This window comes from Misgurnus anguillicaudatus, chromosome 16, assembly GCF_027580225.2.
Source record: "Misgurnus anguillicaudatus chromosome 16, ASM2758022v2, whole genome shotgun sequence".
In the NCBI taxonomy this organism is placed as follows: domain Eukaryota; kingdom Metazoa; phylum Chordata; class Actinopteri; order Cypriniformes; family Cobitidae; genus Misgurnus; species Misgurnus anguillicaudatus.
Genome location: NC_073352.2, coordinates 2,740,036 through 3,316,751, shown reverse-complemented (window position 1 = coordinate 3,316,751; position 576,716 = coordinate 2,740,036). Strand labels below are relative to the sequence as shown.

The 576,716-nt window shown below is 38.3% G+C and overlaps 6 protein-coding genes and 2 long non-coding RNA genes across 15 annotated transcripts; 3 read left to right on the top strand and 5 right to left on the bottom strand.

Annotated features, from left to right (window-relative positions):
• Nucleotides 1-33,496: 33,496 nt before the first annotated feature.
• On the bottom strand, nucleotides 33,497-38,299 carry rhogd (ras homolog gene family, member Gd). 2 transcript variants are annotated; one of them, XM_055178225.2, is made up of 2 exons: nucleotides 38,199-38,299; nucleotides 33,497-36,617 (listed from the first exon to the last, which is right to left on the bottom strand). In XM_055178225.2, the coding sequence occupies exon 2, from the start codon at nucleotides 36,590-36,592 to the stop codon at nucleotides 36,017-36,019; it is 576 nt and encodes a 191-aa protein (XP_055034200.1). In that variant the 5' UTR covers nucleotides 36,593-36,617; nucleotides 38,199-38,299; the 3' UTR covers nucleotides 33,497-36,016. The 2 variants fall into 2 exon arrangements, with proteins under 2 accessions (XP_055034200.1, XP_055034201.1); XM_055178226.2 differs by lacking the exon at nucleotides 38,199-38,299 and adding an exon at nucleotides 37,677-38,026.
• Nucleotides 38,300-39,453: 1,154 nt separating this feature from the next.
• hspa9 (heat shock protein 9) lies at nucleotides 39,454-53,362 on the bottom strand. Its single transcript, XM_055178048.2, has 17 exons — nucleotides 53,095-53,362; nucleotides 52,266-52,324; nucleotides 52,089-52,176; nucleotides 51,710-51,891; nucleotides 51,327-51,451; nucleotides 51,161-51,234; nucleotides 50,909-51,015; nucleotides 50,063-50,225; nucleotides 44,626-44,718; nucleotides 43,821-44,030; nucleotides 43,504-43,731; nucleotides 43,250-43,354; nucleotides 42,854-42,971; nucleotides 41,295-41,389; nucleotides 41,120-41,212; nucleotides 40,894-41,034; nucleotides 39,454-40,767 (listed from the first exon to the last, which is right to left on the bottom strand). The coding sequence occupies exons 1-17, from the start codon at nucleotides 53,176-53,178 to the stop codon at nucleotides 40,690-40,692; spliced, it is 2,043 nt and encodes a 680-aa protein (XP_055034023.1). The 5' UTR covers nucleotides 53,179-53,362; the 3' UTR covers nucleotides 39,454-40,689.
• A 5,898-nt stretch (nucleotides 53,363-59,260) lies between these two features.
• Nucleotides 59,261-78,740, top strand: myot (myotilin). Of its 3 annotated transcripts, none has more exons than XM_073854012.1 (17): nucleotides 59,261-59,589; nucleotides 62,060-62,115; nucleotides 62,277-62,424; nucleotides 63,363-63,422; nucleotides 63,508-63,649; nucleotides 64,704-64,727; nucleotides 64,831-64,950; nucleotides 65,102-65,252; nucleotides 71,241-71,981; nucleotides 72,526-72,670; nucleotides 72,748-72,846; nucleotides 73,583-73,620; nucleotides 76,221-76,356; nucleotides 76,676-76,883; nucleotides 77,068-77,233; nucleotides 77,505-77,638; nucleotides 78,017-78,740. In XM_073854012.1, exons 2-17 carry the CDS (start codon nucleotides 62,108-62,110, stop codon nucleotides 78,145-78,147), a joined length of 2,451 nt encoding a protein of 816 aa, XP_073710113.1. In that variant the 5' UTR covers nucleotides 59,261-59,589; nucleotides 62,060-62,107; the 3' UTR covers nucleotides 78,148-78,740. The 3 variants fall into 3 exon arrangements, with proteins under 3 accessions (XP_073710113.1, XP_073710112.1, XP_073710111.1); XM_073854011.1 differs by having other exon boundaries at nucleotides 59,263-59,508; nucleotides 72,745-72,846; XM_073854010.1 differs by having other exon boundaries at nucleotides 59,263-59,589; nucleotides 72,745-72,846.
• Nucleotides 78,741-81,252: 2,512 nt separating this feature from the next.
• On the bottom strand, nucleotides 81,253-89,171 carry hdac3 (histone deacetylase 3). The gene is made up of 14 exons (XM_073854009.1): nucleotides 89,021-89,171; nucleotides 88,783-88,925; nucleotides 88,431-88,512; nucleotides 87,831-87,887; nucleotides 87,635-87,690; nucleotides 87,126-87,259; nucleotides 86,826-86,906; nucleotides 84,784-84,854; nucleotides 84,610-84,677; nucleotides 84,391-84,480; nucleotides 82,706-82,764; nucleotides 82,483-82,562; nucleotides 81,879-82,036; nucleotides 81,253-81,712 (listed from the first exon to the last, which is right to left on the bottom strand). Exons 1-14 carry the CDS (start codon nucleotides 89,141-89,143, stop codon nucleotides 81,643-81,645), a joined length of 1,272 nt encoding a protein of 423 aa, XP_073710110.1. The 5' UTR covers nucleotides 89,144-89,171; the 3' UTR covers nucleotides 81,253-81,642.
• A 1,515-nt stretch (nucleotides 89,172-90,686) lies between these two features.
• Nucleotides 90,687-108,629, top strand: rell2 (RELT like 2). 3 transcript variants are annotated; one of them, XM_055178222.2, is made up of 6 exons: nucleotides 90,687-90,867; nucleotides 94,472-94,692; nucleotides 95,783-95,845; nucleotides 96,009-96,072; nucleotides 101,173-101,352; nucleotides 101,583-108,629. In XM_055178222.2, exons 2-6 carry the CDS (start codon nucleotides 94,500-94,502, stop codon nucleotides 102,268-102,270), a joined length of 1,188 nt encoding a protein of 395 aa, XP_055034197.2. In that variant the 5' UTR covers nucleotides 90,687-90,867; nucleotides 94,472-94,499; the 3' UTR covers nucleotides 102,271-108,629. The 3 variants fall into 3 exon arrangements, with proteins under 3 accessions (XP_055034197.2, XP_055034198.2, XP_073710109.1); XM_055178223.2 differs by lacking the exon at nucleotides 90,687-90,867 and adding an exon at nucleotides 94,288-94,383; XM_073854008.1 differs by lacking the exon at nucleotides 90,687-90,867 and having other exon boundaries at nucleotides 94,352-94,692.
• A 44,681-nt stretch (nucleotides 108,630-153,310) lies between these two features.
• Nucleotides 153,311-436,288, top strand: il1rapl2 (interleukin 1 receptor accessory protein-like 2). 3 transcript variants are annotated; one of them, XM_055177738.2, is made up of 12 exons: nucleotides 153,311-154,090; nucleotides 179,279-179,310; nucleotides 187,779-187,877; nucleotides 318,522-318,795; nucleotides 336,829-337,021; nucleotides 337,440-337,593; nucleotides 399,741-399,815; nucleotides 420,002-420,131; nucleotides 428,898-429,043; nucleotides 429,323-429,463; nucleotides 430,686-430,856; nucleotides 434,959-436,288. In XM_055177738.2, the coding sequence occupies exons 3-12, from the start codon at nucleotides 187,796-187,798 to the stop codon at nucleotides 435,642-435,644; spliced, it is 2,052 nt and encodes a 683-aa protein (XP_055033713.2). In that variant the 5' UTR covers nucleotides 153,311-154,090; nucleotides 179,279-179,310; nucleotides 187,779-187,795; the 3' UTR covers nucleotides 435,645-436,288. The 3 variants fall into 3 exon arrangements, with proteins under 3 accessions (XP_055033713.2, XP_055033712.2, XP_055033714.2); XM_055177737.2 differs by lacking the exon at nucleotides 179,279-179,310; XM_055177739.2 differs by lacking the exon at nucleotides 179,279-179,310 and having other exon boundaries at nucleotides 153,314-154,090; nucleotides 336,829-337,015.
• LOC129422053 (uncharacterized) lies at nucleotides 329,278-344,605 on the bottom strand. The gene is made up of 3 exons (XR_012357862.1): nucleotides 344,569-344,605; nucleotides 344,340-344,437; nucleotides 329,278-330,445 (listed from the first exon to the last, which is right to left on the bottom strand). It is a non-coding gene; the product is annotated as an uncharacterized lncRNA (long non-coding RNA).
• On the bottom strand, nucleotides 428,292-430,849 carry LOC129422054 (uncharacterized). The gene is made up of 3 exons (XR_008637277.2): nucleotides 430,709-430,849; nucleotides 430,060-430,100; nucleotides 428,292-429,030 (listed from the first exon to the last, which is right to left on the bottom strand). It is a non-coding gene; the product is annotated as an uncharacterized lncRNA (long non-coding RNA).
• Nucleotides 436,289-576,716: the final 140,428 nt, after the last annotated feature.

Genomic DNA, 576,716 nt, shown 5'->3' with positions numbered 1-576,716 from the left:
GTGATTTATTATGGCCGTATCATTTTTGTCACAAAACTCAGATGATGTGAAATTACTCTCTTGGCTAACCAATCAATTAATAAAAGGACATTAATAAATCAGACACTGATGTCTATTAAAATTATCATAAGCCTAAAACCTTAAAAACAAAAAATTTCCTTTAGCATCAAATGAAATAACAGGATTTGAGAGCAGTAAGTCTCATTTCAAGATTTATTTGTTAAATAATTTATCAGTTTAAGTGTAATAAAAACTTGACTTAAGCACAGGTTCACAATAGTTTTCAAAATATTAAATACATAACGTTATCTAGAAATCAGTCTCCCTTTCTTTGACAAATAAAACAAGCCAGAATATAATTTCAGAAACGTTTCATGTGGTTTAGCATGTCATATGTATATTGTAATATATAATTAAATGTATTTATATATTTTGGAAGCAAAACTTTTGAAAATATTAATAACAATCTCAGTTAATAGGGAGCACTCCAATCCACCTGCCTGTTTAAGCATCATACACTGCATGGCTAGTCAAAATGTCGTTTATATTTTACAACAGTGTTGATAGTGATTCATTGTCATTTCACAATAACAGAGCACTGAGCTTCAAATACAATGAACTTAAGTGAAACAGCTAACTATACGGCTAAAAATAGCTTCAGCCTGCATAGCTTAAAGTTCATTCATGATAACGTCGTATATATTTTAGCAACACAATTAACAGTTTTCTGCAAGCTACTGTTAAGATTGCTCATTTAAAAATATAACCAGAATAAAAATGGCTTACCTCTACGCGTTTCCTTAGATTTGAAAGAGTATTCTTTTAAAATGAAATAGCACAGTTTCAAGGCAGGCAGAGAAGACACGAAGGACTCGTTCTTTTATTCAAGGACTTAAAAAAATGCGCCTAAATAAGGCCATTGTTGTTGTGACGGGTCAGTTATCTCCTCCGTTGTTTTTGAATGCAGTTTCATTCTCCAAACGATGCATTGGCTGGCTGCTGCACTCGCGTGACTCACGTAGCTTACGTGAAACAGCGCGGCAACCAAAACAAGTTTAAAACGAAGCGCATGCTGTACCCTGATTGGTGGTTTGACGCATCACGTGTGCATCTTAGTTTTTTTTGTGCAGCTTTAGTTTGCCCAGTTACATTTTTATCCACTGATAAATAAAAAGGAACGACTGATTTTTTAAAATGTAGTGGAGTAAAAAGTAAGATATTTGACTTTAAAATGTAGTGGAGTAAAAGTCTCCCAAAATAAAAGTACTTGAGTAAAGTACAGATACGCGAAAAAACTACTTAAGTACAGTAACGAATTACATTTACTTCGTTACTGTCCACCACTGTTTCTCTGCATACCCGCTAGACCTAAATTGTGCTTACTGTAACAGTAAGTACTGAATATTTTGAGTAGGTGAAGTATGTACTGTAAACATACTACATCCTCCCAGTGGCAGGTCTATCTGGTGGCACTGTCCTCCACTGAAATCTTGTTGGCCACTTCAGGTGCCCCCCGCCACAAGACGGCTTTGGTTTGATGGCATTTAGTTTTAAGAGTGTGTGCTATGATTCAAGGTTATTGCTAAAATATGTTGACAGTCATGAACAAAATCCATGCCAAATATATATTTTTAAAGACAAAAATTATTTCTTACATATAGACATAGAAAGACCTCGATCATAACTGGATGATATCTTTCGGCCTGTGAAACCCACAAGTTGTGACGCATTCAACAAGCTCATTTTAGATGTGCCTCACAAAGTGTAATAAGGTCAAGACTTGAAAAAAATGTCTCCTCATTCTGCTTGTGAAAGCCATGTTATCCAGGACAGAGGAACAGCCATCTTGGCAAGGGCAGAGAGTCTAGGCTGCTCTGAAGCGACCATCTTGGCTGATTTACTGAGCACAGGACCCTGACCAAAGGGTGCCCTACCGCAAAGAACACAGCATAGTTCAAAGTTAAAGAGGACATATAGAAGAGAACTCTCTACACTACAGCGAGTCTCCCACAGGGTTCACAGCAAGGGGCTTGAACCCAAAAATGCAAAACACTTCTTTTTCGAGAACCAGAACTTTTTCTAGAATACGGTGAACTTCCCACACTGTTCACATTTGGTTTTAAACATTGTGGATCCACACCTTATGCCTTTCCCCTTCTCCCTCTCAGTTCCTCTAAGCTCAGAGGACCCCAAAGCTCACCTATAAACTGTGTTTATAAAAAAGACAGGTAACACTTTATTTTACGACCCGCAAAGTACCGCGTAATTAAACCAAATTTACAGCGTACCTATTTGTAACAACAGGGTACCTCTACAGTACGTACTTGTTGTAATGACTTGTAAAAGACGGAAGCAAACGCAGGTGTAAAAATGAACAATGTTTATTAAATATAAACAAAGAGAGAGTATTCAAAGTCAAATGCGGAAGTAATCCAGTCCGGTGTTGTTGTTGGCAATGGTGACGATGACTACGGTGGAAGTTGGTGTTTTGAGTGCGACGTTGGTGGAGTGGTGAGCAGTGGTGAAATCCAGACTGACACGGAACATCCACACGAAGACGACGAAGACAATACACATCCAACTGAAACACGTAATCCAAAGCACAGGGAACAACCAAGCAACACGGAGACTGAGCAAACAATAGAATCTGGCAGGGAACAGAAAGTCAGGTGAGTTTTTATGGAGATGATGTAATGATGAACAGCTGGAGCGAGACAATCAACACACAGGTGAAAGGGATCGCTCTAACGAGCACATGGCAGGGTAAGTGAACAACACACACACACAAACATGACACGGAGGAAAACAATGGATTTTCCTACCGTGACAGTACCCCCTCCCCTAGGAACGCCCCTCGGCGTTCCCAGCCTGCTTTACCTGTTGATTGAACTCATCAATAAGGCGGTGATCCAGTATGTCCCGAGCAGGAACCCACCTTCTCTCCTCCGGACCGTAACCTTCCCAATCCACCAAGTACTGAAATCCGCGTCCCCTCCGTCTGGAGTCCAGAATACGGTTAACCGAATAAGTGGTCTCCCCATTAACGATACGAGGCGGAGGGGGAACCGGGGTATGCGGATTAAGACGGGAAGAAATCACCGGTTTAATTTTGGAGACATGAAAGACGGGGTGAACCCTCCTGTACGCAGGAGGAAGGCTAAGACGCACTGTTACCGGATTAATGATTTTGGTAACAGAAAACGGGCCAATAAATTTGGGAGCAAGTTTATTCGAGACGGAACGCATCGGAATATTCTGGGTTGAAAGCCACACTCTTTGACCGACGACGTATCGGGGAGGCTTCGACCGGTGGCGATCGGCCTTGGCCTTGGTACGTGACCTTGCCTGGAGCAGAGCTCTGCGAGCTCTGGTCCAGGTGCGGTGGCACCTCTGGACTAGTGCGTTTGCGGAGGGAACCGACACCTCGGATTCAGTACTGACAAAATTAGGTGGTTGGTACCCTAAACTACACTTAAATGGAGACATGCCCGTAGATGACACCGGCAGAGAATTGTGTGCGTACTCCACAATTGAGAGTTGCTGACACCAGGACGAAGGATTCTTGGAAACCAGACATCGCAACACCCTTTCGACGTCCTGATTGGCTCGCTCGGTTTGACCGTTGCTCTGGGGATGAAACCCGGATGAAAGACTAACAGTCGCCCCTAGCAATTTGCAGAACTCTCGCCAAAATTTGGACACAAACTGGGGACCCCTGTCAGAGACCACGTCTGTCGGGAGGCCATGTATTCGGAAGACGTGGTCAATGACAGCTACCGCTGTTTCCTTGGCTGATGGTAATTTGGGCAAGGGAATGAAATGGGTCGCCTTCGAGAACCGGTCCACTACGGTCAAAATCACCGTATTACCCCTAGAGGGTGGGAGGGCGGTAATAAAATCTAGCGAAATGTGGGACCAGGGTCTCGAAGGGACGGACAGCGGTAAAAGTAACCCATCTGGAGGACGATTGGAAGTCTTACCAACGGCACAAACCGAACAAGCCAAGACGAAGTCGTGGACGTCACGAGCCATACCAGGCCACCAGAATCGTTGCTTGACTAGAAACCTAGTTCTACTAACCCCTGGGTGACAAGCAACACTGGAACCATGACCCCACTGGAGAACGTCTGACCGTAACTCTTCCGGCACAAATAAACGGTTCGGTGGGCAGCGAGCCGGGGGCGTTACCCCTTCTAAGGCTGTCAAAACCTTCGATTCGACCTCCCATCTGAGCGCAGAGATAATGATTTTCTCTGGTAAAATGGACTCGGGAGTAGCAGTACGATCGGAACGCTCAAAAAGACGGGATAAAGCATCGGGTTTGATGTTTTTGGAACCCGGCCGGTAAGAAAGTGTAAAATCGAAACGACCGAAAAACAATGCCCACCGAGCCTGCCTGGAGTTAAGTCTTTTGGCAGTTCTAATGTATTCGAGATTCTTATGGTCCGTCCATACAATGAAAGGTACACCCGACCCTTCAAGCCAGTGACGCCATTCTTCCAGTGCTAGCTTGACCGCCAACAACTCTCGATTGCCAATGTCATAATTAACTTCCGCAGGAGATAAACGATGGGAAAAATACGCGCAAGGATGAACCTTTCCGTCTGAGGATGCGCGCTGGGACAACACTGCTCCTACCCCCACCTCTGACGCGTCGACCTCCACTATGAATTGACGTGAACGATCAGGGGTTACAAGAATGGGAGCTGAAACAAAGCAGCTTTTCAGTTTGGCAAACGCAGCCTCAGCTGCGTCTGACCACCTGAACGTCAAACCAGGGGAAGTCAAAGCGGTCAGAGGTGCGGCTAGTTGGCTGAAATTGCGAATGAAACGCCGGTAAAAATTGGCGAACCCCAGAAATCTCTGCAGGGCCTTGCGAGACTCTGGGGATGGCCAATCTACCACAGCCTTAACTTTCTCAGGATCCATGCGAACACCCTCAGTCGAAATGATGTGTCCTAAAAAAGAAACAGACTGTGCATGAAAAACGCATTTTTCCGCCTTGACAAAAAGCCCATTCTCTAACAACCGCAGAAGCACTCGTCGTACGTGTTGCAAATGTTCCTGGAGAGACGAAGAAAAAATCAATATGTCATCCAGGTAAACATATATGAACTGATCTACCATGTCTCGCAACACGTCATTAACGAGTGCTTGGAAGACTGCCGGCGAGTTCGTGAGACCGAAAGGCATCACGCAGTACTCAAAATGGCCACGAGGGGTGTTAAACGCAGTCTTCCATTCATCCCCTTTCCTGATGCGAACCAAATGATATGCATTACGTAAGTCCAATTTAGTGAAAACGGACGCTCCCTGCAACCTCTCGAAAGCTGAAGACATCAACGGCAAAGGATAAGTATTCTTTACCGTGATGTTGTTCAACCCTCGGTAGTCAATACAAGGTCGCAAGGATCCGTCCTTCTTCCCCACAAAAAAGAACCCCGCCCCCGCTGGAGATGAGGAAGGGCGAATGAACCCCGTTGCCAGAGAATCAGAAATATATTTCTCCATGGCCTCCATCTCCGGAACAGACAGAGAGTATAACTTGCCCTTAGGCGGAAACGTACCTGGCAATAAGTCTATCGCACAGTCATAGGGACGATGAGGAGGAAGAGAATCAGCCCGCGACTTACTGAACACCTCCTTCAGGTCATGGTACTCCGCGGGCACGGTAGACAAATCCACTGCTTTCCCCTGAAACACAGACTCAGACACAGAAACACAAGCAGAGACAAGACAGGACTTATTACACTCCTCGCTCCAGCTGGTAACAGAACCCAGTTTCCAGTCAATTCTTGGGTTATGGGAATGAAGCCACGGATGACCAAGAACTATGGGAGAGAGAGCAGTGTCAGTAATAAAAAATGAAATAGTCTCTGTGTGGTTTCCGGAAGTGATGAGTGTGATAGGTGCTGTGGTGTACTTGATAGTGGGTAACTGATGTCCATTGAGGGCGAAGGGCGCAATCTGGTGGGTGAGTGCAGTGAAAGGTAACTTGAGCTTACGTGCTAGTGAGCTGTCGATGAAGTTGCCCTCCGCCCCCGAATCCAGAAGTGCGTGCCCTGAGTGTGACATAGTGGACCACCGTAGTCTCACCGGAAGGAGAGTGGATGTAGTAGAGGTCTTCTGTGCGGAGATCCTGCCCGATAGTAGCCTCTGTTTTACTATCGGGCTTGGTCTTTTACCGGGCACCTCTGGCATTGGTGACCCGACTCACCACAGTACAGGCAAAGACCCAAGGATCTCCGCCGATTCCTCTCCTTCCAGGGTAACCGAGCTCGACCCACCTGCATGGGTTCCGGATCTGAGAGACCACCGGCGGAAACTTCGATGGGAGGATCCGTGGACTCCGCTTGACGTAGGGGCAGAACTTGAGTCTTCCTTCTGGCAACGGTAGACAGGCGTGCGTCAACCCGGATCGCCAAGTCCACCAGACCGTTGAGCGACTTCGGTAATTCCGCCGTGATGATCTCTCGATGGATCCGATCCGCCAACCCATGCAGGAAATGGTCCCACTGCGCTTCCTCGTTCCACCTGCACTCCGCCGCCAGGGTACGGAACTCGATGGCATAGTCCGAGACCGACCGCTCCCCCTGCTGGAGATCCGTGAGGAGCCGGGCGGCCTCCCTCCCGGCGACGGAGCGATCGAAAACCCTCTTCATTTCTTCGGAAAGCGAGGCGAACGAGGAACAACAGCTGTCGTGGTTTTCCCATACCGCCGTCCCCCAGAGGGCAGCCTTGCCCGAGAGCAGTGAGAGCGTGAACGCCACTTTGGTCTCCTCGAGCGAGAATGTCCGGGGCTGTTGGGCGAAATGTAGAGAACAATGAGAGAGAAAAGTACGACAGTAGTTGGGCTCACCGGCATATTTCTCCGGGATCGGCAGTCTCGGTTCCTGGATGAAACTACCCCCTGGAGGTGAAGATGGTGCGGGCGGCATGGGTGGCGCAGTGGGAGGCGTGATGTTCGGAGATCGCTGAGAGAGCTCGGAAACCTTCGCCACCATTGCCTGGACGGCCTTCCGCATGTCCTCGATGGTTTGATCCTGATGATCCATACGAGCCAGAGATCGCTGGAGAAACTCCTCCAACGCGGAGATCGGCTGGCCACCTGCTGCTTCCATGTTTGGCCAGATTCTTCTGTAATGACTTGTAAAAGACGGAAGCAAACGCAGGTGTAAAAATGAACAATGTTTATTAAATATAAACAAAGAGAGAGTATTCAAAGTCAAATGCGGACGTAATCCAGTCCGGTGTTGTTGTTGGCAATGGTGACGATGACTACGGTGGAAGTTGGTGTTTTGAGTGCGACGTTGGTGGAGTGGTGAGCAGTGGTGAAATCCAGACTGACACGGAACATCCACACGAAGACGACGACGACAATACACATCCAACTGAAACACGTAATCCAAAGCACAGGGAACAACCAAGCAACACGGAGACTGAGCAAACAATAGAATCTGGCAGGGAACAGAAAGTCAGGTGAGTTTTTATGGAGATGATGTAATGATGAACAGCTGGAGCGAGACAATCAACACACAGGTGAAAGGGATCGCTCTAACGAGCACATGGCAGGGTAAGTGAACAACACACACACACAAACATGACACGGAGGAAAACAATGGATTTTCCTACCGTGACACTTGTAGGTATAAGGGAACAATATGTTACATTTGGGGTAATAAGGGGTTAAGAATATGAAGAATTATAAATTATTTATACTCTAAGTATTTTATAACTACAGGGTACCTATTGTAATATTACGTGGTATGTATGCAGGGCCGCATTAACACTGTAAGGGGCCCCTGGGCTTTATCATTTTGTGTGGCCCTTTATCCACCAGAATTGCAGCCTACATTCACACAATCTTTATAATCACTAAGTGCAAGTTGTCAGGCTTTTATTTTGCTAGAATAAATGGAATTACAAAATATTAAAACCATATCAGAATGCCCGCAATATACACAAATATCACTGCATAACATGCACATAGTCCTAGGTGACCCGAATAGTCTAAGATTCGATGCTTTGACAGGAGAAGCCTGATTCGACTACTGCACAGTCAATTGTCGCAGATGTGTTATAAAATTGAGGATCATTTCATTTTGGCTGTATAAGAGTGCACAGTATCTGATTTCACATTTAACAGCTTTCTCCCAATATAAAAAATATACATCCTATTATAATAATACTAAGTAAATAATATAGTAGCTTTTAATAAATATTTTTAAAGTATGTTAATAGCCTAAATCCCGTGACAGGGCTAGACGTCCATATCCAGAAACCATTGCAAAGTCTCTTTGTTTCTGCAATTAAAAAGACAAAACAGGTAATTCTATACTTTCGTTATTTTAAAATTAATTTTAATATTTCCTTGTTTTTATTTAATTTATAGATTATTTAGTGTTATCTGATTAAACTATTTGTGGGTTTTATTCCCATGCGCATTTAGGCATTTTGCACCCATGTTCTGCACCTATTGATTCTGACTTTATTTTGTTTTTATTTTTTATTAATTATAAAGGTAAATTCTGATATAATTTAAGCTCTGTAAGTTTTGGATTGCTTTTCGTTGTGTCGATGTTGCGCGGTTGCATGCTGTCACATTCAACTTAGCCGAACGTGCTAGGTGCTCTGCGTGATTATATTTAGGCATTCATCAAACGTAACATCAAAAAACTGATTTTTTTCGACAAGTATAAGTTTTAAAATGTATTTAAAAAGGTTGCTTAACTTGTCAAAAGTTGAGCTACAAAACAGGTAAGCAGTTTTTGTGAATACAGAGATGATCAAAGTGAAAGTAAGCAATCAGATATTTTTGTGCAAAATAATAAAGCATATATAGTGTCTATAAAATCCTTAATTTCAGTGTTTTTTGGTTATAAATGAACCGTTTAAGTAATTGTATATAAAGCTTGTTTTTTATAATTTACAGTACCAAATTATATGTAATTTCTCATCTTTTATTTCCTTGCCACGCTAAATCTCAAAATGAAACGATCGCTGAACTTAGCCGTGGCTTCCGAGGCAGAATCTAATTTGTTATTTATTAGATTTAGTTATCAAAAATGTTTTGTGTAATATCTTTGTGTGCTGTTCTGTACATCTTGGCTTTAAAATGTTACGAGGAATCATTTAATGAATGTTTATATACACGTTGTCTTTCATATTAAGATAAAAACGCGTCCTCAGTTTAGTCTTTGTTCATCACTTGAAAGGCACTTTTGGTCACTTTATCAGAAAGCTGTCTGTGTTGCCTTCAGAAATGCAATAATGGATATTTCAGACAGAAATTTTAAAAAGCGCACTAATGATTGCAGGGTAGCATATAGTAAGTGAGAGATTTTCTTGCGCAGGAACTGCATTCACGCACGGACATTCAAAGCAAAGCGATTAAGCATAATTTTAAAGGGAGTATCAACTTTTTATAAAATGCGGCAGTTATTTTTTTCCGGCAACTCGGGGCCCTTCCCAGCCCGAGGCCCTGGGCTTAAGCCCAGGTAAGCCCATGCATTAATGCGGCCCTGTATGTATGACTTAGTCAAGTCTATGGCGAAATTATGTTTTTTTTATGATTTTATTGTGAATTTTTCAGCGGCCGTCTGCAGGAGGTTTGCTGGAACGTGATCCTGAGGTGAAATTTCTTTAAGAGGTTTTAAAAACTTTCTACACTGAGGAGTACGGCTGCGAGTGATGTGAGCAGGATCCGCATGCTGAATAAGGTAACTGGTTTTGTTAATACATGACTCAGGCATTTCAAACAATGTGTTTTCAAGAAAGTTGCCAGCTAACTGTAGCAGCAGGTTAGCTAGCACATATGTTAGCCTAAAGTTATTAACTGGCTCAGAAAACTCAGTTTTTGTCAAGGCACAGTGAAGAAACATTTACTGAAGGCTTTCATTTATGCTTTTTATATGTAATATAAGGAAGCCAAGCCGCAAAAACAACGAAATATTGTCATGACTTTTTATTTGAAATAAAAGTATTTTTGTGTTAATAAAAATTAAGTGTTGTCTTAATTATAGTGTTTTAAAGATGTTTTGAAATAAGTTGTTTTAAAATAAAAATAACAATATTCTGTATGTTTATGTTATTTACCCTATAACATTTATAAGAAGAGGTGAACAAAGCACCACTTTAGTTTACAGCCCGCAAGTATGAGAGTTACCTGGTAAATACACAGAACAAGGCTGTAACAAGCGCCACTTTAATTTACAGCCCGCAAAGTTAAGAGTTACCTGGTACATACACAGAACAAGCGGGGAATAAGCACCACTTTAATTTACAGCCCGAAAATATACGAGTTACCTGGTAACTCCTGTATACATACAGATCAAAGAGGTCCACGTTGCTATTATTTTTATTGTGCTGTTATATGTTATTTGCCGACGTGGCTTGTAGACATCAACTATAGGCTCTACAATACACTTTCATCAGGTAAGTAGCAAATATGAAAATAAAATATAACAAAATAATCAATAGACCATATTACCCATAGACGTAAGTCACATACCACGTAATATTACAATAGGTACCCTGTAGTTATGACATACTTAGAGTATAAATCATTTATAATTCTTCATATTCTTACCCCCTTATTACCCCAAACTTAAAATATTGTTCCCTTATAACTACAAGTACGTACTGTAGAGGTACTCTGTTGTTACAAATAGGTACCCAGTAAATTCGGTTTAATTACGCGGTACTTTGCGGGTCGTAAAATAAAGTGTTACCAAAAGACACATTCTACATTAGGGGTGGAACAATACATGTATTCGTTTCGAACCGAATCGGTACGGGGGTCACGGTTCGGTGCATGAATTTAAACGGAGAATACACAGTATGAAAATAAAAAAAAACTTGCGTGCAAAATAATTTATGTAATGCGGAACTACTGTTAGATCCGCGGGTTCTTTATGGACAGCTAATCTGTTGCCCCGCTTTAGCTCTAAAGCTCTGATTGGCGCCGATGCAGCCGAGCTCCGCCTATGTATGCGCTCTATCAGAGACCGTCTACTGGCATTCTGCAATTTTTTGTCAGGTTCACGGTCCAGTGAGTGAAATAGCAGCGACAGCGAGTATGGCAAATGGTGGTGAGGATCCGCCGGCCCCTTTAAGATCGCAAGTTTGGCAAAACTTCAGTTTTCCAGTCAGTTACAATAGCACAGGCGAGAGAGTGGTGGAAAAGACGAGGACTGTGCGTCGGCGTTGTTCAGCAGTTGTTAGGTATGTGAGTGGAAATACATCTAATCAGGGCTCTCAAGTCTCACGCATTCACCTTGACAAACACGCATTTCAGTCAGTTCAAACGCCACACTTTGTATTTCTCACGCTGAGAAGTAGGAGATAAATTGTCCTGTTATATACAACAGGCATACGCAGGGCAGTTCTGTCGAGTTCAGCTGCTTTCAGTTTTTTAAGTGTGCTAAACTTTACGCAGCGCCATCAGCGTCAGAGTACCGCGAGAAATCTTGCGGAGGAAGCTGATTTCAAATCGCTCTCGCGTTACTCTGACGTCATCCACTTGTCGTTTCTTGCAGCGCCTCGTGAAGTCGTACACACCTATTAATTCATCCTACAAGCCTATTTTTTGTTCTTTAGTACATTAATATGAAATAAGGCCAAAAATGTAATTTAAAAATGTATTTAGGTAACACTTGTAATACATTTGAACCCCTATTTGTATGAAAGATGAGTACAAGATTACTTAAAGTGGTATATATTTTTGAAATACGAGATAGTATGTTAAATGCATTTCAGTTCATATTCATGACATCTCAAAATAACACTGATAAGGACACCTATGTTTTTAAGATTAGCTTAAAAAAAAATGCCTTCTTCATTTTTGTTTTGCTTTTTTCCTCCATTGTACCGAAAGTGAATCGAACCGTGAAGCCTGAACCGAGGTACAAACCGAACCGGGACTTGTGTGTACCGTTCCACCCCTATTCTACATACACACAGAATCTAAATATTCAGGTAATGTCTAATTCAATAATAAAGTGTAACAATAAATTAGGCAAACTTCACTCAATGTTGGGACACACCTCTAACCTTAGGCATGTCAACGAATGACCAGATGAGGAGCAGCCCCTGGATCCACAAGACAAAACGGATCCAACCTACTTTTAGGCCTGTCATCTTACTGCTTTTAAAATGTTTAGCTGCTGAGGCACTCTTTCATTAATGCTCAGGTTTTTTGGTTGACATAGCACGTTGTTCCCAGAATAGTCACATAAAATTGCCAGCGTGCCTTCTGTGTGAAAGAAATCAATCCCATTATTGATTCTGGGATCGCTCCCATAAAGGGAACCTAGTAACATTGCTGTAAGATTTATGGAACACGTCTGTTTGAACAAAAGGCAGAAACAATGCCATAAGGGGCGTGTCGTAGTGAGAACGAGTGTGTCATCACAACAAGAAGTTGTCGTTTAGCTCTTTGACAAGAGGGTTTTAAATGCAGATTGACATTCATGATGAAAAAGTGAAATAAGACAAAGATCACGAAGCTCCTCACAATCCACGCTAAAATTATGAGATCATTCAACAGCATAGTAGAAAATCGCGTCATGTGCTAGCTCTCCAGACAAAATCACGTGTCACTATGAGATCTTTATGGGATGTGTGTGAATGCACACTCAGATTCCATAAAATCATTGGCAGTGTGTATGAACCTAAACCAAACAACCCCTGGACAAATCATCTAGTGTACATCAGTCTTGCTTTGAAAACTTTCAATGATGAGGACATTATTTCGCTTCTGCTGTTAGGGAACAGCAGGTTGAAAGGTACCAGCATGGGCCATTATTTCTGTCCTAGAACTGCATTTTCTTCTGTGAAATCACATGATGGAAACAGGCCTAGATTGGGCAGTGGCTCTTGCACTAGCATTGAAACCCAAGGGATAAGAACTCAGAAGATTCTTGGGGTAATTGACAAGATACACAACAATGGCACTCAGCAATTAGCTCCTGATCCCAAAAGTAGCAGTCCTTTGTTCCTGAACCAGCCCTGCTCTCAGCCAGAGAAAATTGCAAACACATAAAAACTTTTATGTCAGTTAGGAGTCCACTAAAACAAAGTATTTTCCTTTACTTTTAGCCACAGTGACAGTGTCATACACACAAACTAAACTTCCTGATGAGTTAATGTTCTACCAGTTTGTTTTGTGGTCTCTGGAAACAATAGATAGTTGGCCTTGGTAATGAACAGCGACAGGAAATCAGTGAGACATGTCAGGGACTCTTGTTTTATTGACACCCCATCTTCAGTTTTAAGAACTGTGTGTCGCTGACCCTGATAAATGAGGAGTGTTGAGATTTTAACAAGAACAGTCAATAGTAGTGGCATTCTCTACAGTTCTTCAATTGTTTTGAGTTGGTAAATGGGCATTCAATTATTGAACTATAATGGTTTAGTACATATGGTGAAGCAACATTATTACAATAAAGGTTTAGGATGGTTACAAATGCCTTTACGAAGGTCTGAAATATTTATGTTTCTCTGTACAGCTGTCCTAGATTTTTCCTTTTGTCTGTTGAAGCAATAAGACACGATTTTACCACAGGTATCATAGCAACATGGTATAAAAATTAGATATGAAAATAAAAATATATATCCTAGCAGTGCAGGATAAAGATGTTAAAACGTCTTGACATTAAACTAAAGAACATTTCCTCATCTTGTTGTAATGATAATTTTAAAAAGCATCTATGTTTTATAAAGCGTCTATGTAATAAATCCCCAACAGCAAACTGTGTTATAGTAAACTCTTTTTGCCCCTTTTAGCTCTTTTTGCACATACGCTCTAAAACATTACAAAAACATTACTAAGGATGCACCGATTACATTTTTTAATGCACTGGATAGAGCTATTTAATTTTGAGTGTTGGCTGATACCAAGTGTTGATCCGATACTTTTATTTTTCTATAGTGCTAGTAATACGTTTATTTTTTGTGCTATTTTAGTACTAGGTAGTTTATGATTATTACTGTAAGCTACAGACTAGCAGCGACTAGCAGTAACACAATCTCATTGATTTCAATGGAAGCTTGGCGACTTCCGGCTACACGAGCGACAGTAACCGTTGGCAAATGGATGGGACGTGTCCAGTCGTGAGACAAAGTTGCGTAAAGTTTAACTTTATGCAAATTATGAGCGACATTCAGGAGCGACTAAAAATGATTCATTCAACAAAACAAAATCTTTTGTTTAAATGTAGCTTAAATAAATTGATCCTAACCATTTACCATTTACCTTAAAAGTTATGAATGAATCATTTTTTTTCAGTGTACCAATGAGAACAAAGCGGGGAGTTCACATAATCCGTCTCTCATCAGTTACTGAAGGTGACGTTACTCATTTGTTTATGACAACCACATTTTGAAATCAACATGATCTCACAAAGTTCCGTGGGATAGTCACGGAATTTTGTGCTCATTTTTCCGTGGCATTCTCACGGATCTCCGCATTTTTCCGTGGCCCTGCTACGGACTGTCTTTTTCCGTGGCATTCTCACGGATTGGTTACTCAACTGCTTTTTCCTATTTTCAAACCATTCTCGCTTCGGTTTAGGGTTAGATTTGGTGTTTGCGTTAGTATGTCACTGTAAGTATTGGTTCATACTATTTTTTCTGATTTATTCTTTTATATTTTCTAAACTTTAAACAATTGTTGCCTGGCGTTGGGGTTAGAGTTGGGTTTGGGTAGGTATGTCATTTCATGTAAATCTAACCCTAAACCGAAGCGAAAATGGTAAGAAAATATGACAAAACAGTTGAGTAACCAATCCGTGAGAATGCCACAGAAAAAGACAGTCCGTAGCAGGCCCACAAAAAAATGCGGAGATCCGTGAGAATGCCACGGAAAAATGAGCACAAAATTCCGTGACTATGCCACGGAAATTCGTGAGATCAGGTTGATTGAAATGCCTCTTTTGAAAGAGACGAGCGACACACACAGACAAAGTCGCTTATAATGGGAATGTACCTTGAGAGTGTGAGAGAGAATGAGTGTGACACAACATGACTGTACACAAATGCTAAATGCTGAAGAATGAAGAATGAAAAGTAGCTTGCTTGGAACAGATTGTGTCATTATGTAATTAGCATACCAGTAATGTCAACGTGTTGTATTTGCATTCAGACTTCAAATCTGTTTCACGTTTCTTTTACTCTCTGAACTGACACAAATTTACGGTTTTAATGCAGCCGAATGCCTAAAAATATTTCTTATTTGTATATTCTCTGCTTTTGTTATCAGACAACGAAACAAGTATGAAATAGTGACTGAACATGACCCATTAATAAAAGTACTTGTTAATATACGTGTTAACCAGCAATATTACTTCTACTGAACTAAGTCCGTCTAGGTTTTAAAATGACCAGACATCAGTTTTCATTCATACTTCTGCGTCATCGTCCACGTTGACGTGCAATTACAAATGCAGACCGCTAGTAGGCAGTATCTATGCGTGTAACCCATAGTTTGAGGAAAAGTGACCCAGATTTTTTTGACCTTATGGAAGGGGTGTTTTAGCGAACCGATCACACCGCCTGCGTAGACCGACACATTTTTTGTAGAGTTGCACGTAAGGCTACGCAGAGCTATGGACAGTATGATTAAAAATGGTTATGGTAAATATTTACTACACCTGCCATGTACAACCCAGTGGAAGGATAAAATAAAGAAGTGGATTTTTAATTGACTGTTTTGAAGTTTGAGTTTCTATGGAGACACATCAAGCTTATTATGTGAGCTATCAGCCTCCTGACAGTCGCAAGCAGAATCTTTCTCATTCAACACATTAAGGGAATGTCCGAATACATTTGTTTGTGTGCCTAGTCTAAAAGGGTTGTTCCTATTCTCGTAATGAGTAATGGATGTGTTTTGGTTGTAATGTGCAATAAGTAAAAAAGCAGTAGACGAGGCGAGTAGTATGTCCAAATTCTTAGTATTTGAAAAGCAGTAGGCGAAAGGTACCTGGATGACTTATTACTTCTGGCAAGATCCTAAAATGTGGACTCAATGGACACTTTACTCTTCCAGGAAAGGAATTAACTAATAAAGAAGAAGGAGAGGTGTTATTTTATAAAAAAATGTCCAAAAGCGTTAATCATGGCTCTGTGTAAATGCAAATACATATATTAAACAGCGGCTGCTTGTGGTTAAATTGCATTTGTTTAATATTATTTCAGTTAACGACTAACTACTTGGTATGACGATGTCACATGATGTATCAACATGGCAAATGTAGTAGGCGAGAGCAAAAGTAGGGGAGACCGGGGCTGGTTGTCTCACGGGTTGGTTGTCACACTGCCTATTCCAGACAACACTACATGGCGCTGTGGTACAATTTTGATATCAATCTGTTAGCTTTTGATAGCTTACTCATTTGCACTTGTAATTTTGCTGAGCAGACACAAAACATTGAGGTGAGGAAATTTTTTTTATTTTCATGGGTCACAGTAAATTTTCATTCATGTTGGTGTTGTTTTTGTGTTGACAGCTTGTAGGATATTAGTCATTCAAAAACAAAACACTTGGAGAGTGTCGTCACTCTGCGTTGACATAATTATTCTGATTGCATGCACCTGGGGACGCAGTGGAAAGACGAAGGTTTTAAAAGAGGCAGAGAGGAGAGCGAGCGTGTCGAGGTGGTGATTTCTTTGTGGGGTACGTTTGCTGTCTCTCGGGGACAATAGGTCCTCCGGAGATGAAGATAGTTAGTTAGTTAGTTAGTTAGTTTTGAAAATATGAGAGAGTGGAGTCAGAGGGGGGAATTAATTATTAGCATCACCATTGCCTCGAAAGACTGTGGGCTGACATTTGTGCGCTATCTTGCGTAATTGCTTTGGAGTGTGGACTACTCGCCCGTCCGTGTGATTCGTCACAGAGACCTTGTGGTGAGAGATGGCTGGACTTTAATGAATGAACTTTAGACGCCGCCTCTGCCTACGCCTGCCTATCCAAATCGCATTGGCTACTGACCGTGTTCTTCACCCCTGATGGATGGGTCTAGGTGTCCCGAGGAGAGGGAAGTGATTTTAACTTATGTATTTATGTATTGATAAATTGTTAGTTGTAGGTCGGCGGTTCGCGTGGGAGGGGAGTTGGGGATATTGGACGCAGTTATACCCTTTAAGTGTGTTCACTGTGTCCGGTGCAGGTTGGTCTGCCCTTTGAGTAAAACAAATGTGTGATGTGTTCACACTAAAACTCACTGTGTGTAGATGAATTGATGTGCGAAATTTTTGGTAACCCTGCGTGCCTTGTGCCCTATCTCCGTACCTATGCTATGCCCGTGTCTACATTTTAAATATCTATTGTGTGAAATAAAGAGACTTTAAGACAACTGTTTGTTGCGTTTGATACTTCAACTGGGTTTATTACACACTCATTAAAACTTTACTTTGAGTCATCTTTTAGCTATCAAGTTAAAGCCGTGTGGCAGCTAGCTTAGCATGTTTGTCAAGAAGTCAGTTGGGGATGGTTGTCTCATAGCTTGCTGGGTTGGTTGTCATATGTGAGTATTGGACATGTAGACCTTTTAAGACTGTTTGTCTGTTTGTTTGTTTTTGTTTGCTGTTAGGCAACTTACATAATGAAACAATAATAAAGAGGTTTAAGCACTAAAAATTATTTCATTTTATTTCTCAACACAGTAGACAATTCAAGTAACTGATCACCCACTTTAATCCCATTGTTTAAACATAAGGGGCATTGATGACAACTATCATAGGGGTGGTATTCATATTAAAACTTATTTGCAGTTTCTAGCTTAAAAAACTAAAAAGTTACACATTATCTTTTCAGATCCCAATGTATCACTAAAATCCTATTGAACCTCTATAGAAACAACCAACCCCGTGATGGGGTTGGTTGTCACATTAGCCCTTTTCACACAGAAATTCCGTAAAATACACGTAAAATGCATCCTGGGTTTTTCCGGAATAGTTAGAGTTTTTGTTCGTTCACACTGCCAAGATTACACGGCATCTGATGGTCCCGGAAAGACACGTGACATGTTGAAAGTCCCGCCCTCTCTTCCGCGCAGCGTCTGAAGTTTGCATATTATATATTATTTCTCTCTCCAGAAACAACTCGCGTGCATTTTTGTTTATGATAAGATTATAAAGGAGCGCGTGAATGCACAGTTTTATGCTGGTGAATGATCTCAGCTTCAGAGTGGATATTTGACAAGCTCCCTGATTTCTGCTTTGATACAGTTTTCAGACATTTCTCATCGTGATTGTTTATATGCATTTAAAACCCGCATTTTGAGGAGCTGAACAATATATCTCGTTGGCATGACATGCGTGTATTTTCGTTTATTATAGCTCAAATGAGCACGTGACGCGATATTCTTTTATGCTGCTGAATGATCTCCGTTTCAACGCAGTAAGTAACGAGCTAACTTACCTGATATCTGCTTCAGTCTAGTTTGCTGACATTTCTCGTAGTGAATGTTGTAAATCCCTCATTTTAAAGAGTTGAACCAACTTCATGTTGCCATGACACGCGCGTCCTCACTACGGCACGTGCGTCATTGTTTATGCGTCTCATATATCTTTTTCTGATAACTGCTTCAATCTAGTTTGCAACATTTCTCGTGGTGAATTTTTATATGCATGTTATCACTCGTTGTAAGGAGCTGAACCATAACTTGTGTTGTGATGATGACGCGCGCGTCCTCACTTCGACACGCCCTTTACGGCATTCTTGTTCACACAGAGGGTTACCCACGTATCTTACTAGGTCCTCTTTCCGGCAACGATCCCAGAAGATTAACGGAACGAGTTTTGTTCACACAGACGCTTGTCTGGCAATTTTACGGGTATTTTCTGGGACCAGAGGTCTGTGTGAATGGGGTTATTGTGTCAGAGTGTCTTTGATGGTTAATTACTTCCTGTTACAATACAGTCTAAACGTAAAACGTATACACATTTAAAGCCAAGACTCCAAAGTTTCATTTCATGTAGGAATTACTGCTGAAAGATTTTTTTGAAGATGAGCAATTCATGCATGAGTAAAAATTGTGACAACCAACCCCAGTCTCATCTACCTTTTTTTATTTAATTTTAAAAGCTATTGTTTTAGACAGGGATATATTTTTGCTGTGGTAAACTGTGGTCTATCAATACCAGGTGGAATTTTGAACAAATGTAAAACAACTTCAGTATATTTTCACTTTGAACATAAGTAGCGATTTGCCAGCTGGAAGAAAAGTACCACAACAGTAAAAGATAGGTTTTTTTTGTGTGTTACTTGTGTGATTTTATTAAATATAGGGGCGAGGCTAGCCCCTTTTTAGGGGTGCTTCAGCACCCCTAAAAAGGAGCTCAGCACCCCTAAAACTTGGGGCAAGAAATTTAATTATTCTAAAATGTTCGTTCGTCTTTGACCAGGTTAAATAATGTCCAAAACATACTCCGTAGTTTGTGGTTTAAAATGTATAATAAGGTAGAAAATGAAAACCTCCCCGCTTAGCAAATGGTGTCATCCTCTTCTCCTACTTCTCTGTACCTGCATCGCTTGGCTCAACCGTCATTCAGCGTGAAACACACGCAGAGTGAGAATCAGTTAAGTGTTGTGATGCAACTTTTTTGTTCAAATCTTACAAAATGTTTACGTTATGTTAATAATGAGCGAGTACATCGCGAATCAATCTTTCAAGTCGTGTTTTTGTCTTATAATTAATCACCATGGTACACGTATAATAAGTGTTTATTTTCGGATTATTTAAGTCCGGCGGTTACCCGCGCGCTGCGGAGTAGCACAGTACCTGGGTGACTCGTCCATAGACTTAAACGGAGAGAAGTAGCGCCGGTTACAATGTTCTTCCGCAAGACGCATGCAGTGCGTCTCAGTGGGTAGTTGCATACGTGTGTCTCCGTTGTTAAAGTTTATTGTATGATTTATCGTTAATTTGAGACTTATTTTAACAATCGGGAGTTATGTAAACATGACATCACGTGCGTCTTTTTTGGTCAGTCGTCATGAAAACATGGCGTTTGGAACAGAGTGAAAACAAACTACATATCACTGTATACCACCAGTAGGCTACCGGTAAGTTATGTGTGAAATCACTAACTGTCTGACTATCAAACTAGACAATAAATATTTTTTTAGTTTGTCATATGTAGACTAATATACGGAGCCCTTCTGGTCACCCCCTGGAAAAAAGAAAACAATCCGTGATCACGGTTTTGTAATTCGTCCCCTCAGTTTATAAACCGTACTCACGGATTATTAAACTGTTCCCTCAGTTTTACAAACCGTGCGCTCGGATTAATAAACCGTACGCACGAGTTAACAATCCGTGCTCTTAGATTTGTAAACCGTACCATCAGTTTTTGCAATCCGTACCCACGAATTTATAAACCGTGCGCACGCTTTTGCAATCTGTTCTCACAGTTTTGCTAACTGGATTTGTAGCCCCTCCCTCATTTTAGAAATCGCTATTCATTCTTATTCATTCTTTCCAAGTTTCCTATTAATGTTTGATATTTTCGGAAATTAATAAAGTTTAAACCGTGTTAAGCTGTTTTATACGTTCCTAACTGGAAACGTGCTTTAATATTTACGAAATATTTTAATCGGATGCTACAGTAAACAGATATCTTTGTGTAAAATTAACATGTTATTTAGATTTATTCATCAAATAAAATAAGTATTTAACTAACAAATGATTTCTACATATCCTATATATTTTAATCAATAGGCTTGCTATATATTTTCGTTTTTAATTGCTCATTTCAAATTCATATTTTATGTATTTAACATCAACTTATTAGGTAAAATTAAAAGATTATTAAGAGCTGCACAATTATAAACATATAAGTTTTATATACCTATAATTCTTAATTATTGTAAATCAATATTATTTGCATTTAACATCAACTTCATGCCAAACTTTTATTATGATTTACTTAATTTTTTGGTGAAACATTTTTACATTATGTTTATTATCTGAGCTAATGTAAGCAAAAAAGTAGTTAGAAATTAAGTAGATCACATGTTAATTTAAGGATCAATGAGAAAATAATCATCAAAGGAAACTTCTGGGATGACAAACATGAGAGAAACTCTTTAAAAAACCCAGATAAGTTTGGAGTTTATTAATATTTAAACTTAAAATTTGTACTTTGTTAATTAAATATTGTCTTTGTCCTTGCGTAAAGTTTTTTTATCTGAATACTTGAAGTTATACTGTTATATTAACTGGGTAACAGCTTTCTGTGCAAATACTGCTAGAATAATCGTGACTATTTGTATTGTACGTATTTATTTAGGTCACAAAGTGTTAAAATAGCTGTGCTCTTTGAAATGTGTGTAAAAGAATCAATTTCTGGTCATATTTTTAATGCACAATGAGCGGGTATATGAGCCACACTCTGTAAAACATTTACTATGATTTATTCAATTTTTGGTAAAACATTTTATACTTACAAATACTGAGTAAATTTGAAAGCTTTAAATCTGGTATTAACAATAATTAAATTGATTTCCTATTAAAAATAAAATTGAGTAAAAATAAGTAATTGCAAATGTTAAGTATATGTAGCTGTTTTTTATGAATTTTATTTAAATAAAAAATGAGTTGAATTTACTTAATGTAAAGTGAATTTATTTCATACCATCCTTTATGAACGATGAACAAAGCAATTGTACACAATTATTTTATTGAACATTTATTTACACATGACATAACTCTACAGTCATCATGAAACTCCAAAAATGCCAAACAGTACATGTTACAAATACAATGAGCTGAATAAACTCTGAGAGGTTGCAGAATCACTTCTTAATTCCAGACAGGTGGATCAGCAGAATCCTGCACCTATATTTTAAATGTAATTACTCATACTCCACACTTACCAGGATTTTTGAGGAGATTCGGAGATGTTTATTGTCTGCAAAAGACGCAATTTCATCTGCTGCTGAATAAAACCCGTTTGCTTTGTTGATTTTTAAATTAACACCTTATCTACTTTGTTTGCCTATATTTACTCAAATAATAGGCTACAATGTAAAAATGTTTGATTGTCGATGTTATGTTGATGTTAAATACATAAAATATAAATTTTAAATGAGCAATTATTATTATAAGTTTTAAAACGTGTAAATATTTAAGTGTGAAATTCTCAAATATATTGATAATCAGATATAATAATATTGATTTACAATAATTGGGAATTATATGTATATAAAACTTGTATGTGTGTGATTGTGCAGCTCTTAATAATCTTTTAATCTTACCTAATAAGCTGATGTTAAATACATAAAATATGAATTTGAAATGAGCAATTAAAAACGAAAATATATAGCAAGCCTAAGTGTGGCATTCTCAAATATATTGATTAAAATATTAAGGATATGTAGAAATCATTTGTTGGTTAAATATTTATTTTATTTGATGAATAAATCTAAATAACATGTTGATTTTACACAAAGATATCTGTTTACTGTAGCATCCGATTAAAATATTTCGTAAATGTTGGAGCACGTTTCCAGTTGGGAACGTGTAGAGCAGCATAACACGGTTTAAACTTTGTTGATTTCCGAAAATATCAAACATTGGTGGCAAACTTGGAAAGAATGAGTGATAATGAGTGGCGATTTCTGGAATGGGGGAGGGGCTGCAAGTCCAGTTGGCGGGGCTGTGGGAACAGATTGCGGAAGCGTGCGCGCGGTTTGTAGGTTCGTGGGTGCGGATTGCAGGGACTGAGGGTGCGGATTGCAGGTCTGGGAGCGCGGATTGTTGACTCGTGCGTGCGGTTTGTTGGTCCGAGCGCACGGTTTGTGGAACTGAGGGAGCCGTTTGGTGATCCGTGGGTACGGTTTGTGAACTGAGGGGACGAGTTGCAGGGCCGTGATCGCGGATTGTTTTCTTTTTTCCAGGGGGTGACCAGAAGGGCGCCGTACTAATATGAAGGTGATAACGTTTTTTACCCTTAGTGCAGGAGTCACAAGTGTTTTGTTTTAGACATATAGTAAAGGTAATGGTTCAATTAAAGGACTGTTAAAAGAAAAGCTGCAAATTAACAAACAATGAACAAACCTACAATATGTTGTAGGCATAAAAGTTATAAATTAGGAGATTTGTCATTTTGACAAAGGCAAACGACACACTGTATATTCACATAAAACCATACCCACACTGCTGGTGTAGCCCACCTTTTGTCTTGAGACTTTAATATGGCATTAATGGCAAAAATGTGCTAGCTCACCATTAATTAGAAATAAAAAGGTTGGCAAAAAATGCATCTGAAAACTCACCAGATTGATGCTTTAAAATATGTAATTTTAAAAAAATTCTAAGGGGGAGCATGCTCCCGGACCCTAGAGGGGTAATATTCTTCTCATCTTTTTCACCCCTGACCCATTTTCATGCCTGAAAGGTCTCCAAAAAAATCTTTATTTTGGAGTTAGTTGAACCAATGTTAAAATGATAGCTATTTTACAATAGATATATTATTGTTTTTTGTAGGAAAAAAGAGCGGGTGGTGGCAGCGGAGCTCATTGGGTGCTCAGCACCCCTAAAGCTCTAACCCTAGAATCGCCTCTGTACCTGACTATGACCTTGTTAGCATGTAACTGCAAACATATAAAAATTATAAAATTACACTTTTACTACACAAAATTCACTTTCAACCGACACTACAAACTTGAATTGTTGAAAATAAAACATTTTTCAACAGTATGGACAATATGCAACAGTATTAGCAGCGGGACAAAAGTAACAATTGCTTTCGTCCCAACAGGAACTCCTGACATTTATAGTCAATTTATTTTTATTTTGAAAAACTCTGAGAAGTCAAACTTCAGGATGTGTTAGAGCACTAAATAACCTGTAGATTGGTCAAAAATGTAACACATGAAACCAGAAACACAACTTCAGAAATTTACTTTTCATGCTCGAAAAAGCTTTTTGAAACGTGGGAAACGATCACAAATTAGCATGATATCTTGCAGCTCTGTCAAGGGTTGCAAGCTGAACATGCTGTCATAGGCTGCACCCGAATCCTTAGGCAGCTGACTTGTTGGCTATAAGTGAATTAATTTGGTGGCATGAAGGCAGCCCTGGGAAACTCATTCGGACAGTATTCATAGGCAACAGAATTAATCCCACATTTGAAAACTATAATACTCATTTCTCACTAACAATGCAATGAAAATGTGTAAAAAGTGATAATATAACCTTATTTACACTAAATTTGTGATCCAAACATTGGATTCAGATGTGTCTTGATGCCTTCATGCCTTGGAATGCTGCCTCCGAAAGCATTTTAGAGATTTAGGACCAGGGTTATTATAGTAAACGAAAACTATAACGAAAACTGAAACTATTAGTGAAAAAACATTTTAGTTAACTGAAATAAAATAAAAACGAAGGTTTCTAAAAAAAACTAAAACTAACTAAAATGTGGACCTGCAAAACTAACTAAAACTAACTAAAATTTTGGAAAACAAAACTTGCGTTTTCGTTTTTTAAATGTTATTGGATCAGCAGTTGAACACAGTCACTAATATTACTGGATCATAAGCAAATGTTCAGCAGATGTTGCTGAATCATTAATGACCAATAGGTGTCAGACGAATGTCTATTAGAACTACTGACCTGCACAGCAGCGTCACGTTATGTGTATGACGGCTAGCTTATTAAGACAACCTGTCTTCTGCTGGCAAACCATTACAATAACTGAAGAAGGTTTAATTATATCAATGTACTGTACACGGAAGCATTTAAATGTTAAACATGGCTGAAAACACTGACGGCGACCGCTTGCTTGGCAGTGTTAGCTGACGCTTTTTGGTTGCTATGATAAAGAATGTCCGCTGAACTTATCTGAAATTTTATATGCTTTTGCGAATAATCAACAAATAATATTATATATTGATATTAAGTCAACAAATAATTGTTAGTACAACGATGTCTTCTGGTACAGAAATGGACACTCATAGACAGAACATTAAACTTTGCATTGATTTTCAGTTGTTGTGCACAGTTTGTACAAGTAAGATGTGCTAATTCAATCTAAATTTTCTGGGTTATTTTTAACCCAATGCTGGGAAAATATTGGACAAAACACACGTTAGGCTATAAATAAACATATGCTGGGTTGTTTCAATGTAATGCTGGGTTGTTTTAACTCATGTTTGGGTTAACAACAACCCAGCATATGATTATTTATAACCAAACATGTATATTTATATATTTATATTATATATACCCAGCTTAAATAACCAGAATTTAGAGTGTTGGTTGGTGTGGTATTTGTCCTGCCTTTTGATTGACAGGACTAAATAAAAAAACTTATTTAAAAAAATTTCCCAAGGTGTATGTACACAACCATGATATAATGCTAAAGACTAATATACTAAAACTAAATAAAAACTAAAAGTAATGATAGAAACGAAATCAAAACTATTTATGCACTACTTAAAAGAACTGAAACTAAACTGATATAAAATACATTACAAAACTAAATGAAAATAAAAAATAAAACTAATAGGCTGCATGTCATCAAGTCTGGTTTATTTCAGTTAACTGAGCATTAAATTAGCAAGTCATATGCATATTACAACAATTTACGATTAACTAAGAATAATAGTCAACTTTATATTAATTGTTCATTCTGTCTTTATGATGTACACAGCCTACAAATGCAACCTCCAGAGGCTACAGCCTTCAGATTGAGAAACAGCCGTAGTCAGGGCTCTGGTTCTCCCCTACGTCCAAATTTATTTATGCTAGCCTGGAAAATATAGGAAAAATGCTTAATGGAGGAATTAACTTCTTTGCTCTGATTGAGATCATCTGTTTCGCCATTTGGATTATTATTTAGTATAATGACTGGAGTGAATTAAAGTAAAACATAAGGCAGGCGTTCAGCTGTCTCACTGGATTTGAGTTTTAAGCTAAAATCTACAGCTGCACTTTCAGTATGATAATAAACTTAGTCAAGAGAGCAGGATGAATATTATATAACACAGAAAACAAAATATCAGTAGAAATGAAAGTTTGATGATCAATTTGATAACAGCATTTCAGATTAACCAGAAACTACGCCCCTGACCCATTAAGCAATATTTCACTGTAGTGTATGCAATGGTATTGCTTCTTTTCATGACTTGTTTTACACTTGTAAAAATATGTTGTAACAAACAAATTGGTTTAACTTAATTTTTTTAATGGAACATTTTCTATATTACTCATTAAAATAAGCAATTTTATTTGTTGATCTTAAAAATGTACAAAAAAAGTTTAATTAGTTAAACGTATTTTAACTTTATTTTATAAGTTACAGCAACTTATAGTCAAAAATATATGTTGATATACTTAAATATAAGTTGATATACTTAAAAATTTAAGGCAAACAGCAATTTATACACTTTGTACTTGTGTGAATACTTTTGAGTTTTTGAGCATGCATCAAGCCCCATGAGTCATACTTAAATTCTGTAATATGAGATTTTGCTAGAAATCAACACTTGAAGTATTGAATGTTTTTGTAACTCCACAGTCAGCGAACTACAGGCAGTTGATGGATTAAAAGATTGTGATTAATTCAATGAGTCTGGTTTATAAACTAATTTAATTATAATAATAATGCATTAATTATTTGATACATTAATTGATAACACTGTAATATAATGTAATAAACTCCTGATCATCTATGCGTTTGAATAAATTACCTTTAAAGTTGATGTTTAATGAATGTAAGGACTGTTGTATCAGCATATCGTCAATAAAAACTGTTTAAATAACAACAATCTGTCTCTGTGTTGAGGATTTAGAGGTTAACTGTTTAGAAACAGGAGACTTCCGCAGTCCTGCAGAGCCATAGATCTCAGCTGTATTCATGCTGTTTTCACACACAGGGGACGGGACGCTTGTGAAACCCAGCCTAATTGCTCCCTCCCAGACCCTGACTGTGCTCAGCTGACGCTATAGCAAAACATCAGCGCTTATCACCGTAATGAAGAACAGCTGCTCTCGCTCACAACTGAAAAAAGGCTGCAAATGAGAGAGAAACTGGCAATCACAGACATGCCAACCTCCCCCAGTGACAGCTTCTCTCTAATCCTCTGCACTTTACATTCGGCTCTGTTTTCACTTTTTTAAAGTCACTAATACATCTCTCTTTTCAACTAACTACCACAAGGACATATGGTAGAGTGTAGCATCAGCTCTTTTAACACAGATTCTCTTAAATCTGCATTAGATCTGAGAACTGGTGACTAAAGGAGTACATGAGAAGCAGCAAGTGTTCGTGGCTTTGTAATAACATATTACTTTGCTAGTCGTATAGTGTTTGATGACTTATACATATTCAATTTACATCTATTTGTATATCGCTTTTCACAAAGACACAATGTAAGACAACAATTCGGGAAATGAAAGAGTTATAGATCAGTATAATAGTCCAGCGCTGGTGTCGTCTGAAGTCCTTGCAAGGGCTGGTGTCATCTTTTCATGTGTGTTAGGTCATCTGATGGAGGCAAGATCCAATCCGCAGTTTTGTGATCTTAAGGATTGTGATGGGTTGAATATTAGAAGTTCTGTTCCCGGTTGCAGGTTGTTGCAGAAAAAAACTTATTTTTTTTCTGTTGCATCTCCATGGCAACAATAGTATTTTATAACGGAAAACATGGGTCACTGTCGTGAAACACTTAACAATTACCCTTACCTAAGAGAACCGTTAATGGGATTATACTGTATGCAACACCCTTAAATTATTCTCTTAGTTCAGGGGAATTTACCCCTTAAGTGTCATACTTAAGGGAAAAACTTACGATGCTTTATGCAACTGGGCCTAGGTACAGTTTAGGCCTTTATAAGTAAGTAGCAATATTTTGTAATCGATATATAATTTCATTGGTAACAATTGTAAAGATGCTAAAATTGCATGACCTGATAAAAACTCAAATTGAAGTTGTTGTTTTCTTTGACTCTTCTCTGAAGAGTGGCAACATGGAGGCCTCAAAACAACCCTCAAATGACCTGAAAACAAAGATTGTTCAACATTATGGGTTAGGGGAAGGCTACAATAAGTTATCGCAGAGATATAAGCTATAATTTTCCACTGTAAGGAGCATAGTGAGGAAATGGAAGACCACAGGGACAGTTCTTGTTAAGTCCAGAAGAGGCAAAGGCCACAGACCACCTCCAAAGACCTACAACAACAAGCTGTAGATGGTGTCACTGTGCATCGTTCAACAATTCAGCGCTCTTTCCTGCGAAAGAAGCCTTTTCTGCACACACACGCCACAAATGGACATGCTTGAGGTACGCAAACGCACATTTGGACAAGCAAGGTGCTGTGGACTGATGAAGCAAAGATTGAGTTATTTGGTCATAACAAGGCGCTTTATGCATGGCGGCAAATAACACACAGGGTTCCAACGAGTCCTTGAAATCCTTTTTTTATGGAAGAAGTTTTCTGGAAAAAAAATCCATTGCCTGTGTAGTACAGGATAGTATCGTAAAAATTCTAGACTTTTTAAGCACACGTGCTAAACTATTCACTTTAAATGCTTATATCTTCTGTATGCAAATGTTGATCATACCAAAATGATTTTTTGCATAGTTGTGTTTGACACATAAAAACGTCTCGGGTTACTTATTTTTTTTACTTATCTCAGGTTGTTCCCTGAAAAGGGAACGAGATGCTGTGTCTCCCTTGCCATACTTCCTGCGTCCCTGTAACGCGTCTTTGCAATACTTCAGGTAGCGATATACCTCTTGTCATCCTGTCTTTGTCGATAGCCTCACCATTGGTTGAATCTGAAATACACATTCAGACGCACTTACCCCTGTAGCGATCCCCAAAGTGTCAGTGCAGTGATGCAGCGCGAGTTCCCTCGAAAGGGAACTGTAACAATGTATCCTAAAAGGTAACATGATGTAACCTTGCTTTCACTTAAAATGTGTCCCCACATTTAGTCCTTGAATTTGAAGGTATTGGACCTGGAAAGTCCTTGAAAGGTCCTTGAATTTGAAGTTAACTAAGGTGTGGGAACCCTGAACACAGCGTTCCAAGAAAAACATTTGCTACCCACAGTAAAATTTGGTGGAGGTTGCATCATGTTGTGGGGCTGTGTGGCCAGTGCCGGTACTGGGAATCTGGTTAAAGTTGAGGGTCGCATGGATTCCCATATAGCAAGCTCATGTGGGCCACTTCAGGTAAAGATGCGGCACTGCTGGCCTTCTTATGGCCCAAATAAAATGGATGTGAACCTAAAATGGCAAAATAGCAAAAATGGGCCAAATATATCAAATCACATGTGGGCCTTTTTAGGCAAAGATGTGGTGCTCACGTCAATATGTCATCTGAATATAAACCAAAAGTGGCCCGTCTGACAAATAGTGAATATGGCCCAAATATCAAACAACAAATATGGGCCACCTCTGGCAAAAATGCTGCACAAAAGACACAGTCTAATCTTGGAATAAACCAAATGTGGCCCTCACATGCAGCAAATGTGGCCCAGTTTTTTTAAAAATGTATCCAGGCCAGTTTTGGCAAATGCACAGTAAGTTCCAGCTCTTGTAGATGTGAGCCTGAATTGGCCCACATATAGCAAATGTAGCAAATGTGGCCCAGCTGTATTAAGACGAATCAAGGCCAGTTTTGGCAAAGATATGGCACAGTTAACACCGACTCATTTGGGTGTAAGTCTGAAATGGCCAACATGATGTAGAAAATGTGGCCCAGTTCTTTAAAAATCCGGGCCAGTTTTGGCAAAGATATGGCACAGTAAGCATCGTAGGTGTGAGTCTGAAGTGGCCCACATATGATGTAGCAAATGTGGCCCAGTTGTATTAAGATGCATCAGGGCCAGTTTTGGCAAAGATATGGTGCAGTTAGCACTGGCTCATCTGGGGGTTAGCCTAAAGTGGCCCACGTATAATGTAGAAAACAAGGGACAGTTGCATTTGGGGGAGGAGGAACAGGATGAGCACTGCCATGTATATGTATAGAATGTGTGTGTGTGCGTGTGTGTGTGTGTGTGTGTGTGTGTGTGTGTGTGTGTGTGTGTGTGTGTGTGTGCGTGCGTGCGTGCGTGCGTGTGTGTGTGTGTGTGTGCACTAGCTCAAGGTGTAAACAGTTGTTTGGATGATTTAAAGGTTTAAAAGATTTAAATTTTAGCGGCATCTCGTGGTGAGGTTGCGAATTGCAACCAACGGCTCAGTCCACTGCTCACCCCTCGCTTTTGAAACACATAGAGAAGCTACGTCGTGACAGACGAATTGGGAACTCGATTTTCCACCCAACCCTCTTCCGGGGGAAGGAGCGGTTCACCGTCTGCCAAAGAGTGATCCTCTCCAACTCTGGGTCGCCCATCTCGGGGCCACTTAAACTCCCTTTTGCCACGGGAAGCGGCTGAGCGGGCTGCTGACGACAGGTTACCCTGTGCTGCCGAGATGGGGTCTAAGGAGGGGAATGGAGGTGGCCGCCGCAGGACGTGGACGGTGAGAGGCAGACTGTGGAGCCGGCGTTTGTGGACCAGGGCAGCTTTCTTCCGCCGGGGCACGACCTAGGAGATCGCCTCAGTCTGCGCCGTGGAGCTGAACGACTCCCCGGACTCGCCAAAGAGGCCGGTCTATGAGACAGGAGTATTCAGGAAGTTGTTCTTGTCGTCGTCTGTCGTGTCAGCCAGACACAGCCAAAGGTGGCGTTCTTGGACCACTGTGGTGGACATTGCACGACCGAGGGTCGCGGCCTCCCTCATGCAGATCTCTAAGGCCTTCGCTTGGACCTGCAACGGAGCCATGGCAGCGAAGGAGGTGAGGGGTGAAGGCTGAACGGCCGTAGACAGTCGTGAATTCCATGTTTGAGTCAGCTCTTTGTGCCGTCAGGAAAGAAAGGCACAGGAGGTGAGGACTGAGAGGCCCGAGGAGCTCCGAAGTACCAATCATGCAGACGGCTGGTTCGGGAGGAGGGGGGTTAACCCACTCCAACCCTACCGCTTCCGCCACTCAAGGGGACACGGCTGCCATCTCCGGGTCGAACTCTGCCTCTGAGGGAAAAGGGGGCCCCCCTCTGATGCTGCTGAAGTGGCGGGACCAGAAGGAGGTCCAATGGACTCGGCAGAAATCGTAGAACACGACTCTGTGATCTCCATCGGAAGCTCAACCGGCTGAGGACGAGGAGGCTGGGAGGTGGAGGACGCATCCCCCGACCTGCTCAGCATAGTGATGCGAAGAACGTCCTGCGAGCACTTCGCAGCCGCACCATGGCGGCGTTCAGCACTGCAAAGGCGCTGACGTCATTCCCGTAGAAACGACAGTCGTCTCCGCAATCCAAGAGGGTCATGCTCTCACAGAGAGAACAAAAACCCTCCACGAGCGCAGCCTCTGAGTGCTCGATGCCCAAGCACGAAGACAGCGCTCGTGACCGTCTCTGGAACCCCTGTACTTCTCGCATCCAAGATCGCACGGACGAAAAGCTATGCTGAAAAAGACCCTAATCTCCGAATATACGAGAGACTGGCTGTCTTTAACAAGACACAAAGCTCTTCGTATTACTCTTTTAGGGAAATCACTCTATAGGTGCTCAGCTGATGATGCGCACAGGGAGAGGCAACGCACAAACTGAAACTCAAAATAATAAAGAAGAGCAGTGGAACTGCGGCGTCCGCTGTGGTAGTACTGCTTGTCAATCAACTTCAGCAACCGTTCCCAGAAGAGCAAGTAACTTCTTAGTAGCAGATATTGCCGGCTTTCGAAGCAAAAAGCTAATTTTGTATTCTGCAGATGCGACTTATATACGCACCTGGCGGGGCGGCGCCAGCATTATGCCAATACCTTAATGCCAAGTTCATTGGCGTTTTAGTAATATATCGAAGCAGATTGGTCTCTCTAAGCGAGTTCCCAATTCGTCTGTCACGACGTAGCTTCTCATAGTGACCGACTGAAAGGGAACTATGTTTACAATTCCAAGAATCTTTTTATTAAATTCAAAGCCACAAATCTGCATTGCAGAGGGTAATGCAGAGTATATCCACAGACTCCAATATTTATAAGTCTTCTAGTTTGTTGCATTCCCCTCGGTGTAGTCAGATTCATGGGCCTTTATTGACTCAAATTCTTATAGTTTGCACACCTGCAGTGTTGACAGCTAGTTGTTGAATCATACTGCACACTACAGAGTGAAAGAGAAATTGAACTCATTTAGATTTCTTGACGCAGCTTTCTCTCTGTGCTGAGTCACAAGTACACTGCAGCCCAAACAAATTTAGGCATTCAGATTCAGCACATCACTCTCCACAGCTCTCAAGACAACAGACCCATGCAACATTCAAATGTTTATAAGAAATAAAAATGAAAAGCTTTTTGTAGAGTATTGTAAAATCAAAACAAGTCTGTTTTCATGTTCTTGTGTCCAGATAAAATGTGCAGTACGATCAGAGATACTCTTCATTAAAGATATGATGGACCACAGCATATGTCACATCATTTTTTTATCTCAAACACACTATTCAAACTCATGATCTGGAGTTTATATAATTTAGTATTTTCTTTCATGAATCTTACACATCATTTCTGTCTAATGAAACTTACATGCACTGCCAGTGATAATATATGAAAGTCATACATTTTAAAATCTCTGTGTTTTATTTAAACAGTTGCAGTTGTTTTTAAATCTCTCATCACATTACATATATGTGGTTGAAAGTCTACTTCAGAAATAAAATCAATTATTGCACACAGACATTTAATGTGTTTACATTACAACTACAGTAGCTACAGTTAAATAGTTCTGTACAATTGCATTGCAAGACATTGTATTCTGTACTGTGTGCTCTTTTGTATTATAAACATTTTGTCAAAGTGAGTCTTTCTGATATTGCATGCATGCAAAATATTTATTAAGTAAAAAATAAATCATAAAAAACATATATAGTTTAGTAAGAGCATGCTATTTGAAACATAGCCAACCTGTAGGACAGATCTCTCAGAAGTACCAAGCAAAGGACTTTAGGGCCATCTAGTGAACATCACTGCCAATACCAATTTTAAAGATACTTGCAATTCACATTCTTCATTACCACTAATGTATGAGCCATTAATACCTCTTAAAGCCACCTGAATCTTTTCACCTAATTTAAAATGTTCAAAATAAACATATTTGCTTGTGTTTGTAGAAACTATACTGGTGTTTAATAGCGCAGTCTGCAGATAAAGTGTGAGAAAACCTGTAACATCTTAATTAAACACAGGATTTAGGTGGCAACCACACAGCAAGAGTCTCGGATCTGCAGCATGTCGACGTGAGATACAGCGCACATTTCTGAGTCGCTTCCTATCTATCTGCTCTTTGTTGTGGCTTGTGCACAGCAACAGCGGAAAGCATGTTAAGTAAGCACATGTGCTGCAGCAATGCCACCCTGCTTGCTGATGCGTCTCCACTTTCTGTGTCAGCAGACATTGATGTCTCATGTCCATAAAATACAAGTAAGATCAAGTAGCCAAGAAACTTCACAAACTCTACGTAAAAATTTATTCAGTATCATTTTAAATAATTTCATGGTTAGTTCATTTATACAATTTATTTTTGGTTATAAAAAGACAAATCAAGTTCCCAGTGTATAAATGTAGTACCACATACCATAGACACGCAGACAGTATGCAGCGTGAGGCCATACTGCCTGCTTACAACAGCACTTTACATTGAAGGGATGAGATAGAAACCATTTTCACCATTCACTCGTGCATTCACTCTTGCACACCATCACACCTTCTGAAGACATCAAGGTTTGCACATATTTCATTCCCTTACATATTTCATCTTAGCGACAAGTTTGTGGAATTCATGCAAACTGAAATCAAAACAAGGAATGATTCATCGAAACACATTTTCATCCACCATAACATAGATGCGCTTCGTATCAGGTGTGACTCAAACATTAACATATACGAGTCCAGTTATTCCACAATAAATCTTTGTATCCAGAGGCACTCTTTGGCCACATTTGGCAGACAAGCTTAAAACACTATTTAAAAAGGCAAAGCATCAGTACGAGGTGTAAAACATCGGCTGTATAAATTGTGTCACTGTTTTCCACGGTGTCTGTTTTATACCACAAGGTCAGAGTAATGTCAGTTTAGCAAAATCTAAAACCACAACCTAAAAATCTGAAAGTGAATTTCTGTTCAGCTGAGTACATTTCATAATCCATTAACCCCCTCAGTTCACAAACTATCGTTTAGGTCTAGATGAGAGAAAAGATGTGATCATCACGCTGGAAGCTCTCATATTTAAAGAGCATCATCATGTGATGGAGGGGTGATGATATTGTCACATTAGATGTGGTTTATTGATTTGAACATCCAATGTTTAGATCATACAAACCGATTAGGGTTTGAGAAAAAAGGAAAATAGGCATCTTAATTTAGACAACACTGGACTCAAATACTTTTCCAAATCATAAAAACAAAATACCTAAACCCAAAGAAACCCAAATAAAGCTTTAGATGTACATGCTGCTCCCAGCATCACCGCTGGTTATGTACACAGTATGCGGTCTCTCGTGTGCTTCTTAATGAGCTACAGGAGCAGTTGGCCGTGTTTTGGGGTTGGTACAACGGATGCAGTGGATTAGGGTGATGGCCCGCAGCTCAGCCTTTGGGCTTAAAAAGCTATGCTTTCGCATCACACAATGCAGTGCGATTGAGGCTTGTGTACTAAAACAGACGCTTTGAAAATGAATTCATGCGGTGGCAGATAAGACAACCTGCTAAGAAAGACCTGCTTGTGAACTTTAGTAAGGCATGACTAATAAAATCATGACAAGAAAATATGGGCTGCTGCCAAATCTAATATCTTGATAACAGTACTTAATAATACTTGTTTAGCGTCGCAGCAGCCCTTAAGGAAACTTTGTGTAAGGCACTATTCTCAGGATGATCACCTGACTACGGATGAATCTTATGAAAAGTTCATTTCCCACTCCAAAGTAGGGTTGCAAAATTCCAGGAATTTTCAAAGTTGGAAACTTTCCATGGGAATTAACAGGAATAAACTGTGAATTTTACTGCAACACCCAAAAGTTTGGACACATTAGAATTTTTTATGTTTTTGAAAGAAGTATCTTATGCTCATCAAGCCTGCATTTATTTGATCAAAAATCGTTCAGAAATCATTAAGGTTAGAATGATATTACATCAGATAAATCCACAGCTTGGTAAGTGTGGATTCTTCAAAATTTGTATTTCCTAGCATGCATGTCTGCTTATGGCCAAACAAGATGTTTATTTATGTTTGTATATGATAGAGTTTATATAAATTTCCCAACATTTCCAAATAATTTTCCCATGGAAATTTACCGGAAACTTTCTGCCCTTTTGCAACCCTACTCCAAAGTCAAATTAAAATAAGAAAACTATATATATTCATTTTGGAGTAAAAAACAAGACTTCCATGTAATATTCACCCTTTCATCACTGCAGGCCAACTAAATTTTTACCACCCATCCATATATTGCTTTGGCAAGAACTAAACACGGATTGATAAAATACAACTAGAAAAAAATCTCATTTTAAAATTAAGGCACATCACAGATTTGGCTGGGAAATGTCCCGTGAAGTGACTATAAACTGAAGTCTGATTGGTCATCATTATTTGAGACAAACTCGTTGCGAACGTGAGCCTTGGTCGATCAACAGTCTTCATTATATTGCACATTTTTGGGAATGCACAGGACGCTGGATGTCACGTAAGCGGAACAACACTCGTGCTCCTGACGGACACCGAAAATCGTTACTTTCTTTCCTAATGTATCTTTCGTCGATTGGTGCTGGTTAATACATTGCTATTTATCATCATAAAAACAGCCAATTTAACAGCAAAATAAAAAAATAGGAAAAATTGAAGCAGTGTCAAGTCAGCCAGATAAAGAGCGAGAAAAGCATTAATGAGAAGAGATGGATACAAACACCATAACCATGTGCACGGCTCGTTTTTGACTGCAGTCAAGTTCATATCCATTGGCACGATGCACAGACGACTAAAGGAGCACGCACTTCTTCGCATTCTTTTTGGTAACAGGGTAGAGAACCGCACGGACGGCCTCTATGAACACCTCCCGGACGCCCTCTTGGAGGAGCGCAGAGCATTCTAGGTACTTGATGGCGCCGATCTGCTTGGCCAAACCACTGCCCTGCTGCTGAGTGGTGGGCGCGAGCCCCTGCTCCTTCAGCTTCTTAATCGTTTCCGTGTCTGAGCGGAGATCCCTCTTGGTACCCACCAGGAGGATGGGCACGTTGGGGCAGTGGTGGGACACCTCCGGGTGCCACTTGTGGCGAACGTTGGCGTACGAGGAGGGGCTTCCGATGGAAAAGCAAATGATGAAGACGTTAGTTTGTGGGTAGGAGAGCGTGCGCAGACGGTCGTACTCCTCTTGACCCGCCGTGTCCCAAAGGTTGAGGCTGACCGTGCGGCCGTCGACACTCATCTGAGCGCTATAGTTGTCGAACACAGTGGGGATGTACTCCTCGGGAAAAGCATTTGTTGTGTAGGAAATGAGGAGACATGTCTTGCCTACCGCCCCGTCACCCACCACTACGCACTTGATCGTCTGCATTCTTCGTCCACACGGGCAGCGGCACCTACAATCAAGTCAAACATTCTGCTTTAGAACATAGGATCTATTTGCTTGTAAGAAACAGACCAAATCAATTAAATAAATTGAGCGTGGCAAGTACAGCGAAACGCCATACAGTATTTAGTATTGTAAAACAGTAAAACCTATTAGCCATTACGGCTGTCAAAAGATTAATCTCATTCAAAATAAAAGTTTTTGCATAATGTGTGTTTATGGTGTGTAATAATTGTGTGTGTGTGTATATGTATATAAAACATGCATGCATTGTATTTGTTTATATTATATTTAAATAAAAAATTACATAAATAACATTTTTCTTAAATTTATACATGTATGTGTGTATTTATATATACATAATAATTACACACAATACACACACAAATATATAACGCAAACACAAACTTATATTTTGTATGCAATTAACTTTTTTAAGACCCCTGTTAGCCATCACCAACATCAAAAAAACAAAACAACAGAAAGTTTGTTAGAATCTTTAAGAAGATCCAATGTTCATTTATAATCATTTATTTTGGTATTACTCTATGAATAGCAATAGGACTAACTAGCTATAAAATTTTTGACAGGTACAATGTCTACCATAATAATTCTTCCTATGTACAAATGGTTTGTTATGTTAAATTCATATTGACTAAATGTGTGTTTAATATATTATACATGGCTACTCTGAATCCGAATGTAATAAAAAGTCCTTAAAATCCAAATGAAGTCCTGCTTTAGAAATAAGAATATGTAAAGTTTTGTTTATACAGTCAAATCTTCAAACTGAAATAAATTCAAATTCTCACAGAAATCCTAGTGAGAAATATAAATCAACCAAGCAATCTGATTCAATGCAACTAATATAACAACACAAATCAATCTAAACTCAAGTTTCTGCAAATCTGTATCCAGGACAGACAACTTTCCTGTTACTGCGGAAGCTGCTAATGCTAGCCGCTAGATTAAGCTAAAATGTTAATGTATTAAATCAATAAAAAGCCTGAATTCATATTCAAGTCTTAAATGAACACATTCACACATAATGTCAGTGATATGTTAATACCTGATCTGTGAAAGAGTTTATATAGCTGGTGACTCTGATTTACGGTTGTTAACAGTGACTGACTCACTAACTCTCTCACTCGTCTACAGGACGCGACGAAACGCAAACTAAAACACGCAGATTATAATAAAGTCATTATTTATATTAACGACACCAACTCTATGTTAATGTAACTCGTGTAACTGTATTATTGTTAATCGTCTGGCAACTTGTGTTAAACAAGCGTGCAAATTAAGTACTCAAGAGTTTGAAAATGTAACAAACGAGGGCGTAACGGGAGTGTTTGAGTTTGGGCGCGTCGCGTTCACTGTAAACGCGTCTTCAGCGCGTCAGTCACTTCTTGATCAGATTTGACCTGGAGTTCCTGCACGCGCCCAATGACAACAAAAAGTATTTCCTGTGAAGTTTTACAAACATACAATTCGTTGAACATAACAGAAATCACACCAGAATAAAAGCAGCTCTCTTTCAGAGACAAGAAATGACAAAGACGTTAACATAATAGTTTAGAAAAACTCTCACCGCCTCTGAAAACCTTGCGAGCCTCTCTGACCAACGCGCGTGTGAAACAGACACTCTGATAGCGCAGAAAATTACTTTTCAAAATAAGAGTTCATTACTCCCAGAAACGCTAAAGAAAACAAGTTTAAAGATTGCTTCTGCGTAACTTTAAATTGAATTTAGCTATTAAGTACATTTTATTAAAATATTTTAAGTGTTGTATAAGTTATTTTATTTCTTGTAAAACAAATACTTCACAGAAAAATTTAACAAATGTAACTTTTATTCTATATGGTTCTTTGGACAGAACTTTAATATAAAAAGGTAAAGGTGTTTTAGCATGTCTAAATAACAGTAGTTACAAATCGGAAATGATTTTAAAAACAGTAATGCAGAGAGGGAGGTTGATTTTAAGTGACAAACTATTGTCCACTTTGTTTGCTTTCAATAAACCTCAGTCTTAAATTTTTTTTAGTGTGATTTCATTAACATTAGGAAATCGTTTATAAATAATATGGGAGGCTATTTAAACCATACAGCGTAGTAAGGTTAAAAAAGTGACATAAACTAAACATTTACATTACAGAAGAAAGTTTGCCAATAAATTATTTACATTCATCCCCGGTTTCACAGACGAGGCTTAAAGCTAGTCCTAGACACATGTTTGAGCTTTCTTAACTGAAATTAACTTGAACTGACTTGATCTTAATAATCAAATCATAATATTAATAAAATACTCCTCTGCTATTTTGAATGTTATAGTTAATAAAAATCCCAGCATAGTTTACATGAAAAAAACACATTATTTAGAGATATTTTAATATTGCATACAGCAGATCGAGCTACTACACTAAGCACACAGTTGACCTGGTTTCACAGACAAGGCTTAGTTCAATTAGGATGTTTAAGCATCTTTTATAAACATTCCTCCGAAAAAGATGTTATTGGTGTGTATCATGAGACAAATCAATAACACTGGCATATTTTAATATAAAGGTGATTTGAAGGAACTGAAGCAAATCAGAAATTTAAGGCATCCAGAGCTTATTCACTGAGCAACAGGGCTGCACATTTAGTCTAAACTAAGCTGTTTTAGTACAGACTAGCTATTAGCTTTACATTAACTTAAAAGAAAACAGAGTAAGCAAAATTTTCATCACACATCATAGCTTATTAAATATATATCATAAGTTTTACAACAGCACAGACAGGATTTGTGCCTCAATGTCATGGGATATAAAGTATATTCACGAATGTTAGAAACACAATACACAAGTCAGAGTTTACTCAGTTTTTATTATAAAAGACTGCATTGGAATATTACTTCAAACTATTAAAGTCACTGAAATCCATATTTAACATTTTCAACAGACACCAGTCTTTGTACAGAGCTACTGTAATCACAGGTTACTTCTCTATCCTTGAGCCATTCATCATTTTCAGATAAAGCACTGAGCAGATGGGTTGCGTGGTGCAGTTTGTGCTGTTATGCCCCAGTAGTTTAACAGACAGAAATAATATTTAATCTAAACCAATCTGCCAGTTAAGACAGTCAAAAGGTATTTTTTTTACATTAACAGACCCACATAACAGCAACATATCAAAACTTAAAAAAAGCAAACCTCCAACACCTTTTATTGTGTTCCTGTCAAATGTAAATAAATGGTGTCTATTCCCTCTCATGTGCCTCTGGAGCATCTCTTCCTTAATTTGTCCTGAACTAAACAGGAAACTTTCGGCAGTAACCCCGATGAAAACTTATTGCCTTACTTTTTCTGCAAACAAGCAATAGTCTGTGATCCAAAGATCAGATGTAAGATCAATACATTTTCTTGATAATGGTATGATGAGCAAGTGCAAAGTAAGAAAATTCAACTATGAATTTTGTTAAATCATAAATAGTTTTATACTCCACCTCAGACATGTACTTAAGAGTCTAAAATGTACAACAGACCACTATTTTCCAAGCAAAAGAACATGTAGGCAGATCAGATACAGCTCCAGAACACTGATGTCCCAGACATATACTCACTGTAGACATCCTAAAGCAGTTTAGCCATACATACAGCCCACTCACTTTTAACAAGAATATTTCAATATACTGAATTAAAAAACAAAAAAAATATTGGTGTGGATTTAAAACACATGTAGCACACTACACCTTTGTTTGATGTCACCCCGTATAACACCGGTCAAAATGCTGGAATGTATGGCTAAAGGCTTATTATGTCTACGACGTGCATATGAATCACATAGACGTTGTCTTTTAAACCCAGAATGGAAAAATCAAAAAATTGCACATTTTGCTCCGAGATTATTTCGAGCAGACATACACAGTAAATGAATTTAAACTTCTAAGACGTACAAGGTGGAGGAGACGTTATAATAGATGTACTGAAGGTTTTACTGCAAAAACACAGTATATGTGAGAATAACTTGTATGATGCTCAGGGTAACCCATTTCTGCTCCTAAGCCATTCAGTCCCACAACAAACTCCAGATGAAAAAAGCTTTACTGCTGTCCTTCCTTCTTCTCTCCCGTTTCTCCTCCTGAGCTGGAACCACTGCTGCCGTCTCTCTCTGATGCCATCTGGCAAACACAAAAACCCAACAGCATGATGCATGAGGCCAATGATCGGCTAACATCTCTATTTTGCGCTAATTTCATCAAGCCTTATTAGCAGTAAAGACTTCATTTGTATATCAGCAGGTTTACCTTCTTATATGCCATCTCAAAGAGTTTGAGCGATGCTTGCTGCAGAGTTGTTGCTGCTTGTTTGATGTTCTCTCCAGTCTCTGTGTCTTTTCGTGAGAGCAGCTCGCGTACTTTAGCGATCTCCTCCTTCAGCTTGTTACACTATGGGAGCCGAATACAAAGCTTTATAGAACGCATACGAGTGTCTCAGCATTAAATTGTGCTCGTATTAAAAAAGGTGTCGCACCTCATCAGCTGGGAGCTGGTCTTTAAACTCCTCCATCTTAGACTCGGTGTCATGAACGATCCCTTCAGCCATGTTTACAGCTTCAACGCGGTCCTACAAATTAAAAACGTTCATGTTGTTATTTCTGTGCACAACTTGAAAACTGCTCATGCTTTGGAAAACACTGATACGCCACCTTTCGTCTTCTGTCCTCTTCTGCGTATTTCTCTGCGTTCTTGACCATGTTCTCAATGTCATCCTTGCTGAGGCCACCAGATGACTGGATGACAACTGGACAAGAAATAAAAATTTAGTACACGTTTAAAGAAGTGGATATTATATGCTTTCTAAGCAACATTAAGATCAAATCAGTTCATTCAGAAGCAGAAGACAGTTTGACAAAACTCCAAGACTGACTGATGTTTCATAAAAAAAATTACAAAAACATTTGAAACTGTATAATAAAATGTTAACTCTTTACAATAAAACGCACTTAAAATGCATTGACTTTAAGCACATAAAAAACTATTTAATGTTTACCCATTGATTTTTCTAGCAACCTTTAAAGTCTCCATGAAATCAAATTGCAATATTCAAATAAAAATATGAATTGTTCAATATAAACAATTTATTCATGATTTTTTTAAAGACTGACGTGCCCTCATAAACTAATCAAATTCTGAAAATTTACTTTTGCCCTCTTATGGTAAACTCTGATGATTTCAACTAGAAGGCTTGGGTGGGAACATCTTTTAACCCCGCCCCCTCCAACTGTTAGGCTGCATCCAAATAACCACACTTGCAGTCTTTCCACTTGACCGCTTGAATACTTACATGACGTATTTCTTGTATTTTGCCCAAGTGGGCGTGAAGATCCAAAGCATGCATGAAAAAATTATTCATCTGATGGGAAATGTCTATCCAGGTAGTGGCAGCAATTTGCACCAAAACATTAATGTTTATTTCGGCTACTTAAAATGGATATTTTTTTAAAGATTTGCTATAAATAAATTGAACACAAACAAATTAATAAATAAAGGAACATTTAACGAATATTATCTACACTTATCTGAAACTTTCAGAAGCAGAATTCTTCGCACATGTAAAAAACTCTTCATTTTGCACATATAGCTTTATTAAAGTGTATTGTTGATTTAGTGGTCCCTAAATAAACAACAGCATTAATGTTGTTTTAATGTTATTAAAGTAGTTACAGATGTTGTTTTATAAAATACATAACAATGTTTGCACCAATGAAATGTGGAACACTGTCCGTTTTACTTCCAAAATATGTAAAATCCATTTATTAACTTGCAATTAAAAGTTACCCCGACATCTCAAGAGATTTGGGCAAAAGTCTCATGATTTACATCCTGAACGTGATGAATGACGGGATACGCTTATCCTTGAATAGCGCTTCGAAGCGGTATTCGAGACAGTGTGGGTTTAGTGTGCATTGAGGGCACTGCACTTTGCCAGTTTTAAGACATGGGACAGTCTTGCGCACTTACTTCCTGTCGCGTGCACACGCTCTCAAGTGGCCAAAACCGCAAGTGTGGTTATTTGGACGCAGCCTTAGTCTGCCATGAGTGCCTACTCTAAATGAAATGGCTCTTTTTCTTTATCCAATCAATTTAATCCCTCAAGTTATATTTGACTTGACTTAGAAATACAACACAATGTGGAAGGCGCTCACGACTTCCTGTTCACGGGGACTTTAACATCTCTTGTGTTTTACACATCACACAGACTCACTCTGTTGTTCACGGCCGGTGCCCTTGTCTTTGGCAGAGACGTGCACGATACCATTAGCGTCAATATCAAAGGTGACTTCAATCTGAGGAACTCCACGAGGTGCCGGAGGAATGCCAACCTGTTTATTACACAAAACACATCACATGTATTACTATACTAAAACGATATTAAATAAACCATTATTAAAAAGGATCATTAAGCCAATAATGAAATAATTTACTTGTGTTGCAATATTTTGGGTGATGTAATAAGGACAAGGAAAAACAATAATATTCTTAAAATACACTGAAAGTCAACATGTTAAAACAATCAATTAATTTTATAACGCTTCACCAAATCAGGACCCTTGTAAAGCTTAAAAGAGGCTCAAATATGCATTAAAATCTAAATACTTACCAGGGTGAACTGTCCAAGAAGCTTATTATCTCCAGCCATCTCTCGCTCACCCTGACAAACCTTGATCTCAACTTGAGTTTGTCCATCAGCAGCGGTAGAGAAGACCTGAGAACATCAACAAATGCAAATAAAAAAATTAAACACTGTTCTTGCTACCAAGTTTTAAACTATGTTTTGACAGATCTTTAATAATATTTTAATAATTTAATAATAATTGACACTTTGGCGTTTCACACATGTTCTTATTACCATACCTGACTTTTCTTGGTAGGAATTGTTGTGTTTCTGTTAATGAGTTTGGTGAAGACTCCTCCCAAAGTCTCGATGCCCAGAGAGAGAGGAGTAACATCCAGCAGAAGTACATCCGTCACGTCACCAGCGAGAACTCCACCCTGAATAGCCGCTCCGATCGCCACGGCCTCATCCGGGTTAACGGATTTACTGGGAGCACGACCGAACAGATCCTGCACCGTCTGCTGGACCTGGTGATGGAGTATAAGGATAAAGATGTCACTACACTGCTTTCTTTAGGCAGATTTTCAGCCCTACGTGTTAGTTTAGATATCATTACCTTAGGCATTCGACTCATTCCTCCTACGAGCAGAACTTCTCCAATGTCGCTCTTGCTGACTTCGGCATCTTGCATGGCCTTCTGACAGGGAGCCACAGTCCTGCGGATGAGATCCCCCACGATTCCCTCGAACTGAGAGCGTGTCAGCTTCATGTTCAAATGTTTAGGACCGGAGGCGTCCATGGTCAGATAGGGCAGGTTGATGTCAGTCTGTGTGTAATGTAAGACACGGTTACAGCTCTGCAGTGGATTTCATGTGTTACAAAAAAATCAATAGGCTTGTTCGACTTCATGCGGCGCCGCTAGAACTGACAGGCGGATGACCTCAAAGTGCTGCAATACTCTCATCAGGGTCAATAGTTTCAGGTATATCATCATGAATACTCTACGTCAGTGTTACTCATTGCGCGGCTCGATTGTCATTTGACATCAAAGTACGGTGACAACAGACTGTTTGTTATGCAAGCATAATGCTTTTGAAAAACTTATTTTAAGTTTTCATTGGAAAAAAAGCCCCAAATAGTGAATAAGTATGTCACATGACCACAGGCACAATGTTAAATCTGAATATGTTGGTCAAAGACTACATGAAAATGTGCTTGAACTTCACATTTGCACATGCTGTACAGAGCGTTTATATTTCTGTCAGGTTTTGGACAGCAGTTTTGAACTTGGCCAATGTAACCTCTTGTTCTTCTTTACATTAGCTGAACTATTTCATTGAGATGTATTATTGCTGTCTTGTTTCAGGGCATCAATAAAAAGCCAAAGTAAGTAAACATTAATATTTAGAAGATGTATTTACCTGCAGAGATGAAGACAGCTCACATTTGGCTTTCTCTGCCGCCTCTCTCACCCGCTGCAGTGCCATGTTGTCTTTGGTCAGATCCACTCCGGACTGCAATGAGATTAAGACCACAAGGGACCACATAAGACCACCTGACTCATAACAAGACTATATCATCAGCTGTAGGGCTGTGCAATTATTCGCTTTTGTTTTTAATTTTTGATTCAAACAATTACAAAAACAAGATAATCGAGCTAAAACAACTATTGAGCAATTATATTTTTATCACACAATAATTGTTTTACCTCAATGATCTTCTTTTTTTGTAATTGCCACTTCAAAGTCACCACTTACTTTATAAAAAGGTTAAATAAATGCATTATAATTGTGATTTTGCCCAAAAACAAGTAGCCCTAATTAGCTGTAACCTTAGAGAAAAATCTTATCTTAACAAATTAAACTATTAAATCTAACACAGGGTTCCCACACCTTAGTTAACTTCAAATTCAAGGACCTTTCAATGACTTTCCAGGTCCAATACCCTCAAATTTAAGGACTAAATGTGGGGACGCATTTCAAGTGAGAGCATGGGTACATCGTGTTACCTTTTAAGATACAATTTTACAGTTCCCTTTCGAGGGAACTCGCGCTGCGTCACTGCGGTGACACTTTGGGGAGGTTTAACGACAAAGACAGGGTGATGCGGGAGTCAGGAAGTATATCGCTATCTGAAATATTGCCAAAGACGGCGTTACAGGGACGAAGGAAGTATGGCAAGGCAGATGCAGCGTCTCATTCCCTTCTCAGGGAACAACAGTTACATACATAACCGTTTTCATAGACGTTTTCATGTGTCAAACACAAATATGCAAAAAAGCATTTTGGTATAAATCAACATTCGCATACAGAAGATATAAACACTTAAAGCGAACAGTTTAGCACGTATGATATTATCCTACACTACACAGGGAGTAATATGGATTTTTTCCCATAAAATAGATTTAAACACTTTCAATGACCTATATCTATGCATGTATATTTTCAAAAACTTCCCCTTAAAGGGATAGTTCGGCCAAAAACGATATTAAACCCATGATTTACTCACCCCCAAGCTGTCCGAGTTGCATATGTCCATTAGGGATGCTCCGATCGATCGGCCGCAGATCGGTATCGGCCGATAACGGCATTAAATGACTCGATCGGTCCTCGTTAAATTTACCGATCTCGTGAACCGATCTTTCTGTTTACTTTTGTCTGCCATGATACGGCTCCTCAATGCGGCTGCACGTAGAGACCATTTTTACGCAGTGAGAGCATTTTTATAACCCGTGGCTGATGAGCGACGTGTAGATTTGCATTTCTCTCTTTGCCTTCACAGAGATATGTGTATTTTCTACGAGGACGCGGTCCGGTCCTAACATCGCGACCCGTCTTCACATCCCCATCAAACAGCGTATACAACACATATCTATCGCGGACAATTGCATCCTCATGTCAAAAGTTTATTATTTGCATGCGTTTTAAAGTTTTGAGCGTTTAAACTTTAATTTTCCTCACAGCTGCTCTCGTCTGCATACACCCGCCGCGCGCACACACAGCAGCCTGTCATCAGTGAGTGCACATGGACAGAGCGATCTCTGTCAAGTCTTAAAGCTACAGTAACCTAATTCATCTCTCAATAAAATCACTATCTGCTCTTCACTAAAGAACTGTTGTACTTCATACGAATGCGTGTATATTTAATTCATACAGTAAAGACTGTTAACTGTTTTATTTTCATTAGTTTTTACAGACATAAGTCTTTTTAAAGGCATATTAAATTTCTCTTTGCAGAAGAAATATTTGTTGTGCTAATTTATTTGATTCTCTATTAAAACAATAATATACCTTATTACTGCAAGTAATATAACAAAGGCATCATCTGTGGTTTTACTTTATCTAGAACATTTTTTAAAAGTTACAGTCATCAAAGAGCTTGCATATCAGCTTGAAAAATCGGTATCGGCATTGGTATCGGCCGATCACGAAGACAACAAATCGGTGATCGGTATCGGCCTGCAAAAATCCTGATCGGAGCATCCCCAATGTCCATCGTTTTTCAGACAAACACATTTTCGGATATTTTAGAAAATATTTTAGATATTTCTGTTCATTAAATGTTATGTTACGGGGTCCAGCAATAGTCCACGACCTTCAAGTCCAAAAAAGTGCGTCCATCCTTCACAAATTAAATCCAAACGGCTCCAAGATGATAAACAAAGGTCTTCTGTGGGTAATCCGTGCGGTGTTTTTGTAGAAATATCCATATTTAAAATGTTATTAACTTTATAAACTAGCTTCCGGTAGCACCGCCATTTTGGAGTGATGCGCATTCAGGATGAGAGCTTACGCAGCGTACAGAGTTTCTCTGCTGCTGCTCGGTGCCCCCGCCCTCCGAATTTGTCATACGTCACTAAGAAAAGTGCGTACACTACGCTAATCCTCTCTCCTGAGTCTAAGATGGCGGCGCTACCGGAAGCTAGTTTATAAAGTTAATAACATTTTAAATATGGATATTTCTACAACAACACCGCACAGATTACCCACAGAAGACCTTTGTTTATCATCCTGGAGCCGTTTGGATTTAATTTGTGAAGGATGGACGCACTTTTTTGGACTTGAAGGTCGTGGACTATTGCTGGACCCCGTAACATAACATTTAATGAACAGAAATATCTAAAATATTTTCTAAAATATCCGAAAATGTGTTTGTCTGAAAAACGATGGACATATGCAACTCGGACAGCTTGGGGGTGAGTAAATCATGGGTTTAATATCGTTTTTGGCCGAACTATCCCTTTAAATTATTTCCCCCAGATTCACAAACTTTCAAGGATTTCAAGGAATCTAACAGCTAACAGCAGCTTATGCTTTAACTCCGCTTCAAAACATTATCAGGCATTAATGTTTATAAAGAAACATTACAAAGACAAAGTGTAAATAAATTACAAATTAATGCTGCATAAAACTGTACACTAGGGGTGGGCGGAATGGTCAAAAATCTATTTCACGGAATGAGTCATTTTATTTCACGGAACGTAATATTTCACGGTATAAATGTTTTTCAGTTTATATTGTTTTTTTTTATTATAAAAATGTACAGAAATTTGCCACTCACTCTAGCTTTTAACTAAATGCTTACCGCATTTTTAAATTATGAGCAATTTAAAGTTAACTCTTTCTCCGCCATTGACGAGATATCTCGTCAATTAAGAGAAAACGCTTTCCTGCCAATGACAAGATTTTCCGTCTTTCCGCAATACTGCTATTATCCACCAGGTGGCGCACTTCCGCAACTTATACAACCCGGAAGTAGCGTCTCACGTGAAAGCGAAAGAACTCCGTGTGTGTTTTGAGGATCGCTTTGAATCTGATCTCGATCAAAAGTCCTTCTCAAAAATAGAATCATCTCAGCTTTTTGCTCAAAATTGGGTGTTTTTTAAGAAACCTACCCATGTTTGAGAGGTGATAAAGGAGAACTAATGAAGGTAGGATGAAACGTTTTTTTGATTGAAAGCAGAGGGTCTGTTCTTTCATCTGATATATTGTTTGTTTATATATTTAAAGAAGAACACTTTCTGGAAGGCATTCAACTTTTGTGAAAATCATGAAAAATGCTGGCACTGGCTGGCAACTTTATTTAAAAATGCTGGCGGGGAAAGAGTTAATAATGTTAAAATAAAAATGCCCAGAGGATAACAACAGATTAAGTCTTGATAAGACAGAATCTTGTTTATAATTGAGTTATTAATTTTATAGACTATTGAAGCTATCGTATGCCTTCATTGTATTTTGTATCTATGCATACATTACATTAAAAATAGGCAATATGTAAAATGAACAGGTATAAATATATGCAAAAACCTACAGACAGGATGAATACCTACAGTAGGCTATAGCCTATATGAGAGACGAAGCTCTAGATATTATAAATATGACAGGTGCTATGATGTGATGATGATGAAGTCTGTTTTAAGGTCTTGACACCCTTTACTCTGCGTTTCTTTCTCGTCTTTCCGATCAAATAGGCTATGTTTGTATAAGCAAATGGCGCGTCAAACTACATCGCTCCAGCAGCGCACGTGTCACTGATATAAACGCGAGTTTGTCGTGGCTTGCTTAAAGTTGAGAAAACTTTACAACTATTAGCATTATGTGCGAGAAGAACTCCTTCTTTGGTGTTGCAGCTCCCTAGCGTACCTAGAGAGACATTTGCACGTGACGCGAGAGACCGGACGGCTGCTGCATGAGCACAGACCGAGAGAGGGAGAGAGAGAGAGAAAGAGCGAGTGAGAGTCTCGCTGCGAGACCCGCAGTGGATTCACTGGCAGTTATTATAAAAATTACAGAAATAACTCGTTCATTTTTTATGAGTGAATTATTTTACATGTTTCTCCGTCACACTCAGTCTAACATGCGGGAGGGCAGAGTTAGCCACGCCCACTTATTTGCATTCCGCGGAATAGAAAAATCTGTTACGTCTGACATTTTATTCCGCGGTAACGGAATATACCGTCATACCGCACAGCCCTACTGTACACTATGGGGTAGTTTCCCAGAGAGACATTAGCTTAAGCCAGGACTAGACCTTTTTAAGTTTAATTAGGAAATATAACTAGTTTAAAAAACATGCCTTACTAAAACATTACTTGTGTACAAAGGGCACTGATGTATTTTAAGATATGTCAAGTTGTTTTCAGTTTGGACAGCTCTTACATTTATTTTAGTCTAGGACTAGTCTAATCCCTGTCTGGGAAACCATCCCTAAAATTAATAAACTTAAACCTTGCCTCAAAAATTATCCAAATATCAAAGCAAGCCTTTCTGACAAAATGGTAACCATAAAAATCTATGCTAACAACTACTGTCTACTACCGCAAGTTTAGGCCGGCATGATAGTGGTGTTATGTTTTCCTGCGATGTATATTGCGGTATGATAACTGCTGGATGACTTCCCCAGATGACTTATAAAAGTTCAGTTTAAGAGGATTTAACTTCTGCCTTGCATTTTATGTATAGATCACTGATTTCTCACAGACATCTGTGATTTTCGTCTGCCGTTTGAAACCTTTTAAAAAGTGTACCAGTAGCAAAGGGGTCAGTTTATCAATGGTTTATCAAACACATTTCTTACAATGTACATGTCTATATCTACACTCTTAAAACGTCTGTTATTTTTAAGCCTTGTTGGGTAAATATTGGACAGAACACACTGGTGGGTTAAAATTGACCCAATCCTGGGTTATTTTAACACAACTGTTAGATTCTTATAACTCATGGTTGCACAACAACAACTAAGTTTTAACCCAGCAGTGTGTTCTTTCCAATATTTACCTATTATGGGTAAAAAAAATAACCTAGCCATTTTAAGAGTGTACGGTAAAAAAATGAATTTTGAGAAAGGCTGGACACAAACCTCTCTCTTGAACTCCTTCACTATATGTCTGAGCAGGTGCTGATCAAAATCTTCTCCTCCCAGGAACGTGTCTCCATTAGTAGACTTCACCTCGAATACACCCTTCTGGATCTCAAGAACAGAGATATCAAACGTCCCACCGCCAAGATCATATACTGCAATTCTGTTATGAATCAAAGACATTGAATAAATATTTTATTTAAAAACACGAAAAATATTATCTGAACTACACCACTATATCACAAACATTATTCATGAATTTAATAAAGCCTTCAAGTTAAAAGGGGACATTTCACAAGATTTTTTTAAGATGTCCAATAAATCTTTGGTGTCCCCAGAGGGCCTATGTGAAGTCCTAGCTCAAAATATTATATAGATAATTTATTATAACATGTTAAAATTGACACCTTGTAGGTGTGAGCAAAAATGTCATTTTTTGGGTGTGTCATGTCCTTTAAAATGCAAATGAGTTGATCTCTGCACTAAATGGCAGTGTAGTAGTTGGATAGTGCAGATTAAGGGGTGGTATTATCCCCTTATGACATCAAAAGGGGAACCAAATTTCAACGACCTATTTTTTTCACATGATGCAAAGAATGGTTCCCCAAATGAAGTTACAGGGTTGATCTTTTTCACTTTTTCTAGTTTCATAGAAGCACTGGGGACCCAATTATAACACATAAACATAAAAAGAGTCATGATACGTCCCCTTTAAATGCACTGTTAAAAATCTATTATTCACTAAAATCTTGTATTTGCAAAAGTAGACTTTTCACATTCATAAAGATGTTTATAATATATTTCAAGCATGACTAACTATATTTAAATGCAAGAGTATAGACTTACATTTTGTCCTGAGTCTTATCAAGCCCGTATGCTAAAGCAGCAGCAGTGGGTTCATTTATAACCCGCAGCACATTTAGCCCTGCAATCTGTCCAGCATCCTTAGTCGCCTGTAGCAAAGACAATACAATACAATACAGATCAGTTTGTCACGTGACCAGTGGCATTCACCTCTGAATCACTTTAAAACACCCGCATAAACACAAATCAGTTTAATCAAGTATTACGGTGAGTGTAAAACAAAAAAGTGTTTACCTGTCTCTGAGAGTCATTGAAGTACGCTGGTACTGTAATAACAGCATTCTTGACCGTATGGCCTAAATAGCTCTCTGAAAAAGAGGAAAGCGATGGTGGTTTGATGGAGCTTTCAGATTGATCTTCAAACTGTTTGTTTGTCAGACAGATGTAAACACAAACTCACCTGCAGTCTCCTTCATTTTCATGAGAATAAAGGCCCCGGCCTGACTAGGCGAGTAAAGTTTACCGTGGGCTTCTAGCCAGGCATCTCCATTAGAGGCACGTACAATCTTATAGGGCACATTTTTCCTGTACACAATAGCATAGCGTTTTCACTTTCCTAATCGATATTACACAATTCTATATAAAACTCCAAGTTAACTCCACATTTCAGCTCCATCCACATAGTGACCTGCCTACATTCTGTAGCATCACAGACACGCTCAAATATCTTTTAAGGATAATTGCAAATACACAACAAAGATACCAAGGTAAAGAGATTTGATTAATTTAAAATATGCTTATTTTAAACCAATGCACAATCAAATAGGAAATAAAGTATCTTACAAATCCTTCTGTACTTCGGGGTCATCGAAACGTCGGCCAATCAGTCGTTTAGTAGCGTAGAGGGTGTTGTTTGGGTTGGTGACCGATTGACGTTTGGCCGGCATTCCCACGAGTCTCTCGCCATCAGATGTGAAGGCCACCACTGAAGGGGTCGTCCTCGCACCCTCTGCATTTTCCAGGACCTGTGACACAAATGCATTTTCATAAGAAACACTGATCGATTTTACTAATGTTTCAGGAAATACACGCTAATTTCATTGTATGAGACATGACAAATAAAGAAGTCTTTCCGACACAACCGGAAGTTCAGCACCTTGTGGGTACAACAGTACTAAGACACAACATCTTAACCAGCAGATTGACTTCAGTACCAGCTCACCTTTGCTTGTTTGCCCTCCATCACAGCCACACATGAGTTTGTGGTTCCCAGGTCAATACCAATGACAGCTCCTTTGATCGCCTCCGACCTGAAAAGCACAAAACATATTAAACAAAGTCTCACGAAAATGATCGGATCATGATCATACGGTAAATGAAGTTGTAGAAGGTGACATACGCATAATGACGCCTGGCTGCAGTCTGCAAAGTCTGCTGAGTTAATCCATTCCAACAAGCCTACATAAAAACAAAACAGTCATCAGTAAAACTAAATTCGTAAGAGTACTGCGGTGGCATCCTTTGAAATATACAATTGCACTGAATAGCCTATGTAATATGCTATTTAACTCTATGAAAACCTTTGAAATGACATATGGTATTATAATGTAAAAAAATCAATAAACAACATAAGACAAACAGTCATATAGAAGTTAAGCAAATCTAAAGGCCGGTAGACAGACTCTTCAAGACGAAACTAGCCTGACCATGTGAATCGATTTCATAGTGAACTAACGTTAACGTTAAAGGGGAATCACGTGCACTCCACTGACGCTGTATACCGGTAACACAGGTACAAATACGCTGTGCAATATATGTATAAATACCCAATCAACAAAAGAAAGAGAATAAGATAAAGCTTATGTCAGGATACAGGGGGAGGGGATGTTTCAGGGACACTTCATCAAGGTCATGCAAAGCCACTCGTGTGCCTGAATCCACAATCCCTCCAATGAATGACCTCCAAAGCAATGGTCACGTAAAATAAAATACGTTTATCTTGCGAATACTGTTGTGATTTAAACATGTGATGTGTGATCTTCTAATGGCATCAGCTCATTACAAGACACTTCAGTCAAATGTCACACACTCTTATCACCAAACCCCACAGCACTGACATGCGACACACCAGATCATAAACGATCAAAAATTAGCCGTCATGACACTAGATAAACAGATAAAGTAGAATAAAAACTGCATTGTGAGAGAAGAAGTAAAGCATTACTTACCTTCTGGATGAGATGAGACACACTACTCGAGCTCTTCTGAGCACACGACACGTGCCTGACTGCTGTTCTCGCCACAGACAACATTTTGCGTGTATATGAGTTAAATCTAAATAAACCTCGCGATGAAGATATTAATAAACCAGGTTAATGTCTTATAAATGAGCTCTCGTATAGTAGCTGGAGGCCTATGAATGCCCGTAGCGCCTGAAGTCTCACTAACCCTCTTCTCGAATTATCCAACACCACATGGGTATCAGACGGACCTCACAGGCGGCCAAAGAGCGCCTGAACGTAATTACAACGTTTAATTGGTAATATCATTTATACTATATTAAATCATTTAATATGTGCTGTGCCCAATGTTTATGCGAATTTATATTAGTTTAAAGCTGATGTAGAATTATATACATTTGTGTGATAAAATACACATGCGTAGAAAAGGCACATGCGTGGATGTCAAAAACTACACGCGTGAAGGTCAAACTTAAATTTTTGTAGTCATTACATCATTTAGCTTCGTCATGATTCTCCTGCAATATTACAGTATTATTGTTAATACTACTACTACTACTATTCTTATAAGAGTTGTTATTATTATTATAAATATAAAGTAATAATTACCAAAACAGTTTGGAATAAACATTTATTTTATGAAAATGCAGTTTTGGCATTAGGTTAAACTTTAGACATTTGATTAATCTAAGCCTTATATTTGTTTTGTTATTGAAACAAAAATCCATTCAAAACATTTTTTTTTTTTTTAAATCCATTCAAAACATGCTTTAAACAACATTTGTCAGCTATTCATCAGCTAAAAGAAACTATAAAATAAAACTATACAACAAAATAAACCCAGAAAAGTAGAATAATGATGATAAAAGCATAGTCGATCTATAAACAAGCATCATAGGCCTATAAGATTAGTGTTTATTCAATTTACTTTACAGTGTTTACGTAAGGAATAATTGACGACTCTGGCGAATTATTCGGAAAAAAATGTGGCAATGCGAAGGAGAGTGCCATTACACCACAGGTGTGCATTATTTACAAATAATTCAAAGGACCGGAGTCAATTATTACGCTTTTATACCACTGGTCTGTTGCTTTATTCTAATTGGTTGAGAAATGTTCCACAGGTGTTGATTATTTTTCTATAAACCACACACCTAACCTGTCAAATGTCTTAAAATAACCACCAGAGCAATGTTACCACGTTGGGTGTGCATTATTTTCTAAAAATGTGGTAAATAAGTTAGGATTGATAAAACATCAATTATTAATCTATTGTTTTGCTATAACACCAATAATTGTAATAATGTCTCTTGGAATCATTGGTATGATTTTGATCAAAAGTGAAATTATGCTCCTACTGTAAGTGTGTTTCTGAGGACATTTACATATTTTAAAAAATTAAACTTTCCAGAAATGTCTATTGTTCTAGGGATATATACACACCAAACACCAGGGATGGACTGGGGCTAAAAAACAGCCCTGGACATTCTCCCAAATAGGCCCATCATCCGGCCATTCGCCCCTAGCCGTGTGCAACAGACACAAGGATGTCCTGAATCCTGATACTATGCCACAATACTCTCAGACTATCAGACAAGGTTATTTAATGTTTTTTTTTATGTCATACACTTTGATGTATAATAAGTAGTAGTAGGCGACTCCTCTTCCTCATTTTTTTACAAGTAGCAGCATACGTGATCGTATTAGTGTCCCTGCTGCTGGCTGTTCATATTGCGTTATTAGACTTTTTTAGCCGACAGCCGGGCGACGGCCCTCTGTTGAACGGTCGTTCTGGACTTTTCCAGAACGCACAGATTGCCAATCCGTCCCTGCCAAACACTATGTATTTTATGTATGTATCCAGTTAGGGAAATTATGGAAAGCAAATAATCAAGTTTTAGGGTTTTGACAGATATGAGAGCATTTAGGGATAACTGACATTATTTATTTCCTGGTTTATTACAATATTTTTGTTAACAATAATAAGGTTCTCAAACCTTATTATGCACAAATACATTTAAGCATTTATTATACAAAGTTTCAATGTGACAGATCAGGCTTTAAATATTGGATTAAATGGCCACCAGGAGGCACTATGACATAGTAACTTAAATTTATTTCTATAGCTTTTTTCAGTCTTGCACTGTAGCAAAGCAGATTTACAAAAACACATTTTAGCACAAACAGTAGAGACATAAGAAAAATAAGGGTAAAAGAAATAAGTATAGACGGTTTCATCGGACGCAAGTGCGCTGACGCGATACACGTATGGATCCGAACTTTACTTCCGGTTTCGTTTTTTTAATGGTCTGACTAGTTGCTAATCTGATCTTTTGAACAAAATGCCTCGTCGAAAATAACAAATGTTTTGATTTCCCAGGTAGTGTTGTTTTTTGCTTGTTATACAAATAAACTACGTTTAAAGAACTTTGTTGTTATTTTTTCTTAGCGGAGTTTACCGGAAGTTACGCGTGGACCGCGACAGCCGCTTGTTTGTGTTGTTACTGCTGAAACCGTCTATAGTATATTTCAAATACAAATATGTAACACACACAATATGTACACAATGTAATTTTCTTATTAGAGTGCTTTTGTTTCAAACCTTTTCCTGTGTTTTAAAGTTAATCAATATAGACATACCAAATAAACAGAGTTTAACATTAATTAAAATTAAATTTTTATTTTTACAATATAATGCAAATTTAAAATAAATCTATTAAAGTCTGGTTTTATGTCACAAACACAATGAAAAAAAATCGAAAGCATTCAAAAATGTTTGAATTGTGTCAAAATTATTAGAGGGTCCCCTAATGCATCTGAATAATATTGGGTTAGGAGATCCCAGATTACCTAAGGCTTACCACACGGCTACTCAATCGAATGAATACACTTAAGGCAGAATTGCAATAAACCAAACCTTACTTTTAAAATACACAGGTTTTGCTTTTATTGTACTTAACCCAAAAAGAAATATATTTGTTCATAGCAGAAGGAAATACTACAGAGGGAAATAAAACACTTTAGAAAAAAACACAAAAATATACAATACACCCCCCCCCCAAAGAAAATGATATAGAGACAGAGCGCAGCGCGTCACAACCTGAAAACCACGCCCACCGGGGGGGAAAGCAATCCAACAGTCTCCATTGAGTTTGTATTGCAAAAGGCCGCCTCCTTGTCATTTCTGGCTTATAACAAAAAACTGAATAATGCCTAAAAGCTGCTTTGGGACAATATGTACAGCTAACAAGCCAAATAACACAGAAATAAGTTTTTATAAGCTGTCGAGCCGTAAAACCCAGTCTTTAAGGAGAATAAAGTGGGTCGCCGATTGCGTTTCCCCCTATTGGACGCGGTTTTACTAATAGGAGTACTATGAAAAGTTGCCTGTTTCCATTTCTGTGTCTAAACGCTCGTTTTTTGAAGTCGACAGCTTATAAAAAATTATTTCTTTATTTTTTTGGCGTGTTAGATGTACACCTTGTCACACAGCAGCTTTTAGGTATTATTCTGTTTTTAAGTTTAATCTGTAAATAAGTTTTTATAAGCTGTCGACCCCTAGGGATGAGCGTTTAAAGACACAGGGATGGAAACAGGCGGCTTTTCGTGGTGCTTCTATTGGTGGAGCTGCGTCCACTGGGGGGAGGCGTGGTCGGCGATCCACTTTGTTCTCCTTGAAGGCTGGGTTTTGCGGCTCGACAGCTTGTAAAAACTTATTTCTTTGGCTTGTTAGCTGTACACACTGTCACACAGCAGCTTCTAGGCACTATTCAGTTCCCTGCCATAAGCCAGAAATGACAAGGAGGCGGCCTCTCGCAACACAAACTCAATGGAGACGGCTGGACCGATTTCCCCCCCGGTGGGCGTGGTTTCAAATTTGCATAACGGCGCTCTGTCTCTATGAAGAGGTTGGTTCCAAAACGCAATAAATCCATTTTGACAAATTTCGGTAAAAATGTGTTTTCTACACCAAGAAAGTGACACGATGAAAACCACTATTTTCTGTTACATACTTTCACATGGCATCTTTAGGTTATAATAACATTGAAATTTCAAATCAATAACTTGATTTTCAAAGATTTATTGTAAAAACTGATTATTTTTTCCACAAAATGCAGTAAATCCAAGTTTTTTTTCCAAAATTGTATAAATCTATTGAATCAGTATAAATGTGCATTCATCTTTGCCTTTTAATATTCATTTAGTTGAACAGTGATATACACTGATAAAATATAAACATTAATGGCATTAATCAAAACACTTACTTTGTCATATTAAGATCACTGTCATTGCTGCGGTTATACTTGAGGTTGTCGCTTAACATTTTTCACAGCGATCAGCTGTAAAATGTTTTGGTCCTACTTGATTCTCGTTGACTTTGAGTAAAATAATGAAAAGTTTTTCATAAGATCCCAATTGGGGTCAATGTGTTAGCACGAGAGAAGCTTGATGCTGTCGGGAGAACAAGCAACTGGCTTCGAGTGCCTCTCACGTAAATTATTAGACGTTTCTTTCCCATTACAGAAAACCACAGGTTGTTTTTGTTTGTTTGTTGATCACGAAGTACAAAGTAGATGAGAAAAACTAGGACTCTGTGTACTCAACGCGCTGCCATTGTTTGTTTAGATTGCGTGGAATGGTGCGCTCTGATTTTATTAAGCGGATTTATTGCATTCTGTAGAAAAGGAGGACTGGCATTTATTGCGTTTTGGGAAAAAAGGGAGAAAAGATGAAAGAATAACATGGCGGATATTGGATTTCGCGTAAAATTAAGAATTTACTTTTAAATACTGACCTGATATAATACTGAATTTGGCAGAAACAATTTTTTTTAAAAAATGGCATTTATTGCGTTTTGGAACCAAACTCTTCATATACACCACCTTAACAAAAACCTCAATAAACACACAGCCCTGCGTTCAGTTTAAGCACAGAGCACCAGGTTAAGTGAACTTAAATGACCCCATACTCAATAAACTGGTGAATTTAGCTAAGGGAGTTTACTAAATTAAGTGAATATATAAGTTAAATTCAGGCTATTCAGTGTATGTTATCTCAACTAGGATTTAGGTTTGCGTATAACTTTAAATGTCTTGTATAAAGCATTGACCAAATCGTTCTGGTCCACAGCCCCAAGAGCATATATTTATGCAGTGATTTGCTTTAGCTAAATGTAAGGTATTGAAAGCTTTATCATCACTCTAAATCTAAAAGGTTACTCGCAGGTGCCAATGACTCTGATCCTAGAAGTCTTTAATCAGTACAGGTGGACAATGGCATTAGCAGGATCTTCCCTGGAAGCCAGATTTCATTCATGAAGCTGTTGCTTCTACGCCCCAACCAAGTTTCTTCTGATGACTTTTTGATAAATTTGCTTATCTGCTTGCATGATGGTTAATGCTTCTTTGGTGTTTCAGGTCTTGTGGCCATTATAAAATACTTGGTAAATGCCTTTTTTGGGTTGTCTGGACACTTCCCCAGTTCTATTTCTCTTCTGTAGATCATTCAAATGGCAGCAAAAAAAAAAAGATCATGAGCAGCAAGAGAGTCAATACATCAAGCTCTGGATTTTTCTCTGTCATTTTTACAGCTATGAAGTTTTGATTAGATCCATCCAAATCTGACATTGGTTGACTTTCTTAGCAAATCCAGGGAGAAGTGCATTCAATAATCACTGAAGCTTGAAGTGAATTTAGATGTATAGTAGCAACCCAGTGCAACAGACCAGACCATATATTTTTGCTAACACTCATCTGAACTTAGAGTCAGTTAAAGCCAATCTACTTCATTATGTGACAATGATCTATAAGGACTCTTACAAACATGTATGTACTCTTCTTTTTTGTTGACTGTTTTGTCTATAAACCTCATGATTCATAGAGAAACCTGCCAACTCTCACTCAACTGAAGTTAACAATGATGTCACCTCCCCCTACTCAACTCAATAAAAATCATCAGGAGTAACAAAACATTCCTCTTGTCCTCACACTGCTATCAACATATCGACCTTTACAATTGCTTTAAAATAAACTGAACCATGCTGGAGGAGTGCTGGACAGTTTTTTTATTGGTTTGTTGCATGTTAGCTTCTTGCATGTGGTATATGGAAGCAGAGAGCATGATCTATATTTGACACCCAAGTGTTTAGTTCACTCGCTTACTGTGGAGTCAGCTGTGTCAGATGGACACACTGTCATTTGAGACGGACTTGAACTACTTCCTCACTTTACTCTACACCTTACCCCTAACCAGACAACCTGCAGTCAGGCTGCCGAATCCTTTTCACCTATAGCTCGGTCTGAATACAGTTTTCACTACTCATGTAAAGAAGACATCCTATCTAACAGAGGAGCAAATAAAGACTTGCTGTGTACTCTCTTCGAGGGGGAAGAGGGCAACAAGGTGGGGAAATTTGTCTTCATAACTTCCTTTAGCCGTCCAGTGGATTTTTTATCGGTCCCTCTCCACTAACAGGACACACGGGTAAGGCTCAGCTTTATTAAACAGGTGCAGAGTTGGAAGCCATGCTTGTTTATCTGCTGGGAGAATAGATGTGTGTCACTGTATGTTCAGCTTAAAGCCTGCTCTGCTTAGATTTCAGATATCAATGTTTGATTTAGATTAATATAAACAAGAGAGCCTTATAATCTTGCTCATCTCAAAAGGCTGATCATTACATGGTTGGCCAAAAATATAACTGGCATTAGTTCTGATATTGAGACATCTTGTTCCTTGCGTTTGTTTGTGTGTGTGTCAGCTTTCCTGGCTCAAACAACATTATGCTATATTCAGATGTTTTTGTATTGAGACAATTGATTATAATAAAGAGACAAATATTGCGTTAGAAAAAGTCTTTAATGTAAATATAAACAATATGGTTGAGCAAAAAGCATAATTCAGTTAAAGGGGACATTTCACAAGACTTTTTTAAGATATAAAAAATCTTTGGTGTCCCCAGAGAACAAAATATGCTGTTTTTGTGTGTGTCCTTTTAAATGCAAATGAGCTGATGAAATGCATTTAGTTGAAATTGAAACTCTGTCAATTATTTTTTCTCTCTCTCTTTCTTGCTGCACTAAATGGCAGTGCTGTGGTTGGATAGTGCAAGTTAGTGGTGGTATTATTATAATAATATCCCCTATCGACATCACATGGGGAGCCAGATTTAAATGACTTATTTTTTCACATGCTTGCAGAAAATGGTTTACCAAAACTAAGTTACTGGGTTGATCTTTTTCATATTTTCTAGTTTGATAGAAGCACTGGGGACCCACATATAGCACTTAAACATGGAAAAAGTCAGATTTTCATGATATGTCCCCTTTAAATGTAAACATTTTTGTTCTTTAAACAAAGGTCTTTTTGTATTACAGTAGGTATTGTCTAAGCATCATTATGTCTAAGTTTAACAAGATTAACAAGTGTTCAAACTGTTTCAGATGTCATTTTGATGATCAAAGAGTATTGCCACTATAATTGCTGATTATAGTGACTAATATGGGCAGTCTTCAATGTTATCAGGCTTATTACTAACCCACCTTGTTTGTGAATAATAATTTTTTTGTAAATTTAACTCTTTGGTTTGGGATGTCACTTTGGTGATGCCAGACACATTGCATAGCAGCATGAAAGATTTATCCCACACCATGTGTTTCTAAATCTAACACAGAGAAGGCACAACCAAATTAGCCCAGACCTCTCCTCAGGTTTCACAGCCTCTCTTTACTGAGTACCAGTGAAAGGAATGTAAATGGACACAGAAGTGTTTAAACTCATATATACACTGTCAGAAAAAATTGTCAAAAAAAATGACCCCAAGCTGTCACTCGGGCAGTACCATTTAAAGGTCCTAATTTGTATCATTTAGGTACAGATTTGAATACATTTGGTTACAATATGTACATGTGATGTACTAATATGCACTCTGTAGGTGCAAATGTATACTTTTTGAAAGGGTATCGAGCTTATCGACAGCTAAAAAAAATGACAAAAGCTACAGATTTACAAATTGGTTCACTCAAAAAAACTTGACATGTACAGTTAAAAACTGTAATAGATTTAACAAAACATTTTACAGTAAAAGAAAGTAAAATGTATGTTTTTTCAAAGTAAAAGGGGTGAATTACCATATATTTTATGGTGAAAATCTCTATAATATTCAATGGGATTGTAAATGTCCTTTTACGGTAAAATTGTGGTTAAAAACAAAAGTCACCACAAAATTTCCAGTGGAAAAACAGTTGATGATATTTCAATTAAATAATTTGTTTCCTCTTTATTACCAGTTACGTACATTAGGGGGTTTTATGTTACACATGGTGTTAAATTAATGTTTATAGCAATATTTTCATGTCACGTGTTACCATCATGGTGTTTTGCATTTGTGTGAATGACACTGTGCATCTCTACATGTATTGTCAACTATCTATGAAAATACCAATTGAGATAAACTTTGATTCAGCTTGTGGTCAACCATCAGTGGTGAAAAGGTCTATGTTATTAAGTACAAAGCATTTGTAGTAATGAAAAATAATAGTGGTAATGCCGTTTTCTGAGGTTTTCTGGCAACCACAGCTGCAGTTTTTTTTCTGACAGTGTAGTAGCATATACAGTTACCAGCCCCTTGTTGACATATCAACAAGTGCTACCAAAGATTATAATAACAATAAAATAAAGATATTTAAATGACATTTATATCTGTGAACGATTGTTTTAAATGATGTTTATTACTTTATTAAGCTGTGTCTGTATGAGTAACTGTGCTGTCCTTTAGATTATTATTTTTAAATAGATTTTACATGTCAACTTTAATAATTATGTGAAAGGTGCTGCTTGCCACAAATTCTCGCTTTAAATTATGTTCCAGTATTTCAACAAAGCAAGTTGAATGACCTCTGTGTATGAAATGTGCCAACTTGCCTTGTTAAATATTTCTGTTTCTTGCATATTAAAGTGTCTCCTTCGTCTGGGCTCATCTACACTCTTGGGAGACACATGAAACATGGCAGAGTAAGAGACAGCAACACATTTTACTACAGTATAGTTTGGCCATCTTGATCTTAAGATTACTGTTTAAATGTGCATTATAATGTATATATTTATATCATAAATCCATAATTATTTATTAAATCGTTCTACTTGTTTTTGTTACGTTCTTACTTTTCTACAGAAGTCCGGAAAAAAACCTCGACAATGTCTCTAAAAATCTCCTCATGTTCCCGGGAGACATCGTCCTCATCTTCATCATCTTCCTCCTCTGTCATGCTTCAGCAGAGACACTCCAGTTTAGTACAACCTCTCTGTATCAGCCCTCAGATGGTAAGAAGAAAAGACATGAAAATGCATTTGTTCAGATGCATTTGTTCAAATAAAGGTGTATGAACTTGGTGCACTCCAATAAAGGTGCTAGAAACAGCAATGCCATAGAAGAAACATTATTGATTCCCAGAAAGTACCATTCATTTCTCTCATACATTTTTATATGAGATGTTCTTTAGATGTTAAAGGTTCAATCAGATGTTAAAGATTCTTTATGGAGCCAAAAATGGTTCTTCTGTGGCATTGTAAAGCACCTTTATTTTTAAGACCTTTATGTTTCCAGCATTTACTGCGTATGATTCCTGTGTATAAGTTGTGTATCTTAAATGAATAGTTCATCAAATTGAAAATTGTCATCATGTACCCATTGCTATGTTGTTGTAACCCTTAAGTTTCTTAATTCTGTTAAACACAAAAGGTTTTGGGATACGTTGGGGTTTTCAAACTGGGGTCTAAGAACCCACAGAAGGTTAAGTTGATTTCAGAGAAAACAAAAATTGTGAAATTTAATTGTAAGAGTGCTTGTAAGTGTAAGATCTCTCATTTCTTGCCACATAAATAATTTACAGACATTTGAGTGTCACATAACATTTCTCACAGTTTAAATGTATACATAAAAATATGTGAGTGGATATATATTTTAGGAAGGGGGTCCTTGGCATCATAAAATTTTAAAACCTTGCGCCAAAGGTTTGCTCTCTGTCTGTTGGATTCATTGCTGTGATAAATCATATGACAAAACCTGAAACCTTTGCACAACATTTTTGTGGGCTGATGAAAGTAAAGTTGAGCTCTTTGGCATAAAAGCACAGGGCTATGTTTGGCACAGATAAAATAAAGCCCAACATGCAGATGAATCTCTTATGGTAGACGTTTTTTTTTGTAAATCATTGTCATAAATCATTGTAAATCTTTTTTCTTTTTCTTTTACTGTACAGGTTCAGAGTTCAAGCCACTGTTTAGGAAATCCTGCTGGGGTGGCTCCAACATTTGTCAAGGTAAAACAATAATACTGGTGTGAGATTTACAGGTTTGTCTTTCATTAGCACACAGTGTGATTCTCCTGTGGTTGTGTCTGTATAGTGTCTTCATGATGTGAGTACAGTGAAGGGTCAGCTGGTGGTTTTGGAGTGTAGGATCAGAGGAACGCCTCCTCTCCAGGTCTCCTGGCATAGAGAAAACGAGCAAGTCATCGACTCTGCAGACTTTCGTATTCTCAGAAAGAGTGAGTGAAACAGTTTTGTACCCTTTTTTCTGACAGTGTACTTCTCATGTGCTGTTTTACAGATGTTGTGAAATATTACATCTAAAATGAAAAATTTGTGAAAATTACCACATCTGTCAAACTCAAATAAATAAATGCCATAATAAATTTTGCATTTTAACATTTAGCCATTATTCATAGATAAGCATCACATGCAACGAAGCTTTCATCTAGATAATAAGGTAATAATTAATAATGGCACTTTGGAATAAGTGGTAACAGGAAAAAATAATCAGAACTGAAACATCATAGTCAAAAGCTTTGAAACATGACTGAACTGTTAAAGGATTACTCCACTTAAAATAAATCCCGATAATTTACTCACCCCCATGTCATCCAAAATGTTGATGTCTTTCTTTGTTCAGTCGAGAAGAAATTAAGTTTTTTGAGGAAAACATTCAAGATTTTTCTTCATATAGTATACTTTAGTGGACCTCAACCGTTTACAGTTTCAATGCAGCTTCAAAGGACCCTAAACGATCCCAATGAAGCATAAGGGTCTTATCTAGCCAAATGATTGTCAAAAACCTAATTTCTTCTCGACTGAACAAACATTTCGGATAACATGAGGGTGAGTAAATGATCAGGATTATTTTTTAAGAAAGTGGAATATTCCTTTAAATAGAAGTTAAAGAGCTTAAAAAATGGTTTAATCTGAAGGTGTATGGTTAATGCTTGAAATTACTTTTGTAGACAAAAATACACCTGTGCCAAACAGATTGAATTCTGTTATTTTATTTTGAAATATAATTTTTTTGAATTTTGGATGCTTTTAGTCACTAACATAATTCCCACAGTTACATTTGTGTTATGTCATATTTTGGACAAGTTTATTATTATTCTGTAAATGTGTAAAATATATAAATATATATATGGAGTGAGAGTTCCAAAACCTTTGACCAGTAGTGTACATTACAGAATTTTCATTTTGATTTAAACTTTTACTTTAAAAATGATTATAAACGAAAGTATGCTAGTAGATGTTAAAGTTAATAATGTCTTGTTTTGCTTTCAGAGGCGAGTTCAGCTTCTGTTCCTGGTAAGTAAACTTTAATTCAAATAAATATAAAAGGATTCATGTTGTGACAAACGTAGTGTGTTCTTACATTTAAGACATATAACTTTTCTGTGTATTATTGCAGAGGAATTGTGCACTTTAGTCATTACAGAGGCGTATCCAGAAGATTCAGGAATATTTCAATGCACAGCATCTAATGATTTTGGTACAGTGTCATGCACTGCCCTGCTTGAAGTCTATACAGGTAAACCTTTAAAAGATTCATGCTCACTCTGACATATTAATCTCACAGACACACAAACACAAACCATTGCTATTTAACTAATCAAACATCATTAAAAGAAGAAGGAAGTGAAGCAAACTAATGTTTAGTTGTTTCATTACGTCTTTTCAAGATCTAGAAGAGGTTTTGGACAATGAAGATGAGCCTTCATCTTTAAGCTCAGCAGGCCTGGAGCAGGATGACTCTCCTTTACAGGACACCCTCATCCCCCCTCCAGACTGGCCTGAAAGTCCTGAAGATGACACCACCACTCCATCAGCAGGGTAAGATATCTGCTCAGCTCTTATGTATGATTACAACAAAAGCAAAGTTTTTTTTTTAACTCTATAAGGGACACTTCACCCATTTGCATTAATCTTTGTATAGTTAGAACCCCAAACGGTCTTGCATAATTTCCTCAGTTGCCACTGAGACAGGGGAAATACAGATTTCAGTGTTGCACTTCCTTCTTTCAATGATGTAAAAATCATCATTTTGCATCATTGAAAGAAGGAAGTGCTATATTTTTGTTGAGGGAGTGAGACTACAAACACCACTTTTCTCTGTCAAATAGGCACCAAATTCGAAATGTATGTTACATTTCGACTACAAATATGATGCACTTTCAATAAAGATTAATGTTTCTACGGGTGAAATGCTCCTTTAAAAATCACAAACAAGCACAAAACATGATCTTTTTGAATGCTAACAGATTGATAACAGATAAGGACTGAATGTGTGTTCAGAATGATAATACTGTAGTCTGATGCAGACATCTGCACTGTTCCTGCATTATATTCTCTCCACAAAGTTTATAAGAGCTTGCCAATGATTACAGGTTACAGAAATTTGGGTTACAGGGTTTGAGGTTATCCTAACAGATAATATGTTGTGCTACTGACAAATAGATCTCAAAAAGTGATAATGTATGCTTATGGAAACCACAACAATTTCTTATGCCATTGCCATCACATTATTGACAAATAAGGTAGACATGCAAGGAACCAATTAAGTTGTTGTTGTTGTTTTAAGCAGTGTGTTTGTTTAGATTTCACTAAAGAAGTTTTAATATTTTTTACATACACTTATTGTTTTATTAATCCACTAAACTGGATTTCTTTAAAGGCATTATTTGAACTTTTGGTATCGTGAAAGCTTTGGGTCCTGTTCACTTCCATTATGCACCCACAGAAGTGACGTATTTTATTAAAATCTTTGTATTCAGCTGTAGTAAGGAAAGCACACAGTCGACATCTGGAATGTCAAAATTTGGGTGAAATAATTAATTTTAGAAAGCTAAAGGCTGATGGGACAAGTAGATAACAATGAGAGGTAAACTGAATGAGTTTCTCAGCTGATCACTGATAACTCATATTTTATGTCAAAGGTAACACTGACATCATTCACATAGAGTTGTAGATAAAATCAAGCACAATGGGGGTTAAGAGCAATTTTTGGTTGTTGGCTGAGAGAAACATCATGTGATGTTCAGATGACTTCACTAGGGTCTGGTCTTGAGGAACTTCTATAGACGGTTTCAACAGTAACAACATAAACAAACGGCATTCGTGGAACACTCGTAACTTTCAGGAAACTCTGCAAAGAATAAACAACAACAAAGTCATTTTGGAGTTTTATTTATGCAAAATAAATAACAAGTAGATTACATTATTTCAAATCATAGCTAAAGTGTATCAAAAACTACACTGTGCTAATGTTACTGTGTAAAATGTATAAAGTAAACAATGTAAATACAGATCGGCTGCCAAACCTTCCATCAAATAGCGATAATCCATGATCGCCATCTTCTCTCATCTTTAGGAAACCAAAACATTTGTTATTTTCGACAAGGTATTTGTTTCACAGTTCAGTTTAGCAACTAGTCAGAGCATTAAACAAACAGAGACTGGAAGTAAAGTTCCGACTAGACGCGTAATCGCGTCACTGCATGTGCCTCCGATGAAACCGTATAGTAACTTATCAGAATATTTGTCAGCCTATTAACTTCCACTTTTGCATTTTTGTTATTGACCGTTTTCTTTGACTCTTCTCTCTCTAGCTCTTATCCTAAATGTAAATAATGTACATTGGGCAAGTACTTCAAATATCAGTATCACCTCAGAAAGTTTGTAACTGTGAATCTCTAGGATCTACATGTAGCTTCTGTCCACCATCAAGTGCTTCAAACAAACCTTCACTGCTAGTTTCTCTGAAGCAGCTGCCACTCATATTCATTCAGTATATATGTATATACATACATATACACATTAACACATACATGTCACTATCATCAATTCCAACCAGGATATTATTTATGTTCATAAAAACAAGATCAAGTTTTACATTAAAGACGCTCTAAGCGAATTGCCGCGTTTTAGACCATAAAACATTTTTTGTTACATACAGCAAACATCTCCTCACTATCTGCTTGCTGCCTGTCCGCTGATCAAACTGTAAAAAAAACGCGATCTCTGTAGACTGCTCAGGCTCGACAAACGGCAATATCAACATAATGGCCAAACCTAGCACAACAAAACATAACAAAGTGTTCCAGCCAATAAACGACAAGAAGGATTTGGGGGTGGGGGTTGGGTGCGTTCATGAAAGCATGGACGGGAGAGGGAGGGGGAGGCGTTAGCTACGCTCCGTTTGTTTGAAAACAGTTCAAACATCAACAGGAAGTGACGTCGCACATTATTCACTTAGAGAGCCTTTAAATGTGAATACTACGAAGCACATGGCCATTGTTTTGGTGTGCCATGTGGTTTCCAGCCTTGTTTTAAGACTCCGCCCCTCGTCTCCTCATTAATTATCTCATTATTGCCCTTCACCTGTGCTCTTGTGTTTGCTGGCCTGTTTGTTTTGTATGACCTTTTGCTGTGCTAAAGCCTTTTGCTGTGTCAGTCAAGTCACGTTATGTTAAGTCTAGTTATTACTGGTCAAATTTATCCTCTTGTTCATCTAGTCAAGTCTGTTTATTGTCATGTTTGCCTGATTACATCGTTTTGTTGTTTAAATAAAGCTTTTTGTCCAAATCTGTCTGCGCCTGGGTTCTGTCAACCCAAAAACGGATATCTGTCTTCCTCCATTAAAAAAGAGAGAAGATCTCGTATGATGACTGAAATAGGTGCCTGGAGGCACTGCAAAAAAGTTGTGAGAGTTCTCTTAAAGGGGCTTTCGTTTTTTAAAATGATGCTAATAGAGCCATAGTTTTAATAAGAACAGTATATATAATAAGTGTAGGTTTTATATATACACTAGGTGTCAGAGAATGATTGTGCACAACATAAGCTCTGCTGTAAGGCATTACAGGTTCAGTATATGTTCCTTGAATAATAATAATAATAATACATGTTTCAAATAAACAATGTTGGTATAAATGATATGAAATCCTGCAGATGCCTGTGTATACAGAAGGCTTTGTTAGCAACTTATTTATGTACAGTAGTATACACAAAAATCAGGTGAAATTCTAAAATTTAATTCTTTGTTATTATAGCTTTATATTTGGTTGTTTTATGTGTATGCATTGTCTTTATGTTAAATCGGTGGTTGCTTTGGAATGGTGGAGTATTTTGGGGGCGTGTACGTCCTGATCTCATGACTCACATAGTTTTCTATAGATAAACAGTGTCCATTATTCAGCTCAAGCGGATTTCATTGAGTTACTGGATGCCAGAGAGCACAACTACACATTCACCATTATAAACCATCTTTACTGTCATGCAGTTAAACTTAAAGTCATTTAACGGGCAGGTAAGCAAATCTATAAAATCAATGTGTAACTCTTTATTTGTTACTCATTTTATGAACGTATAAAAAGCCATTGGTTTTGTTAAGAAAATGAAAGAGTCATAGACTTATTGAAGGTCAAGCAGGATTCATCTATTCACCTTTGTTTTGTATATGATATATTTCTTTAAGCTGTTGTTGTTTTCATTCAGCATGTTTGGCTGTGTAGTTTGATCAAGCATTGCGTGCTATGTCCTTGTCATTGCTATGTGTTGCTGCACGAAGTGATAATCATTTTCAATTTTACCATTCATTTATCAACCAACAATAAAGGATACTAAATGTTTGTTCTTGTCTTTATTAAACAATCACAGTCATTGATTTAAAGTATGCAAAGTAACTCACAGTAACAACATGCTTGAATTAAACCTTTTAGATTCCTTAAATGTTTTCTCACAGTGATGTGCTTCATGGGAATCTGATTCATTTACAAACTTTAATTTTAAAGTTACCTTTTTCCATTGGCTATTATTTATGCCATTATTAACCTTCATTTCTAAAGCATTTTCTGTTAAGGTAAAAGATTTTCTTTAAATAATCCGTGTCAACATGTCATATTAACAGTCAAATTTGTAGCTTTTCTTGGTTTTTCATCACTAATCATCAAATGAGATATTTTGAACTGTTGCATTGAAGTTTAGTAAATGTGGACCTTTATTCACAATGACCTCTAAAGCGGGTAGCTTGAATGTCCATGTAGCTGTAAATGAACACACACCTGTCACGTCACTCAGTAGTTACTTCATGAGCCTTTTTTAGCTGCGTTGCTGTCTAACAGGAACACACCAACAGTACAAGAGGTTATGAACCTACTACACGGTGTACACAATAAAGTAAAGTGCATTATTGTCAATAGGTGAATGTATATATAAATCAGTAAACACATGACATATATAAATTATTTCAGAAATGTAAGCTGCATGTTTGCTTGGGTGTGGGGTCTGCATTACATTAATATTAGACAGTTACCCAATGACATCTGTAAACATAGACAGGGACTTTACTTATAACTGCAATAATGATATAAATGCCTTGTTCTGTAAATACATAATTCACTATAGACAGTTTCAGCAGTAACAACATTAACAAACATCTCATAGAATCAATGACAACAGAGTAGATTTTTTTAATAATAAACAAAATAAATAAATGACCTTAGTTTAAATCATAGCTGAAGTGTTCAGACTGATCTCACGAAAAGTTGTGTTAAAGTCACGAAAAATTATTCGTAATTTTTTCGTGTCCATGGCACGAAATTCAGCTTTATTCGTGCCTTGAGCACGAATGTCTTTTTCATGTCACTCGCACGAATTTCTATAAATAGTTCTTTGTGTTTGTTGCACGACTTTCTTTTTGTTTTTACATTGATTTTTTCCCATTTTCTTACCATTGTCGCTTGGGTTTGGGGTTTAGAATCACTTTCTGTTACATTTTTAGACATCCTAACTCAAACCCCAACTCCAGGCGAGAATAGTTTTAAAGCGGAAGAAAAACATGTACCCAATTCCAAGAAACAATGATTTAAAAATAGGAAAAAAAGAGAAAACAATACATAAAATGACACAGAAAGTTGTGCCACGGAGACGTAAAACTATTTATAGAAATTTGTGCGAGTGACATGAAAATGACATTGTTCTCAAGGTAAATGCAAAATTTCGTGCCATGGACACAAATAAATTGTAAATAAATTAATCCATTTTTTGTGACTATAATGTGACTTTCCGTGAGATCATGTTGAAAGCGTTTCAACATTACACTGAGCTAACATTGTGTAAATGAATAAACATTGTAAGAAAATATGGCTGACACCCCCTAAACTTTGCCATGTGAAATGCAACCTACACTGTAAAAAGTGAAAAGTTGGATTAACTTAAACAATGACATTAATTGGTAACACTTCTCACATATTTTTTTGGTGTTACCAATTAGATCCAATTTTTTACTTTTACAGTGTATGGGTAGAGGGGTTCACCTATAATAAATTTCGTGCAATGGCCCGGAAGAAGGGTTACTATGTTCTGGTTTAACAAAGCTTGTAGTAAGCTGTTTATTTTAAGTTGGTCTTGCCTTAAACTCATGTCAAGTGTGCTAGTAGCATGATGTCACCCATTGAAGCTAAACAGGGTTTGTATGTTTTTACTACAGTTAAAACAAGGGGTGTAACAGTATTTTATCATGTACACTATATAATACCTGTCCGATTCTGAATCGCAAAGGAGATAATATGCACAGCACTTTCATGTCTTTTATATTTTTTAATTTATTGAGAATCATAGCAAGCAGAATTGCACAATGTACTGTTACACCCCTAGTTACACTCCCCCCACCCAAAAAAACATAGTAATTTTCGTAAAGGCTGATGATCAGTACTTGGATCACTTCACTTCAAATTGAATTCTTATTGATACAAATGACTTTAGTTTACTTACAAGACATAGTGATTTCCATTTAAGTAATAGAGTCATTTTATTTTCCCACAGGGTGCTGGAGCCTGCAGTTCAAAAAGTTACTAAGTCTCTAATCGTCCCAGAGAGCAAACCCCGATCTATCAGTCAACCCGCTTCAGAAACAACAGAGGTGGACTTGATTCCCAAACCTCCTCCGCCAATAACAGAAAACAAGAACAGTGTTCCACGTCCATTCCTTACTACCAGCAAGCTGAATAAACCGGTGGAACCCAGGTGCAGTGCCATTAATATGGCTGAGCTGCCGACCTTCTCACCAACCCCCAGCGCTTTTAATTATGAGCGCCCCCGTCATTTTATCAAGTCCCAGCCCAGTCTCCAAACACCCAGCAATGACATCAGTAAGCCAAACAATCTCATCTCACCAGCTTCACCTACAGCGCCATCAGTGAACCCCACTCAACCGGCCCCCACCCGCACGTCAATGTGTTCCAGCGTGACTATAATTCCTAAACTACGGAGTACTCCGAACAGTGAGAAACTATCATCGGCAGCTTTCCTGACGTCTGTTCTGCCTTCTCTACCGAGCTCTCAGATGAAATGCGTTTCTGTACCTCAGTCTCCATCTCCCAGCCATTCCCCCAGATCGCCCAGCCCGCCACCAAAAATACAAGAACATCCTTTGCCTCCGCCAAGCCAGATGCTGAATCATACTTCCTCAACAACCCCATCCCAGTTATCTCCAGATATCCTGAAAACACCTGCCCCACCTTTGCAATCCCCACCTGTGTCTCATTTTACCTACACACCTAATACGTAAGTATTATTATTAAAATATCAAAAAGCATTGCTATATGTGGTCATTTTCTCCTATAGGAGTTAAGTCTTTTTAAGGGTGGTTTCCCAGACAGGGATTAGACTAGTCCTAGATGAAAATAATAGTAAGAGCTGTCTAAACTAATCAATTACAACCAAAACAAATCACTTCAAGGGGCGGTTTTCCAGACAGAGTTTAGATTACTCCAGGACTAGGCCTTAATTATTTTAGGACATTAAACTAGTTTCTACAAACAAACCCTTAAAAAAACAATACTGGTGTGCATCTTGAGACAAAAAAAGGCATTGATATATGTTAAGATACGTCAAGGCAAGATGCTTTTAAATTAAGGCAGCTCAAACATACATTTAAGTCTGGGACTAAGATAAGCCCTGTCCAGAAAATGTCCCTTATTGTTAGATGTTCCTAAATTTCTCCAGAAGAAATTTAAGAGACAACAGTGATGATTTAATCAAAAATAACTAGGATCTCTGTTATGTCTCATGAGCTTTAAAAGAGCAACATCAATACTATGTTTCATAGTTTGCCAAAGCCCATCTTAAAGAAGACTGTTTCCCGACCGGCGTCTCGGACCACAGACGAAGAGATTCAGGGCTCAAAAGATGCTCTTATCCAAGACCTTGAGAAGCAGCTCAAGAACAAAGTTCCTAAACACAGAAACAGTCAGGTATCTAAAGTCAGGTTCGGGGTTTTTTTCCCTATAAACAGCTGCATTATAAATCAACTTTTCTTCACCTGCAGCAGAAGATGTCTTATGAAGAGCGAATGGCTAGAAGGTTGCTGGGTCCAGATAATGCTTCCTCAGTATTTGATTTGGAAAATTCTTTAGGTTCACCTGAACAGGTATTGTCAACAACAACTTCTTATAATAATCTGAGTTTTAATTTCACACCTGAATACCTTTATAGATTCTCTTTTAACATTTTATTCAATGAGAATTGTTTGTATACAGTTATTCATGACACTATGGAGCAAATTAAACTAATAAGTAATCAAAAAATAATCTTCTGAATATTAATATTCTAAATATTACAGTAAATACAAATATGATGTATATGTCAAATGAAAATAAGTGTTAAATATTTGCTTGACATGCCTGAAATTAAAGACAAATAATTTTGATCATACTGACATTTCACTCCTTCTTTGTTTCCCCCACATTATATTTCATAATATACATATAAGTTAACATGGATAGTTTGTTTAGATTTAATTTCAATCTTTGATATGACTACTCAGTCAATATTAAATATATCAAGATGATATTTTAACTGATAATAGCACAATATCTTATGCTCAGATGTCATAGTTAAAGGTCTGACTTTTGCAGCTATACTCTCTTCCCATCTGTCCCGCTCACTCTAGTCGTCTCCGACAGGAATTTTTAAAGGCCAGACCCAACAGAAAACAGCCTCTCCGTGGGCCTAAAATAGCATGTGTGAAATCCGTGCCTGAGCTATTCATCATGATGTTATGATTGTCATGCTGCAATATTACACAGCAGTAATTATAATACTGTCCGTCTATCCTTTCTACATATTTGGGTAATTTAAGTAAATTCTCTGCACTTTTCAAACAGCCGGGCTCTCCAGAAGGTCATCATCCTGGAGGAATATGGTAAAAATAGGCTTGAAGGGTTTGCTTTCATTTCATTATTGTGCATGTGGTACTAACAGACTGGAGATCATTTAGAGTAAATGTATATGAGAACATTGGTTGTCAAGCATTGAATAATGTTTCTGGCCCAGCCTGAGATGCATGTACATCTTACACTAGGTCGCTCTGAATATGTCATGTGCAAACCACGCCCCCTTGCGTCATCACTAACTCAACAGTTAAAGTTAAAGAGTCTGTTTTTATTTTACATTTATGTTACATTTTGCATGATAATCCATGTTTCATTATTGTTTTATTCATTTTTGCTGAACACCCTGTTGTGAAAAAAGTCACAGCAATTGGCGAAAGTGCTGACCCTTGTCTGTGTTTGCTCACTTAACTTTGAGTATGCTAACTCTGCTAAGGCCAGTGTCGGGTGTAACTAGTCACTTAATAATTAGTTGCTGTAATTTAATTACTTTATGAAAAAGTAAAGTAAGGGATTACTCTTATTTTACCTGTAATTTAATTACAGTTACTTCTGATGTAACTAAATACTGTGTATGAACTGTAGAACAACTATGTATACTGTAATACAATAATCAATTTAACATTAAAATTTAAACTCTGACTTTAAAATGCATGTTTTTTACGAATCCTTCTCACTTTAAATACTTTGGTGAGTTAATAAGAATAATGGTTACACTCTTGTCTAGTCTAGTTTACAATTCTCATTATTAACTGGTTGGTTATTAGATATTGGCTGTTTATTAAAAGCACATATTAATGCCTGATTCTGCAAAACCTTATTCTTATTCTTAATCCTACCCAAATAATTAAACTTAACTACTACTTTACAAAGTAATAATAAGCAGTAATTAGGAGTATATTGAGGCAAAAGTAGTTAATAGTTATTTTATAGTGAGAATTGGCCCTTAAAAAGTGCGACCGGAATAATGTATGTACTTTTATTTGATTTATTCGAGTCGTTTCAAGTCTACCTTTGTATCATTTACTAAGTAGGATTTAGAAAGTATATAGTAATTAAATACTTTTTGTACAGTAATCTAATTACATGATTGAAGATGTCATAAGTAACTAGTAATTCATTACTTTTTTGAGTAACTTACCCAACACTGGCTAGGGCTGGGTAATACATATCTTGGTAATCTTGGTAATTTTTTTTTGGGGGGGGGGTGAATGGCAATATACAATATAAAATAAAATTCTGCACAACTGCTTTGAGCTGACCTCAGTGTACATTTCTGTTGCAAAGAAGGAAGGTCACTCATATCAGACCATACTGATTAAAGCAATAAACCCCAAGAAGCAGTGGGTTACCAGTGCATTTTATAACAGCTAAGGGGCGTTGTTAGGCACGACGCGAAGCGGAGTGCCTAAACCCCCTTAGCTGTTATAAAATGCACTGGTAACCCAACGCTTCGAGGGGTTTATTGCGTTTATAAAACGGTTACTTCATATGCATAAAGTTAGCTGGATTTTATCAAATAAAACACAAATAAGTTGTAATTATATTAGTATAAATATTACTCATCCGCCAAACAAAGTAGTTCCTCAGAATCAAGTGTGACTGAAACAGAGCGCAGTTCACGAACAACACAGACGCAGCAAAGATACAATGAAAATATGATTAAAGACGGTGGTGTTTATTTTATAAATCACCATTCATCTAATTTATACATTAACATTTATATTGTGCTGTTGAAGTGATGATCAAATATGCTTGTAAGCATGCTGAACTCGTTCCCCGTCAGCGTTTTTTTTTTAAGTTGCCACCCAGTTTTAGTTGAATGCCTTACAGAAAAATTATCTTCTTTAAATAAACATAAATATAAAATAAAAGAACAGACCATCCGCTTTCAAACAACAAAAACAACAAAAAGTTTCATCCTACCTTAATTTGTTCTCTTATCAGTTATCACCTCTCAAATTTTCAGCTAAAAGCGGAGATAATTCCATTTTTGTGAAGAACTTTAGTAAGAAATCATCAGATTCAGAGATGAACAGTACTACACGGTGTTTTCAGTGAATGCGTCAGTGTTTAAGTTGGGAAAGATCGCCACCCAGTGGATAATAGCGGGCGTATGAACTTTAGTTATAAACTCCTCAGACAACGTTTTCTCTTTATTGACGACTCAACAGTATTTATTGACATTTATTTGGATATCGCCATTAATTGTGCAATTGTAGACAAATTAAAAATATGATTAAAGACTGTTGTGTTTATTCTCATAAATCAGTATGCAGCAACAGTGGCGCAGTGATACTTATGTAATGTGGTCTGAACCGTGAGGTTACCGGTGTATTTTATCACGGCTTAGAACGCGCTTCAACCAATCAGAATGAAGAACCAGAACTGCCCGTTTTATAAAAAGTATTATCCCATCCCACTGGTTAAAAATGCAGATATAAGTGTATTACCAAAACTCAATATACTGCCCAGCCCTAAAGTCTGCTGATTAATTTTGATGTGTGTGTGATTTTTCAAAAATAAGTAATTTACTAAAAGTGTTAAACAAACAGATGCTGTGTCTCTTACTCAGGCTATGACTGAACATAACTGAAGGGAAATTCAGTATCATTTGTTTACTTTTTTGCAGGTCAAGAAAGCATAACATTGGAGGAGACGGTACAGAGATCTCCACCATCCAGGAGAAGTGTTTTGCCCCTCGGTTTATCCAAGTGCCTGCAGATCTTACAGTGGAAGAGGGCAGATTCTGTAGGATGGATTTTAAGGCAAATACTTTTCATTGATGTGTTTTATCAGAGCATTACTGTATACCCTTATAGTACCCTAAAAACAGAATTATGAAACCTTCCGAAATCCAGTCTTCATGGATAGTTTCTGTAAGCTATTTAGCTTATTTAATTCATTTGTCTTGTGATGATTTGTAAGAGGCATGTATTTTATTATATAATAATCACAGTCATCTATTTTGAACATCTTTGCTATAAATAATAAAATATGATTTCTTTAAGGAGCTTTATATTCATAAACACATCACACATATAAAGTTTCTGATAAGTCCTTTATACTTTCATTTCTCTGCTGCAGGTTGTAGGTTTGCCAACTCCAGATATTTCATGGTATTTGGATGGGAAACCCATCCGTCCGGATGATTATCATAAGATGCTGGTATGTGAGAAGGGTGTCCACTCATTCATCATTGAGATAGTGACTGTACACCATGCGGGTGTCTATGAATGTGTGGCAAAGAATCGTGCTGGAGAAAGCCACTTTAACCTGCGTCTGGATGTGATAGGTAAGCGGCCTTCATTACTCTGTGAAGTTAAGAAAGAAGCAATGCTCTTTTGTAATGGTGGATGATACTGTCTATAGTGCTCATATTTGTTTCCTCGCAGGTCAAACTGGATATACTTAACTAACATAATGTTTCTTAAAGTCTTTAAAGCAGTGTATTTCTTTGTTGTATGCGTTGTGCACAGCTCAGGAACAGCTGTGTCCTCCTACATTTGTAGTGAAGATGAAGAACTCCCGGGCTCTGGAGGGAGACGCGGTGAGATTGGAGTGTAAGGTGGCTGCATCTCCAACACCTCAGCTCTACTGGAAGAAAGACAAAGATATGTTGCGTATTGACCCCATGAGAATGAGGTCTGTGTTTATCGCTTAGCTTATCTGATCACATCCATTCATTATAACATTCATTATATATATATATATATATATATATAGACAGTGGAGTGGAGTGATATATACATTAAATATAAGTTGCCAGTCAAAGTGACTCACAGAACCTGGATGAGCGTCATGCTTAAAGATCCTTAAAAGTGAATGTACCTTTATTTGTTAATTTGTTTTACATCATTAACAACCTTTATACAATCTTTATTGTGTAAATAATGTTGGTGGTGTGTGTGTTCAGTCTTTCTCAGGATAGTTCAGGAAAGCAGTGTCTGCTCATTGATCCTGTGGTGAAATCTGATGCAGGCTGGTACACTGTATCTGCCATTAATGAAGCTGGCATGTCCACCTGTAATGCCAGACTAGATGTGGGCTGTAAGTCAAATTATTTTACATTCTTACGCTATGTGTTGAGAAACACCAGGCTGTGGAAAACACGTGATTGGAAAGGCAGTAATAAAGTAAAAATGATAAAATTAAGATTTAATTATTGGTAGCCCTAATATTTTTGTGATTTAAGAAGTGCAGGAAAATGTTTGTTGACTATGCCGTTGAAGATTAAACTACGGTTAAATGTGATGTGGGTGTATAAGCAGTTACAAATATTCAATTCTTCATTAATATTGGCTATATAATGATATATAATACTTTAAAATGTCAACTACTTGAACATAGAATCGTTTTGGTAAGAAGAATGATTGTTGCATTAAATACTCACTCTTATATAAATAAATAATACCACTTTTCTTTCAGCTCGCCTGAATAAAACTCTCCCAGCATCCAAGCCGGTGAAAATGCTTCCCATGATCAGTCAGTTTTCCTCTCTGAGCACCGAGCCTCTTCCACGGCACACAGCTCCTCTGTACGAGAGTGAAGAACTATAGACGCACCACACAGATACTCTTCTTCAGAGTCATAGAGTTTATTAGTCGGAGACATTTCAATTATTGTAGTAGCCCCAACATTTTATATATTCATCAAATGCACTTTAGCTGGTGCGTGATGTTTTAGCCTCACACGGGCATATGTGTTTGTTTTCATGGTTAGAAGGATTAACACTGTAAGCTGGAAGAAAAACATAATGCTTCCAATATAAAGTGAGATGTATCTTATGTTTGTGGCATGTTCAATTTTACATACATAAGAATGAAATAATGCTTTGATTGCTTCGTATGACCGTAATGTGTGTTGATGGTGCATTAATGATGCATAACTGCCATCGTGGAAGCTGTATGTATTGTGTGCTACCTTATTTAATTATACACTAGTAAAGTAAATTATTATTACAATGTTATAATAATATGTCATGTCAAACCGTATTTGTTGTAATTATCCCTGGAGTTGCCATCAGCGCAAAGGGTTTAAAAATATACCTTAACTACAGTTCAGAAAGTAAAAAACCCTGTGTATTATATAGTATATATATATGTATGACATGAATGTTTGAGTAAACTTTTTTGTGACTACAAACGTGTAACTCTGGTGTTTGAGTATTATATACTTTTGCAAACAGTGCTAAACTTTTAGGAACGGTTTCTCAGGTAAGGTTTAGATTAATCCAGGACCTTTAAACATTAAAGTAGTTTTTACAAACATACCTTACAAAAAACATTATATTGAGACAAAACAATGGCAGTGATATATTTTAAGATAAGATGCTTTCAAATTAAGGCAGCTCAAACATGCATTTTAGTCTGGGACTAGGATAAGCCTTGTCCGGGAAACTGCTGCTCAAACTCCTCTGAGGTCATCAGGACTAAACTGAACCCATTTATCTGTAATCACTTCTTGGGATGATGCCAAAACTATAGTCCCAGCAAAACTGTGTGGCCAATCTATTTTTGTGGAAAGCCCAAAGAAATCATGCATAAATTATAATAATCTCTCTAAAAATAATTGCTCAGATACGCATCATTCAGAAATAAATAACTATTAATATAGAAACTTTATTATTTGCATGTGCTTCTAAACCTTGAAAATGTTATAATTCAAGCCATTTTAAACAATTTGAGCACAAGATGTTACAGCTGCCGTTTTTCGTGATCTTATTTTTCAAACTTTAGTTGGTGGTCGGTTTGGACTCTACTTCACCCCTGAATGATGTCAAAATAAGAATTTTTGACTATACTTCGCCCACAGGAATATGTTAGTCGCCAGTCGCTAAGCTCAAGCGGCTCTGGCTAAGCTGCTGCTTTTCGAATCACAACACACTAAACTAGTGCTTCTCAATTATTTTCTGTCACGCCCCCCCCCCCCCCAAGAAGAAGTAAACATTTTGCGCCCCCCCAACTCTCCGCCAGGACTGTAAATAGTGTAATTTGTCTATAAAATTACACATCTGCAAAACATTGTATCCTTATTAACACAAAAAAGAAATATCCATCAACTACAACAAAGAATAACTTTAGTCTGTAACTGAAAAGACTTCAAATGCATCAATTTGCCTGAAATAAAAAAAAATCAATCCTTATTTACAGCATATTTTTTGACTATTTGATACTGAAAAATTAAATTAAATATAATCAATAAATAATAATAAAAAACTCAAGCAGCTTATCAGCATGTTTGGGGTGTAATGTCTTTAAGTGACGGTGCAAAAAAAATTACTTCCTGAAAAAGTATTTTCCCAGGGGTCTCACGTGCCCCCCCTGGTGTCGCTTCGAGCCCCCCCTGGGGGTCCCGCCCCACTATTTGAGAAGCACTGCACTAAACAAACTACACAATCAGAACTCAATACATATTTCTGAAGGAGGAACTTCATAGAACAAGGAAGACATCAGCCCGTTTTTAGGACAGTGAAAACAGCGCTATACAGATAAGGAAATTGTGTGAAAAATACTGTGTTTTTTTACACGTGAAACATGAACACGTTATACTACGCACCGTAAACACACTCAAAGCTTCATCAACACAGGAAAAACAGGACCTTTAAAATGTGAGCTGTGTTATGTGCACGGGGGATTCTCACAAAATTAGACTTATGAGGTGTCAAGAAACATTTTGATAAAAAAGTAAATGCAAAGTAAGAGCATACAGTTAGAAACATCTCTTAATGTACTGTGTTGCACATGATTTCAAATGACATCATACATTGTTTTTTTTTTCACATTTAAGGGGAAATTTTTAATTACCGCAATGTGTCCATGACTGGATTTGGGTTCTTTGACATGGAAATATTTATAATTAATAAAATCTTACGAATAAAAAGCTTCAGTGCATGTTATACTATAAACATTTACAGTAAAGAAACGTAGAGACAATAATAAGGAATATAAATGTGTCCAAGAAAAATTTACTCATCCTCCGCAACAATTTTCAATCATTGTTTAAGCCCTCAAGGAACTAACATTTTCAAAAAAAAAATTGTTGGGACATAATTGACTGTGACACAGAAGACAAGACAAATAAAAGTTGAAATTTTGTTTGTCATAGTACCTAGACTACTTTTTAGGTCTCATTACCGAAACATGACTTTGTAAATGCATATATTTAATGTAATATCATGTTGCGTCAATAATTATTTTTGATAATGATAATCTAAAAAATGTAAATAATTTTATATTAAATATTTTTTTAAATCCTCTAAAAATAATGGTTATAGTAAGTTCAGACCTTAAAAAAATTGGCTTCAAGGGCTTTTTAAAAAACATCTGATGCTGGACACCTAAGTCTGGATTTCATGAGAATCACCCACATACTCAAATGGATACACACATAAGCGCACACACACAAAGAAGCGCATTTCAAAAAGCACACAACACAGAATCTCCCTGAGAATTATTTGATCCATGACTCATATAAAATATAATCAAAGCAATTAATATTGAAAACCTACCATTGCAAACTTTCAGACGTGTTCCTATGCTATTTGCATACATGTACATAAATGCTATCTTTATTTTTGTGGCAGGAAAATCAACACATTACAAAAGTGCAGCATCGCTAAACTTAATCAGCTATGCTCTGTGTTAAATAAATTACAAAGGCTGTTTTAAATGTTTCAACAAATTTATTACAGAAACTTTCTATAAACAATGAAAATACGAAGGCAAAAATATTACGTAAATAATGTCCCTATTGGATAGTCCAAGACAGTTTCACATGATTCTTTATACAAATGTATTATGTGTAGTATACAGGAACCACTGTGACGTTCCCACTTGTTTATCTTCTTATAGCTGATGTGTGCTGTATCTCTTTGATAAAGTGAAAATGTTCATGACAATGAAACATTGCAAACACTACAGCATGAGATCTTTAACCCCATCATCACTGCAGTCAAGTAATATGGTTATGAGAGGGAATGTTGTCTTGATGGTTGGGTTAAAAAACCAAGTCACGTTCCAATAGACAAGAGCCAGATTACTAGATGACCTTCATCAGATCTCAACATCACTTTCTTTATCATTATCATGGTCCCCATCATAAAACTCATTCCCTGCTTCAGGCCTGTGAGGAAACAGAAGCAGTTGGATTTAAAAATCTGCAGCTTGTAATTGTTAATCTCTACAATCATTTTTAAATATAAAAATATGAATACTTGCCAGATAAAGGCTGTAATTGGATATAAACTCCGAAACACAACAAAATTCCATAGAGCTTTAATAAAATTCACCTGGAAAAGTTTTCCTCTGATCCCCTCTCGTCTGGATCGGTCTCATCCGGTCGCTCATAGCTGAGCAAGTCAGAGGGAACGTCGTGGATCTGAACACTTGGTGCGTGATTTAACATCTTCAGATTCTCATACACAGTTTGACGAATCTGATCCAAATACTACAAAACACAACACACTACTATCATACATACTATACTATACACATACTACTATCACTTGACACACACAACTAAAGACAAACAGTTTCTGATACAACAATACACAATTTAAATATTTAGTTCAGTGCTTACTATTATTTAATTGTTTTAATGTATTGCATACTATGCTGCAATGTTGTATTTGGTAAATACTATTGTAGTGATAAAATAAAGGAGGTCCCCAACTTCTCTCCACCCCAACCCATATGAAATAATATCAATATAATTTCCCTGAAAAATAAAAACAATTCATTTTCATAACTTCGGAGGGGGTTCATGAATGTTATACCAGAATGATTTGAGAAACTTTGAGGAGCATCTTGTGTGTCCAACTGAAGCAAGAACACAAACTTATTTTTCACAAGAAGGCAAAGTCACCAATCTGCTTACAGATAAATATTACGTACTTGTCTAGAATTTTGGTTTTCTATCCTTGTACTGACATCTGGGTGAAGTGTGAAGTCTGGAGCAAAATATTCAAAGTATTCTGTGAAGAGGACAAACACAGACATTTTACATATCTTTGAAAACGGTGCATTGTGACCCAGAGGCCAGTCATTTAATAATTGATCAATATTTGAGAAAAATATAACCCTTTGCCAACAATAAAGATGTCTTTTTTCTTCTTACCACTATATGGCAGCTCATCGCTAATGGACTCCTCAACTAGCAATGAAGTCTCATATGTCCTAAAATAGAAAACATGGTTACAAGGCAATGAAATGATCAGGCAGTACAGCGATGAATACCACTGTATCAATGTGATTTTAACATTTTTATTTTGCATTAATTAAAAAAAAACACCCAAATACAAAGCATACAGAATGATACAGAACAACAGGATTGTGTGATAAAAAATATTATACAACAGTTCTTTCTGGTTCTCGAATCTGATTGGCTAAGAGCTATACGATATTGTACTGATAACGGCACTGTAACCGCTTCACCTTTCGTATTATTCCGCCACCTAGTGAATGGAGGTCCTAAGCAGGCTCATCTCTGAATGGAAAAACACAGACGCGCTGTTTGAATCACTCTCCGTGTGTGTCATTATTTTACTAGCTCATAAATCAGTCTGTGAATCCCCAATCAGAAGTATTATTCCGTCAAAGATCAGCGCTCTTGGATGTTACGTTAAAGTTAATGGGAGAAATGTCTTGTCACATCGTGTGGACGATTAACACTTGGAAAGAGGAATATAAACACTCGTTTTTTTCTGGAGCTATATCTTTTATCAGAACGCGAAAACACCGTGGAACTGCAGGTAAGCACCGCAGCTTTTAAATGTGGGCATTGATCATTTACTTTATCGTGACGTGACTATTAAAACATGTTATGAGATATCGCCACTGGTATATTTATAAGCAGCATGCAAAAACATCTCTCTGACACTTATAAAAAACCGTTTTGTATAGTACTGACAAGAACAAAGTTTAATAATGATAATCGAGTGCTCGTATCGCGTTAAGAATAAATGAGAAAGCAATAGTAACGTTACACAAGTATAGTTTTATTAACTTTTACCTCGCGCCAAAACAATAACAACACAAAAGACACTAAATATGAATAAAAAAACAAGTACAAGTTTGATCATGACACCAAATACTGCTGATTTGATCTCATTTTGACGATCATAAACAAACAAGGCCAACATGAGAGCCAGGGAATCCCTTTCAGAAATGTAGCCCAGAGAGGGCGGTGGTCAGCGGGGCGAGTGAACACTGATGTCCGCTCATGCTTTGGTTCTCATTCGTACCGAATCTCACTAAGCAAACGTTCAAACAGGCGCTATCTTTACTAATCGACTGTAGATTTAAATATAATACATATACATTCTCGACTGAACTAATCTTAAAACTACACTTTGTGACCAAGAAACGGTAATATAAAGAAACGGCTTTTCCGTCCATTGAGTTGTTATGAGCTTCAAAGCAGCCGAAAGTTTTACCTGTCATTCTGGCCGCCCTCAAATCCGTGGCGGAAGAAGTAGTTCTCAAACAAAGAGGCTTTTAAAATAACTCCGTTGTTGTTTTCTAGTTTTCGTTTTTTCAAACGTGTGCCGTCGAACTGTTGTATAAAAGCAATATCGCTCTCGGAGTCGTGTGATATAGCTCTATATCATCACGGCTGTGATTGCTTCCGGCACTCGGCCTGTGGCCTCGTGCCTCTGGCCTAATCACAGCCGTGATGATATAGAGCTATATCACACGACTCCGAGAGCGATATTGCTTAAATATGACACACTTTCTCATATAAATGCACTCCCATTTGTTCCTTTAAACCACTCAAAAAAAGCAGTAAAATAATGAACGCACCAACATCTAGCAACATTTCGCACGGTGTATCCTCCACCTCCAAGCACAAGCAGAGGGATCTTGAAGCCCTTTACAAACTCCACACACTCTCTAAAATAGAAACAAATAAATGCATAACCGATGATACAAAGTTTACTAGCAGGATTTTAAAATAATTGAAGTATGCAAAAATAACTGCATGTAGATAAAACATGAGAATAGAGGACAGAGTTCTCTCACCCGTGGCCTCGTATGCTTAGATTGAAGCATCCTAATCGATCACAACCCAATGAATCTGCACCACACTGCAGACAAAACCAGAGAGATGAACAGCAAAACCAATGCAAGATCACCATTCATTGAGAAAACCCACAAGATCACCATTCATTGAGAGATTCATTTGCTCTCACACTGAAGAACGATGCACGTTGGCTGATAGAAATCCACCACTTGCTTGATGACTGGCTGAAACAACTGTCTGTAGCCTAAAGATACATAACCAGTTAAATTACTTACTAGAATTCAAAATTTCATGTTTAATGTTTAATACACTATGAGTTCAAGAATTCAGACACCAGCAGACACTTATCAGTTTTTTATGAAAATAAGGAAACAAAAAAAAAAGAAATTAAGAATATAATTAACACTGCTGTATTTTAATGAAATGTAAAATGGATTTAGCTTGGACTAACAGTATTTAAATAAGTGGGTTCATTATAGCTGCAACTTTGACAACAAGTTAAAATATTTAAATGGGTGACTGAATTTTACTGGGAAGATTTGTATGCATGTGTGTTTTTTGTAAACAATACTCAACTTCATAATTATCAAAATATTAAATACATTTGGGATTTTTTAAATGGTAGAAAATGCGTTCAATGTCATTTCATTCAAGTGAAATTAGCAAACCAGTTAAATTGAATTATAGTTTGTTTTAAATAACGAGTCAGGCTTTACATAGACTGTTTACATAGACTGTAAAAAATAGGTTTAAACGCATTGTCCATTTTGGGAGATGAGGGCATGAAGGCTTTGCGATGCAGAGACACAGGCGCGAGTATTTCATAAGCATTGAGAGACACAAGCTGCGCGCGTGGGTCAAGTTTAAACACCTTGTCGAGACTGTTGGAACCAGGTGCAAGTAAAACAAGCAGAGACACAGGCTGCGCGCGTGCCGTTTTGGTTGGCGTGCCTTTCATGGAGACAACACGGCCATACTTGCGCTAAATCTATTGGTAAGACAACTGTCACAAAGACTTTCTGTAAATTTCTCATATTGCATCCTTTCTACACTTGTGTTGGGTGACTGCGAGTTGGACTGCGAGTATTCAGAAATCTCCCCGTCACATGGACAGCCAATCGCCGGCGCTTTAGGTCCTTACACGCAAGTACATGCTCACACAGACACAGCCGCTTGGCTTTTGGAATCGAAATTTGGCACCGAAAGATAAATCATTTTTCGATACTCAAAGTATCGGAGTTTTTCGTTCGGTACCATAAAAGTATCGCCGTTCGGTACCCAGCCCTAGTCAAAATGTAAAATACATTTCGAATTTGGTGCCTATTTGACAGAGAAAAGAGGTGTTTGTAGTCTCACCCCCTCAACAAAGATATTGGACTTCCTTCTTTCAATGAAGCAAAATGATGATTTTTACATCATTGAAAGAAGGAAGTGCAACACTGAAATCTGTATTTCTCCTGTCTCAGCGGCAACTGAGGAAATGATGCACGACCATTCAAAAACATGATTGGGGTTCTAACTATACAAAGATTAATGTAAATTAAGGTAAATTGTCCCTTTAAAGGTCACGTTCTTCCTGATACCATTTTTTAATAGTTAATGTGTAATGTTGCACTACACACAAACGGCTCAGCTAAGCTAAGCTGCTATCGAATCACAGCACACTACACAAACTACACAATCAGAACTCGATACGTATTTCTGAAGGAGGGACTTCACATAACAAGGAAGACATCAGCCTGTTTTGAGGACAGTGAAAACAGCACTATACAGATAAGTAAATTGTGTGGAAAAATACCGCGTTTTTTACACGTGAAACATGAATACATGTTATATTGCCCACTATAAACACAATCAAAACTTCAAAATCACAGACAGAACGGGAGCTTTAAGACACTGTGGGATGGTTTCCCAGAGAGGGTTTAGATTAATCCAGGATGAGGCCTTAGTAATAATATTAGGACATTTAAGTAATTTTCACACAAACCTGTGCATCTTTAGACAAAACAATGGCACTGATATATGTTAGGAAAAGGTGTTTTTAAATGAAGGCAGCTCAAACATGCATTTAAGTCTGGGACTAGGATAAGCCCTGTCTGGGAAATCCCCCCTTTGTACTGTAACATTAAAGGCTGCATTTGTAAATCAGGTTCCAGAAATCTCAATATCCGATATATTATCAATATGTTACACTTTAGAGTATAAAGCAACTCACTTTGATCATCAATGCCATCACGCAGTGGGACATTCAGGCAGTAATAGCGGCCGCTCTCAGCTCCCACCTCATACATATCACCTTTAACACAAAAAACAAAAGACTTATTGAACACATTCTTTCATTATTCTTTAACATCTTTCAATAGCAGTCTCTATTTGATTTGGTCAAGATTAGGCTGTTCCAGTTTTCTATATTAACAACATGAGCAGATCTTAAATTGATCTACTCAGGGCAGTATGACCGTCAGAACGTAACAGTCATAACTAACAACACATGTATGAATGCAGAATGACAAACCTGTTCCTGGGAAAAAGTAGTTTCCATATTTGTGGAAGGATACGGTCATGACCCTGTCTGTGAGATAAAATGCCTCCTGAACTCCATCACCATGATGAATATCAATGTCAATGTACAGCACACGTGGATGATACCTATAAGAAACAGGTGAGGTATGACCATTTAGACAGGACAACTATACAGCAATATAAAGTAGCTGACTCTGAAATAACATGTGCTATTTTGTGGTGTGACATGCTATACTGCATTGAAAACTAAAAGCATTTTGGAGTCGGTAAATATTAAGCGCTTGTGAACGAATATGTAAAATGGTAAAAAAGCTCAAAATTCATGTCAATCAGATACACATCTTCACAAATATTTACAAGATGCAAAAAGGTATACATTTTATCAGCAAACCCCTGTGCTAAAAATGCAACATTCTACCAAATGCTACAGGAACACATATATTTACATAAATATTAAATGTCAAACAAGGGTCTATAATTATGTTGTGTGATGTCTCTTACTTCAGCAGTTCAAGAATACTGATGACAATGTCATTCACATAGCAAAACCCAGAGGCCTGAAAACAGAAAATAATTTAATTTAGATGATTTCACCACAAGAAAAAGGTTTAAGGTGCCATTTATAGGTACAAGGCTTTTATATAGGGGTATTTTTAAAATCAAATTCTGTGGTTATTGAGAACGATCCAATGCATACCTCAAACTTTTTAGCATGATGCAAACCTCCAGCCCAGTTTATGGCAATGTCACATATCTATGAAATGAACAGTGCATGTGTTTGAATCAGAAATTACACAAAACATTACTCAAAAACATTACTTACTAATTCTACTATAGCAATGGCTGTTATCCATCATATGATCGCTCCATAAAAGTTGTTTGCATTTCTGCAGGAATTTAACAAACATATTGATCCTTTAGATTTTGGTAAAAATAAGAGGCACCACGCTGCAGCAGATTATATATGGAAACCCAGCTTATGTGGTGTTTTTAATAAGCTTTAAGACAAATCATAAGCAATTTCATCATTCAATGCCATTGCTGAGTATTTTCTCCAAAAAAATTGACTCAAAATGTCTCAAAAACGTGATTTGAAATCGCCTCTGTTTCCTACTTCACGAACATGTAACCAATCACATTAACACAGTAAAACGAGTGGATTAGTAGTTTGCGCCATATATATTATATATGCGTGGATGTTGCATAGACTGAAACGATCGGTGCACTCCTGCTTCAGCTTTACTTCTGTGATGCTCACTGGGAACTATTTTAATAATCATTTCTAGAAGAATCTCACCTTGTGATTTAACTGAGTCGCTCCCTGCAAGGAGGCACCTGTGTATCGCGAACAAAACTCAAACAAACCTGGAAAAACAGGACTAAACAGAGAGAGAGAGAGAGAGAGAGAGAGAGAGAGAGAGAGAGAGAGAGAGATTAATGTTGTAGCTATACTTTGTTTTATTTTTACTTTTATTTGCACTATTTGAACTGCAATTGGCAATACAAATGTACAGTTTTTGTCATGCGAATTAAGCACACTTAAATTGAAAATTGAGAGAGAGAGAGCAAACAAAAGTCAGAAAAATTGAAAAAAATCTAAACTGAACCGTAAGAAACAGGATTTCCATTGAATAAAGCGACAAATTTACCAGTCGTCTCCTACGTTGAAGGTGTTGAGACTCTTGGTGAAGCCCTGCATGTTATTTGGGCTGACCTTCTGCAGGAAGTCGATGTAATCTTCAGAGTGAAACCTGCACATGTCATGCTGAGACGCCTTGTATGGTTTAAAAACCTGTACAGAGAGCGTTGCTCATTAACATCAGATGTAAATGAAAATGTATAATCATAAATATATGTCGTAGTCCTATCGTTTTCAAAAGATCATACCATCATTTTCTTATATAGTCCATAATGAAGCACAAGACTGTGTGTGAGAGACAGGCGGTGAGGTTTCATTGGGTGTCCAGCACCATAAGTGAAAAACAGATGGGAAAATAATAAAGACATCATTTCTGTAGTTATTTTTAAACTTCTTCATAATCTGTTAAGAGTCTGCGAAACTCCATCCTTCCCAAATAATCGATGTATTATCCGTAACACCTTAAAAAAAGGTTGTATTTATTTACATTAGTAAATGCATTAGCTAACATTAAGTAACAATAGAAAAGATCTACTTATGTTTGCTAATGTTTGTTAATACCAATTCAACTGTTTATGTTCATTCATTGTGTATTAACTAATGTTAACTTTTGTATTAGTAAATGCTGAAACTGACATAAATTAAGATTAATAAGCGACATAGAAGTTCATTGTTAATTCATTTTAACTAACGTTAACAAATGCAACCTTATTGTAAAGCATTACCGCAATATAACATTGAAAATCATGGTATCAATATAAACATTTCAATAATCTAACAAAGATCCATCAACATCTCCTATCACATCCATGCAGTGTAAAATATCCTTGTATTATTTTCATGATTTACTTTATACAGATGAATAATTATTATTGAGTTTTGACTAATGCATTAACATTAGCCTGGAATTATAATGAATAAACGATTATTCACTTAATTAAACATTTATAATGTTATTATAACACAAAGAATAAGAAGTGTTTCTGGAATACAAATGAGCAAACATTACCTGCTGTCACTGAAGCACTGCAAATGCGTTGGCAATACAAATGTACAGTTTTTGTCATGCCAATAAAGCACACTTAAATTGAAAATTGATCATCAGCAAAGATTTCTCAAGTATGACACATCAAACAAGCCATTTATTATCATTTTCAATTTGATTTTAATTCAAAATGTTATGCTTATAGCCTTAATTTGTAAAGGAAATCGCAAAACAGATCAACACGTCCCTGTTGTTGTATCACTTTGGACCCACTGTATATCGCAGTGTTATATTAATCTAATATTCACACAGTCTGGAGAACTCATGTGCACTCATTTCTAACAGTAAATATTGCATGCTAAAAATGTAATCATTGATTAGCCATTAATGCTAACACACAAACACACAGTTAAATCTCACCATAATGAAAGTTCCCCACATCTGGATCATAAAAATACGCCGTGCGGTTCGTCATCGTGTCGCTTCGTAAACGGACTCAATATAACGGGTTATTTAGGGCAAAATGAAAGAGAATGTGTTTATTTACTCTATTCCCTACACCGCAGCCATATTCATTACACCGCTGAGAAAAACGTCACTTCCGCTTCCTCTTACGGTTATTCAGAGCACAGCAGCGCCACCTAAAGATCAACACACACAAACAGTCGATAAACTTTTGATGCTCTACAAGGAAAAGCCAAACGATTACAGTTGGGAAAGAAAAGCTTGACATACATGAATGATTATTATGAATTAAAATGATTTGAATTAAATTTTAGTTTAATTAAATTTAATTTAAAAGTTTTTATTTCCAGTGATAATGCAAAGTGAAATGAAAAGGAACCAGATATGTTCAGAAGCCATGAGAATACCTCATTCATAGTTTTTTTTATCTTCATATATATAATTAGACTTGTCCCCAAAGGATGGTGTAGGGGTAGGCTACTGCTCCAGAGTGCTGTGTCTTTCATGGTAGGCTGCACAAAAACATTTTGAGGTGTCATCTACCTTTAAATATCCAGCGGGCTGAGATGCACATCTGCTGTCGTTTGTGTTTATCTGCTGCATCAAAATATAATATCAGTTGATATTCTACATGTCGAACGACTGGTGAGTACCTGAACATAATATCGTTTATTTTCTGCTGATGGTTGCGTTTAAATTTCTCTCGTATTTTTTTATTTTAAAGTGGTATTATAATTAATAGTAGGCTAAATATATTTTATTTGTTAGATATTTGACTGTAATGGAAAAAATAACATTTGACCCTGATGTTATAAAGGAAGTCTACGTTATGTATTTAACAGCAGCGTCTAACACTATATGGATCAAGACTTTCATAACGCGCGTCAACAAAAGCGCTCAAATCTTTTAAAATGCGTTTTTCGTTAAAAGTTAAATTAGGCTACTTCAACTTAACATACTACTTGTCAGTTCACAGACAAACAGATGTGCAGACTGAACACAAAGTATAAAGAAGAGACGTAGCCTAATAAATCCAGGCACATTATACTCATTATAATGCAAAGTGTTAAATGTAAAATGCGTGCATTGCATTTAAATAAATAACGTTTCTATACATAATCTAATTATTTTCTAAATAGGCAACCTCATGAGTAAACACAGTAAGGTAAAGTATGAGGTTACATTAATTAATGCAAGTTAACTTGAGGATGAGAATAACTCATGCAGTCTATGTGTGTTTGGTTGTAGAGGTCAAAAGAAAGCTGAGTCATTCTATTCATGGTGCAGAGCATCTCACCAGCATTTGCTAATGCTTTCCTCTATATAAAGCTCATGCACTGTAACCTGATCCAAAATCATAAACAATTTATGCATTTCAGTTTTAACAGACTTCAGGTCAAACGTACTGACTGTCAAACAAACTCATTTGATTCAGAAAGAGCTTATAAAATAAAGAGTAAAAATATACAACACACACACACACACACACACACACACACACACGCACACGCACACGCACACGCACACACACACACACACACACACACACACACACACACACACACACACACACACACACACACACACACACACACACACATTCTGGTTTCCATGTTTTGTGGGGACATTCCATAGACGTAATGCATTTTATACTGTACAAACTGTATATTCTACTCCCCTTACCTACCCCATTCCCAAACCCCAACCATCACAGAAACCCTTCTACTACTTCACATTTTCAAGATAAATCATTTTGTTTGCTTAATAAGCTTGTTTCCTCATGGGGACATCAAAATGTCCCCACAAGGTCACAAAAACACTGGTATTCCTATCTTTGTGGGGACAATTGGTCCCCAAAACGTGATAATTACCAGGTACACACACACACACACACACGCACGCACACATTTTGTGATTGTGAATACATAACTAGATGATATCTAAAGCTCAAGGGGTAATAAGATGTGCCAAAATGTACAAGAAATATGAATAGAAATGAATTTATATAGGATTCTATAGGATTCAATGTCCATGATTTGCGTATAAATTGCACGCAGTGTGAAAAGGCATGCAATACATTTGCCAAATTCCAATTTTGCGTGCATATGATACGCCAGTCCCTCCAGTTCACTTACAGTTTTTACAGACGCTAGGAAACATTTCTCAATACTTAGGTCACTTTTGCAAAACTCCTCACACAGTTCTTCTAACCAACTTTCAGCTTGGCAAAGCAGTTCATTTTACATTCAAAATGCACTACAATTACCAAAACACTTTATTCAGGTCTCAAATCAACTCATTCTTCCAGAACGCTAGCAAAGGTTGACAGCCGACAAACACACTTTGTCACCCACAAAACAATGAGCTAAAAAACACTAACAACATGTAGCATTATACATGTAAAACAAGGACGCATCTCTGTTATAACTCACTGCATTATATGTTACTGGAATGAATCAGACATGATGCAGAATTTGTCAATATTTTATGTAGTTTATTTTTTCCCACTGCATAATTCCAAAATGTAAGACTTTGTATACACGCCATCCACTGATACAGATACAATAGTAATGCTAATCTACTGGGCTGTGGACAGCTGTGACTGGTCCAATTGTTTATATAGCATTTAATTTTAAGATTTAAAATATATTTCATTAAAATATTACTGTTGAAATGTAGCAAATTTGTGTCTTATTCAGTTTTGTATCATGTTATTGTTTTGAACATAAGTTTAACAGTTTTGAAAACAGTATGTAAGCATGTGCAAATTGGTCTGAACGTACAAAGATTTTTGTCAGTTGTTGTGTCTGAGTGAGAAAAGAATTCATGAAATTTGAGAGATGTAGTCATTGAATGGATTTTGCGCCAAAGCAATGATAATTGATCCTCAGTTTAGCCCACATAGACTTCTGTTGTGCTCACTGTGTGAAGAATTTTGCAAAAGTTACCTAAGTATTGAGAAATGTGTCCTAGCGTCTGTAAAAAAACTGTAATACAGTGCATCTTTTCGTGTTGTTTATTTACTATTGTCGCTTGGGTTTGGGGTTTAAAACATCTTTTTGTTACATACAATGACATCCTAACCCAAACCCTACTTCTAACCACAATTCCAAGCGACCATGGTTTAAAAATAGACAAAAACATGGAGAAACCTATATATTAAACGACATCCTAAAGCAAATCCCATATTTAACCCCAAACCCAAGCGACAATGAGAAAACATTGAGAATGCAATACATAAAACGACACAAAAAGCTGCGCCGTAGGACGGGAAGTATTGGCGTATCATTTGCACGCAAAATTGGAATTTGCAAATGTACCGCACGACTTTTCACACTGCGTGCTATTTATACGCATTTCATGAGAATAAGTTGACATTATTATACAGTACACAGTGGAAATAAACAGCGGGAATATTGTATATTAGAATAAGAGGCTCTGGTGGGACAGCTAACTGATGAGGAGATTGAGCTAAATGGAAAAGATTCACCTGTATCTCTCTATAGATGTGCTTGTATTCAGAGCCCTGAAATGCAACATTTCAAAGAGATTGTGTCCAGGGTGTCTGTAATGTTTTTCCTTGCTTTGGAAGAGACCTGTAATGTAGCCAGTGGAGCACCAGACATTTTCTTAGTGGTTATATAGAGCAATACAATTAAGCTTTCAGTATTTAAGTACTTTTCAAAGGTCTGAGACCCATACATTACATTACAAAGTTGGGTTTATAAAATATTTATTCCTTTGTTACATTTCTGTAAATCTGTGACTTTCTTTGAATGTCAGTATTATAAAAGATATTGTAACTTACTGTATGTTTCTTTAATTTGTTTCATTCTCGCTGTATGGGTTCAAATGATATTACTCATTTAAAACTATACTGTAAGGTTTCTACTGACTAACCAACACTATGGTTATCCAATTATTGTGGCAGTTGTTACTGAACAAAATTCAAACAACATAATTAGAAATACACCGTGCTTTTTTGGCTCTGTTGAAGCTATGACGTATATCAGTTTTGCTGATTTATCTGAGTGAAAGCGTAGGGTGTGGGCCAAGCTGTTCCTACCACATGCCTGGAAAGCAAGATAAAGTTAGGTTTTAGCAAGAAATATATGCTGAAAAGTCGAGTGACTGATTATCTCAATGAGCCAGGAGAGTAAGGTGGCGTGACAAAGAGTCCTTCCTCAATGCTGGAGCGTGCACTACCTCGTCTACAAATGTAATGGATTTTCTTTTGTGCATTTTGCAGACCGTCCATAGTGAAAGCTGACAGGGGGATGGCAGACCACGAGACACCCAGTGTGGGTGAACCTCCGCCAACATATATCATCTTCCTCATGGTCTTTCTCTTCTTTATCACTGGTCTTCTGGGTTTCCTGGTATGCCATTTGCTGAAAAAGAAAGGCTACAGATGTGAACTGGAGGATGATGAAGAAGCCTGCGAGGACAAACTGGAGACAGAAAAAGATGGCAAGTCATTTTTTTCTAATATGTGTGCTTGTTTAAGCATGAATGACAATAATATCTTGCTACTCAGAAAGCAAATAGTTTTTAGTATTAATACAGAAAAGGCAAATCATAAATATGCAGAAATGCACATGTACAAATATGTAGGTTAGAACACTGTTTGTATAACACGTTTATAGATTGACAGAAAGTGCTAATTCTGTTCCATTTATAATAATTATCACATAATAATGTGGTAATGCATGCAGTTTTATCTATAAAGAAAAAAAAGCAAAAAATGTATCTTGATTTTCAATTATTCACTGATGTTTCACAATTCAGTGATGTTTGACTACAGGAAACCACCATAACATTGACAATAAACATGGTTTCAAATCTCTAACTGCACACATCACGTCCATTAAGATAAAGTTACTAGTAACTAACACGATTCATTGATGAACCCAATACACTCATATAGTCAACTTATCTGTTCACCACAACTTAAAACATGTAAAATAGTTTGGTTTGTTTATGAGTTATCTGCAGGCATTTAGCACAACTAGTGTTAAGGACAAACTGATTGTGTCTTTCTGAATGTATTTCATCATATATGTGCTCTCTGTCGACTCTTTGTCAGAGTTAAGGCATGAGACGAATATCTAGTTTTCCATTTTCAAAGCCACTCCACATCTAGGAAATATATTGGCATTCAGCTGACATTACTAAACCAAACTGATGGAAATACACCAGCTGTAGACTAAACAACATAAATGAACAGATCTGATTTTAGCATTTAGCATGATGCTCCAACAGTTAGACATGAAAACTAATCAAATTTGTGTGCTGTGTGAACAAACCCTAAGAGTCTGTTTACACCTGATATTAAAATGGATTTATGATTTATTTGTGCTTGTGACATTCAAACCTTTTATGACTTTCTTTGTTCTTCTCAACAAACATTAGGATTTTAAGATCTAATAACCCTGAAAATGTTGACAAACCCAACCATTGAAAATGTTTATACTGTATTTGACCCAACCCAGAAATGTGGATATTGAACCCATCACAGGTTAACATTTAAATGTAATATAAAAAAAAAATGTATCTGCAGATGAATCAGATGACAGTCAGGACACTGTGGAACAAATTCTGAAGTGCATCATTGAAAACAAAGGTAAAGATTCATTGTAGTATTTTGTTTTATTCTGTTCTTAATCAGAAAACATTAACTATATCTTTCGTCATGTATTTAAATTATTTTTACCAACACTTTGCATGTTATTGGATCTAATTGCATGCAATCTATTACATAATTTATGACAACTTTTGTGTTCCAGCTAATACAGAGGCCTTCAAAGATATGCTGGGTGGCCAAAATGTTTGTGAACATCATGACCCTTGGTATATTTACATACTGTATTATCAACACATGTGGCTTTGAAATCTAAATGACATCATATCATATTACTTCATATCATTTGTGAATGATGGAACAAAACGAGTCTTTACATATCTCCACATCATTGGTGCTTATATATTTCATTCTGTTTTTGTATATGATCACATATTTTTTAGAATTATATGAAGGAATGTTTTTTTAGTTATCAGTGCAAAATATTGATGTGGAAAATTTGAATTTGTAAATTCAGTATTAATTTAACATTTACAGTGGTGTGAAAAAGTTTTGGCCCCCTCCAGATTTCTTATGTTTTGCATATTTGTCACACTTTATGTTTCAGATCACCAAAAATGTTTTTGTAACAAATATTTTGTAAAAAAATAACACAAGTGAACACAACATGTAGTTTTAAAATGAAGGTTTTTATTATTAAAACAAAATCCAAAACTACATGCCCCCTAAACCTAATAACTGGTTGGGCCACCCTTAGCAGCAACAACTGCAATCAAGCATTTGTAGTAACTTGCAATGAGTCTGTTACAGCGCTGTGGAGGAATTCTGGCATCTTTGCAGAATTGTTGTTATTCAGCCACATTGGAGGGTTTTTGAGCATGAACCGCCTTTTTATGGTCTTGCCACAGCATCTCAATAGGACTGAGGTCAGGACTTTGACTATGCCACTCCAAAGTCTTTATTTTGTTTTTCTTTAGCCATTCAGATGTGGACTTGTTGGTGTGTTTTGGATCATTGTTTTGCTGCAGAACCCAAGTTTGCTTCAGCTTGAGGTCAAGAATAGCTGGCCAGACATTCTTCTTCAGGATAGTTTGGTAGAGAGAATTCATGGTTCCATTTATCACAGCAAGTCTTCCAGGTCCTGAAGCAGCCAAACAGCCCCAGACCATCACACTTCCACCACCATATTTTACTGTTGGTATGATGCTCTCTTTCTCAAATGCTGTGTTACTTTTATGTCAGAAGTTAAAGATCACATATCACATACATTTAAATCTTCTAGAGTTTTAATTTTAGGTTATGATGTCCTTTAGAATATATATTTGCAGTTTAAGTACCAAAAACAATCACTATATATTTTTTACAGCTCCTCTTCCAGGAGCTCTGCTAAGAACAGGTTGTTTTGGCCTGTTATAAGTAATATTCATGAGCCTCTCTTCTCATTGGCCTGCTGTTTTATGAGTGAAATACGCAGTTTAATAATGTTAACGTTACCCATGGAAGTCCACTAAATGTTGGTTTCTGTACACTAAAGGTTAGGTTAGTAAACCGAGACAGAGAGACACATAGACTAAGAGATTTTAACCTTACCATGTTTAACTCAATAAACAAACATAAACCAACAGGGCCGGTGTCTGCAACTTAAGAAAACAAACAACGTCTGATTTCCAACAGATATTCTATCAAAACTTGTGGCTACCAAAGACTTTTAACATTACAAAACAACATGTATGCCTCCAGTAAGCATCACGTTAGCGTTGCATAACGGCAGCCGGTTCTAAAAGCAGGCAATGGTGCTTTATTACTAATCAACAAGCTGACTAGTAATACGCGTGACAATTACATGCAAGTGATCATGCAGCACTACTTAAAATGTGTTTACTTATGAGTTGTGGATTTGAGGTCGGACCCAACAAAGTTAGGACTGCAACATCTTTGATGAGTAGATTCCTGGAGAAACCACATTAGACTGCCACATTAAAGCAGTGAAATGTTTAGAACAGAAGGCTAAAGTCAAACTAATTGTTGAGGAATTTCTGGAAAAATGAACATTAGCCATTGTTCTCGTATATTAATAAGGTAATAAGCCCCAAGAAGCAGCCCCGCTTCGCGTCATGCCTAACAACGCCCCTTAGCTGTTATAAAATGCACTGTAACCCCACTGCTTTGCGGGGCTTATTGCTTTTATAATACGGTTACTTCATATGCATAGCAGGATTTCATAAAATAAAACACAACTAAGTCGTAATAATTATAGTAGTACAAATATTACTCTTCCGCCAAACAAAGTAGTTCCTCAGAATCAAGTGTGGCTGAAACAGAGCACAGTTCCCAACCAACACAGATGCAGCAAAGACACAATGAAAATATGATTAAAGACTGTGGTATTTATTTTTATAAATCAACATTCATCTAAAATATACATTAACATTTACACCGTGCAACTGTTAAAGTATTGATCAAATATGCTTGGAAGTATGCTTAACTCTTTCCCCATCAGCGTTTTTTTTTTCAAGTTGCCACCCAGTTTTAGTTTTATGCCTTACAGAAAAATTATCTCCTTTAAATAAACATAAAATATCAAATAAAAAGACAGACCATCGCTTTCAAACAAACAAAAAAAAAAAAAACGTTTCATCCTACCTTCATTTGTTCTCTTATCACCTCTCAAATTTACAGCTAAACAGATAATTCCACTTTAGGTACAAACTCCTCAGGGAGCGTTTTCTCTTTATTGATTATATGACTCAACACTAGCCTCTTTCACACAGCAATTCTGGTAAATTACCATGAATTTACCAGAATGAATTTACCAGTAAATACAAAAATGTGCTGTTCACACACGCAGTGGCGTTCTGTTATTTTACCAGTAAGACATCATTCACACATCAGTATCAAAATACCGGTAAATTCGTTGAGAAAGCGGAAGTACCTGTAGCACGCGGAGAGCTCAGTGTTGTATTTGTAAATAATCCACGTCGTTCATAACCACGGTCCGTATTTTGTTGTTTTCACGTCTGTGGTAAACAGTCGCGAAGTTGCTCATGACCAAACCAACATTGAATGAGACGACGTCAAACCGAAAATGCGTTTTTAACAACAGTAGCCTACTGTTTGCACTTTAGGCTTCACAGAGGGCGTGCCAAGGACGTCGGCAATTCGGCGGTAAGCTGTTTTAAACAACTTTGGTGAAGAAATGTGGACGTAAACTTCAGGTGTGCTCAACTTTCAAGCAGCATGTGTGTGGAAACGTCAGTAAACACTGCAGGGGTAAACGCGTCATCTGTATTAAAACGCTATGATTGGCCCGAAGCTGTCAGCACGGTCTGACACCGTCCGTTCTAAATGCCGGTAATCCTATAATTTTCGTTCACACACAGCGCTTACCGGTAAATTACTGGTAATCTTACAACCTGTCTTACTGGTAAATTGGGAGCACTGATTTACCGTAAAGGTTCTGTTCACACATGACATGTTAACGGCAATTTACCGGTAAATTACCAGTAAAGACTGTATGTGTGAAAGGGACTAATATTTATTGACATTTATCTGGATATCGCCATTAATTGTGCAATTGTAGACAAATTATGAATATGATTAAAGACTGTGGTGTTTATTTTCACAAATCAGTACGCAGCAACAGTGGTGCAGTGATACTTATGAAATGCGGTCTGAACTGTGGGGTTTACCAGAGTATTTTATCACGGCTTAGAACACGTTTCAACCAATCAAAATGAAGAACCAGAACTGCCCATTTTATAATGTTTTTTTTTAGAAGCCTGGGCAATGATTTAGTTTCCTGACATCCATCTATTAAACAGCATTTTCTCACATGGTGCGATGTTCCTTGGGGGTTTGTTTGGCCAAAATTCAGATTTGACAATATGTTAACTTTAATGGGACACATCCCTTCTAAAAAGTACAACTGTTATCTCGTCAGTCCACAGTATTTGACTTGGGGATCATTAAGATGTTTTCTGGCAAAACTGAGACAAGCCTTTATGTTCTTTCTGCTCAGCAGCGGTTTTCATCTTGGAACTCTGCCTTGAAGGCCAAGCCTCTTTCTTATGGTGAGGTCATGAACACTGACCTTAACTGAGGCAAGTGAGGTCTGCAGTTCTTTGGATGTTGTTGTGGGGTCTTTTGTGACCTCTTGGATAAGTCGTCGCTGTGCTTGTGGGATAAAATTTGTCCAACTCTTGGGAAGGTGTTTCATGTTTTTATCATTTGTGGATAATGGCTCTTACTGTGGTTCGCTGAAGTCCCAAAGGTTTAGAAATGGCTTTATAACCTTTTCCAGAATGATAGATTTCAATTACTTTCTTTCTCATTTGTTTCTGAATATCTTTGGATCTCAGCATGATGTGTAGAGGATCTTTTGGTCTACTTCACTTTGTCAGCTATGTCAGAATCCTGCCGGATCCTGTTGGTATTTAGATCTAGTTTAGCATGGCAGGGTTCTGACAGTACATATGTTTTATGTGGGAAATGTGTGGTTGTAGTATTGGTTTATTCTGACCACGCATTTCCCGGGTCTCGTCACTTTTTCCCCGATCCCTTACTCGTGATTATTTTCCAGGTGTATGTAATTACTTTGTCCCTATTTATTGTCCTTGTGTTTGCTGTTCTGTGCACGTGTCTCATGCCCTGCCGATTCCTGTAAGTTTTGTATTATATCCAAGTCTAGATCTGTTTTGTGTTTGAGAAGTTTATTGTTAGTAATGTTAAAGTTTAGTGTCAGTTTAGTGTAGTGTTGTTTCCCTTGTCTTGTTTTGCCCCTCGTGGGTTTTGTTTTCCTGTTTTTTTCCCCTGTTTTATAATAAATCCCTTTGTTATTTATGTCTGCATTTGGGTTCGTGTTTTGTGTCCTCTAAATCCTGACAAGCTAGGTCCTATTTAAGTGATTTCTTGATTGCAAACATGTATTGCAGTAATGAGACCTCAGTATGGCCAGAGAAACTGAACTCATGTGTGATAAACCACAGTTAAGTTATGTTTTTTAAGGGGGCAAACACTTTTTCACACATGGCCATGTAGTTTTGGATTTTTGTTTCTCTAAAACCTTCATTTAAAACAGCATGTTGTGTTATTTTTGACTAATAGTTACATTTGTTAAGTGATCTGAAACATTAAAGTGTGACAAATATGCAAAAACATAAGAAATCTGAAGGGGGCCAACACTTTTTCACAAAGGCACACTGCTAGGACTAAGATATGTTTAAAGTTATGAGCATTGAAAAAGTTTGGTCAAACGTTCTGTGTTTCATTCAGTTTGGGACCTTAAATATGATGTACATTTGAGCAAACAGTATGGTCACGGTCATATATTTTTATAGAGATACTAAATAGTGTTGTATTTCTTTGTCCAGGTTACGTCACAAAGACAGTATAGATGGTCCTCCCCTTCACCATCATACAATTCATCTGGGAGGTGAAATCAGCTCTTGTGTCCATTGTAGACAGGGACATGTATTAAAAACACGACGCAGAAGTCGCATGTTTAAAAGCAAAGCCCGGCCAGGGGAGCAGACTGTATTTTCTGTGGGCAGGTATGACCTAATGTACATTCTTTTCATATTATTTTCATTTCTAAAATCAATCACACAATCATATATATTTTGTTTCCAAAATAGTATAATTCTTGCATTCACAGTTGAAAGAATGCCTTATACCAGTTTTAGGCAGTGACTAAAATATAATCGACATGCCATGTTGTACCTTATTATGATCTAAAACTGTAACTGTAAGACTTATGTCAGAATCATCTTTAAATCCACAGATTTCGTGTCACCCACATGGAGAAAAAACCCAGCCTTCAAGGTTCGATTAATCTGCCCACTCCTAAACCGGGTGATGTGTCGAATGACACAACTCTCTCAGGAATTAAAGATACCTCAAAAAAGCCTCAGGAGGAATACAACATCCGCAACATGTTTAAAGACGGAGCAACTAATGGCACGGTCCCAAACGTAGGCAAGCGGAAGAAAAGCCTCCCACTGCTGGGCTTCTACAAGGGAAATAATCCAGTGGGAACCAAAGTGGTACCTGAGATGTTTGTGGAGGACAAAGAAGGGCAGAAAACTGCTGATCAGCTGTCGGTCTCTCTGGAAGAGTGCCTGAGTTCAGCTGCTGTGTTTCATACTGACCCTGAAACAGCATTAGACAAAAACTCAAATAAAGGTTCTGCTCATAAATTAGAGAAGACGGTCCACGAGAGTAGCTCAGGGGGTGAAATTTCTGACAGAGGGACTTCAGATGTGATTTCACAAGACAAATTAAATACAAAGACAACGGTCACTGTTTGTGAATGGTCCAGTGATCGCACTAGATTTTCTGTGGTTCGAACTGAGGAGGAGACGATCATTACATCTACAACTAGTACTGAGGATAGAGGAAATGATAATGTGCCAGAAGATAACACCATGACTGATAAAGATAAACAGCAAAACCCCTTGGTGCTAAATTAACACTCATGGGGCACGTTCCCAGATAGGGTTTAGGTTTATCCAGGATTTATCCTTAGTTATATTGGTACATCTAAGTAGTTTTTACAAACCAAACTAACAAAAAACAATGCAGGTGTGCATCTTGAGACAAAACAGTGGCACTGATTTATGGTATGATATGTCAGGTGTTTTTAAATTAAGGCTGCTCAAACATGTATTTTAGTCTGGGATCAAGATAAGGCCTGTCTGGAAAACAGCCCCTTGTAGGTGTAGGGGAGAACCGGGGCGAAAGTAACGCGGGACAAAAGTAACAAAGTGATTTCTCAGAGCTCTGACTACATTCAGGGTTGGGCAAAGATACATCAAAATGTATTTTAAAATAAAATACCAAATACCTTAGTTTTAAATGTGTCAAAATAAACTACTGTATTTTGAAAATACTAAAAAATACTTTTACGAAGGAGCATGAAATTTCTTCACAAACCTTCCATCAGTTGGACTAATTGATCTATTGCTTCACCATTACATTGACTCTGATTGAGTCATGCAAAAAACTGACATATGCAGCTGGTAACAAAGGGCCTACTTTGCATAAGCAACACTGACAAACAAGTTTAGACCGTACTACAGCAATAAAATCCCAGTTGTTATTGTTGTACAACACTGAAAAGTTTTATGTTTTTCATGCACAACCAACATAGACTGAAAGTAGCAAGCTAAATTATTTAGCCTACTAAAACAAACGCCAAAACTTAACTTTTAAAAATTATAGCAAATTATTTATGAAAAGCTGGCAGCATGCACGTTTCTTACCCTGACCACCACATTTCATATACGCCTTATTCAGCCTGCCGCCGGGTTGGTTCCGGACCGAGGTTGTGGGGGATGGACGTCCAGAGCGTGCGCTTCAAACATATTGTTTTGTACCGGGATGCTTGTCATTTAACCATCAAAACACAATTACAAATTTCCCCAGGACAAAGAACCTTATAAATCATGGATTTTTGGAGTGAGAGGGGACATATGACCTTATTTGAGACAGCGCAATGTGTACATAAATTTTTTGTTTTGTTATTGGCCTGTTGGCTAATCATTAATTTCTAATAGCTTACTTTTCTTTAAAACACTAATATAGTCCTATAACTATACATATCTTCAATTCGTACCGATTACAAAAAACGCAAGGCATGAATACGTTAAAAACTTTTCTCAGTTTTTTTTAAGCACACTGACCGGAATCAGAAGCAGGATTAATTTCTAACTAAATAACATTTGTACACAACTTTGGAGGTTCATATGGGGTTTTACCTCAAACAATACTTGCACAACAAAATATCACATAAATAGATTGATATCAAGTCAATCGCACATTATTAAGTCAATGTTCATGTCTTGAACAAACATAGAAAATACATTTATGTTCTATACAAACTGGAGATGTATACTTTGGTGTATTCATAACATATTGTATTGTTGTATCAGTGTTTTAAAAGAAAAGTAAACATGTGTACAACATGAGAGATTGGCGATTGGCCAACAGGCTAATATCCAAGGCAGATATTGTGTGCGCGGTGCGCTGTTCTCGTCTCAGGTTGGGTCATATGTCTATTCTTATTTTGACAATCCTTGATTTCTGAGGTTCTTTGTCCTGTGAAAATTTGTAAAATGATCTATTTTGTGTTTGGATGGCTGAATGACCAGCATCCTACAGGTTTGAACTGCACGCTCTGGACGTCGGTCCCTCACGGCCTCGATTTGAAATCAATGTGGCGGGGGACTGAATAAGGCGTATGGATCACTTTTCTGGTCTAGGTAAACTTCTGAGTTATCACCAATCAGAGGCCGCATTTCTATGATGTCATCAGGTAGACTTCTTACAAAGTATTTTACAGTATTTTAAAAATACAAAACACTAAAGTATTTTGATACAAAACATGAAGGCATTTTCATCAAAATACTATTTTGTATTTGAAATACATGTATCAAAAATACTGCCCATCCCTGACTACATTGGCATTTCAAACTATGACAGCATCTTTAGCTCGAAACCCTTGACAGAGCTGACAAATATTGCGTTATTTCGTCTTTGTTTTGTGCGTGTAGGTCCTGAAAGCTTTAGTAAATTCCTAAAGTGGTTATAATTTGTTCTTATAATGCATTTTGTGTTTCATGTGTTACAATACTGATCAATCTACAGGTTATATAGTGCTGTAACGCATCCTGTAACACAAGTTTACCTTCTCTTTTAAAAATGTCAGGAGTTCCTGTTCATGACGAAAGTAACGCTTGTTACTTTTGTCCCGCTGCTTTATGTTGAAAATGTATATTATTCTAATATGATTTAAATTAATTTTCATAGTGTTCATACTGTTAAAAATGTTTTATTCTCAACAAATCAAGTTTGTACTGTTGGTTGCTTTTGAATCATTTGATGAAACTGAAATTTAAAATGAAAATGTAATTTAATTATTTTTAATTAAATTTGCAAAGATAAATGGCAGAATATGTTTGCAGATACATATTAACAATCTATCTTGTTCTGTTGTGTTACATTTGGCCATCTGTTTGTTACTTTCGTCCCATCTGAAAGGGTCAAAAGTAACAATTTGCTACTAATGTTCAAAGTGAAATTATACTTTTACATTTGTTCCAAAATTCCATATAACATAAATTATCTTATAAAATTAAGTTTTTCTGAAAATGGTACTTTCGCCCCAGCTCTCCCCTATATAATCCATACCCAGATGGTCTGGATTATATATAGACTAAAGATTAGTGTTAAAAAGTAACACTGATTCAAGTGTTGAAGTTAAAGGCGGAGTCCACGATGTTTGAAAAACGCTTTGGAAAAGGAGACGGGCCGACTACCAAAACACACTTACCCAATCAACAGTAAGGAGTGTGTCTACTAACCGACATCCTTGCCGGGTTGCATATGTGTGGGACGGGTCCATCAACAGAAGGTCCAGATTCTATTGCGGTAGGGGCGTGTTTGTTTAGGTGATTTCAAATATCAACATTGTCTTTCAAACATCGTGGACTCCGCCTTTAATGCAATAATGAAGTGGTAAATGAACATTAATGATGAACACCTGCTGTTAACAAACACAATCACTGAAGAAAAGATTACAAGTCGTCACTGATTAGTTTTACCTTTAGCTCGGCACTTGACACTTGACGTCTTGTTTTTATAACAACGAAAGAAGCCAAAATTATATTGTTTGCTTGTAATAGCTTGTAATAACTTTGTAATAACTATAATAACTAGCTTCCGTAATGACACCATTTTGGACTCACAATTTACTTGGAGTCACGATTCACAAGAGTCACTGCACAAGTACCTATGGCAAAGATGAATGCTCACTACACTTAAACTCTTTTGTGAATCATGTGAATCCAAGATGGCGTTGTTACTGGAAGCTAGTTATTATAGTTTAAAAAGTTTGAAATATGAATATTTTTCTTACAAAATCACATCCATTTTCCACAGAAGACCTTTATTAACCCGCTGGAGCTGTGTTGATTACTTTTGTGAAGGATGGATGCACTTTTAAAGCAGTTCTTCCCTGATAAAGCTAGAAAAAGCAATTTAGCATTTACTAAAATGTATCTCAATGGCTTAATGGTGAGTAAATTGTTGGCTAATATAGATATTTGGCTGCAGTATCACGATAACCCCATAATACAGCAGTATTTTGATGGTTCTGTAAAGTAAACAAAACAAAACAAAATCACTCATTCAGTGTTAATCTTTAACACTATGGATGTGGATTACAGCAGTATTCATTTAACACTTGGGGTTTTGCTGTGTAGTCAGGTGAATATAGACAGTCAGCAGCTATGATTAGATTATCATTGCCCAACCAGCACAGTAATATAACTTTATATTATTGTTAGACTTATTTAACTGAGACTGAAAAGCTTTGATGTGCCACAACTGCTTTGACCAATAATCTATTCATTGCACATGAACTTTTTATGTATTATAAGCCTTAAAGAGATTAATAATCAAATTATAAAATATAATACTGACAATCTTTTAAAGCAACATGGCCAGTCATAATTTAAACTCTATGTGTATCTGATGTTCTTGTATAGAAAACTTGCTTTAATTCAGAGAAATGTCTTCAGGGCTGTCAGTTATTGAAGTCATTTCACCATCTCATTCATATTGTTTAACATCTTTGACATGCAACATCATAAAATGAAGGTCTGTGAATGTTGCATTTCTACTGTTAACTCAATGATTTGGGCTGAAACAGCTTGAACTTGTCGGTAACACTTTACTTGAAGGAGTGTTCATGGGACTGTCATGACACTTTCTTGGTCATGACATGACACGTGCCATGAACATGAAGATTTTGTGCACATTTATGACAACTGTCATTAAGTGTCATTCATTCAACTATGTAATTTTAATGCAAAGATGATATTGTTTGAGATGTCTTTGTTATGACCAAAACATCATTACTTGTTATGACAACTTGACATTACCAAAACAACATAACTGACCACTTTTTACCAGTGATACAAATTTAAATTGTCATTAAAATGTCATTAAGTACTAGTTTTATAACAGCGTCATTAATATTTTTCTTGACATCAACTACAGATATAATTTGTCATTAAAATGTAATTAAGTGTTAATACTAAAGTGTATAAGAAATAAAATAAAATCAATCATTCAAAAATATTAATAATTGTAATTAAAATTAATAAAATTACATTTTATTGCATTTGGAGACTCACCTAAAATGAAATGAAAACAGTACATTAATGGGTTAAGCCATGCAGCATTGTGTCCATATCGCTGGAAAAACTACATTACATTTATTCATTAGTTTTTTTCTTGTATGTCAGAAAAGTTCAGAACCCTCTTTGTGAGGAAGAACAAATTCTGATAGTTGTGAGTTTTTTATATATTGATCACATACATAAAGTTAAGTATAATATTTTGACATGTCTGTTGCATTGTGTTAAGGTATTTAAAATTATTTGACAAAGTATTAAATGATAAACCTATAAAGCTAGGTTGTTTCTAAAGTTTTATAATTATTCTGCTATGTCATGTTTATGACATATTTATTACAAGTTATGATGTATTGGTTTATGTCAAGTTGTCATAACAAAGACATTTCAAACAATGTCATCTTTGCATTAAAAATTACATTTTTTTTAACAATTACAAAATTACAATTGGGCAAATGACACAATGACAGTTGTCATAAATGTGCATAAAATCTCCTTCGTGTTTATGACACGTGTCGTGTCATCATTGTGAGGGCGTTGTGTCAGTTTTATGGACACCCCTTCAAGTAAAGTGTTACCAACTTGTCTAGAATCTCTAGAATCACCTCTCATTCTTAAGGCCATTTATTCATGCCTAAATGAGTGTCCTGTCAAAATACATTATTGTCATAGGTGCATAAAAGAGATCTATGTTATTTTCGCAATAAACACTGTGTAAATAGAGTAGAATATGAAATGGGAGAACTTGAAATTTCAATGTTTATGTGAAGTACACTGTAAACTTAAATGTTGTCTTTATTTAAACAATAAAGTAATCATGAACAAACATGCTTACAATTTTGCATTTTGGACCCCCAAAATTAAAAATCATTATTTATTACACTTTTTAACATACAAAATGTATGAACTTAAAATACTGTGAGGAATACCCTTAAAACCAATACGCCAGAATATATTGATTATTCATGCTAGTCTAATGCACATTATGCCCAAAACACACGCATTATTCATTACGAGAATAGGAACAACCCTTTTAGGTTTATTTTTCCCGTCATTAAATTAGTATTTGTGGACAAAAGTCCTTCACAAAAGTGCAATTATCTCAGCTTTTTGTTCAAAATTTGACATTTTTGGCACTCCCTATATTTTTTTCAATTGTTATTTTTATTTTGTTTCATATATTGTATGTTTCTAAATTTAAAGAAGAACAATTTCTGAAAGGCATTAAATGGTTGTGAATCACAGAAAATGCTGGCGCTGGCTGGGGAAAGGGTTAATACGTTTATACTGCCAGGAAAGTATCATGTTTGTTGTATACATAAATCCATAATAAACAAAAACATGAATTTAACAAGTAAAAACAAGTAAAAACTAGACATATGCATGTATATGTGAGTGTTCTACTCAAGTGACATCTAGGGCCCTATCTTGCACCCAGCGCAATTGACTTTGTCAGTGACGCATGTATCATTCGTATTTTGCACCGGCGCACAGCGGGTTTTTCCCTCCACAGACGCACGTCGGCAAACTAGGGAATGAACTTGCGCTCCCTGGGCGGTTCAGCGCAAAAAAGGAGGCGTGCTCCGGCGCAAACCATCTCTTATGCTATTTTGCAGTTTCAAAAAACAATTGCGCTACTAACCAAAAAAAACTGGTCTAAAGTCAGTGGCGCGTTGCGCGTGGTTCATTATGCTATTTTAAGGGCGCATGCTTGACCATAATGTATAGCGTGCACAACGCACATTGCTTATCTAATCTACACAGATGCAACAGTTATTTTTGCAAATCATTAATTGTTACAATAAAAAATATGAGATAAGGGAAATCAAATCATAAATTGTTACAATAAAAAATATTAACACATGAGATAAGGGAAATCATTGTGGTGAGCATTGTGGTGATAGTTTTTATTTATTTTGTGTAGCAGCGTTAAACAATTATCATGCAAATAACGATTATATATTACGTTTATTTTATCTAAAAAATAATTAAAATGTTTTCATAAGAAACCTTCATGTATGTGAACTTGATTTGTAAGTGTACTTTGGGGTTGGACCTTGCTTGCGTTTCTTGTGTCCAATTTCAAAGCCCCCAAACCCTTTCAGCGGTGAGGGTGGACGCAGCGATGTCCTCCTGTGTGCCCGGCGTGCCCGATTTATGCTGGCAAGCTTGGGGTCCCCCAGTCTCCTGACATGCTTGGCGCAGCTGATGAGACAATTGCGACTATTTCCTCTCGCGCCTGTTTAACCGACGCTGATTCGGGCGGGTTTCTCCCATCCCCATACAAAACAACTTCTCTGTCTTTGACTGCTCTTACAAGAACGTGGGTCTCCTCGGCTGTGAACCGCTCCTGGCGTGCGCCTGTCAAATCCGTCATAATAATAGCAACCCGCCATGGAACTTGCGCCCTTGCGTTTAAAGGGAATGTTGCATAGCGTTCTGATTGGTTTATTTGACGTTACGCCCAAACCACACCTATGAATAATGAACCTACTTCAGACCAACCCCTTATTGATTTGCGCCCGGCGCAAGACTTATTTCTCCCGCCGGGAAAATAGCAAAGGCGCCCAAGATCCGCCCACAAAGTCACTTGCGCATTGCGCTTCGGACTTGCGTTTCAGATCGTTAAAATAGGGCCCCTAGTGTCAGGAAATATGTATATAAAAACACACACACACAGCAAGGATCCAGTTGCAGATAAAACAATAGTTTAATAAAGGCTTAAGTAAAGGACAGAGAAAAACCACTGGGCTGAGCCAGGGAGAGACAAAGTCACTGAGCAAACACTGGAGATCGCAACTGCCGAGCCGGTCAGGGAGAGATAACCATCTCACTTTATAGGCAGGAGAGGTGTCCACTAGAAGAGGGGTGTGGGCAGAGGGAACAGGGTTAATGCGAGAAAAGAATACAGGCTTGACCTTGGATACATGGAAAACAGGTGAATCCCACCAAGAGCAGGAGGCAATCTGAGCTTAACCGCCACCGGACTGACGACCTTAATAATACTGTATGGACCAAGGAACCGAGGAGTCAATTTGCTAGAGAGCTGTCGGAGAGGCAGATCCTTGGAAGAAAGCCATACTTTCTGCCCACAAATATAATGGGGCACGGGTCGGCGGTGTCGGTCAGCCACGGCTTTGGTTTGTCTGGCTGCCTGAATTAAGGCTGTTCTAGCTCTGTTCCAAGTGCGCTTGCAGCATTGAACAAAGGCTAGAGCAGACGGAACCACCACATCGGATTCTTGTGATGGGAACAGAGGTGACTGAAAACACATCAAAGCCTCGAAAGGGGATATGTTGGTGGTTGAAACAGGGAGAGAGTTGTGGCCATATTTAACCCAAGGACGCTGTTGGTACCAGGAGCTCGTATAGTGAGATGTCAGACAGCGGAGCGGTTGGCAGAGATCCTGATTAGCCCGTTCACATTGCCTGTTGGTCTGTGGGTGTTAACCTGAAGATAAGCTGGCAGTAGTGCCAATCTGTCTACAGAACTCTTGCCAAAAACGGGAAATAAATTGGGGACCCCTAACAGATACCACGTCAGTAGGCAGACCATGTAAGCGGAAGACGTGTTAAATTAATTCAATTAAATTTTATTTATACAGCGCTTTTCACAATTGGTAATGGTTTCAAAGCAGCTTTACATTAATAGAAGCAGGGAACACAGAAAAATCGACAGATAGCATAACTTAGTACAGATAGCATAAGCAGCAGAATTTGCTGCAGCTATGAATCAACATTATAAGCGAGCATATTACTAATGTAACGTATAGACCCCTTCAAGGTTTGTAAACATTGAATGACTATCGGGTGCGCGTGCAGCATGGGGTCAAACTGTTCATACTATCAAGGCTTTATAAGTTCATCTAACAGGGCTGAAAAAAGATGACTTACCTCAAATGAGGTGAGCACTACAAAAACAAGCCTCTTTGATCGTTGCATTGTCCCAGTCTGCACGTTAATTGCTTGCAGCCACAGATGTTGTATTTTTTTGTTTTTGAGATTCTGCATGAATCGCGAAAACTTAACGGAAGACCTGGTGCGATTTTCACAGCCCACGACGTAAGTAGGCATTTTTTACGATACCAAATAATACGCAACTCAATCTGCTGTAATGACTTTTCTGACCCCGACATGCGCAGTGGGAACCGCCTGTGACGTGAACCATGAAGGGGTCTATAGGGGGTGCTAAGTTAAGCCAATGAAGGTTGACTCCCCGGTTTGAAAACCCCCCTAGGACGGCTAGTATTTCAGGGATGTTCCGACCTTCACATTTACCAGAACTGGGACTGTTTGTCTCATTGTCCTCGGGATCGAGGACGAGACAGGGAGAGAGAAACAAATCCTATTAGTGTAGGGGTCGTTCACATGTAATGCAAGTGTCACACAGTGATGTGGTTTAAGTCAGCTTGGTTCCAGACAGGCTAACTATTGCGGCATAAGTATATTACCCATAGTTGAGGATTTAGCAAATTTGTGGACCCAGCGCAAATCAATGTATGGGGCCCCCCATTTGATCTTTACAACAGTAACAGAAACTCTTTTGACTAAGGCCAGAAGCCCCACTGTCGTTGTTAATACTAACGTAATACCTGGGCCGTTTCTTTGGCAGAGGGCAGCTTGGGTAAGGGAATGAAATGAACTGCCTTGGAGAAACGGTCCACCACCATTAAAATAACGGTGTTGCCTTTAGAATTAGGTAAGCTGGTAACAAAATCTACGGCTAGATGTGACCAGGGGCAGAAGGGAACAGAAAGGGGTTTAAGCAGACCAACGGGAGCTTGATGAGAGGTTTCGTTGCGAGCGCATACCTGACAGGCTAATACAAACTGTCTGACACCATAGACGGCCACCAAAATTGTTGGCGGACGGTAGCAACAATCTCCGAACTCCAGGATGACAAACAAACTTGGACTCATGACCCCACTGGATGACCTTGGAACGGAGCGCAGCAGGAACCCACAACCGACCCGTTGGGCACTCATCTGGCACTTCCCCCTCCCGGCTGGCCTCCCTCACCCGCTGCTCGATTCCCCAGCAGAGGGAACCCACCACCCGCCCCTCTGGAAAGATGGTTTTGGTCCTCTTAACGCTAGGGCAACGAACAAGCGAGAGAGGGCATCAGGCTTCGTATTTTTGGAGCCCGGCCGGTACGAAAGGGAAAAGTTAAAACGGTCAAAGAAGAGTCCCCAACGAGCCTGTTGCGAGGTCAGTCTCCTGGCCGAACTGATGTATCTAAGGTTTTTATGATCCATCCAGATCAGGAAAGGTTCCGAGGCACCCTTCAGCCAGTGACGCCATTCGCCCAAAGCCAGTCTGACAACCAGCAACTCCCGATTACCTACCTCGTAATTGCGTTCGGCTGGGTTTAACCGTTGGGTGAAAAAGACACATGGATGCACCTTCCTATCCTTGGTGGACCGCTGGGACAGAACGGCGCCTACCCCGACATCTGATGCATCAACCTCGACAATAAACTGAGCCGTAGGATCTGGAATAGAAAGCACAGGAGCAGAGATAAACTGGGACATTTAACATATCAAAGGCTTCCTGGTGCTCACTGTTCCAGAGAAAGCTCTCCTTAGTGGAAGTGAGTGCTGTAAGAGGTTTAGCAATCTGACTGAAATTTCTAATGAATTGCTGATAGAAATTAGCAAAACCCAGAAATCGTTGAACCTCCTTACGAGAGTCGGGGATTGGCCACACAGCTTGGAAGACGGACGGAGCGTTCGTTAATCCGAACAGTAAAACGGAGTATTCAAAATGTCCGCAAGGTCTATTAAACATCGTCTTCCACTCATCGCCCTCTCTGATGTGCACCAGATGATAGGCATTGCGCAGGTCTAATTTGGTGAAGAAATGCACTCACTGCAGAAGTTCAAAGGTAGTAGACATTAAAGGTAGGGGGTATCTATTTTTAACAGTAATGTCATTTAAGTCTCTGTAATCAATGCATGGACGTAAGGAGCAGTCCTTCTTTTTGACAAAATGTGGTGTGGTCTGAAACCAGATTCTTAAGAAATTAAGAATTTGTTCAGCTGATTGAAAACAACTTTTTCAATGATCTTGCTTATGAAAGGAAGTTTTGAGATCATCCTTTCTAACTGCATCGGCTCGCTCGGCACAGGGGGGGAGACAGATGGAGGATAAGAGGATGAATCGACCGCCTCGTCCAGGAGAACACGGTGTCGTAATGAGCGGCGATGACGGTGGTGCAATAGATGGTTCTCAACACACAGAGCGAGCTCGACTAGAGAATCGAGAGAGCGTGGAAGATCATGAGTGGCAATCCCGTCTTGTATCTTGTCTTTTAGCCCCTCTAAAAACTGAGCACGAAGAGCAGCCTCATTCCACCCACACACAGCCACCAAAGTCTGGAACTGAATAGAGTAATCTGTCCCTGAACAAGACGGACCAGGTGTGCTGCGGCCGCTTCCCCCTTAATATCTCCTTCCGAAAATCATCAAAGGACTGGCAAAAAGGAGCTCGAGCATCCCAGACCGCTGTGGCCCAGTCCCTCGCCCTACCGGTCAGCAAGGCAATGACATATGCCATTGTGTTTTCTCTGTGGCATGTCTGCGAGGTTGAAGAGAAAAAAATATGGAACACTGTGACAAAAATGACCGGCAGGTGTTTGGATCTCCATCATAGGTGGGCGGGTTGGTAACATGGGGCTCAGGATGAGACGAGCAGCGAGGATCGGAAGCCTCAAGCTGCATGCACTCGAGCTGGATGTTGAGATCAGAGACCCGGGCAGCGAGGCATTCCACCTTCTGCGAGGTGGTAGAGGGCTGAGAGTCCTGCTGTCCCAACCAGGCCCCCTGCTGTGCCAAAGCAGCGCGTACTGCGTCAACATCCGCTGGATCCATCAGTGGCGAGTTCGTCTGTCAGGAAATACAGTACAGGCCAAAAGTTTGGACACACTTGACTAAAATGTTAACTATGATCTTAAAAATCATTTAAGCTGAAGGTGTATGGTTAAATGCTTAAAATTTCTTTTGTAGACAAAAATATACCCGTGCCAAACAGATTAATTGTTGTTATTAGAAAACTAAAACTTTATTTAAAAATATTATTTTTGAAATAGATGACTTACACTGAATATTGAAGAAAAAGCAGCCAATAAGAGCCCAGATTAAATATGAACTCTATCTGTACTCTTTAAAATTCATCCTAAATTGAACATTTAAGAAGCTTCTTGAAAAATCACACGCATATGGTTCAGCAATTTCTAGGCAAAGGGTGACTGCACTTCAAATAATAAAATATAACAGAGTTTTGGTTTATTTTGGATGCTTTTAGTCACCAACATAATTTCCAAAGTTGCATTTGTGTTATGCCATAGTTTGGACTAGACAAGAACTGAGGTAAGACATAACAGTGACGAACAATGAACACAGGGAGACTAAATACCAAACAAAATGGGGAGAAAATCAGGAACAGGTGAAGGACGCAGGTGCAGGAAATAATTGATAATGAGATCGCCCTGGTGACAGACGCGCACGTGTGGAGTTGTCAAAATACAAAACAAACACAGAGAAGCAAAAAGACAGAACGGTCGATCAGACCGAGATCGTGACATCTAGATTTTGATTTTACAAGGAAATGATTGCTACACTGCATGTACAGCATTCATTAATTTAAGGCAAAATAACACACATCTAAAAATTAGCAAACAGTATGTACATTTACATTTTAAATCATAAATGTATACATTTGTACTGTAATATTAACATAAATAACACTTTAATTTCACTATATGCGATAGTCCCTACTTTAAAAATTAATATTTTTTATTATACGTTTTTGAGTCAATTGCATTTAGCTTCTGTTGGTGATCTCAACTAAATTAACTTAAACAGTTACATTTAATCAGCTTAAACTTAATTTAGTAATTAAACAAGTTTCAGAAAAAAAACAGAATTGTGTTTTTTGAATAAATCTATTTGACATGTGGTCGGTCTGACACATTAACCACCTGTCGGTTTTGAGCCCTTTATATACATGTGGAAATTAACAATAAGGACCCTACATTTTTTGAACAGTGTGTAAACAACAAAAATCACTTAATATAATTAATTATACATATGAGAGTTATTAAGGAATTTCTCAAAATATAAATCAACATTTGGTTATGATTTTGGAACCCCTGCTATTCCTTGGCACAACTAAAATGGAGTGTGTGGGCATGTTGGCCTCTTAGCTACCTTCCCACCTGCTGCTGTCAGATATTTAACAATGGGAGCCATCTCTTCCATTACACTTGGCCTTATCAATACACACCAGAAGGAGCGCTTTCACAGCTAAAGCTGATCTGAGTTACAGTATTAGCCTGTTCACTGGTGGACATCAGAATCTATATGTCAGTAGATAGTTTGTTTTATTAAGTATATTTAGGTCAGGTTTAAGTATATTTTAAGTACACATATCAAATTTAAGTAAATTTATGCTTAAAACAAGATGAAAGATGCAAGACCCTCCATTTATTTTTGTGCCAATAAAAATGAAAGCAAACTTTCAAGAAACGAACAAAGATATATAAATATACATGTTAATACAAACATTAATGTGTGTGTATTTATATATATAAATAATTACACACAGTGCACACACATCAATTATGCAAAAAACTTTTATTCTGTATGCGATTAATCGCAATTAATCTTTTGACAGCCATTGTAATAAAACATTATATTTTAAGACTTACACCTTTATAAATTTATCACTGAAGTCATTTGAATGCATTAAAGCTATATTTTACAAGGTGTAACTTCTGCAAGAAAGGAAAAAAATACGGTCACCAAGAGAAAATAAAAAAAACAGTTTATGTTACGGGCATCTTACTGTATGCTTGATTTAAATTAAATCACTTTACCATTGTATTTTAGGTAAAAGCCTTTTTATATGTTGGCGCAGAGAGCAAAAAGCCTTAGGGGCCACTGAGCATCAGCATCCTCATCCTCGGGTAATGTAGTTGAGAAAATCATTAATTGCTAAAAGTCTTACTTCTGTACAGTATATATGTCTTTCTTTAGCCCGTTCTTTGCTCACTGACTTGGTAGCCTATTTCTTACAATAATATTTAATAGTAACTTATCTTCTTATGTATCTTTCCATATAAAACAATAACTAAATATAATACTTAAAGTACCAAAAAATCTAAACACGTAATAAACAAGCAGAACAAAGAAAAAAACGGTACTGTACAAAAACAAAACTTTTATTGATTTTCTTAATTATCTAAATTACATTAATTACCTCAAGGTAACTCTTTGTGCCGCACATGAGAACTTGCATACTCAAACCTCAAATATCAATTACTAACTAATACACTAACTGCATAAATTACACAAACACTAGAACTACACAGATAACTGCAGATCGCTATCCAAAATCTGCTCCAGTGCAGTAAACTTCCTGATCGGGGAGCTGTCAATCCAAATCTAACTAGCCAATTAGAGTAAAGTGAATCATAAATGAAAACTCTAATAGCGCAAACGAAATATTTTTGCATTGAATTAATAAAACTTGATTTGCTTAAACAGATGCTTAAAACCATAAATAAGAAATTAATTTTATTTTAAATCCATGATAAATGTTTGCCTTTGAGAACCATGGTTTGGGCAGGAGGGCAGGGCAGGAAGGCAGGATGGAGCCAGAGGCAGAGACTTGGAGCAGGGCTCACACTCTGACTCTGTGGGCGTTCCTGCTTTGGCTGTCACCCACCGACTTCCGGTTTAACACTGCCACATAATCTAAGTTTGGGGCTCTGTTGAGTTTATAGAGTTTATCATCGAAATCCTCTTTTTTAAAATATTTATTCCTATTTATTTACTTAATATTCAAAGTAAATAGTTAAACTCAGGAAAACTTTACCTTGACGAATAGTATTACTAAACGCAACAATCTTTTACTAATAACACTCATTCTTAATCAAACGGTGCCGGCAAACGTTATCATTTGTTTAACACTAGCCTTTTTCACACAATAATTCTGGTAAATTAATTCTGTTAAACTCGGAGAGAAAACGGAAGTTACCTGTGGTGCGTGGCCGCGAGCTCTGTGTCGTATTTGTACACAATGGCGGGTTATGACTTAATATCGTCGGTCCGTATTTTGTTGTTTTCACATCTGTGGCAAACGGTCGCGAAGTTGCTCGTGACCAAACAACATTGCGTAGGCGACGTCAAACGGAACCTTAGCTTCACCGAGGGTGTACTAAGGACGTCGGCAATTTGGCAAACAGATGGTAAGCTGTTTTAAACAACTTTGAAGAAATGTGGATGTTAACTTCAGTTGTGCTCGACTTTTAAAGCTCCACTGTGTAGGATCTACTCCCATCTAGCGGCAAAATTCTATATGACAACCAACTGAATATTACTTTCTAGCCCCCCCCCATTCGGAACGCGTCTTAACTCATACGGTGGCCGTGTCATGCCAAGGTTAACATGGCTTCCAGTACAAAGCAAAAGCAATAACAAATAATGAACAATTTGCCTGTGATCCATCATAGCACACAGATTCATGTTAAACATGGAAAAAGTCAGATTTTCATGATATGTCCGCTTTAAATCACATACAAAAAGCAACCATAAACGTAGCTTAGACACTCCTTTTTCATCAACGCGAGGAAAAATATCCTAGGGGCTGTTACACTTGGTATTAAGATATATTTTCGTCGATCGAATCACAAGTCGATGAGAGAGACACATCACGTTTACACATGGTATTTACCCTTACGGAAATTAACCATGGTTTTATTGTGGTAAAAGTGTAGTAACCATGGTTTTTTGGTGAATTGATTACTATGAGTAAAACCATGGTTAATTTTCGTAAGGGTAAATCCATCTCTTTTTGTCCATTTTCGACCGCTTCTCTTCAGATTAACATTACTGAGGGTATAGTCTGTGGATGAGTCCCTCTTCTCTCATTTAATCATGAGCGGGAGTAATGACAGGTTTAAATGGACGCAAACTAATATTATGTCAGAGTCCAATGCTTATGTTAAGTAAACGTTACATGTCCGTGTATATGTAAGAGCTTTCTCTGATATTGGTGGAAAAAAAACCGCACAACTTTCACACGCTTGTAAAATGAAACGAAAGACGCACAGATCAGCCGCTTTCGTTTAATCAATGAAAGGCTAAAAATAGCGCTGTCACTGTGTGTTTGTGCTAGAGATCAGAAAAGATTTAAAACACATTTATCTCAGTACCTCAGATTACATAAATGGGCGGAGAGACAGCGTGTGGCTATTCGAACACATTAAACCACATGCGTGGTTACACTAACAACTGTTATGCATAACCATGCTATAGTTAGGCAAGCAACTATAGAACTTTGAGTTTACACCATAGACTGTATAGATGTAAACAAATATGCTGAATTACCTGTGGAGAAGATAGAAAGTAGGCAACTGCTGTGTCCCTTGAGCCTCATAAACTAACATTACTCCAATATTGACTTTGGTCTTGATGTTTTTCCTGTCACGTTGTCGTTTTAAATCCTCTTTTCGCTTCCTTGGCAACTTGTTTTAATGTCCTTGAGAATAGGTCTTCAACAGGCTTTCAAATCTGCCTCAAATCAAAGCATTAGATCGCGGGATCATCACGGTGTTCGGCTGTTGTAAAATCCGAAGGATTCAGTCTACGTAGGTCGCAGGCTACATACGTCATCAAGCCTGGTTTATTTAAATTAACTGAGCATTACATTCGCAAGTCATAAGCATATTATATCAATTTACTATTAACTAAGAATAATTGTCAGCTTTATAATTGTTAATATTCCGAAAAAGACTGTCTTAATGACTTATACCGCCTACACATGCAACCTCGGGAGGCTTCAGCTAGCGGCCAGAGTGAGTGTAGTCTGAAAGCGCGAAAGGCGGAGCTTGAATTTCAGGAATGTCCCTCATCAGCAAATGTATTTCAAAGATGGAGGCACAACATGGATTCAGCCAGACGAGCGACTCGACGGTATGTATTTTAAATAGCAGATTCTACACTTATGAGAATACTTTGATTAGTGGGGTGGAAGTAATTACACATGAATGAGCACATACTTTTGAAAGAACACATGGATTTTTGCTAAGAATTAACTAAAAAAAGTACACACTGGAGCTTTAAGCAGCATGGGTGTGGAAACAAATGTAAACAGTGCGGGGGTAAACGCATCATCTGTTTAAAAACGTTCTGATTGCCGATCTGTCAGCGCGGTCTGACGTCGTCTGTTCTAAATGCCGGTAATCCTATATTTTTCGTTCACACATAGCGCTTACCTGTAAATTACTGGTAATCTTACAACCTGTCTTACTGGTAAATTGGGAGCACTGATTTACCGGAAACGTTCTGTTCACACATGACGTTAACTGCAATTTACCAGTAAATTACCAGTAAAGATTGTATGTGTGAAAGGGACTACTGTCTGTTTACTGTGAATCTACCTTCCTTGCGATCTAATAGTGGATTTATCCAATGTATGTTTTTCAGACCTGTGCTCACCTCGGAGTGCAGAATGGGTAGCTGTGGAGGAGCTGCATAGACCCAACGTGCTGCGTAGCGGGCCTAACATCACCCTGATCCCACACGACCGCCAGCGAACGAACCAAATGTCAAAAAATGGGATCACAAAAAATAGCCGCTTTAATACAGAAAGATTTCAGCTTACTACTCTCACCTGTTATGTATAAAATGGAGGTGATTATTCCTCATCTCTTGTCTGTGATGAAAGGCACTTCTCATAATAATGTATTTCAAGATTTTTTTTAAACAAAACGTTACACGTGTTAAGACAACTCTGACTTCCTTACCAATTTATTTTAATTCTCTTACACTTTGTTTTATACTCAGATTTCTACAAAATAATAAATTCACACAGAGACGTGGTCTTCTAGCATTAACTAGCAAAATTAGAAAGTTACTTAGGACACTATTTTCATGAACTTTTGGGATGTTGGTTTATTTTGTTCATATTTCATGTCTTATTGAAGTCTAATGAAAACCATTGGGAGAGATTGCAGTTGAGAACAAGACAAATCTGAATTTTTTTTTATTAAAAAAATACAGATTAAAACTAAAGTAACGAGCCTAAAATCTAAGAAGTAAAAAGTACAGATATTTATGAAAAAATGTAAGGAGTAAAAGTAAAATGTTGTCAGAAAAATAAATAGCAAAGTAAACTACTGATACCAGAAAAATCTACTTAAGTACAGTAACAGTATTTGAAATAGAGCCACCATAGTTAAATGTATACTGGGAGCAGGGCATCTAATATTAGATCCAAACTCAAACTTAAAGTTGTTCTCATGTTGTCTATTTGTTTGTTTCACGTTTACAATAATGTTGTGGCAGACACGGTGCAACTGTGAAAAAAGTCTACAATCCCACCCACTCTGAAGCAATACTAATTGTGGAAAAGCTTATGAAAACAAGCAGAGCCGCATCGTGCCAAGCCGAGTTCTACATTAGGCTACTTACTGTTAAACGTACGCAGGTAAGTCACATAACCTTCTTTCTGAAATACTCCCAGGAGCTTGGCTGTTTTTTTGGAATGAAGCAGTTCAGCTGTATTTGTCTTTTATAAATCTGATTAGACGATAGACCCTTCAGAGATATAATGCCATACTACTCTAAGATTAACATGAGATTGTTCAGTTAAGTTTAGTTTTATTTGTCCCTGTAGGGGAAAGTTTGTGGCATAGTCACATAGTCATTATCAGGGGCGGTTCTAGGGTCAGTGGATATCCGGGGCTTAGCCCAAAGACATCCAAGCATGTGTCAAAAATACACTTTTAATAGCTAAAACATGATCAACATTTGTGATATTATTTTCGCCAGATTAACTTTTTAATAGTGCATTAAAATAACAATGTTCCACTCAGTTAAACTGAAAACACTTCACACTAATATCAAAGAAGTTGTTCACCTCAAAATGAAAATTCTATCATCTTTTCCACTTCTTGTTATTTTAAATGTGTATGACTTCTGCAGAACACAAAATAATATATTTTGAAAAATATTGGTAACCCTAACACTACTCCCCTATGACTTTGACTAATGTAAGTCAAAGGGGGGCCAACAGGATTATTTTTAACATATTGGCTCTTTTTTACTCTCCACTTAATTCATTTTTCCTTTATTTTTATCCACAACTGTTCTATCTTAAATATACATATACAATATATTAATTGTATATGTACACTAATTTTTCTTGTTGGATTTCTTTTTAATGTCATATTTTCACCCCTTTCACACTCATCTCTTAATTCATCCAGAAAAAATAAAATTTCATCCAGGATATGTTCCTGGATATCTCGTTGCAGGGCTGCAAAGCTATTTTAACATAAAATACACAATATTTCTGTAAATTACATATTTTTCTATTATTTACCACAGAAAGCACTGTATATATTGCACTGTATATTTAACAGTATAAACATTTTCTTAACCTTATCTTAAATAACTTTATATTAACACCTGGCACTAAACTAACACATTTAATTCCTGAGTATGAATGAATGAATGATTATACATTTTCTGCAACCAGGTAGTGTTTATCTTTTGATTTATTTAGGAGTTTTTAAAGTTACAGACTTGATTTGGTTATGTTCAATCTCTGTAAAAATGAATATAAGGCTACTTCTCTATGTGTAACTTCAGCACAGACACAGCAAGCAACATAATGATATATACTTCATACAATTCTTATATTGAGATGAGTGAGCTTCATAGCATACAGTCTTTTATTTTTTGCACTTTTCTCCTCTTTCCTCTTTTCTCTTTTCTTAACCTGGGCACTGATGACTCCATCTCTACAGTATATGAGGTGTAAGCTTTGACTTGGCGTGAACTAACCCCGCGCAGCTCTTTGAGTAACAGCTGAGTAACCCTACAGACAGAGTAACAGATCATCTCTAGACGAAAACTCCAAAGTCCTGACAAGATTAACTGATTGCATGGTCGCAATGTTATAATTGACGTGTGGTGCATATGAGCTGTTTAAATCCGATCACGCATTCAGTTTACTCGCCGTCACCTCTCACGCGCTTTAGAAGGGAAAAGAAAGGTCTATAAAACGCGTTTTTAAATGTTTACATAAATAATCATACGAGGAAGTTGACAGTTCTTGACAAGAGATTTACAGTTCGGCTGTAATAATAGAAAATATTTTAACAGATTAAATTAGTAACGCGCATATTATAACAATCGGGGCTTTACAAAATAGGTCCGGGGCTCAAGCCCCGCTAGCCCACATCTAGCGCCGCCCATGGTCATTATTAGAAAGACTCAAGTGCCGTACACATACAACATAAATGAATCGAAATTGCAAGTTGTAAGTTAAATGCTTAGAAGAATGCTTGTTCTATAACTCTATAAACACTGACTATATGATTTAAACAACATACCCTGATGTAGTGTAAAAGCATGTAACATGGAGCAGGTTTGCTAGTGTTTAGACAGAACTTCTAGCCCTCAGTGCTTTGAAGTGTTATTTGTCAGTATCACTACTTTTGCCTAGTGCTGAAGTCAACCCGGAGAGGAGCATGCGGCAGGTCAACAGTCAGGGGACTTGTCAACATTTGACGGCCAGTCGACAGGCTCTGGGCTGGCAGGATAAACACTTGAACTGATGAGGAGAGCTGGCTGTGGCACCTGTCAGTTCATCCATTCACCTCTCCAATGAATTCTTCAGTCTTTGAAGCAGTATGTCACAGAGAGTTACAGCACGTGTCCTTTAGCATTCAAGTGCACTTGTGATAGATACAATTTTCTTCAATACCTCAGACTCAACATAATGTAATCTTTATTAACTGTAACATGAATTTGAAATTTAATTAATTCAAATAACATCTTATTGGTCCAGTTTGTACATTTAAATGCTTCTGAAATGGTTCTAAAATTATAAAACATTGGTTTTTATAACACTCTTGCAAGTTTGGATAAAGCTTAATATTCTTAAATCTCAAAGTAGCCTAGCACCTGGAACAGATTAGACACACAATAACTAGTTAAATTTCATTAGAATAACTACAAATACCTCAGGTTGTCTGTAGAACTCCCACCAAATGGAAATAAACACCTTGGTGAAGAACAAGGCCTCCTGTGACCATAGCAACCCATAGCAGAGCATCAAGACATGTTTACAATCCAATAGAAAGATTCTCTCTGTTTAGCCAATTTGGGACACACAAATAAACTTTTTTTTGTTCATATATAGCACTGTGCAAAAGGCTACCATTAGATTTGTTGTTTTTGCAATTGTATATAGTGATGTTACATTTGAAGCGAGGCTTCGGAGCTTGTGTCGAGCAAAAGTGGGCGTGCCAGGTGAAGCTTTGATTCGAAGCTTGTGTTGTTAACGTTGAAATCACGTGACCAATGACAAACGAAGCTTCACTTTCTGCTTAGTCACGTGCTCGCTTCGCTTTGCGTGTCAGAAGGTTCGAACCCTAGAGGTTTTTTATGAGTTATTTGCCTTATTCACATTTTGGTCCCACATAATACTGTATATATAGTATTGTATTTACTTATACTTGTGTGCGTGTGTGTTATTATATGCCTGTGAACATTATTCTGTACAATACAGTATTGAATCATATAAATATTAACTCCTACTGGAAGTTATTGCCACACTTTAATCAGTAAATACATTTATTATATTGACCATTCACAGACACTTTGTCTAAGCTTTATTTGTACACATAATATTAATATTCATCTGAATTTCATCAGCTTGTTGCTTTATTGACGAAGCTTTTTCCAGAAGCAACTGCTATATGTTTTATTAACCAAAAGATGGCGCTGTTTTCGACACCCTCGTTGAGGCTTCGAATCATGGTTCGAAACAGTAAGAGAAGTATCGGTGCTTCATTTGAAGCTTCATTTCCCCATCACTAATTGTATAGTGATCATATATAATTATTTCTCAGTCTCTTTATTAGAATTCAACCAGAATATACAGAAAAAGTGTATGTAGTATTAAAAACTGTATATAAGTATAAGATGATGTGTCAAATATTTAGGGCAGTGGTTCCCAATTCTAGTCCTCGGGCCCTTCCTACCAGAATGTTTTAGATGTCTCCTTATATGAAACACCTGATTTCACTCATCAGGCTCCTTAATTAACACACTATCAAGCTGATAAACTGAATCAGGTGTTTTAATATACTGTATATAAAAACATCTAAAACATCTAAAATGTTCTGGGGGGGCAGGAGCCGTATTCGGACGGGACTAGTTTTACAGGGGGACCTCTGAGAAAATCATGCTTCTCAGAGGTCCTCTGTGTTTTTAATCCCGTCTGAATCGGCCATGTCTGTGTTTTTCTCTGACGACCTCCGTAAAAATTCCAGCGCAATTTACCTACTTTTTTTCGCCGAACTCAGAAGTCCTCTGAGAAATTTAATCCCGTCCGGATGCAAATGTCTGTGTTTGCCCGCAATATCTTTTGAAAACGCGGTTCATTTCGTGTTTTTGGCCAACATGATCTGCCGTAAGGTCTTACTTATGCGCGTATATTGTATTTCCTGAGTCCCATTCATTCAGATATGTATTTTTTTTTCGCATTCGGCAAAAAAAAATAATTAAATCAAGACGAACTGGATATCATACACTGTTAAGACTAAACACTGTAATATCATTAACATTATAAGAAACTCCGTTCAAAGTTGTTCAACTCCGGAATGGTAATGTTAATTAATAAATATATTACATTTTATTAATCATTATTTCTTCATTTCTTTGTGTTTATTATTTATTATTAAGCAGACAGTTATATGAAACACGTAGCTTAACGTTACTTTAGTGGGATTTGTATATTTTATTTTGATTTGTTAAAATTAAATGAATAAATTACATGTTCTGTCATAATTTTACATTTAAAGCAAAAATATTAAACATTACAAACACGCGTATCCAGAGCACGTGCTACTGCAACGCCCAAATGCATGAAACAGACACTCCCATCTCTGGAATAGCCTGCATCATTTTAATCCCGTCCGAATCGGTACATAAAATCACAGACGTCCTGGGGGACACGTTGAAACTCAAACGTAGTTTGGAAAACTAATCTCGTCCGAATAGTGCTAAGGACTGGAATTGAGAAATGTTAGCTTAGCGTAGCAAAGCGCAAGTTCTACCAGGAAACTCGAATGTTACGTCATTCATTTCACAAGGCGCAATCAATCACCCCTGATACTGAGAGTATATAAGCCTCGTACTCACCTGTCTTTGCGTTCGCAGATACTGATGCCAGCATTTACACGCTCGATGTCCAGTGCATATGCTAATGCTAACTAAAGCGTTAGTTACCCGAATCACGCCGATTTAAATGTTGAGTGATTTTATCGGGCATTCGAACTGTTTTCCTGGGATTTTCTCATCTCGTTTCGTTTCACATGCAACATCGCGAGGAGCTCTCACAGAAGGTTAAAGACTTAAAAATGGAAGTCTGCAAGCTTCCTTAAGTGTGTAACCCTGCAGTACACAGAGAAGGATACCACAGGCCGTTTCTTTTTATGAACAGTGCAGGAACATTTGGATGATCTGTAAAGTGTAATATTAATATTGACTGTCACACACTCTGAACGCCCGCAGCAGATGTCAGAAATCATCAGTGATTGGCGAAGCGCTGCACCTGCACGGGTTTGGAAGAATGCCGAAGCTTGTTATCTCCCTCATCACAGGATCTTTGTCTTTCGTCTACAATACCAAATGCTCCGCTTATATTGGTTTTCAACCGTACGCGAATGTTTTGTGAAGCAAAGACATGGAATCGACTTGGATGAACGACTATTACTCGCGAAAATTTCACACATTAAATACGGCGTGTATGCATGACATGCTGCAAACAGGCAAATGACGCGGTCTAATGTTCGTGTGTTTCATTGGAATAAGGAATGCGCAAAGTATACGAGCTTCATTTGAACTGTCCCTTTCAGTGTTTCCCTAAAACATCAATAATATAAGGTACTATTTATTCATGTAACAGGTTCTTGCAACGTCCTATACCTGCTACGGTACTACAATGCAAGTTGCTTAATGCCTAACAGTATTCATGCAAACTGTTCATATCAAATGCAAATATTCACGTTAGATCTTCACTCACCTGACCCTAATTACAGACTTTAAGGATACGGTGATACGCTATTTTACGAACTTTAAATCTTATGGTAGGACACACCATTAATATATCATTGGAGAATAAATCCTGGTCATACAGCGTAAAGTTTTCAAGCACACATTTTGTTGCTGAGCAAATCGTAAGTGTGTGTGTGTGGTCGAATGGCAACAGTAATGCATATTGTCAATTTTTTTGAGCACGGGGTTCAGCATAAATGTTTCCATCTAAAGCTTTGTGCTTTAAGATCTTCAGTTATTTATGCACATGTACAAAGTACGAGAATGCATTAACTTTTAACTGTACTTTTCAAATGAGACTTTATTCCAGATCTCAGTCAACTTCTTATCCGAGCTCGGTTGCGTTGAACATCCCATCTATTTATTTGGATTATCTTCTCCTAAGGTAAGCTCTCTTATTCATTATACTGGATTGGCTGATAGTGCACATTACATGCTTTTACAACCGAAAGATGGCGATGACTATGTCTTACAGCGCAATATGGAGACGGAGCTGAGGTTGTGTGGTGTATTTAATACAATTAAAACGTACATTGGTGTTATTCCTGAGGGCTTGCCGTTGTTTTGATCGGTGTGCATTCTGCGGATGTCTCAACAAAAGTTGAGCCTGTAAACCCTCATGTCGAGTTTGTTGGTATACAGTAGACCTCACTTAAAGTTGAAAAACGCGCGCCTTGCCTCTTTAAGAATACAACAGGTTGCATCAGTTTAAACCATTAAGTGCATTGTGCTTTATTTGCGACGCAGGCACACAGAATATGCGTATGGGTAGGCTACAGCGGATGTCTGGATACTGGTTTGAAGATGTAATGTGACTGCTGGATTTAAATCACATCACGTAATTCCTATTTAAAGTGCTGTTGAACGTTGGCAACGTATGTTTCGCCCGCAATGGTGGTGCCACCAGCTATACAGGATACAAACACAATTCCTTCTTGTTTTAGCATGGAACCCAATGGAAATAATGTCTAAATATTTCTTCGAGTGGTGTTATGTTCGAATATAGTGGTGTTCGATTATCTTATGTGTTTCAACTATTTAATTCTAATCGTCATATGCTGTTTTAATGAATTCCAACATGACTGGAGAATTGGAATGCATGTGAAATAACTTGTTTCTAATTTAATTCTATGTTCTGTTTAAAGCCTGGAATACACCACAGGATTTTTGCACTCTGACAAGATTATAGCAGCAAACGCATTGTGCGGTGATCATGCTGAATTTCTGACACTGTCAGAAAACTATTGTAGGCTATCTTGGACGCAAGACCAGGAAAACGTATGTCTTTGAACTTCTCCCACCGTACGACACTGTACCACCAACGAAGAGCCACGATCATAGAAATCATAATGACTGTTTCACGATGGGAATCTTTCGTCTGGGAAAGCCAAAAATCATGCAGTTATGATTCTAAATGATAACTTTACAAGGAACTTTGTCTGGAATTAGATGCGTAAAATCCAACTACTCTGCATCCTCGAGAAAATTGCGAAACATGCATCAACTTTCCATATAACCACATTACACTGGCTGCTAGGATTTTAACACATTATAACAGCACGGCTGCATACATGAGGCAAGCTATTTTAAAACTATATACATGTTTTTACACAGACTATGGGCATGCAGTTCTATAAGTGCTTTATTTTCAGTGCCTGCAATACCACCAGGGCTCTTTATCGACTTCCAGGAACTCTAATCGCAAACGCTGCAAGGATTTGAACATGCATTATTGCTACATGTACAAGAAATAAGCTTTCGTTAGTATTGGGCCGTGCGCACTTGCGGCGTGCACGCAGGTTGTCACGTTTCACGTTTGCGGTCGTGTGTGGTGCGGACTTCGATCGTTTCTTGAATGCCAGTGTGGCGGAGGATCTTCATTCAACAAATAATTCAGAACTTCTTAAGTACATATCATGTAAGACTATTTGTACAAATCTGTTATGTTTAATCATGCTATTATGGTTAGTCAAAATTTAAGCTGTAAACTTTCATCTAGAAGGCTATTACTTTCGGAGTACGTCCATCTATCAACTGCACAACCCTACTGATACCGCTCTTCAGTTTTTGGGGGGTCTTAATTTACATCGTAAACAGAGAATTTTATATAATCATCTGTGTGTCATGGCGAAGCAAGCAAGACAAGGCAACGGATCCAAATGCAATGGTTTATTTCTTAAACCCAAAAGTGCACAAAGCAGAACCAGAATGAAGACCAGAATACAGGACTAAAAAGTGATGACGGCTAACTATAATCGACAAAGGACAACTGAAACACAAGGACTGTATATTCATGTGGGTAAACAAGATATCAAGACACACCTGGGAAACAATCTAGAACAAGGACCAACGAACTACAAGAACTACAGACATGGATGACATTACAGAACTTCAACTAAAGAGTACAAGACTGGGGAAACCCAAGACACGACAGACACCGTGCAATCTTTAGCATCAGTCAGATTTGTTTGTAACCATCTAATCTTCTCCCTACTTTTATAATGACAATATAAAAGCATGCATACATCAATTGTCTCTCTTCATCAGGAGCCGCGCTCCTAATTTCACCGTATGCAGGAAAACACTATGACATTCAATTCAATAATGGCAAGCAATAATCAAGGTATGTTTAAGCAAACTACTGGTGGTGGTGGTGTATTTAACCATGCTAAATCATGGCCTTTGCCATTTATATCATTTCTCACTCTGGCATATCGTTGCCTTCCAAAGGCCTACGCGGCCTTTTCTCATTAGGCATATCGTTGCTTTCTATGGCCTGCGCGGCCTATCTCTGTCTGGCATATTGTTGCCTTCTAAAGCCTACGCGGCTTTTTTCTACTAGGCATATCGTTGCCTTCTACGGCCTACGCGGCCTATTTCTCTGGCATATCGTTGCCTTCCAAAGGCCTACGCGGCCTTTTCCCACTAGGCATATCATTGCCTTCTGTGGCCTGCGCGGCCTATCTCTGTCTGGCATATCGTTGCCTTCTAAAGCCTATGTGGCTTTTTCCCACTAGGCATATCGTTGCCTTCTACGGCCTATGCGGCCTATCTCTCCAGCCTATCTCTCTGGGGCATATTGCTGCCTTCTATGGCCTAAGCGGCAATCCCATGGCCTCTTATGGCATCCGTCAATGTCAGTAGATAACAATTTCTCTTATCTGTTTCAGGAACCTCAAAGAAACACTGGTGGGTACCGATCATAGTTACCAATTTTTGGGGATTAGATTCTGGCCTGTCTTCATCTTCAGACAGGAACCGTGAAGGCAAGAATCCGTGACCCTCGGATTTGAACTATGGTCGGGGCCTACGCCAAAGAACTATACTGTGTTACATTCTAACCTTGGTTGCTAACTACTGTTAAATAAACTCATATCAAGTCTTAACCTATCTTCGAGTCTTTCTGGTAGAACCACTAATTTAGGGTAAACTCCCCTTCCACTTGAGCAATAGCAGACAGCTGCAGGACATCTTAAACCTAAATGAAATTAAATCTTAATTTCTAATCGAATGACTTCATGACTTCAGTCTCCTCAAAAAAGCTCAAGATGTGTTTCGTGCCAAGAGAGGTCAACACTAAAAACTGACTGATGCCTGAAGAAGACATTTAGTTCTGAAAATGGTTTTGTTTTTAATTTTGTGTACATATTTCCTGTATTATATTGTTTGTGTCTTAAAAAAAGAGTGAAAAATAAATATGGATGGAGATTAAAACTTGGCTAAAACAACAAAGCTGGTGATGGTGGCCTAAGACTTTTTGCACAGTACTTAGATATGTATAATGAAAATTACTAATCATATATTCCTACTGATGTTTCATTCCTTGTTGTTTTGTTTTACCTATATATAGATGAATTTAAACTTGTTAAAATGAACGTTTTAGTTAATCAAGATCACACAAGGACCATGTTTGGAATTGCATTTTTATTGCTTGATTGGTAATTATATTTTGATAACTCTGTTTTGTATTTGTATTCCAGTTTACATTTTCAAATAGTGAAATCTCCATCAAGTGTGTATATATAACGCTTGTGTATTATACCAATTCATTACACACAGACTGATAGATTTCAAATGTTTATTTCTTTTACTTTTAATGATTATAACTGACAACTAAGGAAAATCCCAAATTCCAAAGTATCTCAGATAATTATTTAAGACCAATTACATAATTATTTAAGAATTACTTAAGACCAATACAAAGAAAGGATTTTTAGAAATCTGGGCCAACTGAAAATTATGAACATGAAAAGTATGAACATGTATAGCACTCAATAATTAGTTGGGGCTCCTTGGGATACCATGGTCCTTAAACCAGGTACTGGTAGCTTTGGTACTGCGTGCAGGTCCGAAGTCCTCTTGGAAAGTGAAATTTGCATTACCATAAAGTTGGTCGGCAGCAGGAAGCATGAAGTGCTCTAAAACTTCCTGGTAACTTCCCGGCTGCGTTGACCTTTGACCTCAGAAAACACAATGGACCAATACCAGCAGATGACATGGCACCCCAAATCATCACTGACTGTGGTAACTTTACACTGGACCTCAAGCACCATGGATTGTGTGCCTCTCCTCTCTTCCTCCAGACTCTGGGACCCTGATTTCCAAAGGAAATGCAAAATTTATTTTCATCTGAGGACATAACTTTGGACCACTCAGCAGCAGTCCAGTCCTTTTTAAGGGCGATACGCTTCTGACGCTGTCTGTTGTTCAAGAGTAGCTTGACACAAGAAGTGCGACAGCTGAAACCCAGGTCTTGCATACGTCTGTGGGTAGGTGTTCTTGAAGCACCAGCTGTAGTCCACTCTTTGTGAATCTTTCACACATTTTTGAATGGGTTTTCTTTCACAATCCTCTCCACGGTGCAGTTATCCCTATTGCTTGTACACTTTTTTCTACCACATCTTTTCCTTCCCTTTGCCTCTCTATTAATGTGCTTGGACACAAAGCTCTGTGAACAGCCAGCCTCTTTTGCAATGGCCTTTTGTGTCTTGCCCTCCTTGTGCAAAGTGTCAATGGTCGTCTTTTGGACAACTGTCAAGTCAGCAATCTTCCCCATGATTGTGTAGCCTACAGAATTAGATTAAGAGCCCACTTAAAGGCTTTTGCGGGTGTTTTGAGTTAATTAGCTGATTAGAGTGTGGCACCTACTGGTCTTCATTATTGAACCTTTTTACAATAATCTAATTTTCTAAGATACTGAATTTGGGATTTTCTTTAGTTGTCAGTTATAATCATCAAATTTAAAAGAAAGAAACATTTGAAATATATCAGTGTGTGTGTAATGAATGAATATAATATACACTTTTAGGGTTTAGCTGTCGCACTTCTTGTGTCAAGCTACTCTTGAACAACAGACAGCGTCAGAAGCGTATCGCCCTTAAAAAGGACTGGACTGCTGCTGAGTGGTCCAAAGTTATGTCCTCAGATGAAAATAAATTTTGCATTTCCTTTGGAAATCAGGGTCCCAGAGTCTGGAGGAAGAGAGGAGAGGCATATAATCCATGTTGCTTGAGGTCCAGTGTAAAGTTTCCACAGTCAGTGATGGTTTGAGGTGCCATGTCATCTGCTGGTGTTGGTCCACTGTGTTTTCTGAGGTCAAAGGTCAACGCAGCCGGGAAGTTACCAGGAAGTTTTAGAGCACTTCATGCTTCCTGCTGCCAACCAACTTTATGGTAATGCAAATTTCACTTTCCAAGAGGACTTGGGACCTGCACGCAGTACCAATATCACATAGGTCTGAGTTGGTAAGTACTGCACCGCTCAATAACAATAAAGTACATTCAATATCATTAACTTTAAAGTTTTTTCAATTCAATTCAATTTTATTTATATAGCGCTTTTCACAATACTCAATTGTTTCAAAGCAGCTTTACATTAATAGAAGCAGTAAAAGCACAGAAAAACGACAGATAGCACAACATAATACACAATAGCATAAGCAGTCAAATTTGCTGCGGCTATGACGCGACATTATGAGCGAGCGTATTACTAATGTAACGTCTAGGAGAAGAAGCTAAGTTAAGCCCAAGCAGGCTACCTCCCCGGGGTAAAAAACCCCCTAGGAGAAAAAAAACAAAAACCCCGGGTTGTTTAGCCGAGGAAATAAAAATAAAAAGTCCTAGGAGGGAAAAACCCTTGGGAGATATACATGTATACACACATATAAACGGATAAGGATCTTAAGCGGAGATTAAGCAGAGATTAAGCGGATATTAAGCGGGTCCTGCCGGTGGTCGTTGGTCAGGCATCAGCTGGGCATCACATTGAAGGACGACCAGTAGATCAGAGGTGTGCCAACTTTCACATCTACCGGAACTGGGTCTGTTTGTCCCATTGTCCTCAGGGTCAATGGGACCCAGGGACGAGACCGGGAGAGAAAAACAAAATCATATTAGCGTAGGGGCCGTTCACATGTAATGCAAGTGTCACACAGTGATGTGGTTTAATCAGCTTAGCTTCAGACAGACTAACTATTGCGGCATAATTATATTATCCACAGTTGAGGATTTTGCTAATTGGGGGCCCACTGCGACGGTATATATGGTAACTAAGGGTCACCTTCCGATTTTTAAGAGAAAATGAAACCTGTCGACCCGTTTGACTAAGGCCTGTAACCCCACTGTCGTCGTTAATGCAGGTTCAGTGGCAAACGGGTCTATATTGCATACTATTTACAAGATCACGAGAAAACGCCAACATCGCAACCTGACCATACGTGTCAACCCGTTTGACTAAGGCTGGAGGCCCCACTGTCGTCGTTAATGCAGGTTCAGTGACAAACGGGTCTGTATGGCATACTATTCAAAAGACACAAGAAAGCGCCAAAATCACAACCCAACCATACGTGCCAACCCGTTTGACTAAGGCTGGAGGCCCCACTGTCGTCATTAATGCAGGTTCAGTGGCAAACGGGTTTGTATGGCATACTATTCACAAGAACACGAAAGTTCCAAAATCGCAATCCGACTATAGGTTAAGATAAGGTTTTTATTTATTTATTTGGTTGGTCTGTGTTATGACCGCGAGTGCTTTGTTCCGTACAGATAACTATTTCGAGTTAAGTACTTTTACTAGACAAATTATGCGAATGCTTTGTTCAAGAGAAAAGTTTTAAGTCTAGATTTAAAATTATCGACTGTGTCTGATTCTCGGACATCGGTTGGTAAATCATTCCAGAGCTTAGGGGCTAAGTAGGAAAATGACCTTCCACTTTTAGACACTTTTGATAGTCTAGGGATAATCAAGAGACCAGAATTTTGCGACCGTAGTGTGCGTGATGGATTGTATTCTGATAGTAATTCTCTAAGATATGAGGGTGCTAGGCCATTTAAAGCTTTGTAGGTGATTAGTGATATTTTAAATTGTATGCGATATTTAACTGGTAGCCAGTGTAAAGATGCCAGAATTGGGCTTATGTGGTCATACTTTTTAGATCGAGTAAGTACCCTTGCGGAAGCGTTTTGAACTAGCTGAAGCTTCCAAGTACCAAGTGAATGCATTTAAATAGCTTTTACACATTTGTATAGCATAAAGCAGTGTTTCTCAACCCTGGTCCTCAAGGACCCCCTTCCAGAAAGTTTTAGATGTCTCCTTATTTAAAACACCTGAACCAACTCATCAGCCTCCTTCCAGAATATCTCCCCATCAAGCTAATAATTTAAATCAGGTGTGTTAATTAAGGAGACATCTAAAACATTCTGGAAGGGGGTCCTTGAGGACCAGGGTTGAGAAACACTGGCTTAAAGTGCACCTATTTCATTGCTAAAAAACGTTATTTTGTGTGTTTGGTATAATACAGTGTGTTCACGTGATTTATGGTTAAAAACCACATTATTTCCACGTACCTTCCTGCCTTCATCAAACACTTTGATTTTATACAAAACTCATCGATCTGAAAAGCGCTGTGTCCCTAATTGGCCAGCTAATCTGTACGTTGTGATTGGCATTAATACCTCTGCTGTCAGTCGAAAATGTGACGCTCCTTACCATGTTTGAAAGATTCGCTCACAATGCAATGTTGACAGGAGTTAACTTTTAGGCTGTGAGTCAGAAGCAGGTGGAATTATAATAATGATCATCGTGTCCACATCAACAGGCCAAGTAAAGTAAACTGTTGACTACAATCTGTTTGTTTTCAAATTAGTTCACATGATATTTAATGATGGCGGGGTGACAGGCGGGTTTGCCATAGCATCTCCCACTTGATCTTTCGTGGGCCCCTCGGAAGATCGCACAGGTTAGCAACCGTGCCGTTGCCTTCTGCTCATCAACTAGGAAAAACAAGGTGCCTGACGTCTCTGTGCAAAACAATACCTAGACAGATCCTTTTTCTGTCACAAGATGCAGATTCTTTGACCATTGATTTCTGGATATGGAAATTATGTCCCTTGGATTAGAGTTTACACTGTTGACTCTTCTGAGCTTGAACTGCATTTGATCACATAGCCAAACAATATCTCAAGCTAAATTCCTCTCTGCTGTATGCCACTTGTTCATCATAAACAGGTTTGGAAGAGCAAGTTGACTCCAGGATCTCCAAAAGCAATTGATTTGGGTTTGTATCTCTCAAAGCCTTTTGTAAGGGTACCTGGCAAAGTCAAATGTCTTGTAGTCACCTGTCTGTGTGACTTCACCAAGCAGTAGTGTGTTTTGCAAGACAAAGTTATCATCCCTCTCGACTATGAGCTCTTGGATCAATGCGATGTAAATAAAACTCACTGAAGGTGAAACTTGACCCTTCTCCAAGACTTTGGAATTTGCACTGCAGCTTCCACAGCTCCATTTCAGTGTGGTGAATTAATTGGATGCACTTTCCATGCAAAATGTGTCTCATTCTTGACTGCATACCTCTCCACAGTTCCTTTATCTTGACGTCCAGGAAAGTATACATATCCTTCAGTACAGGTTTTGTGCCAATGAAATTGGTTCTTGGGTCTGACAAGACCTTTTGGGGATGGCCTTTGCCTGCAGTAAACCTCTGGTATTCTAACAGGAAGCTCTATGTAGAAAGAGTGTTGGCCAGCTATGCATGATTAGCTCTACTTGCCATACAACAAAAGACAACTCCCCAGATTTTTTTCACTGATGCTCTCCCCTTGACATCGTCCTTTACATGGTAGGGTCTGAACAGATTGATGGCAGAGAACTCAAATGATGCAGCAGCCCTCATTCTTTCTTCAGGTAAAAAATGATATGTTGACATGCTCTGCACATTTGCTCTTCTGTAGGAGACGCATCGGTCAACCACTCTTTGAACTCTTATTTCCCTTGTAGTGATTTTCACACGGGGCACCACTTATGTCATACACAGGGCACTAGAGGTTATATGAGCTGTGGTCACCTTCACCTTGAGTATCTGTGTGTGTGTGTGTGTGTGTGTGTGTGTGTTTGTGTGTGAAACGCGAAACCATAGCTGCTCAGTTAAAATGAAAATACAATGATCACTTAAAATGTCCTCCTGGTTTCAGACTATGAGTAGTAAAAGAACAAGGTCAGAATCAGAGGACTCACTGGCTGACATCCCACCAAGCCAGAATGATATCACTGCCGGTCAGACGCAAGCTTTTTCCAATACCCTTTTGTAGGTACGTCACAATCTCCTGTCACGGCCTTGGTGTCATTTTAAAGTTTTTTTTTCCAAGCTCTTTCTATATGATCAACTAGTTTAACATTTCACCATGTTGAAAATTTTACTTGCATAACTTACCGTTTGCACATTTTATGTTCAATAGCTCTTTCTACATTAGCTCTTTCTAAGGGTATTTTTTCAAAATCCTTTTGCACATTTTTAATTATGTTTAGTAGCTATTTCTAGCTCAAGCAAATCCACAAATTATAAAAGGATTTATTATTTTTTACAAGGTCGTCTGTTGACTGCTGTAAAAACGGGTTGCCAGTTTACAAACATTACAAGGTGCGTGCGCATCCGGGAGGCAGAAAGCCCGATTGGTGAGCTGGTCCGCTACTGCAACAACCTTAATTATTAAAGCGTTCTTCATTGTTTGTATATAAATAAAACTTGATTTTAGTTGGATCTGTTTTTCTGTCTTTATTTTTGCAGTGTTACTGTGATACATGAATGAATCATAACGCTAGGCTAGTAAAGTAATAGTTGCATCTACTGCTATACTGGTATGTTAACATCAGGCACCCAGCACTGGCTCTGATGTATTATCCACGCAACAACTCCTTGGCATTTTGACTTACAGACACTGCTACTGGCCTACAACACAAGGCACATCTCTTCTTTCTGCCTCTCGGTTGCGCAAGCAAGCAGTGATGACGTCGCCGAGCAACCCATCTATATAAAACCCCTTCAATATAGGGGGAATCGAGTAAGCAAAAAATTAAAAATAAGAGAGTACCGGCACCTCTTTTGAGGGATTTAAAGCACTGTTTAAATTGAATTAAGTCACACATATTGCATAAAAAAGCAGCTGATCACACAGTTCTAGGTGCCCAAAACAACTGCAAAGAAAACTTTAACATCTCATGGAAGGATCAAGCTACTTGTTATGTTAAGATAAAGAGCAATTGCATGCAAGAAGCCTACCATAAAATGACTGAAGAAGTGCAGATATGACCAAATTCACAGTGCACAGCACATACCGGGAGTCAAACCTAGGGTCTTTCGAATGGAAGGCATAGGTACTACCACTGCACCACAGAGGACTTGTTGCAAAGCAAGGCACAAACATAGAGTTGATGCTAGTAGAATCTGCCCACCTGTGGTTTATCACACAGACAGCTTCAACACCCATTCTAAAATCTGTGATTTAATGAAACATTGCACTAGCTGAGAATTGGACCAAGGATGTAGTTGGTTGTTACTTTGTTCAGTAACAAGGTTGTCAAAGCTCCCTGTGTAAAACTGGCATCTTGATTATGGTCAATACAAGCAGGCTGGTCATTGGTTCAGTTAGGAGGATTTTAATCCAGACTGTGCTGTTTTTGTGGTCTCTGTGCTTAGGAAAGAATTCTACAAATGCATTAGGAGACCACAGCAACTGAAAATATATATATGGACTCAACAGAGAATGAAACTAGATGCTTGTTAAGTGCCCCCATCATCTTAAAGACCACTCAAGTACTTTTTAACAGGAGTGATTTACAAGGCCAGCCTAATCAGCAATGAACTGAATAACTGAACAGCAGTGATTTACAAAGTCAGCTCAGCTGTGTAAAGATTCAATCTTTGGGCTGTTGTTCCACTCCTGGCCTGCAGGGGGCGCCCCATTAAAGCTTCCTTGTTGGACACCCTCCTCATCTCCAGATGGCACTGTAACCCCAAGCTCAGTGCTCACCACGCCTGCTGATTGCAATATTGTGTGTGATTGTTCTTTCCTCATTAGCCTTGATTTCTTTCACCTGTGTCTTGCCCTTTATAAGAGTGCTTGTTCTTTGCCATCTTGTTCAGTCTTGAGCCATTGTACCCCAGGCTACAGATCTCCAGATAATAGTTTGTATCTTGTACCTTTTTTGACCCTTGTGTCTATTTTGTGTTTCACTGTTTTACGGAAGCTCTGCTATCCTAGTTTTTTTGTACTTTGTTCCTTGATTTCTCAAGTAAAGACTATTTTTATTTTATGGAAACTGAAGTCTCTCGACTCATTGCTCTTCTGCTTTTGGGTTCCACTGTCTGGGAGTTAGCTCAGCAGATAACACGCCACGCTTAGAACACCAGAGACCCGGGTTCAAACCCAGCCAAAGTCAATCACATTACAGCAAAAAACTAGGATAGCAGAGCTTCCGTAAAACAGTGAAACACAAAATAGACACAAGGGTCAAAAAAGGTACAAGATACAAACTATTATCTGGAGATCTGTAGCCTGGGGTACAATGGCTCAAGACTGAACAAGATGGCAAAGAACAAGCACTCTTATAAAGGGCAAGACACAGGTGAAAGAAATCAAGGCTAATGAGGAAAGAACAATCACACACAATATTGCAATCAGCAGGCGTGGTGAGCACTGAGCTTGGGGTTACAGTGCCATCTGGAGACGAGGAGGGTGTCCAACAAGGAAGCTTTAATGCGGCGCCCCCTGCAGGCCAGGAGTGGAACAACAGGCCAAAGATTGAATCTTTACAAGCTGGCCCTGAACCGAACAAGGGATCAACCTTGTTGCTCTGGTCTTGAACAAGACATTGGTTTCCATGTGATCCATCAATGCTTCCTGAAAATGATGCCGTTAGAATCTTCCACTTAACTTGTCAAACAAATATTTTGTTGAAAAACACTATGAGAACACTTACCGAATGTGCTCATGGAGACAAAACAAAAAAGTTGTTAAAATGTAGATGATTTAAGTTTAATTTAGTCATACATATTGCATGAAAAAGCAAAGCAGCTGACCACACAGTTCTAGGAGACCAAAACAACTGCAATGACAACTTTAAAATCTCATGGGAGGATCAAGCTACTTGCTTTGTTAAGATAAAAGAGAAATTGCAAGCAAGAAGCCTACCATAAAAGTACTGGAGACCAATGGAAGTGCAGATATGACCACTTTCATTGCACGCAACCCCACTGCCCCTACTAGGATTCAAACCTAGGGTCTTCCGCATGGAGCATGTGCTGTCAGACAATGCACGAACATAGACTTGACGCTTGTAGAATTTGCCCATGTGTGGTTTATCTTGAGTGATTCAGTGATTTACTGAAACATTGCACTAGCTGAGAATTGGACCAAGGATGTAGCTGGTTGTTACTTTGTTCAGTAACAAGGTTGTCAAAGCTCCCTGTGTAAAACTGGCATCTTGGTTATGATCAATACAAGGAGGCTGGTCATTGGTTCAGTTAAGAGGATGTTTATCCAGACTGTGCTGTTGTTGTGGTCTCTTTGCTCAGGAGAGAGTTCTACCAATGCATTAGGAGACCACAGCAACTGCACCGACATAAAAACTCAACAGAGAATGAAACTAGATGCTTGTTAAGAGCATTAGTAAGATTATGTAAGCAATAAGGTACGAGAGGCTGTGCTGTATCGTGAATAAGTAACGGCTGAAGGGCGTTGTTAGGCACGACGCGAAGCGGAGTGCCTGCAACCCCTTCAGCTGTTACTTATTCACGATACAGCACTTGCCTTGAGTACCTTATTGCTTTTATAAAACGGTTACCACACAATATTAAAGTAAAAAAAATATTAGTGCAACTTTCACAAAGTTAAATCAATAAAAGCATTCCTTCCGCTAGAAAAAATAGTCCCTGACTGCGAACAACAACATGAAAGCTCAAATAAAAACAACAAACTGTTCTCAGACTTTGTCTCATTATATGTTTATGTGTTGCTTAGGGTGTTGCTAAGGGCGCAGTGATATTAAATAGAACCGTTGGGTGAAGCGGTCATAGCAGTGTTTTATCGTGAATAAAGCACACCTATTGACCAATCAGAATCAAGGATTGGAACTAACCGTTTTATAATGCTTTTTAATAGCAATTAGCCTGTAGAGAAGGGCAGATTAATATACTACTTTATAAGCCCCCATCAAAAGACATATATAAACTCAACAGAGTTAAACTAAACCTAGGGTCTTCCGCGTGGAAGTCATAGATACTACTATTGCGCCACAGAGGACTTGATGCAAAGCAAGGCATAAACAGTTTTTGGGTGAGTTTGTGAGGTATGACTGTGAGAGAACTATAAGTCATAATCCGTCAATAATATGTCATCAGTTTTGAACTTAACACAGTGGGGTCACACGCAAATGGGTCAAACTGTTAAAAGGAACCTTCGGATAGCACCGTAAAGGGACAGTTACACCAGACTTTTTGTTTCATTTACTTACATTCATACGCATGCTGCAGACCGGAAAGCAAGCGTGTGCAAAGATATTTTGCAATTCGCTGCGTACCACTGTTTAAAGAGGAACTAAACCTCTGGTCATAGCCTGACTCCACCCACTGGCAATATTTGAAAAATGCAAAAAAAAGACAAACTGAGCTTGTACCAAGGGTGTGGTGAGATTGAATCGGCTTACGTAGGATCATACCTCTTACATCACGCGGTACCGCGACATCCAACAGGAAAATTCAACTGCAGTAACCACCGTTCAACCTGAAGATGGCAGCACTCAGACGTTTTTACACCATATATTGTAGCATTTAAACACTTACCCAAATGTCAAAATAGTTATTCAAATCAATGAACAGCACTAATAAAGCCCCATTCTAACAGATCATGTCCAAAAAAATTAGGGTTTAGTTACTCTTTAAGTCTGGAAAACTCTCAACTGTGAATTTGTATCACATGTATATATGTGACAGTATAAACTGGTACGTCAACGTGTCACCTTTCTCTCTACTGAAAAGCACAAATGGACGAAGACAAAGCTCTTATATTGACAAACCGCTCCCCCAAAATTTTAAATATGGAGTGCAAATTCATACAAAATAAAATAATTTAGTCATTGTCAGGATTCTGCCATAATCTTGTTTGGTAATTATATCTAGTTTAGTGTGGCAGGGTTCTGACAGTACTATGTTTTTGTGTGGGAAAGCGTGGTCTTGATATTGTTATATTAGACCACGTTTTTCTCGTTTCTTGTGACTTTTTCCCCACTCCCTTGTATTCTCTTGTCGTTGTGTAGTCGTCATTTTTCCCCGCTCCCTTGCAGCCTCTTGTCTTTGTTTTAGTGTTTGTGTTTTTTGTGGTCTTGCTTCTGTTGTTGTTCATGTTTATATGTTTTTCTGTTTTTATAGATATATATGAATATATGTGTTTGTATTTATATATATTTATGGATTTATCTTGTCTTGTCAGTGCTTTGTTTTTCCTTGTTGCTTTGTGTTTGGTTCACTGATTCACGTGCGCCTCTCTCACAGGTGTTCCTGCTCTGTGTGATTTCCTCAGTGCGTCATCTCACCTGAAGCTGGTTTGTTCCTAATGGTATCTGTATAAAGTATCTCTCTTCCCTTCAGTGTTTTTGAGTCTGTTACACATTGAATGTCAATTTATGTACTTTTGATGTATGTTGCCGTATCTTGTCTTGTCAAGTTATCTTTAATATATTAGTCTGTGTTATATGCTGTTCGTTTTTTCAGAGATTCAGCTACTGTTTGATTTCCTGTGGATGTTTGTTTACCATCTGTGGATTTATATCTCCCCGCTGTGGATTTACTACCCGCTGTTGAACTATTGAGTTTCTGTTCCCTTCATGGACTGTTGCCATCTGACTTTTGTTCTTCACAGCGAGCGGCGGAGTTTTGTGCCCTGTGGATTATGCCCATTTGCGGGTTGCTATTAACTATTTCTCTGTACCCATAGACTGCCATCGCATCTGCTGTATGCCTATCTGGTGTCGTTGACCAGCACTGCTGTTTCTCCACCGTCTGTGCCTCTCTGCCGTGGCTTGAATATCCGATTGGCAATCTCCACAGTGCTCCGGGTAGAGAGTTCGCCCTCTATTATCCAGCCTCCCGCGTTGGGGCGCACGCGGGAGTGACCTACGTGTCTTGCCCCATATTGGGGTTTAAGTATCCCTGTGTAGCTCCCCGTGCTGTGGATGGCCGGGGCATCTCCTTTTTTCTAGTTTTCTGCACATTCTTGGGGTTCAGTTTCCTGAGTAATTCCCCGAGTCAAGAAGGGTCGAAGAGGGCCGAGGCCGCTTCATATTCTCTCAGTTCTTCACTGGCAGTCTAACCAATTGTTTGTTTTCAAATAAAATTACCTTTTGCATTGGGATCCTGACTCTGTCATTCCTTACAGAACAGACTCGCCAAAAATGGATCCCGCAGAGGTTGATTCTGATTCAGTGTGGTGGAGTACCCTCTTTGCTGAGACTCAGGCTGGCGAAGGCTCATTTCCTCCTCAAGGAGGGCGCTCTCTGAAGGAGTATGCCAGGTCTGTGGAGAAGAAGAGGGGATTGTTTCCTGAAGTGTTAGCAAACTCCTACCTCATTGCTGGTCTTAATGAACCCCCACCTCAGCATAAGCGGAGAGATTTAGTGCGTCTTCCCTATTGGGAAATGGTGGGTCGCCTCGGACAACAGCAACAGGGCCAGACCGGTACCTCGCCTCCCCAGTCTGTCAGCCAGTCGTCTGTTCCTTATCCCAGAGGGCCGCGTTGTCGGGATGGTGACCCAGGAGAACACAGCACTCTCCACATTGAACCCCCGAAAGCTCTGCCCAGCCTGCCAGCCTTCGGGGTAAACGTGAGCGAAGAAAATCCTGGGAATCATCATCCGAAGGGTCCTCTATCGAGCCAGTCATGCCCACCACACCACCTCCTGCCATCGCTCTCACTGCACCACGCCCTAAGAAGAAGAGGAAGAAAGGTTCCTCGGCTCTTCAGCCAGCTGCCGTCTCTCCGGCCTCTGATACGCAGCAGCCTCAGCCTTTGCCGGTGCAGCCTCAGCCCGAGTTTGCCCAGCCTCTGCCAGCTGCCGCCTCCCCGGTCTCTGATATACAGCAGCCTAAGCCCGAGTCTGTCTCAGTCCTTGGCCCTGTCTCAACTCCGCTGCCATCTGCAGCCTCCCCTGTCACGCCCCCTGTCTCGTCTCCCCTGCTGTCTACATTCTCCCCTGTCATGGTTCCTGTCTCATCCCCACCTTCTGTTCCTCCCTCGTCACCCTGTCCCTCCACCTGGTCCTCAGCCACTGTGCCCATGCCCTCCATAAACTCGTCCCTTGTCTCTGGCCAACCTGACTCACGCCCTTTATCCCCGTTTCCTGCTTCCCCTCAGCCTTTAAGTCCTGACCTTGTGTTTCCCGTCCTGCCTCGAGGTTTTTCCCTCCCTAAAAACAGTTAAGCCAGCCCGGACTCCACGCAACCAACCCTCAGCTACTCCCTGGGGTAAGAAGGCTCGTGCTCCACCTAGTCCCATCCTTCCTCCCCCTCTGAATGTTGTTATGCCCCCGCCCCCCCTCCCTTGTTTATTGTTCTTATTGTCTCACCCTAACCCACTGATTATTTTGTCTTGTCTTCCTTTGTTGGTCTTTGTCATGTTTTCATGGGTTTTGTCTACTGTCCAGTCTGTCTTGTCCTGTGTCTCTCCTTGAGGGCCGCCAGGTGGCGTCCCTTAAGGGGAGGGTACTGTCAGGATTCTGCCATAATCTTGTTTGGTAATTATATCTAGTTTAGTGTGGCAGGGTTCTGACAGTACTATGTTTTTGTGTGGGAAAGCGTGGTCTTGTTATTGTTATTAGACCACGTTTTTCTCGTGTCTTGTGACTTTTTCCCTACTCCCTTGTATTCTCTTGTCATTGTGCAGTCGTCATTTTTCCCCGCTCCCTTGCAGCCTCTTGTCTTTGTTTTAGTGTTTGTGTCTTTTGTGGTCTTGCTTCTGTTGTTGTTTATGTTTTTCTGTATTTATAGATGTATATGAATATGTGTTTGTATTTATATATATATTTGTGGATTATCTTGTCTTGTCAGTGCTTTGTTTTTCCTTGTTGCTTTGTGTTTGTTCACTGATTCACGTGCGCCTCTCTCACAGGTGTTCCTGCTCTGTGTGATTTCCTCAGTGCGTCATCTCACCTGAAGCTTGTTTGTTTCTAATGGGTATCTGTATAAAGTCTCTCTTCCCTTCAGTGTTTGCGAGTCTGTTGCACATTGAATGTCACTTTATGTACTTGATGTGCTTTTGATGTATGTCGCCGTGTCTTGTCAAGTTATCTTTAATATATTAGTCTGTGTTATCTGCTGTTCGCTATTCCAGAGATTCAGCTACTGTTTGTTCTCCTGTGGATGTTTGTTTACCATCTGTGGATTTATATCTCCCCGCTGTGGATTTACTACCCGCTGTTGAACTATTGAGTTTCTCTGTTCCCTTCATGGACTGTTGCCATCTGACACTTGTTCTTCACAGCGAGCGGTGGAGTTTTGTGCACTGTGGATTATGCCCATTTGCGGGTTGCTATTAACTATTTCTCTGTACCCATAGACTGCCATCGCATCTGCTGTATGCCTGTCTGGTGTCGTTGACCAGCACTGCTGTTTCTCCACTGTCTGTGCCTCTCTGCCATGGCTTGAATATCCGGTTGGCAATCTCCACAGTGCTCCGGGTAGAGAGAGCTCGCCCTCCATTATCCAGCCTCCCGCGTTGCGGTGCACGCGGGAGTGACCTACATGTCTCGCCCCATATTGGGGTTTAAGTATCCCTGTGTAGCTCCCCGTGCCGTGGACGGCCAGGGCATCTCCTGGTTTCTAGTTTTGTGCACATTCTTGGGGTTCAGTTTCCTGAGCAATTCCTTGAATCGAGAAGGGTCGAAGAGGGCCGAGGCCGCTTCATATTCTCTCAGTTCGTCACTGGCAGTCTAACCAATTGTTTGTTTTCAAATAAAATTACCTTTTGCATTGGGATCCTGACTCTGTCGTTCCTTACAGTCATACTACTTTGCTTTGTCATTTATTAAAAAATCTAAACTATTTCGTTTATATGTTTGTGTGTGGGGTGCCGGTCAAACGAGTGTGTATGTAGGTTAGTAAACTTTTTAAACTTGTTGTTAGCGAATTAAAACAGTTTGTTTTTTACCTCTGCAGACTGTCTTTTAACTGATAGGCGCAGTATTAATCAGTGGAAGCAAGTGAAATATGGTTTTATTCCACCATTTAACAAGGCATTCAGTTAAATAAAGCATTAAGAAGCTTGAACCAGATCGACCCAACTTGCATGTTCAGCATGAGTCAAGTGATCGCAGTCAAGCTTACACTGGGTGCTTGTCCAGCACTTCTTATGGCAAATGAAGTTGGCTAGCTCGATACGATGTAGGTCATGCCTTTTATTGTTTCCCTAATTTGCCATGTTAAAGTCCTGGCACCAAAATATTTGGCAACAATTGGGCATCACAATGTAAAACGTCTCTCTGAAAGGTGCAAGCAGCATGAAATTTGCCACACTCATCTTGACAAAGCTATAAAGTAAATTGCACACCGGGCGAGACTGTACCACATCGCGTGTAGGACAACTCGCAGGTATTGCACACTGGACATGCCCATTCAATAGCATGAGGTAAATAAGACAATTCCAGATGTAATATATGTGTTTGCAGCCTATGTTAATTGTTAACGTTTTTGGACAAATATGATGTTATTTAATGTTAAACTACGTAAGTGGCGGTCTGTGGCACGACTCCCTGCAACACTGTTTTAGGGAACTTTGTGAACGGTATGTGGACTGCTCAATCCAGACCAACAAGACCACCAATGTTGCCACACAGGGACTTGTGCTGCAGTACATTGATGAAAAAACAGCAATGTACTAACCTGTGATTTGGCTGCTTTACTGTGTGTATGTGTGTGTTTTAATGATTACCTTGATTAGTTCACTATACTGATAATAAACCCACGTTGGACTCAAATTCACATTTACATCTATTGCAACAGTTAACACATTTTGGGAGACCCCATTACACAATACATTGATGGAAAGTGTTTATTCAGTCAAGTTGTAAGTGCAGACCATTTATTCAAAAGTTAACCTATGCTTTTTAGTTGCCAGAACCCCTAATTATACTTAAAGCTTACTCTACACATGGCCGTACCATTGAGGACACCAAGGTCATGTCCTCTGTAGTTCCCTTTCAATACAGTTCACTTCGCATTTCGTCAGTTGCTGACGCTATGGGGGAAACTCCTGTTTACTCCGCGATTGAAGCCTATTGGTAAACGACTGTAAAAAATACAGACCAATGACGTTTGAGCACTTAAGCATGGGATCAAGCATCAAGAGCTCATTAATTTTCTCCTTCAGCGCGAACCTCTCGCTGCTCCGAAGAAGAAAAAGCCTTACTCGCCGTCGACACAAGCCCTGCAGCGGAACCCAGGCCTAGCGTCTTCCCCTGCCGTTTTCTGGCTGAGAACCGAAGATAGCAGAATCCAGGTCTAGCGTCTTCCCCTGCTGCTTTCCGGCTGAGAACCGAAGATAGCCTTCGCTTGCCGTGGTACGAGCCCTGTGCAGCGGACACATGCCTGATGAGGTCTCCCCTGCGGCCGCCCGGTAAGATCAATATTTTTAATGTAAGCTATAAGCTAAAAGAGCAGGTGCTGTTGTAACAGCGTCCAGCACAGCAGCTCAAGTGAGCCTCTCTGCTATGAATTTCCCCTGAGCGTGTCACCGGTCTGGCACCTCCCATGCAGAGACCACTCTCATATGCACGGTTATCCTATCTATGTTTCGTGCTCCCCATGCTGTTCCTCTCTCGTGGAGACGAACAAACGGCGAGCCATGAGACTAAGATGTATGCATAATCTAGCGCACACGGGCTACCCCCCCCCCCTGTGTTCTGTCACACGCAACTGTTCATGCTTTACACTCACAGAGTCCCTCGCTCCTCACACAGTCATCCGCGAGATCTCTGGCACCCTCATATTAATTCCCAGAGTGCATCGCCGGGTGAAGACCACTCATACGATGCATGGCTGTTCTATCTGTGTTACATGCCCCCCTCTGCTGTTCCTCTCTTGCTGAGATGAACAAGTGGCGGAGACGTAGAACTAAGATAGATGCATAGGACAAGCAAACACGGGCGGGTCTGACCCCTGTTTTTCTGTCATAACACAGCCATTAAGTGAAACGCACAGTGAAACGCACGTTTGTCTCATATCAATCACCTTGTACTGTACATACGGTCCATTTAAGGGGATGATTTTAGCACTGCAGCACTCTATGGTGGTTTTCATTATTCACAGAGCCAGGTTGAGACCCCCCCCCCCGTTCAAGCTGACGAGTCATCTCCTTATAAACTCATTGCATCGCTTTATAAGCTATGTTCAATCAGAGTGATATGCATCTCGTGCTTAAACCACCAAGGTGCAGACATATTAACCCGTTACGACAGGCGTATGGAGATTGCATCCGTGAGACACGACCTACGTGCCTTATGACATGTTGACGCGAGGCGTCCTTAGGCAAAGTCTGATCTATTTCTGTCCAGTGACAGCGAAAAGTCTAAACCCCCACGAATTGTGGTGTGGAATGCTTTCTCCTCACTACAGAGGCTCGTGCACGGCAGCTCTCTCCCCCTATGCTATATCTATTTGGCGGCGATAACAGCGAACCACACTTTTACGACCGACCATTCATTTTATTCACAAGCCTGTAATCTCTCAGATGCAGACGGCGGCGATAACAGCGAACCACGCTTTTACGGCTGGCCATTAATTAATTCATAAGCGTGTCATTTCTCAGATGCGGACGGTGCCCGAGGCACAGCGCTCTGAAACTGTCCAAGGTCCTGAATGACAGATATGTCTGACGTACATCAGACGATCAGCTGTTCGTCTGCGTCACTGATCACTCACTAGCGCACCTGTCAATACAGGTTATTTATGGATCGTTGAAGTTATCACCTCCCGTAACAATGATGCTCACTCATGGTTAATCTACTCCATGTATGGATTAGCTTTACCTTGGGCATGGTCTTAGAGGTTTCTCATTTGACATTTGTGACACGGCCAGCTGTCCACATTGTCAATTTTACAGCTTCGACATCCCTGCCTTGCGGACTACTGGGGTTTGTTTGCGCTTGGAAGCTCACCGACCTGTGCACTATAATATTACCTACTGTATATGCATCCCCAATGCGCTCGAGGGCTCACCTGGGTTTACACTATTGTGGTATCTGTATAATCCCACGCTACGAACCGTTCTGCCGCATATTATAGTCAGATCGGCCGTTCGTGAGCCTCGCCGGTTACTACAGTGGCTATTTGGATGGATCGTTGAAGCCATCGCGCTGGCTCACGCCTTCCTCAATAAGCTATGGTGTTAGAACCCACTCTCTTCGAAGTTGGCTTCACCATGGGCTTGGTTTACAGGAGTATCTATTCTTCATATCTGCCACGCGGCCGGCTGGTCTTCGCCGTCTACGTTTGTCAGATTTTACAGCTTAGAAGTCCCTGCCCTACGAGCGCAGGTTCTCTCGGTTTAACCATGCACGCGCATTGATGCACTTTATGTGTACATCGGGGTGCGCTCAGCGAGCTCACCAACGTGACTCTGGACTTACTTATTCTCACACACCAGCGGCGCGCTCTGTGATCTGCTCTGCTATGTAATGTGCTTCCCGGTGCGTTTAATACCCCACCGTATGCGCGTTAACATTTTATATGGTGCTTACACTTTTGCTGTGAATATGCTGGATATAGGGCCACATACAGTGTCTCTCCGGTAAGTCACCTCAGTCCGTTGTGGATACACGGCGTGATGGGATTACGTTCCCCCATAGCGTCAGCAACTGACGCAATGCGAAGTGAGCCGTATTGAAAGGGAATGCTTAGGTTTAGGTTAGGTAAAATAACACTAAATTGTTACAGTTTGGTATGACAAAAATTCTTGGTTTCAAAAAAATGTTTCACGTCCCTCTCAGATATATCTTTTGCTTGCAAATGCCTTACAGGATGTATTTAAAACAATGTAATTAATACTTCAGTGTCTGACTGAAAAACTAACTAAATACGGGAAAAAAAGAGGAAGCATTAGAGTCTGATTCAGACTGATCTGACAAACTGAACTAACAAACACCAGCAAACAACATTGTAAGTTGGTTATTGCTTGAATTTATGGATGGGAATCACATTACTCTCTGTTATGATCCTGCCAATCTGTCATGGTTATTCATGGTTGTTCATGGTCATGTGGCAGGATTGTGGCGGTACCCATGTTTTGTGTGGCAGCACATTTGCCTTTTGTTTGGGTAGTGTGCTGCTGTGTCTTGTCCCTGTCCCTGCCCCCTTGTCTCCTTGTTAATTATTCATTATTGGTTAACTCCCCTCACTTGACCCTCCCTCGTTATCTCGTTTAGTTTTCCTATTTAAGGCCCCAGTGTGTTCTGTCCTGTGCTGAACCGTTTTGTATGTTTGGTTTGTCTTCACGTCTATTGTATTTGAGAGTTTTCATAACCAAGTCTAGTCTTGTAAGTCTAGTCCAGTAAGTCTAGTTCAGTGTATTGTCTTGTTAGTTATCTGGTAATTGTTTCCTGTTTATGTCTTGTCTTTTGACCCCACATGGGCAGTTTTTGTTATTAATAAACCCTGTTTAAGTTCACCCGTTACCTTGCATTTGGGTCCCGTTCCTTGAGAGTCATGACAGAATGATTCAGCCAGTCAGGGACCCAGCAGGTATCGGGGAACTTGCCATGGACACTTATTGACAGGCTGCTTTTGGAGATATTCCTCCTTCAGCCAAAGCAGTCTGCTCAACCGCAGCCACAGCTCCAGCAGTCTGCTCAACCGCAGCCACAGCTCCAGCAGTCTGCTCAACCTCAGCCACAGCTCCAGCAGTCTGCTCAACCTCAGCCACAGCTCCAGCAGTCTGCTCAACCTCAGCCACAGCTCAAGCAGTCTGCGCAGCTACCACAGCAGTCTGCGCAGCCACCTCAGCCCCTGCAGTCTGCGCGGCCACCACAGCCATCTGCGCAGCCAGCATCAGCCCGGCCACAGCTCTCTGTGGTCCACAGCCCCTGCCGTCTGTGCGGCCGCCACAGCTGTCTGCCATCTGGGTGGCCTCCATTGCCACAGCCGTCTGCGCAGCAACAGCATAGACCCATGCCCATGCCTCCCTGGACTCCACCTTTTGAACTTTTTTCAGTGTTTGGTTTATGTTGATCACCATTGGACTTTTTGTTTTCCTAGTTTATTGTTAATCTGTTGTCATTTGTCATAGTCTGTGTCATAGTCTTGTCTTGTCCATTGTCTTGTGTACCCCCTTGAGGAACGCCTGGAGGCGTCCCTTTAAGGGGGGAGTACTGTTATGATCCTGCCAATCTGTCATGGTTATTAATGGTTGTTCATGGTGATGTGGCAGGATTGTGGCGGTACCCATGTTTTGTGTGGCAGCACATTTGCCTTTTGTTTGGGTAGTGTGCTGCTGTGTCTTGTCCCTGTCCCTGCCCCCTTGTCACCTTGCTAATTATTCATTATTGGTTAACTCCCCTCACCTGACCCTCCCTCGTTATCTCATTTAGTTTTCCTATTTAAGGCCCCAGTGTGTTCTGTCCTGTGCTGAATCGTTTTGTATGTTTGGTTTGTCTTCACGTCTATTGTATTTGAGAGTTTTCATAACCAAGTCTAGTCTTGTAAGTCTAGTCCAGAAAGTCTAGTTCAGTGTATTGTCTTGTTAGCTATCTGGTAATTGTTTCCTGTTTATGTCTTGTCTTTTGCCCCCACGTGGGCGGTTTGTTATTAATAAACCCCGTTTAAGTTCACCCGTTACCTTGCATTTGGGTCCCGTTCCTTGAGAGTCATGATACTTTCATGTTCATATTGGAAAAACAAACTTACTGTGAAATACAACAAGCATATAAACTGGACATACACTAAAAATGAGATTTTAATGACAATGATGAGAGACAGAATTTGATTTATGTATTTTCGATGTGATTTAAACCCCTGCTTGGTGTCTTTATCATGTTTATACCTGTACGAGCAAGCGTGGAACAAAAGATGCATGTCACTGATCAAACCAAACCACCAATCACAGGTGTGAAGCCCAAAGTCTTTAAAGTAAACTTGACCATGGAGTGAATGTTGTGCAGTTACGAGAGCACAGAGAGAGTCGAGCGAGCGCTCATTCAAGCACTTGTGTGGCTGCATTTGTGCGCGCTGAGCAGAGGTGCGCTTTCCCGTAGAGTTTTGCTCATGAAGTAGCCTATTTGTGCCCTCGCGAGGATGCGCGGAAATATTATTCTGCGTGCATACTCGCATATCTCTTGCTTGCGCATGCTTTATCCGCAACTTAGATTTGTGTCTGAATAAACTTAACATACTTTCGCACACCTTGTGGCCAGTAGGGGGGCCCCCAAGCCCGCGAGGCCCCACGCAATTGCGTGGTTTGCGTGGTGGGTAAACACACCACTGTACGGACCGTCGTGTGACACGTACTTGCAGATACTGCTGCCATCTCAAAACAAAAGTAGTTGACTATAGCGGAGTGTTTTCTAAACTAATTAAAGAACTCAACGCAGTGTCTCGCTCGCACATCTCACATAAACTTCAATCGCACAAATCCATTGTTCAAAATAAAGTTGACACCATGTAATTTTCTGCCTGTAATTTTTATTTAAATGACTGAAAATGAAAAGGCTGCAACAAACTGAATTATCATTTTGAAAACCAGCAGAAGATGAGAACAAAGAAAAGGAGGGAAGGTGAGAAAGTTAAGGGTTATGCAGCAAATAGCCTACAATGCAATAGGGCCACCAATGAGATTCAAACCTACACTACTGTTCAAAAAATTAGGGTCACTTGACTAAAATGTTAACTATGGTCTTAAAAATCATTTAATCTGAAGGTGTATAGTTAAATGCTTGAAATTACTTTTGTAGACCAAAGTATGCCTATGCCAAACAGATACATTTTTGTTATTAACATTTTTTTTTATTTTTGAAATAGGTGACTTACACTGAATATTGAAGAAAAAGCAGCCAATAAGAGCCCAGATTATCTATGAACTCCTTCTATACTATTTAAAATTCATCCTAAAATGAAAAGCTTCTTGAAAAAATGACACTTTGTGCAATTTAGGATGACTGCACTCCAGATGATAAAATGTAACTGGGGTTTTGATTTATTTTGGATGCTTTTAATCCTGGCTACGGCCTTGACTCTACAAATGGCTTTTCTAACTAAACAAAAATGTAATATACTGCATTAGCCCACTTAGAAAATGTCAGGAAACTGATTGCCTTAAAAGTAGTCAACTAATTACATTTTTTATTGTAGAATTTGAAAAAAGTAGAAAGGTGACTGTCTGATTTTTTAAGAATGAAAGATAAACTTATATATAAACGTAGGCATGATTCTAACATTTATGCACACTGCGTTGCTGATGAATTACTGATGACAAAAATAGATTAAATAAATTTTGCATTGACATGCCAGACTATATACACACTGTAAAAAATCAGAGTTTGAAAAAACGTAAAATTTTATTGCAACACACTTAATGACTGTTTACGTTTACTCAAAGTTTGGGGGAGGTAGATTACCCATCTCAGCATACCTAGTAATGTCCCAGCTTCACTGAAAAAAACTAAATGAGTTACATCAATTAATTTGGCAACTAATTAAACATTAATTTCTGAATTTCTGAGTAATGATAAGTCCACCCAACTTATTTTTTTAAACAATTAAAGAGTTAATTATAAATTAACTCTTAAAGAGTTTTTAATAAATTTTTTGTTGAATGCATTTTTACTAGGATCCACACAGCGTAATGCCAGGGGCGTCAGACTGGGGGTGATTACCAGGGCCCCAAGGGAAGGTAAAGTCTGGAATATATTATGGGAGTGGGGCATGGGGGCCCATTAGGACTGCCGATGCATAGGGCCCGAGATTTTGTGTAACGCCCCTGCGTAATGCACTTAGACCTCAACACTAAACACACAAACTTTAATCAACAAACATCTTTAAGTATAAAACAACTCTAAATACAACACATAACTAACAGAGACAACAACACCAGCATAAATAAAGCCAGCAAACAGTAAACAGTAATCTTTTTTAATAATATTAACTACATAATTTTACATGCTGCAATGAATGCTGGGAATTTTCAAACCCTTGTTTGATGTAACTTTGTTTGGACAAAAATATGAGTATAAAGATAATCTTTGTTAGCAACATTGTTGAGAACTAATCTTATTTAGTAAACACAAAATAACAAATTACTTTGTTAAAGTTACTGTATTACCTTTGTTGAGAATATTTTAAAGTTTATTTTTTAAAGTGTAACAATGTATGTGTTAAAATATATAAGCATGATTGCAGTCATAATTTCCCTAATACACACATGAGTCCAAATTGTCAGAAATAATGAAGTAGTGTTAAAAACTTATAAACACATATTACATAAGTTTTTTATTCACTTTAATTTAATTTCATTAACTATGTAAACTTCATCTCTATATTTAATTCTGCTTCCTAAATTGATAAATCATGGCGCTTACTATTCAATTATTATCAAAATGTGTCCTATAATATTTAGAAGTTTTATTAATTTACCGCAAGAGGGCGCTAAGGGAGGCACGCTTGTAATAATGCCACTGTAACAATACTTTTAGCAAACTGTTTAAAAAAAAAAGGACAAATGATACATATTTCATAATATAAACAACAAATATAACTTATATTTTACAATGGTTATTAAACGAAGCATTATAAGTCAAAATAGTCCCCCGGATTGAAGGTTGTCGGTGGTCCTGAAGAACAGCTCCAGTGCTCCAGAACAGACTAGCATACGCAGTCCGATACAACGAATCAGTTCGTTCGGACGCATTGTTTAAAGAACCGCTCACCAATTCGTTTACACTCGAAAGTGTTTCCAGACGTCATCGCTTAAATTTCATTTTAAATCATTTTTGTTTGTAATTACATGCAGACTTTGTTTTTGATATGTATTTGTTGCGTGTGACACACCTGATAGTTTTACTTTTAAAATTATCCTCACAGAGCGATTAACAAACACTGTGCGAATCGGTTTGATCGAATCAGCAAAAAGAGCCGGTTTAAAGACGATTCGGTTACTGTATACTGCATTCCTAGTAGGAGTAATATGGTAGTGTGCCTTTGCGAACAAACCCCTGTAGTTGCATGTGTGATGAGACTTAACTCTCGGTCAGTTATCTTCTTTATGAAATACACGCGAGGCGCTTCCAGTGGACAGAGGAAGTGTCTTCAGAAGGGATAAACGCAGAGAAGGGACAACTCTATATCTTCCAGGCGCAGGGTGATGGGGATGGAAGTTATATGCGGATGCTCAAACTAACAGTTCGAGCAGATGATAAATGACAAACAGCACAGACTTTACAGAAAGTGTTTCTTCATCTGTTAAATTACTTTTCGTCATTTTTGTAAACGATAGCCTATAGTGTTTGTCTGTATATCGATTCGAATCGTGTCAACTCGCTGCTGGTTCCTCTGCTTTTATAAAACCAATTCTTCACGAAACGTATCTGATTTAAATTTGTGGAAAATCACAGAGATCATCCGTGCGGAAACTAAAAGCACTTCAGCGACATCCAGTAAGTGGCAAACTAATTATTGACTAGATTGTAAAACTGTCATTGATGTTAATTATGCATCATTATGTGTTGTTAACCTCGGGTAACGTAGTGTTTCACTCCGTTTTAAATATTCACACGTTGTATTCGGTCGTATGCTTTGATGTTTATGAATAATACACATCTTTATATGGATATGTATGTATATTCATGAAAAAACGCATACGACCGAATGGCACTATAAAAATTCACCATGGTAACCGAGGTAAAGTACAACTGTGCAGTTTTTCCTGGAGTGTAACTTACACTTTACTTTTGTTAGTGTAACCTATTGTGGTCAGGTTTTATTCAGCTTTAAATTTTATATTTTTGCTAGAAACCATTCGGATGGTATATTCGTACAACGAAAACTTGTTATGAGTCCCTATAATCGTTGAAGTTTATGGATTTATGTTACAATATAACTGTATTATTAATATAATGGCGAAAACTGGTCCCCATGGCAAATTTAGTGCTAAGTTTTGTATATGTGGAGGTTCCTTTGACAAATTAAATGACAGGGATATAAACTACACACTTAAACCCTTTTTATTATAGACACATTATGCATGATTTTTAATGACATCAAGTGTTTAGCACTAGGCAAACTGTGGTACATTTATTTACTTTTGCATATACAGTATCACACATCATGGATAATTTGTTTATTTAACCTTTTCCTGTATATAATAATTGTTTCTGGTCATGACTGAATAATATAGTTTTGTTAATGTTATGCCTATCCATTCTGTGAAAATGAGGTGTAAAAAGTCTTTTTTACATGTAATTTAAAGTTTTTTTCTGTGCGCTGGCAAATGTGCCCTGGCTTTGCTTATATGATTTTGCGATTTGCTTTTATGAGGTAGCCTTTCTGGTAATGTAAAATGACAGTAAATGTTGTGAATAATATAAATGTTAATATGCATTTAGAAACAGAAACAGGCCATTTGCTCCAGCGTTAGATCTGTTTTGTGTCTGTATGTTTCTGTGGGCTGAAACTTTTAAAATGATCAATTTACACGTAAATCTGTCAGATGTCTTGGTGTTTGGACTGCACTTCCTCAACAAAACACCTCAGCACTATACATTCTGTATAACAGAGAAGTGCAAGTCTATCCTTGTAAGTTTATTCCATCTCTGCATTATTCTTTTATGTTGTACACTTTGCACAGATTAACCATTGTACATGCCATACAATTGTGTGCTTTAAATGTGTGTGACAGCTCTAAATGAGTAACAGATTTGTAAGGAAGGTATAAACATTCTGGCTATGAGTAACCCTTTACTAGACAAAATAAACTTGAATTTGGTTACATGTCGCTTTTGCCAAAATATGATGCCTATATTAATATTTATGTAAGCAAAGTAAACAGTTATTACAAGGTGTTTGGTTTTATTTCTTTTATTTTTCATTCACGCAACTTGCAGCTGATTTCATTTCTGATTTATAGCTGCCTAGTCTTGTTTACTGACACTGAATTACACAAGGTTTAAGGCGTTTGCCTTATTGCTGATAAATGCATTAAGAAATGCATTAAGTAGGTTCATGGTACAGGAAAGCGGAAGAGCTTGTCCCATGTACAGTTTTCTAACTTCTTGTTAATGAAAGTTTTGAGATGTGTGATAGTTGTATAGTATGGTCACAGTACTTTTACTCCCTCTAAAATGAAATGGCATGAATAAATTGCCTTTGTTTTATATTTAGGCATTGATGGGAAGTGCTATACAAAATGTGGGAAGTGCTATACAAGGTTGCAACGCTTCTTAGAGAAGAGGTTAAGCATATAGGCGTTAACATGTTCCTGTAAATATTCACAGAAAGATATTGAAATGTTATTTGAGTATTCTGAGAGATGAAGCTGACTGGACAGAGTTTGGAAGATCATTTTACCAATAAGGAAAAGTGAAGGTGAATGAGTGGGACAGTAATTTTGGGCTCTTTTTGAAAGGAATCCACAAGGCGCTGTTCATTTGCTGACTGCAGGGTTCTGAATGGGGTGTAAATGTGCAAGAAGGATTGTAGGTATGCCGGCCGCCGCAGAGCCAGTGGCGATTTGTATGCAAGCAGCAATGACTTGAATTTGATGCGGGCTAATGTAGAGAGATTTTGATTACTATGATGAGAACTGCCATGTCAAAACTTGTTAAATACTAAAAGGCTTTGTTCAAGCACACAACAAAGTGTGCATTGACATGATAAATACAAAATAAGCAGATATCTATCCAAAATCAGCTTTTTACTGAAAATCTTTTTCTCAGTTGAGTTTGGAAATGTATTTAAATGGTAACATCTACATTAACTGGTTTTGTTATGTGAAAGAAATGATTAAATTAGAGTACAAAATATTCATGAATTCAATTTATCCTTAAATACCAAGAATTTAATACAGCATAACTGTGAGTAGATATAACTTGATTTATTCTGCAACTCTATTTGTATGAAAGTGATCTAAAATAAGCTGACATCCCATTTTAACTGTTTGTTTAATGAACTTAATCCAAAAAAAAAAAAAACTTTACCACACAAGAGATTTAGCTCGAGACAACGATACTAAAATTACATTTGTTTCATTTAGTTAGTTAATTTGAACCAACTACATACATTTAAGTTATTGTGTCATACTATAAACAAAAGTATCTCATTACACCATTATTACACCAACCTTTTTGCACATTAACACCCAATTCAGAACCCTGCAGTCAGCAAATGAACAGCGCCTTGTGGTACTTTAATGACATTGCATTCATGTAAAGATTTTAAGGAGTTTAGTATGGAGCTATTACAGCTGCTACTCTTCTTGGGACAGCTTTCCACATGATTTTGATTTTGGAGTGTTTATGTTGAAAACTATTTATTTTGTAGTGCATTTATGAGCTCAGGCATATGGAGGTTTAACTTTGCCACATTTATGCGCACACAAGATCACATTTTGAGCGTACACAGAAGCTATCGCGATTGGCTAAAAGTGTTTTTTTTCCCAACAAACACTCTTGTAAACACTGGTAATAACACTCCCTAAAAACTACTGACGTTGTGTTTACCTACTGTATTGTTCGATAAGTCAATATAGTCATTATCGTGGCAGGCCTACCCATCACAGCGGCTGAGCAAAGCAGCTAACTCGTGGTCTAGTTATTTCTTGTATGTCTATGGTTGAGAGAGTGAGCTGAAGGATTAACGCTCGCAGAGTGGGTAGCAGGAGAGCAGGCAAGTAGATCTTTGCGCAGATGAAAGGGCGGGTTTGAACACATTTAGACAAGCATTTTCATTCACACAGAGCACTTGTTTATTTGCAGGACGAATATTTCTTCACAAATCTCGGTTCTTGTCCGTGCAAAATTCTCAAAATGTGCTCAAAATGTGATCTATGTGGCGCATAAATGTGGCAGAGATAAAACTCCATACAGGCACAGATGTTGGATGTGAAAGCCTGGCTCACAATCACATTCCACTTCACGCTATATCTTACAGGATACACAGACAAAACAAGCCTTTATTAATTATTTTAGTGCTGTTTTATGAATTATTAAAAAAGGTAGGACTAAATAGTACAGAGGAAGAGATACTCCATTATAATCGATTAAGATTGTACGAAACTCCTTTTTAATTAGTCTGACTGTTTTAAACTTCTGTTATAACACAGACATTTCACTACACTGTACATAGAATGCACTACAGACATTGCATCTGCAAGCTATTGTTTATAATAAACTCAGTGAGGGGCACGAACCTGAAGGAACTGATAAAAACAGTGTTTTGTTTTGTGTACTTTCCCTTTAAAAGTGTTCAACCTAGCTTGATGTCCCATCAATGATTGACAGTCACCAGGCTGCTAGTTGTCTGCATTTTTTTCTTCATTTTTTTCATTTTGATAAATCCATAGGTTTGAGAAAGGAGTACTCTAGGAGGAATAGCTGCAAGTGAAACTAAATGGTTAATAAACACAGTAAACTGACGCGCATCCTATATGATGCATTAAACCTGTAAGATTACTAAAACTCACTATTAATGTTTTTGAAAACAAAACATTTAAAATAAATATTAGCGTTAGGTGAAACTGAAGACTAAATGGACACTGGTAAAATGAAGCGCTCTCTGTATGACACATCCTATATGAAATTAATCACATACCTACAAAATGCAAATAAATATCATTGTAAAATTTTTATTTTTTTTACACAAAATGCATGTAAACTTAAAAGTGCTAACTGTTAACCAGAAAGTATAACTTACTGGTGGATGTACTCTTTCTGCAACAACTCAGTTTAAAACATAGGCAGCATAAAAAAATCACAACTTTCTATTACAGCAGTGTATATTTAATTTATTATTTGTATACATTTGTTCGATTAATATTTTGTAGTTTCTTATGAATAGGGCTGGGTATTGTTTAAAACCTTTTGATCCGGTGCCAATTTTGATACCTCAGTTTCGGTACCGGTTCCTAACGATAAAATAAGGAAACAAAAATAAAGAAATTAAGAATATAATTAACACTGCTGTATTTTAATGAAATGTAAAATGGTATTTAGCTTGGACTAACAGTATTTAAATAAGTGGGTTCATTATAGCTGCAACTTTGACAACAAGTTAAAATATTTAAATGGGTGACTGAGTTTTACTGGGAAGATTTGTATGCATGTTTGTTTTTTGTAATACTCAACTTCATAATTATGAAAATATTAAATACATTTGGAATTTTTAAAATGAGTAGAAAATGCGTTCAATGTCATTTCATTCAAGTGAAATTAGCAAACCAGTTAAATTTTAGTTTGTTTAAAATAACGAGTCAGGCTTGTAAGCAGTGTTGGGCTGCGCGTGTGCGTCAAGTTTAAACCATATACTGTAAAAAAAAAGGGTTTAAATGCATCGTCCATTTTGGGAGGTGAGGGCATGAAGGCTTTGCGATGTGGAGAGACAGGCGCGAGTATTTCATAAGCATTGAAAGACACAAGCTGCACGCGTGGGTCAAGTTTAAAAACCTTGTCGAGATTGTTGTGGGAGACGCGCGCGTGAAGTCTTGCCATGCGGAACCAGGCGCGAGTAAAACAAGCAGAGACACAGGCTGCGCGCGTGCTTTAAATTGAAACCTCTCGTCACTTTAGGAGAAGCGCCTTTTTGGTTGACGTGCCTTTCACGGAGACAACACGGCCATACTTGCGCTAACTCTATTGGTAAGACAACTTGGAATCGAAATTTGGCACCGAAAGATAAATAATTTTTCGATACTCAAAGTATCGGAGTTTTTCGTTCGATACCATAAAAGTATCGACGTTCGGTACCCAGCCCTACTTATGAACGAAAATGTGATTTTTCTATTGAGTTGTTACTTTAGTCTAACAACAGCATGTATTGGTAAATGACAAAAGATTAATGAAGAAATTTATATTTCCTTAAATGATTCTGCATTTGCTATTGTGGGTAGAAGTAAAGACATTGCACTTTCTATTATATGTTATTTTTATTCAACAAATAACAAATTAAAGAACAGGAAAACAGAGCATCTTATTACATTTAACTGTGTGCGAAACAGGGCAATGATTCCCAAACAGAATTTGTTAGAACCCTGTAAGCAGCGTTGTCGTGCACTAGGCTTGTTGCGATAGTCGGTGAACCGGTGATTACCGGTGCTTCAGCCTCTCACTGGCTAGATCACTTGCCCACCGCGACACCGTCTTTCACCATCGTTTTGATATTTTCTTGTAATTAAATAAAAAATAAAATTTAGTTTCGTTAGAGAGAGCAAAAACAACTGAATGTGTCTGCTGCCTGAATTCAGCGGAGCTGAACGCGCGTCATCACAGAGCAGCGGCTGCGGGTGTCAGATTTCATTTATTCCTGTCAGACTGCGGCGAGCAGACGATGGCAGAAGCCGCGTGCTTACTCGTTTTTGTTATAAGATACATATATGATGTTTAATATAGGCGGGATCGTTTTGTTGTTGTGTTTTAATAAACCCATCACGGTGGGAAAATTCTGTCACCGCAACAACCCTATCGTCCACACATGCGATCATTTTTCGGTACTTGACCGCCAACTTTCCTACTTCAGCAGCATCACATTTGCTGTGAATAAACAGTGCTTCTCAATGAAATGACTGTTAACGTAAATAAAATTGAGCTAGCATAATTTAATGGGGCTGCTTAAACTTAACACAAAAAACATCATGTAGCTATATTTTTAACCATAGCTAAAACTTAACATTAAGACTACATATTTTTATTCAAGAAAATCAGTTGGTCTACATGCTCAGGTGTAGGGTCGAGCGCGGAGTCTATTTACAATTAGAGCAGCGGTGAAAAAACGCGGTCTGCTGGCACGGATGTTGCCGGAATAGCCAGGTACCGCTGAGCAAGGATACTTAGCTTTGCAAAACGAGGCTCGTTGACTTTCCACCACAGCAAAGCATCCTGGTTTACAAAGATACATGGCTCCCTGAAGTAGTTTTCGATTTCGGTGTAATGTGGACAAACATCACTTGTGCCGTAATCCTCTCTGAAAAGAGTGTCGAGTGCCGTTGCTGATTCTGGATGACTTTGTATGGGTCTAACAGGATTTGGGATTGTTTCACAAAGCTGTTTTAGATTTCCTTTTACTCTCTTCCAAAGCTCTGTTTCAAGAAACTTGAGATGTTTGTGTCTTGGATCCAAGGCTGCTGCAATCAGAGGCAGATACACTTTCTCAGCATCCTCATCAGCAACCACAACTATGTGCCGTTTCAGAGATGTGGCTATGGCTGTCTTAAATTCAGACACTGAACCACTCTACGTGTTTAGGTGTCTGGTGATGAGGCTGTGTGTGATTGGATGGACCATTGAAATGCAAACATGTGTCTCACTGCACTTTGTAGTTGTGGCAGACTTCATAGTTTCAGAACTTGTTAGTTCTTCTAGAATTTGCCAGTGCTCATCTTTCAGTTCAATTGTCCTTGGATCTGCAAGTTTTGTAACATTGCAATCGGACAGAACAGCACACACAGCCCATCGCTGTTACAAAAGGCGTTCAAACATGTCGCACACCGAATTCCACCGTGTTCGACAGTACTGAATAAGCTTGTGGTTCGGTATGTTTTGCTGTTGCTGTTTCTGCCTAAGCGCGGCTGTAGCAACTGTGCTGTGATGAAAATGTGATACTAAACGGCTACTCGCAGCTATAACAGTTTTAAAATTGCTAGCTGCAGGGTGTGTGCGAAACACAGCAATGATTCCCAAACACTTTGAGAATTTGCGTTGTCGTGCACAAAAGCGATCACTTTTCGGAGCTTGACAGCCAACTTTCTGTGGCATCTTTAGGTAGCTGGCAATGTTCACAGCTGTGTGCCTTTCATTGAAACGTTGTGTCTCTAGAACCTCGCTCTGCATTTCCCATTCAGATATGTAATGACAGGTTACCGTTATATATGAATCGGTGGTTTGCGAGGTCCATCCGTCTGTAGTTATAGCCACTTGCGCTGGTTTCAACAGGCTTTCCTTTAGTGAACAAGCATAATTTTTGTAAAGAGCATCCATCCTTGCAGTGATTGTTTTGGCGACGGGACAGTATATTGGGGCTCAATGTAACCTATTAAATTTTTGAAACCTTCACCTTCAACAAAACTTTTAGGCAGTAAATCTTTAGCTGACATTTCTGTGATGAGCTGCGTCAACCTTTTCTGCCCTGCCTGTGTCGCATTTCTGTCTGACAGCAAAATCTCTAATTGTTGTCTGACTTTTCTGTCCGGCGTCACCTGACATTTTGTGTTTAAATTTAAGATGGTAGCACATCTAGTACTTGACTTTATTTTCATCAAGTTTTTTTTTTTAAGTGAGACCATACATCGCTGCACATGTTCAAAGCCATTCCCGCTGTGCTCCAGTCTTGACTGGACCGTAACCTCTGGCAATGCTAACCAATCAAATCTCAGGTTTCTGTCCGAAATGCCAGCATAACCAATCAGAAGCAAAGAAAGAATTTTCTTAAAAAAATATATTTTTAGATCCAAACAATCATCGTTTTCATGACTGATCACTGCTGTTGTATTCGAGTACTCAAGTCTCGTGTACATCCCTACTACAGATACAGCTTCTCAAACTCTCTTTTAAGCACCTTGTGTATTTATTTATGTCACAGAGAGCTAAACAATCTCACAAGGAAAACATTAAAAACTTTTACCCATGGCTCTATGATAACTTTTGTTTTTTGACGTGCTTACGCAAACACGTAAGGTCACACTGGCGCGTCACATGGCTATTGAAAGACGAGAAGTTGTGGTTTAAAAGTACTTTTTATCATTTCGATAGATAAGATCCTTATGCCTCGGTTGGGATTATTTAGAGCCCTTTCAATTTGCATTGAAACTGCATTTTTAAACTGCATTGAAACTGTAAACTGTTGGGTTCCAAAAAAGTCTAAAGATTTAAAATGAGAAAAACCTCAAAAAACTTAATTTCTTCTCAAGTAAACAAATAAAGACATAAACAACTTGGGTAGAGGTAAGTAAACTATCAGGATTTTATTTTTATGAAAGTAAAATCTCAATGCTGTGTTACTTGCTCCTCCGATCTGGCCATGACTAGCTGGTCATAATTCAAAATGTTGATGCCCTGGGATGCAGTGGGCTGCACCTACGTATTTTGTGAAGATGCGGGGTGATGGGGCCAGGTCAAATGGAAGCATTTGCTATTGGTAAGTTCAGTTTCATCCCAAAAAGCGAACTAAAAAAATGACCTGTGTTCTGTCAAAATCTTGATTTGTGTCCTTTAGATCTAATTGGATGCAGTTCCCATGCCTTTTTAGGCAATATAAAGTACCATCTGTAGATGCCCAAATCCCTCTGAGACAGGGGAACATGTTTTATGGCCCCTTTGTCTAGTAGGGTTTGGACACCCTGGGCCAACACTTCTGTTGAATCAAGAAGGATGGGAGGCAAACTAAATGCTGTAATCACTCACTACTGAGTTTAGCACCTATTGCAGTGTGCCTGGCAGAAGCTTCATATAGACGGAAAAGAGGTATCATCCTGTCTACCTGTCTGGTGTCCTGAAACAGAGCTGGCAGGAGATGGTTGTGCAGGCATAAAAGGATGGGGCGGAAGGTTGCCAGGTGCCTCCATCTACTGAAGCACCGAAAGTGGCGGGTCTATCAGAGGCACACCCTGATGGCACCAAGAGGGGTCTTGTATGAGATGTTTAAGCAGCCACGCTACCCTTCTGCACCTGCATACACATAGCAGTGATAGTTTTTTGTGACCAGGCCTGCCATAGGTTTGCCAATATCAATGGGCGTAGGCATGGTGGCACAGAAGGTGAGATCTGTGGCCTGATGGAGCTCCTTAATAGGGCAGGGTATTGTTAGGAATTTCACAATTCTATTCAATTTCGATTCTTGAGGTTTCAATTCAATATTGTTTTATTTGCTTCGATATCGATTCAGTAATAAGTAAATAGACAAGTAATTGAGTACCTGAGTATATTCAGGGAGCTACACTGCGACCAAAATGGTCGCATATGTGACCGTTTGAACTGCCGTTGCGACCCTAATTTTTAATGGGTCGCAAATGTGCTACCTAATGTTTTAGACAATATGCTATGATTTACTAAGAGCATTTATTAAAACATAAATGTGGATTTTAAGAATACGTTTTATAACGTGCTCTGAGCCATCAACACGTTGGCTTCATTTTGCGTGAAAGCACGTCGTGTCTCTCCCTAGTGTGCGTTTGCGTGCTCAGCTGTTTCTCAATGAATTGGGTGCGACGCAAGCGCAGTGTCTTCCATGTTTCTTCAGAGGTCTTTCTTCACTGAGGACGCGGGACCCGTATGGTTCCGGGTTTATATTTTAAATGGTCTGTCGGGTCCGGTTAGGTCCTAGTTTAATTACTTTGGGTCCCAAGTCTGATTAATATTGAGTTTATAACCCGAGTCGATCGGAAAACGGCCATGAGCGCTACCGCGCTAAAGCTCGAGTGCAGTTTAGCGTGCCTTCGGTTTCTATTGCGATGGTTCTTGTTACGACCACGCGCTGCGTTTTCTTTGTCACATGTTTTTAATAATCTTATTATTAATAAACCATATATTTTCTAAAACCATATCCATATTAAGTTTGCACAGATTGTAGCAAAAAAGCAGTGCTAATGTCAAGCCCATTGCACTAAACGAGCAAAGCAATGTAAAGTTTGTCACCGGGACAGCAAGTAGATTTGAAAATAAAATAAGTGGAATAATATTATTGAAATAATAAGTGGATTAAGCTTTTTAAATCGGCAAGAGAGAAATAGAAAGAGAGCAGAAGCAGTAAAAGTGCCTATTTAATAGAAATTATTACCATTATAACATCAGTCACATTTATAATCTATAGACCTGCACTGTCTATTAATATACTATACATAGTATTGTATTATATTGAGTTTGATAAAAGGGGTCTAATTGCTTCATATATCAGTGCAAAAACAGTAAGTGTTTTCGTGGTGCTTTGACAAACAGTGTCAGCTTTGTTAATGGCAAAGAAAGTTTGGAGTGTTTAGATTAATGAAATATAATGTGAAATTAATATTAATTTTCAATAAATCAAAGTATTGTGTTGTGTCACACATTATTAGTTCTTCGTCATATGTATAGTAGACCATTATTTGTCAGTGGGTAATGATTGCCCTTTTTACCGGTTACCACCACGAAGTAAATTTCAGATCTGTGGGAAACACTGACTGCAACGTTTAAGAAAACAAGGCGGCATATGGTTTAAAAGATGGCAAGTAAAATAAAAAGCATATCTGTATGCAATACAGTTTCATTATTGTTCATTATTAACCAGAGCGCCTTAATATAACTTGAAAAAAATATGTGCGACCAAATCATATTTTGCGCCAGTAACTGAAAAAGTTGGTAGCGCAAGTGCCACCAGTGGAAAAGGTTAGTGTAGTTCCCTGATATTTTTATAATGTTTCCCACAGGATTTTGAGAGACTGTGGCGTGATGACGTCACACGCCGATTAGCATATATGTGACAACTCTAGAGCGCTCGCTACAATGAATTACGCCGTTTTAAATTAGAGCCCGACCGATATGCATTTTTTGGGGGGGCGATACACATATTAGGGAGTAAAAAAAGACTGATAACGATATATCGGCCGATATTCTTTATGTGTATATTATAGTACAGTTCACATATACTACAGTATATCATACTACAGTAGGCTACTGTACATATAATACACTATATACATTAACAGAATATACTATATATAAATACTTTTTTTGCAATGATCACTCACAAATGTGGTGCTCAAACACTTAAAATTACGTGACAAAGATATGTTATATAGGCATGTGTGTTTAACAATTAACAATAAACTTTATTATTCAAAATTATTCTGATATAAGTGTACAAAACAGTAAACAAAAAAGTCTTTGTTTATTAACTTTATAGTAAGTTATGTACTTCACAAATTAATAAGCAACTTAACGTTAAGATGACAATGCTTTATTGACAACATACTGATGTAGGCTTATGTTTAATGAACTGCACAACGTTTTTATGACGTGAACCCACAGTGTTCTGCCGGGACTTTAAACTTTTATAAAAAAAATTATTTAGCGAGGGTGTAAAGTTGGGCAAGCTTATTTAATTAATTGCTTTGAAATGAGCATGTTCAGTAACAAAACAAGAAGCTACTCCCACACAGCTCGCCAGTTTAAACGCGTCCTTTCTCCGCCTCGCGTCATTTCTTCCGGTTGCGTTAACAACTCGCAAGTGGACAAAAGAGACGGGTTAAAAACACCAAATGTAAACAGGAATGTCATGTGTCTCTCTCGTCCACTTATACCAAAGCGCGTCTTAATGTCAGGTGTAAAAATGTTGTGAAGAAACCGCGTGACTGCCGCCACCTGAACTGAGCGACTGACTAAAGTGAAGGGGGTGGGGGAATGGCTGGTGTCACTAAAGTGAGTGACCTGGGTCGCCATGAGCAACCAATTGGGCTCTGTTTTAAATAGAAAAATAGAAATGTAAATCGAAATCATGCTGTTTTGGTAAAGCGCGTCTTGTACAACGCTGAACACTTTCACTAGAGTGTTGCCCACAGCGCCGCCACTGGCCGGTGGGCTGAATCGATTCATAGGATTTGATTAATCAATATTGAATTGAGAAACAAATAATTGCAATGCATTGATGAATCGATATTTTTACCCAGCCCTACTCCTTAACCAAGTGAAGATCAACAGCTGTCAAACAAGTCTTTTAGCAGGTCTGCCTAGTCTGCCTGCAGCACTGCCATAGTGTGCAGGGATTAACCAGCCGAACCTGCAGCCACGTATGCCTTGCCTAGCTGATTTGATGCTATACTACTTTGCATGGCTTATATGGAAAGCCAGGTTTTCAAACACAACAACACAGTGGAAAGGAAGAGATAGCTTGCAAGCATCTCTTCAACCCAAAGGAAGGGTGTGTTCAGTACATGAGGAAGAGACTTCAGTGAATGAAAAATATAAGGCAATGCATTAAAAATGAGAAGTTGTTCTCTTGAAAGATTTGTCCACAAAGAAAGATGGAGCAAGTAAGACCACTATCTCACATTAAGTGCACTACATTTCTTCAGTCATGAATTCCTCTTTATCATACATAGTAGAGCTGCACGATTCTGTATAAAATGAGAATCATGATTCTTTTGCTTAAAATGAAGATCATGAGTCTAAGAAACTTTTTTTATTTTAAAGATTTACAACCCCTTAACATTAGGTTTTACAGGTGCAAAGAATTCTGCTTCTGAAAGTTTCAGATAAATGTAGATAATCTTTAAGTTCAGCAAATGTTCATTTCAGAGTGATTATGTGTTCATTTTATTTCAAGAAAAACTTTTAAAAAATATATATTTTAGGTAGCCTAAATAAAAAGCGAATACGTTTTTGTGCAAATTGCTGTTAGGCTTGCCGCGATAGTCGGTGAAACAGTGATTACCGGTGCTTCAGCCTCTCATCGGTTAGATCACTTGCCCACCGCGACACCGTCTTTCACCGTCGTTTTGATATATTCGTGTAATTAAATCGTTTAGTTTCGTTAGAGAGAGCAAACACACTAAGAACTGAATGTGTCTGCTGCCTGAATTCAGCGGAGCTGAACGTGCGTCACGTCACAGAGCAGCCGGTGTCAGATTTCATTTATTTCTGTCAGTGTGCGAGGCGAGCTGACTGACCAGACGATGGCAGAAGCCGCGCGCTTACTCATTTTTGTTATAATATACATATATGACGTTTAATATAAGTGAGATCGTTTTGTTGTTGTGTTTTTCATCAAGAAAAATAATAAACTCATCATTAAAGCAGCGCTTTATGGAGAAGTAGCCGGTTGCTCTGCTTGGGACTGGGGGGTTCTGTGAGAATTACCTGCGCACATTGACTCAAGCACTTCATTAAACCAGCTGCTGCACTCGCATTGCACACAAATTTATACGCAATTTAAGGCAGCGTACACAAGCACTGCATTTAAACAGTTGCGTAATTCAAAAGTGAAAGTAAAATGTGCACCTCTGCATGCGCATTTATAAGCCCCTTCCACTCTGTGATACCGGGATTACCGGGTTTGTGATGCGCCAATTAACCGGTGGGAAAATTCTGTCACCGCGGCAACCCTAATTGCTGCCACTCCCTGGAATGACATTTTTACAGTTGCTAAGTGTCTCCCATCAGGTGAATAATTCTACATGCACGCTTGGGATCTTCACGCCCACTAAAACACTTGGGCCAAAAACAAGAAAACTTCATGTAAGTGGTCAAGTGCAAAGATTGCAAGTGTGGTTATTTGGATGCAGCCTCTGTGCTTAAAACCTGTTCGGATGGGATAAGATCTGGAATAAGATCATCTTTTTGGTACTAAAACAACATCAGGTTCTTGTCAGACACACCTGCACATTGACATGCCTCAATCATTCTATTTAGTTTCTGTTTCTTTTTTTCTAAATTCTCGGAGAAAGCATCCGCTCTACCGGTGGAGCGAACATGAGCAAAAGCACATCTGGCTTGCGCAATACCCGATGTGACGTCAAGATGCATCGCGGCAGCTGTTAGTGATTGCGTGTTGAAAAAAGTGATTGCATGTTGTTGCGAGAACTGCATCTTTCCTTCTTGAAAATATAATTACCTGAATCGTAGAAACGCTGGATCAAGATCGTTTGGGGGGTTGAATCGAGATCACGATCTTTTAACGATTAATCATGCAGCTCTAATACATTGCTTACTTTATTCATTGTAAAAACAGTGAAACTGTACACTTGTTGCAGATCCACACACAAATATCATCTTACAACAAGGTTAAGGTTTTTTTAATATGCTGCCAGTGTCATTGTACAAATTATCACATGTTGATAAATGTGGCGGATGATAACTATTGTAATTTGAAAATTTCGCTCATGCAAATGAAGCCTCTGTGCTAGAGTTCAAACTAGGGATGCACCGAATATTCGGCCACCGAAAATTTTTGGCCGAAAATGTCCCAAAAGTGGATTTTCGGTTTTCGGCCGAAAGACTTTTATCACCGAAAAAACACGGCCGAAATAATGTGATGACGCAAACAGAAACCGCGATCTGCACGTGCTTGTCTGAAGTAACATATCTGCGGTGTGGACTAGATTTCTCTTAAACCCGCGTCCACCGAATTTCTCACCAGGACCTCCGCAACCTGTGAGTTCCACTCCCGCCCACGACCGTAATGTTTGTGTCCAAACCCGCGGATTTTCTCTGGGCATTTGTGTACAGTTTTCACAAGCTCCGACTAAACATTCGTTTAGATTTACTTCCAGAATAACAGACATTTAACATGATTGCTTTTAAAATTAGGGATGTGCACGAATGGTCAAATATTCGATCTGCAATAATAATTAGAATGGGGAAAAATAATATTCAAATGTTTTTAATCCGCCACCGCAGCATTACGGCTACTGCTTATTTAATCCTTTTTCACTTCACCTGTACGGTCTTTTACAGACTTTAATATAAAATAGACACGAAAATTAATATGTGTGTATTTCTGATTGTTTTGGTAATTCAGAGTGCAGACTCATTTAAGTGATTAGAGTTTTAATGCCGGGTGTTAGACGTGCTTCTCCGCCGTCGCATCAGCGTGCATCATGAGAGATTTGTTAGCTTCCTTAGCCTAGTTTATTTTGTGGTTAAAACGACACGACGAGACACACATGGAAAGCGAAACGGAGAACATTTATTTTATCTGTGGATATGGTTATAACGAACCCGATAACTGCAAATGCCGTAACGGCAAACAATAGCTCCGTTTTGTGAAGTGTTGTTTAATTAAGCTCGTAACTTTGCACCCTCAGCAATAATGTAACATAATATTAAATTCAGATATATTTGTTAGATCCGTTTGTTGTTCTTACTGGATAACAACAGAGCAGAGTTTTTTCTGCAGCTGGTATTAATGAGAAAAACGGGTTTCGCCGGAGAAGGTAGGCTAAATATGATTTTCTTTCTAAACAAAAACATGTCAGACTAAATAAAGAAGATATTCATATTTGACTGAGCCTTCGATCCATTCGGGGTTTTAACGTGCATTAAAATGCCATCATTTTTTTATCAGCATTTTGTAAGATTTAAGGTTAAAACAAAACCACAACTAGCACATCTCAGTTTTTAAATGCATACTGCATGGCAAACAAGCAGCACCAAAGAATTAATTAAACAAACAGTTTAACTTTTAACAACCTGATGTGTAACTAGTAGCCTACTCACCGGTTTTTCCAGATGTGAGGCAGATAGCCTATATAACAGAAGTTGGGTTTGTTTATGCCACATGCTGTTTGGCTTAATTTTCTTCTCAAATTGTGTGTGTTGACTCCATTTCTATTACACACAATAATACCATAAGTGCAATGGTAGTACTAATAATTGGCATAATTTATTTCGGTTTTTCGGCTTTCGGTTTTCGGCCTTGGTTTCCTCGTTTTCGGTTTCGGCCAAGAATTTTCATTTCGGTGCATCCCTAGTTCAAACGTAACCCGGCCATGCTGGGGAACATCTCTATGGATACTGAACTTTGACCTTTCAAGTTCAAACAAAAGAAAAGGAAGTCGGAAAACACAGTTCACTGAAGAGAAATTGATCTTACACAGAAAAACACCTGTTAACCTTGTAATTTGTAAGTGGTTACAGCAAAACAATTTAATAACTAACATAGTTATTATATTATATATATCTATAAAAGCTCAATACTAGATTTGAGAGCAAGGGTGAGCGGAGGAAAGGGTAAAGCAGAGAAAGTTAACCCACCCCATTTCCAGGAGGGAATCTTCATAGTCTCCAATACAAGAGTGTCGCAGAGCTCTTCAGCAAATATCTGGCTAAATGAGAACAGATGATGGTGCCAAACCCCACGTGGGTACTGCTGAGCCTCTGCCACCACAATTTATCACCGTCAACTCCCTCGGCCTCGGAAGGGAAAAGAGCACACTCATGTTCGCATAGAAGAAATTCTAATCTGCTACAATGAATGAGGTTCTTTGTGGCCTGTGCTTGGGACCTAAAACCAAGTGGAAATGAGCTAAATTTGATTGTTGTGTAAATGTGTGACTGGTTTAGGAAGTGGGCTGGTAACTCACATGTGTTCCTTGACATGATAATCAAAATGTCGGGCTCGTCAAGACCTGTGGATAGCAATTCCAGTACCTGGACATACAATTAATATGACTCTGTTTAGCCCTTCAAAGTTTATGTATTATTGTGTAAGAATCACACTGTGGATCCAGAAATGACTTTTTGTGTAAAGATAAATCACAAAGAGCTAGCATAAAGTCCCACACTTGACTGAACATGCTAATAGCTATAAACTGAGAATGAAAAGATTTATTTGAAAGAATTTTACAAGCTGACATTTATAATTAAGTTTCACAAGTGCAAATCCAGTGTTGATGGATTCTCAACCGATCAGTGTATGGTCATAATCAAATAGGCTGGAAAAGAGAAGTCTACTTAGCATTTAAATGGCCTGTGTACTGTTAGAATAAACCAGTGAGAGGCGTATTAATATTTAGAAGGTCTATTTATGAATGTAAGAGACTGTGAAAAGATAAATAAGGTCAGAAGAATGAAGGTTGCATAAACCTTTATTTTTTTCTTCAAGACTGATCAGAAAGGTAGATTGGTTTAATTTAAATACAAATAATAACTAATCGCTAGTTAGTCAGACTCATTCTTAAGACGCAGTCTTAACATCACAGCTATGTTTATGGTTAATGTTACGTGAAAAAAAGTAACCCAGTGGAAATTGTTGGCTATTTTTAAATTTTTGGACTGGCAAACAATTGATCCTCTCTGAAACAGTGCCTGTACTGTCAAGTTACACAAGGAATTTACTTTGTGCTGTAATTTACACAAAAATAAACAGAAATAAACAAAAAATAGGTAGTACAGGTGAACCGTGTCTGTTTTAAAATCATCACTAGCAGGGGCGTCATGCACCAACTTTTTTAAGGGGGCACAGTGTGCATAGCTCACAGAAATTTGTGCATACACAGACATCAAACGAAAAATAGGGCTTTCAGTCTCTTCCGTGGCACTTACATTTCTAACAATTTGAGCGCCCCTGCCTTCATGCAAAAACCTCCAAAATAAAAGTGTTGACTAACTTTTATATCAAATACTATTCAATCGGAATAATTACATATTGGCATCATATTTACATATGAAATGACACGTTGTTTATTTACGTTTTATGACTTGTTTAATAGTGTCATTAATGCATTTTGTACAATAACTGCATCCTATAAAATTAATGTAATTTTAAATCCATAAAGTATACAAACAACGAAAATGACATAAGCTAGAGCCACGTGATTGAGTTTAATGTTCAATAGTGATTCAAAATAATATTTTTAGATAAAATAATTTTTGCATTCAATTTTACCTCATATGTGAGCATGTGTGATTCTGCCCCCCCGTGAACTCTGGCGAAGTTTGGCGTTGTACCAAGAATATGAATCTAGAAATCTCTACTACTAATATAACGATGAGACGGTCACATTTTACACCATACATTTTCTACACAGAGGTTAACTGCACATTACCGTACTGGGGTTTGGAAATGTTGTGAGCGTTTCTTGCACATTTTAATTTCCCAGATAGCACAATGTAACAGCAACAGCAAAGAGCTCGTGAGCGCACTCAGACGTTGATGACGTCTGCGACTGCACTGAGTGCATCGCCTAGCTGCCGCCAGAATAAAGTAATGTAACATGATCAAAACATTATCAAAATGGCAAAAATCTCTGAAAAAAGTGACAAGGATGCAGCACAGAATTAATAATATTTTGCATATTAAACAAATTAAAAGACAAGTAACAGATTAATGGACGCTTCATTGATTTTGAGGTTGCATGCAAAATCCATTTGGCTAAAAAAAAAAACGAGGGGGCAAGTGCCATTTTATTCACCAAAGCAAAAGTTACATTTTCATAACTTTTTCATACATTTTTACAATAGTAATTTTACATTAATTAACAATAAAGAGTTCTTTAACATTCCAGCAAACATTAGGGCATTTGTACACTTGGTCACTTCATGCATTTTCTCTGATCAGATCTGACATCATTACTTTTCCTTAGGAAACTTGCAATGACTCTTATATGCAACAATTATATGCAATAGAGGATATGCACGTGACGTCACCTTTGGCAAGAGTGACTGCGGTTACGCCCACTGAGTGGCAAAAGACAGAGCGGCAGAATTTGAGTACAGTGTGAAATCAGCAAAAACACGGTGAAAATGCGTCTAAATGAGAAACAGCTGTTGTGCGATAGACTGTACTAACAGATTAACAAGAATTCAGAGCTATCGTTTTACAGACTGCCAAAAAACACAGAAAAGAGAAGTAAATTGATCGTTCATGCCAACGTCGTCCGGGTTGATCAAGCAGAGGTTTTACTTTCTACTTAAAAGTATTTTTTCAAGTATTAGTATTTTATCAGTGTTTTTCTTTGGAAAACATACATTCCAAAGCATATTAAGCATCATAATATTTACTCTATTACATTTCATAAATACATGTTTTTGTTTAACATTTAATATTTAGGTGGTATATTAATGTACTTTTACTCAAGTAAAAGTACACAATTTTAATGTAATGGTCCGGCACGAGCTTCAGTGTGCAAGAGCATGACAGAGGAAAAAGCACTTGACTAAGCACAGAAAAGTTTGATTAAAAAATTTCTTTATTTTACATTCAGGGGTTGGCTGCGGCGCAGGCGCTGATCCTCTTCTTTTTTATCACTGCCCAAAGTCTGCCGATGTTGGACATACAGATATGATTTATACATCATTCAAAGGTTTAAAGTGTCTTTTTTATTGTGTCCACTCCCAATAAAAAAAAAATTGTGCTTTTTGCAAAGTTTTGTTCTCTCTGACTATTTCCTTACAAAAACACGTTTCAAATGTACGCAATGAATAAATGTACTAAATGAACTAACGAGATACATAAACATGCTACTCATTTAAAAAAGGGGAGGAGACTGCCATAAACTCAGGGTTTACTGAATAAAACCTAGTCACGATCAGGTTAGGTTAACAGAGTAAGTTACCCCAGAAACAGACTCTTGAGTAAAAGTTACCTCTCCATCTGAAACAGGCTTGACTTACCCCGCTGTCTCGGGTTAGCATATCTCCCATTCTGAAACAGAAAACTCAGAGTTTTCCTCATTTCAGGGTTAACATACTCATAGTTTTCACTTAACCACCTTTCTGAAATGGGCCTGAGACCAAAACCAAACCCCACACAAAAACAAAGATCTAAGTATGCTCTGACACAAAACAAAAGAGTGTCACGATCCTGTCACTAAAGAAGAGAAAGGGGCTCACAGAGGTGACAGGAACATGACATTATTATTACAAATACAGATTTGGTGCATCTCCATCTTCATGCTGAACAGCCAGCTGACTGCAGTTGCTTTCTGTGATGTTATTAGACTTGGCTTAATAGTGCCAGAGTGGCTCTTCAGTGTACTTTTGTCACCTGAATAGAGATCCTAGTGTGCTATACTGCCGGAAAGTGCGTTACCAAAGACCTGTAAGCTAAGAGCACAGCACACTTCAAAAAGAAAAAAAAGAGCTCTTGAATTATAAACAAAGTAGAGTACCATGCATTTCATCTAACATTCAAGGTAAATCACAATAACACAACATTTCTACAATCACAGATGATTTATGATGTCGTAGCTTATGCAAAAGAAAACACTGGTAGAAATGAAATCCTGTAATTATTTGTGCGGTATGTGTAATTTTCCGCTGGATATAAAAATGATTCAGATCGGTGGAAAGGAACAATCATTCATCAGACCTGTAATTAGCAATATGTAAAATCAGCAACAAAATTCAGCGGTAATTCGGGTCAGATGTGTTTATCACTCAATGGCTTCAGAGGCACGACTGAGATAATTACTACACTCGCACTATAATCATTCCTGGCTACTAATCAAGTGATTGACATTTGTAATAGTAAGTGTTGCTTTTCTTTTATGAGTATGTGTGGGCTGTCATCAGCCGCTGGTGCACTCACTGTGAAGAGACCAGTGCATGCTGGGAGACCTTCTATTCAACCCTTTATCTAAAAGATTTAATCAGATAAACTGATAAACAATCATTCAGTTTTTTTTAAGTTGTATTATAATATATTTTCTTGTGTTTAATATCTTAGCGCACCATTATTGTTAAAACAAAATAGTAACGTTTGCAAACTCTTTTAAATCAATTGTGAGTGTAAACTTTTGTGCATAAGCAGCACGTTTTGTGGGGGCTGTGCGTGTTATCTGTTTCTGCATCTGTCACCATAAAGTGACATTTTTAGGAAGCTGGTTTTGAAAGCAGACAAAACAGAGCCAGCATGTGTATTTAAATCACTAAATACACTGACAAAAATTTGCCCCCATTTTTCATTAGCCGAATCTAAGGCACACCTGTGTAATAATCATGCATCTTGATATGGCACACCTGTGAGGTGGATGGATTATCTTGGCAAAGGAGAAGCACTCACTAACACAGATTTAGACAGATTTTTAAACAATATTTGAGAGAAATAGGCCTTTTGTGTACATAGAAAAAGTCCTAAGGGCCGTTCACATTATAACGTTAACTATAACGATAATTATATTAGCGTCCACATTACCGAACGATAATGATAACTTTATGCTAATTGGCTTGCGAGGCACAGTACTTGCTCAAATCATTTACGTCCAATGGCATTAACGTATATTGCATATTTTCTTTATTAAAAACACTTGTAATTGTTCACAATGTCATTAAATGTAAAAATGTGCTGTTCTTGTTGCATTTACACAGCGGGTATAACCAGCAGAAGTCCTTAACATGCCGCGTTTGCATAACTCTAAACAGTTCATGGTTTCCTGCAGAAAATGTGTTAGTTAAGGTTGTAGGGTTGGGCGGGTGGGCATGGCAGGGGGTGTGGCAATCCAAGGGGCGGGTCGTACACGTCCCACTATTAATCACTACTGTAGCGTGTAAATAATGCACATAAATAACGTGAGCAAGAGGGCTCAACAATTATATCGAATCAACAGGCACGTGCAACCTAGCTAGCAGGTTGCTCAAACAACAAAAATCACTAGCTAACATACTTTAAATTTGCAAGAACTATAGACTAATACAATAACAGGCTTAAATAAACCCAAAACATAAGTCCACTTACAGTTCTCACGGACACGTGTTTTATCAACTTGCTATCCTTCAAACATGACGGACCACTTCGGCCCTGTCCCAAATGGCACACTCCGGACTTGTGGTCCTCCTCAGAGTCCACACTTTGATGACATCAAGTAGTCCAGACTTTAGGGACCCTTGATGCGAGTCCACGTAGGTGAACCGGAGTCGTATTTTGGGACAGACTTCGAGCATCACACCGGATATAGGTAGAGAAGTTGCCCGTCAGTGTGAACTCCTCCCTTCTGTCGTCTGATTGGTCTGATTGCTCTTTCGCAAAAGGACTTCTGGGTTGGTAAAGTGCACGAAGCCTGCTGCAGTGCGGGCTTCGCCGGAGACCACATCAAGGGGGCAAAGGAGGTGCTGATGAGCTCACTTCAAAGCCCAAAAATGACAGATGGGACACCCTACGGACTCGTAGACTAAGTGAGAACGCGCAATTTAAGTCCACGAGACCGAAAGTCCACATGAAGTGCGCCATTTGGGACAGGGCCTTCTTCTCATTTTGGCCGTGTGGCGCGTGTGCATGCTCGCGGTGTAAAGCGTGGAGAATAGAGATGCACTTGACGGCCTTTTGTGCAGCAATTTTTGTTTTTGTTTTGTTTGGACGACCTAGTCAAGGCGGAAGGGAATCTAGTTGTTTGTGTAATCTAATATGTTACCTTTTGGCATAGTCAATGTAGTAGAATAAAAAGCATTAAGTAGTGAATTTAACAGCAACTGCATTAGCATTGAACACCTGAGGTAATTTTATGTCATGGACCTTAGCTTCTTAACAGTGCCTGTCATTTCAAAGTTCAGATACTTTTGATTTGCTCTCAATGGTTTATTGTTCATCAGTCAAGAAAAAATCTCTCCGAAAGTAAATCTGACTAGGCTACATTCGACCACATAAATGAGTCTTGGCCAAACAGATATTAACCCGATCTTCTATTCCCGCTTAAAATGCAAATAACCTATTTATAACTCTGCCTTTAGAAATTTGCAACAATGCTTATGCAGCACTTTACTGTATGTTGAGCAGTGCCTGTGTGCACGGTCAAGCATGAGCAAAGGGAGAGATTGACAAGGAGCATGACAAAGGAAAAAGTGGTCTAACAAAAGGCTTTCAGATCCTTACGCTTGCCTTAAATGTTTTATTTCTGGTTTAATATAAACGTGTTTGTCATTGTAGGAAGTTTTTATTACATACTGCTGACACTTGTAACCATTCTATGACATGAGTTTTGTATGCTGTGTTTATTTATCATGTCATATTATAAATAAATGATTCGTTTTTTGCCCTGAATGCCTGAATAGTGTAAAGTGTAATATAAATACAATGAATCCTGGCAGTTTAAAAGTGTAATATAAATACAATTAATCCTGGCAGTTTAAATTGAAAATCGTATCCCAATGAACGTCATCATAGCAAGATTATACCTCAAAATACACAGATCAGCCATAACATTATGACCAACTGCATAATATTGTGTAGGTCCCCCTTTTGCCTCCAAAACAGCCCTGGCCCATCGAGGCATGGATTCCACAAGACCTTTCTATTAGAGCCAGCAATCACTTTTTCAGCAATTTCAGCTACAATAGCTCGCCTGTTGGATCGGACCACACGGCCATTCTTTGCTCCCCACGCTCTTCAGTGAGCCTTGGCCGCCCATGACCCTTTCACCATTGACCACTTTTGATAGATACTGGCCACTGCAGACCAGGAACACCACACAAGAGCTGGAATTTTTTGAGATGCTTTGGCCCAGTCGTCTATCCATCACAATTTGGCCCTTGTCAAAGTCGCTCAGATCCTTACGCTTGCCAATTTTTCCTGCTTCTAACACACCAACTTTGAGAACAAATGTTAAAAAGGGCAATTGGTAACAAGTTGGACTACACACATTGTTGGGAACGTTTAAACGTCATCACACATGAAAATCTCAAAAACACTGCAACATTGGGCACAATTTCCTAAAAAGATTAAAGCACAGAGTATCAGTGAACCTGTTTTTAAATGTTTTTTAATAAAGTGTGAAGGAGTTGTCGAAAGCTTGGTAGTGATGATGTTGGAGTTGAGTGACCGTGGTGTAGTTCGCTTATAGCTTATGGTAAGCATTTTGTTTCTATAGTAAATGCATTTACTTCAAAAATAATAAAAATTCTGTTTAAGTATCATAAAATTTTGTTGAGTACAGAGCTTATTTTTGTGATAATCCAAAATCCTATGAAGGAAAAGGCCTATTGACTTTTTCAGAGGGAACTAATTTTAAAGGAACACTTTTATTTGAAAATATGCTAATTTTCCAGCTCCCCTAAAGTTAAACATTTGATTTTTAACATTTTGGAATCCATTCAGCTGATCTCCGCGTCTGGCGGTACTACTTTTAGCATAGCTTAGCATAATCCATTTAATCTGATTAGACCATTAATATTGCGCTAAACATCGTGTACTGCTGCAGCCATGTTACAGCAGCAAAGTCCTTGATTATTATGCTAGAATAAGAGTATAGTTCCTAGAAAATTGCAACTTTTAATTTTCCATCTCTGTCTTAGTACACAATTGAACTACAGAAGAGTCAAGGTAAACTGCAATAGCTAAATGAAACCAGTATTTGACCAAACCAGCTGGGTAACAGTTGTCATCTTTAAATCACTAGAAAAAAATGCTTGAGATATAAGGAATAATTTAGACCTGTTTTTTGTACAACAGGTGACTACTATCGTCCTGATGGTATTAATTCAAAGGCAGAGGCCATAGGATGCTTTTTGTCAGTCACAATTAAATTTTTCCTATTTAAAGGCGGAGTCCACGATGTTTGAAAAACGCTTTGGAAAATTAGACGGGCCGACTACCAAAACACACTTATAGCCAATCAAATCAAATCAAATGCCGGGTTGCGTATGTGTGGGGCGGGTCTATCAACAGAAGGTCCAGATTCTATTGGGGTAGGGGCGTGTTTGTTTAGGTGATTTCAAATATCAACATTGGCTTTCAAACATCATGGACTCCGCCTTTAACACTCTTGTCTTTATAAATACTTCCTATACTGAGTAGCAAAACCATACCAACAAGTGAGGCAAAATGTCACCCTTCTTTGTCATCCTTTCAATGAAGGCACTATAAAACACAAGCAATATAAAACAATAACTAAACATAAAGCATGCTGCCACAAAACACTCAACAAATTTTTTTATTATGTTTTAAAAAATTCAACAAATAATAACTTACTACTTACACAACTATTAGCATAGTTACTTACTCATATTTGTTTTATTTTGTAAGATTGCCATCTCTGTGATTGTGATGAAGACAGTGTGTGCTTATTACTGCCATTATGGTGATATCAGAAGCAGAGAAACCATTTTCATTGAGTTGCCTATCAAGTTTTCAGGTGATAGCAACGAAATGTCTTATGTTGTCATGTTAGCTTTAGGTTAGCCTTCAACAGATAATTATGTTATTTTCATATAAAGAATGGTTTTCTGTGTTTCTCTTTACAGATCACTTGCCGTTCTAAAAAAGACAGTAGAAGGTCAGTTCTTATAAAGTACCTCCCAGACACACTTTAAATAATCACATTTTACTGTGGCTTGTTGGAGAAACATGCGGTCGAGCAAAAACAAGGGCATGAGACAAAAGGCATGGTAAGCAAGAAAACATAAAAATGGTGCTGGGAAAGGGTTGCAAGTGTTGTTGATGTAAGAGACATTAAAGAAAAATATTATTTTACATTTTATTTTAAATTATTACCCCCCCTCCCCAAAAAAAACCTCACTCAATACAAGAAGCAAAAGTTGTTGGCAAAACTGTTTACTATAATCTATAATAACAAACGGGAGCGCACCCTTAGTGAACTGCATGTCATGGTTGCATTGACTGTAACTGACAAAGCTGCAAATTCTTGTCCCTCTCACTTTACTGTCATCACTGCTGTCATCTATTTCGCTTGTAGCTGATATATCATATCTGATGAGCTTTAATTTAATTACATTTTATTATGAAACGTGTGAATTGCTTTAAAACGTGCCGTCATACAAATTATGTTCCTTTGAGTGTGACACGTCAAGAACATCTTGGTAGAAGGAATAAAAGATGTCATTTTTGGGTGAGTTTATAGTAATATATAATACATAATAGGGCACTTTTCGAGACAGGGTTTGATCAATCCAGGCCTAGACCTTAGTTATATGAGGACATTAAGGTAGTTTTTACAAATAGACCTTAAAAAAACACTACTGGTGTGCATTTTGAAATAAAACAAGGGCACTGATACAGTATATGTAAGTGCAAGATGTTTTGACATGAATGCAGCTCAAACATGCATTTTAGTCTGGGACTAGAAAAAAGAAAAAGCCCCAATATCTCATACAGGGCTCAATAATAAGGATAGCCCAAGCCAGTGACAGTTCTGAACACACAGTCCACCCATGCCTGTTGACACGTTAATATTATTCCTCTCGTTACATATTAGTGGTTCACCCATTGTACCATCCTGAGTGCAGGACTCTGCTTGGGACGTTGTTGTAATAAAGTGTTATTGTTGACAATCAAACAGCATACAGTCTGATGGCAAATACTGTTTTTGTTAGATACACATTGTTAGATTTCTTTTTGTGTTTGTCCCATTCCTCGCTATTGCGAGAGTTTTCCAGTGATCTCATGTCACGTGTGAGATTGGCGGGAGGTAGGGGAGAGCAGGGGTGAAAGTACCATTTTTCAGAAAAACATAATTTTATATGATAATGTTTTAGGCAGAGATATATTTTTGCTGTGGTCAATAACTCACAAGTGTGGTCTATCAATACCAGGTGAAATTATTATTTTTTAAACGATATCAGTATAACTTTACTTTAAACTTAAGTAGTAAATTGTTAATTCCGACCCCACCTGCAGGGACGAAAGTAACACACAGGTGATACAAAAGTTAGACAACAAAACAAGATTGATTTTTGTGTTACACGTGTTTTTATTAAATATACATGACTATGACCTCTTTAATATGTAACTGCAAACATATTTTGTAATTTATCCTTGTAAAAAATAATGAAATTACATTTTCATTTTAAATTTCAGTTTTATCAAATGTTTCAAAATCAGTACAAACTTAAATTGTTGAGAATAAAAAAAATTTCAACAGTTTGAAGACTATAAAATTAAATCAAATCAAATTAGAATAATATCAATTTTTAACATATACAACAGTATTAGCAGCGTGACAAAAGTAGCAAGTGTTACTTTTGTCCCGACAGGATCTCCACACATTTAAACACGATTTACTTTTATTAACTAAGTGAAACTTCAGGATGTGTTAAAGCACTAAATAACCTGTAGATTGATCAGTACTTAAACACATAAAAAAAAAAAACCAATGCGTTATAAGTAAAAAATTACAGCTTTAAGAAGTTACTTATCATGGTTGAAAACACCTTTCTGGATCTACACGCGGAAAATGGTGAGTAAATAACGCAATATTTGTCATGTCTGTCAAGGGTTTGCGTGCTAAAGATGCTAGTTTGGGATGCAAATGTTATCAGGTCACAGAGAAAATCGCTTTGTTACTTTCGTCCCGTTTTACTTCCTGTTTTTTCATATATGGAGCTGGTTTCAGCGTTTAAGACAGCATGATTAAAGATCTCGTTCTTTCTGTGTTTTTGAAGCTTTGATTGTGTTTACAATGCACAATATAACGTGTTTATGTTTCACATGTTAAAAAAAACCAGTATTTTTCACACAATTTTCTTATCTGTATACCAATGTTTTCATTGTCCTAAAAACATACTGATATCTTCCTTGTGAAGTCTTTTCTACGTAAAGAGTTCTGATTGTGTAGCTTGTTTAGTGTGTTGTGATTCAACATCAGTTTAGCTTAGCATAGTCGTTTGAGCTTAGCTGGCTTCTGACGTATTCCTGTGGGTGGAGTTTAGTCAAAAACTGTTTTATTGATGTCTTTAAAGCAGGAAGTAGAGGGCTGTAGTCCAAACTGGCCGTTCGCTGTAGTCCATGAAAGGGGAATCCTGTTGAAGAAAATATATTGCCTGCCAGTGAACTTTTGAGCTTTATCATTTTGCAGGTATTATTTATGCTCTAACAGCAACATTACACACTAACTAAAGTTTGGAAATAGGATCAGGAAGAACGTGACCTTTAATGGTTGCTAGGCGATCGCTTAAACAACTGCATATACTTTTGTATTTGCTGTCTTTTGTGTGTGGATCATTTACTTGTGGAATATATTGTTTTTGTACACCTGTATTTCATTTCCAATAATTCTAAATACTTTAGCCGTTTCTCAATATCAAGTACGCCAAACTTGGACTTGTGTCCTTCGTAGTTCGAACTTGCAAGTTCAGACTCGGAAGAACGAACTCCTGACGCGAAATGCATTCTGGGAAACTTCACTGTCATAAGTCCACACAAGTCTCCTCTGATGCATCCTCGATAAAATGGGCGGATCAAGAACACATCCGGGGATTTTATGTGAACTTGGGCTTGATGCGAACTTTGATTTGGAACAGTACTTGGTCCGCGACTGATGACGTTTCACAAGTCCACAAGAACACAAGTACAGACAAGAACGCATATTGTGAAACGGCCTTTAATGAGATTTTTCAGGTGTTTTTAATTAGGGCTGAAACTAAACTCTGCAGGACAGTGGCCCTCCAGGACCAGAATTCCCCACCCTTGATGTAACACATTGATTACACATGAAAGAAAAATAGCCTACACAAAATCCTTCAGCATTTTATTTCACAGATAGGGGCCAATCAGCTAGCATCATCCAAAATGTATGAACCAGATGTACTAGTCTTAGTACTGGTGGCTCCATACTGGCCCACAAGGACTTGGTTCCCCGAACTCATGCTCCTCGCGACAGCCCCTCCCTTGGGAATTTCCCTGAGGAAGGACCTTTAATCTCAAGGATGGGGCACAACATGGCACCCTATTCTGACGTGTGGAATCTTTGCACGTGTGGTCTTTGGATGTGACGTGGATGTTCTAAGTGGCTTACCCTTGCAAGTAGCGAACACAATCACTTTGGCGCAATCACTCTCTACGAGACACGCTTATGTGCTGAAGTGGAACCTGTTCATCGAGTGGTGTTCTTCTCAGTGAGAGAACCCCCGAGAGTGCCCGATCAGAGTCGTGCTTTCTTTTTTCAAGACCGGCTGGAGAGGAGGCTGTCCCTCTACTCCATTAAGGTCTATTTTGCTGCAATCTATGCCCATAGCTGGGAGGTCAGTCGGTCAGCATGACCTGGACATCAGGTTTTTTAAGGGGATGAGGAGGTTGAATCCACCTAGTCCTCCATCTATACTCTCTTGGGATCTGTCCATGGTGCTTAGGTGTCTCCAGAAGGCCCCATTTGAGCCTTTGCAGTCAGTGCATATCAAGTTTCTCTCAATGAAAACTTTGATCCTGATTGCATTGGTCTCAATAAAGAGGGTAGGGGACCTGCACACATTCTCAGTCGACGATTTGTGCCTAGAGTTCGGGCTCGCTGACTCCAGTATAACACTGAGACCCAGGCCCGGCTACATGCCCAAGGTTCCCACCACTCCTTTCAGAGATCATGTGGTGAGCCTGCAAACACTGTGCCCAGAGAAGCCAGACCCAGCATTAGCTTTGCTGTGTTCCGTACACACTCTGTGACTGTACATGGACTGTACATAAAACAAACAAAACAAAAAGTTCTTTAAACAGAGTAGGACTAAAAGGGTTGACAGGGGTAAGTCAGATGAATGCAGAAAAGGTGTGTTTTCAGTTGTTTTGTAAAAAGTTGTGGTGGATTCCACAGCTTGGGTGGACGTTGGCACATAATTTCACCAGTCACACCTACAGCCTGTAGGGCACTGCAGTAGTCCAGTCTTGGTATAACAGGACTAGGAGCTGCATAGCATAATCAGACAGGAAAGGTCTGATTTTCCTGATGTTGTAAAGCACGTAACTGCATGACCAAGCAGTTTTTAGGATGTGGATTATAAAGTTTAGCTGGTCATCAAACTTTCCCCCAAGTTTCTCACAGACTTGGAAGGCATTAGAGTTAATAATCCAAGCTAGATAGTGAAGTGGTGTTGCATTGATTGGTCTGCAAGGATTGAAAAGTGTGGGTTTACTCACTCCAAACTGGGTGGTTTCCTCACTCCAACATGCAGATTTGGTGAATATGAGATGGCAGATTGCTCTTCCCCTAATGTGTGTAGATAAACTAGTGTATAGATTAACTTGTGTGTAGATTAACCAGTTCTCATTTTTATAATTGCCATAGAGGCTAAAATGGCATTAAGAAAAAAATAAACAAACAACCTTCCATTGACTTTAAAAGAAATTATGGTATTAAGATTGGTCTTAAAGATCACACGATCGCAGCACAAAATTTAGGGTCTGGGTGCAGCCCAACACACTACAACTAACACACAGAACACACTAGCACAATCCCAGCACTGTTTCTGGAGAGCTACCGGCATACTTTATTTCATTCCTGCTTTCCAACAATCCTGCTTCTTATTTTTAAGTAACCCCAAATAACCTGATTAGCTGGATCAGTTGTGTTTGATTTGGGTTGGATCTGATCTCTGCAGGACAGTAGATCTCCAGGAGCAGGATTGAAATCCCCTTTCCTATTTTAAGTTTAGCAATGTCCTAGGAACCACTTTGGGCTGAACTGCATGAAATAAAATAACATCTAACAACCTTGTCACAAAATACATCTTTTTTACAGAATTTTCTATATTGTATACAGTCAGTCGTGTTGACCAGTGCTGGTTTCACCTAATCTCTTATGAAGTCAGTTTGTGACTTTTTTCTTTGTGTTAAACTATTAGCTTTCTGCATTTTCGCGGGTGCTTTATTTGCAGGGATTCTTCCAGAGATAATACTGTACAGGAAAAGGCATCATGTATAACTGAACATAATTAATTTGAACAAAAATTCAAGGTAAAAAAACGATTTGGTGGGAAATTCCAAAGTGACAAAAAAACTGTAACCTTGTCATTTAAACGGTTTAGGGGACTGTGCATTTTAAAAGATTTAAGTATAAGTAAAAATTAGTCTGACGGCAACCTCAGCTCTTAGAAGAAAGTTACATGCATATAAGTTGTTTGTAGAGAGCTATGGGCTCTTTTATTGTAGATGTACTATATTTTCCCTGGGAAAGCTTTAGAAAGGAGTCTTTAAATTTTTCAGTAGATACTTTTAAAACGTGCTTAATGGGTTCTTAGGTGAACGTACCCATAAACAGACACGCTCGTAATACACGCTCACACAGGTGCCCGCACACATACACGCACACACAGGTTCTTACAGCTTTTAAGACAAAAAGCCTCAACCAGTACACCTTTTTAAGGTCAAGTGTGTAAAACTGTTCATTTTTATGCTAGTTAGTCTGCTGTTTTTTAGTTGGTTTAGCTGCTACTGTTACATCAATAAAGTTGAGTGAGCCACTACTTTATTGGTGCTTTTCCATTGCATAGTACCTCAGGTTTGGGTCTGTACAGCTTACTTTTGTGGGGTTTTCCACTGGGTGCAGTATGTAGCACCCAATTCTTTTTTAGTACCACCTTGGTTGAGGTTGATGCTAAAATGTGAGGTGAAAACACTGTAGATCACTGCGCACATGTATGCATTGGATTTTTGCAACTTGTGTTTGTGTTGGGGTGTTTGTACAGAAACTGTTGTGTGAGACAGAGGTAGTGATGAACACGATGTGCAAAAATCTATTTGTGGTGGTCAGTTTTGATTTTGTGGCCGACAAATGAATGAATGTATGGAAAACCCAGCATTCCATTGATGCTCTGTTGCTCCCACTTATGAGGTCACAGCAGTAGGCAGCGGCAAATATAACGACACGCCTACAATCCCACCCACTCCGAAGCAGTACTTAACTTAGGCCCTGTTTATATTAGAGCATTTGCGTTTTAAAACGGCATTTTAAAATGAAAACGATCCTCGTTTATACTGGCATTTTAAAAAGAATCTTCATCCACACTATACACCACCATAAATGCATGAAACATGACCAATCATGTAACTGGGCATGCGCATAAAAGTGTAAAATAACTTATTACTCTAATAATAGCTTACATTTGCGCATTTATGCAGCCTAGGGGTGTGCGATATTGACAAAAAGTCATACCTGGGTCCTTTGCTGGCAACTATAACAGACACTATTTTTGAACCTATAAAAATGTGTTTGGGAAAGTATTTTACTGTTCTAGCTCCCCCCTACAACATATTAATATGATTAATAGGTTAGTTTTGATTTTATAACTAAACAGAAAGGTCTTTATGATTTAAAAAGAAAGCATTCAAGTGAACAGTACTAAACAAACTAAATTTCAGCAAATGCAAACTTCAATCAAACATAGTAAGAGGTGAAGTATTGCTTTAGCCTACCAGTAATGCTTATTGCATTCATTTTTAAAAGTGTGCGAGGTCCGTGCACTTCCTCCGCTAGCAACACAGGAATAGCGCCTAAACGAGCATTATATATTAATGACGTTGAGTTTATTGTTTTTATTAATTTATATTCACAAAACTTATCAACAAAACATCGATCAAAATTAAGAGACAAATTATCTGAAACGAAATTCATTTTAAAGTAGCAAACACAACTTACATTAAACTGGAAAATAATGTCTGACCCATTACAATTCTCCCTTCATATTGGCCTTTACAACGCCTATATGGCGTTTAAAATTACAGTCTATCTTTCGAAAGCTAACTAAATTTAAACAAAACATAAACACATTACAACAATTCTCAAACCCAACAATACTCAAACATAAATATCAAACAGACATTATCTATAAGGATACATGTTAAAACAATCCGATATAGCGTTTATAATAGCTGGTTGGTAGATGTTTACTATTTTTGGCAAAACCTCTGTTTGCCTGAATAAAAATAATTTTTACTTTAAAAATGATGCGCTGTCACGTTAACATCAGCTGTTCGTTTACATAAGACTTCGTCTACGTTCATTTACACTCAGAGCAACGTCTGAGTTCTCAAACTAAAACAGGGTCTTCAGCGTTTGCGAACGAATCCGTTTATGAGGGTTGAAAACGGTGATGTAGTGTAGATGAAAGGCGTAAACGTAGCAGAAGTAACGCGTTTTAAAGGATAAACGCATTAATGTAAACATAGCCTTAATGGTAAACCAAACCGAGCACAAGTAAATCAAGACGAGTCGAGCTGCATAGTACCAATCCAGACAATGGAAATGCAGCTTATGTGTAGCAGCCATACAGTACATGCCTTTGTCACCCCTGTTTCACAGACGAGATGGTGTAGTCTGGATTTAAGCAGTTCCACTACTACTTCACTCTGATGTGGGTTAATCTTCATTTCATCTGTCCATGAGACCTTTTTCCAACTCTAGAAACTTTCCATGCTGTTTTTCTTTGTTTTGGCTAACCTTTAAGGTCTCTTGGTGTCAATTTCTTTTCTTCTTCTTTCTTTTACATTTACACACTTCTGGACCTTACGATAAAAGACTAAAATGAAGTTTAAATTCGAAAATCTTTCTTTTTCTGCACTTAGCAAAATAGTAATGCTCAACATAAAACAATATCAGAAGTTCTAAAAGTCAACAGAGAATCCAATTAAATAAATGAGACAGTTATTATTTTGTATTGGAAAATTATATATGGAACACAAACACCTGCTGATTCTTTTAATTTAGCATTAATTTATTTAAAATGTTATTTATTTGTCTGAATGGAAGTAACATCTGTACAGTTTGTATATACTTGATTAAACCCCTTTTTAAGGTTTTGCTATTTGGTTAAATCAATTTATTATGAGTCAGGGTTATTTTACCATTACAATTATTTTAGCTGTATTTGATTATATGGTCCACACTCAGCTGGTTGTGTTCTTTAATATTTAAAATGGCAAACTATTCACTGCTAACTTGAGATGTTATTATTTTGTCTTACCTTCTTCATCCCTTTCTTTTAAATATGCTGACCATGTTCTGTTCTTCTGGTTTTGTCATAGCTGCACACCACTGAAAGATGAAGCTTACTGCATTCATGTTCCTTCTCATCAATTCAGCGACATCCATCAATCTTAAATATATCTCCAAGAGAAACTCAGGTATGGCAAAACGCTTTTTTTTATCACTTACAGCCTTATTTCTGAGCAAGAACGTGCTGAGCAGTTGGATTGGATATGTGAGTGTTGTTGTGGTATTGACTAATGAAATGATGGGTCTATAGAATACAGTATCTTGTCACCTATTTATCTGAAGATTAGATATTAAATTGACCATAAAAAAGGAGCCGTGCTTTGGAGGACTGATTCAGCTGCTTATAAAAAGTAATGGAGTGGTTTTTGATTCAATCTTGTTGCAAATTTTTATTGAGGAAATAGCTCACAGGCCAATCTAGTGCTTTTCCTCATGCATTGTGTGTGGGTGCGAGTTTGCGCTGAGCAATTATGTTATCACCACCAAACGGGCATTTATGTGGGCGGCAAAAACATAGAGGCAATCTCGACTGTCAGTTTCTACCCCAGCAAGAGATTTCAGAGTTTGGCATGTATGTTTTACTGTGGCACCAAATAAGCAAAATGCTAGCTGTTTATTATTTATTATTATAAATAAATGAAATAAAAAATGTGTGATACACTTGGTTTGAAGAGATCTGTAGTGCTTCTGTATTATATGTTGGTAGTAATTTAAGGTACTATTCATTCTGTCATCATACAGTATAATCAACCTGATTTTCTTAGGCCTGTAAGACACGTGTGTTGCTGGAACACGAACAGAACAGCTGCTAATTTTTTTACTTAATGTTGTTATTTGGGTAATTGATTTGTCTCAATGCAAGTAAAATCATTTCTACTTCAGAACACAAAAGGAAATAATTTTATGAATATCCAATTGGTGGAATCAATACTATAGCAGTATTATAAATCACTTTACTGAATTAGACCACTTAGGGCTCAGTCACACCAAAAGCGTTTATGGCAGTTGCAGGCGCCTTTTTTGAATGATATTCTATGGGCAGGGCGCGTTTGCGCGCTGTTTATGCGCGCCGAGCGCCTTGCGGTTTTCTGCCGCCTGCCGCGCACGTGTTTTTGAAGGAGCGCTGAGAGCGGAGAAGCGCCTGACGTCATTCGCGTCTTCCATTGTCCAATCGAATGAGGGGAGAGGCGGGCCTTACGTTGTGGTGAGTGAAGTTTACAGTTGCTTTGAAGAACCGGACTCCAATCGCTCACTCTCTCCTGCGTGTTTGTGCACCTCTCACCCTCAAACAAGGTCAGAGCAAGCGTCCTCTTTTTAAAGTTTCTGCTAATATGACAGTTAACAGCAAAAGAGCGCTCACGCTTCAATATTTGATTGACAACACAACTGACTCGGTGGTTGCTTAGCAATATGAAAAGACGCGCCGCACTGCTCTTTATTAAAAAAAGGCAGTGCGTCGCGCCTTGCGTTTGCAAGCGTTTAAAGCGCTTTTGGTGTGACTGCGCCCTTAGATTGCTTTTTGGTGAAGTCTACAGCAGTGCTTCACCACAACAACAGCAAAGCGACTTTACGCGACCCACCATATCCCACTGTGTGACCCACAAGTGGGTCTTGATCTGGAGTTTAAAAATCCCTGGTCTACAGGATATAAGGAAGCATAGTTTACAAGTTCACAACGTGGGCCTGGACTGTAGATTAGGTTGACACTTTTAGTGCTTATTTCTGTTCTGTACAAACACAGTTCAGTAATTTACACCACATTTAACAACCAAATTAACTCCCGTAGTACGCAGGTAGTGACAACCGTACAGAAATTCTGTGCAATTTGTATGGAACTGAACTAAAAACTTGTTGATGTATTTAAACGTGCATCAGGGAAATGATGTGTCTTTTTTCTGTATGCACAATGCAGGAAATCACAGAAAGAGATATGGAGTGTCTACTAACTTGTGTCGTCAGATGTTGCAAAAATAAAGGAAACAAGCTCATAGTAAACCAAAATATCGCAAGCCACACCTACCCACTTACAAATATTTACAGCACCACAACTGTGGTTTAAGTAAAACCAAACCTGAAAGAATGTTACTATGGTATGTACCATACATGGAACGACGAAAGGATTCAGTGACTCATTTAAATGTGGTTGTCACTTTTGAAACTTTGCAGTGTGTGCATGGCCAATAACTAATTTTTAGTTTGGAATGCCACTGTAAACTGGATTGTTTGTAAACAATACAGGGTGATTTTAGATTAATCCATGTCTAGGTCTTAGTTATATGAGGACATTTAAGTAGTTTTTACAAACAAACCTTACAAAAACAATACAGGTGTGAAACTTGAGACAAAACAATGGCACTGATATATGTTTAAATTAAAGCAGCTCAAACATGCATTTTAGTCTGGGACTAGGATAAGCCCTGTCTGGGAAACTGCCCCTAAAAGTTTTGTAAAGTGTCATGGTAGTCGGCACAATTTAACTGTATGATGAATGACATAGTGATGTGCATACACCTTCCTCCTGACACACATGCTTAAATGGGTCATAATGCAACATTGATATTTATGAAATTATTCATATTGATATTTTGGGGGCCAGGTTTAAAAGTTGATTTAGTCCTATCATGGAGTAAATTTCAAACAAGCAATGATTTAACAGGTTAGGGTGTTCTTAATAATGTTCTTATAAGAAATCTCCCAAACACTAGCTCATAAACAATAGTTTGCTTATGTTTTGCTATAACCTGAAGTTAATATGCATTACAGAATATACACTTTATTTTTCTAATCTACATGTAGAGAAAGCTTGTCTACTCACTAATCTCATGCATTCAAGTCAGTTCAGCTTTATCAGATTGATCGGTAAAAATATTGAATCATCTGATCTCACATTTTAACATGTTTCAGTTTAGGTAACATCCATTGTAAGGCCAATTCGCACTGGAGTCTGTCTGACCAGTGTGAAACCCCTGTTGGCAGTTGTTGGATCAAAGTAAATGAGACTTTAGAATGTGGGTGTCTGTTGGTGTCTGTAGTTGGTAGTTGTCTGACCAGTGCGAATTGGCCTCTACCCCTGTAAGTCTAGGTTGGTGGAAGAATCCTGTGCAAAATGATGCTTGAGTTAGTACATTACAGTGAGATTGTTATATGATTATTTTGTACCTCAAAAAAGAGTTGTGTCTTTGTTAAACCACCTCACAACCACAATGCTGGGGTTAGGTATGGTCACTGGGTTACTGTGGGGCTCTCGGTGGTCCATATGCAGATGCTAGGGTGTTTTCTGTGTGTTGCCGTAAAGTTGCTAGGGTATTCTTGGGGCATTGCTGCATGGTCTCTAGGGTAACTGGGGTTGTCTGACCCAAATAAGTCAAAAGAGCTCAACCCCCGCATCACTGTGATACTCTCCTCTCTATATATGCTTTGAGTCCCTTTTTCAATCAAAGTCTATTAGATTTTTTCACCAGTTTTATTGTCCACCAGCTGAAGTTAATGTCACACCTTTCCAACAAGCTCCTTTGTAGGTATCATGGATACATGTGCACACATTTGCTGGGTTAAGTTAAATATTTAGGGTTAGGGTTTTAATTTAACAAACTTAACCAATAAGTAAGCACCAAATCTACTAGGGGTGTAACGATACACCAATGGCATGGTTCGGATCGGTTTACGGTTTTGGCGCCACGGTTCGGTCCGATTCGGTTCGGTTTGCTGTGGGTTCCTGTCATTTTACCAGCAATGCTAAGGAACAATAGATTAACTTCAATTAATTATAATAACAAAAATAACTAATTCTGGCTTCTTTGGCTTTATGTATTGCCTTTATAGACATAAAGCTGCGGTTTTACTTTCAATGACCATAATGCATCTGAAGTCCAGCCCAACTGTATCCAGAAATTGTTGGAAAATCAGCTTGTCTAAACGTTTGGCCTATAGTTATCCTCTGCTTCAAAATATGTATATTCTTTTCTCCACATTTGTGCAATGACTTTATGTATGTAGGAATTGAGTGATAATCAATTTTTTTGTGAGTTTCATCTAATTTCACCCCGGGCCATAAGCGTTACAGTTACTTTCAAAGGGTTGGTTGTGTTTGTACGAGTATATGAATGTATGAACTCTTTTATTATATTACATAATTACCTCTGCATTTGATTACTGCCGGTTTTGTTATTAACTAAATTAATAACTAGCTTTAAAAGTAAAAGCACAGGACAAATAATGACAGTGTATTTAAGCGTGCAACTATTTTACAGATTATTTTAAAAATAAATGTGGCAACAAAAACACATGTTGAATATGAGCACACACTCTCTGATTTCTCTATCCTTTATTGTGCAGGAAATAAAATGAGAGGCATTTTCAGATACCAATAAAGAGTTTTACAACCTCCACCACATTATAGGCCATGCATTTATCAGACACAGATATTACTGTCATAATTTCTTGCCCTCTTTGCAAAAAAAAGTGATTTTTACCTGGCTTTAAGATGACTGATTGACAGACATCTCATGTTTGGTATTGTACAGATCAATAGTTTCAATTGCTCATTAAAATTAATCGGTTCAGATGAGTCATTAGTTCGGGAATCATATTAATGAAATAGACGCGTTATAAGCTTATACCAGCTGGAGATTTTTGTAAGCAAGACAGAAAACATTTCCTTACTGGATAGGACCATTCTGTGTCTGTTTTGATGATGATTACACCCTCAAGAGAGATGGAGAGAAAGAGCAGATACCTATTTTTCTCAATCCGAAGGCTGCAGCCTCCGGAGGTCACATATACAGGCTGCACACATCAACAAGCCTGGTTTATTTAAGTTAACTGAGCATTACATTCACAAGTCATAAGCATATTACAATAATTTACGATTAACTAAGAATAGTAGTCAACTTTATAGTTGTTAATTTCTTGCAAATGCGACCTCCGGAGGCTGCAGCCTTCAGATTGAGAAACGGCCACTGTGTTAGTTTGTATAGTGCGCACGTGCGGGGCGGGGTTCTATGCTCGTTCTTTTCTTGCAATCATCAACATTATCACTCCTTTATCAAAAAAGACTTTGGCTTCAAAGTTTTGGCAGCTGCTAAAAAAATTCAATGCAGGAAATACCCTGCAAAAAATAAAACTTATAATAACAATAAAATAATTTGTAACGTCTCGTGGGCCACATTAAATGAGGGGGCGGGCCAGATTTGGCCCTTGGGCCTTGAGTTTGACACAAATTTAAGCTAATTTAAATGGGTGCTGACAGAAACGGTTAGAAACACATTGGTACACTGATGCAATTTTTTACCTCTGCCTTCATGGTAACTCTAGTTGTGTGTAAAGGAAAGGTAGGGATTTAGAGGAGGTTTATATAGGCTACAATATATTTTCAGAATGTACATATTAGGGATGGGCGTTTTTCAGAAAAATATTATTTAAATATTTGACCTTATAAAAAAGAAATATTTGTTTATGTAAATGACGTTAATTAAGACATAACATTTTTAAGTTGTATGTATTTTTTATTTTTTTTCATTTTGTCACAAAAGGTTTATAATAAGGAAATATCCACAACAAGTTAAGCTTATATTCTGTATGTGTATTTTTTAAAGTAAAAACATTGTAAAAATATATATACTTTTAAAATTCTTAAAAAATAGCCTACAGAAAAATGACGTTAAAATGGAGTCAAATACTTAAACAGACATCTACAGATATCAGGTTCATTTTCCACAGAGCATCGCATATAATAAATGTTCTCTGTTTCGTTCTCTGTCCCTGTCTTTTTAGCTCTGTATTTACAAAATAAAGTCAGATATATAACAGGAAGCTAACAAATCTAGCATGATGTACTGATGCGGCGAAGAAGCACGTCTAAGTAACACGTGAGGCAGGGGACAAAAACAGACAACATTGCGGTGTTAAAAGTGTTAAACCTAAATTCTTAAATTAGTATGTGACCTGAATTGCCAAAACTATCAGAAATACATACAAATTAATTTGCATGTATATTTTACATTTAAGTCTGTAAAAGACAGTACAAGTGAAGTGAAAAAGCATTAAATGAGCAGTAGCCTTTTCCGTTTTTTTTCAAACAGCGACCCCTAGAGTCGCTGGGGAATACTTGCAACTGTCGTAATTTCCCACCCCCACTCTGTACACCTCTGAAGATTGTGACCAGGTAATGTTTCACAATTTCATACGAATATTAGGCTACTGCATAGTCTACTAAACTACAGATGATGGTAATAGGATAATAAGAAGTTTATTCCAAGTGTAGAGTGCATATAAAAATAAAGTACCGCGTTTGCTGGCTTATAATGTTTTTACATGATTGCAGCTAAATCACAAGTAAACAGTCTATAGTCTATGTCTACTGTATCATTTCATTTGTGCTCTTTTATTGTAATGTAAACATTACAAAATGCCATGACAAAGTTAATTGTGTAGGTTGCATTATTTCATAACATTGGCCGTTATAATGTCACTATACATGATTATTGATATTTATCATAATAGTTTGCAAATTGTGCATGTTTACACTATTTACAACCTCTAGGCTTATTTATGTGCTGATAATTATGTGAGATATTGACAACTGTTGTCATGATAATTGCATGACATACTACAAGCACGCGCAACAACATACAACATAGACCGCAAACAAGTTTACAAATAAGAGATTTACTTATTAGTCCATCAACAAGATCGCCAGATCAGCATCCAGTGCTGTCTTTTAGCTCACGCCAACGAGTAAAAGCCTGACCGAGTGGGACTCTTGTCCGGTTCCTAATGCGGTCAGATTCTCTTTTCCTTTTCCTACTCTCTTTCGAACGCGCTTTCTTAACTTTTCCATCGTTGAGCATCCCGTCTCAAATTTGCGCGTGCAGTTGTTGTTTATAGGCTTGTTCGACTTCATGCGGCGCCGCAAGAACCGACAGCCGGATGACGTCAAAGTAGCGCGAGAATGATCTTTGCGCTCCTCTCAAGCTTGAAATGCTGTTTTTTCTAACGGTGTCCTCCCCGAGCTTTAACAGGAGGATGATTCGCCCTACTATGACTTTGTTTACCACCGAAATAACTTTGAAGCTGTTATATTAAGGTAAAACAACTAGTCTATGACTCAAATATCAGAATTCGCTATGACATTACCTTTTATTGCCACACTGATCTTGGGAGATGGTACATAGGTTAAAAACATGGTTCGCATCAGTTTTTAAACACTTTTATTGTTGGTGGGTTTATTGTGTCCACCGCCAACTCTGCCTTTCCATGCTGGTCCCTGGACCTGTTACAATAACCCACAAAACTAGGACAAATGGACGCTTGGACAGTTTCTTTCCCCAGGACATAACTTCTGTCAACATGTACACCTCTCCCAACATGCATTTGTAATCCAATATACCTTTATTGTTTCATTCATTAAACCTTTTGTTGTCATTGCATAATTTTTTTATACATTACTTTCATTCATGTTATTTCAATGTTTTGATGACTTTAAATGTGGAAAATGCAATGAGCAAGACATAGATGTGCTCAAACCTTTGACTAGGAGTATACATTTTTAATAACATTAAATATTTCTTTATTTTTTTATTTATTTTTACCACCTTGTACTGAAGAGTACTTGAAGAAAAAATAGTCTCTAAAGAGTTTTATCAAACACAGCAATTTTTATATGATTTGAATGAGACAGTTAGATTGATGCATGCAACAAACTGAAGTAGCCTATAGTCGCATGTAGAAATAAACACTAACCAAACAACATCCAATGACCAAAACAACCACCTTCTACTGGTCTATATATTATCACTATAAGTGTAAAAGCAACATGTCTTGAAAGCAGTTATTGTTTAATCTAAATCATTTATCTGCAGTGGTATGGCTTTTAAAAAGCTTGTAGAGTCTTTCTGAGACCTGAGCCGTGGTTTGGTAAAGCCGCTGTCTGTATACAGTCCATCTAATGTAACCTTTTGATCTGACATGAGAACCGCAGGCTTTTATGTACTGTAAATGTGTACATTATGATGTCCAGATTGTCGCACACATTGAGAGTATGTGAATAACTGACCCATTTGTGCCGAATGTAATGTGTTTGGACAGCCAAGCCTTGAGGCCAGCTCTATATGAGAGTGTCCATTAATTGCTGTCTTAATGTTCTGCTTGAAGAGTCTGACCTTAGTCAGCACTTCACCATGTGACACCGCCAGCTTTTGACACGTTTCATTTTAAAACCTAATTAATACAGAATTAGCCTTTCATTTCTTAACACTTCACACGTTTATGATATAATTGCCTAAAGTCTTGACGATTCAGCAGTTAGGTTATCACAAGCTGACTGGTTTTTATTTCATTATCTCCATTTTTTGGTCCAACTTACCATCTCTTCACGTGGACTTTTGTTAATAGAATTTTTGACGGGTAAAATCACAAAATCGAGACAGATAAAAAACTAATTTACTCTATGGAGTGGAGTTTCAGGGAATTTAAGCAAATTTTGTATAAACAAATTTTTAAAGCCATTATAACTTATTTGTAAATATTAGTTTGTTGCTGTGATATTCTTAACCGGCAAATAAAATGATAGAAATGTGTGGAAACATTTCACTGTTTGTCACAGATTACGCACCGTCAATTATAAACATGGCCATACTTACCATTGGGCTTGAGCCCAGGGGCCCCGCCCAGTAGGGGGCCCCCATGCTTGCATTCGTTTGATTTGTTCAAATGTTTTAATGTTCTGTTACAGCCTATTGGTTGGTCTAGTGTGGTTAACTAGACCTAAACTTTGTAAGAAATGGTGCAGTAAATTCGTTACTATATGTCAGTCAACTTGGTGATGAATATGACACGCTGCGTTTACTGCTGTTGAAACCCATAGACGCTATAGTGAATACGCGAAATGGGAGACATGCTTTACGGATAACGAGAAAGAGCAACACGAAAAGGAAGCGCTCAGTGAAATGAAAAAGATTACTAGAGTAAGTATGGTTTAACTCTTGTAACCATGTTTTTTGTTAGTTTTTTAGTGGTGTAGTCTAAAGTGATACGCAGATATCTAGGAAAGGTCAATGATTTCCGTATACCCACTTAAAAAAGCGTGAGGATTCGTAACAGCGTCATTTTGTGACACTTTTCACACTTTCATTCATAAATTAACATCTGAATCACTAACCATGCTTAACTTGCAACTTTGGCGGGTTGAACCTCATATACAGTCGGCTATATACACTATTTGACTGTATGCGGCACTGTGTAGTCCGATCATCATATGAAATCAAATTAACCCAGCGCAAAAGTGACTGGAAAGCAGACAGACTGGTGTATTCGAGTTCATGTGGCGCCACAACAACCGACAGACAAATGATATCAAAGTATCGCAAGAGCGATTAGAGAAATCATACAGAGAAGTCACTCTCAAGGTTTTGAAGTCACGTTCAAGTTTAATGGAGTTGGACAAAAACAACGATAAAACCTGTTGGAAAGCATCTTTTGCAGCGTTTTTTGTGTGAGCATATCAGTGAACACCCCTGACCACTCGGTGAGTGTCACGTCTTTGTAAACGAAAATTTAATGCATTTTAGGAAGGATTGTTCCAGTGCACCTATGCAGCCATTGTAGAGGTGAGAGGTGAAACAACAAACCCGAAAATTCTCGGGCCAGCATCATATGTCCAAATTTCAGTCAAAACCGTTCTAATTCTTCATAAACAATATGAAAACAGGGCTTTAAGTGTAAAATACCGAACTTGTCCTTTAAAGGGTACTGTCCCAGTGACAGCTTTTGTACTTTCTATTCTGAGAGTGTAGGGCCCAAAATTTACTCAAGCCCAGGGGCCCCCACCCCGGTAAGTCCTGCCCTGACTATAAACATTCATTCCGAATAGAGAAAACCGTGTCAAAGGGACCGCCTGAGACCACAAAGTCTTAAAAAAAAGTGATATTCAACTTTAAGTGCCAAATTTAGAGCATAGCAGAAACTAAAAGACTTTTATGAATCGGGACAGCAACTGTTTTGCAGATTTGTTCAACACACTATCGACTGGACACTCAAGAATACCTGCGATGATCACTTGAAGTCAAAAACACACAATTGAAATAAGAAGGGGCTACATGCCAAGAATACACCATTATTAATTTACAGAACTCAAAAAAATTCAAACGAAACAAAATGGAATCCAAAAAATAAAATAAAACGAAAAACAGAATTTAGAAAAATTTAATAAAACTGATTTCATAGGGCCTTATTAGGGCTGGGATGATAAATCGTGTGATTATGATTGCTGTGCTTCATAATGAAATATGGTTAAATGCCACTACATCCAAAAGCCAGAGGGTGCTCTTGTGCAGAAACTCAATATGCGCCGCAGAAGAACTATTGCACACACGCAGCTCCACGAACATTATATTGTTATATCAAACCTTTTCAGGTATTTTCATGATAATAAAAAGTATTTAAAATCATTATTTGCAGAATGTTGCTTTTTCAAATGCATTTTATAAATGACTCAAACTAAATGACTAGATTAATAAGGACTTCCTACTGATCAAAGAGCCATAATACATGAAAGAGCTATGCATAATATTGCCTTTGCAATTCAGAATTGATATCAGACAGGCATTATTAGTAAGAAGTGAAACAATCCAACCCCTGTGTCTCTACAATGTTCTGATGCAGAGATTTAAAGCTTTGTTTATTCCGTTGCTAGGGTACTTATTTGGTTGCTAGGAAGTGGCCTGTCAGTAGCCAATGATGATACTCCACAGGCTACTTGCCAGTTTGAGTGATATAAACCAACCGCCATATCTCTGTGACATTCAGATTTGAAGATATTACTGTTTGAGTTTTTGTTGCTATATGGTGGTCAACAGTGGTTGCTATGGGTGTGGCTTAATACCTCTGTAAGGATCCTGAGAGACTAATTGGATGCCTAAGTAAAATGAGGACATCCTCATGTTTCTATGACATTGTGCTGCAAAGATATCCATCTGTGCATTTTATAATAGTAGTCTGTGAGATTGGTTGCTAGAGTGCCCAATATGGTTGCTAGGGCATGGCTTGATATCATCATGATGACCCTAAGAGACTGATTGGATGCTGGAGAAAAATGAACCTACCCACTTGTCTCTATGACACTGTGATGCAGAAATGTTCAATAAAAAAGCACTGCACAGTGTATGCCCTAGATATCATAGTAGGAAAATTACATTGCTTTCCTTTCCTTCACCATGTATTTCTATTGGGGCGATTTTGGACAGCATTTGCTCCCCAGGAGTACAACTTACCCCCCATTTTAAGTATGTTCTTAAAAAGTCTCTTTAAATGTAGTAACCCATGTGTTTCTCAGAAATAATTTCTCGGAGCTATGACCTGTCAGAGTTCAATCGCAAATTCTTTGGGTGCTTTTTCGCCCCCCTTTTGAAAATCGTACTCCCTATTGCTTATACAAGTCATAGCACACCTCTCCTCAATAAGCCGGTAGATTTGAGCCCTCTTTGATGATTCTACGTCAAAGCATGCAGAACAAGTTACGTGCCGAAAAATTTGTCCAGATGTAAAAAGAGGAAGAACAACCCTGAGCATAAATGCAAGCACCACTAATAATATTAGTAAATAATATTAAATAAAACTGAAGATATCATATAATAGAACACATCTTGACTTTTTTATTAAGGGTAAATGTTGGCTTTAGTTTGTGCTCTTTTGATTCAGAATTGAAGAAAACCTGACGAAACCCTTTATTATGTGTGAATTGGTCCCCATGGCAACAGCATCTTGAAGCAATCACAAGTTCGTCTCTAAGACATCAAAGCAGTCCATTAGCTCACTTCCATCTCTATCGCTGGTATTTTCCACTCTGTTTCCTGTCTGAATAATGAAGCAAAATACGAAATGATTACATTGCAATATTATGTGGGCCAGCAGCATGATATTTTCAATCTGTAATGAATTATGAACGAGAATCAATGTGTGTGGTCAGCAGCAGTATAGCTCAGAGCATGAACCTGATAGCAGACTCGGTTAATAAATAACCTGTTTACAGCTCCGCTTTGTTAAGAAGCTTGCAAACATGCTTATGTCTGATAGTTTGCTTATATAACAATTTAATGTGTTACAGGAACCATTTCATTTTCTTTAGTGTAAGGAGGACTTATCATGGTTTAAAACTATGACCTACCTGTGATGCAATGCATCTTTTAAGCATTAAAACTGAAATATATGGTTACTGATAACAATGAGAAGACTCTTCGCCATTCCACATTCAGAGTATGCAAACCCACAAAAACATAAAGAAAGGAAACAAAAACCTATTAAGAAAAGTCCAACAAATTAATACTGTATTTTTGTGTATGTATATACTGTAATAGAAATATATAATATAGGTACTGATTGGTGAGACTGACTTTTCAAGTAAAAGCAATTTTAGACACACTCCTGTCTTTCAGTGATGCATAAACTGCCAGAGTCAACATAAATGTGTGCAATAATTTATGTCCCATTCTTTAAAAAAATCCACTTAAAAAGTAATATCTACTTTATGCTGATGTGTAATCTTTCCATGTGGCAAATGATCACTAGGAGTCATTTCCAGTCAGTTTGTAGCTCTTTTCAAGCACTGATGTTTACCCTAATTTGCAGTCTTTTTTCCCTGGAATACTGCATCCCAAATTAACCACACAGGACAGAAGAGTGAAGCAGACAGCAGCCGAACTGTCTGCTAGTATGTAATTAAGCTGCTCACTGATCTTAGTAAGTACTCTGCTAGGATTTTTTTTTTTTGCGAACACTGGATCTGTGAAGGCAGTGTATTATATAATTTTCAGAGTTCTGCAGTATGGTTACACTCAAAGACTTATTTTTCGATGCTATATAAATTACATTTGAAAACATTTAGTAATGGAGTTAATTAGGGATGCACCGATTGCAGTTTTCTTGACCGGTTCCAATTGTGACCTGCCGATACCGATTTTTTTCTTTTTGAGAACTATAAATGACAGCCTAAATAGTAGGCTACAAAACTAAATAACTTTTTCTTTAATAAATAAAAAACTTTATTTTCATCACAAAAGAAATAATTTAACATAAGAAATTATTAAACATTGCACTTACAGGGGTTCCTGTAGAAAATTTCTTAGTTAAGGTGGGAGGGTTGGTCGGATGGGCGGGGCCTGGTGTGTGGCAATCAAAGGGGCGGGGCGTATGCGTCATGATGAAAATATTTTTATTAAAAACACTCAAATAAAACTTTACTTTGAAGAAACTATGACAGAACACATACTAGATTATTAATAAATTAAATGTTTTTACCAGATCTAACGGGAATAGCTGCGTGATACTAAAGGGTTAAAAAAACAAACTGAAGCAGATGTTGTAGAACGTCTGCCGAACGATGATAGATGATAGCGCAAAAATTGTAAAAACTGATTATTTCCCACTATTAATTACATTATCTTAAAGGAGTATAACAACTGTAGCATGTAAACAGTGCACATAAATGAAGTGAGCAAGAGCGCTCAACAATTATATGAAATCAACAGGCATGTGAAACCTAGTTAGCAGGTTGCTTAAACAACAAAATCACCAGCTAACTTACTTTAAATTTGCAAGAACTAAAGACTAATACAATAACAGGCTTAAATAAAGCCAAAACATAAATACACTTACACTTCTCACGGACACGTGTTTTATCAACTGACTATCCTCCAGACTTAACGGACCACGTCTTTATCTCATTTCATCTGTGGCTCGCGGTGTGAAGTGCGTCCGCGCTGTTCTCCGAGATGCACTTAACGGTCTTTTGTGCAGGGAATTTTTTTTTGACGACCTAGTTAAGGTGGCTTTCAACCAATCAGCATTAAATTACAGGATCTTCTGTCTTTTTAACAGATCTCAAAATAGAGTTCTCTCAGGTTCAGTCGGGTTCACTGATTATGTTAGATGTCCAAACATCAGTTATGAAACTGATTGCTGTTCAGGTTTGGCTTGTAACTGGTACATTTACATTTAAACTTACAAAGATTTGTGTGATAAGTAGGAATGGGCATGAGTAAGTTACTCAAGCACTTTAGTACTCAAACATTGTTTGTTTACAGTGATGCTTGTTTGCATGCTGATGTTATTGTTAAATGAATAATATATATCTGTCCTGCAGGGCAATCCTTTCTTTGGCCCATGCAAAATGTTTCAAAAATAAGAAATCATAACTCATACCCGTTTCAAACAATGAGTTGGTATAGTGAGTACTATATTTTAATTAGGGGTGGGTTGATACCACTTTTTCCACACAGTCCTAGAATTGTTCTTGTTCCATTTAGAAAAGTTTGTGTGTGTGTGTGTGTGTGTGTTATACAACTAATTTAAAATGAGATATAAGTTAAAAGAATGTAAGTTTTCTTAAATATTTATTAATAATGCCAGTTTTTGAGTGGACATACGACTGAGAAAATAGTCCAAGTACATTTTTACTTAATTACGCAAAACTGTCACAACATGAAAGACTTCAGTGCTGAGTGGCACAATAGTGCCTATGTGCATCCTGGTAGAGGAATGATGCACTTGAATCATCAGCTGTCCTTTCTGCGCTTCTGGGGAGCAGGATAATACGTTTAACGCATCTCTTCACGGATCTTGTATATGCTAGGCACAAAGGGCCCTATCTTGCACCCAGCGTAATTTACTTTGTCAGTGACGCATGTATCATTTGTATTTTGCACCGGCGCACAGCGGGGTTTTCCCTCCACAGACGCACGTTGGCAAACTAGGGAATGAACTTGCGCTCCCTGTGTGGTTCAGCGCAAAAAAGGAGGCGTGTTCCGGCGCAAACCATCCCTGATGCTATTTTGCAGTTTCAAAAAACAATTGCGCCACTGACCAGAAAAAACTAGTCTTAAGTCAGTGGCGCATTGCTCATGCTATTTTGCTATTTTAAGGGCGCATGCTTGACCATAATGTATAGGGTGCACAACGCGCACATACTTTGCTTATCTAATCTACACAGATGCATCAGTTATTTTTGCAAATCATAAATTGTTACAATAAAAAACATTAACACATGAGATAAGGGAAATCATTGTGGTGAGCATTGGTGATAGTTTTTATTTATTTTGTGGCTGCGTTAAAAAATGATCATGCAAATAACGATTAAAATATTTTCATAAGTTTGTTGTGTGGCTGTATTACTTTTATTTTAAGTAAATAATAATTAAAATGTTTTCATAAGAAACCTTAATGTATATGAACTTGATTTGTAAGTGTACTTTGGGGTTGGACTGCTTGCGTTTCTTGGGTCCGATTTCAAAGCCCCAAACCCTTTCAGCGGTGAGGGTGGACGCAGCGATGTCCTCTGCTGGTGTCAGGTCATGTGTAGAGGCAGATCCACCTCCCGTTACACTGCGTGCCCGATTTATGCTGGCAAGCTTGGGATTCCCCCGTCTCCTGACATCATTGTAGCTAGGGCTGAACGATACATCGAATTTTCATCGTCATCGCGATATGAACTCACAGGATGAACACATCGCAACAGACAGCCTTGACGGGATGAATGAAGGGAAAACGGTAAGCACATGTAATAAACGTTTGACCTATCACGTTTAGTCCTGAAGACATGGTTTGCGCGTTCATGCTATTAGGCCAATTAGGGGAACCCCCAAGTCAGCTACGCTCAGATTGATTTGTGAGGTGTCAGTTGCGACGCTGTGCCTGTTAGCAAAAACGATGGCGGGGGAAGGAGAGAAGAGTGAGAAAAATGTGTTGTCAGACGAAGACCTTGTGGTGAAAAGGAACAGCACTTCAGCTATATTTTGGATTTAGGAAAGATGACGCCGCAAACACAGGTACTGTGGAAGCCGTGATTCACATATTGCATCTATAGCGCGCTCAAGTTCATTATTTCAAATGTAGGCAGTTTGTGCGCTCTGGAAGCGCAGCGTTTGCTACTCGCACACGGTGCCATGCGGTTGTTTTTTCCAGGCTTTTCAAAAACATTTTTAACTTTTCAGAATGACACAAGCGCAGCGTGCAGGTCATGTGACAATAACCTAGGTGTCTAGCGTTTTCCACGCGTTTTTAGGCGCGACATGTGAATGGCCCCTAAAACATGAAAAAATATTAAATATTTATTGCAACTCACATCGTCATCGCAACATTAAACAATGTCACCGCACATCGCAACTTTTCCTCACATCGTGCAGCGCTAATTGTAGTGCTTGCGGCGCAACCTCCTGGGGATGCCAGCTGATGAGACAATTATGGCTATTTCCTCTCACGCCTGTTTAACCTACGCTGATTTGGGCGGATTTCTCCCATCCCCATACAAAACAACTTCTCTGTCTTTGACTGCTCTTACAAGAACGTGGGTCTCCTCGGCTGTGAACCGCTCCTGGCGTCCGCCTGGTAAATCTGTCATAATAATAGCAACCCACCATTGAACTTGCGCACTTGCGTTTAAAGGGAATGTTGGAAGACATTCTGATTGGTTTATTTGACGTTACGCCCAAACCACACCTATGAATAATGAACCTACTTCAGACCAACCCCTTATTGATTTGCACCTGGCGCAAGAGTCATTTCTCCCACCGGGAAAATAGCAACAGTGCCCAAGATCCACCCACAAAGTCACTTGCGCTTTGCGCTTCACACTTGCATTTAAGATTGTTAAAATAGGGCCCAAAGTGTTCATCCAGCATTTTACTGTGCATGAACTTGGCGAGCACCACACCATTTAGTTTTTGTGACCTTAAATACATTCATATATCTATTTGTTTTTTGCATAAATGTGTCAAATATATTAGAAAGAATTGGAATATAGTGTATAAAAACAATTATGGTGCTTTAGTCTGACTAACGACCACAAGTAACCAACAATATTGGATTTGGATTGACCCCCTTTAGTCTGATACCTGATCCAGCAAAAAATATCCGGATCCCAAATATTGGATTGGACCAAGTATTTAGTGTCATTGGTAGGTAGTTGTTCTGAGCTTGATTGAATTAATGCTGTTAATAGTTTCTTGATGGAAAATCCAAGCTTTCTGACAGACCTGTATATCTGATGTGATGATTACGATGCGTAGCAGTCTCAGCTGTCTCACTTTCAACATATAAAACAGACAAATAGAAAGTGCTAGGTACAAGTGCATTTTAGTGAAAATATATCACATATTTGATTATCTTTTGTGTAAAGATAGGAATAGGACTGTCCAAAGACTGGGAGGAGGTGAAACAATGGGAGACGTTAACGCTTTTATTCAAATGCTGGCTCAAATAAAGAAAGCTATTGTATTTTTAGAAGGCTTGCTAAAATTTCTATTCCCTTATGACACCAACATAGATGCGCCATTTAATGTAATTGTTATCTTCATGCCAAACATGACCCTTCAATAGTTCCAGAACATTTCTATGAATAACTGATTGTATTAAAATGAAAAACGCAACCCTAACCAAACTTACCCTTTGAACCAGAGGAAAAAGTAAATACGAATGTTTTATGTTGTAACATACTGTGTATTTTAAAGTGTATGCTGTTTAATTGCAATTTACATGAAATTGAGACCAAACAAGCAATACGTGCTCCTACTGTTTGCTGAAAAGCTATAATGTTGTATTGAACAGCATGTTGCATATTGTTTCAACGGTAATGCTGGTGGAAATCTATTAGATCGTTTTTCATCAGCAAGGCTTTCATGCTTGGAGAGCCATTCATCAGCCATGGCCTGGTGCACTGAGGCTTGAGGATCTGTGAACATCTGTAGCCTCCATCCCTTCTGCCAGTGAGCACAAATATCCAGCTGATCGACCTTGTGTGCTTCCCCTTGGCTTGAACCAGTGCTCTTCAAGGAATTAGCCTCTAGCGCAACCCCTTCTATCCAAGACCCTTGACGTTGTTGGTCCTCAAACACAATTCTTCATGATCCTTTCTTCACTTTTGGAGATGTTGTCATTCCGGAGGGCACGGCGGATTTTAAACCAAGCTGTTATTCATGGGATCTGACAGCAATCCCTTATAGTTCCCATAGAAACAGTAAGGTGTCTACTACCGGAATGATACTGTAGCAGTGACTCATCTGCTAAGAGAAGAAAACAAGCCAGAATTGTATCAAGCACACACCGTGTGGATTAAAAGATATCTGACACATTCAAAGGTTGGTTGAGTTAAGATTCACCTTTACTCTTGTTTCGGGGAGATTAAAGGATGTCTTTAGAGACTGTGTCACATTTAGGCAGGCATTACTGCGTCGCTGTCAGATTCCTTAGAAAGTGTTTAACCAAGAGGAAATAATTTGTCTTCCAGCTGAACAGGCTGTAAGATAATTCAGGTTTTGTTTTCTTCCCTCTCCTGTTTTGTAGTTCTGCTTCAGGAGAGAGAGAGAGAGAGAGAAAGAGAGAGAGAGCGAAAGAGCGAGATTATAGGTCAGACAAAGAGCTCCTTCTCTGGCACAGATCGTAACATGCCAGAAGATGCAGCATGCAAGAGGCCACAGATAGAGAGCGTTTTTGTCTCCTGGGTCTCCTAAATCCCCCAGCAATTTTCAGACTGTCTTAATAAATAGTAGTAATGTGATTTTCATGAAAGTACAAGCACTTAAAAACAGCTAGGTGCACTTGGGGCTTGGAGGTCATGCACTGCTTCTAGGCTGTAAGGTATAAAAAATACATTTGCGACGTTTATCGAATATTGGTCAATGGCAGAACTGAGCGCTACCACTGCCAAACCCAGCAGTTTGCATCACGCCTCCAGAGAGCCAGCAAAAGACGTTCAATCGCACATGGATAATTGCTAATTAATCCTTCAGGTACCGAAGACAGTGTGTGCCAGACAGTGTTTATGGGGGGTGCTTGTCCTGAATCTCAGTGAAGTGAGATTGCTATCTTTTCTGCCTGCTAAGAGAGGAGGTCAGAGCTCATTTATCCCTTATTGGTCTTTTTGCAACGTATTGCTATTTTTGTCCAACATAGCCCAGCAAGCAATAGCCACCATTTCACTACTTAGGTTAGAGACCCAATGTAGTCCAGCAATGAGTAACCCACTTTTAGCTTGAATTTGGTTACATGTTGATTTTGCCAAAATAACTTGCGAGATGTCTGATATTTCATTATGTAAGCAAAGTTAACAGTGATTACAAGGTGGTTGGTTCACTTTATTTATTTATTTTATCTAGTTTATTTTCAGGCTATGGTTGGATGTCTATTTAATTTTCACCGATTGCCCAAATTTAGCCCTGTTTAAGCCTAAATGACTAAGCTGTGTTTGGATGGCTTTTAGGTGTCTTTAAAAAGTAAAATTGCTTGTTGGGAGTAAAGATTCAGTGAATGTTTCAGGTTCAAAGCAAAATTGTAGTTACTGTAATACACATCAAAATTATGAAATGCGTGTTTTTAAGAACATACCCTTAAAAAAGTTTTCATATAAAGTTTAAATATTTGAACAATAACATTAGTCTTATGAGGGCAGTATACCAGTCCAATGCCTGTTACACTTTTTATTGTTTGTCTGAAAATGCATTTTTTTAGCTTGTTGTTTACAAACTGAGATACTAGAAAACACTACATGTAACAGATGCTACCCATAGAACATGTGTTACAGGGATAGTTCACCCAAAAAAATGACAATTTGCTGTTTATTTACTCTCAGGCCATCTGATATGGTGGTGACATTTTGTCTTTAGTAGAACAACATAGAAGATATTTTGCAGAAACTCTGTGATTCATACAGTATAATGCAAGTTAACGGGTACTGGCACTTTGAGAGTACAAAAGCAGATATATCCGATACAAAATGAATCCCCATGATTCCTGGTGACCATCTCAAATGTAATCCTGTATTTATTTCATTTTAGAAATCTTTTCATTTAATGTTGTCTAATGTTGCACAGTAGCTAAAGGCTCAGAGCTGGGAGTAAAGGTCGCTGCTGGTTTGAACCCCCAGAAGTATTAAATCATAAATTATCACCAATGGCCATTAAGCAAAGTACTTAACCCCAGGTTACTCAACCTCTAATAAGTCACTTCGGATAAAAGCGCCTACTAAATGACTGCTTGCTTACTGAAGGGATTTCAGTCTTGAAGTTACGAGCAGATGTCATCTAATATTAAACTGTTGAGTTTTCCCTCTTACTTTTGTAGGTTTTTGTGCACACTTGTACAGAAGATTAAAATTATACTGTACAGTGCTAGTTTAAAACACTGTACCACAAAAATATAAAAATGTAACTTGTATTGTCTGTAGCAGGGCTTGATTTTCATGCATATGGAGGTGGATTCCTGCCAAACAACAGCCACAGTGGACATCATCAACAGCAGGAGAAGATTAAATACTCATTTGTGAAATACAGATGTTATAGATAATTACCTTTGAGTATAATCTGACCTAATGAGGGACCACACATCAGGGGCATCATTTATAAAACTTTGCGTAGGATTTGCGTCAGAAGTGGCGTACGGATGAAACATAGGACGCGCGTACGCACATAAATATTCGGATTTATAAAACCGCGCGCACGCACATCCTACGCATTTTTCCCTTAATAAATCACAATCAATTCTAAATGTAGCGCAGCTTTTGCGGCTTCATGACACGCCCATAGTTGCCCATAAATAGTCTGTGAAACGCCCACAAGTTAATATGCATTGATTGCGAAATCATGGCAAACACAGAGAGGAAATCAAAAAAACGTAACTTCACTCAAGGTGAAGTAGAAGTTATCGTTTGCGTAGAGAGTGGCGTACGCCTTCTTTTGTGCGTACGCAACGTTTATAAATGAGGCCCCTGGAGTGGGTCTTGATATTGTTTCAGAAGATGAACTGTATCACACTTTTTCAGCATGACTTAATAAATCTAACACAACAAAATGATTACATTAAAATGTAACAACAAAGAACTGGCTCATGCAAATTAGCTTATGATTTTGTTTTTGAATTGCATTTTCTGTGTTGATTCTGGGGCATATCGGCAGAATAGATTTAAATGTGATCAAATATATTACATGCTGCTGCTAATATTACTGCAGTACACATAATCATAATAAGCAATAACAATAAAATGTGTAATATATTCAAATGCAAGAAGAGCAAGACACAACTAACTCTTTTTTTTAATTATTCTTTCAAAATTATTATTACAAATTCTGTGGAAATCTGCTGAAAAGGTTTTAGGTCACGATGACATACAATAGCAATGTTTCCTGTGAAAGATCCTGCCGCATCAATTACAGCAGACCTTTCATATTGCATCTTGTCCTCTAGGCTTAACCAATACAGATACGTATGCAGCATCAGCATACTTTCAATTAGTATGTAAACTGATTACAGTTTTCTTTTAATTAGAGTTTAATGTCTTTGAAGTCTCTTCTTTTAGCCACGCTTTAAGCACACACTCTTAGTGTTTGGCTATGTGCATGTATAGGCCCATGGAGAGATGAGTGTCTGCACATGTGACCCAGCACGAGAGAGGGGGTTTCTCCTAAGACATGCCTCTAATGAAGCTTCTTTAATTACATTTTAATGTACCTAAGCACAGCAGCTGCGTCTCTACCCACAAAACCACTGTTCATCACACACAACCCTGCTAAACTAACTCATCCTACCAACTTCTGTCCTAATAACTATTCATTGGGCATTAAGAGGGTGGGTTGGATATTTAAAAAAGAACTTGTGAAATCAAAACAGCTTGTAAGGCATGCCTGTACTGTATTTCCTATAACTTATCATTGTCCAAATTAACTTTTATACACCGATATCCAGTTTATAAATATCAACAACAACAAAAAAAAAAACTCAGAGAAAATTAGATTTTCCCTCCCCCTAATGCCATCTGCCACTAACCACAGAAATATTTGGTTTAAATAAGAAAAATATAGCAATGAAAATTAAAGCCATTTCATGAAGTTTTTAACATAAGAATCATAATTACCAAATTTTAGCACAAGTTAAATTTTTTACATTTTATCCGAGGCAAGCCTTACATGTACATTAATTTAGCAGACGATTCCAAAGCACACAAACAACTTACAAATGAGAGAGCATTTAACATTTCATCAGTGAGCTAACAATAATTTTAGTCTAATAGAGTTAAGGCTCAAGATGAACAACATAGAAGAAATAGTTGTTCAGGGCCGCTACTGGCCAAGTGGGTGCAGTAAGCGGACTTGTATTGCGATGCTCCTCAACAAAAAAACAGCAAAATCACACTAACAACTGCAATAGATGTCACAATAAAAATATAAAAAAAATGAAATTGTTCTAATTGTATCTTTATAGCTGTACAAACTACAATTACACAATATATATATATATATATATATTTGTATCTGTACAGACTGATTGTGTGTCAGTGCTTGTATAGCTGTTAAAACCTTTCTAGAGCAGTGCTGAACGTTGCCACTGCTGCTTTTGTAACAGCTTTCAGCATTGACCCTGTATAAAATAAAAAATATTACGGATTTAAGAATGCATGTATGTGTCTGTATAAATCCAAGCAATTTTTATCTGAGAATTACTGAATGCACCTTGAAGTGAAGTTAGTTATATAAAAAGCTTGCAAGTAAATAAAAAATCAGCTTTAAGAAAACAATATTTGCATGAAGCAAAAATTATATCCACTATGGTTATTAATAAAGTTGTTTAATTTAAATAACACCAAGCATTCAGTAAAGCACACTGTAAAAAATGATTTAACTGAAATAAAATGGTATTTATGGATAAAATGTATATCACTTGCTATTCATTTTCAGTTAATATATTCAAACTACTTTGACCATTACATCAAAGCCAGTTTTTTTTCTTTCAATAGAACTGTTGCATGCCTGATCTACAGGTACAAATTACAGTTCTCATGTAATAAATGCAATCTCATGGATCATTTCTATACTAAAATATGCAGACCAGCATACTCGCTGTGAGGGCAAGATGAGAACCTTTCCTCAGTTACAAACTCAATAGAGAACTGATTAAGAGCACCACCAGGCTAGCGCAGAACAGACTACTGGTTTATGCTTCACCCCGCATGTGTTCTGTAATGACTCTGTCTTCTCAATCTAGTCAAAGTCCATCTAAAATCACTGTTGTTATAGGGGTAATCCAGGACAGCATGTTAAAGTACTGCAAGATTACACTGTTTAGATCACAAAAACATCAATTGTCTCTTCAAATTCAGGTCACGGGGCCTGTAGCGTCTGGGGTTGATTTGTAACTGGGCTAGTAGTTAATTCTGGTAGGCACCCATTGCCATTGTATGTTTAAATAAATACAAACTTAAGAGCATCCAACCAGCATACAAACCCAGCAATCAATAACTGTTATTTCATCATCTCGGTTAACTATAGACTTGATGTAGTCCAGCTGTGATTAACTGTCTAACAAAATAAACTTGAATTTAGTTACATGTTGTTTTTGCTAAAGTAAATTGTGAGATGAATGATTTTCCATAATGTAAGCAAAGTCAACAGTGATTACAAGTTGTTTGGTCTCATTTATTTATTTACGTCTATTACATTTTTACTGACAGACAAAATTTAGCCTTGTTTTAGTCTAGACCTGGCGGCCCGGGGTAAATTCTAATACGGCCCGCTGGACCATATTATACATAATCAAATTCTTTTAAAATTATGATTTTGTATTAGGACGTAAATACTCCCAACCAGGAGGGGGTGCTAGGTCCCGCGGATCCTCAGAGTAAGCATAGTCCTGTGTTTGGGCTTATGTGAAGAAGAGGTCTTCACGGAGTCAGAAAACCCGAGGTCCAACCCAAGCGCATGCCTCGGACACGGGTCGGGTACAATAATCCGGTCTCGGGTTATTTAAAATGAATGTGTTTTTGCCGAACAGACCCGAGAAGCCCTGAACTCTCGCATGTGTGCGTCAATGTCCTTTTCAAACCTCTCCTCTGTTTGCAAGAGCGCTTGCGACATTGTGTGGCTGGCGATAGGTTAATTTTCGTTCAGACAGACATTTTTAAATGTACATTTTAGCGGTTATCTTGGTGTCATTGTCATATAAACAAATGGAGCAGCTCGCCAAATTTGTTGCGAGGCCACCGGGGCTGCAGACTGCACACACGTCAGTTTACATTCGGGTCCATTCGGGTCAAAACCAATGCCACTGGTTTGGGTGACGGGTCGTACTCGGGCCAGAATTGCTCTCAGATTTGAAAGGTAAATTACATTGTTATTAAAATTTTTTAGATATATTTTGTTTTGAATTTATGTGTTATTTATTTCAAATAATTTTGTTCTCTAAGGGCAGGATGAGAAACTCCTCTATACTAATTTAAAAGTGCCTTGCTTGTTACAGATGTTAAGTTTTATCTGAAATGCTTGTCCACTGAAAATAAAGTTATGATTTAGAGTTAGCATAATTGCTAAGTTTTATATTTAAAATCTTTAAAGACAGGTTAATTCTATATTGTGATTTCTTAATAAAGGAAATGAAGAATGATGTAAATTGTGTGTGTGGTTCTGGCCCCCTTGATATAAAGGAGAAAAATGCTGGCCCTCGGCATTATCAAAGTTGCCCATCCCTGGTCTAGACATATGCGCTGTGTTTAGACTGCTATCTATTAGAAATCTTTTAAACGAAAAATTGCTTGCTGGGAACTTTGGAACTAAGATTTACAATGTAATTTCTCTTTTGGAGTAACCTGTGTTTGACATTTTATTGTTGTCCTCAGATCCAGAAATGATGCCTGAAATGCGTTGATAATTTTTTTTTTGTTTATGGTAAGTTTATGGATAAAGAACTTACAATTAATTTTAGCAGTTTATATTGTTTAAAACCACTGCTTTATAACAGTCAATAAGATTAACAGCTACTGTATATGCGAAAAGCACATCGCCGAACCTTTTGCTTACCTCTGCTGCTAACAGAACGTCTTTGGAACATTTCATCTACAAATAATACTAATTAGTTACACTACGGTAAACACATATTTACCTGCCAATACAGATTGCATTAACTAAATGACTAAATGTCAGCCCGGGGCTCTAGAGGTCCTTCACATACACTGTCTGGTAGACTTGACACCTTTCATTAAGAGCTCTGTGGTGACAAAGACATTTTACTGTTGTAGCCGCAGAGCGATTAGTGTTGAATGGATTTGTGACCAAACACTGCAACTCTAGAGGATGAAGGTGGACATGAGGATGAAGAAAAGATACCTGTGATTTGGGACATAATGCATTTCTTAAAGGGACAGTTCACCCAAATAGAAAAATTCTGTCATCATTTCCTCACCTTCATGTTGTTCTAAACCTGTATGAGTTTTTTACTTCTATTGAACACAAAAGAAGATATTGTCATAAATGATGGCACCCCTACTCTTTTTCAAAAGACATCATAAGAGATTTTTAACGACCACAGAGAGTCAGGATCTCGGATTAATATCTTATCCGAAGAATTGTGATTTTTAAACTGTCTAGTGTCCCCATCATTATATTGGGGTGTTAGGACCCACAAAGAAATCTCGGTGAGCATCCTCTGGTGGTCTCACTAACACCTCTACCAGCAGCAACCTAGTTTTTCCAGGAGGTCTCCCATTCAAGGACTGACCAGGCTCAACCCTACTCAGTTTCAGTGTGCAACCAGTCCTGGGCTACAGATATTGGTCCAGATATTCTTGTACGTGTGTGTGCGTTTAAAAATATGCGTGGCGTGTTGCAGTCAAAAGTGCCAAAAGAGGCGAGTGGCCCGTCCGATAAACCGAGTGGATTTAGCCGCAGATGTCAAGCGTTAGGTAATGAAGCACATACAATCGAGTCGGAGCCAGAGCATAATTCTTATAAAGAAAAACGTCTTGAACGTAAACCCAAAGTACAGCAATGTTACATTGAAAACATGTTTAGAGTGTTTAGTTTAATCAGATTTATAAAAGAAAGATTAGCTTTACCGAATCTTTCCGATAACGTACGAAAAAATGAAGAAGGAAGAGTTACTACCGCTATACAACACTTATAACTTATGATTCACTACATGTCCGTGTCATTTATATAATATGCACGCGCATATTTACAACATAAGACAGAAGACTTACTTACCGCATGCAACTCGTAACCCGGTTGGTAAAATCCAGTGCATCAAACACACACGCAAAACACCCCTGCTACCCCGGATAATAAACTACATCCATTGTTTCCATAAGGCTGGATTTCTTCTCCTTACATCCAAAAACACACTTCTTCATTCGTGCAATGGTTGAGTTTTGAAATTAAACAAAGCTGTCGCGTGATGTGAATGTTTGTAAGTTCTACATCTCCCGCTGATGACGGGTGGGCGGGGTTTTCCGGGGGAAGTGCCCATATAAAAAAGTGATACGTATAGAAAACCCCTGAAACGTCAGTTGGAACTGTAATCAAAAAAAACTTTCCGAAACTTGTACGAACCCTGGCGAAGTGCATTCGGCACATAAATACTCTGTAACACGTCCAACTGCTTTTTTGACACTTTGCCTACATTTACCATGAGGAAACAACTCTATAACTGTGTTAATAAGTCAGAATGCTTGAAATACCATTGAACCCCCCCCCCTTTAACGCTTTTTAATGCCGTATAGTTCTTTTGAGGTACGTACATTTAAACTAACAGTAACTATGAATTCATGTAAATAAAGGACTCTTTAGGATGCCAGTGTCCTCGTACGGGTTAACAGGGTTGGGTGCTTGTAAAACTGTGCCGTTAAATGCGGTCAAAAATTTGGGTGCACCTAACTTTTGTTCTGGTGCACCTAAGAAAAAAGTTAGACGCATCAGGGCAACCAGTGGAAAAAAGTTAGTCTCACACCCTGCAGAGAAATATGGCTGCTGGCAACAGAAACCATCACAGAAATTCTATTGTATTTAATGGTTTTCATGGGAATTTTATTGGTTGCAATATAAATTATAATGGTCTCTGTGGGTCTATGTTGTTATGTGTTGGGTTCTATTGTGGAGACCATTAAATTCTACTGGAGTATTGCCCAAGAAACAATAAAAAAAGGAATTTTGTAATGGTTTTAAATTGTTAAAAATGATGGGACATAATGGTATTTTAATGAAACCCATTAATATTTTTGTGATATTACACATCTTTTTAACTATTTTAAATTATAAAAATGTGGCATGAAAAGGTAGATTTTTTTCTAATTATTGGGTTGATTGTGTGCACGATTCATAAGACTCATGAGACATTAAACACAGTTCTTGTTCATTATTGGCAAATATGCATCAGAGGCACTTGAACTGCAGCATATTTAGCAGTTATTTATTTCAGTTGAAAACGTTGCATTTTTAGTTTTGTGCTTCCTAGAGTAAGGCAGACTTGAGCCAAATCTGTTCCTTTAGGGAAGTCACACCACTAGCGGCCATGTTTAACTTCTCAATTCAGTTATTCAGTCATGTAAGACTAGTCGCATCTACTGAATAAGGAAAGACAGATTGAAACAGCATATTTCTGATTATCAGATAACCCTGAAATCAACTGTACCAAAACGTTTGTTTCTTGAGCTCAAATTGCGCTGAGTTTTCTACAAAATGTTTTAGCTGCTGTGCATGCTGCTTTTTGATTTTATATGTTTTATCATTGTTTAACATACATACATAAAAATACATAAAAGAAGCCAAGCTAATATAAAAAATATGTTAGTAATAAATAGATGGGAAAAATGGTTTATGCACCTGGCTCACAGTCTAAAAGGGTTGTTCCTATTCTCGTAATGAGTAACGGGTGTGTTTGGCCATAATGTGAAATAAACCAATAGGTGTGTTTGACTTTATGCGACGCTGCGCAGACCAATCGGCGGCTGACATGAAGCAGTGCATGCCAGGTAGAAATGTTGTCCGACTTAAGCTGGCGCTGAAGGCATGTGAGTGTAACGTGGTTTTAAAGTACCACGATAGCTTTACGAGAGTAGCTCGTCCTCTCCAGAGCGGCTGCAGGGAGTTCTGATGATTACACAGTTCTCACTGATGACAACGATCACGTGCGTTTCATGTTTAATCCAACCTTCAGTTCCACTAATAAACATTATAAATTCATGTTTTTATAACTTAATATACCTGAATATGTTATATTGTGCCATATAAAATAAAAATGAAAAGAAGCAAAAGACTAAACTCTATTGGTATTTTAATAATGTAAGCTTATGTTTTTTGTTATTTTTGGGCATACAGTATTAGCAGCAATTAAAATATTCAATATAAAATGTTTCTGGTTGCAATTTTTTATGAAAATGTTTGTTTTTAACAAATTCACCATTTAATTCACTTAATTTGCGATAAAAAAGAAACCCGGCACACACGTCACTATGGCAAGCAGCAGGTCTTCAACTCCTCCATCGACTGCAAGCGGCAAACCTCGCTGATCGGCCTGCACAGTGCCGCATGAACTCAAGCACACCTATTAAGAGTCTCATCTTCCAACCCCTTTAATAGCCAGTTGCGCTCGTGGCCAGGTGGATTCCCTATTTACATGGTGGAGTTTGTAAGCGGAAAAACTCCCATCAAAAAGATCACCAGTTTAAAATTTAAAAGTGTGTTGTGTTTTATTTATTGAAGTGTTATTTCAAAAACAACTTTTTTGAAAAAATGCAGGCGGGGAGGAGTTAATTAATTGTTCATTTTAGCTGTTGCATATGGATTTAAGGATGCATTTTTCAAGCTCTATATTGCCATTGTGGGCACTTAGTTTACGTAAAAGATACATTATGATATTGTTTGCGTATGTGTTCTCTATCTATACTATACATGTAAATGAACTCTTATTTTTGTCAGGGATATAAGAAACTGTTCATTTCATAAAGCAGTAAAAGCGCTTCAGTAAGAACGCACAAACCACCAGGGACCTGAAAGTGTAAAAGTGGATCGGTGACATCTGCATGTTTGTGAAGGGTATAAAAGCTTTTATTAAACTGAAGCTGTGGTCAGGCCTTTACTGCTCTTTTAAGTGCTTCACAACATTCACTATGAGAAAAACACAAAACCTACAAAGCATGCCATTGTCACGATGCTGAAGTGTATCATCCTGAGGTGATTGTTGAATTAAAGACACATTACAGCATGATGGAAAAGACCTTGAACTTGTGCTTTAGCTAGATTTTTTTGGAAATCAAGGTTAGCCTTGCCAAGTACGTTAATTGAAACTGACCCATGGTGAAGTCAAGATTTACAACCTCTGAAATGAAACAACAGGCCCCAGGAGCTGGTAAAAAATTGAGCACACCGAGTATTACCTTCAGAAACACATCTTATTGCTCCCAAGCACTTTTACCTCTAAGGTACGGATGTGCAAAACTAAATCTTTGAAAAAAATAGATTAGTCGGTGGTTGGACCGAATGCCTTTGGGTTCACCCGACCCCACTGAGGTGATTTTTTGAGTGGAATGAAGTGGTTAGCTATCATTTTTCAGTCTTTTGATATAGATAAGAGGATTATACATTGATACTGTGTCCTGCATTGTGTCATTTCTGTTTAGATGTTATAAGTGTCTTGCTATGGATGTAATGTAAAGCTAGAAAGACAGATAGATTGCAGCACTTACATAATAAGAGAATATTTTTGACATGTAGCAGAAGATGATGAACATGAAGCTTCAGATACATCACACGCTTTAAGAGAGTCACAGTGCGAGTTGTGGGTGTCCTTGCCTTTGTATCCGAAATGATATTTTAGCTCCATTACTGTATCACATTAACACATTGCAAGCCATTTTCACTGAGTACAAAAACAGAGGTCATGCCCTGCTTAATATTTTGCCTCTGGTTGCTGTTAATTATTTTAAGTAGAAGTCAAACAGTTTTGTCATTGGCCCAAGAAAGACAATTTAATTGGGCTTCAGTGTTCAATGTAACGGTCCTCTGTATAGCTTTTCTCAGTCATGCAGAACAAGCATTATATTTAATCACAACCCTCTCGTCGTTTGCATATCATTTCATAAAATAATTATTTATAAAGAGAAACAGACCTAATAACAGCTGCCAGGGTCTTCCATTTATCACATTTCCTCCAGAGTCTCATTCCAGTTGCAGAAGGAAAGTGGTTAGAAATGTGCAATTAAAATGATGAAGCGCTGCTTTCTTGGGCTGCCGTCCAAATATGTTTTCCCCTGTCCGAGAGATTCATGCAGGCCATATAGTGGAAATCACAATGTAAAATGCTTTCTATCAACGGTGACCCCGCCAAAGGCGAGTGTCGCGTCTGAGATGTGGCTTAAAGGTCAGGCAGCCACTTTCTGCATTCCTATGTGTTCCTGTGCCGCCAGAAAAATTTATACATTTTTATGAACAGCAATACACTGTTCAGAGTAATTATTTCACTTCTATTTAGTTACAATAAACTGAGACACAGTAAATTGCCACATTAAAAGAAATACTACAAACTAAATCACAGGGCTTAAAAAACGCTCATCAAGGACCAAAAGGCTTTGGCAAGTAAATGAAAGCATGTCAATGGCTAGTTGGCAGGTGGCATTTATATGAATTCAAGGCACAGATCTAACAGGTGTATTTGACTTAATGCAGCACTGTGCAGATTGTATGACATCTCTCTATCCTTTATAACCCCTAAATGTGGCCACACATAAGGTGGGTTCTGATTAACAGGGTTCGTGTTCACTGCTCACTTTTCACTAAGATGGGATATCAGATTAATGACTTTGCTGACAACTGTAATGTCCACCAGCATCATCCAAGAATTGCAAAGACATGGTCGTGCATATTATAATATAACATACTGTAAATAAACATTGTAAAATATTTTAGAATTTTCAAATACATACAGTATACAAAACACACATATATCTAATATAAACTTTAACAAAGGATGTCTAACATGTACGTGTATGATTATTAATGATGGAGATTTTTAAGTTGATTCTGCTTTGATGAGGAGAAAACACATCAAAACACGACGCCGCATTTTTGCACCCAGGGAATTAAGCCACAAATGCCTTTCCTGGGCCACGGGAGTGATCATTGTCCTACCCAGGGCCCATGCCGTGACCTTCAAGAGAAGGCCACAAGTCAGGGCCCTGCTTGCCTCCAACATTACAGATGCCTTTCAAGAGGCACCCAACCGGTCACTAGCAGAGCAGTTTTCTGTCTCCCTGGCTCTGCGCACAGCTCTAACATTCACAATGGCTTACCACCTGGGATGCTGCAAGCACAGGTAAGGATGGCAGTTGTGGGGGATGCTGGGTATCTCCAATATTGGAAAATCAGCATCTCCCTTCCTGTAGTGGTTTGACGAGACACATAATCCATGAGACCAGACACGAGATTGGGTTCATGAGAACGAGACAAGATCCTCAATTATAAAATAAATAAATGAGAAACTAAAATCACATTATTTTGAAATGCTTTAACTAATCTAGGACAATTTTTTGCTAATTGATAATGAAATTATTTGATTTTTTTGTAATAAAAATAGAACCAAGTGAGCAATTACCTTTAAAATGACATAATAATGACGATGCAAAGTATCAAAACAAGTAAAAACATTACAGTAATATGTAGCCTATTTAATTAAAAACAGCATTATGTGTTAACAGGCTTACTTTTAGCCAAACAACGTTTAAATCCATTTAAATATTTATTATTTGTCCAAGTCTTTACAATAGAAGTGACACAGCCACTGTTATTCTTGAGCAAGAATATGCAGAGATAAATAATGTAAACTCCTAGTGAGGGTTTAATCTGCTAAGACTTCACATCTGATACTGAGACAAACGCAATGCGTCTCAGACGAACATTGTTGGAAACCCAAACAAAAAAGCACATGCAGTAGAAGACAATATAATGCATGCACATTGCACTGGAAACGCTTTAGCCAGAAACTTAACTTTGAAGTTTTTTTTGCTGAAATTAGAACAGTGGCTGTTTCTCAAACAGAAGGCTGCAGGCTAAGGAGACCGCATATGCAGGCTGTTTTATTTCCGTTAACTGAGAAATCTCGTGACATATCTCGCGAGATTAATTTAATTTTTTTTTTGAAAATTAATTTAATTTTTTTTACAGTACTTTTTATTCCCTTATCCTCCTAAGACCTGGATGTCCACATATGTGGACATGAAATATTTTTGATGCACACAAACATGGACAAATACACTGATCATGTTCTTAGAAAACAATTTGGTTATTTATTGGTTCTTACTAACCCCAAAATAGCTGGTAGAAATCTGAAAAAAAGACCAACCAAAACCCGGGTCTTAGGAGGTTAAGTCAGTTTATACAGTTTATAATATAAATTATGGGCCAGATTTACTAACAGCTTGCGCCAGCGCAAACAATCTTTTTGGGTTTAAATAATGAATGTTGGGATTTACTAAACATGGGCAGGGATCATTAGCGCTAAAAAGGTGTGGTCTAGTTATTTTAGCGACTGACCTTATTGCATATGCAATAAGTTTCCCTTTCAGACGCAAAATTGTTGGAAGAATATTATTTAACCCTCTGCGGTCCGACCATTTTGGGACACTGGCAGGGATGCCAGGGATGATGAAAGGGATGCAGACCTGTAAGAGAGTTGTAAACAGCTGTTAGCATATATTGTCTGGTCTCTGGACAATTGTTTACATCTTGCAAAATGGTCTATAAAAAGCTGTTTTCAGATTCCCATCAACTGATTGTTAAAACATTCTGTTTTTAACAATGTTTTAATTGGTTTGTTTCTGTAAGTGCGTATAAACAGTTTAAAAACACAGCACATATGGGATCGCTTCTACTCGCGTGTAAACAATTAATTGCATTGCATGTAAACAATATATGGAATCATAATACAGCACACACTTAAAAGATCCTGTAGTGCAGCCTTACTTAAAGTTGCCATGAAAGTGAATTACCGTATTTTCCGGACTATAAACCGAACTGGAGTATAAGCCGCATCATTAAAAAATGTGCCATTAAGACAGAATAACAGATTTATTGTCGCTGTCTGACGAAACTCACGTATGTCCAAAACGGTAACTTTTCAGAAAGTGAAAAAAACACTGTATATCAAAAGCAGTTGAATGTAGCGTTTTCATACTTGGTACGGCATATTTACATGTAACCATATTCTTGCCAGTGTCATGATATAATCCACATTTGACCAAAATTGAGTTTAAATGGACATGCGTGCATATTTTACAGTAACTTTGATCGATACGTGTTCTTCCGATCATTAATTAGAATGGCCAAGTTGCGTTTCGTATTGACAGATGAATACGCTCAGTTTATTAAATAGCCTACGTCTTGGTTAAAGGAATAGTCTACCCTTTTGCCATATTAAACTATGTTATTATCTCAACCTAGACAAATAAATACATACCTTTCTTTTTTCAATGCGTGCACTGTACAGCGCGTTGTGAATGTGTTAGCATTTAGCCTAGCCCCATTTATTCCTATGGTACCAAAAAAAAGTTTTATTTTGTGTACTGTTTGGTACCATAGGAATGAATGGGGCTAGGCTAAATGCTAACACATTCACGACGCGCTGTACAGTGCACGCATTGAAAAAAGATAGGTATGTATTAATTCATCTAAGTTGAGGTAATAACATAGTTTAATATGGCAAAAGGGTAGACTGTTCCTTTAAATACGCTTACTTTATTTAATATTAATTATAAGTGTATTAAATGTCTCTTGCAAACCATTAAGGGACAATGAATCAATACACTGACATGGTAATGCAACACAACAGGGGCGTCAGTTTGTGTTGAAAAGTGGTGGGGACAAAAGATCAGATAAAAACATAACTGCAGGACGGGAAAAATATTGAATAACGGCGCATCAAAAATGGGCATAGCGTAGGCTAGTCAACAACAAGAAAATACTCAGCATAAAACCCTTAACAATGTCGAATGCACACATCACACATGTAACAGTCCCTGCAACACCAGCTCAACCGAACAATGCCAAAGCACCATACCGTAGAAAACAGCAGCGCGTTTAATAAATGATTACAATGAATTTCATTACATATGTACAAGAAAACACACCATAAGCATACAACACAACATATGTGACCCTGGACCACAAAACCAGTCTTAAGCTTTGCTTGATTTTTCAGAACATTTTAACCAAATGCTTTCAAAAAGTGGTGGGGAAATCCCCAGCGTAAATATCACCAATGCTAGACAGATACTTTGTTTGCACAGTCCTACCGTAATTAAGTAACTCCTAGATGTTAGTCTGGCGTCCGGGGGAAACGTTTACCTCGAAGGAAAGTAATTTTCATGTTTTTTCGGCTATATCCAGTGTTGAGGTTCGATGAAACTTTACGAGACCGGCGAGATGCTTCACAGGCAGAAGATATGCGGCGTGATTGACAGCTTTGACACCAAACGGGTACGTGAAAATCAGATGACATGATTTCACAAGTTTTCATTGGCTATTTAGGTATGTGACGCATACTGTATATGGAAATGAACCTGGACATTCAATCTGTCGAAAAATCTCAAAATCGGCAAAATGAACATACGTGAGTTTCATCGGACAGCGACGATATGTAAGTTGCATGGACTATACGTTGCGTTTATTTAGAAAATTATTTCACAAAATTCAAGCTTTATTCAACTAAACAACAGCAGACAGAACAGCAGGCTAAATAGATGTCTGTACGTTAAAGTAATATTTTCAGTTATTTAAACGATAAACCATAACATACAGAACTAACCTGGAAGGTTGAATAGTCTAAATTAACCAAACAAGCCAACTAGCATGAAGTTCGCAGACTCGTCATTCCACATTACTGAACCCATTGAATTACTTAAATACAGGAGCAGCATATAGCGGAGTTTTGTGGCTGTAATGACAGTAATGATGTCTCTTGCCTCATACAGTAAATGTCAAAATTAATTAATACTGACTTACAAGGCGCACCTGACTATAAGACGCAGCACCAGCCAAGTTATAAAAAAAAAACAGCTTATAGTCAAAAAAATACGGTACTGTGTCTGCACGGCATGTTTCAATTGATTTGCATGATTAGTAATGATGGAGTATTTTAAGTTGATTCTGCTATGATAAGGAGAAAACACGTTAAAATGCGGCACCGTATTTCTGGTCCCCAGGGAGTTAAATGATTCACGCAACGTGATTTACTTATGCTTACGTGTGTGTTATGACTGATATTTGCGCCATTATTTAATGGCGGAGTCCACGATGTTTGAAAAACGCTTTGGAAAAGGAGACGGGCCGACTACCAAAACGCACTTATAGCCAATCAGCAGTAAGGAGCGTCTACTAACCGACATCCTTGCCGGGTTGTGTATGTGTGGGTCGGGTCTATCAACAGAAGGTCCAGATTCTATTGGGGTAGTGGCGTGTTTGTTTAGGTGATTTCAAATATGAACATTGGCTTTCAAACATCGTGGACTCCGCTTCTAATGGCAGAGAACATGTTGTACAATGCAGAGAATTGTTTTAACATCTAACAGTTTATTTGGAACATATTATTCAAAAATATAGTTTGGCAAGCCATTTTTGGAGGAAATGAAAGGGGAGTCACTAGGAGAATTCACACAATACCAGGTGTTTCAAAACTTTTTGTAAATCTTTACTTTTCAATGTCCTATGGCTTTACTAGCGGTGATGTCCGTGGTGCTAATCTTCATGCACATTTTCTAACCAGCTAGAGTTGTATGGATGACAATGTGTGCTTTTTGTCTATCAACATTTCAGGTTTCATTCCCTTGAATTACATGGATGTAAAGAAACGGCATATTTCTTTACATTTTTTTTGTTTGTTCAGCTGACGGTGAGAAAATGATTCTTCGAGAATTTTTGGCTGAAGCATTTCTTTAAATCAGTCAGAATGAAACGGTCTGTAAAAGCGCTTTAAACTGACCCAGGTAAATGATCAGAAAATACAGCTTCAGCCAAGAATAAAATGCTAATTTTATGGGAGCTTAACCTGCACATATTCCTCACATTAAATTCAGATGAAATCCAGTCTCGTACTGCGGATTGTGTTTGTCTAACTCAGCTTGCGTTATTAAAACTGAGAAAGATGCTACTGAAGCAGAAGCTCTGTCCATTATTGTGTTTTCTCTGGCATTCCCATAATCCTGTGAACCTTTGTGATTCCATTATGAAAGATAATTCATAAGCATGGATGGGTATTATTTTTAATAGAATCAAAGTCACTTGAATCTGCACTGTTTTCTTTTAACCAGACAGCATGTCACCTTCTATCAGCATGTCAACTTTTCAAAGATTGTTTGGTGTCGGGCCTACATCTGAAAGATTAAATCTTTTCTTTACAGATGTGTTTGTTGACTATAGATCACATCAATCAATTAAACAGATTTATCAGAGGTGCCATGTAAATGTGTGGAGCACACTGATCACAGAGGGAATTATCAGCCCACCAAAAGACCCAGGATAAATCATTCCTACAATGAATAATGTTCTACTACAATATGGAAACCCCAGATGCGGCACAGATAAGTTCTTGTGACATCTTTCTGAAGAAAATGACACTAGCGTCTTTCCATTCAAAGCTTACTGCCAAGATGTGGTTGTTGAACAGCCTGTTCTGGGTGGTTTGAAGCCTGTATGTGGTTGTGTGTGGTGAAGAAAACATGACACTATCCTGACTATTATTAAGAGTATTAAGGTAGCCACCTTAGTTTGGAAAAAAGCTATAAACTGAACAATGTAAATATTAAATGACCATAGGCGTAGCTTGACATTTATGCTTGGGGGGGCCCAGACTGGCCCACAAAGTTTCTGTACCGGAATAATAAGTGCTATGTTTTTAAAATAAAGATGATTGAAGTCCTTGCTGAAACATGACACAAAGACTGTAAACTATGTAGTACTGAATTGCAGAGTTAGATCGCTCACCACTTCTAAGTTCGATTTTGTTTAGGCAGGCCAAATGCGATGGCTCGATGATGCGCTTGAGCCACCATGCAATACCCCTAACAATTGCTAGCATCCATTCAGGTTGTAGCAGTATTTGCAAGTTATGAGAGATGGTTCATAACTTTGGTGTGGTTTCAGCGCCAACAGCAGACACGCCCCCACCGATTGAGAGTGGAGAATGCTGCATATTTTTCCTAGATTTTGATAATTGATTTTATTTACTTGGTGTTTTTCCATCATTCAAATTTGGTTGGGTGTTAAAAACACATTTTTCAAAACAAACTCAGAACACATTTAATATCTGACTTTAAAGCAGAATTGAACCCTAGACATGTTAGCCTGTTATAACAGGTAATTTATTTCTATTTTACTTTGTACGATTTCGATAAATTAGATAGTGGGCTCTATCTTACATCCGGCGCAATGCAGCGCAATGCGGGACGCAAGTGTCTTTTGCTAGTTTCCACCAGGCTTGTGCACAATTCGGAATTTCAGAATTGGCCTCCATTCAATTCATGAATTGGAATTTGAATTGAATTGACTCCACCCTACAGGAAGTTGAATTTGAATTGGAATGACAGGAAGTGGAATTAAAGTCATGGCAATTCAAAGAAATTCCACAGTCACACAACAGAAATAATCTCACATACATTCAGTGTTAGGAACGTTACTTTGGAAAATTGTTTGGCAACCATTTTAAATACTTGGTTAAAGTAAAGCATTCTGGGAAATTAAGTCATGTTCCATCGTGTTCCACAAAATTACAATTACAAAAAAATCAAACTTAATTATTTATGTGACTAGAGTTTTGAACATTAATTGCTGGGGGAAAACATTTCCTGTTAATTTTATCTGTACAAGTAGTTCAAAATTATTTAATTTATAGAATATGTAATGCAATCATATCTGACATATACTGAAAGCTTCATTTTTAACACTTCAATTACTATATAATATGTGTATGAATTTCTTTGAAATTCTATTGAATTGCAATTCTGCTTCCTTTAATTCAAATTCGAATTGTAATTCTAAATCCTGTTTTTGACATCAATTCAAATTCAATTCAAATTCAAGAATTGAATTGGAATTAAGGAGTCAATTCAATTCTGAATTGTGCACAAGCCTGGTTTCCATCCTGCGCAATTATATTTTTCACGTTTAGCGTCACGTTGTTTACATAGCAAATGCATTTGCGCCCCCTTTTGCGCCCATGGGCGTTCTGGTCTGAAAACGAGGTGTGTTCAGGCGCATTGTTGACGCGTTGCTTTTTTAAGGCAACTATATGTGCGCAATATGTCTTTTGTTATTTAATGAGCGCGTTAGAAATATGCGCCTATAAACGGGGCGTCAACTCGGGTTTGCTTATCACACACATGAATGTGCAGCAGCACAAACACGTTTTTAAATATGAAAGATTAAAGGATTGAATGTAAAAGATTATTATTGAGTCTCTTGGACATAAATGAGGACTAATTATGAGACGTTGGAAAGCGCAAAGAGCTGCTTCACCTGTAGCCTGGTATGTAAATAAATGCTTTGCTTTAAACAAATGCATCTATTTTTAAATGTTTTTTTAAATGCTACCTCATGGATTTATTGTATATGATGACTCTGTACCTGTGAATATGGTGAGATGAGAAACATTTTAAGCAATGCTTAAAAAAACTTGTGACGCTGTCCAAGTGCTAAAACGTGCAGAGAGCCCTTTGTAAATTGTTAATCTCCTGTTTGTAACAAATAAAGTATTTTTACAGTACAAACCTTTTCTTACATACTTGTAAATTATTTTTTGATGATATTGGATAGCCATACATTTAAAGCAATTAAAAGCCTGCTTTTTACTTCCATGACTAAAAGAAAGCGGGTTTTAAAAGTTTTAATGAAAAAATAACAATTTCAATACAAGTGAAAAACAACACAATTATTTAATGTCATCTAAATAGGGATTAGACATAGCGCCAGCGCAACAGGCTTTTAAACGGGATGAGAGCTGAGACTCTAATTGGTTTATTGCACGTTACGCCCGAAATACTCCCATTAATCATTAAAAAAATAGGACCAACCCTTTTCGACCATGCGCTCGGCGCACAAACCATTTTTCCGTCGTTAAATTAGCAAAAGTGGATTCGGACACGACCATTTAGACGTTGCGCTGGGCGCTTTAGACAAATCGCGCTTATATCATTAAAATAGGGCCCAGTGTGTTGAAGCGGAATTTTCGTAACAGTCTTTGATGGACTCAACCAGAATGCACTGCGCACAACTGAGTCATTAGCTCCACCCACTAAACCAATGACCGATGCAGCCTTCAGGCTTGTTCTACTTCATGCGGCACCACAAGAACCGACAGCCGGATGACGTCAAGGTTCCGCTATAGCGATTTAATAGCAAACTACTCCGTATGATTTCCGAATCGTTCTCGCAGTACTTTGACGTCATCCGGCTGTCAATTCTTGCAGCACCACATGAAGTCAAACTAATAGCTTCTTTTACCCCTTAAACCTGCTCTCAAATCAACTCAAGTCAACTTGAAGTTAGCCATCAGACAAACCCAACCAAAGAGTAACTCCACTTTTACTGTCTCTGAAGGGGAAATCACCAAAACCCTCAATAAAAAATAACTAGAACCTGTGCAGTTTGTGGATGTAAGGACAACGAATTCAGGCCATCGCGAGTTTTTATTGTTTACATCAACGCGACCCTCAGCTGACACACCACTAACAGATTACTCAAAATTTGAATATGCAGCCAGCACTTTCGTCAGGAGGATTTCGAGTACTGTTTTCAGCCCAGTTTTTCTGTGGACTCAGGCAGGGCCGGCTTCATGGCGGGGCATTCGCGGGCCGTGCCCCCCAAACAGGTTGTTGTGCCCCCCTACACAGTTTTTTATTAATTTAATATTTATAAAATATTACTTTACGTCTTTACGTCTTTAGCATATTAATGTGACTTGATACTAGCAACGTGTTTTTTCGCGGCATTTTATGGATTGTGTAAAATATGGATATTAGAACATTTAGAATGAACCAATACCGCCTGCTCCATCTGACTTCATGCAAACACCGATTGGCTCAAACTCGGAGATTACAGGGTCGAGGTGGAATTTTCCAATCTACAGGACACTATTTTAAGTTTAATGTTCGTACACGCAGGCATCAGTTTTTTAAAGGTAAGTTAGCATTGTTTTAATTTACGTAAGCCTAAATGTGAAGTGTGGCTATAGACCGTTAACAGCATTACGACGTGATTATGGTAAAGCAGCTTTTATGAACGCGGTGTGCGCTGCGCCATGAAACTCTTTCATTTCAATGGCTTGCGCCAGAACGCCCACCACACACCAGCTTATTAGTGGAGAGCAGACAGAGAGACATAGCCAATTAGTATGAGGGATGATTAGTAGGCCAATGGGCAAGTTTGGCCAGGATGCCGGGGCACACCCCTACTCTTTTTCGAAGGACATCCTGGGATTTTTAATGACCACAGAGAGTCAGGACCTTGGTTTAATGTCTCATCCGAAGGATGTTAGTTATGGTCTGGCGCCGGCTCTGGACTCAGGTCATGTAAAATGATCAAAATATCTAAAACATAATTTGGCTTAGTTGTTGTTTGTTTTGTGTAACTACGGTAAACATACTTTGTAAAAAAGTTATTATCATGTTGTTGTTATTATGAACACGAGCAAAGCAAGCTAATGTTAGCTCATGCTGTGCAGCTGTCAATCAAAGAACGGTATCATCTACTGTCAATCATCTCGCCTCAAGACCCTGCCCCCATATAGAACATTCAGAATATGTAGTCATGCATTTTTCTTCCGGTGATTTGACGACGCTCCCTGGCTCCTGGTGTGGGCTGCACCTCCCTGATTCTGGGTGCTTCCTGTCCCGTCCTCTTTCAGTCTCCAGGATGCCCTTCTGGCATGTGCTCTGTTCTTGTATGGGTGGGAGGAGTACTGTCAAACCTCTCAACATGTCTTGTGTCTCCAATCATCCTCACCTGCCAACCATTACCATCGTCATTTCCACTTTATATAAACTCACCTGGCTTTCCCCATCGTTGTCCGTTCTCCATTGCATTTATTGTCTGTTTTCTGCCTGTCTGTTCCTATAATTAGTTTATCATTTTGCACTTCCAGTGTTGAGTATCCAAAATGAGATCAGGAGGAGACTAATTGTTGTTTAGTGTTCTGCTATGTTTTTTGTAACCAATTTTTGTTACATAGGAGGTTTTAAGAGTTTACCATTATGCCGAGCAACCATGAGTTTAAAAGACGTCTATTAGCCATCCAAACACAGCCCGGACATCTGGGCTAAAACAAGGTAAAATTTGGGCTGTCAGTGAAAATTTTATAGTGGCGGTTTCCTTGACAGGATTATCTTAGAATTCATGTTTAAGCTGCCTTAATAACCCAGATGGTGAAATTGTTTTCTGTGTTTGCATAGCAGGAGAGCAGACTAATTATAACTTAGAATAAATATCTGTAGCTGTGCTTAGATCAGAGGGTGGACATTGATAATGCTAATGATGTGATTGACTATTGTTTCTTTTTTTGACAATTATTTTGACAATGCATTGTTTCCCATACATTGATTTATTTGTGGCGGTGCACCACAGAATCAACACTGGCCACCACTAATAGATGTTACATGATTACATTTTATTTATACTACTTAAAACAGCTTAATTTATTGTTGCAAATGCTTAGCGACACCTCTCTAGCGCAGGTGCTCTCTCACTCATGTTGCATGCAACACCTTGACAAAGCCTTAATCACATGACAGTGAGTAAAAGAATTAAAAGATGGCAGTGCGCCTTTCCTTCATGTACCTGCCTTTTCACATAAATGTCAACAGTCACAGATGTTACTGACAGACAAGATGACTGATCAAGTTTATAATGACTTAATGAAATGTTAGCAGTGTTTTACAACACACACAACGGTTCTCTGTGTGCTTGTATGCGAGCTCTCTGCCTCACAATTGGCGATATCCGCCTGTGTGTTCTGAAGTTACAACAGTAACAGTGTATTCTTTGTTGTATTTTGGCATTTTAATGTTGATTCACCGTTGAATCAAGGACAAGGTTAAATCAACAATGAATTACCTTTTGATTTTGCAAATTGAATCAATGTTGAACAAACAACTGACCTTATTTCAACCAAATTCCAGCGTTGATTTTTAAGTATTTTATTAACCTTTTGCAAACGTTTACCATTAACTGCTGCATCAACATTTTTTTCAACATTAAAACAAGAACTGATGTTATTTTGAATTTATTTCAACGTTGAAAGTCAGCCATATACCTGCTGGGAATTGCTCTGCACTGCATGAGACAAACAATATAGCCAAAATCACCTCATATATCCGCTACTCGCAATTTATGTTGATTTTGTCAGACGATGATGCATTTATAAATCAGGATTTTAGCAGCAGTTAAGGTAACAGCTGGTTGGATTAAACACTAGAGGGCGGTTTCCCGGACAAGGTTTAGATTAATCCAGGACTAGGCCTTATGTATATTAGGTCATTTAAGAAGTTTTTACAAACATGCCTTACAAAAAACATTACTGGTGTGCATCTTGAGACAAAACAGTGTCATCGATGCATGTTAAAATTAATCAGGACATGTTTTTAAATGAAAGCAGCTCAAACATGCATTTTAGTCTGGGACTTGGATAAGCCTTGTTCTGGTAATTGCCCGAAAGTGTTATTGGGTTGTGTTTAGTCACCATTTTATATTATTTCATTATGTTTGAGAACAGAACAGATAAAATGTTAAAATAGCATTCAGTTGTGTTAAAATACAATATAACAAACAATGACAGTCAGATTAGAGAGTATAAAAAATGATTTTCAAGTGCCAACACTAGTGATGATGATGTCACAAATAAGCTATTGGTGTGTGACATCATCAGCATCACAGTCTCTCAAAATCCTGTGGGAAACACTGCAATTGAAGTTTAATTTGAATTTAAAACATTATGTAAAAAATCTTTCTTTCTTCAATTAAGACAGATTAGAACCTTGAGATAAATTAATAAAACAACCTTTAACAAAATGATTTTATTATTTATTCAAAAGTAAAAACATCTTGAAAGTAAAAGTGAAAAGAGTGCTGAATGCTCAAACGATGTTTTGTAGAGAGTGCAGAAACAAAACCAGGGCTATTTAACTCAAATCTGCTGTCCCCATGAGTCCATTTAAAGGCTGCGACTCCCACCTTGTTCTTTATGTCAGCATCTTACGGCTGGATGAAAGCAATGAATCAGTGGTACAGAGAGAGCTTTGCTTTGAATGTCCACTGCCTGTTCCGAGGTCACAAATGGTCTTGGTGTATCAATGTACTGGCGCTCAAAGGCACAGATAATCTCAGGTAGAAGTGATTGTGTGTGTGTGTGCTTCTGAGAGACGGTATTAAGGTCACCTCCTCCTCTCTGTTTCACACCCCACTCGCCCACGCCACATCCTCATGCTGGGCTTTGTGTGTGCTGATATAACTCTGGCTGTTCAAAGCATGTGATGTTTTAGAAGGAAATTATTCACTGATGATGCAACATACCAAAGGATATCCATTAAATAGCCATACATTTAAAATAACACTCTCGGGTTGTTAAATCCTTGTTAAATTATAATGTTCGACAGCAGAAGGCTCTTCTACAGAAATCTTTATGGTAATACCATGCCCTCTGTAAGTTACCCGTCTGTGGTTTCTCTACTTAAAGTCTGTAAGTTAAAGGTCCCTGGCAGATTAAACCCTCAATAAACTCTCACACTATTACCTAAACGCATTTAGACCAGGATAACTCTATTAGTCCATAATCTGAGGTGGTCCCGAGACAGGAAACTTTCACCCATATGTGGCACTTATTCTCAAAGTTTCTCCTGCATGAGTGTGCACTTTCACACTCTCCATTAGCATCACATGTGATGCATTAGTGCAAGTCAAGCAAACTGTAGCATACAGCATACAGATGATGGAGCAGTGCTAAAACCAAAGCTCTTTCAAAGGTGAGAAAAGTTCTCCCATGTTCACCGCAGGAACTCTAAACCAATCACAGTTTAGACGCAGACATCTTTCGCAGTAACCTAAGAATTGAGCTACTTTAGGTTAATTGTCTCTTATTATCTGACAATATTAGACAATTAGCACTTTCATATGTGACTTTCAAAGCAATATAGGCAATTAACAGAGGTCGAACAGTTAACGCTTTGTTTTGCAGTGGAAAAAAATAGCAGGGCATCCATTTAAAATCTGATTGTAAGGATTTGTGGAGATTTTAGCCAGGTATTATTTTTTTTGGGGGGGGGGGGGTCGTTAATGGCAGGGGCATTGTTAGGCCATTTTTAGGGGGGCTTTAACCCCAAAATTCTTTTCAGCCCCCTAAATTTTTTGCAATTTTAGCTCCATAAACTGTACAGGAATTCGTGATCGCTCCTGTCCCTTTTTCATTTCATTTAAAAACAGCAGCAGGGAAGACTTTGTCTGTATCCCTTCTGCGACTTTCAGCACGTTGAGCGCATCTATGCAATACAGTGGAATGGTAATGTGGCGGAGCTAGAGAGGGTGTCCGGGGTGTCCAAATTTAATGCATTCGGTGTTAAAGGAATGCCTGTAAAGTTAACTAAACTTTTTTTGCCAAAAGTGTTAAGTTTAAGAGTTAGATTTTACAAAACTTACTGCAGTTAACATGAGATCTTTTGTTTCATTAACAAACAGTAAATCAGATGTGAGAAATAGAAGTGTTTAAAATTCAGCCTTACATTAAGTTTCCATGCCATTAATCCATGTACTCAGTGCAGTAGCCTATAGGAATATCTAATGTGGGGGAATATGAAGTAATCAGCAGTCATGAGATTCATTTATGCTTTTTTGATGCTTTTTGCACATCGTTTTCTTTCATGGACTATGGACCCGTAAAGTAGCAAGAACCAATGAGATTTGGTTCTTGCTACTTTACCCCCTGGCAACCCCATTTATTTCTAGCTCTGCCACATTTTGTATATGGACCTAACCTTACACTGTTTTAATAAATAAATAAACAAACAAATAAATAAATATTTATTTATTTATTCTATTATACTCTCATTGGGTGGCTGAGTCCCACCAAAATGAAAATCCTAGAATCGCCCATGGTTAGTGGAATGTCAGTAACTTCCAAATCCCATTGGTTCTTGCGTCAAGAGGTTTTCACTTCCTTCAGTCCTCACATAACTGGAAAATGTTAGGGTTAATAAAGACTAATTACAACTTCTTAACCATTCATCTTCTCAGTGGCAGTGAGTTATTTATATTAAATATTACCTTCCTGGAATTCTTGTTTATCTCATTCCTTGCCATTGAGTTATCTTGTGAATTAAGAAAAAACATTTGCCTGAAAAAAAATTGTTTCTGGTGAATTTTTATGGTAATCTGTAATACCGCGATTACCCAATTTATAAAAAACTGAAGCGAAAAATGACTTATTAATTTTACACTGTGTTTATATTTTGATAATCCTTTTGAATCTGATCTCTAACAAAATTCGCCCAAAATCTACCATGGTAATAGCAAAAGATGATGAAGTAAATTTTTTAGTCATTTTTAGATTTGCAATATAACATGTGTTTTGCTTTTTTTAATGGCAAATTTATGCATGTTTTTAGTCTTGATCCTGTAACATTTTTATTTTATTTTATTGAGCTTGCTTGACATCACATCCATGGGCTTAACTAAGAGGCTCTGTGAAATAGTTTCATACTCTATAAACCATTATATTTCCCAGGAGTTTACTGACTTAAGCTGGGCTCACAGGATCTTTGGCCCGAATTTAGCATGTTTTTCTCCTCACGAGAATCTGAGCAAAAATGGACTCCTTGTTCGCTTCTATGTTTGATATTTGGGATTTTGCATCGGGATGATTAAGTTACAACTTTCACACAGGAAGGTGACAGACTTTTTGAAATGGCGTCCATGAAGCAAGCTGCTGTGTGGGTCCAGTAGACAGATTGTGGTAGCGAGGAAACAATACACATGCCTGAATAACACGTTTGAAAAATGTGTTGCGACCGTTGCCTCAAAGAAACTGACTTGGTTTTAAACACAGTGGGTGAGCGCAGAAAGTGTACTGGTTAACGCATCTGAACATTAAAAATAATAATGAATGTGTTACAATTACCATTCGTTTACATCCGCTTCCTTGTGAGGTGAAGTGCTCGCTCTTGCAACTTGCCATTTGATATGCTAGGATTTTAATCTTATAGTGTAAGCATGTTTAAGTTTTGGGAGAAAAAAAGATTTCATAATTGGCCAATCTTTTGAAATACCTTGGAAACCTACTGAACCACGACCTGGATCATGATTTCAACCTCTGATGTGATGTTTGCCTTGATTAATAAATCCCCAACGTTTTATTTGACCAATTAGGTGACAATAGATCATTGAACTTAATAGTGGATGAAACCTCAAGAAGCTGGCTGCTAAAATGAACACATTTAAATATGCTATCATTTATAGGGGCCCTACGATTTACGGAAGGTATACAAATGGAATTTACTGTTCAATGCGAAAAATGTCACAAAATTGGCAAATTTTGGATTCAGTCATTTTTAAAACCCATTATAATTCATTTCCAATTGCTGACATCATATTTTTGGTCTGCTTATTTAGCATAATAATATACAACTGTAAACGTAGATTGTCAGCAGACCTGCACTGTACAGCACAATAACTGATTCTGTTGTTTCCTGCACCACTTCACTACATTTAAAAGCCAATGAATTAGGCCTAGAAATATATGTTTAAAAATGCACCACACCAGCAGCTTGCATGAAATTATGCTGAAGTAAAGATTCATGAAATATTCATGCAGGCTGAATTTAATGTCACAGGACCAAAAAGTGATTTTAAATATTAAAACGCCGCTGATTTCCCCGGCCTCTGGCCTCATAGAGCTGAATCACAGATTTACTAGAATTAAAGTTAGGCTCTCATGACAGTATTGCTAAGAAATTGTGACACATCTAACCTCCTAAAAGCCATTTTTGCATTATTCTGTGTGTCTTGGAAAGAGCTTTAAATGTCATCCGAGGTCTGTATGATAACAGTGAAACAGACGGTATAAATTAATGTTGAAATGGCACACTCAGTCATTTCATTCACCCTTTTCCCTTCACACAGGCGCACACATACAATATTTCCAAAATTAAAGGATATTGGCATCTCTATTTATAGTAGCCACCAGGAAACACTGTGATTGTCTGCTCTGCTCCATAGGGATTTTATAGCAGTAAAAGTGTCAGAGACAGTATGTGTTTTGTTTTCATATCTGAATCACAAAGCAGTCACTTGAAACAATAAAATAGAACTCCAAGAACAAAGGTGAAGGCTTTAAATGAGCCCTTTGGGCTTTACGATCTTCCTACACCGTAAAAACATTGTATTTTTGTATTATCTTTATTCAATTTACATGCAAAAAATAATAAAATAAAAATTGTAACATACGCCATTATTGCCTGCGATTCATCTAAATTGATTGCAGTGATTGGGTGCTGAATTAAACTGTATGACATATAGAAGTTAATATTAAGACATTTCTATTTTTCCTTTATTTTTGCATTGAGACATTATTTTTATGACAATTAATTGCAGCCCCAGACAGGGGGTCTCAAAAGTATATTATAATATAATCAGCTATAAAAGATGCAGTGCAACATATTTGTTCATACACTACTAAGTGGAAGCGCTGGAGAATATGTAGAGATATGGTAGAGATCCATTTCCATCTGTTCATTTTAAAGGTGGCACCTTTTTATTGTTGTGAATTGAAGTAATTAGTAGATCCATCTGTATAGTTCTGCTCTGTGTCCAAAATCAGAAAAAGCTGTACTACATTACATAATGTAATATAATACCATTAAAACCTACGCACTACACATATATAATATATATAGCAGTTCAGATGCAAAACCCTTTAAGTGCATCTGATATGTTTTCTTGTAAATGAGCATTTTTCATAAGGCTCTTACATATGGATTCAGTAATTTCAGGTTGAAATGCCTTATTTTCATAAATGTCACTTTAGTCATTTCATCTGAATTTAACAAATGTGACTTTTGCTGCAAAACCCTCTAAGTGCACGCATTGAAGAAAAGCATCATGACGCCATGATAAAACTCAGCATGTAAAACTGAAGAAACTGAAGTACACATTATGGCAGTGGTCTCAAACTCCCGGCCCACGGGCCATTTGTGGCCCGCCCTCCCCCTTTCTGCGGCCCGCGTCACCGTTTAACAATATAACATAATCTGGCCTGCCGAAAGATTTTTATGAACTTTATTTCATATTAGTTTGATTTTTGATTATACGTTAAGGGTTCGTTTACATGTCACGTTTAACAACGCGTGTTAAAATGAGTTAAGGCATTTCTTACCTTACAAAGTGCTTGGGGGGTTGCACTCTGGGGCGTGGGGTCGCGCTCAATGGTGGTGGCTTCCATTGCAGCCATGATTTGCTCTCTCCGTGACGACAAGGATGTGTGATCACGTTTTAATTCCTCATCTGCTCCTCGAGTCATTCATACGATCAACGTGTGATCAGTTATTCTGGTTGGGACTTTAGTGTTTGTCCAGAGAAGATTTGTTACTTCGGGTAGGATACTCAAAAAGAGCTGCAGCGGGGTTAATAGTTCACATAAAGTCACAGCTTCTAATGGAGACACCGCATAGGGAGGCAGAGCGATAGATGTAATGCAACACATATTAAACTACACATAAGAAATAGAGACATCAAAGTGCCCAGGTTAAGAAAAGAGGAAAGATGAGGAGAAACGTACAAAGGATAAATGTTTGTATGCTGCTATATATAATGAAGTATATCTAATATATCATTATGTAGCTTGCTATGCAATTATAGAGCAGTAATATTAATTTTTCCAGTCCCTTTCCACATATAATAGCAAATTGATTAAAACTATGAAATAACAGAAATGGAACATAATGAAGTCAATACTGTGACTGAAAACAATCCAAAATTAATCAAAACAGAAACACTTACTGGTGGGAAAAAAGTATAATAGTTCATAAATGTATTCAGAAATTGAATTTGTTGTTAAGTGCAAGGTTTTAAGATAAGGCTAAAAAATGTAATTTACTTACTTAAAAAAAATGTATATTAAAAACCACTGCTTATATATTTTCAAGTATTAATACTGTATACATTAAATAATAAAATTTAAATAAATATTGTATCTTTTTAATGTTAAAATAGCTATGCGGCTCTCCAATGAAATCTAAATCTCAGAAATGGCCCCAAGCCAGTTTGAGTTTGTGAGCCCTGCATTAGGGGGTGCTGTGATCCATGACACTGCCAGATCCGGGTTGTATTCAGGTCCAAGTACTCACGAGGGACACTAGTTTGGATGTGATACATGGTTGTTTTGCATGCCGTTGTTTATCCAAGTCATCTATTATGCACTTTTGGGATTTACTGAAAAAGCAACGTGGAGCAGAATCTGCCATTTAGCGGTATTTCTGAATGGCCACAGGCGGGTATTAAGTAGATTTGATGAAAATATAATACATGCCGAGAGCAATCGGTTAATTAAATTATTTTTTGATGTGAGCGTTTGGTGGCGTTTAGAAGTCTTTTTATCTGAGCTCCTCATATTCAATTAGATTTCAAAACAAAAAATGTTGTATTTTCATGAGTTACAAATCAAGCAATTCATTATTTTTTGTCTTATAATTTCTGTGCTTTTTAAATCATCTTTTATTTAATAATACAGAGCAGAACAGAGAACACTGATTCAATGCTGTGATGCATTCTCAGTCTTAAAAATAAAAGTGCTCTAGAGGCTTCTTTAGAGTGATGCCATTAAAGGTTATTAAAAGAAACATTACTTTTATAGACTGAAGGACCCCTTTATGAACCAGGAAGGTTTTGTGGATGCTAAAGGTTTTTAATTGAACCATAAAGCCCAACAAAGAACTTTTTAGGAAACCTTTATTTTTAAGTATGCAAACACCTCAATTTGCTTGTGGATGTATTGTATGTCTGGTGATAATGCCTTCAATTTATCAAACCTCATTTGATAAATTACTGCTGACATTATCAATAGAAAAATTCTTCCATTTACTACCTGCGTTTAACGTAATAGCAATAATAGCATGACATTGATTGCATCAGATAAATAGTGCCGAGTTTTGTTTTACGTAACCTTTTACATAAAATGTGTATGTGCACTTATTAAAAAACAACAACACACAAGTCATTCAAGGTGTAACTTTATAACTGTCACAATTAATTCTGTGTCATGTTTGTATCTGTTCCCATTGTCATCACCTGGACATTTGTTAATGATCACCTGATTCATTCCACCTGTGTGTCATTAGTCTGTATGTATTTATACCTGTGTCTGTGTCACACTCATCGCCGGATCATTGTCGTTACTATCATGTTTGTTTCCCGTTCTATGTTAATCTGTTCTTGTGTTTTATTTACCTGACGTGTTTTGTTTTTATTTATTAAATGTTATTTATTCCACAAACTCTGCACTTGCGTCCTCACTTCACATATCTTGTTACCCAGTCATGAAAATAACTGGTTCATCTAGAATGCACCCAAGCATTTTTCTCGTCCTGTGGAATGTCCAATTACTGCTTTCTTAACAAAAAAATTACACTGATCAGAAAATTCTGAAACTTACATTGGTTGCCCCTCCACGCTTTACCTAAAACAAAAGAGAGAGACTACAAAAAGAAGAAAAATCTCATTTAAAGAGCTACAGACTTTTATATAAAAGTCTCAGTGTGATACTGCCCAGAATAGGATGGTGATATAATGCAACTGTATTACCCGCAAAAAGGGCCACGTGAAAGGATGTCTGCCAGTTTTGCCAAAACCATAATAATTACTGAGTTGCGATGTGGGAGGAGATTATGTGGTCAGATGACACCCAGCCACAGGATTTAGCAAGTGGTGCAAATCTAACACTGCCCACACAACAAACACCAGATCTGCAATATAGAACAGTGGTAGCAACATCATGATCTGAGTCATTTTATCAGCAGAAACTGGACATTATGACCGGAATTGATTTTAAAGGAAGGAGAATCAAGAGTCAATTCCATCCTTTGGTGTGTGTGTGTGTGTATGTGTGTGCGTGCATGTTTGTGTGTCAGATGACCACTCTCTCATTCACCCCGGGGCACCAGCTAAGAATTTAACCTTAACTGTATAACTGTGTGTTCACACCAGACACGAATGAAGCGAATAAATCGCACATAATTGGATGCTTGAACATTTTGAGTTAATTCGCTTTATTCACAAATGAAATTTGCGTCATTCACGCGTAAAATTGAGTTCAATTTGCCAGCTTTAGCTAGTTTGTTGTCTCAATATGTATAATATCAAAGATAATTTTTTACAAATTACCAGATTGTCCGACCTTCTCACTCACTTTCTTCCAAGCAAGATCCTTTTTATTCCTGTTCCTATAAAAGAACAAAGATGTGTCTTACAGCCTCTGGTGTCCTCATACAGCTATGATGATTTTGTCCTCTATTGTTGTTTCATATTTCTCCCTCGGTTCGCTATGTCATAATCACATCACTACTAGAGCAAGCTCCTCATTGGTTAATGTGGCGCAAATATCCAACAAAGTTTAGATTTTTTATCTATAATGATTTGCATGATTTACACGTGCCAAATGCCCGAAACGCTCACTTCGTGCTGCGTCTTTCACGTGAATCGCATCATTCATACAGCGTCATTCGTGCCGCAGGGTATCTATTGTGTCTTTGCATTGACTTAACATGTAAATCACTCGCACTTAACGCTTCATTTGTCTATGGTGCAGACGCACCATAAGAATGACCCAAATGGATCCTTCAACAAATTAGACAATGGGCCCTATCTTGCACCCAGCGCAATTGACTTTGTCAGTGATGCATGTATCATTCGTATTTTGCACCGGCGAACGGGTTTTTCCCTCCACAGACGCACGTCGGCAAACTATGGAATGAACTTGCGTTCCCTGGGCGGTTCAGCGCAAAAAAGGAGGCGTGTTCTGGCGCAAACCATCACTGATGCTGTTTTGCAGTTTCAAAAAACAATTGCGCCACTGACCAAAAAAAACTAGTCTAAAGTCAGTGGCGCGTTGCGCGTGGTACATTATGCAATTTTAAGGGCGCATGCTTGACCATAATGTATAGCGTGCACAACGCGCACACACTTTGCTTATCTAATCTACACAGAGGCAACAGTTATTTTTGCAAATCATAAATTGTTACAATAAAAAATATGAACACATGAGATACGGGAAATCATTGTGGTGAGCATTGTGGTGATAGTTTTTATTTATTGTGTGGCTGCGTTAAAAAATTCTCATGCAAATAACGATTAAAATATTTTCATAAGTTTGTTGTGTGGCTGTATTACGTTTATTTTATGTAAATAATAATTAAAATGTTTTCATAAGAAACCTTAATGTGTATGAACTTGATTTGTAAGTGACAGAATACACTAATGCGATTTGTGACAATGCCTGTGAAAACCCAGCTAAAGTCTGTTTGGTGGTTTTCAAGACAGAGCTTAAGCTTAGTCCTAGAAGAAAAAATGCACGTAGGAGCTGTCTTAATTGAAAAAGCTTGTACTGACATATCCTAACATTTATAAGTGCCACTGTTTTGTCTGAAGATGCACACATCATGTTTTTTGTAAAGTAAAAAAAACTACTGAAATATCGTAGCATAACCAAGGACTAGTCCTAGCTTAACCTAAACATGATAGAATACTAAATACCCATAATGATTTGTGCAAACACTTAATAAGGCTAAATAGAACATATCAAGGAAGGTTTTTTTGTGGCAAGCTGTTACCTCAAGTGTCTCTGAAAACAGGAACAGATATTATATAACTGAATAATAATTAATGTGTTTCACTTAAGAGGATTAAAATGAGCTGACAGCAAATGAATTCATGTTGTTCAGGATTTTTGATGAGCAGTTCTTTTATGAGTTCACTTTCTATTGAACCCTTTACCATAACCATAAAGTTTGAGCCACATGGATGCATTTACCTTTCAGTTGTGATACAGTAGTTACAGATATTGGTATCTTCAATGCATGACTGCTTATATTTAAACATGTTTAAGCTTTTTGTTTACAACATGTATTATAAATGAATAACATGTACAGTTGACAAGATACATGATTCTACAAGCACTGGAACTGCTGTAATGTGTTTAGACTAAATGTAAACACAACTTACTCATTACATAAACATTTAGTCAACACTTACCAAAGGTTTGCCTGCAGTTTGACTGCGCAGATGAAAAAGAAATCATCAGTCATACTGTCCAGGTGATATGTAGGCCTTACAGCATGCATATATCTGGCCTTCTTTTCAGCAGACTATTTAATTTACAGTAGAGTCAATACAGTAAGGAATATATACAGCTTTATTGCTGTCTGTTGTAATTACATTGTCAATGTTAAAGAGAGCAACATCTGACATCGTGCCAACCTTTGAACTGTAATTAAAAGGAACAGCGTGGAAGGGAATTAGATTAGATTTCAAGGTCTCACCAATGGCCACTTCAGAGAGAACTGTTCAGCACTGAGCTTAGACCTGTGATGAATGTAAAGTTGTATCTGACAGTAACAGTGGGTTTATTATCTCCCAATGCAGATTTGAGTTGATCTGCCCTACTTCCTTCTGCACTTGACTTTTTTGCTAAGGAGTTTTAGTCACAGCTTTGCAGTCAAAGACTGACAGGAAAATGCACTTTAGATTTTGGTCAATCTTTACATTGTGTTTTGCATAAAACACTGCAGTTATTAAGTGCATCCATGTTGTTCAGGGTAGGTTTAAGATTTGGTGTGGGTTTGGGATAGGGTCAAGGGTTTAATAACATTGAAATACTTTAAAAGATCACAAATGGTCTGATTCACGATTTTTCCTTTGGTGTGTAAGTGTGCATTAGTACATGTTAACGATATGCAAAAGGTACAAACCCCAAAGTTAATGATGACGCAAGTTATCATCTCCAATGTAAATCTCCAATGTAAATCTCCAATGTAGGATTTAAGTTTAACTGTTGAAATTTATTAAATCACATCATATTTATAAAAATAACAGCATTAAATACTTTCAATAGAGTAATTAAATGTGCAAATGTATTATCACTTTGCTTGAAATAAGACAGTTCAAAAGTAAATAATAATAATGCAACTGTGTTTGCATTTTTTCTCTTTGCAAATTTCCTCCCGTTTGTCATTCCCCACTAATGTTCCTATTCCCCACCAGTGGGACCCGCCCCACACTTTGAGAAACACTGGACTTCAACAAACACACGGATTGTATGCAACAGTTTACCTCCTGGGATTGGTGTAGTAAGACCGACATTATCATAATTCCTCCCGCTTTGGACTCACAGCCTGTAAGTTAACTCCTGTAGGCATTGCATTGTGACCGAATCTTTCAAACATGGTAAGGACCGTCACATTCCCAGCTTACGTCAGAGGTATTCAGGCCAATCATAACGTACAGATTAGCTGGCCAATCAGGGACACAGTGCTTCTTAAATCTGTACATTTCAGGAAGAGAGTGAAATCTGGAGCTACAAAAATGTATGGTATGTGGAAAATAATGTGTTTTTTAAAGGGACGCTTCACCCATTTACATAATACTTTGTATAGTTAGAACCCCAGTCATGTTTTTGAATGGTCATCATTTTCTCAGTTGCCACTGGGACAGAAGAAATACAGATTTCAGTGTTGCACTTCCTTCTTTCAATGATGTAAAAATCATCATTTTGCATCATTGAAAGCAAGAAGTCCAATATCTTTGTTGAGGGGGTGAGACTACAAACACCCCTTTTCTCGGTCAAATAGGCACCAAATATGACGCACTTTCAATAAAGATTAATGTTTTTATGGGTGAAATGCTCCTTTAAACCATAACTACGCAAACACATTTATGTATTATGTGTTTATGTATTATACCAAATACACAAAAGAAAGTTTTTTTTTTTTTAAATAGGTGCACTTTAATGCAAGTAGAATATAACAACATGTATGTACACATCTACACTTGTGCGTCTTCTAATATACCAGACCAAAGTCGTTTACAAATTAGGAAATAACCTCATTCTATATTAGCAATGCTGCAATTTCAGTCAAATGTAGAAATGTAAAGAATGGAAAAGACAATTGTAACATTTTAGGAGGAAGTTTTAATTTTGCTTGTGAATTAAGAGTTTACAGATTCAGTCAGATCCGCTGGAGGCTAAAGATCAGTACAACAGAATGAGGTCTAAAGGGAAGACTGTAAAAATGTTTTCTTTATATTAAGTTGTATCTGCATATCACCGACAGGAACAGAGATGTAGTTATGTTTGGGTCAGTAAGGTGGCACATGTTGAGAAAGATAAGAGGCCACACGTTGAACCCTGAGGCAGAGCAGTGGTTTCTCTCAAGACTCCTCCAGTCTTAGGGTAAGACTGAAGCCACTGAAATGGTGGCTAGTTCATAGAGGGACTAAAGGATCTGGGGATTTAATGATTTAATTCATTTTTTACAATGAGTTTTGTACAATCAGGACATACGATTTGGAGGTAGCTTTAGTCAGTCACAGCGTTTCACGGATTAAGAGGTTTACATCACCAGGACGCTTTTTGTGTTGAAAACATTTGTCAAATACCAAAAACGAAGATATACGAACAATTTTCATTGTCTGTATGATTTTGGGTGGATGGATACCTAAAGGTAAATGAGAGTAATTTTATCATGTAGCAAAGCTGCAGGGTTGTAAAGTGAGATATTGCCCAAGGAGACTTATCCAGGCTGGCACACCACAGTGTCGTTTGCCTACAGTATTATTGGGTGCAGAGGAGGTATTATAATATCTCTCTGCCTATGGCTTTTTGTTGTCTTCCCACTCCCACCCCCATATCACCCTCATGCTGTCGCTCTCCCTCTGTCACACTCCACATCATGGCTTCAGGAATATGGACAATACGGACAGTGTTCCTATTACCGCATGTTTGCCTCTCATACATTCAATGTGATAGACCTCTGCAGGGTGCTTGAATTACATCCCGACTAATTTGAATCCTCCCTCATGTATGACTCACCTTTTTGCAGTTAGTGCAAATATGTTAAACAAAGGGTTAATTTTTTTTCTCAGATCTGTCATTCTAAAATATTTGGATCAACAGTATAAACATTTTTATTTAGATTTTTAGTATCTGCCTATAAGAACGGGTACATTTGATTCCCCTTCCTAATGTTTAAGGTGAAGCTGCAGCCCACCACTTTTATCTACATGTGACTTTCACATAACAGTACAGAAGGGGAATTATAATACTGTGACTTACTATAGTCCTTTATTGTATATAATAGATGAAGATATTCACACATCCCGACTATGTTGATAATTGCCAACAGTATGTACCAAAATAATGTGTTTTGATCACAGGGAACTACACTAACCTTTTCCACTGGTAGCACTTGCGCTACTAACTTTTTCAGTTACTGCACAAAACATGATTTGGTCGCACAAATTAGTTATATTATGGATAATAATAAACAGTAAAGAAACTGTATTGCATACAGATGTGCTTTTAATTTTACTTGCCATCTTTTAAACCACATGCCGCCATGTTTTTTTTTAACATTGCAGTGTTTCCCACAGATCTGAAATTTACTTGTGGTGGTAGCCTGTGAAAAGGGCAATCATTACCCACCGACAAAAAATGGTCTATACATGTGACAAATAACTAATAATGTGTGACACAACACAATACTTTGATTTATTGAACATTAATATTAACTTCACATTATAGTTGTGAAACTTTCTTTGAACAAAGCTGACACTGTTTCTCAAAGCACCACAAAAACACTTACTGTTTTTGCACTGATATATGAAGCAATTAGATGACCCCTTTAAATTTCAACTCAATATAATACAATATGTATACTATATTAATAAACAGTGCAGGTCTATAAATTATAAATGTGACTGATGTTATTATGGTTATAGTTTCTATAGATAGGCACTTTTACTGCTTCTGCTCTATCTTTCTATTTCTCTATTGCAGATTAAAAAAAGCTTAATCCACCCATTATTTCAGATTTAAAAGTCTACTTGCTGTCCCGGTGACAGGTGAGTTTATTTACAGCTTTGCGTTTTTTATATCTTGAGTCAGCTTGAGCTTTGCTCGTTCAGTTCAGTTTTTTGCTAACGTTACCACATCTGTGGAAACTTTTTAGAAAAGATATGGTTTATTAATAATACGATTATAAAAAAATGAGAGAAAGAAAATGCAGCACGTGGTCGTAACAAGAGCCAGTTGTTATCACCATAGAAACCGCAGGCACGCTGAAACTGAACTTAGGTTTTAGCGCGGTAGCACTCGTGGCCGTTCTCCAATCAACTTGGGTTTTACACAAAATATAAATCAGACTTGGGACCCGAAGTAATTAAACTAGGACCGACCCCGAAGTGACTGATCATTTTAAATATAAAGCCAGAACCGCACGGGTCTCGGGTATTCCGTGAAGACCTCTAATGATAAAACTCTGCTCAAGTTCATACACGTGGACCGATACAATGTGACACTTGCTTCGCTTCGCACCGACCCAATTCATTGAGAAACAGAAAGCACGCGAACGCTCACCAGTAGAGACACGACGTGCTCGCACGCAAAATGAAGCCAACTTGATGTGTTAAAGGCTCAGAGCACGTTATAAATGTATTCTTAAAATATAAATTTCTGTTTTAGTAAATAATTAAAGTAAATCATAGAATATTGCCTAAAGATAAGGTAGGTACAAAAATAATCAGTGATACATTTGCGACCCATTAAAAATTAGGGTCTCAATGGCATTTCAAAAAGTTGCATATGCGACCATTTTGGTCGCAGTGTAGTTCCCTGGATCAGACATTGTATAGTTGACATTGTAAACAACAGAAGATATAGAACACCTGAAAAATTTGATGAGCTCATTTATTTGTTATGCTAGTCTGTTGGACTTTGCAATTAGCTTATAGCAAATAGTACTACCTACACTCCATGAACCCATTTGTGAGTCACAAACCACCAGTTGAAAATGACCTCTCAACATATTGACCAACTTAATTGACAAGCATTTGAAGTTTTTTTTTGCGCTTGTTTCCCATGTTTAATGGCATATGGAGTGAGCACAAGGATGTGGCTAATCCGTTGAGTGTGTGAAGGCCCTGGGCTTGGCAGGCCATAAAAAGCAGCGGAGGGATTGACAGAGCCTGTGTAGTCCATCTGAAGAGTCTCGCCTTTGAAATGCTGAACACAAGAGAAAACGTCCCTCAAGGCAGGATTTATTGACACATGAATCTGTTGTCACCTACGCTTGAAAACTCTATCTGTCTACTAGGCTGTGGGGAAAACAATTTTAGCCTATCATAACGCACCATAAATACCAGTGAGTCATTGCCATTACATCAAGCGCATCTGAAATCTTCTCAAAGTCATTTACATAAGAGTGGCATCTCAGAACAGAACACGATATTTACTGTAGTTCAGTGAGTACTCATGTTCAAGACCCTTTTATGTGATCACAATCATTTTTTTTTGAAAGTTCAATGAATGGACTGTTAATTGTTCAAGATGCCCTGATAATACTGTAGGTAAATCTGCAGGCTCACTTGATTCTTCCTCTGCCTACATTTCTGCATAACCTAAAATGCGATGTTCCTGGGACATACCTGCATCTTCCAATGGAATGTCCACTGGAGGATTTGGTTTCTGTCCGTTTTTAATGCAGGGTTTTTAAAAGTTACTACAGACACATACACAAATTAAAACAACCAGGTCTTTGATAAGTAGATATTTTATATTTGGTACTTATTTATAGTCCTATGCATGCCAAAGTACGACATCCTGACGTGATTTGAAAGAAAGTGAGACTCGAAACGGAAGTGGCTTCATACTAAAACTATGGTTTCCTTGCGGTTTAATTTGAATAAAACACAGAAGACTAAAACAGACAGATGTATTTTGATCATTCATTACTTTCCCTTTTTTAAGTTGCCAATATGCTTCCCGTAATCAACAAGTTCTTAGTCTTACTGCTATTGGACATTTTTTTATAAAACGCCCTTCTGTCTTCTTCTTTGTTGGATAACTCACATCAACTCTTCAGGATCTTGCCACTAGTAGTAGGTCATCAGGGTACTTTTCGCCTACTGTTTTTCGAATACTACGAATTTGCACATACTACACCTCACCTACTGCTTTTTGCCTACTATATAGTATGGAAGTAGGTGAATTCGGAGAGCAGTGCAGGGTATCCAGGATCGGAGTTGAGAGCCTCTGATAAGGGCAGCATCTTGCATCTACTATCCACTGTAACCTCTGCTTAGAAACTGCAGTTGTCTTGCATAAAAGTTATGTCTTTCAATAGACACTCCAGATCAACCAGAATATGCCCTGCTGACTTTAAGCTCCAGCACTAAACTAACCGGGCAGTGAACAGGATTCTTGGCTGTGATCTTTCTGCTTTAATGCTGGCTGGTCATTCACTGAGATGGTTACAACAAACAAATGGTCTGGAAAGGTCCCATATAAAAAGTCTAGAACGAACCCTTGGAAGTTTCAAGCACAGACAGTTAGAGAATAAGAAAGAAAAACTATGGATTTCAGACACAAGTACAATGCGCTGAAAGAAATTAGTAGCCAGTAGCCATATCACCCTGTAGCCCAAGACAGCTTGCCCCCTGAAGCTAAGTGGTTGAGCCTGGTCGGTACTTGGATGGGAGACGTCTTGGGGAAACCAGGTTGCTGGTGGTAGAGGTTTTAGTGAGACCAGCAAGGGGTGCTCACCCAGTGGTCTGTCTGTGTGGGTGATGGGAACACTACACTGTCAAAAAGCACAGTTTTTCAGATGAGACGTTTAACCGAGGTCCTGACTCTCTGTGGTCATTTCGAAAAAGAGTACGGGTGTGCCCCGTCATCCTGGCCAAACTTGCCCATTGGCCTACTAATCATCCCCTCATATACTAATTGGCTATAACACTTTGTTTCCTCTCCACTAATAAGCTGGTGTGTGGTGGGCGTTCTGGTGCAATATGGCTGTCGTTGCATCATCCAGGTGGATGCTGCACATTGGTGGTGGTTGAGAAGAATGCACCTTTTATATGTGAATTGCTTTGAGTGCTGCAGAAATGCGCTATATAAATGTAATGAAGTATTATTATTAGTAGTAGTAGTATTCCATACTGATTTTATAGAAAACAGATACGATTGTGCCAGGCTTGCTCTCATTAGGGTGCTGTGATGCTTCTTCTAACAGATTAATATTGCAATGAATTGTCATCATTCTAGAATGCTTAATTAAATGTGAAAGGATACCAAACCTATTTACAAACATGGTGGTACAGTATTTGTTTTACTGCGATTATGTTATGCTAATCAAAAATCAAAACACAGTTACAGTGTTTGGTTATTCTAATACAGCAGAATGTACTGGGATTCACTCTTGAGACTAATAATGGCATTTTTGTTAACATGAATTTAAACTACATTTTTTACATGCCACGGATATAAGTTAATAACGGGCATCATTTCTTGTATTATATTATATTTACACATTGTACTTAGTGGAAGAGCCAGGGAAACATGTATCTACCTCTCTTCTAATTTGCCCTGCCATCGCTGAGCTGATGGCGCAGGGGGCCTGACACCAAAAATTTGTGTCAGAGATGTCTCTGCAGCTCAGACTCCATTTGCCCGGCCTATCGCTTCCCATCAGTCCTGCCACAATTGATGGCTGACAGCGGTGTGCTGAGCCGGCACTTCCCTCACCCTGCAAATGGAGCCAAGGTTAGCACCCTTCACGTCATCAGTACTGACCGACACCAGCCTCTGTTTTTGTGTGTGTGTTTAAAGAGGTAATAGCTACATTCATGTAAAACACAAGAGTTTCCGGGAAGTTTGGTTGCCTTAGCTTCATCTAGTCGACCAGCTTTGATTTGAGAGACAACATCTATCACATTTGTTTTGACAGCTGATGTCAGTAGCTGCAGTACTGTTATAGAGAATAGGCGTTCAAGTCTAAGCATTCTGTTTGAACCGTTAATTGCATTTTAGTCTATGTGGAGTTAAATATTAATGTATTATGCTGGACAGATGTTTATTAGTGTCTATTTAAAATATGTGCATATAAAACGCAAGAAAAAAAGGGAAGAAACAGTTAATATTGTTGATGTACTGAAGTTTAGCAAGAAATTTTGCATTTAAAGTAAATTAAAGGGGTCATTTGGGGTGTTACAAGCTGTTTATGCATATAGAAGATCTGTTAAGTCACAAAGATTAGAGTCTCAGACCCGAAGAGATATTTCTTCTAAAAGTGAAGGCTCATCCACACCTTCTTATATCGCCTCATTCAAACACACTCATTTCAATATCTTAAATGTTTTCCCTGTGTTCACTTCAACCCACACATCAAAGGTGATTTTAATTATTTGCATACAAAGTCAATGCAAAGACCTGAATAGATGTGAAATGTGGCGGGCGAATTTGGTCACGCGTTCGCTCAAACGCAGTAAGCACTGTAAGTAAATTTTCTGATTGACACCACCGTTAGTGAGACCTTGTCATTCAAAGTGCTGATGATGTATTTATAAGATGGATGTCAGACACTGTTTTGATCTGCCAGCATTGCAGATTTGTATCACATGTGTCCGCAGGCACACACCCTAAAAAACCTGCTGTGCTACTGCTGTGGTCCAGAAACAAACAACTCATGTTATTCTGTATCATACTAGTCTTTATGTGTGCTTTATCTGAACATGAATCACATGTAAAATATGCCTGATGACTGTGTGTGTACATGTGTGTTCGTGTCCGCGCGTGTGTGTATGTATGTATGTAGGTGGACATCCAGGGCAGTGTGGCTTGTTAGTGTGATTTCCTATCTGCTATACAGACATAAAACAGTGTTAAAGTCTGTGTTTTGCATCCTCATTTTCTGCATGAATCTATAAACCCACAGTATTCCACATTGCATGTTTCATATCCTTTGTTTTAAATCACTTTCAAAGGAATGACTGCCTCAAATCCAAGATGTAGGTTGTTATATCTAAATATAGTCATGTATTGGCACTGAGAGGGGAAAGATTTCATTTGCAATGCTCCATCTTCAACAGCCAAACCATATAAACATGAGGATTTGGGGTAATGTTATGTGTAGTATTTTCTTTTTTTTCTTGTTTATTTTAAAGGGCGCATATTATGCAAAATCCACTTTTACAAGGTGGTTAGACATAAACGTGTCTTGGCAGTGTGTGAACACAACAATCAACCCTACAATGGAAAAAAATCCACCCTTGCCAATCCCTATCACACCAAAGCAGTATCTTTAGACATGATGTCATGCTGATGTCACACTGATAAAGTCCTGCCCACGACCACTAACTCTCTGGGTATTTTTAGCCAAAAGCTTTTCTTAGTATTAGGGATGCTCCGATCAGGATTTTTGCAGCCAATACAGATACCTTGACCTGTCAATTTCTTGTTGTCATGATCGTCCGATACTATTTCCCAATACTGATTCTTCAAGCTGATATGCAAACCCTTTGATGACTGCAACTGTTTTTCTAGATAAAGTAATACCATAGATGTTGCCTTTGTTATATTATATATTAAAACACTTCATTATATGAATTATACATGCATGCATTCTTATAAAGTACAACAGTTCTTCAGTGAAGAGCAGAGAGCGATTTTATTGAGAGATGAATTAGGATACTGTAGCTTTAAGATGTGAGAGAGATCGCTCTGTTCACGTGCACTGATGACAGACTGCTGTGTGTGCGTGCGTCCGACAAGATGTCCGTGGACAAGAGCAGCTGTGAGGAAAATGTAAGTTTAAACTGTCAAAAACACATGCAAATAATACTTTATAATAATAATAAATTCTGACAAAAAGATGCAATTTCCGCGATATATATGTTTAAAAACAGAGATGGCAATAAAAGAGCAAAAGATATGGACTGCAGCTTTATATTATCTCCAGAAAAGCATAAGTTTATTGGGAACTTGAATGGTTTCTAGGATGTCTTGATGATATTGATCTAGCTATGACTCCATGACTAGGTAGGATTCACCATAGGGGATGGAATTTGGGAATTGTTAGACTGTTTTATAAGGCAGGTAAAAACAGAAAACTAAATTGCTTAAAAAGGTTATAGCATACTAGGGCTGAACGATTAATCATAATTGAATCGCAATCGCGATTTAAAACGTTATGACTTCCTTTTCACAAAAGGCCGCAATGTGGCCACAATATCAAACATATACAGCAAGTTTGTTTGATGGCAAGGGCGTGACTGTCCTTTTTGTGTGGCAGTCTTATTAACCAACTGTGTAAACACCCACCTTAAAATAACAGGAACAGGAGTGTCTTAATGCCGTCTTCAGACCCAGATCAAGTGGTTAGGCAAATTAATACCAAAGAAAAACAGCACATCTGTCAACTGCGATTATTTCGGATTCGATGTGACAGACACCGAACAAAATAAGGTAATTTGCAAGACCTGTCGTAGAAGTGTTGCCACATACCGTGGATTGGATTTTGAGTACCGACCAGTGCATTGTTAGAAAAGTCGACCGAAGGTGCTGCCAGTGACACTCAGTCTAGTAACAAGCATCAGCAAAGTACAATTTCAGAGTTGTTTGCAGATGTTACACCATATGAAAAGACCTCACGAAAAACTAAAGAGGGGTTTAATAACCTCATCTGAACGCTTGAGAAAAGATGTACAATTCCCTCTTGCATCTATTTTAGCCAAGTTGCAATCCCACATGTTCTGCACTTTATTTTGTAATGCAACTTACTGGCGGCCTTTACTCTTTGAAGAAAATGTTATGTTCAAACTTCAAAGCACACTTAGTATTTGTACTTAAATGTGTGCTGTGCAATATTTTAAAGAGTGGTTATCAGTCTTGACCGTTTTAGTTGATTGTGAATTTTTTTTGTTTACTAACATTTGTGATATGTTTACAAAAATATAAAAATTGTATTTGTTCTTACTGGAAATTGTTTGCACTTAATAAAAGTGAGTCTGTTTATTTATAATGTGTATATGCATAATCTGTATATGCATAATGTGGCAGTACTGACTGCATTTTAACGGTAAAAAGCTAACCATCTATTTGACAGAAATGCATACTGCATCTGCTTGTCTAGGTAGTGGAGGTAATAGTGTCTACTAATATGTAATGGATCCTATTGGTAGGATGTAATCTAGCAGATGTTAACCAATAGAACAGCAGTAAATCTTACGGAAATAATGCCCAAAACACATGATTTTTAAAGGAATGGTTTTAAAGAAAAAATATACAGTAATGGTTAATTATGTTATTTTAACCATTAGAATTTTTGTGTTTTTTTTCAGCAAGGTATCAATACTGTGCTGCACTATTGACAATACTGAGGTGAAGCTTGACTTTGCAAAACTAAACCTGAAATCGAATCGCAATTAAATCTTTTGCACAAATCGCACAGCCCTATAGCATATGTTTTCTCAACAAGTCCTATTATATGAGATATTATGTCTGCAGCTTGAAAGTCACGTTGCATGCCAAAAGTTAATACTCAGTGTTTGAGGTCTGTACAAGTCACTGTAGTTTATAGTAATTACTAATTTGGAGTTCTGTCCAGACCAATATCATCAAATATTATTAACAATAAAGTTAATATAAAGAAAATACACCAGTGTCTGAGATGCCTTATGCAACGAGGATGTTATTGATATTGACAACTAGTAACCATACATTATTTACTGCTTCTGCTGTACCATTACATTAGTGATTTAAGAATAAGCAATGTCCCCAACTGCTGCTGGTTGCAGGGGCGTCACTAGCAATTTTGGGCCCTATAAAAAAAATATGATGTTGGGTGCCAACAATTACAATTACAAGCCAACCTAACCATCTAAAATCTTTGTCTGCAATTTAATAATACAGACCTATTACTTTTGCTATAGCTTTTGACCATTAGGCATCAGTATTTAGTCAGAGATCTACCATGTCTGTAGCCCAATCGCTAGCCCAAAATCCCGGGTTTATTGTGCCTTGCAGTCGGGCTACCAAAATAACTCTCCGCTATTGGAAAAATATATTTAAATGCTTATTCATTCTCTCACGGATTTGGATGGGTAATTATGGTGTATGAAATTCAGGCATCGGGTATTTAAATTGCGAAATGTGTGAAAATGTGTTCATGACTTGCGATGCGTGAGTCGCATTGCAAGTCATGAACACATATACACACATACACACACCTGGAGTAGTGGGCAATTATCACTGCAGCACCTTGGGGGCAATTGGGGGAAAAAAACTCAAGGGCACCTCAGTTACATCCTGCCAGCCATAAGAATCAAACCGGTTACCTTCAGGTTACAAGCCCAACTCTCTAGCTATTAGGCCACATATTTCCTAAGGACAAGGCCCTTGAGGTTATCACTCTCACCCAAACCTTTTGGACAGCCAGTTACCCATCCCGCTACTTAGCCAATAAAACATCCATCAAATTTTGCTCTTAAAAAGCAACATGATTAAGAAAATCCTCTTAGCAGCAGATGTGGCATTATACCACCTCTTGGACCTACCTAGGGGGTTGTACCACAAGATCTTCCCCTAAGTCTGGGACATGGTTGATCAGGGTGTCCTTCTACTTTAAGATGAGATAACTGTAAAGGAGTTCATAAGCTGAACCAGGAATGTTCCACCACATAGAATCATTAATGACCCATTCAACGAGAGTTCAAGTGCTCATTTATCCTGTAGGCCAACATTGGTGGTCTACATAGATCTACTGATAATACATTGCCCTTTGTAGTAGCTTGTGGCATTTGATTACTTTTCTGCATCAAGTATTCCACTACCAGAATATTTAAACACTTACCACACCAAGGGAGGAATCTGATATGTCCTGTTGATTGATACTGAAGTGGGTATGGAAAGACAAGCACTGGTTAAGGATTCAGGTAGAAAAAAAATGTAATGGAATAGCCCCTAGAGGTTTCCAGAGCAGGGTGGCCACCTGAGAGGCATAACACAGCAGGCTTTAGTGAAACAACAGATGAAACCTACAGTTCTGATCAAAATGATTCAACCCCCATTGCATATCAGATTCATAGGCAAAATTTGTATCCTTAAAATTACTGTAGGAGGGTGATACCTTAGGATCAAGTGTGATCAAGAATGCTGAGGAACAGGCAGAGGTTGAAGGAAAACAGCAGGCAGTACAATAGGCTCGCGGGCACATACCAAACAAAGGATGTCACATCAGAGGAAAGGGTTGCCACCATGATTTTATGGTTTCATTTTCTATCAGATGCTCTAAGAGTCACAGGGAGAAAATTTTTGTCAGCTGGACTTTGGGCAAAAATGCTTGTCAGCCAGATGTTGCAGCACGTTGTTCCTTTGATGTACTTTGAACATGGAATAGCATGACCAAGTATTTAAATGTAGTATTTAAACTGCAACTGTAATTGAAAACAATTATATATTTTATGTAATTGTGCGTTTAGACACTGTAATTTAGATGTCTTCACAGAGGACCCATGTTCAGTTTATATTTAAAATGGTCAGCTGGGTCAGGTCCCAGTTTAATTATTTCTGGCCCCAGGTCTGTTTAACATTGTGTGTGATACCCAAGTCAATCAGGGTCAGTCAGCGCTAATGTGCTAAGCACACATGTGCAGTCTTAAGGGCGCATCTTGTTTCTATGGCAATTGACGATTGGATCTTTTAATAAAAGTTGCGACTTTTCCGCCTATACCACGCATTGCACTTTCTTTCTCCCATTTAATGAACCAACTTGTTACAGCTACATTTTTTTATCAGACTTGGCACAGAGAGCACAGAGAGGGGAGCAAATAAGCAATGCTAATGTTAGGCCCATGATGTCCATAATGTCAGGCACTGAATAAGCAATCATTATTACAGGTATAGTTCAAACAGGCACACAATTTATTATGTAAGTTGAATCAAGTTACAAACAGCAAGTAGACTTTTGAATGTGGAATAATGAGTGGATTAAGCATGATCTTATTGGCAAGAGAGGAATAATATAGATATGGATTGTATGCATCAGTCAGGTACAAAGGAGGCACAAAGACCTGTGAAGACCTTTGCTGTAATTTCTATATACTGATGTGACTGAGCATCATGTTCAGTTTTTTTTTAAAGTCTTAAGTAAAAGTAGGAGATTCAGGAGGAGCAGCACCATTGTTTTGAATCAATGGTTAAGAAAAGAAACTTGAGAAAAACCTTAGTGTGTGTACTGCCTTGCAAGCACCAGATATTGCTTTCCGGATGAGTGCACACTTCTCTCTCTCTAGTCATCCTCTGAGAGGTAAAGAGAGAAGCGGACAAGCAACACATTCAGCTCAGACCCCACAGAGCTGATGCGTGAGTACAAAATTGCATTTTGAAGGACTAGTCACCTATTTGTGTATTGCTTGCTTCTTATTTGTTATAAAGCAACACCAAATAGTTTTTTTACCTTAAAATAACGCTTCCAAAAAACCTTCAGTCGTTCATCCACTCGAAACAGGGTGAACGGCACTTTCACATTCGCTTTGCAGCCCTAAACCGCACTAAAGAAGTGTTCAACCATCTACAGTAGTCTCGCGTAGCCAGACCTTCAATACTGAAGGTCTGGTGTTTTTCGCTGCTTTTTCTGGACAAAGCCCGCTCATTAGCTGTTTGACGGACATGTCAAACAACCAATCACAGTTTGTTTCGTCTAGCGTCACGTTTCGGCCTTCCCACAATAACGAGCCGGCTGGCAAACAAGTCAATTATTGAAATAACCAGGCGCAACCGAATAGCATCTAAATAAACAACATTACTCACCATAGAACAATGTTGTGCACTTCATCAACAGCCACATCAATGAGACGCTCCCGTTAAACATCTGTTTGAAGCATATCTCTCAACTTTTTAACACATACAAGCAATTCAGGAGAACCAAACTTTTTGACTCCACTAACTGCCTCAAGCAAAACTCTTGGACGTCTTTTTGAGAGTCTATGCTGCTATCTTTGCATATTTTTGAGAATCTAATGTTTAGCTGATCATGTTAACTGGTCATTATTATCCTCGATAACACGACTGATTCTCTTCCTCAATGGGACGTCAGAGTTTTGTTTTCCAGGGACCGAAACTAATTGCGACACTCGGGTCTCCTGGAAATCCAGTTTATTTCAACCAATCAAAGACGACTTTGACATTCTCACAGGGTTTCCAGAAAAGTGTACGAAAAACATCAGACGTTTAGCCAACAGTCTGTGGGCGTGACGTCTGAGGCTGAGACTACCAACCGTCGGGTCGCGGTCCTGTAGTTCGAGTGAAAACTACAAAAACTTGCTTTACGGCAGACCTACAATCCAATCAGAGCAGCTTTGCTGCAGTAGGCTAAATTATTTACGACAGTGGTAATGGACAATTACGCTTCCAACCTGTAGGGGGAGCAAAGAGCAAAAACTCTTTAGTGTTGCTTTAAATTTAAAACTGGTGACTCCTTGAACATACTGTGTAACCATATGTCATCTCTAAATAGGCACAGATTGTTACCCTAATGGACGTTGTGGAAGTGATTGATGGTTAACAGTTTCAATGGGTCACTATGTCATACTTGTTTCACTGTCTGACCCCCCCCCCCCAAAAAAAAAAAAAAACATGTAAATAATAGCGGCTTTAATGTGCATTTGTATGTACAGTATTGAAATACAGTAGTGTGACAGTTCAGAGAGTAAAAGAGAAGTGAAAAGGCTGACACTTGTCTGTATGCCAACGTGATGACATCATGAATATGCTAGCGCATGCCGCAATCTAGCGACTTTCCAAACATGCTTTAATTACTTTCCACTGAAAATAATTGCCAACAGTTGCTGGCTCATCACAAGCAGTTGTCTCTAAGCCAGCAACATACGTCTTTATCTCCAACATCAGAAGAGCCCTTACTTTCATTAAATAAATGCTCAAATCTACACTGGGAATTGACCAGACAGACAGAGCCCTTTACCGTGGCTTTTAATGATGAACTGTATCATCCTATCTCTGGTTTAGTGATCCCCTCAAATAAATCACAGTGAATTGGAGAAATCAATAAGCAATCTGGAAGATGATTAATTAGGTAGCAGATTTTGGAAGTGTTTGCCTTCTCCATTATTATGGTGAAAACAGTGTTCTGTGATAAGTAACCACCGAGTAAGAAAAGGTGTTTGGGAAAGGTGATTTTCTCTGTTCCACAATACCATAAAGATGTGACAGCAGTGCTGACCCCTCTCACTCCTACAGTCACTTAGCTCTTTGTCAGTGGGTGACAGTAATGTGTTTTTCTTCCTCACATGGCCTTGCCCATTGTCCTTCATGAAAAGAAACTTTTATTGTTTGAATGGTCACTCAAAGTCTGTTTATCTTTGGTATATGTTGCGGTTTGATTTGGTCTGATATGAATACTCTAGCATGTTACTACTTTACTGTATGTGCTTTTATATTTACATTTATTCGTTTAGCAGACACTTTTATCTAAGTGAGCCTTTAGAGTTAACATTAAGCTTGGTGTATATAAAGCAAGCTGAAAATATCATGGCTGTTACGGTTTAGTCAAGTGTTTGTTGAAGATGTGTGTTTTTTTAAAGGTTGGTGGTCACAGAGAGAAACAGAATGGGAAAATGGGTTTCGAGAGCAATTTGATAGCTTGTTGTGAAGAAGTAATCAGACAGCACTCATTTACTGACCCTTGGTATATCTGTTGTGATATTGAAGAATATGCGGCCCTCTAATAGAAAAGATAATGAGCCATATCCATTTCTTCCACAGACCAAGGTTTTTAATGTTGACATCCTTACATTTTCTTATAGACCTGCTGTGAGCCATAAGTTTCATATAAAGTAAACGTCTGGTATTTTACACCAGTCTCTTGTGTAATCATTGTTTTAAAATAATAGATGATATGTCATTGCTGGGTTTCCATCCAAACGTGAAGCAAATCTTTTCAAAATAAGCAACAAAAAAAAGAAAAAAAAGTGAATTAGGTGCGCTTCCATTAAGTTGTTCTAGTGAATGACGGTCATATTGTTAACCTAATAACCAACATTTAAAGGACGCTTGGAAAATGAGAGAGGACTGCATTTAGTTACGATGGGGTAAGTTATACATTTATTAGCAGCCAAACTAATACCTTGTTTACACTGTCAGTCCATATCCAATTTTGGTGCATATCTGATTTGACAGACTCACTGTCCATATTGTGTATCACAACTGTTCAGATCCGTTCTGTGCGTCCTGTAGTGTTCTGCCGTGTTACGGATTACCCGCACTGTTTCTATGGCAATGATGTCGCTCTGGCACGACAATCTGCCTCGACGTCTAACATTGTAGAAACCCTATTCCCCAATACATGGACTTTCCCCAAACACCCCAATCATTTAGTCAGAAATGGATTGTTCCAAAGTTCACGCTGGGGTTGCAATTACGTTACGTGACAGCATGACATTACCAAAAAGCTACACAAATGCGATCAGAGCGTTCAAACTGAAATAGACTTCCAGAAATGCGATTTGAAACGGATTTCAAAACATGTCTGGATGTAGCCTGAAACGGATTAGAAAAAATGTATTCATGAGGTTTTTGGCCGTTCACACATTGTAAATGTGAATGTATTCCAATCAATCGTATATGCTCCAAAATTGGATTTGGACTGACAGTATAAACAAGGTTATAAGGACAAAAGGAATGCTGTCAAAGTTTGTTTTTAGTTTCTTCATTGTTTCATCATCATCATTACCTGTCACTCATTTGTTTAATTATTGTCTTCACATGTCTCTTCTTATGTATTTAAATGTACTCCTACCTTCATGTATTTAAACCCTGTGTTCTCACTTTGTCCTTGTCCGATCTCGTCTTTGTAGTGTTCGTATTCTCCAAGTAAAGTTCTACGTTCCTGTATTAAACCTGTTTATATATAGGATAAAAACTATCACATCGTATTGTACTCCTCGTCTCCTGTGTGTGGCTAATTGTGACAGAAGATCAGACCTTGACCTGTTAGTAAATGGCGATTTATAGTCGTGCGTAGGTTCTACGGCGTATTGTGTATTTTACACTTTTGTGAGGCTGCTTCACAGCGCGGACCGCACGGTCTTGCAGTGTTGCCAGGTCCTCGTCTTTTTTGTACGTAAATACCGTTTTGACGCTTAACCGTTTATGGCTTTTGGCTCATGAAGCGATGAAGTTTTTGGTGTTAATAAAGTGTGAGGGTGCCGGTCCCAATATTTTGATCTTTGAGGTAAAGCATTTAGATTTATTTCGGCTTATTATTGGATTTTTCTTGTTCGCTGTTTATGATAAATGTTTAAACACTTGATTAACTACTAGTTGTTCAGTTCGGTTATGTACACACTGTGCAGAGTTTTTGTAAATTCGGTTGTCACTACCTGCATTTTGCGGGAGTTAATTTGGTTGTAGAATGCGGTTGTCAGTCCCTTAAATTACTGAAGTGTGTGTGTACAGAACAGGATTAAGCATTAAAAGGTGAAGTGACAACCAAATTAATATGCAGTGTGTACGGGACCAAGATGGTGGCAGCTGCAACTAAAAGGTCACATGACTGATATTTATCAATAGTTATTTTTTACGTTTACAGTTAAAGAGGAACAGTATGTAGGATTGTGAACAAAACTGATATTGCAATTACAAAACTTGTGGCTAAAACTGGTACTGCAATCACACAACTGGTGGCCAATACACAAAATGACAACATAAACATCAGTTGAGGGCTGCAATTCCACTCTTTAAATGACAATATCCTGGCCAAACCACTGTTGTCAGTGATATAAGTATTTGAAATGAAAATGATTTCTTAATGTCTATTGACATAACAGGGCCATTTTATGATTAATTGATATAAATTTCTTACATAATGTTCCTTTAAGTGCTCTGTAGAATGACAGTGTTGTATTGCATGTGACATCACAGAATGTGTAAACTTTATACATGATCAGTTTTCCACCATTTCTCCAATATTTCTTGATAAAATTTGGCTTTACATTTATGCATTTGGATAAGCGACTCGCAGTGCTAATGCAAGACTCTTCTAACTGAGCTACAGGCAATATGTGCATAAAACCCCACACAAAATTAAGTTTGTACGGCAACGTCTGCTGTTGGTTAATGTTGTAATGTTAAATCACAATGGCCTTGTTTAGTCATACATTTCCAACATGCTCTTACCCCTCGTCATATATTGACAACCATCATATGTTGACTACACATCAGCATGTCTCAGACTGAATAGGTTTTCATGTCATTCGTAGCCAGTGACGACGCATGCTGCTTCTACCTTTATATTAAAATGGTCTTGTTAGTGTGCTGTAAGCAGTATGGTGCAGCTCACTGTCAGAACTCTTAGGGTGCACTCACATTATCCAAACCAAAACATGCCCCAGCGCGATTGTCACCCCTCCCTACTCCCCCAGGTGCACGCACTCACACTGTACTTTCGATCCGAGTCCGGGCGCGCTTTCGTCATTAAGATGCGATTGTTTTGAAAAAAGCAGGAAGTAAAGCTCTCTCTTAACACTGGAACCCACCGTAATGATAAGTCTGTAGCCGTTTCTCAATACCAAGTACGCCAAGTTTGGACTTGTGTCCTTCCTAGTTCGGACTTGCAAGTTCAGACTCGGAAGAACGAACTTCTGACGCGAAATGCATTCTGGGAAACTTCGCTGTCATAAGTCCACACAAGTCTCCTCTGATGCACCCTCGATAAAATGGGCGGATCAAGAACACATCCGGGGGTTTTATGTGAACTTGGGCTTGATGCGAACTTTGAATTGGAACAGTACTTGGGCCGCGACTGATGACGTTTCACAAGTCCACAAGAACGCAAGTACAGACAAGAACGCATATTGAGAGGCGGCTAATGTTGTTTATTCGGAGTCGTTTGGTGCGCGATTACAGACAGCCCTCTCACATGTCATCATATTGCTTAGTTGACCTGTCACGTGCGCAGCTCGGACATTCACATAACCCCGCTGCGCGCATCAAAAGGTTTTTACGGCGGCAGATGAAGGTGAGTGGTCGCGCAACTGACGTCTTCACCTTTTGAATCGCGCTCAGGCGCGATTGCACTCACACCACAGCCTTCCACGCCTGAGCCCAAGTGAACCGCCCTCCGGCCCACCTCTGCAACCCGGCCGCGGCGCGATTAACCAATCCGCGCCCGGGCGCGGAACAGAGCGATCACACTTGTCAAACAAACCAGGCTTTGGGGGTCAAACGCGCCCGAGCGCGGTTTGGTTTGGATAGTGTGAGTGTGCCCTAACAATCACCCACCTCCACCCCCAGCCCCACCTGTCTAGATCTGTCTCGCATTTAGTTTAATAGTCTGTTGTGTTGTTTCCTTTTTTCCTGAGTTCCCTGTTTATTTGAGTTGATTATTACCTTAAATGGTCCCTTATTATCGTTCTTGTTATCAGTGCTTGCTAAAAATAATTATCCCCTTTCCGTAGTTACATATTATTTTTTCATTAGTTTCAGCTGTTCCTCATTTTTTTCCTTAGCTAAGTTTGTGTATTTATACTCCTGCCTGAGTTCAGATGGTCAGTCTTTATTTCATTTCGTCAGGTAAACTTTGGATAGAGTTTTAGTTTGGTTGGTGTTTACCAGCGTTTCCTGATCTCCTATATTCCTGGTTTTCTGGTTAAAGTGTATTTAGAAGTGTTTCTCTTGTTTGTCGTGTTGAATTACATGCACTAACCATGACAGAAGGAACTGGAAGTAATGTAAACAGTGAAGTGACTAATTCATTTGAACAATGATTGATAATAGTAATACGAGAAACCATTTGACATTACACAATAATGAACAGGGAACAAAGGACCACAAGAAAACAACTAAACAGATCAAGTAAATATGACAGCGCTGCAGCACATGTGTATCAGCAGAGGCAACATTAAAAGATCTAGTGCTGCCAAAACCAAACATATTAACATTTCATGACCATATGTCATGACTGAAGTATAACTGTCTGTCAGCCTATTAATGACTGAAACTACAAAACTAAAATTCTTGATTAAGTTTATTAAATAATGACAAAAACAGCCAGTTAGAGCCAAATCAGGACTTAATATAAACTTCAATATTGTTTAAAAGGCACCTCAGGAGCTTAAGGTGCTATTTAATAAAATTACAAATTTTTTACTCATGTGTTCAAAGCCAGTTTCTGTCTGTATGGATTTTGTTGTATATGTCATTTATAAGAAGCACAGATCCTGGTCATTGGTGAGATGATAAGCAGTAGACAGTTTCTGGGTCAGCCACAGTCTCCTCATATAGTGTCACAAGAAATGTTCAGATGAATGTGCTGGTAAGAGAACAGAAAATTTAATTATTAATTCTGCCCTTTTCCTTACAAATTATAACTTACATGACACTAAATAACACTGCAAACATTTTCACATGATTATAATCTATGGTAGCTTTTATGAGGGGACTTATTTTTTATATATTTGTTTATATATTTTAAATAATAACTGTTAGGTTGCCCCTCTGTACTAACACACACTTACACACCAAAGGAAATGTTAAAAAGTGAATCGGACAATAGGTGCTCTTTAAAAGTAGACATTTCAGGCTTTCTTTTGATATAGACCCTTTAATTGTTTGTACACAATGATGACGTGGCAACATATGCACACGGATTTTGGCAACAGAAGTATGGCAAGAATCAGCACTGAAGCAACACACACAGAGAAAGTTATTTTAAAATATAGTCTGATCTCACAAAATACGTGAAATAGTCACGCATTATTTTGCTCAGTTTTGTGTGGCATTGTCATGTATTTCCACTATTTAACATGCCCTGCCACGCATTTCCTTTCCGTGTCAGTTTCACAATTGTTTTCACAATTGTCTCTTTGGTTTGGGGTTAGAACAACTTTCTGTTACATAAAATGACATCCAAACCCAACTCTAACCCTAACGTCAGGCGACAATGCTTTAAAGTCGCCATGAAACGGAAGTAGCGATTGCCTTATTTTCCTCGTGGTGACGTATATCCGAATGAAACGGCTTTTGAGATGAAATAAGGCAGGGCTGGATTTGAATTTGTCCATTGAGATCTGGGCTGCGTTTCCAGATAACGTTGTCTCTTAGAGCCCTACGAGGACTCTTAAGTTAAACCTTAAAGGTCACATATTTTTAGGCTTTCTAGAGTTTTATTTCAGGTTATGATGTCCTTATGAATATATATTTGCTGTTTAAGTGCCAAAAACAATCTCTATATATTTTTTACAGCTCCTCTTTTAGGAGCTCTGCTAAAAACAGGTCGTTTTGGCATGTAATAAGTAATATTCATGAGCCTCTCTTCTGATAGGCCTGTTATTTTATGAGTGAAATACGCAGTTGAAATAAAGTTACCCATGGAATTACACTAAGTGTTAGTTTCTGGACACTTGTTAGGTTAGTAAACCAATAGACACAGAGACTAAGAGATTTTAACCTTACCATGTTAAACTCAATAAACAAACAGACACCAAAAGGGCTTGTGTCTGTAACTTAAGAATACAAACAACGTCTGATTTCCAACATATATTCTATCAAAATCGGTGGCTACCAAAGACTTTCACGTTACAAAACAACACTTTAGCATCTAGTTAGCAAACACGTTAGCATTGCATAATTGTTTACAATATATCATTTCAGTTTTCTCAGGCTCCGTAATGTATTTTAAAAGTTAGGACTGCTGATAATTCGCATGCGATTCTCTCGTGCATCTCTTCAGTAAAGCCGGTTCATTGATTAGTAGTAAATCACCATCAGCTGCTTTCAGAAGCGGCAACCGGCAGCCGGTTCTGGGAGCAGGTGATGCCGCTTTACTATTAACAACGAGATTCCCGTGACAATCGCGTGCAAGTTATCGTACAGCCCTGCTTAATATGTGTTTACTTACGGGTTGTGGATAAGGTCGGATCCAACAAAGTAAGGACTGCAACATCTTTGATGAGTAGATTCAAACCAGCATTGAACTGCCACACTGAAGCAGCCACTTGTGAAATGTTTAGATCAGACGGCTAAAGTTGAACTAATTGTTGAGGATTTTCTAATTAAATGAATGTTAGCCATTGTTCTCGTATGTTTTCAGAAGCCTTTGCAATGATTTAGTTTCCTAACATCCATCAATTGAACAGCATTTTCTCACGTGGTGTGATATAACTTAGGAGTTTGTGTAGCAACAAGGGGGTGGGGCAGTGGACGGTGGACAGTGCTCAGGGTGGAGACTGAAGGCGGCGACTGTCTCACGGTGACGTAGCAAATTCACGGAAGTACAAACAAACTGTTTTAACTCACAGCTACTTCAAGCAGGCTGTGTGATTTTGACTCTTAAATGACTGTTTTGAAACTTATATGGTACTTACATAGCCCCTAGACCTCAGTTATCATGAAAAAAGCCACAAAATTTCAGTTTTGACCATATGTGACCTTTAACTACAGTCAGGTATACCTTTTCTAGGCGTGTTTCCCGAACTGTACCTTAGCGGGTTTCTTAAGGTATTCCTTCTTACGTGCGACGTTACCAGGTGCTGTCCATGGCGATGGTGCTGAATAGGTTGATATCGATTGCTCATCAATCAATTGTTCACTTTATGTAATAGGTACTTTGCTGTGTATGAGAGAGCAGTGTTAAATATAAACCTTGTATATTTTATTTTATTTCAAACCCATGCAAAACCCGCAACTTCAACATGCATAAACTGCTCCAATGCATCCATTATTCCTTCACTTTAAAGGATAATTTATATTAGGGGTTCCCAATAAATGCGTTGCACAGGGGAATAAGGTGGGTCGTGCAAATCACCTGGTTTGGCTGTGCATTACACTTAAAATATATAAAAACAAATTGTTGTTCATTAGTTCACGCGTTTATTGTTCTTGGACACTGGATGCGCAAGCAGCGCGTTTACAATGCGGATAAAGCTTAATGGAAGCGTTTCTGGAGCTGCGCCTGTCTGTTTACCTTAAATATAACATAGAAAATATATTATATGATATATAAATATATATTATGATTGCTTTAGATTTTAGCTTTGATTAGTTTTAATGTGGAAAATTTGTTGACCTTATACAAGCAGTAATCAAGTGGAGCAGTTTCTTTTGAGTGTTTATAAAGAATATGGCATGCAGTTGCCTCAAAGTTAGAAAACATAAAAAAACTTCGATGCAAAGTCGACTTAACATCAAAAATAATATTTAGGAAAATCAACAATTATGATTTCGTGATGAATGTGCTCCCGTGGCATGCGATTTTTACTTGATTTGTTTTATTGCAGCTAAAATAGCCGGTATACTAAAGATTTAACAGATTTGAAATGCACAAATGAAATAGTAAGATTCGCTGTATAGCTAGCTGCCTGCCATAGTTTCATCAACTCCTCTACTCAAACTCTTTTTTTTAATAGTTTCTTAAGCCTGTAATAATAGTTCGAAGCTGATGTTCCTTTGGGGAAAAAAATAAAAATCTAACAACCATCAGTGTAATAATGTCTAATTATGTGAATGTTTTATTTAAATAAAAAAATTGCCTAATTTAACACGGAGTGTACTTCAACTTTTTTTTTTTACAGATATATAGTTATATAGACTGCAATCTACACAAGCTTTTATCACAGTCATGGCCCCTACCGGAGTCAAGTTGGATAAGGTATAGCTAAGAGTGCTCCAGACCAACCTTCTGAACGAATGACTTACAGAAGTGATGCGTAATTAAGAACGTTTCGGGAAACGTATTAACGATAAAGTACAGCTTAAGGTACAACTTAAGAACGACGTAGAGCTAAGAAGGTTTCGGGGAATGCATCATTTGAAGTTGGGTCGTGTTGCTAATTGCTAATCGCTGCGATCTTCTCCCGGACCACGCCCACCTGCCATACTTATGACCGGAAGTGAAGAGAGATCGTTTTGAGAAGGGGAGGAGATTTGCATTGTAGATTAAAGATTATGAGCACACACAAATTTTTTAAAAAATAATGAAGCTCACAGATAAGTTAATTTGTTAATAATACCACAATATTAAATATATATATATAGTTTTTCATTTCAATTTCATTGCGACTTTAAACAGACAATGGTTTTCAACACAGCTACCAGATCCGTGTACTATAGTGGAGCGGATAGAAGACGTTAGCAGATGGCCAAATATAAAGTGGCCAGATACATATATACGTATATTAGTATATTATATTAGTGCAAGCAAATGCAACAACCAGACATTTTGATGCTGGGAAACAGTTTTGATAAACTTTTTGAGTTGCTAGAACCAGTGGGGAATAACACCACTTCTGTTGCCAAATGCATGCGCAAGCTATTTGATCACGTAGGCTGTAAAAGGGTCTATATGTATCAGGTTTGTGTGACAGACAGAGTATCAATTGATTTTTGTAATGTGTTTTGAGAGACAGTTACAAATGATCTTACATGTGCCCCTGGTTTTTCGACCCCAGGGAGTTACACATAAGGGCCGTTTCCTGGACAGGGTTTATCTTAGTCCCAGACTAAAATGCATGTTTGAGCTGCCTTAATTTTAAAACACCTTGTACTGACGTATGAAGAGCCACGATAACATAAATCACGGCGATTGTTTCACGATGGCAATCTTTCGTCTGGGACAGCCAATAATCGTGCGGTGTATCCCGGGCTTAAAAGGGGCGAATTAGTGTGAGGGCACAATTCCAAAAAAGCACTGATGGAAGTGGTAATATCTGCGGGTTATTTACTTAAAAAATGCAAATTAAATAACACAGGCGCAACAGCTAAATTTCAATAATGACCAACGCAATCTACTTTAATTCTAATTAAGAGCAGCGCAAATTAGTTCAGAGTCGCAAAGAAGCAGAGCTGATGAAGTGCGTTTGAGTTCAGCACCACGGACATTACAGCGGAAAATTTGGTGTGTGTAATCCCAGCTAACGAAGCCATAGTACACTGAAAAGAACTGGAGGACAAAAATGAAGGTTTACAAGAAGTTTTGGAATGTCTGGTTTTGTGTGACTTTTCCTAGTGACTCCTCTTTTATTTACTTACATGTCTTGGCAAACAATATTTTTGAATAATATGTTCCTCTGGCATTCCAAATAAACTGTATGTTAAAACGATGTTTTAAGCACAAAGTTTCAAGCACAAAGTTATTTAAGACAGAACACATGTGCGAACATTAGCCAGTTGCGTTGCATGAATCATTTAAACATTCTCCTTCCAAAAATGTTGCGTCTGAAAGGAAACTCCTAGAAATGCATATGCAATAAGGTCAGTCTCAAAAATAAATAGACTACACCTTTTCAGCACTAATGATCCACTATGCGTCTTTAGTAAATCCCAACATTGTTATTTAACGCCAAAATGATCGTTTGCGTTAGTAAATCTAGCCCAAAGTCCTTAAATGTTCAAACTGGCATTAAACCATTGCCAACAGGAAATGTTCATTACGGTAAAACAATTCATAATGTATTATTGTAGTGTATAACTTTGATAGTTGGTTCTACAATTTGAGAACTGGAATAGACAGTTTTTTGTAGCCACTGGGGAGTTCAAACAAATAGGGCTCAATGAAATCTATTGTGTATATGATGGATTTTGGATATGCCACAGAGAATATGAAACAGACGGGATACTCCAGTGTCTGTAATATTACGTGGACACAACAACACTGCAAGAGGGTACTATCCAGAGCAGCTCTACAAACATATATAACACCCAGTGCCTCTGTACATGGTGATTTAGTTAAAACTGCAGAACATTAGCCTGGTTAGCCAGACCTACATCAAGATGTAAGGTCAGGCAACTCTTCACACAAACAGTTCAATGCAAGGGGCGGGATATAAGGTTGTCCCTCAAAATGCCTCTGCACGCAATAGGATAGCGCTATGACCAATCAGAGCAACGAAGAAGGTGACGTATGAGTCCCATGCGTTTCCCCACAAGTGGAGCTAATTGGTATATCAAACTTTTACCGTAACCAGTCGGCAAAACTCCAAACACATCTTTCTTGCTTAAAAAGGACTTTAGTAGGGTTATTTGCTCTTCACTCAAAGAAAAACATAAGTCTAAGTCCTCCAGAGTCGCGGCCAAAGCCGCTTCAAAAGAAAGCTGTTCGCCAGCAGCAGCAGCCATTCTTTGTTTTCAAGTAGGAACCGTCGCAGGCAGCTCTGTCGTCATCATGTTAAGCCCGCCCCACAGACGCTACACACGATGTGATTGGCCTGACCAAATTTTGGTTTTTGGAGCTGTTAAGTGTATTGTGAGTGCCTAGACTAAACCCTGGCAGCAAATATATTTTGCGGCCGCTAGGGTGCGTCTAGATTTCTAGGCTAGCAGAACATAACATTGTAATATTACTTTGGTTAACAGAGCCAATGCTAAACACGCAGGATGGCAGAACGTTTCTATGGTTACCTCTGTGTCAATCATTGCAGTTTTGGGAGTGAGTCTTGTTCTACAGTATACACATGGAAAGATTACACAAGCACGACTACGATAGTTTCAGAGGTTTCATTTTTTACTTATACATTTCAGATGCAACCATTAAAAGAAAGGTTCACACACGCACAGCAGAAGATAATGTATTTGAAGGGATTATTAGGGCTGATCACTACATAATAAAATACACTGTTAGTTATCTTGTCATACAGTGGCTAAACCTATATCTTTATCACCAAACCTATAACGGTGAACAGCGATTAAAAAAGTGAAATAAGTGAGCCTGCAGCTAAATACGACATAAACATTAGGAAGGCAGAACAAAGTGGGTTTAGAATCAGGGTGAAATGATCAGCGTCTCTTTGACATGCTGTCAACACACTGTTAAAGCAAATGTCTTCTCTAAAGCTTGCTCACTTTTTTGTGTATGCCTGGGGGTGGAGTTTATTATAATTTGAGGGTTTGTGATGTCACAAAGCCTTGGAGAACCTCGTTATAATCTTTACAATTTGTTTGTTGAAGTTCTTAAAAAGCAGTTTCTGTTAATGCATGTTGAAATGCATGCTCTCACAAGACGATCATCCTGTAGTTGCTTAAATTGTTTGAAATTATGAGATTACTATTTATATTAATATAATATTTAAGTAAAATGACATAATGCAAAATAATTAAATAGAAGTAAAATTAATGAACAGAAATTTAATAAACCTATTATTATACACTGTAAAACATTTCTGTAGAAATTACAGTATTACTGGATATTACTGGCAACTGGTTGCCAGTAACTTACTGCAGATTTTACATTTATGTAATTAAATGAACATGAAACATTTTCAGTCTTTATCTTCTACAGTAAGTTACTGGCAACCAGCTGCATAATTACAGCAAATTTTTTACAGTGTAAAACATCCCTAATGCTACGTACACACCAAACGCGGAGCATCGCGTTAATCACTCTAGATTACTCGTGCCGCCCATATCGCGTCATTCGCATCGCACCATGCGAGGACGCGTCTGATCTTTGCATTGACTTTGTATGTAATCTACTCCCGCAAATCGTTGAACTCGCATCTGGTGTGAACCAACAGTAATGCTATGGTTCAGTTCAAGTAAAATCATTGCCAAGAAATTACACATTTTCACTTTTATTTTATATGTCATGTACTGTTTTTTAAGCAGGTAAAAAACACTTTTATCCCAAAAAACCATTTTGTGCCAAAATCTTTTCAGCACAAGGCTTTCTTTGGAGCCAAGTAAAGAACCCTATAGTTGTATATTGAACCCCAATTAAACATCTTACTGTATAGACGTTTCATTGGACGCATTCATATTGCCACGGTTTGTGCGCTTTGTGCTTGTTTATTGGTCTGGCAAGTGACTAAACTGACCTCTGAACAAATAGCTAAGTGTAATGGGTGATATGCATAAGCTATGATTTGACCTAAGGATATTTACTGATTATTTATTTTGTTTGTTGTCAGAAATAATCTACACTACAGAGACTGTGTTGTTATTGATTCTATGCAGAAGTCTACAGGAAGTTAAGTTTGGGCCACAAGAGCCGTTTGTTTATGTTGTTGCCACTGAAACCGTCTATACGATAAGGCAATCTCTGTTGTAGGAGTAAATGTCTATAATACTCTGTTATGACAAATATATGACAAAGTATTTTGATAACATAAGCAGTGTAAAAAGAAAATGTGTCATTATTACATATATGAAATCTTTTCACAATCGTTTTTGTTACCTGACATCATTTACAGTGTACCCAATACAAAACGAATTGCAAGAATTGTTATTTGGACTTTGTTTTTCTCATATGGCAGTTTTTTGATGAAATATCAAAGTGTTAGCACCTCTGGATGGAGGAGTTCAATCTGTGTACATTCTGTGAACAGATGACAGAAATGAAGAAAGTTATGGTGTGGTGGCGGCGGCCATATATGAAGAGTTTCGTTGCAAAACGAGATAACCACCGTTTTGTTAATTGTTCAGAAATCAGAAATCGCGTTTTTTGGTTCTGCATTCCAATTAATTTCAATGCAACTGCAGTTGGTTTGTTTTGATTTAAACCCTCATAACTTAAAAAATACAGCTAAGTAGCACAATAAAACAAAATAATAACATTATAACATAATAATAAAAATATTTCGACAAAAATTTATATTTATATAAATATATATTTATATATATTTAAGCCTAATATGTTCAAGCTTAATACTGGTGTCTCATTATAATGGGTGATATACAAATTGAGGTTTTGTATTCATATTCTTAGCACTAAACAGCAGGGATTTTGTTCAAAGCTATGACACATCCTCATTACAACTGACTTTTCTACTTGCTTTTCACTCTTCTTTTAGATGTTACATGATAGATAACATTATTTCATGTTTTTTCCCTATCTACATCAGTGAGACAATGTTAAACTCATTATTTTCATTTCTCTTTCTCTTGTAATGATTTGCGGCCCCCTTTAGAAGCCATGCAACATGTCAAAATAATTGACTTAAATTCATCCTCTGTGAATCAATAGATAAATGGAGCAGAATAATGTTGATAAACTGTACACTTCTACACCAGCTCTGACTATTAATGTACATTGCCAGACAAATGAGCGAGTGATAGGAAATCAACATAATAGTTGAAATATAGGAAGGTAAAATCTTAGTAAAGAGGGCTAACATTTTATTCAAACTGAGCATTATCCTGATAATTTATGAAATAGTATTTTTTGCTGATTATTGAAAAAATATATTTCACTGTTTAAAAGCAGTAAGATAACTCTGTGACACACACTGAATGGTTTGTGGAAATGGGCTGGTAGACTTAAATCACATGAGGAAAGACGCTGTACTTACATTTAACTTCCATCACATTACATTAACATGAACATTTTCAAGGGTAAGAGCAAGTCATTGTACAATTTTAGTATTGTTATGCATGGCTTGTAATATAGCATAATTTATGAACAGTCCATATTAGCTGTGGCAGTGAAGGTGAAGAAAGTCTGTAGGGGCTTCTGTGATAAATGAAAGTGCATTTTCATTAAATCATTTTTTACAACTAAAAGATCACTTAGAATATGTGTCAGTGTCGACATTGTACAAAAACCTCTCATCAGTGTTACTGTTACTACTTATCTGAACTATTTGAGTCCTTATTTATTTAAAAGTCCTTCAGTGTAAAACTTTGGCATGCAACTCGCACCGCTCTGTTTATATTTAATCATATTGTTTAAGTGAGATGTGCTTTCACTTTTGTAAATTATCTTATAAATGGTAAAGAAACCTTACAAAGACTTACAGTATATTAATGGAGGGACCAATCCATAGACATTTGGGCAATGATCTTTTGACAGAAAACAAAGACTTGGTGTCCACCTAAACACCCCAAGCAACTGAAAAGCAATGTTCTTACAAACTTGTAGTGTTTGTTTTTATTTTTATATAACCATGTAGTATATAAAATATGACATCAATGATATCTATTATCAGTGTTTTATTATTAAAATAGTAAGCTTGTAATGATACAATAAAGTGGAGGAGGCAAGCGCAGACGATCAACACAGTTTTATTAATAATGATGGTAAATATAATGAAACAACAGAGTGAATGACTGAGTCCAGGATGTTGGCAATGGTGAACGAAGGTCTACGGTGGTGTGAAGAGTGTTGAATGGTGAAGTCGGTGATGAGTGTGATGATGGCCAGTGGATAGAACCAGGAACAAACCAAACACTCACACGGAGACGACAACACGAACACAAATCCAACACGACGACGAGAGACGATAATCCAAGTGATGCAGCAACATGAAATGAGGATCTGACAACAGGGAGAGAACAGGGTGAGTATTTGTAGCTGATGGGTGATGAGGATCAGCTGGAGCGAGGCAATCATACACAGGTGACAACACTTAATCAAACGAGCACATGGCAGAGGTGAGTGAACAAACAAACATACACACACACATGACACGGAGGAAACAGAGGATTTCCTACCGTGACAGTACCCCCTCCCCTAGGAACGCCCCTTGGCGTTCCCAGCCTGCTTTACCTGAAGATTGTAATCATCAATAAGGCGGTGATCCAGTATGTCCCGAGCAGGAACCCACCTTCTCTCCTCCGGACCGTAACCTTCCCAATCCACCAAGTACTGAAAACCGCGTCCCCTCCGTCTAGAGTCCAGAATACGATTGACCGAATACGTGGTTTCCCCATTAACGATACGAGGCGGGGGGGGGGAACCGGGGCAGGCGGATTAAGACGGGAAAAAATCACCGGTTTAATTTTGGACACATGAAAGACGGGGTGAACCCTCCTGTACGCAGGAGGAAGGCTAAGACGCACTGTTACCGGATTAATGATTTTGGTAACAGAAAACGGGCCAATAAATTTGGGCGCAAGCTTATTCGAAACGGAACGCATCGGAATGTTCTGGGTTGAAAGCCACACTCTTTGACCGACGACGTAACGGGGAGGCTTCGACCGGTGGCGATCGGCCTTAGCCTTGGTGCGCGACCTTGCCTGGAGTAGAGCTCTACGAGCTCTGGTCCAGGTGCGGTGACACCTCTGGACTAGTGCGTTTGCGGAGGGGACCGACACCTCGGATTCAGTACTAACAAAATTAGGTGGTTGGTACCCTAAACTACACTTAAATGGAGACATGCCCGTAGATGACACTGGCAGAGAATTGTGTGCGTACTCCACAATTGAGAGTTGTTGACACCAGGATGAAGGATTGTTGGATGCCAAACACCGCAATGCCCTTTCGACATCCTGATTGGCTCGCTCGGTTTGACCATTGCTCTGGGGATGGAACCCGGAAGAAAGACTAACAGTCGCTCCTAACAATTTACAAAACTCTCGCCAGAATTTGGACACAAATTGGGGACCCCTGTCAGAAACCACGTCTGTCGGAAGGCCATGTATACGGAAGACGTGGTCAATGACAGTTACCGCTGTTTCCTTGGCTGATGGCAATTTGGGCAAGGGGATGAAATGAGCCGCCTTCGAGAACCGGTCCACTACGGTTAAAATCACCGTATTACCCTTGGAGGGTGGGAGGGCGGTAATAAAATCTAGCGAGATGTGGGACCAGGGTCTCGAAGGGACAGACAGCGGTAAGAGTAACCCATCTGGAGGTCGATTGGAAGTCTTACCAACAGCACAAACCGAGCAAGCCAAGACGAAGTCGTGGACATCACGAGCCATACCAGGCCACCAAAATCGTTGCTTGACTAGAAATCTAGTTCTACTAACCCCTGGGTGACAAGCAACACTGGAACAATGACCCCACTGGAGAACGTCTGACCGTAACCCCTCCGGCACAAATAAACGGTTCGGTGGGCAACGAGCCGGGGGCGTTACCCCTTCTAAGGCAGTCAACACCTTCGATTCGACCTCCCATCTGAGCGCGGAGATAATGATGGTCTCCGGTAAAATGGGCTCGGGAGTAGCAGTACGATCGGAACGCTCAAAAAGACGGGATAAAGCATCGGGTTTGATGTTTTTGGAACCCGGCCGGTAAGAAAGTGTAAAATCGAAACGACCGAAAAACAATGCCCACCGAGCCTGCCTGGAGTTAAGTCTTTTAGCAGTTCTAATGTATTCGAGATTCTTATGGTCCGTCCATACAATGAAGGGTACACCCGACCCTTCAAGCCAGTGACGCCACTCCTCCAGTGCTAATTTGACGGCCAACAACTCCCGATTGCCAATGTCATAGTTAACTTCCGCAGGAGATAAACGATGAGAATAATACGCGCAAGGATGAACCTTTCCGTCTGAGGATGCGCGCTGGGATAACACTGCTCCTACCCCCACCTCTGACGCGTCGACCTCCACTATGAATTGACGTGAGCGATCAGGGGTGACAAGAATAGGAGCTGAAACAAAGCAGCTTTTCAGTTTGGCAAACGCAGCCTCAGCTGCGTCTGACCACCTGAACGTCAAACTAGGGGAGGTCAAAGCGGTCAGAGGCGCGGCTAGTTGGCTGAAATTGCGAATAAAACGCCGATAAAAATTGGCGAACCCCAGAAATCTCTGCAGGGCCTTGCGAGACTCTGGGGATGGCCAATCTACCACAGCCTTAACCTTCTCAGGATCCATGCGAACACCCTCAGTCGAAATGATGTGTCCTAGAAAAGAAACAGACTGTGCATGAAAAACGCATTTCTCCGCCTTGACAAACAATCCATTCTCTAGCAACCGCAGAAGCACTCGTCGTACGTGTTGCACATGTTCCTGGAGAGACGAAGAAAAAATCAATATGTCATCCAGGTAAACATATATGAACTGATCGACCATGTCTCGCAACACGTCATTAACGAGTGCTTGGAAGACTGCCGGCGAGTTAGATAGACCGAAAGGCATCACGCAGTACTCAAAATGGCCACGAGGGGTGTTAAAAGCAGTCTTCCATTCGTCCCCCTCCCTAATGCGGACCAAATGATAAGCGTTACGTAAGTCCAATTTAGTGAAAACGGCCGCTCCCTGCAACCTCTCAAAAGCTGAAGACATAAGCGGCAAAGGATAAGTATTCTTTACCGTTATGTTGTTCAACCCTCGGTAGTCAATACAAGGTCGCAGAGATCCGTCCTTCTTTCCCACAAAAAAGAACCCCGCCCCCGCTGGAGAAGAGGAAGGGCGAATGAACCCCGTTGCTAGAGAACTGGATATATATTTCTCCATGGCCGCCGTCTCTGGAATAGACAAGGAATATAACTTGCCCTTAGGCGGAGAGGTACCTGGCAATAACTCTATCGCACAGTCATAGGGACGATGAGGAGGAAGAGAATCAGCCCGCGACTTACTGAACACCTCCTTCAGGTCGTGGTACTCCGCGGGCACGTTAGTCAAATCCACTGCTTCCCCCTGAAACACAGACTCAGAAACATTAACACCAGCAGACAAAAGACAAGACAAATGACACTCCTCGCTCCAGCTAACCACAGATCCGAGACGCCAATCGATCCTGGGGTTGTGTTTATGGAGCCAAGTGTGACCGAGAACAATGGGAGTCTGAGGTGAGTCTGTGATGAGGAATGAAATCTTCTCCGTATGGTTACCAGATGTGATGAGTGAAACAGGAATGGTGGTCTGAGTGATGACTGGAAACTTGTGTCCATCAAGTGCAAAAGGTGCAATGGGGTGTTTGAGAGAGGTGAGAGGAATCTTGGTCTTACATGCGAAATTAAAGTCCATGAAACTGCCCTCGGCCCCAGAATCCACCAAAGCGTGTTGATCCAGTGTGTGAGTAGACCACCGTAGTCTCACCGGAAGGAGTGTCGATGTAGATGAGGTCTTCCTGGCAGAGATCCCACCCGATAGTAGCCTCAGATTTACTATCGGGCTTGATCTTTTACTGGGCAGCGCTGGATGTGATGTTCTGGACTGCCACAGTATAAACACAGTCCATGGGATCTCCGCCTGTTCCTCTCCTCCCGGGAGAGCCGAGCTCGCCCCACCTGCATGGGTTCCAGATCTCCAGGTGGGCTGACCGCAACCTCTGGCCGCCGATGCTGAACCTCGGGACTGGTTGTGCGAGTGGTTCTCCCCCTCCGTCTGGCGGCTTGGTCTAGCCGGTTGTCAATACGGATAGTGAGATCGATTAATCCATTGAGTGAAGATGGAAGTTCCACAGCTCGAATCTCCTGTTGGATGCGGTCAGCCAACCCATGCAGGAAATGATCCCACTGTGCCTCTTCGTTCCACTTACACTCCGCCGCCAGGGTGCGGAACTCGATGGAGTAATCAGATACGGACCTCTCTTCCTGACGTAGGTCCGCTAACAGTCTGGCCGCCTCTCTCCCGGCGACGGAGCGGTCGAAGACCCGTTTCATCTCCTCCGAGAGGGCGTGGAACGAAGAACAGCAGCTGTCGTGGTTCTCCCACACCGCCGTCCCCCAGAGGGCAGCCTTCCCCGTGAGCAAGGAGAGCACGAACGCCACTTTCACTTCCTCGGTGGTGAACGTGCGGGGCTGCAATGCGAAATGCAAAGAACCATGAGAGAGAAATGATCGACAAAATTTCGGCTCACCCGCATACTTCTCCGGAATCGGAAGGCGTGGTTCGGACTGGGGAATACCCCCCGGTGGCAATCGGCGGTGTGGGTGGCGTGGGGGGCGCAATGGGTGGCGATGGATGTTGTTGTTGAGCCTGAAGGGCGAGCTCGGAAACCTTCGTCACCATTGCTTGGAAGGCTCGACCCATCTCATCTATCGCCTTGTCCTGGCGATCCATACGGCCCACGGCTCTCTGCAAAAACTCCTCTAGATGAGATGGGGAGCGATCGCCTGCTGCCTCCATGATGGTCAGATCCTTCTGTAATGATACAATAAAGTGGAGGAGGCAAGCGCAGACGATCAACACAGTTTTATTAATAATGATGGTAAATATAATGAAACAACAGAGTGAATGACTGAGTCCAGGATGTTGGCAATGGTGAACAAAGGTCTACGGTGGTGTGAAGAGTGTTGAATGGTGAAGTCGGTGATGAGTGTGATGATGGCCAGTGGATAGAACCAGGAACAAACCAAACACTCACACGGAGACGACAACACGAACACAAATCCAACACGACGACGAGAGACGATAATCCAAGTGATGCAGCAACATGAAATGAGGATCTGACAACAGGGAGAGAACAGGGTGAGTATTTGTAGCTGATGGGTGATGAGGATCAGCTGGAGCGAGGCAATCATACACAGGTGACAACACTTAATCAAACGAGCACATGGCAGAGGTGAGTGAACAAACAAACATACACACACACATGACACGGAGGAAACAGAGGATTTCCTACCGTGACAAAGCTGTAATGATTAAACTACATACACTTGATGACTCTAATGTAAATCATACAAATCATACTTTTAAGATACCAATATGCTACCAATATATGTATCTTTGAAGTACTAATATGAACACTTTAGGTGCAAAACTGTACTTTTTGAAAGGTTACAGCCCCAGAGACAGCTGGGGTACATATAATTATTTTCTGACAATGCATTTATTTATGTTTATGTAATGAAAATGAGTTATGGCTCTGCTGCAGATATGTGTACAGTAAAGTTAAAGTGTTCAGTCGAGAGGCTAAAAGTCCAGATTTTCCACAGAGATGGTGGTTACAGGTCTCTATGCTTCAACACAACAAAAAGACAATCAGGGTTGCCTGTTGGCCAAGCTATTATCACCTAAACACAAGCTGTCTGCTTGCTTTGTTGTGTAAACTTGGCATCAATGTAAAATCAATGTGCCATCCATTGCAGCTTAAATGGACGGCTGTAGCTGAAAATTTTAAGAAAGATAAAAGGGGCATTGATTTCCTTTGCTGTCTTTCTATGCTATGTCTATGCAAACTGTCAGTAAAATCTGCTGTCTGACTTGCCATTGAACTTTTACGTTTATAGAAATAGAAAATGTTGACAATGCTTTTATTCAGTACTGTAAAAACTGAGATTCTATTATAAAAATATGACCCATGTGACAGTGTGTGTAAAGTTTTGTGTGAGGTTTGTTTAATAAAAATACATGAGAAGAAAACACTGCGTTAATAAAAAAGCAAAAAAAAGGGTTTCGAAGTCTCCGTTTTTGATAAAGATACTGTTATCATCACCATGTAAATTACAGAAATTTGTGAAAATGGTGATGCCATTGTTAGATTAATCATGTTCCTGCATAATCTTTATTGCTGGAGACTGTTGAGGTTCATGTGAGAGTTCTGGGTATCATTTATTTTTCCATTTTATGTGATTCCTTTCTGAGAAACAATAAAGACATTCTAAAGATTTATTTCTTTTAATGATGGATTATCTCTGGTTGTAGAGTACAAGACCCTCCCATCACTTAATGGCTTTTATACTGGAACTGTTTAGTGTGTTTCAGAATGTAGCTCGTGCAATAAATAATACAGAATAATGTGTAATACACAGGGAAATGGCAGGTCTGAACGCTCTTACCATTATGAATGGCTCCAAAACAGAGAGAGCTGCTCTCTTCTGGTCACCTGAGCAGAAGTAATGTGATGTGTGCCAGCTTTCAAACAATTCATCAGCAGCACTACATTAGTATTAAAGGGCTCATGGCATGAAAATCTGACTTTTTCCATGTTTAAGTCCTATAATTGGGTCCCCAGTGCTTCTATCAACCTAGAAAATGTGAAAAATCAACCCAATGACTTAGTTTTGGTAAACCATTCTCTACAAACATGAAAAAATAAGTAGTTGAAATTTGGCTCTCCTTATGATGTCATAAGGAGCTCTTATTATAATAATACCACCCCTTAATCTGCAACCACAGCACTGCCATTTAGTGCAGAGAAAAGCACAATTCAGTTTTAATTGCAACAAACTACCATCATTGTGATCAGTGTTTGAATTTCATCAGCTCATTTTGCATTTTTGCACACACCTACAAAGTGGCAATTTTAACATACTATAATAAATTATTTGTATGGTATTTTGAGCTAAAAACTTCACATATGTGCTCTGGGGACACCAAATATTTATTTAACATCTTAAAAAGTCTTGTGCCATAGCTCAAAAGTTGTTTCTTGTTTAGCTTTTGTTCTGTTTTGCTTTGTAAAGTTATTAACTATTTGTGGAAGATTCAGCATCACATTTTAGGTGGAAAGACAAATCTTAATTTAATGGAATAGTTCACTCCAAAATGAACCCATATTTTATTTACATTTAAGTCCTGGGTGTATATGATTTTCTTCTTTCAGCCAAACACAGTCACGAGTTATATTAAATAAGATCTTGGCTCTTTTCAGCTTTATACTAGCTCTTGTATTATTGCCTCTACATGACAATTTGCTTTATTGTTTCCAAATAATTTTAAGTCGTTTTGGATAAAGGCACATCACCTGTTAAATGCCTAAATAGTAATGGCATTGGCTGGTACCCCATTTTGTACTGTAGCTGCAAAAACACACCAATCTCTGAAAACTAATCCATGTAGTTACTAAATGTCTTCTGAAGTGAAGCAATGAGTTTTTGTAATGTTGGCTTAGAGTTCAGCCTTATACATCTAGAATGGCTGGAGGGTGAGTAAAATATGGGCTAATTTTTATTTTTAGGTGAACTATTCCTATAAGACATGACAATCCTACATGTCTCACTGGTCCTTAACAGATTCACTCAACTATAAATGGATTTTTATTAAATTAAGCTTAGGAGCTCGTATACACAGAAAACATTTTTGTGTACTTAATTTCTATTTGTGTATCTATGCAATTAGTATATGACAAACTGCGTTGTTACTTTTTAAAAATAAATAGATTTAAATACCATTTAAGAGCATGGGTTTTAAACAAGGTTATGAAAAAAGCAGCAGTCAGACATGATTTTATGAACTTTTTAATATGCATATTTGCTTAATAGCACTCTGAACATAACGTTCTATTTATTATCATACAATTAATTTCACTGTTAATATTGCTTAAATCGGAATCAATGTATTATACATATTTCATAAGTTTCTGTATTTGTCTCTACTGCCTGTATTTATAGGTATTTATTTAGCAAAATTGTGAAAATTGCTATAGAAATAAATTTGAATGTAAATTTGAAAAGCAACTTTACAGTAAATACTGTACATATTAATACAGGCAGTAGAGACCAGAGACGTCATGCCCATTCAAACCGTTTTTGAGCCAAATGAACTTTGCATGCAACCCCAAATCAAAGAAGCATCTAATAATCTGTATCTGTTTAGGCACAGTATTCTCAGTTCAGTGCTGCATCACTTGTAAGATGTTTCGCCGTTTGATAGGGTTTCGAATTTTGATCATTTTACATGTTGCTTCATTCAGGCAGCAAGCGCAGGTAGACGCAACAGCGATGTCGCAGACGTTATCAGTATTTGTGCACAGTCGCGGGCTCCTTGCTTCTGCATTTAGTTATTTGAAGAATTAAAATGTTGTCAGGAACACTTGTAATAATTATTACTGGAAACCCAGTAATAATGTGCAATTAGCCCCCACTGTTTACAAAATGTATGGTTTAAAATGTGTCAGTCTGAACGTTATATTTTTATTTATTTCTAGATTCATCTTGGTACTAAGGCAGAGTTCATAGGTGCGCGGGATCACAAATGAGGTCATGAGGTCAATTTAGTGAAAAAATTGCGGTCCTCTTATAATTTCATAAGAAAAATATTTTTTGAACATTGATAATAAAAAGAATTTTATAAATAAATGAAAAGTGTAGATCTCAGCATGATTGTTGTTTTAATGAATCACGTTTTTGTACTTTTAATTGTTTATATAGCCTACTTTATGTATTTAAAATAAACATTAATTTTGTAGCATTAATAGAACAATTGAGCAACATTAAACAGAACAGAGTTAATCAACATATTTATTTTGGTGGTTTTTACATGAAAGCAGGGGGCTCAGATTGATAGAAATGTAAGTGGGACTGCCTAGGAAAAAACTGTGAATGTTCTATAATATTTCTATTTAATGTCTGCTTTGGCACACATTTCTGTGAGCTGTGCACACTGTGCTCCCTTAAAAAAATGGTGGATGACGCCCCTGGTGAAGACATGAGAAGCAGAGGGTTATGAAATATATAGCATGATTGACATTTCCTGACATATAAAAATGATTACTTATAATTTGCTGGGAATATAATACACTGACCTGTAATGTCACAGAGACTTTTTGTGTTTATTTTTTGTTGTTGTGGTTGTTTTCAGGCTAAATCTATTTTTGGATTACACATATGCACTTCCCAAAGCAGGCTCTCATGCATGATGGGTAATTATCTAGGGGCAAAAATATAGACCTCTCACTCTGATCCAAAGAGACCTTAGTAGTGATCTGCATTGTGTGAAAAAAGGCACGTCTGTCTGTCTGCCTGCCTGCTGAAAAGAACATATATTCTATTTAAATACATATATTGTAACTAACAATTAATACATGTGTAGAGTATGGATTTTAAAAAATGTATGATTAAGCATTTTATTCTAACTGTTAATACTGCGTTTTGTTCGTAATTCCCATGTAGCTGATTGGTAGACCATTGCGTTAGCAACACAAATATCCAGGGAGCACACATAATGATAAAATGTAAACGTTCTTTAACTCTTTCCCTGCCATTGACGAGTTAACTTGTCAATTAAGAGAAAACGCATCCCTGCCAATGACGAGTTTTTCCAGCAATCTGTATTTCCGCTATTATCCACCAGGGGGTGCTTTTACCCAGTTCAAACTCCATGTATGTTTCAAAAGTCCTTCACAAAAACGAAATATCTCAGATTTTTGCTCAAATGTTTGTATTTTTGAAGAAACTTACCCATATTTGGGAGGTGATAAAAAAATAACAAATGAATGTTGGATGAAATTAGTTTCAAAGCAGAGGGTCTGATTTTTATTTTATATTGTATGTATTAGGGCTGCACGATAAATTGCATGCGATACCACGCGCATCACGTCAGTAATGCCGGTTCCTTGATTAGTATTAAATCACCATCAGCTGTTTTCAGATGGCGCAACATTAACTGCACAGAGCCGTAGTTGCCTGACAATTTGGGCCATATCGCATACATATCGCAGGTGATACGTCCGCGATAATTAATGCGAAATTGCCCCGATTGTCAGGGAACTACGGCTCTGTTAAGCTCTGTAAGCTGCTCCATCTGAAAACAGCTGATGGGGATTTAATACTAATCAAGGAACCGGCAATACTGACGAGATGTGCGTGACAAACACATGCGATTTATCGTGCAGCCCTAGTATGTATGTATATTTATTTAAAGAAGAACATTTTCTGGAAGGCATTAAACTTTTGTAAAAAACAAAAAAATGCTGGCGCTGGCTGGCAACTTTTTTTAAAACGCTGGCGGGGAAAGAGTATGATCCCAGAATGAACAACCAATTTGACCTAAAGTACAGTACACTGGAAATATTATTGCATAATAAATGTCTTATTGCACATGATTCGTCAAACATTTCAAAAAATAAAAACACAAGAAAACATTATCCACGGCTGAGCAAGATTCCAATTAATATCATGACTTAAACTGCTTCCATCCATTTGAATCCTGATGGATTCATTTAAGTCCCACTCTACATTTATTACTGTCTCGTATTCGGTTTCACTCTCACGTATTCATTAAGAAAGTAACATTTTTGCAAATTATTGCAAATGCTGTTTTTTTATTCGATGGTGAGGAGTCTTTGAGGAGTCAGGTCACATTTATTTGAAATAATCATACATAATCATGGAAGATGGAAATGTAAACAGTTTCCATACAAATAAATACCTTTTACTCTAGTATACAGCTTACTACATACCTCTGCACTGATTCATATCCATTGACCTCATTCTAAAAATATAATATAAAATCAACTCTTTTGAGTTTTTCCTCTCTCATATTCTAAGGTCAAACAAACACGTTTAGTGTTGTGAAAGCTTCACTCTTTCAAGAAAAATGCTCAAGCTCATTTGCAGACATTCGTCTCTTGTAACTCAGGACATCTGTCACAGCTTTGAGATAAACCTCCAGCTAGATGACAGGCATCGCAGCATTTGTGTGCTGTTTAGAGATGGGCATCATGATTTAAGTCTCTCTCAGGCAGAACTGCCCTCAAACCACTGAATTCATTGGCTGTTGAGCTCTGATACTTTCAGACATGTGCACTGCACTGAGGGAAAACTGTAAGACTTGTTGTAGCCTACAAATCAATATGCAGCTGTTGATTTCAAATAATAATACAAAAATCTTTCATTTACATGACATTTATAACACACATTAGGTGTTATAGTGTTAGTAATGGTAAATAATAGTGTGATAACCTTATATACTATAGGAGTAACATTAAACAAGATGAGTAATAATTTTTATATGAAAAAATGTCTGATTTTATGAGGCATGTTTCCATGATGGGAACCTGCTGGTTATTGGCACAGATTTTAAAGGAATACTTTTTTGTTATTTTGATAAATATAATACTTTGTAAAGCAACACATTACATTATATTGTAATGCTATAATGTATGTTTAGGCTGATTAATGGCTGTTCTGTAAAATAGTATATTTCTGTAAAACAAATCATGAGTTTTTCATGAGTTTTCACTTTTGGCCATTTTGTTTACTGGGAAGATTGTTTGTTATTACTTAAGCTTAGGGTTTTGTAAATTCTGTAAATATTGCTTTTATTATTATGATCCAACTACACACTTTTTGAATCCATTTTTATGTAATGGTAAGGTTCATTTCATGGTATTATTGCAATTTCTCTATGTATGTTTTTTAAGGCTGGAAAGGACTGGTTTAGTTTGATTCTTGTTATCTATCATAATATTTGACTGAATGTACTGTAGGCTCAGTTTGTTTATTTATTCTTAATACGATTCCAGCATCTACAGTATGGCTACAGTCATGGTGAGAACTGGTAAATTCATAAACACGTATTAATGTGTTAATACACACAAGTTGATACACACGTTGAGAAAGGGGCAATTTGACATCTTTTATTACCCTAAATTGCATGTTTTTGCACTATGGGAGGAAACTGGAGTACCCAGAGTAAACCCACATGGAGAGGGAGAACATGCAAACTCCATCCAGAAAGGCTACCTTACCTAGCCGGGGCTTGAACCGGGGACTGGTTTGCTGTGAGGCAGTAGTCTTAGTAATATGCAGTATATACACTCACCTAAAGGATTATTAGGAACACCATACTATTACTGTGTTTGACCCCTGTTCGCCGTCAGAACTGTCTTAATGGCATTGATTCAACAAGGTGCTGAAAGCATTCTTTAGAAATGTTGGCCCATATTGATAGGATAGCATCTTGGAGCTGATGGAGATTTGTGGGATGCACATCCAGGGCACAAAGCTCCCGTTCCACCACATCCCAAAGATGCTCTACTGGGTTGAGATCTGGTGACTGTGGGGGCCATTTTAGTACAGTGAACTCATTGTCATGGTCAAGAAACCAATATGAAAGGATTCGAGCTTTGTGACATGGTGCATTATCCTGCTGGAAGTAGCCATCAGAGGATGGGTACATGGTGGTCATAAAGGGATGGACATGGTCAGAAACAATGCTCAGGTAGGCCGTGGCATTTAAACGATGCCCATTTGGCACTAAGGGGTCTAAAGTGTGCCAAGAAAACATCCCCCACACCATTACACCACCACCAGCAGCCTGCATGAGGCTGATGGATCCATGTTCTTATTCTGTTTATGCCAAATTCTGACTCTACCATCTGAATGTTTTAACAGAAATCGAGACTCATCAGACCAGGCAACATTTTCCAGTCTTCAACTGCCAATTTTGGTGAGCTTGTGCAAATTGTATCCTCTTTTTCCTATTTGTAGTGGAGATGAGTGGTACCCGGTGTGGTCTTCTAATGTTGTAGCCCATCCGCCTAAGGGTGGTGCGTGTTGTGGCTTCACAAATGCTTTGCTGCATACCTCGGTTGTAACGAGTGGTTATTTCAGTCAAAGTTGCTCTTCTATCAGCTTGAATCAGTCGGCTCATTCTCCTCTGACCTCTAGCATCAACAAGACATTTTTACCTACAGGACTGCCACATACTGGATGTTTTTCCCTTTTCACATCATTCTTTGTAAACCCTAGAAATGGTTGCGCGTGAAAATCCCAGTAACTGAGTAGATTGTGAAATACTCAGATCGGCCCATCTGGCACCAACAACCATGCCACGCTCAAAATTGCTTAAATCTCCTTTCTTTCCCATTTTGACATTCAGTTTGGAGTTCAGGAGATTGTCTTGACCAGGACCACACCCCTAAATGCATTGAAGCAATTGCCATGTGATTGGTTGATTAGATAATTGCATAATGAGAAATTAAACAGGTGTTCCTAATAATTATTTAAGTGAGTGTATATATACTGTTTTAGTGGATACAATCTTTTTATAAGGACAATAACATTTGCAATACCTTGTGTTCTAATCTATATGTTTAATTATTTTCTGTTATCTATGTTTTCCCTTTTTTACATAATGCTGCTTTTAATCAATGCAATTGTAAGTTGTAAAAGGCGCTATATACAGTAGATAAAGTTGAATTTAATTAAAAGTAAAAAAAGTAAAAAAAACAGATATTTACTTTTGAGGTACCAATATGCACCTTTTAGGTAAAAAAGTGTACCAACCCAAGGACAACTTTGGTACCTCCGTGTACCTTTTTTCTGAGAGTGTGCAGACTCTGCACTGGAATGGGCATCACAGACGAGAGGTTCAGTATCATCACCGCCCCATTAAAACACAAGAAGTTGTTTTGTGAGTTATTGCTGTGGGTTTATATGATAATGCATATTTGTCAGACAAGACCTATGCATAACCCAGACGTTAATGGTATAATGAAAACACTGCTGCATTATTTCACCAGACGCTGTCATACATGTATAGCTACTGTCACCAGGCAAATATACACTCGGCACATTGATTTCTAGCAGAACCTGCTGACCAGCACAAGACTCTCCCTAACACAGACAGACACAAGCAGGAGCTGATGCCCATTATCTGCATCAGTGAGATGTTAAGGCTGTTATTAAAAGGGACATTAAGAAGCTAATCATGTGGCCACTAGACATGTTGTATCACTCAGAATATGACAGAGCTGTTAACATATTGATGAATGGAGATTTCCAGCCTATAATGCAGATTTGGCAGGTCATTGTGACAACATTAAGGGAATAGTTCATCCAAATATTTCCTCATCTTCTCTTCCTCATATCTTTTATAGGTCAAGACTGTAAGTGTAGTTTCCTTATTGATAGTAAACTCCAGCTAGCTCCTTTATGATTGTGCCAGTCTATTTGCAGGTTCTTGCTCCGCCTCTAATCCACATATTATAATGAAATACAAGCATATTTATTCAGAATATTCTTGTTTAGTGTCACAAAGCATCTTTAGGCCGGGCTCACACTACAAGATTTTTAAAATCCTGGCCAATTATAAAATTTGGTTGCAGCACAAACATAAAGAGAATCTTGACAGATTTTTTTCTCAAATCTTAAACATGCTCACCCTTTAAGATATTAAGATTATTTGCCAGAACGAGTGCTTCACGTCACCTTGCGAGGAGGGGATTGTTGGGATTATGCTAGCTGCTTTCCACACTTATCCAGTGGGTTTAAAACTGAGGGCACACTCATATTAACTGGGCTGAACTGTACCCGAGCATGATTGTCTCCCCCACTCGCATGCAATCACACTGTACTTTTATTGTTCTGTGCCCCAGCAGCACGCATTTGTTATTAGGAAGCGATTGTTTTGAAGAAAACAGGAAGTAAGCAATCTCTCTCAACACTGGAGCCTATCGTAATGTTATATTTGGGGCTTCTGTTTTGAGTCTTTTGGGACGTAATGACATGCAGCCCTCTCACCATGCACTTTATATTGCTTAGTCGATCAATGCTTGTGGTGCTCAGACATTCAGGTAACCGTGCTGCTCGCATCAGACGGTTTTTTACCCTTAGTGCGCCCTGAGGTGATTAAATCTAACCCTAAACCAGTAATTCTCAAAGTGTAGCCCGCAGACCACTAGTGGTCCGCCAAAAGATGACATAAACTAGGCAAGTGTTTATACAATTGTCACTTATTTAAGTAGATTTTTAATGCACTTGCAAAACTGCGATATCAGTTCTTGCCATTCTGTTTTAATAACGTAAAAATGGATCGGTGGCTAAACCAAAGAGGAGTCAAAAGAAGGATCAAGCGTCAACTGAAAGCAGCTAAAATCCACAGAACTATTAGTTTTGTAATGTACTAGTTTTTGTTCATGTGTAAAATCCCTGTAATTTCAGTGATTTTGCACATTAAGGGGAACATTTTTTCAGCATTTTATTGTTACCATAGTTACAACCATAGACTTCATATACCCACCACCTCAGTTTTAAACTAAGGGCTCTTTGGAATGACATTAAGTGGGACCTAGGCTGCTATACTATGTTTTTTTTCATATGTGCAGTTTATTGTTCATATTAAGCTGTAACTCATTTCACATTTACTTGTTCAAATGAAATATAATAATTTCTGAACATAGCATTGCATTTGTGTTAAAAAAATTAGTTTTTGACTTGAAACAGTTGCATATTAAATTTAAATGTAGCTTATCCTTCCTATTTTGATGTTTTTTGGGGGCGTGTTAGGGTGGGATTCTGTTAGGTGGTCCTCAGAAAAAATTGGAAGATAAAGTGGTCCTTGGGCTAAAAAGTTTGAGAAACACTGCCCTAAACTGAAGCGACAGTGGTAAGAAAATAGGAAAAAGCAGTTGAGTAACCAATCCGTGAGAATGCCACAGAAAAAGACAGTCCGTGGCAGGGCCACGGAAAAATGCAGAGATCCGTGAGAATGCCACGGAAAAATTAGCAAAAAATTCTGTGACTATCCCACTCTGTAATGTTGGTGCTTAAGCAAGCAGGCAGAGACTGAGAATCCAATTGCAGAGTTTATTTAAGTTAAAGTTAAAGTTAAAACAATCAAAACAGGCACAGGCAAACACAGACAGGAACAAGGCATTACACATTCAACGACCGACACCAGACAACTGAGACACTGGGATTATATACACATGGGTAACAAGATAACAAGACACACCTGGGAAACAATCAACACAAAGACCAATGAACAAAAGAACTACAAAGGACTACAGATATGGTAGACATGGACAGGACTTCAAAATAAGAGTCAACACAGGGGAAACACAGAACAGGATCATAACAGAGCCCTCCCCCTACGAGCGGCTTCCAGACGCTCCCATGGGAACAACAAAATTGTCCAGGTGGGTGGATGAATGGAGGTGGAACCGGGGGAGGGACGGAGGGCAAGGTGTTTGTAATGACCAAAGGGCAGGAGACCAAGGCGGTGCAGGCAGAGCAGGAGGCCAAGGCGGTGCAGGCAGAGCAGGAGACCAAGGCGGTGCAGGCAGAGCAGGAGGCCAAAGCGGTGCAGGCAGAGCAGGAGGCCAGGGCGTTGCAGGCAGAGCAGGAGGCCAGGGCGGTGCAGGCAGAGCAGGAGGCCAGGGCGGTGCAGGCAGAGCAGGAGGCCAGGGCGGTGCAGGCAGAGCAGGAGGCCAGGGCGGTGCAGGCAGAGCAGGAGGCCAGGGCGGTGCAGGCAGGGCAGGAGGCCAGGGCGGAGTCGCAGGCGGAGGCTGGAGCCAGGGCGGATCTGCGGGCGGAGGCAGGGACCAAGGCGGAGCAGGAAGCCAGGGCGGAGCAGGCAGGGCAGGAAGCCAGGGCGGAGCCGGCAGGGCAGGAAGCCAGGGCGGAGCCGGCAGGGCAGGAAGCCAGGGCGGAGCCGGCAGGGCAGGAAGCCAGGGGGGAGCCGGCAGGGCAGGAAGCCAGGGCGGAGCCGGCAGGGCAGGAAGCCAGGGCCGAGCCCTCAGGGCAGGAAGCCAGGGCGGAGCCGGCAGGGCAGGAAGCCAGGGCGGAGCCGGCAGGGCAGGAAACTTGGGGACAGCCATCTTGGAACAGGCAGATAGTTTGAAACTGGCCATAGTTTTGGTGACAATAAGTCTCTGGAGCTTCGGGGTGACCACACTAGCTGACCAATGCGGCTCAGATGACTCACTCGGCTCAGATGACTCACTCGGCTCAGATGACTCACTCGGCTCAGATGACTCACTCGGCTCAGATGACTCACTCGGCTCAGATGACTCACTCGGCTCAGATGACTCACTCGGCTCAGATGACTCACTCGGCTCAGATGACTCACTCGGCTCAGATGACTCACTCGGCTCAGATGACTCACTCGGCTCAGATGACTCACTCGGCTCAGATGACTCACTCGGCTCAGATGACTCACTCGGCTCAGATGACTCACTCGGCTCAGATGACTCACTCGGCTCAGATGACTCACTCGGCTCAGATGACTCACTCGGCTCAGAAAAAATGAAAAAATTGGTCAGCCCGGCTGGTTCCGTTGACGCGATCGGCCCGGATGGTTCCCTTGACGCGATCGGCCCGGTCGTGGAGACAGGTGACTTAAGGATGCCGGCCGCCCGAACCGACACCATCGGGGTATTCGCCAGGCTTGAGACTAACTGGTTCGCACAGGCATCAACTGGGCTTATCGGTATAGCAGCCATCTGCTAAACTGACTCGGGACTGGCGGCAGCCATCTTGTGAACAAGCTTGGGGCTAGGCATACATAGGACTGGACTAGACAGGATTAACGTAGGGCATTCAGGCGTCCGTGGCTGCTCTGGCTTCACATCCCACGGACCCCAATGCCTACTGCCCCCCAAAAAAAAATATTTAGGAGCGCTGTCCACCTCGACCTTGGTCACGGTGAGAGAGGACCCGCCAAACAGTAGTGCAAGGCTCACATAGTCCGTGAAAGACCCCACTTCGCGGGTATTGGGCATTATATACCTGATATTGTCCTCCAGCCCCAGGCGGAAAATGTCCTTAAGTGCTTTATCCCCGAAATCCACTTGGTTAGCGAGGTCCAAAAACACTTCCACATATTCCTCAACTGGGGAATCCTCCTGGCATAAACAAAAAAGAATGTCTGCTGGATCCATAGTGTGGTCGGTCGTTCTGTAATGTTGGTGCTTAAGCAAGCAGGCAGAGACTGAGAATCCAATTGCAGAGTTTATTTAAGTTAAAGTTAAAGTTAAAGTTAAAACAATCAAAACAGGCACAGGCAAACACAGACAGGAACAAGGCATTACACATTCAACGACCGACACCAGACAACTGAGACACTGGGATTATATACACAGGGGTAACAAGATAACAAGACACACCTGGGAAACAATCAACACAAAGACCAATGAACAAAAGAACTACAAAGGACTACAGATATGGTAGACATGGACAGGACTTCAAAATAAGAGTCAACACAGGGGAAACACAGAACAGGATCATAACACACGGAAATTCTTAAGATCAGGTTGGCTTTGACATTGAGACTGCTGCGAGAGGATTACACTATTGTACTTCCCGACAGGAGAACACTTGGACACAAAAACAAACAATGTCCATGTGCTTCCACACACATCATGGGACTGCCATGATGTCAAAAGAATGAACAAGATAGCCAGGATCATGAAAATCATCAAATAATCAGACTACGTTAAATCCAAATTCATCTATAGTTTGTAATTTTTGTGCTTGTTGAATAACTAGATACAATTGACAAAGATAGCCACCAAATGTTGTAGTTCCTGTCACGTTCGGGAACATGAGTAAGGACACAAACGCAGGGTTCACACGAAAGGGTAACATTTAATATATATAACATGAAATCAAACACGAGGAACAACACGGGCAGGTAAGAACAACGACTGGAACACTGGAAACAAACTTGACATCAGCGACAATCATCCGGCAAATGAGTACAACACAAACAGGGGTAATAATACAGACAGACTAATGATGTGCAGGTGTGATGAGGAATCAATGAATTGTCCAGGTGACGTAATCAGGACAGACACAAAACATGACACGGATTTCACCGTGACAGTTCCAGCATCTTCGTGGTACCAATCCATTTCCTGAGCTCTTGGTTGAGCCAACATTCACATGTCTGCTTAGTTGGGTCGCTCAAACAATAGAAGCAATGTTATGATAGGTGAACATAGTCACAGTATTTACTCTTTGGGAAATCCAACCTATAGCATATAATTATGCTAATAGTCAGTCCAGTTTATTATGAAAATGTTGTTGTAGCAAGCCTAGACAGGTAGAACTGTACCATATAAATTACGGTACTTAAGACCTTATATGATAGATCTAGTATAAGATCTAATAAAAACAACATGATCTCACAAAGTTCTGTGGGATAGTCACAGAATTTTTTGCAAATTTTTCTGTGGCATTCTCACGGATCTCCGCATTTTTCCGTGGCCCTACCACAGACTTTCTTTTCTGTGACATTCTCACGGATTTGTTACTCAACTGCTTTTTCCTATTTTCAAACCATTGTCTTTTCGGTTTAGGGTTAGATTTGGTGTTTGCGTTAGTATGTCACTTTAAGTATTGGTTTATAATATTTTTATTTTTTTTTTTTTTTTTTATTTTCTAAACTTTAAACAATGGTCGCCTGCCGTTGGGGTTAGAGTTGAGTTTGGGTAAGGATGTCATTTTATGTAAATCTAACCCTAAATCGAAGCGACAATGGTAAGAAAGTAGGACAAAACAGTTGAGTAACCAAACCAATCAACAAAGTCCATGGTAGGGCCACGGAAAAATTTGGAGATTCATGAGAATGCCACGGAAAAATGAGCAAAAAATTATGTGACTATCCCATGGAAATTCGTGAGATCAGGTTGATTAAAAATAGTGCTGTCATATGTGTACATACAAAGGGGTTACTGTAAATAGTGCTAGAACTCTTTTTAGTGCAAAAAGTTGAAGGATTAGAAAGTGAAATACTAATGCTAATGGTAAGCAGTGATGCCACAGTTACTTTGAAAAAGTAATCTGATTACTGATTACTGATTACTCCTTTAAAAATGAACTAAGTTACTTTACAGATTACTTGATTTTAAAAGTAACTAAGTTAGATTACAAGTTACTTTGTTAGTTACATTCCAGTAGCTGCCAACACCCCCACTGCCTCAACATTAAAAATGACAACCGGTTTTGCCAACACTCACTTTATTGGAAGTGCATTTTTAACACTAACGTCAACAATGTATCTCCTGACATTTTAAGTTGAACTGTTGTGTTTTAAAAAACTAAAATATATATATATATATGAGTCTTTCTTGACTTCACTTAACATAAATAGGGGTGAGCAGGGGCTATTTTCAGAAAAACTTAATTTTAAAAGTTAATGTTTTAGACAGAGATATATTTTTGTTGTGGTCAATAACTCACAAGTGTGGTCTATCAAAACCAGCTGGAATTTTGAACAAATGTAAAACGACTTCTGTATAATTTCACTTTAAACAAGAGTACTGAATTGTTACTTTTGACCTTGACAGCAGGGACGAAAGTAACACACAGGTGGGTCAAAAGTAACACAACAAAACATGATAGATTTTTGTGTTACACTTGTTTTTATTAAATATATATTACTATGACCTCTTTAATATGTAACTTCAAACTTATTTTGTCATTTATCTTTTTAAAAAATAATTAAATTACATTTTTATTTTAAATTTCAGTTTTATCAAATGTTTCAAAAGCAACCAACAGTACAAACTTAAATTGCTGAGACTAAAAAAAATGCAATAGTTTAAACACTATGAAAATAAAATTAAATCAAATTAGAATAATATCAATTTTTACCATATTATACACAGTATTAGCAGCTGGACAAAACTAACAAGTGTTACTTTTGACCCGACAGGATCTACTTACTCTATAAACTCGACTTACTTTTATTTTGAAAAACGGAGAAGTCTTCAGGATGTTATATACTAAATACCTTGTAGATTTATCAGTATTGTAACACATGAAACGAGAAACACAACGCGTTGTAAGAAAAAAAAGACCGCTTTTGGAATGTACTTATCATGGTTGAAAACACAGTTCTGGATCTACACGTGGAAATCGGTGAGTAAATAACGCCATATTTGTCAACTCTTTCAGAGGTTATGTGCTAATATGCGGTCATAGTGAGATTTAGATGTTATCAGGGCTCGGAGAAAATCGCTTTGTTACTTTCGTTCTTCAACTCTCCCACACTTACTGGTTTTGCACTGAAGTCCAGCTTTTGTTGTTTGGGTAGTGGATGAACTCCTGCTCACTGCTTCGCATCACCGGGTGGGACTACGTGGGACTTGCTCTTAGTTTGACTGTCTGCGCCGTGCTGCGACTCCAAAGGTTTTTTTTTTAATTTGACATAGTGTTTTTGTAGCTGCAACTCTCTTCTCTCTCTATTGTACGTTGTTTACGTTTGTGTCTTGTCGCACACCTGACTTCACTTCCCGAGACGCAAGAAGAAATATACTAGAAAATATATATTTTACTAAGGAAAATTTCAAAAATAGTAACGCACAGTGACTTGGATAAGTAACTTTAATCTGATTACTGGTTTGGAAATATTAACGCGTTAGATTACTCGTTACTAAAAAAAGTGGTAAAATTAGAGTAACGCGTTACTAAGTAACGCGTTACCGGCATCACTGATGGTAAGCAAGTGCTCACTCCTGTTTCTGTATGTTGAAAATAGCCCTTTAGGAAGCTTTTGGTAAAGAAACCGATCCCTGCATTCACAATGGACAATGGACAGGTGTTAAAGGAAATTTAAACAGCCAAATAAATGCTGCTGAGACCTGGGCTGATATTTTTCCATCACGCTGTTGTGTGGGTGAAACAGAATGATTTAATCCTCTGTTCTCCCTATGGACCATGAGTCACACGGGTTACCCAGCCGAGTGACTCTATCGCCCAACTGCTGTTTACAAGGAGCCACTGAGATTCAAAGGCCACTGTCAATAGCCATAAACAGATGGAATGCAAGACTGCTTACAGAAACACTGTAATATGTTTATAGTGTTGTTGCCAATTATATTTTTTTATGCATTTTTGCATTGTTCTGAGTGTATTAAAGATAAACTAGATAGGAAGGAAACAAGGGGCAAAGTAACGCTATTTAGCTTTGGCTCTATCATTAAAAAATATTTAAGTTAGATGTATTATTTTTATCAAACAAACATTACATACATATCTGCTAGAAATAAACATTTAAAGTTTGTTTGTGGGACCTACTGTTTATTTACAATTACACTGAAAGTGACAGGAGTGCAAATGTTAGAACTTACCCCATAGATGGCGTTAATCGTAACAAACAGAAAGTTTGTAGTAACACTTGCTAGATACTTTTATTTTAGCACAAATAATTTTATACAATTCTGTCTATATACTAAAGGTGGATATTGTTTATATATCTGCCTATAATAGATAGATAGATATCCACATCAGTGCATGATCCTTCATCTAACCATCCTTGTATTATATTGATGCATATACATATATTTATTTGATAGGGCTGCAGAAAATAAGACAAAATCATAATTGTAAGTTATTTCCCAGATGTTATATTAACAGTTATCATTTTGATGGATAGTATTTACATAGTTTCATTTAATTATCATTGTATACCTGAGGCTTAATTGTAACACTGTGTTACAACTAACCCCGCTGTGTAAAAATGTTTTCAATCTCAGCTCAGATACTAACATGTTTGGTGTCATGTTGCTGACATGTTTCAAAATGGTGTTATGTTTTAGGTAACAAGACAGTGAATAAAATAATATAAGGTTGGATTTGGTGACTTATAGACCACACTCAAAAAAAAAAAAAAAAACATATGATGAAGAAATGTATTTGTGTTATGTCTCCAAAACACTCTTTGTTCAATATCTTAACAAAACACATCAAAACTTTTCACAAATTCACAGGAGATCATCTTCTGACAGAAAAGACCAAAAGCACAGATTGCTCGTCCCTGTGTAATTATGTAAAGTAGCCATGTTACAATTAACCCTTGTTACTTTGTGCCCTGCTCTCCCCTATTAAGATAATCTTTCCCTTGTTTTAGCTGTGCTCTTTTTAACATCACACAAGGACTTTGCAATTGAGGTGAGAGTAGTTAGTGAAGAGAACAAGGCATATTACTGTATTTTATATTGTGCTTCAATAACATCACATTTGGTTTAAATGGTAACACTTTACAGTCAGGTTGTATTTGTTAAACATTAGTTAATGCATTAACTAACATGGATATCTCAGTTATGACTGTGACCTCAGTTACCTGATATAGGGAACGAGACACTGCATCATGAAATATCACTTTGGGGAAAACGCCTGAATAATTTGTAAACCTAGTCTGTCTCATAGGCACAGAGTGATGACGTCATGAGTGCCACATAACCAGAAGGTATAAAACGGAGGTTTCAAAAGCGCATTACAGCTTCTGGAAAATGAAGCGAGCACTACAGGCACAAGGAATTATGGCAGCATCTTGTTCCCTATCTCAGGAAAACGAGGTTACTTTTGATGTAACTTGATGTTGTGTCATGAAATGACACTTTGGGAAACAAATGCCCATTATGCCATAAGGTTTAGTGTCTGTCCTGTGTCCTGTGTCATGCACAGATCAGGATATAAGAACCTGATTAGCAGGTGAAAAGCAGTTAAGGCTGCACTATATACTCTTCAAGTAGAGGGCGCAAAACCTGAGGAAAACCGATCTTGTAGAAATTCCAGAACTGAGGCCACTGGCCAGTGAAAACTCGCCACTTTTATGTATAGGGCTACAGTTTCCTGGTGGAGGGAGCTCTAGAGTTAAGTATGGTCTCAACAACCTCAGTATAGAGAGAGACACTGATTAGTTCTCTAGAACCCCCAAACAGAACGATCGGGGAAGAAGGTGTATAGGCATCGCCTTGGCCACGTCTATACCATAGCATCCAGCCCGATTAGGGGGAACCATAAGGGTAAGTGGGTCATCTCCTTAGACACAGATATGTCCATTAGACCATTTTTTGGGCGTCTAATCTCGTTTAATAAATCCACATCCACCGGCTCTTCCTCTTTTATTTCCCCCAGCAATTCAGCCTGCTATGACTGAAGGATACTCATAGTGTGCAGCCACGCACCAGCTTGACCTGCCTCCATATATCCCTTGCCTACTAAACTTGATGTAACTCAACATGGTTTAGAGGATAGTGTTGGGTTTTTTAGGGAAGACGCCATTTTTGGGGCTAAATAGTTAGCAAGCTTGTGCTCGATACGTGGCACATTGTAACTATTTTCCTTAAATCCCTGAACATTTGAGAAGCTATATGTTGTGCTTGTGCAAATACGTGCAGAGAATGGTCTTTTCCATGATTCATGGACACTTCATGGTAAAGATTTGGAAAAAAGGGAAGCCCTCGGCACTGAGGCACTCTTTAAAAACCTCTCATCTAGTTTACGCAAAGATATGGTTTCAGTTTTCTCTGTTGGCCATTCATTATTTAATTTATCAACAGCCCGGGTGACAACCTCCATTAATTTCTTATATCCATGTGTAATCTTTGTGTCTTTGTTCAAACTAATAATGTCTGACTTATCTGAGCTAGAACACTGCATTGCACTCCCGGGCAAGGTGGAAGAGACCACTGTGCAGGCTTCCTGACCTCTTCTGGGCACATACGAACTAGACAATGATTGCTGAGAAAGACACGAAGCTGTCTCAGACACCTCAGCTAGCTCCATTTGTGATCCCTAAGATGCAAGCAGTCGCGCTGCCTCAGCAAACCCTGGCACTGAGCCGCGAAGAACGTTACTATTGCCTTCCTGATAAAACAGGGCTGTTCTGGAATGGAGCAAGTTTAGCGAGAGGCTCTCACAATGGCTACGGGCCTCTTCTGTAAGAGCTGCCTGAGTGTGCTCCACCCCCAAACACTGCACACATAACTCGTGAGTGTCCCCGCCTGCTATGAAACGAGGACAGAGGAACACACACTTCCTGAACTGATCATTAGCCATTTAAACTAGAACACTTGCCAAATGACTGAAAGCTGTAATGCGCTGTTGGCGCCTCCGTTTTATACCTTCCGGTTTTGTCGTACTTGTTACGTAATTACTCGCCGCCTATAAGACAGGCTATTTTTTCTAATTATTTAGATGCACGAATGCTGTGGCGTTCTTCCCCAAAATGCCATTTCGTGATGCAGCATTGAAAGGGAACTAACAAAAAAAATAATACTTCTACAGCATTTACTTATCTTAATTTATTAATCTTAACAAGAATTAGTGCATGCTGAAAAACTATATTGTTCATTGTTTGGTCATGTTTGTTAATGCATTTACTAATGTTTATTAATGCTACCTTATTGTAAAGTGTTACCGGTTTAACTTTTCATTTCATTATTTACAATGATTCAGCTTAAATCTCTCTCTCTCTCTCTCTCTCTCTCGCTCTCTCTCTCTCTGAACATCCACAGCTTTTAATGTATCACTATTAACAAACACCGAATTCATGCTTTTACATTGTTAAAATTCAAAGCATGCCTCTAGTTGACCATGACCACTATATATTGTTATAAATCTCTCTGAATGGGATTGTTGGCCTAACAGGCACAAGACTAACAACACACTTAAATCTCCCAGCATGAGATTGTTTGTCTCCAACCAAACCAAAGAGTGTGGTGAATAAAACCGCTCACGCTCAGAGCCTGCTGGGATATTGACTGAGGGTCTTTACACAGATTTGTCTATTTCCTGTTAGGCAAGACAAGGGCACTTACCTGCCTTTGAACTAATGTTCCCGGGCATATCTGTGTTGAACGGCCAGCGTGAGGTCTGTGTTTAATCCATGTGTGGACTCAAGAGTGTCCAAGCTGTGTGATGCCCTGTATCCCACCGCGTATAGCCATAGACGAATAGAATGACTGTCTCTTTCTCACGCTTGTTACTCTATGAAAATCTATTTGGGCTTCTATTGCATACTCTTTAAAAGAACAGCCAGGCACAAAAGGTGTTTTACAAGGTAATGAGTTTTTAATAGCTGACAACAATATCTTGAGAGTAGGGTGAGCTCTACAGTAATAGTATGCAGATATTAATTTTATGAAACAATTAAATGTAAATGACATTACCAGCAACCTAATGTTCTAGAGTTTCACTTTTTTGTTGTTTTCTCTTTGGGATTGAATCACCAACCTTCTGATTTGTAGACAACCTACATGAACCAGGGAACCACTGCCGCCTCGTAAAGATGACGATGAAGACGGGGATACAAAACACTGGAAACTTTAATAATACAGGTAGCTGATGTAGGTGAAACACATGATGCACAGGATACATAGACAGTGGTAAACAGGTAACATTGATGAGAACTGACAAGGACTGAACTAAAGCAGAGGTATATATGCAAAGAATGAACACAGGTGAAGACACTAATGATGAAGATGAAACAATTAACAGGTGCAAACAATGAAACATGAGGGCAAACGAATACAACTAAGGGAGAACCGTTGCAGTACTCCCCCCTCTCCATAGACACATCCCGCGCCATAGCATAAACAACACCAAAGTAAAGGGGGGGCAACAACAATAAAAAAGTCAACAGAATAGGGGTGGTGATGATGGTGGGAGGAGCCAGGAGAAGGAGATGCCTGATGGAATGCCAGAGATCACTCAGATTGGCTTCCGCCCCAGGGTGGAGTCGCCGGAGAGAGGAGCCATGGTGGAGAAATGGGACTCAACACCCTGGAGAAGATTGACGTGATGACAGCCGTGAAGAAGGTGACCAGGGCGGAGCCAAGCAGACAGAGATCCCGGGGGAAGCTGAGGTTCCGTAGGGCCAGGGTGGAGTTGACGGGTCTGGCGACTGAGGCTGAGGCATGGGTGGTGGAAGTGTGATGTTCTGGGGCTGTTTGATGCTTTAGGACCTAAAAGATTTGCTGTGATAAATGTAAACATGAATTGTGCTGTCTACCAAAAACTCCTGAAGGAGAATGTTCGGTCATCTATTCTTGACCTCAAGCTAAAGTGAACTTGGATTCTGCAGCAGGACAATGATCCAAAACACACCAGCAAGTCCACCTCTGAATGGCTGAAGAAAAACAAAATGAAGACTTTGGAGTGGCCTAGTCAAAGTAACAGACTCATTGTAAGTTATCACAAACACTTTATTGCAGTTGTTGCTGCTAAGGGTGGCCCAACCAGATATTAGGTTTAGGGGGCAAGCACTTTTTCACACAGGGCCATGTTTGTATGGATTTTGTTTACCCATCATAATTCCCTTAATTTAAAAACTGCATATTGTGTTTACTTGTGTTATCCTTGATTAACATTTACATTTGTTTCATGATCTGAAACATTAAAGTGTGACATGCAAAAAAATAGGAAGAACACTTTTTCACCTCACTGTAAGTATCAAGACTACTATACATGTAAGAAGGTACAGTATATGACCACCAAAGAACTTTGTGTGTTTGTACAGTGGTTAGGTAGAAACGTGCACAATAGCTCCTGTGTCATTAAAGCAGGTTAGTGAAGCACTTAAATAAGTGCTTGTTTGTTTTACAGCAGGTGTCCGCTGAGACTCTCTGTATTTAGATGGTGTACAGACATCAGTTCTGGAGGTCCAGTACTGTATGGTAAGAGCTGAACTCTGACTCGCTCTTATTCCCAAACCCACAGTGCTGTTTGTTGCTCAGATATCATTTCATTCTCACCCTTTCGTTCTGTTAGGCGTCTCTCTGAGACCCGCTGTCGCTCAAGACTGATTTATGTGTTTTTCTGTGGCCCCCTGTGACCGGCTCAACAATTCTTGTTTGGGCTCATTGTGGACATTGGTGCAGTGCTGATACTTGTATGTTGCATTGCTCTATAAATTCTAAGAGGAATCACAGTTATGTGAGTACATACATACACTATTGGATAGCATGGTTAAAGAGATTATTTGAAACAATTAATTGACAAATTACTTTTCTAAAATATAAAATAAAAGTATAATAGAAAGTTAAGTTATCATGAGTTTTTACAAAATGAAAACCATATTAACCATCACACAAAACGAAATCTTAATTAGAGTCACAACACCAAACATCATCACAAATGTTGTATTATATTTATTTCCCATTGGTGATTTTTTTTAAATGTACTTTTCATAATGCAGATTATTTGAAAGAAGTTTCACAGCAAATTTTGTTGTACTAACGTCTTAAAGGCTTAATTTAAGCTTTATTTAAAAAGTGCCTTAAAATATGCCTGCAGACAAGCAGTGTTCACCAGCTGGAGGTGACTGAGGCAAGGCAGGCAAATCTCCATAAGGTGTAGTGAAGAAAATCATTGGTTATCAGGACATATGTACAGGGATTATGGGTATACAGCCCAGACATAAGCTTGTTCTACTTTATGTTTCATGTTCTATTTATTGATTTGTTTGCTTTAACAAATTGTAAATAAATAAATGAAACTGGATTCATAGTCAAAGCAACAAAACATTAAAATATATTTTTGTAACACCTTAATAAAAAATGGATTCTCTTATCCAAAATGGGGTCAAATGTGTTTTGGTTTATGAAACAACATAAAGCCTTTATAAAGGACCACATTAATGAGCGCAAGGCCAGACTGTAATGTTCATGCTGGACTGAAAGAGGTCCCGCTCTGTGAACAGTTTGTGCTGTGGCATGGCATTACAGTGCTGCAGAGTCTTACTTACTATAATGAGTGTCATTCATATCAGGCCAGCGAGGGGACAGAACTGCCAAACGCAGACAGCAAATTCTTTCCAGTCACAGGTGCACACACTGCGAGCGGGGTGCTATGCGTTGGGCCAGAGTTAATTCAAACAGCCTGGTGTCGGAGCTGTCAGGGTGTAGTTGTTGTGGGCGAGGAGGCCCAGCCGCTGCAGGAGGTGTCATGCGCTGTAGGTTCTGGGGTGAAGGATGAGGTGGACGTGTGTTGCTTATGAGGACGAGGAAACGCTCCATCTGCTTCCCCTCAGAGCCTCCCTGTGGAAACCTCAGCGTTCAGGCGTCCTTCCTTTGTTTCTTTACTGCCTAGCTGTTTATCTGTATTTACACTTGCTTTTTGTATTGATCTTTATATAATAGTCACTTTTCTATGTGACATCTCAGTGTTCTGTACGTATGGCATCAAGATAAGGTCAAAGCTGTCAGACAACTTTCACCATGTATCAAATGCTGTCAAGTTATAAATCCAGTTAACGGGATGTTTAAAGTTAAGAAATAAATTAAGCAGTTTTACAGCTTGACATTTTCAAGACCTCAAATGCCATCTCTAGACTGGAGGGTTTTAAAATAACATGTTTATGCATTTGTTTAGTTGGGTGTTGGGGAAGCTGCTTTGAAATTGTGGATCCAACTGTAAATACACTCTGGTGCTTTCAAAGCATTGCTTAATGTACAGTAATCCATCTGAATCAGCTGATTTAAACAACTAATCAGACTCAAATGTTGAACACGAGAGGGACACGTTTAGCAAGAATCACTGTTAAGCATTTTTTTTCTGCTTGCTCTATTAGGGATAGTTCACCCAAAAATGAAAACTATAACATAATTTTCTCACTCTCATGTTGTTACAAATCTGTATACATTTCTTTGATCTGATGGATCTGATTTGATCGAAGGAAGATATTTTGAGGAATGTTTGTTACCAGACCAATTATGAGCCCCATTCACTTCCATAGTAGAAAAAAATACTATGGAAGTAATTGGGGCTTATGAACGGTTTGGTTACAAACATTCCTCAAAATATCCTTCTACGTTTGTAAGCACATGAGGGTGAGTAATGAAGAGATAATTTTTGGGTGAACCATCCCTTTGAGCTCCATTAACTCATTTCCTGCTAGCCTTTTTTTTTAAGTTGCCAGCATTCCCTGTGATTTTCACAAAAGTTTCTCAAAATGCCTGTCAGGATATTTTTTATAAATATATAAACATAAAAATATATCACATGAAAGAACAGACCCTCTGTTTTCAAACAAACAAACCAAACGGGAAAAAACTTTTCGTCTTATCTTCATTTGTTCTTTTTTCATAACCTCTTAAATATGGGTAGCTTTCTTTAAAAATACCACGTTTTGAGCAAAAAGCTTTAGTAAAAGAATTTTGTTGATTCAGAACGATTATCAAAACATACACTGAGTTTAAACTGTTGTAAAATGAGTTTTTGCTTAAGTTTTTTATAAGTTGGGTAAGAGCGACATCTAGTAATAGCAGAATTACAGATTACCGTAAAAAACTTGGCAGGAAAGTGTCATTGGCAGGGAAATGTTTTCTCTTAATTGACAAGATAACTCATCAATGGCGGGGAACGAGTTAAGATAGCAATTTAGCATTTTGAAACAGCAGGTTACTATGAAAGTTGCACTACACTCCCTTTATTTAGAAGTTGCCATGTCTGAAGCATTCAGACAAACAGAGCAATTACTGGATATCAGCACAGGTTCGCTGTGTTCAGGAAATTGTGTATAATACTGTACTAATAGTTTACTACTGGTAAACTTCTGTGGATGATCTATCTTCTAGTGTCCATCCTGATGAATTAGTTGAACTTTTTGCTTGTACTTGCAATTCCACCTTGGACTCAGTTGCTCCCCTAAGGCTACAGCGATCCAAGATGAAGAAAAACAATTTCAGAGAATGTCTTAAACATTATCATAGTGCTGCTAAGGAGGCACAGAGAAAATGCAGATAAGCCAAAGACACTTTTTGTAATACAATGTCTTTTTTAAAATCTTGCTCCTAATGCTTCATTAAAATTTTCCGCTGACTTGTGCGAACAGTTTTTGAAACATTTTATCAAAAAATTGAGTGTATCAGGTCTAACATTCCATTTCAAAATTCTCTTCCTCTAGAAATGGCTTCTCGACAAAGCTCCCTATCTCTTTTCCAACTCGTGTCTCCTTCACAGCTCCATGAAATCGTTGTTAGTATGAAGCCCTCCTCTTGTCACTCTGATTTTCTGCCTTCTCCGATTTTCAAAGAGGTTTTTCCAACCTTAAGTCCAGTTGTTAACTGCTAATATCAATAGCCCCTTAACAATGGAATTGTACCAGCTTCTTTTAAACATGCTATTGTCCAGCCGCTATTGATTGATCAATATGTTCAATCTAAAATCCAAATTATTTTTCATCTCAAAGATTTTAGAAAAAGTTGTGTATTCTCAGATCTCCTCTTACTTAAATATTTTTAATATATTGTACACATTTCAGTCTGCCTTGTTGAAGGTTACCAATGAGTTTTTACTGTCTTTTGACTCTGGTTCTTGCTGTATCCGAATCATGCTTGATTAGTGCAGCATTTGACACAAAAGATCATCATATTCTTCTTCAAAGACTTGATCTAGGTTTGCCTCCTACCTCAAGGACAGATCTTTTTCTGCGAATGAAGAATTGTTTTTCATCTCGGGCTCAAATTTCCTATGGTGTTCCTCAGGGCTCTATTCTGGGTCCTCTACTTTTCTCATTATATATGCTTCCACTGGGTTATATCTTTCAGAACATAATTTATCATATCATCTCTATATGCTGGCAATACTTTATTTTCCTAGTAACACAATAACTGTTCTGTGTCCACTCTGTTTGCATGTCTTCAGTACATAAAGTTCTGGATGGATTTGAATGGTTTACAGCTACACAATCACAAAACTAAAATAATGTTTTTTCATCCAACAAGCTGTCTTCTGGCATTGTAAAGCAGCTTGGCCACCTGTCTTCAAATGTATGTGATTGTGTTAGAAACCTTGGTGTTGTCTTTGATCCTATGTTGTCTTTTGATAAACAGGTTAGTACTTTTGTGAAAAGCAGCTTCTTTCAATTAACATCAATTGCTAAAATTAAAAAGATGCTTTCAATGAATGACCCTCAAACTGTAATTCATGCTTTTATAACTTCAAGAATGGATTACTGCAATTTACTTTATCTTGGTTTGCCTAAATCATCTCTTGACCGATTACAACTGGTACAAAATGTGGCAGCTAGATTATTGACTGGCACCAGAAAACGTGAGCACATTACACCAGTACTTGCCTCTCCACACTGGCTCCCAGTTAAGTTTCGTATTCATTTTAAGATTTTGCTCTTTTGTTTTAAAAGCTTTACTCCCCAGTATATTTGTAATCTCCTTACTCTGTATTCTACCCCTAGATCTCTTCGGTCTTCTAATCAATTCCTTCTCTCAGTCTCTCGTTCACATTTTAAATATAAGAGTGAACAGGCTTTTGCTGCGGCAGCTCCAAAGCTATGGAACAGTCTTCCTCTTCACTTAAAATCCGCCCCCTCTAGTTCTCTGTTTAAATATGTTTTAAAAACCCACTTGTATTCTGTATGTTTTAACTCTGTTTGAGGCTGTACAATTGTATGTGTTCCTTTGTTTGCCTGGATTGGGTTTTTACTTTTACTCTGTTTTTATTTGTAGTACAGCAATATGGTTGCAGCTTCTTTTGTTTTTAAAGAGGACATTTTACAAGACTTTTTTAAGATGTCAAATAAATCTTTGGTGGCCCCAGAGTACATATGTGAAGTTCTAGCTCAAAATACCATATAGATAATCTATTATAAGATGTTAAAATTGCCACTTTGTAGGTGTGAGCAAAAATGTGGCATTTTGAGTGTGTCCTTTTAAATGCAAATTGATCTCTGCACTAAATGGCAGTGCTGTGGTTGAATAGTGCAGATTGAGGGGCGATATTATCCCCTTCTGACATTACTTATAGAAATTTCAATTACCTATTTTTTCACATGCTTGCAGAGAATGGTTTACCAAGACTAAGTTACTGGGTTGATTTTTTTTCACATTTTCTAGGTTGATAGAAGCACTGGGGACCCAATTATAGCACTTAAACATGGAAAAAAAATCAGATTTCATTATGTGTCGTCTTTAAATGTGTTTTATAAATTAATAAACTAAACTAAACTTACATATTTAGATATACTTAAGAAGTATTTTACCCAGAAATGCATTAGATTTAAACAGATGTTATCTTGTGCCTTTTTTGTGTATTTACTTTTCATGACTATTTTTAGAGTATAAAGTATATGTAATGTTATGGTAAAGTTTACTGCTAGATATGTTGGAGGCAGTTGGTGGCTGAGCTTGCAAAGCAATGTTAAATTGTCCTTGAATGATGAGGTCTGGGTGAATGTGAAAGGCTGTCTGGCACAGGTGCTGGCTCAAGCTCTGAGAAAATCACCTGTCTCCAGAGAAACACCAAACTAATGAGCATGTTGAAGGTTCGTGGCACAAATGTCCACATAATCCAACTAACGGAAGCTAAAGCCAATGTTTCCTGCCTGGTGTGGCATATGAATTCAATTTTAACTTTGCATTTTAACATATATGACATAGAATTTGTTCACTTACTGTTTGACTATTTTGACAGAAAATACACTTTGCTGCATTTTTAAGAGCAACATTGTTTTCATGCTATATTACAGTTTGATGGAGAAAGGTAGTAATTATTAAAAAAATAAAAACATAAGAGCTATTATGTTTTAGCGTTCAGCTAAACAGTACCGAAGCAAGTCGTGACAGGCATGCCAGGAATATTACGGGGAGACGCAGCATCTTGTTTTCTTTTTCAGGGAGCCATGGTTATATGGGTAACCTAAGCTGGAGAAAGGTAATAATTATGGAAAAATATAAACATAAGAGCTATTATTTTGAAAGTTCTCGCTCTACTGAGAAATTCAATTAATTTAGTAGGGGCTTTTTTTCCAAATGTAGAGAGAGACTGAGACAGACAGGTAAATAGATAGAGCTCATTATTTTAAGCACATGTAACCAGTTTATTTAGTTTTAATCAAACTTTAATCTTTAATCAAACAAAACAAACTTTATTTCTAGAGCTCCAGACTGTTTTTGTGATCAATGCTGGCAGGTTTCTGTGGCAGGACAAACAGAGGAGTCACTAAAACAGCAGGTATCAAGGTGACACGACTCACTCTACATTACCAACCAAGAGTTCAGACTCACAGATACTCTCACTGCCAAATCTGTCCTTAAATTTACATGGCCTGAGGGCTTAGCCAATCATGATGTGTTCTTCAATCAACATTGTTTGTCAGTCCTGAAACAAATCTTCTTGCCAAACTAACATAGATCTAACCTTATTCTGACCCTAAGCCCAAAGCTTGGAGTTAGAGAAAAATTCTGTGCTAGTAAAAATGTTGGTCAATACACTAGATAGCAATGAGGTTAACTGAAGGCTGAGAATTCTGTTTACATTTACTGCTTCTCTTCTTCTATGAAACAGACCGAAATTATCTTACATAATGTCAGTGCTGTGGTTGGATAGTGCAGATAAAGGGGGCGGTATTATCCACTTCTGACATCACAATAGGATCCAAATTACAATGACCTATTTTTTCACATGCTTACAGAGAATGGTTTACCAAAACTAAGTTACTGGGTTGATCTTTTTCACATTTTCTAGATTGATAGAAGCACTGGGGACACAATTATAGCACTTAAACATGGGAAAAGTCAGATTTTCATGATATGTCCTCTTTAAATGAAGCAAAATAAAAGCTTGAAAAGTGAAAATATTTATTATAATGTGACATGGTATGAAATTAAATTTTTTTAATAAAAAGTCCCTGTTTTGCCAACAAAAAAATAGTTTTCCTCATAAGAAAGAAATCTTTTTAAAGAACCATGTGAAAACCACATTTGGAGAAATCCAGAAATCATAGTGACCTAGATGTGGTAAAAGTGTAATAAAATCAATAGAGCTTTTAATGCAAATCCTTGTCTTTTCATTTTGGTAATAATCACTGCATTGGTGCATCATATTTATTCTATACTTATTTAAACACAAACATTAAGTGAAGAAATGAGAGCTTTAGTGCTTTAACTCTTTCCCCACCATTGACGAGTTATCTCGTCAATTAATAGAAAACATTTCCCTGCCAATGACGCTTTCCTGACGAGTTTTTACTGTAATCTGTAATTCCACTATTAGATGTCACTCTTACCCAAATAAACAAAAAAGTGAAGCAAAAACTAATTTTATTAATTTTATTTTGATAAACGTTCTGAATCTGATCTCTAACAAAAGTCATTGGCAAAAATGCAATTATTTCACTTATTGCTCAAATTTGTTATTTTTTAAGAAAACTACCCATATTTAAGAGGTTATAAAAAAGAGCAAAAAAAGAAAGGATGAAAATTTTTCCCGTTTTGTTTGTTTATTTGTTTGTTTGAAAGCAGAGGCTGTTCTTTCATTTGATATATTTCTATGTTTATATATTAATAGAACATTTTCCTGGAAGGCATTTTGTGAAACTTTTGTGAAAATCACAAAAAAAATGCTAGCAACTTTTTTAGAAAAGGCTGGTGGGGAATGAAATAAATTTAAATACTGAAGAGAAAAAATATACAAATGATTTGCAAAGGTCTCAGAAATCTGATTTTGATTGAAAGCAACATCTGTGTAATACAGAAATAAAACGTCTCAGGTTACACAAGTAACCATGGTTCCCTAAAAGGGAAACAAGATGCTTCGTCACCAAAGCAACTTTATGGGAATGCCTTTTGCATGACTGCGTAAAAAGCACCTATGTAAAATCAGAGGCAGGTAACGTAGGAACGAGGAATCCGAAGGAGATGACATTCTGCTAAACAGTGCCAAAGCAAGTCATGACAGGGATGCAGGGAGTATTGCAGGAAGATGCAGCATCTTGTTCTGTTTTCAGGGAGCCATGGTTATATGTGTAACCTAAGTTGTATAGCTCTCCTGGTTCTTATATATAAACGGAGAAGGACAAAAAAGAATGCAAAATTATAGGCCATGGCACATTAATAAGCACCTTAGGCACATAACTGAGCCTAGGGCTCAGAAAAGCCTTGACCATCCCCGGTGCGAAATCAGGCACATAATGGAAACCTTTTCAGTACCAAAAACTTGACTGAAATGGTCTTGATGGACTCGAAACTCGATGGACTTGGTCAGGCTGTCCAGAACAATAGCTAGGTGCCAAGCTGGGATGCGGCTCACCGGCCTCAGCCTCTAAGTGCCATGAAGGAAATAAGTTATAACCAGGTCTCTCCAAAGCGACTGGTCGCCCAAAGACACACTGTACTCTTGGCCACGGCTGTACCAGGTGCTGAATACGTAAAGGACAACAAGAGTGGACAGTCTGTCATCTCTCGAGAAGTCCACTTCTGCTCAGTAAAACATTGTCCAGTCAAGCTCCACAAGCTCTGGGTGAAGTGTTTATTTCCCGGGCCTTAGCCCCCATCTCGGCAGGACGTCTGCTTCCTAATTCAGACACCCGGGAGTGTACACTGCTTGGAGTGCTAACTTGTTCGGTGGGCGCAAGCGCAAACCCCCCTAGCTGAAGATGTTTTAGAGCCTGAAAGCCTGCCAGTATCTCTAGGCAATCTATGTGCCAACTGAACTGATAGACTTTCCATAGATTATGACCCACATGGACTTCCATAAACACTCCCCAGCCCGTGAGAGATATATCTGTCGTTAGCATAACTCAACAACACTGAGCCCCAAACACCGGCCCTTAGGGAAGAAATCCAAAAGTTTATTCAATAAAACTAAGGCACGAAGACATTTGTGCATGACCTTGATCATGCGAAATGGGTTGCCCCTTGTTTTTTTGCCACCACTGTTTAGAGATATAACGTGTGATGCTGCAGCCATGAGACCTAACAGCCTTTGAAACTTCTTCTCAGTGTGTGATTTCCTAGCCTAATTTTACCCACGGTAAAATAATGGATTCTATATGAGCAGGAGACAACCGAGCCTACATTGAACTAATATTAGCCAGTTGTTGATGTAATTCAGAACACAGATGCCCTGGAATCTTAACGGGACCAGAGCTAGATCCATACATTGTGGTGCGGTGTGAGAGGGCTTGACCCATATTGGTACACTGTGCCCCAAAAATCAACCTCCGAAACTTTCCTGTGTTTATAATTATCACTTAACCTAACAATACAAAAGCTTAAATACATTGCAATACATTAAGAAAAACATTGTTACATAAAAACATTGTGCATGTGGCTGTGACAAATGAGTCCGAAAGCCACAGGTCTGTTTCAAATTCGTGGATGATCGATGCAAAATGACATCACGTATCTGTAAAACATCTCTATCTCTAAAAGTTAAAGGTCACATTGTACGTGTGGAAGAGCAGAGATTCATTGGCAGGATATGGAACAGATATATTTGTAATATTTCAGTGGTTCCTGTGGTTTGATTGGCTGTCAGAAGCAAATGTCACAGTGATTCATTGGAGAAAGACACAGTGACCATGCGCAGCGTCAGGCTTTCAACATCAACATGACAATGAGCTCTGAGCGAGTTCATTAAACGCTAGCTAACCCGACACACTCTCTCTCTCTCCCCATCTTTCCACACCTTCATGTACGCATCTCAGCCTGTCAGTGTCCAACCGTAGACACTTCACTCCATTAATGAGGAGCAAATGAATGCAGCCTGGCCTGGCGCTCTGCCATCAGACAAACTCATCTTATGCCACTTTCCACTCAAGATCAGACATCTGCTTGACACTAAACATCATTATACAATTATACAGCAGACTTGACTCTTGACAGTGTACTCCAATAGACAAAAATGAACAACAATGTAATCTGACTAAATACAGTTTGAGAGCTTTGAAATTTTGCCTTTCTTATTTAAAATAAAATTAAGTTCAAATGCAAACCTTTTTCAGCAGTAAATGTTTTATGGGCAGATATTGGTTTATTTTGATTTGTGTGTGGCATTGAAACGTTTATCTTTGTCTTTGTCTCTTCTACTCAAGCCCTCTTCTTCATTTTCATTGCTTCTACATTAGATTTGTCCTCCACTCCATCTATATTTTCATGAGATCTCTCTTTCTGAGTTATAGTTGCTCACCCGCTCCCCCCGCGCTGTCCTTCATTTATGATGCGTCCTCTCTGTATTCACCTCCTCTCTGTTTAACCTTTATTTTTATCTGCTCCCTGTGTTCACCTCCTCTCTATCAGCTCTTCTCTGTTTCACCTGCCGTCTGTGTTCACATCTCTTCTGCGTCACCTCCTGCTTTTTATCTGCTGTCTGTGTTTACATCCTCTATTAGTATTACCACATCTAAATATTCAACTCTCCTCTGTTTTACCTAATCTCTATATGCTACTATTTTTAATGTACTGTTTCATCGCCTTTGAAATATCATTTTTGTGTTCTGCTCCTCTGTTTCACTGCTTCTCTGTTCTTACATACAGTATATATTTATAATTTAGAAGATGCTTTTATCCAAAGTGACTTACAAATGAGGTAAGATAATAAAACAACATAAGGGATTTATAGTACTGGGGCAGTAACCTCAGTAGTGCAGTAATATCTGTTAAAATTATTTAAAAAAGAAAGAGTAACACAATAGTATGTAAACATTTAGGAGTACCAGAAATGAATCAAGTGCTGGTTGAATAAATATATCTTTATAGGAAGGTAACAGCGGACTGTTAGTACATCTGGGAATATCACTCTTCTAGAAATCATTACATCCGCTCTTTTTTATTATTCCTGTTTAATATCCTCTTTTTAACCTTTTTTTCACATCCTGTATTTCCCCCATCTCTGTTTTATCTCCTCAGTGTAGTTGGTGTTGTTTTTCCATTATTGTATGTTGTAAGCCACGTCCTGACGTCCTAAAGTTTGTCAACAAATTGAACACAACTGTAGACTGCATCTGTACCTGCTTTCACGCAATGATTGATGGATGAATATATACATGCTGTGCAAATCGAACACAAAAATACCTCATTATTTCTACCTTCATTATTTTAGTAACATGAGCTGACGCAGGCCAATCTTTGTTAATTCTCATGTATGAATACTAATAAACCAAATCTACCCCCACAGATTGCAGAATTATGATGATATATGAATATAATATAGGTAAATCTATACTGAAGATTGCGACTGTAGCTCTTTCTTCAGGAACTCTGTTTACCTATGCAGTGCCCACTGTAGATTATTCATGAAACTGGAAATCTCTGTGTAATGAGATTTTACACATGCATGCTTATGCAACCATGTTTTTAAGCCGAACTTGATTCCCTCACCGCTTGATGTATTATTTATTAATTCAATCATAAGCTTTGGATCACATGGTTGGGAAAAATCATTTAACCTTTCAGTCCAGCGTTATGTCAAATATGATGGTGTATCAGGATAAACATATTGTGCAAACTATGTGCAAAACTTGCTAATAAATATTTCAACCTGTGCTGTAGCTATAAATGCACACCCTCTAATAGTAAAAATTAACCATGTTTTAACTAGTGTAAAGTTGCTATACATTCTCACTCCCCAAGGCATCAAAATCTGAAGCATGTTCAAACGCCTTCAGCGTCAATATGAAGACGCGAAGGGTGCCCCTATGCGTCACTATATCGATGAAATGGGAACTCTGTTGCTTTCATGCTAATCCCTCAGCATCGGATATAGACGAAAGGGAATCCCGGAAGGTGATGCTGTCATGTTAGGCGACGATCGGCAGGATCATGCCGCTTCTGGACGGTAACTACTCAATTTTTTTCCAATTTTTAAACCATTGTCGCTTGGGGTTGGGGTTAGATTTGGGGTTTGGATGTCAGTTTGTTTATACTTTTTGTCTTCTGATTTTTAAGCCACTGTTGCTTGGGGTTAGGGTTAGAGTTCGGGTTTGGGTTAGGATGTCTGTATTGGTTTATACTTTTTGTCTTCTGATCTTTAAGCCATTGTTGCTTGGGGTTAGGGTTAGAGTTGGGTTTGGGTTAGGATGTAATTTTATGTAACAGAAAGTGGTTCTAACCCCAACCCCAAGCGACAATGGTAAAAAAATTGGAACAAAAATTGAGTAGTTACCATCCAGAAGCGGCATGACCGTGCCGATCGTCGCATAACGTGACGGCATCACCTTCCGGGATTCCCTTTTGTCTGTATCCGACGCTGAGGGATTAGCATGAAAGCAACGGAGTTCCCATTTCGTCGATATAGTGACGCATAGGGGCACCCTTCGCGTCTTCATACTGACGCTGAAGGCGTTTGAACATGCTTCAGATTTTGACGCCTTGGGGAGTGAGAATGGGTTGTAAAAAATATATAAACCATAAACCATTGGTAATAAATATGCCCAAAAAACTGAGATAGGACCAACTGCAGAAGCGCAGAACTATATGTCATGATAGTCTGAGACTGACAGCCCCAGCCTGACAGTCTGAGGCCAGAAGTGGGCGGAGTTGTAATTTCAGACCGGAGGTGGACGGAAAATTATTAAATGTTAAAATCTATTAAAATGCTTTATGCTCAAGCTTTATTTTTTAAGATTTGTGTTAAATGTTTTTTTTTATGACACAACAAAACAAATGGATAATAAACTATAAATTAAACTTTAAAAAACGTATTATATATATAATTAATAATTAATTATATTAATCTCAAATGGCAAAAAGTGCCTCAGTCATTCTGAAATCGCCTTATATATTTATAAATAATATACAGTTGTATCTCATATATCGTAAATATATATTTTCAAATTAAATATTTTTAATACATTTTTATACAATTCATACTTAAAACAAGCACACTGATCTCACGGTCGGTACTTTGATGTCAAGTGAATCGCTCTGTGCAAGCGCTGCATTTTTTTTATCGACGTGGGTCTTGATCACAGTCCAGTTTTATAATGGATATGGTTTTCTAACAAAATTAGCGTCCGTGCGGAGCAAAAAAGATAGAAAAACCGCATGACTGCATGATCATATCACCGTATTATTTACTGCCAAAAGCTTGCCGCGCAATGAGTAACGCTGGTTTAAACTTTGAAACGGTCCAAAAAAACACCGAAGTAGCGGAATGCCTTATAAGGCCCACTTCTGGCCTCAGACTGTTAGGCTGGTGCTGTCAGTCTCAGACTGTCATGACGTATGGTTCTGCGCTTCTGCAGTTGGTTAGTATTGAAAAAACTTGGTTACTACAAAAATCATGGTTCATTTTCATAAGGGTTTCCCATTGATTCTTCTGAACTTCTGTCCAGTAACATGAAGACATACCATTCTATACCAGCACCTTTGGTGGTTGACACCAATGTATAAATGAATGATGTATAAATAGCTCTCAAATGAGGCTTTGGTCTGTTATATAGGTGTTGCTTCAAGCAATGACTCTCAATCCACCAATTAATCAAATGTTTGACTAAAAAAGACGTGATATGCCTCTATTTGTATATGTAAGGGATAAAGTACATCCAGCTTATAACAAGACTACTTGTCACATGTGTAAATTATTGAACATGAAAGATTTGATACTTTAATACTATATTAGCTTATTTGTAAGAAATGCAGACATTCCAAAAGGAAGGTTCCTTACGGCTTTAAATCAAGACTTGACGTTTAAAAAAAGATAACCATTAGCCTTCGAATTGGGATGCACCCAACATGTGTTATCAGTTTCAGGTGGTTGTTATCTGGAAGTAGTAAACCTTGATATGTCACCACTGACCACATTAAAATAAAGAATTCAAGAGCACTGTGTTATTAAATCATTTATTTTACTATGCAATAACATCTATATTACGCTGAACGCGCACAGCATTAGTTGAGTACAGCGACAGACAGCCAGGAAATATACAGTATGCCTTAGTTAAGTCCTCCAATTCACTCAAGAGTCAAACAATTTAAGGATAGCATGATTTAATTAAACTATACTAACTATACAGGTGCATTTCAACAAAAACAAATGTTGAAATATTTTATTAGAAAACTAAAAAATTACTGATATATATGATATGATATGATATGTTATAAAACGGTTAGTTCCAATCCTTGATTCTGATTGGTCAATAGGTGTGCTTTATTCACGATAAAACACTGCTATGACCGCTTCACCCAACGATTCTATTTATCACTGTGCCCTTAGCAACATCCTTAGCAACCACACATATCATTTTTATTTGAGCATTCATGCATGATATTACACATTGAAACGTTGTTGTTCACAGTCAAGGACTATTTTTTTCTAGCAGAAAAATGCTTTTATTGATTTAACTTCAAGAAAGTTGCACTAATATTTTTTTACTTTAATATTGTGTGGTAACCGTTTTATAAAAGCAATAAGGTACTTGAGGCAAATGCTGTATCGTGAATAAGTAACGGCTGAAGGGGTTGCAGGGGTTAACAACGCACTTCAGCCGTTACTTATTCACGATACAGCGCAGCCTCTCGTACCTTATTGCTTGCATATGATATGATATATACCTATTTTTTTCTTTTACAGTGCATTTACATAAAAGTTTTTCACATTTAACCTTAATTATTATGCAAAGCTGTCAAATTCAGATGTGCAAAACGGTGCCAGAACAATAAGCATGGTTAAAATGGACATTAATCAAAAATTGAACTGTTTTTGGATATTTTTTGATCAGTTTGAGTGACAGCAGTTCTGTCTCAAGCCGCGAGTTTGTGTGAGTCCAGCAAAACTGTAAAACATTACTTTAAAAACCTTGCATTGACCTGGTAATCTTTTCTCTGTTAGTGGCTTTAATGTGGATACTATCAGAGGTTGTGCTGTTGCTTGTCAATGTTGTATAATTTCATTTCCCCTTGATAAAAGTTCATATGTGTGCTTTATTGATGTTAGTTGTCATACATTAGTGACCGGATGTGAGAGATTTTCTCTGCAGCTTTGCTTAAACTTTACAGTTCCAGTATTGTATATCTGCAATTGTATGTGGTGTTTAGACCTATTGTAAATATTTAGCGTTTTGATCATTTTGACACTGGATGTTGGCACATCGTGATTTTTATTATTGTAACTGATATGTACAGTATATGTGTCAGTGCATACACTTTGCATCATTTATAAAATGATGTGTTTATTCATATCCATACACATTTTCAACTCTGAAGTGTTTGATAAGTATGTTATAGGCTGTTAATGAAGTTTTATGCTAATGGTAAATTAGTTTATCGGTGCTCACAGACAGCTACAGTAAACAGTAAATACATGTTGCAGTCCTGGTTGTGCGTTGCATAAAACTTCTCACAGAAATGTTCACCCATAAAAAGCACGGAAGGATGAAGAGATCAATAAAAACTGTTCGCCTCTGGGTTCACCTCAACCAGAATCTCTAGCGGCTTGATGCTCCCCTGTTTTGATGACCTTATGATCTCACTGTTTCTAAAAGTAGCCCACATAGATAAAAAACAATCCCACACACATTGTGGATTTACTCAAAAGAAAAAAAAAACGCTTAATAAGATTTATAAAAATGCATATATTTATGTTAAAGTATAACTTTGACACAAGATTGACTGATCTGGTTTAAACAGCTAAATAGATGTAAATAAAGGCACTTATGTGACCGTTAAAAAACTGCAAACATGCTCTTGAATTTAATTTGAGCTTTTTTTAAACTCCATCTGTAATTTGATATAAGACTTGCTTATCAGTGTTTGGATTTTGATCCGTTCTTACAGAAGTGTCGGACTGCTGGGTCTTCATTTATTAATCTGCTCTTTCCATGTCCTATCACACCTTCACTGTTGGATTTAAGTCAGGATTGGTTTGGCTGCATCAAAGCCTAATTTGTCTTCTTTTAAACCATTTCAGATTCTGTGTTATTCATGGCTCCTAACACACATATATAGTTGAGAATGGGCCTGCAACAACAGAAATCGTCAATTTGATATTATTTTTCTACTTTAAATGTACATTGCATTATAATGCTGCTGTACAATACCTATAGATATCAGGGCAGTTGACTATATCTGGCTATATGTGACCACAAAATTAGTCTTAAGTTGCAGGGGTACAGTATAAATGTACCAGTATAGCCAACAATACATTGATTATAGATTTTTTTATGCCAAAAATCATTAGGATATTATGCAAAGATCATGTTGAATGAAGATATACCGTAAATACATCATATCAATATAACTTTATCTTTGTGAGTGGATGTACTTCATTTGGACTATACTTTAAAGGACATTTTCTCAATATTTAGTTTTTTTATATTTTCAAATATTTTTATCTTTGCCAAATAGTATCCTTTCCTAACAAACAAACCATAGATCAGTGGAAAGCTTTTTTATTTAACTTTCAGATGGTGCATAAATCACAATTTCAAAACATTGACCCTTATGACTGGTTTTGTGCTCCAAGGTTACATATAGTCTATATGACAATGACAGTTTTGATGAAAAGCAGGTCAAAATATAGTGCATTTATATCGAACAGTCAACAAGTTGTGCCCTGCATACAGGTGCAGTCATTTCTACGTTGATTCGGCTGTAATAAGACGCTCAATGTGCGAGTCATTTCAGAAGACCATTTCACCCCAGGCAGCGTCCTCCAAGCAGCCTCTATTTACACCTCCCTAAACATACACGTCCACTACAAGCTATTCATTCCCACTTCAGAGGAATTACAAAGAAGCTATCAGAGGCAAGTCAGAAATAAAATTGCATATCAGCACAAAGTATTTGGTGAGCTGCTGTTGTGATATTGACTTTTTGTACCCCTTCAGCTTTCACAGCTGAAATTGCTGTACTGCTTTATAATAGTCTGAGCCCACAACGCTGTAAGCAGGTCAGGCAATTATTATTGAAGCAGGCGCGGGGCTTTGCAATGGATTTTACAATGCTTTTCACATTTGGAGCTTAAAATCAGTGCCATTTTAAAAATGAAAAAAAAAACTGAAATCTTTAAATGATCGATTTAATTCAATTATGTTTTTATTTATATAGTATTTTCCTAATGCACATTTTAATGCAGCTTATCAAGAAAAAACATGGTTGTATACCGTAATATATTGGATTGTTGTGAGGTAAAGAAAATGGATGCTTGCTTAGGTGGATAAGATCTATTCTGTCTATGCAAGGTAGTCAAAAGAAAATGAAATTTCATTTTCTACACATTTGTAGCAAAGTGCTCATTTTATGGAAGAAAACATCCCAAAGATTCTTTAAAAACTCTCCAGTGAATATATAATAGCATACATGTTTAAAAAACTCATTTTGAGTAAATAAGAACAGATATTTATTTAAGTTTAAGTTGACATTGTCTTATTTGTTTTGTCTTTTTCCATATAATGTGGCATTTTCTAACCTTTAAAAAAGTTTTAGGTGTCTGTGATGTCAGGAGCAATAACTTGAATTAGTGTTCAGTTGAAATGTTCACTAATGCATTTCATATGTGCATGCATAATGTTTGAGCATTTCTGACTGCTGAGTTATTTTTCTGAATCTTTAGCCTCATCCATATGCAAACGTTAAGGATTTGCTGCAAAGCTTCGTTGTTCGCTGGCTGTTTGGCTTTGTAACAGCAATTGTCATGACACTTAAGGCGTATCCTGTCCGATTTTGGAATTACGCTGCTCTTAATAACCGATAAATTAACAATTGGATGCAAACGCATTATCTGTGTAATAACTTGAGGCGGCATACAGCTGCCTGTTTACATAAGACTTAACCTGTGCACTCGCCATGCCGTTTGCATCGCGTGCATTCAGCAGAGCAAGCTAATACGCTCTCTCCTGCTGATGTAGTGTGACTTTAAGCCCTCAAACTCTCTCTTCCTGTCTAGCCATGTGTGATACTGTCGCACTTTCTTCTCATTGTCTTTGCTTCAGTCTCCATTGCAGGTTTTATTTCAGCACAGAATTCATCGGGCCGAGTGCATATAACAAAATCTATAGCGTAAATGTGTGATTGTGACAGTGCTTGACATAAAACAGCGGTGGCAGGTTTTGAATGTGAAAGATATTTATGTGACGGGAGGCGGTACAGCGATGAGTCAGAGTCCGCCTACAAACTCCTCTGTAATTGCTCATAAATTACAGTGTTTCGTGTTGACAGATGGCTGCGACTTTGATGAGTTCCATCTTTCCATCAGTATGAAATACTGGATCGCAGTGAGATAGCAGCTAATGTCATGTAAGAGTTATGTGGCTTTGTGCCTCTTAAGGTCTTTTGAGATAGATGTGCAATTATGGTATGTGAGAAGTGCAGGAGCTTTCCTCACATTTGCTCACGCAATGGCTGTGTGAAAAGCCATTTATAAAATTGCCCTTAAATGATCATTCAAATTCATGCTTTTCAAAGTGTGCATTGTTGTGCAAAGCACAACTTTACGGTAAACGTGTATAGCACATAATATCAATGATATTATTTTTACATTTTGCTCTTTAAACTGTAGATATAATTGTTGCCGGATTGTTAAACAGCTGCATATACATAATAATAGATGTGTTTTCATATGTATCAATAGTTTGTAATATCTGTGGTACCATAACTCTTCTTAGGTTGTCTGTTGTGGTGATTGTAGGTGTCAAGTCCTATTCTTCTAATGCAATGTTTACTGTAATGAATGTGATGCTAGTGATGTATTAGTTTATATATATTTGGCAATTTGCACAGTCGTTGTCTTTCACCTGTGGCAACGGGAGCAGATTAGAGTCTAAACAGGGCAAATTAGTGAAAGTGACACGCTTGTCAAGTTTAGTAGCGCATACGGCACCTGGAGGAAATGTGCCTCGCTGTGAGACTCAAACTGGCGACCTTTGGGTTACAAGCCTGACTCTCTACTAACCATTAGGTTACAACTGCCCCCAGTCATGGCCTATTGGTTTGTCTGAAATTAGCAATTATGAAACCACATTACCTAAAAGCACAGATGGGAATGGAAATTTTTGCAGGTGATTTTAATGACAAGGCATGCAGACGAAAGATCTCATTTCCATAATGACAAATGCAATTTACCAAGAGCAGCACAAAATGGTTTAAGACATGCTTTTTGGGCATTAAATAATACCAGTCAAATGAGGAGCGCAAGCATTGCGTGATTCATTTAAATTTTGCATCTGAAATGGACGTACAATATTGTCGGTTGCAAAAATATCCATGTCCATGCTTTTCCAGTGTGTCTTTAGTAAATCCTAAAAAAGTCTGCAATATAAATTGCTTTAATATTTTGTTAATGCATTGCTTTAATGCTGTATATGTACTGTTTATCATTAAGGAGTTTTTGTAAGCCTTTAGTCACTTTCTGTGAATCTCAAATGATTTTTCCCCCTTTTTGCAGTGGATGGATGTATAGACTGGTCAGTGGACTTGAAGACGTATCGTGTGTTGGCCGGTGAACCGCTGCGGGTGAAATGCGCTCTCTTCTATAGCTACATTCGCACTAACTACAGTGTGGCCCAGAATGCCAAGCTGCGGCTCATCTGGTACAGGAACAAGGGTGATTCGGAGGAGCCAATCATCTTCTCAGGTCATCGGCTCAGTAAAGAAGGAGATTCCATTTGGTTCCGCTCGGCGGAAATGGAGGACAACGGATTTTACACTTGTGTGCTCAGGTGGGTCATTAGCAATTCAGATTTCAATCCAATGACCAAATGCGCTCTGGCATGAAACCATATTGTCTGAGGCTTGTTTTCTGTTGATTTTTCAAAGACCATAACCTAACACAACACTGAGTCAGATACGAGGTCACCTAGAATTACCATATTGAACAGAAAGATTCAAATGACTTGTCTGTGTTTCAGCATAATTTTACTGAACAAACCACAAATAAAATTGGCTGAAAATATTTTTCTGCAAAGGTGGAAATATATATATATATATATGTTTTTTTTTTTACTTTGGACGAGAATATTAACAAACTGAGTGAAACAGTTTAGAGCATACAGTACATGCACCAATAAACATTTTGTAGCATTAAGTTCATATTTATGCTTAAATGTGTAAGGGAAAAAATATGACCCCATCCATCCGTTTGGTCCAACGACGGAATCCAAACGAAGGGTTATAGCGCGTTCAGTCTTTTCCGGCGCTTATAAAGACAAATTAACGTTACGCAACTTTACATCTGACTCCAAGGATATAAAACGTATTATAATATGAATCAAATTGATATAAATATAGAATTTGGATAAACGTTTGATCATTCTATTTAACTCATTGTTATATTGACTCGTTCAAGTGGATCTCAATTGTCGCTTAGAATCCTTGCATCAGCTGCTGCAGGTTCACGATCACAAACTCGACCATACAACTAATCAAAAGTTAAGAAGTTCGTCAGACCTTATAATTAAAGGCAGTCGATTCGTCGATGCTTAACCCTGTAGTTAAAATTAAGTGGTTCGTCAGACCAAAGGCAGACGATACGCCAAACTTAACCCTATTAAGATTAACTGGTTCGTCAGACCAAAATAGTAAAAGGCAGACGATACGCCAAACTTAACCCTATTAAGAGTAACTGGTTCGTCAGACCAACATAGTAAAAGGCAGACGATACGCCAAACTTAACCCTATTAAGAGTAACTGGTTCGTCAGACCAAAATAGTAAAAGGCAGACGATACGCCAAACTTAACCCTATTAAGAGTAACTGGTTCGTCAGACCAACATAGTAAAAGACAGACGATACGCCAAACTTAACCCTATTAAGAGTAAGTGGTTCGTCAGACCAACATAGTAAAAGGCAGACGATACGCCAAACTTAACCCTATTAAGAGTAACTGGTTCGTCAGACCAACATAGTAAAAGGAAGACGATACGCCAAACTTAACCCTATTAAGAGTAACTGGTTCGTCAGACCAACATAGTAAAAGGCAGACGATACGCCAAACTTAACCCTATTAAGAGTAACTGGTTCGTCAGACCAACATAGTAAAAGGCAGACGATATGCCAAACTCAACCCTATTAAGAGTAACTGGTTCGTCAGACCAACATAGTAAAAGGCAGACAATACGCCAAACTTAACCCTATTAAGGGTAAGTGGTTCATCAGACCAACATAGTAAAAGGCAGACGATACGCCAAACTTAACCCTATTAAGAGTAAGTGGTTCGTCAGACCAACAGAGTAAAAGGCAGACGATACGCCAAACTTAACCCTATTAAGGGTAAGTGGTTCGTCAGACCAAATAACCAAAACATAAAATGGCAGACAATACGCCTACTTAATCCTGGTCATAGATTTGCGGTAACAAAGGATACATCAATTTACTTGTAGTCAATAATTCAGAGTAAGGCAGAATAAATGCAAACGTAACAATTTATTAACCAGGTAGGTAGCACATAATTCAGAAGCCAATTTACATTCCAATTTACATTCCAATTCAAATACGAAACAAACGAAAAACCATTGCATACCTGGTAAGGAGATGAAGATCTGGTTACAGATTCCTCAAAATAAAATAAAAAGAAACATCAAAGATACAGCATCATGGGGGTGCATTTCTAGATATAGAAAGTCCCGCCTAAGTCTTCTACACATCTCCTTAAATAACCAGAGAACAAAGCATATAGGAGTTTGGTATTGATTGGTTGTTGTAAAATCAGGGGTGTAGCCTAATATACATACAGTGGGTGATTGGTCAACATGTCTAAGTTAGGAGTTGTCTCCCAACATTAGGTTAAGTTTACTTATTTATTGTCACAGATTAACATTGAATCCTGTTGTCATATTAACAAACCCAAATGTACCACTTGCATTAAAACACTTCATATAACACCAAACAAGACCAGTTTCAGATACTTTGTGGATACAGAATGTAGCATTCCATATACAGTTTGCTTGAGAACATGAGAAGAGGGGGACGAGAAAGTGTGGTAGGGTGTCCCACACCATGGGGTAACTGTCTTGGGGGGTAGATGTGAATTCTTTGAGAAAGGTTTCAGATGATAATTCAACAGGAATTAGGAAGCGATTCCCTGTGGATTCAGCCATTTGCTGCTGGCTTCAGGAAATACTTTTTGTCAGGGTTTGGCACCACCTTACAGCTCTTACAAATGTAATGTATATGCGAGTGTACTTGTTTGCTAGGGGAACTAAATATTTTGCAGCTAAAAAGCACATTACTTTGTGTATTTGGTGTACATTGTGTTGGCCAGCTATCCAGTGCGTTCTGATTGGCCAAATTACGTAAACGGAAATGTGACGTTCCTTACCATGTTTTGAAAGATGAGATCCCAACGCAATAGTGAGAGCCAGGAGTTACTATTGTATTTACTACCTTACCAATACAAGCCTAAATCTGACCCAGAAAACGTAGATGACTAAGCTGATTGATCAACTTTACCAGCAGAACGTAACAGATTTGTAAGTTAAGGATACTAAAGCATAATACCATGTCTGCATTTGTGATTGTAGAATGGGAAATTCTTTAAATATGAAAAAAACACAGGTGCGTCACAGCTCAAAACTCGCATTTGAATCGTCACTAGGAAATTGATTAAAGGGGACATTCTACAAGACATTTTTAAGATCCCCAGAGTACATATGTGAAGTTTTAACTCAAAATACCATATAGGTAATTTATTGTGGCATGTTAAAATAGGCACTTTATGGGTCTGAGCAAAAATGCACCGTTTTTGTGTGTATCCCTTTAAATCCAAATGAGCTGCTCTTGCACTAAGGTAACGTTAATCCTCATCTTCAACCTTTAGAAAGACCATTAAAACTACAAGTTATAAGATTGTAGGCTACTGTTTGTGATTGAGCGAATACAAACGCGTCGTGTTGTCAGTCATTCTTTCTCTCTGTCTCTCGCACTCGTGAGGCCGCTTCATGGTTGGATAGCGCAGATGAAGGGGCGGTATCATTATAATAAGATCCACTTACTACGTCATGGGGGGAGCGAAATCTGAATGACCTATTTATTCACATGCTTGCAGAGAGAGCTTTACCAAAACAAAGTTACAGGGTTGCTATTTTTCATGTTTTCTGGGTTGGTAGAAGCACTGTGGACCCGATTTTAGCACTTAAACATGGAAAAAGTCTGATTTTGGTGGAATGTCCCCATTAAATATGAAAACATCGGCTACTTACAGGATGTCAGTCAGCAGAACCAGTGTAGTTGGAATTGCTCCACTTTTTAGATTAAGTCCTTGTGTACGTCCAGCATTGTAACTCCCCCTTGTTTAGAAAGTAGTTATTTTGTAAAATGTGCAGCACACAATCGAACATTTGAGCTGTACTGTTCTGAAACAGTGTTGTAAATAAAACCTAACACCTGGTTTCTTAATGTTTACTCAATCGGCAGGCCGAACAAAGTAATTTGCCATTCCCAACAAAACAGCGTCAACTCGACATGGTGGAAACAACAATACTACAGTGTGATTAAAGTTACACCCTTTATCTTTGCGTGTACATTAGGGCGGTGTTATTCAAATGTTCAAACCAGTATGACTTCTAACTGCATGGGCGTGTTGAACGAGACGTTTTAGGTAGGCGTGGATAAGGCTTCACTTTTAAAAAGAAGATCTCTTTGGATTTGAAACTTTAATTGTTGTAACTTTATAGATCTTTTATGTGCACAGCTTTTAACACTCTAAAAACAAAGGAAAACATGAAATTGGGTCATTAACTCTTTTAACTTTTTGTTAAATTAAATGCTTTGTAGAATGAAAATCCTCTGCCAAGACTACACTGTTAGAAAAAAAAAACGGTCAAAATATGTACCTCAGCTGTAACTGTTTCAACACCCTTTATAAAGGTCATTATATGTACCTTTGAAATACTAATATGAACACTTTAGGTGCAAATCTGTACTTTTTGAAAGGGTACCGCCCCAGTGACAGCTGGGGTACTTATTTTGACTGCTTTTTTCTGACAGTGTTTTTTAAATTGCTATCAATAATAAGTGTCAGGTAACAATTATTATTGATAGCAATTTAAAAAATAAATAAAAAACAATGTAGTCTTGAGTGGTGTGTTACAGTATTATTACACTCTTTATGTGTTTAATTTGGTTAAACATGACCAACTGAAACAGCAGGAAATGATCAATTCCATACTCAGTTTTACACTTTTGTTTTCTGTTTGAAGGAAATATGATATGAGATATTAAAGATTGGAAAATAAAGTGACTGTAACTAACACCAGGGACTGTGTATTTATGAAAGAACTGCCATTGGTAAGCGTTTAGTCTTCATTTCTCATATAGGATTTTACTTGCTCATATGAGAAATTGGTTTAAATCAGAAGCAGATGTTACTAAAAACATGTTTTTTTGCATGTTTCTTCTAAGATCCTAACATAATAAAATACACAGCTAGAAACCACACCGAGTTTAAACATATAAGGGACAACAAACAATCTCATGTTTTCAGTGACAGAATATATAGGACTAAAGTTTACTGTAGTTGTATGAACATGAATGTTATAATTGTATCACCTTAATATATATTCATTAACTTGGGCATTCACAATATATTTATGCTGGTTGAACTAATAGTTATGTAAGGAATAATTGACGACGGAGCAATGAATTATAAGAAAATAATGCACTCCCAAGGTGGTAATGCTGCACGATGCAAATCGCCATTTCACCACAGGTGTGCATTATTTTCAAATAATTCAAAGGACCGGAGTCAATAATTTCTCTTATACCACAGCTACCACAAGCATTGCTCTGGTGTCTATTTTTAAGACATTGGACAAGTTAGGTGTGCGGTTTACAGAAAAATAATGAACACCCATGAAACATTGTCCTAAACAATAATGGAAACTGGCAGGGGAAAACAGATGAACACACTGGTACTGATGGGGGTGATTGCTGGCAGGTGAGGATGATTGAGGACTAGACACAGGTCAGGGAGTGTGGAGGATCATGGGAAATGGAGTCCAAATGATGATGACAGGGAAAACAAAGAAAACAGGCAGGGAGACAGAACGGGACTTTAACATATATCACATCTGAAAATATAAAGTTTACAAAGTCCAAATAAGATGATTTCATAAATATAAGCCACTTAACACGTACCACTTGCAAAGTGCAATCTTAAAAGAAGAAAGATTGCTGCCTAAATATTTAGGTAGACGATATGATGAGTTTATAATCCTATAATAACTCTCCTGATACACACAATTCAGCATCAGTTAACCACTGTATGAAAATGGTTGTTTACAATCGTGTGTTATTATATTTGTTAAAGACATTTTTCTACTTGTCTTACAGTACATTTCCTGCTGTTTATACTAATTAAAAACGTAACATATCGTGAGGTTTATGAGTGAGTGAAAGATGCTTTTGTTGTGCTGTTTAAAATGCCTCTCACTGTCTTTATTACTCTCACTGTTGTGGTTGCAGGTAATGAACACAAATCATTTAATTTGTTTCATGAACAAAGTTATCAGATAGCGGTTGGCCGTGTTAATTCCCTCTAATTAAATCAAGTCAATTACTGTAGTAGGCAGATTAGAGTGAACTGCTTAAACACAGACAGATTTTATCACCAGTCTTTTCTTATTTTTACACCTGTCAGTCAATTTAATAATGGCTAAATCAGTGTTGGTTCTAGCCTATGTGTCCCTGGAAAAAGATACTTTTATAACACAAATAAATCATTATTTTAAACAAACATGCACACAGAATAAAACACTAAAAATACACATCCCTTAACCCTGACTTTTTTCATTTTTTGATGGAAAGTCATCAATTACATCCTTATAAGAAAACTGCCTAGGAATTACAGGGTTTCATTGTTATTGGCATGGCATCTTTTGCATGTTTCTCTTCTATCTCTTTTCCAACCTGTGCACCTGATGGCTTTGAGGGCGTGTACACCAAAACATTTAAACACGGCTGAAAACCCCAGGCGGACTGCGACTGTGGGTGCTTGCAAGCATATTTTAAGCTAAGAGCTTTGATTGCTATGATACTTCTACTTTGCTTATCAGTTCTTTATAACACGTCGTTATTTGACCCCCCCCCCCCCAACGGTGATTGGATGGCCAAGTGAGAAGTGACATTGACGAGCTTCACCTAAAGTTAAACATTTTTCAACTCTGGCTGCTCAGAGTTGACTTTTTGCTGAATTTGCTACTCACAGTCACTGATCAAATTTTATTTACTTTGTACTTGAGTGCAAATAAACTTTACTCTCCTATGTTTTGGTTAGATCCTCAGACATTCAATGCGGCTGCACTATATTTTTTTCCAGTTTATTCAACTTACTTTTTTTATTTGGTCTACATAACGGTCATTACGTTAATGAATTTCAATTTGTTTAGCAAGTTATAGCAAATTTAAGTTATAGACAAGTTCAGACAAAATTTTAAAAAAGTAAATTAAAATGACTTGCACAGCCAGTTTGATTAAACCTAAAACTTAAAAGATTTTTACAGTGAGGTAAATGTTAAATGATTAAATGTTACTTGCTTAAAATATTCGTCCCCCCCAAGAGAGTGATTTCATCAGCTGTTTTACACACAGCCAATCTCTGTCATTTAAATCTGATCACATCAAATCCAAATCAACTGGCTAAAGTGATACGTATGCTGTATGAACATACCAACAAACATTGTGTTGAGTTTTAAAATAGATTACAGGCTAACCCCAGTAAAAAATCAAACAAAATGTTTAAAAGGCAAAGTGCCCGGCCTTACCAGCGTAATTGAACTATTTCAATGTAAGAGTGCCTCAAACACTTAAATGATGAATGTGTTACTTTTAGCCCTTATGTCTCCTGTTAATTTGCCTACAGGGCAATGGATGAAAATTACTTGCATAGCTAAAAGTGACATGATTATATTAAAGCCCTTTAATAAAGTGATTAGTTAATTAAGCCAATGAACTCTTGCATATTCTTAGACTTAATGATGGATTGACAGGATGACAGATTGGTGTTACTACCTAATAATAAAGTACATCTCTGTTCTGAAAGGTTTATGCGTTGCTGATATATTAAACAGTGCCAGCAGATTAGTATAACTATTTTTCTTCTAGTTTTGTGTGTCTTTGGGTGTTAGACAGCTGCAGCATACTATACTATATGCCTTATATTGAAACTGCATACTTTCCTTCCTACATGTAATGTACTATATAGTAGGCGAGAAACAGTATGTGACAAATAAAGTTGGTCCGAATCCACACTACTCATAAAAGTACCTTTTCCTTAGTTGCTGTTGTGGTTATTGATTGGTTAATCATTTAGTTCAGCAGTGTTCACCTCAATACCACCAGTATTCCAGTTCTCTCAGGGTGTATAATATTATAAAATATATCAAATAATATTAGGTCGTCTTCTAAAAAATCAAGATGGTTATTTCTTAGGAAACCATCTTAGAGCTTATTCTTTTTAGCATTTATATTAATGATCTTCCGGATGTCTTGATGTAAATATTCAGATGTGTGCTGATGACAGTTATTTACGTACCTGATAAAAACTGTCTGGAAATAAAAAGCTAACAAGGTATTTAGAAAATCTGTCAGCTTGGCCTTATGCCTCTTATTTAACTTAAATACTAAAGTCTATATGCTTTTCAATAAAAACAATTACCTGGGACAGAATTTTATACATCCGTATTATAGACAAGATAATCAAACAACTATCAGAGAAAAATATTTGTGTATAATTCTAGATTTTAAAAGTCATGTGAAAATGTTGTATAAAACAATAAAGGCAAATATTATTAACATATGTTTTTCATGATGCATTTTTGTTTCTAAATTCAATGATACTATCACGTCATACAAATTCACAGCAGGAAGTAAAGCGCTCTCTTAACACTGGAACCCATCATAATGTTAAGTCTGTGTTTTTTTTTTATTGAGTCGTTTGCCCTCTCACATGCCATCATTCTGCTTAGTTTGTCTGTCACGTGTGCAGCTCAGACATTCAAATAACCCTGCTGCACGCATCAGAAGGTTTCCTTGTGTAAGTGATTTTTCATGACAATTCATTGTGTATAAATTCTCAATGGCTCCCAATTCTGATACCTATTATGTCTCAAAAATTCTTTATCTTTACAAAATAAAACTAAACAGCCTCATGCAAAGCATTCTGGGAACCAAAATTTAAAGGAAAAAAAACAGAAAAAGTTGATGAGGATTTCTGGTTCCCAGAATGCTTTGCATGAGGCTGTTATTTTAGTTTTAGGGCCATATTTACTAAACAGGGCAAATAGCGCAAAAAAGTGCCGATCTGTGTTATTTACTAAAAAATGCAAATTAAATAACACAGGCGCAATAGCTGATTTTCATAATGACAAACACAATCTACCAAGAGCAGTGCAAATTATACTCTTAGAACGGATGTGTTAAAAGCACCACATCAGTGTTAGTTTAGGGAAAACACACTAAATGCACTTGTCACAGAATTCACACATCTCAATGATATTATGCAACAACCGAAAATAGTCCCCTTAGTAACTTTCAAAAGGGGACAATTTTCAGGCACTGCGTATATCATTGCGCCTCCTGCAGCCATGGTACATCAGCAAAGTCCATGATTATTACACCAGAATGAGAAGTTACTAGCCATATCTGCCTAGAAAATCACATTTTAATTTTTTCGTCAGTCTTAGTACACAATGTAACTACAGAAGAGTCAAGTTTTAAATAGGAAAAATATCAAAACTCTTTGGTTGTGTTTTAGGCGCAATCTTAATAGACTAATCAGATTCTATTGTGTTAAGCTATGCTAAAAGTGCTAGTGTGAGACCCGGAGATCAGCTGAAAGTGTCCCTTTAAAGGTGACATAGAATGATTGAACGGAGTATTTATCCTTGTTCTGTGATGTGACATGTAGACAAAATGTTTTTGTTTGGGTGTGTAATGCCTTAGAAGCTTCATAAAAACCTCTCTCAGATAGCTCTATTAGGGTGGGGTAATTTAAACAAGTGGTTTTGCACCTATTTGGCTCCCCCTACTGGCTTAACTTGCAATCTCATTACTGATTGGCTGACTTTGCTGACACTCAAAAAATGTAGCCAATTATTTTAAAGTGGTGGGGCAGTTAGATGCCTGTGATGGCATAAGCATCAGTTTTTCAGATTGGGCTGTTTTCTGGCTGACATTTCTAAAAGAGGAATTTCTTTGAGACTGAGATGTTTAGCATGTTTAGCACTTTTTGTATGTTTGTGAATGTGGGTAGACTACCATTATTCAACAAAGACAAGGTAAAAATGGTTTTTCATTCTCTGTCCCCTTTAATGTTTGTTAATGTAATGTAATGTAAACCTGTATTAGTAAAATAAAATGCATTTGAACACTTAACATACTGTATTAAACTGTATTAAACTATTAAACAAGGTAATTGTCACTTCTAAATAATATTATACATAATAGAAAAGTTTTGTAATAGGTATCACTAATCCCCCAGTGAGCATAGATGACTGTAGCAGAGTGCAGGCTCATCTTGGAGTTCTCTTCTTATAATGTTTGTGATAGCTGCTATTTGTAGAAATGTGTAAAATATTATCAAAAACTGTAAAATGCTTGAGCCTTTTGATCTGTAAAGTCTATCTCAAGCTGTTTACTACAGTGATTGTAATTGGCGTGTCCTTCTTTAGTAGGCTAATGCATTGTTCACTGTGAGCGAGGCAACTGTAACTTTTGTCTCTACATCTCCATCTCTGTTTGAAATGTAAAATTGCAGTTCTTGTAATTTCTCTTATGCTGGTTGTGCTTCGGCACTGCTTCTCTGTGCAGATGAATCTGAATCTGTGATCACCGAATCAGAACAGATCTGTCATTGTACATCGAGATCCAATATATCGAGAGTCATATATATCTGAAAAAATGTCATCTGAACAACTAATATATCTGCTGCATTTGTTCTGATCAGATGAGAACGGTCATGCATTAAAATAAATCATGTTACTGACATTTTACCTGTTCAGAGGAAGAAAGTCATAGTCACGGTACGTGATTAGGAGAGATGAGGAGACGACAAGGAGTATTACTAATAATAAACTTTAATATGAATAAAACAATAAACAGAATGACGAGCAGAGTAACATATCTTAAACATTCACAAGATGAGATCGGACAGAGACAAAGGTAGATCACTGGGTTTAGATACATGAGGATGGCTAACAAGGGCAGGTGAAAACAATAATGAACCAAATGAACCATTGGTGATGATTATTAATTAACAGTGATGACTAATAAAACAATGAGGGAGACAGGCAAATGGAAACAATGATACAAATGAAGACAAATAAGCTACTGTAACTGTAACAGTACTCCCCCTGAATTAAACTACACCGAAGTGTTGAGAGGGGGGCCACTAAACAAAAAAGAAAGGAAGTCAATGGAGCCAGGGTGGTGAAGACAGAGGGAGGAGCCAAGGGGGGCTGGAGCAGGAGGAGCAAGGGTGGATTTTTGCTGCTCGACATTCTGGGGACAAGTGATGGTTACGAAATTTCTGAAGGAGGTGACCTGGGTGGAGCCAAGACGGAGCCCAGGGGAAGCCGAGGTGCCGGAGGACTAGGGGGGAGCCGACGGCTCTGGCAACTGAGGTTGAGGCAAGATCCGGAAGCCCGAAGTGGAGCCAGAATGACAGAGGACTGAGGCAGAGCTGATGGGAAGGAAGATCCCAACAGAGCCGGTGGGACGGAACGACGTGGAGAAGCCAGAGGAGTAGAGTCCTGAGGAGGAGGCGGGACGAGGTCCGACCAAGCCAGAGTCGGAGGGACGAAGGAGCCTGGCGGATCTAGAAGGAAGACGGGCCATGGTGGATATGAGGGAGCCAGGAGCCAAGGTGGAGCTGATGGGTTAGAAGGCAGAGGCAGAATCAGGGTCTCAAAGGATGGAGGTGGAGACTTGGGAAACTCCCCCGAGATGGCAGCTGGGTGGGACCAGCAGGGACTGCAGACTGCAGAAAACATCCTCAAACCAGTCAAATAAATGTCCAGAGTCCAGTGATGGCTCACCCTTGTACTCCACCAAAACTCCCACGGTCACGCACCTGGTCAGACACTCCGTGAGGCTCGGGCTCTGGGGTGATATTGGGCTCAGTTGTCACTGCAAGCTCGGCTCTCTGTCTGCGGTGGGCTCAGGCTATGTGCGGTGGGGTGACAGCTGGCTGATCTCTGGTTTGGAAGCGAGGCTGGGGCTGTGACTGGAGATCTGTCTAGCAAGCAAAAAAGTACAGAGGCAGCTGTCCGGAAAGGTGGTGTATGGAGCCAACTTTAGAAAGTCTAAAAGGTGTTCCTCGAGGGGGAGATCTCCCTGCTCCATGCAGAAAAGTTGAAATGCAGGGATGTGCATAGCACTGCGAGGGAAAATTCAAATTAAACACGATAACTATAGACGGAAAAGAAGAAATCATCAGTTAAATGAGGGGAACACAACCAAAAGGGTTTTGTTGTACTGCTGTGGTATAGTGGCAAAAGTGAATTTTAACCACTGATTCTTTTGATCTTTATCCTTTGGCAGAGAAAACAACACAAACCTGCCTTTACAGCTGAAAACACGGTGTCTTCTGATATGCAAAGTATTGCCTTCATACGTAGACAGACAACAGGCGGGGATTCGAAAATTATTTGACTCGTAAACGCGGTTCAAAGACTCCCTACTTTAGAAGCCATTAACTCTATTTATCATGCACTTTTTGGTTAAACTATTTTGCACATTGTTTACATTGATGACAGCTACATGACAAACTGCAATACAGGTCATTTTCAATATCGGATCTGTCTGGCCCTTTAATCTATTACTTTATGCCATCATTATGATGCCACTGCTATAGAAAACATTAATATTATACAGAAATACAGTATAACAGGTCATTGCATCACAGACAGGTATCTCATGCAGCAATAATGACAGCCATATATCTTCAGATTACCATCTGCAATCGTGGGTATCTCGTGTCAAATCCCCCTTACATTCATACTGTTATAATGTCATACCTTCGTGCTATCTAGAGTGTCTCGTGTCAAATTCCCTTTACATTTATACCAGACCTTCATACGGGACAAGTGAACCACTAATATTTGATCGTCAATTATTTAATCATTATATTTATTAATATCACATAATATAAATATGTCATTTGTGGTGCAGATGTGGGTCGGTAATAAGCAAGGTCTAAAACCCAAGACCATTTTGACTCCGTCTTTTGACTTATTTTGAGAGACACCCTGTCACGGTACGTTTATAAACAAAAAGAGAACCCACACGCAAGCACGACTTAAATAATAAACTGATGGTTTATTACGAAACACAAAAACCCACAAGGGGGTAAAACAGAGGATAAATGAACAATGGTGATAAACACGAAACGGGAAACAAAACACAGGAACTAAATAAGAGACTAGAAAACAGGATCTCAGGAACACGGGAAACATGAACACTGAATATAGACAAGGAACACGCACACGACAGAGAACGAAAGGGCATTATAAAGACACCACATCAATGGGGAACAGGTGAACTTAATTAATTACGTAAGACACGAGTACATAAGGGAGTAGGGTAAAAGTGACAAGACACTGGAAACACGTGACACACATACATGATGTAAAAACCACGTGTCCCAACACAAACCACAATGCTGCCATGACCTTGCCCTCAGAAATCAGACCTGAACCTTACACTAAGGTCTGGCAAGATCATGACAGCGACAAGACACTGGGAACATGTGGAAGACACACACAAAATATGACTCCACATGTCCCCACACAGAACATAGTACTGTCATGGTCTTGCCAGATGTACTCAGACATGGATCTAGCACAAAAGATCTGGCAATCCCATGACACACCCGCGATATATGTATCTGACGTTATAATAGTATAATCATACTGTTACAATATCAAATACCTGCCTGCGTTTTTGGGTATTTTGAGCAAAAGGTTTTTTACTTACTGTTATAACAGATTCCTGTCCATGTGTCAAATACCCTTCATATTCATAACATTAGATTCCTTTGGCTGGTTAAAGCAACAGCTTCATTTTCATTTATTTAAAGCAACAGGCGCCCCACACTGATGATTCTGAAGGCAGATTTCATCACATGATGGCTGATAATAATAAAATAATAGTAATAATAATAAAACAGAATCTGAAAAAAAAAACATTAAATATCACATGATGGGATATTAAATACATGATGTACTCTTCATTTTTAAAATAATCAGCAACAGTTTGTGTCAGATTTGAACTGCTTTTTCTGCAGAAGCAATGTCTTTACCAGAAGTTTGTTAGGTCTTTGTATAAGCTTCGGACATTATTAAAGGAATAGTTTACTCATTTTCAATATTAAAATATGTTATTACCTTAACTAAGAATTGTTGATACATCCCTCTATCATCTGTGTGCGTGCACGTAAGCGCTGGAGCGCGCTGCGACGCTTCGATAGCATTTAGCTTAGCCCCATTCATTCAATGGTACCATTTAGAGATAAAGTTAGAAGTGACTAAACACATCAACGTTTTTCCTTTTTAAGACGAGTAGTTGTGCGAGCGAGTTTGGTGGTACAAAATGAAACGTAGCGCTTTTCTAAAAGAGGAGCTATATTTTGTGGCGTGGTGGCACTTTTGGGAGTGCTTCGACTTGGCGCAGTAACTTTTCAGGCGAGTCCAAGTACTCCCAAAAGTGCTGTTGCGCCATAGAGTGTAGTTCCTCTTTTGAATCCGCTTGGAGAGGCGCTGCGTTTTGTTTTGTGCCACCAAACTCGCTCGTATAACTACATGTCTTAAATAGGAAAAACGTTGATGTGTTTGGTCACTTCTAACTTTATCTCTAAATGGTACCATTGAATGAATGGGGCTAAGCTAAATGCTATTGAAGTGTCGCGGCGCGCTTCAGCGCTTGCGTGCGCGCGCACAGATGGTGGAGGGATGTGTCAACGGTTCTTGGTTGGGGTAGTGACATATTTTGGTGTTGAAAATGAGTAGACTATTTCTTTAAGAGCAGCAGAGACACTTTCATCTTATGGCCCTGACTGGACGAGCCGAGTTTCTGAACATCATTACTAACGTTTGCGTGGATTGGGGAGGTCTAAAATTTGAAGTTTATTAATGCAAAATAGTACATCAAGGTTTTATTTCAAAAGATCAAAGGGAATGTGATTTCTAATGATATACAGTAAGCCCTTTAAGTAAAAAGTGATGACAGAGTTGAAATGTATATACTGTATACTCACTTAATGTTCCTTTTTAATAGAGAAAATGCTTGAGTGAAACTCACAAAACTTTGTAGAAATCTTGTGATAAGTTGAATGGATGGAAGCAAAGATAAAATGATGAAATACTTTTCACAGTTTATTGTTTTGTTGAAGTATTAGATGTAAAAATGGTATCATGTGTAGAGCATAGCCGGTGCTATCAGAGCATCATTACTCCTCAAATCCTCATGTCCTCATTAGCAGCACCGTTCAAGACTTCTGTAACTCCCGTGGGAATGTGTTAGCTGCAAACCTTTGGTCTTTTCTCAGCTTATAATAATGGCTCAAATCTCTCCCCTCGACCACTACAGCACTGAATAAAAGTCAATGCAATGTCAGCAGATTTAAGGTTTGAAAGACACTATTTTCATTGTCCACTCTCAATGTCATCTGGGACAGGAGAAGAAACATTTACTGCAGCGTTTTTGCACCTCGTGTCTGAAATGACTCCATTGATCCATGTCACTGAAGATGCAATCGCTCAACATTACTGATGATTCAGCATGTGTGTTTCAAAATGACTAGTAAAAGGACCTCAGCCTTCACTGCATATGGACAAACACACGGCACCGAAATAATTACATTTGTGTTGATTCCAGACAGACATGAAGCAGATTCAATGTGAAATTGATAGAGTTTGCGTCTGTATGTTTCATTCATCACTGGAATAGTTGTTACTCGTATGATCGTGTCCGACAGTAACCGAAACTGCTTCAAGGAACTTTTAAGGTGGCAAAACTGTCAACTGGAGAAGATTGTTTAACATATTTAAATGTTATGCACATGTAAATGCTTAACAAGACATTGAGGCTGTGTGCCAGAGATGCAGTGAGCGTTGTAAAGTGTTTCATCTCCCCACGACATTCTCTGAAAAGCTCTTGATTAGCTTGGCCTTACTTGACATTTGCATGCAGATGTATTCAGGTTTCCCTGCTTAACATCTCTGATTTTCATGATTTATTGATGCCTTTCAACATTATAAAAATGAGTTTTAGATGCTTTTATAAAAGATTAACTTTGTTATTAACCTCCTAAGACCTGGTGTGTGGACATCACATTTTTTTGTTGTTTGCAAGATAATACTTAATTCTGTGTATCTGGAACCTGTTGTACACAAACATGGACAATTACACTGCTTCATGTTCAAAGAAAAAATATTTGGTTATTTAATTTATTAGTTCTTCCTAACCCTATAGTTGGAAGAAATCTGAAAAAAGACAAACCAAAGCTGGGGTCTTAGAAGGTTAATAGACCTGCTGTGCTAATAGACCTCTTAAAAGTTTGTAAACATTGCAACGTCTCCGGATGGGCGGGGCTTAGCTGGAGGCGAAAAGAGGCAAGGACGCAATGTTGACGTAAGCTTGCATGTTTTAGGAGGAATTTAATATAATGACAAGTGGATAACATTACAGTAGCCTACTTTTTTATTTTTTAGCTAAGCCTGGTGTAGTTCTTGTATCTCGTTCTCATTAGAAACATTTTAACCAGGTTTTGGATATTTCCTAGACAACATATGAATTACTTACGGGTGGTTTGGGGAATTTTGTCCAGGCTTATTGTCTAATGTAAAGCTAATGTATCGCTGGGCTTACTATGATTAGCCAACCCAATAGCACGAAATTATGTACCTATAGGCACCTATGGACCAACGTGACAGTGTCACGTTTCGCCACGTTTCAACGTGAGCATGTCACGCTTTTCTGTTTGTGTCACTGTCACGTATTGGTTACTCAACTTTTTTGTCCATTGTCGCTTTGGTTTAGGGTTAGATTTACATAAAATGACATCCCTACCCAAACCCAACTCTAACCCCAACGTCAGGCGACATTTGGTTAAAGTTTAGAAAATATAAAATAATGGGGTGGTTTCCCGGACAGGGATTAGTTTAAACCAGGACTAGGCCTTAGTTTAATTAGGAAATAAAACTAGTTTTAACAAACATGCCTTACTAAAAACATTACTTGTGTGCATCTTTAGGCACAACAAAGGGCACTGATGTATTTTAGGATATGTCAGTACAAGTTGTTTGGAGTTTGGACAGCTCTTACATTTATTTTAGTCTAGGACTAGTCTGATCCCCGTCTGGGAAACCGCCCCAATAAGTCTTGTATCTTTTTTTTATAAACCAATACTTAAAGTGACATACTAATGCAAGCACCAAATCTAACCCTAAACTGAAGCGAAAATGGTTTGAAAATAGAACAAAAAAGTTGAGTAACCAATACGTGACAGTGACACAAACAGAAAAGCGTGACATGCTCACGTTCAAACGCGACGAAACGTGACACTGTCACATTGGTCCATACGTGCCTATATAGGTACATAATTTCATGATATAGGGTTGGATTAGCAATGTGGATTATTTTAAGAGACCATTCAAAGGATGGCACACATCTATCGCTGTATGTTTGTTTAACATTTAGCCTAGCTAGTGAGCTAAAGGTTGGCGACTTTTCACTGATAAAACAGAAATTTGACGATTTGTACTAGATAAAACCAACACAACAGTAAATATGCATAGATTATTTTACCTGATATGAAGTGTGCACTGCAAACATGAGCATTATTTATGATCATCTCCGTCCAGTCTGTACGCCGTATTGCATTGAACCACATGTTCCTTCTATTCTGGCAGCCAAATACACAACAAGATGACATTTTAAAGGAAAAACCGCAAACTTTTAGCATGCCTGCTATGAGTTCTTCCTTATGTTTTGCCTCCAGCTAGAGTGATGACTTCACAGTGACGTAGGCGATACATAATCATAATAGAGTGCTGCAGGGATGACATATTTCTGTAGGCTAACTTGGAAGTTACAGTAGCAGGATACTGTTTCCTCGCAAAGAAGCCCATTCATTTTTCCAATAGAGTTTTGGATTATTGCAAAAAATAAGCTCTGTGTTTAGAAAATGTTTATAACACTTACACGCTTTGTCCACAGATGAACATTTATGAATTTTCAATTCAAAATTCAGATTTTTATATTTGTAGAAAACGCATTTAAACTTAAAAATGTATATTCATCTGTGAAGACTTACTTGTTGGACAAACGTGTAATTGTCATAAACTTTTGTTAAACACAGCTTATTTTTTGCAATAATCCAAAAGTCTATCTATAATCAAGTCAGCACAGATTCAGGATCTGCCTGTGCTCTGTTACAAATGAGATAAACAGCAACACTTATTAAATGCTTAACATCCAATTAGTTTAAAAAAAAGAGAGCTGACTGTTGTGTAATATTCAGTCACGGAAGTGCTTTAATCAGTTATTTAACTTTTCAGACTGTCATGAAAGGCTGTGATGAAATGACTCTTTAATGTAGTCAAACAAATCATTTGACACCTTTGTTACACGTGTCATCCAATCCACATCAACAGATTACCAATGCTGTATCATAAACTGTAATGACAGTTTTTTGAATACGTGCCGCGGTTCTATTGAGTTTTTAAAGCTAAAGAAAATGTAAATGTCATGTCTTCACAGAAACTCGACGTACTGTATGAAGGTGTCCATGTCGCTGACAGTTGAGGAGAGTGAAGAGGGTTTGTGTTTTAGCAGTCGAATACGTTACCTGGAGCGGGCAGAGATCACTAGGAGTAAAATGATCACCTGCCCTGACATTGATGACTATCTTGCCCCCTACAAGCAACCCATCATGACCTGGTACAAGGTAAAGGTATAACTTCAGCCGTATGTCTCTCATGCCATATAAGGAATGTTGAATTCATAATTGTACCAGCTGTACACTGTACAAATGTTAATGTCCTCTCTGAATGTCACTTGTACCAGTTGAGTTACAGGAACACACAGAAAAAGTGCCCACAGAAGCACAATGCTGGCACAAACCTGTTGGTTTCTCACTAGATTGCCATAATATTCCTGTGGACCAGAGATTGTGACATGGGCTTAACACAGTTAATGCAGTTACTCACTGATCACATCACAACTTCTGAAACTTAAATGTTTTTACTCAAGACAGCAAGCTTGTGGCAAAAATTGTACAGTGTACAGTCTGCTTTGATTTTTTGACAGACAAATGGATATAGAGATCCACAGATGTGATAAATCATAGTTGTTTAATGTGTTTTCTAAAGGAGTGTCAGCGGAAAGACTGGAGAAGCTCAATAATCATAAACACCACCAGCCTGTGGATCCCTGAGGTGCAGGAGGACGATGGTGGAAACTATACCTGTGAACTGAAGTACGGCAGTAGAGTTGTGAGGCGGACCACTGAGCTGAAAGTCACAGGTAAGTTCTAGAGCTAAATCTGAATATATGACATGGATTTTGATGGTTCACCTGTCTCAGTATACAGGCACACATTAGGCTCGACCTCAGACTGCACTCATACAGTTACTCAATACATATGGCACAAAAAAATAGTAAAAGCAGTCTGAAATTGCTTTTCTGTTCCGAATGACAGACATTGCACGGCATCCTAGAAAATATGATGCTTTATAAGTCTACAAAATTGTTTATATGCAAGTAAACCAGATTTCCATGAACATACTTGTATATTCTTTGCTTTCTCAGTTACATAATAAATGCCATTGTTGAAGAGACAGATAACAGGGAGCCATTTATACATTATGAGGATGCTGTTAGCATCTATAGATGAGTAGGGTCAGCAGTCTTAGTTCTGTCAGGATGAACAGACTTTACTTTCATTGTCAGTCCTATGCCCCGAGCCAAACGCCAGAAGCCAAGTGTTGTCTGATGTGAGGAGTGCGTTTGTAGTTGCAGTGTGAAACCAAGCCTCTGGCTCAACCCTTCAGCTTCTACTGAACAGACATCCAGGAAAATCCTCCACACTGGCTGCACAGCTCTTACACAACATAATCATGAATGTACGAAGAAACCAAACTGCACAGAAGTTTTATCTGTTTCATTAAACACTATTACACTGTTCCTGTCTTTGGAGGGTTACCCTAAGCCTGGAATACAATACACAACTTTTGCCCCAATATGTGCCAATATGTGAGGGGCACGGACTCTTTTTTATTTTAAACTATGATTTCATCTAGCTAACAATTTTGGTTCCTCGAATGGTAGTTAATTTTCATGTTTTTTTTTGTTTAGTCAGAAAAGTTTGCTTTATGTATATAGACATTATTTTTAGCAAAGTGAAATATTCTAATGTTCTCCTAACGTTATACTAACGTTAAGCTAACATTCCCACAACTTTATTCTTAAGTGAGCATCACTGCAAACCAATTAGTACATTCCATGTTGTGTTTTTATCCGTCATAAATCTAATCTAATATATTTAAAATAGGTAAAGCACACATTTCCGTATAATAAGGATGATTAGATCAATATTATTATTAAAAAGTCTCTATTAATAATTTCATTGTTCCATTACTGTATGTATCATAACAGGTTATTTTGAATAACATACTGTATTTAGATAACACTTAATGAAATAAATAAATAAATAACCAATTACTTCAACACAATATACTGTAGAGGATTTAAAACAGATATTTATTGACAAATAAATAAACATTTAATTTACTTTAGGTTAACATATCTTACCACTGCAGTTTAGTCACCTCTCCTTTTTAAGATACAATAATCAAAATCTTATCACTTACGAACATCATATTTTTTTCTTAAAGACGTGTCTAATCGATCAGTAATCACTAACATATATATTCATTTTCACATATTTCAGATACTAAATTAAAAAAGTAAAACACATCACTAAAATTATGTTTGTTTGTTGTGTTCAGAAAGTCCTATTGCTCTCTTCTCTTTTCCTCATTGACCTAAAGCATTGAGCTTTTAATCTCATATTCACCACGTTAGACACTACAGGTGTATGCCATTAAAACCCGATGGAGTTATTTTACAGTTAGCCATTGCAACAGTAACCAATCTTATAGACCCCTTCACGGTTCACGTCACAGGCTGCTCCCACTGCGCATGTCGGGGTCAGAAAAGTCATTACAGCAGATTCAGTTGCGTATTATTCGGTATCGTCAAAAATGCCTACTTACGTCGTGGGCTGTGAAAATCGCACCAGGTCTTCCGTTAAGTTTTCGCGAGTCATGCAGAATCTCAAAAACAAAAAAATACAACATCTGCGTCTGCAAGCAATTAACGTGCAGACTGAGACAATGCAAAGATCAAAGAGGCTTGTGTTTGTAGTGCTCACTTCATTTCAGGTAAGTCATCATTTTTCAGCACCGTTAGATTAAATTATAAAGCCTAAATGGTATGAACAGTTCGACCCCGTGCTGCGCGCCACCCGATAATCATTCAATGTTTACAAACCTTGAAGGGGTCTATAGCCTTGCCTTTATATTTGTGCAGATAAGCGTTGACAGGAATGTATAGCCTTTTAGAGTTTCAGTTTAACAGTTGATAAATTAATTTAGAAAATATGATCAAGGTCTCCAAATATAAAGGTGACAAAAATCTTTCAGGGACAGCGAAAAAATATGCATGTGCATTTAGCCCAACTATGGCAGGTTCTGGTTTGTGAACTCAGAAGTGTAAAAAGAGTCCATATTGTTTATTTAGTATATAGTCTTTCTTTCTTTTCATTCTTTCTTTCTTTTTCGTTATTTCTTTCTTGCAAAACCCCCTCTATTATCCCATTATTGCTTCACTTTCTTGTTCAGTAATTTAAAGAGCTACTATGGTCCGTGTTCACAATTTTACATTTCCTTTGGTGTGTATGTGTGTATTAGTACATGTTAACAATATTAAAAAGGTACAAACTTCAAAAGTAAACGATGACGCAAGTTATCGTCTCCAACGTAAATCTCTTTTCTTGGACTACAACAAACACACGGATTGTATGTAACAGTTTACTTCCTGGGATTGGTGATGTAGTAAAGACAGACATTATCATAATTCCTCCCCACTTTGGACTTAGCCTGTAAGTTAACTCCTATTATCATTGCATTGTGAGCGAATCTTTTAAACATGGTAAGGAGCGTCACATTTCCGGCAGATATTTAGGTATTTAGGCCAATCACAACGTACAGATTAGCTGTCCAATCAGGGACACAGCGCTTTTCAGATTGATGAGCTTTGTACAAAATGTGTTTGAGGAAGGCAGGATATCTGAAGTTACAAAAATGTATGGTATGTGGAAAATAATGTGTTTTTTTACATTAAACTATGCGAACACATTGTATTATACCAGATACACAAAATAACCTTTTTTTTAGCAATGGTGCCTTTTAAGTTTAGGTAATGTTAAAACCAAATGATCATTTGGGATATAGTACTAATGTTTGAAAATCTATCACTTGGGAAAATAGTACCAAAAAATACAAACAAACAAATTAAAACAAAACACAAAATGCGACCATTATAAAAAAGATGACGCTCAAGTCTCTGTACATGCCACATATGGCTATGTCTTTGACAGACGATGAGAAAGTAGTCTGTCTGAGGAGTTAAGTGGTTTGCTAATGAGCTTTCATCAGGAATGAATGGATGGGCTGTGACAAGACCCTCCTTCCTGTTTGTCTTCATACAGCGTCAGACAGCAGAGGAACACACACATTTATCTCAAATGTGCCGTATGACACATTTGAAGTTGTCTGATCCCCCGCACGCCAGACATCAGCATATGTGGGTAGAGATTGCCACGAACCTTTATTGTTCTGCCTAAGTGCCACAGGCAGATTTTCCTCTATTTCAAGCATATATTGGTGCTATAACTCAAAAACATATCTACACATAACAGTCTAATTCTGTTAAACCACCATTTTCCCGATAGGCACTCAAATTTCACAAGCTTACAGCCAGAGAGGTAAAATGTTCCCCAGAAACTCCTTTGAAGACTGTAAGTCAAGTTAGATTGACTAATATGTGCCAGTGTTTTTAGACCTGGTCTCAACATAGGTCCATATTTCATCAATATCAGATAGCACATGTCTTTCCTTATAGTAATAGATCATATGTCATATCAGGTGGTGATGACAACTGTTGATGTTATTTTTGTTAAAACGTCATAAGAAAATCAATTTTGATTTAGCACTCTTGAAACCTCTATGAATATTTCATGGCATTTCATAACAGTGAAGCTCTTATGTAGGTACTGAATTCTCCTGAATGATATTTGATTGTTTCTTCTATTTTACTAAGTATTTACTTTAAAAGTAATGCTGAATATGTAATGCAATTGTCCCCACAAAGATAGGAATACCAGTAAATTTGTGACCTCACGGGGACATTTTGAGGTGTCGTGAATGTGTGTGTGCGTGCGTGTGTGTGTATTGATGGCGGTGGGTGGCAATTTCTCAATTGCACATTCAAAAACTTTATTGTCAGCATCATATCATTCACAGGGAGTATTAGGGTGCATCTCATTTCTCTGTCTTACCCCTTACCCCTCCCCTTTGGTTTTGCGCGTTCATGTGAGGGGAAGTGGCGTCTCAGTTCTCATTTTGATCAAGGGCTAGGGCCAAGGCGTAGGGATACATAGCCCTTGAAACGAAGTGTGATAAGGACCACACTTGAAAGAGAGGGGTAAACGTTAATGTAGGATTTTCTCAGGAGTACCGGCATCAAGACTTTTTTATGGCTGAACATCGAACTGTGAATGAGTCGCACAAATGAAAGTAAAGTTATTTTCGGAAGTTTAATTGATATTATATTATGACACTCATGTTTTATGATACTTCAATAAAATGTTCAAGTGGTTTTAATTGTAATGTTTTTGTTTTGAATCGCTAGTTAAGCCGCTAGCTAGCAGCTAAGTTATGCACTATTTGTCGAGCTCAGCTTAGACAATCGATACCACAACCTGAGACGACGGCATCTTCTTTGTTTATGTCAACGCTTGTCGCCTCTGTTGATGTAGCAGCCAGTTAGCGGCAAGGGAAGGTGACGCAAACGGTAATCGAGGGGTGTCTTCACTCGGTTTCAAGGGGCAAGGGGAAGACAAAGGGGAAGGGGTAAGACAGAGAAATGAGATTGGCCCCTACTTAATAAATAGAAAAAGGCAAAAATACAGACCCTGTATTCCAAAATGTGTCATTTATGGCGGTAAACTAAAAACACCTTTTCTTCAGTTTGCAAAGCACTAGCAAGTAATCTTGAATTATACACGTGGGATAATTAAGCAATATGACTTGAGGATGAGTGTTATAGCTCTATATGATCACGGCTGTGATTAGGCCAGAGGCACGAGGCTGCAGGCTAAGTAAATGAGATTTTATTTGTTTTGTGTTGATCAAACCAGCAGTATTTGGCCTCATGAATCTATTACTTATTTCTTCAATTCATGTTTAGTCTTTATGTTATTTTTTTGGCGCAACGTAAAAGTTAATAAAATTATTTTTATATACTATTGATTTTTCATTTAATCTTAGGGCGGTACAAGCACTCGCTTTATTACTGGACTTTGTTCTTGCCAGTACTACATAAAACAAAATAATTGAGAATCCATAAATAGATTTAAAAAATTGCCAAATCGGCCAGCCCTTTTTGCAGACATGAATGCACTCATACAGGCATTAAAACAAATTAAAACATCAGCGAAAATAACTTCTGTGAGCTTCTACGCTGCATATTTTTGAAACAATGATTTTGAGTTTGCAGCTGGCTCCAGATGACCTGCAGCATGCGCTCTATTCCACTGTCCAACTCTACTGTACTCCACTGGCAGATACCACACATGTGCATAACGTGCAAAGCTGCATTTTGCGTCATTTTAAATATTATTTTTAAATAAATTATTTTCAAAATAAAACTTCTGAAACGTATCTTTTATAGTTTGATAGACTTACTAATGGCTAAGATGAAAGACTGGCTGAAGCCTCCCTAAGAAGGGTCTAGAACCAACGCTAATACATAGAGTAACATGAGCAAAATGGCAGATCCAATACAAAGTTGAAATTGGTAAAGTGTTAGAGATACTAAATTACTGAAACTTATTTATTAGCTATTTTATTACTTTCTTCTGAAAGCGGTGAGCGGTACACATCCTTTAAGATGTGGGCCATCAATCTACAGTATGTGAGTCTGTGACTGAGGGGCTGTCTTTATACACAAAGTGTCACTTCACAGTGCAGAGCTCATTTTTCATTTTAATCGATATACTGTTGTATGGTCCGCTGCTGTTGTTTCTTGTTTTGTTACATTGAGGGACTGTCATGTTGCAGTATTGGGAACATAACATGTTTTGTGCTTCTAATTTAACTCACCTCATACCGTATATAAAGTAACTGGACAAGATTTTTTTGCCGGAATGTTTTACCGTCAGATTTTAATTTTTACCCCAGGACACAGCATGCATTGTCTGTGAAGACCAAAATACGGCATGCAATTTAAATAAGATGTGACACTATATTTTTGACAAAAAAAAAAACTGGGAGTCTCACCATCACACTCATTGAGTTTGTATACTACTGTAGCTCTGAAAAGTTTCAGTTTTCCTCCTTTAAATTATGCCTAATTAATATTATTGACATAAAAGAGCAGCTGTCAATGTTTAAATCCTTAAATGGAGTTTAGGAGTAACAGCAGACACATTTTAAATACAAGAATTACCTTCACCTGCAATATTTATTTTGACATGTAGCTCTTTCACATTGGCCTTAAACACATTGTAAATTATCAGAAGTCTAGACATCATTTAAATGCTACAATCAGTCGGTTTTAAACATACAATTTAGTATTATAACTATGTATATAATGTAGTATATTCTAAATACACGTAATTCTGACATATTAATTTGATTTGCATAGTTTAACAAAAATAATGTTATGGAGTATGCTCCTCAAAGATCTTGACTACAGTATAATTTATTTTGTGGGATTGGTGCAAAAAGCTTCTGAAGACAGATATATTGATGCCAAAATTTTCTAAATAAGTCAAAACATGTACTGATACTGTCACAGAATCATCAGGCTCCGCTCCCACTCACCCGCAACCAGAATACTGATCACCACCAGCTGTCACTCATCACCACTCCATATTTAAGGACTCTCTCCACACACATACACTATCTGCTGTCGTTTGGACTTACCCAATGTTCTTCGGTGTTTCTCTATGAACCAGACAGCTGTCTCCGTATCCTCAGTCTTTTCTCCTTCTTGCCTTCATCCTTGGATCATCTGGATTTATCTATAAAGATAAGGAACATGTTATACTCAAGTTCGGTGACTGTCAAGAAGTGTGTGTGTGGCAACTTAATCGATTCTCATCTTCAAATTCTTCAGTCATATACCTGAGAAGGTTATCATTCATTTACTTACCTGTTGTTTAAACCAGTGTTCTTCAATCCTGGTCCCCTTCCAGAAAGTTTTAGAATTCTCCTTATGTAAAACACCTGAACCAACTCATCAGCCTCCTTCCAGAATGTCACCTTAACAATCTAATGAGTTAAATCAGGTGTGTTAATTAAGGAGACATCTAAAATATTCTGGAAGGGGGTCCTTGAGGACCGGGGTTTAAACTACTTGTTGTTGTTTTTGTTACCATCTCCACCTGGTCTGTGTTTCCCTGACAGAAGACCAGACCCTAACATCACAACAAGATGTTTTTAAAGTATTAAAGGTATAGCGAAAGATTTTCCCAAATTTTTGAAAATAACCGCCCCTCCACTTTAAAAAGAAAATGCACATGTGCAACACTATACCTGCTCCAGAGAGGGAACGCCTATTAAACGCGTGCATGAGAGAGAGAGAGAGAGAGAGAGAGAGAGAGAGAGAGAGAGAGAGCGAGCGCATGCAGCAGTCTAGTTCTTCTCTTCACTCTGTTTACAAGTTGCTGTCGGCATGTTTACCGACAGCATGTTTACGACTTGTGCCAGAGCTAGCATCGCTAATCATAGCTTACATCAACTTTTACTAGCAGTGATTTTAAATGGATTTCTCCAAATAGCATGACAAACTTTACTTGTCGAGTAAACTCTTTGCGTGGCAAGCCTAACCTGTGCTTTTAGCGCACGCAGTATGTGAAATAGTCTCCCAAAACCACTCTGGTCTTGTTTCTTTCTTCAGAGTCCTTTCACTTCTTTCATACAATTCGTAGACACTTTTTCTCTTGTGACCCTCAAACATTTAGAAAAAAACATGGTGAGAATGTGAGCTTCAATGAATGAAAGTGCGCATGTGCAGAAAGCGAACCTAGGGACGAGCACATATGACGGCCTTACGTCAACATATCATCAGAATGATTGACAACTGGGATGACCAATAGTCTAGATGATCCACCCGGAAAAAGAAAATCTTCTGCTATACCTTTAAAGGATAAGCAGCTCCTTACTCCATTCCACCACCACTTCAGTCACTGCGCTTGTCCTGGCTACCATAGTTAGCCCATGGTTAACCTGGTGCTCTACTCTGGTTTGGTAGAGGAGTGCAACGGCTTAAGTCTACAATGCTCTCCAGCACTAAGAATGCGACCACATTGATTTACCAACGAAAGGCTAAGATAACATTCATCACTTCACTGTTTAGGGCAAAGCTCTAAAATGGGCAGAGACTATATGGCAATCAGGGCCAGCTACCCAAACAGTTTCTAATTTCCTCGATCACTACTGTGAAGTATTTGGAAAGGCCGCTGATGATTCTTCTATTTGTGATCAATTTTAACATTTGAAACAAAGAAAAATGTTTGTGTCTGACTGGCTCTCAAGTTTCCTACCTTTGTTGCAGCCAGCGGCTGGAATGAATGTGCATTGATTACTATTGATTCAAGGTTTGAATCCTGCATTACGTATAAATCTTGCTGTCTATGATGACATCATTAGACTGGAAGAATTCATTCAACTATCCATCAGGGTAGAAAACTACACAAATGTTTTGAATTTACTACCTTTCAAGGTCATCACTCCTTGTCCTCTTGCCAACCACAAGAATTTTCTAGAACTTGAACCCATGCAGATAGATTCCACTTGCCTTTCACTCTCAAAAACGGCAGACCCAGGGATTGTGTTTTGGCGCTTTTCCATTGCATAGTACCCCACGGTTTAGTTTAGTTTGGGTCGGGTCAGCTCACCTCACTTTGGCGTAGTTAGCTTTTCCATCGAGTTTAGTATCACTTCGCAGTGGGAGGGATTTTAGGCGTGTCGTTATATTTGCGCTGCCCACAGCTGTGACATCATACAAGTGAGAGGAGAGCGTTGTTGTACATCCCCATACATTTATTTATTTCTCAGTCCGCCACAAAATTAAAATTGGCCTCCACAAATAGATGTTTGCACATCACGTTTATCACTACCTCTGTATCACATGACAGTTTCAAACACCCGCAGCGTCAGCCGACGGCGCTCCGCTGAGCCTCACTGAAGTTGCATTTAAGCATATAATGCTGACGTGCTCGTCGCGAATGTTCCGCCACAAACTGCAAGCCTGGAAAAAACTGTTATGGTGTCCCTGATTCTCAACATGTGGATGTTTTTTGTCGCTAAAAGGGTGTTTGGGAACTTATAGCAGAGCACAGATGACAACATGTTTGCTTGAGACAGCGCAAGCTAGCCTAGCACAGGTAAAGCTAGCGATGACGCTGTTAGTGACGTTTCTTTCAGACCAATCAGTGATCTACAGTGTTTTCGCGTCACGTTTGGTATCAGCTTGGGTCGCTTGGAACCCCAACCGAGGTGGTACGAAAAAAAGTATCGGGTACCACGTACTGCACCTAATGGAAAAGCTCCCAAAAGTAAGCTGACCCGACCCAAACTAAACCAAACCGTGGGGTACTATGCAATGGAAAAGCGCCATTTGTATTGCTGTGGCTCTGGACATGTTATTCATAAATGACCCCGCTAATTGATTCTGGGTCAGCCAGCAACTTCATCTCCAACCACCTCTGTCATTTACTGTAAATACCCAAAAGCCCAATCCAAAAGCATCTTCAAGCACTGTCATCACTGAGAAAATCCTAAACTGATCGCTCATTTATTATCAAGCTTGTCCTATCAAGCTCAGGATTGGTGTGCTTTACCAAGAGGATATCTATCTGTTGGCTCTGGAGAATTTGACAATGGTTATTATCTTAGGGTGATCATGGTTAATACAAAACCATACGATGCTGTCTTGGGAAAACTGTGAGATATTAACAGTTTCCAACAGACCTTTATTCATCGTCAGAACCACTTCCATCGACATTCCTAGTCTTCAAGTTTCTGTGGATATTCCTTACTGTTACAATCAGTTTAAGGATGTCTTTTGTCCCAAGAGAGACTCCCAGTTACCACCACATTGACCATGGGACTGAATGATTGATCTCCTTTCAGGTGAGCCAGTGCCCAGAGGTAAAATCTTGTATGTATAATATTTCATGCAGATATACATCAAGAAGTCTATACAACAAGAATACATTCGACCCTCAACTTCACTTGCTGCTTCAAGCTTCTTCTTCATTTTGAATGATTATCGTGCATTTAACAATATAATTGTCAAGTTCAGTTATCCCTCTTGTCCCAGCAAGCTTAGAACAATTTCAAGGAGCCCAGATGTATTTGAAGCTGGACCCCTGAAGTGCCGATAGCCTGATTCAGATATGTGAGGGGGAAGAATGGAAGACTGCTTTGTGATCCCTACTGGCTACTTTGAAATCTGTATGATTCCTTACGGTCTAGTCAATGCCTTCTCTGTATTTCAGGACTTTACGCACAAGGTTTCAGAGACTTTTTTTAACCACTTTGAGTACTGCGTAATGCCTTACAGAAGGGCTATTCAGATCTTACCCTGGAGGGCCGGAGCACTACAGAGTTTAGCTCCAACCCTAATCAAGCTTGCCCACCTGTGATTGTCTAGTGATCAAGAAGACCTTGATTAGCTTGCTCAGGTGTGTTTGATCAGGGTTGGAGCTTAACTCTGCAGTGCTCTGGCCCTCCAGGGTAAGATTTGAATAGCCCTGCCTTACAGTCTAGTCAGCGCCCTCTCCGTATTTCAGGACTTAATGCAAAGTTTTCAGAGACTTTCTTCACCGATTTGGCAGGGAAATCCTAATCCATGTGCTTAATTATCACGCAAGTTCACCCCAGTGGAAAAGAACTACGATATTGATTATCATGAACTTCTAACTATTAAACTAGCTTTGGAGGAATGGAGACACTGGTTGGAGGGAGCATGTAATTTATTTACAGTATTAACTGATCACCAGAACCTTCAATATATTTGTGATGCCAAAGACCCAGACTTGGCACTTTCCACAATGCTCATCCTGAAATGCTGCTCTATGCAGTAGAGGGTGCCCGCCTCGTCGTCGCTGGAGTTGTCTCCCCTTAGTAGTAGACTTTGGAGAGACGGATACTGTCAAAGAATTACCATGCTCGGCTCCCATTTACGTGCAATATCTCATTCACCGTAATACTGATTACCACCAGCTGTCATTCATCACCACTCCCTATTTAAGGACACCCTCCACACACACAGAGTCTAGTCTCATTAGGACTTACTCCATGTTTTCTGGTGTTTCTTTACATACCCAATCTCCCCACTCTCTCCATATCCTGAGTCTGTTCTCCTTCTCGCCTTCATCCTTGGGTCCTCTGGATCATCATATGTACAAAGATAAGAAAAGTGTTATACTCAAGTTCAGTGACTGTCCAGCTAAAATTATCTGCAATGATACATAAACAGAATATGTATTTAAGAACTATAAGTAGCTGAGAGTACATTTTATATACTTGTGCATGTAAATAAACAGGGGTGCACACAACTGGTACACAGGTGCACATAAGCGATTTAAATCAAAAATGTGCACCAGACATTGCTCTAAAAAGGCGCTTTCGTGTACCAATATTGCTGGCATTGTGTTACCTAGTTACCTAATTTACTGTAACATAGTACGAACATGTTAAAATGAATGTGTGTTGTTAGCAGTGATGCAACTGTCACTGGCCCGATTGGCCAATTTAAATTTTTAAGCACAAAAAGATGCAAAGCAGATCTCAACATTTTACTCGTGCAAAAAAAAATTATTTCCTTTGTTTATATTCATGAAGGTTACATTGGTTAAAACAATAATCAGGCATGTTTTATTTTATGTACATCAGTGTTTACCATGCTAAAACCAAAGAAATATGGAGAAGAGAGTAGTCAGGGGATTAGCAATGATTACATCATGCAGGATGGCTGTGTCATGAATAGTGTAAGTACCAAGCAATTTTTGCCACCATTACTTTATGGATTGTCTCGCATTTTTGGATTATTAAATTACACCTCTTTGCACTTAGATTCTGCTCCAAAGTTGGACAACACATTACAAAATAAACAACTGATAAAATGGATCTAATGCTGCTTTTTCATTGCATTGTATGGCATGAAACAGCTCACTTTTTGGGGTCTTCCATAGAGTAAAGATATGATTGGACAGTCTTGGTTTTCTTGAACTTAAAGAAATTTTGCCTGACACTAAAATGGTTTATGTGGAATATGGAAGACACAAATTCTGTAAAATAAACTGCTAAAATAGTTTGATGATTACTTTAGTGATTGTGGGCTCTATCTTACACCCGGCGCAAATGTCTTTTGCTAGTTTCCACCCTGCGCAATTTTAATTTTCACGTTTAGCGCCTCGTTATTTAAATAGCAAATGCATTTGCGCCCCCTTTGTGCCCATGGGCGTTCTGGCCTGAAAACGAGGTGTGTTCAGGCGCATTGTTGGCGCATTGCTATTTTGAGGCAACTAAAATAGACTACGCCATTGACCAACAAAAACCTGCTCTAAAGTCTAAAGTCAATGGTGCAATATGTTTTTTTTTGTTATTTAAAGAGCACATTAGTAATATGCGCCTAAACGGGACGACAACGCGGGTTTGCTTAACACATACATGAATGCGGAGCAGCACAAAAACGCTTTTAAATATGAAAGATTAAAGGATTGAATGTAAAGGATTATTATTGAGTCTCTTGGACATAAATGAGGACTAATTATGAGACGTTAGAAGGCACAAAGAGCTGCTTCACCTGCAGCCTGGTAAGTAAATAAATGCTTTGCTTTAAACAAATGAATCTGTTTTTAAATGTTTTTTTTTTTTTTAAATGCTACCTCACGGATTTAGTGTATATGATGACTCTGTACCTGTGGATATGGTGAGATGAGAAACATTTTTAAGTAATGCTTAAAAAAAACTGACGGTGTCCAAGTGCTGAACCTTGCGGAGAGCCGTTTGTAAATTGTTTATCTCCTGTTTGTAACCAAAAAAGTATTTTTACAGTACAAACCTTTTCTTACTTTTTTTGATGATTTTGGATAGCCACAAATTTAAAGCAATTAAAAGCCTTCTTTTTTACTTCCATGACTAAAAGAAAACGGGTTTTAAAGGTTTTAAAGAAAAAAAAAAAACAATTTCAATACAAGTGAAAAACAACACAATTATTTAACATTAATCTTAAACTGGGGATCTTCTTCCTCCGCTTAGTTTTTCAGTTTACAAAGTCCGTCATCTAAATAGGGATTAGACATAGTGCCAGCACAACTGGCTTTTAAAGGGGATGATAGCTGAGACTCTCATTGGTTTATTGCATGTTACACCCAAAATACTCCCATTAATCATTAAAAAAAATAGGACCAATCCTTTTCGACCATGCGCTCGGCTCACAAACCATTTTTCCGGTCGTTAAATTAGCAAAAGTGGATTCGGACAGGATTTCAGCTATAATGTGGAAAATTATGGGAAAAATGGGGTTTGGATGCAGAGCATGTGTTACACAGCATTTTTGTAACTTCGGGCACAAAAATTACCAAAAGTATAAGTGTCAAGGCTTACGTAAGCGGTTGACTTATGCCATGGGTGTTTATACAGAACCTGTCATGTCAGAGAGAGGTAGTGAAAAATGCGAGCTACAAAACTCTATATGTGGCGGTCAATTTTGATTTTAGGATGGAACGGCACAAATCAAGAATTTATGGCAAAAATTGCATTCCACTGATATGCTCTGTTGCTCACATGTTGTATGTAGGTTTGTTTGTTTAAACTTTTGTCACTTTTGGTGTAACTGTATAAGAATGATATTTTCTGTAACAAAGGCAACATGAGGTCGATATATACATATGATAATCAAGGAAAACAAGACACTGAAACAATTAGGATGGGGTAACATGAAGACTACAATGACCATTGCACAAGAACTACAAAATGACAAAATTAGACTAAGACAATAGTCTGTTTTAGGGTTGTAACGGTATACCAGTATGACGGTATAACATGATATTAACATGCACAATTATCATACCGTAAACATTTGCTTATTACCGGTTTTGGAAAAAATTATAATAAAGGAGATCTCACCTGTGCTATTGGGCATATGCTACTTCATTTCACATAACTGCAAGACACTACTCATTTATGTACAGCAGAGAAAATTTCAGAGCCAGAGAAAAAATATTTTTTTTTCAGAGACAAAATCTAACCTCTATCCACCGCTGAGAAAGTTAAAATCTGCATTATGGGAACACTTTGGGTATCCCAAAAATGAGCGCGTGTTGTCCTTAAATATGGATAATCCAGTTTGCAAGAAATGTGGATGAAGAGTGGCTGTAATAGGAGGAAATACGTTGAACATGTGCTACCATATTCGCAAACACATCCCTCTGTGCAGATAAAGGTGTGTTTTGTTTTGTTCATAATTTAAAGCAGTATTATTTCCGTGATGCAGAGGGAATCCCGAAATCCAGTCATGAAAATCGGCCATAGATCGGAAACGGATGTGTGCTTGTCTCGTTCTCTCAAAACACTAAAGCACATTTAAGTGATTTATATTACAAGTCAATTTTAAGTAGATTATACATAGGAATATCTAAAAAAGAAATAACTTATTTCTTATTTTGTTCAAATGAGTGATGCAGCTTTATTTTGTCTTTTTTTTTCAAAAGTTTTTTTTTCTAAAAAAAGTTTGATATAATAAACCAAATGTTCAACCAAAAACCATATCTGTTTTCATTCATTTAAGGGTCATTATAGCTGAGGATTATAATAATAATAATTTTATAACATATACCGTGAAACTACGAACACCGTGATAGTTTCTGAGATGATTATCATACCGTGAAAATTTCATACCGTTACAACCCTAGTCTGTTTGATGACAGACTTTTGACCTCTTTTTTGCTGTCATGTGGATGAAATTCAGATCTAGATTCCTCTCAGCTCTGATCACTCTGATTCTGATCTTTTTAATTGCTTTAAAGATATTATGGGCTGGACTGGCAGAAATGTTCTACAATGAAATGAGAGAAAAACTGAGATTGTTGTCTTTGGACCCCTAGGTGCTGTCTCCGATAACAATGTCATCAAACACTCATCTCTTTGCTAAAACATTAGGTGTGATTTTTGACACTGATCTCATTTTTGAAAAACAGATAAATGCTGTGGTGAAGATCAGCTTTTTTCAACTAAGGCAAATAGCCAAATTAAAATCTATGCTATTGTTTAAGGATTTAGAGATAGTTATCCATGCTTTCATTACTTGATTACTGCAATGCGCTTTATATGGGTCTCAAGCATTCATCACTGAATCACTTGCAGTTGGTCCAGAATGCAGCCACAAGATTGCTGACTGGTACTAAGAGAACGCATTTCTCCTGTTCTAGCATCTCTTCGTTGTTTTCCAGTGCAACATATGATCCATTTTAAGATTTTATTATTTGTGTATAAAGCACTTAATGATTTAGCCCCATCTTGCCCAAACTTCTCAGCTATCATCAATCCTCTCGCTCCTTCAGATCCTCTGATAAACTTTTCCTGCACATACCTCGCTCTCGCTTGAAATTTAAGGGGGATTAGGCTTTTTCTGTAGCTGGTCCTAGACTTTGGAACAGCTTACCTCTAGACATTAAATCTGCGGCCTCCGTTCCTGTTTTTAAATCCCGCCTGAAGACTTATCTGTATTCCTTGGCATTTGGATGAAATGTATGATTGTGTTTGTTAATGTGTTTTTGTATTGATTGTGTTTTGAGTTATTTCTTTTTATTCTCTTAACCTTTATATTTACTTTATTTGTAAATGTACAGCACTTTGGCATACACTAGCTGTTTATAAATGTGCTATACTGTATAAATGAACTGACCTTGACCTTGACCTTGACCTATACGGTTCGATGCATTCTTAAACATTGAACTTGCCACTTTAAATTGCATTCCACTAAACAAGTACATTTTGCCAAGATATTTTCTTTTAGATTATTATATAATAATATATTTTAATATTTTTTCCTGGAAATGTTCCAGCGCGACAGCTGGTTTTGCCAGATGACATCGCAAATGTCAATGACGTACTGTATGCAGTTATGATCGCTTATAGTCTCTACATAAAGAGACTTAATTTACCATTGGTCTACTTTAAAGGGTTAGTTTATTCAAAACGCACAATCATGTCATTATTACTCATCCTGGTGTTGATCAAACGCCCAATGTCTACAAAAAAATTAGTGTAGGGGGTTTTTCATTTACATTGCAGTGGATGATGATTGCCTCTTTTCAAGCTTAAAAGAACACAAAACCATTAAACTCCATGCAATTTGTGCGGTATTTTTTAAGTCTCTTAAGGAAATCAGAACCGGTTTGCTGAAATAAAATACAATATAATCATCTATTGTTTGATGAAGTTTTTAACCTGTGCCATTTTTCTGTGCACATGCATGAAAATGCAAGATAACAGCCGTACGTGCATGTTTGCAGTTGAGTCTGTTTGATTCAGGACACCTGAAATGTACTGCACCAGTCGCTTTTGTGTCCTTTGAAGCTTTAGAAATTGCTGTCTAGAAACTTATCTAGAATAAAAATACTGCCCACCTTTGACTAGAAAAAGCAGGCTGAAAATCACGTAGGCTAAAGCCTGTTAGCTACAGTATGTAATAAACATCAAGTCATTCTAAATGTTCCCACTCAACTTTAATAGTAAATGTAAAGCCAACAAAGAAAATTGCTTTTAAAATGATAGCTGTATAGCTTTCAGATATTTAGGTAATGTGTAAGCGTTATTGCACTAGAGTAGACGTGACACATGATTAATGGACTCATCTAAAACTCCTCTGCTACAGAGCGGATGTGTCTGACAGTGTCATTGTCTCTCCTCTGTGACCGTCTGTGGCCTTTTATACTTCAGTTGAATCTAAGTGCTCAGAAAACTCAGCAGAATATATACAGTATGATGTTAGTATCAAAACTTTGATGACTGCACAGCATTTTCTAAACATGCTCAATGACCATCCACAGGAGCTTAAGTTATATACAAAATGTTTTGTGGTGAACTCTTACGGTTTCATATTTAAATACCATATGGAAGTAGTATTTTTTCTTTAGTCTGGTTTCTCCAAAGGTTTATTTATCTACACCTAATTGTTTTTCCTGAGTAATGCTAATGCATATTTTATTGTATTATTGCAAATGATGTTTTTTTTTATATGATTTTTTTTGGCTCATGCGGGATTGCATTTTCGGGGTATAGTCATCTGTCAAGCTACTGTAAATGACTAAATGTCTCATGGCATGAACCTCCTCTCATATGATAGGTAAGTCTGGCACACGTCCATTTCTTGAAAAAGTGCAGTTGTCATCATTGCGGTCCTCCCATTCCTTAGCCAGCAGCACATTTTTTGACACCTGGGATGTTTGGATATATCAGTTTGGCATTCGCTATGTGACCGTATTTTACAACGCATATACTGTACTGCACTTTCTGTGAATGTAACGGTCTGATGACAGACCTTCAGACTAATATAAAGTTATACAGTAAGCATCGCTAATGTGAACCAAAATCTACAATAACACCATGTATTCAGTAATACCACTTACACTGTAATGACACCAGAGGTGGAAAAAGTACTAAAATATTGTACTCAAGTAAAAGTAAAGTTACTTTAATAATATTTTACTTAAGTAAAAGTAAAGTTACTTGTCTAAAAATCTACTCAAGTAAAAGTAAAAAGTAAGTCATTTTAACTTTACTCAGAGTAAAAGTTACTTTTTTACAGCGGGAAGAGGTGGAGTATTCTAGTATAGTTCAAAAACGACAAGGGAATATACATCTCAAACTAGTTGTTTATAATTGTAGGAACAACTTTACAATGAAAGTGCAATAACAAAAAGTTATTAAAATAAAAAGCTTTTTTAAAGTAAGAAACATTTATGGAATTATTTAATGATTTTTTACATGGTCAGCAGCTTGTAAATACAATCACTATAGTAAGGTTGTAATTGATGTATTGCTGGTAACATACATTATTTTATTAAACTATATATAGTTTAAATGAGCATTTATTGAGATGAGTGCCATGTCTATATACATTTGACACGTTTATTATCTTCTTACTTCCCTGACCTGGGTACCTGATGACCTTTATTCTCTCTCTCTCTCTCTCTCTCTCTCTCTCTCTCTCTCTCTCTCTCTCTGCAATGTCTAATGACCCTGCACATTCTCAATGACGTTCTTAAGTTGTGGTCGACTTTACGCGAAGCTACTAGACCTCAGAAGATAATGCGCATGGTATAAAAACGCGTCATGCAATTTCGTACTTAAGAGCATGAATCCTACCTTTCATAAAAATGAAACACTCGCTTCGCGTCAGTGGAAAGTGGTCGCTTAAATATGACCAGGGGTTTCTTTCATAAGATTTGAACTGAGGCGGGTCTGCAGTAGCGCGCGCCTGTCTCGTCCGTCTCCACTGTTCTTTTTGCGCGTCCCCCCGAGCCCCGCCCATTTACATCCGTTGCGCGTCTTTATCACCTTGCTTTTTAAAATATTTTTTTACTCAGTAACGGATATGATTTAAAATGTAGCGAAGTACAATACTTTAAATAAAACATACTTAAGTAAAAGTAAAAGTACAGATTTTAAAAACTACTCAAAAAAGTAAAAATACACAAAAAAAAACTACTCAATTACAGTAACGTGAGTAAATGTAATTCGTTACTTTCCACCTCTGAATGACACTTATTTATACACTGTTTGCAAAAATGTTTTTACTCTAAAACTGTATATTAATACAAATGCTTAGTTTCTAAATTTTGATCACACCAAACTAGTTTTAAATGCTTGGGAACGCAAGGATGCCATACTGCCTTTTTTGGTCACTTTAAAAAAAGAAAAGTGCGTCACAGCTTTTTATATTGCTAGGCAACCACCGAGGCAGCTGTCCTGGAAAGAGTTAAAAGTGTAACAGATGACCCAGTTCAGTCAAGAAACTCTGGAGGCGCAGGTTCATAATTTCTACTTTGTGATCAACCAGCTAATCCGTTTGCACAACCTGGTTGGCTTTTCAGGTCATTCATAGGAATGAGAATGCATTCCACCAAATCCACCACCACCAAACCCACCCCCAGCTCCTAGATCTGTTTACTGGGGGACATTGTGCTTAAAATTGCAGCAGCATCATTTGCATGCCCACTGCAGTATGTATGTATTAGCGGTAGCAAGTTATGACCTCTTAAATGTTAAAACGTATCCAAGAGTACCATTTCCGTCGACTGTACCAAAATCATGTTAGCATGTGATTCATGCTAATCTACAGATACTGTAGAGTACATTCTGTTGCATTGGATAAAAGCATCTGCTAAATGAATCAATGTAAGCAACCTGTAAATTTACTTAAATCGATACTGAAGTACAGTATATACTTCATACATTCTTAGCCAGTAGTTAGCAGCTAATTAAAGATTAACATTTGTGATAAGTATAGAGAATAGCACATGCACTAAGTGCCATGGATGGGTAACGTGAGTTTACAGTGTTAAAGTAGAGCGAGGTGCACCGGCTCCCCGCCGCTGACAGTCAGCCAGACTCTGTGTGAGTCGATAAGGTGACAGATATCCTGATGAAATTGGGATTCTGCAGGAGCCCGCTGAGGCTCTTTTATCAGCTCTGATGGTCTCCAGATAAAAGCCAAAGATTTATTCTCACTCAGTAATGAGCTGGATAATTAATTTCTGTCGACATCCATCACATTCTCAACAAGGCCATTGTCTTGAAGATTGCTCCTGAACTCTGTTCGCAGCAGACAGAGAAATGTGGAGTGACGAGGAGAGTAATGAAGCATGAGATTATTCAGACACACTTTATTAGAAAAGCTAATAGTTTCTCTATTTTAATTTTTCATGTAATAAATGGAACAGGAGGCATACGCAGAGGTGATTGAGTTACTGAAAATGTAAATACATCATAGCCTGACATTATTCAACATGATTGAATTTTGAGGAATTTGAATTGCACATTTCCTTTAATTACCTTTTAGTTTTAACAAAGACGAATTAAATGATTTCAATGCTCAAGAGGATTAGGACGCAGTAAAGACTAACCAAAGGCTTTATTAAATAAATTATTTGTCAGGAATAGCAGAGAGAACCCAAGTGCAGAAGGGTGTCGGGGTTTAACAGAAAACACTTTATTATTTGACACAAAACCAAAAGCCCACGAGGGGGTAAACACAATTAACAAGAGCTTGACAAAGACTAAACACTAATCTAGACTCACAACTAGACAGATAAACTAGACTTGACTTCTTGACTGGAATAGACACACTTGACTGGATCACACGGACAATACAAAATGAACCTGCACAGAACCAAGGACACAATCACATTAAATAAGGAATCCAAACAAGATAACGAGGAGGGAACAGGTGATGGGAATAAGTAATGATTACTAATAAGCAGGAGAACGAGGGGGTGGGGACAAGAGACAAGACACTGGAGGCACATGCTACAATAAACAAGGCATGAGCCTCCACATAAAGCCTGGAGCTGTTTCTCAATACCAAGTACGCCAAACTCGGACTTGTGTCCTTCGTAGTTCGACCTTGCAAGTTCAGACTCGGAAGAACGAACTCCTGACGCGAAATGCATTCTGGGAAACTTCGCTGTCATAAGTCCACACAAGTCTCCTCTGATGCATCCTCGATAAAATGGGCGGATCAAGAACACATCCGGGGATTTTATGTGAACTTGGGCTTGATGCGAACTTTGAATTGGAACAGTACTTGGGCTGCGACTGATGACGTTTCACAAGTCCACAAGAACGCAAGTACAGACAAGAATGCATATTGAGAAACGGCTTGGGACTGCCAGAACCCTGCCACCATGACAAAATACAAATATAACATAAGACTTTAAGGCAGAGTCCTGACATTATTATTATTATTAGAAGTAAAATATGAAAAAAGCCCACTTAAAAACATTATAATGTTCCAAAAATTATTAAGCGTCCTGTTTGGGGTGAAATATGACCGGCACATAATTTTGACAGGACTTGTACAGTAATTATTTTACTGCCAGTGTCATGTTAGTGTTTCTGCAGTTATTACCACGCTGCATGAATGTCTCCATCCTAGAGAAAATCCATGCAACTTGGGAATTTTCCCTTATGATTTTATTCCAAGTAAAAGTCCTTTAATGACCGAGTGTTTTGTGCGACAGTAATGCTCACTGAATGAGACTCCTCACTAGGGAACAACTGTGTGGATGCAAATAAAGGCTTTGTGAAGTTCTGATTACCATCTCAGCTTGTGACTCTCATTAACACACACACACACACACAAATATCTTCTCACCCTGACACCCAAAAAGCCAGATGGAGACTTGCTCACACACACACACACACACACACACATGTTGGCATATGTGACTTAGATTCCAGAGACGCAATACATTTTATACTGAAGAAACTGTATATTTTACCAACCCCAGGCCCTAACCCCAGCCATCAAAAACCTGTCTTTAATCTATGAAAAAGTGATCAGCATCAGGCTAAACCACAGCTGGGTCTGTTGGTCATGGGTGAAAGTATATGGAGACAAGACAAAAAAATATTAGCCTAGAGTTTTTTTTTTCATGTGTAAAACATGATTTGACAGAAGTTTGAGTTTGACTTTGGTCAAACTACCTGTTTTGTCAGTAAATTAGGTGAATGCTGAGTGAAAGATTTATTTATAAATGTGACATCTCTCTCACCTGTGAATGTGTCACCGAATTCACATAAACCACTGCTAACAAGCCAATGACCAAACTGCAGCTATCCAACTTTTTAATTACACTTATACATGAATATCAGCTGACGTCACTCACATCTCAAACTTGTCTTAAAAAAAAGTGTCTACCTGAAAAAAACGTGTCTCCTCTACCTGAAGTGGTCTCAAAAGAACTAGAAGCTATGACTTCAATATGTTGTGAGCATCAAAATCGCTATTTTTACAACACTTAAAGGCTCGACACAACATGATACTTTGCTCTCAGTATCACCTGTGTCTCTACACGTGAACTCGAGCATTGAGAACATTGTTTGTGTACACAGAGTTTACTAAAAATAAGGTTTTGAACTGACTTTGGCTGTTATGGTGTCTGCTCGCCATCTTTGATATTAATAAAGAACATAAAGAATCAATTTCCGAATGCGAATGAATGAATCTCATTTGATCAATATTGTTTTTCACTTGCGACAAAACAACTAATTATATGGAACTATGCTTTAGGAGATATCAATCTTTACTCTCCTCCCTTCTTACGTCGTATTCAGAGATCGATACATCTTGACTGGTAAGATGGCAGCGAGCAGACGCCAAAACAACCAAAGTCAGTTGTTCAAAACCTTCTTTTTAGTAATCTCTGTGTACACAAACAACGTTCTCAATGCTCGCGTTCATGTGTAAAGATCCAGGTGATGCTTCGAGCAGGGTTTCATGTTGTGTCGTGCCTTCTTAGTGTTAAAATAGTGGTAGTTCAGTAGCAGCAGACAGTGGGTGGAAGAACGCATCAGGGATCAAGTAAGCATCACACCCTAACCAACATATATTTTTTAAAGTAGCATCTCTTTTATGACAGTCGAGGTGTGAAATGTTGTCTTTCGTAGCCATTTCCCATATCTGTAAGAATCAGAGACAGTAAAAGATAAGAAATCCGTAAATCGTAGCAAGCTAGCTAATGCTTGTCAGTAGCCTACTGGTACTCGGTAGGTACTAAAGATGGCGACATGCAACTGGAATTACGTAAAAGGTCAAATAACTGATATTCGTCAATAGTATATTAAACTTGTCATTATACATTATTCATATCCCCGTAAACCACATACACCCCCACACACACACACACACATAAGCACACACTGTTTGCAGTCACGGATTTGAAACCAGGGAACACACATGCTGTTAAAATGTATACCTTGTAATGCACTGTAAATACTTTCCTTTTTGTATTTATGATATTTACTATACATGATTTGACAATCAAACAATCTCCAATAGATTACTAAATGACTTCATTCTTCTGTATTTGCACAGTGACGAGAACATTTCCACAATGCATAAGGCAATTAGTAATGAGCTCTATTTTGGAAGACCATAAAATCAAAGCAGCTTCAAAGTCAAATGCAAGCTAAATGTGTGCAGAATATTTAGAGTCAAAATGAGTGAGATGAAAGTAACAGATGGACAGAGAGGGTGATACGCTCTTTTGGGAATTTAGTTAAGACTGCCAAAAAAGCATTTATAAAATGGATAGTGCGTCTCTGAAATCGGACTGGATGTTCTACTTCTTTTGTGTCAAACAGCAACCCTTAATTGTGGTAAAATAACAGTGAAGGCCTCAATAAAAATGGCGTTCATACAGGCTGATGTGAGCACAAATCACTGGACGTGAAATGTGAATAGAAAAATAAATCGACCACTATCTCAACTGGCTCACAGTTTGGATAAGTGTCTGCCAATTGCATAAATGTAATGTAATTGTACTATCTCTAAACCTTCCAAAACAAAACAATGTGAATGTTTCATAAAACTTATAAATCAATTACTGTAAAATCTGACAATAATACAAACACATTGATTTAAAAGATGATCATTAAGGCACTACTGCACTGCTTAAACTGTCTACTAAAATGTTTACATAAACCTCAGTTACCCTTCATAAAGTTATTTGAGATCAAATATTATGTCAAATTATATGTACAGTAATTTACCTTTTTTATTTTATCCCCCCCCCCCGAAATTTGTATTCAGTTAAAGCACTTTATCAGAGTTTCATTGTGCTTACTATAAACTGCCATCACCCAGTAGTGTTGCGCAATATGCCCTTATAGTGAGATGGTCCTATCCTCAGCCTGTAATATCACTGATACACGATAGTATCAGGGGCGGTGCAATAGTTTCACAATGCACTCGTTTATTTATTTGTTTATTTTTTACTCATTTATGACAAGCCACTGGATGGTGGAAAAAATAGAAGCTGGTTTACTCTAAAGCCACCTTTCCACTGCACACGACAAACGATGGCCGATAAACCTGAAGTTATTAATTTCCTATGGAGAGTCGCAAAGGGGCTGCATGAGTTGCCGACCATCTGCGGATGAGCAGAGGTGTAAAGTACTTGAGTAAATGTACTTCGTTACTGTACTTAAGTATTTTTTGGGCTACTTTGTACTTGTACTGAGTATCAAAAATATAGGCAACTTTTACTCTCTACTCAATTACATTTTTGATTGGGTATTTGTACTCTTTACTCCACTACATTTGAAATGACACTTAACGTTACTCGCTACATTGTTTATTCGTCAAATAAAAACGAGACGAAAGTGTCAGAGGGTGATGATGGATAGAATCTGTGGTCGCGAGGTTACACACACACACACAACTGAGGGACTTCATTTGGCGCTGCGCAGAGCAATCGTATGAAATCAAAGTACTGCGAGAGCGAATCAAATGCATATGGAGAAGTCTGGTCTCGCGGTACTTTGATGTCAAACGCTGAATGGCTTGGCTTGCGTTGAGCCACCGTAGCGGGACATCTGCGTGCTGCGTATGTCATAAACTGTAGAGAAAAGTTCGCGTCTTATCTGAGAGAAGAGATAAAGAGCAAACATATGGATGCATATCACATTTGCTTCAGTCAAGGGACCCTTTGTTAAACATGTGATGCTACATTCAAAACAAAAGTGAAGCGCGATCGCAGGATCGGGTCATCCCGCAAATCAAAGGCAAGCACAAATGTTTATATACTCTGATGCTATTTTATCAGCTAACCTGAGCTGGTAAGTTACATAACTTGATATAACTTACTATATAAGCCAAAATAAACCAGCGATGTACTGTACTGATTGCCCGAGTAACTTAAGTACATTATTAGATTGATAATAAGTGTACAATTTCACTGTCCTCACATTTAATCAAGTATGCTGTAATGTATGAGGGATGCATGACTGAAGAAATGTAGTGCACTTTATGTGAGATAGTGGTGTTACGTACTACATGTGTTTACAATTAATCTTTCAAATGAACAACTTCACGTTTTTAATATGCATTATCATATTTCTGTTAGTGTAATTTTAGTTCACTGGAATTTTTAAATATTAAAATTATATCTTTTTTAGGATAGGCCTATATAAGAATATTTGGTAACACTTTACAATAAGGTTCATTAGTTAACAGTAGTTAATGTATTAACCAGCTTGAACAAACCATGAGCAATACATTTGTTACATTATTTATTCATCTTTGTTAATGTTAGTTAATAAACATTTAAGCTTTAATTGTTTGTTCATGTTAGTTCAGAGTGCATTAACTAATGTTAACAAGATTTTAATAAAGTATTAGTAATTGTTGAAATTAACATTAACAAAGATTAATAAATGCTGTATAAGTGCAGTTCATTATTAGTTCATGTTAACTAATGTAGCTACAGTAACTAATGTTAACTAATGAACCTTATTGTAAAGTGTTACCATATACTTATATCACAAAGTTAGGCTATATATTTTTCAGCATGGCACATTCAAGTACACAATGACACTAGACTAAAATTAAATGGATTTAAATTAAATTAAATGTAGATTTCTAGACTAAATCTCATGGCATTTAGTTGAATAAAATTAGACTAAAACTAAATCAATTCGAATGACAAAAATATGACTAAAACTAAATTAAATTTTAGTCAAAAGACTATGACAATGTTTAATCTGTGTTTGTTCTGCCAGGTAAAATTTTGAGGTGTTTGATTTCTTTTCTATATTAGGAAATAAAACCTCATAAATAAACTTTCTTAGTTTTTACTGCCCAGACCTACAACGTCTCTTTGTGTTGAGGACTAGTGCATTGAGCCAACATTCAGTACGAGTAAAAATACTTGAGTACTTTTAAATTGGGTTACTTTAATACTTTTACTCAAGTCGTATTTAAATTGGTGACTTGTAACTTGTAGTGGAGTAATTTTTACAGTAAGGAATTTGTACTTTTACTCGAGTATGGCTTTCAGCTACTCTTTACACCTCTGCGGATGAGTAATTTTCAGATCTGTTAAAAAATTTGAACTTGTGCGACTACACTGCATGCGATATGCCGACCGGAAGTAATGTATTTCAGTGTATACATACATTATTCATTTAATATGTACGTTATTTTAATCTTGTCTCCATATTAAAAATTGGTTGTCTTTGTTCATATATGCAGAGCTGTTTATTGTTTCATTCATTTGCGTTCATTTATTTATTCCACTATGGCAAATATAGAAATGAAGCCTCTTGGAATGAGCTTCTCTCCCATGTACGATTAAACTGAAACTTCATTACGACTGCCACTAGGGGGCGAAGTCCAACAATCGCTTCTGTATGTCGTGTGCAGTGGAAAGGCGGCTTAAAGGGCAGCTGGCAACACTGTCACAACTGCAACCTTCTTAAACCTGATGCCATTAATCTGAGTGTGTCATTGATGCCCATTTCCTGCGTGCCAGGGAGCGGGAACAACACAATCGCTGTTGTAAACCCCTGCGCGCCTAACAACCCTCTTTCCCCGACAGCGTTTTTTTTAAGTTGCCACCCAGTTTTAGTTTAATGCCTTACAGAAAAATGATCTTCTTTAAATAAACATAAAATATCAAATGAAAGAACAGACCATTCGCTTTCCAACAACAACAACAAAAAAACGTTTCATTTGTTCTCTTATCAGTTATCACTAGGGATGTAACGGTATTATAAATTTCGTGGTATTGCGGTAGAAGATTTTCCCGGTACCACCGTGGTCACATGATCGGTAAAACGTTAGGTCTTCCGGGCAACACGTGTAGTTTTTTTCCGGTCAAGTAAAGCGAGTGGAGGGACGCGGGAACTACAATTCCCATAATCCCATGCGTGCTACTCTGACGCCTCCTCTCTACAAGCGGCAATGGCGGAAGCAAAAGAAACACGGACTTTAAATCTGATGTGTCGAAAAAGTTCGCGTTCGCTGTGACAAGAAACGAGGAAGGACAAAATGTGATGGACATTCAAAAAACGAGTGAGTAAATCCGTGAATGAGCAGAGTGTGTATGCCGTTTTTCAATTAGAAGGTTGCAGCCTCCTTAGATCGCATATGCAGGCTGCATCCGTCATTAAACGCCTGGTGTATTTAAGTTAACTGAGTATTATTCGCAAGTCATAGGCGTGTTACAATAATATACGATTAAATAAGAATAATAGTCAACTTAAAAAATGTTAATATTTTGAAATAAGACGGTCTTCATTACGTATGCAGCCTACAAATGCGACCCATAGAGGCTGCAGACTTCCGATTTGGAAACGCGCCCCTGTATTAAGTGAGCTGACCTCAGCTCTAAGTCCAGCTACAATAAGTAAGCAATTTTCATTTTTTACTGGGTTGTTTTTGTTTTCAGGAATTGACCCATCTTAAAACCCATCATCTTTTCTTGATTCTACAATCACAACCGTTGCTTTCATAGGAGTACCAAGCATTAGCATTAATATTAATAATAATAAAAACTAGGTCAATTGAGGGAGTCACTCAATTCTTAAAACCTGACTGATTGGGAGTTGTTTAAAGTCGACAAACTAAAATGAAACTTAATTTTTCTGTCCTTTTTATGAAAATTGTAAACACTTCACTACACTTTGTACATTGTAATGTTCAGTCTTGTTTAATAAACAGTTATGGGAGTTTTTCCAAGTCTTCAGTTGTTTTTTTTTCTTCCTGCAAATGTTTCAATAATTACCGTACCGCGGGCATCATACCGAAATACTACCGTACCGTGAATTTTTGATACCGTTACATCCCTAGTTATCACCTCTCAAATTTTCAGCTAAAGATATGGAGATAATTCCATTTTTGTGAAGAACTTTTGTAAGAGATCAGATTCAGAGCCTGATCAAAACACCTCACGCTAAATCCACCACAACGCTGTTGTGTCGAGTGATTATGTCAGTGTTTAAGTTGGGAAGATTGCCATCTAGTGGATAATAGCGGAAATATCAATTTAAGACAAAAACAACCCAGAGACCTGTCTGGCGCCCGAACATCTTGTTTTTTTATATTATAAAATTACCTTTGCCAGTCTACCTAGGTGTGTGAAAGATGCACATCACATGACCAAACGGTGGCGCAGCGGTAGTGCCTTAGGCCGCTGCGAGGTGGACCCGGGTTCGAAACCCGCCTAGGCCAAAGTTTTTTTTATAAAGGAAATTGAGTTAAGGCGACCACCGTTACAACGTTTTCTCTTTATTGACGAAATGACTCAACAATATTTATTGACATTTATTTGGATATCGCCATAATTGTGCAAATGTAGAAAAATAAAAAATATGATTAAAGACTGTGGTGTTTATTTTCATAAATCAGTACGCAGCAACAGTGATACTTGTGATGCGGTCTGAACCGTGGGTTTAACGGGGTATTTTATCACAGCTTAGAAGGCGTTTCAACCAATCAGAATGAAGAACCAGAACGAGCTGTTTTATAATTTCACTTTTTACACATTTTGATTGCATTTCTAGTGCAAAATTAGTATTGCAGTTTTCTAATATGGAATTAGTTATCACAAAGGTGCTTTCATGTGTGGAAAAGCACACAATGCGCATGTTAATGTGAAACTATGTTAATAATAATAATCATTTAAAACAATGGGCAAACATGCCAACTATCACGATGAAGGCCCCCTATCAGCCACATGTCTGACTATTGTCAATAGACAATAGTATCATCTAACGGCACAACTGTATCATGATTTATGTAGTTAGTCTCAGAACTTTGCATTATTGTTAAAGTGCACCCATTTCATTGCTAAAAAAACAACGTTATTTTGTGTATTTGGTATAATATAATGTCTTCTTGTGGTTTATGGTTAAAACACAGATTATTTTTTCCACACCTTACATTTTTGTATCTGCAGATGTACTGCTTTTCTCAATCGCATTGATTTTGTACAAAACTCATCGATCTGAAAAGCTCTGTGTCCCTGATTGGCCACCTAATCTGTACGCTATGATTGGCCTGAATACCTCTGACGTCAGCCGGAAATGTGACACTCTTTACCATGTTTGAAAGATTCGCTCACAATGTAATGCTAACAGGAGTTAACTTACAGGCCGTGAGTCCGAAGCGAGAGGAATTATGATAATGTCGGTCTTTACTACATCACCAATCCCAGGACAATAGTTGTTCTTTAAAGGAAAGAAGAAGGATACAAATAAGAAAGAACATATTTAAATAGGATAATCTGCATTTTGATTGGTATGTTGTTAGTTAATGGCTCTCCTAACCTCTGTGGAGTGTGCACAGGAATGTAATTATCTGTATGTACAGTAAAGTGACCTCTATTAAAGTGTTTTAATGGGATTTTCAAATATCTCTGCTGCACTGTAAAATTAAATGTGAAGGAGAAAGGTCTGATAAATGTAGTTTATGGAAAATATTTGATTTACGGCCCTGCAGCAAATATTAGAATCTAATTTACCTATAACCCCATTCTCAAGGCTTCTGTTTATCAATGGGTCACACTTATGTCCTTATCATTTATTATGCAGAATTTAACAACACTTTTAACTGTACATAACCTGTTCTTGGACCACATCACACTTCGGTTGGTTTGAGGTGATTACTTAACAAATAACTGATACCAAACTCATGACTGAACATCCAGGTTTCCCAGTAAAGGAACAAGACGCTGCATTCTTTTGTTAATGCAATGGGAACATTTCTGGCCAATTTGTTGGCAGGTGTGGTGTCAGGTGACTTACCTTGCCTTATGTTAAAGCATGTAATCTGGTCTGGGAGGCAAAAAAAACTTTGACCTGTCTAGGGATAATGTCTATGCAGCTGAATTGGCCTACGAGTCGCATACTCTTAAGCAATGTTAATGCTAGTAACGTACAAAAACCTGTGAATGTGATTGTTAGAAACAAGCAATAATAAAACCCCATCCGTAAACCCACTGTCACTGGAGCTAAGGCAAATCGTCTTGCCGTCAAGATAAGGACAAAGAAGCAATCGTTATGGCTACTTTACCTAGAAGAGACTACAGTTCATGTTCTTCATGCCTTAAAATAGCTTGAATGTATCTCTTCCCCCTTGTCTCATTTAGTATAAACTACAGTATACTGTATGTGAAAATGAAAAATTGATGCGAAAGAGTAAAAATCCAATGTTTGCAAAAAGTTGTACTAAGATTAATATGCTTTGATTTAATATATTATAATACAAAACAATATAATAATTGAATATAAATATAAGCCTGGTGGCAGTATAATGCGAGGAATTTTACACAAAATACATGTAAACATAGCCAAAGTGGATGTAGTTTTTGTTTATATCTTATTTTTTTCCTGTTAAGAGGTTATTAAATAATCATGGCTTGAAACAGATGGAAAATGAACTGGCCTGTGCTGCCTCTCTATGGAGCGCCCAATGTTATCTGCCCCTTTCTTGACCCCCCAGGTTGGTCATGTGAGTAAAAACTATGATTTGCAGTTGTTGTTTTTACTGCATCTATATGCATACTTACAGTAGTTGGGAAAAGTCTTGTTTTTATTGTATATTGCATATATTTATTGTAACGTTTACAATAACAGGTGTGGAAAACAGTTGTTGCCTAATAGTTAAACTTGTAGCCTGAAAGTTACTGGTTCAATCTTCATGGCTGGCAGGAACCAACTTGAGCAATGCACCTTTCCTACATTTACTCCACAATGAATGGCTGTTCCAGGTGTGTGTGTGTGTGTGTTCACTAGTCAATGGAGATGATTTAAATCAAGGGTCAAATTTTGACCATGGGTTACCATAATTCAATCACGTCATTTCACTTCATTTTTGTGCAATTTAAATAAAAATGCATCAGACTAAAACCAAAATCTCCTTAAACTTTTCTTTCATTTGCTACCATGGAAACATCGCTATTACCTTAAGTTTGATACTAGCGCAAATCTAAGAGTAAATATTATACCTAGTCAAAGGTAGGCGTAAAGTATAAAGTCTTGTTATTTTTATGGACAAATTAAAGTAATTAAATCAATGAGAAATTGACATGTCTACACTGGCTATTAGATCAGTGGGCTTTCAGATGTGAAAAAAATGAGAGACCGCATGAATAAATTCTAATATATCCTCATTAGATATTAATGAGGAAAGAGCATAGACTGTAAAAAAGATGGACATAGTGTCCGTGACGTCACCCATAGGTTTCTGAAGATCGTTATTGAAGCTTAAAGTAGGCGGTGCCTGTTGTCGCCATCTTGCCCGCATGTCACCTCGCATCAGATACCTGAAAATGGGTAAATGGGCAGGACGTGGGTGAAGCTGAGTTTGCTGGTTGCTGAAACCCCCCCCCCAGCTTGACTCTAGTGACGGCAGTGGCTGTTCAACCATCACTCAAGTGGACACGCCCTTAATTATGCAAAAGTTTAAGGCTTAATATAATTTAAATGGATGAGTTGCAAAAAAATCCACCCACTTCACAGTTGTCATGAAGGGAAAATGTGCTATACAGACCAAAAACTATTTTTGTACCAGGTTCTAAACATATTATGTTCTACGGTAAAGTTGGGCATTTTCACATGGAGGTCTATGGGAATTTACTTCCTTTTGGAGCCTCTGGTGGCCAGTCGATGAATTGCAGTTAAAGTCACTTCTGTATTGGCTTCATCAGAGAGATTGGAAGATTGCCTCGGGAAAGAGTAGAGAACTTATTAAAAGGTTTAATTTCATTTTAATTCAGAATTGTTCAAATTAATCAGCAAATTATTACTGTTTGTGCAAATGGGAAAGTGCTTTCACTCAGTTAATGTTTCGATTGTTTTTGATGGTAAGTGTGTGCATGGGTGGGAGAACGGGAACAGCTAACATTTGTCATCATAGCTGGAGGCAGAATTTAAGTTTGTAACCATAGTGCAAATGTTATCTCATTGTTAGAAAACATATAAGTAGGAATGCACATTATCTACACTTAGCGTTGCTGTTCCTGCACAAAGTTTTAGATGGTGCAACAGGTAACATAAATATTTTTTAACAAAGCTGAATGTAGCTAAGGCCAGCTGGTGCAAGCGGCCTCAGGGTTACCAGTGCTAAAGAAGCCATACGTGCATTAAACATTTGATCAGAAGCTAATAATAAGAGTCATTTCCTTCCACACAGACTGCAGTGTGCTGATAAAACAGCTCTAATGGCTACACGAGCGTCTCATTTTTCACTTACTGACAGAAAGAAATTAGCTGCTAATCTAAAATAATTTCACTTTTAATTTTCTGATATAAAGTTGAACATGACACGCACTTCTACTACACATACATCATTTCACGTCCCTCCCTGCTCCTCTTAAGGTCACATTCAGTCTAAATTTTACACTGTAACAAAATAATAATTTTTTTGAATAGATCTAATTATTTAAATGATGGCAGATAAAACGTTAAGTAAAGGTGCTCCATAGTTTAGGGTTCATCATAGTCCATTAACAAAACACTGTATGACCATAACTCTATGCATTGTTGATACAGACCGGTTATACCCTTTATAACAAAACATACACAGATTTTTGTTACTGTGTTTTCAAAACTATTTTAAAGCATTGAAGTGTGTGTTGTGTTAAAATATTTTCTTAGACTTAACCGAACACTTTCTGTTGAAAGTCATTTAAATATTGCATTTATCTACATACGCAAAGAACCATTTTACCGTTTAGGTATTGTGATGTGTTTTAATGTATGTGAGGTTGTAAAACATCTAAAAGACAATCTTGATGCTAAATTGTGTCTCTCTGGTGCTTCGAGTCATTTGTTCTGGTCCTCCAGTGAAAAGTGTTCTTGATCAGATGAGCTCGTGTAAAGCGGTTAATGTAATGAGCGTAAACCCCCTCTGCAGGCGACAAGGTAACACAATTTATCACCGTCCAATGCCATCAGCACACAGCTGGAAACATGCAGACAAAACAACACCTGATTGATGTTCTCTTTGTCTGCTCTGACAAAACTTTCCTCTCACCGCCCCTAAAGAGAAACTACAACAAAGACATTTGAGACAGACACTTTGTTTTCTTCATACCAGTTATTTGCTAAATTTATTGCCATTCGTGATTTTAATGAAATGTTTAGACTTTAAATTCTGCTATTGTTAAATGCTGATATACTACACACCTCTTTTACTGCACATCAATTCATTTGTATCTTATTGGTTTGCAGAATTTTAAATAATAACATTTGACATTGGCATCCTTTGGCATTTTCCTCTTGACACTGATTTATAAAAGCAATTAGCCTCTCATTTGTAGGGGTTACAGTAGCGGGGTTTCCATTCAAACGTGAAGAAATTTTTTTTAAGTTCGCAAAAAATAAAAATAAACCAATGTTAAAGGCGGAGTCCACGATGTTTGAAAGCCAATGTTGATATTTGAAATCACCTAAACAAACACGCCCCTACCCCAATAGAATCTGGACCTTCGGTTGATAGACCCGCCCCACACATACGCAACCCGGCAAGGATGTCGGTTAGTAGACAAGCTCCTTACTGCTGATTGGCTATAAGTGTGTTTTGGTAGTCGGCCCGTCTCCTTTTCCAAAGCGTTTTTCAAACATCTTGGACTCCGCCTTTAATAAGGTGTGTTTCCATCAAACTGTTTGAGTGAATGACGGTACTAACAAACAGTAAATAAAACAAGGCACGCTTAGGAAATGCAGACAGGACTGCATTTAGTTACGATTTGGCAAGTTATAAATAAACTAGCAGTGCAGCTTGTACTTGCCAAACTGAATGTTATCCACAGAAGAAGAAATGAAGAGTTTTAGATGCAGGCACTAACAGCAAGGGCATTACGACGACGTCAAGCCCCATATACAGTAGTAAAGACAACATCAGCTGATACAGCTAGACCGCCAGTCACATGGGTTTAATGTTCGCTACGTTTCTTATGCGATACTTCAAAATGCGCATAAAATCGGGGTGATGGAAATCCAGCTAATGATAGAGGTGACATAACTCATTACTCTCTGTACAAATTCAACTGTCAAATATGAAATTATCATAGATTTGGAATGCATATCTATGCAATCATTCGTACATTGTAGCAAACGCTTTTTTAATGTATTGTAAATGTATTAGTTAAAGTTGCAGTGTGTAGATTTTAGCGGCATCTAGTGGTGAGGTTGCGAATTGCACCTCTCCCTTTCGAAGCACATAAGCTGTGTCCCAATTCTTGTCACTGTTTTAGTATTATAAGTACTGTTTTGTGTTAATATTATTATTTTTATGATGCATATATTTCTAAGGTTGATTAATTTAATATACTGTTGAATAGTTTAATCTACATCAACGTGTCATATTTTCTAAACTAAATTAATATTTTTCTGATTTTTTATTTATTTTAATAAGTCAGAAACGTTTTCGCTATGTCCTGCCGACAGGCGCGTGCAGCAGGTGATGCCAATTATGGGTCGTCCGAAGGTTAGACCGTCTCATTTCAGTTCTCTTCGCGAACTTCTGAGGCTGCCACCTTGAAAGACCGAGTGCTCATCTTTAAGGTCCCATGCTTAAAAGGTCGCAGCCCTTGAATTGGGACACAGCTATAGAGATGCTACGATAGCCATCACAGGACAGACATGTCATCATCTGAGACAACATAGTGACAAACGCGCTCTGTAGAGCAATTTGTCCTTTTAGGGCTACTGTAGAATCATGGCGCTGCAAAATGGCGGATTAGATGTAGGGAGACGCGCGGTGCATGTAGATAAAACGGCTCATTCTAACTTAATAAAAAAAAGTTCATTATATAAGGTCTTTATACACCACTGATAATATAGTTATCTACATTATATTGCATTGCTGTCAAAAGATCTTTCTAAAATTTACACACTGCACCTTTAAAGTCTCTCAATAAAGACATACCATAACTGTTTGTTTAGTCAGTTAGTTCATACACATAAACCATCTGCTTGCAGACTGTGGTTATTCATTATTAGTATAAACCCACAGAATATAAGAGGGTCCTGTTAGGGTATCCCCACATCACAACCAGGAGCCACGAATGGTTCTTTATTCACCTTTATTCTCTGCGCTCTCCAATAGATTCTGTTCACTTGCAGTAATTGCCATAGGAACAGTTGAAGGCCGACAGATTTACAATAAATCTACAGGCTGCAATTTACAGTTAACCCTCTCTAAAAAGAAGCAGTTTCTGCTGATTTCTGCTGATTTAAAGATGTAAAGCCAAACTGCATTGAGCTTTATCTAATAAGACGCATCTTTCAATGACCTTCGACACAAAGGGTTGTACACTTATGAGCCTGCGCTGTAATTGCTCCTCTGAAGAATCACCAGTTTGGAAAATTGCCATTATTATGGCCAACTTCCAAGGTCTTGAGGAAATCACCCAGGTAATTAACTGGTAGATTGTATTAGCTATTGCACAACATTGCATTTTTCTTTTTTAAGGAACATTGTATCTAGTCTATACAAAGCTTGGCTTTGGCTTTTAGTAAATGTATCACTGGAGTATTTTCACATTCCATGCATGTTAATTGTAGTATGTACTATACACATGGATCATAAGATGACTTTGTGTTAAATTTAATGAGAGTTAAATAAGGCAACTCTTTGAAATTCATTTAGTGTGCCAGTGTCATTCAAAAAGACTTAATGGAGTTTTTTCAATCACTTTAAATTCTTTCAAATCAAACTGGACTTTCTATTAACCTTATCAATTACAGTGAAATTGGTTTTGGGTTTTTAAGTCTTTCTCACTCTTTATCTCAATCTCTCAGCACATTATTTTGTAATCTTAAAAACTGTGACCTGTCTGTGTTTAATTTGGGTTTAAAAGCTGTTTTCCGAGCAGCATCTTTCATTAATTTCCCAAAAGTGTTTTTCCCAATGTTCTTCTCAAAATGCTATTATTTCAGTGTGCTGTTTAGTTGAACAGTAAATGCATGTTTTTATAACAGTGGTCTTTGGAGACCAGTACAGACAAGTACAATGCCATTGAACTGAACAGAACATGAATCCTTGCAGATATTCTTACTATTGCTGTTTTTATGCATTCATATTTATGCACTGAAAGTGCAAAGAGCCCTATTGTTTTATTTTTACATTTTTGGGCCCTTAACATGCTCAAATACTCTTGTTGGCCATTAGGCTCAGTCAAAGGTTGGCACAGGGGCATGGCAGGAAGGCTCTGCAGTGCCCCCTGTAATGCCTCATTAAAATGTATACATGTATGGATATATTACGCATACATGTCTGTACATATATAGAGATTACAATAATGTTATAGAGTGCTCAGGTTTCAGCAGGTTTCCTGCTTCAGACGTGAAAACATTAGTAAAATCAGTTTGTTTTATTGGCATTTTTGATGTTATATAGCCAGTATGCAAATGTTTTTATGCAAATTAATCAAAAATCGGTCAATAAATATTGTCAACCAATACATCAGTGCACCTTGTACGGTGTACTGTAAATGTGTGTGTCTGTGAAGGAAAACCTCTTGAATAATGGACATGTGGGAAGAGCTAGAAGTAAGAGAATTCCCTTTCATTTAGATTACATCTCTGTTCAGATGGCTCACTTCACAGTCTTGAGGCCTCTTTGGGTTTGTCTTTTTAAAAGTGCTGTTATCCCACAGGACCTTTAAAGTGTTCTGTGAGCTCTCCGCGAGTGGAAATCCTTTCAGTCGGAGTGACGAGCCGCAGCTCTCCTGTGTTCTACACCAATTTGTCCCAAATCTCTGCTGGTCTCTCGTGTTATAAAGTACTGGACTTTGTTTCATCCTGCCATGAAAGGGCGATATCTTGAGACATTTTGACCAATTTATTTAAGCAGAGTCATGTACTGCTAGGTATTGTCACACCTAATGGATATTTTGTTATTAATTGTTACATAAATGGACCTTTCTATGTTTCTTATAACATCACAGCATGACAGTAAATCACATGACAGTCTGTATGGTCTGTTGAACAGCATTTTCACATGCACTTGGTATCACAAAAGGATCTTCTACTTCTAATAGGAAATGTTTCTCACTTGGCTCAAGGCTAAATAGAAAATACTTGAAATAAAAACCTTTTGGAAGCTTTAAAATTGAGGAAGACTGAAGATCAGCATGTAGAATTGTCAATTGTAATTGTATTTCAATAAAGTAGGCCTTTTCACACCATAAATGATAACCAATGTGAAGTTTAAACAAGAATAGAGGAGTCCACACCGCATCTGTACCAATAAAGAAGGACTATTTCCAGCTGATGAATGATTAAACATTAAAGGCCTTGTGCTTTAAAAACAGGAAACTGTAGTGTAGACGAGTACGACTAGTTTTCTAAAATATTTTGTACTTTACTGCATCTTTCCACTTTATTTATATTTTATTAAGTGTGGCAATATTTTTGCTAAAAAGTGTTTATTTATGATTTTAAATAGTTTTGTTCACAGCCTTCATAGAAGCCTATTTTTAATGATGCTTTGAAGAGTTGGAGATGTATGTGCTGGCTCAGAGAAAATAAAATTGAAAAGTAGAAGGAAATACAGGCATTTTGTGCTTTTGCAAGCATTTGTGCCATAGTTCATGCTCAGTAAACACAACAACTCAAGTGCTTGGCTATCTCTATAATATAGATATTTTATATTTCATTTATATGGTGGCCCTGCAATCATCCTTATTCGGCCCGCTGGTCATCTTTGACCGTCTGATTTAAAATCAGCGTGGTTAGTTTTACCTTTCCACTATCCTGCCTGCGGTGCCAAACATCTGCAGGTGCGTAATTATCGGATCTAATTTGATCCAATCCAACTTGTGCGACTTCACCACATGTGACATGCTGACCGGAAGTGATGTACTTCAGTGTGCTCCAATCAAAACTAAAAAAAAATATTAATCATTTCTTGTTTAAGAAAATGAAATGGCCTCTCTCTTATGTTGGCACTAGAGAATGAGACGTGGTCTGGGAACCATATGCTCATTTTCTCATTTTCTCGAGGCGTGGTTTACGGATGCCCAGAGCCATTTATTGGGCGCTACAAGTGTCTATCAGATGCATCTGTACATAGCTCATCAATTCAAACGTAAACGACTTTTATCGGTTTGTGTGCACAAAGCTGAAAGCTATGCAACTAATTGTATAGTTGAAGACCCCTAGTGTAGGCTGTTCATTGCCAGTTTTACTCCTTAAAAACGAGCTAAAATCATTGTAGTAAATGTTCTAGCATCTGTTTCTGACACAGGCAACAGTAGTAGGTTAACCATTAAAACAATGTAAGGTAACTGACTCTTTTCATTTTGGATCTGGTGCCATTCTGTTGTTTTTCAAAGCTTTATATATAATTTAATATTTAAAAAATACTTCAGTACCCCAGAGAAGTTGAGTTTATGCTTTCAAAGGCTTTAAAGAATAGCATGTGGTACTCAACAGTGCATTCAGTATGAAACCATTTAGCTTCACTCAGCAGCAGATTCACACACAGTCCCAATACAACAAATAACACAGCACAGCCAGATAAGTAATACATGAAGATTAGTTTTTGTTAAAACAGGCAAGAAAAATTCCAGTATAGCCTTGAAATATGCATAGCTTCAGCTGTATTTTAAAATAATTAACACTTTAAAGCAGTGGCGGATGCAGAACGTGACATATGGATGGGCATGGATTAAGTCCGGGTGGGCCTGAATCTATGGGTGTCACTTTTGAATAAGAAACTATAACAAGTCTATAAAATTCGTCAAAACTTCAGAACACTATTTTAAACAGCATACACACACACCCGAACTGCACGTCACATTTTTGACATTATTGATACTTTAAATTGTAATGCAACGTGACATTTATTAAGCCTTTTTGGTAAAAAAAATATTGGGCTCTCATAGCCTACAAAAAAGAACCTGCACACAGTGACAGGAAATATAAATGATCCCAAAAAAACCTTATACTTTTTTAAATAACCTATTAAAGTGTTTAAATAAATACGGCTACTAAATGCTTAAAATGAAGCTTCTAACATCATATTCTCTTCATGCAAATCACTAAAATATATTTTTGTTCTCACATATTTAAGTTAACTTACTAAATAAAGAAAGAAAAACGGAATTGCTAGAATAATGTTAGACTCTGGGGTTAAACGAAATGACAAATAAATAAACATTTAATAGACTTTTTGATGAGCACAAGAGCAAGCCTACTCGTGAAGAGCGGAGCCGAGGAGCGCGCATATCAGACGTGAACGAAAGGAATAATGGATTTAATGCTTTCACTTCATTTCCTGGCAGTTTCACTTGTTAGTGAGGATAGTAATGGCTAACAAGATGACGCAGAATTACATACAACATAATTACCTAACTAAATCTGAGAGAATGCAAACACATTACAATATTTTTTCCTCCGCCCGACGGCCAAGGCGCATCATTTTTTTTTAGCCCGACAGGAATTCGCCATAGCCCGTAATGGACGTCGGGCAAGCGATTTTGCGAGGTTTGTTTTGTAGAAAGACTTTCTTTAAAGTGAATTTCGTTTTGTATAAATTGTATCTTAATATTAATCAATGTTTGATCAAACAATTGCCTCGATTTAATAAATAGGAAGCAAACCAAGAACGTCTGTGGTGTGGATTGAAGTGAACCCACTATATTTCCGCAGCCTACGTCTTTCTGCTTTAATGCATTTCTTAAATTAATGTCTCAATTACACAGAAGGCTTATAGGTTGTTATGATAGGCTATTTGTTGCTTAAAAGCAATAGGCTATATTGTATAAAGTGTAGCAATAAACGTGGCGTGACCAGTGGCGGTTCTACACGGAGGCCAAGGGTGGCCCGTGCCTCTGTAGACAAGTCCCTGGCCACCCATGTGGCCACCCCGTGCTGACCAAATAAAAAAGTATACATTTATTTTGATTTTACACGCGAGCGCCAAAAGCGGAACTAATCCGACGCACAACGTTCTTAACGGGCAAATTAGAGCGGCGCACCCAACCACTGTAGCAGGCTGCGGGTGCTGGGTGCTGCTCAGCCAGTGTCTCAATTCTTTCCCAATTTTCCGATGTTGAGAATGTGTATGCAGGTTTGGGCACTGGTAAGAACTCTAGCTCACTTGACATTGGAACACTGTTCACTTGTTCTCCTGTGACGTGGCTGCATAAGCGCGTTGTGATCATTTACTGCTGTTACTCATCAACAACCGGCAAAACCAACATCTCGCTAACTTTTTAAAGTTTACACCTAGTAAAAAGCGCTGTAATTATGCTCTTACATACACGTGCATAAAAGTGGAGGAATATAATTAAATTTGTCATATAAAAATGTTTACAGTTTAAAATAAATATTATTTTAAATACTGATTAGATTGTGGTCCCTAACTGTCTAGCAATGTGTGTTTATATGTAAACTAAAACAAACGTATGTCTTTGTAAAAGTTTGCATTTCATAAAGTTTATTGAGTAGGCTGGCATGATTTTCGGTTGGGGGGCTTTAGAAAAGAGCCAAGCTCCCATTTTGCACCTGCACTCACTCTTGTATTAAATAAAGATTTATATGATTGTAAAGTAAGATAAAGTTTATGGGGCAGTTTCCCGGAAAGGGATTAGACTAGTCCTAGACTAAAATAAATATAAGAGCTGTCCAAACTGAAAACAACTTGCAATGCCATATCTTAAAATACATCAGTGCCCTTTGTTTTGCTTCAAAATGCACACAAGTAATGTATTAAGGCATGTTTGTTAAAACTAGTTATATTTCCTAATTAAACTAAGGCCTAGTCCTGTCTTAAACTAATTCCTGTAACCGCCTCTATAATCTTTAAATATAATTTCTTGCAGTTTTTTTATGTGCCCCTCTGGTAAAACACTGGCCCCTCCTTGGCCCCCCTAGTGAAATTTGTCTAGAACCGCCACTGGGCGTGACTTATAGTGCTGCTATATCGCTATATCAAACAACATCACTATGATCAGATGTTTTCTTTCTATTTTTTACCCCGCTGTCATATTTGTTGTGTGTTTATGTTATTGAGAGGAAAGCGCGCAGCACATATTTATAACGTGTTGTTATTCAAAATACGTTTTCTACTTGCTTGCAAAAAAAGTTCTCAAAGTGATCATGGCTGAAAGCTGCTCGGGAATATTTCATTATAACGCAACATTCAACTGCTTTAATAGTTTTTAAATAGTTTTCAGGCTTACTTATAATTTTACTGTTTTTAACATAACATGCAATAGATAAATTACACCACATAAAGTAGTATACATGTCTAACTATACAGAGTAGTATTTTTTACTTTTCTGATTGGGCGGGCCAGCTGTCAATCTGGGCCCATAGCTCCGCGCCTGCTTTAAAGATGCCGACCGTGAGTTGTATGTACACACAATGCATTGACAGATTTGAACAATTATTTGCATTGGTTAGGTGGTTAAGAAAAAGTTTACATTTACTTTTCTTCTAAACCACGACATCTCAACTCAAAAATAAACAATGCAATATCGTTTAATGGTCATTTAAAGTTTAATAAATGAGGTAGAGCACATATTCTATCATTACTGATTGTTACTTTATTCAGTTTTTATCAGTAAACCAAAGAAAACATTTGAACAGTGGGTTTGAATTTTATGATTAAAATCTGTTTATGTTTATTAAAAAATATATTTATGTTGCTCAAATCTGATTGGCTAAAAGCCTTCCCCAACCATGTGATATCCACCAGTATCATCACGGAAACCACTTTACCGTTTGTATTATTCCACCACTGGTCTTATTAGAATTAGTTTAACACTTGAGCCGGACGGTCACATATTTATGACTGAAAAAGACGCCACCAGAGCAGACAGTCACACATACATCCAGCTGTTCAAAGCACTGTTTAACCACTGTGTTTTTATTCATGTCACAGACACTTAAAACAAGATCATGAGTACTACGATAAACAAGAACATATAAATCAGCCATTAGTGATCGGCAACACAACATTCATTTTTCAGTTTTGTGCTTTTCCCACTTGTCATGTGTGACTTGCGCCTGAAAGTCAGTATTGACATTTAAAATAAGCGACTGAAAGGGTTACCTGTCATTCTGGGATTCAAATCCGTGCAAAATACATAACATAATATAAATAAATTTGACTTAACTTACTAACTGACTGGTGTATCTCTTTGTGCAGTTATTAGTTTGTGGTGTTTGAAAGGCAAACGGAGGGGTTACTTGACTGTAACCTTGTTCCCTGAAAAAGCGGAACGAGATGCTGCGCTGCTAAGCGCTATGGGGGAAACGTCTTTATCGTTGACCAGCTGAATATAGTGTGCAAACACGTCAATGAAATTGACCCGGAGGTATATAGCCTCGGTTGATGACGACATCACAGCGTACCCCATGCGAGGCTATAAAATAGATGAGCAACAGCTGTGTCATCAGATCTTTTGTTTGAAGACCAGTCCTGGGACATCTACTGTACGGCAAGACAGCGCAGCATCTCGTTCCGCTTTTTCAGGGAACAAGGTTACAGTCAAGTAACCCCTCCGTTCCCTATCAAAAGCTTTACTCGATGCTGCGCTGCTAAGCGCTATGGGGAACGACAATACCCACGCTGCCGTGCTTGGAGATGTCTGGACCCCTTACGGATGTGTAAGTGTGTGCACAAGGACCGCAAAGAAATCTCAGACATAAACAACCAAGCTAAAAAATAGTGGATGTGTGCGGAAAGGATGCTCCTGCCGCCTCACAAACATCTATAAGAAGGCACCCCTTCCTAATAAATAGCAGTGGGGAATACCCCTTTATGGAAAAATGGTTTAGACAGCAGCTTGAGATGTTGACTCGAGGACCTGAGACCCTGGAGTGACATGAGCATCAAAGCTATAAAATCTTATGAATGTATGCGGAGAGGACCAGGCCGCCGCATCACAAACGCTCTGTAAGGAGGCACCCCTTACTAAAAGTAGCAGTGGGGGATACCCCTCTTATGGACAAATGGCATAGACATCAGCTTGAGATGTTGACTCGAGGACATGAGACCCTGGAGTGACATGAGCATCCAAGCTATAAAATCTTATGAATGTATGCGGAGAGGACCAGGCCGCCGCATCACAAACGCTCTGTAAGGAGGCACCCCTTACTAAAAGTAGCAGTGGGGGATACCCCTCTTATGGACAAATGGCATAGACATCAGCTTGAGATGTTGACTCGAGGACAGAAGATCCTGGAGTGACATGAGCATCCAAGCTATAAAATCTTATGAATGTATGCGGAGAGGACCAGCCTGCCGCATCACAAACGCTCTGCAAGGAGGCCCCTTTTACTAAAGCAGTAGAAGAGGCTACTCCCCTGGTGGAGTGAGCTCTCAGACCTGCTGGCGAGACTTGACAGCGCGCCTCAAAGGCAAGAGCAATGGCATCCCTAACCCAATGTGATATGGACTGCCTGGTGGCTGCAGCACCTCTGTTGCGGCCCCCAAAACAGACAAACAACTGCTCTGACTTACGCCACTGGCTAGTGCGGTGGACATAAGTCTGAAGAGCACGGACTGGACACAATCTGTGGTATAACTCCTGCTCCGGCGTGGTGAACGGCGGAGGGCAGAAAGTCTTAAGAATGACCGGATGTGCAGTCGAAAAGGGAATCTTACGCAGGTAATCAAGATAAGGATGTAAAATCAACTTCACCATTCCTGGGGCAAAATCTAGACAGGATGGCGAGATCGCCAGAGCCTGCATATCCCCAATTCTTTTTAAAGAAGTTAACGCCATTAGAACAACCATCTTTAGTGTCAGAAGTCTATCAGACGCTGACTCTAGAGGTTCAAAAGGAGGTCTGAACCAGACCCTCAAGGACTATAGCTAGGTCCCACGAAGGAATCTTAGTTCTTGCTGTAGGCCTAAATCGTTGGATGCCTCCCGAGCGGCGCCCCGTCCACCAAAGCGTGGCAAGCCGAAAAAGCGGCCACATAAAACCTGAGAGTGGATGGGCATAAGCTGCTGACAGCTTTTCCTGCAGAAAACTCAGAACTGTAGCAAACTGGCAGTTAACAGGATCTGCATTATGTGTCATGCACCATGCTTCAAAGACACCCTATTTAAAGGCATAATTCTTTCTAGTGGAAGGAACCCTAGCACTCAAAATAGTGTCAGTAACATCAGGCGACAAACCTGTGTCCCTCAGTTGGTACCCTTAGGAGCCAAACATGGAGATTCCACAGGTCGGGCCTGAGATGCATTATCATGAGACAGAACGCCCCTCCTCTCCAGACTTGCCCATGGCGAGCCGTTGAGGAGAGATATTATCCCTATAAAAACCATACTCTGTTCAGCCAACGCGGTGCTACCAGAAAGAGGCAAGAGCCTTGCTGGCGAACTCTGGCTAGAACCTGCGGGAGCAGCGCCACTGGAGGAAACGCATAAAGGCGTTCGTCCGGCCATGTGTGCGCCATTGCGTCCAGACCCAGGGGGGCTGGGGAACTCAGAGAGAAGTAAAGGAGACATTGCGCTATCTGAAAAGAGGCCAAGAGGTCCACTTTCTCTCTGTAAAATCAGGTCCATATCTGAGACACTATGTCTGGGTGGGGTTTCCAATCCCCAGTCGATAATGTCTGCCTGGACAGTAAATCTGCTCCTACATATAGGTTTTCTGGGATGTACACTGTTCTGAGTGACAGGAACTTGTCCTGAGCCCAGAGAAAAATCTGCCTCGCTATCTTGTTCAGATTGCACGAGCGCCGACCTCCCTGGTGACTTAAGTATGAGACTGTCGCTGTGTTGTCCATCCGCACTAGGACATGACAGCTTCTCATTTGGCGGAGAAAATATTTCAGGGCCAGAAATACAGCCGTCAGCTCTAGGCAATTGATGTGCCAACCGAGCTGATGACCCTCCCATTCCCCTTGAGCTGGACGACCATCTAAGGTCGCCCCACAGCCCGGGGTGCGTCTGTCATTAGCAGTTTGCGATGACAAGTCGCTCATAGCGTGGGACCCAAGGCAACAAACCGGGGTCTTATCCACATAGTTAGTGTATGAAGCCCGTGGCGCATCACTTTAATCAGCCTTTGAGGGTTGGCCCTTGGATGAAACCCTCCGGCTCTGAAACGGCGTCATATGCAACAGCCCCAAAGGAATCACCGTGGATGCTGATGCCATAAACCCTAATATCCTCTGATATTATTTCACAGTGAGATCCTGGCCTAGCCTGACTCTGCTCAGGGTATGCTGAATGGCCTCGATTCGTGCGGGAGACAAATGTGCCCGCATCGTAATCGAATCCCAGACTATCCCTAAATAAGTCATTCTCTGGGTATGAAAAAGAACGCTTTTCTTGGCGTTGAGTCTCAACCCTAGAAAAAGTAGATGTGCTAACACAATGTTTTTGTGTTGGAGCGCCACCTATCGCGATTTTGCTAGTATTAGCCAATCATCCATGTAATTTAAAATGCGGATGCCCCGGAGTCTCAATGGAGCCAGTGCTGCATCCATGCATTTTGTGTATGTGCGGGGTGATAAGGCTAGGCCGAATGGAAGAACTCGAAACTGGTATGCTTCGCCTGCAAAAGTGAACCTCAGGAACTTCCTGTGTTGTGGCAATATTTCTATGTGAAAATATGCGTCCTTTAAGTCGATTGTGACAAACCAATCGTAATGTTGAATTTGTGCCACAACCGTCTTGACCGTTAGCATCTTGAACTTGAGAGCTCTCACTGCTTTGTTTAAAGCTCGAAGATCTAAGATTGGACGCAACCCCCCATCCTTTTTGGGAACCAGGAAGTTTCTGCTGTAATAACCTGACTCTCTCTCTGGGAGGGGAACGTGTTCTATGGCCCCTTTCATCAACAGAGATTGAATCTCTTGCAACAGTATTTGTGTTCGCTCCGGTCTCACGGAAGTGAATATCACGCCGTTGAAGCGCGGAGGACGACGAATAAACTGGATTCTGTATCCTAAGTGTACTGTGCTTATTACCCAAGCAGAAACGGCTGGCAGTAGTTTCCACGCTGCCAGACTCTCTGATAATGGTATTAATTTTATTATTTCCTCTTAGGGGAATGCTAAAAAACCCTGCACGGGGGGCCTTTAACATTGAAGACAGAGGGCCTTTAACATTATGCTGGAAACCGCCCCCCCCCCCCGCAAGCCCAGAGGCGGCGGAGGTGGAGAGGCTTCGTAAAGGCAACGGGACGGAGCGATCTGATGTAACATGATATGCCCCGCCCGCCGGCGAGCCCTACTGTAAAGAGTGGAATATTCACTCATGCTTTTAACTTCAGTGAATTTCGTGACAACGGAGTCAACCGTGTCACCAAATAAACCCAATGGGGAAACAGGGGCATTTAAAAGAAAAGTTTTATCCTTCTCATTTATGCCTGACAGATTTAGCCATAGATGCCTCTCTGTGTTAACCAGAGCAGACATAGTATGGCCGATAGCGCGAGCCGTTTATTTAATGACACGAAGAGACAGATCTGTAGTCATACGCAACTCGTCAAATGTCTCTTTGTCTATCGTCTCGCCTGCACTCAAATCCTTTAACAGATCAGTCTGGTATGCCTGTAATATTGCCATAGTATGCAGCGCAGCACCAGCCTGACCTGCGGCTTGATAAGCTTTGCCCACGAGAGCTGAAGTTATTTACACGGTTTCGTGGGCAGGGTAGGCTTCTTTAATGAGGATACCGAGCCAGGCGAGAGATAACTCGCGTGCGTCTCTTCCACCTGTGGCATTTCGGTATATCCGCGCGTCTTCGTACCCACGATAGTCATAAATTGACGCCGTGGGCATGAAGCACGCAATGAGTATGGTCTTTCCCATGATTTATTTAATTCACCATGGAGATCCTCAAAGAAAGAGAGAGGCTCATGTTTCGTCCTCTCCCTTTGTCACTATAGAAACCTATCCGCTAGTTTGCTTTGTTTGGGGTTCTCTGGCTCGCGAGGCCAATCAATTTGCAACCTGGCGCGTGTTACCACCTCGAGAAGCTCCTCGACCGACTTTCATCGCGCAAGAAACGCTCGGAGGCTGGTTTATGAAACTCTGCAGAACCGAGAGAGATATCATCAACGTCATTATTATAATTACCCCCACATAACCCGAAGAAACACCGGAGTGCGCTTCGGAATCACGCGAAGAAATATAACTTAATTTAAGGTTGCGGTCAGAAATAATCACGGCGAGCACGAATCATTTATATTGTGAATGATTCACAATGCTCGCACTCATCAGACTGTACAAAACCATGACCGCATGCTCCTCCCCCAAACACACAAAACAGTTAAGTGTGTGTGTCGTCCTTCGCCATAAAGCGAAAACAAACACGACTTAGACTGCTCGTGACTCTTCTTACTCATATTTTCCTTTAACTTAAACTCCTTTAAAATCGGAAAGAGAGAAAGTCTGCACTCTATCTTGTTGGAATCTAACTCCTAACAAAGATCTCAAGTGAAGTTCAAAAGGTAAGAGAGAGATTTGCATTTCAGTGTAGCACACACTCATTCAGAGTTGGTCTGAAAATAAAAAGACCTGATGACACAGCTGTTGCTCATCTATTTTATAGCCTCGCATGGGGTACGCTGTGATGTCGTCATCAACCGAGGCTATATACCTCCGGGTCAATTTCATTGACGTGTTTGCACACTATATTCAGCTGGTCAACGATAAAGACGTTTCCCCCATAGCGCTTAGCAGCGCAGCATCGAGTAAAGCTTTTGATAGGGAACATTACTTTTGCTGTTGCTTGAACATTTCCAGTGTTATGGATTCTCAGAGAATGTATGTATTATCAATATATCAAACTCTCTTTGTAAGAGGTTAACATAAGATTGACATTTACTTTGAACTGTCTGTTTATAAAGTTATTGTAGTGATTTAAACCATATTGAACTGCAGCATTGAAAATAACTTTCTTCCAGGCAATTTGTCATATAGATTTCTCTGCTAGCGGATGACAACATAGGCAAAAATGTCTTATGAATCTCTCTGAAATTGAAGAACGGTTTTGAGTCATGTCTAGATTTGGAGATGAGGGGCAGTAAGTCACCACCTTACACTAAAGACCACATAACTCTGGCAACCACCCATAGCACACCAGCTCATAATGGTGCTTGTATTCACAGACAAGAAGTTAAAATCTAGTGCATTTTATAAATATGGGGTGGGCTTTACTAAACTGTAGAATTTTTCAAGAAGAAGAAAATTATTAGTATTAAATGCTTGTGTGAAAAAGGTTTGCGTGAAAGCGATAGATGCTCATCTTAAAATGTTTAAGTAATAAGATCTAAAGTAATTTAATCAACCAGTTTACATTTTTTGTGATGCGATATGGGAAAAGGTTTTCAGGAAAATCAAAAAATAGTTTGGGTATTTGCTAAATGATTATTCTATAACATATTATCTATATCTCTGAAAAAATCTTGGCAAAATTATTTTTTAACTGAAGAAAAATAGCAAGCAAGCTGAAAAAACTGTCTTTCTCTAAGGTTTAAGAGCATGACCGAACCGGCGAAGATGCAAAACATCTGACCATAGCTTTTCCTCCCTTAAAGCAACACTAAAGAGTTTTTGCTCTTTGCTCCACCTACAGGTTGGAAGCGGAATTGTCCATTATAGGGATGGGATGATTACCGGTTTCACGATTAACCATGATAAAATGTCCTGACGGTTAGTATTATAGTTTAAAATGTAATTATCATAACAACTGTGTTTGATTACCGTGATTTTGAAAACTCGCGGTAAATCCTGTCCAGCCAGAATCAGCTTGACGCAGGCGCACGCATGCAACATTGTTTTTTGCATGAGAAGGCGTGGCAGAAGGCAGTAACAGGCGCAGTGTGTTTAAATTCATTGTTTATGTGTGCATTTGATGTTCTTATTTAAGGTACTGTTCATTAAAGCAGGTTCATACATCTCAGGGCTCCATGTTATTGTTCATTTAATGCAGGGGTGTCCAATACGACCAGTCGATCGCAAAGGCAATGTCGGTAGATCGCATATAAGTTAATAACTGTGTATGCTGCTCCACGCCTCCACGAACCTCGGGAAAACAAAGCGCGAAATTGGCATTATGGTCTTAGAAACGAGTCTTTTTGAGTTGCTGCGGATTTCTTCTCAAGTGTGTTTTTATAAATCTTATGCCTGCCCGCTGCAACTAAGTTGTCTTACTTCCGAAATTTGGATGCACATTTTTGCCTTCATGCAGGAGCTGATCCACACGCATGGTGTATGTGCGCGCGATCGATCGACCGACCGAACGAGAGAGATGCTTCTGATATTGTTGTCATTTTCTAGTTTGTTTCATCAAAACCACATCTCCGCTATTTTAATGAGTACTCGGCATGTACTCAAGATTTTTTTTAACTCCTCAAAAAGAATGGAGTAATGGTGACAGCCCTTAATTCAACGTAGAGATATATGCAGTAGCCTATAGTCCTTACACACATTTATATTGTTATTAATAAATGGAACTGTTTTTTAGCAGGTAGATCTTGTCGGCTTTATTATTTTAAAAGTAGATCACCACACAAAAAAGTCTGGACACCCCTGATTTAATGTTTATGCTTAAAAAACTGCATATAGCTGCTAATTGTATTTGTTGTTTGCTTATTTTCAAAACTAAAACTTGTTAAAATGTTTTCAGTGTGTGTATCAGTTCTTTTTGAACATTTCCATCTCATTTTAAGAAAACCATGATAACTGTGATAACTTTGGTCACTATAATCATGATATGAAATTTTCATACCGTCCCATCCCTAGTCCATTACCACTGTCGTAAATTATTTTGCCTACTGCAGCAAAGCTGGCTCTGATTGTATTGTAGGTCTGCCATAAAGCAAGTTTTTGTAGTTTTCACTCGAACTACAGGACCGCGACCCGACGATTGGAAACTTCTCTAGTGCGGTTTTGGCCGACAAAGGGCTGCAAAGCGAATGTGAAAGTGCCGTTCACCCTGTTTCGAGTGGATGAACGACTGAAACTTTTTTGGAAATGTTATTTTAAGGTAAAAAAAACTCTTTAGTGTTGCTTTAACACTACAAACACAGTTCACTTATTAAAATAAACTGCATGACACTTTTTGAATGAAGGGTATTAATGCACTACTCCCACCAGCCCGCTGTAAACTACAACACATTTTTTAAATGGAGCAGAGCACATAAGAACAACGGTAAAAATGAAGAATTGAATGATGGAGAAGGTATGGAAGAGGTAACGTTTTATTATTTTAATGGATTTGTAATCATAAATGGATTTATGATCCATATATTCTCGGAGACCACTTCTTCCAACCACTTCTCGACCATATAAAACACAACATGCAAGTAAAAGTACTTATTTAGTATTTATTTGGTTTTTATGGCATAAATTGACCAATAAGCAATAGTGTAAAAGTATTACAAACAACTCACATTGGAAACCTTGGAAACTGATGCCATCACTTCATATGAAGAACGTCTCAGTTACGACCGTAACCTCTGTTCCCTGAGATAGGGAAACAATATGCTGTGTCATGAAATTACACTTTTGGGGAAAGCCATTAGCGTTTATGCATCTGAATAATTTGTAAAACCAGTCCATCTTATAGGCGACAGGGGATGATGTCACAAGTGTGAGGAATACTGGAAGGCCAAAAATGGAAAATGCAAACAGATCATTACAGCTTCTGGAAAGAAAGTGAAGCAAGCGCTACAGGTACAAAGAGTTATGGCAATGAGACACAGCGTCTCAGGGAATAGAGGTTACAGTCGTAACCAAGACGTTCCCTTTCGAGGAAACTCTACACTGCGTTATGAAATGACACTTTGGGGAATGAAATGCCTACTATCCCATAAGGATTGTGTCTGTCCTGTGTGAAAGTGTTATGCACATATCAGGACATAAGAACCGGATTCAGGTATAAAAGAGAGGTCCAAACTGTAGTACCTCATAAACGTATGCAGGGTGGATCACGCTGCAGTATCCCACACATATTGCATAGAGGCCCAAGTTTAAAGGGCCTGAGAAGATGCCATACTCCTAATAGAATGTGCCCTGATTAGCAGAGGTAAAGGCAATCTGCGTACCTCATAAAAAAGCTTCCACAATTAGATTCATGATGGTCTGCTTGGAGGCAGGTTGACCCTTGTTTAAGGCTTCAAAGCAAACCAAAAGTTGATCAGATCTTCTCCACAGAGAAGACCTTCTTACATACTGTTTTAATGCCCTAACAGGGCATAATAAAAATAATCTTTACCCACCGACTCCTAAGGGGGGATGAAGACCTTAAGATTTAAGTTCCTGGCCACATGACTAGAAACCTTGGGTCTATACCTTGGCATCGGGTATAGAATGGCTTTAATTCTGCATGGAGTGAACTTTAGACATGAAAGAGATGCAGATAACGCTTAAAGGTCACCCACGCTCCTCAGAGAGGCGATGGCCAAAATCAATTATTATTGAGTGACAGAAGTAATATACAGTAAGGTCCCTTATTGGAACTCTTCCTGTGAAGGAGGCCTCATCCTCAATTTACCACACAGGAAATGAACATCTAAGGGATAAATCCCTAAAGACCCCTCAAGTAGGGGTGTGTGAGAAGGCTGCAGTATATACTTTTTAAAGTAGACGGCGCAAAACCTGAATAAATAATTCCAGAAGAGAATTCCAGAAGACACTTAGGCAATTCATAACTGGGTCAATATGCCTGATATACAGTTTTCTGGTGGAAGGAGATCTATAGTTAAGTATGGTCTCAACAACCTCAGTTGAGAGACCCTGATTAACAAACTGATCCCCTACAGGGGCCAAACCCATAATTTCCATATTCGAAAATATGGCACCCCTGCCTGCATCAGAAAGTTCCTCCTCAGATAAATCTCCCATGGTTGACCTGGTAGGAGAGCTAAGAGTTCTGAAAACCAAACTCAGGCCACAAAAAAGGGGCTGTTCGTTCAGCTAACAGTTCTTGCCAATATATGTGCCAGAGGAGATGTAGCCCTCTCCACAGGCCTCTCACTATGTGATCTGCCACTATCGCTCCCCAGCCTGTGAGGCACACAATGACATACTGTCTGACATTGCGCCAGATGTGTCTGCATCGTCACCAAATGCCAAACCACTGTGAGAAACAATGTTCTTTGTTGAGGGGTTAGATTGCTCTTTTTATGGCTTTAAGTCCAGACATTTCATATTTGAGGAATTACATCATGATGCAGAACTGCCATCTCGTGAGACTGAGCCAACACCAGCCAGTTGTCTAAGGGAATCTCCTGAAGTCTCAGTGGAGCAAGGGGTGAATCTATACATTTGTCAACATGCGAGGGGAAAAGAGCTAGGCTGACCAGAAGCACCTGATATTGGTACGCTTTTCTTCCAAAAACGAACCTCAGAAAATTCCGATAAAGATATAGAAGTACACATTTTCCAAATATCTTCCGTAAAGCCCGGACTGAATCTCAAGGGGAGAATCATTCCCTATGTCCACTTTAACCAAGAGATTTAAAACTTCTTATTGTAACACCTGAGCTTTCATGGGGTCCACCTCATGAACCAAGGGGATGAACAATGAACTGCATCCTGTACCCTTTTTCTATAGTGAGAAGAAGCCAATTTATTCGATTTGGCAGTTTCCTTTACTCGTGGAGGAAGTGTGTTAGAGCAGTAATTCTCAAACTGTGGTCCGCCAAAAGATGACCTAAACTAGGCAAGTGTTTATACAATCTTCACTTATTTAAGTAGATTTTTAATGCACTTGCAAAACTGTGATATCAGTTCTTGTCATTCTGTTTTAATAACGTAAAAATGGATCGATGGCTAAATTAAAATCCACAGATCTATTAGTTTTGTAATGTACTAGTTTTGGTTTCATGTGTAAAATCCCTGTAATTTCAGTGATTTTGGAGATTAAGGTGAACATTTTTTTTCAGCATTTTATTGTTACCATAGTTACAACCATAGACTTCATATACCCACCACCTCAGTTTTAAACTAATGGCTTTTTGGAATGACATTAAGTGGGACCTAGGCTGTTATAGTATGTTTAATTGCAGTTTTTTTTTCATATGTGCAGTTTGTTGTTCAAGCTGTAACTCATTTCACATTTACTTGTTCAAATGAAATAAAATTCATATAATAATTTCTGAACATAGCATTGCATTTGTGTTTAAAAAATTAGTTTTTGACTTGAAACAGTTGCATATTAAACTTAAATTTAGCTTATCCTTCCTATTTTGTTGTTTTTTTGGGGGCGTGTTAGAGTGGGATTCTGTTAGGTGGTCCTCAGAAAAAAATTGTAAGATAAAGTGGTCCTTGGGCTGAAAAAGTTTGAGAAACACTGTGTTAGAGAGACCAACCTCTCAACGCTGGGTTTGGTTGTGTGATCGGCAGGGCATTTATTTTCTTTTGCTACAGTATTTTATAATGGATTCATAGTTCTAAAAACCTCTATGGGTCGAGATGAACCCATATACTGTAAGCTGACATGCCCCGAAGCATCATAAACGGTGGGGTTAATACATCGATTTTCTGTGGGCTCTTTGGGAGAGCAGACTTTGTCTGCATGTCTGGTGGTAAGGTGAACCTGGCGCAAGGGGAGGTGTTAGAGAGTTCAAAACGAGCATAGAACTTGTTCAGGGCATCAGGTAAAAAGAATCTGCCAGGCACACAGCATCTTTCTTCTTATAGTGTATAATGTTCTTGATGCCTCACCACATCCTCCAAGTCTCTGTGGTGGTCAAAAAATGCCCCTGTATTTGAAGAACATAGCTGGCCTTGGCTCTTTTAATTCCTGCATTTAGGTTCCTCCTTGCTGTTCTTAGTGCCACTGCGTCCCCAGACCTAAACGCAGAGTCCCATGCTTTCAGAACGGACCTCCCCAGATTCCAGATTCACCAAACTTTCATATGTTCCTGCATCCTTGACTCTCAAAACAAACACATGGATGTGCAGCAGCACACAAACAGTTTTAAATATGAAAAAATAAAGGATTAAAATGTGAAAGATTATTATTGAGTATCTTGGACATAAATGAGGACCGATTATGAGACGTTAGAAGGCGTAAAGAGCAGCTTCACCTGCAGCCTGGTAAGTAATTAAATGTTTTGCTTTAAACAAATGCAAATATTGAATTTTTTTAAATGCTACCCCACGGATTTATCGTATATGATGACTTTGTATCTGTGGATATGGTGAGATGAGAACCTTCATGTAATGCTTTTTAATACACTCACGGTGCTGTCAGAGTGATAAAAGGTTTCGGCTCTCCACATGTTTGTAAATTCTTTATCTCCTGTTTGTTTACAACAAAGTATTTTTAGAGTACAAACCTTTTCTTGCATATTTGTAAATAATTTTTTGAGATTACACTGATCATGTAGGCTATCCAAACATTTACAGCAATTAAAAGCCTGATAATTTTACATCCATGACTGAAAGAAAGCGACTTTTTAATAAAAAATAACAATTTCAATACAAATGAAAACATAGACATTTTTAAACATCAATCTTAAAGTGGGGGTCTTCTTCCTCGGCTTATATTTTTCACTTTCAAATTCCGCCATCTAGGGGGATGAGAGCTGAGACTCTCATTGGTTTATTGCAAATTATGCCCAAAACACATCTATTAATCATTACGAGAATAGGAACAACCCTTTTAGACTGTGCGCTTGGCACACAAACCATTTTCCCCCTCATTACTTTAGCAAAAGTGAATTCGGACACACCTGTTTAGACTGTGCCCCGTGCGCTTTAGACAATACACTTAGATCAATAAAATAGGGCCCCAAGTGTTAAAAATTAACACAACCTTTCGTAGAGTGTACTTAATCAACATCATAACAACATCAGTGCATCAAGTTCTGTTCTTGCTCCAATTGATGATATGTAAGGTCAAGTAACCTCTTAAACGCTGTGTAGCCGGTTTAAAAAAAATCGCATGATAAAAGGTTTCTGAAATGAGTCGATTTTTAATAGATATCTGCTTATTTTATGCAAGTAAACACGCTCACCCACCTTAGTTTTAAACAGTCCACAGTCGTTCTTGTAAGCTTTATAGATACTGTACTCCTCTTGCCCAATCACGCTGATTGAAATAATGTTATCGAGCCAAATGTCTGTGAAAACCATAATGTTGCAGTCCAGAAACATTTTCTGAGTAATCCAAAGCTCAATTTAGCAAACCAAAATGTCATTCTCATATACCTCTGACATCACTGAGCTTCAAAGAGATATCAGCCTACATTACATGGCTTCTAATGCCTTTCTCACACTGTTATGCTGCAACAGAAAATATACGCATGCCATAGGTCATGATTTTTAAATCTGTACTCAATGTCTCAGAATGACTGCCTACAAAACACACAGTTTCTGATACTTTTGATGGCAAATGTGTTGTCTAGTGTAATTGATAGTGTTGCTACTGCACTCTTTTTTAAGTTAATATTCTGAAAGAAAGTAAGAAATAAGTGTTTCTAATAAGAGTATTCCGAAAATATACATAGCAGTGGCAGACGGTGACTTCTTTTTTCGAGGGCACTCGATGGGAAGTTTGTCACAACATGTATGTAGCCCGTCATGTGTGTGGTTCCTTATTTCAAAACATGTGTTCTGCACGTCAAGAGATCCTGTGTGCATCACGTGTTTTGTCAAAATAAGAGCCTGCTGCAGATGCATCTAAAGGGTTTATGATAAAAGAGATGTATGTGTTAGCCAGATACTCACATAATCTCGCGCGTAATCAGAAGTTACTGTTTAGGGGGTGTCTTGCGTGTATTTTGTGAACGTGAGCATCTCTTTTATCATAAAAGGTTTTGACGCATGTGCACATTGTTCACATGACGCAACAAACATATATTTTAAAAAAGTAAGCAACACACATATTTTGAATTAGCACCCCTCTGATGAGCAGTCACGAGCCGCCACTGATACAAAGTGCATATAGACGGGTTGCAGGTTTACAAACATTACAGGGTTACTTGGCATTTTGACTTACAGACACCGCTACTGGCCTACAACACAATGCACGTCTCTTCTTTCTGCCTCAGTTAATGACGTCGCCGTGCAACCCGTCTATATACTGCATATACATTACTGGACAGTGGTACAGTATAGACAATTAAGTACTTGTTTTATCATACCATTGTCACAGTATAAAGGTTGCTCATTTCCATAATAACACCACAAAGTTGTCGTTTAATTTCAGTAACTGTTATGTTAGCCATAAAAACTTCATATTATAATTACTATGGGAAAATGATTCTTGTAAATTTGATGGCTTCTGTGTAATGAGGTTCTTGTTCATAAAGATGTATTGTTTCTCCTGAATGCATGTTAATAAATAATTCATGCATGAAGCGCTTAGTGGACTATGTCTACATTTTTCACATTGCTATTTAGTGCATAATGCATTCACTGTATATGACGGTGGCCCAGAGATATACAATAACATTTGGAAAACAATTAAATTACCAGACAGTTAGGCCAAAGCTTAAGAGAAATAGGCCAACAAAATGAAATTTAGAAAGCACAAAAAATTCAAGCCACAGCACAACATAAATGCATCTAACCAATAGGGGAAAACAAGTTTTATTTTTTAAATATTACAGATATAATAATTTCTGTCTATACGTATTAATCAACACTAAAATTAAGACACTTTTTGAGTTTACTTATTTTGACAAGTGATAGGAGAAATGCAGTCCTTCTTTACTGATGACAGTAAAATATGATTGACAGGATGATGGCGGAGGCAAAAGCACAAGAGATTTTATACAAAGGTTAAAAAGAAATGTTTCTTTAAAGGACATTTCACCAAACGGTTCCTTATGAAACCAAAAATGGTTCTTAAATGGCATCGTACCTTTATTTTTAAGAGTGTACTGTATGCCCAGGAAAAGCTTTGTTCTTCATGCACCATGACACCAGTGCAATATTAAAATTGGTTAACGTTTGGGCCAGAAAACATTTACACAAGTTGTATGTGAAAAGAATTGCTATGTTTATATGGTCAAATGAAACCACTCTGCTAAATACACATTTCAACTTCAACAGCTTTCGGATTCTGTGAATTCTTTCCTGGTCTGCATGTTTTGTAGGAAGTGTGAAACCTGAGGGTGGCTAACGTAGACTTTTCATGAGAAATGTATTTAAATTGAAAGTGATGAAATTGTGTAAGGGGACTGGAAATATTCACGATAGGAGCGTGATGTCCTCTGTGTTCCAGAAGAATTCAGGTGGTGGAGGGGAACTGATTGGTCCAGGTGTATGAGGTCATGTGGTCATGATATAAATGGCAGCTCGGTTATGTCACGATGTAGCTGGATTTTGCGGACAGCTGGTGTATGCTTGTGGAAGACCGGTCTCATAGACAGAAAGAGATGTGAGACTGGGTTTATGACAGTAGTGATAGCAATGGTTCACCTTATCATGTGTGCCATTAGAGCTACTGTAAATTGTCACGCCTCGCTATTTAAGTGCTCACCCGTGATGTGAGTCCAGGCGCAGGTTAGTCATGGACAGATCAGAGCAACTGTGATTTAAAAGTAAAATGTTTAGTTCACTTGCTGTTGGACTTGAAATGTACAATATCAGATTGAAACAGTTTCTGTGAATCTTGACTGTTTACATCATTTGTCCTCAACATGTGTCCAGGCAATACATACTTGTGTAATGTGCTTTAAATGTTATTCACCCAATATGTATTTTGCTGTGCCCATGACACCAGTGCAATAGTAATATGGGCCAGAAAAATTGTATTTATCTCAATTTTATTTTTGTGCCAAAGCATTAAACAGGCATAACTTGAAAACTCTATTAACCCCTTTTTAAAACCCCATTTAAAAGGCTGTGTTTTTATTCACAGTGCTTTGTCAGATCTCCACCAGTCATGTTAATGATCAGCATAATATTAGTAACATAAAGTCTTGTGTTTCTTTAACGGCAGAGTCATGTTAAAGTATATACAGGACATGTTTTTATGATTCAGTGCAAAGGCTGACATACAGTCTAACAGGGTGAGAAATAGTCATAATAGAAGGCAACAGAGAAAATCTTCTTTCACATTTTATAGTGGTTGGCAAACCAGCAGAAAGAGGGGCACAGCTTAGATTACGGCCCACAATGTGCCGCGTAATTAAACAGAATTTACAGCATATTTGTAACAACAGAGTACCTCTACAGTTTGTACTTTAAGGTATAGGGGAACAATATGTGAAGTTTGCGGTAATAATGGGGTAAAAATTACAAATGAAAGGATACACTATGCAAATTGTTGTATTTGATTTATTCTTTTAATAATGTTCACGGTGTGCATGCTGCTCAGATTCGGTCTTTGGAGATTTATTTTCGTTTCAAAGATGTACTCTTAGAATTAAAAAACAACAAGTGTGATTTTATAAATATTACATTTTAATAGGAAAAAGGTTCTGTGTAAGTGACAGAATTAGTTGAATGATTTGGTCAGGGCCGGTTCTAGATATTTGGAGGCCCTTGGCAAAATTAGTGTTGGAGGCACCTTTCATTTCATTTTTCATTTTCATTTTATTGTTTATTTTTACAGGGACAATGCGCAATTATATGTAATTGCACCAGATTTAGCTAAAAGCTAGTTTAAATCTGCTGTTCCTGGGCAGGTAAACAAATAAAATAACATACAACATTACATATATACATAAAACATCACAATACTTATGTCTAGGAATGTAACATTTAAAAATCAGTAAATAAAACCGATAATTTACAGCATAATTATTGATGGTTGCAGATTTGTTCTGATAATAGCCAGTATTTAAGCTAATTTTTAAAACTTGAAAAGCTATCAAGGCTTCGGATGTTTATAGGTAAGAAATTCCACATCCCCATTACTCTAACCGAAAAAGCTTTTGGACCAAAGGCTGTTTTTCTATACTTGCTTTTTAAAAGACAAATATTGATCTATTATTATTCCTAAATATTTAACATGTGTCACAGATTTGATTGCTTCACCATTCAATATGATATCTGGATTCACAGAGTTCTGTTTTCGTACAGTAAAATGCATACAAACTGTTTTGCTTACATTAGGGGACAAACAGGACTCATTTAACCAATCTGAGACTTTCAACATTGCAGATGACAGTTTGCTTGCAGCTAATTCTTTAGTTCTTGCATGAGTAAAAAGCACAGTATCATATGCATACATTATAAGATTAACACCTGGACATACTTGAGGGAGATCATTAATATAAATACAAAAATATAAAAATAAAATCGGTCCTAAAATTGACCCTTGTGGAACCCCTGTAGGACACCTGTAGGACACACCTCGCACCCCTCTAATTTTCAGAATAATGTACTCAATTTATTAACAAATGGATTAAATTTATGTTAAAATGTTATTAGAAATATTGCAAAAGTACATGTGTTAAACATTTTAAGGCAGGTAAAATTTGTTGTTGTGGATGTTGTTGTAATTTATTTAAAAATCCAGCATTTTTGGGATAACACAGGATAACAGTTTTGCTTTCTCCAGAGAGTAAAATTAAAAAGACAACACTACATTGCAAAAACCCTTACCCAAAAAAGTACAGATGAACACCTCCTAGACATTATTTCAGTAAATGAGCATAAGTATCTTTTATTGTTTTTTTATTTTAGCTTGGTATGAACATGATTTCCCCTCTTGCTGAACCAATATACAGTATACAGTATGTATTGCAATACCTTATACACCTTAAATATCAATACAAATAGCTGCTACTGGAAGTTAAACAGACAAACTACTAAACAGAATAATTAAATTGTTGGATAATTTTTCAATAAATATGCATCATGTTTTGAAAAAAATGTAGAGGACTTACAAAGATATACATTGAATTTACTTTTGTTGTTTAAATACAAACTTTTTAACAGGGCTATTTTGATAGTCAGTAATGCTATTGTGCACATGTATTCAAAGTGTCTTAACAGAGTCAGCAGCGCTCAAGTTTTATCTGTCCTGCATTTACGTTTATACACAAAGTTTATTTTTACAATGCATTACAATCATTTCAAAATACCTGCATCATGTGCTCCACTGTCTTTGCATGCCGCTTTCGCTAAGAAGGAAAGGATGTGATTGCAGCTGAGTGACTTTAAGTGACGCTATAAGCCGCTGAGTTTTAAATGCTGTTATTCATATAGGCCAGGCGTCTTTTAAAGTACAGCGAGAGCTATTCGAGTAATCATACAGAGGAGCATACTTAGTAAATGATCTCACGGTACTTTAGGGTGTTTTCACACCTAGTTCGTTTGAGCCCTCCAAAAGCTCTCAGAGCAGTTCAGGGTGTATATGTGAACAAACCAAGTGATCTCAGACCCCCTTAAAAGGACCCAAAAGCGAACCGAACTCAGACCACTTCTGGAGGTCCAAAAAAAGAACTGGGTCCTCTTTGGAGTCCACTATATTGTGAACACCAAAAGGACTGAGGTCACATTCGGCTAATCCCTTTTTTGTTTCACTTTACAGTTTTTCTCAGTCGCTTTGGTGCATTTCTCACATCACTATTTAAATTTGCACAACAGTTAATGCAGTTCTCAAAACAATTAGTACAAACTGCAAAATCTAGTTGATAACCTGCAAAAGCGTGTCACTTGCTCAAAATGGATAGGTCATTCCACAAAAGCAAGTATTCATGTCAATGAAAGTGTCAGTTCATCAAAATGAAAAGTCTTGACACCATTGTTTATGAAGAAGATAGTCAAATGGCTTAACCATGTTTTCATTATGACAGTTTACTTTATAAATGTTTTCCAATGCCAAAAAGTCAATTCTTGGTGACATACCTGAAAATGCTCAAGACAGCACTATATACTATTTGCACAGCTATTTGAAAAATACAGTTAAGTTACACATTACTGTATTTAGTGAGGTAACTGAGTACAAGACACTGAATACTGTATGTATGTTTCTCATTTTTACTGCATGCTCTTTGCAATTCTAATTTGTTCACAGCATTGTGCAAAAGAAAAAATACACCCTTATTTACAACAAACATAAAGTTATTTTGCGTAAAGCTGTGCACAACAAACAATATTGCAGTACATACTGGAACTGAACATACAACATACATAGTACTGTAATCATTCATGCACATCCAGACTTTTCTCTCTGTCTGGCCACATAAATTCAGAAATTGTTCAATTTAGGAGACATTTTCAAGGGAAAATTTTTTTTTTTAAATTATTTTGACAACTAGTTCAACATTTTTGTATGTAATGATTCAAGCAATGAAATGAGGACTATTCGTTTTATATGGAATGACTATTCAGCATTCACTGGTTCTTTTAAAATGAACTATATGTGTGAAAACACCCTTAAAGTCATCCACCCGCGGTTCTTGCGGTGCAGCATAAAGTCGAACTCACTTTAAAACTTTGTCTATTGCCATCAGTAGTGGCAGTGGTGGACTAGCGCACATGGATTTAGCGGTTATGGAGGCCCCCCTCTAACCCTGATAGTCTAGGCATTTGTCTATTCTGCCTATATGTAGCGCCGGCCCTGGATTTGGTGTTATTTGAATTAAATGAACTGTCCTGGAGCCAATGTGCATAGCATGCACGCAGTAGAAAAAAACTCGCAGAGCTTCATGTTATCTCTAAACGTTATCGACAGCGTCATTATGTGCTAATGAAGTCATTTTTCATGTGAATTGTTACATTTCCCAGAGTATAGTAAGGCTGCAGTAGAGGCTGTGGAGCATTGGAGGTGTGTGAAAGGTGTGTGGCGTGATAAAGAGCTGTCAGTTTCGTGAGGGTGGCCCACTGAAGAATCCAGTCTTCTCTTGACAAGAATGATAGATTTCATTTGCATGCTAAAGCTGCAGCTGCATGCCCCTTTAAGATGGACGAGGGTCACAGCTCCATCTCTTAGTCCTGTAGCAGTGTTTCTGCACAATAGACAGACACAATTATACAGGGCTAAAGGATAAGCATTTGCACAGTGCCCGGGGACCCTCAACTCTCCTTGAGAGGTTACAGCAAAGAGAGACTGAGAGTTTTTTTTTTCATTTTCCTAAGATATATGCTCAATAATAACAACAGTGTACACTGTATAATCAGTTGAGGGTCTCAAAGAAAAGAGATAAACAAAATGTATAGCCTTAAAGGGACAGTAAACACACACATTCAGCTCTCCAGAAATATTATCCTTTCTGCATATTGTAACATATCTGTCTTATACACTTGAATATGTTTATTTTAATGAGATGATTTTTGTGTATAACTACTTCAATGATTACTAGATTAATGAAATCAGCTTGAGATCAGGGATAATATAGTTTAATTGGTTAAGATGCTTTATTCATCTTTGCTAATGTGTGTTTATCGTTTTGCAGCCCTTCTTACTACCAGACCACCGAAAGTCTTGTTCCCAATAGAGAGACGTGCTAATATTATAGACGTTCAACTCGGTAAGTTCCTCTTTACACTCTCACAAACATGCTGTCCCATCTATACACTAATTAAATGTTCACATCTACAGATAAGAACGATCCATTAGTACACAACAACAGACATTTTATTTTCAGTTTTCTTCTTTAGCTCAGCTGCTACAGTATGCCACTATGTGTTTATGTAAAGCATTGCATTAGCGATGCAAAGGTCATGGGTTTGAGACCAGTGAACACACATACTGATTAACAAAAATATAGGGAGGACAAGTTTTGAATTCTAATTACTCTCTGTGCAGCGCTGTGCCTAGAAAAACTTGGTTTTTAACAATGCCGTACATCACTGCAGACTAAGAATCTGTATGTATAATCTCAAAGTTAACTAAACAACACGATGCCGCTTTAGTTTACATTAAAATGCAATATATGAGAAAATTAATTGATAACTACATTGTGCTTAAATTACAAAATATTTTACGAGCATGCACTTTTTAGGTTGATAGATTTAAATGAATTTTCCCCAGCACTTTGTAGGCATATGTTCATAAATAGCCAGCAGCTGCTAGAGCTCCATTTATTTTGCATGTTTAGCAAATTGACAATTAGAAGAGGATGCTACAAATATGTGAATGTAATTATTTTGCGAGTAGAAAATGTCTGTGGTGCTACAATACATTTTTTTCTATTATTGCTTATATAAACAAGCTATCTAAATATTCATTACTTTTTCACGTTTGTGTGGGGAAACAGGTTGATGCTGAAAACATTTAGTTTCGTTTTTTAAATAATTAATTTAAGTTATTATTATAGGTTTAGGGATATGTTTACTACAACAGTTCTACGCACATAGATTGCATTTCAAAGAATGAAAAGAATAAAAGAAGCAAACAAACAAAATCCATAACGGTAACAGACAGCTATCTAAATGCCAACCTAAACCATTGTGGTCCTTTGAGTCCATACTTATCACACAGTAGCTGCTTTTCCAAACTTATGCAATATTTTATAAGTATAAAAAACTTTTGTGAAATGGCAGCATTTCCATTAACCGATGATATCTGTTCATCTACCGCACTAGCCATTATTCTTAACTAAAGGAGACATAAGATTATCCAATAATGCCAAGGAAAACCCCTTATACTTAGGAGTGGTAAAGTATAGGTGTTTCTGGGGGGTAATTTGTTAATACATTGTTGATTATTTTAAATCAAAGGAGATGTAGGAGTGTTATCCAGACATTATTGGCAAGGAAAGCCTCTTATACTTATACCTCTTATAGCAGACACGTACGGGTGTTTCTGTGAGGGTTTTAGTACACACAGAGTGATCTCCAAATAATATGTATGTGACTTACATACATCAGGTCACCTAAAAATGCGAATAACTGTTGCAGTTTGCGAAATACACCTTTTCAGAATTGCCTGAAAAACCACCTCATGCTAGCGTAAAAACGTTTTGCAATACATGGGAGTTCCTTTCAATACGGTTCACTTCGCATTGCGTGATGTTATGGGGAAAAATCCTGTTTACTACCATTTTATATTCTTTTAGTTGACTAGTGGTATACACTGATTTAAAAAAATAAACATTAATGGTATTTATCACTTACTTTGTCATATTACAGTTTTTCTCAGTCGCTTTGGTACATTTCTCGAATCATTCTCGACATTTGCAAAACAGTAAGTGCATTTTTCAAAACAATTTGTACAAATAGCAAAACATCATGGATAACCTGCAAGTTATTTGTGAGTTTGATTGCAAGAGACTGGACAAAATGTACATTTACGCCTTTACTGTTTGTACTGTAATTCATTGACAGACCATGTCATTGCCATACAGAAAGGAAAAGACAGCACTATAGCACAAAGAAAATGAACAAAAGAAGAAATGTGAGCATAGGACAATATCTTTAGAGAAAACTGTACATGCAGTACTGTAGGAATTACACTAAAGTCTTCCTATACCTCCGGACATAGCAAGCATGTTTGGCTAAAACAAGGCTAAATTTGGGCTGCCAGTGAATTTGGGCTGCCTTCTAACCATATAGCCCAAAAATAGACAGTGCATATACTTTTAGAACATGTTAGCCAAGTCAAAAGGTGTTCAAGGTGTTTGCTTTCATTTCTTTTACATGTTGGAATATCGGACATCTTCAAGTTATTTTGGCAAAAATGGCATGTAACCAAATTCAAGGTTGTTTAGGGTAGAAGTGGATTACTCATAGCCGGACTATATTGGGTCTATAGTTAGCTGTCATTTCAACGTCTCGGTTTTTGCTTGCTGGGGGTGTTTCTGTCTGTTAGAGAAAGTCAAGATTCACCTGGGAGCAATTTACCAATTCAGGAAAGATTTAGAAAATAACGTCTCGTGTATAAAAAAATATGCCTTGTTCAACCATTTTGCATGTAAAGACTTATACTATGAACTGATGCCTAAACGTTGTGGGGGGTGAGACTATTCAACAGAGACCCATTATAATACATTTTGATCAACATGACATAAGCAACTGATAATGTAGGAAAAAGCAGAGAATTGTACATAATCATTTGCATGAATGTACCAAAGCATTTGCAACTTGTTCAAAGAAATGAGAAACTGCTTTTTTGATGTGCACAACTGACACAATGATGTGAAAATTGAACAGGTAGTTTTGAGAATTTCAATTCTGATCTAAGAAATGTACCAAAGCGACTGAGAAAAACTGTAAGAACACTGTCATTGCTGCTGTCATCCTTGGAACGTCGTTGCTGAACTTTTTTAACAGCGATCAGCTTTAAAATGTTTTGGTCCTGCTCAATCTTTGTTGACTTTGAGTAAAATAATGGAAAGTTTTTCATAAGATCCCCTGGGGTGAATGTGTTAGCATGACAGAAGCTTGATGCTGTCGTGTGAGAACAAGCAAAATGCCTCTCACGTAAATTATTTGAATTTCATGGCTTACGTTTTTTCTCCGCCACAGAAAACCACCACAGGTTTATCAATGCCATCAAAAGTATTTTGTTTTGTTTGTTTGTTGATCACAAAGTACAAATTAGATGAGGAAAACTAGGATTTTGTTTGTATTCAATGCACAGCCCTTATTGTTTACAATGCATGGAATGGTGCGCTGTGATTTGTTGAGCGGATTTATTGCATTCTGCAGGAGGACTGCCGTTTGTCGCGGTTTGCGTAAAATTAAGAATTTACCTTTTACCGTTTTTACCAATTGCTTACACACGTTTTCAAAACTAAGTTTCCTTTTTTCAAAACTCTAATGCAAAATGCAAAGTAGCTCACATCTCCTTCAAAATGCATCACTGCATTCAAAATGCCACAAACACATGTCAGAATCAAGCATTTGCATCAAATGGCAAACACTTCTTTCATAATAATACATTTTTGGATATATCATGTACAGTAAACACTGCTGTTCTAAATCTAAATCTAAAGCTCTTTGGTCTTTCATAGGCTTATATCTACATTTCAATACAATGTTCTACAGTGAAAGTAATCTGCTGAGAGGGGTAACAAGTACACTGAAAACGCAAATGCAATGTAGAAACAGAAAATATTTATTAGTCCAAACATTACTGTTGTATACATTAGCATACAACAAAACTATAAACATGTAAACCAATAGTATATTTTTTACAGTAGAATACAGTAAATTGTGTGGGGTCCCGTTCCAGGATCTGGCAAGGGGGGTGGGGTGCAGACTGCCAAAACAGGTAATCTGACATTTGACCTATTTATAGGCCTATCTATACTATTGTAAAGAAAAGCAGTGATTGGTTAGTGATCAGTAAAGCAATTAGTGTTTGCACATGTGAGGAGTGTGTCTGTGTGACCTGGTTAAAAAGTGTAGCATTTTGATTGGTTGTGTTTGTAAAAGGAAAGCAAGTTACTTCCTCATAGATATTTGTGTTTTAGGTAAAGAATTGTGTGTAGTGTTTTGAAAAAAGTGTTTTATGCAATTGAAAACTGAGTCAAATGCTGAGAAATAGCTGAAACTGAATTTAAAAGACAGGGTCACAAATATTAATTATAAATAGCAAATAAAAGCAAATAAAACCAATAAATGTATTGTCACTATACAGTAGTTAAACCATGGTAAATTTCTGTAAGGAGAAACATTCAAAACTTTTAAATAATTATAATTATCTTTATTCATTACAGTTATGGCCTAGTGCATGGCAGTGTGTGTTCACAGGGGCGCCGTAAGGGGGGGGGGAGTTAGGACGATTCTAAGGGCCCATGAACTTTTGAGGGCCCCAGCCAAGGACTGTGCCGCACACGCAACCCCCTTAAGCTGAGCCCTGTTAGCTCCCCCCCCCGTCTTTACTCTGCGTTTTAGCGCCTTCTTAAATCCACGGTCCCACAGTGCGCGTGAACTTCAGAAGAGAACAAGGTGTGTATATTTACTGCTATTTGCTATGATATCTGCATATGTGCACTTCCTTACTATAAATGCAGTTTACACAATGTGACGCTGGAGCAATACAATGCAGTTTTCTTTCCACTGTAAAGTCTTCGCTCTATTCACCCCAGTTTAAAAAAACAAGGCGATTTACGTTCCCTGTTTTATGTTATGATTCTAACGCGAAGTCAGTCCTTATAAGCTGTTTTAATTAACGTAGCCGTATAACCTAATTAACATAAACTAGAAATGCGATCGGTTACTCACTAGTTTTGTAACGCAATATGCCAAGGAAGTATTTTTATGCAGTCGTGAATCGAGTTGGTTGTGATAAAACTGAAATGCAACTAAGGCTAAACTAGTCCAGTTATGTATATTAAAGCTTCTCAACTTGCAACATGTTTAAGAAATCAATGGAAATCTGTGTCGTAATCTGCTATAGTTGTCATTAATTTCATTTTAATGCCCCGTTGATTAAAAAACGGTCTGAAGAATCATTTAATAACAGTATATAGCTGTTTTCGTAAAGGTTCTCTAAGCGAATCTGTGTGTTGATTTTTGAAATGTGTTTTCAAACAAACTGAGCGTAGTTAACTCCCCCCCCCCGTGCTTTCATGAACGCGCCCAAACCTAACCCCCAAATCCTTCTTGGCGTTTATTGGTTAGAACACTTTGTTATGGTTTCTGGTGTAGGTTTGGCCAGTTTGTTATTATTGCAGTTTGTGGAGCCTGGGCTGTCTACAGAGATCGCGTTTTTTTACAGTTTGATCAGCGGACAGGAAGCAAGCAGATAGTGAGGAGATGTTTGCTGTATGCGACAAAAAAATTTTTATGGTCTAAAACGCGTGAATTCGCTTAGAGAACCTTTAAAGAGTAACTAAACCCTAAACCAACTTTTTTTAGTTAATGATCTGTAAAAAATTGGGTTTTATTATTGCTGTTCATTGATTTTAGTAAGTTTTTTGACATTTTGATATAAATACTTCAATATATGGTGTAAAAACGTCTGCAGTTGAATTTTCGTATTGGATGTTGGGTCCAAAAAATGCCTCGTGATGTAAGCAGGTTCAAGCTCACCATGCCCTTGTTACGATCTCACCACACACTTAGTTCGTCCCCTCTATCTTCGTTGAGATCTGCCCACTTTTCTTGCATTTTTCAAATATTGCCAGTGGGTGGAGTCAGGCTCTGACCAGGGGTTTAGTTAAGCTTTAAGTTCAGGGTTTCAATCATCTGTCATTATTTTTGCTTTACTGAAGCTGCTGGTGTGTGAAACTTGTTCTTTACCTAATAAATAATGCTAATAATTATAATACAAGCTTTGGTCAAGCATTGTTGACCCAGTCTTATTTGAGGCAGAATGTACATAGAAAAGATGCATTGTTGTTGTTTCCCATTTTTAAATGTTACAATGTCGTGTGTAACAGCTCAAGTATACAGTATGTCACCGAGACTGCCTGTGAAAATCAGAAAAGTCTCAAATCTTATTGTGAGATAAAAAGCCTCACAGTTTAATTTTAACCATTAATTTCACTATGATTTCAATTTGCTGACATGACATTACTCAGTCAACATTAAAGATATCAAGTTTATATTTTCACAAAATGTTCTTTACATTATATTGGATGATTTTATGTGATAAACAGTAAATCACAAATAAATACTTCAGCTGAGTTTTCACAGGCATGGTCACATTTATCTTTAATCTTTAAGAATGTTGCATTTTCTCTGAATATTTGGTTTAAGGTTTAATGTACTGTATTTTTCAATTACATTTACATTGCACAATAAATTATCTTAGCTGCAGACATTTTAGGTATCTATAAATACTGATAACTGTTCAAAACAATAGCAAAATAAATAGTTCTGTATTATTAAATTACAAACAAAGATTTTGAATAGCTACAGTAGGTTGGATTGCATGTTTGGTGCGAAATGGGTATGGTGGGGGCCCGACCCCCTATTTTTTCATAGGGCCTAAAATTGCTAGCGGCGCACCAGTGTGTTCATGACTTGCAGTGTGTGTGTGTGTGTGTCTTGTGTGTGTGTGTGTGTGTGTGTGTGTGTGTGTGTGTGTGTGTGTGTGTGTGTGTGTGTGTGTGTGTGTGTGTTCATTACTCACTGGATGGGTTAAATTTAGCAGACACAGTGTATTCTATTTGCATCACTTTCAATTCACTTAAAAAAATGTATAAGTAATTTAGATTTTTTCCAAGTCAATGCAAGTTATATGTATCCTGAAATCACTGTGACTTACATGGGAGTTTATTCAATGACATTAGCCCAGGGGTCGGGAACCTTTTTATCCAGAAGAGCCAAACAAACAAAACATTTGAGAGAAAATTTTCAAAAGAGCCACAGCAAAGTTTACACTCGTGTATTAGAAATGTTTGCACATTTTTATGTAATAACAACAGCAGTAATATACAACTTACACTGGTAGTAGTTCTGGTAGTTTTATACAACACCAGTAGGTGTCAATAACGCAGTTATTTTTAACTCATTTACACCCAAGCTAACTGTAGGTTACTACAAACAATACTACATTAAAGCACTATATTTTGTTCACTGACATAGTGCTGGTTTCTAGCACTCCTAAGACACCACAAAAATTAGAAACAGGCATCATAAACAAGTTATTAACAAGAAGTGCATTGCACCCTGCTTACATTAATGAGATTTCTGTTGCTGCATCATACTGAGTGCTTTGTAGTTGGGGTCATAACTGGTGAGATTCAGCTTCATGCAAGTTGGTCCATGCAAGCAGCTGCTGCTGTCCCGTTTCCATTCTCCGCTGAAGCTCAGCGCAAGCTTTTTTTCTGCAATCCCCATCGGGATATTTTGCGGCGAATGCTGCAATCTCTTAACATTTGACTTTTTGAGCGACGCAATACGTTCATTGCAAATGAGACACACTGCGGACCCCGACTTCTCCACAAATGCAAATTGATCCGTCCATTCGGGCTGGAATGAACGGTAATTGTCGTCTTTTTCCTTTTCGCCATCTTGCTCTCGTTGATGATGATTTTTAATTTTAAGTTAGGTTGTTGTTTAACTTGATGTGGACATGACACAGGCACGTCGTCCAATTAGAATTCAGCTCTCTGACAGGTAGGCTAACTACAGACCAAACGCCGCTGTCAATCACGTTAAGCTGCGAGTGTCTTACCAAAATATTTTAAACATATTTTATTTTATTTTACACATTCATAATTATACATTAATGGAGTATGCTAATAGTTTAAAAATAATTTTGTCATCTCGTTCGAGGGTGTCTTTTAAGTCAACATTTGAAAATTGGAGAGCCATATAAAATCCGGAAGAGAGCCATATATGGCTCGCGAGCCATAGGTTCCCGACCCCTGCATTAGCCTGTGTGTTATGTTTGATGTTTGGAGATTTATGTTATTATCTATTCATCACTGGACATCTTGTTGACTCCATCAGTTACACTGCTGCTCCTGCCGTAGGGTAAATGCTTTGATCAGACTGCTCATCTACCGATCTCCCTACTGCAGAGGCAGATATCTGCCTTTATCTAAATAAAATAATATCAGCCGAATGAGATGTTGACCAGAAAAGATCCCCTATTATAAAGCAAATCTGAAATTTGTTTGTTTGTTTATTTATTTTTTAATGCCATTCCAGCACACAGGGCTATATATTCATGGCAAAAAAGTTGGGATCTCTTTGGACTGTGAAAGGAAATACCTGAATACCTGGAGTAAACTCACATTCAGTGGCGGATTTAGGCATGGATGACAGGATGGCATTTAGCGGGCGGCACAAGGTGACTGCGAAAATACGAAATGTGATCAATGTCACAGTGCTGTCAGTGCCGAACTGTCCAAACTCCAGGGGCCTCATTTATTAAATGCTGCATAGAAAACATTTTTGATCTTACAATAATTTCTCAAAAGCGCGCACATTGATTCATAAAACGAATGAACGCATGGAAAACGTGCGTACGCCTCACTTTCAGAGGTGAAATCTATCAATCGCAAATAAGCTTGAAATTGTGCAGTTGCAGATTTCTGCCTTTAAGCGATGCCTAATTTATGTCATTGAGATATAAAAGAGTGCCTGTCAATGTTTAAATCCTTTTTGAGCAGCAAGAATGGCTTATATTTCCACAAACCTGCAGCAATCAGACAAGCAAAAGTATGTCCATACGTCTGTCCAGACCCTGATGTGGCGCTAAGCACTTTTCCAAGCCAAAGACAGTTTGTATAAATATAGACTTTACCATAGATATTTTGGGTTCGCACACTTTATGATCAAATCTGTGCGCCCACACGCTTTATAGATGAGCCCCTGTGGTGGTGCGTTTGACTTCATGTGACGCTGCACAGACCAATCAGTGTATGACAACAATTGGGTGCAAAGTAGGAGCAATGGGATCAGGTCTGTCAAAGCAACTGTTACTAATCTATAAAAACATTATAGATGAAAAAAGGTTGAGCCTAAACTATCAGGTGCACATGTTTCAAAAGATATAGTCATGTCTCTCATAAATAAAATATGCACATTATGAAATATCATGGGTTATATGAATATCATATGAAAAATGACAACAGCACTTGACTAATTTGGTTGTAATTAAAAAATTAGAATCAATTTATTGTTTGGTTAACTTTCAAAGTTTGATACATTGTGCATATATGACATCTGCATTTGGATAAAGTTATAATTCAACCAAAATCTATTTTATTTATCAGAATTATGTTCAATACACATTTACAGGCCCTTAACAAAAACACCTCAATGGCCCTTCTATAATAAAAATTATCTCCTGTACAGATTTCCTAAGAATATGATGTAAATTTTGACTTTATATCAAAAAATGTAAGAAAGTCAGGGTTTAAGGATGTTTAGCCTTTAGTCTATAAAATTCAGTGAATTTATTTTATGTGTTTTTTGTTTGACCACTGTGACGCCCACGCAATATGTTTGTATGTTACATAAGTATGCAAGCTTTTCTGACTGAAAGATCTGTATTGGGGTGGCAAAGCTCATTTTTAGGGTGGCGGCTGCCACCATGTGCCATCCGCTGATATGGACAGATTGAAACTCTCAGCGAAATCTTTTTGTTTGTAATAAAACACCATCGCCTTCGTAGTACTACTCGGATCTGTATTCAAATTTTTTAAGAAAAAAAACTTCCAGAACACAATCAAATGTCAGGCTTGCATTTATTACTAAATTATTTTTAGCACCGTGGTTTGGATCTTAAAAGAAACGTCTGTTTTATCTGAAGTGTCATCTGTTAATTTAGCTCCGTTACACAATCAATCCAGCTCATATAAGAGACTCTTTCAAACTCCCCCTCGTTCTTTTGAAAGCATTCACGTCTGTCTGGATAGATTTGTAAGGTTCCTCGTTCATCCTCGGGCTGTTGTCAGAAACAAAATAGCTGGAGGTTTCACACATTTAATCTGTAGGGTGTCTCTGAATTATAACACGTTATTCTGTGTGTCGGCAGAGGAAATGGACTTTCTGGGTCCTTGAAATGTCAACCAACTCTCTGCCCGTGCTATTGAAATAAATTAACCATAACTGTATGTCAGATGATTCCTGTTAGCACTTGAGATCTACAATGCCTCAACAAGAAGTCCATTTGCTCATTGTGCAAGTAAAGCATCAGTCAGAAGTTTCTATTACACAGTGAACTTGTCCTTGTAAATTCTGCCATAAGTGACATTTTTGGATGCAAGCCATGCCCTGCTTAGCAGAGCCAGAGCACAAAAGCACATTGGTCCAATTCTCAGGACAGGACTGTTCAGAATATCTGACTACCTACTGTAAGTACATTTATTTATTTAGCTGACGCTTTTATCCAAAGCGACTTACAATTGCTATATATGTCAGAGGTCACATGACTCTGGAGCAACTAGGGGTTAAGTGTCTTGCTCAGGGTCACAATGGTGTTTCACAGTGGATTCAAACCTGGGTCTCTCACACCAAAGGCAAGTGTCTTTCCACTGCACCATCACCACCTTATGTACAGCTGCAGTAAAACCTTTCATCTATCTCTGATCTTCCATCAAGTCAAATCAATAGACACATAACCTGTAAATCAGAAACATACTGTAAGCAATGATATTAAAATTTTTTATAAACGTTCCCAATGCAGCAACTTTAGGGGGTGTGCACACCAAAACTTTTATTCCTGGGCCAGCGCATTTTTTCAATAGCTTCCAATGGAAGCTCAGCGTTTTTCAAATAAGCTAGTAGCTAGCGGTTTTCTTCCACGCTGAAAACCGGCACCCGGCGTTTTTTCCGCCCTCAACGCTGAGCGCCGAGAGTTGAAAATGATTTAACTTTAGGTAAAAAGATCTGCTAGTCAATGTCAGTTCTTACCCGGCCGTCCAATCACAGTGGAGGAGGGGCGGGACAAGTATCACAGCTACCAACCGTCTCACAGCTGACGTATCAGAGCTACCAAAGCGCTTAGCTGAAGAAAGCTGGCACTCAGCTGAAAAACAGCTGGCATTCGGCATTGTCCTGCCCCGTTTAAAAGTTTTGGTGTGCACAACCCCTTACTCTTCACAAAAAAATCACTTAAAGATGCAGTGTGTAGATTTTAGTGGCATCTAGCAGTGAGATTATTAATTGCAACCAACGGCTCAGTCCACTGTTCACCGAAAAGCATATAGCCACCACAGGACAAACATGTTGTCTAGGACAAAATACAGAACTAGTTGCAAAACACGCTCTGTAGAGCAGTTTATCCGTTTAGGACTACTGTAAAAATGCCAGCACAAAATGGCAACTTCCATGTAAGGGGACCCGTGGTGTACAATGCCTAAAAGCTGCTGTGTGACAGGGTGTACAGGTAACAAGCCAAAAAACCCAGAAATACGTTTTTATAAGCTGTCGAAAACGAGCGTTTAAAGACACAAAAGTGAAAACAGGCAACTTTTCATAGTACTTCTATTAGTAGAACTGCGTCCACTAGGAGGAAACATAGTCGGCGATCCACTTTTTTCTCCTTAAAGACTGGGTTTTACGGCTCCACAGATTATAAAAACTTATTTCAGGGTTTTTTGGCTTGTTAGCTGTACATATTGTCACACAGCAGCTTTTAGGCATTATTCTGTTTTTGTTATAAGCCAGAAATGACAAGGAGGTGGCCTCTCGCAATACAAAGACAATGGAGATGGTTGGATTGTTTTTGTCATTAATTATTTATCATCAGACTGAAAAGATGGTTTTCACAAAATTGGACTGAAAATAATATAATATGATATAAAATGTGTTGCACTGTTTATTCCATAGTCTTTCACATATCATATTAGGCACCATTCAGTATATAGTGCGTAGTATACAGTAAGCAATACACATAACCTTGTTCTCTCAAGAACTTGTTATCTTACCGATCACTGACAGCCTTTCACATTACTACCACCTGGTCAGATTCACAGATGTGACAGTGATGGTCACCTCGCCCAGCAGATCATGGGTCAGCTCACAGTAAATCTGTTCTAGTGTGTGACTGCACCTGTCTAATAAAGAGTTCAACGTCAACAGTGTTATAGTGCTGAAACAACTCCAAAACTTTTGCTTTCACAGTTTGCTTAATGAAGTCATTTCAGGGAAATGTTTGGCTGCCTATCAGCATTATTTAAATGCAAACGTTTTTGGTTATCAGTGCCCTGTTTCACAGGTGTATACATCCACATCATGATCTAGGTTTGATTTTAGAATTCACACTATAAAGTAATTCACACAAATTGTAATTCACATGTTTGGATTCAAACATGAGTTTCTCATACATCTCAGTTAGTGCTAAGAACATTTTGACACTCATGTCCAATGGCTCTACTCTGAGATCACACTTAAAATGTACCCATATCATTGCATTAGTGTCATTTATTAAAAAGAAAGATAGACAACAGATTTGGTGTTTAAAACAAATCTGTTGTAACTGGCATCCCTCTTCATTTAAAGTCCTGCCTCTCTTTCAAATAAATGACACTTACTGTGATATCTTATATCTAATGCAGTGACCTTTAGATATTTTTGATATTTAATACACTGCAGCCAACCTCAAGCCATCCGTGATACACATGTCCATCATCTTTCAGTCGAACACATCTAGAATTAATAAAGCAAATGTCCTTGATTTTCCAAGCTTATAATGGAAGAAAACAGAGATTAGGGTACAACTTCTGACTTAAAACCCCAAACGTGCCTCCACCCTTCACAGAGGTAATCCACACGGCTCCAAAGGGTTAACTCATTTACCGCCAGCCTTTAAAGGGACACAAGGCAGCATTTTTATGTTAATAAATCATCTTCGTAAGTCGGGATATGGTTAAATGACACATTACATGACGAATGAAGACTCTCTCGCCCTCCCCTACCGTCTGTAGGAAGAATACCCCACTTGCAAGTTCGCTATATCCGACCCGGTGTCCTTCAGTCTCGTAAAGTCTCAGATATAGAAAGCATTTACTCCCAGACACTAGGGGGAGCTAGTAGAGAAATAATACTCAGACTTGCCTTGTGTGCCTTTAAAAAGTTGCCCAACAGCATTTTTGTGATTTTCACAAAAGTTAAAAAAAATGCCTTCCAGGAAAATGTTCTTCTATACATATATAAACATACAAATTAAAGAACAGACCCTCTGCTTTTAAACAAATAAACAAAACAAACAAAACTGAATTTTTTATCATATCTTCATTTGTTCTCTTTTTGTAACCTCTTAAATATGGGTAGGTTTCTTCAAAAGTACCACATGTTGAGCAAAAAGCTTAGATAATTACATTTTTATAAAGGAATTTTGTTAGAGGACAGATTCAGAATGATTATCAAAACATACTTGGAGTTTAAAATTAAAATTTGTTTTTGTTTAAGTTTTTTGTGATGCACCAATGTATCAGCATATCAGAAAAAGCATGAGAAAGGCAGATAACAGTTGTTTATTAATTAACTGCGTGAAGGCAATAAGTTGAATGTCTATTGCATAATCCAGAATTAAAAAAATAATAATTATCAAAATAATTAAATACTTCCCAAAACAAAATAAAATCTGTACAAATTATAGTTTGGGATAATATAGGGATAAAAATAGTAAATCACATAGCTATCACATGAGAGATTATTAATTTACATGAGCCATGCGGTCAGAGCAAGAGTATTTCGGGAAAATGTCTGCGGTCTGGGATTTTTTTTTCAAAATCTCAGAAAAGAACAAAAACCGCCAAAATATTATCCTACTTTGTTTCTCTCTCATTATGTTGGTCAGTCGAATGTTAAATAGATCCAATCCATGGCAAACTAGCTAATAGGCCAACTAGTATTGTATACAAGTGTTTAATGTCGGCATTGGCCAATAGTTGGCTGTTTAAATCTGTATCAGCACCCAAAAATCATATCGGTGCATCCCTAGTTTTTTTTATAAATTGGGTAAGAGTGCCATCTAGTGGATAATAGTGGAATTACAGATTACAATAAAAACTCATCAGGAAAGCATCATTGGCAAGGAAATGTTTTCTCTTAATTGGCGAGATAACTCATCAATGGCTGGGGAAAAGATAATAAAGGTCTTTTGCGAGTAATCAGTGTGTTAATGCAAGAAAAAATATATATTTGAAGAGTTTCGTTTCAAAACGAGAGAAATCCATTTTTTAACATTTTTGTCAAAACATGTTATCTTATCATGTTATTATTTTGTTTTATTGTGCTACTTAGCTGTTTTGCTTAAGTTATGAAGGTTTAAATCAAAACAAACCAACTGCAGTTGCATTGAAATTAATTGGAATGCACAACCAAAAAACAAGATTTCTGAACAATTAAAAAAACGGTGGTTATCTTGTTTTGCAACGAAACTCTTCATTTGAAACTGTAATAGCTAGCTTCCGGTAACAACCCCATCTTGAACTAACGCGATTCACTGGAGTCACTACGCAACATACCCATAGCTTTGCTCACTAGTCAAAGATGGTGCTGCTACTGGAAGCTAGTTATTACAGTTTATAAAGTTTGAAATATGGATATTATTCTTACAGACCTTTTTAACTCACTGGAGCCATGCGGATTATCTTTGTGAAGGATGAATGCCCTTTTGGGGGTTTAAAGTCAAAAGTTGTTCCCTAATCCCTGTTTTCTCCATAAGCTTGGGACAGCAGGAACATTTACTAAATTAACTCCAAATGTGCTCATCTAAAAGATGATGAACATATGTATCTCGGATTGCTTGAGGGTGAGTAAATCATGGGGTAAATTTCATATTTGGCATGAGTATCCCTTTAAGTGCCCAAATGCTTTTATGGGCCACCGAATGTTGTATGTTGGGTGCTTTGTGTGAGAAAGGATTTGCGAATGGTATTGTTAATGGACTGAGTGCAGTGATTAACGTGCAGTTATTAGTGAAGTTTATGAATAGCTCTGTGACAATATGATGTTGAATGTTGACAGCGTTATGTCACAAACGCAGCTGTATTAAAAGCAAGGTGAAGATTCTGAGCCCTGTGACAATACGACCATTCTCTTTCAATGCTAAATATATTGCCAGAGATACATGTAAAATATGAATTACAAAAACAGATACTTTGGGTAAAAAGCAGTCATGACAGGTGCTCATTTAAAAGAATAAGATTAATTTCAGTGTTAACAAAATAGTGTATTGGAATGTAAACAACATGAGCACATGTGACATTATCTAAAGCCAGCAGCAGTTTACTTTAAATTTCAATAAAGTTTAATGTGATTTGCTTAGTCCATTTTTTAAGCACAGATCATTGTAGACCTGGAGATTTTCTGACCTCATACAAACATTAAAAATTCAGAAAACAACTCAGTTCAGTTTGGCTTGAGGGATTTTGACAGACTGCTCGATTCATCTGTGTTTGAACAACCACTAATCTTGTGGGGCATCCAGTCAGATGGATTTATATTTCCTAATAATAAACCTTGCATGAAGTTAAAACCATCACATCCTGACATGTTTATGAATTAAGCCAAAAGAGCCATTTCTGATTTAATATTTTTTTCTTTACCTTGTAAGTTTTAACTTTTGTTGGTTGTAAAAATGCATAAAATACACATTTGTGAACACCAGATGTTCTTGTGCGACTTTAATATTGAGAGAGAAAAAAATGGACAACAACAATAAAATGGTGTAAAGAAAAATAAATGAATGTGTTGAATGTTTACAGCATGTGAATTCATAAGCCGAGAGTTTAGGCATTGAGCAATTTTCCTTTGAGTCAGTTTAAAATACATTGTTGTTTGTTTTGTTTTGTCCTCTAGATATACACTTTTAAAACCCATTTCAGTCAAACATCAACAGGATGAATCTTTCACAGCATAAAATCCTCATCATTAAGCTCTGTAACAAGATTGTAATAAAACCCCAGAATCGTTGCACATTACCCTTAGCCACATTAGCCTTAGACAAACTTTATGGGATATAATGTATCACAAAATTACTGAAGCAACTCAATGCATAAATATTCACGGTTAAAACACTGTGCGTGCGGCCATAGCCTCTTTCATTTGCATCTGCTATTTTCTCTCTTTTAAAAGCAGGAGGAGGAAAGCTCTTCACTGTCGCTGCTGTTAATGCTTTTAAAAGGCTTGAAGGGTTTTTAGAGATTATTTGCATTTAATCAACATATGTGAGAACAGCGGATCTGTGCAGTAAATACGGCAGTGATATTTAGAAGCGAATGTTCGCTCAAGTCATTTACTAAATCAGCTTTGTGTTTGCAGTACTGTAACATTGCTTGTGTTTAGAAGGAATTATAGTTGTTCTCTATTCAGTCACCAATGAAAGAATTAAAAGACAAGTTTAAGCAATTTCACACTGTGGACCGAGAAAACAATCTTTTGCTCCTTTGACCGGTTTTCAGCATAAATCCATTTATTTCAGTAGAATTAGGATTTAACATTAGGGTCAGCGGTGTAACACTCATTTTCTGTATGCAGTTCTACATAAAAAATCTAAAACACAGTTTATAAGCAGTAGCTGGATTTACATTCATACAGTACTAATACATTTCCATTTTTAATCAGACTAGTGCTCCGAATAAAAACATCTCATGTGACCACGTCAGTTTAAATAAAACGTTTATAAAATAGTGGTTTTATTATACAAATGCATTCACAGTTTTCACTGATGAAAGAAATGTGCATGTTTAATATGTTTAGCCCCGCCCTTTTCATTACATGAGGAAAGCGCTGACCAATGAGTCCATAAAGGGTTCAACATAAATTCATTTTATTAGTATGAGTAGTACGTATGTATGTTTCTGCAAATGAATACACCATACACTTCAGCTCACAGGTCAAATTTTAGTGCAATAGTTTAATAATCTATATTCTGAAATAGAAAACAAACATGACAAATAAAAATGACCATGAAAGACAACTCAGTGTGTGATGGATAATGATTGTCTAAAAGTTGGCTAACAGGGGCCTGTTTCAGTAAGGAGGCTCAACCAACTCCGAGTTAAAACTTGAAGTTGACTTACTTTGAGATAGGAAACTCTTGAGTTTTTGGTTACAGAACAGCTGATCTGAGTTAGTTCAATCGACTCTGAGTAGGTTGACTCTGAGTTAAGCGCGTGCCCAGCCACTATGAAAAGCCATCATCAATGGAGCTCCGATATTACGATTCACCATGGCAACAGCACGTAAAAAAGATTTCTGAATCCTTTTTATTACTAAAACTGAAAGGGGTGTGACATTGTCATCGTAGGTGCATGTCCACTGTGAGAGACATAATTAAAAAAAAAACAGAAATCACAATGTATGATTTTTTACTATTTATTTGTATGATACAGCTGCAAATAAGTATTTGAACATCTGAGAAAATCAATGTTAATATTTGGTACAGTAGCCTTTGTTTGCAATTACAGAGGTCAAACGTTTCCTGTAGTTTTTCACCAGGTTTGCACACACTGCAGGAGGGATTTTGGCCCACTTCTCCACACAGATCTTCTCTAGATCAGTCAGGTTTCTGGCCTGTCACTGAGAAACACAGAGTTTGAGCTCCCTCCAAAGTTTCTTTATTGGGTTTAGGTCTGGAGACTGGCTAGGCCACGCCAGAACCTTCATATGCTTCTTACAGAGCCACTCCTTGGTTATCCTGGCTGTGTGCTTCGGGGTCATTGTCATGTTGGAAGACCCAGCCTCGACCCATCTTCAATGCTCTAACTGAGGGAAGGAGGTTGTTCCACAAAATCTCCCAATACATGGTCCTGGTCATCCTCTCCTTAATACAGTGCAGTCGCCCTGTTCCATGTGCCTCACAGTAGGGATGGTGTTCTTAGGATGGTACTCATCATTCTTCTTCCTCCAAACACGTTTAGTGTTTAGTGTCACTACATTATGACCAAAAAGTTATATTTTGGTCTCATCTGAGCACATGACTTTCTCCCATGACTCCTCTGGATCATCCAAATAGTCATTGGCAAACTTAAGACGGGCCTGGACATGTGCTGGTTTAAGCAGGGGGACCTTCCATGCCATGCATGATTTCAAACCATGACGTCTTAGTGTATTACCAACAGTAACCTTGGAAACGGTGGTCCCAGCTCTTTTCAGGTCATTGACCAGCTCTTCCCGTGTAGTTCTGGGCTGATTTCTCACCTTTCTTGAGATCATTGAGACCCCACAAGGTGAGATCTTGCATGGAGCCCCAGTCCAAGGGAGATTGATAGTCATGTTTAGCTTCTTCCATTTTCTAATGATTGCTCCTTTATGCAGCTAACGACCTTAAACAGGTGCATCTAATTTAGGATAATAAATGGAGTGGAGGTGGACAATTTAAAGGAGGGTCAAAATTCTAGCTGATAGACAGGTGTTCAAATACTTTTTTGCAGCTGTATCATACAAATAAATAGTTTTAAAATTATAAATTGTGATTTCTGGATTTTTTTTAGATTATGTCTCTCACAGTGGACATGCACCTATGATGACAATTTTAGACCCCTTTATGATTTCTAAGTGGGAGAACTTGCAAAATAGGAGGGTGTTCAAATACTTATTTTCCTCACTGTATATCAAAAGTGGTTTGCACTGGCAATTTGATTGTAACTTAAAGACAGCTTAAAAATGTTTTACAGTGCATAATAAAAATCTATGCAATGAATGTACTAAATGAACTAACGAGATAGTTAAACACAGCTACTCATTTAAAAAGGGGAGGAGACAGAATAAAACCTGCTTCTGACCAGGTTAGGTTCAGAGAGTAAGTTACCCCAGACTCGGGGTACAAGTTACCTCTCCTTCTGAAAAAGGTTTGACTTACCCCGCTGTCTCGTGTTTAACAAACCTCCCATTTCACTTAACCACCTTTCTGAAATGGGCCCATCTATAATAGCTTTGTTGTTAAAAAGGAACATAATTGTGGGTAATGACACTCCTAAAACTAAGGTGCTACACAATGTCAGAAACATTTTTGACTGTGTGCCTCCACTTTAACAACTTTAGATATATAAAACGGTCTTCTTATTTGTAGTTATTTGCAGTATAAAAGATTATGTAGACCAGGGGTCCACCAACCTTTTTTACAAGGCAGCTCGAACCTTATGTCGGGCTCGTGCCCCAAGTCCAAGTAACAGAACAGAAGAAAAAATGAGCTGTGAAGAAGGAAATGAAAAGGAGGAGATGCCAGAGGAATTGGGGCTGGTCGCGGAGGCACATCCCGTTTACCATGCTTTTAATGATGATTGACACAGGACGAAATGTTTAGGTTCCTTTTGAACCTACGTTAAAAGTGTACCCGTTAAAATATTATTACTGCAGTGAAAGAGTTTATTTTGATCGCTGGATAATTCTGTAGTTGTTCTCCAGAAGCCTGCAATTACTTTTCAGTCATTTGCGATGACAGAGTTGAACGTCTTCATGTATTGACATGATTTGCGAGGTACATTTGTAAATGATTCATAAAGTAATACATACGCAATTCTATCGATTGTGTTTTAGAAGTATTGTGTGCTCAAACTCTAATGACAGAGAGAGAGAGCAGCAGCCCAGTACAAAATTGGAAATGATCAATGTTATTTGAAGTCGGCTCTTAAAGGACAAAACATTTACGTATTACGTAACTGTTATACAAACATTTTTTAGAACGTTCTTGCAACTTGGTGACAACTTGTCCATGACCTGGGATTGGGTCACAAACTGGTGGTTGGGGACCTCTGATGTAGACTACATAAAGGAAACAATGAAATGGTCCTTTAAAGAACCTTTGACTGAATGCTTTTTTTTTGGGGGGGGGGGCAAAATGGTTCTTATATCGCATCAAAGTATTGAACTGTTTGTAGCCTCTTTATTTTTAAAAATCAGCCTTTTTGTAGGAACAACATGAACTGTGAAATTGAGTTTAATAAAAGAATTTTCTTTTTCTCCTTTTTCTTGGAAGTTGAACATTGTAGTGTTGAGTAGTGCAAGTAGAAACATTAAGGTCTTGTGTATGTTTGACAGTATAAGCACATGTACTGCATCCCTCAGTAATGGCACAGAATGAGTCCGTGAGTGTTTCTTTGAACATAACTGTGACCTTAGATTGCTTTCAACATCTCTACAGAAATGCATTAGGACTGCCATGTTTTCTTTTTGTTTGTGCTCTTCGCTGAAGACTCGTCTCAGATTTCTGATGTGTTTCTCTCCCATGAATGACATTCCTGTAGTTCAAAGTTCTGAAACTTTCTTAGAAAAGGTTTCTGTTCCTCCAGATCACAGAGGTCATCTGCTTGTACAAGTGCTGAAACATCTTTAATAAATCAATATTTGTGATCATATTAACATGCTGGTAAAGTGTTAGGTCAAGCTGATTTAATGCGGTTTTATTTTACAGGCATGCGTCTCATCTTGGATTGCAAGGCATTCTTTGGTTACAGCGGGGACGCTCGGCCCATCATCTACTGGATGAAGGGGGATAAGTTTGTAGAAGAGTTGGAAGGACACATAAGAGAAAGTGAAGTCAGGTACTGTCACTTCTCAAACCTTTTATTTTGGTTATTTGAACTCGGTTTGCACCACAGTATGAAAATGCCCTAATTGCAGGATAACCGGCAAAATTGCACCTTTACTCCTGGGCTGCATTTCTCAAAAAACATTGTAGCCTAAGTAGGTCGTAACAATGATCGCACAATTCATCTTAAGGCCAATTTACACTGATCCAACAGACAGTTGGGTCAGTGTGAAACCCCTGTTGGCAGTTGTTGGATCAAAGTAAATGAGACTTTAGAATGTTGGGGTTTGTTGGAGTTGGTTGGTGTTGGGCCAGTGTAAATTGGCCTTTAGACTTTTGGGCTGTTTCCCAAACACATCGTAACTTACGTAGTACTTGAAAATCGTTGTAGCTGAGTGCTCTGAGATGATCATGAAAAATTAAATGACTCAACATGAATAAATAAAGAAGGAAACGTATTTTGGTACAATTTTGACAAAAGTTGTTGTTACTAACAAAAGGATATATGGTTGCTGCTGAGTGCTGCTACATTTCAGGAACAACAAAATGTTGTTTAAAAGGGGAAATGGCATCTAATTAAAGAAACCATGTTATTAAAGGTTTTCTTGGTGTGATAATGTTCACATATCACTGCTTTTCATCTATTCTATTAATTCAGAAGGCAACACTGGAAAAGTAAATACCTGATTTGCAGAGAAATGTATTATTGTCTCTTACCGTATTTATTTATCTATCTGTAAGGTTCATAATGACTTAAAGTTGTGCTCAATATAAATATGTACATAGATCAGTGTATAGAACTGTGTTGTTAAAGTAAGACTGTACATTAGCCTGATAATAATAAACAAATAATAATAATATAAATTGCAGAGGCATTGAGTCCTAACTAAATATGAAAAGGATTATTTCAGGTTGCAAATATTATTAAAGCAAAGACAAGGTTTAGATAAATCTAGAACTAGGCCTTAGTTGTATTAGGACATTAAGTAGTTTTTACAAACAAACCTTACAAAAAAAAAAAACATTAGTGCTATTGTTTCGTCTCAGGATGGACAGCTGTAGTATTTTAAGATATATCAGTGCAAGGTGTTTTTTAATTAAAGCAGCACAAACATCCATTTTAGTCTGGGACTAGGATAAGTCCTGCCCCATAGTCAATATTATTATTAACAATAATATTTTATGAACATCAAGTGAAGATCATTAGACTAAACATTTCAAAAACAAGTCATTTTATAAGGTGAAATTTCAGCACTTGATAGCAGATAGTGACTTGTAAGCAGCACTTAAAGCACTGTTGCAGCCTGTGGGCGATCGTTCCTGTAAAGTCAGATATTAATACAACACAGAAAAACGTGTTATTAACCACCAAACCAAATTTGAATGATGGAAAAATGCCAAGTAAATAAAATAATTAACCAAATTTCAGAAAAATAGGCAGCATTTATCTCATTGAGGCACTGTTCGGGCCCGCATAAAAAAATCTGTTCTTTTTTGTGAAGTCATAGTGAAAAGCTGACTTTGTTATTTTTATTCATTTATATAGCAGCCTAAAATGTGCCAGGTTATTTCCAAATCTTTTTAGTTTAGACTGTTTTGTCTGGTTCTTTTCTGTCGCAGACTTACTTTAATTGATATTGTAATACGGTTTGATTAAATAACATCATTTGAAATTGCCATACTTTGACATTTAATGAATTGACGCCAGTGACGCACAATCCGTCATTTTATTCTCCCAGTTCAAGCGAGATGATGCAAATTATTCTGGCCCACCCAGATTTTTAGAGGCCCACCCATCATGCACTTTCTGCCTCCGTTACTAGATCCAACTCTGCAATTCGGTATAGTTTACAATATTTGTGGCATGTTTCAGCAATACATTTGTAACATTTATAATGTGTTTAGAAACAGTTTTCAAGATTGTCTTTACACAGACTTTAAGTGCATTTTTGGGAAATGCATGAGAACAAACCTAGCTTGTAGAAAAAGCTAAGATCAATCGTGATGGGGAAATGCAGCCCTGACTGTCATATCCATTCCAGACAGAACATTTACAGGGCAAAATATCACCAAAGAACTAAATTAAAGAATAAGGAGATAAAAACAATATACTATAAGTAGGCTGGAGCTATTGAACTTCTTGGTATTACATTTGAAAAGCAAGAGAGGATTATGTAACAGCTCTATGATCTAGAAGGAAAAGATGCAAATGTAATAATGGATGATGATTTTTACTGAGGGCACAGAGACCTCTAGTGAGAAGAGTAAGAAATGATTTCAGAAAGACATTATAGATACACAGTGTTTGAATAAGTTTCTGAAAGCACTGGATAACTCGATTCAGTAAGTTGATTCAGTCATGAAAATTCTTAAAAAGGCAACAGTAATGTCTATAATGAATAATGATTTTAACTGATGTTTTATTGTTGATGTATTTTCATATATTTTGTATTTGTTATGTTCACCAAAAAAGTAGTAAAAACAAATCAGCAAGAATCAAATGAATCATCAGTACAGAACAGCAAAAATGCAATCACACAAGAATTTTCATTGGGTATCTGTAAATATTTAACCACAATAAACATGTATATTTTCAATAAAAAAAATCATATAAATCTAAAGGTTTAAATGGGTGTAAAGGAATTTATATATATATATATTCTTATATATACACATAATATATACATATTCTTTTAAACCATTATAATAACATTACGGTAAACATATTATTCACCTAAACTCTCTGGTGAAAGAAAATACTCATTGCAGGGATTAAAATAGGCTACATGAAACATCCCACAATATTAAGCAATGACCAATTTTGTGATGCCGCTAAACCTTGAAAATCTAATGTTGTGAGTAAAATTATGATTGATGTTTCTTCTACAGAAAGTACATGGATACTCTTCACATATAAAGCCAAGGAAGGATTTTAATCAATCTAATGAAGTTTTTTTCCACATATCGTAAAACCCAGTACCTTATGTTATTTTACACAATCAGTAATCAGTTTTGTCCCTTCTACAAAATGTCTGCTTTAATTGCAGAACAAATGCCAGCTCGAATAAGATTTAACTGTTTAAAACAACACATTAACATAAAACTAACGAGAGGCAACCCTTGCTGTGTCTTTGTGTGATGTTTTTAAAAAAAGTTCTCTCTAAAACTGGCCTCGAGTTTAAAACACAGACAGCAGCAGAAAAACAAGTGCACTGAATGTCTATCGCACTAATGCATTTTAATTTCAAGTGCTTTAATCTTAATATATTCCCTCTGGTACCCTCTGGAAAAACTCAAACGTAAACTTGAGACTCTGAGGAAAGTTTTAGTTTTAGAGTGTAAATCAGACTAAAAAGCATCATACAATCTATGTCTAAAGGAAGTGTTTCACAGGTTTTATAACCTCATTCCTCAAGCATTTGCACACTAAAAAAAAATGCCTCTCCAACATAAAAATTTCTAGTGACCCGTTGCACCTCAAATTGTTAGTTGGCCCAATTTAAGTTGGGGAAACAAACTTTTTTGTGTTTTGCTGACTACCCCAGCATGTACACTGAACTTAAAATAGAGTGTTCTGTCAATTAAATATTGTCTCTTGATTAAACATAGCTTGTTGGGCCAAATTGACACATGTAGCTTTTCTTTATGGGTTGCACCATCCAATGTTATTGTTAGTCTTATTGCCTGTTACCTTGACTAAATGTTGAAAAAGGTCACACTACATCTTACATTTGATATTGTAAGCCAGGTAAACTTTTTTCTTGCGTAATTCTATAGTCAATATTTTTATTATTTCTCATTTTGTCTCTCTTTAAAGAGAATGGTATGTGGGATATCTATAAAATGGCTTTTGGTAGCGAGAGAGTAGAAGAGGGATGTGTTTAAAGGAACAGTATGTAGGATTGTGGCCAAAACTGGTACTGCAATCACACAACTGGTGGCCAATACACAAAATGACAACATAAACTTCAGTTGAGGGCTGCAACTTCACTTTTTAAATGACAATATCCTGGCCGGCCACTGTTGTCAGTGATATTAAGAAATAGTTTTCATTTCAAATACTTATGTCTAGTGACATATCAGGGCCATTTTATGATTAATTGATATAAATTTCTTACATACTGTTCCTTTAAAGGTATTATACTGGGCCTCATTTATCAATCTAACGTAGAAAACATTATCTTACGACAGGGTTCACGTGTGAGTCATAAAACATTTGTAGGTCGCCAATCTCAGTGTACAATTGATTGTACGTTGATAAATGTGATGGATGAAATTATTACACCCATTTAAATGAAGCCCCGCATCTACGGTTTACAAAATGAAGAAACGTAACCTGGCCATGCAGAGGAACATCTCCATGGATACTAAACTTTGAACATTTAGGGGTGGTTTCCCGGACAGGGATTTTCTTAAGCCAGGACTAGGCAGGCCCGGCTGCAGGATGAAATGACTGAGGGGCATGTGAAATTGTTGAGGGGGCTTAACTTTATACCATCAATGATGCACTGAGATCTCGCTTTGAAAAGACATATTTTAAATGCAGCGGTCCATAAAACACTCCATATGCAACTGCACAGCACAGGTAACCAGAAACTCACTAATGATGATAGATCATAAGATATTATTTGATAGACTAGTAAGTGTGGATTAAGGATGTTTAAAATCTGTAGCCTGTGGTCAGGACATGAATGGATTAAATCAGAAAATTTGCAAAGGTTTATCCCCACATATAAATTAAAATTAGCAGGGTAACTGTGCAGTATACCACATTATATAGCCTATGTCCTATGTGATTTCCATATTATAGACGAGAGTAGGCTATTCAACGGCAATAAACATCTGCAATAAATATCCTAACTAGATTATTTCTCAAAACTTTGGAAAAAAAACTGTTTTCAAAGGAACTGTATTCTTACAGTTAATCAAAGACGCACACATTAGTCCGCATATGATTTGAATATTAGACGAGAGAATTTATATAACGGCAACAGATGTCTCATATGGCAATTAATATCCCCATAGGCTATAACTTAACATAACAGCATAATGAAATTAATAAACAGAGAAGGAAGCAGGATTGACATGTACATTGTATTATTATTACCGGAAAAACAGCAATATTACTGAAATAACTCTGAGGTAGGCTAAATGCGCCAAACACGCTGTTAAACGCAAGTTTGAGCAATAAAAGTGGATAAAACATTATTTTCTCTTAAAACTTTATATGACAAAAATGATATTTAAAGGAAATGTATTCTTACAGTTATTCAAAGATGCACAAATTATTCCATATATTAATTCCTGTTTAAGAGCACGTTCGTCTCTGGCCTTGCTCTGTTATGTAATAGCTGCTTGACAGGTGCGCATCTCCGTCTTTTAAACGGGTATCATTATAACATTTATAGCAATAGAGTAAACTTTATAGTTACTTCCACTGTGTTTGTCTGATATGAATAACACACGTCGGCAAATTATTATTATTATTTGAAAATAAATAGTATTTATTATTTGAAAATTATTATCTTATTTGAATAGATTTTTATTGCTGCTTCCATAGACATCAGTGTGTATTTTACATACTATAGGCTATTGTTTTACCAGTGCTTATGTGTATTTAAATGTATGAAATCTAAAATAAACATTATGAAGTTGAAAACACTGCATAGTGTTGATATGTAGTATGACAGCGCTGAGCTCGTCTGTCTGGCTCAGCGTCAACCAACGTGAAAGACATTTGAATCTGGCAGTAATGTCACCTCACTGAACATTCTAAATCCCATATGGGGATAAGGTTAAATTATTATTTAACTCAAAAGGATGAATTTTATTTGTAACCATGAATCCAAAAATAAAACAGAGGGGGCACAAATCAGACCTGAGGGGGCAATGCCCCTTTTGCCCCCTCGTGGTGCCGGGCCTGGGACTAGGTCTCAGTTTAATAGGAAATATAATAGTTTTAACAAACATGCCTTACTATAAACATTACTTGTGTGCATTTTGAGGCAAAACAAAGGGCACTGATGTATTTTAAGATATGTCAGTGCAAGTTGTTGTCAGTTTAGACAGCTCTTATATCAACCTGATCTCACGAATTTTCGTGGCATAGTCACGGAATTTTGTGCTCATTTTTCCGTGGCATTCTCACGGATCTCCGCATTTTTCCATGGCCCTGCTACGGACTGTCTTTTTCCGTGGCATTCTCACGGATTGGTTACTCAACTGTTTTGTCCTATTTTCTTACCATTTTTGCTTAGGTTTAGGGTTAGATTTACATGAAATGACATCCCTACCCAAACCCAACTCTAACCCCAACGCCAGGCAACAATTGTTTAAAGTTTAGAAAATATAAAAGAATAAATCAGAAAAAAATAGTATAAACCAATATTTAAAGTGACAAACTAACGCAAACACCAAATCTAACCCTAAACAGAAGCGAAAATGGTTTGAAAATAGGAAAAAGCAGTTGAGTAACCACTTCGTGAGAATGCCACAGAAAAAGACAGTCCGTAGCAGGGCCACGGAAAAATGCGGAGATCCGTAAGAATGCCACGGAAAAATGAGCACAAGGTTCCGTGACTATCCCACGGAACTTTGTGAGATCATGTTGCATACATTTATTTTAATCTAGTACTAGTCTTATCTCTGTCCGGGAAACCGCCCCTTATGGTTTAAACTAAATGGCTGTTACAGAAAATAGTTACTGTATTGGAGAATCTAACTGAGCTGGAAGTTTACACAGAAAGCAGAGGAAACCTGTGATGCCAGTTTGTTTGAAGCATTGTTATGTTCATTGATTATTTCTGTTTGATCTTTCTCAATAACTCTTTCAGTTCAGGTGACAAATGCATTAAGTTTAAAAATCATGCAATTTTAAGGGGTCTGGATGCGTTTTATTTACGTCATAGCATTGCATATAATTGAGTACACAAATAGTGGAAAGGTTGCAGTTATATCAGGCATTTTAATGCTGTGTTCTGTACCACTGATTTTGATTACAGTAGATTTATTAGTGCCACAGGGATAACATATTTTTGTAGGCCAACCCTAAAGTTAGCTGGGCACTGCTTTCCTCACCAAAAAGCTCATTCATTTTTCTAGACTTCTGGATTTTTGCAAAAATAAGCTTTGTGTTTAATAAAAGTTTCACACTTACAGTAGATGTTTTGTCCAACAAGATAATCTTCACAGATGAATACATCTTTTATGAATTTTGAAGTCCATATGAGCTTATTAGAAATGAAAAGCTAACCTACAAGCGAACTACACCATGGTCTCTCGACATCAACGTCATCACCACCAAGCTTCCAGCAGCCCTTTCAAATGTTATAAGAAAATACTCTGTGGATGAATGTTTGTTGGGAATTGTGCCCATGTAGCATTGTTTTTGAGATCTTCATGCGTGATGATGTTTAAAGTCCCCGACAACGTCTGTACTCCAACAAAGCAACTTTTTAAGCAACTGCCCTTTTAAAGTCATGTTAAAGCTTTAAAAAGTCACGAGTGGGGGGGAGTACTGGTGTATTTATGTCATAGATTAAAAGGTGAAAATATTTTGGGCTTGTGGTAACCCAAGATCCTTAAGGCGTTTAACCAAATCCCCATTTTAAAAAAAACTTTGGGAAATTGGAAGTCACTTTTTAGTTTTGCCTAGAAAACTGTCATTCCTGCGCCACTCTGTTGTTTGATAAAACTGTATATAGAGAATCCACATCAGTAAGTAAATTTGTAGTGAATTCCAATGAGAAGAGCGAGGTACAGTATAGTTGGAAGCTCCTCCCACTGAGGAGAGCATAAGCTCCATTAGTGGACTCTTCAATTGCTTATGTTTGTAGTGCAGCAGTTCACTCTGCCTTTGTTTATGATACTTGATATACTTCATATGATGCTTTAGCTGTGTGTAATGTAAGTTTTGTTATCTTTACCTGATTGCTTGGGATATGAAGAGTTTGGTTCAAAAACAAGATAACTCTGTTTTTCAAAACAAAATCTATCTTTTTGATTGTGCATTCCAATTAATATTAATCAAACTGCTCTTGGTTTGCTTTGATTTAAGCCTTTATAAGTAAAACAATACAGCTAAATAGCAAAACAAAACACAACGAAATAAACATGTTTTGACAATTTTGGAACGAAACATTTTGTTGTACTTTGTGTATTATGCTATACAATATTGATGTATCTCGTTTGTTTATTATTGTTTGCATTTGAGTTAAACAACCACTGCTGCACCATGTACTGGCATTGGTGAAATAAAAAGTTGGATTGGATAAGAAATGGATAATGCTTCAGCTTCATGGTGTTTTAACTGACTCTCCAATTGGGATGTTCCCCTTACAGAGTAACAGTCTTTTACAAAACCAGCGAAGGCGTATATACTGTAGATCCATTCTTAGGCAGTAACAGTAGGGATATTGAAGTCAAAGTTACTTCTAGCTGAGTACATGTTTTGAAGTTTTAAGCAGAACAGAAAAAGAGGTTACTGCTTTAAACATATACTGCAGTGGTTCTCAACTCCAGTCCTCGGGACCCGCTGCTCTGCACATTTTGGATGTCTTTCATATCTGACACACTCAGTTCTACTCAGAATCTATCCTAACGAGCTGATGATCTGAATCAGGTGTGTTAAATAAGGGAGACATGCACAATATGCAGAGCAGTGGGTCCCGAGGACTGGAGTTGAGAACCACTGATATACTGTATTCTGTTCATGTACAGCTGATATGTTCAGCAGAGAGTTAATGTGGAATTCATAAGGGATCTGTTTGTGTTTCTTCAGGGTGCTCAGAGAGTTTCTGGGGGAGAAGGAGGTGTTGCTATCGCTGATCTTTGATGCTGTGGAGGAGACAGACATGGGGAACTACACTTGTAATGTGGAGAATCACATCGGCCGTGGTAGTGGAAGTGCCATTCTGCAGAAGAAGGGTAAAATATACTCAACATCGGCTGACCTAATGTCGAACCACTACATACAACAGCATATGATTCATTTAGAGAATAAACGTGTCTGCTTTTCCTGTGATTCTATGACTACCTCAAGTGCTGTTAAAATGACCTGTAGGTTATTACATTACAAACCATTAAAACACAAAAAGAAGTATTTTACATTACGTATTAAAAGATTTTAATTTCTGTTCGGCCTCTTGACGTCACATTATATTGCTTTTTATTAAAGGGCGTTACTTTGTGTTTGCGTACAAATAGATGTGTACAGGCTGGAGCTGGTCGGGGGTCTGGGTGCCATCATGCTGTTATTAGGGATCTTTACGGCCATCTATAAGTGCTTTAACGTGGAAATCATGCTTTGTTACCGACAACACTTTGGCAGTGATGAAACAGATGACGGTAAGCTTTTAAAGATAAAAAGATTAGTTAACCCAAAAATAAAAATCTAATTTACACTGACTTATTTGAAACCTGTGTTACATTTAAAGTGAATATTGGGGATTGCACTGCTGGCTTTTCTCTACGCAATTACAATGCATTAGGACTGATGCAAAACCAGCATAAAACTAGCAAGGGTTCAATTATGATCCGTTTCTCACACAAAGCAATAATATTACTAAAGCATGGAAGCAGCGATTCATCCATTCTTCATATGTGCCCCACAAAACAAAACAAAATCAAACAGACCGGAAGGGGAATGTTTATTTATAAGGTTTAACCATTAATTTAATTACATGCCACCTAGTGCATCAATTATGTACTGTATAACAAAGTCATAACATTTTTTTCAAAATAGTCACTGATAGGCCTTAGTAAATTTAACTTAAAAGAAATTATTAAATTCTATTTTTTAACAAATGTAAAAAGTAAAAATAACAAAAAAAAAGAGTAATTCTAAATTAACAGAGTAAATTTCACTCATGTAAAATACACCCAGATTTGTAAGGAAATTTTGTGTTGAAACTACTTGAATTATTTAAGTAAATATAACTTACTAGGCAGTGGACTTGTACATCTCAGCATGCTTTGCATGGGACTGCATTTGGAGAGTAAAATTTGAAATTAAATGCTATTTTTTGTGTTTTAACAAAAAAGACAGACTTGTTAGTGTTTTAGGTGAAATTGTCTTGAAGAGTGCTGCTTGTGTATAGACAATAGGTGACACAATGAAAATCATGATGTAAGCAGTAACTGTGCTTAGACCTACTGAATCTCTTCTTACTTGCTCAACATAATGTGGCAGTTAAATGTGAAAAGTTAAGATAGAATAAGAGATTAAAACGATTGGATTAAACTTATATTTATAGATTAATTTTAGTATGTAGAAATTAAACCATTAAATTGATCTGGTTGCACATAATTGATTTTAGTGTACTGAACATAAAAACATTGAAATAGTCTAGCTACGATTATGAATATAACTAATCTGAAATTACTTATAAAATATGAGTACACTCAATTGATCAATTATAAGTACACTCAACATAAAAATATATCTGGAGATATATTTATTGTGTGCATTTTCTTGCCGTAATAAAATGAAGTAAATTCACCATAACATTTTTTTCAAAGAGATCTGTGTTTTTGGTATTAATAAAATACAACTGATTTGTTCCTTTAGACAATAAGGAATATGATGCCTACCTCTCTTACACCAAAGTGGACTTAGAATCAGTGGACCGCGAGATGAGCGAAGAGGAGCAGTTTGCCCTGGAGATCTTACCTGATGTGCTGGAAAAACAATATGGATATAGGCTCTTCATCCCACACCGGGACCTCATTCCCAGCAGCAGTAAGCATTATATCATCCCCATCTCCCTCCCTTATAAATCATAAATCCAGTTGATCATAAAATGGTCATTGACATGAAGTAGTCCATAAAACAAAGGAGCAAAAACACAGCTGAAACAATATCAAGAACACAGAAGAACTAAACAAGGCTAGGACACAATGTAACACAGAACAAGACTAAACAATGAAAGTGAGAAATTACCGGGTTTAAGTAGGTTGGAGAAATGAGGTTAACAAGAAACAGGTGTGAGTGATTTGAGCTAACGAGTCCATGCAACGAGTTTTGGGAAATATAGGCTGTGTCCGAAACTGTTCCCTTTTTCCTATATTGTGCACTAAATTTGGCCTCCACTATTTTGTAGTGGTGTCTGAAGCCGTTTCCTAATGTCAAGGAAGGATCCTAGGAAGCCATAATTTCGAGGATGCTACGTCATCGACGTCCGTCGAAGGACAGTTCTAATGTCGAGGATCCTCGGAATTGCAGCCAAGGACTGAGTCCTTCATTCGAGAAATATCCCATATACAGGAAAGGATGCATATGTGTATCCTTCGCGCTCTATGCGCGCAGGGACGAAAGCACACATTTTCATTGACGTAATGATGCAATGACGTGCACTTGCTCGCCTGTTTCATTTACATGTTCTTCGAATGCTAAAGAGGAGCCTCGCCTAGCCTCTGAAGGAAGTGACTTGTAAGGACTAGTCCTGCCAAGGAATTATCCTTGAAATTGAGAAACGGCCTGAGACCTGAGTAAACAACTTCATTCCCTACACACCATTAGTACTTTTTTACCCAGAATGCACACTTTGAGGGTACATCTGATGTACACTCGCTCACTCACTATTTTCCATTATACAACGAGAGATGAATGCGTAACTGGAATCAGCTAAAGGATACTGACAGTAAACACCACAAATTTACATTTATGCACTTTTGTTAGTTGTTGTGGTCAGTAATTTTTTTACTTTTAAAAAATAAACAAATAAAAAATAAATGTGATTTTCTATTATTACTCAGTTCTATATGCTCTGTTGGTTGGATTTTATCCAAACGTTTATCTAGTGTTAAAAAACTGAAACAGAAAGTGCGTCTGGACCAGTGTTGTTTACATCTTTTGAAATGGTCTATAGCCCCCTTCTTCAAATCTTACCCTGGAGGTCCGGAGCACTACAGAGTTTAGCTCCAACCCTGATCAAACACACCTGAGCAAGCTAATCAAGGTCTTCATGATCACTAGGAAATCACAGGTGGGTAAGTTTGATTAGGGTTGGAGCTAAACTCTGTAGTGCTCTGGACCTCCAGGGTAAGATTTGAGGAACCCTGGTCTATAGGGAATAGTGAGGAGTGAAGGAGTAAACGGTTTCAGACACAACAGTAGTGTAGAACCATGATATTGGACATAGTGCCCTCTGGTGGAATATGATGCCACTTCACCTAACAGATTTAGGGGTATAGATAGCATGTATGGGTATTATTTCTCTTACAAAATGAAAAAAAAAGAATAGTTATCTGATTTTTGACGAAGGTGGTGTTTAGCAGCTTTTGCATGTGAACTCTTTATATATAGAAAAAGAGTGTTTCAAGTTTAAAGTTTGAATGTTGGGCCTTAGATCTGACGCAAAAACAGAACAGAGAGTTAAAGTTATTAAAAGGTTTAACCTTGTTTTATGTCATGGTTTGTAAGATGTCATTGGCAACTGGAAAAGTAACTGTCTGGAACTTTAAGGATGTGAAAGAGGATGTTTAAAAATGTATCAGCAGGTGGGTGTGTTCAGTCAAAGAAACACCTGATGGTATAGTACCCAAGGCAAGGCTAGTCACAAGAAGTTTCGAAGAATTAAATGTCAGTGACCTTCCTAAAGAATCTCATACTTTTGCTTCAGATTCAAGAGTTGTTATGGCAGTCATATGTCAAAGGAAATGGCACCTGAATTCAATTGATATTAAAGCTGCTTTTCTTCAGTGAAAAGAATTGTCTAGAAATGTCTATATTCGTCCTCCTCAAGAAGCAATGTGCAAAGGAACGCTATGAAAACTAAACAAAGGGGTGTTTGGTTTGGCAGATGCTTCTCTGTACTGGTACAATAAGGTAAAAGAGTGAGTTGATTGGAATCCTCGCCTCTTATGTTGATGATTTTCTGTGGGATTGTTCGAAAACATTTTCCTCTTTGGTCATTTGAAAACAGCTTTTGAAGTTGGCCGTCAGGAGAGTGATAGTTTTAATTATGTGGGAATGGAAATCTCTTCTGGAAATGGAGAGATACATGTACATCAAAGTATATAGAGTCTTCAGCCTTTTGTTATGGATCCAACAGATCTGTGCAACGTATATCTCCACTGACAAACTTTGAAGCTGACATTCAGAGGTCCAAGATTGAACAAATCCTGTGGGTTGAGTAGACCAGATATAATGTGTGACACTTCTCTCCTTGCTTCAACTACAAAACATGTTACTGTTCAGACTTTATGATGTAAACAAGCTTTTTCGAAAACTAAAGTCAGATGATGTAAAATTTCAGAGTCTGGAAAAAAGACTGGTTGTTTTTAGTGATGCCTCAATGGGAAATCATCCGGATGGTGGTACTCAAGGTGGTCATCAAATTTTCTTGGTGGGATAAGATGGAACAGCTACTGGCAATCTAACAGAATCAGAAGAGTCATCAGAAATACTTTGGCAAGAGAAACTCTGGCGCTTGCCGATGGCATTGATAATGGGATGTTTATCTGTTCTTTATTCAGAAATTACAACACGTACCATTGCTTTAAACAATCTGCCAGTTATCTGTGTAACTGACAATTATTTTTTTAATGCTGTGAAAAAGATTTTGTCTTGAAACCAGCAGCATAAAACAACTAATCCACTTGGGAAACATCAAGCAGATCCTCTGGTCTGCTACAAAGCAACAACTTGCTGACTCTCTGACTACTTTGCTGCTGCTAAAAACTCTTAGTGAAGGTGTACGGTAACATAAATAAGTTTAAAAAAGGGATAATGATCACTTTAAAGAAATGTTACCATCATTTCATTTTGTTAAATATGCTTTCTTCCCCTCCTTTAAGTAATGTATTTGGTTATTATTTGTATTTTCTTAAGAAGGAGATTGTTAGTTTGACATCTTGTCCTTGTGGGAGCACTAACGGGACAAAAGAGCCTTGTTTTTCCTGTGTTTTATGTTTTGTTTTGGTGAGTGGTGGGTGCTCCAGTCGGTGTTGCTGACAATAAAGACACAAAAGGAGCTATTTGTTTGTTGTTATTCAAGTTTACACTACCCACTGAGCCACTTTGCCATCCTTTTCTATATTAAATTATCTTAATTTCCTTACACAATATAAAACCTGCTTTCCCTTTTTAAACAAGATTAACATTGAAACTTATCTCCCTGGTTTCACAGACAAGGCTTTATGCTAGTCATAGATTAAAACACTTGTTTGCGCTGTACGTCTCAACTGAAAATAACGTGCACTGAAAGAGCTTAAAATACACCAGTGCCACTGACTTACCTTAAGATGCACACCAGTGTTTTAGCTAAGCCTTGTCTGTGAAACCAGACCATTGTCTGTAATTGCCCCAGAAGTAGTTTTCTCACACCTTACTTAAATCACCTAATACCCTGTGTGACTTATTTGATGATGTTTCATGAAATAATAATAATGTTAATGAATGTTTATACAATAACTTTCATGTCATATGTATTACACGTTATGGTGTTTTGTGTTTGTGTGCATGATACTGTGCACCATCTCTGTATTGGCAACCATCTACGCAAAGGCTACTTTGAATATTTATTTATCATGTGGGTGTCCACTTTACTTTCTGTATTTCACTAAAAAAGCACTAAATATCACTAAAAGTGGTTCCCCTACATGAGCCAGCGAAGCACTTTTATTGATACAGTGCCCTCCATAAATATTGGGACAGTAAAGGCAAACTTGCTCTGTTTGCTGTGGAGACAAATTTGTAAGATGAATTCAAGTGGCATTATGCAGTTGATATGATGTTTGGGGGTTATTGCACAAACAGTTCAGGACAAATATTCTTTTGTGTATCTTTTAAGCCTGTGTTATTATAAGATGTTAAGGTTTGTCTTTCTCTCTGTCTCTAGCATACATTGACGACCTGACCCGAAGTGTTGAGCAAAGCAGGCGTCTTATTATCATCCTGACCCCCGAGTTTGTGGCCAGACGGGGTTGGAGCATCTTCCAGTTTGAGCCGCGGCTGCACAGTATGCTGGTGACAGGGGAAATCAAAGTTATCATGATCGAATGTTCTGACCTCCGCAACGTTATTAACTACCAGGAAGTAGAAGACCTGAAGCACACCATTAGAGTCTTGTCTGTCATTAAATGGATGGGTCCCAAGAACAACCATCTTAAATCCAGGTTCTGGAAACAAGTTGTGTACGAGATGCCGGCTAAGAAAAAAGAGACCGTGTCTCGACGGCAGGTGTTAGATTCGGGCGAGCAGGGGCTCTTTGGCGACCTGCGTGCCGTATCGACCGTTGCCATGACAGCAACCTCAGCATCCTTAGTGCCGGCTCATGTTGAAATTCCAGACTATAATGAGCCTGCTCATCTGCAAATGCGTCATTTCTGCCACAGCTATGAATACGAGCTGCCCACTTCTGCAATTGCCACACTTAGCAGCCGTCACATGTATTGCAATTTACCAATGACGTTGCTAAACGGACGACTGACACAAAATAACACTGGGAAGGCCAAGAAGGACATTCACTTGAATAGCACATTTGTACCGCTGTCCGGACAAGAACTTTCAAGTGATATTTGGTAGAATATACTCTAACAAAGCAATCGCCCGCCGGGACAGAATCAAAGCTTTGCTGTTTTTAGTTTCCTGTTTCTTTTTAATCTGCATGATATCATTTTAAGATAAAAACATAAACATTTCAATTCAAAGTCTTTTTCTTTAACTACCTGTTAGGTGTTTTCAGATAGATGGAGAGCTATTGAGTCCTTACTTGAATTTCTTCTTTTTAGAGATCAAAACAATAAATGACTTTGTATTTCTCTTCAAGGTATTCACACTATGTACAGTTTCATAATTATTCTTTTGAAATATGACTGCATATTTGAGTGAATCCACAATAATGGTTTTATTTCTGTAGAGCAGATTACGACTTTGGTTGTTACAGCACAATAATGTAAAGACACAAAGACTCTGAGCTTTAAAGAATATTATGTTCTGTTTATGCAAATAAATACTATTCCAATTAAATAAGCACATTGATATTGTTTGTAGCCAATTAGGAGGATGTATTTACATATTTGATTATTTGCCTTGTCATTTCTTGTTTTTTATTTATTTATTTATTTATTTTCCAGAGCTTGCTTTATCACTGCATCATTGGGTGTTTATATGGTGTCTGGTATTGAATGAAAACATTCAGTGTTACCATTGATCAATATTCCAGTCAGTTTTATAATTAGTATACATTATTCTTATTTATTATTCATCATAATTATATGCTGTTTTACCCTTTCGATAGTTTGAAGCTCCCCTAAGTATATCAGTGATGCCATTTTGCATTATCACAGCTAGAAACCATAATCTTACTTTCACATCTGATGTATGGCACTGACTACACTAAGGTCCCGTACACACTGCAAATTATTTCGGTTGTCACTTCACCTTTTAATGCTTATTCCTGTTCTGTACACACACAGTTCAGTCATTTATGGGAACCGAATTAACTCCCACAAAATGCAGATAGTGGCAAACGCATTTACAGAAACTCTGCATAGTGTGTACATAACCGAACTGAACAACTAGTAGTTAATAAATATTTAAACTTGCATCATGGACATGACGGGTCTCTCTTTGAAAAAATAAATGTCTAGAAGGGGAAAAAGTCTTCTGTATGTCTGTATATAAAACGAAATAAATCCAAATGCTTTACCTCAAAGATCAAAATATTAGGACCGACATCTTCACACTTTACAGTAATAACACCAAAAACGTGATCGCCAAAAGCTATAAACGGTTAAGCGCCAAAATAGTATGTAAGTACAAAAAAGACGAGGACCTGGCAGCATTGCAAGATGGTGTGCTGTGGAGCAGCCTCACAAATGCGTGCAATACAGCACGCCAAGATGGAGGTTTCTTGCAAAACATAACGCTGTTAAATTATTTTGGTCAAAGCTGGGAGTGATAAGCAAGCGAGACGGCAGAACTTTGCTATGGTTGTCTCTGTGTCAATCGTCACATTTTTTGAAGTGAGTCTTGTTCCATACAGACATGAAACAAACATTTAGGGATTCACTCCCGCTTTTAAATAAATTTGCAGTGTGTACGAGGCCTACAGCTACTGAAAAGTGTTGCTGTCCTTTATCTACTGAGCAGCTAGTCTGATTTACAGGTTTGTTTTTGAATGAGCTAATAAAGTATTTGTAATATATCATTGCAAAAATAATCCTCGTTATCAGACAAGAACAATAAAGATATGAATAATTAAATCTGAGCTACACCTTTTCATTGTTTATTCATTGTTTGCCAATGTTAGATCATTGAACATTAACTACAACTTTTAACAGATAAAACTTTTGACGACATTGTTTACTAATTTGTATTAGTAAGCAATTATAAAAGCTATAGGCCTACCTTGTAATGCAATATAAGTCGCTTTGGTTAAAAGCATCCCTACTGAAACAAACAACTAAAACCAGCATACGCTGGTGAGCTGGATTTAGCTGGTTTCCCAGCTTGGTATTACAGTTTTTGCTAAACGACAGTGAGCACAACTGGAGCTACATGTGCAAAACTCTAACTACAATCTGCAATACCAAAAGTCACCTGAGCTAAACTGTACATATCACCTGCAAAACTCACTTCAAGCAACACAACTCTAAACACATGACTCAAAACAGCTCAGTGCAGCCAAACACTAAACACAACCCTCACTGAGATAACACACACTGTCACTCACAACACACTGAGAGGAAAAACACTAACATCAAACACCAATACACAAAATACAAACTTTTTATCTTTAAAGATTGAACAATTTCAGTGACTTCATACAAAGTAATCTTTTCTTTAAATAATTATTGATTGATTGATTGATTGATTTATCACATGATTTATTGAAAATTTTAGAACAGAACAATTCTTTAAGGTAAATGAAAATTAGCAGTTTGCTTCAATAGTCTGTAGTCATTTATGGAATTACAGTAATGAGAAAAAAAGGTAGAAACTAAAAGTACATATTGTAATTCAAACAAATAAATGAGGGGCTAATCCTGCCTCTCTCTAGCATCAGGCCACTACATGCCACCCTGCCCCCTCGCTCGAACTGATTTTGCCAAGTGGTTGATGTTCTCAGGGCAACATTATGTTGACCCTGGAACAACATTTCAATCAACCAATCAGATTTCAGAAATAAGATTATAGTTTGTTTTACGTAAATTTAAGCTTACAACCAAGATTAGCTGTTTCTAGACCATTGTTTTTTACTTATCATGTCCATCTGATTTTAGGGTTTGGTTATGGTTAGGGTTGGGGTTTGGGGTAGGTTTAGGTTTATATATATATATATATATATATATATGAAATTGGAATTTATAATTATATGAAATGGCAATCAGCAGTGTTTGAAAGGCACAAGACTGAAATCTTTTCTGTTTTGAATGTGTGGTTCACAGTTTTGACAGCAGTGTGTTAGCATTTGAACAAAGTGCTGTAAATCCACAGTGTTGTGCAGGTTGTTGTTAAAGTCATGGGATAAGTGTGAAGTGTTTTGAAAACTGTGTTCAAGCAATGAAAAATGAACTAGAGTTTGGTCCACATGAACTGCTGCTGTGCAGACTGTAGTTAGAGTTTTGCACATGTGACTCCAGTTGTGCCCACTGTCGTTTAGCAATCGAAAAAAACTGTAACACACCAAGACACCTAAAACACACAACTGGCAAAACAGTTAATTTTATCCTCAAAATCACACATTGTAAACTAAACTCTCACACTGTTTACAAAAACACTGTAAACATGTTTCAGAATCAACTACCAGATCACCAACACATGTTCTCTTCCAACAGAAACATTTAGTCAATCATAACACAATGTCAAGAAAAACACAAAAATAAGATTGAAAAACAAAAACTGCATAAGTTTATGCGTAAGTCTGTCCTTATACAACAAACTGTTGTTTGTATGATTATAGACTGAGTTTTGCACTGCAGTTTCTTTTGAAAACTTGGTTATATTTTTGTTTAGTTGGGTTTAGTAAATGCATGTATTATGTTTTTTTTTTTTGCTGCAGCAATTCAAGACAAAAGTGAATCATTCATCTTAGAGTACAGTTTATGAAAAAAGGTAGAATTGTTGCAGTAAAGACTTTACAGTATTTACAACAAGACATAACTGCAAGATAACAAACATATTCAATATTACTTCCATTTACAGTAAAAAAGTAAAATAAACAAATACAAACAGAAAAGCCACTGAAGAATAAAGTAAAAAAAGAAAATCTCATCATCTAATCTATTGCGTTTCTATTTGGCCACATGTCCTCATTCACATTACACCTGATTTTTCTCTGGCAAGGCATCTTGTGAAGAACTTTTTGCCATGTCTTATCCACCTCTGACAGTGTTCAGGTGTGGTGTCAGGGAATGCACCATCTATTACATCCAGGTGGGACTGGAGAAAAACCTCTCCCTTGTCATGGTGGTCTTCCGCTGACTCGTGCAGACATATCTTATTTTTGTGTTGCTCATATTGTTCCTTTTTCACACAAGATCAACCTATAGAGGCCCTCCTTTCCTCTATTCTATTGTATACCACATGGTCATGCAATTGAAAGAACCTGAGTGTGTTTCCTAGGTGGGAATCAGCTGTGATTTATATATTTGCATTGGTACAATAAGTTGTTTTTCAATCCCAATGGAATAAAATACAGGGGATATATTTATGTTTCAATTCATCATATAAACAGCTGTTTACTTTGACTATAAGTGAGGTTTAGCACATGATGTTATCTGTTTTGACATGCTGTGTGAAAGCATTTGTAAATTTGACATTTAAAATCTACTGTTTTGGTCTTGTTTGAGCTTGTCTGTAAAAGAAGTTAAAGCATTTAAATTTTGTGTTAATTGTATGCATTTTGTGTTAAACCAACAAGAAATGTGTTACAGTTTTTTTCAATTGTTTACACGCAATTTTGAAAACCGGGTTATTTTTTTCAAAATATAATCACAGTTATCCAAACACCACACTCAATTTGCATAATTCCTAGATACTTTGCAAAAGGACATGTTTAAGTCAAAACATACACACTTCAGTCAAAACATATACACATATTTGTGAAAATGCTATTAATTTTCATTTAACCAACACAGTCCTCAATGATCAGACACTATTGCAGCCAGTTTCACACTGCCGTGATAAATAAAAAAAAACATTTGTAAAAAAAATAATTTTAGGAAATAGCATGTGCTAGATTTTTGTCCAGACATTGTTATGTAAGGGATAATTTAGATTAAAAAAAATTGTGACAAACCCACAACAATCTTCATGATTAGTTTGAGATAAGGGGAGAATGTACACAAATAGGCCTACTATAAACTTACAGTTTTTTCCAATTGCTAACACACAATTTTGCAAACTAGTCTGGTTTTATCAAAAAACTTAACACAATTTACAAAACCACACACCCAAATAGCAAAATACCACATATATCCTGCAAAATGAAGCACTCCAACCTAAACTACATATAACATTATCAAAATCAAACTTTGACACAAATTGGAACACACTTCATTCATATTACCAGATTTTTGTCTAACCAACTACACACAGTTGGGCATAATGAAAAGTGCACTTTTCTTTAGTATGCTTTGCCATAATACTAAAATATGTATTAGATTATTCACATGCACAAACATATTTGCAGATACACACACATGCTGTTGATTTTTTTTTATTTTTCACCAAACAAGTCATAACGCCTCGTCCACATCACAGGCAATATATTCCCTTGCCAGACATCGAGGGAAGAAGCACCTTGAGCGCCTTATCCATCCCTAAATTGCACCAACATCAATCTCATCATATGTCTCTTCCATAGTCTGCAAAAGAGGCATGCGCACAAAGGGCTGCTGGTCATATACCTTCCATATAACTCTTCTATGGGGTTCAAAAATGGCAGGTATGGTGGGAGGTATTGCACGATAAATGTTTGGTAGTCAGCAAACCAGTTTTGAACTGGAGCTACACAATGAAAGCTCACGTTGTGCCATACTACAACATACCAGTTTCTTTGGTCTACATCATTCATACACTCTGATGGTATGAGAATGTTGTGGAGTCTTTCTAGAAATGTGAGAACATGGGCTGTGTTGTATCAAGGTTGCCATGACGGTGGAGGACACCATCCATTTTGGAGATGGCAGCACACATTGTGATGTTCCCACCACGTTAGCCAGGAACATCTAAGTATAATGGCTCTGTGGCCAATGACGTACCTGTGGTCTTTTCTAGTGCTTTCATCCTGATTGAAGTGTTAACAATTAACCATTCAGGTGTTTGGGCAGGTGGCACATATATTGGCCATTTAGCTTGTGTAGTGTCATTTTGAATGGTAGTGTTTTGAAAAGGCAAACATGTGACTTTATGTCAGATTGTTGTGTCTTGTGCAGAGAACCGTGTTCAGTGCATTTAAAAAGTGCCATTGTGAATTGCAAAATGTGTGTAAAGCAGGAAATGTGTTTAGACTTTTGGAGACTTGAGAAGAGGTGTTGCTCTCTGTGTGTCAGTTTAAATAGTTGTGCTGTTCATGTCATTTTAGTGTGTTAGCAATTGGAAAAAACTGTAACAAGCACTGCACAACACTGATGCTGCAGACTGAATATTTCAAGTATTTATTTCAATTCTTACAGTATTTCTTATCATAATCAGTTACAGTAATCAACCAACAATGAAATCATTGAAACAAATAACATCTGTAGGGAAATAAGACATTGTCCCAAATGACAATGTACCGCATCTGGTCCACTTGGTTTAATGCTGTGACAATCTTGTGCAATCTGTCAAGAAATGCAAGTATTAGATTGCATTATAGGATCCCATATTTGCATGGTGGTGGAGGACCCCATTTTGTGTAATAGCAGCGCAAAGGGTGATGTTACCCCTTGCTGCCCTGGCACATTGCTGATTGCCCTGTGTCCAATTACATTTCTTTCTCTTCTTCTTTTTCTTCTTCTTCTAGTCTTTCCATTTTTATTAAAGTTGCCTTTAGTGCACACATGAGTGCTGCGTTTTCAAATTAGCACATGTGTGCTTCCACACTTGGTGGATGTGACTATCCAATTCATTCATTAGTGTGGTAATTGGCAATCCAGGGCTTTGTAATGACAAGGAAGTTACCTCACAATCGTTATCTGTGTATAAGGTGTGAAAATGTGTGTAAAGTTTTACAAATCACTGTGTGTAATGTTTTGCAAAAAGGGTGAAGCAAACATTGTGTGTTATGTTGTGCAAATCCGTGGAGGTGTTTTGCTCATTGGAGTAGAATTTTGCAAATTGTGTGGAAATTTATATTTTAGTGTGTAAACAATTGTAAAAAACTGTAATACTCCTCCCCCCTTGCCTGTAATTCTGTCCTTTCTAAAACACTGACATCCAGCAATGTCAATCGTATTAGTTGGAATGTTACTACGAAGCCATGATTCTGTTAGACAGAGGTAATCCAAGTTTGAATCCAAAAGAAGTGCTGAGACCTGATCGCGTTTAGGGATCAGGCTACGTATATTTAACTGTCCGCCTAATATTCCCTTAGGTTTGCACTTAGCATCCCAAAGCACCCGGGCATGATTAACAGATTGAAATAGTGGATAATTCTTAATTTTTTGTGCAGCACGACTATCTGAGCCGTCCGAGCTTATTTGTAGTATGTTGATTGTTTCCCCAGAATCATAAAAGTTGACACGCTTCGCTGTAACTAACGCCGCTGCTCTGTTACCCGACTGAGTGCGAAAACTCTCGCCGGTCACAATACCCGTGGATTCCCCGTTCCAGTCCTCAGATGAATATCTGTCAGATCTCAAATGTCCAGCAGAAATCTAAAGTCCACATCAACTATGAAGACTGCTTCAGGAGACATAGGAACAGTAATAAAATGAACAACCTACTGGATTTGGGTAGGCAAAATAGAATTTTCAGGCTATAAGCTGCCCACAAACTCTATCAGAGCTAAAGAAGTGACTACTTGTCAGTAGAGAAACCCACTTAAACCTGTGGGATTTGAACCTGTCTCCCAAATGGGAGAATCAGTGCTCTAACCCCTAGGCTACAGAGGATGTGTTAAAGCTGGGCAGCCAAAATCTGGTCCTGTGTATTGCTGCCTATGCTCAGACTGTTGGCTTGTACAGTCAGAGTCAAACCCACAAATACATGAAAACTATCAGATCTAAAGAAGATTTGTTTGCTTCTTTCAAAACCAAAATACACTGTTGGCATCTGCTGTATCATTTGCTAACTTCATGTCCAGGAATCTTTCTTAAATTGAAACTTACATGAATCCATTTTGCTTGAAGCACTAAATGTTATGTACAGAACTCTATATTAAATTTGAACTCAAATGTCCAGCAGAAACCTTAAGCCCACATCAGCTATGAAGACTGCTTCAGGAGACATAGGAACAGTAATAAAATGAACAACCTACTGGATTTGGGTAGGCAAAATAGAATTTGCAGGCTATAAGCTGCCCACAAACTCTATCAGAGCTAAAGAAGTGACTACTTGTCAGTAAAGAAATCTACTTAAACTAGTGGGATTTGAACCTGGGTCTCACAAATGGGAGAATCAGTGCTCTAATCCCTAGGCTACACAGGATGCGTTAAAGCTGGGCAGACAATATCTGGACCTCTGACTATGCTCTAACTGTTGGCTGGCTGGTACAGTCAGAGTCAAACCCACAAATACATAAAAACTATCAGATCTAAAGAAGATTTGTTTGCTTCCACATAGGAACAGTAATAAAAGGAACAACCTACTTGATTGGAGAAGGCAAAGTAGAATTTGCAGGCTATAAGCTGCCCACAAACTCTATCAGAGATAAAGAAGTGACTACTTGTCAGTAGAGAAACCCACTTAAACCTGTGGGATTTGAACCTGTCTCCCATATGGGAGAATCAGTGCTCTAACCACTAGACTACAGAGGATGTGTTAAAGCTGGGCAGCCAAAATCTGGTCCTGTGTATTGCTGCCTATGCTCAGACTGTTGGCTTGTACAGTCAGAGTCAAACCCACAAATACATGAAAACTATCAGATCTAAAGAAGATTTGTTTGCTTCTTTCAAAACCCAAAGACACTGTTGGCATCTGCTGTATCATTTGCTAATTTTATGTCCAGGAATCTTTCTTAAATTGAAACTTACATGAATGCATTTAGCCTGAAAGCACTGAATGTTATGTACAGAACTCTATATTAAATTTGAACTCAAATGTCCAGCAGAAACCTTAAGCCCACATCAGCTATGAAGACTGCTTCAGGAGACATAGGAACAGTAATAAAATGAACAACCTACTGGATTTGGGTAGGCAAAATAGAATTTGCAGGCTATAAGCTGCCCACAAACTCTATCAGAGCTAAAGAAGTGACTACTTGTCAGTAAAGAAATCTACTTAAACTAGTGGGATTTGAACCTGGGACTCCCAAAAGGGAGAATCAGTGCTCTAACCCCTAGAATACAGAGGATGTGTTGAAGCCGGGGAGCCAAAATCTGGTCCTGTTAATTGCTGCCTATGCTCAGACTGTTGGCTTGTACAGTCAGAGTCAAACCCACAAATACATGAAAACTATCAGATCTAAAGAAGATTTGTTTGCTTCTTTCAAAACCCAAACCCACTGTTGGCATCTGCTGTATCATTTGCTAATTTTATGTCCTGGAATCTTTCTCAAATTGAAACTTACATGAATCCATTTTGCTTGAAAGCATTGAATGTTATGTCCAGAACTCTATATAAAATTTGAACTCAAATGTCCAGCAGAAACCTTAAGCCCACATCAGCTATGAAGACTGCTTCAGGAGACATAGGAACAGTAATATAATGAACAACCTACTGGATTTGGGTAGGCAAAATAGAATTTGAAGGCTATAAGCTGCCCACAAACTCTATCAGAGCTAAAGAAGTGACTACTTGTCAGTAGAGACCACCACTTAAACCCTGTGGGACTTGAACCCAGGTCTCCCATATGGGAGAATCAGTGCTCCAACCACTAGACTACAGAGGATGAGTTGAAGCCAGGCTGACAAAATCTGCTCCTGTTTATTGCTGCCTATGCTCAGACTGTTGGCTTGTAAAGTCAGAGTTAAACCCACAAATACATAAAAACTATCAGATCTAAAGAAGATTTGTTTGCTTCTTTCAAAACACAAAGACACTGTTGGCATCTGCTGTATTATTTGCTAATTTTATGTCCAGGAATCTTTCTTAAATTGAAACTTACATGAATACATTTAGCCTGAAAGCACTGAATGTTATGTCCAGAACTCTATCTTAAATTTCATCTCAAATGTCCAGCAGAAATCTTAAGCCCACATCAGCTATGAAGACTGCTTCAGGAGACATAGGAACAGTAATAAAATGAACAACCTACTGGATTTGGGTAGGCAAAATAGAATTTGCAGCCTATAAGCTGCCCACAAACTCTATCAGAGATAAAGAAGTGACTACTTGTCAGTAGAGAAATCCACTTAAACGTGTGGGATTTGAACCTGGGACTCCCAAAAGGGAGAATCAGTGCTCTAACCCCTAGAATACAGAGGATGTGTTGAAGCCGGGGAGCCAAAATCTGGTCCTGTTAATTGCTGCCTATGCTCAGACTGTTGGCTTGTACAGTCAGAGTCAAACCCACAAATACATGAAAACTATCAGATCTAAAGAAGATTTGTTTGCTTCTTTCAAAACCCAAACCCACTGTTGGCATCTGCTGTATCATTTGCTAATTTTATGTCCTGGAATCTTTCTCAAATTGAAACTTACATGAATCCATTTTGCTTGAAAGCATTGAATGTTATGTCCAGAACTCTATATAAAATTTGAACTCAAATGTCCAGCAGAAACCTTAAGCCCACATCGGCTATGAAGACTGCTTCAGGAGACATAGGAACAGTAATATAATGAACAACCTACTGGATTTGGGTAGGCAAAATAGAATTTGAAGGCTATAAGCTGCCCACAAACTCTATCAAAGCTAAAGAAGTGACTACTTGTCAGTAGAGACCACCACTTAAACCCTGCGGGACTTGAACCCAGGTCTCCCATATGGGAGAATCAGTGCTCCAACCACTAGACTACAGAGGATGAGTTGAAGCCAGGCTGACAAAATCTGCTCCTGTTTATTGCTGCCTATGCTCAGACTGTTGGCTTGTAAAGTCAGAGTTAAACCCACAAATACATAAAAACTATCAGATCTAAAGAAGATTTGTTTGCTTCTTTCAAAACACAAAGACACTGTTGGCATCTGCTGTATTATTTGCTAATTTTATGTCAAGGAATCTTTCTTAAATTGAAACTTACATGAATACATTTAGCCTGAAAGCACTGAATGTTATGTCCAGAACTCTATCTTAAATTTCATCTCAAATGTCCAGCAGAAATCTTAAGCCCACATCAGCTAGGAAGACTGCTTCAGGAGACATAGGAAAAGTAATAAAATGAACAACCTACTGGATTTGGGTAGGCAAAATAGAATTTGCAGGCTATAAGCTGCCCACAAACTCTATCAGAGATAAAGAAGTGACTACTTGTCAGTAGAGAACTCCACTTAAACCCTGTGGGACTTGAACCCAGGTCTCCCATATGGGAGAATCAGTGCTCTAACCACTAGACTACAGAGGATGAGTGGAAACCAGGGTTGACAAAATCTGCTCCTGTTTATTGCTGCCTATGCTCAGACTGTTGGCTTGTACAGTCAGAGTTAAACCCACAAATACATAAAAACTATCAGATCTAAAGAAGATTTGTTTGCTTCTTTCAAAACACAAAGACACTGTTGGCATCTGCTGTATTATTTGCTAATTTTATGTCCAGGAATCTTTCTTAAATTGAAACTTACATGAATACATTTAGCCTGAAAGCACTGAATGTTATGTCCAGAACTCTATCTTAAATTTCATCTCAAATGTCCAGCAGAAATCTTAAGCCCACATCAGCTAGGAAGACTGCTTCAGGACACATAGGAACAGTAATAAAATGAACAACCTACTGGATTTGGGTAGGCAAAATAGAATTTGCAGGCTATAAGCTGCCCACAAACTCTATCAGAGATAAAGAAGTGACTACTTGTCAGTAGAGAACTCCACTTAAACCCTGTGGGACTTGAACCCAGGTCTCCCATATGGGAGAATCAATGCTCTAACCACTAGACTACAGAGGATGAGTTGAAACCGGGCTGACAAAATCTGCTCCTGTTTATTGCTGCCTATGCTCAGACTGTTGGCTTGTACAGTCAGAGTCAAACCCACAAATACATAAAAACTATCAGATCTAAAGAAGATTTGTTTGCTTCTTTCAAAACACAAAGACACTGTTGGCATCTGCTGTATTATTTGCTAATTTTAGGTCCAGGAATGTTTCTTAAATTGAAACTTACATTAATACATTTTGCTTGAAAGCACTGAATGTTATGTCCAGAACTCTATATTAAATTTGAACTCAAATGTCCAGCAGAAACTTTAAGCCCACATTAGCTATGAAGACTGCTTCAGGAGACATAGGAACAGTAATAAAATGAACAACATACTGGATTTGGGTAGGCAAAATAGAATTTGCAGGCTATAAGCTGCCCACAAACTCTATCAGAGATAAAGAAGTGACTACTTGTCAGTAGAGAACTCCACTTAAACCCTGTGGGACTTGAACCCAGGTCTCCCATATGGGAGAATCAGTGCTCTAACCACTAGACTACAGAGGATGAGTTGAAACCGGGCTGACAAAATCTGCTCCTGTTTATTGCTGCCTATGCTCAGACTGTTGGCTTGTACAGTCAGAGTTAAACCCACAAATACATAAAAACTATCAGATCTAAAGAAGATTTGTTTGCTTCTTTCAAAACACAAAGACACTGTTGGCATCTGCTGTATTATTTGCTAATTTTATGTCCAGGAATCTTTCTTAAATTGAAACTTACATTAATACATTTAGCCTGAAAGCACTGAATGTTATGTCCAGAACTCTATCTTAAATTTCATCTCAAATGTCCAGCAGAAATCTTAAGCCCACATCAGCTAGGAAGACTGCTTCAGGAGACATAGGAACAGTAATAAAATGAACAACCTACTGGATTTGGGTAGGCAAAATAGATTTTGCAGGCTATAAGCTGCCCACAAACTCTATCAGAGATAAAGAAGTGACTACTTGTCAGTAGAGAACTTCACTTAAACCCTGTGGGACTTGAACCCAGGTCTCCCATATGGGAGAATCAGTGCTCTAACCACTAGACTACAGAGGATGAGTTGGAGCTGGGCTGACAAAATCTGCTCCTGTTTATTGCTGCCTATGCTCAGACTGTTGGCTTGTACAGTCAGAGTTAAACCCACAAATACATAAAAACTATCAGATCTAAAGAAGATTTGTTTGCTTCTTTCAAAACACAAAGACACTGTTGGCATCTGCTGTATTATTTGCTAATTTTATGTCCAGGAATCTTTCTTAAATTGAAACTTACATTAATACATTTAGCCTGAAAGCACTGAATGTTATGTCCAGAACTCTATCTTAAATTTCATCTCAAATGTCCAGCAGAAATCTTAAGCCCACATCAGCTAGGAAGACTGCTTCAGGAGACATAGGAACAGTAATAAAATGAAAAACCTACTGGATTTTTGGGTAGGCAAAATAGAATTTGCAGGCTATAAGCTGCCCACAAACTCTATCAGAGATAAAGAAGTGACTACTTGTCAGTAGAGAACTCCACTTAAACCCTGTGGGACTTGAACCCAGGTCTCCCATATGGGAGAATCAATGCTCTAACCACTAGACTACAGAGGATGAGTTGAAACCAGGCTGACAAAATCTGCTCCTGTTTATTGCTGCCTATGCTCAGACTGTTGGCTTGTACAGTCAGAGTCAAACCCACAAATACATAAAAACTATCAGATCTAAAGAAGATTTGTTTGCGTCTTTCAAAACACAAAGACACTGTTGGCATCTGCTGTATTATTTGCTAATTTTAGGTCCAGGAATCTTTCTTAAATTGAAACTTACATGAATCCATTTTGCTTGAAAGCACTGAATGTTATGTCCAGAACTCTATATTAAATTTGAACTCAAATGTCCAGCAGAAACTTTAAGCCCACATTAGCTATGAAGACTGCTTCAGGAGACATAGGAACAGTAATAAAATGAACAACCTACTGGATTTGGGTAGGCAAAATAGAATTTGCAGGCTATAAGCTGCCCACAAACTCTATCAGAGCTAAAGAAGTGACTACTTGTCAGTAGAGAAATCCACTTAAACTAGTGGGATTTGAACCTGGGTCTCACAAATGGGAGAATCAGTGCTCTAATCCCTAGGCTACACAGGATGCGTTAAAGCTGGGCAGACAATATCTGGTCCTCTGTATTGCTGACTATGCTCTAACTGTTGGCTGGCTGGTACAGTCAGAGTCAAACCCACAAATACATAAAAACTATCAGATCTAAAGAAGTTGGTTTGCTTCTTTCAAAACCCAAAGACATTGTTGGCATCTGCTATATCATTTGCTAATTTTATGTCCAGGAATCTTTCTCAAATTGAAACTTACATTAATCCATTTTGCTTGAAAGCAGTGAATGTTATGTCCAGAACTCTATATAAAATTTGTACTCAAATGTCCAGCAGAAACCTTAAGCCCACATCAGCTATGAAGACTGCTTCAGGAGACATAGGAACAGTAATAAAATGAACAACATACTGGATTTGGGTAGGCAAAATAGAATTTGCAGGCTATAAGCTGCCCACAAACTCTATCAGAGATAAAGAAGTGACTACTTGTCAGTAGAGAACTCAACTTAAACCCTGTGGGACTTGAACCCAGGTCTCCCATATGGGAGAATCAGTGCTCTAACCACTAGACTACAGAGGATGAGTTGAAGTCAGGTTGACAAAATCTGCTCCTGTTTATTGCTGCCTATCTTCAGACTGTTTGCTTGTACAGTCAGAGTTAAACCCACAAATACATAAAAACTATCAGATCTAAAGAAGATTTGTTTGCTTCTTTCAAAACCCAAAGACACTGTTGGCATCTGCTGTATTATTTGCTAATTTTATGTCCAGGAATCTTTCTTAAATTGAAACTTACATGAATGCATTTAGCCTGAAAGCACTGAATGTTATGTCCAGAACTCTATCTTAAATTTCATCTCAAATGTCCAGCAGAAATCTTAAGCCCACATCAGCTATGAAGACTGCTTCAGGAGACATAGGAACAGTAATAAAATGAACAACCTACTGGATTTGGGTAGGCAAAATAGAATTTGCAGCCTATAAGCTACCCACAAACTCTATCAGAGATAAAGAAGTGACTACTTGTCAGTAGAGAAATCCACTTAAACGTGTGGGATTTGAACCTGGGACTCCCAAAAGGGAGAATCAGTGCTCTAACCCCTAGAATACAGAGGATGTGTTGAAGCCGGGGAGCCAAAATCTGGTCCTGTTAATTGCTGCCTATGCTCAGACTGTTGGCTTGTACAGTCAGAGTCAAACCCACAAATACATGAAAACTATCAGATCTAAAGAAGATTTGTTTGCTTCTTTCAAAACCCAAACCCACTGTTGGCATCTGCTGTATCATTTGCTAATTTTATGTCCTGGAATCTTTCTCAAATTGAAACTTACATGAATCCATTTTGCTTGAAAGCATTGAATGTTATGTCCAGAACTCTATATAAAATTTGAACTCAAATGTCCAGCAGAAACCTTAAGCCCACATCGGCTATGAAGACTGCTTCAGGAGACATAGGAACAGTAATATAATGAACAACCTACTGGATTTGGGTAGGCAAAATAGAATTTGAAGGCTATAAGCTGCCCACAAACTCTATCAGAGCTAAAGAAGTGACTACTTGTCAGTAGAGACCACCACTTAAACCCTGTGGGACTTGAACCCAGGTCTCCCATATGGGAGAATCAGTGCTCCAACCACTAGACTACAGAGGATGAGTTGAAGCCAGGCTGACAAAATCTGCTCCTGTTTATTGCTGCCTATGCTCAGACTGTTGGCTTGTAAAGTCAGAGTTAAACCCACAAATACATAAAAACTATCAGATCTAAAGAAGATTTGTTTGCTTCTTTCAAAACACAAAGACACTGTTGGCATCTGCTGAATTATTTGCTAATTTTATGTCCAGGAATCTTTCTTAAATTGAAACTTACATGAATACATTTAGCCTGAAAGCACTGAATGTTATGTCCAGAACTCTATCTTAAATTTCATCTCAAATGTCCAGCAGAAATCTTAAGCCCACATCAGCTAGGAAGACTGCTTCAGGAGACATAGGAACAGTAATAAAATGAACAACCTACTGGATTTGGGTAGGCAAAATAGAATTTGCAGGCTATAAGCTGCCCACAAACTCTATCAGAGATAAAGAAGTGACTACTTGTCAGTAGAGAACTCCACTTAAACCCTGTGGGACTTGAACCCAGGTCTCCCATATGGGAGAATCAGTGCTCTAACCACTAGACTACAGAGGATGAGTTGAAACCGGGATGACAAAATCTGCTCCTGTTTATTGCTGCCTATGCTCAGACTGTTGGCTTTTACAGTCAGAGTTAAACCCACAAATACATAAAAACTATCAGATCTAAAGAAGATTTGTTTGCTTCTTTCAAAACACAAAGACACTGTTGGCATCTGCTGTATTATTTGCTAATTTTATGTCCAGGAATCTTTCTTAAATTGAAACTTACATGAATACATTTAGCCTGAAAGCACTGAATGTTATGTCCAGAACTCTATCTTAAATTTCATCTCAAATGTCCAGCAGAAATCTTAAGCCCACATCAGCTATGAAGACTGCTTCAGGAGACATAGGAACAGTAATAAAATGAACAACCTACTGGATTTGGGTAGGCAAAATAGAATTTGCGGGCTATAAGCTGACCACAAACTCTATCAGAGATAAAGAAGTGACTACTTGTCAGTAGAGAACTCCACTTAAACCCTGTGGGACTTGAACCCAGGTCTCCCATATGGGAGAATCAGTGCTCTAACCACTAGACTACAGAGGATGAGTTGAAACAGGGCTGACAAAATCTGCTCCTGTTTATTGCTGCCTATGCTCAGACTGTTGGCTTGTACAGTCAGAGTTAAACCCACAAATACATAAAAACTATCAAATCTAAAGAAGATTTGTTTGCTTCTTTCAAAACACAAAGACACTGTTGGCATCTGCTGTATTATTTGCTAATTTTATGTCCAGGAATCTTTCTTAAATTGAAACTTACATGAATACATTTAGCCTGAAAGCACTGAATGTTATGTCCAGAACTCTATCTTAAATTTCATCTCAAATGTCCAGCAGAAATCTTAAGCCCACATCAGCTAGGAAGACTGCTTCAGGACACATAGGAACAGTAATAAAATGAACAACCTACTGGATTTGGGTAGGCAAAATAGAATTTGCAGGCTATAAGCTGCCCACAAACTCTATCAGAGATAAAGAAGTGACTACTTGTCAGTAGAGAACTCCACTTAAACCCTGTGGGACTTGAACCCAGGTCTCCCATATGGGAGAATCAATGCTCTTACCACTAGACTACAGAGGATGAGTTGAAACCGGGCTGACAAAATCTGCTCCTGTTTATTGCTGCCTATGCTCAGACTGTTGGCTTGTACAGTCGGAGTCAAACCCACAAATACATAAAAACTATCAGATCTAAAGAAGATTTGTTTGCTTCTTTCAAAACACAAAGACACTGTTGGCATCTGCTGTATTATTTGCTAATTTTAGGTCCAGGAATGTTTCTTAAATTGAAACTTACATTAATACATTTTGCTTGAAAGCACTGAATGTTATGTCCAGAACTCTATATTAAATTTGAACTCAAATGTCCAGCAGAAACTTTAAGCCCACATTAGCTATGAAGACTGCTTCAGGAGACATAGGAACAGTAATAAAATGAACAACATACTGGATTTGGGTAGGCAAAATAGAATTTGCAGGCTATAAGCTGCCCACAAACTCTATCAGAGATAAAGAAGTGACTACTTGTCAGTAGAGAACTCCACTTAAACCCTGTGGGACTTGAACCCAGGTCTCCCATATGGGAGAATCAGTGCTCTAACCACTAGACTACAGAGGATGAGTTGAAACAGGGCTGACAAAATCTGCTCCTGTTTATTGCTGCCTATGCTCAGACTGTTGGCTTGTACAGTCAGAGTTAAACCCACAAATACATAAAAACTATCAGATCTAAAGAAGATTTGTTTGCTTCTTTCAAAACACAAAGACACTGTTGGCATCTGCTGTATTATTTGCTAATTTTATGTCCAGGAATCTTTCTTAAATTGAAACTTACATTAATACATTTAGCCTGAAAGCACTGAATGTTATGTCCAGAACTCTATCTTAAATTTCATCTCAAATGTCCAGCAGAAATCTTAAGCCCACATCAGCTAGGAAGACTGTTTCAGGAGACATAGGAACAGTAATAAAATGAACAACCTACTGGATTTGGGTAGGCAAAATAGAATTTGCAGGCTATAAGTTGCCCACAAACTCTATCAGAGATAAAGAAGTAACTACTTGTCAGTAGAGAACTCCACTTAAACCCTGTGGGACTTGAACCCAGGTCTCCCATATGGGAGAATCAATGCTCTAACCACTAGACTACAGAGGATGAGTTGAAACCGGGCTGACAAAATCTGCTCCTGTTTATTGCTGCCTATGCTCAGACTGTTGGCTTGTACAGTCAGAGTTAAACCCACAAATACATAAAAACTATCAGATCTAAAGAAGATTTGTTTGCTTCTTTCAAAACACAAAGACACTGTTGGCATCTGCTGTATTATTTGCTAATTTTATGTCCAGGAATCTTTCTTAAATTGAAACTTACATGAATCAATTTTGCTTGAAAGCACTGAATGTTATGTCCAGAACTCTATATTAAATTTGAACTCAAATGTCCAGCAGACACTTTAAGCCCACATTAGCTATGAAGACTGCTTCAGGAGACATAGGAACAGTAATAAAATGAACAACCTACTGGATTTGGGTAGGCAAAATAGAATTTGCAGGCTATAAGCTGCCCACAAACTCTATCAGAGATAAAGAAGTGACTACTTGTCAGTAGAGAACTCCACTTAAACCCTGTGGGACTTGAACCCAGGTCTCCCATATGGGAGAATCAGTGCTCTAACCACTAGACTACAGAGGATGAGTTGGAGCTGGGCTGACAAAATCTGCTCCTGTTTATTGCTGCCTATGCACAGACTGTTGGCTTGTACAGTCAGAGTTAAACCCACAAATACATAAAAACTATCAGATCTAAAGAAGATTTGTTTGCTTCTTTCAAAACACAAAGACACTGTTGGCATCTGCTGTATTATTTGCTAATTTTATGTCCAGGAATCTTTCTTAAATTGAAACTTACATTAATACATTTAGCCTGAAAGCACTGAATGTTATGTCCAGAACTCTATCTTAAATTTCATCTCAAATGTCCAGCAGAAATCTTAAGCCCACATCAGCTAGGAAGACTGCTTCAGGAGACATAGGAACAGTAATAAAATGAACAACCTACTGGATTTGGGTAGGCAAAATAGAATTTGCAGGCTATAAGCTGCCCACAAACTCTATCAGAGATAAAGAAGTGACTACTTGTCAGTAGAGAACTCCACTTAAACCCTGTGGGACTTGAACCCAGGTCTCCCATATGGGAGAATCAGTGCTCTAACCACTAGACTACAGAGGATGAGTTGGAGCTGGGCTGACAAAATCTGCTCCTGTTTATTGCTGCCTATGCTCAGACTGTTGGCTTGTACAGTCAGAGTTAAACCCACAAATACATAAAAACTATCAGATCTAAAGAAGATTTGTTTGCTTCTTTCAAAACACAAAGACACTGTTGGCATCTGCTGTATGATTTGCTAATTTTATGTCCAGGAATCTTTCTTAAATTGAAACTTACATTAATACATTTAGCCTGAAAGCACTGAATGTTATGTCCAGAACTCTATCTTAAATTTCATCTCAAATGTCCAGCAGAAATCTTAAGCCCACATCAGCTAGGAAGACTGCTTCAGGAGACATAGGAACAGTAATAAAATGAAAAACCTACTGGATTTTTGGGTAGGCAAAATAGAATTTGCAGGCTATAAGCTGCCCACAAACTCTATCAGAGATAAAGAAGTGACTACTTGTCAGTAGAGAACTCCACTTAAACCCTGTGGGACTTGAACCCAGGTCTCCCATATGGGAGAATCAATGCTCTAACCACTAGACTACAGAGGATGAGTTGAAACCAGGCTGACAAAATCTGCTCCTGTTTATTGCTGCCTATGCTCAGACTGTTGGCTTGTACAGTCAGAGTCAAACCCACAAATACATAAAAACTATCAGATCTAAAGAAGATTTGTTTGCGTCTTTCAAAACACAAAGACACTGTTGGCATCTGCTGTATTATTTGCTAATTTTAGGTCCAGGAATCTTTCTTAAATTGAAACTTACATGAATCCATTTTGCTTGAAAGCACTGAATGTTATGTCCAGAACTCTATATTAAATTTGAACTCAAATGTCCAGCAGAAACTTTAAGCCCACATTAGCTATGAAGACTGCTTCAGGAGACATAGGAACAGTAATAAAATGAACAACCTACTGGATTTGGGTAGGCAAAATAGAATTTGCAGGCTATAAGCTGCCCACAAACTCTATCAGAGATAAAGAAGTGACTACTTGTCAGTAGAGAACTCCACTTAAACCCTGTGGGACTTGAACCCAGGTCTCCCATATGGGAGAATCAATGCTCTAACCACTAGACTACAGAGCATGAGTTGAAACCGGGCTGACAAAATCTGCTCCTGTTTATTGCTGCCTATGCTCAGACTGTTGGCTTGTACAGTCAGAGTTAAACCCACAAATACATAAAAACTATCAGATCTAAAGAAGATTTGTTTGCTTCTTTCAAAACACAAAGACACTGTTGGCATCTGCTGTATGATTTGCTAATTTTATGTCCAGGAATCTTTCTTAAATTGAAACTTACATTAATACATTTAGCCTGAAAGCACTGAATGTTATGTCCAGAACTCTATCTTAAATTTCATCTCAAATGTCCAGCAGAAATCTTAAGCCCACATCAGCTAGGAAGACTGCTTCAGGAGACATAGGAACAGTAATAAAATGAAAAACCTACTGGATTTTTGGGTAGGCAAAATAGAATTTGCAGGCTATAAGCTGCCCACAAACTCTATCAGAGATAAAGAAGTGACTACTTGTCAGTAGAGAACTCCACTTAAACCCTGTGGGACTTGAACCCAGGTCTCCCATATGGGAGAATCAATGCTCTAACCACTAGACTACAGAGGATGAGTTGAAACCAGGCTGACAAAATCTGCTCCTGTTTATTGCTGCCTATGCTCAGACTGTTGGCTTGTACAGTCAGAGTCAAACCCACAAATACATAAAAACTATCAGATCTAAAGAAGATTTGTTTGCGTCTTTCAAAACACAAAGACACTGTTGGCATCTGCTGTATTATTTGCTAATTTTAGGTCCAGGAATCTTTCTTAAATTGAAACTTACATGAATCCATTTTGCTTGAAAGCACTGAATGTTATGTCCAGAACTCTATATTAAATTTGAACTCAAATGTCCAGCAGAAACTTTAAGCCCACATTAGCTATGAAGACTGCTTCAGGAGACATAGGAACAGTAATAAAATGAACAACCTACTGGATTTGGGTAGGCAAAATAGAATTTGCAGGCTATAAGCTGCCCACAAACTCTATCAGAGATAAAGAAGTGACTACTTGTCAGTAGAGAACTCCACTTAAACCCTGTGGGACTTGAACCCAGGTCTCCCATATGGGAGAATCAATGCTCTAACCACTAGACTACAGAGCATGAGTTGAAACCGGGCTGACAAAATCTGCTCCTGTTTATTGCTGCCTATGCTCAGACTGTTGGCTTGTACAGTCAGAGTTAAACCCACAAATACATAAAAACTATCAGATCTAAAGAAGATTTGTTTGCTTCTTTCAAAACACAAAGACACTGTTGGCATCTGCTGTATGATTTGCTAATTTTATGTCCAGGAATCTTTCTTAAATTGAAACTTACATTAATACATTTAGCCTGAAAGCACTGAATGTTATGTCCAGAACTCTATCTTAAATTTCATCTCAAATGTCCAGCAGAAATCTTAAGCCCACATCAGCTAGGAAGACTGCTTCAGGAGACATAGGAACAGTAATAAAATGAAAAACCTACTGGATTTTTGGGTAGGCAAAATAGAATTTGCAGGCTATAAGCTGCCCACAAACTCTATCAGAGATAAAGAAGTGACTACTTGTCAGTAGAGAACTCCACTTAAACCCTGTGGGACTTGAACCCAGGTCTCCCATATGGGAGAATCAATGCTCTAACCACTAGACTACAGAGGATGAGTTGAAACCAGGCTGACAAAATCTGCTCCTGTTTATTGCTGCCTATGCTCAGACTGTTGGCTTGTACAGTCAGAGTCAAACCCACAAATACATAAAAACTATCAGATCTAAAGAAGATTTGTTTGCGTCTTTCAAAACACAAAGACACTGTTGGCATCTGCTGTATTATTTGCTAATTTTAGGTCCAGGAATCTTTCTTAAATTGAAACTTACATGAATCCATTTTGCTTGAAAGCACTGAATGTTATGTCCAGAACTCTATATTAAATTTGAACTCAAATGTCCAGCAGAAACTTTAAGCCCACATTAGCTATGAAGACTGCTTCAGGAGACATAGGAACAGTAATAAAATGAACAACCTACTGGATTTGGGTAGGCAAAATAGAATTTGCAGGCTATAAGCTGCCCACAAACTCTATCAGAGATAAAGAAGTGACTACTTGTCAGTAGAGAACTCCACTTAAACCCTGTGGGACTTGAACCCAGGTCTCCCATATGGGAGAATCAATGCTCTAACCACTAGACTACAGAGCATGAGTTGAAACCGGGCTGACAAAATCTGCTCCTGTTTATTGCTGCCTATGCTCAGACTGTTGGCTTGTACAGTCAGAGTTAAACCCACAAATACATAAAAACTATCAGATCTAAAGAAGATTTGTTTGCTTCTTTCAAAACACAAAGACACTGTTGGCATCTGCTGTATTATTTGCTAATTTTATGTCCAGGAATCTTTCTTAAATTGAAACTTACATGAATACATTTAGCCTGAAAGCACTGAATGTTATGTCCAGAACTCTATCTTAAATTTCATCTCAAATGTCCAGCAGAAATCTTAAGCCCACATCAGCTATGAAGACTGCTTCAGGAGACATAGGAACAGTAATAAAATGAACAACCTACTGGATTTGGGTAGGCAAAATAGAATTTGCAGCCTATAAGCTGCCCACAAACTCTATCAGAGATAAAGAAGTGACTACTTGTCAGTAGAGAAATCCAATTAAAACTGTGGGATTTGAACCTGGGACTCCCAAATGGGAGAATCAGTGCTCTAACCCCTAGAATACAGAGGATGTGTTGAAGCCAGGGAGCCAAAATCTGGTCCTGTTTATTGCTGCCTATGCTCAGACTGTTGGCTTGTACAGTCAGAGTCAAACCCACAAATACATGAAAACTATCAGATCTAAAGAAGATTTGTTTGCTTCTTTCAAAACCCAAACCCACTGTTGGCATCTGCTGTATCATTTGCTAATTTTATGTCCAGGAATCTTTCTCAAATTGAAACTTACATGAATCCATTTTGCTTGAAAGCATTGAATGTTATGTCCAGAACTCTATATAAAATTTGAACTCAAATGTCCAGCAGAAACCTTAAGCCCACATCAGCTATGAAGACTGCTTCAGGAGACATAGGAACAGTAATTAAATGAACAACCTACTGGACTTGGGTAGGCAAAATAGAATTTGCAGCCTATAAGCTGCCCACAAACTCTATCAGAGATAAAGAAGTGACTACTTGTCAGTAGCGAAATCCACTTAAACCTGGGGGATTTGAACCTGGGACTCCCAAATGGGAGAATCAGTGCCCCAAACCTTAGAATACAGAGGATGTGTTGAAGCCGGGGAGCCAAAATCTGGTCCTGTTTATTGCTGCCTATGCTCAGACTGTTGGCTTGTACAGTCAGAGTCAAACCCACAAATACATGAAAACTATCAGATCTAAAGAAGATTTGTTTACTTCTTTCAATACCCAAAGACACTGTTGGCATCTGCTGTATCATTTGCTAATTTTATGTCCAGGAATCTTTCTCAAATTGAAACTTACATTAATCAATTTTGCTTGAAATCACTTAATGTTATGTCCAGAACTCTATATAAAATTTGTACTCAAATGTCCAGCAGAAACCTTAAGCCCACATTAGCTATGAAGAGTGCTTCAGGAGACATAGGAACAGTAATAAAATGAACAACATACTGGATTTGGGTAGGCAAAATAGAATTTGCAGCCTATAAGCTGCCCACAAACTCTATCAGAGCTAAAGCAGTGACTACTTGTCAGTGGAGAACTCCAATTAAACCCTGTGGGACTTGAACCCAGGTCTCCCATATGGGAGAATCAATGCTCTAACCACTAGACTACAGAGGATGAGTTGAAACCGGGCTGACAAAATCTGCTCCTGTTTATTGCTGCCTATGCTCAGACTGTTGGCTTGTACAGTCAGAGTTAAACCCACAAATACATAAAAACTATCAGATCTAAAGAAGATTTGTTTGCTTCTTTCAAAACACAAAGACACTGTTGGCATCTGCTGTATTATTTGCTAATTTTATGTCCAGGAATCTTTCTTAAATTGAAACTTACATGAATCAATTTTGCTTGAAAGCACTGAATGTTATGTCAATAAACTCTATCTTAAATTTCATCTCAAATGTCCAGCAGAAATCTTAAGCCCACATCAGCTAGGAAGACTGCTTCAGGAGACATAGGAACAGTAATAAAATGAACAACCTACTGGATTTGGGTAGGCAAAATAGAATTTGCAGGCTATAAGCTGCCCACAAACTCTATCAGAGATAAAGAAGTGACCACTTGTCAGTAGAGAACTCAACTTACACCCTGTGGGACTTGAACCCAGGTCTCCAATATGGGAGAATCAATGCTCTAACCACTAGACTACAGAGGATGAGTTGAAGCCGGACTGACAAAATCTGCTCCTGTTTATTGCTGCCTATGCTCAGACTGTTGGCTTGTACAGTCAGAGATAAACCCACAAATACATAAAAACTATCAGATCTAAAGAAGATTTGTTTGCTTCTTTCAAAACACAAAGACACTGTTGGCATCTGCTGTATTATTTGCTAATTTTATGTCCAGGAATCTTTCTTAAATTGAAACTTACATGAATACATTTAGCCTGAAAGCACTGAATGTTATGTCCAGAACTCTATCTTAAATTTCATCTCAAATGTCCAGCAGAAATCTTAAGCCCACATCAGCTAGGAAGACTGCTTCAGGACACATGGGAACAGTAATAAAATGAACAACCTACTGGATTTGGGTAGGCAATATAGAATTTGCAGGCTATAAGCTGCCCACAAACTCTATCAGAGATAAAGAAGTGACTACTTGTCAGTAGAGAACTCCACTTAAACCCTGTGGGACTTGAACCCAGGTCTCCCATATGGGAGAATCAGTGCTCTAACCACTAGACTACAGAGGATGAGTTGAAACCGGGCTAACAAAATCTGCTCCTGTTTATTGCTGCCTATGCTCAGACTGTTGGCTTGTACAGTCAGAGTTAAACCCACAAATACATAAAAACTATCAGATCTAAAGAAGATTTGTTTGCTTCTTTCAAAACACAAAGACACTGTTGGCATCTGCTGTATTATTTGCTAATTTTAGGTCCAGGAATCTTTCTTAAATTGAAACTTACATGAATCCATTTTGCTGGAACACTGAATGTTATGTCCAGAACTCTATATTAAATTTGAACTCAAATGTCCAGCAGAAACTTTAAGCCCACATTAGCTATGAAGACTGCTTCAGGAGACATAGGAACAGTAATAAAATGAACAACCTACTGGATTTGGGTAGGCAAAATAGAATTTGCAGGCTATAAGCTGCCCACAAACTCTATCAGAGATAAAGAAGTGACTACTTACCAGTAGAGAACTCCACTTAAACCCTGTGGGACTTAAACCCAGGTCTCCCATATAGGAGAATCAGTGCTCTAACCACTAGACTACAGAGGATGAGTTGAAGCCGGGCTGACAAAATCTGCTCCTGTTTATTGCTGCCTATGCTCAGACTGTTGGCTTGTACAGTCAGAGTTAAACCCACAAATACATAAAAACTATCAGATCTAAAGAAGATTTGTTTGCTTCTTTCAAAACACAAAGACACTGTTGGCATCTGCTGTATTATTTGCTAATTTTAGGTCCAGGAATCTTTCTTAAATTGAAACTTACATGAATCCATTTTGCTGGAAAGCACTGAATGTTATGTCCAGAACTCTATATTAAATTTGAACTCAAATGTCCAGCAGAAACTTTAAGCCCACATCAGCTAGGAAGACTGCTTCAGGACACATGGGAACAGTAATAAAATGAACAACCTACTGGATTTGGGTAGGCAAAATAGAATTTGCAGGCTATAAGCTGCCCACAAACTATATCAGAGATAAAGAAGTGACTACTTGTCAGTAGAGAACTCCACTTAAACCCTGTGGGACTTGAACCCAGGTCTCCCATATGGGAGAATCAGTGCTCTAACCACTAGACTACAGAGGATGAGCTGAAGCAGGGTTTACAAAATCTGCTCCTGTTTATTGCTGCCTATGCTCAGATTGTTGGCTTGTACAGTCAGAGTTAAACCCACAAATACATAAAAACTATCAGATCTAAAGAAGATTTGTTTGCTTCTTTCAAAACACAAAGACACTGTTGGCATCTGCTGCATTATTTGCTAATTTTATGTCCAGGAATCTTTCTTAAATTGAAACTTACATGAATCCATTTTGCTTGAAAGCACTGAATGTTATGTCCAGAACTCTGTATGAAATTTGAACTCAAATGTCCAGCAGAAACTTTAAGCCCACATTAGCTATGAAGACTGCTTCAGGAGACATAGGAACAGTAATAAAATGAACAACCTACTGGATTTGGGTAGGCAAAATACACAAAATTGGCATCTGCTGTATTATTTGCTAATTTTATGTCCAGGAATCTTTCTTAAATTGAAACTTACATGAATGCATTTAGCCTGAAAGCACTGAATGTTATGTCCAGAACTCTATCTTAAATTTCATCTCAAATGTCCAGCAGAAATCTTAAGCCCACATCAGCTATGAAGACTGCTTCAGGAGACATAGGAACAGTAATAAAATGAACAACCTACTGGATTTGGGTAGGCAAAATAGAATTTGCAGCCTATAAGCTGCCCACAAACTCTATCAGAGATAAAGAAGTGACTACTTGTCAGTAGAGAAATCCACTTAAACGTGTGGGATTTGAACCTGGGACTCCCAAAAGGGAGAATCAGTGCTCTAACCCCTAGAATACAGAGGATGTGTTGAAGCCGGGGAGCCAAAATCTGGTCCTGTTAATTGCTGCCTATGCTCAGACTGTTGGCTTGTACAGTCAGAGTCAAACCCACAAATACATGAAAACTATCAGATCTAAAGAAGATTTGTTTGCTTCTTTCAAAACCCAAACCCACTGTTGGCATCTGCTGTATCATTTGCTAATTTTATGTCCTGGAATCTTTCTCAAATTGAAACTTACATGAATCCATTTTGCTTGAAAGCATTGAATGTTATGTCCAGAACTCTATATAAAATTTGAACTCAAATGTCCAGCAGAAACCTTAAGCCCACATCGGCTATGAAGACTGCTTCAGGAGACATAGGAACAGTAATATAATGAACAACCTACTGGATTTGGGTAGGCAAAATAGAATTTGAAGGCTATAAGCTGCCCACATACTCTATCAGAGCTAAAGAAGTGACTACTTGTCAGTAGAGACCACCACTTAAACCCTGTGGGACATGAACCCAGGTCTCCCATATGGGAGAATCAGTGCTCCAACCACTAGACTACAGAGGATGAGTTGAAGCCAGGCTGACAAAATCTGCTCCTGTTTATTGCTGCCTATGCTCAGACTGTTGGCTTGTAAAGTCAGAGTTAAACCCACAAATACATAAAAACTATCAGATCTAAAGAAGATTTGTTTGCTTCTTTCAAAACACAAAGACACTGTTGGCATCTGCTGTATTATTTGCTAATTTTATGTCCAGGAATCTTTCTTAAATTGAAACTTACATGAATACATTTAGCCTGAAAGCACTGAATGTTATGTCCAGAACTCTATCTTAAATTTCATTTCAAATGTCCAGCAGAAATCTTAAGCCCACATCAGCTAGGAAGACTGCTTCAGGACACATAGGAGCAGTAATAAAATGAACAACCTACTGGATTTGGGTAGGCAAAATAGAATTTGCAAGCTATAAGCTGCCCACAAACTATATCAGAGATAAAGAAGTGACTACTTGTCAGTAGAGAACTCCACTTAAACCCTGTGGGACTTGAACCCAGGTCTCCCATAGGGGAAAATCAGTGCTCTAACCACTAGACTACAGAGGATGAGTTGAAGCCGGGCTGACAAAATCTGCTCCTGTTTATTGCTGCCTATGCTCAGACTGTTGGCTTGTACAGTCAGAGTTTAACCCACAAATACATAAAAACTATCAGATCTAAAGAAGATTTGTTTGCTTCTTTCAAAACACAAAGACACTGTTGGCATCGGCTGTAATATTTGCTAATTTTATGTCCAGGAATCTTTTTAAAATTGAAACTTACATGAATACATTTAGCCTGAAAGCACTGAATGTTATGTCAATAAACTCTATCTTAAATTTCATCTCAAATGTCCAGCAGAAATCTTAAGCCCACATCAGCTAGGAAGACTGCTTCAGGAGACATAGGAACAGTAATAAAATGAACAACCTACTGGATTTGGGTAGGCAAAATAGAATTTGCAGGCTATAAGCTGCCCACAAACTCTATCAGAGATAAAGAAGTGACTACTTGTCAGTAGAGAACTCAACTTAAACCCTGTGGGACTTGAACCCAGGTCTCCAATATGGGAGAATCAATGCTCTAACCACTAGACTACAGAGGATGAGTTGAAACCGGACTGACAAAATCTGCTCCTGTTTATTGCTGCCTATGCTCAGACTGTTGGCTTGTACAGTCAGAGTTAAACCCACAAATACATAAAAACTATTAGATCTAAAGAAGATTTGTTTGCTTCTTTCAAAACACAAAGACACTGTTGGCATCTGCTGTATTATTTGCAAATTTTAGGTCCAGGAATCTTTCTTAAATTGAAACTTACATGAATCCATTTTGCTTGAAAGCACTGAATGTTATGTCCAGAACTCTATCTTAAATTTCATCTCAAATGTCCAGCAGAAATCTTAAGCCCACATCAGCTAGGAAGACTGCTTCAGGACACATGGGAACAGTAATAAAATGAACAACCTACTGGATTTGGGTAGGCAAAATAGAATTTGCAGGCTATAAGCTGCCCACAAACTATATCAGAGATAAAGAAGTGACTACTTGTCAGTAGAGAACTCCACTTAAACCCTGTGGGACTTGAACCCAGGTCTCCCACATAGGAGAATCAGTGCTCTAACCACTAGACTACAGAGGATGAGTTGAAGCCGGGCTGACAAAATCTGCTCCTGTTTATTGCTGCCTATGCTCAGACTGTTGGCTTGTACAGTCAGAGTTAAACCCACAAATACATAAAAACTATTAGATCAAAGAAGATTTGTTTGCTTCTTTCAAAACACAAAGACACTGTTGGCATCTGCTGTATTATTTGCTAATTTTAGGTCCAGGAATCTTTCTTAAATTGAAACTTACATGAATCCATTTTGCTTGAAAGCACTGAATGTTATGTCCAGAACTCTATATTAAATTTGTACTCAAATGTCCAGCAGAAACCTTAAGCCCACATCAGCTATGAAGACTGCTTCAGGAGACATAGGAACAGTAAAAAAAAGGAACAACCTACTGGATTTGGGTAGGCAAAATAGAATTTGCAGGCTATAAGCTGCCCACAAACTCTATCAGAGATAAAGAAGTGCCTACTTGTCAGTAGAGAACTCCTCTTAAACCCTGTGGGACTTGAACCCAGGTCTCCCATATGGGAGAATCAATGCTCTAACCACTAGACTACAGAGGATGAGTTGAAACCGGGCTGACAAAATCTGCTCCTGTTTATTGCTGCCTATGCTCAGACTGTTGGCTTGTACAGTCAGAGTTAAACCCACAAATACATAAAAACTATTAGATCTAAAGAAGATTTGTTTGCTTCTTTCAAAACACAAAGACACTGTTGGCATCTGCTGTATTATTTGCTAATTTTAGGTCCAGGAATCTTTCTTAAATTGAAACTTACATGAATCCATTTTGCTTGAAAGCACTGAATGTTATGTCCAGAACTCTATATGAAATTTGAACTCAAATGTCCAGCAGAAACTTTAAGCCCACATTAGCTATGAAGACTGCTTCAGGAGACATAGGAACAGTAATAAAATGAACAACCTACTGGATTTGGGTAGGCAAAATAGAATTTGCAGGCTATAAGCTGCCCACAAACTCTATCAGAGATAAAGAAGTGACTACTTGTCAGTAGAGAACTCCACTTAAACCCTGTGGGACTTGAACCCAGGTCTCCCATATGGGAGAATCAGTGCTCTAACCACTAGACTACAGAGGATGAGTTGAAACCGGGCTGACAAAATCTGCTCCTGTTTATTGCTGCCTATGCTCAGACTGTTGGCTTGTACAGTCAGAGTTAAACCCACAAATACATAAAAACTATCAGATCTAAAGAAGATTTGTTTGCTTCTTTCAAAACACAAAGACACTGTTGGCATCTGCTGTATTATTTGCTAATTTTATGTCCAGGAATCTTTCTTAAATTGAAACTTACATGAATACATTTAGCCTGAAAGCACTGAATGTTATGTCCAGAACTCTATCTTAAATTTCATCTCAAATGTCCAGCAGAAATCTTAAGCCCACATCAGCTATGAAGACTGCTTCAGGAGACATAGGAACAGTAATAAAATGAACAACCTACTGGATTTGGGTAGGCAAAATAGAATTTGCAGCCTATAAGCTGCCCACAAACTCTATCAGAGATAAAGAAGTGACTACTTGTCAGTAGAGAAATCCAATTAAAACTGTGGGATTTGAACCTGGGACTCCCAAATGGGAGAATCAGTGCTCTAACCCCTAGAATACAGAGGATGTGTTGAAGCCAGGGAGCCAAAATCTGGTCCTGTTTATTGCTGCCTATGCTCAGACTGTTGGCTTGTACAGTCAGAGTCAAACCCACAAATACATGAAAACTATCAGATCTAAAGAAGATTTGTTTGCTTCTTTCAAAACCCAAACCCACTGTTGGCATCTGCTGTATCATTTGCTAATTTTATGTCCAGGAATCTTTCTCAAATTGAAACTTACATGAATCCATTTTGCTTGAAAGCATTGAATGTTATGTCCAGAACTCTATATAAAATTTGAACTCAAATGTCCAGCAGAAACCTTAAGCCCACATCAGCTATGAAGACTGCTTCAGGAGACATAGGAACAGTAATTAAATGAACAACCTACTGGATTTGGGTAGGCAAAATAGAATTTGCAGCCTATAAGCTGCCCACAAACTCTATCAGAGTTAAAGAAGTGACTACTTGTCAGTAGCGAAATCCACTTAAACCTGGGGGATTTGAACCTGGGACTCCCAAATGGGAGAATCAGTGCCCCAAACCTTAGAATACAGAGGATGTGTTGAAGCCGGGGAGCCAAAATCTGGTCCTGTTTATTGCTGCCTATGCTCAGACTGTTGGCTTGTACAGTCAGAGTCAAACCCACAAATACATGAAAACTATCAGATCTAAAGAAGATTTGTTTACTTCTTTCAATACCCAAAGACACTGTTGGCATCTGCTGTATCATTTGCTAATTTTATGTCCAGGAATCTTTCTCAAATTGAAACTTACATTAATCAATTTTGCTTGAAATCACTTAATGTTATGTCCAGAACTCTATATAAAATTTGTACTCAAATGTCCAGCAGAAACCTTAAGCCCACATTAGCTATGAAGAGTGCTTCAGGAGACATAGGAACAGTAATAAAATGAACAACATACTGGATTTGGGTAGGCAAAATAGAATTTGCAGCCTATAAGCTGCCCACAAACTCTATCAGAGCTAAAGCAGTGACTACTTGTCAGTGGAGAACTCCAATTAAACCCTGTGGGACTTGAACCCAGGTCTCCCATATGGGAGAATCAATGCTCTAACCACTAGACTACAGAGGATGAGTTGAAACCGGGCTGACAAAATCTGCTCCTGTTTATTGCTGCCTATGCTCAGACTGTTGGCTTGTACAGTCAGAGTTAAACCCACAAATACATAAAAACTATCAGATCTAAAGAAGATTTGTTTGCTTCTTTCAAAACACAAAGACACTGTTGGCATCTGCTGTATTATTTGCTAATTTTATGTCCAGGAATCTTTCTTAAATTGAAACTTACATGAATCAATTTTGCTTGAAAGCACTGAATGTTATGTCAATAAACTCTATCTTAAATTTCATCTCAAATGTCCAGCAGAAATCTTAAGCCCACATCAGCTAGGAAGACTGCTTCAGGAGACATAGGAACAGTAATAAAATGAACAACCTACTGGATTTGGGTAGGCAAAATAGAATTTGCAGGCTATAAGCTGCCCACAAACTCTATCAGAGATAAAGAAGTGACTACTTGTCAGTAGAGAACTCAACTTACACCCTGTGGGACTTGAACCCAGGTCTCCAATATGGGAGAATCAATGCTCTAACCACTAGACTACAGAGGATGAGTTGAAGCCGGACTGACAAAATCTGCTCCTGTTTATTGCTGCCTATGCTCAGACTGTTGGCTTGTACAGTCAGAGATAAACCCACAAATACATAAAAACTATCAGATCTAAAGAAGATTTGTTTGCTTCTTTCAAAACACAAAGACACTGTTGGCATCTGCTGTATTATTTGCTAATTTTATGTCCAGGAATCTTTCTTAAATTGAAACTTACATGAATACATTTAGCCTGAAAGCACTGAATGTTATGTCCAGAACTCTATCTTAAATTTCATCTCAAATGTCCAGCAGAAATCTTAAGCCCACATCAGCTAGGAAGACTGCTTCAGGACACATGGGAACAGTAATAAAATGAACAACCTACTGGATTTGGGTAGGCAATATAGAATTTGCAGGCTATAAGCTGCCCACAAACTCTATCAGAGATAAAGAAGTGACTACTTGTCAGTAGAGAACTCCACTTAAACCCTGTGGGACTTGAACCCAGGTCTCCCATATGGGAGAATCAGTGCTCTAACCACTAGACTACAGAGGATGAGTTGAAACCGGGCTAACAAAATCTGCTCCTGTTTATTGCTGCCTATGCTCAGACTGTTGGCTTGTACAGTCAGAGTTAAACCCACAAATACATAAAAACTATCAGATCTAAAGAAGATTTGTTTGCTTCTTTCAAAACACAAAGACACTGTTGGCATCTGCTGTATTATTTGCTAATTTTAGGTCCAGGAATCTTTCTTAAATTGAAACTTACATGAATCCATTTTGCTGGAACACTGAATGTTATGTCCAGAACTCTATATTAAATTTGAACTCAAATGTCCAGCAGAAACTTTAAGCCCACATTAGCTATGAAGACTGCTTCAGGAGACATAGGAACAGTAATAAAATGAACAACCTACTGGATTTGGGTAGGCAAAATAGAATTTGCAGGCTATAAGCTGCCCACAAACTCTATCAGAGATAAAGAAGTGACTACTTACCAGTAGAGAACTCCACTTAAACCCTGTGGGACTTAAACCCAGGTCTCCCATATAGGAGAATCAGTGCTCTAACCACTAGACTACAGAGGATGAGTTGAAGCCGGGCTGACAAAATCTGCTCCTGTTTATTGCTGCCTATGCTCAGACTGTTGGCATGTACAGTCAGAGTTAAACCCACAAATACATAAAAACTATCAGATCTAAAGAAGATTTGTTTGCTTCTTTCAAAACACAAAGACACTGTTGGCATCTGCTGTATTATTTGCTAATTTTAGGTCCAGGAATCTTTCTTAAATTGAAACTTACATGAATCCATTTTGCTGGAAAGCACTGAATGTTATGTCCAGAACTCTATATTAAATTTGAACTCAAATGTCCAGCAGAAACTTTAAGCCCACATCAGCTAGGAAGACTGCTTCAGGACACATGGGAACAGTAATAAAATGAACAACCTACTGGATTTGGGTAGGCAAAATAGAATTTGCAGGCTATAAGCTGCCCACAAACTATATCAGAGATAAAGAAGTGACTACTTGTCAGTAGAGAACTCCACTTAAACCCTGTGGGACTTGAACCCAGGTCTCCCACATGGGAGAATCAGTGCTCTAACCACTAGACTACAGAGGATGAGCTGAAGCAGGGTTTACAAAATCTGCTCCTGTTTATTGCTGCCTATGCTCAGATTGTTGGCTTGTACAGTCAGAGTTAAACCCACAAATACATAAAAACTATCAGATCTAAAGAAGATTTGTTTGCTTCTTTCAAAACACAAAGACACTGTTGGCATCTGCTGTATTATTTGCTAATTTTATGTCCAGGAATCTTTCTTAAATTGAAACTTACATGAATCCATTTTGCTTGAAAGCACTGAATGTTATGTCCAGAACTCTATATGAAATTTGAACTCAAATGTCCAGCAGAAACTTTAAGCCCACATTAGCTATGAAGACTGCTTCAGGAGACATAGGAACAGTAATAAAATGAACAACCTACTGGATTTGGGTAGGCAAAATAGACAAAATTGGCATCTGCTGTATTATTTGCTAATTTTATGTCCAGGAATCTTTCTTAAATTGAAACTTACATGAATGCATTTAGCCTGAAAGCACTGAATGTTATGTCCAGAACTCTATCTTAAATTTCATCTCAAATGTCCAGCAGAAATCTTAAGCCCACATCAGCTATGAAGACTGCTTCAGGAGACATAGGAACAGTAATAAAATGAACAACCTACTGGATTTGGGTAGGCAAAATAGAATTTGCAGCCTATAAGCTGCCCACAAACTCTATCAGAGATAAAGAAGTGACTACTTGTCAGTAGAGAAATCCACTTAAACGTGTGGGATTTGAACCTGGGACTCCCAAAAGGGAGAATCAGTGCTCTAACCCCTAGAATACAGAGGATGTGTTGAAGCCGGGGAGCCAAAATCTGGTCCTGTTAATTGCTGCCTATGCTCAGACTGTTGGCTTGTACAGTCAGAGTCAAACCCACAAATACATGAAAACTATCAGATCTAAAGAAGATTTGTTTGCTTCTTTCAAAACCCAAACCCACTGTTGGCATCTGCTGTATCATTTGCTAATTTTATGTCCTGGAATCTTTCTCAAATTGAAACTTACATGAATCCATTTTGCTTGAAAGCATTGAATGTTATGTCCAGAACTCTATATAAAATTTGAACTCAAATGTCCAGCAGAAACCTTAAGCCCACATCGGCTATGAAGACTGCTTCAAGAGACATAGGAACAGTAATATAATGAACAACCTACTGGATTTGGGTAGGCAAAATAGAATTTGAAGGCTATAAGCTGCCCACATACTCTATCAGAGCTAAAGAAGTGACTACTTGTCAGTAGAGACCACCACTTAAACCCTGTGGGACATGAACCCAGGTCTCCCATATGGGAGAATCAGTGCTCCAACCACTAGACTACAGAGGATGAGTTGAAGCCAGGCTGACAAAATCTGCTCCTGTTTATTGCTGCCTATGCTCAGACTGTTGGCTTGTAAAGTCAGAGTTAAACCCACAAATACATAAAAACTATCAGATCTAAAGAAGATTTGTTTGCTTCTTTCAAAACACAAAGACACTGTTGGCATCTGCTGTATTATTTGCTAATTTTATGTCCAGGAATCTTTCTTAAATTGAAACTTACATGAATACATTTAGCCTGAAAGCACTGAATGTTATGTCCAGAACTCTATCTTAAATTTCATCTCAAATGTCCAGCAGAAATCTTAAGCCCACATCAGCTAGGAAGACTGCTTCAGGACACATAGGAGCAGTAATAAAATGAACAACCTACTGGATTTGGGTAGGCAAAATAGAATTTGCAAGCTATAAGCTGCCCACAAACTATATCAGAGATAAAGAAGTGACTACTTGTCAGTAGAGAACTCCACTTAAACCCTGTGGGACTTGAACCCAGGTCTCCCATAGGGGAAAATCAGTGCTCTAACCACTAGACTACAGAGGATGAGTTGAAGCCGGGCTGACAAAATCTGCTCCTGTTTATTGCTGCCTATGCTCAGACTGTTGGCTTGTACAGTCAGAGTTAAACCCACAAATACATAAAAACTATCAGATCTAAAGAAGATTTGTTTGCTTCTTTCAAAACACAAAGACACTGTTGGCATCGGCTGTAATATTTGCTAATTTTATGTCCAGGAATCTTTTTAAAATTGAAACTTACATGAATACATTTAGCCTGAAAGCACTGAATGTTATGTCAATAAACTCTATCTTAAATTTCATCTCAAATGTCCAGCAGAAATCTTAAGCCCACATCAGCTAGGAAGACTGCTTCAGGAGACATAGGAACAGTAATAAAATGAACAACCTACTGGATTTGGGTAGGCAAAATAGAATTTGCAGGCTATAAGCTGCCCACAAACTCTATCAGAGATAAAGAAGTGACTACTTGTCAGTAGAGAACTCAACTTAAACCCTGTGGGACTTGAACCCAGGTCTCCAATATGGGAGAATCAATGCTCTAACCACTAGACTACAGAGGATGAGTTGAAGCCGGACTGACAAAATCTGCTCCTGTTTATTGCTGCCTATGCTCAGACTGTTGGCTTGTACAGTCAGAGTTAAACCCACAAATACATAAAAACTATTAGATCTAAAGAAGATTTGTTTGCTTCTTTCAAAACACAAAGACACTGTTGGCATCTGCTGTATTATTTGCAAATTTTAGGTCCAGGAATCTTTCTTAAATTGAAACTTACATGAATCCATTTTGCTTGAAAGCACTGAATGTTATGTCCAGAACTCTATCTTAAATTTCATCTCAAATGTCCAGCAGAAATCTTAAGCCCACATCAGCTAGGAAGACTGCTTCAGGACACATGGGAACAGTAATAAAATGAACAACCTACTGGATTTGGGTAGGCAAAATAGAATTTGCAGGCTATAAGCTGCCCACAAACTATATCAGAGATAAAGAAGTGACTACTTGTCAGTAGAGAACTCCACTTAAACCCTGTGGGACTTGAACCCAGGTCTCCCACATAGGAGAATCAGTGCTCTAACCACTAGACTACAGAGGATGAGTTGAAGCCGGGCTGACAAAATCTGCTCCTGTTTATTGCTGCCTATGCTCAGACTGTTGGCTTGTACAGTCAGAGTTAAACCCACAAATACATAAAAACTATTAGATCAAAGAAGATTTGTTTGCTTCTTTCAAAACACAAAGACACTGTTGGCATCTGCTGTATTATTTGCTAATTTTAGGTCCAGGAATCTTTCTTAAATTGAAACTTACATGAATCCATTTTGCTTGAAAGCACTGAATGTTATGTCCAGAACTCTATATTAAATTTGTACTCAAATGTCCAGCAGAAACCTTAAGCCCACATCAGCTATGAAGACTGCTTCAGGAGACATAGGAACAGTAAAAAAAAGGAACAACCTACTGGATTTGGGTAGGCAAAATAGAATTTGCAGGCTATAAGCTGCCCACAAACTCTATCAGAGATAAAGAAGTGCCTACTTGTCAGTAGAGAACTCCTCTTAAACCCTGTGGGACTTGAACCCAGGTCTCCCATATGGGAGAATCAATGCTCTAACCACTAGACTACAGAGGATGAGTTGAAACCGGGCTGACAAAATCTGCTCCTGTTTATTGCTGCCTATGCTCAGACTGTTGGCTTGTACAGTCAGAGTTAAACCCACAAATACATAAAAACTATCAGATCTAAAGAAAATTTGTTTGCTTCTTTCAAAACACAAAGACACTGTTGGCATCTGCTGTATTATTTGCTAATTTTATGTCCAGGAATCTTTCTTAAATTGAAACTTACATGAATACATTTAGCCTGAAAGCACTGAATGTTATGTCCAGAACTCTATCTTAAATTTCATCTCAAATGTCCAGCAGAAATCTTAAGCCCACATCAGCTAGGAAGACTGCTTCAGGACACATGGGAACAGTAATAAAATGAACAACCTACTGGATTTGGGTAGGCAAAATAGAATTTGCAGGCTATAAGCTGCCCACAAACTCTATCAGAGATAAAGAAGTGACTACTTGCCAGTAGATAACTCTACTTAAACCCTGTGGGACTTGAACCCAGGTCTCCCATATGGGAGAATCAGTGCTCTAACCACTAGACTACAGAGGATGAGTTGGAGCCGGGCTGATAAAATCTGCTCCTGTTTATTGCTGCCTATGCTCAGACTGTTGGCTTGTACAGTCAGAGTTAAACCCACAAATACATAAAAACTATCAGATCTAAAGAAGATTTGTTTGCTTCTTTCAAAACACAAAGACACTGTTGGCATCTGCTGTATTATTTGCCAATTTTATGTCCAGGAATCTTTCTTAAATTGAAACTAACATGAATACATTTAGCCTGAAAGCACTGAATGTTATGTCCAGAACTCTATCTTAAATTTCATCTCAAATGTCCAGCAGAAATCTTAAGCCCACATCAGCTAGGAAGACTGCTTCAGGACACATAGGAGCAGTAATAAAATGAACAACCTACTGGATTTGGGTAGGCAAAATAGAATTTGCAAGCTATAAGCTGCCCACAAACTATATCAGAGATAAAGAAGTGACTACTTGTCAGTAGAGAACTCCACTTAAACCCTGTGGGACTTGAACCCAGGTCTCCCATATGGGACAATCAGTGCTCTAACCACTAGACTACAGAGGATGAGTTGAAGCCGGGCTGACAAAATCTGCTCCTGTTTATTGCTGCCTATGCTCAGACTGTTGGCTTGTACAGTCAGAGTTAAACCCACAAATACATAAAAACTATCAGATCTAAAGAAGATTTGTTTGCTTCTTTCAAAACACAAAGACACTGTTGGCATCGGCTGTATTATTTGCTAATTTTATGTCCAGGAATCTTTTTAAAATTGAAACTTACATGAATACATTTAGCCTGAAAGCACTGAATGTTATGTCAATAAACTCTATCTTAAATTTCATCTCAAATGTCCAGCAGAAATCTTAAGCCCACATCAGCTAGGAAGACTGCTTCAGGAGACATAGGAACAGAAATAAAATGAACAACCTACTGGATTTGGGTAGGCAAAATAGAATTTGCAGGCTATAAGCTGCCCACAAACTCTATCAGAGATAAAGAAGAGACTACTTGTCAGTAGAGAACTCAACTTAAACCCTGTGGGACTTGAACCCAGGTCTCCAATATGGGAGAATCAAAGCTCTAACCACTAGACTACAGAGGATGAGTCGAAGCCGGACTGACAAAATCTGCTCCTGTTTATTGCTGCCTATGCTCAGACTGTTGGCTTGTACAGTCAGAGTTAAACCCACAAATACATAAAAACTATCAGATCTAAAGAAGATTTGTTTGCTTCTTTCAAAACACAAAGACACTGTTGGCATCTGCTGTATCATTTGCTAATTTTATGTCCAGGAATCTTTCTTAAATTGAAACTTACATGAATACATTTAGCCTGAAAGCACTGAATGTTATGTCAATAAACTCTATCTTAAATTTCATCTCAAATGTCCAGCAGAAATCTTAAGCCCACATCAGCTAGGAAGACTGCTTCAGGAGACATAGGAACAGTAATAAAATGAACAACCTACTGGATTTGGGTAGGCAAAATAGAATTTGCAGGCTATAAGCTGCCCACAAACTCTATCAGAGATAAAGAAGTGACTACTTGTCAGTAGAGAACTCCACTTAAACCCTGTGAGACTTGAACCCAGGTCTCCCATATGGGAGAATCAATGCTCTAACCACTAGACTACAGAGGATGAGTTGAAACCGGGCTGACAAAATCTGCTCCTGTTTATTGCTGCCTATGCTCAGACTGTTGGCTTGTACAGTCAGAGTTAAACCCACAAATACATAAAAACTATCAGATCTAAAGAAGATTTGTTTGCTTCTTTCAAAACACAAAGACACTGTTGGCATCGGCTGTATTATTTGCTAATTTTATGTCCAGGAATCTTTTTAAAATTGAAACTTACATGAATACATTTAGCCTGAAAGCACTGAATGTTATGTCAATAAACTCTATCTTAAATTTCATCTCAAATGTCCAGCAGAAATCTTAAGCCCACATCAGCTAGGAAGACTGCTTCAGGAGACATAGGAACAGTAATAAAATGAACAACCTACTGGATTTGGGTAGGCAAAATAGAATTTGCAGGCTATAAGCTGCCCACAAACTCTATCAGAGATAAAGAAGTGACTACTTGTCAGTAGAGAACTCCTCTTAAACCCTGTGGGACTTGAACCCAGGTCTCCCATATGGGAGAATCAATGCTCTAACCACTAGACTACAGAGGATGAGTTGAAACCGGGCTGACAAAATCTGCTCCTGTTTATTGCTGCCTATGCTCAGACTGTTGGCTTGTACAGTCAGAGTTAAACCCACAAATACATAAAAACTATTAGATCTAAAGAAGATTTGTTTGCTTCTTTCAAAACACAAAGACACTGTTGGCATCTGCTGTATTATTTGCTAATTTTAGGTCCAGGAATCTTTCTTAAATTGAAACTTACATGAATCCATTTTGCTTGAAAGCACTGAATGTTATGTCCAGAACTCTATATGAAATTTGAACTCAAATGTCCAGCAGAAACTTTAAGCCCACATTAGCTATGAAGACTGCTTCAGGAGACATAGGAACAGTAATAAAATGAACAACCTACTGGATTTGGGTAGGCAAAATAGAATTTGCAGGCTATAAGCTGCCCACAAACTCTATCAGAGATAAAGAAGTGACTACTTGTCAGTAGAGAACTCCACTTAAACCCTGTGGGACTTGAACCCAGGTCTCCCATATGGGAGAATCAGTGCTCTAACCACTAGACTACAGAGGATGAGTTGAAACCGGGCTGACAAAATCTGCTCCTGTTTATTGCTGCCTATGCTCAGACTGTTGGCTTGTACAGTCAGAGTTAAACCCACAAATACATAAAAACTATCAGATCTAAAGAAGATTTGTTTGCTTCTTTCAAAACACAAAGACACTGTTGGCATCTGCTGTATTATTTGCTAATTTTATGTCCAGGAATCTTTCTTAAATTGAAACTTACATGAATACATTTAGCCTGAAAGCACTGAATGTTATGTCCAGAACTCTATCTTAAATTTCATCTCAAATGTCCAGCAGAAATCTTAAGCCCACATCAGCTATGAAGACTGCTTCAGGAGACATAGGAACAGTAATAAAATGAACAACCTACTGGATTTGGGTAGGCAAAATAGAATTTGCAGCCTATAAGCTGCCCACAAACTCTATCAGAGATAAAGAAGTGACTACTTGTCAGTAGAGAAATCCAATTAAAACTGTGGGATTTGAACCTGGGACTCCCAAATGGGAGAATCAGTGCTCTAACCCCTAGAATACAGAGGATGTGTTGAAGCCAGGGAGCCAAAATCTGGTCCTGTTTATTGCTGCCTATGCTCAGACTGTTGGCTTGTACAGTCAGAGTCAAACCCACAAATACATGAAAACTATCAGATCTAAAGAAGATTTGTTTGCTTCTTTCAAAACCCAAACCCACTGTTGGCATCTGCTGTATCATTTGCTAATTTTATGTCCAGGAATCTTTCTCAAATTGAAACTTACATGAATCCATTTTGCTTGAAAGCATTGAATGTTATGTCCAGAACTCTATATAAAATTTGAACTCAAATGTCCAGCAGAAACCTTAAGCCCACATCAGCTATGAAGACTGCTTCAGGAGACATAGGAACAGTAATTAAATGAACAACCTACTGGATTTGGGTAGGCAAAATAGAATTTGCAGCATATAAGCTGCCCACAAACTCTATCAGAGATAAAGAAGTGACTACTTGTCAGTAGCGAAATCCACTTAAACCTGGGGGATTTGAACCTGGGACTCCCAAATGGGAGAATCAGTGCCCCAAACCTTAGAATACAGAGGATGTGTTGAAGCCGGGGAGCCAAAATCTGGTCCTGTTTATTGCTGCCTATGCTCAGACTGTTGGCTTGTACAGTCAGAGTCAAACCCACAAATACATGAAAACTATCAGATCTAAAGAAGATTTGTTTACTTCTTTCAATACCCAAAGACACTGTTGGCATCTGCTGTATCATTTGCTAATTTTATGTCCAGGAATTTTTCTCAAATTGAAACTTACATTAATCAATTTTGCTTGAAATCACTTAATGTTATGTCCAGAACTCTATATAAAATTTGTACTCAAATGTCCAGCAGAAACCTTAAGCCCACATTAGCTATGAAGAGTGCTTCAGGAGACATAGGAACAGTAATAAAATGAACAACATACTGGATTTGGGTAGGCAAAATAGAATTTGCAGCCTATAAGCTGCCCACAAACTCTATCAGAGCTAAAGCAGTGACTACTTGTCAGTGGAGAACTCCAATTAAACCCTGTGGGACTTGAACCCAGGTCTCCCATATGGGAGAATCAATGCTCTAACCACTAGACTACAGAGGATGAGTTGAAACCGGGCTGACAAAATCTGCTCCTGTTTATTGCTGCCTATGCTCAGACTGTTGGCTTGTACAGTCAGAGTTAAACCCACAAATACATAAAAACTATCAGATCTAAAGAAGATTTGTTTGCTTCTTTCAAAACACAAAGACACTGTTGGCATCTGCTGTATTATTTGCTAATTTTATGTCCAGGAATCTTTCTTAAATTGAAACTTACATGAATCAATTTTGCTTGAAAGCACTGAATGTTATGTCAATAAACTCTATCTTAAATTTCATCTCAAATGTCCAGCAGAAATCTTAAGCCCACATCAGCTAGGAAGACTGCTTCAGGAGACATAGGAACAGTAATAAAATGAACAACCTACTGGATTTGGGTAGGCAAAATAGAATTTGCAGGCTATAAGCTGCCCACAAACTCTATCAGAGATAAAGAAGTGACTACTTGTCAGTAGAGAACTCAACTTAAACCCTGTGGGACTTGAACCCAGGTCTCCAATATGGGAGAATCAAAGCTCTAACCACTAGACTACAGAGGTTGAGTCGAAGCCGGACTGACAAAATCTGCTCCTGTTTATTGCTGCCTATGCTCAGACTGTTGGCTTGTACAGTCAGAGTTAAACCCACAAATACATAAAAACTATCAGATCTAAAGAAGATTTGTTTGCTTCTTTCAATACCCAAAGACACTGTTGGCATCTGCTGTATCATTTGCTAATTTTATGTCCAGGAATCTTTCTCAAATTCAAACTTACATGAATCCATTTTGCTTGAAAGCACTGAATGTTATGTCCAGAACTCTATATAAAATTTGTACTCAAATGTCCAGCAGAAACCTTAAGCCCACATCAGCTATGAAGACTGCTTCAGGAGACATAGGAACAGTAATAAAATGAACAACCTACTGGATTTGGGTAGGCAAAATAGAATTTGCAGGCTATAAGCTGCCCACAAACTCTATCAGAGATAAAGAAGTGACTACTTGTCAGTAGAGAACTCCACTTAAACCCTGTGAGACTTGAACCCAGGTCTCCCATATGGGAGAATCAATGCTCTAACCACTAGACTACAGAGGATGAGTTGAAACCGGGCTGACAAAATCTGCTCCTGTTTATTGCTGCCTATGCTCAGACTGTTGGCTTGTACAGTCAGAGTTAAACCCACAAATACATAAAAACTATCAGATCTAAAGAAGATTTGTTTGCTTCTTTCAAAACACAAAGACACTGTTGGCATCGGCTGTATTATTTGCTAATTTTATGTCCAGGAATCTTTTTAAAATTGAAACTTACATGAATACATTTAGCCTGAAAGCACTGAATGTTATGTCAATAAACTCTATCTTAAATTTCATCTCAAATGTCCAGCAGAAATCTTAAGCCCACATCAGCTAGGAAGACTGCTTCAGGAGACATAGGAACAGTAATAAAATGAACAACCTACTGGATTTGGGTAGGCAAAATAGAATTTGCAGGCTATAAGCTGCCCACAAACTCTATCAGAGATAAAGAAGTGACTACTTGTCAGTAGAGAACTCCTCTTAAACCCTGTGGGACTTGAACCCAGGTCTCCCATATGGGAGAATCAATGCTCTAACCACTAGACTACAGAGGATGAGTTGAAACCGGGCTGACAAAATCTGCTCCTGTTTATTGCTGCCTATGCTCAGACTGTTGGCTTGTACAGTCAGAGTTAAACCCACAAATACATAAAAACTATTAGATCTAAAGAAGATTTGTTTGCTTCTTTCAAAACACAAAGACACTGTTGGCATCTGCTGTATTATTTGCTAATTTTAGGTCCAGGAATCTTTCTTAAATTGAAACTTACATGAATCCATTTTGCTTGAAAGCACTGAATGTTATGTCCAGAACTCTATATGAAATTTGAACTCAAATGTCCAGCAGAAACTTTAAGCCCACATTAGCTATGAAGACTGCTTCAGGAGACATAGGAACAGTAATAAAATGAACAACCTACTGGATTTGGGTAGGCAAAATAGAATTTGCAGGCTATAAGCTGCCCACAAACTCTATCAGAGATAAAGAAGTGACTACTTGTCAGTAGAGAACTCCACTTAAACCCTGTGGGACTTGAACCCAGGTCTCCCATATGGGAGAATCAGTGCTCTAACCACTAGACTACAGAGGATGAGTTGAAACCGGGCTGACAAAATCTGCTCCTGTTTATTGCTGCCTATGCTCAGACTGTTGGCTTGTACAGTCAAAGTTAAAACCAACAAATACATAAAAACTATCAGATCTAAAGAAGATTTGTTTGCTTCTTTCAAAACACAAAGACACTGTTGGCATCTGCTGTATTATTTGCTAATTTTATGTCCAGGAATCTTTCTTAAATTGAAACTTACATGAATACATTTAGCCTGAAAGCACTGAATGTTATGTCCAGAACTCTATCTTAAATTTCATCTCAAATGTCCAGCAGAAATCTTAAGCCCACATCAGCTATGAAGACTGCTTCAGGAGACATAGGAACAGTAATAAAATGAACAACCTACTGGATTTGGGTAGGCAAAATAGAATTTGCAGCCTATAAGCTGCCCACAAACTCTATCAGAGATAAAGAAGTGACTACTTGTCAGTAGAGAAATCCAATTAAAACTGTGGGATTTGAACCTGGGACTCCCAAATGGGAGAATCAGTGCTCTAACCCCTAGAATACAGAGGATGTGTTGAAGCCAGGGAGCCAAAATCTGGTCCTGTTTATTGCTGCCTATGCTCAGACTGTTGGCTTGTACAGTCAGAGTCAAACCCACAAATACATGAAAACTATCAGATCTAAAGAAGATTTGTTTGCTTCTTTCAAAACCCAAACCCACTGTTGGCATCTGCTGTATCATTTGCTAATTTTATGTCCAGGAATCTTTCTCAAATTGAAACTTACATGAATCCATTTTGCTTGAAAGCATTGAATGTTATGTCCAGAACTCTATATAAAATTTGAACTCAAATGTCCAGCAGAAACCTTAAGCCCACATCAGCTATGAAGACTGCTTCAGGAGACATAGGAACAGTAATTAAATGAACAACCTACTGGATTTGGGTAGGCAAAATAGAATTTGCAGCATATAAGCTGCCCACAAACTCTATCAGAGATAAAGAAGTGACTACTTGTCAGTAGCGAAATCCACTTAAACCTGGGGGATTTGAACCTGGGACTCCCAAATGGGAGAATCAGTGCCCCAAACCTTAGAATACAGAGGATGTGTTGAAGCCGGGGAGCCAAAATCTGGTCCTGTTTATTGCTGCCTATGCTCAGACTGTTGGCTTGTACAGTCAGAGTCAAACCCACAAATACATGAAAACTATCAGATCTAAAGAAGATTTGTTTGCTTCTTTCAAAACACAAAGACACTGTTGGCATCTGCTGTATTATTTGCTAATTTTATGTCCAGGAATCTTTCTTAAATTGAAACTTACATGAATACATTTAGCCTGAAAGCACTGAATGTTATGTCCAGAACTCTATTTAAAATTTCATCTCAAATGTCCAGCAGAAATCTTAAGCCCACATCAGCTAGGAAGACTGCTTCAGGAGACATAGGAACAGTAATAAAATGAACAACCTACTGGATTTGGGTAGGCAAAATAGAATTTGCAGGCTATAAGCTGCCCACAAACTCTATCAGAGATAAAGAAGTAACTACTTGTCAGTAGAGAACTCCACTTAAACCCTGTGGGACTTGAACCCAGGTCTCCCATATGGGAGAATCAGTGCTCTAACCACTAGACTACAGAGGATGAGTTGGAGCTGGGCTGATAAAATCTGCTCCTGTTTATTGCTGCCTATGCTCAGACTGTTGGCTTGTACAGTCAGAGTTAAACCCACAAATACATAAAAACTATCAGATCTAAAGAAAATTTGTTTGCTTCTTTCAAAACACAAAGACACTGTTGGCATCTGCTGTATTATTTGCTAATTTTATGTCCAGGAATCTTTCTTAAATTGAAACTTACATGAATACATTTAGCCTGAAAGCACTGAATGTTATGTCCAGAACTCTATCTTAAATTTCATCTCAAATGTCCAGCAGAAATCTTAAGCCCACATCAGCTAGGAAGACTGCTTCAGGACACATGGGAACAGTAATAAAATGAACAACCTACTGGATTTGGGTAGGCAAAATAGAATTTGCAGGCTATAAGCTGCCCACAAACTCTATCAGAGATAAAGAAGTGACTACTTGTCAGTAGAGAACTCCACTTAAACCCTGTGAGACCTGAACCCAGGTCTCCCATATGGGAGAATCAGTGCTCTAACCACTAGACTACAGAGGATGAGTTGAAGCCGGGCTAACAAAATCTGCTCCTGTTTATTGCTGCCTATGCTCAGACTGTTGGCTTGTACAGTCAGAGTTAAACCCACAAATACATAAAAACTATCAGATCTAAAGAAGATTTGTTTGCTTCTTTCAAAACACAAAGACACTGTTGGCATCTGCTGTATTATTTGCTAATTTTAGGTCCAGGAATCTTTCTTAAATTGAAACTTACATGAATACATTTAGCCTGAAAGCACTGAATGTTATGTCCAGAACTCTATCTTAAATTTCATCTCAAATGTCCAGCAGAAACTTTAAGCCCACATTAGCTATGACGACTGCTTCAGGAGACATAGGAACAGTAATAAAATGAACAACCTACTGGATTTGGGTAGGCAACATAGAATTTGCAGGCTATAAGCTGCCAACAAACTCTATCAGAGATAAAGAAGTGACTACTTGTCAGTAGAGAACTCCACTTAAACCCTGTGGGACTTGAACCCAGGTCTCCCATATGGGAGAATCAGTGCTCTAACCACTAGACTACAGAGGATGAGCTGAAGCCGGGTTTACAAAATCTGCTCCTGTTTATTGCTGCCTATGCTCAGATTGTTGGCTTGTACAGTCAGAGTTAAACCCACAAATACATAAAAACTATCAGATCTAAAGAAGATTTGTTTGCTTCTTTCAAAACACAAAGACACTGTTGGCATCTGCTGTATTATTTGCTAATTTTATGTCCAGGAATCTTTCTTAAATTGAAACTTACATGAATACATTTAGCCTGAAAGCACTGAATGTTATGTCCAGAACTCTATCTTAAATTTCATCTCAAATGTCCAGCAGAAATCTTAAGCCCACATCAGCTAGGAAGACTGCTTCAGGACACATAGGAGCAGTAATAAAATGAACAACCTACTGGATTTGGGTAGGCAAAATAGAATTTGCAAGCTATAAGCTGCCCACAAACTATATCAGAGATAAAGAAGTGACTACTTGTCAGTAGAGAACTCCACTTAAACCCTGTGGGACTTGAACCCAGGTCTCCCATATGGGAAAATCAGTGCTCTAACCACTAGAATACAGAGGATGAGTTGAAGCCGGGCTGACAAAATCTGCTCCTGTTTATTGCTGCCTATGCTCAGACTGTTGGCTTGTACAGTCAGAGTTAAACCCACAAATACATAAAAACTATCAGATCTAAAGAAGATTTGTTTGCTTCTTTCAAAACACAAAGACACTGTTGGCATCTGCTGTATTATTTGCTAATTTTATGTCCAGGAATCTTTCTTAAATTGAAACTTACATGAATACATTTAGCCTGAAAGCACTGAATGTTATGTCCAGAACTCTATCTTAAATTTCACCTCAAATGTCCAGCAGAAACTTTAAGCCCACATTAGCTATGAAGACTGCTTCAGGAGACATAGGAACAGTAATAAAATGAACAACCTACTGGATTTGGGTAGGCAACATAGAATTTGCAGGCTATAAGCTGCCCACAAACTCTATCAGAGATAAAGAAGTGACTACTTGTCAGTAGAGAACTCCACTTAAACCCTGTGGGACTTGAACCAAGGTCTCCCATATGGGAGAATCAGTGCTCTAACCACTAGACTACAGAGGATGAGTTGGAGCCGGGCTGACAAAACCTGCTCCTGTTTATTGCTGCCTATGCTCAGACTGTTGGCTTGTACAGTCAGAGTTAAACCCACAAATACATAAAATCTATCAGATCTAAAGAAGATTTGTTTGCTTCTTTCAAAACACAAAGACACTGTTGGCATCTGCTGTATTATTTGCTAATTTTATGTCCAGGAATCTTTCTTAAATTGAAAATTACATAAATACATTTAGCCTGAAAGCACTGAATGTTATGTCCAGAACTCTATCTTAAATTTCATCTCAAATGTCCAGCAGAAATCTTAAGCCCACATCAGCTAGGAAGACTGCTTCAGGAGACATAGGAACAGTAATAAAATGAACAACCTACTGGATTTGGGTAGGCAAAATAGAATTTGCAGGCTATAAGCTGCCCACAAACTCTATCAGAGATAAAGAAGTGACTACTTGTCAGTAGAGAACTCCACTTAAACCCTGTGGGACTTGAACCCAGGTCTCCCATATGGGAGAATCAGTGCTCTAACCACTAGACTACAGAGGATGAGTTGAAGCCGGGCTGACAAAATCTGCTCCTGTTTATTGCTGCCTATGCTCAGACTGTTGGCTTGTACAGTCAGAGTTAAACCCACAAATACATAAAAACTATCAGATCTAAAGAAGATTTGTTTGCTTCTTTCAAAACACAAAGACACTGTTGGCATCTGCTGTATTATTTGCTAATTTTATGTCCAGGAATCTTTCTTCAATTGAAACTTACATGAATACATTTAGCCTGAAAGCACTGAATGTTATGTCCAGAACTCTATCTTAAATTTCATCTCAAATGTCCAGCAGAAACTTTAAGCCCACATTAGCTATGACGACTGCTTCAGGAGACATAGGAACAGTAATAAAATGAACAACCTACTGGATTTGGGTAGGCAACATAGAATTTGCAGGCTATAAGCTGCCAACAAACTCTATCAGAGATAAAGAAGTGACTACTTGTCAGTAGAGAACTCCACTTAAACCCTGTGGGACTTGAACCAAGGTCTCCCATATGGGAGAATCAGTGCTCTAACCACTAGACTACAGAGGATGAGTTGGAGCCGGGCTGACAAAATCTGCTCCTGTTTATTGCTGCCTATGCTCAGACTGTTGGCTTGTACAGTCAGAGTTAAACCCACAAATACATAAAAACTATCAGATCTAAAGAAGATTTGTTTGTTTCTTTCAATACCCAAAGACACTGTTGGCATCTGCTGTATCATTTGCTAATTTTATGTCCAGGAATCTTTCTCAAATTCAAACTTACATGAATCCATTTTGCTTGAAAGCACTGAATGTTATGTCCAGAACTCTATATAAAATTTGTACTCAAATGTCCAGCAGAAACCTTAAGCCCACATCAGCTATGAAGACTGCTTCAGGAGACATAGGAACAGTAATAAAATGAACAACCTACTGGATTTGGGTAGGCAAAATAGAATTTGCAGGCTATAAGCTGCCCACAAACTCTATCAGAGATAAAGAAGTGACTACTTGTCAGTAGAGAACTCCACTTAAACCCTGTGGGACTTGAACCCAGGTCTCCCATATGGGAGAATCAATGCTCTAACCACTAGACTACAGAGGATGAGTTGAAACCGGGCTGACAAAATCTACCCCTGTTTATTGCTGCCTATGCTCAGACTGTTGGCTTGTACAGTCAGAGTTAAACCCACAAATACATAAAAACTATTAGATCTAAAGAAGATTTGTTTGCTTCTTTCAAAACACAAAGACACTGGTAGCATCTGCTGTATTATTTGCTAATTTTAGGTCCAGGAATCTTTCTTAAATTGAAACTTACATGAATCCATTTTGCTTGAAAGCACTGAATGTTATGTCCAGAACTCTATATTAAATTTGAACTCAAATGTCCAGCAGAAACTTTAAGCCCACATTAGCTATGAAGACTGCTTCAGGAGACATAGGAACAGTAATAAAATGAACAACCTACTGGATTTGGGTAGGCAAAATAGAATTTGCAGGCTATAAGCTGCCCACAAACTATATCAGAGATAAAGAAGTGACTACTTGTCAGTAGAGAACTCCACTTAAACCCTGTGGGACTTGAACCCAGGTCTCCCATATGGGAAAATCAGTGCTCTAACCACTAGAATACAGAGGATGAGTTGAAGCCGGGCTGACAAAATCTGCTCCTGTTTATTGCTGCCTATGCTCAGACTGTTGGCTTGTACAGTCAGAGTTAAACCCACAAATACATAAAAACTATCAGATCTAAAGAAGATTTGTTTGCTTCTTTCAAAACACAAAGACACTGTTGGCATCTGCTGTATTATTTGCTAATTTTATGTCCAGGAATCTTTCTTAAATTGAAACTTACATGAATACATTTAGCCTGAAAGCACTGAATGTTATGTCCAGAACTCTATTTTAAATTTCACCTCAAATGTCCAGCAGAAACTTTAAGCCCACATTAGCTATGAAGACTGCTTCAGGAGACATAGGAACAGTAATAAAATGAACAACCTACTGGATTTGGGTAGGCAACATAGAATTTGCAGGCTATAAGCTGCCCACAAACTCTATCAGAGATAAAGAAGTGACTACTTGTCAGTAGAGAACTCCACTTAAACCCTGTGGGACTTGAACCAAGGGCTCCCATATGGGAGAATCAGTGCTCTAACCACTAGACTACAGAGGATGAGTTGGAGCCGGGCTGACAAAATCTGCTCCTGTTTATTGCTGCCTATGCTCAGACTGTTGGCTTGTACAGTCAGAGTTAAACCCACAAATATATAAAAACTATCAGATCTAAAGAAGATTTGTTTGCTTCTTTCAAAACACAAAGACACTGTTGGCATCTGCTGTATTATTTGCTAATTTTATGTCCAGGAATCTTTCTTAAATTGAAACTTACATGAATACATTTAGCCTGAAAGCACTGAATGTTATGTCCAGAACTCTATCTTAAATTTCATCTCAAATGTCCAGCAGAAATCTTAAGCCCACATCAGCTAGGAAGACTGCTTCAGGAGACATAGGAACAGTAATAAAATGAACAACCTACTGGATTTGGGTAGGCAAAATAGAATTTGCAGGCTATAAGCTGCCCACAAACTCTATCAGAGATAAAGAAGTGACTACTTGTCAGTAGAGAACTCCACTAAAACCCTGTGGGACTTGAACCCAGGTCTCCCTTATGGGAGAATCAGTGCTCTAACCACTAGACTACAGAGGATGAGTTGAAACCGGGCTGACAAAATCTGCTCCTGTTTATTGCTGCCTATGCTCAGACTGTTGGCTTGTACAGTCAGAGTTAAACCCACAAATACATAAAAACTATCAGATCTAAAGAAGATTTGTTTGCTTCTTTCAAAACACAAAGACACTGTTGGCATCTGCTGTATTATTTGCTAATTTTATGTCCAGGAATCTTTCTTAAATTGAAACTTACATGAATACATTTAGCCTGAAAGCACTGAATGTTATGTCCAGAACTCTATCTTAAATTTCATCTCAAATGTCCAGCAGAAATCTTAAGCCCACATCAGCTAGGAAGACTGCTTCAGGACACATAGGAGCAGTAATAAAATGAACAACCTACTGGATTTGGGTAGGCAAAATAGAATTTGCAAGCTATAAGCTGCCCACAAACTATATCAGAGATAAAGAAGTGACTACTTGTCAGTAGAGAACTCCACTTAAACCCTGTGGGACTTGAACCCAGGTCTCCCATATGGGAAAATCAGTGCTCTAACCACTAGACTACAGAGGATGAGTTGAAGCCGGGCTGACAAAATCTGCTCCTGTTTATTGCTGCCTATGCTCAGACTGTTGGCTTGTACAGTCAGAGTTAAACCCACAAATACATAAAAACTATCAGATCTAAAGAAGATTTGTTTGCTTCTTTCAAAACACAAAGACACTGTTGGCATCGGCTGTATTATTTGCTAATTTTATGTCCAGGAATCTTTTTAAAATTCAAACTTACATGAATCCATTTTGCTTGAAAGCACTGAATGTTATGTCCAGAACTCTATATAAAATTTGTACTCAAATGTCCAGCAGAAACCTTAAGCCCACATCAGCTATGAAGACTGCTTCAGGAGACATAGGAACAGTAATAAAATGAACAACCTACTGGATTTGGGTAGGCAAAATAGAATTTGCAGGCTATAAGCTGCCCACAAACTCTATCAGAGATAAAGAAGTGACTACTTGTCAGTAGAGAACTCCACTTAAACCCTGTGAGACTTGAACCCAGGTCTCCCATATGGGAGAATCAATGCTCTAACCACTAGACTACAGAGGATGAGTTGAAACCGGGCTGACAAAATCTGCTCCTGTTTATTGCTGCCTATGCTCAGACTGTTGGCTTGTACAGTCAGAGTTAAACCCACAAATATATAAAAACTATTAGATCTAAAGAAGATTTGTTTGCTTCTTTCAAAACACAAAGACACTGTTGGCATCTGCTGTATTATTTGCTAATTTTAGGTCCAGGAATCTTTCTTAAATTGAAACTTACATGAATCCATTTTGCTTGAAAGCACTGAATGTTATGTCCAGAACTCTATCTTAAATTTCATCTCAAATGTCCAGCAGAAATCTTAAGCCCACATCAGCTAGGAAGACTGCTTCAGGACACATGGGAACAGCAATAAAATGAACAACCTACTGGATTTGGGTAGGCAAAAAAGAATTTGCAGGCTATAAGCTGCCCACAAACTCTATCAGAGATGAAGAAGTGACTACTTGTCAGTAGAGAACTCCACTTAAACCCTGTGGGACTTGAACCCAGGTCTCCCATATGGGAGAATCAGTGCTCTAACCACTAGACTACAGAGGATGAGTTGAAGCCGGGCTGACAAAATCTGCTCCTGTTTATTGCTGCCTATGCTCAGACTGTTGGCTTGTACAGTCAGAGTTAAACCCACAAATACATAAAAACTATCAGATCTAAAGAAGATTTGTTTGCTTCTTTCAAAACACAAAGACACTGTTGGCATCTGCTGTATTATTTGCTAATTTTAGGTCCAGGAATCTTTCTTAAATTGAAACTTACATGAATCCATTTTGCTGGAAAGCACTGAATGTTATGTCCAGAACTCTATATTAAATTTGAACTCAAATGTCCAGCAGAAACTTTAAGCCCACATTAGCTATGAAGACTGCTTCAGGAGACATAGGAACAGTAATAAAATGAACAACCTACTGGATTTGGGTAGGCAAAAAAGTATTTGCAGGCTATAAGCTGCCCACAAACTCTATCAGAGATGAAGAAGTGACTACTTGTCAGTAGAGAACTCCACTTAAACCCTGTGGGACTTGAACCCAGGTCTCCCATATGGGAGAATCAGTGCTCTAACCACTAGACTACAGAGGATGAGTTGAAGCCGGACTGACAAAATCTGCTCCTGTTTATTGCTGCCTATGCTCAGACTGTTGGCTTGTACAGTCAGAGTTAAACCCACAAATACATAAAAACTATTAGATCTAAAGAAGATTTGTTTGCTTCTTTCAAAACACAAAGACACTGTTGGCATCTGCTGTATTATTTGCTAATTTTATGTCCAGGAATCTTTCTTAAATTGAAACTTACATGAATACATTTAGCCTGAAAGCACTGAATGTTATGTCCAGAACTCTATCTTAAATTTCATCTCAAATGTCCAGCAGAAATCTTAAGCCCACATCAGCTAGGAAGACTGCTTCAGGAGACATAGGAACAGTAATAAAATGAACAACCTACTGGATTTGGGTAGGCAAAATAGAATTTGCAGGCTATAAGCTGCCCACAAACTCTATCAGAGATAAAGAAGTGACTACTTGTCAGTAGAGAACTCCACTTAAACCCTGTGGGACTTGAACACAGGTCTCCCATATGGGAGAATCAGTGCTCTAACCACTAGACTACAGAGGATGAGCTGAAACCGGGTTTACAAAATCTGCTCCTGTTTATTGCTGCCTATGCTCAGATTGTTGGCTTGTACAGTCAGAGTTAAACCCACAAATACATAAAAACTATCAGATCTAAAGAAGATTTGTTTGCTTCTTTCAAAACACAAAGACACTGTTGGCATCTGCTGTATTATTTGCTAATTTTATGTCCAGGAATCTTTCTTAAATTGAAACTTACATGAATACATTTAGCCTGAAAGCACTGAATGTTATGTCCAGAACTCTATCTTAAATTTCATCTCAAATGTCCAGCAGAAATCTTAAGCCCACATCAGCTAGGAAGACTGCTTCAGGACACATAGGAGCAGTAATAAAATGAACAACCTACTGGATTTGGGTAGGCAAAATAGAATTTGCAGGCTATAAGCTGCCCACAAACTATATCAGAGATAAAGAAGTGACTACTTGTCAGTAGAGAACTCCACTTAAACCCTGTGGGACTTGAACCCAGGTCTCCCATATGGGAGAATCAGTGCTCTAACCACTAGACTACAGAGGATGAGTTGAAGCCGGGCTGACAAAATCTGCTCCTGTTTATTGCTGCCTATGCTCAGATTGTTGGCTTGTACAGTCAGAGTTAAACCCACAAATACATAAAAACTATCAGATCTAAAGAAGATTTGTTTGCTTCTTTCAAAACACAAAGACACTGTTGGCATCTGCTGTATTATTTGCTAATTTTATGTCCAGGAATCTTTCTTAAATTGAAACTTACATGAATACATTTAGCCTGAAAGCACTGAATGTTATGTCCAGAACTCTATCTTAAATTTCATCTCAAATGTCCAGCAGAAATCTTAAGCCCACATCAGCTAGGAAGACTGCTTCAGGACACATAGGAGCAGTAATAAAATGAACAACCTACTGGATTTGGGTAGGCAAAATAGAATTTGCAAGCTATAAGCTGCCCACAAACTATATCAGAGATAAAGAAGTGACTACTTGTCAGTAGAGAACTCCACTTAAACCCTGTGGGACTTGAACCCAGGTCTCCCATAGGGGAAAATCAGTGCTCTAACCACTAGACTACAGAGGATGAGTTGAAGCCGGGCTGACAAAATCTGCTCCTGTTTATTGCTGCCTATGCTCAGACTGTTGGCTTGTACAGTCAGAGTTAAACCCACAAATACATAAAAACTATCAGATCTAAAGAAGATTTGTTTGCTTCTTTCAAAACACAAAGACACTGTTGGCATCGGCTGTATTATTTGCTAATTTTATGTCCAGGAATCTTTTTAAAATTGAAACTTACATGAATACATTTAGCCTGAAAGCACTGAATGTTATGTCAATAAACTCTATCTTAAATTTCATCTCAAATGTCCAGCAGAAATCTTAAGCCCACATCAGCTAGGAAGACTGCTTCAGGAGACATAGGAACAGTAATAAAATGAACAACCTACTGAATTTGGGTAGGCAAAATAGAATTTGCAGGCTATAAGCTGCCCACAAACTCTATCAGAGATAAAGAAGTGACTACTTGTCAGTAGAGAACTCACCTTAAACCCTGTGGGACTTGAACCCAGGTCTCCAATATGGGAGAATCAATGCTCTAACCACTAGACTACAGAGGATGAGTTGAAGCCGGACTGACAAAATCTGCTCCTGTTTATTGCTGCCTATGCTCAGACTGTTGGCTTGTACAGTCAGAGTTAAACCCACAAATACATAAAAACTATCAGATCTAAAGAAGATTTGTTTGCTTCTTTCAATACCCAAAGACACTGTTGGCATCTGCTGTATCATTTGCTAATTTTATGTCCAGGAATCTTTCTCAAATTCAAACTTACATGAATCCATTTTGCTTGAAAGCACTGAATGTTATGTCCAGAACTCTATATAAAATTTTTACTCAAATGTCCAGCAGAAACCTTAAGCCCACATCAGCTATGAAGACTGCTTCAGGAGACATAGGAACAGTAATAAAATGAACAACCTACTGGATTTGGGTAGGCAAAATAGAATTTGCAGGCTATAAGCTGCCCACAAACTCTATCAGAGATAAAGAAGTGACTACTTGTCAGTAGAGAACTCCACTTAAACCCTGTGGGACTTGAACCCAGGTCTCCCATATGGGAGAATCAATGCTCTAACCACTAGACTACAGAGGATGAGTTGAAACCGGGCTGACAAAATCTGCTCCTGTTTATTGCTGCCTATGCTCAGACTGTTGGCTTGTACAGTCAGAGTTAAACCCACAAATACATAAAAACTATCAGATCTAAAGAAGATTTGTTTGCTTCTTTCAAAACACAAAGACACTGTTGGCATCTGCTGTATTATTTGCTAATTTTAGGTCCAGGAATCTTTCTTAAATTGAAACTTACATGAATACATTTAGCCTGAAAGCACTGAATGTTATGTCCAGAACTCTATCTTAAATTTCATCTCAAATGTCCAGCAGAAATCTTAAGCCCACATCAGCTAGGAAGACTGCTTCAGGAGACATAGGAACAGTAATAAAATGAACAACCTACTGGATTTGGGTAGGCAAAATAGAATTTGCAGGCTATAAGCTGCCCACAAACTCTATCAGAGATAAAGAAGTGACTACTTGTCAGTAGAGAACTCCACTTAAACCCTGTGGGACTTGAACCCAGGTCTCCCATATGGGAGAATCAATGCTCTAACCACTAGACTACAGAGGATGAGTTGAAACCGGGCTGACAAAATCTGCTCCTGTTTATTGCTGCCTATGCTCAGACTGTTGGCTTGTACAGTCAGAGTTAAACCCACAAATACATAAAAACTATTAGATCTAAAGAAGATTTGTTTGCTTCTTTCAAAACACAAAGACACTGTTGGCATCTGCTGTATTATTTGCTAATTTTATGTCCAGGAATCTTTCTTAAATTGAAACTTACATGAATACATTTAGCCTGAAAGCACTGAATGTTATGTCCAGAACTCTATCTTAAATTTCATCTCAAATGTCCAGCAGAAATCTTAAGCCCACATCAGCTAGGAAGACTGCTTCAGGAGACATAGGAACAGTAATAAAATGAACAACCTACTGGATTTGGGTAGGCAAAATAGAATTTGCAGGCTATAAGCTGCCCACAAACTATATCAGAGATAAAGAAGTGACTACTTGTCAGTAGAGAACTCCACTTAAACCCTGTGGGACTTGAACCCAGGTCTCCCATATGGGAGAATCAATGCTCTAACCACTAGACTACAGAGGATGAGTTGAAGCCGGGCTGACAAAATCTGCTCCTGTTTATTGCTGCCTATGCTCAGACTGTTGGCTTGTACAGTCAGAGTTAAACCCACAAATACATAAAAACTATCAGATCTAAAGAAGATTTGTTTGCTTCTTTCAAAACACAAAGACACTGTTGGCATCTGCTGTATTATTTGCTAATTTTAGGTCCAGGAATCTTTCTTAAATTGAAACTTACATGAATCCATTTTGCTGGAAAGCACTGAATGTTATGTCCAGAACTCTATATTAAATTTGAACTCAAATGTCCAGCAGAAACTTTAAGCCCACATTAGCTATGAAGACTGCTTCAGGAGACATAGGAACAGTAATAAAATGAACAACCTACTGGATTTGGGTAGGCAAAATAGAATTTGCAGGCTATAAGCTGCCCACAAACTCTATCAGAGATGAAGAAGTGACTACTTGTCAGTAGAGAACTCCACTTAAACCCTGTGGGACTTGAACCCAGGTCTCCGATATGGGAGAATCAGTGCTCTAACCACTAGACTACAGAGGATGAGTTGAAGCCGGACTGACAAAATCTGCTCCTGTTTATTGCTGCCTATGCTCAGACTGTTGGCTTGTACAGTCAGAGTTAAACCCACAAATACATAAAAACTATTAGATCTAAAGAAGATTTGTTTGCTTCTTTCAAAACACAAAGACACTGTTGGCATCTGCTGTATTATTTGCTAATTTTATGTCCAGGAATCTTTCTTAAATTGAAACTTACATGAATCCATTTTGCTTGAAAGCACTGAATGTTATGTCCAGAACTCTATATTAAATTTGAACTCAAATGTCCAGCAGAAACTTTAAGCCCACATTAGCTATGAAGACTGCTTCAGGAGACATAGGAACAGTAATAAAATGAACAACCTACTTGATTTGGGTAGGCAAAATAGAATTTGCAGGCTATAAGCTGCCCACAAACTCTATCAATGATAAAGAAGTGACTACTTGTCAGTAGAGAACTCCACTTAAACCCTGAGGGACTTGAACCCAGGTCTCCCATATGGGAGAATCAGTGCTCTAACCACTAGACTACAGAGGATGAGTTGGAGCCGGGCTGACAAAATCTGCTCCTGTTTATTGCTGCCTATGCTCAGACTGTTGGCTTGTACAGTCAGAGTTAAACCCACAAATACATAAAAACTATCAGATCTAAAGAAGATTTGTTTGCTTCTTTCAAAACACAAAGACACTGTTGGCATCTGCTGTATACTTTGCTAATTTTATGTCCAGGAATCTTTCTTAAATTGAAACTTACATGAATACATTTAGCCTGAAAGCACTGAATGTTATGTCCAGAACTCTATCTTAAATTTCATCTCAAATGTCCAGCAGAAATCTTAAGCCCACATCAGCTAGGAAGACTGCTTCAGGAGACATAGGAACAGTAATAAAATGAACAACCTACTGGATTTGGGTAGGCAAAATAGAATTTGCAGGCTATAAGCTGCCCACAAACTATATCAGAGATAAAGAATTGACTACTTGTCAGTAGAGAACTCCACTTAATCCCTGTGGGACTTGAACCCAGGTCTCCCATATGGGAGAATCAGTGCTCTAACCACTAGACTACAGAGGATGAGTTGAAACAGGGCTGACAAAATCTGCTCCTGTTTATTGCTGCCTATGCTCAGACTGTTGGCTTGTACAGTCAGAGTTAAACCCACAAATACATAAAAACTATCAGATCTAAAGAAGATTTGTTTGCTTCTTTCAAAACACAAAGACACTGTTGGCATCTGCTGTATTATTTGCTAATTTTATGTCCAGGAATCTTTCTTAAATTGAAACTTACATGAATACATTTAGCCTGAAAGCACTGAATGTTATGTCCAGAACTCTATCTTAAATTTCATCTCAAATGTCCAGCAGAAATCTTAAGCCCACATCAGCTAGGAAGACTGCTTCAGGACACATAGGAACAGTAATAAAATGAACAACCTACTGGATTTGGGTAGGCAAAATAGAATTTGCAGGCTATAAGCTGCCCACAAACTCTATCAGAGATAAAGAAGTGACTACTTGTCAGTAGAGAACTCCACTTAAACCCTGTGGGACTTGAAGCCAGGTCTCCCATATGGGAGAATCAGTGCTCTAACCACTAGACTACAGAGGATGAGTTGTAGCTGGGCTGACAAAATCTGCTCCTGTTTATTGCTGCCTATGCTCAGACTGTTGGCTTGTACAGTCAGAGTTAAACCCACAAATATATAAAAACTATCAGATCTAAAGAAGATTTGTTTGCTTCTTTCAAAACACAAAGACACTGTTGGCATCTGCTGTATTATTTGCTAATTTTATGTCCAGGAATCTTTCTTAAATTGAAACTTACATGAATACATTTAGCCTGAAAGCACTGAATGTTATGTCCAGAACTCTATCTTAAATTTCATCTCAAATGTCCAGCAGAAATCTTAAGCCCACATCAGCTAGGAAGACTGCTTCAGGAGACATAGGAACAGTAATAAAATGAACAACCTACTGGATTTGGGTAGGCAAAATAGAATTTGCAGGCTATAAGCTGCCCACAAACTCTATCAGAGATAAAGAAGTGACTACTTGTCAGTAGAGAACTCCACTAAAACCCTGTGGGACTTGAACCCAGGTCTCCCATATGGGAGAATCAGTGCTCTAACCACTAGACTACAGAGGATGAGTTGAAACCGGGCTGACAAAATCTGCTCCTGTTTATTGCTGCCTATGCTCAGACTGTTGGCTTGTACAGTCAGAGTTAAACCCACAAATACATAAAAACTATCAGATCTAAAGAAGATTTGTTTGCTTCTTTCAAAACACAAAGACACTGTTGGCATCTGGCTGTATTATTTGCTAATTTTATGTCCAGGAATCTTTTTAAAATTCAAACTTACATGAATCCATTTTGCTTGAAAGCACTGAATGTTATGTCCAGAACTCTATATAAATTTGTACTCAAATGTCCAGCAGAAACCTTAAGCCCACATCAGCTATGAAGACTGCTTCAGGAGACATAGGAACAGTAATAAAATGAACAACCTACTGGATTTGGGTAGGCAAAATAGAATTTGCAGGCTATAAGCTGCCCACAAACTCTATCAGAGATAAAGAAGTGACTACTTGTCAGTAGAGAACTCCACTTAAACCCTGTGGGACTTGAACCCAGGTCTCCCATATGGGAGAATCAATGCTCTAACCACTAGACTACAGAGGATGAGTTGAAACTGGGCTGACAAAATCTGCTCCTGTTTATTGCTGCCTATGCTCAGACTGTTGGCTTGTACAGTCAGAGTTAAACCCACAAATACATAAAAACTATTAGATCTAAAGAAGATTTGTTTGCTTCTTTCAAAACACAAAGACACTGTTGGCATCTGCTGTATTATTTGCTAATTTTATGTCCAGGAATCTTTCTTAAATTGAAACTTACATGAATACATTTAGCCTGAAAGCACTGAATGTTATGTCCAGAACTCTATCTTAAATTTCATCTCAAATGTCCAGCAGAAATCTTAAGCCCACATCAGCTAGGAAGACTGCTTCAGGACACATAGGAGCAGTAATAAAATGAACAACCTACTGGATTTGGGTAGGCAAAATAGAATTTGCAGGCTATAAGCTGCCCACAAACTATATCAGAGATAAAGAAGTGACTACTTGTCAGTAGAGAACTCCACTTAAACCCTGTGGGACTTGAACCCAGGTCTCCCATATGGGAGAATCAGTGCTCTAACCACTAGACTACAGAGGATGAGTTGAAGCCGGGCTGACAAAATCTGCTCCTGTTTATTGCTGCCTATGCTCAGACTGTTGGCTTGTACAGTCAGAGTTAAACCCACAAATACATAAAAACTATCAGATCTAAAGAAGATTTGTTTGCTTCTTTCAAAACACAAAGACACTGTTGGCATCTGCTGTATTATTTGCTAATTTTATGTCCAGGAATCTTTCTTAAATTGAAACTTACATGAATACATTTAGCCTGAAAGCACTGAATGTTATGTCCAGAACTCTATCTTAAATTTCATCTCAAATGTCCAGCAGAAATCTTAAGCCCACATTAGCTATGAAGACTGCTTCAGGAGACATAGGAACAGTAATAAAATGAACAACCTACTGGATTTGGGTAGGCAAAATAGAATTTGCAGGCTATAAGCTGCCCACAAACTCTATCAGAGATAAAGAAGTGACTACTTGTCAGTAGAGAACTCCACTTAAACCCTGTGGGACTTGAACCCAGGTCTCCCATATGGGAGAATCAGTGCTCTAACCACTAGACTACAGAGGATGAGTTGGAGCCGGGCTGACAAAATCTGCTCCTGTTTATTGCTGCCTATGCTCAGACTGTTGGCTTGTACAGTCAGAGTTAAACCCACAAATACATAAAAACTATCAGATCTAAAGAAGATTTGTTTGCTTCTTTCAAAACACAAAGACACTGTTGGCATCTGCTGTATTATTTGCTAATTTTATGTCCAGGAATCTTTCTTAAATTGAAACTTACATGAATACATTTAGCCTGAAAGCACTGAATGTTATGTCCAGAACTCTATCTTAAATTTCATCTCAAATGTCCAGCAGAAATCTTAAGCCCACATCAGCTAGGAAGACTGCTTCAGGACACATAGGAGCAGTAATAAAATGAACAACCTACTGGATTTGGGTAGGCAAAATAGAATTTGCAAGCTATAAGCTGCCCACAAACTATATCAGAGATAAAGAAGTGACTACTTGTCAGTAGAGAACTCCACTTAAACCCTGTGGGACTTGAACCCAGGTCTCCCATATGGGAGAATCAGTGCTCTAACCACTAGACTACAGAGGATGAGTTGAAGCCGGGCTGACAAAATCTGCTCCTGTTTATTGCTGCCTATGCTCAGACTGTTGGCTTGTACAGTCAGAGTTAAACCCACAAATACATAAAAACTATCAGATCTAAAGAAGATTTGTTTGCTTCTTTCAAAACACAAAGACACTGTTGGCATCTGCTGTATTATTTGCTAATTTTATGTCCAGGAATCTTTCTTAAATTGAAACTTACATGAATACATTTAGCCTGAAAGCACTGAATGTTATGTCCAGAACTCTATCTTAAATTTCATCTCAAATGTCCAGCAGAAACTTTAAGCCCACATTAGCTATGAAGACTGCTTCAGGAGACATAGGAACAGTAATAAAATGAACAACCTACTGGATTTGGGTAGGCAACATAGAATTTGCAGGCTATAAGCTGCCAACAAACTCTATCAGAGATAAAGAATTGACTACTTGTCAGTAGAGAACTCCACTTAAACCCTGTGGGACTTGAACCAAGGTCTCCCATATGGGAGAATCAGTGCTCTAACCACTAGACTACAGAGGATGAGTTGGAGCCGGGCTGACAAAATCTGCTCCTGTTTATTGCTGCCTATGCTCAGACTGTTGGCTTGTACAGTCAGAGTTAAACCCACAAATACATAAAATCTATCAGATCTAAAGAAGATTTGTTTGCTTCTTTCAAAACACAAAGACACTGTTGGCATCTGCTGTATTATTTGCTAATTTTATGTCCAGGAATCTTTCTTAAATTGAAACTTACATGAATACATTTAGCCTGAAAGCCCTGAATGTTATGTCCAGAACTCTATCTTAAATTTCATCTCAAATGTCCAGCAGAAATCTTAAGCCCACATCAGCTAGGAAGACTGCTTCAGGAGACATAGGAACAGTAATAAAATGAACAACCTACTGGATTTGGGTAGGCAAAATAGAATTTGCAGGCTATAAGCTGCCCACAAACTCTATCAGAGATAAAGAAGTGACTACTTGTCAGTAGAGAACTCCACTTAAACCCTGTGGGACTTGAACCCAGGTCTCCCATATGGGAGAATCAGTGCTCTAACCACTAGACTACAGAGGATGAGCTGAAGCCGGGTTTACAAAATCTGCTCCTGTTTATTGCTGCCTATGCTCAGACTGTTGGCTTGTACAGTCAGAGTTAAACCCACAAATACATAAAAACTATCAGATCTAAAGAAGATTTGTTTGCTTCTTTCAAAACACAAAGACACTGTTGGCATCTGCTGTATTATTTGCTAATTTTATGTCCAGGAATCTTTCTTAAATTGAAACTTACATGAATACATTTAGCCTGAAAGCACTGAATGTTATGTCCAGAACTCTATCTTAAATTTCATCTCAAATGTCCAGCAGAAATCTTAAGCCCACATCAGCTAGGAAGACTGCTTCAGGACACATAGGAACAGTAATAAAATGAACAACCTACTGGATTTGGGTAGGCAAAATAGAATTTGCAGGCTATAAGCTGCCCACAAACTCTATCAGAGATAAAGAAGTGACTACTTGTCAGTAGAGAACTCCACTTAAACCCTGTGGGACTTGAACCCAGGTCTCCCATATGGGAGAATCAGTGCTCTAACCACTAGACTACAGAGGATGAGTTGAAGCCGGGCTGACAAAATCTGCTCCTGTTTATTGCTGCCTATGCTCAGACTGTTGGCTTGTACAGTCAGAGTTAAACCCACAAATACATAAAAACTATCAGATCTAAAGAAGATTTGTTTGCTTCTTTCAAAACACAAAGACACTGTTGGCATCTGCTGTATTATTTGCTAATTTTATGTCCAGGAATCTTTCTTAAATTGAAACTTACATGAATACATTTAGCCTGAAAGCACTGAATGTTATGTCCAGAACTCTATCTTAAATTTCATCTCAAATGTCCAGCAGAAATCTTAAGCCCACATCAGCTAGGAAGACTGCTTCAGGAGACATAGGAACAGTAATAAAATGAACAACCTACTGGATTTGGGTAGGCAAAATAGAATTTGCAGGCTATAAGCTGCCCACAAACTCTATCAGAGATAAAGAAGTGACTACTTGTCAGTAGAGAACTCCACTTAAACCCTGTGGGACTTGAACCCAGGTCTCCCATATGGGAGAATCAATGCTCTAACCACTAGACTACAGAGGATGAGTTGAAGCCGGATTGACAAAATCTGCTCCTGTTTATTGCTGCCTATGCTCAGACTGTTGGCTTGTACAGTCAGAGTTAAACCCACAAATACATAAAAACTATCAGATCTAAAGAAGATTTGTTTGCTTCTTTCAAAACACAAAGACACTGTTGGCATCTGCTGTATTATTTGCTAATTTTATGTCCAGGAATCTTTCTTAAATTGAAACTTACATGAATACATTTAGCCTGAAAGCACTGAATGTTATGTCCAGAACTCTATCTTAAATTTCATCTCAAATGTCCAGCAGAAATCTTAAGCCCACATCAGCTAGGAAGACTGCTTCAGGAGACATAGGAACAGTAATAAAATGAACAACCTACTGGATTTGGGTAGGCAAAATAGAATTTGCAGGCTATAAGCTGCCCACAAACTCTATCAGAGATAAAGAAGTGACTACTTGTCAGTAGAGAACTCCACTTAAACCCTGTGGGACTTGAACCCAGGTCTCCCATATGGGAGAATCAGTGCTCTAACCACTAGACTACAGAGGATGAGTTGAAACCGGGCTGACAAAATCTGCTCCTGTTTATTGCTGCCTATGCTCAGACTGTTGGCTTGTACAGTCAGAGTTAAACCCACAAATACATAAAAACTATCAGATCTAAAGAAGATTTGTTTGCTTCTTTCAAAACACAAAGACACTGTTGGCATCTGCTGTATTATTTGCTAATTTTATGTCCAGGAATCTTTCTTAAATTGAAACTTACATGAATACATTTAGCCTGAAAGCACTGAATGTTATGTCCAGAACTCTATCTTAAATTTCATCTCAAATGTCCAGCAGAAATCTTAAGCCCACATCAGCTAGGAAGACTGCTTCAGGAGACATAGGAACAGTAATAAAATGAACAACCTACTGGATTTGGGTAGGCAAAATAGAATTTGCAGGCTATAAGCTGCCCACAAACTCTATCAGAGATAAAGAAGTGACTACTTGTCAGTAGAGAACTCCACTTAAACCCTGTGGGACTTGAACCCAGGTCTCCCATATGGGAGAATCAGTGCTCTAACCACTAGACTACAGAGGATGAGTTGAAGCCGGGCTGACAAAATCTGCTCCTGTTTATTGCTGCCTATGCTCAGACTGTTGGCTTGTACAGTCAGAGTTAAACCCACAAATACATAAAAACTATCAGATCTAAAGAAGATTTGTTTGCTTCTTTCAAAACACAAAGACACTGTTGGCATCTGCTGTATTATTTGCTAATTTTATGTCCAGGAATCTTTCTTAAATTGAAACTTACATGAATACATTTAGCCTGAAAGCACTGAATGTTATGTCCAGAACTCTATCTTAAATTTCATCTCAAATGTCCAGCAGAAATCTTAAGCCCACATCAGCTAGGAAGACTGCTTCAGGAGACATAGGAACAGTAATAAAATGAACAACCTACTGGATTTGGGTAGGCAAAATAGAATTTGCAGGCTATAAGCTGCCCACAAACTCTATCAGAGATAAAGAAGTGACTACTTGTCAGTAGAGAACTCCACTTAAACCCTGTGGGACTTGAACCCAGGTCTCCCATATGGGAGAATCAGTGCTCTAACCACTAGACTACAGAGGATGAGTTGAAACCGGGCTGACAAAATCTGCTCCTGTTTATTGCTGCCTATGCTCAGACTGTTGGCTTGTACAGTCAGAGTTAAACCCACAAATACATAAAAACTATCAGATCTAAAGAAGATTTGTTTGCTTCTTTCAAAACACAAAGACACTGTTGGCATCTGCTGTATTATTTGCTAATTTTATGTCCAGGAATCTTTCTTAAATTGAAACTTACATGAATACATTTAGCCTGAAAGCACTGAATGTTATGTCCAGAACTCTATCTTAAATTTCATCTCAAATGTCCAGCAGAAATCTTAAGCCCACATCAGCTAGGAAGACTGCTTCAGGACACATAGGAACAGTAATAAAATGAACAACCTACTGGATTTGGGTAGGCAAAATAGAATTTGCAGGCTATAAGCTGCCCACAAACTCTATCAGAGATAAAGAAGTGACTACTTGTCAGTAGAGAACTCCACTTAAACCCTGTGGGACTTGAACCCAGGTCTCCCATATGGGAGAATCAGTGCTCTAACCACTAGACTACAGAGGATGAGTTGAAGCCGGGCTGACAAAATCTGCTCCTGTTTATTGCTGCCTATGCTCAGACTGTTGGCTTGTACAGTCAGAGTTAAACCCACAAATACATAAAAACTATCAGATCTAAAGAAGATTTGTTTGCTTCTTTCAAAACACAAAGACACTGTTGGCATCTGCTGTATTATTTGCTAATTTTATGTCCAGGAATCTTTCTTAAATTGAAACTTACATGAATCCATTTTGCTTGAAAGCACTGAATGTTATGTCCAGAACTCTATATTAAATTTGAACTCAAATGTCCAGCAGAAACTTTAAGCCCACATTAGCTATGAAGACTGCTTCAGGAGACATAGGAACAGTAATAAAATGAACAACCTACTGGATTTGGGTAGGCAAAATAGAATTTGCAGGCTATAAGCTGCCCACAAACTCTATCAGAGATAAAGAAGTGACTACTTGTCAGTAGAGAACTCCACTTAAACCCTGTGGGACTTGAACCCAGGTCTCCCATATGGGAGAATCAGTGCTCTAACCACTAGACTACAGAGGATGAGTTGGAGCCGGGCTGACAAAATCTGCTCCTGTTTATTGCTGCCTATGCTCAGACTGTTGGCTTGTACAGTCAGAGTTAAACCCACAAATACATAAAAACTATCAGATCTAAAGAAGATTTGTTTGCTTCTTTCAAAACACAAAGACACTGTTGGCATCTGCTGTATTATTTGCTAATTTTATGTCCAGGAATCTTTCTTAAATTGAAACTTACATGAATACATTTAGCCTGAAAGCACTGAATGTTATGTCCAGAACTCTATCTTAAATTTCATCTCAAATGTCCAGCAGAAATCTTAAGCCCACATCAGCTAGGAAGACTGCTTCAGGAGACATAGGAACAGTAATAAAATGAACAACCTACTGGATTTGGGTAGGCAAAATAGAATTTGCAGGCTATAAGCTGCCCACAAACTCTATCAGAGATAAAGAAGTGACTACTTGTCAGTAGAGAACTCCACTTAAACCCTGTGGGACTTGAACCCAGGTCTCCCATATGGGAGAATCAGTGCTCTAACCACTAGACTACAGAGGATGAGTTGAAGCCGGGCTGACAAAATCTGCTCCTGTTTATTGCTGCCTATGCTCAGACTGTTGGCTTGTACAGTCAGAGTTAAACCCACAAATACATAAAAACTATCAGATCTAAAGAAGATTTGTTTGCTTCTTTCAAAACACAAAGACACTGTTGGCATCTGCTGTATTATTTGCTAATTTTATGTCCAGGAATCTTTCTTAAATTGAAACTTACATGAATACATTTAGCCTGAAAGCACTGAATGTTATGTCCAGAACTCTATCTTAAATTTCATCTCAAATGTCCAGCAGAAATCTTAAGCCCACATCAGCTAGGAAGACTGCTTCAGGAGACATAGGAACAGTAATAAAATGAACAACCTACTGGATTTGGGTAGGCAAAATAGAATTTGCAGGCTATAAGCTGCCCACAAACTATATCAGAGATAAAGAAGTGACTACTTGTCAGTAGAGAACTCCACTTAAACCCTGTGGGACTTGAACCCAGGTCTCCCATATGGGAGAATCAGTGCTCTAACCACTAGACTACAGAGGATGAGTTGAAACCGGGCTGACAAAATCTGCTCCTGTTTATTGCTGCCTATGCTCAGACTGTTGGCTTGTACAGTCAGAGTTAAACCCACAAATACATAAAAACTATCAGATCTAAAGAAGATTTGTTTGCTTCTTTCAAAACACAAAGACACTGTTGGCATCTGCTGTATTATTTGCTAATTTTATGTCCAGGAATCTTTCTTAAATTGAAACTTACATGAATACATTTAGCCTGAAAGCACTGAATGTTATGTCCAGAACTCTATCTTAAATTTCATCTCAAATGTCCAGCAGAAATCTTAAGCCCACATCAGCTAGGAAGACTGCTTCAGGAGACATAGGAACAGTAATAAAATGAACAACCTACTGGATTTGGGTAGGCAAAATAGAATTTGCAGGCTATAAGCTGCCCACAAACTCTATCAGAGATAAAGAAGTGACTACTTGTCAGTAGAGAACTCCACTTAAACCCTGTGGGACTTGAACCCAGGTCTCCCATATGGGAGAATCAGTGCTCTAACCACTAGACTACAGAGGATGAGTTGAAGCCGGCTGACAAAATCTGCTCCTGTTTATTGCTGCCTATGCTCAGACTGTTGGCTTGTACAGTCAGAGTTAAACCCACAAATACATAAAAACTATCAGATCTAAAGAAGATTTGTTTGCTTCTTTCAAAACACAAAGACACTGTTGGCATCTGCTGTATTATTTGCTAATTTTATGTCCAGGAATCTTTCTTAAATTGAAACTTACATGAATACATTTAGCCTGAAAGCACTGAATGTTATGTCCAGAACTCTATCTTAAATTTCATCTCAAATGTCCAGCAGAAATCTTAAGCCCACATCAGCTAGGAAGACTGCTTCAGGAGACATAGGAACAGTAATAAAATGAACAACCTACTGGATTTGGGTAGGCAAAATAGAATTTGCAGGCTATAAGCTGCCCACAAACTCTATCAGAGATAAAGAAGTGACTACTTGTCAGTAGAGAACTCCACTTAAACCCTGTGGGACTTGAACCCAGGTCTCCCATATGGGAGAATCAGTGCTCTAACCACTAGACTACAGAGGATGAGTTGAAACCGGGCTGACAAAATCTGCTCCTGTTTATTGCTGCCTATGCTCAGACTGTTGGCTTGTACAGTCAGAGTTAAACCCACAAATACATAAAAACTATCAGATCTAAAGAAGATTTGTTTGCTTCTTTCAAAACACAAAGACACTGTTGGCATCTGCTGTATTATTTGCTAATTTTATGTCCAGGAATCTTTCTTAAATTGAAACTTACATGAATACATTTAGCCTGAAAGCACTGAATGTTATGTCCAGAACTCTATCTTAAATTTCATCTCAAATGTCCAGCAGAAATCTTAAGCCCACATCAGCTAGGAAGACTGCTTCAGGAGACATAGGAACAGTAATAAAATGAACAACCTACTGGATTTGGGTAGGCAAAATAGAATTTGCAGGCTATAAGCTGCCCACAAACTCTATCAGAGATAAAGAAGTGACTACTTGTCAGTAGAGAACTCCACTTAAACCCTGTGGGACTTGAACCCAGGTCTCCCATATGGGAGAATCAGTGCTCTAACCACTAGACTACAGAGGATGAGTTGAAGCCGGGCTGACAAAATCTGCTCCTGTTTATTGCTGCCTATGCTCAGACTGTTGGCTTGTACAGTCAGAGTTAAACCCACAAATACATAAAAACTATCAGATCTAAAGAAGATTTGTTTGCTTCTTTCAATACCCAAAGACACTGTTGGCATCTGCTGTATCATTTGCTAATTTAATGTCCAGGAATCTTTCTCAAATTCAAACTTACATGAATCCATTTTGCTTGAAAGCACTGAATGTTATGTCCAGAACTCTATATAAAATTTGTACTCAAATGTCCAGCAGAAACCTTAAGCCCACATCAGCTATGAAGACTGCTTCAGGAGACATAGGAACAGTAATAAAATGAACAACCTACTGGATTTGGGTAGGCAAAATAGAATTTGCAGGCTATAAGCTGCCCACAAACTCTATCAGAGATAAAGAAGTGACTACTTGTCAGTAGAGAACTCCACTTAAACCCTGTGGGACTTGAACCCAGGTCTCCCATATGGGAGAATCAATGCTCTAACCACTAGACTACAGAGGATGAGTTGAAACCGGGCTGACAAAATCTGCTCCTGTTTATTGCTGCCTATGCTCAGACTGTTGGCTTGTACAGTCAGAGTTAAACCCACAAATACATAAAAACTATCAGATCTAAAGAAGATTTGTTTGCTTCTTTCAAAACACAAAGACACTGTTGGCATCTGCTGTATTATTTGCTAATTTTATGTCCAGGAATCTTTCTTAAATTGAAACTTACATGAATACATTTAGCCTGAAAGCACTGAATGTTATGTCCAGAACTCTATCTTAAATTTCATCTCAAATGTCCAGCAGAAATCTTAAGCCCACATCAGCTAGGAAGACTGCTTCAGGAGACATAGGAACAGTAATAAAATGAACAACCTACTGGATTTGGGTAGGCAAAATAGAATTTGCAGGCTATTAACTGCCCACAAACTCTATCAGAGATAAAGAAGTGACTACTTGTCAGTAGAGAACTCCACTTAAACCCTGTGGGACTTGAACCCAGGTCTCCCATATGGGAGAATCAGTGCTCTAACCACTAGACTACAGAGGATGAGTTGAAGCTTGGCTGACAAAATCTGCTCCTGTTTATTGCTGCCTATGCTCAGACTGTTGGCTTGTACAGTCAGAGTTAAACCCACAAATACATAAAAACTATCAGATCTAAAGAAGATTTGTTTGCTTCTTTCAAAACACAAAGACACTGTTGGCATCTGCTGTATTATTTGCTAATTTTAGGTCCAGGAATCTTTCTTAAATTGAAACTTACATGAATCCATTTTGCTGGAAAGCACTGAATGTTATGTCCAGAACTCTATATTAAATTTGAACTCAAATGTCCAGCAGAAACTTTAAGCCCACATTAGCTATGAAGACTGCTTCAGGAGACATAGGAACAGTAATAAAATGAACAACCTACTGGATTTGGGTAGGCAAAATAGAATTTGCAGGCTATAAGCTGCCCACAAACTCTATCAGAGATAAAGAAGTGACTACTTGTCAGTAGAGAACTCCACTTAAACCCTGTGGGACTTGAACCCAGGTCTCCCATATGGGAGAATCAGTGCTCTAACCACTAGACTACAGAGGATGAGTTGAAGCCGGGCTGACAAAATCTGCTCCTGTTTATTGCTGCCTATGCTCAGACTGTTGGCTTGTACAGTCAGAGTTAAACCCACAAATACATAAAAACTATCAGATCTAAAGAAGATTTGTTTGCTTCTTTCAAAACACAAAGACACTGTTGGCATCTGCTGTATTATTTGCTAATTTTATGTCCAGGAATCTTTCTTAAATTGAAACTTACATGAATACATTTAGCCTGAAAGCACTGAATGTTATGTCCAGAACTCTATCTTAAATTTCATCTCAAATGTCCAGCAGAAATCTTAAGCCCACATCAGCTAGGAAGACTGCTTCAGGAGACATAGGAACAGTAATAAAATGAACAACCTACTGGATTTGGGTAGGCAAAATAGAATTTGCAGGCTATAAGCTGCCCACAAACTCTATCAGAGATAAAGAAGTGACTACTTGTCAGTAGAGAACTCCACTTAAACCCTGTGGGACTTGAACCCAGGTCTCCCATATGGGAGAATCAGTGCTCTAACCACTAGACTACAGAGGATGAGTTGAAGCCGGGCTGACAAAATCTGCTCCTGTTTATTGCTGCCTATGCTCAGACTGTTGGCTTGTACAGTCAGAGTTAAACCCACAAATACATAAAAACTATCAGATCTAAAGAAGATTTGTTTGCTTCTTTCAAAACACAAAGACACTGTTGGCATCTGCTGTATTATTTGCTAATTTTAGGTCCAGGAATCTTTCTTAAATTGAAACTTACATGAATCCATTTTGCTGGAAAGCACTGAATGTTATGTCCAGAACTCTATATTAAATTTGAACTCAAATGTCCAGCAGAAACTTTAAGCCCACATTAGCTATGAAGACTGCTTCAGGAGACATAGGAACAGTAATAAAATGAACAACCTACTGGATTTGGGTAGGCAAAATAGAATTTGCAGGCTATAAGCTGCCCACAAACTCTATCAGAGATAAAGAAGTGACTACTTGTCAGTAGAGAACTCCACTTAAACCCTGTGGGACTTGAACCCAGGTCTCACATATAAGAGAATCAGTGCTCTAACCACTAGACTACAGAGGATGAGTTGGAGCCGGGCTGACAAAATCTGCTCCTGTTTATTGCTGCCTATGCTCAGACTGTTGGCTTGTACAGTCAGAGTTAAACCCACAAATACATAAAAACTATCAGATCTAAAGAAGATTTGTTTGCTTCTTTCAAAACACAAAGACACTGTTGGCATCTGCTGTATTATTTGCTAATTTTATGTCCAGGAATCTTTCTTAAATTGAAACTTACATGAATACATTTAGCCTGAAAGCACTGAATGTTATGTCCAGAACTCTATCTTAAATTTCATCTCAAATGTCCAGCAGAAATCTTAAGCCCACATCAGCTAGGAAGACTGCTTCAGGAGACATAGGAACAGTAATAAAATGAACAACCTACTGGATTTGGGTAGGCAAAATAGAATTTGCAGGCTATAAGCTGCCCACAAACTCTATCAGAGATAAAGAAGTGACTACGTGTCAGTAGAGAACTCCACTTAAACCCTGTGGGACTTGAACCCAGGTCTCCCATATGGGAGAATCAGTGCTCTAACCACTAGACTACAGAGGATGAGTTGAAACCGGGCTGACAAAATCTGCTCCTGTTTATTGCTGCCTATGCTCAGACTGTTGGCTTGTACAGTCAGAGTTAAACCCACAAATACATAAAAACTATCAGATCTAAAGAAGATTTGTTTGCTTCTTTCAAAACACAAAGACACTGTTGGCATCTGCTGTATTATTTGCTAATTTTATGTCCAGGAATCTTTCTTAAATTGAAACTTACATGAATACATTTAGCCTGAAAGCACTGAATGTTATGTCCAGAACTCTATCTTAAATTTCATCTCAAATGTCCAGCAAAAATCTTAAGCCCACATCAGCTAGGAAGACTGCTTCAGGACACATAGGAACAGTAATAAAATGAACAACCTACTGGATTTGCGTAGGCAAAATAGAATTTGCAGGCTATAAGCTGCCCACAAACTCTATCAGAGATAAAGAAGTGACTACTTCTCAGTAGAGAACTCCACTTAAACCCTGTGGGACTTGAACCCAGGTCTCCCATATGGGAGAATCAGTGCTCTAACCACTAGACTACAGAGGATGAGTTGAAACCGGGCTGACAAAATCTGCTCCTGTTTATTGCTGCCTATGCTCAGACTGTTGGCTTGTACAGTCAGAGTTAAACCCACAAATACATAAAAACTATCAGATCTAAAGAAGATTTGTTTGCTTCTGTCAAAACACAAAGACACTGTTGGCATCTGCTGTATTATTTGCTAATTTTAGGTCCAGGAATCTTTCTTAAATTGAAACTTACATGAATCCATTTTGCTGGAAAGCACTGAATGTTATGTCCAGAACTCTATATTAAATTTGAACTCAAATGTCCAGCAGAAACTTTAAGCCCACATTAGCTATGAAGACTGCTTCAGGAGACATAGGAACAGTAATAAAATGAACAACCTACTGGATTTGGGTAGGCAAAATAGAATTTGCAGGCTATTAGCTGCCCACAAACTCTATCAGAGATAAAGAAGTGACTACTTGTCAGTAGAGAACTCCACTTAAACCCTGTGGGACTTTAACCCAGGTCTCCCATATGGGAGAATCAGTGCTCTAACCACTAGACTACAGAGGATGAGTTGAAACAGGGCTGACAAAATCTGCTCCTGTTTATTGCTGCCTATGCTCAGACTGTTGGCTTGTACAGTCAGAGTTAAACCCACAAATACATAAAAACTATCAGATCTAAAGAAGATTTCTTTGCTTCTTTCAAAACACAAAGACACTGTTGGCATCTGCTGTATTATTTGCTAATTTTTTGTCCAGGAATCTTTCTTAAATTGAAACTTACATGAATACATTTAGCCTGAAAGCACTGAATGTTATGTCCAGAACTCTATCTTAAATTTCATCTCAAATGTCCAGCAGAAATCTTAAGCCCACATCAGCTAGGAAGACTGCTTCAGGAGACATAGGAACAGTAATAAAATGAACAACCTACTGGATTTGGGTAGGCAAAATAGAATTTGCAGGCTATAAGCTGCCCACAAACTCTATCAGAGATAAAGAAGTGACTACTTGTCAGTAGAGAACTCCACTTAAACCCTGTGGGACTTGAACCCAGGTCTCCCATATGGGAGAATCAGTGCTCTAACCACTAGACTACAAAGGATGAGTTGAAGCTGGGCTGACAAAATCTGCTTCTGTTTATTGCTGCCTATGCCCAGACTGTTGGCTTGTACAGTCAGAGTTAAACCCACAAATACATAAAAACTATCAGATCTAAAGAAGATTTGTTTGCTTCTTTCAAAACACAAAGACACTGTTGGCATCTGCTGTATTATTTGCTAATTTTATGTCCAGGAATCTTTCTTAAATTGAAACTTACATTAATACATTTAGCCTGAAAGCACTGAATGTTATGTCCAGAACTCTATCTTAAATTTCATCTCAAATGTCTAGCAGAAATCTTAAGCCCACATCAGCTAGGAAGACTGCTTCAGGAGACATAGGAACAGTAATAAAATGAACAACCTACTGGATTTGGGTAGGCAAAATAGAATTTGCAGGCTATAAGCTGCCCACTAACTCTATCAGAGATAAAGAAGTGACTACTTGTCAGTAGAGAACTCCACTTAAACCCTGTGGGACTTGAACCCAGGTCTCCCATATGGGAGAATCAGTGCTCTAACCACTAGACTACAGAGGATGAGTTGAAACCAAGCTGACCAAATCTGCTCCTGTTTATTGCTGCCTATGCTCAGACTGTTGGCTTGTACAGTCAGAGTTAAACCCACAAATACATAAAAACTATCAGATCTAAAGAAGATTCGTTTGCTTCTTTCAAAACACAAAGACACTGTTGGCATCTGCTGTATTATTTGCTAATTTTATGTCCAGGAATCTTTCTTAAATTGAAACTTACATGAATACATTTAGCCTGAAAGCACTGAATGTTATGTCCAGAACTCTATCTTAAATTTCATCTCAAATGTCCAGCAGAAATCTTAAGCCCACATCAGCTAGGAAGACTGCTTCAGGAGACATAGGAACAGTAATAAAATGAACAACCTACTGGATTTGGGTAGGCAAAATAAAATTTGCAGGCAATAAGCTGCCCACAAACTCTATCAGAGATAAAGAAGTGACTACTTGTCAGTAGAGAACTCCACTTAAACCCTGTGGGACTTGAACCCAGGTCTCCCATATGGGAGAATCAGTGCTCTAACCACTAGACTACAGAGGATGAGTTGAAACCGGGCTGACAAAATCTGCTCCTGTTTATTGCTGCCTATGCTCAGACTGTTGGCTTGTACAGTCAGAGTTAAACCCACAAATACATAAAAACTATCAGATCTAAAGAAGATTTGTTTGCTTCTGTCAAAACACAAAGACACTGTTGGCATCTGCTGTATTATTTGCTAATTTTAGGTCCAGGAATCTTTCTTAAATTGAAACTTACATGAATCCATTTTGCTGGAAAGCACTGAATGTTATGTCCAGAACTCTATATTAAATTTGAACTCAAATGTCCAGCAGAAACTTTAAGCCCACATTAGCTATGAAGACTGCTTCAGGAGACATAGGAACAGTAATAAAATGAACAACCTACTGGATTTGGGTAGGCAAAATAGAATTTGCAGGCTATAAGCTGCCCACAAACTCTATCAGAGATAAAGAAGTGAGTACTTGCCAGTAGAGAACTCCACTTAAACCCTGTGGGACTTGAACCCAGGTCTCCCATATGGGAGAATCAGTGCTCTAACCACTAGACTACAGAGGATGAGTTGGAGCTGGGCTGACAAAATCTGCTCCTGTTTATTGCTGCCTATGCTCAGACTGTTGGCTTGTACAGTCAGAGTTAAACCCACAAATACATAGAAACTATCAGATCTAAAGAAGATTTGTTTGCTTCTTTCAAAACACAAAGACACTGTTGGCATCTGCTGTATTATTTGCTAATTTTAGGTCCAGGAATCTTTCTTAAATTGAAACTTACATAAATCCATTTTGCTTGAAAGCACTGAATGTTATGTCCAGAACTCTATATTAAATTTGAACTCAAATGTCCAGCAGAAATCTTAAGCCCACATCAGCTAGGAAGACTGCTTCAGGACACATAGGAACAGTAATAAAATGAACAACCTACTGGATTTGGGTAGGCAAAATAGAATTTTCAGCCTATAAGCTGCCCACAAACTCTATCAGAGATAAAGAAGTGACTACTTGTCAGTAGAGAACTCCACTTAAACCCTGTGGGACTTGAATCCAGGTCTCCCATATGGGAGAATCAGTGCTCTAACCTCTAGACTACAGAGGATGAGTTGAAACCGGGCTGACAAAATCTGCTCCTGTTTATTGCTGCCTATGCTCAGACTGTTGGCTTGTACAGTCAGAGTTAAACCCACAAATACATAAAAACTATCAGATCTAAAGAAGATTTGTTTGCTTCTTTCAAAACACAAAGACACTGTTGGCATCTGCTGTATTATTTGCTAATTTTATGTCCAGGAATCTTTCTTAAATTGAAACTTACATGAATACATTTAGCCTGAAAGCACTGAATGTTATGTCCAGAACTCTATCTTAAATTTCATCTCAAATGTCCAGCAGAAATCTTAAGCCCACATCAGCTAGGAAGACTGCTTCAGGAGACATAGGAACAGTAATAAAATGAACAACCTACTGGATTTGGGTAGGCAAAATAGAATTTGCAGGCAATAAGCTGCCCACAAACTCTATCAGAGATAAAGAAGTGACTACTTGTCAGTAGAGAACTCCACTTAAACCTTGTGGGACTTGAACCCAGGTCTCCCATATGGGAGAATCAGTGCTCTAACCACTAGACTACAGAGGATGAGTTGAAGCCGGGCTGACAAAATCTGCTCCTGTTTATTGCTGCCTAGGCTCAGATTGTTGGCTTGTACAGTCAGAGTTAAACCCACAAATACATAAAAACTATCAGATCTAAAGAAGATTTCTTTGCTTCTTTCAAAACACAAAGACACTGTTGGCATCTGCTGTATTATTTGCTAATTTTAGGTCCAGGAATCTTTCTTAAATTGAAACTTACATGAATACATTTAGCCTGAAAGCACTGAATGTTATGTCCAGAACTCTATCTTAAATTTCATCTCAAATGTCCAGCAGAAATCTTAAGCCCACATCAGCTAGGAAGACTACTTCAGGAGACATAGGAACAGTAATAAAATGAACAACCTACTGGATTTGGGTAGGCAAAATAGAATTTTCAGCCTATAAGCTGCCCACAAACTCTATCAGAGATAAAGAAGTGACTACTTGTCAGTAGAGAACTCCACTTAAACCCTGTGGGACTTGAACCCAGGTCTCCCATATGGGAGAATCAGTGCTCTAACCACTAGACTACAGAGGATGAGTTGAAACCGGGCTGACAAAGTCTGCTCCTGTTTATTGCTGCCTATGCTCAGACTGTTGGCTTGTACAGTCAGAGTTAAACCCACAAATACATAAAAACTATCAGATCTAAAGAAGATTTGTTTGCTTCTTTCAAAACACAAAGACACTGTTGGCATCTGCTGTATTATTTGCTAATTTTATGTCCAGGAATCTTTCCTAAATTGAAACTTACATGAATACATTTAGCCTGAAAGCACTGAATGTTATGTCCAGAACTCTATCTTAAATTTCATCTCAAATGTCCAGCAGAAATCTTAAGCCCAAATCAGCTAGGAAGACTGCTTCAGGAGACATAGGAACAGTAATAAAATGAACAACCTACTGGATTTGGGTAGGCAAAATAGAATTTGCAGGCTATAAGCTGCCCACAAACTCTATCAGAGATAAAGAAGTGACTACTTGTCAGTAGAGAACTCCACTTAAACCCTGTGGGACTTGAACCCAGGTCTCCCATATGGGAGAATCAGTGCTCTAACCACTAGACTACAGAGGATGAGTTGAAACCGGGCTGACAAAATCTGCTCCTGTTTATTGCTGCCTATGCTCAGACTGTTGGCTTGTACAGTCAGAGTTAAACCCACAAATACATAAAAACTATCAGATCTAAAGAAGATTTGTTTGCTTCTTTCAAAACACAAAGACACTGTTGGCATCTGCTGTATTATTTGCTAATTTTATGTCCAGGAATCTTTCTTAAATTGAAACTTACATGAATACATTTAGCCTGAAAGCACTGAATGTTATGTCCAGAACTCTATCTTAAATTTCATCTCAAATGTCCAGCAGAAATCTTAAGCCCACATCAGCTAGGAAGACTGCTTCAGGAGACATAGGAACAGTAATAAAATGAACAACCTACTGGATTTGGGTAGGCAAAATAGAATTTGCAGGCAATAAGCTGCCCACAAACTCTATCAGAGATAAAGAAGTGACTACTTGTCAGTAGAGAACTCCACTTAAACCTTGTGGGACTTGAACCCAGGTCTCCCATATGGGAGAATCAGTGCTCTAACCACTAGACTACAGAGGATGAGTTGAAACCGGGCTGACCAAATCTGCTCCTGTTTATTGCTGCCTATGCTCAGACTGTTGGCTTGTACAGTCAGAGTTAAACCCACAAATACATAAAAACTATCAGATCTAAAGAAGATTCGTTTGCTTCTTTCAAAACACAAAGACACTGTTGGCATCTGCTGTATTATTTGCTAATTTTATGTCCAGGAATCTTTCTTAAATTGAAACTTACATGAATACATTTAGCCTGAAAGCACTGAATGTTATGTCCAGAACTCTATCTTAAATTTCATCTCAAATGTCCAGCAGAAATCTTAAGCCCACATCAGCTAGGAAGACTGCTTCAGGACACATAGGAACAGTAATAAAATGAACAACCTACTGGATTTACGTAGGCAAAATAGAATTTGCAGGCTATAAGCTGCCCACAAACTCTATCAGAGATAAAGAAGTGACTACTTGCCAGTAGAGAACTCCACTTAAACCCTGTGGGACTTGAACCCAGGTCTCCCATATGGGAGAATGAGTGCTCTAACCACTAGACTACAGAGGATGAGTTGAAACCGGGCTGACAAAATCTGCTCCTGTTTATTGCTGCCTATGCTCAGACTGTTGGCTTGTACAGTCAGAGTTAAACCCACAAATACATAAAAACTATCAGATCTAAAGAAGATTTGTTTGCTTCTTTCAAAACACAAAGACACTGTTGGCATCTGCTGTATTATTTGCTAATTTTATGTCCAGGAATCTTTCTTAAATTGAAACTTACATGAATACATTTAGCCTGAAAGCACTGAATGTTATGTCCAGAACTCTATCTTAAATTTCATCTCAAATGTCCAGCAGAAATCTTAAGCCCACATCAGCTAGGAAGACTGCTTCAGGAGACATAGGAACAGTAATAAAATGAACAACCTACTGGATTTGGGTAGGCAAAATAGAATTTGCAGGCAATAAGCTGCCCACAAACTCTATCAGAGATAAAGAAGTGACTACTTGTCAGTAGAGAACTCCACTTAAACCTTGTGGGACTTGAACCCAGGTCTCCCATATGGGAGAATCAGTGCTCTAACCACTAGACTACAGAGGATGAGTTGAAGCCGGGCTGACAAAATCTGCTCCTGTTTATTGCTGCCTAGGCTCAGATTGTTGGCTTGTACAGTCAGAGTTAAACCCACAAATACATAAAAACTATCAGATCTAAAGAAGATTTCTTTGCTTCTTTCAAAACACAAAGACACTGTTGGCATCTGCTGTATTATTTGCTAATTTTATGTCCAGGAATCTTTCTTAAATTGAGACTTACATGAATACATTTAGCCTGAAAGCACTAAATGTTATGTCCAGAACTCTATCTTAAATTTCATCTCAAATGTCCAGCAGAAATCTTAAGCCCACATCAGCTAGGAAGACTGCTTCAGGAGACATAGGAACAGTAATAAAATGAACAACCTACTGGATTTGGGTAGGCAAAATAGAATTTTCAGCCTATAAGCTGCCCACAAACTCTATCAGAGATAAAGAAGTGACTACTTGTCAGTAGAGAACTCCACTTAAACCCTGTGGGACTTGAACCCAGGTCTCCCATATGGGAGAATCAGTGCTCTAACCACTAGACTACAGAGGATGAGTTGAAACCGGGCTGACAAAGTCTGCTCCTGTTTATTGCTGCCTATGCTCAGACTGTTGGCTTGTACAGTCAGAGTTAAACCCACAAATACATAAAAACTATCAGATCTAAAGAAGATTTCTTTGCTTCTTTCAAAACACAAAGACACTGTTGGCATCTGCTGTATTATTTGCTAATTTTAGGTCCAGGAATCTTTCTTAAATTGAAACTTACATGAATACATTTAGCCTGAAAGCACTGAATGTTATGTCCAGAACTCTATCTTAAATTTCATCTCAAATGTCCAGCAGAAATCTTAAGCCCACATCAGCTAGGAAGACTGCTTCAGGAGACATAGGAACAGTAATAAAATGAACAACCTACTGGATTTGGGTAGGCAAAATAGAATTTTCAGCCTATAAGCTGCCCACAAACTCTATCAGAGATAAAGAAGTGACTACTTGTCAGTAGAGAACTCCACTTAAACCCTGTGGGACTTGAACCCAGGTCTCCCATATGGGAGAATCAGTGCTCTAACCACTAGACTACAGAGGATGAGTTGAAACCGGGCTGACAAAGTCTGCTCCTGTTTATTGCTGCCTATGCTCAGACTGTTGGCTTGTACAGTCAGAGTTAAACCCACAAATACATAAAAACTATCAGATCTAAAGAAGATTTGTTTGCTTCTTTCAAAACACAAAGACACTGTTGGCATCTGCTGTATTATTTGCTAATTTTATGTCCAGGAATCTTTCTTAAATTGAGACTTACATGAATACATTTAGCCTGAAAGCACTGAATGTTATATCCAGAACTCTATCTTAAATTTCATCTCAAATGTCCAGCAGAAATCTTAAGCCCAAATCAGCTAGGAAGACTGCTTCAGGAGACATAGGAACAGTAATAAAATGAACAACCTACTGGATTTGGGTAGGCAAAATAGAATTTGCAGGCTATAAGCTGCCCACAAACTCTATCAGAGATAAAGAAGTGACTACTTGTCAGTAGAGAACTCCACTTAAACCCTGTGGGACTTGAACCCAGGTCTCCCATATGGGAGAATCGGTGCTCTAACCACTAGACTACAGAGGATGAGTTGAAACCGGGCTGACAAAATCTGCTCCTGTTTATTGCTGCCTATGCTCAGACTGTTGGCTTGTACAGTCAGAGTTAAACCCACAAATACATAAAAACTATCAGATCTAAAGAAGATTTGTTTGCTTCTTTCAAAACACAAAGACACTGTTGGCATCTGCTGTATTATTTGCTAATTTTATGTCCAGGAATCTTTCTTAAATTGAGACTTACATGAATACATTTAGCCTGAAAGCACTGAATGTTATGTCCAGAACTCTATCTTAAATTTCATCTCAAATGTCCAGCAGAAATCTTAAGCCCACATCAGCTAGGAAGACTGCTTCAGGAGACATAGGAACAGTAATAAAATGAACAACCCACTGGATTTGGGTAGGCAAAATAGAATTTGCAGGCTATAAGCTGCCCACAAACTCTATCAGAGATAAAGAAGTGACTACTTGTCAGTAGAGAACTCCACTTAAACCCTGTGGGACTTGAACCCAGGTCTCCCATATGGGAGAATCAGTGCTCTAACCACTAGACTACAGAGGATGAGTTGAAGCTGGGCTGACAAAATCTGCTCCTGTTTATTGCTGCCTATGCCCAGACTGTTGGCTTGTACAGTCAGAGTTAAACCCACAAATACATAAAAACTATCAGATCTAAAGAAGATTTGTTTGCTTCTTTCAAAACACAAAGACACTGTTGGCATCTGCTGTATTATTTGCTAATTTTATGTCCAGGAATCTTTCTTAAATTGAAACTTACATTAATACATTTAGCCTGAAAGCACTGAATGTTATGTCCAGAACTCTATCTTAAATTTCATCTCAAATGTCTAGCAGAAATCTTAAGCCCACATCAGCTAGGAAGACTGCTTCAGGAGACATAGGAACAGTAATAAAATGAACAACCTACTGGATTTGGGTAGGCAAAATAGAATTTTCAGCCTATAAGCTGCCCACAAACTCTATCAGAGATAAAGAAGTGACTACTTGTCAGTAGAGAACTCCACTTAAACCCTGTGGGACTTGAACCCAGGTCTCCCATATGGGAGAACCAGTGCTCTAACCACTAGACTACAGAGGATGAGTTGAAACCGGGCTGACAAAGTCTGCTCCTGTTTATTGCTGCCTATGCTCAGACTGTTGGCTTGTACAGTCAGAGTTAAACCCACAAATACATAAAAACTATCAGATCTAAAGAAGATTTGTTTGCTTCTTTCAAAACACAAAGACACTGTTGGCATCTGCTGTATTATTTGCTAATTTTATGTCCAGGAATCTTTCCTAAATTGAAACTTACATGAATACATTTAGCCTGAAAGCACTGAATGTTATGTCCAGAACTCTATCTTAAATTTCATCTCAAATGTCCAGCAGAAATCTTAAGCCCAAATCAGCTAGGAAGACTGCTTCAGGAGACATAGGAACAGTAATAAAATGAACAACCTACTGGATTTGGGTAGGCAAAATAGAATTTGCAGGCTATAAGCTGCCCACAAACTCTATCAGAGATAAAGAAGTGACTACTTGTCAGTAGAGAACTCCACTTAAACCCTGTGGGACTTGAACCCAGGTCTCCCATATGGGAGAATCAGTGCTCTAACCACTAGACTACAGAGGATGAGTTGAAACCGGGCTGACAAAATCTGCTCCTGTTTATTGCTGCCTATGCTCAGACTGTTGGCTTGTACAGTCAGAGTTAAACCCACAAATACATAAAAACTATCAGATCTAAAGAAGATTTGTTTGCTTCTTTCAAAACACAAAGACACTGTTGGCATCTGCTGTATTATTTGCTAATTTTATGTCCAGGAATCTTTCTTAAATTGAAACTTACATGAATACATTTAGCCTGAAAGCACTGAATGTTATGTCCAGAACTCTATCTTAAATTTCATCTCAAATGTCCAGCAGAAATCTTAAGCCCACATCAGCTAGGAAGACTGCTTCAGGAGACATAGGAACAGTAATAAAATGAACAACCTACTGGATTTGGGTAGGCAAAATAGAATTTGCAGGCAATAAGCTGCCCACAAACTCTATCAGAGATAAAGAAGTGACTACTTGTCAGTAGAGAACTCCACTTAAACCTTGTGGGACTTGAACCCAGGTCTCCCATATGGGAGAATCAGTGCTCTAACCACTAGACTACAGAGGATGAGTTGAAACCGGGCTGACCAAATCTGCTCCTGTTTATTGCTGCCTATGCTCAGACTGTTGGCTTGTACAGTCAGAGTTAAACCCACAAATACATAAAAACTATCAGATCTAAAGAAGATTCGTTTGCTTCTTTCAAAACACAAAGACACTGTTGGCATCTGCTGTATTATTTGCTAATTTTATGTCCAGGAATCTTTCTTAAATTGAAACTTACATGAATACATTTAGCCTGAAAGCACTGAATGTTATGTCCAGAACTCTATCTTAAATTTCATCTCAAATGTCCAGCAGAAATCTTAAGCCCACATCAGCTAGGAAGACTGCTTCAGGACACATAGGAACAGTAATAAAATGAACAACCTACTGGATTTACGTAGGCAAAATAGAATTTGCAGGCTATAAGCTGCCCACAAACTCTATCAGAGATAAAGAAGTGACTACTTCTCAGTAGAGAACTCCCCTTAAACCCTGTGGTACTTGAACCCAGGTCTCCCATATGGGAGAATCAGTGCTCTAACCACTAGACTACAGAGGATGAGTTGAAACCGGGCTGACAAAATCTGCTCCTGTTTATTGCTGCCTATGCTCAGACTGTTGGCTTGTACAGTCAGAGTTAAACCCACAAATACATAAAAACTATCAGATCTAAAGAAGATTTGTTTGCTTCTGTCAAAACACAAAGACACTGTTGGCATCTGCTGTATTATTTGCTAATTTTAGGTCCAGGAATCTTTCTTAAATTGAAACTTACATGAATCCATTTTGCTGGAAAGCACTGAATGTTATGTCCAGAACTCTATATTAAATTTGAACTCAAATGTCCAGCAGAAACTTTAAGCCCACATTAGCTATGAAGACTGCTTCAGGAGACATAGGAACAGTAATAAAATGAACAACCTACTGGATTTGGGTAGGCAAAATAGAATTTGCAGGCTATAAGCTGCCCACAAACTCTATCAGAGATAAAGAAGTGAGTACTTGCCAGTAGAGAACTCCACTTAAACCCTGTGGGACTTGAACCCAGGTCTCCCATATGGGAGAATGAGTGCTCTAACCACTAGACTACAGAGGATGAGTTGAAACCGGGCTGACAAAATCTGCTCCTGTTTATTGCTGCCTATGCTCAGACTGTTGGCTTGTACAGTCAGAGTTAAACCCACAAATACATAAAAACTATCAGATCTAAAGAAGATTTGTTTGCTTCTTTCAAAACACAAAGACACTGTTGGCATCTGCTGTATTATTTGCTAATTTTATGTCCAGGAATCTTTCTTAAATTGAAACTTACATGAATACATTTAGCCTGAAAGCACTGAATGTTATGTCCAGAACTCTATCTTAAATTTCATCTCAAATGTCCAGCAGAAATCTTAAGCCCACATCAGCTAGGAAGACTGCTTCAGGAGACATAGGAACAGTAATAAAATGAACAACCTACTGGATTTGGGTAGGCAAAATAGAATTTGCAGGCAATAAGCTGCCCACAAACTCTATCAGAGATAAAGAAGTGACTACTTGTCAGTAGAGAACTCCACTTAAACCTTGTGGGACTTGAACCCAGGTCTCCCATATGGGAGAATCAGTGCTCTAACCACTAGACTACAGAGGATGAGTTGAAGCCGGGCTGACAAAATCTGCTCCTGTTTATTGCTGCCTAGGCTCAGATTGTTGGCTTGTACAGTCAGAGTTAAACCCACAAATACATAAAAACTATCAGATCTAAAGAAGATTTCTTTGCTTCTTTCAAAACACAAAGACACTGTTGGCATCTGCTGTATTATTTGCTAATTTTAGGTCCAGGAATCTTTCTTAAATTGAAACTTACATGAATACATTTAGCCTGAAAGCACTAAATGTTATGTCCAGAACTCTATCTTAAATTTCATCTCAAATGTCCAGCAGAAATCTTAAGCCCACATCAGCTAGGAAGACTGCTTCAGGAGACATAGGAACAGTAATAAAATGAACAACCTACTGGATTTGGGTAGGCAAAATAGAATTTTCAGCCTATAAGCTGCCCACAAACTCTATCAGAGATAAAGAAGTGACTACTTGTCATTAGAGAACTCCACTTAAACCCTGTGGGACTTGAACCCAGGTCTCCCATATGGGAGAATCAGTGCTCTAACCACTAGACTACAGAGGATGAGTTGAAACCGGGCTGACAAAGTCTGCTCCTGTTTATTGCTGCCTATGCTCAGACTGTTGGCTTGTACAGTCAGAGTTAAACCCACAAATACATAAAAACTATCAGATCTAAAGAAGATTTGTTTGCTTCTTTCAAAACACAAAGACACTGTTGGCATCTGCTGTATTATTTGCTAATTTTATGTCCAGGAATCTTTCTTAAATTGAGACTTACATGAATACATTTAGCCTGAAAGCACTGAATGTTATGTCCAGAACTCTATCTTAAATTTCATCTCAAATGTCCAGCAGAAATCTTAAGCCCAAATCAGCTAGGAAGACTGCTTCAGGAGACATAGGAACAGTAATAAAATGAACAACCTACTGGATTTGGGTAGGCAAAATAGAATTTGCAGGCAATAAGCTGCCCACAAACTCTATCAGAGATAAAGAAGTGACTACTTGTCAGTAGAGAACTCCACTTAAACCTTGTGGGACTTGAACCCAGGTCTCCCATATGGGAGAATCAGTGCTCTAACCACTAGACTACAGAGGATGAGTTGAAGCCGGGCTGACAAAATCTGCTCCTGTTTATTGCTGCCTAGGCTCAGATTGTTGGCTTGTACAGTCAGAGTTAAACCCACAAATACATAAAAACTATCAGATCTAAAGAAGATTTCTTTGCTTCTTTCAAAACACAAAGACACTGTTGGCATCTGCTGTATTATTTGCTAATTTTAGGTCCAGGAATCTTTCTTAAATTGAAACTTACATGAATACATTTAGCCTGAAAGCACTGAATGTTATGTCCAGAACTCTATCTTAAATTTCATCTCAAATGTCCAGCAGAAATCTTAAGCCCACATCAGCTAGGAAGACTGCTTCAGGAGACATAGGAACAGTAATAAAATGAACAACCTACTGGATTTGGGTAGGCAAAATAGAATTTTCAGCCTATAAGCTGCCCACAAACTCTATCAGAGATAAAGAAGTGACTACTTGTCAGTAGAGAACTCCACTTAAACCCTGTGGGACTTGAACCCAGGTCTCCCATATGGGAGAATCAGTGCTCTAACCACTAGACTACAGAGGATGAGTTGAAACCGGGCTGACAAAGTCTGCTCCTGTTTATTGCTGCCTATGCTCAGACTGTTGGCTTGTACAGTCAGAGTTAAACCCACAAATACATAAAAACTATCAGATCTAAAGAAGATTTGTTTGCTTCTTTCAAAACACAAAGACACTGTTGGCATCTGCTGTATTATTTGCTAATTTTATGTCCAGGAATCTTTCTTAAATTGAGACTTACATGAATACATTTAGCCTGAAAGCACTGAATGTTATATCCAGAACTCTATCTTAAATTTCATCTCAAATGTCCAGCAGAAATCTTAAGCCCAAATCAGCTAGGAAGACTGCTTCAGGAGACATAGGAACAGTAATAAAATGAACAACCTACTGGATTTGGGTAGGCAAAATAGAATTTGCAGGCTATAAGCTGCCCACAAACTCTATCAGAGATAAAGAAGTGACTACTTGTCAGTAGAGAACTCCACTTAAACCCTGTGGGACTTGAACCCAGGTCTCCCATATGGGAGAATCGGTGCTCTAACCACTAGACTACAGAGGATGAGTTGAAACCGGGCTGACAAAATCTGCTCCTGTTTATTGCTGCCTATGCTCAGACTGTTGGCTTGTACAGTCAGAGTTAAACCCACAAATACATAAAAACTATCAGATCTAAAGAAGATTTGTTTGCTTCTTTCAAAACACAAAGACACTGTTGGCATCTGCTGTATTATTTGCTAATTTTATGTCCAGGAATCTTTCTTAAATTGAGACTTACATGAATACATTTAGCCTGAAAGCACTGAATGTTATGTCCAGAACTCTATCTTAAATTTCATCTCAAATGTCCAGCAGAAATCTTAAGCCCACATCAGCTAGGAAGACTGCTTCAGGAGACATAGGAACAGTAATAAAATGAACAACCCACTGGATTTGGGTAGGCAAAATAGAATTTGCAGGCTATAAGCTGCCCACAAACTCTATCAGAGATAAAGAAGTGACTACTTGTCAGTAGAGAACTCCACTTAAACCCTGTGGGACTTGAACCCAGGTCTCCCATATGGGAGAATCAGTGCTCTAACCACTAGACTACAGAGGATGAGTTGAAGCTGGGCTGACAAAATCTGCTCCTGTTTATTGCTGCCTATGCCCAGACTGTTGGCTTGTACAGTCAGAGTTAAACCCACAAATACATAAAAACTATCAGATCTAAAGAAGATTTGTTTGCTTCTTTCAAAACACAAAGACACTGTTGGCATCTGCTGTATTATTTGCTAATTTTATGTCCAGGAATCTTTCTTAAATTGAAACTTACATTAATACATTTAGCCTGAAAGCACTGAATGTTATGTCCAGAACTCTATCTTAAATTTCATCTCAAATGTCTAGCAGAAATCTTAAGCCCACATCAGCTAGGAAGACTGCTTCAGGAGACATAGGAACAGTAATAAAATGAACAACCTACTGGGTTTGGGTAGGCAAAATAGAATTTGCAGGCTATAAGCTGCCCACAAACTCTATCAGAGATAAAGAAGTGACTACTTGTCAGTAGAGAACTCCACTTAAACCCTGTGGGACTTGAACCCAGGTCTCCCATATGGGAGAATCAGTGCTCTAACCACTAGACTACAGAGGATGAGTTGAAACCGGGCTGACAAAATCTGCTCCTGTTTATTGCTGCCTATGCTCAGACTGTTGGCTTGTACAGTCAGAGTTAAACCCACAAATACATAAAAACTATCAGATCTAAAGAAGATTTGTTTGCTTCTTTCAAAACACAAAGACACTGTTGGCATCTGCTGTATTATTTGCTAATTTTATGTCCAGGAATCTTTCTTAAATTGAAACTTACATGAATACATTTAGCCTGAAAGCACTGAATGTTATGTCCAGAACTCTATCTTAAATTTCATCTCAAATGTCCAGCAGAAATCTTAAGCCCACATCAGCTAGGAAGACTGCTTCAGGAGACATAGGAACAGTAATAAAATGAACAACCTACTGGATTTGGGTAGGCAAAATAGAATTTGCAGGCAATAAGCTGCCCACAAACTCTATCAGAGATAAAGAAGTGACTACTTGTCAGTAGAGAACTCCACTTAAACCTTGTGGGACTTGAACCCAGGTCTCCCATATGGGAGAATCAGTGCTCTAACCACTAGACTACAGAGGATGAGTTGAAACCGGGCTGACCAAATCTGCTCCTGTTTATTGCTGCCTATGCTCAGACTGTTGGCTTGTACAGTCAGAGTTAAACCCACAAATACATAAAAACTATCAGATCTAAAGAAGATTCGTTTGCTTCTTTCAAAACACAAAGACACTGTTGGCATCTGCTGTATTATTTGCTAATTTTATGTCCAGGAATCTTTCTTAAATTGAAACTTACATGAATACATTTAGCCTGAAAGCACTGAATGTTATGTCCAGAACTCTATCTTAAATTTCATCTCAAATGTCCAGCAGAAATCTTAAGCCCACATCAGCTAGGAAGACTGCTTCAGGACACATAGGAACAGTAATAAAATGAACAACCTACTGGATTTGGGTAGGCAAAATAGAATTTGCAGGCAATAAGCTGCCCACAAACTCTATCAGAGATAAAGAAGTGACTACTTGTCAGTAGAGAATTCCACTTAAACCTTGTGGGACTTGAACCCAGGTCTCCCATATGGGAGAATCAGTGCTCTAACCACTAGACTACAGAGGATGAGTTGAAGCCGGGCTGACAAAATCTGCTCCTGTTTATTGCTGCCTAGGCTCAGATTGTTGGCTTGTACAGTCAGAGTTAAACCCACAAATACATAAAAACTATCAGATCTAAAGAAGATTTCTTTGCTTCTTTCAAAACACAAAGACACTGTTGGCATCTGCTGTATTATTTGCTAATTTTAGGTCCAGGAATCTTTCTTAAATTGAAACTTACATGAATACATTTAGCCTGAAAGCACTGAATGTTATGTCCAGAACTCTATCTTAAATTTCATCTCAAATGTCCAGCAGAAATCTTAAGCCCACATCAGCTAGGAAGACTGCTTCAGGAGACATAGGAACAGTAATAAAATGAACAACCTACTGGATTTGGGTAGGCAAAATAGAATTTGCAGGCAATAAGCTGCCCACAAACTCTATCAGAGATAAAGAAGTGACTACTTGTCAGTAGAGAACTCCACTTAAACCCTGTGGGACTTGAACCCAGGTCTCCCATATGGGAGAATCAGTGCTCTAACCACTAGACTACAGAGGATGAGTTGAAACCGGGCTGACAAAGTCTGCTCCTGTTTATTGCTGCCTATGCTCAGACTGTTGGCTTGTACAGTCAGAGTTAAACCCACAAATACATAAAAACTATCAGATCTAAAGAAGATTTGTTTGCTTCTTTCAAAACACAAAGACACTGTTGGCATCTGCTGTATTATTTGCTAATTTTATGTCCAGGAATCTTTCTTAAATTGAGACTTACATGAATACATTTAGCCTGAAAGCACTGAATGTTATGTCCAGAACTCTATCTTAAATTTCATCTCAAATGTCCAGCAGAAATCTTAAGCCCAAATCAGCTAGGAAGACTGCTTCAGGAGACATAGGAACAGTAATAAAATGAACAACCTACTGGATTTGGGTAGGCAAAATAGAATTTGCAGGCAATAAGCTGCCCACAAACTCTATCAGAGATAAAGAAGTGACTACTTGTCAGTAGAGAACTCCACTTAAACCCTGTGGGACTTGAACCCAGGTCTCCCATATGGGAGAATCGGTGCTCTAACCACTAGACTACAGAGGATGAGTTGAAACCGGGCTGACAAAATCTGCTCCTGTTTAATGCTGCCTATGCTCAGACTGTTGGCTTGTACAGTCAGAGTTAAACCCACAAATACATAAAAACTATCAGATCTAAAGAAGATTTGTTTGCTTCTTTCAAAACACAAAGACACTGTTGGCATCTGCTGTATTATTTGCTAATTTTATGTCCAGGAATCTTTCTTAAATTGAGACTTACATGAATACATTTAGCCTGAAAGCACTGAATGTTATGTCCAGAACTCTATCTTAAATTTCATCTCAAATGTCCAGCAGAAATCTTAAGCCCACATCAGCTAGGAAGACTGCTTCAGGAGACATAGGAACAGTAATAAAATTAACAACCCACTGGATTTGGGTAGGCAAAATAGAATTTGCAGGCTATAAGCTGCCCACAAACTCTATCAGAGATAAAGAAGTGACTACTTGTCAGTAGAGAACTCCACTTAAACCCTGTGGGACTTGAACCCAGGTCTCCCATATGGGAGAATCAGTGCTCTAACCACTAGACTACAGAGGATGAGTTGAAGCTGGGCTGACAAAATCTGCTCCTGTTTATTGCTGCCTATGCCCAGACTGTTGGCTTGTACAGTCAGAGTTAAACCCACAAATACATAAAAAACTATCAGATCTAAAGAAGATTTGTTTGCTTCTTTCAAAACACAAAGACACTGTTGGCATCTGCTGTATTATTTGCTAATTTTATGTCCAGGAATCTTTCTTAAATTGAAACTTACATTAATACATTTAGCCTGAAAGCACTGAATGTTATGTCCAGAACTCTATCTTAAATTTCATCTCAAATGTCTAGCAGAAATCTTAAGCCCACATCAGCTAGGAAGACTGCTTCAGGAGACATAGGAACAGTAATAAAATGAACAACCTACTGGATTTGGGTAGGCAAAATAGAATTTGCAGGCTATAAGCTGCCCACTAACTCTATCAGAGATAAAGAAGTGACTACTTGTCAGTAGAGAACTCCACTTAAACCCTGTGGGACTTGAACCCAGGTCTCCCATATGAGAGAATCAGTGCTCTAACCACTAGACTACAGAGGATGAGTTGAAACCGGGCTGACCAAATCTGCTCCTGTTTATTGCTGCCTATGCTCAGACTGTTGGCTTGTACAGTCAGAGTTAAACCCACAAATACATAAAAACTATCAGATCTAAAGAAGATTCGTTTGCTTCTTTCAAAACACAAAGACACTGTTGGCATCTGCTGTATTATTTGCTAATTTTATGTCCAGGAATCTTTCTTAAATTGAAACTTACATGAATACATTTAGCCTGAAAGCACTGAATGTTATGTCCAGAACTCTATCTTAAATTTCATCTCAAATGTCCAGCAGAAATCTTAAGCCCACATCAGCTAGGAAGACTGCTTCAGGAGACATAGGAACAGTAATAAAATGAACAACCTACTGGATTTGGGTAGGCAAAATAAAATTTGCAGGCAATAAGCTGCCCACAAACTCTATCAGAGATAAAGAAGTGACTACTTGTCAGTAGAGAACTCCACTTAAACCCTGTGGGACTTGAACCCAGGTCTCCCATATGGGAGAATCAGTGCTCTAACCACTAGACTACAGAGGATGAGTTGAAGCCGGGCTGACAAAATCTGCTCCTGTTTATTGCTGCCTAGGCTCAGATTGTTGGCTTGTACAGTCAGAGTTAAACCCACAAATACATAAAAACTATCAGATCTAAAGAAGATTTGTTTGCTTCTTTCAAAACACAAAGACACTGTTGGCATCTGCTGTATTATTTGCTAATTTTAGGTCCAGGAATCTTTCTTAAATTGAAACTTACATGAATACATTTAGCCTGAAAGCACTGAATGTTATGTCCAGAACTCTATCTTAAATTTCATCTCAAATGTCCAGCAGAAATCTTAAGCCCACATCAGCTAGGAAGACTGCTTCAGGAGACATAGGAACAGTAATAAAATGAACAACCTACTGGATTTGGGTAGGCAAAATAGAATTTTCAGCCTATAAGCTGCCCACAAACTCTATCAGAGATAAAGAAGTGACTACTTGTCAGTAGAGAACTCCACTTAAACCCTGTGGGACTTGAACCCAGGTCTCCCATACGGGAGAATCAGTGCTCTAACCACTAGACTACAGAGGATGAGTTGAAACCGGGCTGACAAAATCTGCTCCTGTTTATTGCTGCCTATGCTCAGACTGTTGGCTTGTACAGTCAGAGTTAAACCCACAAATACATAAAAACTATCAGATCTAAAGAAGATTTCTATGCTTCTTTCAAAACACAAAGACACTGTTGGCATCTGCTGTATTATTTGCTAATTTTATGTCCAGGAATCTTTCTTAAATTGAAACTTACATGAATACATTTAGCCTGAAGGCACTGAATGTTATGTCCAGAACTCTATCTTAAATTTCATCTCAAATGTCCAGCAGAAATCTTAAGCCCACATCAGCTAGGAAGACTGCTTCAGGAGACATAGGAACAGTAATAAAATGAACAACCTACTGGATTTGGGTAGGCAAAATAGAATTTGCAGCCTATAAGCTGCCCACAAACTCTATCAGAGATAAAGAAGTGACTACTTGTCAGTAGAGAACTCCACTTAAACCCTGTGGGACTTGAACCCAGGTCTCCCATATGGGAGAATCAGTGCTCTAACCACTAGACTACAGAGGATGAGTTGAAACCGGGCTGACAAAATCTGCTCCTGTTTATTGCTGCCTATGCTCAGACTGTTGGCTTGTACAGTCAGAGTTAAACCCACAAATACATAAAAACTATCAGATCTAAAGAAGATTTGTTTGCTTCTTTCAAAACACAAAGACACTGTTGGCATCTGCTGTATTATTTGCTAATTTTATGTCCAGGAATCTTTCTTAAATTGAAACTTACATGAATACATTTAGCCTGAAAGCACTGAATGTTATGTCCAGAATTCTATCTTAAATTTCATCTCAAATGTCCAGCAGAAATATTAAGCCCACATCAGCTAGGAAGACTGCTTCAGGACACATAGGAACAGTAATAAAATGAACAACCTACTGGATTTACGTAGGCAAAATAGAATTTGCAGGCTATAAGCTGCCCACAAACTCTATCAGAGATAAAGAAGTGACTACTTCTCAGTAGAGAACTCCACTTAAACCCTGTGGGACTTGAACCCAGGTCTCCCATATGGGAGAATCAGTGCTCTAACCACTAGACTACAGAGGATGAGTTGAAACCGGGCTGACAAAATCTGCTCCTGTTTATTGCTGCCTATGCTCAGACTGTTGGCTTGTACAGTCAGAGTTAAACCCACAAATACATAAAAACTATCAGATCTAAAGAAAATTTGTTTGCTTCTGTCAAAACACAAAGACACTGTTGGCATCTGCTGTATTATTTGCTAATTTTAGGTCCAGGAATCTTTCTTAAATTGAAACTTACATGAATCCATTTTGCTGGAAAGCACTGAATGTTATGTCCAGAACTCTATATTAAATTTGAACTCAAATGTCCAGCAGAAACTTTAAGCCCACATTAGCTATGAAGACTGCTTCAGGAGACATAGGAACAGTAATAAAATGAACAACCTACTGGATTTGGGTAGGCAAAATAGAATTTGCAGGCTATAAGCTGCCCACAAACTCTATCAGAGATAAAGAATGACTACTTGTCAGTAGAGAACTCCACTTAAACCCTGTGGGACTTGAACCCAGGTCTCACATATAAGAGAATCAGTGCTCTAACCACTAGACTACAGAGGATGAGTTGGAGCCGGGCTGACAAAATCTGCTCCTGTTTATTGGTGCCTATGCTCAGACTGTTGGCTTGTACAGTCAGAGTTAAACCCACAAATACATAAAAACTATCAGATCTAAAGAAGATTTGTTTGCTTCTTTCAAAACACAAAGACACTGTTGGCATCTGCTGTATTATTTGCTAATTTTATGTCCAGGAATCTTTCTTAAATTGAAACTTACATGAATACATTTAGCCTGAAAGCACTGAATGTTATGTCCAGAACTCTATCTTAAATTTCATCTCAAATGTCCAGCAGAAATCTTAAGCCCACATCAGCTAGGAAGACTGCTTCAGGAGACATAGGAACAGTAATAAAATGAACAACCTACTGGATTTGGGTAGGCAAAATAAAATTTGCAGGCTATAAGCTGCCCACTAACTCTATCAGAGATAAAGAAGTGACTACTTGTCAGTAGAGAACTCCACTTAAACCCTGTGGGACTTGAACCCAGGTCTCCCATATGGGAGAATCAGTGCTCTAACCACTAGACTACAGAGGATGAGTTGAAACCGGGCTGACCAAATCTGCTCCTGTTTATTACTGCCTATGCTCAGACTGTTGGCTTGTACAGTCAGAGTTAAACCCACAAATACATAAAAACTATCAGATCTAAAGAAGATTTGTTTGCTTCTTTCAAAACACAAAGACACTGTTGGCATCTGCTGTATTATTTGCTAATTTTATGTCCAGGAATCTTTCTTAAATTGAAACTTACATGAATACATTTAGCCTGAAAGCACTGAATGTTATGTCCAGAACTCTATCTTAAATTTCATCTCAAATGTCCAGCAGAAATCTTAAGCCCACATCAGCTAGGAAGACTGCTTCAGGAGACATAGGAACAGTAATAAAATGAACAACCTACTGGATTTGGGTAGGCAAAATAGAATTTGCAGGCAATAAGCTGCCCACAAACTCTATCAGAGATAAAGAAGTGACTACTTGTCAGTAGAGAACTCCACTTAAACCCTGTGGGACTTGAACCCAGGTCTCCCATATGGGAGAATCAGTGCTCTAACCACTAGACTACAGAGGATGAGTTGAAGCCGGGCTGACAAAATCTGCTCCTGTTTATTGCTGCCTAGGCTCAGATTGTTGGCTTGTACAGTCAGAGTTAAACCCACAAATACATAAAAACTATCAGATCTAAAGAAGATTTGTTTGCTTCTTTCAAAACACAAAGACACTGTTGGCATCTGCTGTATTATTTGCTAATTTTAGGTCCAGGAATCTTTCTTAAATTGAAACTTACATGAATACATTTAGCCTGAAAGCACTGAATGTTATGTCCAGAACTCTATCTTAAATTTCATCTCAAATGTCCAGCAGAAATCTTAAGCCCACATCAGCTAGGAAGACTGCTTCAGGAGACATAGGAACAGTAATAAAATGAACAACCTACTGGATTTGGGTAGGCAAAATAGAATTTTCAGCCTATAAGCTGCCCACAAACTCTATCAGAGATAAAGAAGTGACTACTTGTCAGTAGAGAACTCCACTTAAACCCTGTGGGACTTGAACCCAGGTCTCCCATATGGGAGAATCAGTGCTCTAACCACTAGACTACAGAGGATGAGTTGAAACCGGGCTGACAAAATCTGCTCCTGTTTATTGCTGCCTATGCTCAGACTGTTGGCTTGTACAGTCAGAGTTAAACCCACAAATACATAAAAACTATCAGATCTAAAGAAGATTTGTTTGCTTCTTTCAAAACACAAAGACACTGTTGGCATCTGCTGTATTATTTGCTAATTTTATGTCCAGGAATCTTTCTTAAATTGAAACTTACATGAATACATTTAGCCTGAAAGCACTGAATGTTATGTCCAGAACTCTATCTTAAATTTCATCTCAAATGTCCAGCAGAAATCTTAAGCCCACATCAGCTAGGAAGACTGCTTCAGGAGACATAGGAACAGTAATAAAATGAACAACCTACTGGATTTGGGTAGGCAAAATAGAATTTGCAGGCTATAAGCTGCCCACAAACTCTATCAGAGATAAAGAAGTGACTACTTGTCAGTAGAGAACTCCACTTAAACCCTGTGGGACTTGAACCCAGGTCTCCCATATGGGAGAATCAGTGCTCTAACCACTAGACTACAGAGGATGAGTTGAAGCCGGGCTGACAAAATCTGCTCCTGTTTATTGCTGCCTATGCTCAGACTGTTGGCTTGTACAGTCAGAGTTAAACCCACAAATACATAAAAACTATCAGATCTAAAGAAGATTTGTTTGCTTCTTTCAAAACACAAAGACACTGTTGGCATCTGCTGTATTATTTGCTAATTTTATGTCCAGGAATCTTTCTTAAATTGAAACTTACATGAATACATTTAGCCTGAAAGCACTGAATGTTATGTCCAGAACTCTATCTTAAATTTCATCTCAAATGTCCAGCAGAAATCTTAAGCCCACATCAGCTAGGAAGACTGCTTCAGGAGACATAGGAACAGTAATAAAATGAACAACCTACTGGATTTGGGTAGGCAAAATAGAATTTGCAGGCTATAAGCTGCCCACAAACTCTATCAGAGATAAAGAAGTGACTACTTGTCAGTAGAGAACTCCACTTAAACCCTGTGGGACTTGAACCCAGGTCTCCCATATGGGAGAATCAGTGCTCTAACCACTAGACTACAGAGGATGAGTTGAAGCTGGGCTGACAAAATCTGCTTCTGTTTATTGCTGCCTATGCCCAGACTGTTGGCTTGTACAGTCAGAGTTAAACCCACAAATACATAAAAACTATCAGATCTAAAGAAGATTTGTTTGCTTCTTTCAAAACACAAAGACACTGTTGGCATCTGCTGTATTATTTGCTAATTTTATGTCCAGGAATCTTTCTTAAATTGAAACTTACATGAATACATTTAGCCTGAAAGCACTGAATGTTATGTCCAGAACTCTATCTTAAATTTCATCTCAAATGTCTAGCAGAAATCTTAAGCCCACATCAGCTAGGAAGACTGCTTCAGGAGACATAGGAACAGTAATAAAATGAACAACCTACTGGATTTGGGTAGGCAAAATAGAATTTGCAGGCTATAAGCTGCCCACAAACTCTATCAGAGATAAAGAAGTGACTACTTGTCAGTAGAGAACTCCACTTAAACCCTGTGGGACTTGAACCCAGGTCTCCCATATGGGAGAATCAGTGCTCTAACCACTAGACTACAGAGGATGAGTTGAAACCGGGCTGACCAAATCTGCTCCTGTTTATTGCTGCCTATGCTCAGACTGTTGGCTTGTACAGTCAGAGTTAAACCCACAAATACATAAAAACTATCAGATCTAAAGAAGATTTGTTTGCTTCTTTCAAAACACAAAGACACTGTTGGCATCTGCTGTATTATTTGCTAATTTTATGTCCAGGAATCTTTCTTAAATTGAAACTTACATGAATACATTTAGCCTGAAAGCACTGAATGTTATGTCCAGAACTCTATCTTAAATTTCATCTCAAATGTCCAGCAGAAATCTTAAGCCCACATCAGCTAGGAAGACTGCTTCAGGAGACATAGGAACAGTAATAAAATGAACAACCTACTGGATTTGGGTAGGCAAAATAGAATTTGCAGGCAATAAGCTGCCCACAAACTCTATCAGAGATAAAGAAGTGACTACTTGTCAGTAGAGAACTCCACTTAAACCCTGTGGGACTTGAACCCAGGTCTCCCATATGGGAGAATCAGTGCTCTAACCACTAGACTACAGAGGATGAGTTGAAACCGGGCTGACAAAATCTGCTCCTGTTTATTGCTGCCTAGGCTCAGACTGTTGGCTTGTACAGTCAGAGTTAAACCCACAAATACATAAAAACTATCAGATCTAAAGAAGATTTGTTTGCTTCTTTCAAAACACAAAGACACTGTTGGCATCTGCTGTATTATTTGCTAATTTTAGGTCCAGGAATCTTTCTTAAATTGAAACTTACATGAATACATTTAGCCTGAAAGCACTGAATGTTATGTCCAGAACTCTATCTTAAATTTCATCTCAAATGTCCAGCAGAAATCTTAAGCCCACATCAGCTAGGAAGACTGCTTCAGGAGACATAGGAACAGTAATAAAATGAACAACCTACTGGATTTGGGTAGGCAAAATAGAATTTGCAGGCTATAAGCTGCCCACAAACTCTATCAGAGATAAAGAAGTGACTACTTGTCAGTAGAGAACTCCACTTAAACCCTGTGGGACTTGAACCCAGGTCTCCCATATGGGAGAATCAGTGCTCTAACCACTAGACTACAGAGGATGAGTTGAAACCGGGCTGACAAAGTCTGCTCCTGTTTATTGCTGCCTATGCTCAGACTGTTGGCTTGTACAGTCAGAGTTAAACCCACAAATACATAAAAACTATCAGATCTAAAGAAGATTTGTTTGCTTCTTTCAAAACACAAAGACACTGTTGGCATCTGCTGTATTATTTGCTAATTTTATGTCCAGGAATCTTTCTTAAATTGAAACTTACATGAATACATTTAGCCTGAAAGCACTGAATGTTATGTCCAGAACTCTATCTTAAATTTGAACTCAAATGTCCAGCAGAAACTTTAAGCCCACATTAGCTATGAAGACTGCTTCAGGACACATAGGAACAGTAATAAAATGAACAACCTACTGGATTTGGGTAGGCAAAATAGAATTTGCAGGCTATAAGCTGCCCACAAACTCTATCAGAGATAAAGAAGTGACTACTTGTCAGTAGAGAACTCCACTTAAACCCTGTGGGACTTGAATCCAGGTCTCCCATATGGGAGAATCAGTGCTCTAACCTCTAGACTACAGAGGATGAGTTGAAACCGGGCTGACAAAATCTGCTCCTGTTTATTGCTGCCTATGCTCAGACTGTTGGCTTGTACAGTCAGAGTTAAACCCACAAATACATAAAAACTATCAGATCTAAAGAAGATTTGTTTGCTTCTTTCAAAACACAAAGACACTGTTGGCATCTGCTGTATTATTTGCTAATTTTATGTCCAGGAATCTTTCTTAAATTGAAACTTACATGAATACATTTAGCCTGAAAGCACTGAATGTTATGTCCAGAACTCTATCTTAAATTTCATCTCAAATGTCCAGCAGAAATCTTAAGCCCACATCAGCTAGGAAGACTGCTTCAGGAGACATAGGAACAGTAATAAAATGAACAACCTACTGGATTTGGGTAGGCAAAATAGAATTTGCAGGCAATAAGCTGCCCACAAACTCTATCAGAGATAAAGAAGTGACTACTTGTCAGTAGAGAACTCCACTTAAACCCTGTGGGACTTGAACCCAGGTCTCCCATATGGGAGAATCAGTGCTCTAACCACTAGACTACAGAGGATGAGTTGAAGCCGGGCTGACAAAATCTGCTCCTGTTTATTGCTGCCTATGCTCAGACTGTTGGCTTGTACAGTCAGAGTTAAACCCACAAATACATAAAAACTATCAGATCTAAAGAAGATTTGTTTGCTTCTTTCAAAACACAAAGACACTGTTGGCATCTGCTGTATTATTTGCTAATTTTAGGTCCAGGAATCTTTCTTAAATTGAAACTTACATGAATACATTTAGCCTGAAAGCACTGAATGTTATGTCCAGAACTCTATCTTAAATTTCATCTCAAATGTCCAGCAGAAATCTTAAGCCCACATCAGCTAGGAAGACTGCTTCAGGAGACATAGGAACAGTAATAAAATGAACAACCTACTGGATTTGGGTAGGCAAAATAGAATTTGCAGGCTATAAGCTGCCCACAAACTCTATCAGAGATAAAGAAGTGACTACTTGTCAGTAGAGAACTCCACTTAAACCCTGTGGGACTTGAACCCAGGTCTCCCATATGGGAGAATCAGTGCTCTAACCACTAGACTACAGAGGATGAGTTGAAACCGGGCTGACAAAATCTGCTCCTGTTTATTGCTGCCTATGCTCAGACTGTTGGCTTGTACAGTCAGAGTTAAACCCACAAATACATAAAAACTATCAGATCTAAAGAAGATTTGTTTGCTTCTTTCAAAACACAAAGACACTGTTGGCATCTGCTGTATTATTTGCTAATTTTATGTCCAGGAATCTTTCTTAAATTGAAACTTACATGAATACATTTAGCCTGAAAGCACTGAATGTTATGTCCAGAACTCTATCTTAAATTTCATCTCAAATGTCCAGCAGAAATCTTAAGCCCACATCAGCTAGGAAGACTGCTTCAGGAGACATAGGAACAGTAATAAAATGAACAACCTACTGGATTTGGGTAGGCAAAATAGAATTTGCAGGCAATAAGCTGCCCACAAACTCTATCAGAGATAAAGAAGTGACTACTTGTCAGTAGAGAACTCCACTTAAACCCTGTGGGACTTGAACCCAGGTCTCCCATATGGGAGAATCAGTGCTCTAACCACTAGACTACAGAGGATGAGTTGAAGCCGGGCTGACAAAATCTGCTCCTGTTTATTGCTGCCTATGCTCAGACTGTTGGCTTGTACAGTCAGAGTTAAACCCACAAATACATAAAAACTATCAGATCTAAAGAAGATTTGTTTGCTTCTTTCAAAACACAAAGACACTGTTGGCATCTGCTGTATTATTTGCTAATTTTATGTCCAGGAATCTTTCTTAAATTGAAACTTACATGAATACATTTAGCCTGAAAGCACTGAATGTTATGTCCAGAACTCTATCTTAAATTTCATCTCAAATGTCCAGCAGAAATCTTAAGCCCACATCAGCTAGGAAGACTGCTTCAGGAGACATAGGAACAGTAATAAAATGAACAACCTACTGGATTTGGGTAGGCAAAATAGAATTTGCAGGCTATAAGCTGCCCACAAACTCTATCAGAGATAAAGAAGTGACTACTTGTCAGTAGAGAACTCCACTTAAACCCTGTGGGACTTGAACCCAGGTCTCCCATATGGGAGAATCAGTGCTCTAACCACTAGACTACAGAGGATGAGTTGAAGCCGGACTGACAAAATCTGCTCCTGTTTATTGCTGCCTATGCTCAGACTGTTGGCTTGTACAGTCAGAGTTAAACCCACAAATACATAAAAACTATCAGATCTAAAGAAGATTTGTTTGCTTCTTTCAAAACACAAAGACACTGTTGGCATCTGCTGTATTATTTGCTAATTTTATGTCCAGGAATCTTTCTTAAATTGAAACTTACATGAATACATTTAGCCTGAAAGCACTGAATGTTATGTCCAGAACTCTATCTTAAATTTCATCTCAAATGTCCAGCAGAAATCTTAAGCCCACATCAGCTAGGAAGACTGCTTCAGGAGACATAGGAACAGTAATAAAATGAACAACCTACTGGATTTGGGTAGGCAAAATAGAATTTGCAGGCTATAAGCTGCCCACAAACTCTATCAGAGATAAAGAAGTGACTACTTGTCAGTAGAGAACTCCACTTAAACCCTGTGGGACTTGAACCCAGGTCTCCCATATGGGAGAATCAGTGCTCTAACCACTAGACTACAGAGGATGAGTTGAAGCCGGGCTGACAAAATCTGCTCCTGTTTATTGCTGCCTATGCTCAGACTGTTGGCTTGTACAGTCAGAGTTAAACCCACAAATACATAAAAACTATCAGATCTAAAGAAGATTTGTTTGCTTCTTTCAAAACACAAAGACACTGTTGGCATCTGCTGTATTATTTGCTAATTTTATGTCCAGGAATCTTTCTTAAATTGAAACTTACATGAATACATTTAGCCTGAAAGCACTGAATGTTATGTCCAGAACTCTATCTTAAATTTCATCTCAAATGTCCAGCAGAAATCTTAAGCCCACATCAGCTAGGAAGACTGCTTCAGGACACATAGGAACAGTAATAAAATGAACAACCTACTGGATTTGGGTAGGCAAAATAGAATTTGCAGGCTATAAGCTGCCCACAAACTCTATCAGAGATAAAGAAGTGACTACTTCTCAGTAGAGAACTCCACTTAAACCCTGTGGGACTTGAACCCAGGTCTCCCATATGGGAGAATCAGTGCTCTAACCACTAGACTACAGAGGATGAGTTGAAACCGGGCTGACAAAATCTGCTCCTGTTTATTGCTGCCTATGCTCAGACTGTTGGCTTGTACAGTCAGAGTTAAACCCACAAATACATAAAAACTATCAGATCTAAAGAAGATTTGTTTGCTTCTGTCAAAACACAAAGACACTGTTGGCATCTGCTGTATTATTTGCTAATTTTAGGTCCAGGAATCTTTCTTAAATTGAAACTTACATGAATCCATTTTGCTGGAAAGCACTGAATGTTATGTCCAGAACTCTATATTAAATTTGAACTCAAATGTCCAGCAGAAACTTTAAGCCCACATTAGCTATGAAGACTGCTTCAGGAGACATAGGAACAGTAATAAAATGAACAACCTACTGGATTTGGGTAGGCAAAATAGAATTTGCAGGCAATAAGCTGCCCACAAACTCTATCAGAGATAAAGAAGTGACTACTTGTCAGTAGAGAACTCCACTTAAACCCTGTGGGACTTGAACCCAGGTCTCCCATATGGGAGAATCAGTGCTCTAACCACTAGACTACAGAGGATGAGTTGGAGCTGGGCTGACAAAATCTGCTCCTGTTTATTGCTGCCTATGCTCAGACTGTTGGCTTGTACAGTCAGAGTTAAACCCACAAATACATAAAAACTATCAGATCTAAAGAAGATTTGTTTGCTTCTTTCAAAACACAAAGACACTGTTGGCATCTGCTGTATTATTTGCTAATTTTATGTCCAGGAATCTTTCTTAAATTGAAACTTACATGAATACATTTAGCCTGAAAGCACTGAATGTTATGTCCAGAACTCTATCTTAAATTTCATCTCAAATGTCCAGCAGAAATCTTAAGCCCACATCAGCTAGGAAGACTGCTTCAGGACACATAGGAACAGTAATAAAATGAACAACCTACTGGATTTGGGTAGGCAAAATAGAATTTGCAGGCTATAAGCTGCCCACAAACTCTATCAGAGATAAAGAAGTGACTACTTCTCAGTAGAGAACTCCACTTAAACCCTGTGGGACTTGAACCCAGGTCTCCCATATGGGAGAATCAGTGCTCTAACCACTAGACTACAGAGGATGAGTTGAAACCGGGCTGACAAAATCTGCTCCTGTTTATTGCTGCCTATGCTCAGACTGTTGGCTTGTACAGTCAGAGTTAAACCCACAAATACATAAAAACTATCAGATCTAAAGAAGATTTGTTTGCTTCTGTCAAAACACAAAGACACTGTTGGCATCTGCTGTATTATTTGCTAATTTTAGGTCCAGGAATCTTTCTTAAATTGAAACTTACATGAATCCATTTTGCTGGAAAGCACTGAATGTTATGTCCAGAACTCTATATTAAATTTGAACTCAAATGTCCAGCAGAAACTTTAAGCCCACATTAGCTATGAAGACTGCTTCAGGAGACATAGGAACAGTAATAAAATGAACAACCTACTGGATTTGGGTAGGCAAAATAGAATTTGCAGGCTATAAGCTGCCCACAAACTCTATCAGAGATAAAGAAGTGACTACTTGTCAGTAGAGAACTCCACTTAAACCCTGTGGGACTTGAACCCAGGTCTCCCATATGGGAGAATCAGTGCTCTAACCACTAGACTACAGAGGATGAGTTGGAGCTGGGCTGACAAAATCTGCTCCTGTTTATTGCTGCCTATGCTCAGACTGTTGGCTTGTACAGTCAGAGTTAAACCCACAAATACATAAAAACTATCAGATCTAAAGAAGATTTGTTTGCTTCTTTCAAAACACAAAGACACTGTTGGCATCTGCTGTATTATTTGCTAATTTTATGTCCAGGAATCTTTCTTAAATTGAAACTTACATGAATACATTTAGCCTGAAAGCACTGAATGTTATGTCCAGAACTCTATCTTAAATTTCATCTCAAATGTCCAGCAGAAATCTTAAGCCCACATCAGCTAGGAAGACTGCTTCAGGAGACATAGGAACAGTAATAAAATGAACAACCTACTGGATTTGGGTAGGCAAAATAGAATTTGCAGGCTATAAGCTGCCCACAAACTCTATCAGAGATAAAGAAGTGACTACTTGTCAGTAGAGAACTCCACTTAAACCCTGTGGGACTTGAACCCAGGTCTCCCATATGGGAGAATCAGTGCTCTAACCACTAGACTACAGAGGATGAGTTGAAACCGGGCTGACAAAATCTGCTCCTGTTTATTGCTGCCTATGCTCAGACTGTTGGCTTGTACAGTCAAAATTAAACCCACAAATACATAAAAACTATCAGATCTAAAGAAGATTTGTTTGCTTCTTTCAAAACACAAAGACACTGTTGGCATCTGCTGTATTATTTGCTAATTTTATGTCCAGGAATCTTTCTTAAATTGAAACTTACATGAATACATTTAGCCTGAAAGCACTGAATGTTATGTCCAGAACTCTATCTTAAATTTCATCTCAAATGTCCAGCAGAAATCTTAAGCCCACATCAGCTAGGAAGACTGCTTCAGGAGACATAGGAACAGTAATAAAATGAACAACCTACTGGATTTGGGTAGGCAAAATAGAATTTGCAGGCTATAAGCTGCCCACAAACTCTATCAGAGATAAAGAAGTGACTACTTGTCAGTAGAGAACTCCACTTAAACCCTGTGGGACTTGAACCCAGGTCTCCCATATGGGAGAATCAGTGCTCTAACCACTAGACTACAGAGGATGAGTTGAAGCAGGGCTAACAAAATCTGCTCCTGTTTATTGCTGCCTATGCTCAGACTGTTGGCTTGTACAGTCAGAGTTAAACCCACAAATACATAAAAACTATCAGATCTAAAGAAGATTTGTTTGCTTCTTTCAAAACACAAAGACACTGTTGGCATCTGCTGTATTATTTGCTAATTTTATGTCCAGGAATCTTTCTTAAATTGAAACTTACATGAATACATTTAGCCTGAAAGCACTGAATGTTATGTCCAGAACTCTATCTTAAATTTCATCTCAAATGTCCAGCAGAAATCTTAAGCCCACATCAGCTAGGAAGACTGCTTCAGGAGACATAGGAACAGTAATAAAATGAACAACCTACTGGATTTGGGTAGGCAAAATAGAATTTGCAGGCTATAAGCTGCCCACAAACTCTATCAGAGATAAAGAAGTGACTACTTGTCAGTAGAGAACTCCACTTAAACCCTGTGGGACTTGAACCCAGGTCTCCCATATGGGAGAATCAGTGCTCTAACCACTAGACTACAGAGGATGAGTTGAAGCAGGGCTAACAAAATCTGCTCCTGTTTATTGCTGCCTATGCTCAGACTGTTGGCTTGTACAGTCAGAATTAAACCCACAAATACATAAAAACTATCAGATCTAAAGAAGATTTGTTTGCTTCTTTCAAAACACAAAGACACTGTTGGCATCTGCTGTATTATTTGCTAATTTTATGTCCAGGAATCTTTCTTAAATTGAAACTTACATGAATACATTTAGCCTGAAAGCACTGAATGTTATGTCCAGAACTCTATCTTAAATTTCATCTCAAATGTCCAGCAGAAATCTTAAGCCCACATCAGCTAGGAAGACTGCTTCAGGAGACATAGGAACAGTAATAAAATGAACAACCTACTGGATTTGGGTAGGCAAAATAGAATTTGCAGGCTATAAGCTGCCCACAAACTCTATCAGAGATAAAGAAGTGACTACTTGTCAGTAGAGAACTCCACTTAAACCCTGTGGGACTTGAACCCAGGTCTCCCATATGGGAGAATCAGTGCTCTAACCACTAGACTACAGAGGATGAGTTGAAGCAGGGCTAACAAAATCTGCTCCTGTTTATTGCTGCCTATGCTCAGACTGTTGGCTTGTACAGTCAGAGTTAAACCCACAAATACATAAAAACTATCAGATCTAAAGAAGATTTGTTTGCTTCTTTCAAAACACAAAGACACTGTTGGCATCTGCTGTATTATTTGCTAATTTTATGTCCAGGAATCTTTCTTAAATTGAAACTTACATGAATACATTTAGCCTGAAAGCACTGAATGTTATGTCCAGAACTCTATCTTAAATTTCATCTCAAATGTCCAGCAGAAATCTTAAGCCCACATCAGCTAGGAAGACTGCTTCAGGAGACATAGGAACAGTAATAAAATGAACAACCTACTGGATTTGGGTAGGCAAAATAGAATTTGCAGGCTATAAGCTGCCCACAAACTCTATCAGAGATAAAGAAGTGACTACTTGTCAGTAGAGAACTCCACTTAAACCCTGTGGGACTTGAACCCAGGTCTCCCATATGGGAGAATCAGTGCTCTAACCACTAGACTACAGAGGATGAGTTGAAGCTGGGCTGACAAAATCTGCTCCTGTTTATTGCTGCCTATGCTCAGACTGTTGGCTTGTACAGTCAGAGTTAAACCCACAAATACATAAAAACTATCAGATCTAAAGAAGATTTGTTTGCTTCTTTCAAAACACAAAGACACTGTTGGCATCTGCTGTATTATTTGCTAATTTTATGTCCAGGAATCTTTCTTAAATTGAAACTTACATGAATACATTTAGCCTGAAAGCACTGAATGTTATGTCCAGAACTCTATCTTAAATTTCATCTCAAATGTCCAGCAGAAATCTTAAGCCCACATCAGCTAGGAAGACTGCTTCAGGAGACATAGGAACAGTAATAAAATGAACAACCTACTGGATTTGGGTAGGCAAAATAGAATTTGCAGGCTATAAGCTGCCCACAAACTCTATCAGAGATAAAGAAGTGACTACTTGTCAGTAGAGAACTCCACTTAAACCCTGTGGGACTTGAACCCAGGTCTCCCATATGGGAGAATCAGTGCTCTAACCACTAGACTACAGAGGATGAGTTGAAACCGGGCTGACAAAATCTGCTCCTGTTTATTGCTGCCTATGCTCAGACTGTTGGCTTGTACAGTCAGAGTTAAACCCACAAATACATAAAAACTATCAGATCTAAAGAAGATTTGTTTGCTTCTTTCAAAACACAAAGACACTGTTGGCATCTGCTGTATTATTTGCTAATTTTATGTCCAGGAATCTTTCTTAAATTGAAACTTACATGAATACATTTAGCCTGAAAGCACTGAATGTTATGTCCAGAACTCTATCTTAAATTTCATCTCAAATGTCCAGCAGAAATCTTAAGCCCACATCAGCTAGGAAGACTGCTTCAGGAGACATAGGAACAGTAATAAAATGAACAACCTACTGGATTTGGGTAGGCAAAATAGAATTTGCAGGCTATAAGCTGCCCACAAACTCTATCAGAGATAAAGAAGTGACTACTTGTCAGTAGAGAACTCCACTTAAACCCTGTGGGACTTGAACCCAGGTCTCCCATATGGGAGAATCAGTGCTCTAACCACTAGACTACAGAGGATGAGTTGAAACCGGGCTGACAAAATCTGCTCCTGTTTATTGCTGCCTATGCTCAGACTGTTGGCTTGTACAGTCAGAGTTAAACCCACAAATACATAAAAACTATCAGATCTAAAGAAGATTTGTTTGCTTCTTTCAAAACACAAAGACACTGTTGGCATCTGCTGTATTATTTGCTAATTTTATGTCCAGGAATCTTTCTTAAATTGAAACTTACATGAATACATTTAGCCTGAAAGCACTGAATGTTATGTCCAGAACTCTATCTTAAATTTCATCTCAAATGTCCAGCAGAAATCTTAAGCCCACATCAGCTAGGAAGACTGCTTCAGGAGACATAGGAACAGTAATAAAATGAACAACCTACTGGATTTGGGTAGGCAAAATAGAATTTGCAGGCAATAAGCTGCCCACAAACTCTATCAGAGATAAAGAAGTGACTACTTGTCAGTAGAGAACTCCACTTAAACCCTGTGGGACTTGAACCCAGGTCTCCCATATGGGAGAATCAGTGCTCTAACCACTAGACTACAGAGGATGAGTTGAAGCTGGGCTGACAAAATCTGCTCCTGTTTATTGCTGCCTATGCTCAGACTGTTGGCTTGTACAGTCAGAGTTAAACCCACAAATACATAAAAACTATCAGATCTAAAGAAGATTTGTTTGCTTCTTTCAAAACACAAAGACACTGTTGGCATCTGCTGTATTATTTGCTAATTTTAGGTCCAGGAATCTTTCTTAAATTGAAACTTACATGAATACATTTAGCCTGAAAGCACTGAATGTTATGTCCAGAACTCTATCTTAAATTTCATCTCAAATGTCCAGCAGAAATCTTAAGCCCACATCAGCTAGGAAGACTGCTTCAGGAGACATAGGAACAGTAATAAAATGAACAACCTACTGGATTTGGGTAGGCAAAATAGAATTTGCAGGCTATAAGCTGCCCACAAACTCTATCAGAGATAAAGAAGTGACTACTTGTCAGTAGAGAACTCCACTTAAACCCTGTGGGACTTGAACCCAGGTCTCCCATATGGGAGAATCAGTGCTCTAACCACTAGACTACAGAGGATGAGTTGAAACCGGGCTGACAAAATCTGCTCCTGTTTATTGCTGCCTATGCTCAGACTGTTGGCTTGTACAGTCAGAGTTAAACCCACAAATACATAAAAACTATCAGATCTAAAGAAGATTTGTTTGCTTCTTTCAAAACACAAAGACACTGTTGGCATCTGCTGTATTATTTGCTAATTTTATGTCCAGGAATCTTTCTTAAATTGAAACTTACATGAATACATTTAGCCTGAAAGCACTGAATGTTATGTCCAGAACTCTATCTTAAATTTCATCTCAAATGTCCAGCAGAAATCTTAAGCCCACATCAGCTAGGAAGACTGCTTCAGGAGACATAGGAACAGTAATAAAATGAACAACCTACTGGATTTGGGTAGGCAAAATAGAATTTGCAGGCTATAAGCTGCCCACAAACTCTATCAGAGATAAAGAAGTGACTACTTGTCAGTAGAGAACTCCACTTAAACCCTGTGGGACTTGAACCCAGGTCTCCCATATGGGAGAATCAGTGCTCTAACCACTAGACTACAGAGGATGAGTTGAAACCGGGCTGACAAAATCTGCTCCTGTTTATTGCTGCCTATGCTCAGACTGTTGGCTTGTACAGTCAGAGTTAAACCCACAAATACATAAAAACTATCAGATCTAAAGAAGATTTGTTTGCTTCTTTCAAAACACAAAGACACTGTTGGCATCTGCTGTATTATTTGCTAATTTTATGTCCAGGAATCTTTCTTAAATTGAAACTTACATGAATACATTTAGCCTGAAAGCACTGAATGTTATGTCCAGAACTCTATCTTAAATTTCATCTCAAATGTCCAGCAGAAATCTTAAGCCCACATCAGCTAGGAAGACTGCTTCAGGACACATAGGAACAGTAATAAAATGAACAACCTACTGGATTTGGGTAGGCAAAATAGAATTTGCAGGCTATAAGCTGCCCACAAACTCTATCAGAGATAAAGAAGTGACTACTTGTCAGTAGAGAACTCCACTTAAACCCTGTGGGACTTGAACCCAGGTCTCCCATATGGGAGAATCAGTGCTCTAACCACTAGACTACAGAGGATGAGTTGAAACCGGGCTGACAAAATCTGCTCCTGTTTATTGCTGCCTATGCTCAGACTGTTGGCTTGTACAGTCAGAGTTAAACCCACAAATACATAAAAACTATCAGATCTAAAGAAGATTTGTTTGCTTCTGTCAAAACACAAAGACACTGTTGGCATCTGCTGTATTATTTGCTAATTTTATGTCCAGGAATCTTTCTTAAATTGAAACTTACATGAATACATTTAGCCTGAAAGCACTGAATGTTATGTCCAGAACTCTATCTTAAATTTCATCTCAAATGTCCAGCAGAAATCTTAAGCCCACATCAGCTAGGAAGACTGCTTCAGGAGACATAGGAACAGTAATAAAATGAACAACCTACTGGATTTGGGTAGGCAAAATAGAATTTGCAGGCTATAAGCTGCCCACAAACTCTATCAGAGATAAAGAAGTGACTACTTGTCAGTAGAGAACTCCACTTAAACCCTGTGGGACTTGAACCCAGGTCTCCCATATGGGAGAATCAGTGCTCTAACCACTAGACTACAGAGGATGAGTTGAAACCGGGCTGACAAAATCTGCTCCTGTTTATTGCTGCCTATGCTCAGACTGTTGGCTTGTACAGTCAGAGTTAAACCCACAAATACATAAAAACTATCAGATCTAAAGAAGATTTGTTTGCTTCTTTCAAAACACAAAGACACTGTTGGCATCTGCTGTATTATTTGCTAATTTTATGTCCAGGAATCTTTCTTAAATTGAAACTTACATGAATACATTTAGCCTGAAAGCACTGAATGTTATGTCCAGAACTCTATCTTAAATTTCATCTCAAATGTCCAGCAGAAATCTTAAGCCCACATCAGCTAGGAAGACTGCTTCAGGAGACATAGGAACAGTAATAAAATGAACAACCTACTGGATTTGGGTAGGCAAAATAGAATTTGCAGGCAATAAGCTGCCCACAAACTCTATCAGAGATAAAGAAGTGACTACTTGTCAGTAGAGAACTCCACTTAAACCCTGTGGGACTTGAACCCAGGTCTCCCATATGGGAGAATCAGTGCTCTAACCACTAGACTACAGAGGATGAGTTGAAGCCGGGCTGACAAAATCTGCTCCTGTTTATTGCTGCCTATGCTCAGACTGTTGGCTTGTACAGTCAGAGTTAAACCCACAAATACATAAAAACTATCAGATCTAAAGAAGATTTGTTTGCTTCTTTCAAAACACAAAGACACTGTTGGCATCTGCTGTATTATTTGCTAATTTTAGGTCCAGGAATCTTTCTTAAATTGAAACTTACATGAATACATTTAGCCTGAAAGCACTGAATGTTATGTCCAGAACTCTATCTTAAATTTCATCTCAAATGTCCAGCAGAAATCTTAAGCCCACATCAGCTAGGAAGACTGCTTCAGGAGACATAGGAACAGTAATAAAATGAACAACCTACTGGATTTGGGTAGGCAAAATAGAATTTGCAGGCTATAAGCTGCCCACAAACTCTATCAGAGATAAAGAAGTGACTACTTGTCAGTAGAGAACTCCACTTAAACCCTGTGGGACTTGAACCCAGGTCTCCCATATGGGAGAATCAGTGCTCTAACCACTAGACTACAGAGGATGAGTTGAAACCGGGCTGACAAAATCTGCTCCTGTTTATTGCTGCCTATGCTCAGACTGTTGGCTTGTACAGTCAGAGTTAAACCCACAAATACATAAAAACTATCAGATCTAAAGAAGATTTGTTTGCTTCTTTCAAAACACAAAGACACTGTTGGCATCTGCTGTATTATTTGCTAATTTTATGTCCAGGAATCTTTCTTAAATTGAAACTTACATGAATACATTTAGCCTGAAAGCACTGAATGTTATGTCCAGAACTCTATCTTAAATTTCATCTCAAATGTCCAGCAGAAATCTTAAGCCCACATCAGCTAGGAAGACTGCTTCAGGAGACATAGGAACAGTAATAAAATGAACAACCTACTGGATTTGGGTAGGCAAAATAGAATTTGCAGGCTATAAGCTGCCCACAAACTCTATCAGAGATAAAGAAGTGACTACTTGTCAGTAGAGAACTCCACTTAAACCCTGTGGGACTTGAACCCAGGTCTCCCATATGGGAGAATCAGTGCTCTAACCACTAGACTACAGAGGATGAGTTGAAACCGGGCTGACAAAATCTGCTCCTGTTTATTGCTGCCTATGCTCAGACTGTTGGCTTGTACAGTCAGAGTTAAACCCACAAATACATAAAAACTATCAGATCTAAAGAAGATTTGTTTGCTTCTTTCAAAACACAAAGACACTGTTGGCATCTGCTGTATTATTTGCTAATTTTATGTCCAGGAATCTTTCTTAAATTGAAACTTACATGAATACATTTAGCCTGAAAGCACTGAATGTTATGTCCAGAACTCTATCTTAAATTTCATCTCAAATGTCCAGCAGAAATCTTAAGCCCACATCAGCTAGGAAGACTGCTTCAGGAGACATAGGAACAGTAATAAAATGAACAACCTACTGGATTTGGGTAGGCAAAATAGAATTTGCAGGCTATAAGCTGCCCACAAACTCTATCAGAGATAAAGAAGTGACTACTTGTCAGTAGAGAACTCCACTTAAACCCTGTGGGACTTGAACCCAGGTCTCCCATATGGGAGAATCAGTGCTCTAACCACTAGACTACAGAGGATGAGTTGAAGCCGGGCTGACAAAATCTGCTCCTGTTTATTGCTGCCTATGCTCAGACTGTTGGCTTGTACAGTCAGAGTTAAACCCACAAATACATAAAAACTATCAGATCTAAAGAAGATTTGTTTGCTTCTTTCAAAACACAAAGACACTGTTGGCATCTGCTGTATTATTTGCTAATTTTATGTCCAGGAATCTTTCTTAAATTGAAACTTACATGAATACATTTAGCCTGAAAGCACTGAATGTTATGTCCAGAACTCTATCTTAAATTTCATCTCAAATGTCCAGCAGAAATCTTAAGCCCACATCAGCTAGGAAGACTGCTTCAGGAGACATAGGAACAGTAATAAAATGAACAACCTACTGGATTTGGGTAGGCAAAATAGAATTTGCAGGCTATAAGCTGCCCACAAACTCTATCAGAGATAAAGAAGTGACTACTTGTCAGTAGAGAACTCCACTTAAACCCTGTGGGACTTGAACCCAGGTCTCCCATATGGGAGAATCAGTGCTCTAACCACTAGACTACAGAGGATGAGTTGAAACCGGGCTAACAAAATCTGCTCCTGTTTATTGCTGCCTATGCTCAGACTGTTGGCTTGTACAGTCAGAGTTAAACCCACAAATACATAAAAACTATCAGATCTAAAGAAGATTTGTTTGCTTCTTTCAAAACACAAAGACACTGTTGGCATCTGCTGTATTATTTGCTAATTTTATGTCCAGGAATCTTTCTTAAATTGAAACTTACATGAATACATTTAGCCTGAAAGCACTGAATGTTATGTCCAGAACTCTATCTTAAATTTCATCTCAAATGTCCAGCAGAAATCTTAAGCCCACATCAGCTAGGAAGACTGCTTCAGGAGACATAGGAACAGTAATAAAATGAACAACCTACTGGATTTGGGTAGGCAAAATAGAATTTGCAGGCTATAAGCTGCCCACAAACTCTATCAGAGATAAAGAAGTGACTACTTGTCAGTAGAGAACTCCACTTAAACCCTGTGGGACTTGAACCCAGGTCTCCCATATGGGAGAATCAGTGCTCTAACCACTAGACTACAGAGGATGAGTTGAAGCCGGGCTGACAAAATCTGCTCCTGTTTATTGCTGCCTATGCTCAGACTGTTGGCTTGTACAGTCAGAGTTAAACCCACAAATACATAAAAACTATCAGATCTAAAGAAGATTTGTTTGCTTCTTTCAAAACACAAAGACACTGTTGGCATCTGCTGTATTATTTGCTAATTTTATGTCCAGGAATCTTTCTTAAATTGAAACTTACATGAATACATTTAGCCTGAAAGCACTGAATGTTATGTCCAGAACTCTATCTTAAATTTCATCTCAAATGTCCAGCAGAAATCTTAAGCCCACATCAGCTAGGAAGACTGCTTCAGGAGACATAGGAACAGTAATAAAATGAACAACCTACTGGATTTGGGTAGGCAAAATAGAATTTGCAGGCTATAAGCTGCCCACAAACTCTATCAGAGATAAAGAAGTGACTACTTGTCAGTAGAGAACTCCACTTAAACCCTGTGGGACTTGAACCCAGGTCTCCCATATGGGAGAATCAGTGCTCTAACCACTAGACTACAGAGGATGAGTTGAAGCCGGGCTGACAAAATCTGCTCCTGTTTATTGCTGCCTATGCTCAGACTGTTGGCTTGTACAGTCAGAGTTAAACCCACAAATACATAAAAACTATCAGATCTAAAGAAGATTTGTTTGCTTCTTTCAAAACACAAAGACACTGTTGGCATCTGCTGTATTATTTGCTAATTTTATGTCCAGGAATCTTTCTTAAATTGAAACTTACATGAATACATTTAGCCTGAAAGCACTGAATGTTATGTCCAGAACTCTATCTTAAATTTCATCTCAAATGTCCAGCAGAAATCTTAAGCCCACATCAGCTAGGAAGACTGCTTCAGGAGACATAGGAACAGTAATAAAATGAACAACCTACTGGATTTGGGTAGGCAAAATAGAATTTGCAGCCTATAAGCTGCCCACAAACTCTATCAGAGATAAAGAAGTGACTACTTGTCAGTAGAGAACTCCACTTAAACCCTGTGGGACTTGAACCCAGGTCTCCCATATGGGAGAATCAGTGCTCTAACCACTAGACTACAGAGGATGAGTTGAAACCGGGCTGACAAAATCTGCTCCTGTTTATTGCTGCCTATGCTCAGACTGTTGGCTTGTACAGTCAGAGTTAAACCCACAAATACATAAAAACTATCAGATCTAAAGAAGATTTGTTTGCTTCTTTCAAAACACAAAGACACTGTTGGCATCTGCTGTATTATTTGCTAATTTTATGTCCAGGAATCTTTCTTAAATTGAAACTTACATGAATACATTTAGCCTGAAAGCACTGAATGTTATGTCCAGAACTCTATCTTAAATTTCATCTCAAATGTCCAGCAGAAATCTTAAGCCCACATCAGCTAGGAAGACTGCTTCAGGAGACATAGGAACAGTAATAAAATGAACAACCTACTGGATTTGGGTAGGCAAAATAGAATTTGCAGGCTATAAGCTGCCCACAAACTCTATCAGAGATAAAGAAGTGACTACTTGTCAGTAGAGAACTCCACTTAAACCCTGTGGGACTTGAACCCAGGTCTCCCATATGGGAGAATCAGTGCTCTAACCACTAGACTACAGAGGATGAGTTGAAGCCGGGCTGACAAAATCTGCTCCTGTTTATTGCTGCCTATGCTCAGACTGTTGGCTTGTACAGTCAGAGTTAAACCCACAAATACATAAAAACTATCAGATCTAAAGAAGATTTGTTTGCTTCTTTCAAAACACAAAGACACTGTTGGCATCTGCTGTATTATTTGCTAATTTTAGGTCCAGGAATCTTTCTTAAATTGAAACTTACATGAATACATTTAGCCTGAAAGCACTGAATGTTATGTCCAGAACTCTATCTTAAATTTCATCTCAAATGTCCAGCAGAAATCTTAAGCCCACATCAGCTAGGAAGACTGCTTCAGGAGACATAGGAACAGTAATAAAATGAACAACCTACTGGATTTGGGTAGGCAAAATAGAATTTGCAGGCTATAAGCTGCCCACAAACTCTATCAGAGATAAAGAAGTGACTACTTGTCAGTAGAGAACTCCACTTAAACCCTGTGGGACTTGAACCCAGGTCTCCCATATGGGAGAATCAGTGCTCTAACCACTAGACTACAGAGGATGAGTTGAAACCGGGCTGACAAAATCTGCTCCTGTTTATTGCTGCCTATGCTCAGACTGTTGGCTTGTACAGTCAGAGTTAAACCCACAAATACATAAAAACTATCAGATCTAAAGAAGATTTGTTTGCTTCTTTCAAAACACAAAGACACTGTTGGCATCTGCTGTATTATTTGCTAATTTTATGTCCAGGAATCTTTCTTAAATTGAAACTTACATGAATACATTTAGCCTGAAAGCACTGAATGTTATGTCCAGAACTCTATCTTAAATTTCATCTCAAATGTCCAGCAGAAATCTTAAGCCCACATCAGCTAGGAAGACTGCTTCAGGAGACATAGGAACAGTAATAAAATGAACAACCTACTGGATTTGGGTAGGCAAAATAGAATTTGCAGGCTATAAGCTGCCCACAAACTCTATCAGAGATAAAGAAGTGACTACTTGTCAGTAGAGAACTCCACTTAAACCCTGTGGGACTTGAACCCAGGTCTCCCATATGGGAGAATCAGTGCTCTAACCACTAGACTACAGAGGATGAGTTGAAACCGGGCTGACAAAATCTGCTCCTGTTTATTGCTGCCTATGCTCAGACTGTTGGCTTGTACAGTCAGAGTTAAACCCACAAATACATAAAAACTATCAGATCTAAAGAAGATTTGTTTGCTTCTTTCAAAACACAAAGACACTGTTGGCATCTGCTGTATTATTTGCTAATTTTATGTCCAGGAATCTTTCTTAAATTGAAACTTACATGAATACATTTAGCCTGAAAGCACTGAATGTTATGTCCAGAACTCTATCTTAAATTTCATCTCAAATGTCCAGCAGAAATCTTAAGCCCACATCAGCTAGGAAGACTGCTTCAGGAGACATAGGAACAGTAATAAAATGAACAACCTACTGGATTTGGGTAGGCAAAATAGAATTTGCAGGCTATAAGCTGCCCACAAACTCTATCAGAGATAAAGAAGTGACTACTTGTCAGTAGAGAACTCCACTTAAACCCTGTGGGACTTGAACCCAGGTCTCCCATATGGGAGAATCAGTGCTCTAACCACTAGACTACAGAGGATGAGTTGAAACCGGGCTGACAAAATCTGCTCCTGTTTATTGCTGCCTATGCTCAGACTGTTGGCTTGTACAGTCAGAGTTAAACCCACAAATACATAAAAACTATCAGATCTAAAGAAGATTTGTTTGCTTCTTTCAAAACACAAAGACACTGTTGGCATCTGCTGTATTATTTGCTAATTTTATGTCCAGGAATCTTTCTTAAATTGAAACTTACATGAATACATTTAGCCTGAAAGCACTGAATGTTATGTCCAGAACTCTATCTTAAATTTCATCTCAAATGTCCAGCAGAAATCTTAAGCCCACATCAGCTAGGAAGACTGCTTCAGGACACATAGGAACAGTAATAAAATGAACAACCTACTGGATTTGGGTAGGCAAAATAGAATTTGCAGGCTATAAGCTGCCCACAAACTCTATCAGAGATAAAGAAGTGACTACTTGTCAGTAGAGAACTCCACTTAAACCCTGTGGGACTTGAACCCAGGTCTCCCATATGGGAGAATCAGTGCTCTAACCACTAGACTACAGAGGATGAGTTGAAGCAGGGCTAACAAAATCTGCTCCTGTTTATTGCTGCCTATGCTCAGACTGTTGGCTTGTACAGTCAGAGTTAAACCCACAAATACATAAAAACTATCAGATCTAAAGAAGATTTGTTTGCTTCTTTCAAAACACAAAGACACTGTTGGCATCTGCTGTATTATTTGCTAATTTTATGTCCAGGAATCTTTCTTAAATTGAAACTTACATGAATACATTTAGCCTGAAAGCACTGAATGTTATGTCCAGAACTCTATCTTAAATTTCATCTCAAATGTCCAGCAGAAATCTTAAGCCCACATCAGCTAGGAAGACTGCTTCAGGAGACATAGGAACAGTAATAAAATGAACAACCTACTGGATTTGGGTAGGCAAAATAGAATTTGCAGGCTATAAGCTGCCCACAAACTCTATCAGAGATAAAGAAGTGACTACTTGTCAGTAGAGAACTCCACTTAAACCCTGTGGGACTTGAACCCAGGTCTCCCATATGGGAGAATCAGTGCTCTAACCACTAGACTACAGAGGATGAGTTGAACCGGGCTGACAAAATCTGCTCCTGTTTATTGCTGCCTATGCTCAGACTGTTGGCTTGTACAGTCAGAGTTAAACCCACAAATACATAAAAACTATCAGATCTAAAGAAGATTTGTTTGCTTCTTTCAAAACACAAAGACACTGTTGGCATCTGCTGTATTATTTGCTAATTTTATGTCCAGGAATCTTTCTTAAATTGAAACTTACATGAATACATTTAGCCTGAAAGCACTGAATGTTATGTCCAGAACTCTATCTTAAATTTCATCTCAAATGTCCAGCAGAAATCTTAAGCCCACATCAGCTAGGAAGACTGCTTCAGGACACATAGGAACAGTAATAAAATGAACAACCTACTGGATTTGGGTAGGCAAAATAGAATTTGCAGGCTATAAGCTGCCCACAAACTCTATCAGAGATAAAGAAGTGACTACTTGTCAGTAGAGAACTCCACTTAAACCCTGTGGGACTTGAACCCAGGTCTCCCATATGGGAGAATCAGTGCTCTAACCACTAGACTACAGAGGATGAGTTGAAGCAGGGCTAACAAAATCTGCTCCTGTTTATTGCTGCCTATGCTCAGACTGTTGGCTTGTACAGTCAGAGTTAAACCCACAAATACATAAAAACTATCAGATCTAAAGAAGATTTGTTTGCTTCTTTCAAAACACAAAGACACTGTTGGCATCTGCTGTATTATTTGCTAATTTTATGTCCAGGAATCTTTCTTAAATTGAAACTTACATGAATACATTTAGCCTGAAAGCACTGAATGTTATGTCCAGAACTCTATCTTAAATTTCATCTCAAATGTCCAGCAGAAATCTTAAGCCCACATCAGCTAGGAAGACTGCTTCAGGAGACATAGGAACAGTAATAAAATGAACAACCTACTGGATTTGGGTAGGCAAAATAGAATTTGCAGGCTATAAGCTGCCCACAAACTCTATCAGAGATAAAGAAGTGACTACTTGTCAGTAGAGAACTCCACTTAAACCCTGTGGGACTTGAACCCAGGTCTCCCATATGGGAGAATCAGTGCTCTAACCACTAGACTACAGAGGATGAGTTGAAGCCGGGCTGACAAAATCTGCTCCTGTTTATTGCTGCCTATGCTCAGACTGTTGGCTTGTACAGTCAGAGTTAAACCCACAAATACATAAAAACTATCAGATCTAAAGAAGATTTGTTTGCTTCTTTCAAAACACAAAGACACTGTTGGCATCTGCTGTATTATTTGCTAATTTTATGTCCAGGAATCTTTCTTAAATTGAAACTTACATGAATACATTTAGCCTGAAAGCACTGAATGTTATGTCCAGAACTCTATCTTAAATTTCATCTCAAATGTCCAGCAGAAATCTTAAGCCCACATCAGCTAGGAAGACTGCTTCAGGAGACATAGGAACAGTAATAAAATGAACAACCTACTGGATTTGGGTAGGCAAAATAGAATTTGCAGGCTATAAGCTGCCCACAAACTCTATCAGAGATAAAGAAGTGACTACTTGTCAGTAGAGAACTCCACTTAAACCCTGTGGGACTTGAACCCAGGTCTCCCATATGGGAGAATCAGTGCTCTAACCACTAGACTACAGAGGATGAGTTGAAACCGGGCTGACAAAATCTGCTCCTGTTTATTGCTGCCTATGCTCAGACTGTTGGCTTGTACAGTCAGAGTTAAACCCACAAATACATAAAAACTATCAGATCTAAAGAAGATTTGTTTGCTTCTTTCAAAACACAAAGACACTGTTGGCATCTGCTGTATTATTTGCTAATTTTATGTCCAGGAATCTTTCTTAAATTGAAACTTACATGAATACATTTAGCCTGAAAGCACTGAATGTTATGTCCAGAACTCTATCTTAAATTTCATCTCAAATGTCCAGCAGAAATCTTAAGCCCACATCAGCTAGGAAGACTGCTTCAGGAGACATAGGAACAGTAATAAAATGAACAACCTACTGGATTTGGGTAGGCAAAATAGAATTTGCAGGCTATAAGCTGCCCACAAACTCTATCAGAGATAAAGAAGTGACTACTTGTCAGTAGAGAACTCCACTTAAACCCTGTGGGACTTGAACCCAGGTCTCCCATATGGGAGAATCAGTGCTCTAACCACTAGACTACAGAGGATGAGTTGAAGCAGGGCTAACAAAATCTGCTCCTGTTTATTGCTGCCTATGCTCAGACTGTTGGCTTGTACAGTCAGAGTTAAACCCACAAATACATAAAAACTATCAGATCTAAAGAAGATTTGTTTGCTTCTTTCAAAACACAAAGACACTGTTGGCATCTGCTGTATTATTTGCTAATTTTATGTCCAGGAATCTTTCTTAAATTGAAACTTACATGAATACATTTAGCCTGAAAGCACTGAATGTTATGTCCAGAACTCTATCTTAAATTTCATCTCAAATGTCCAGCAGAAATCTTAAGCCCACATCAGCTAGGAAGACTGCTTCAGGAGACATAGGAACAGTAATAAAATGAACAACCTACTGGATTTGGGTAGGCAAAATAGAATTTGCAGCCTATAAGCTGCCCACAAACTCTATCAGAGATAAAGAAGTGACTACTTGTCAGTAGAGAACTCCACTTAAACCCTGTGGGACTTGAACCCAGGTCTCCCATATGGGAGAATCAGTGCTCTAACCACTAGACTACAGAGGATGAGTTGAAACCGGGCTGACAAAATCTGCTCCTGTTTATTGCTGCCTATGCTCAGACTGTTGGCTTGTACAGTCAGAGTTAAACCCACAAATACATAAAAACTATCAGATCTAAAGAAGATTTGTTTGCTTCTTTCAAAACACAAAGACACTGTTGGCATCTGCTGTATTATTTGCTAATTTTATGTCCAGGAATCTTTCTTAAATTGAAACTTACATGAATACATTTAGCCTGAAAGCACTGAATGTTATGTCCAGAACTCTATCTTAAATTTCATCTCAAATGTCCAGCAGAAATCTTAAGCCCACATCAGCTAGGAAGACTGCTTCAGGAGACATAGGAACAGTAATAAAATGAACAACCTACTGGATTTGGGTAGGCAAAATAGAATTTGCAGGCTATAAGCTGCCCACAAACTCTATCAGAGATAAAGAAGTGACTACTTGTCAGTAGAGAACTCCACTTAAACCCTGTGGGACTTGAACCCAGGTCTCCCATATGGGAGAATCAGTGCTCTAACCACTAGACTACAGAGGATGAGTTGAAGCAGGGCTAACAAAATCTGCTCCTGTTTATTGCTGCCTATGCTCAGACTGTTGGCTTGTACAGTCAGAGTTAAACCCACAAATACATAAAAACTATCAGATCTAAAGAAGATTTGTTTGCTTCTTTCAAAACACAAAGACACTGTTGGCATCTGCTGTATTATTTGCTAATTTTATGTCCAGGAATCTTTCTTAAATTGAAACTTACATGAATACATTTAGCCTGAAAGCACTGAATGTTATGTCCAGAACTCTATCTTAAATTTCATCTCAAATGTCCAGCAGAAATCTTAAGCCCACATCAGCTAGGAAGACTGCTTCAGGAGACATAGGAACAGTAATAAAATGAACAACCTACTGGATTTGGGTAGGCAAAATAGAATTTGCAGGCTATAAGCTGCCCACAAACTCTATCAGAGATAAAGAAGTGACTACTTGTCAGTAGAGAACTCCACTTAAACCCTGTGGGACTTGAACCCAGGTCTCCCATATGGGAGAATCAGTGCTCTAACCACTAGACTACAGAGGATGAGTTGAAGCCGGGCTGACAAAATCTGCTCCTGTTTATTGCTGCCTATGCTCAGACTGTTGGCTTGTACAGTCAGAGTTAAACCCACAAATACATAAAAACTATCAGATCTAAAGAAGATTTGTTTGCTTCTTTCAAAACACAAAGACACTGTTGGCATCTGCTGTATTATTTGCTAATTTTATGTCCAGGAATCTTTCTTAAATTGAAACTTACATGAATACATTTAGCCTGAAGGCACTGAATGTTATGTCCAGAACTCTATCTTAAATTTCATCTCAAATGTCCAGCAGAAATCTTAAGCCCACATCAGCTAGGAAGACTGCTTCAGGAGACATAGGAACAGTAATAAAATGAACAACCTACTGGATTTGGGTAGGCAAAATAGAATTTGCAGCCTATAAGCTGCCCACAAACTCTATCAGAGATAAAGAAGTGACTACTTGTCAGTAGAGAACTCCACTTAAACCCTGTGGGACTTGAACCCAGGTCTCCCATATGGGAGAATCAGTGCTCTAACCACTAGACTACAGAGGATGAGTTGAAACCGGGCTGACAAAATCTGCTCCTGTTTATTGCTGCCTATGCTCAGACTGTTGGCTTGTACAGTCAGAGTTAAACCCACAAATACATAAAAACTATCAGATCTAAAGAAGATTTGTTTGCTTCTTTCAAAACACAAAGACACTGTTGGCATCTGCTGTATTATTTGCTAATTTTATGTCCAGGAATCTTTCTTAAATTGAAACTTACATGAATACATTTAGCCTGAAAGCACTGAATGTTATGTCCAGAACTCTATCTTAAATTTCATCTCAAATGTCCAGCAGAAATCTTAAGCCCACATCAGCTAGGAAGACTGCTTCAGGAGACATAGGAACAGTAATAAAATGAACAACCTACTGGATTTGGGTAGGCAAAATAGAATTTGCAGGCTATAAGCTGCCCACAAACTCTATCAGAGATAAAGAAGTGACTACTTGTCAGTAGAGAACTCCACTTAAACCCTGTGGGACTTGAACCCAGGTCTCCCATATGGGAGAATCAGTGCTCTAACCACTAGACTACAGAGGATGAGTTGAAGCCGGGCTGACAAAATCTGCTCCTGTTTATTGCTGCCTAGGCTCAGATTGTTGGCTTGTACAGTCAGAGTTAAACCCACAAATACATAAAAACTATCAGATCTAAAGAAGATTTGTTTGCTTCTTTCAAAACACAAAGACACTGTTGGCATCTGCTGTATTATTTGCTAATTTTAGGTCCAGGAATCTTTCTTAAATTGAAACTTACATGAATACATTTAGCCTGAAAGCACTGAATGTTATGTCCAGAACTCTATCTTAAATTTCATCTCAAATGTCCAGCAGAAATCTTAAGCCCACATCAGCTAGGAAGACTGCTTCAGGAGACATAGGAACAGTAATAAAATGAACAACCTACTGGATTTGGGTAGGCAAAATAGAATTTGCAGGCTATAAGCTGCCCACAAACTCTATCAGAGATAAAGAAGTGACTACTTGTCAGTAGAGAACTCCACTTAAACCCTGTGGGACTTGAACCCAGGTCTCCCATATGGGAGAATCAGTGCTCTAACCACTAGACTACAGAGGATGAGTTGAAACCGGGCTGACAAAATCTGCTCCTGTTTATTGCTGCCTATGCTCAGACTGTTGGCTTGTACAGTCAGAGTTAAACCCACAAATACATAAAAACTATCAGATCTAAAGAAGATTTGTTTGCTTCTTTCAAAACACAAAGACACTGTTGGCATCTGCTGTATTATTTGCTAATTTTAGGTCCAGGAATCTTTCTTAAATTGAAACTTACATGAATACATTTAGCCTGAAAGCACTGAATGTTATGTCCAGAACTCTATCTTAAATTTCATCTCAAATGTCCAGCAGAAATCTTAAGCCCACATCAGCTAGGAAGACTGCTTCAGGAGACATAGGAACAGTAATAAAATGAACAACCTACTGGATTTGGGTAGGCAAAATAGAATTTTCAGCCTATAAGCTGCCCACAAACTCTATCAGAGATAAAGAAGTGACTACTTGTCAGTAGAGAACTCCACTTAAACCCTGTGGGACTTGAACCCAGGTCTCCCATATGGGAGAATCAGTGCTCTAACCACTAGACTACAGAGGATGAGTTGAAACCGGGCTGACAAAATCTGCTCCTGTTTATTGCTGCCTATGCTCAGACTGTTGGCTTGTACAGTCAGAGTTAAACCCACAAATACATAAAAACTATCAGATCTAAAGAAGATTTGTTTGCTTCTTTCAAAACACAAAGACACTGTTGGCATCTGCTGTATTATTTGCTAATTTTATGTCCAGGAATCTTTCTTAAATTGAAACTTACATGAATACATTTAGCCTGAAAGCACTGAATGTTATGTCCAGAACTCTATCTTAAATTTCATCTCAAATGTCCAGCAGAAATCTTAAGCCCACATCAGCTAGGAAGACTGCTTCAGGAGACATAGGAACAGTAATAAAATGAACAACCTACTGGATTTGGGTAGGCAAAATAGAATTTTCAGCCTATAAGCTGCCCACAAACTCTATCAGAGATAAAGAAGTGACTACTTGTCAGTAGAGAACTCCACTTAAACCCTGTGGGACTTGAACCCAGGTCTCCCATATGGGAGAATCAGTGCTCTAACCACTAGACTACAGAGGATGAGTTGAAACCGGGCTGACAAAATCTGCTCCTGTTTATTGCTGCCTATGCTCAGACTGTTGGCTTGTACAGTCAGAGTTAAACCCACAAATACATAAAAACTATCAGATCTAAAGAAGATTTGTTTGCTTCTTTCAAAACACAAAGACACTGTTGGCATCTGCTGTATTATTTGCTAATTTTATGTCCAGGAATCTTTCTTAAATTGAAACTTACATGAATACATTTAGCCTGAAGGCACTGAATGTTATGTCCAGAACTCTATCTTAAATTTCATCTCAAATGTCCAGCAGAAATCTTAAGCCCACATCAGCTAGGAAGACTGCTTCAGGACACATAGGAACAGTAATAAAATGAACAACCTACTGGATTTGGGTAGGCAAAATAGAATTTGCAGGCTATAAGCTGCCCACAAACTCTATCAGAGATAAAGAAGTGACTACTTGTCAGTAGAGAACTCCACTTAAACCCTGTGGGACTTGAACCCAGGTCTCCCATATGGGAGAATCAGTGCTCTAACCACTAGACTACAGAGGATGAGTTGAAGCCGGACTGACAAAATCTGCTCCTGTTTATTGCTGCCTATGCTCAGATTGTTGGCTTGTACAGTCAGAGTTAAACCCACAAATACATAAAAACTATCAGATCTAAAGAAGATTTGTTTGCTTCTTTCAAAACACAAAGACACTGTTGGCATCTGCTGTATTATTTGCTAATTTTAGGTCCAGGAATCTTTCTTAAATTGAAACTTACATGAATACATTTAGCCTGAAAGCACTGAATGTTATGTCCAGAACTCTATCTTAAATTTCATCTCAAATGTCCAGCAGAAATCTTAAGCCCACATCAGCTAGGAAGACTGCTTCAGGAGACATAGGAACAGTAATAAAATGAACAACCTACTGGATTTGGGTAGGCAAAATAGAATGTTCAGCCTATAAGCTGCCCACAAACTCTATCAGAGATAAAGAAGTGACTACTTGTCAGTAGAGAACTCCACTTAAACCCTGTGGGACTTGAACCCAGGTCTCCCATATGGGAGAATCAGTGCTCTAACCACTAGACTACAGAGGATGAGTTGAAACTGGGCTGACAAAATCTGCTCCTGTTTATTGCTGCCTATGCTCAGACTGTTGGCTTGTACAGTCAGAGTTAAACCCACAAATACATAAAAACTATCAGATCTAAAGAAGATTTGTTTGCTTCTTTCAAAACACAAAGACACTGTTGGCATCTGCTGTATTATTTGCTAATTTTATGTCCAGGAATCTTTCTTAAATTGAAACTTACATGAATACATTTAGCCTGAAAGCACTGAATGTTATGTCCAGAACTCTATCTTAAATTTCATCTCAAATGTCCAGCAGAAATCTTAAGCCCACATCAGCTAGGAAGACTGCTTCAGGAGACATAGGAACAGTAATAAAATGAACAACCTACTGGATTTGGGTAGGCAAAATAGAATTTGCAGGCAATAAGCTGCCCACAAACTCTATCAGAGATAAAGAAGTGACTACTTGTCAGTAGAGAACTCCACTTAAACCTTGTGGGACTTGAACCCAGGTCTCCCATATGGGAGAATCAGTGCTCTAACCACTAGACTACAGAGAATGAGTTGAAGCCGGGCTGACAAAATCTGCTCCTGTTTATTGCTGCCTAGGCTCAGATTGTTGGCTTGTACAGTCAGAGTTAAACCCACAAATACATAAAAACTATCAGATCTAAAGAAGATTTCTTTGCTTCTTTCAAAACACAAAGACACTGTTGGCATCTGCTGTATTATTTGCTAATTTTAGGTCCAGGAATCTTTCTTAAATTGAAACTTACATGAATACATTTAGCCTGAAAGCACTGAATGTTATGTCCAGAACTCTATCTTAAATTTCATCTCAAATGTCCAGCAGAAATCTTAAGCCCACATCAGCTAGGAAGACTGCTTCAGGAGACATAGGAACAGTAATAAAATGAACAACCTACTGGATTTGGGTAGGCAAAATAGAATTTTCAGCCTATAAGCTGCCCACAAACTCTATCAGAGATAAAGAAGTGACTACTTGTCAGTAGAGAACTCCACTTAAACTCTGTGGGACTTGAACCCAGGTCTCCCATATGGGAGAATCAGTGCTCTAACCACTAGACTACAGAGGATGAATTGAAACCAGGCTGACTAAATCTGCTCCTGTTTATTGCTGCCTATGCTCAGACTGTTGGCTTGTACAGTCAGAGTTAAACCCACAAATACATAAAAACTATCAGATCTAAAGAAGATTTGTTTGCTTCTTTCAAAACACAAAGACACTGTTGGCATCTGCTGTATTATTTGCTAATTTTATGTCCAGGAATCTTTCTTAAATTGAAACTTACATGAATACATTTAGCCTGAAGGCACTGAATGTTATGTCCAGAACTCTATCTTAAATTTCATCTCAAATGTCCAGCAGAAATCTTAAGCCCACATCAGCTAGGAAGACTGCTTCAGGAGACATAGGAACAGTAATAAAATGAACAACCTACTGGATTTGGGTAGGCAAAATAGAATTTGCAGGCAATAAGCTGCCCACAAACTCTATCAGAGATAAAGAAGTGACTACTTGTCAGTAGAGAACTCCACTTAAACCCTGTGGGACTTGAACCCAGGTCTCCCATATGGGAGAATCAGTGCTCTAACCACTAGACTACAGAGGATGAGTTGAAGCTGGGCTGACAAAATCTGCTCCTGTTTATTGCTGCCTAGGCTCAGATTGTTGGCTTGTACAGTCAGAGTTAAACCCACAAATACATAAAAACTATCAGATCTAAAGAAGATTTATTTGCTTCTTTCAAAACACAAAGACACTGTTGGCATCTGCTGTATTATTTGCTAATTTTATGTCCAGGAATCTTTCTTAAATTGAAACTTACATGAATACATTTAGCCTGAAGGCACTGAATGTTATGTCCAGAACTCTATCTTAAATTTCATCTCAAATGTCCAGCAGAAATCTTAAGCCCACATCAGCTAGGAAGACTGCTTCAGGAGACATAGGAACAGTAATAAAATGAACAACCTACTGGATTTGGGTAGGCAAAATAGAATTTGCAGCCTATAAGCTGCCCACAAACTCTATCAGAGATAAAGAAGTGACTACTTGTCAGTAGAGAACTCCACTTAAACCCTGTGGGACTTGAACCCAGGTCTCCCATATGGGAGAATCAGTGCTCTAACCACTAGACTACAGAGGATGAGTTGAAGCCGGGCTGACAAAATCTGCTCCTGTTTATTGCTGCCTAGGCTCAGATTGTTGGCTTGTACAGTCAGAGTTAAACCCACAAATACATAAAAACTATCAGATCTAAAGAAGATTTCTTTGCTTCTTTCAAAACACAAAGACACTGTTGGCATCTGCTGTATTATTTGCTAATTTTATGTCCAGGAATCTTTCTTAAATTGAAACTTACATGAATACATTTAGCCTGAAGGCACTGAATGTTATGTCCAGAACTCTATCTTAAATTTCATCTCAAATGTCCAGCAGAAATCTTAAGCCCACATCAGCTAGGAAGACTGCTTCAGGAGACATAGGAACAGTAATAAAATGAACAACCTACTGGATTTGGGTAGGCAAAATAGAATTTGCAGCCTATAAGCTGCCCACAAACTCTATCAGAGATAAAGAAGTGACTACTTGTCAGTAGAGAACTCCACTTAAACCCTGTGGGACTTGAACCCAGGTCTCCCATATGGGAGAATCAGTGCTCTAACCACTAGACTACAGAGGATGAGTTGAAACCGGGCTGACAAAATCTGCTCCTGTTTATTGCTGCCTATGCTCAGACTGTTGGCTTGTACAGTCAGAGTTAAACCCACAAATACATAAAAACTATCAGATCTAAAGAAGATTTGTTTGCTTCTTTCAAAACACAAAGACACTGTTGGCATCTGCTGTATTATTTGCTAATTTTATGTCCAGGAATCTTTCTTAAATTGAAACTTACATGAATACATTTAGCCTGAAAGCACTGAATGTTATGTCCAGAACTCTATCTTAAATTTCATCTCAAATGTCCAGCAGAAATATTAAGCCCACATCAGCTAGGAAGACTGCTTCAGGAGACATAGGAACAGTAATAAAATGAACAACCTACTGGATTTACGTAGGCAAAATAGAATTTGCAGGCAATAAGCTGCCCACAAACTCTATCAGAGATAAAGAAGTGACTACTTGTCAGTAGAGAACTCCACTTAAACCTTGTGGGACTTGAACCCAGGTCTCCCATATGGGAGAATCAGTGCTCTAACCACTAGACTACAGAGGATGAGTTGAAGCCGGGCTGACAAAATCTGCTCCTGTTTATTGCTGCCTAGGCTCAGATTGTTGGCTTGTACAGTCAGAGTTAAACCCACAAATACATAAAAACTATCAGATCTAAAGAAGATTTCTTTGCTTCTTTCAAAACACAAAGACACTGTTGGCATCTGCTGTATTATTTGCTAATTTTAGGTCCAGGAATCTTTCTTAAATTGAAACTTACATGAATACATTTAGCCTGAAAGCACTGAATGTTATGTCCAGAACTCTATCTTAAATTTCATCTCAAATGTCCAGCAGAAATCTTAAGCCCACATCAGCTAGGAAGACTGCTTCAGGAGACATAGGAACAGTAATAAAATGAACAACCTACTGGATTTGGGTAGGCAAAATAGAATTTTCAGCCTATAAGCTGCCCACAAACTCTATCAGAGATAAAGAAGTGACTACTTGTCAGTAGAGAACTCCACTTAAACCCTGTGGGACTTGAACCCAGGTCTCCCATATGGGAGAATCAGTGCTCTAACCACTAGACTACAGAGGATGAGTTGAAACCGGGCTGACAAAATCTGCTCCTGTTTATTGCTGCCTATGCTCAGACTGTTGGCTTGTACAGTCAGAGTTAAACCCACAAATACATAAAAACTATCAGATCTAAAGAAGATTTCTTTGCTTCTTTCAAAACACAAAGACACTGTTGGCATCTGCTGTATTATTTGCTAATTTTAGGTCCAGGAATCTTTCTTAAATTGAAACTTACATGAATACATTTAGCCTGAAAGCACTGAATGTTATGTCCAGAACTCTATCTTAAATTTCATCTCAAATGTCCAGCAGAAATCTTAAGCCCACATCAGCTAGGAAGACTGCTTCAGGAGACATAGGAACAGTAATAAAATGAACAACCTACTGGATTTGGGTAGGCAAAATAGAATTTTCAGCCTATAAGCTGCCCACAAACTCTATCAGAGATAAAGAAGTGACTACTTGTCAGTAGAGAACTCCACTTAAACCCTGTGGGACTTGAACCCAGGTCTCCCATATGGGAGAATCAGTGCTCTAACCACTAGACTACAGAGGATGAGTTGAAACCGGGCTGACAAAATCTGCTCCTGTTTATTGCTGCCTATGCTCAGACTGTTGGCTTGTACAGTCAGAGTTAAACCCACAAATACATAAAAACTATCAGATCTAAAGAAGATTTGTTTGCTTCTTTCAAAACACAAAGACACTGTTGGCATCTGCTGTATTATTTGCTAATTTTATGTCCAGGAATCTTTCTTAAATTGAAACTTACATGAATACATTTAGCCTGAAAGCACTGAATGTTATGTCCAGAACTCTATCTTAAATTTCATCTCAAATGTCCAGCAGAAATCTTAAGCCCACATCAGCTAGGAAGACTGCTTCAGGAGACATAGGAACAGTAATAAAATGAACAACCTACTGGATTTGGGTAGGCAAAATAGAATTTTCAGCCTATAAGCTGCCCACAAACTCTATCAGAGATAAAGAAGTGACTACTTGTCAGTAGAGAACTCCACTTAAACCCTGTGGGACTTGAACCCAGGTCTCCCATATGGGAGAATCAGTGCTCTAACCACTAGACTACAGAGGATGAGTTGAAACCGGGCTGACAAAATCTGCTCCTGTTTATTGCTGCCTATGCTCAGACTGTTGGCTTGTACAGTCAGAGTTAAACCCACAAATACATAAAAACTATCAGATCTAAAGAAGATTTCTTTGCTTCTTTCAAAACACAAAGACACTGTTGGCATCTGCTGTATTATTTGCTAATTTTATGTCCAGGAATCTTTCTTAAATTGAAACTTACATGAATACATTTAGCCTGAAGGCACTGAATGTTATGTCCAGAACTCTATCTTAAATTTCATCTCAAATGTCCAGCAGAAATCTTAAGCCCACATCAGCTAGGAAGACTGCTTCAGGACACATAGGAACAGTAATAAAATGAACAACCTACTGGATTTGCGTAGGCAAAATAGAATTTGCAGGCTATAAGCTGCCCACAAACCCTATCAGACATAAAGAAGTGACTACTTCTCAGTAGAGAACTCCACTTAAACCCTGTGGGACTTGAACCCAGGTCTCCCATATGGGAGAATCAGTGCTCTAACCACTAGACTACAGAGGATGAGTTGAAGCCGGACTGACAAAATCTGCTCCTGTTTATTGCTGCCTATGCTCAGACTGTTGGCTTGTACAGTCAGAGTTAAACCCACAAATACATAAAAACTATCAGATCTAAAGAAGATTTGTTTGCTTCTTTCAAAACACAAAGACACTGTTGGCATCTGCTGTATTATTTGCTATTTTTATGTCCAGGAATCTTTCTTAAATTGAAACTTACATGAATACATTTAGCCTGAAAGCACTGAATGTTATGTCCAGAACTCTATCTTAAATTTCATCTCAAATGTCCAGCAGAAATCTTAAGCCCACATCAGCTAGGAAGACTGCTTCAGGAGACATAGGAACAGTAATAAAATGAACAACCTACTGGATTTGGGTAGGCAAAATAGAATTTGCAGGCAATAAGCTGCCCACAAACTCTATCAGAGATAAAGAAGTGACTACTTGTCAGTAGAGAACTCCACTTAAACCCTGTGGGACTTGAACCCAGGTCTCCCATATGGGAGAATCAGTGCGCTAACCACTAGACTACAGAGGATGAGTTGAAGCCGGGCTGACAAAATCTGCTCCTGTTTATTGCTGCCTATGCTCAGACTGTTGGCTTGTACAGTCAGAGTTAAACCCACAAATACATAAAAACTATCAGATCTAAAGAAGATTTCTTTGCTTCTTTCAAAACACAAAGACACTGTTGGCATCTGCTGTATTATTTGCTAATTTTATGTCCAGGAATCTTTCTTAAATTGAAACTTACATGAATACATTTAGCCTGAAGGCACTGAATGTTATGTCCAGAACTCTATCTTAAATTTCATCTCAAATGTCCAGCAGAAATCTTAAGCCCACATCAGCTAGGAAGACTGCTTCAGGACACATAGGAACAGTAATAAAATGAACAACCTACTGGATTTGCGTAGGCAAAATAGAATTTGCAGGCTATAAGCTGCCCACAAACTCTATCAGAGATAAAGAAGTGACTACTTCTCAGTAGAGAACTCCACTTAAACCCTGTGGGACTTGAACCCAGGTCTCCCATATGGGAGAATCAGTGCTCTAACCACTAGACTACAGAGGATGAGTTGAAGCCGGACTGACAAAATCTGCTCCTGTTTATTGCTGCCTATGCTCAGACTGTTGGCTTGTACAGTCAGAGTTAAACCCACAAATACATAAAAACTATCAGATCTAAAGAAGATTTGTTTGCTTCTTTCAAAACACAAAGACACTGTTGGCATCTGCTGTATTATTTGCTATTTTTATGTCCAGGAATCTTTCTTAAATTGAAACTTACATGAATACATTTAGCCTGAAAGCACTGAATGTTATGTCCAGAACTCTATCTTAAATTTCATCTCAAATGTCCAGCAGAAATCTTAAGCCCACATCAGCTAGGAAGACTGCTTCAGGAGACATAGGAACAGTAATAAAATGAACAACCTACTGGATTTGGGTAGGCAAAATAGAATTTGCAGGCAATAAGCTGCCCACAAACTCTATCAGAGATAAAGAAGTGACTACTTGTCAGTAGAGAACTCCACTTAAACCCTGTGGGACTTGAACCCAGGTCTCCCATATGGGAGAATCAGTGCTCTAACCACTAGACTACAGAGGATGAGTTGAAGCCGGGCTGACAAAATCTGCTCCTGTTTATTGCTGCCTAGGCTCAGATTGTTGGCTTGTACAGTCAGAGTTAAACCCACAAATACATAAAAACTATCAGATCTAAAGAAGATTTCTTTGCTTCTTTCAAAACACAAAGACACTGTTGGCATCTGCTGTATTATTTGCTAATTTTATGTCCAGGAATCTTTCTTAAATTGAAACTTACATGAATACATTTAGCCTGAAGGCACTGAATGTTATGTCCAGAACTCTATCTTAAATTTCATCTCAAATGTCCAGCAGAAATCTTAAGCCCACATCAGCTAGGAAGACTGCTTCAGGAGACATAGGAACAGTAATAAAATGAACAACCTACTGGATTTGGGTAGGCAAAATAGAATTTGCAGCCTATAAGCTGCCCACAAACTCTATCAGAGATAAAGAAGTGACTACTTGTCAGTAGAGAACTCCACTTAAACCCTGTGGGACTTGAACCCAGGTCTCCCATATGGGAGAATCAGTGCTCTAACCACTAGACTACAGAGGATGAGTTGAAACCGGGCTGACAAAATCTGCTCCTGTTTATTGCTGCCTATGCTCAGACTGTTGGCTTGTACAGTCAGAGTTAAACCCACAAATACATAAAAACTATCAGATCTAAAGAAGATTTGTTTGCTTCTTTCAAAACACAAAGACACTGTTGGCATCTGCTGTATTATTTGCTAATTTTATGTCCAGGAATCTTTCTTAAATTGAAACTTACATGAATACATTTAGCCTGAAAGCACTGAATGTTATGTCCAGAACTCTATCTTAAATTTCATCTCAAATGTCCAGCAGAAATATTAAGCCCACATCAGCTAGGAAGACTGCTTCAGGAGACATAGGAACAGTAATAAAATGAACAACCTACTGGATTTACGTAGGCAAAATAGAATTTGCAGGCAATAAGCTGCCCACAAACTCTATCAGAGATAAAGAAGTGACTACTTGTCAGTAGAGAACTCCACTTAAACCTTGTGGGACTTGAACCCAGGTCTCCCATATGGGAGAATCAGTGCTCTAACCACTAGACTACAGAGAATGAGTTGAAGCCGGGCTGACAAAATCTGCTCCTGTTTATTGCTGCCCAGGCTCAGATTGTTGGCTTGTACAGTCAGAGTTAAACCCACAAATACATAAAAACTATCAGATCTAAAGAAGATTTCTTTGCTTCTTTCAAAACACAAAGACACTGTTGGCATCTGCTGTATTATTTGCTAATTTTAGGTCCAGGAATCTTTCTTAAATTGAAACTTACATGAATACATTTAGCCTGAAAGCACTGAATGTTATGTCCAGAACTCTATCTTAAATTTCATCTCAAATGTCCAGCAGAAATCTTAAGCCCACATCAGCTAGGAAGACTGCTTCAGGAGACATAGGAACAGTAATAAAATGAACAACCTACTGGATTTGGGTAGGCAAAATAGAATTTTCAGCCTATAAGCTGCCCACAAACTCTATCAGAGATAAAGAAGTGACTACTTGTCAGTAGAGAACTCCACTTAAACCCTGTGGGACTTGAACCCAGGTCTCCCATATGGGAGAATCAGTGCTCTAACCACTAGACTACAGAGGATGAGTTGAAACCGGGCTGACAAAATCTGCTCCTGTTTATTGCTGCCTATGCTCAGACTGTTGGCTTGTACAGTCAGAGTTAAACCCACAAATACATAAAAACTATCAGATCTAAAGAAGATTTGTTTGCTTCTTTCAAAACACAAAGACACTGTTGGCATCTGCTGTATTATTTGCTAATTTTATGTCCAGGAATCTTTCTTAAATTGAAACTTACATGAATACATTTAGCCTGAAAGCACTGAATGTTATGTCCAGAACTCTATCTTAAATTTCATCTCAAATGTCCAGCAGAAATCTTAAGCCCACATCAGCTAGGAAGACTGCTTCAGGACACATAGGAACAGTAATAAAATGAACAACCTACTGGATTTGCGTAGGCAAAATAGAATTTGCAGGCTATAAGCTGCCCACAAACTCTATCAGAGATAAAGAAGTGACTACTTCTCAGTAGAGAACTCCACTTAAACCCTGTGGGACTTGAACCCAGGTCTCCCATATGGGAGAATCAATGCTCTAACCACTAGACTACAGAGGATGAGTTGAAGCCGGACTGACAAAATCTGCTCCTGTTTATTGCTGCCTATGCTCAGACTGTTGGCTTGTACAGTCAGAGTTAAACCCACAAATACATAAAAACTATCAGATCTAAAGAAGATTTGTTTGCTTCTTTCAAAACACAAAGACACTGTTGGCATCTGCTGTATTATTTGCTATTTTTATGTCCAGGAATCTTTCTTAAATTGAAACTTACATGAATACATTTAGCCTGAAAGCACTGAATGTTATGTCCAGAACTCTATCTTAAATTTCATCTCAAATGTCCAGCAGAAATCTTAAGCCCACATCAGCTAGGAAGACTGCTTCAGGAGACATAGGAACAGTAATAAAATGAACAACCTACTGGATTTGGGTAGGCAAAATAGAATTTGCAGGCAATAAGCTGCCCACAAACTCTATCAGAGATAAAGAAGTGACTACTTGTCAGTAGAGAACTCCACTTAAACCCTGTGGGACTTGAACCCAGGTCTCCCATATGGGAGAATCAGTGCTCTAACCACTAGACTACAGAGGATGAGTTGAAGCCGGGCTGACAAAATCTGCTCCTGTTTATTGCTGCCTAGGCTCAGATTGTTGGCTTGTACAGTCAGAGTTAAACCCACAAATACATAAAAACTATCAGATCTAAAGAAGATTTCTTTGCTTCTTTCAAAACACAAAGACACTGTTGGCATCTGCTGTATTATTTGCTAATTTTATGTCCAGGAATCTTTCTTAAATTGAAACTTACATGAATACATTTAGCCTGAAGGCACTGAATGTTATGTCCAGAACTCTATCTTAAATTTCATCTCAAATGTCCAGCAGAAATCTTAAGCCCACATCAGCTAGGAAGACTGCTTCAGGAGACATAGGAACAGTAATAAAATGAACAACCTACTGGATTTGGGTAGGCAAAATAGAATTTGCAGCCTATAAGCTGCCCACAAACTCTATCAGAGATAAAGAAGTGACTACTTGTCAGTAGAGAACTCCACTTAAACCCTGTGGGACTTGAACCCAGGTCTCCCATATGGGAGAATCAGTGCTCTAACCACTAGACTACAGAGGATGAGTTGAAACCGGGCTGACAAAATCTGCTCCTGTTTATTGCTGCCTATGCTCAGACTGTTGGCTTGTACAGTCAGAGTTAAACCCACAAATACATAAAAACTATCAGATCTAAAGAAGATTTGTTTGCTTCTTTCAAAACACAAAGACACTGTTGGCATCTGCTGTATTATTTGCTAATTTTATGTCCAGGAATCTTTCTTAAATTGAAACTTACATGAATACATTTAGCCTGAAAGCACTGAATGTTATGTCCAGAACTCTATCTTAAATTTCATCTCAAATGTCCAGCAGAAATATTAAGCCCACATCAGCTAGGAAGACTGCTTCAGGAGACATAGGAACAGTAATAAAATGAACAACCTACTGGATTTACGTAGGCAAAATAGAATTTGCAGGCAATAAGCTGCCCACAAACTCTATCAGAGATAAAGAAGTGACTACTTGTCAGTAGAGAACTCCACTTAAACCTTGTGGGACTTGAACCCAGGTCTCCCATATGGGAGAATCAGTGCTCTAACCACTAGACTACAGAGGATGAGTTGAAGCCGGGCTGACAAAATCTGCTCCTGTTTATTGCTGCCTAGGCTCAGATTGTTGGCTTGTACAGTCAGAGTTAAACCCACAAATACATAAAAACTATCAGATCTAAAGAAGATTTCTTTGCTTCTTTCAAAACACAAAGACACTGTTGGCATCTGCTGTATTATTTGCTAATTTTAGGTCCAGGAATCTTTCTTAAATTGAAACTTACATGAATACATTTAGCCTGAAAGCACTGAATGTTATGTCCAGAACTCTATCTTAAATTTCATCTCAAATGTCCAGCAGAAATCTTAAGCCCACATCAGCTAGGAAGACTGCTTCAGGAGACATAGGAACAGTAATAAAATGAACAACCTACTGGATTTGGGTAGGCAAAATAGAATTTTCAGCCTATAAGCTGCCCACAAACTCTATCAGAGATAAAGAAGTGACTACTTGTCAGTAGAGAACTCCACTTAAACCCTGTGGGACTTGAACCCAGGTCTCCCATATGGGAGAATCAGTGCTCTAACCACTAGACTACAGAGGATGAGTTGAAACCGGGCTGACAAAATCTGCTCCTGTTTATTGCTGCCTATGCTCAGACTGTTGGCTTGTACAGTCAGAGTTAAACCCACAAATACATAAAAACTATCAGATCTAAAGAAGATTTCTTTGCTTCTTTCAAAACACAAAGACACTGTTGGCATCTGCTGTATTATTTGCTAATTTTAGGTCCAGGAATCTTTCTTAAATTGAAACTTACATGAATACATTTAGCCTGAAAGCACTGAATGTTATGTCCAGAACTCTATCTTAAATTTCATCTCAAATGTCCAGCAGAAATCTTAAGCCCACATCAGCTAGGAAGACTGCTTCAGGAGACATAGGAACAGTAATAAAATGAACAACCTACTGGATTTGGGTAGGCAAAATAGAATTTTCAGCCTATAAGCTGCCCACAAACTCTATCAGAGATAAAGAAGTGACTACTTGTCAGTAGAGAACTCCACTTAAACCCTGTGGGACTTGAACCCAGGTCTCCCATATGGGAGAATCAGTGCTCTAACCACTAGACTACAGAGGATGAGTTGAAACCGGGCTGACAAAATCTGCTCCTGTTTATTGCTGCCTATGCTCAGACTGTTGGCTTGTACAGTCAGAGTTAAACCCACAAATACATAAAAACTATCAGATCTAAAGAAGATTTGTTTGCTTCTTTCAAAACACAAAGACACTGTTGGCATCTGCTGTATTATTTGCTAATTTTATGTCCAGGAATCTTTCTTAAATTGAAACTTACATGAATACATTTAGCCTGAAAGCACTGAATGTTATGTCCAGAACTCTATCTTAAATTTCATCTCAAATGTCCAGCAGAAATCTTAAGCCCACATCAGCTAGGAAGACTGCTTCAGGAGACATAGGAACAGTAATAAAATGAACAACCTACTGGATTTGGGTAGGCAAAATAGAATTTTCAGCCTATAAGCTGCCCACAAACTCTATCAGAGATAAAGAAGTGACTACTTGTCAGTAGAGAACTCCACTTAAACCCTGTGGGACTTGAACCCAGGTCTCCCATATGGGAGAATCAGTGCTCTAACCACTAGACTACAGAGGATGAGTTGAAACCGGGCTGACAAAATCTGCTCCTGTTTATTGCTGCCTATGCTCAGACTGTTGGCTTGTACAGTCAGAGTTAAACCCACAAATACATAAAAACTATCAGATCTAAAGAAGATTTCTTTGCTTCTTTCAAAACACAAAGACACTGTTGGCATCTGCTGTATTATTTGCTAATTTTATGTCCAGGAATCTTTCTTAAATTGAAACTTACATGAATACATTTAGCCTGAAGGCACTGAATGTTATGTCCAGAACTCTATCTTAAATTTCATCTCAAATGTCCAGCAGAAATCTTAAGCCCACATCAGCTAGGAAGACTGCTTCAGGACACATAGGAACAGTAATAAAATGAACAACCTACTGGATTTGCGTAGGCAAAATAGAATTTGCAGGCTATAAGCTGCCCACAAACTCTATCAGAGATAAAGAAGTGACTACTTGTCAGTAGAGAACTCCACTTAAACCCTGTGGGACTTGAACCCAGGTCTCCCATATGGGAGAATCAGTGCTCTAACCACTAGACTACAGAGGATGAGTTGAAGCCGGACTGACAAAATCTGCTCCTGTTTATTGCTGCCTATGCTCAGATTGTTGGCTTGTACAGTCAGAGTTAAACCCACAAATACATAAAAACTATCAGATCTAAAGAAGATTTCTTTGCTTCTTTCAAAACACAAAGACACTGTTGGCATCTGCTGTATTATTTGCTAATTTTAGGTCCAGGAATCTTTCTTAAATTGAAACTTACATGAATACATTTAGCCTGAAAGCACTGAATGTTATGTCCAGAACTCTATCTTAAATTTCATCTCAAATGTCCAGCAGAAATCTTAAGCCCACATCAGCTAGGAAGACTGCTTCAGGAGACATAGGAACAGTAATAAAATGAACAACCTACTGGATTTGGGTAGGCAAAATAGAATGTTCAGCCTATAAGCTGCCCACAAACTCTATCAGAGATAAAGAAGTGACTACTTGTCAGTAGAGAACTCCACTTAAACCCTGTGGGACTTGAACCCAGGTCTCCCATATGGGAGAATCAGTGCTCTAACCACTAGACTACAGAGGATGAGTTGAAACTGGGCTGACAAAATCTGCTCCTGTTTATTGCTGCCTATGCTCAGACTGTTGGCTTGTACAGTCAGAGTTAAACCCACAAATACATAAAAACTATCAGATCTAAAGAAGATTTGTTTGCTTCTTTCAAAACACAAAGACACTGTTGGCATCTGCTGTATTATTTGCTAATTTTATGTCCATGAATCTTTCTTAAATTGAAACTTACATGAATACATTTAGCCTGAAAGCACTGAATGTTATGTCCAGAACTCTATCTTAAATTTCATCTCAAATGTCCAGCAGAAATCTTAAGCCCACATCAGCTAGGAAGACTGCTTCAGGAGACATAGGAACAGTAATAAAATGAACAACCTACTGGATTTGGGTAGGCAAAATAGAATTTGCAGGCAATAAGCTGCCCACAAACTCTATCAGAGATAAAGAAGTGACTACTTGTCAGTAGAGAACTCCACTTAAACCTTGTGGGACTTGAACCCAGGTCTCCCATATGGGAGAATCAGTGCTCTAACCACTAGACTACAGAGAATGAGTTGAAGCCGGGCTGACAAAATCTGCTCCTGTTTATTGCTGCCTAGGCTCAGATTGTTGGCTTGTACAGTCAGAGTTAAACCCACAAATACATAAAAACTATCAGATCTAAAGAAGATTTCTTTGCTTCTTTCAAAACACAAAGACACTGTTGGCATCTGCTGTATTATTTGCTAATTTTAGGTCCAGGAATCTTTCTTAAATTGAAACTTACATGAATACATTTAGCCTGAAAGCACTGAATGTTATGTCCAGAACTCTATCTTAAATTTCATCTCAAATGTCCAGCAGAAATCTTAAGCCCACATCAGCTAGGAAGACTGCTTCAGGAGACATAGGAACAGTAATAAAATGAACAACCTACTGGATTTGGGTAGGCAAAATAGAATTTTCAGCCTATAAGCTGCCCACAAACTCTATCAGAGATAAAGAAGTGACTACTTGTCAGTAGAGAACTCCACTTAAACTCTGTGGGACTTGAACCCAGGTCTCCCATATGGGAGAATCAGTGCTCTAACCACTAGACTACAGAGGATGAATTGAAACCAGGCTGACTAAATCTGCTCCTGTTTATTGCTGCCTATGCTCAGACTGTTGGCTTGTACAGTCAGAGTTAAACCCACAAATACATAAAAACTATCAGATCTAAAGAAGATTTGTTTGCTTCTTTCAAAACACAAAGACACTGTTGGCATCTGCTGTATTATTTGCTAATTTTATGTCCAGGAATCTTTCTTAAATTGAAACTTACATGAATACATTTAGCCTGAAGGCACTGAATGTTATGTCCAGAACTCTATCTTAAATTTCATCTCAAATGTCCAGCAGAAATCTTAAGCCCACATCAGCTAGGAAGACTGCTTCAGGAGACATAGGAACAGTAATAAAATGAACAACCTACTGGATTTGGGTAGGCAAAATAGAATTTGCAGGCAATAAGCTGCCCACAAACTCTATCAGAGATAAAGAAGTGACTACTTGTCAGTAGAGAACTCCACTTAAACCCTGTGGGACTTGAACCCAGGTCTCCCATATGGGAGAATCAGTGCTCTAACCACTAGACTACAGAGGATGAGTTGAAGCTGGGCTGACAAAATCTGCTCCTGTTTATTGCTGCCTAGGCTCAGATTGTTGGCTTGTACAGTCAGAGTTAAACCCACAAATACATAAAAACTATCAGATCTAAAGAAGATTTATTTGCTTCTTTCAAAACACAAAGACACTGTTGGCATCTGCTGTATTATTTGCTAATTTTATGTCCAGGAATCTTTCTTAAATTGAAACTTACATGAATACATTTAGCCTGAAGGCACTGAATGTTATGTCCAGAACTCTATCTTAAATTTCATCTCAAATGTCCAGCAGAAATCTTAAGCCCACATCAGCTAGGAAGACTGCTTCAGGAGACATAGGAACAGTAATAAAATGAACAACCTACTGGATTTGGGTAGGCAAAATAGAATTTGCAGCCTATAAGCTGCCCACAAACTCTATCAGAGATAAAGAAGTGACTACTTGTCAGTAGAGAACTCCACTTAAACCCTGTGGGACTTGAACCCAGGTCTCCCATATGGGAGAATCAGTGCTCTAACCACTAGACTACAGAGGATGAGTTGAAACCGGGCTGACAAAATCTGCTCCTGTTTATTGCTGCCTATGCTCAGACTGTTGGCTTGTACAGTCAGAGTTAAACCCACAAATACATAAAAACTA

Bases quoted from the DNA above. Each gene is read 5' to 3' on its own strand.
- rell2 (XM_055178222.2), top strand. From the start codon at position 94,500: ATGGCAGACCACGAGACACCCAGTGTGGGTGAACCTCCGCCAACATAT. The intron at 95,846-96,008 runs GTAAAGATTCAT...TTTGTGTTCCAG, and splicing joins GTGCATCATTGAAAACAAAG to CTAATACAGAGGCCTTCAAA. The intron at 101,353-101,582 runs GTATGACCTAAT...TTAAATCCACAG, and splicing joins ACTGTATTTTCTGTGGGCAG to ATTTCGTGTCACCCACATGG.
- myot (XM_073854011.1), top strand. The intron at 63,423-63,507 runs GTAAAACAATAA...GTGTCTGTATAG, and splicing joins TGGCTCCAACATTTGTCAAG to TGTCTTCATGATGTGAGTAC. The intron at 77,234-77,504 runs GTCTGTGTTTAT...GTGTGTGTTCAG, and splicing joins ATTGACCCCATGAGAATGAG to TCTTTCTCAGGATAGTTCAG.
- hspa9 (XM_055178048.2), bottom strand. From the start codon at position 53,178: ATGTTGTCTGTGGCGAGAACAGCAGTCAGGCACGTGTCGTGTGCTCAG. The intron at 51,452-51,709 runs GTAAGATACTTT...TATTGTGTACAG, and splicing joins CCCGAAGTACAGAAGGATTT to GAAAAATGTGCCCTATAAGA. The intron at 42,972-43,249 runs GTAAGTATTTAG...TGTAATAAACAG, and splicing joins TTCTTGGACAGTTCACCCTG to GTTGGCATTCCTCCGGCACC.
- hdac3 (XM_073854009.1), bottom strand. From the start codon at position 89,143: ATGATGTCTTTATTATTTTCCCATCTGTTTTTCACTTATGGTGCTGGA. The intron at 88,926-89,020 runs GTATGATCTTTT...CTCTCTGTACAG, and splicing joins GACTATATAAGAAAATGATG to GTTTTTAAACCATACAAGGC. The intron at 84,678-84,783 runs CAGTGTGAGAGC...TGGTTTTGTCTG, and splicing joins AGCCAACGTGCATCGTTCTT to CAGTGTGGTGCAGATTCATT.
- il1rapl2 (XM_055177737.2), top strand. From the start codon at position 187,796: ATGAAGCTTACTGCATTCATGTTCCTTCTCATCAATTCAGCGACATCC. The intron at 337,022-337,439 runs GTATAACTTCAG...TGTTTTCTAAAG, and splicing joins TGACCTGGTACAAGGTAAAG to GAGTGTCAGCGGAAAGACTG. The intron at 430,857-434,958 runs GTAAGCATTATA...CTCTGTCTCTAG, and splicing joins GGACCTCATTCCCAGCAGCA to CATACATTGACGACCTGACC.
- rhogd (XM_055178225.2), bottom strand. From the start codon at position 36,592: ATGCAGACGATCAAGTGCGTAGTGGTGGGTGACGGGGCGGTAGGCAAG.